Source organism: Channa argus, chromosome 7, assembly GCF_033026475.1.
Source record: "Channa argus isolate prfri chromosome 7, Channa argus male v1.0, whole genome shotgun sequence".
In the NCBI taxonomy this organism is placed as follows: Eukaryota; Metazoa; Chordata; class Actinopteri; order Anabantiformes; family Channidae; genus Channa; species Channa argus.
The window spans coordinates 9186737-9721607 of record NC_090203.1 but is presented as its reverse complement, the minus strand read 5'-3'; the positions used below and the strand labels follow the sequence as shown (position 1 = coordinate 9721607).

The following is a 534871-nucleotide window of genomic DNA, read 5'->3' as shown; positions in this document are numbered from 1 at the left end:
CTGCCCTTCCACCAACCAAGCTAGCGCAGAAGATCCACACCCTCTATAAAAGTGAAGCATCCCTTAGAATTGGGGCAGCTGGGATTTCATGTGAACAGCTTGCCTCTGACACGCTGTAGTGAACATTGTAAACATGTGTTTGTGTTTCAGCTGTCACTGTTGAAGCCTTTTTACTTTAGTTTGTAAAGAGTGAGCGCTACTGTGTTACTGTCATAAATTGACAGATAAAGAGTTTTTGGTGTTGACTCCCTTTTGTTTGCTTTTTCCTTTTTTTTTCATACACACCTATTTGTTAGGCCTTAGTTAATTACTATTGTTAATTGTGCTGTTTTTCCTATGGTGGTTTTTTGTTTTTTTTGTCCTTTCAGTTTATCCCATGAGTTCAGGGTCGCCACGGCGGATCATTGTCAGCATGTGGATTTGGCACAGTAGTTTAGTTTTTTATCCATTTCATAACCCTGTTATAAGAAATCTTGCAAAGTAACCACCAACATCTCGTCATTTATGTTGCTTCACTTACCCCTAGCGACTGGGGACATAACATTTGTGCTGTATACTTTCAATATAACTGAAATTAAAACATTCTTGAAGCAAAACTGTGATTCTTTTCTGTAAACTAGCAATGGTCTGCATAGTTGCAGCATTATGGGATTAACAGACTTCATGAATCGGCAGCCAGGTAATGAGTGAGGGAGAAGGCAGAAAATAAACCTCCCATGCCTTCAGTGTTGCTAAGCTGGTTAAAAATAGAGGCAGAGGAGAAGGATTGAGAGAATCTGGGTGGACATGCAAGATAGGGGATGGAAGAAACAACTGATTTGACTCTTATGAAAGCAGGAGAGAGGGATTTACCTGGTGACCTTAACAGCAAGTAGAACAAATGTCTGGCAGCATGTATTAAGACACACAAACACACACTGATCATGCATCTACTCCATGGTGATTCATTGTGCTGTTTAAGCAACCCAGCCTGATGGACAACTCTGCAGAGGCTCATCATGTGTATGACAATGATGAGCATGTTTGGCTGTATGCTGTTGGCTTGGTTGGTGAGTAGATACACACATTTAGAAACGCAGGCCTGTTTTAGCCTGACAAGCCTGAGGATTCCATGAATGACCCTTCATAGTTATTTTAAGAGCTGAAGAGGAATAGAGTTTAAAGCTATTCTAATTTTCCCAAAGGAGAAAATAGACATTTAGCTAAATTCTGCAGCAGTCTTATAAGCTTTAACAAATTTAAATGAACAGGACTGGAACCACATGGATACAGTGTGTGTGTGTATGCTGATAGTAAAAGCAGTGTAAGCAAATTATTTAAGCAAACTATCACGTTGGCATCCATAACTCTTTATATTGTTTTTTCCAAAAAGAAAGTTCCTAATCCACAAGCTCCTAATCTGCGTTTATCTTCATTTCTAACCACCTCTCTCTTTAATTTTTTGTTTGTTTCTGTCATTAACTCTCAACGGGGACAAATTGTATAAACACCAGGCCAGGAGGACACACTGTGTGAGAGGAGTTTCAGAGGACGAGCAAGCCACAAACACCAGCACCGTGGTGAGTGATGCTGTCAAAACACAGTTGAAATGGGAAAGGCATGCAGGTCTGGAGAGCATGTGGAAAGTGGAAGAAACTGATATAGCGGGTGGAGTAGATAAGGGGGTAGACTGTGAAAGTGGAAGAGGGAAAGAGAGGCTTTGCGGATTAAAGAAGAGCTGAAGGTGCAGGGGAGACAAAGCCAATGGACAGCTGGGAGTGGCCTGGCTCATTGCAGATTCATCCATATTGGTACTATTTGTTTCTCAGTGTTCCCACTTTGATAACACTGAAAATGGTTGGTTACATGCTATGTTGTAAAACAGAAATGATTGATCTTTAGTTTATTTTCTATTTGACCTCAGTGAGTCATAATGATTTCACAGTATGTGTGAGGTACTGTACTTCTAGCTATACGAAAAAGCAAAAATTAAATTACTATAATTAATATAGTATAAGTTAAATAAAGCAACCAACACAGAGCTAGTCAGCACTCACACAGTGGCAGCTCTCACAGCACTTTGCTTTTTATATGACCTGAGGGAGAGCTTGTGCTGACAAATAGTGGTGATGTAACTCACACTTTTGAATAATTAGGGAAATTGATGATTCATCTTCGAAGAGAATGTTCTCAATTGTGTCCTGAAGGGTTTTCAGCCAAATTTAAATATTTGTGTCAAAGAAAAGGTGACGACTATGTTCACAAGATGGCTGCTGTCATGAAAGAATTACTCATAGCTGCGTGTGAACTAATTACAATGATAACACTTGGGAGACATTTTATGAATTTTAACAAGGACTCAAAATAGACAAAATTGAATTCATCACAACAAGGTTAAAGCAAAACTACTCAATGTTTGTTCAACAGTGATAATGTTGCCTCAAGTGGTAATTTGGCTCACTTAGTGTAACAGTAGAGAAGAGTCTTGAAGTCAATGAACTGACTGAGCAATGTCATTTATAGAGCAATATCTAATATCTACTGAAAGTTTGCTGACATTAGCCACCATAAGCAACTGGTTATTCCGAACCAAGTCAGCTGTAGCAGAACAACCCACAGTAAACTCATGTATTTAAATGAACAAAAATGTTTCTTATTATATTGCTCACTGATCATCAGGCAAACTTTTAAATTAATCATAGCTTTGGTTAAAGGCTCATTTGAAAGTTTTAGAAGTGCTGGTTGGTGAGTATTGTTTCCTACAGATGGAGCCAGGTTTTCTGTTTCCCCATGTTCACATAAGCCAAACTGGCTGCTTGCTGTAGTCTGACATCTGAGCGGTATCATTCTTCTCATCTAAATCTGCCTGTCAAATCAAAAAGGTGCATCTACCCCAAAATGTTAAATTTGTTTGTGTAATAACGTACAGCCTTAAAACATTAATGTATCAGTGCTGAGAGGAAAAACGTGTGCAACCTTTTGTGAGTGGCATTTGCAGCTTGTTTCACAGGGGCAGTTGTTATGCCAGATGGCTTAAAATGATGGTTCATATTTAAATGCTAGCAGTCCAGATTTCATCCTTCTTTTGTAACTGCTGAGTAATTCCCTTAAAGTGTCATGTTTTCTCATTTAAACGCTTTCCTGGCTGAACTCGGCTCTCTAAGTGCTCGTTGCTTTGCCAGACTAGAATCTACATTCACTGTTATTATCAGCAGTGAGCTGTTGACTTGAGCAGGACAACATCCTCCCTGTGTTAAAATGTAAACGTGTGAGAGAATACAGTTGCAATCAAAGTTTCAGCTGTTTGCAATGAACAATAGCACAATATAAATAGCTCAACACAACTAATGTTGCTGGAAAGTCAACACAAAAGGCACAAAATATGGGTCTTCAGCACCCTTTTGCTGTTAAGACCTGCTGCAAACATGATGTGCAGCCAGACACCAGCATTCCTGAGGAATCTTAGCCAGTTCCAGTTCCAGTTTGCATCCTGCAACCGCTTTTTTCAAATCCAAAGAAGAAATCAGAGATTTTCTATCAGGTTCTAGTCGGGTATCTGTGACAGCCATTCTAGAATTTTCCAGGTCATTTTCTAACCAAACCTTGGTGGACTTGCAGTCCTGAGGTATGCTCAGGATTGTTGTGCTGTTGAAAGGTGCAGTGATGCCCAGGCTTCAGGGCCTATGGTTTTCTCCTAGGAAGAAAAATCTTGCTCTCACTCTGGGGTTTTTCTCCACCTGCCTACTCAGAAATCCTTTGATGGCTTCCTTTCTTTGCCACGTCCAGGTTTTGCCACTGTACTTCAAACTTTGAACATTCAGTAACACAACTTCTTCTTTTAACTTTTTGAGAATTCTTTTGACGTAGTCATTTTTCATGCAATTACAAGACACTCAACAAACCCCACACCAGTTCAGGTTATTTATGTGTTCTATCTCAAGCACACCTTTTTTAAACCAATGTTCCCCTTGATTAGATGCATCAGGTGTTCTTGAGAGAAAAGCTGATTTGTTAATGTGTGCTCTTGCGATGGATTCGTTTCAGGGGGTTAAATAATTTTAAGACCACTGTGGTCATCAAAAGCTCAGTTTTTTGTTGACTCTGGAGAAACCACTTTAGCAGTACTGTTGTGTTGAGCTATTACAAGTGTTCTTGTTGGATTTCTTGATTGCAAACAGATACACCTAATTTCCAATGGGGAATGAATAATTTTGAATGCAACTGCAATGTGACAGAAACCCCACAAATTGCTCTTTTTTCATATCTTCTTTACTTTGTATGCTTATGGTAACAGTGGCCAACAAGCCCATTAACATAGCAGTCTAAGAGGACTGCCATGTTAGTCGCTAGTCGCCATTTCTTCAGCTCTGCTCCAGTCTTCTTTCTCTTCCTGTCACAGCCATTAGACCTGCACCGCAGATACAGCCATTAGGATGATGTGCACAGATGTGAACATTCTCGCTGCCTTGTTAAGTGGGTGGTTCACCTGAAGAGGATGAGGTACAGTATAGACAGAGGGCGGGGGAGACAGACAAGACCAGATTTTATGATCTTTAGTCATTATGGAGTAAAGTCAGAAGCAGAGAACTATACTTCAATCCACAGGATGAAATGACAATTAATGGGGTAATACAACTAGCTTTCAAGGGTTTTATATACTTCTATGATGATGATTAGCAATATGAAATACATTTTTAAATTTTTGATCTTTAATTTTTGTCCTTAATTTAAAAAAACAAAGCACTGGTCATAGTATTGAATTATATAAACATACATTGATTATTAAAAAATCAAATACATCTTTTCTGTGACTTCTAACTGAGCTCTTTAAAACCACAATTATGAAAAGTGACTTCAGAATCTCTCTCATCATAGGCTCCCTGAGCTCTTTTAAACCACTAAAAGAGATTTTTTACAACCTGTCTTCAATATTGTTCTTAATCACTCTTAAAACTTAGCTAACAGACATTTGTAAATTTTTAACTAAAATTAAAAGCCATTGGTTACAGCTTATTAACACTTTACAAAGGATGATTTATTAGAAAACCTACAGTGGAGGTTGTTTGCAGGGAAAACCTTTAGCTGAGTCTGATCAGCTGGTTTAAACACATTCTGCATGTGTGTGCCCTGCATGTTCAAACTTTTTCTCTTTAAACACGGACCCTCCTCTGCCTCAGTGGAACTTTTTTTATGTAAACAGCAGAAGTGGCTTTTTAGGGTAAGTGATATACAGCTACAGTACATGATGAATTATATGACATGACTTTTCATAAGCACCCTTCATAGGAAGCATCAGCCTTCTTTTTGTTTGTGCGCTCACTTATTAATCATTTAATTTGTCAGCTGTCTATAGATACAGCACATAAACAACTAATCAAAAGAAAAGCCATATAAATCAAACTAAAATCAAGATGTACTCGTTTACTGTGGACATGAAAAGGGCTGTTGATTTAAACAAAAGACTCAAAGTAGTGGAGTAAATTTTTCAAATCAGGACTCTAGAATCAGTGCTTACCCTGCACCAAATGCCCCAATCAGCGTGAATTACTTATGTTTCATTAAGTGTCTTTGTGACTGAGTGAGTGGGTGAATACAACCAGTCAGTCAAGGCCATTACACTACCACAGTGCCAGATTTTTTATTCCCCTCTGATGACACAACATTTGAACAACTGAGTGCCTCTTGGGTATTCATCCAAACTCCCTCCCCTTCATTATCCCTTATTTCATTCAATCCAAAATTACATTTCTGGGCACACGTGCAACCGTGCCATCCTTTGAACAAACAAACACAAACTGACACATACACACCAATACATTCTGATGGCAGCGAGGGAAACACTTGAATAGCTATTTGTTTTATCAGAGTTATAAATGTCCTGGCTAATTTGGTAGCACAACATTTTAACATGTGCTTGTGAACATGGCCAAATCAAATGAATCATTACTTAGGTGTGGGTTTGAGTTACTCAAGTTAATGACGTGTGTGTGCTTGTGTACATTTGAGTCCCTGTCTGTTAGCCTGTCACGATGTGTCCAGATGTTTGCTTTAATTTGATCAAGCCTCACCCACAATTCTCAGTAATCCCCAGGGAGCTACCCAAGATCGGAATTTATCAATGAAATCTACAAGCACAATCAGCGGACTTCACAAGCTCACAAAGACATCTGTCCTAATTATATTCATGTCTGTTCCACAGTTCTATTGTCAAGCAGGTTGAACTTAACCTCTAAATGGTCATCGGTAGGTCTTGTTATATGTCAGAACTTAATCCTAATTGACCTCTGCCAGTGTCAACAGACTGAACAATGTGGGGAATAAATCAGTATTAGTAAAACAGCTGGACAGAGCTAACATGTGTTGCATTTGGCTGAAGTTCAATAAATGTTGCTAGGCACACAATTGAAATGCATGGTTCTATTCTTAAAAATATCATGTGCTTCTAATGTTTCAAAAAAAAAGGGCAAACTAAAGTGCTCTTACTAGATGTTTCCTAAACTTTTCATTTGTGAATGGACTTACTGCTTACTTGTCCTAGAGTTGTTTTCAGTTGTCAAGTGATAACAACGGAGCTTTGTCCAAGACAACTGAGCAGACTTTGTCAGCTGCTGAACACCATGAAGTGTAATGGAAAATCCAGGAAATGCACCACAGGCACAGCCTTTTGTTTTTATTCATTTCCACTGTAATGACTGAATGGGCATAATCTAGTTTGCTTAATGTGTCTGAAATGTAACAAAAGTTTTGCTGGAGCTTTCTTCAGTTAAAGAAAGTTTTTTCCTGTCCACTGTCGCCTAGGGCTTACTTGAGGGGGGTTTGTTGGGTTTTCTTTACATATCTTTGTAGTCTGACTTTATTATGCAAAGTGGCTTAAGTTGAGTTTGTTGTGAATTGGAGCTATATAAATAAACTTAAATTAAATTGAATTGAAACAATGCAAACCCTATAGATGCCCAGTGATAATCAAGTTACCATGATGTAAATAACAGAAAGGCAGCAAATCCTTTAACCATATTGATTATCATTCTTAAGTGATAATTTAAATCATTTGATAATTTTTCTCCATAGATGTTTAAGTGTTATTTTATTTATACAAAACATACTGTCCTCTGTCTCTCACCTTGATTTACTACTGTATTATGTCTGTAGCAGGTAATATGCAAACGTGAGAATCCTCCAGGTTTCCTCAAGATAAGGTTCTGCTACACTAGTGCATGTTTGTGTGGAATAAGAGCAGTCATGTTTCCCATGTGTTGGGATGGATAACCTTGGGAACTAGGCTTCCTCAGCAGGACGGAATTGTCATGGGACGTCTCAGAGGACAGAGAATTAGCCAATCAGCTGTTAGGGTCAACCCAGGCAAATGACCCCAGATACACGTGGCTTGCAATCACCCACTCTCCTCTGGCCCCTTGCCACATTACTCATCTGTTCACACTTTCTGCACAAACACACATCCACTCAAGATGATGAATGTGAAAAATGTATATGTAAGACGCAAATATGTAGGACAATAAAAGTCGAGCGCAGCTGAAATTAGACTCATCATGAGTCCACTAGGAGAGGGAGTAGAGGACATAAGACAGGGTGACATACAAAGCAGATTACTATTACTATTTCTTTCCTGTTGACATTTCTGATCACTGTAGGTGAGTTTATAATAATTAATAAGAAGAAGAAATACAACTACAATTACAAAAAACATTATTTATATACTGTGTGTGTGATAAGAGAATAAGAATGAGAATAAGAAGAATAAGAACAAATTGTCATTGGGTGAATTGGTTGAATTTAAAATGGCAAACAGCCTGAACATAAATAGATGGCCTCGTAAAAATACAGCCTTAAGGCCAGTTTTGAAAAAGAATGTGGTAAAGTTTATTCCAGAAACAGCTTAGTTTGAGTTTTGAACTGAGGTTAATCAAGAGGGTGCTAAGATTTAAAGGTAATTTAATAAGATGGAAAATATAGTAATATAGAATGATTGTAGGTAACAGTGTGCCTTTATGTAAATTCAATACACTGATTGTTGAGGAGATACAAGCTCATCTTCAGAAGGAGACACATAACTAGTGTAATTTGGAGACAAAATTGGTGGTATAACCACACTCTCATTAGTATGCCAGCAGCAGATTGGAGGTTCCTGGCAGAAATCCAGGCATATAGTACACTGCAGTCATCCAGCCTTGAGGAGATGAATGGACCAGCTTCTCTGCATCAGTGAGGGATTAAATAGGATGTAGCTTGGCAATGTTCTTGAGGTGATAGCAGAAGAAGGTTTTACAGAATTGTTTGTTGTGGCTTACATGCATCGTTACATTCCCTTTCATTCTCACTTTCTCACTTGAATGTGGAGTTATGCTGAGTATGCTCTAATATAGCAGTTACACTTGACTATTCATTAGTTATGTCTATCATATAAATACCCTTGGGCTGGACATCTTGTGTAGATGAGTGTGTGCAGCATATGTAACAGATGAGTAATGTAGTGAGCAGTAAAATGAAAGCCAGAGGGATGAGGGTTGGTGCCAGAGTAAACTCCTCCAGTCTCTGGGGTTATTTGATGGGCTGACCCCGACTGCCAGTGTTCCCTTTATTGTTTCATACAGAACTTCCTGTATAAGTTGAATGTGTCACTGTCAAGTCTCAGTCAAGACTGATGTCATACTGCATGGACAGTACCATACATTGGTTTCATAGGCCATCAGCTTAGGCTGCAGTCTGTAAGTATACGTGTGAGTGCACACAGCAGTGGCCAGTGGAGAGCCAATTACCCAGCCACTTACTCACATTCACACACTCCTACTGAGGGAACAATGTCAGTGAGAGTCTTACAGTAACAAGCGCACTGCAGCCTCTTTCTGTCAGAAGAGAGCTCGGTATAAGGGCACGAATACACATTAAGCAGACAACCCTAGGGGACAGAAGACACACACACAGAAACACACACAGCTATACATGCACACACAGCTGACACACACTTAGAAGACAAATGACCTACCAAAATTAGTAAGCAATATAGAAACATAGATGTTTTTCTTGCCTTTTAGTTTTTAAGATTGTTTCAGTAGAGAAAAACAATGGTTCTGTGTTGGATCCCATATCTAAGGTAACTGGGTGGCGCAATAATGAAACATTGCTGGTGTTGCCTAGCTACCTAGCAACGGACTATCAATTTATCACAGTCACAGGCCCCCAGTCTCACACACATACACACTACTAGCTCCGCAGCTAAGAACACTCACACATGTGATGCATGCACAGGTATCCTGATGCACACAGGTAAGTTTCTTTAGTGCCATCTTTTACTTACATACACTAAGGCAGACACAATAGTGCAAACACACAAACACACTGTCACTCTGTCACCTGGAGCAAAATAGAGCCACTCACAAGGTAACACATCTGGGTGGGGACACTGCATTGCTGTGCCTGCTATTGCCACCACAGTTGCTGAAAAAAAAATGGCAGCTAGAATTTCACTGGTGTGTCCTGAATTTACCCACATGGATCAATGAAGTATTTAGAAAAATATGGAGGAGCCCTAGAATCCTCTGCAAGTGAACACGTCCTTAGGCTATCTTCAAGATTACCTAGATTATAATAAATAAATTAAAGTATGAGTTCATAAGGATAATCCAAGCACACTCCTGCACTCTTGGGCTTTAAAACGTTCTGTCTACATCTTAGTTTTGAAGAGAGAGTTGGGCATTTTTGAAATCTGGACAGTTTTTTGATATTATCCCAATGGGAAGATTGGCACCACTCTGCAGTCTGTATGGCTTTAGTTAAACTTAGCATTCCGCAAACAAAAGAAAAACAGTCAAGGATCTCATCAAAGTCAAAAAATAATAAATGATGTTTTAGAGGATATCCGCCAGGCTCTTCTTTCATATTGTCATGGTCTAGCTGTTCGTACTCTCTGCAGGACATTAAAAAGGAAAATGTATGTAAGTGTTAAAGTTTCAGCTGTTTTATTGGCAAATGAGCCTTAAGAAATCTCTTTTCTTTCTTTCACCAGCTTCTACCACAATTTTTTTCTGCCAACTTACTACCACTAATAAATCTACGACCTAATCTTATTCTTCTCTGTCATCCCTTCCAGAGAAATTCTTATGCAATGTAAAAGTGTGGCATGCTGTCAATTTAATTTAGACTTGATGACGTCTGCATGGATGTCACAGAGGGAGAGAAGAGGGGCAGAGATGTGGAGTGAGGCAGAACCACTGAACTTTTAATCCTCTTAGTGATCCTCAACTATCTATCTCTCATTCATCTGTCTGCTATCTGTCTGCATTTCTATTTATTTGCTTTATACCATCTCTGTCATGTGTTAGCAAATTATCTTGCAGAAAAGGTGAATGCAGTTTTACACCTTATTTCTGCCTCTAATTTACACTTCACTATCTCTCACGTTTCTCTCCATCCTCCCTGCATACTGTAAAACCTCATACAGAAATTTCAAGACTTTCTAAATAATTTTATGTTAATATATGTAAGTTTACTTGATTTCAAGTTAATTCAATTTTATAGAATGTCTACTTTTAATTTTTCTCTGACTTGAGTTCTTTTAACATGAAATGATTGTTTGAATAAATCAGATGTTCACTTGACTAAGTTAATTAAATTTTAAAGAAACAAAATTAGCAGACTTCCCAGCATGCATTGTTTGAGTGAACAAACTTCAGAGACTTTTATTTTTATATTTTGGAAAAAGCAATGAGGATGGACTTTATGCCTATATTATGTATTGCATTGCTCCTTCTCATAATAATAAAACTTTTGGTAACCACAGTAAAGGTTACTGTTGAATTGGGCGGCTTTAGCTCAGTTGGTATAGCAGTTGTCCACAGACCACAGGGTCATTGATTTGATTTCCTGGCCCTCCTGGCCACCACCACTGGTGTGTGAGTGCAGTGTGTGTGTGTAACTGAGAAGCAACATTGTAAAGTACTGCATTTACCATTTGAATTCAGTCCCTATCAAGCCTAAGTTTAGGTAAATCACATTTTCAAGGCAGCAAGCAAACTTTTATTTCCAAATTGAACAAACCTGAAAGGATTTGAAGCGTACAATCTGTACCAACTCCTCTTGTCCTCACTTTATCCACCCCTTCTGTGTGCTTCTCTCTCAACCCTCTCCATTCCTCTGCCCCCCTGCAAGGTCGTTCCCAAGGACAGCCTGCTCCCAGCATCCCCTGCCTGACTGCCTGATACGTATTAAAGGGCCGGCTACCCCGTGGAGCACATGGCTCGACTCCAGCACTGCTACGACACTGTCATCATTCCTATCCCTCCAAAGGCTGCTCACTGTATTTGCTACACAGACATCCACCCACACACACAATTACTGGCTCACATGTACCTGCAGCAATGAATCCAAAGAGACACTCAGCTCACACAAGATGCTGACAAAACATCTGACACACTCACATTAATAGACTGTTCTGTCTCTTAAATCAGGTTGAGGCTGCTGGCTGTACTGTACATGAAGGGTCACTTATCAGAGTGACAAAGGATGCTTGCCTGCAAATGCACAATCACATACAAACAGTTGACCCATGCTTACAGATTGCACCATCTTAACTAAGCAAACCTTTTCCTGTACAATAAGTGAACATGACACTACAAGCTCAGCAGACCTGAAATATACAAAGCAAACAACTTCAAAGCAGTTAGAGCAGATCAAGAGTCAGCAAAATGACTACCACAGCAAACCAATTTAGTCAAATGTGCTGTCTGGACCTAAATGAGGATTTAAGGGTGGTTGATAAAACATAAAAAGAGAATTAAAAAAAATCCTAAGTGTGTTGTTAATAGGTTTTACAGAATCCATCAGTCGCCATTTTAGGTGAAAAGCTCATTTGCTAATTGCTGAATAATGATAGCACTCAAAAGCCATTGTTCCTCATCCTGGTGATCTCATTTATAAAGCTATTTGACATCTGGGCATTAGACACAGGCTTTGTTCTAGAGTGTTCTCATTACGAACAATATTTTGATGCAAGAACAGTTTCCAGTCCTTGTTCTAAGCTGAGCTAACTAGCTGTAGCTGTATTTCATATTTAATCTACATAAATGGGTCATTATGTTTATTTCACTTGTGGCAGAAAAGTATATTTACAGATTGTTTAACAGTTTGTTAAAATCTATTGTGCTTATAATATTTGTTTATATTGCCTAATATAAGATCTGTCTCAATTGTTTAAACTGACTACACCATTCTCTTGTATGTGGGGACCTGTAGTTTAACAATAGTATAATAAAAAGTTGTGGCAGATCATTATATTTTGAATTGTTAGAAGAATTATGATCTACTTATATTTTAATAAATGACTTGAGTATTTACTCAACTGTTCATGATCAGCTTTAATAGCATAGCTTTATATTTAAATATCGTGAAGGAATTTATTAATCTTGCCAGTAAAAAAAGTGCATCCAGCTATATGATGCAGAGCAACGATGAGTGTGAATTAGTAATAAAGTGTAATGCATGGGCTTTAGCTACTGAAGTAATCACAAGACAGTAATCAATTGGAATCAAGTTGACAGAATAATAGTTTTGGTGGTAGAAAAAGCAAACTGGCTGGCCTTGTTTGATCCTTTGTAGTTAAGGGCTGAACATGAATTTTGAATGACAGTCTGCTGCCAGGCCAGATTACAAAGTATTTGTATGACTCAGAAATAATGATTAAGCTAACAGTTAACGATTTGATGAAAGACTTTAGCATATTAGTTTAGTGTTAATGGAAGTTAGAATGTGCTTTAGGTGCACACTGGGTATAAAATACTAAATGGCAGTTATATAAAATGGAAAACAAATGGATTGATGTTTTCTTTCTAATGGGCTTGCAGATTGAACAACTTCATTAAATAATCTTTGGTTGCATACATAAGTCTTTCAACTAGTACTCTGTGCTTATAAAAAGATGTTACATTGAAGAAATTAGCAGCTGATGATCTTTTGGAGAAATGCATTAGTGGAACCACTTAGATGCTATGAATTCCCGGTCAATCTAATCGACTTAAATAAGAGAACACATTTCTTATTTTCCTGTTAGCAGAGATTCCTCAAAAAAAAAAAAAAAAAAAAAGACAGAGAGAAGATGGCGTTAGAGGTAGAGTGGAGCAGGTTTTTTGCTGCAGTGGCGGTGGTGCTGAAAGGACAGCTACCAGAGAAGGACTGAGGGAGGAGAGAAAATACATCAAAAGCAGATGTAATACAAATGGAATGAAGAGTCTAACGGTCTAATATAATATGGTCTAATAAAATGGGCTGTATGCCCATTCATGTCCTCTCAGGTGAGTATGTCCTAAAAATGTTGCTCTCCTAGCTTAAGGCATCTTTAACTTTTACTCGATCTTTCTTTTTTTTTCATAGCAGCTATTTTGATATGTCACAACAGGAACAGCAAAGGTCTAATTATGTTCTTGATTAATGACTTCTCTCACTGTGCCAGGCCTACAGCCCTTGCATGCTGGCTCGCTGGCATGGATTACTGATTTTCAGATGGCATGCAGCCATTGTAAATGTAATAAGAAACACCTGTGCTTATCCGACTGTGGGATGTTCACGTTTTCTGTAAAAATGATCTAGACAGTGGGCAGGATTTTAATGTATTCCACACCAAAAATACATATACCCAAATTTGTTTATTTATAAATTGATTTTAATTTTTATTTATTCAATTAAATATTTAAAACTGTATTGGGGCGGCTGTAGCTCAGTTGGTAAAGGCAGTCGTCCACCACAGGGTCAGTGGTTCGATCCCCAGTCCCGGCTATATGTCGAAGTGCCTCTGGGCAAGACACTGAACCCCCAACAGCCCTTTCCCCAGCTGTGCAGTGCCGGTCCAAGCCTGGTAGAAATTGGGGAGGGTTGCGTCAGGAAGGGCATTCGGCGTAAAAACTGTGCCAAATCAACATGCGGACAATGATCCGCTGTGGCGACCCTGAACTCACGGGATAAGCAGGAAGGACAAAAAAAATAATAATAATAATTCTAAACTGTATTGGAAACTGTATTCTGCAAAATGAATATCTGATTCCAAGGCACACCAGCCCTTCTGGGGGAGAAACATTCAAAACAGGGTAACTGAGTTCACTACAGTTTCATGTTTTGTTAGATTGTTGTCTGATTTTTCTCCATGCAAATATTGACAGCACTCCCAATTAGACTGGCTCTCCTTTTCATTTATTTGACCTTTCTGTTCATTATATTGCTGGATTCCTGTTTCCCAGTTTAAATTCAAACTTTAATAAAGACATGGCTAATGGGGAGCCTATAACAGACACACACATACACAAAAAAAAACCAATCCTTATCAAATTTTTTTGGGGTCCACTTTGTAATTAGAAAGAACGGGATGTGACCTTTCATGTCTCTTGCCCTTTACCACACATCTGACATTCCCCATTAACTAAACCTCATTTGTAGTCCTGTACTGTATGACTCTTCACACACTAAAGCCTAGAGGAATTTTCCACCACCCACCTGGCTCTTTCTTCCTTTATCTCCATCTTACTTATTACTTGTCCTCCTCATCCTCTTCCCTCCCTCTTTTCTTCTCACGCTTCATTTCTGTCATCCTCCTTAACCCCATCTGTCTTTCCAAGATTTATCCCTGCCACCCCCCACCCCCCACAACCTTAGCCTCTTTCTCTTTTTGTTCCTGTCTTTCTATCTCCTCCCCTCTTTTCTCTGTCTCTTTTCTCCCCTTCTCCCTGTTCTGGAAACTGTGGAACACAGATTATGTCAGACATTTATAAAACCGGATTAGCTAAGATCACCTTCACACATGTACATATGCACATGCACACACTTACAAAAACACAAATATAAATGACTCCTCACACACCCCTGTAAACCTTAATTTTAACTGTGCAAAGATGCACTACAAAGCCAAAAATATCTAGACACCACTGTTAATCTTAATGCAACTTTTCTGCACAATGCTCTGACTCTAAACCTGTCCGACAACTCTAGCAGGATCCGTAAGTCAGGCCTTATTGTCCAATATTAGTATTAAACCTTACAAGGGCTTATGTGATTGAATGGGACAAAATCCCAGCAGGTAGGTCGCAAATGCTGTGGATAGCCTTCCCAGAAGAATAGAATCTGGACATTTGACAGGACATTAATATGGCTATGCCTTAAGTTTTGAATTCAAATGTTCACCAATCACATTGCTAAATGGATTGTTTGGGTGTCCACATACTTTTGGCCAGGAATACTAATAAGCATAAATAGATACATATGCTGCACACAGACATGTTATTTTAGTTTCATTCATATATTTAAACCCTCCACATGCAGCCTTGTGACATTTGATACAGTATGTCGTCTGCAGCTGTGAATCATGCAGAACACTCTAATGTCGGACTTTTGCAACACACTGACTGCACACACTATTCCAAATGGAACTCTCTCTCTCTCTCTCTCTCGTCTGAATCCTGCATTGACAGCTACTTTTCAAGATACACAAATCAGCTTCATGTAAATAAGTATGACACAGCAATGTCTACATGAGCAACATCGGCAGTGAAAGAATGTTATAGAGAAACAGTAAGCACCAGCAGGCTCTCTGTATGCCATCTCTCTTCCCTCTCCCTCCCATTCTTTTCTTTCTTCCCTACGTCCCCCTCACCCATCCCTCATTTTCTGACTCAGCAGAACAAGTTGGAGACAAGGTCATCTGACTGCTGTTGCTGTGGAGACCGAGAATTGGGGATCTTTTTCCCTCCCCTTCTTTTCTTGTGTTGTAAGGGGGGGGGCATGGGGTAGGATGGCAGGCAGGATGGGGTGAGAAACATGGAGGTATGACAGAGGTTAAGAAAGGATAAGTTGGCAGCCATTTTGGTTGAAATAGGATTGAAAGAAACTTTATTAGCAGCTCCACAGTGACAAAGTCCCCCCCCCCTCACCCCCCGTGCATTACAGTTCAAGCTTTAAATCCTTACTGTTTATGGTGCTTATGAAGCAGGAATTTATCAAGGCCAATGAGTTGTTAGTGACAGGGAAATTAATCACAATGTTTACATTACAGTGTCCATAGCAGCAAACAGCTGACAACACAAGTAGCTTGAAAAGGGAAGACAGTTCAAAGACACAAAATTCTTGTCTATGTTTCATCCTTCCATATTTAATTTATTATTATATTTATTTTTAAAGCCATTATTGATGGAATGCTACTGAATTAAATTAGTGTTTGTAAATATCCATTATTTAATCTACCCCCAATCCAGCCTTCACACAATTTTACAAAACGACATGATATGAATTGATCATATGATATTTGATATGATTCCCTCATAAAAATCTGGTTCCTTTATATGGCATTGTTATGAATACATTACTGTGCTGCTAACATGCCATGAATCAAGATAACCACTGATATTTGTAATACTTTAGCTGAATACTACACTTTTAAAGGAAGAAATTCCTTTTGAAAAATATCTAAAGGACTAAAACCACAAATGTCTAATGTACTGATATATATTGTGGTATACTTAAATCTATATAAATAATCACTGACTTGTTCTAAATATGGCTTAAGGTCATTGCTATCTTTGATGCCTGGGGGTGGAGTCATGGAGATTGTAATGTCTCCATGTGTGAGATATGCTTTTTGTAAACTGTTTTTATTGGATTTTGTTTTTCAGACACAAAACCGACTCTGACCTTGCCTTTATAGCAGTTTGGTAAAATAGACTGGTAGGTTACCTTCATATACATCCCTCCATGTAGGTCAAAGGAAAGTGAAAACATTTTTCAATGCATACTTTTTAGTGGCTACACAGTACCAGGCTCTATATAAGCTGTACAAACTGTTCTTTAGAAACCAGCCCTGCGTCAACAGTAATGTAATTAAGTGTCAATATTTTCTTTACTATTCTGTAAATGCTGTATGTGTGGGATTTGCCACACAAGCAACATAATATATATTTAAACCTTTACCCCACCCATGTGGTAAATCAAGAATACGCACATTTACTACAAATAAGATGATTATTTATTGCAAACTAATATTGTTGCGATGAGTCAGTCATCTGCCTATTTCAGATGAAATAATAAACTCAAATGCATCACATCAGCATGTTTGAACAATGTCTTAGCTGACTGTCCTCTAACCCTGAGCTAACCCTGTTCTTATGCTGTGGGGTTTCATGATGCTGCATGGTCACTGTCTGGACCCACAGTGCAGAAGGCAGTGAGGCATGGCCACAATCTGCTGCAGAGACAGCAGGCATAACTCAGCTTTCTTTGCAAATCAGGCAAGGCTTTAACAAGAATGCATACATGTAACTCTGTCACTGTGCATGTTTTCACAATAAAAAGCCTAGAGGAAAATGTGCTAAACGGCCTGCAGTGGCAACTCAGTGGTGCATATAGGCCAGCTTTGTCTCACTTCTGCATGTCCTCTGTCTGTTTCTCTTTCATGCTGTCTGCTTTAAATAACGTTGGCACTGTGGCAGTAAAAGACACACAAAAAAGAAACACACAATAGAGACACAAAAGACACATCTACCAGTTTTCTTTCCTGTCCTCGTAGCTTATTTTGTTCTCTGTAGTCACCCTGTTCTCACCATTGGCAAACCTCTGTTTCTCTTGTTATGTGCCCAATGTTAAAAGATCACAGGTTTATTAGTTAAACTTGTGTAGATATTGGCAGCATACGTTGCTAACCACATCAGTTTTTACAACTATCATTATAACTGTGAAGTGAGATTACAGCTCTATAAGACCCTTGAATTTTCACTGAAAAGGTAATAAGTCTCACAGTGTTTCTGAGGTACACACACTTTCAAATTTGTCTTTGTGCAAGTCTTTTCACATCAGCCAAATGCTGATTCTACATTGTCAGAACTGTACACATCATGATATAGGTAGTCATGGTGCAGGTTTCTTTCTGCAGGCATCTATGCCCCTGATGTGAAGTGACACATTGGTGACTGTTCAGTAACAGGACCACATATGTCTGTCTCCAACCCACTTCTTCTATTTGCTTTTCTCTTATACACACAAACACACACACTATGACTGTATTGCTGTCTTGTCTGGCCAACTAGTGAAGTGACATATGGAGGTGCACAACATGCTCATGACAGGAACAACACGACCGATGAGACATCCAGAGGTGCTTATCACATGCAACAATGCACACAAATCCACTATTTCATGTTACATAAATGCATTACATGATAGAGAGACACAATCACGACAGCTAGACTCTAACCTTGTGCGTCCATTTATACAAAATTTCAGCCTAGAGACTCGCGATGCTGCTGGCTGCAAGACTGTATTCTGCAGTAAAGCAGGAGGGGCTGAACTTGCTTTCCATTGGCTCGCACAACGTCTGGGATAAACCCAATTGGTCAGCAATGCCATCACAGAAGAGACGCTCTGGAAACTGATTGGTCGTCTTGGTGGGCGGCTGTAACTGGGCTCTCACTTCTACCGTTTGCTTTGGATGGCGCTTCTTTCCCTGGCGGAGCGGTGTGGCTAGAGGAGTGGAGTATTGCGGCAGCCGGCAGACCGCGGAAGGACATCAAAAATAGAAAAGGGAGCTCTGCGGCTCGTTTGTTTCGCCGGTCTTTCACCGCAAGAGTCAGAGAGCAAATGAAGGAAGCCCATCCCCGCGTGATGCTCCGCTTGAGACCGCAACATTTCATTTGAAACACGTCTCACGAGGGAGAAATATTGTAGCCGTACCTTTTGAAGGTTTATTTCAACCCGAGAAAAGGTTTTTGACCGACTTGCATGCTAGATAACTGTCCTGACGTCGTTTTTTCCCCTGCTCGTTTTTCTTTTAAGCAACCCCCCGAAAACTGAGCAAATCCCCCGCCTCTTTCCAAGGCAAGGCATTCTGATATAATTCAACGCGAGGGGCTGACATCTCTCAAGCCGTGCATCACCCGAGAAGAGAAGAGTGACTGCGCCAACATGGGGGTAAGATCTGACGATTCCAACTTTTTAACTGCGTTGTAGTCCATCTGAAGTGGCCTGGGAGGTGAGAGGTAGCCTGATGTTGCGCTTCTTACTCATACGAGCTTTAAACAAAGCCGTGATGCATTTTTTTCCATAATGGAAATCCCGTTTGTCTGTGTGACATTGACTCCAATGCGGAACTGTTTTACCCTGGTCTCCTAGACTGCGACAAACCGATGTAGCCAGCAGCCTCTGACGGATGCACCTTTAGAGAGCTGCGACATTTTTACAGCCCATTTGGTTTGACTGATTTGGCCTTGGCTTGTGTCTGTTCCCCGAAATCACCCAATTAACTTAAATACGACAAAAAATATGAATGACATCTGATGTCAACGTCTCCAAGTAGAGTAGGTCTGTGGTTGTCAGTGTGCCATGTGTATTTCAGGTCCCTGATAAGCCTTGCTTTGACTATAACCTTGCCATCCTTGGTAGGCCTAATCGGTTTATTCTTTCAGAGAGCTCATATGTGGGAGAGGAGGATGCAGAGGGTGTACGTCATAGGCTCAAACCCATTCTGTTCCCTGTTTAACGCCTAGGTTAAACACCGATTTTGTTACATTCACGTTCCGCTGTATGGCTTTCTCGGAGATGAATTTACACAGTATGACGTGACCTCCCTTACGCCCCCCGCTGTCCCCGTCCCCCCCGCTCCTGTCCTCTCCTCTCCTGCTTTAAACCCTGCTGGCGCTTCCCTCTCTTCGATCCGGTGGCACACAGGAGATGCATCTGGCGTTGAACAGGAAAGATGCTGAGCACATCGCGTCCCTACAGCTGACGCTATCAGCGGAGGAGTATCATCCTCGGCACCCTCGATGACCCATGCGTCATAATGCGGTTACCGGGAATAAGCGCTTCACCAGCTTATTTCCCCTTTAATTTGTGACATAACAGGGACTTGATAATCACCATTTACACCGATTAAAGAAACGGTGTGTCCAGTAGTCCAGGAGCAGGTTTTTCCTCGTGACTTTAGACCGTTCTCATCAGCTGCGCACTAACTGTTAAACCACTAAAACCATACGATCTGTTCCTGGTTATCTAGATAAACTCATTAGCTCTGCTTAATCAGTGGAGGTGGTGGAAAAACGCAGCACTAACGGAAATGTCAAGGTGCTGATGTGAGTGCCGGTATGAGCTATTGCGCAATTCCTGCTCCATCACCATCCTGCGGAAGGAGTTGTAATTTTTAATCTCTGACCGCGGAGTATCGCCTGTATGATGTAGTGGCGTGACACTGCAGACTGTGAACCATGCGGTGCGGTAGCGAGTGTGCAAGTTACCACAGTAACGCCAGCTGTTGTGGCACCTGCAACATCTGACATTTCTCTGCCGGGAGAGGCGTTCAAGATGTAGGATTCAGGAGGAAGAGAGCCTCCGGTCCGCATCATGATTCACATGTGAAATCCAACCCGGTAGCATTATTAGTGGGCACTGCGTCAAAAGGGATGGGAGAGCAAAAAGTGGTTACGCAGGTACTCCTGCTGTCTGAAAGGTTTATGAGGGAGAAAAGCTGACAGGACACGGTGTGCCACAGCTCAGCACAAATTGGCTTTATAAAAATAAAATAATATGAGCGTCCCTGACGACGGTAAATGGTGCTCCCTTGCCTTTCACTCGGTATGAGGTGACACTGAAAGGGAAAGGAGAGGATGAAACAATGAAACAACAACTACACTTTCTAATCTCTCCCTCCGTCTCCCCTCCGCGAATCGGAATTCGCACTGGCGCACTGTGCGATGCTACTGCCAGCTGTCCTTTCCCAAGGCCGCAGGTGGCGTCGCTGGAGAAGTGTTTCTGCGTCAAACTGGGGGCGGGGAATCTGCTGTGGAAATTCCCACTAAAGAGCTGTGATAGGCTGACAAGGCCAGCCACGCTGACGAACCGGGCTAGAAGGTAGCAGCGATGCTACAGAGCAAAGCCTGGGCATTTGTCAGCAAAATTAGGGAGACACTCACCTTTTGTCAACGTAGATAGATATTGTACATTAGGAAGAGCACATTTTTAAAAAATGAGCGCTCTGCTCACTGCTGACGTGCTTTACCTGTGACCAATGCATGTTGATGAGACTATGCTGAAGGGCTCCGCACACGCGTCAACTGCTGCGTTTAACCTTCAGACGCGTGACACCGATGGGGGAGGGTGCCACTGCTGAAAGCAACAGGGACACATAGAGGAAGGACAGATGAGTAGTGACTGGTCTGCAGGTGTAGAGAGAAAGAAAGAGGGATTTAGAGTGAGGGAGGAGGGATGTAAAGGAGGAGAGTTGCCTGACTGTATATCCTGTTACAGGATAATGACCCGAGGCTCACGTTACCGTGGCTTCTGTTTTCTTATGCTGTGCTTTGTGGGATTGGTTATCAGGGGGACAGGGGACAGATGGGATAGGGAGAGGAGAGGAGGACATTGAATGAAGGATCAGTGTAGTAGCACTTAGGCTTTGTGAGAAGGTCATGGACAGAAGTGACTGGTGAGGGGTGTGATTTAGCAGCTTTGAGTACAGTATGGCCAAGGAGAAGCTCCTGTTAGTGTCAAGTTCTCTAAAAGACTTACTAATTATCTCTTGTCCTGATAGGACTTGGTTTTTAGAACAGGGTGTACTTTCCTGTTGGCATAAGTAAAAAGAGGAAGAAGATTTTAGCAGAAGTTAGTTCAAGGAGTTGGATTTGTATGGCCTCTGCAGAGACCAAGCCCTCAATTTGGTGCAGAGTGCTGCACATCCCTCCTCACTGCACCTGCTGCCTGCTGCTGATAGGCTGAACTGTACCACGACTGATCTGTCTCACGCTTTGCAGGAACCAATAGTAAAGCATGTCCACACTGATCTGATCCACCGTATGGTCTTTCTGACCTCACACCAGCTGGGATATTTTGGCCTTGTAGCACAGGGGTCACTTGAGGCCATTGTGGTGATCCTAACTGAAATGGTTCTCCTTTGTTTTCCTGTAGCCTCCTGAGGGTCTCTGATCGATCTCTACAGACTGTTACGAGGACAATAGTCAATTTTGAACCAGAGGAACCTTTTTGAATAATTCTTAAATAAAGTAACCCGAAGTCCCCCCTTTTTCTTGTGTCTGGACTGCAGAAACTACAAACTGTAAACGTACTAGCTGTTTTGAGGAACCTTTTTAGCTCCTACTATAGAGTAGATACTTTCTCAGCTGAATGGGATCAGTGTTCATATGTTTAAGCTGATGCAGCGCGGAGAACCTGTAATCTTTGTCCTAGGACTGGTTTTAATATTTTTTCAAGTCCCCATTTAGGTTAGGAAGATGCAGTCAGTTTATCCAAGTTTATAAATTTGATACAGATCCTAGCACCGTGAGATTGCTGTGCTAGGTAAGACTGCGGTGATTTCCTCTAGGCCAACAACTCCTGGTCTGTGTCTGTCTCCCCGCACAAAAACAGGCATGCAGCTGTGATCATTGGTTGAGGGTCAACCCTTGTAATTTTCGTTCCAGGAGTGTTGCTTCTAGTTTTTTTCACGAGACAGTTCCCATTTAGATTTAACAGATATTGTTGTTCATACTTATTTATAAATTTGATCTCATGATCAAATTTGATCTCATGATCAAATTTATATGATTATAAATTTTTATGATGATATTTATATGATGTAGATTTCAGCACCATGAGAGCTCTGCCAGGTGAGGTCTTCGTGATCTCAATCTACAGCCCCGCTCCTGAGAGCCAGTGACTCGTCTCCACCTTTATTTTTAGGAAAGCAAACAGCCTTATTTCTGCAAATCATGGTGTCATCAATTTACTGCTGGCCTGGTTGCATAGTATTTATAAAATTTGGTGCCAAAGCTGAAATATGACATGTGTTACTGCCATTTAACTGAAGGGAAAGTTGACGTTTAAAACACGTTTTATTGAATATTGTGAAAGTCTGCAGGGTCACGACAAATCAGTGCTGGAATACATAAATGCACACTGACTGTTGGCCAGTCTGCCTTATTTCCTACTGGCAGTGCAAATGCAAATTTAGAAAAAGCCCCTGATAGGGAGTGGTTCTTGGGGAAGCTCCCTAGGGGGTAGTCAATGGAACTAAGTCTTTACTGGAACTGCTTGGTTCCAAAGCGTCTAATGTCCCCACCAAGAGTCCGGCTGGAGGACTGAGTCCAGACATCTCCAGCACCTTAGGAAAAAAAGGCTCTTCAGTAGTGTGACACTAAAAGAACAAAGCCTGAGCTGTGAATTGTGCTGTTTGTGTAATGCTAATAAAATGCAAAGGTCAGTGCTGTCTCCTTCATACATCCTTCAACCTAAAACACGATTACAGCAGACGCTGTGACTGATAAGTTGTCCAACATTTACATGTTGATGGACTCCCATAATGAGCACAATTCAGAAGGTTTAGGTTGCCTGACTACAACGACATGACTAAATCAGGGAGTTGTCCTGGAGATGTGTGTATGTTTGTGAAGTGTGTGTGTGACTGTAAAGGTGTGTCTGTGGGTGGGAATGTGTCCATGTGTGAATACACTAAAGTACAAAGTCTAACAGTGCCCAGTCATAATTGACAAAATCTTATTTGATTTGTTTTTTGAATCCATTAAATTCTGGAGTTCAAGAAAAAAGAAACTGCATTCATCACATAGTTTTTTATTCAGTATAATTCTGTTACTGAATAATGAAGAATAATTTTCACATTCTTTCAGCTGCTCTTAACATAACAGATGGTTTGAAATCAGAAGACAACACATGTACATGAAAATCCGATGCTAAATCGGTCAGCACTTCTTTGCATATCTGGACGTCTTTGTGACCAGCAGCTTGCTGAGGAGTCCTGGTGTCCTTTTCTACACTGTGGTGAGATGCCATGTCCTCTACATGAGCCAAAGAGCCTAGATTTAGAGTGCTAATCTCGAGCAGGCCGCAATTACACATGCGGCAGAATGCAGAAGCTATAGTACAATCGTTTCTTGAACTAAAGATGTCCTGGGGTTGTACAGAATCGAAGTTACACAGTCACACAATTGTCTCAATTGTATGAGCACATGAAGATGATGATAGGTCAGACAGATGGACAGGAGCGAATGCAGTGGAGGGGTGCAGGAGGAGTGTGAGCTTCACTGGGGATTTTCAGTTTGGGTTGTGTCTTGTTACATTTCTTGCTGTTGTTTATTTTTATTTTTTGTAGATTGCATGGCACAGATTATTAGATAGTCTATTTAATCTCATTTCTTTTTGTGTTTGTGAGATTTAGAGGTTAGATTTTTGTCTTATTGATCAGCCACATTTTTCTCTTTTTCCCTTCATATATTTATGTATACAATTTCCTCATATTAATTAATTATGTGTACTTATACACATGGAGCTTAATTTTAACTGCCACAGAATAGTAAAACAATGTCCCTTGGACTGTTGTTGTTGCTCTCTGTTTCTTCCACAAATTTTATGCTATTGTTACCTTTTTTCTTGTGTGATATTTGGAATCTCTTCTTTTTGATTTCTGGTTACTTTTTTGACCAGTAACATAAGAAGCTTTTGCATCACTTTCAAGGCTAATCAACTTTAAAAACATTCCTTCCCTAGTACTGCTAGATGCAAATTCACAAAATTATTAGGCTCCAGGACTCAATGATACATATGAAAATTGAATTTATGTATTAGATCTTACTGAGAGAGTTCTACAGTGATATAAAGACAAAGACACGAAGAGACACAGTGGGCTAATCCACTGTAGTAATCAGACTAGCTAATCCCAACGGCCATATCATTTGGTCCCTAGTTTGAGCCATGTGCGGTGGCCCAGAGCCCTGTCATCAAGACACAGCAGATGGCCCAATGACCTTGCAAGGTCACACACAGTCACGCACACAAACACACACACACACACACACACACACACACAGATGCAACAACAAAAACACAATGCTGGAAATAATAGAGTACTAATATTTTACTGCTTATTTAGTAACTCCTAGTATATTTGTAAAAAAATATGTGACCTATACTAAATAACTCAATAAAGGGCAGAGAGAGTACATCTTGGTGGGCCTGTTTAAATAAACTGAGTATTGGTGAAATTAAAAAAAAAAATAAAACCTGTGATGCACTACCATTTATTGATATATAGACATATAAACATTTACAAAATGTTTTGTGCAGTTACTCATAAACAAAGAACTATACAAATAACCAGCGTTCCAACTGGCACCATGTCGCTTACCCTTTTATGTAAATGAGCAAAGCAGTAGGTAGCCTTGAGACAGAAAGCCTTCATTCCTAACATCAAAAGCTGACTCGACTATGCTCCAGTAACTACCTATTTTACTTACCTAATTTCCAAAGCAACATGATACATTAAGGTGCGTGTATGATTTGAGCACTTCACCACCTGTGGCATGGCTTTAAATACAGACATTATGCATGGAAAATAGGCCCCATGTGGTGAGAGCCCAAGTGAAATCTGCACACAAAAGACAGAAAAAACAAAACATGAGCTTGTTTATAAAAGTAAAATATGCACATTTCTTTCTTTTGGTAATTTTTTTCTGTCGTAACTGACTAACTTATTTCTTCTTTTTCCCTTGAGATGTGCAGAAGGTTTTACATTCATAAACATAATGTAACATAAGGATAATATCATGATGCATGTCCTACATGCTCACTGCAGACTCTGCTTTGACCAAAAAATAAATGTCAACACATACATAGAGCATTTTTTTCGACATATAACCACTTCCTTATATGACTTCCACATAAAGAGAAAATACTGACCTACAGTGAAACAGCATTCTTGCTTCTACCATATGTGTAACTGTTCATTGTGTTGTGTAAATCTTTGTGCATGTGATCAAAGAGGAAGAAACACGCTTCACGTGATTTTTTTTGTCACTCAGGCTCTTTTTTCACATTGTGAACATTGTGGCTGGACAATGTATATAATATAACAGAATAGTATCACTTTATTTCATATTGCAAAAAGAAATTGTGAGTCTGTAGTTTTCAGGCAACATTGTAAATCCAAATTACTGAAACTCATTCAGTTTAGACACTACACTGTATCCATAACTGCCACTCTGTGTTTCAGAGCTAATTTTTTCTTTCAATCTTTGGTCTCTGCTATCATAAGTTTTAAGTTGTGCCTTACGGTCTTTCTCTCCTCCCAAAGACTTTCTGCCGCAGTGCGTGTAGATGCGGCACATACGGACTGTAGTCAACAAAATGACTCACCTCTGCTCACACGGACACAAGCACACAAAAGCAAACACTGATTGCTTCAGCCAGTAGCCCATCTGTATTATACAGCAGCTAGTACAGTGTGCAGTTACAGATACATCAATTATTACTCATCCAAGATAACAACAGGGGATCCTAGAAGTACTAGACCACTGCTGAGCTTTGTCACCATACCCGTGGCGCTGCCGGTCACCATGGTTACCTTCCCTCCAAACACACTCGATTGTCAGCATTGTTCAAATGAGAGAAAAAAATGCAGGTTTAGTTTGGCTGGCAAGATCAAGCCTGCAGAGTAGTTTTTGATCAAATCAGAGGCAAAACCAGATACATGAAGCATTAGCTTAACTGAATTATTGCTAGTTTATCCGCATATCCATAAGCCAATATGATTACACTATGCAGTCCATAGAGGAGCTTACAATTTTTTTTAAATTTCCTGCTGATGTCATATATGTGTCTGTCCATCAGGCTGTTCATGTGTGAGCTTGTTGGGGAGCGTATGTCTGTAATTTCAGCCACAAGTCTCTGTTTCCTTCCTCAGGACAGAGAGGGTTTATTACATTACAGAGATCTGTGGGACACAGCTGGACACACACACAGCACACTTTGATGTGCTCTGTGTGTCTTGGATTATATATGAACAAAATACAAGCATGGTCTGGATAATTTCAAAATCAGGATTGATAGACAGATGTGGTAAAGAATACATTTGAAAACAGAAGAACCATTGTAATTGTGAGCAGACAGTAGTGTATAGACTGTTTCTTGCTGCAACTCAGGAAAATATTAGCAACTTACTCCCCCTGGAATTAAGACTCACCTTATCAGGTCTACGGAAAGGGGAAAGGAAAGGCATTGTAGGCTATCCCTTCTGCCATTAAAGATTGAGTGGTGAGCTCACTGATACAAAGCCAAAACTATTCTGCTTTTAACAAAATCAACACTGTATAGAGAGACAAAAGAAAAATCAGCTAACTCTCTTTTCTGTGTGTCACGCTGATAAGTACTCATTTACATTTGCAAACGTGTATACACTCAAGGACAGACAGTCATAGTGAAAATTTAATCTGTTTGCAAATGGGAAAGTGACACACACACACACAAAGTGAGGTTGTGCAATCTAATAGAGTGGGGTCACTGCAGGTGAAACACCAATGCAGAGCCAGCTGACAAAGACTGGTGGTCAATATCTAATTAGAAGCTTGAGAGAAGGGTGATAACAGCTCTTCTCTCACTCAGTCCCAGCACCTTTCTCCACCTGCCTCTCTTGCTCTTTATCTTTCCCTGCTTCTCATCTCCCCTTGATGTCTGCCTTCCCTTTCCATGTGCCCAGTTGAATCTGTCATCCACCCCCTCCATGTACATCTCTCTGTGCCTGTACTTTTCACCACATGTTGCATTGTTTGCCATTCATCTCCCACCTCCCTACCAGCTTCTTCTATTGTCTGGCCATACACACTGAGTGTTTGCATGTGTCATACAAAAAAATGAAAGAACAGTGTGTGTCAATACTTGCATTATCCTTTTAAGTCTACATGCTGAGAAAAACAGGTGCACTCTAGTGCTGACAATGCTCCCTAAATGGGTTTTTGCAGTATTCATTAATTGTCTATGGTAAAACTAGCCATGAAAACATTACACACATGAATGCATCCAGACACACCTGCCAGTCTGTCATCTTTGAGGTTATGGTGCCAAATTGGCTTTTGAATAGACATAAATTATGTTCTATCATGTTTGATCTCCAAATACAGATACAGAGCTATCCTTCATTCACTTTATCTCTGATGAACAAAACATGCACATGCTACAGACATGTTTCCACACGCCGTTTATCTCAAACACGCATTCAGGGTTCGCTTTGGAAAGGATGAGCAGCAGTACTTTTCCGCTGCACCATGAGGTGTTCTCACCTGCTCTCTTGATGCGGAACTGCGTACGTACGTTTAGTGAAGCCACAAAACTCCCTGTCTGCTGATGTACTACTCTTTACCTGGCACTGCCTTAGGGAAGGATTTATTTGCACACTTTTGTATTAAGAAATGGTCTCTGAACATTCTGTACTCCAAGGAAAATGAATCATCTACATCTTGTTTCATGGACTTTTTTTGACGAGGAACTGGAAAAACAGGTCTTCGGATCTGTTGAAACGTGATTTTGCCAGTGTTTTACGCAAAAGCAATGCACTTACTACTCAGGAAAAGGCAATGCAGGGGCAAGTTGATATTTGTTAGTCACATTATTTCCCATTGTGGGTATGTGTGGTTTGGTGTGGCTTGGACTTGTATTTGTCAAGGACTTTGGATCTTAATTCATAGTTCAACACGCCAGTTTGACTAGTCATTTTTAACAAAGTACCCACACTTGAAATACTTTCAAACATTATGTTAAAGGCCAAATTATTTTTTTGTCTTTGTTGTCATGATCAGTTTTCAGTTCAAGCATATCGGGGCTACTTACATTGTTTACTCTTAAAATGTGACTACCTGGTTGTACCACTAGAGGGTGTCTACCTTGTTATTTTAACCCCATCTTCTGATCTTTTTCACACACACACACACACACACACACACACACACACACACACACACACACACACACACACACACCTGAAAGTAAGATAACTGTTGTCACTTATGAGGTATTAAAATGCTCTGATGTTTCTCTCTAATCCAAAGTAAATTATGACTACATTGATCTGCCACCAAGGGCAGTTTCCCTGGTGACTCCAGCGTGTCAATGAAGGGCTTTTCCACTGGGACCCTCTCAGCCCTATCAGGAGGGACTCTTCCCTCTACATGTCACCTCTGATCTTTGTTGAGAGGTATTTATATTAATGCGGCCCAGTCAGGCTACACTCCGAGTTACAGTTGCCAGAACTGTTCCATTTCCAATGGAACAGTTCTAGATCGGAGCATGCCAGGCTGTAAGGACTTCCTTTAATTTCTGTTTAGCATCGGGGTTTCCCTGTTAGTTAGTCTGTACCTTGGATTCTTTTCTATTTCTAACAATTCCAATATGTATCCATTTAAAATTTCACTCACAGATCCAGAGTTTGATGCTTCACTTATCTCTAAGTGGACATGACTAATCTTTTTGTTACACAGTAGAAATATATCCCGGACGTTCAGACAAAAGTAAAATCATAAGGAAATCGGAGTGAATATTCCAAGTGAATAAGACTAAAATCAGTAATTCAAATAACCAGTGCAGTATGAATGATTTAAAAACAAACAGTTAAAAAGGATTTACCAAGCTAAACAACCACTGCCAGGCAACCTCTTTCCTCTAAGAGTTTTTTTACATCAGCCTATGTGTTCATCCTTGTGCTCAGAGTATTTTAGCTACACTAATTTAAAGGGCATTAACTATTCACACTATGCTATTTAAAGTAAATGTAGATTATGTAATAATGAGATCTGGTCCTTACACAGGGAAGTTAAGCAGGGAGCAGAAAATGTGATATGTTTGTGTTCATTCATGTATGTCCTTTTTGTACTAATCTTAAAATCAAAGAGCTTCTGATCTGTCTGGTCTAATAGTGTAGAACATACTGAAATCCAATCAGAAAGCCTTTGATGAGTCCATAAACCCAGTTTGTCTGCTCTCTCTCTCTCCCTCTCCCTTCCTCTCATGTCCTTAATGCTTGCTTTGAGATAAGTAAATGAAAAGGGGCAGAAAGCGCTTAGTTAAAACCGATGGGTTAAACCATTTTGCACTTGATTTTGTTTTGATGTGTCTGTTGAGCTTGTTGTGGACATCAGAGCTAGAAATATTTGATTAGGGGAGATCAAATGGCTATGGCTGAGTAGACAGTAGGCACAGACTTTTAAGTGTGGTGATAGTGCATTGCCTGCACAAAGCAAACAAAGAGCTTCCTGGGTATTTTTTATGTTAATGTTCTTCATCTAATATGTTCCACAGTAGCTGAGATTATTTGTTCTTTTTACCTTCAGAGAAACTGAGGCTACTTCACAAGGCCACTTCAAGGATACAACGCTATTTACTGTACATGAAAAACAGCAAACACAGAGCACTGTGTCTTTATTTTTGTTGCACGATCTGGTAAATACTGTCAGAATACCAGATTGGACAGCCCTCAGGACAAAGATGGCATGGCATGTAATATATTTTCAGTGTTGTTTGTAGTTAACATAATGTACAAACCCAGGGAACAGTTAGGTTTATACACAAAGCCACTATCGCTACTTTATTCTTAATTTAGTCAAAAGGCATGTATAAAACATGTGTGTGTGTCTGTAGTATGGGCGGTCAGACAGTTACCGCGTTGCCACCACACAGGACAAAGATGACCGTTCCCCCAAGAAGAAGAAGGGGGCAACCAAGGACATGGATGACCTGAAGAAGGAAGTGCCCATTGTAAGTAAAGCCTTTTTTAATCACTGGATATTTGTGGGGGTGTTACATTTACTTTTGATCCTGTTATTTCACATGTACAGTAGACATTCCAGAATATTTCAAAAAGATATTTAAACCATTTGTGCATTTTGGGATGTGAGAAATATCTTCCTGCAGCAAATGTGAATGAAAGTGAATTGCAAATAATATGTTGGAGAGAAAGGAAATCTTTCTCATACAGGCCAAAATATTGTGTTTATGCTGGTAAGAGGGGACAAGAGGGGTTAGAGGCTTGTTATCAGGAGGTCGTCACTTTGAACCCATATCCGAGCACAAGAAACAGACACCAAGGTCACGATACCTGACTGCTCTGATACTCTTATGTCTCAGGTGAACTGCATGCATCGAGTCCATTTTTAATAACTTTGTATGCAATTAAGGTACTGGATTTTTTTAACGCTACAAAGGTCAAAACTATTATAATTTACATATTACAATTTATAAGTCCTCTTTTAAATTGGACTAAATTTTACCTGCATGCAAAAGAGGCAACTCCTAAACTTATTGCAATTTTAGTGTACTGATTATCCCTGTATTTTTTTTTTTCAGACAGAACACAAGATGTCTGTAGAGGAAGTTTGCAGGAAATTCCAGACTGATATTGTCCAGGTGAGTTGATGATATTAATAATTTGATACTGTTCCAGTATCAAATTTTTTTTCAAAATTAATTAAAATAACACATTTAAAGAAAACTTAAGCGTTATCTTAAAGGCCAAATTAGTTTTATATTTGCAGTTTATATTATAATATATAGTTATAGTATCTGATACAACCAAAGCAGCCAAGTAGTAGTTACTTCGAAACAAATGAAAATTTCACTACCTGGTTAAACCACTAGAGTGTGCTTTATTTCAGTGAATAACAATACCCAGTTGATTTTGAGCTTCCTGTGATCAATATTTTGCCATTACCTCTCACCAAATTTGTTATGCGTGAAATGTAATCATTTTCAATAAATGTTTAATCTTTTGACAGTCTGACCTTAATCTAAATTTGAGATGATTATTGTCATGAGGTGTTGATGTCTCTCTAAGTGTACCGTTATTGGCATTCAACTGTTTTTGACAGTCCCGACAGTCAAGTGGACTCCAAAGTCATTTTAAAGAAGAACATATTAACAAACTAAAACAGATTTTTTTTCTTTGGCTTTGCATCAGTGCAGACTTGCTTTTACCTCTTAATTCCACATGTCACCTGTTTTCTGTTTCCTCCAGGGGCTGACCAACGCCAAGGCTGCAGAGTTTCTGATAAGGGATGGTCCCAATGCTCTCACCCCTCCTCCTACCACCCCAGAGTGGGTCAAGTTCTGTCGCCAGCTGTTTGGTGGATTCTCCATTCTGCTATGGATCGGTGCCATCCTCTGCTTTCTGGCCTATGCCATCCAGGCAGCTACTGAGGATGAGCCTGCAGGAGACAACGTGAGGACCACACACAAATGGTCCCATCAATTTTGCACACACATATTCACATCACATCTCAAATAACACGTGTACTAAGTGATTTGTCACACGTTCTGTACCCAGCACCTTCCCACAGTCACGTTCATATATGTTTAACTTTCTCTCTCTCTCACTCTCTCCAGCTGTATCTAGGCATAGTGCTTACAGCTGTCGTTATCATCACTGGTTGTTTTTCATACTTCCAAGAGGCCAAGAGCTCCAAAATCATGGAGTCTTTCAAGAACATGGTGCCTCAGGTAAATATGTGTTTTTTTCAAAAGAAAGATGCGTCAAAGGTTGTTCAAATTACTGCTATCAGATTTGGAAGAGGACTCTTACTTTACAGCTCTAAAGGTGTTTGTGGGTATTCCCTATGGTCTTTTGTGTTTGAGATAATAATTTCTTTTGATTAGAAAACAAAAGCCCATGGCATTGCAGAGGACAATGTTTTTTTGCATTGTATCCAGTTTGTACTACAGTTTGCACATGTTAGATGTTTTGGAGATAAAGTCAGAGAGGCCAGATTGAGGTGGTTTGGACATGTTCAGAGAAGACATTGTGAATATATCGGTAGAAGGATGCTGAGGTTGGAGCTACCAGGCAGGAGGTCTAGAGGACGACCAAAGAGGAGATTTATGGATGTAGTGAGGGAGGACATGAAGTTAGTTGGTGTGAGTGAAGAGGATGCAGAGGATAGAGTTAGATGGAGACACATGATTCGCTGTGGCAACCCCTGAAAGGGAACAGCCGAAAGGAAAAGAAGATCCAGTTTGTACTATACTCTCAGAGTATTGACTTTCCCAGTTATGTCTCTCCGAACCATGATATTTTTATGGTATTGGACTAAATAAGTTTAAAACACACTAGAGTATACCACCTCCCGTTAAAGCCATTTACACATAAGTCAGGGTCTGCCTGTCCTCCCACAGTCACAGCATGTCAGGAGCCAATCATTTACATTTTTACTTGCCAATTAGATTTAGTTTTTCTAACCATCATCCCTATCATCGTGCAGCAAGCATTAGTGATCCGTGAGGGTGAGAAGGTACAGATCAACGCTGAGGAAGTGGTGGCCGGAGATCTGATTGAAGTTAAGGGAGGAGACAGGATCCCTGCTGACATCAGGGTGGTTTCTGCTCATGGCTGCAAGGTACAGACACACACACAAATATAGACTATGCACACGCATTCAAATTCATATATCTGGTTATATATACAGTAACAACATACTGTGTCATTTGTTTTCTTTTTCCTAATAGGTGGATAACTCCTCCTTGACAGGGGAGTCAGAGCCTCAGAATAGGTCACCTGACTGTACCCATGACAACCCCTTAGAGACCCGGAACATCGCTTTCTTCTCCACTAACTGTGTGGAAGGTATCATCACCATAGCAATAGTATTACATGCTATTATTAACTTGTGTGGCACTGGTTGAATCTATAGGCACCACATTACTATTGTTTATGATAAACAATAATGCTCCTATACTAAATGCAACATGTAGCTACTAATGCAACAAATTATGTTTTGCAACTTTTTTATTTATTTTCCTAAACCAGGTACAGCACGTGGCATTGTTATCTGCACTGGTGACCGCACAGTCATGGGTCGCATTGCTACTCTGACCTCTGGCCTGGAGACCGGCAAAACGCCTATCGCCAAGGAGATTGAGCACTTCATCCACATCATCACCGGTGTGGCCGTGTTCCTGGGCATCTCGTTTTTCATCCTGGCCATCATTCTGGGTTACACCTGGCTGGAGGCTGTCATTTTCCTTATTGGCATCATTGTTGCTAACGTGCCTGAGGGGCTGCTGGCCACAGTTACTGTAAGTGGATTTTATTGAGAGGTTTGAGTTATCATATGGTTTTCAGTTTATTGTTTCTTTTGGATACATAAAAAATGCATAATTTTATTTGCTGGTTTTAGCACTAGTTCCATTTAGTTTAATTTAGAGGCAATTTCTATCATATTTTTCTTAAAAAACAAGACTGACTTAGCACATTGTATTTAGCATCAAGAAATAGAGAAGTTCTCTCTCTCATCCAAATACAGTCATTCTTAACATGATTTTATTTCACAAATGAAAATGCAGGTATGTCTGACCCTGACTGCCAAACGTATGGCTAAGAAGAACTGCCTGGTGAAGAACTTGGAGGCTGTGGAAACCCTGGGCTCCACCTCCACCATCTGCTCTGACAAAACAGGCACCCTAACCCAGAACAGGATGACTGTGGCCCACATGTGGTTTGACAACCAGATCCACGAGGCTGACACCACAGAGGACCAGTCTGGTCTGTCACAAGAGGGCATAGAGACACACACACTACTGATATTTGAAAAAAATGTCTACTGTAAAAGGACTAACCAATTGATGCTGCAACCATAATGCCCACTTTTTCTCTTCTTTGTTCAGGTGCCGCATTTGACAAGAGTTCAGTGACTTGGCTGTCTCTGGCTCGCATTGCGGCTCTGTGTAACCGTGCTCAGTTCAAAGCAGGACAAGACTCATTCCCTATCCTGAAGCGTGACGTTGCTGGTGATGCCTCTGAGTCAGCCCTGCTGAAGTGTATTGAACTGTCCTGTGGCTCAGTCAGGGCGATGAGGGAAAGGAACAAGAAGGTGGCTGAGATCCCCTTTAACTCCACCAACAAATATCAGGTAAGAAATAAATTACTAAAGCTGTACACACATAAATAGTAACAACACTTTTTATATCAGTGCAAAGTCTGTTTAACTATTTGTTCTTTTCTAGCTCTCAGTACATGAAACAGAGGATCCGAATGACAACCGTTACCTGCTGGTAATGAAGGGAGCCCCTGAGAGGATCCTAGACCGTTGCTCCACCATCATGCTACAGGGCAAGGAGCAGCCAATGGATGAGGAGCTCAAGGAGTCTTTCCAGAATTCTTACATGGAGCTGGGAGGACTGGGAGAGAGAGTACTGGGTAAATACAGAGGAAAACAGTATGACTGAAGTTTGAGTGGGTGTGCAAAATATTTCCCATTTTATTAGGTGGGCAGTAAACATCACTTACCTTCTGGAAAGTTGTTTTTACTGTATGTTTTATCAGTAGATTTTCATTATTACAAAAATACATTCAGGCATTAGATATTCAAACTCCTCTCTTGCCACTACCATCAAACCATATATGCAATTATTTAAACAAGCCCCTTTCCGGATGTAATTAAGAGGTTTGCTGATTCTGAGACATTCCTATACATTTCACATTAAATAAAGGTAATAAACACACTTCTGTCTCCAGGTTTCTGCCACTTGATGCTTCCTGAGGACCAGTACCCTAAGGGCTTTGCATTTGACACAGATGACGTCAACTTTCAAACCGACAATCTTTGCTTTGTTGGCCTCATATCTATGATTGACCCTCCCCGTGCTGCTGTGCCAGATGCTGTTGGCAAATGCAGATCTGCTGGTATCAAGGTGAGCTTTATAACACACATAATGCATGATCTCTTTATTCCTTACAATGCTTTGTAACACAGGCCTTTGGAATCACATGAGGAAATGTCATGTGTGTTGCTCCTTTTGTTTTAGGTCATTATGGTCACTGGCGATCATCCAATTACAGCCAAGGCCATTGCCAAGGGAGTGGGCATCATCTCAGAAGGCAATGAGACAGTGGAGGACATTGCAGCTCGTCTCAACATACCAGTGAGCCAAGTCAACCCCAGGTAAAAACAGGTTTACAGAAAAAGTCAAATAAATGTTAATAAGTTGTGAGACCTAAACCAACATTTCATTGTCTCTGCTCAGGGATGCTAAGGCCTGTGTTATCCATGGTACAGACCTAAAAGATCTATCTCAGGATCAGATGGATGACATCCTGAGGAATCACACAGAGATTGTGTTTGCCAGAACCTCCCCACAACAGAAACTCATTATTGTAGAGGGTTGCCAGAGACAGGTATGTATGTTTCTTTTCTTTTTTATTATATATATATATACACACACACACACACACACACACACACACACACACACACACACACACACACACATAGAATAGAATTTTCCAGGCATTACATTAAGCTCAGGCAGTAGGCTTTTATATATACTTTGACAGCAGCAGATGGCGCTAGTTGCCCATTACATGAGGAGTGACAAGCAACATTTCAGATGGTTTACTTTAGTTATCAAAAGGCTATAGTTTTATTTCATTCATATTAAAAACATTTTATTTGTATTTATTTAAGTGAAATTTAATTTAACAATTTATTTAATGGATGCTTATGTTTTGTTAGATTTCCTATATACAATAAAAAATTTCCAACATTCTGCCAAATGCTGCAATCATGGATATTTAGATTTTTACCAGTAAAGTATATATATAAAGCCCTGACTAAGTTACTGTATGTACGTTTTTGTGATATATTGTGTTGATATGAATTTAAACACTGTTGATACTTGTTTTGCATGGATGGTTACAATAAAATAAAAATATAATACATAATATTGGTAAAAAACAGCATAGATGCATAAAATGTGTTTACGATATAAAACCTTTTGGTTTCCCTCGTTCTTCATTTGTCTCTCCAAGGGTGCCATTGTAGCTGTGACAGGCGACGGTGTGAATGACTCCCCTGCACTGAAAAAGGCCGACATTGGTGTTGCCATGGGAATCTCAGGTTCAGATGTGTCCAAACAGGCTGCAGACATGATCTTGTTGGATGACAACTTTGCCTCTATTGTCACAGGAGTGGAAGAAGGTGAGAAAAGGATAGAGCTTGAAAATATAAAGCATTTAAATTAATAGAGTTTATGAGAGAATCTAAGAAAACATAAGACATTAAATTGAGTTTTTTATGGTGAAGTTGGTGTAGATTAACTAAAAGAAACATTTTTTCTCATGCAAAGTATAAAAATGTTGCAGCTCTATTTTCTTTCTTTTTCTTTTTCTTTTTTAGCCACAACACAAACAGTAGATCTTGGTATGTGATGTGACCTGTCTGCTTTTCTCCCTTCAGGCCGTTTGATCTTCGATAACCTTAAAAAGTCCATTGCCTACACCTTAACTAGCAACATCCCAGAGATCACCCCTTTCTTATTCTTTATCATCGTCAACATTCCCCTGCCACTGGGAACCATCACCATCCTCTGCATTGACCTGGGAACTGACATGGTGAGACCTGACTGGACAGCTACTGCTTCCTATGACATATACAGATTTATGCTCATGCACAGGCACCTGTGAATCCTACTCTTGTTGATATGAAATCCCATAAAAAGGTAACTGTGGAAGAGAAGGAACTGTATAGAAGCAGAGTTCCCATTTCTTTGCTCTTCCCACAGGTGCCAGCTATCTCCCTGGCCTATGAAACAGCAGAGAGTGACATCATGAAGCGTCAGCCCAGGAACCCATTCAGGGACAAGCTGGTGAACGAGAGGCTTATCAGCATTGCCTATGGACAAATTGGTAGGTGAACTAGGTGAACTGCTCCAGCCTGTGAACTGTCTTTGATATGAATTGAAATTTGATCTTGTTTTTCTAAAGGTAATTTTGTGTTAAAAAGCAACTTTATCCCTTTTTTGGCCCTATGTGCAATGTTCTGGGGAAACCTGAAAACCTGTTATTTAATCTTGTTGTATGCATCATTTCCTTCAGGTATGATCCAGGCTCTGGGAGGCTTCTTCTCCTACTTTGTCATCTTGGCTGAAAATGGTTTCTTGCCCAGTCAACTAGTAGGCATCAGGCTCAGCTGGGATGACCGTGGGAACAATGACCTGGAAGACAGCTATGGACAGCAGTGGGTAAGTGAGGTTTTTATGTGTGTTAGAGTGTAATTGTGAGTGTGCTTTCAAGGTTTGTTTTTAACCCTATTGTCTCTCTCTCCTCATTCTCCCCTCAGACATACGAGCAGAGGAAGATTGTAGAGTTTACATGCCACACAGCCTTCTTTGTCAGTATTGTAGTAGTGCAGTGGGCTGATGTCATCATCTGCAAGACCAGACGTAACTCTGTGTTCCAGCAGGGCATGAAGTGAGTCCAAACCCTACTGTCAGACCCACAAACTCGCATGTGCTCTTTCCTTGCAAAATTAATTTTTTGTGATCATTCGCATATTTTGATGTAAACACTTCAGTATCTGTTTTTCAATCCAGGAACAAGATCTTGATTTTTGGCTTGTTTGAAGAGACAGCCTTGGCTGCCTTCCTGTCCTACTGCCCAGGCATGGATGTGGCGCTCAGGATGTATCCTCTAAAGTGAGCGCCATTTCCACACATATCACAGTATACAATCACTCTACATATACTCCCAACTCTACATCTGTTGACTGTACTATTTGTAATTATTCTGATTTTTTTTTTGTCCCCAGGCCCACATGGTGGTTTTGTGCATTCCCCTATAGTTTTCTCATCTTTGTATATGATGAAGTTCGAAAACTTCTGCTCCGTCGGAATCCTGGAGGTGAGTTCTTCACGCCTCAATCAAAGATCATATTAAGGAATACGGTCACTTCCTGTTCTCTGTGTCAGTTCCTTTGCAAACTCATCTGTAATAGGAAACATCCAGGAAGACAATAGTATTTAGAAATTGTCTGGCATAAAAACCACAGTGTGCAGGTTTTCAATGTGAGTTCAACAAATGAGCAAGAAATTAGAATGTGTTAATTACTGAGCTTTAGAGCTATCTGTATCTGTGCAGACACCAAAGTGGTTTAAATTTTCCGCTGCAAATGTCAGCAAGAAAGTGAACTAACAAATGCCAATAACATGCTGTTAACTCTTGAATATTGTTAAACTAACCGTAAATCTTCTGTTTTCTCATTTGCATTCCAGGTTGGGTGGAAAAGGAGACATATTATTGATCAATCATCCTTGCTCAAACACTTTACATTTTCCACTTATTTCTCCCTCCTCTTAACCATATCTCTGCCAAGACACATTTCCAGATGTCCTGCCCCCTTAAAGACAAAAACAGCTTTGAAGCAAATTTCATCACAACTGCCCCAAAGATTAAAAACAGCAAAGGCACCTTTACAACTTTCTACATTGACCCGCCCCTCCTTTCTCCTCATCTCCTATGATACTCTTTGCATGTGTTCTCTCACTGCTGTGTACATAAACCAATATATCTACCAAACGGCAGCTGCATATTACGTATGTAGGTTTGAACGAACTAAGAATACAAGGGGAGTGTCTATGCTCTGCAAAAAAGGGCCATTCAGCTTCTTCCCTCCCTCCTTTTCCTCGCTTTCCTCCTTCCCAACCCTTAGCTTGTCCTCCAATCACACACAGATAGTTATCACACAGTGAGATCCCACCGCCGACACCACTTCAACTGCCATCTCTTGCCCCTGTCTGTAGAGGACCAGTGGAGTGGTCATCTCCCTGTCGTTCTCATGTTGTCCTTCTCTTTCGTTCTTAATGGCCACAGTGTTGTTGTTTTTTAATATGTGGGTTAAAGGGGGGGGGTTGATTGTTTTCTGTGTTTTTTTATTTCTAAGATGGGAGGGGGGGCATGTGAGAGCTCATTTTCCTCATTTACGTGAAACAAAGCACACCCTAATGCATACTGTCCCCCTCTCTCCCCCTCTGTCTCTCACACCCCTCCCTTCCCTTCTGCCCCGTTTGTCTGTTTGTGTGCACTGTGTGAACCATTGTCCTTGTTAATAACTATTACAGTACACCTCCCCAAGTTGATAAATACAAATCAATATTTCTGTGTGCTCTAGGAAATCTATATAATTCTATACTTAATTGAAATGAAACAATAAAAACACATGTTGGAAAACATCTTAAGAGAGACATTAATGAAGAAAAATATCAACAATATTGGTGAGATAAAAAAAAGTGACAAGTGTTTGTCTCGTTTTTTTTTTTATTTGGTTTCGGTTATTTTCAATGGTTTTTCCAGGAGACTACTCTAAAAATCTAACAGCAAAGCAGGGTTTTAGGTTGTGTTTTTACCCAAAAGGCACAAGACACCAGCCCAGGCTTTCAGGTTCCTGTGACTGTAGGTGTGCTGTGATGTGGCGAGTGGTGAGTCCACGTGCCTGGGTTCGCTGATACTGGATCAGGACAAGTTCTAGTTTTACTCCAAGTTCTGTTATGGTCCAGTCTGGCATGGTTCTGTGTGAATGTGTGTGTTGGAGACTAGTGAAGGGCCAGTGGCCTCAGGTTGAGTCTAACTCAGATGGCTGAAAGGGATGAAATTAAAAAGAAAAAAAAAACACAACTAGTAGAACATGTGTGTCAAATAAATAAAACCAACATCAATAAAATATCTAGAACATTTAATACAATAAACACCTGTCTGTGTGTCTTTGTCTGATTGAGATTTTTCAAATGTAGTAGAGTTTATTCTCATTCTTTCCTCATATTACCAGTCCTTAACTTTGGTTAAGTGCTATAAAATATACTCTGCTAGTATAGATTAAACACTATGAGCCAACACAATATAAAGAATGAAATGTAATCTATTGCTGTAGCCCTGCAAGATACATTGTTGAAGCTCACAATGTTCAATTTAGTTAACCATCAATTCTGACTGAGGGCATCCATCCATTATCTGCAACCACTTATTCTGGTCAGGGTTGTGGGGGCTGGAGCCTGTCACAGCTGTCATTAAGCTAGAGAGGTGGGTTACACCCCAGACAGGTTGCCAGTCTATGACCGGGCAAACACAGAGAGACACACAGACAACCATTCACACTCATACCTACGGACAATTTAGTGTCACCAAATAACCTAATATGAATGTGTTTGGACTGTGGGAGGAAACCAAAGCACATGGAGAACATGCAAAGGCCACAGCCGGCCAGGATTCTAACCGGGGATCTAACCACTCTACCACTACTCCCCAATAAGAGAGGCCTTCCATGTTAACATATTCACTGAGTAAAAATTGTTGATACCAACTCTGTATATAAGCATTGCTGTATGACAATGCATATATACAAAGATAAAGTCACTTCATTCCTTATATAGAAGAAAATGCCTGCAGTTTCTATAGCTTGATTAGCACAGCAGAAATACAAAATGATGATGGGATGCCACCTAGTGTTATGATTTAATATACACATCAAACTGCAAACAGCATAACATTAAACTGCCATGGGAGGAAGATGTGGCAGCAGCCAAGGATAATGCACCAAACCACTCTGTAAATGTGTCAGCTTTGTCCATGATATCAACATATATGGGCTACAGGATCACTGTGAAGAGAACAGTCTTACAATTGGAACTATTTCCACAAACCCAACTTTTAAGACTATACAAAAAATAAAAATAAAAATCTAGTAGGCCATTAATAAACTTTATTATAAATTGGTAAATGGCAAATGTCCGCTTATATAGCGCTTTACAATGTTGCTTCTCATTCGCACAGACACTCACACACCAATGGCAGTGGCTGCCACGTAAGGGAACACACTGTAATTGTGTTACCGCTGTGTGCCACGAAGGGCACTTATTTTGAATGAACCTCTCACTGCCCAACTAGCACACAGATCAATTAAATTACACACAACCTACTGGTCTATAACGTGAGAGATAAGGGCTGGATATTGTGAGAGGTCACTGGGCAACATCTGGTGATAATCTAGGACATGTACCTTTGAGTGACAAACACAGAAACTTTATGAAATCGCTCAAACACCATCCAATGACAAATGCATTGTCTCCTGCTCATACATACACACAGTGGCACACATACACACCCACTTTGTCACTCCCTGCTGACACACACACACTCACTCTTTCACCCCCTCTCTAATTTCCCCTGTGTCTCTGCAGTGAGCTCTCTGCAGTGCGACCCACCCCTCCACCACCCTCTTCGTATAATAGAATATCGATCGCTCGCCTTTGCCGCAGTGTGTAAGCAAGTGTGTGTCTGTGTGTCTGTGTGGGGCCCTCCAAGGTCATCACCAAGGCAACCTGAGCATTGGGTCCTTTCGCTGTGCTGTCACGGACCACAGGTCACAGGGGTCACATGAGAAGGCGACAAAATGGGGACAAGAGGGGGGTGGTAAGCGCGGCAGTGTTTGGTGTAGTGGAGCCAGAAGAAGAGCCACAAGGTTTGGAACTGTCTTATTCCACGGTGTATTCAGACTGTACCAGAATAGTGAAGAAATGTAGAAAATAAGTGCTGAGGGCCACTAAGTTCTCTGCAGCACCTGACATGCATGCCCAAACATGAGTCAACTTTGGTTTTGACTGAATAGAATAAAAAAAAAAAAAAGATAAAACACAACATAGAAGTGGACATTGGAGGCCTTAGGAAACCAACTAGTTATCTCTACGCCAAGGGTTTATTGCACATTCAAAATGTTATTTAAAAACAAAACAACCACCTTACATTATTATGTAAATTAAGGAATAATATATTTCCAAAAATAAATATTTCAGGTTTAAAGAATGACCTTCAGGTCTGAATGTTGTAAGCAGAGCTGATAAATGTGCACACAGACAACAAAAACCATATATTACCCTCATACAAAACATGGTTACTAAGTACTGACCTATTAAAATGTCTTGTCATCCACCCATCTATGGTAAGTAGCCTAAATGGCACATTGCATGTACATGTAATATTTATATAAAGAAACTACTACAGAACTACAAAAGTAGTTTATATACTAAATCTACAACAAGGTACAGCCGAGATGGTTCCTTAAGAGATTAATAAGTCAAAAGATATGTCACAATAAGGACACTGTGGAAAATAAGAGGTTATTATACACAAACCAGAGTCAATCAAGGTTTAAAATATGTAGAGGAAGGCATATATTCGGTGTGATCCTGTGCTTAAACACATTTTTTTATTTGAGCATATGGAAAATTATCTATATCAATTTTTGACTTGAGTTTGAATAAGGCGATGCAGTCCATAACAATTATTTAGGAGCCAAGACAAGGTGCATTCTTCATACATTAGCATAGATAATATACAGGATGCTAAAGTAGCTAAGGAACAGATCTAAGAGCAGTTTTTCCTCAACCCATGATTAAAGGATCAAGTGAAGAGTGATCATTGACCAGCACCTGCTAAGAGTTTAGCCTGCTCTTCACACCGGCTCCATGAGGAGCTCTTCCATGTCAGATCCCTCCAGCTCACGGAATCCAGCATGAGAACCAATGACAAACAGTGTTGCTCCTGAGAGGAGATGTGACAAATGGAGAAAGGCACAGAGCAATGAGGAGGGGGTGGTCGTAATAATAATAATTGCATTTACATTAACATCATTTTATTTATACTTAGACAAAGATTTCCATTTTTTGCCACAGTAGAAAATGCTTTTAATAGGGCTTGGCTTACCCAAAACCCAAAAGACTGCAGCACCAGCTCCAGCCAACCAGAACACAGGTAGTGAGACAGCTCCAGCCAAACTCATTTGGTGAGGGACAGTTAACTCTTTGCCTGGTTAAAAATGAAAATTGTAAGTTAAAATAATTTGTTTTACTAGGACATGTGTGAAGACATAGGATATTAGATTTTTTTATTATATACATTTTATAAATTGATTAAATTATTTAATTGTTTTGACATGTTTGATTGCCTGTCAAAGTCACACACACAACCAATTTCATCTATATTAGCTGTCAAAAAAGTAAAAGCCATCAAGTCGATCAAACATTCAGTTTTTGTTATAGTTTCACAATATATTCCAAAAAAAGTTTCAAAAATCCAAACCATGATACACAACATCTAAGACCAATTACAAAATGGTTCAAATGGTCATGATTAATTTCATAATTACACATTGTAATGTGGGATGTGAGATATGTGATGGTTACACTCACCCAGGACAACCAGTTTAGACTCCAAGGACTTGAGGTGGATTATGTAGAAGGCACCGGCAAATACAGCCAAGGCAATGAGTAGCATAGGAGAACTGATACTGAGGAGAAGAAACAAAGTCATTTTAGTGCTAATTATAGAAGCATTTTTAGGTTTTGATTAATCTTAATATAACATGTTTTACTTATTAAATCATATGTTCTTTCTGGTTTGTTCCCCTTTTGTAATGCCCACAGTGGTCACAGTAGACCTACGGAAGCCTTATAAATGGTTTTCAGTAGGTCCCTGTGCTTATGGGAATGACCATGTGAGTAAAAGTTATGCAGAGGTAAGTGTAAATATTTCCATTGGCAAAACAGAGTAAACCAGCTCCTTGATGGCCTTACATGCAGTAGAGGATGAGACCCAGGAAGATGAATGTATAGTTACTGTTGTAAATTTCCACATTTTTCACCACCCTCTGACACAAATCTCCAAAGTTGCGAGGTTTTGAAAACTTGCGTTGATCCACGAAGCTAGCCCATGGTCTAATGGACACTCTGCGCCTGTCAAACCACTCTTTGGCCATACTGGCTGAGAAGCCTTTAGGGAGCCATAACCTATAAATTACAAAAAAGTACATAGAGAGAAGTGTTAAGAAATGTACAATTTGGCATGACAAGAAAAGCTTGCCAACTATACTGCACAGATTTTGATATATGCAGACGCTTTGTAAAGATATGCATCATTTAATGTAGCTTGTCTTCATTTCAGACAAGTGAATTTAGAAGCTGAACTCACTGTATTTCCACATTCATGCAAAATGGGACCACAACCATTCTGATGATATTATAATTACTACAACCTATATTCATTTAGAAGAAAGATGAAAACCTTTACTTTGCCAAGATTCCAGATCCACCTGTGCCAGTTGGATGAGCAGCTTCGGCACTGAACAGATCTCCAGCCTTGCTGTCCATGTCTACTAAACAGTTCTCACCCTTTGGAGCTTCAGCTGGCATCTACAAGCTGTCTTCTGAAAGGAAATATTAAGTGCAAAACATTATAAGAGTCTCTCTTTTGTTTCGCAGCTTAAGGATAGCATCTAGCAGATGCTTTTGTAAGGCTGAGTACAAATGAGTACAAATAGTGCTGGCTATAAACTTTTTGTGGAAAAACTAAATTTACCAGAAAACTGAGATATCACAAAGCACACGCTTGCGTAAGGTGAAGTCTGAGTAGTGGAAAATGTTAGCCAGCAAATCAAGGGCTTGGAACTGCCACATCACAAAACACACAGGAAATTCCAGCGGCTGTTGCTAACGTACTTTCATAAAGTATTAATTTTTAAAGAAACAGACAGTCTTACTAACATCTGTAGTTAAGCACATACCTACGTTTTATCATTTGTATATATACACCTGAATCGCGAAGACAATTTTGTCTTTGCTCAAATGCTTCTCTTGCTAAGTTAGCTTCTCTGCTAACGTTCATCTCCACATGGATGACTTTGTACCTGACGACCCCGGAAAGGATGGGTCGAACGACTACAGAAGAAGACCAGACCTCCCTGGACGGTCATATTTGTAATAGTCTAATCAAACTTACTCACAAGGGCAATTTGGTTGGATTCCTATTACGCCGGCCTTTGTTGCTGTTGCTGTGCTTTACGGATGTGATGTGTATGTTGTTTAACTTCCTGCTGTCTAGAGGCAAAACACCGCCACCCATTGACAGCATCGGGGTTTCCTTGTAATCATTTAGAGTTTGAAACTGTTTGACAAATTAATATTTTGAACAGGAACGATTCTCACTAATTTATTATTATTTTACATCAATCAATCAATCAATCAATCAGAACAGGTATATTAGTCTTACATTTTGAATTCTAAATATTGAACATTTTATTTAGACATACGAATTATATTAAAGGGTTAGAAATCACCTGCACTTTAACCAATTACAACTGTAAAAGGGTGTAGAAATCAAACGATACAATGCACAAGTATCTATCGTTCTTGCAAAAATGTTTTACATTTTTCTTTATACATATACATACAAACATACATACTTTTATTTTAAATAAAGTTAAGTTAAGACTGTGAAATTATTTATATATATAATCTATAGTCCAAGTCATTTAATATTCCCAGTGTTTTGTTGTTATGTTGATGTGAAACGTGTCCTGACGTCACCAAGAATGCGGATGCCTGTGATTGGTCAGTTTCACTGCGCTTTTGTGCTGTTGTCAGTGCTGCAGAGTGCCGTGGAAGTTCACTAAAAAGATACACCGATCACTATGACCACCTGTGCAATTTTATGCAATCCCATACAGTGACTCTCCCATAAATTCTACTTTTAAAAGGTTAGAGCTTTTAGGTTAAAAATGACAGAAAGGCGTTAATTTTACTATGTGTTTATTATTGAGGTCAAAGTGGGTAGGGGAGTCGTACTGGAGTGCATTTTAAGAAGACGTGGTTCTAATGTTTTGCCACCATATTTAAAACGATGAGGTAATTTCTCTAAATAATATAAATCTGTTTTCACGTGTGTTGTTTTTGTTTCCTCTGTGTATTGTTCCAAATAAATATGGATTTTGGATCAATTCTGGATACATAAAAAATTTGTTGGTAGGAAAATGAACACAAACGTACAGAAACATATTTGATGCAGTATTGCATCAGTGGGCAACAGAAAGGCGTAGATTTCCTACATAATAACATAATTTTAGGTAATTTCACATCCACAAATCTAAAAGGACAGCCTATAGACCTCTAATTGTTTTTGAATTAATGAATTAATTGAATTGATCAAATTAAAAAATATAACTGTTCGGACTGTTAGCAACTGTTTTCTTTGTTGTAAATAAAGCTTTGTGGGGGAAAAAAGCACTGCGGAAGAGGAAAAGGAAAATCGCTATGGAAGTTGCTAGATTGTTCAACCGAATTAACAAGGAAGGTAACTCGGCTGATTCATCTGGTTTTCAGATATCGCAGTTTTAACACTTTTATTTTCGCGTAATTTTGCGTTTGCAATAATGTTATTCTGAACTGAAATCACGTAGCATGTTATGTGTAAGCTAACAGTGTTACAAGCTAGTGTTAACAAGATAAAAATCAGTTATTTCAAGCGCATGGTAAATTTCTGTCCATAGCGAACTCAATATCTAGCCAGTTACAAGTGTGGCACTAATGTATAATTAGAATTTATCATGCTTGTGTGTTGTTTTTTTCTTTGCTTCAGATAAACGCGACTTGTTACGTAACGTTCACGTGTAAAGGGGTGGTACACCGTCGGTGGGGCTACAGCTGCTGTTGCTAAACGACGGAAGAAGAAGAAGAAGAAGTCTCCTTGATTTCCATCTGTTTTTGTTGACAAAAACGACACCAGCATATAACATTCGCAACCACGTCGCTTGTTTCAAGACTACTTCGAGCTGACGGTGAAAATAGGTACGACTCGCGAGTTTGCGGAAATAGCCGAAGTAAGATCGTATATTACATAAAGGGGGCTTACGTCGTAACGACACCATTAACATTTGCTAGCTTGTTAACGCTTTGTGCCCACAGCACTGGCCTCTCTTCCTTGGTTTTTGCTAACGGATTGAGTTCATTTTCAAGAAAAAGGAATATTGCAAACGCTGGTTTTGACAAGCCCTTTGTTGAAACATGCGCTTTTTAATGTTTGAAAGTAACGCCTTTCTTAAAGAACTATACAGAGTTGAATTCTCACAAGATTAAGTAAAAACAGAAATAATTAGAAAATAATAAATAATTAGAAATAATTAGAGAAATAATTAGAATGTGACCTTGAATTGCAACAGTATCAGTAGAGCAGAACAGTATAATGGTGCATTATACTCGCACTATATAGGCTTCAGTCTTTGCATGAACAAAGCTAGACCAGTTTACAAACTGGCATTGCAATCAACTGCAGAATATTGTATTGGGATTTGTCGGCCTCATAGGGTTATTAGATACTGTACACTTATGATCATTTCCCAACTTCACAATTGTGTTTTATGTGTAAATTCTGAAATGAATATTTCATTGTGTGTTGTATATTCTGCACAGTGTTAACACAGGACAGGGGCAATAGACACCCAGATCATGGCCACAGTGGATTACCCAGTGAACCCACACAGGGACTCACTTTACTGGGATGAAACGGAGTGCTTAAACTACTATGGAATGTTGTCTCTCCATGAGGTTTTTGAAATAGTTGGTTCTCAGCTGACAAAGACTGACATCGAAGTGCTGTCATTCCTTGTGGATGAAACCTATTCTGCCCCGCACCCACTTGATCCAGCAGGATGGACAGTTGACCCCCATGAGGGTGATCCAGATGACTCGGGAGTTTCCCCTAGTCCTGCACTGCTGAAGACTTGGAGGCGTTTAAAGCCTCAGGGCTCCCAGCATTCCTTAGTGCCCTCTTATAAGCCCAAGAGTGGTCTTGAGCTATTGCTAAAACTGGAGAGGTGTGGCTACATCAGTGATGGCAACCTGGAGCCACTATTGCAATTACTTAGAGTCCTCACCCGTCACGATCTGATGCTCTTAGTGTCCCACAAGAGAAGAAGGGCAGGTGAGAATGACTCAAAGAACGGCTTATCAGATGTTAAAATGAAGTTGACTGCTGTGATTGCTGCTTCTTTGTGTAATGTCCTGCTGAACTGTCCTAGCCTAATATTTATTATCTGTCTTTTTATGCTTTTCAGTTTCTCCAGAGAGAATTGGACAAAGGTATGGAATAGAGGACAGAGAGATGGTGTGCTTCTCTGGAGTACGACATACCTGTAGACATACGGAAATACCTCTTCCATCTTTCACACAGCAATTGAGAACTGGTGAGTGCGCTGGAGTATAGTACGTAGTAGTATAAGTATAGTATTGTGGGCTGATGTTTCTGGAAACTTTTTATTTTTTACGTTCTACAATACGCTCAATGTTGGTACCAGTTTTGACCTAATTTAGTTTTTCCTTATTCACTAGTGCTACTATGTATGTGTCCTATGTTTTACCCCATGTGAAAATGATGCACTCTGTTACAGAATTGTGTGTAATTTTGGTTCCTGCTTGCATACCCAGTGCTTGTGGTAAACCTATGGGGAATATAGGGTTGTTTGGATCATATATAAAAATTATTAGATAAACATGGAATATTTAACAGAAATAGAATTGAAAGGAACAGCACTAACAGCAGTTTTACTTAGATAAACCTTTATGTCCTGCCCTCCCAATTTGTCAAACTAATTTCATACTACTTCGTTTCAGGTATTTACCCTCCTATGCCTGTGCCATCTGCAAGGAGGAGAAGGAAGAAGAGGGGAAATGGCTGGAGCCGCAAGTCCAAGAAAACAAGCAGACCGGGCCGGCCACTGTCTCCATCTCCACCCCCACCACCACCCCCACCACCACATAAAGTGTCCTGTGGTAAGTGCTGCCCCAGCATGCTTTACTGGTATCTCATTTGGCATTTCAACACTTGCCAGTACTGCCTTCATCCTCTTTTTTCTTCTTACAGATTATTTCCCATCTTTTTATTAACCTCATATGCATCATATTCAACCATCACCATATTCCCTATTTTAACTCCTTAATTTTTATATTGTTCATCTATGCTGAACTGCAGCTTGAGTTAAGGAGTTTGCATAGCAAAAATGTTTTGAAGGTTTTTTTTTTTTCTTGTTAATTTGTTTGTTTATAATAATCTCCCTACAGAAGTAAACCGAAACCTTGCACACTCAGTCCATTGTGTTTTTAGTTCCTTTTAGAAATTAGTTTCCAAGTAACAATTCAGCTGTGTTCCTTTTACCGGTCAGGGAATAGAAAAGTATAAAGCAGAAATAAGGTTTGACATACTAACACTCTTCAGAAGAACCAGACCAATTACTTTAATTAAGTTAATATTAGTCTGCACCTGACAATACACCAGCAACATCAGCAGTGTTACTAGCAGGCAAGCATAGCGGAAGAGATACAAAGCCCTTGAACTGCCTTGCACAAAATAAAGTTGAAGGAAACTTTTGCCCGATCTAGTGATAGTTGTTTTTTTTAATTCAAGGATCACATTCACTCAAGGATGGTGGAGATATCACTTGGGTATCAAATCCATCTCTCCTGCATAGGCTGAGATGGTGGAATTTTATGATTCAATCTAGTAAAAGGTTTTTTTTTTTCAAGTATCTGTGCCAGATTTCTTTTAGTGATGTTAGAACTAAGTTTTGATTTAACAATTCAATTTGAGTGTCTTATCCCACTAGAAATTTACAATCTTCTCCCCGTTTGGAACAGTTGATGCTGACTTCACATCTTAAACACATAAAAATTCAAGAGCCCTGTCTGATTTACTACTTCAGCAAAATATGTTCAGAAGTCAATTCAACCATTCTATAAAGAAATAACGCATGGAATCAGTTGACTGGCATTTTCCTTATTACTCAAGCTGTTCACATGGTATGTTCATTGTCACCTTCTGCTATGTTTATACTTGCAATGTCTCCTTAGCTGTAACATCAACATCAGGAAGATTTTGTTGTCTTATCAGTTTTTTCACATCTGGTTGTTCTTTACTTTCTTTACCTCTCATTTCACCTATTCTCTAACCTTATGGACTATGTTCAGGTGCTGTTTCTGATAAGGGGGCAGACTGGTAGGTTGTCTCCTGTCCTTTTTTCATGAAATACTGAAAGACATTGTCTAGACACCACTAAATGCAGTTTTTCTTCTGTTTTGGCCAACTTAATACAAAGTCGTCACAAGACGCAGCAATCAGATCTTGCATATCTTCCGGAATAATATTCAAAACAATCTAACACATCTGGAAAGCTGCATTAGTATTCCATTATCCAGTGTCCCGATCTACATTTCAACAGTTGCTTGTCTTATAATGAATTAATGCTAGTTTCTCTCAGCACAAAAACATTGAGTTGACACTAATATCAGTAGCTCTTGTGTGAAGTCTGATTAGTCATTCATGCTGACCTTCGCAAACATTATGAAAGTCCACCAATCTCTATTGATCAGAAATACTTATGAAAAGAAGGACCTGATGATTTTAAAGTGATTAAAAATAAATAAATAACAATGAAGACAGAGCTTCTTAGCCATATAGAATAAGTGATGTCTGTGCCTATGAACATGCTGCTGTCTTGACTCCACATTTGATTCCACCAGGTTGACTCAGGATTGTGACTCAGATCGAGTAACCTAAGACACAGTGGATCATGGAAACAGAGGGGGAGACTGAGGAACAAAACAAAAAAAGTCCCTCCACTCTGTCCATACATACTGCAGTGTGCGTGATCAACTCAGTCATGTGCTCTCTCACAAGTCTTTGCCGATGCCTAAGGTAAAAGCAGCTCTCCCCCTTTGTTACAACAGGGGTTGGTGCTGCCACTTTGCTCTGTATTCGATGCTTATGTATAATGATGTAGCTGCCCTCTACCCTATGCCCCTCAGGAAACTTAATTTGCTCTCAGAAAAAAACAATCCTGTTATGTTCTGTAGTGTTATGCACTGTGGATGAGAAAGCATTCTTTTTGAGATTCCAAATTCATCTATTTCTGAAAAAGATTGTTGGTGTCAGTGTTTCACAGAGCTGAGCCCTCAGCAGTAAGCCTCAAATACCTACCGAAAATCTTAAGCTGATAGTAAAGGCAATTGTGCAAAAATAACATTCTTTGAAAAACTCAGACATTCTGTTATCATTCCCTGCAGATGATAACCCTAGTGAATTTAACAGTATTTCACAAATATGGCCAATGTTGTGCTACTTTGTCTTGGCAGAGCTGTATCTGATTATGTGTCTTTTGTCATAACGGTACACATATGACCAAAAACTCACCAGTTTTTTTTTTTACCCAGTAAGAATTTGATAGAAACAAAATGTAATTTCATAGTTTGTATTGTTTTATATTATACAGAAACAGTTATTTTAAATACGCCTGATATAAAAACAAAACTGTCTGCTTAATATTTCTGAAGATGATAACCCTTAAAATAAGCAGCAAGTTCTAAATACTCCATTGTCTTACCTTCCAATAAGAATGTTACCTGTTCTCAAATGTTTTATATTTTTCCCACTGTCTTACTATGTTCACATTACAGGGTAGAGTTTGCCAATGACATCACATACAATCAGCTGTGCTCAAAGTTCAGACTTTGCTCAAAGTTGCGTGGTGGGACAGAATTTGAAACTGGTCTTGATAACATAGACACCACCAACAGCACCAAAGAAATGGTATGTTCTGCAAAAAAACAAGGAGATGATATTTGATCCTTGTTTGTTTTAATATTAAACTAATAGTTTAGATGTAGGAGTTGTTGAGGGCACTGAATTGATACACTGAAGAACTTCATCTGAAAGCCCAGTGTACAACCCGTAAAGACAAAAAGGTTGGACATGTTTGTGAAAGTGTATCACTGTACCTGGGGGGGGGGAATGTTGGGCCTCTCTTTCCCCTTATGCTGTCTTTATAGTGATGCTTGTTAACTTCTGCCTTAAGTTTCAGTCAACATCTGGCTAAATAGAACTTTATCCAAGCCAGCTCTGGAGACCGAAGATTTAAAGATAATAATTAGGTGCAGATTCTCATCATCTCAAGAACCGGCTCTGTGTTCAGTTTTAAAAAAAATCTAAAATGGCTGCCGTCAGACACCTGTTAAATTCATGTGTAACCTTTATTCAAGCAGTTCTGAGGAAAATATCCCAACAGTTCTCTGCTGAAGGAAACACCTGCTGTATCCTATCTCTGTGCCCATTTAAGCTGTGGGTGTGGGTTTGTCAAGAGGGAACAGAGATAGATAGGGCAGTTCAGTCCAATGCTGGCCCCTAGCATTCAGACAGACTTCAAATAATCTTTCTTGTCATGATTCAGCTTTCAGATTATTCTCAGAAGTGTCTCAACTACATTGTGCCAATGACAGCTACTAGTACAAATGCCCATAAGGTGTTTGTACCTTCAGCTCAGTAGTGGGTTTGTATTATCTAAATGGGGTGCTTGTAAAAATCCTGACTTCATTTATTGGTGAAAATAAGGGTAAAGGAATTGGTTAAGGTAGGAGTAGTACCACAGATCCCACTAAGATGCTACCATGTTATATTGTAGATCTGCAATTAAATCATTTCTGAGCTGAATATCAATAGCAGCTGTTTCCCTGACTTCATTACACATTAGAGGAATGAGTGCTGTGCCATGCCTGCTTAATGTTGGAAAACAAAAAAAACCAGTCAACAGATATCCAACCCAATGTGCTTCTCTCTTTCTCTTTCTCTCCCTTCTCTTGTGTTTGCAGTTCTAAACAGACCCCATCCTGTGTGTCAGGAAAACAGTATCCTCACACACAATGACAGTGAGAGAACGAACACAAAATGCTCAAACCACGCAAAATGGTACAGTGAAATGTGTTTGTGGTCTATGGGGAAAGAGAGTTTTTTTTCTACCTGTCTCTCAGTACCCCCTAACTCTACACTCTCTTGTTGAGTCGTTCAGCAGAAAAACGGATCGATAGAGTTGAAGCTCTCTGCCAAGTGACTCCTCATAAATGGGTACTTAAACTTATTTTTCTTTTTTTTTTCTTTTTTTTTTGGGTGGGGTGAGATGGAGGAAGCCAAATGCGTTTGGTGTTTAAAGTGAGAAAATGAAAGCTGTGATTCCTAATGTCCTGTCTAAGTGGATGTCTCTGTGTCTGATGAAGCGTGAAGTGCTCTGTAACCCTAACAAAATGACTATCGCTGTGTTCCTGTGGTTTTTAAATGGCCTTCTCCTTAGTGCCACTATCTCTACCTCCATCCTTCTCAGTATGAAATGGGAAGACTGAAATGGAGACAGACTATAAATACAGTAATTGCATGAAGGGCATGTGTTTATCATAGTCGCATCCCCTCTCACAGAAAGGATCAAAAAGGTCAAACTGCACTTAACATAAGAACTTTATATCTCCTACTGACTATATATCAATGGTGTAAAATAACTAAAATTACATACTGTTGCACAAAAAGGTATGTCAACCCTTTGACCTTTTCTGTATTAAAAATTCTGTTATTTGAATCTTCAAAAAACACGTAACCAATAGTTTTGTCTATCTTCAGTTAATCATTCAGTCATGCACAGTGAAAGTTTTGAGAGCTTTTTCCAGTTACATCAAGGGGTTCACATACTTCCACCAGTACAGCCAATGTTTTAAAGTGCATTCAGTAATGACACAAGATGAGAATTTTGCATGATTAGCTTCATCACATTGTGTAAACTTGAAAATCACATTTTCTGATTAATTAATGCAGAACAGGGCTAATTCTAAAGCGTTCACAAATACTTGTCACTGTACCTATTTAGATATTTGAAACCCTGTGATAGTCTAACCTTCAGACTACTGAAATGGTTAAGCACATCCCCTCATTGATGCTGAAAGATTTGATATTTACAGTGACACTTAAGACATTTTTATGTTTTATTATTTTTCAATATTGACTAACAGTGGATGCATTTTGAACATATTGACAAAAATGAATTATAATCAAAGTACACACTTCTAGGGACTGCCTTACCTTTTCATAGGCACAGTGGGCATAGTGTGTTTCTTATGCCAGATGTAAGGGACAGAAATCTCAGTTTTGATTTTGTCAGGCCTTTCGCCTGTCGGGCCCTTCGTCTATTTTATTCATTCATTGCCATTGTTTTTTTTTGTTTGTTTTTGTTTGTTTTTTTCTACCCTATAATGACCTTTTACTGCACCTTTTCAAGGATTGTGTGCACAGTGACTCTCAACTGAGCTATGGGGCTCTGCCCTTTCCATAGGCCTTCCCATTGTCTTTGTTGCACCCAGCAGTCAATATGTAAGTATGGCCCTATCTAAGCAAATTAGTACTGTTGTTTTTTTGTTTGTTTTTTTGACTGACTGCATTCCACTGAGAAGAATTATTGCGTTGGAACTTTTTTCTTTTGTACAGTTTGCGTGACTGGTTGGTATCAAAAAGTATCAATCAGAAACATGCATATTGTTTGCGGTGTGCCTTTATTTTAATGGCGCTGCTCTTGACCAGAAATAGACTTGGAGAACATTGGCAGTCCGCTGTTAATCAATGTTGTAAACAATTAAAACATAACAAAAGAGTGAATGCTTGATATAGAAACCTTGAGGCTTGTAATATTTTTTCCCCAACCCAATGTACTGTAAGAACATATTGTATTAATTCTGTGTCATCAGTGGATTGATCTAAAACAAATGTGATTACAAATAATTATTAAGACACTGTGATAGAAGCAGGGTTTAATAATTGCTCTAATTAGTGATGTATTATGAACTTTGTGTTATTTTCTTTTTGTGTAATTACCAAATTGTCAATTGAAAAATCTCCGATTGCAAAGGTTTCTCATTTGGATCCAATTTCCGCCTCTGCATATTTTAAACATTTGTTAAACATTGTTAATCCAGTTCTCTGTTTTCATAGTAATCTAATTACAGCCTTATAAAGCATGAATGCAAACGTTGATGTTTAGTTATCACTCTCCTGCAAATGTTAAGAGATGCAAAATCAATGGCATAATTCAACATTTGCATTTCTAATGTTGGCATTTTCTAAACGGGATCCCTCTTGAGTCTAGCATTACCCCAAAGCCCCAGAGCAAGATATCGTTGATGGAGGGTAGACATAAATCTTGACTTGAAAGTTGTACCATTTATTATATACCATATAGTTAACCAGACAGAAGCCTTTTCAAATGTTACAAGTCCTTGGTGCTGTCATCATGTATGGTCTTTTGTATTATACCTAAGACTTTGGTCATTGCTTTCCCATCAGAACAAAACATGACTCTGGGGCAAAGAAGACACATATTCCACTATGTGATAATTACTTATCAAAAAGGTTTTCCCTAAGATTTAAACATTACACATTAAATTTTTACTGACACATAATTACAAATATAATAATTTAGTTTTTTTTTATATTTAATAATTATTTACAAATTAAAATGTCACCTAATAAGTTTGGAGAGTATCAAATAGGTTTTGGTGAGACTGGATTTTGAATTCAGAGAGTTGCAAAAATGGTTTCTGCACAGCTTTTCAAGAAGACATTGACAAGTGTTTCTAGAGATGTGGATGTCACTGGTAGATAATGCTGTTTACCTCAACTAAAGGAGTTTGAGTGGGAGATGGATTTTTGTTGCAGCAAAAGTCATCCGCAGCTGGTTTCCACTTGAAGCTCTGGAATAATGACATGGGAGACGATCTCAGCGGTGCTCTTGCTCAGTACAGTATGTATCCTCTGATCTTTCTCGCTGTGCTGTTGCATGACCGCCAGTCCTGTTATTGCGGAACACTGGAACTATTTTCAGCATTATTTTAATCAGAATGAATCTGGTGTTATCATAACACAATGGGGGGAAAAAAAGGCCACTTCAGGGATTGACGCTAAATTACCTTCATTACTCCCACCAAGATATTTGCTAAGGGGGAACATTTAATTTCAGCAGGTTATTACATGATCGCCATAGCCACAATTTATGTAGATCCATGCTGGGTTCTGCTCTGGAAATTCACAACCATCCGTTGCTGCTAATTACTAAAAGTGATATAGTTTATAGCTGACAGTAACATGTAATCGAATATCCTGGGAAGAAAAGCACCTGCGCTCCTGCTTCAAATGCATAATGTTTTTCTCAGCTCTCCAAAATGTCATTGTCACTTTCACCAAAACGAATTTCTTTCAGCAGTATTGAGCATATAAAGGCACATTTAGCATAGCTGGGTTTGGATAGCTTCAGCCAATATGTTTGCTCTTTCGTCAGGCCCATATCAAAACAAATATCCTCAAGTATCTACTATGTAATTTCCAGTCACTAGTCAGCCTATATGGTAACAGTCCCTTTTTTTTCTGTTTTGGACTCTGTGCTCTTGAACTCCTTGTTTAAACCACTGCGTAATGTAATTCTCATGAGGCACATGAACTACGTGAGTTAACTATTTTGTCTTGTTTTCTCTTTCCTTTGTTTTGACTTCATAATCCCTTCCTTTCTGACTTGATTTCCCAAACATTTCTCCCTTTTTTCACCCTTGTCTTTTATTTTAATCTTTCCTCATTGTATCTTTGCTTTTTTCTTAATTTTTTTCTGTCCCCTTTCCTTGCCATTACTTCACCCCTAACTCTCACCTTCACCCATTTTGCCACCACTGCTCTCTCCTCCGTCTTCCTTTATCAGATATCCGTCTTCGTGTCCGAGCTGAATACCTGGAGCATGAGTCGGCACTCCGTAACGGTGTCTCCTCGGACAAAAGGCAGCCCTTGGAACGACAGTTTGAATTGTTCAGCCAAGCCAACTCACTACTGCGAGCTAGAGACCTGGGTTCTATCGTCTGCGACATCAAGTTCACAGAACTGGACAACCTTGATGCCTTCTGGAGTGACTACCTTAGCGGGGCTCTGCTCGAGGCTCTAAAAGGAGTGTTCATCACCGATTCCCTGAGGACGGCAGCAGGCTCAGAGGGTGTCCGCCTCCTGATCAGCGTGGACCAAGATGACTATGAGGAGGGCCGACGGCTCCTGAGAGCCAAAAAAATGCGGTCATCCAGCAATGGTGCGTGCACAGAGACTTACTGGGCTGTTTAGGCTAATGGCTTTTGGGGTTTGTAATATTAACAATGAAGAAAGGATTGGTAGAGATTGCTTTTGAAAGTTAGGGTTACGTTCAAATTTGAAGCCCTTTTCCTTTTGTAGTTGCAATCGATGTGATAACCACTAGATGGCAACACTTACCATTGGTTGTGCTCAAAAGACATGCCTTATATTTTCAGAACTCTTTTTTTGGTTTGTTTTTGTTAATGAGTAATTGATCAATGTGCTTTTCCTTTGGATTCATGCACAAGTGCTAAGACACCAGGATGATGGAGGATATCAAGGTTTTTCTTATTCTCAATAAGAACAGGAGCAGGCCATGCCTGTGCCACAAGATCAAGTGATAAGCCCTTCATAACATTCTAAATTTTAAATTATAAATAAAGGAAATACGCCTGGCATGCCACAGATTGTGCCAAAAGTGACAATATAGTGTTAAACACATCCAAATGCTTATGCTCAAGGTTAAAAGTACATGGAAACCATGCCACCATTGCCAAATAGAATGTAGACCGAAACTTATTTAGCATTTATAAATTTCTGCATAACCTCTGGCCATTTCAATTCCAACGTGGACTTTGAAATTTGAAAGCACAGACTGTTACGTCCCAAGAATAATTGTAACATTAATTAAAGCAAATGTAAAATGCGCAATGTGCAAAGAAAAGTTTCTGTTCTTTAAAAAAGAAGTGATAGAGTTGAGCACAAATGGAAAAGTGAGCTGCTGTCAGCACAGATTGACCTTTGGTCTAACTTTGGAAAGCCTAGTCCACACATATACACTTAGATAACAGACACTGGCATTCTTAGCCCTCTGTACCATGATAACCCAGCTTGTGATTGCCATGGCCAGTGAATACGGCAGTTGCCAGTAGATGACAGCAGTGATTAGAACTAGGCCTCAGCAGACCATGGAAGATTCATCATCACAAGCTTGTCAACAGTAGCCCGGATAATGCAATGGTGGCTTGTGTCCGGGCTTCCAGCTAGGCCACGGCAAGTACTTCTCTCTGCGAGTAAAGCATAGGACAGTGCGTCGGTCAATAGAAGTGATGTTGGGGAGATCAAAATCAAAAGTGCACATCCCAGCTCCACTCAGCCTGCTATGTAGGCCCAGTAGAGTGGCTCACGGACAGCTGTCTACTCACCCTGCTGGAACTAATGCCTGGACTTCACTCGTAGAAGACGATCAATAAGGCCCCTCACTCTTAAGTCCTTTCATACAGCCACGACTTAAGCAAGCAGACTTGCTACTGTCTGAACTACAGGGTTTTGTGGTTCTGGGCATAGGGGGGGGACAATGGACATACTTCAACGTTTACTTATTGGTTAAAATAATTAGTTTATATATGTGTGTGTGTTTGTATTGTTTATATGAGGAAAAAAATTGACTTATCCAGGGGAACAGTTTTGTTATGACAATTTGATTTAGGCAGTTTTTTTTTTTAATCTTTATATATTCAGAGTTATTTCTGGTGAATAATAAAGATTTGATGGCTTAAAGTTGTATGTTCACATTGTTATTGGCTTGTTTTTATAATAAAACAATATTGTATTATTAACAAAAAAAGCTACGATTTTAATGTTACCTGCTAGTGTCATGCGAGAAAAGTAGCATCTTAACATTACATTTTTTTAAAATGATTGTCCTACTTGCATTTCCCATAAAGTGTCCGGCCTACACTGAATTTTTCCATATCAAAGAGGTGAGCTGTTAAACACTCATCAAACTTACACTGACCGTGTATTTTATTTTTGTATGATATTTTTGTAAATTTGACAGAAGAAAAGTACAATTGCCAACATAAGCCTACTTCTACCCATCATAGTGTACATGTATGTGTTTTTTCACCTCTTGTATGGTGTTCTAAAAATACTTTGAATGTCTGTTTCACTTTTTTATTTTTTATTTTTTTAAGTCCTTGTCACAGTTTTCCAATGTGTCATTATTCCCGGTCTTCACCCTCCATACCTGTATTAGGGGGAGTGTGCCCTCTCCTTCCCGTGGAATGGTCTGAAGAGGTCCCTCAAATGCAGGTCACCACGGATCAAATCCTTAATTATTTCTCCTTGCTCTTAGCTGTCAGTGTGATGAAACCCAAGAATGGTCTGTGCTTGAAAGAGCTTATCAAACTGCCCACCCTTACGATATGTTTTTTTTTTCTCGTATGTGCCATTCACGTAATTTAAGGAGTAATTGCTGTGGACGTAATGCTACAGCGCTGCTGTACTCATGTTTGGTTGAATGGCATAAATGTATGGTCCTCAAACTAAACCTCAATTTAAACATTTACACTTACCATTTTTGAAATTAAAAGGTAAAAACAATATTTAGGCCCCTAATATTCTATAATTATATATTTTTAAGATTGCACCTAATTGTTACAAATAATCAGTTGGTAAGGCAGTCGTCCAAGAACCACAGGGTCGGTGGTTCTATCCCTGGTCCCGGCCATGCCAAATGAACATGCGCACAATTATCCGCTGTGGCGACCCTGAACTCCCGGATAGGCCGAAAGGACAAAACAAAAATTAACATCCATATTTTAGTGAAACAATACTGCATTGTTCTAGATCTGGGGACTGATGTTTAAGGATTCTCACCATGCCAAAATTTATACATATGTAATACCTATTAAAAATAACATTTAGACTTTGAAATATCTTTATAGCCCTCTTCAGACAATATGACTTATTACAGTTTGAATGCAGATTTGAGATTGCGTACTGCTTTGGCTTTTTAAAAGTAAACACACACTCTTCAGTCTATTCATGGGAAAAAAAAACATTTTAGGGTGTTTTGGGGTTTCAAAATCAGTAGTTATATCAGTTAGGAATGGTGAGTCAGCAGACCGATGCAGTATCTAGCTTTTATTGTAACAAATGATTTGTTAAATGCAAGTTTTGATTCTCTATGTTAGAAGGTGAGGTCTAATCTCTGGACCACCTTGGACAAAATTAAATCCTCTGATGTGGACCAACATGCTTCAAAGACAAATAAATGATGTGTATGTCGGCTAAAGGCCACTCTGAAGAGCCACTTTACTTAACGCAGAAATCTAAGGAAGCGCTCTGTGATTCGAGGTTAGGTCATATTATAGAGCGATATGCAATTTAGAGATGTTAAATGTACCTCAATACAATTCAAGCAACAGCCAGCACATCAGATAATGAGCTCATTACATTTAGTATTTCATCTACCTAGATTATTATCAATTTGTATTTTAACTGATTCTCTTAAAATCAAACTTATGGGCTTGTTAAAACCTTTGCATCTTTCTGCCAAGTGGAAGAAACACTTAGAAAAGAGTGGATTTATTAGTTAATGATTGCATTTTAGACTATTTTTATTTATTTACAGTATTTATTGATAATTATACAAATGTATTTGTTTAATTCATTCTTCAAACTGAAGCCATCACTGCTATGCAACAAACCTAAATTCACAGTAATTTTTACACCTTTTAAATCCATTCATGTTGACTATTCTTTAAATATTGGAAATTCTTAAAGATAACTTATGTTGAGTTCATTATTTTGATTACAACCACCTTTTCAAATTGCTACTGAGTGTAAAAATCAAGTAGTATTATTCACGTTTTATCATGGAGAACAGTAACCAGGGCCAACCCTCTGGGAGAAAACCAGATAGGGCCATTTCTACCCTGTTCAGAGTATGCCTCGCTTGATGGCCTGCTAAACTGCCCCAGGCCTGCCATGGGGAAAACTGAGATTTTTTTTGAAAGCACAGTTTTCACCACGCCCAGCCTTAAAGGTAGACCAGCGATGTGATGCCCACAGGGGAGACCAAGGCGCGTTTTATGAGAAGTCTGCAAAACTATTGAGGTTTAACTCTAAGGATTCTGCCATATACAGTGCATCCAGAAAGTATTCACTATTATGTTGCAGCTTTATTCCAAAATGAATCATTATTTTCCTCAAAATTCTACAAACAATACCCCATAATGACAACCTGAAAGAAGCTTGTTGGAAATCTTTGCAAATTGATTAAAAATGAAAAATATAACATGTACCTAAGTATTCACAGCCTTTGCCATGACACTCAAAATTGAGCTCTGATGCATCCTGTTTACACTGATAATCTTTGTGTTGTTTCTACAACTTGGACATGATTTGGAAAGCATACACCTGTCTATATAAAGTCCCACAGTTAACAGTGCATGTCAGAGCACAAACCAAGCCGTGAAGTCCAAGGAATTGTGTGAAGACCTCAGAGACAGGATTGTATGGAAGCATACAGGGAAGGGTACAGAAAAATAATTTCAGCTTTGAAGGTCCCAATGAGCACAGTGGACTCAATCATCTATAAATGGAAGAAGTTTGGAACCACCAGGACTCTTCCTAGAGCGGGCCGTACAGCCAAACTGAGCGATCAAGAGAGACGGGCCTTAGTCAGGGAGGTGACTGAGAACCTGATGGTCACTCTGAACTTTCCAGAAGAACAACCATCTCTGCAGCACTCCACCAAGCAGGCCTGTATGGTGTAGTGGCCAGACGGAAACCACTCCTCAGTAAAAGTCACATGACAGCATGCCCGAACAGCTCTCAGACCATGAGAAACCAAATTCTCTGGTCTGATGAAACAAAGATTGAATTCATTGGTCTGAATGCCAAGTGTCTTGTCTGGAGGAAACCAGGCACCGCTCACCACCTGTCCAAAACCATCACTACAGTGCTGCCACCACTATGTTTTTCAGCAGCAGGAACTGGGAGACTAGTCAGGATAGAGGGAAAGATGAACGCAGTAAGGTACAGAGACATCCTTGATGGAAACCTTTTCCAGAGTGTTATGGACCTCAGACCGGGGAGATGGTTCATCTTCCAACAGGATGATGACCCTAAGCACACAGCCAAGAAAACAAAAGTGTGGCTATGGGACAACTCTGTGAATGTCCTTGAGTGGCGACGCCAGAGCCTAGAACCTGATTTTCAATCAGCCCAGAACCTGATTGAAAATCTCTGGAGAGATCTGAAAATGACTGTGCACTGACGCTCCTCGTTGAACCTGATGGAGCTTGAGAGGTACTGCAAAGAAGAATGGGAGAAACTGCCCAAAAACAGGTGTGCCAAGCTTGTAGCATCATACTCAAAAAGACTTGAGGCTGTAATTGGTGCTAAAGGTGCTTCAACAAAGTATTACGCAAAGGCAGTGAATACTTATGTACATGTTATTATTTTTATTTTTAATAAATTTGCAAAAAACTTCTTTCACATTGTCAGTATGTGGTGTTCTTTGTAGAATTAGGAGGAATATAATGAATTTAATTCATTTTGGAATAAAGCTGTAACATAACAAAAGTGTAAAAAAAGTTAAGCGCTGTGAGTACTTTATGGACGCGCCCTGTACCCCTGTACTGTACTGTCCTCTGAACATGGACTTCCTCTTGAATGACCCTTCTGCTAAGAGGGAGTTGTTTGTCAGAGAAATTGGGGCACATTTCTGGAGTGCTCAGGAACATCATGCTCACTCATGTCCAAGGACATAAGTAGAGTATCACCAAGTGCCACCCTTCTTTCTGTCAGGCTGCCCTCTCCCAAAGTAATTTAAATTTCTGAAGGTCTTCATTGAGGTGTCTCCATTAGGCAAAAAATAAAACTGCTAGAACAACTGGACCCACCTCTGCACCTACTGACATTTTGCAAAGCCTCTTATTTTTCTGTAAATATTTAAAATTAGTCTGACACTACACGAGCAGTTAGAAACTCCTCCATCCTTCCCAAAATGTCTCCCAGCAAGTTTATCACTCAATTTCCCAATTAGTCTGGATCTTATAAGGAATACCTAAAAATAAATAAACATTTTGGATATTGTGCTGGTTCACTTTCTTGCAAAGGGTTGAGAAGATTGACATCACTGTCACGTCTATCCGGCAGCTGGTAATTTTCAACAAGCAATTATTTTCGGCCCTATTTTTTGACTGGGTATTGTCAGTTTCTAAACATGATGACTCTTATTCATTATAGAAGTAGTTGCCTGCACTACTAAATGACATGTCTTACTAGCTACCTCCACTGTTTCCAGTATTAGTGCTAAGCTAAGCTAAAGAGCTACTTGGTCCAACTTCATACTTAACATAAACCGGAGTGCTACTAGTATTTATTTGACTCTATGCAAGAAAGCAAATTGACATTGGTCTCAAAATGTCAAACAGGTTTTTATAAAGAACACCCCTAAGGTCTGCCTTTAAAGCCCACACCCATCACCACCACCACCCCAGCCACTCCTCTGCAGTTTCAGCACAGCAGCAGCTTTCAGCCAATAGCCTTCCCTTGCTGCCTTGCCAATCTACATCCAGGTCAAGGTTTCCGCAGACGGGGTCAAAGATCCCGTTGCTATGGCGATGAAGCTGGGCCAGGACAGTGGCTGTCTTGTGATGCGGCAGGCTGGGGATCAAAACACCAAGAGAAGCCACGGTAAGAGTGAACCAATAATGGAGCCAGTGCTGAAAATAACAAAACTATATTGCTTTTTTAAATGAATCGATCAGTTTCAACATGTGTTTTTACTTTCTATTACCTGCAGAATTGAATAAGATAGAAGCAGATATATAAAGCAACCTTTTTTTTTTTTTACACCATAACACACACTGAACATTTTGTGCAGCGAATGTTTGGTTTATTGCCTAAAGCACTTCATAGAGACATCACAGGATTTGTGTCTGCGGTGCAAATTGTACAGAGGTGGAAAAGCTAATGTAACACTGGGTTGTGTGGCAGGGTAGTGGTCATCATGCTCCTGGAGACTTTATTCCTCTGTCCGCAGGTGTTCTTTGCACCTCCTTGATTGGATGGAGACTCAAGTCATCTTGTGGTAACTCAGGCCTAAATCAGTCTCCTATCGAAACATGTCATCTAAAGCTGATAGACACTATAGCCGTCTGCGGGCCCAGTGGGGCTGCCATTATTATATGTATACCCTGAAGCATATGGTACATCTTTCTGATGGGGAAAATTCTACAGCTTTTATTGAGTAGAGAAAATTAAATTAGGGGATGTTCTCAAAAGCCTTCTTCCTACATCTGCACTGTGCGTGGTTGATAGATGACAGTCACACCAGATTTCAAACACGACTTTTAGGAAAAAGGCCCATTCTTCCTAATACACAAAGGTAAAAGTTGTTGACGTTCTCAAACAAATTGCTTTAACAGTTGTTTGAGAACGTGTTTCATTTCCGGTGTAATATTCCTACCGCAATTAGGTCATACCTCCTGGTAAATGTAGCCCATGTTTATGACGGCCCCTGAGCAGAAGGAACTGCAGCTTTCTCTGCTCGTGCTCGTCAGGAAGCATTGTATTCTGTCACCTGCAGGTGGCAGCACATTGCTCAACCTCCAATCTGAGGAGGTTTTCAATTCAAAACAGCAGAGCTCCTGCTGAATATCGACTGTGTCGTGTCAGAAACATCTGCCACGCCATGAAGTAAAGAGTAGACTCTCCAGGAACACAGACTGATTTCAAACTTGAAAAACTTTATGGTTTGAATATTTTTAAGTGCATAATTACGCAGGCCACGCATTAGTTGGGTCACACTGGGCCTTTTAAACATTGCGCACCTACAAAATAAATTTGCACTATAAACATCACACAACGTGGCATTTGTGCGGTGATATTTAATGCTCCTTCTGATTACCTTACTATAGATCTGTCATGATCCTCTCCTGCTCTGGTTTAAATGACCGTCTCGCCTTCCTCTCTCCTTCCTCTCTTCGCCTATTCCTCCTCAGCAGCAGCACCACCACAGCCACTAGGTCGCCATGGAAACCGCTGAGAGACACGCGTCGAGGGTGAGAGATGGAGAGAGAAAGGGGGACAGCGAGGGACACAGAGAGAGAGAGGGAGTAAAGGGGAGACATGAAAGGTTAGGGTGTTACCATATGGCCCCCAAACATCCCCACCCACCCCTCAGTTTAATTCTGAGCCCCCGACCCACACATATTGGCCCCCCTTACACGCACCTCTGCCTCCCCCGTACCCTCGCCCCCATCTTTCTGCTCTCCATCCCTCTCTTGTCCAGACAGGCTGCTCGCATGGCGGGGATGGAGACGTTCACCGATGGAAGCACTGGTAAATTTTCACATCCACAGCAACAAAACAAAACAAAACAAAAAGGGTTGGGGCGGCTCAGATATGCATCCTGCAGACTTAACTTGTTTTCCTCCATGTGTCTTTTCACCTTTCCGCTCCTCACCTATACACTCCCCCTTTCCCTTTCTCAAATCACAATCTTTCTGTTGTGTGTCATTTCAAAAAGGCGAAAGATTGAAGCCACATGAAGAGGAGTCCGACTTTCCTCATGGCAGTGTCCTGGGGAAAGGCAGTGGAGAGAGGGGTAGAGAAATATTGGTCCTAATGATTTTGTGTGGGGTTGGGCTTTTTCTTTTTTATTGATTAGAAAGAAATTAATTCACGGGGGCAACCCTCGTGTTCTGACGCTCTCACTCTCTCGCTCTTGCTCTCTCCTTTCCTCCCTTGCTCCTTTGCTCCGTGGACGAATGGCGTTGTGTCTTCTTGGCTGCTCTGCATGTTGTATTATCGCGGGAATGTTTGATTCGGAATATGCGCCGCGTTATGCATAGTCTATACGGACGCCTCGCTGCAGTTCTGCACCTGTCATGCTTTCACTCTCCTGCCAATAAAATGCACATTATTGACTTCATGTAATCGACGTGAGTGCATGTGTGGCTGTTGTGATCGTAAATGAAAACGCTTTTATTTTGCGCGTAATGCCGCTCACATTTGAATTCAAGCACCTTTGGAAACAGGGCGATTTTCCTTGAAGGAAGAAATGCTGCGATTTACACTTGTTAGACTCTATTGTTCGGCTGATGCCGCTTCAGTAGTTGCCCTCTTTGTTGTTTGATTTCCTATTGTGAAACACCATGGCTGATTTGAGAGGTTTTAACGCACAGGTGTGCGTACAGGCCCGTATGGTAATTGGCAACCCGTGTCCTAATTTGTGCATAATGTACCCCTCAACACAGCAGTTTACGGACAAATTCACCATGAGGTTTTTCGTCAATGTGGTCGATATTTGCTCGTGTGTATCCCGATACCCACAGATAGCACAATAACACCTCAGCACGACAAGGGCTGATCTGCCGCCGAAGGGAAATCGATGGACAGGCTGAGTTAATTATGAGAAAATCAATTAAAAGGAGGGGATCTACGGGCTTTATAAGGCCGATCAGGGAGCTCTCACCGGCAGGGGAGAGGAGAAGGGCGGCCAGTGGACACCTCGCAGCCGAGGCGTAACTCTACTTTTGGCCGCTGCTCTTCCGCTGTCCGCTGGCTGCCTGCTCGGCTCTGCTCTGCTCTAAAACTGATTCAACTGTGGCACCTAAATGTCGCTTTAGCCTCATCAATTTGACATAAAGACCTAAATAAGATATTCAGATTCAGTCAGTGTTTGCACACCAGTTTGCACTGTAAGACATTAAATACAATCCTTTCAATGTCTGCTTGACCTTTAGTCTTCGTTAAAATGTATTTAAACTATAAGGTTCATATTTCGGTGTAGTGGGTCTTCAGACTAACCTGTAGACTCTCACGCAAACAACGCGTTTATTCTTCATTTTTCGTTCTGTTATTTTCTGATCACAACGCCCGAATGTCCCAGTGTTATGTATTTGATTGTGGGCGATAAATAAGTAATGCACACGCAGGTTATAGCGACGGCTGCTTGTTGCACAGAACCAGGTGAGCTGGTCTAAGTTTGTACGGTAATGTCACACTGTGCAGTGGCGAGTGTGTGTTTCTTCTCGGGGTTTTGCAAATTCAGGAATGCCCTTGTGAATGTAAACACACGGAGATGCGTTTGATATTAAATAGCAGTCAAACATGTGAAGTGTCTTGCAGTGACCTAAATACCCCAGGAGACCACGTTTTGGTCAGAAGACAGTACTCGTTAACATTGCAGCTCCAAAGAAAGAAAGAAATGACTTTTTTTGTTTGTTTTTTTATTATCCCATCATGCATTTGGATTATTGATTTTCCCAAATGCTAATAGTATTTTGCTTGACTTATAAGAACGTCTTGTTAAAAGTTAATTCCTATTTTTACTTTTACTTTCGCAGATGCTGCATAGGCTAAAGACATTGGTATGCTTTTCACCTTATTCGGGCATTATCTAACACCAAGTTGCCATTCTAAAATTAACACATGCAAATTTTAGTTTTTTGAGTCCAAAAATCTTTTAAAGTGGACATTGTAAAAAGGTTTTATTTGACATTCTACCCTGTTATAAAAGCCATAAATCTTTTTTATAAGGATCGTGAATAGTTGGTGTTTTTAGGTTGTTACCTGCTGTTTTTCACCCATAACCGTCATTACAGTTTTAATACCAATGAACCAAGATGTTTGTCGTTTAATAGAATGTTTGAAATCATCTGGTAATTTAACTCTTCATTACCCGTCATTTGCTGCAGCAAATATTGTTTGAGAATGTAAATGTAACAATGCCGTAACTGCATTTGAATTCTGTCCCATGTAATGACATTTAGCCACGTTGCTGCTTCGTGTGTAAAACAAGAATCCGCGCATCGCTCCGTTATTGGCTGTTTGATGGAGTCCTCGTATTATCAGTTAGTGATAATACCAAACATATTTTTATTTTATTTTTTTTATCATTTGGCTTTTACATCGACAGTCCACAGGTGTTTATGCTCATAGTCTATCATAGAATATGTAATTATTAATGCAGATTCCGTTTGCATATCCGCATTTCAATATAAATACTTAACTTAATTTCATGATCGATCGTTTTCAATAGTGTTGCGCATCCGCCTGCTATTATGCTAAATTGTGTACATAAACAAGTCATATGCATATTACTCTTTAAATAGAACCGATTATTATTTATTTGCAGCATTTAAATTGGTGTTTAGGCAAATAGAGAGTCTAATCTGCAGCTATGGAGTTTAAGTGTGTTCAGAATTTCGTTTTTCTTTGCGAAGTTTATTTAAATCATTTGCACAAAAGTAAGGGGATATTTTGAACTATTGATATATGATATTTTGATTTTCAAATAGTAGGCCCCATATTTCATCTGCATTTTGATGTGTGTACGGGCACACACATTTCTTTGTAATACATATTGTTAAGCAGTTATAGGGAGGAAATATAATTTGAAATTTCGCCTTCCTTGTACATATAAACCTACTGGAACAGCAGACAGCATTGGAGCTGCAGCTTATTGCCCCAGAACACACCAGAATCTCGACTGGACCTGCATCTAGGAAAAATATTAGACAATCTTTACAATATTACGCAGAGCTTATTGAAACATATTTTTGGACCTCCCTTTTTCGTTTTTCGTTTAAACATGGAGAACACGGAGAGGTAAAAATGTAAGGTGCAAATTCACTGGCTCATAAATGCACCTCAAGTAAGGCGAGAATAACTTTTGTAATACTTGCAGATTGTATAATTACGAGTGAGCCGAATCAAATACCTAAAAGCTAATAATCAAGTGGTGACACCTGCACATTTTGGAGTATCCTACATAAAACTGAAAGCTAATATAAAATTGTCCTTTCATAATTATTTACGGTTTGTTTAAAAGCAGTGTGTTTAATATTTTGACGGTTGTTCCAAATTGGATTGAAAGAACTGTTACAATCAGAAGCCTGCAGATGACCTGGGACATTTTTTTTTGCAGAGCTGCTAACCTGACATCCCGTCCTGCACCTTATCAACTTGAAACAGACCACATAACCGACACATTCAATTTTATGGTTTATGTTAAAGTCTATGCAGCCTGTCTGAAAGCTCATTCCATAAACGGTTTATTGGCTCAGTTTTCGGTGTCATAGAGCCCGGTCGTTCCTGCAGGCTTTTGATGTAGCTTTTCCTAACAGTTTTGTTACTGTCCACTTCCAGTCGGTATCATGCACCACAGGCCATACAAAATTAATCCATTTTCTGCCACGGCTCCCTTCCCAAATGACGTGGCCGCTCTCCGCGGCCCGGTGCACAATGCCGTAATGACCTGCAGGGCAAAGGTCGCTTGGCCAGTTCCCCAATTAAGGCGGAAAGATTGCAGTTGCACGACGCATCGTTTTTGTGTCAAGAAGGGCTCAGCAGTGACCGGTGTATACGGAATATATTAATACAGGTTTTGCCTGAATGGAAAATGTTTAGCCCCAAACAATAGAAGAATATTTGCGTTTATTTGGGGTTTGCTTACTGAACTTTATTTTGAAACAAAATAGTGAAAATATATTTTAAATGGATGAAATGCAACATGTTACATTTAGTGCATGGTTTGTGTACCTGTAAATACAACTTTTATACTTATGTAACTTACACATACACATTTTAAACTCACCTTCCCACAAAAAAAAAACACATTAAGAAAACCAAAACCTTGGACATATTGTCACTACGGTCCTTGTTGACTAAAGTCAGTAAATACTTCCATACAGGCTAAATTGCTAACGAGGAAATTAAGGTACTTTAAAAAAAATGCTTATTTAGGTAGTGTAAAAATATACACTACCTAAATTAAGCATTTTTAGCAAAGTACATTAATTTAGAGTCCCTTTATGCTAATTGTCTGTCTGTCTAATAGAAGTGTGTGTTTTTTCACCACCTCTTCATGTATCAGACGTGGTTATTGAGTATTATCAATGGGCAGTTCACAATCATTGAGTCATTGATTACCTGATAAATGGTGGTGGGATAAGTCATCCGCAGAGATCCTGTTGTCGAAGGTCTTTCAAGTCCTGGGCACTCAGCAGATACAGCGGTTGCTAAGACAGAGGCATCACCAGCACAGACAGGGTTTCAATAAGTAACAAAAGAGAAGTGATAAATTGATCAAAAATGACCACAGTGAAAAAAGCCTCTTGTGAGGCCACACATTATGCACTGGTGTCTGTGGGTTTGTGTGGTTGGAATACATTAAGGACTGTGGGTCAAAGGTCAGCTTCACTCCAGACTGATGACCCTGCAGACAGACTGACCTTTGGGGGGTGGGGGGGGGGTCTAACAGCTGAGGGAGGAGGTAGCATACTGGAGGACTAGCTAGAGCCAGGGAGAGGAGACAGGATGGAGAACGATGGAATCAGAGTAGGGTAAATTTAGGACAGAAGGGAGGAACTAAAGAGCAGGAGTCTAAAGAGGAGATCGACAGTGGGACAGAAAGAGAGGGTTACCACGGTGGACCTTCAATATATTTTTGTGGTTTCTTGTGATCCATTCTGCCGTTGTCTCCTCTGGTTTTGGGGCTCGGCTCTTGTTTGAAGCAGTGAATTAACACCTGACCCCAGCTTCTGACCCCAGCTTCTTCCTGCTACCCCCTTCAGATTAGCAAATATGTGCTTTCTAGCCTGGGCACACACACACACACACACACACACACACACATGGAAACACAGAAGCCTAATCACCCCTGTACACACAGCTACTTAATGTATAGAGAACTAAAAAAAAAACAACGCAACTCTGTGGACAGTGTCCACACAACCTTTGCACATCCCATCATCTGTCCACCATCCAATTCCCCCTAATGAAACCTCAGTGTGTCACTGCTCGTCACCATAACGGTCAGTCAGTAATGACTACCTCCCCCAACACAATGACCAGGGGAGCAGACTCTCCCCCACATGCTGACCCTCATCCATTTCACCTGCGGGACATAGCCCATGTCGGCTCCATTGCCACAGCTTTGGTCCCTCGATGTGCTCCCACCCTGGTAGCCTACCACACCTGTGACCTAGCTTTTGTCCATAACAGTTTACACCTTTAGAATGAAAACATTCCACATACATACAAAGGTGCTGAGGGCAACAATTAAAGCAAGTTGGGACTTTAAATTTAGTAAGGTGTCAGGAGGAGGCCTGGTGTTTGAGTAATATTTGAGAATTGAAGAATTTATAGTGGAATGATTGTAGTCTGTGTTGATTTATAGATACAATTTTTCCAGCCTTCCCCAGCTTTACTAAAGTAAATGTAAAACTACGTGACAAAAAATTGCAGCAGGTGGATAAACAACATATGTTTCTGTGATACTCTGTTCGGTAATCTACCATTTTACATTTAGTAACGTAACAGGTTTAGTGCTAATGCCATTTTTCTTTGTCTGCCCAGTGCACTTGTTCTTTAAATTTATTTCTCTACATTTCATCTTTACTAATTTGCAGGTAATGTTTACTTTAATCTTTTGACAAATCAGTCAAACCTGTCTAAACTTTTAAAGGTTAAAATACCAATGACAAATACCCATAAAATATAAGTTGGAAGACTTCATTGTGATGTTACGATCGGTTTAATTTGGTATTTTTCTTTCTTGTTAGATAAATAAAATTCTCATGGTCACATAATAAGTTTATAAAACAACAGTTTCCATACTTTTGTATTAAAAAATGAGAGAACTGAGCGATTGATGACTTCATAATATGGATATCCATCATATGTGATTTTTTTAATCAGTATTACCAGATTTGAAAGAATGAAGACATCTACAGTAGAGCACAATATTTATTTTCTCTTATGCCCTGTGCAAATTAAATTCATAATTCTTGACAATGGCATGCATTAACCATTGAGCATTGGAGGGGGACACATCGCCTTACCTCCCATCTCCCCCAGCCTCCTCCAGGCTATTGTGGCCGATTGATGGCTTCTCTGGCCGATAGGTGAGGGAGGTCTCTGCTGGGTTGGTCAGCAGAGTTTGTAGTGCCCACTCTTAGCCTGTGAGTGTCAGCATAGAGCAGCCCGTGTGTCTGGCTCGATTAGGTTTCCTACCTATCTTCCCACTGTGTCAGACAGGGGAGGAAGGCAGCAAAGAGGCGGAGAGCAGCTGGAAGTTGCCCAGAGGAGAGGGAGGACAACATAGGAAGCAGGAAAAATACATCTTTTTATCCCTGTTCTCACCGTCAAAAGCCCTGTAGTTTCTCTTTCTGTGTCTCTCCCTCTCCAGTTTTCTCCTTCTCTATCCAACTCGCCTTTCACTTGGTCTTTCTCTCACCCGAACCCCTAATCCTCCTCCTTTTACCCCACACTCGTTCCTTAATCCTAAATCTCTTCTTCCCTCTCTATCAGCCCTTTTTCAATTGTTCTCCATGTACCTCTGTTACTCACCTCCTCCCTCTCCTTTTACTGTCTATCGCATCTGAACATGCCACCTCTCAGCATAACCCTTTCACACACTCCAGATGACTGCAGCACACCTTATTTTCTCTCTTTCGTTTTTTTCAACCTTATTTCTTTTTCCCCCTGTTGTTTTCTTTGTTGTTATACACACATCCTCTTTTTTTTCCACCACACCTCAGCTCAGGATCTCTTTTCATTATGGTGCTTGCCTGTTGTCACCATCACCATGTAAATTAATTAAAGCTTTTGGCAATTTTTTTCTCTATGCAGGAGAAAACGAACATGCTGCTGTCACAATGCTCGTGCAAGGGATTTTTTTTTTGTCTGTCCTGAGCAAGCCCAAGCTCACACCAATTTTAGCCACTGCGGCCATTTTGTTGGATGTGATCAATTTTCTGTGATTTGGCCTCTGTGATTTCCAGCCTGTCAGTTTCTCTGCTGTGCGAGGGATCAGTGGAGTTGCCATGTATAGGTCATCGTTTTCAGTCTTCCCTGATGGCTAAACACAGAAATTGTGGCTATAGATATTTTATTTTAATCATGGAAATTTTATAACAAGGAAAGTAATGAGGTTAATGAGCTGCTTTTTCAAGCAAGCTGATAAATGAAAAGTAAAAGAAAGCTAAATTTATGTTACAGACAGTAAAATACTTCTTTCACTTTCACTTTTTTACTTTTTTGTTGTGAGAGCAGGCTGTAATTTCACCCCTGAGTTTAACCACACAATGTTTCACAAATAGTGTTTCCATGCCACCTCAGCACTGCTCATATTATTCAGATAACAAGAGAGCCTCTGACATGTTCTACAAAATAGGATATGTTTTCTTAATCTGTCAATGGCTCTGGCCCTGAAAGACTTCATTTTGGCTGAGCAATGAAAGGCTCAAAAACATCAATATGGCTGAGCAGGATAAGAAGAAAGAGCCATATTCCAAGTCTGTATCTCATTCCCTCCATATCCTCCTATTTGTATGGTGCAGATATTGGGTCTCGAGCGAGAAATCAGGATTGCGTTCTCAGAGAATGGCAGCATCAGTCTGTTGAGGTGGAATAGGAATGTTATACGGAACCAATGCATCTGGACTTGCCTGGACATCTCAACAATAACCCTCCACACTTTCTCTCTCTCCCCTTTTATTTCTTCATGTCTCTCTCTCAAGAAGTTTCTTGCTCTCCATCATCTCCATCATAACCACGACAGCGTGGAGGACAAGCTGTGGATTAGGCCGAAATGTAGAATCGTGTCGGCCAGGCCATGACTGCCTGGCTCTCATGCTATGTCCACCATGGAAATAAAGTCTCTGAAGAAATAGAAAGAAAGAATCCACTCAACTTCATACGCCTCTCACTTTCATTCTCTTTGTGCATTTAACGTGTGAAAAAGGATGTCAAAAAGCAAGAAGAAAACGATGGGAAAGGGCTGACAGTTATTCTTGTTTTGCCTCGCCTGTCACAGTACAATGTGCTTGGCTGATAACTAATTCAAACAACATGCATGAGCTGGGTTTAGCTTTTCAAATAACTTGTACATCTCAATGCAATTTTATGGATGTTTTTATGTAACTCCGGCTGATCAATGCTGGTCCTCCTGTCATGGTGTAAGAATATCACATTGGTATAAAGTAATTCAGCACTGGTGAAGGGAACATTTTCATTTGTGTATGGATATGGTTTGGTTTTCAGAGTATGATGTATATGGATGGGGTTTGGATTGTACTTCGTAACTGTCAGTGCGGAGAAGAGAACAGTCTCAGCACTGCAGACAGTGATTTCACCGACGTACAGTTGCTGCTTTTGCCTCCTGACTTTTCCCCCCCTCACTCATCCTATTTTCAGCCTTTCATTTTTTTACACAAGGGGAAAATGAGGAAGAACAAAACCAACATATGAAAACTAAAACATGACAGAGAGGGGAGGGGAGGGGGATGTAGGGAAGGAGGAACAGAGGAAGGAGAGGCAATCTCAGAAAACAAGAGGGCTTTCAAAAGTAAGGGATGAAAGCTAGTCAGGCTGTTATTTTTGAAAAATGATCCTTGTGTAGTGCTCCTCTTAAGAGCCAGGTACATATTATTTTATCTCACTGTCTATCCTCCTAAGCGAGGTGTTTTGGCACAAAAAAAACAAAAAAAGCATCAGTGGTTTGTTTTAAGTTACGCAATTTATTGTCTTTAATGTGATTTTTTTGACAGCCATATATTAAATCACTCACAGCTTCTTTGTGAAATGTTTCTCTTATCAACTGCATTTATTATATTGAAAGGCAATCTTGAATTTTCAGCATGCACCTTCTGTTTACTATCAAACATTTTGACAATCAGTTTTTGTATGAGGCTCTTTTATACTGTGTGTCAAATCTATGTAACTGTCTGAACCATGCCACAGTGTTACCAGCAAACACACTCTCTTCCTCTCTAACACATACTCCCCTCTTCCTTAATGGAGGCTGCTGCTGGCTGGCCACTGGCTGGAGCCTGAATTAGAGTGAATCTGGTATCCACACAGAGTCATTTTGAGTCCCCCCTTTGACCCTTGAAGCCAGGGATCCCACAGAAAAGAGGGAGGCACGTGATGTGGTGTTGGACTAGAGAGGACAGAGAGCTGAGAAAATCTAAATGGCTCCTGGCTGTGACTGAATCACAAGGCATTGTCCAGTCTAATTATTTAAGACCTTACAGTTTTTCCCAATAATAGACAGAAAAAGGATACTATATAGATTTGTTAATGTTTCTAATTTTACATAAAATATTTTGTACAATTTAAAATGAATCTTAAGAAACCTTCATCATCATTAGAGCCGAACAGATGTTTGTATTGGAATGTGCCCGTGTGTGTGTGTGTGTGTGTGTGTGTTCAACATGTGTCCCCTGTATCAATAGGTTAATGGCTGGGATGTCAGTTTCAGTGACTGGCTGATTAGTTGTGTGTTCACTAATCCACAGTGGGGCGAGGAACTATTGGCTTTCCCATTGATTTTAGCGTGGGGAGCAGGCAGAAGATAGAGAGAGGAGATCTATTGATTGACCCCAAATTAGCCCCCACCACCACCAACCACCAACACATACTGCCGTACTCGCACTCGGCTGCAGCTTCCTCATTGGGCGCCCAGGCTGACAAACATTTGCTATGATTGGATGCTTTGGTGGGGAGCAGAAAGTCTCCTTTTTGAAGTTGTTGATTTGGAAGTGGTTTGGTTGTTTGAGCTGCGGCTGTCAGTTGATTGGCCATCTTGCAAGGACAAGTGCTACACTGAGCTGTGACTGACCATAGGGAGCAGCTGCTTTGGAAGCCTTTGATGAACCAAATATCACTACCTCCAGAGGGAGCGTATTACTTTTGTGTTTTTGATCACAAACTGTAACTTTATTTGGAACCCTCAGCTCTGTTTTCTTCGTGGAACAAATGCCAGAATATTCATACTAAAATGGATGAGCAGTCTGCCTGTGTCCTGCCTTTCAAGTCTTCCTTTTCTCCTCAGTTGTCCTTCATGACACCCCACTGTATCGTAATCTTTCTTCTCACTGTTCTTTATTTCCATTCCTGTCCCTTGCTCCCTGCCTTTCTCCACTCCTCCAGTCCCTCCTTCCTTGTGTCTAAGCTGTGAGCTTTCTTCTCCTGAGCCTTTCCTTCCCATATATCACTCCATCTCGTCCCTCTCTGTCTGCCTCTGATATTCCTCTATATGCCTCCTTCCTTCTATCACTCTCTCTCTTTTCTCCCCCGTGTCTGTGTAAGCAAGAGAGAGGTGGTTGTTAAACATTTTTCTTCCCTCTTAATTGTTTTGACTGGGCCGATTGGCATCCCGATTAGGCCCATTGATTTCCTGGCGCTAAGTGCATTGATTTTTAAATTTCTTATTGATCCCCGCTCTAAATCTCCTGCACACTCACTCACACAGTCCCACCGTTCGCAGGGGCAGAGATGGAGAAAAGGATTGAGAGGAAACGAAGAAAGGAAGAGGAAAATGGAGAGGGATTGTTGTTTGGTAAATACCCTGACTGGTGACAGTGTAGTGAATTAACAGAGTGAGAGAAAAAGAGCAGGAGGTGAGCTGTATGGGAAATGTTGCTGAAAAAGCTTTATAATATAGAAGCAATACACAAAATCTAGCAAATTACACAAAATGAAGCCATAAAGTCTGGCGATTTTGTCATTTTGTAATTACAACCTTTCTAGCTATCTGTTTCTCCCCTTATTTGTCAATGGATTATCAACTTCCTCACAACAGGACACAACAAGTAAATATGGGGTAGGTAAAATCCTCTCCCCACTTCTCATTTCCCTTTACACTAAGAAATGCACCTCCAGCAATCTGACTGTCAAGGCCCCAAAGTTTGCAGATGACACAACTGTCACTAGTCTCATCCGAGCTGGTGACGAGTCTGCATGGTGGTGAGAGGTTGAACGGCTGACACTCTGGTGCAGTCAAAAAAGCCTGGAGCTGAACCTGTTACTGACTGTGGACATGACAGAAGATTTCAAAAGGTGCAACCCTGCACTTCCCCTTCTCATCATGTTCACCAGCCCTGTGTCAAGTTTGGAAACCTTCATGTGCTGGGGGTCCATAATGTTCCAAGACTTGAGTTGGGAGAACATCAACTTCATTCCTTAAAAACCCCAGAAAAGGATGTATTTTTTGACTCATACTATACTACTCATACTATAGCATCTACTCATACTATAGTGTACATGTACACGGAGCAACTGTGGAGCAGTAAGGTAGAGTGGTCGTCCACCAATCAGTTGCTGATTCAAAGCCCGGCTCCTCCCAACTTATTTGCTCCTGGTGAGTGTTGGTCAGCTGACCCATCGGTGTATGAGTGCGAATGGGTGAATAAGAAGCAGTGTAAAGCACTTTGAGTGCCAATAGGTAGTAAAGGCCTAAATAAGTGCATGCACTTTACAAACTAATAGTCAACAACTACATTCTCACACAAGGAACTGTGTTAAACGACACAAATCAGCATAAGTGCAAATTTTGGTTTCTTGTCTTTCTCTTACACTTACACCTTGCATTTAACATACTTTCTGTATCTTGTTGAATGTATTTTGCATTTTGTACAGCCAGAAGGGATTTCCTCGCATATGTTAGCATACATGGCCAAAAAAAAAAAAACTGATTCTGATAACAACATCAGAAGAGACTGTTAGTGATGCTGGTCTGATAGCTGGCCGGATGGAACATGTTCATCTGTGGAGACGGACTCACTTTATGGGTGAACAGAGGTTTATGAGGGATAGACAGATATTGGAAATGTCAGAGATAGATTGGAGTGTTTTGTCTTTGCCTTTCTATTTCACATGGTCTGCAGAGCCTACTGGAGACGTGTGTGTGTTATTTCTGGCTTATGACTGTGTTAGGCTTTAGAGGCCCACTGGACTCTGAATCTTACATGCCCACTGGTGTTTCTCTCTGAAACTGTGTGTGTCTATATGTGTGTATCTGTCTCTGCTAACACACAGTATGGCCCTGACTGTGTGTGTATGTGAGCGTAACTGTATGTGAACTAAACTCTTGTATCGTTATGATTGCGTGTGCGGACAGGAACATACATGTGCTTTTACATCTGTTTGTATATTTGTGTGTGCACCCATCTATGTGTGTTTGACCTTTTCTTGGCTTAAGTGTTGAGGCTCAAATTCAGACATTGACTTAATAGCATTTTCTTTTTATAGCATCTGTATTTGACCAAATTGTGCTAACCTTTTCTTAAGCCATTTGCTGCTTTTCTGTCTCAGCATGCAGCCGAGTCCCTTGCACAACACATAATATGTGGAACATATGTAGCACTACTGTGTTGCAATTACAATTTACTCTCTGTAGATCCACTTAAGATAAGTGCTTTCAAATGGCAAGCAAAAGAAAGCAACTGTTCTCAGAGAAAAAACTTCAGTGCCATCGTCAGAGATGATGTAATGCTGCACTGCAGTGACATTAAGTGTATGATGTTGCTCTTTAATAGCTGTATTATTATAGTGATGGTGGAGCTGGCAATGACAGTAATGATGATGATGATGACAAAGGAGACTGTTTTGTATAAGTTAACAATGTTTGCATTATCCTCACATATGCAGAAAATAATCAATTATTTATTAGCAGTATGTGTTGAGTAGACAAAGAGATAAAGTGTTTAAAATGCCAATGTAGGGCCTAGCGGCTGTTTGCTTTTTGGTGATGGGGACTGGGCTTGTTTGGGTGATAGGGACGGTCTTTTCACTCACACGCTTCACACTGGTACATGAACAGGCTGGTTTGTTAAAGTTTGGGTTTTATGTTTGTTTTATGTTTATTTTATATTTGGTCATGTGAGATTTGCACATGTACAAACATACACTCTCATTGAACACTTCTCTGTAGATAAGGAACATGCGCACTCCGCACTCACACACATGACCAGATTGTATACACTGAACATGTCTTTCTCAGCCCATGGCATACACACATATGATCAAGACACACTCAGCAGCATGCACTCACAGCCACACATTGTCCTTGGACTTACAGACACCTCTCACACACAGAGACAGACACACATATTATCCAGTACACACTTACAACATAACCTTGACCTGTCATACTCCCAGCCTGCACTGTCATACATACTTGAACCCTTCGCCCAGTGATGTCACAAATAAATAGATACACTTTTGAGCTCATATTGCTCAGAAGCACAATGACAAACACAAAATCATTTTCAGAGACTTTTGACTAAAATAAAATAATGATGTTTAAATGAAAGACATTATGACATATTATTATATAAATTGGTGATAAAAAATATTGGTATTTTTAAACAGTCTGGATCCTGTGTATGTTAAAGTTCCTTATAGCAAATAGAACAACTAATTTCATTTTAGAATAGCCTGCTGATTCTTCTTTCTTCTAAATTAATCAGAAATACTGAAATTCCAGTGTTGAATATTCACACATCTTGTTTTTTCCTATCAACAGTCCCAAGCTCGAATATATCCAGTGATATAAAACAAAAGCAGAAAATGTACAATTTTTGGAAATGAAATAAGAGATTTTTTTTCCAAATTAGCTCAAAACAATTAATTTTCTGTAATAGGTCACTCCTTACAGTTGGAACAATAACTTTCACATTTTATTTCTCACAAAATGGAACTGCAGCTTCTTCATCCAAATGTCTCTACAAAATTTGAGCTGTACGGGCCCACTCAGTGATGAATTTCACTGTCAAAGACAAATTCGAAATAAATCTCTTGCTATGGACTTCCAGCGTGTGTCACACTCTGATAATTTCCACAATATCCTCTGCAACCCCCAGGGGCAGATTTTTTTCATGTTATTACTCTTGCCATCCTGTCCTGTTTCTTTCTATTCTTGTAAAATGCTGGTTGCTTTGCTGAAATACTGCAGTGCTTTATCTGCCCTCTTTTTCGTCCCTTTAGTCCCCCTCTCACTCTTTTTCCTCCCCTCTCTGTCTTTCTCTCCCCTGGATGGGTTGGGTGTACAATCACCACCCCCTCCTCTTTTAGTTGTTGTTGTTGGTGGTGAAGATAGTGTGTGTGTGTGTGTAAGGGGGTGTGGGGTGTACGGGTGGATGGATGGGTAAGGCGGAGAGGGGAGGGGGTGGTAGCAGAAGCAGCCGGGACCCAATGACGTGGGTGCGACATGTAACCGTGGTGCAGGAGAGGAAATCAATACATGAAAGGATGAGGAGCACTGGGGTGGATTACCGTCTGGGGCCCTGGCTACTAGAGGGATGGAGGGAGATGGAGGGGGTGTAGATGAGGCTTGGGGGGTTTGAAGGTGTGTGTGTATGTGTGTGTGTGTGTGTGTATGTTGGTGTGGAGGAGGAGGGATATGGAGGGTGAGAGGCCAGATTGTCCAGTCCCCTCTCTCTTGCATCCCCTCCCCTTACCAAGCGCTGTTTGAATCTTGACCCCTCCCATCAACCCTCCCTTGGCTTCTAAACACTGCTCAGTGCCTGTAGGCTGCCATAGGTGAACCTATGTGCACACACTCACACACAGGTGCAGTGGCCTCCATAACGTTGAGTGAATACATAGACGACCGTGTGCTAACACTGCTGATAACCTTACACTATCTGTATGGGGAATAATCGCCTGATATTACCAGTGTAAATTAAAGAGCCCCAGAGAGACTGTGTGTATGTGTGTTAACGTGTGTGTATGCATGTTCCTGCGTAGTGAATTTCCCAGTAAGTCTTCTGCAGCCTCCATCCACAGCACTGCCACAAACCCAGATAATAAATATCTATAATAAATATCATTATTATTGGGCCAATCTTCCCCAATAACAGAGCCTCAGTGAAAGATGGCATGAGGGACTGAGCTGGATATTGGCAATATATCAGCATTGATTATTGAGAGTGCTGACAAAGAGAGGGGGGCAAAGTTAATAAAAACTAATAAAAAAGACAAGGAATACCAAAAGAAAAAGGGCTTTAGCTGGATCAGCTGCTTGTTCACAAAAGGAAGAAGAGAAAGGAAAGTGAAGGGATACAGGAAGTGAAACAATGGTGTACAGTCACTATGCATGTGTGTCGTGTTATGTCTCAACATGTGTATAGTGAATACAATTTGTGTTTTATCTCTTTTTTGTGCATGCTGGACTTTTTTGTGCAACTGTGTCTTGACATTGACATCTACAATACACACACTCGAAGGTGCGGACACACATTCATACACACAGCTAACTTTTTCTTTTTCCTGCATGCTTCTCTTCTTGGATTGATTGAATGTTGCTTGGATCTGAACCCTGTGTTTGGGATCCAAAGCCTGCACAACCTTGCACCTTCCCACACATTGGCACTAACCAAGATGCACTAACAATACATACACACTCACCCACGTAACCACACACCCACACACACGCACATGCACACACACACACACACACACACACACAAACTCTCATGCACCAACAAACAAACCTCATAAAAGCCCATGCATCATATCCATATTATCTTGACAAATCTATACATCATGTCAGAGCATGGCTTTATGTGAATATTGCATTTTGCTGTGTTATTGGTGTATGTGTGTGGGCAGAGAGGATATGAGAAGAGTGCGTTAGCGCTACGTGCTGCTGGCCTGAGATGGGACAGGGCCACAGTGAGAGAGCATTGTCCATTCTAATAGGGCCTTGTTAGGCCGCTGACAGAGCCAGTAGCGCCACAGTTGACTGCAATTGATTCCAGACCGACGCCGTTATTGATGAGTGAGAATTTAATTCAACCAGCTCGTTTGTCAACATGACATCAGCATTTAACTACAACCATGACATGGATGCGAACACCCACGGGTGAGCCAGGTCATACGCACACACACAGGAAGTCACAGGAGCCTACACACGCATACAGTTTACACACACATACACACACACACAAACACACGGTGTAATAGTCAGAACTTGAGATGCTTCTTCTATATCATTTACAATAAAAATAATTTTGTTCAATATTCAAACATTGTTTTTAACCTGCCCAATCAATCATTCAAAATGAATAACCGGCAATTACCAAGAGTGCAATAAACTATAATTTATGGCCTATGTTATGACTAACGTATAGCCTAAGGATACTTGTGGCTCTTTCTGATTGGATAAATATTTCATGCCACATCCTGACCCACAGCACATTGGAAAACGTGTTGTGGGAAAGAAGTGAACAATATGTTTTATATGTATGTATTTTTTTATAATTAGTGTAGGAGACAAAAGCCATGTAACTGACCCACCAACTGCAAGTAAAGTACTTTTTAACAATGTGGAAAATTGAAAAAAAGATACCTTTTTACCAAAAGACTTTAACCTACTACAAGATTCAGAACAGTAAGTTTTTAATAGCTGCATTTCAAACACAATTATAACAGGAAACCATAGGAAGATTAGATATTTTTGATTGAATCACATTCTTATTTTATTCTGGGGAAAAAACTGAATGGTAATACATGATCTCCCGATTTCTGTGAATCAACAAACAACTTGATTAAAAGTATATTTGCTGTGATGAAGAAATCCATAAATCATGTTTCAAACTCCAACAACTTAAGTTGGAGGATGATATACATTATTCATTGTGAACTATTTAAGTTTTTATATCAAAGCAAAATAAATACTAAACGTACAGCATAGACACAATGCAGAATAACTACAAATACACAGTTACTGCATCCTTAATTGTTGTATTTATTTCAATAAACCAAACACTCTGATCATTCTTGTCTAGAGTGTAAAATAGTTCTAGAAGGATACGTCCCATAGAGGTAGTTATTTTTTAATTTCTTGTATGATAAAAAAAGCATATAGTAAAGTAAAATAATATTCCTAAACTTTGCCGCTACTTTCTAGTATCCAACATTACATCCATTACACTATTTCTCTATCTGACAAAATAGAGGCAAAGAGAGAAAATTTTGGAAGAGCATTTTTCAATGCTCAGCAGGGGAAAGATACAGGCTAGAAAACAATGGAACCGCCTATATATCTCTGTATGGATTGGGAGGCTTGATATGGAGGGAGGTGGGCAATCAGGACCGATGAGAGCGGTCCAGCAAGGGTTATAGGCCTGAGCACACCCCCGGGGGGAGCTCTCTCTCTTTCTCTGTCTTTTTCTCTCTTGCTCTTCGGACCCGTGGGTTTCTCCAGGTCCCAGGGGAGTGAAACTGTAAAGACCGACTCGCTGCAGGGGCCCTATAGGCACCAAGCGAGGGGGCAGTCTGCTGAATTTAGGTGGTCAGACAGACAGGCAGAGTCCCAAACAGACTGACAGACAAAGTTAAACGAGATAGATGTCATTACAAGATATAACAGCCTTTGTATTTGGTATGTTTGGGTGTGTGTATTTTGCTTGTCAAACTGTGCAAGCCTTTGTAAAACATGATGAGGGAGAATATATTTAATTGGGTGAAAATCAAAATTCAGCACATACCTACATTTGTGCAAGAGCGATAAAGACAGAAAAAGAACAGTACCTTCAAAGTTTCTGCCTAACACCTGCTGGAGGATAATGAGATTCAAGCCTCAGCTACTGTAAGTGTTTGTGAATACATCTGAATTTGTGTACAGGTGTTTTGACAGTGTTTGCACGTGTGCATGGCCAGTTGACTTTTTGTTGTCATCTTTACAGTTGTGTCAGATGGAGGAAAAAGAAGAGTTTGGTCAGGAGAGTGCGTGGAGGACGAAGGGGTGGATGTTGTGGGTGTTAGCATTCCTCCTCCTCCTGCTCCTCACCTCCCCGTCCTGCTCTACCCCTCCAACACCCTCTTATTTTCCCCTCCTTCAATCTCACACACCCTCCCTCCATCCCTCTCTTCCAAAGACGCGCACAACCACACTACATTCTACAAGAAATAATTGCTTTTGTCTGGAAGGAGTGTAGGGAGGAGGGAAAGGGGGCGCGCATGGCTCCCTCAGTAGCGAGAAGGGGGTCTTTGAAGGACAACTAGTCACTTCTCTCTTTCCTCCTTCTTTATCTTCTTTCTTCTGTTTCCCTCACCTACATTCCCCTCTTTCTGTCTTTCCCTCTCCACCTCACTTATCTATTAGATTTTCACCTCTCCTCTCCTCCTCTCTCTCCCTTCCCTGCTCCCCCAGCGTTCTCCTCTCCCTTCCCTCTGTCTTCTCCTTTTTTCCCTCTCCTCCTCTTGCTCCTTTTCCCCTCCTCTCCCTGCTGTCATCTGTCATACGTGAAGCGGAGGCAGAAGGACAATAAAACCTAGTTGTCTCCTACAGTGGATGGCACATTTTTCATAATTAAGAATAAACCAGTTTGGGTGCACACACATTTCTGGAAAATGTTGTGGTCTGTTGTTGAGAGAGAAAATGACAACTCTGGTGATGATAGGGAAAATTATTTAAGTGCAGTTTTCATGAAAACAGGCAGAATCACCTGCAGAATAAAGTGAGCTAACAGTCCTTTGGGATAGGGCTTTCAGGCCCTACAGGAGCAAAAGGCTTGCTCGTCCCTATTGATTTGCCCGTATTGACTGTAATGTTTAAGGTATAGATTTTTCTATTTAAAAATCTATATCGACAATAATCTGGTGTGTAAGAGCCCGGCGTTGACTGATGCTGGTTTGTAATTGACAGCGTGTAACATGTTGGTGCCGGGGAGGGAGAGGGCAGAAGGCGAGGAGACGCATGCTGAGGAGGCCGGCATGTGTGGCCGGGACAGAGAAAACCAGATCCAGGAGGAGAGGAAGGTGGTGATCACCTCTGCCATGGGGGAGCTCATCCTCTGACAAATAGGCTCTCTTAAGTAGTTTTATTTGTGAAATGTGCACAATTTTAAACGCATTCTTGGAGGAAAAGCATGCACGTGGTTAGTTTACGCAGGGTAGAAATGTTCCAACATGCATTTTCATCTTGTGAGCCATGCTCACATTTCTCATGCTTGGAACAGCAGTAGTCGCTCTTGTCTCCGTATATCTGAATAACCTAATGATGAAGTCTCGTCTGCTCAGGAGGGCTTATTGAAAGCAGCAGTAATGACATAACTTAATTGTGTGCATGCTGGGTATCCTGGTAGGTATTAACCTCAGGCATCTATAGGTATCCATGTTTTGTTTTTTGTTTTGTTTTTTGTTGTGCCTTCATCCCTTCCCAGGCAGGCCAGCAGTAGCCTAATGCACTGATCACCATTGGCATCATTATAGCCGGTATTATTAAGAGGGGGGGAAAAGATCCAGAAATCAATACAGGATACCTTTTGCAGCGGTAGTGAAAACGAGGGAGATGGGGGTGGGTGGGTGGGAGACAGGAGGGGAGGGAGGAAGCGATGGAGGGAGGGAGGCGCGGGGGTGGGGTGGTGATGTGTGAGTAGTAGCGGGTGCTCTCTCGCTTCAATGTTGCGGCCAGCCTAGTGGCAGATCGCTACAATCCTGGAGGGAGCCGGGTCGAATGAGCTATTGGGGTTCCCAGATAATAACGGGGACAAACAGACAGACAAAACAGACACACAGACGGATGGACGGAGATAGGCAAGTGTTCCGATAAAACGCGACACCAACGCTTCCTTATTTCCGTTGCTGTGTGAGATTCACCGGTGTTTTTATTATTATTTATTTATTCGCTGTATTTATTTATTTCTTTATTTATCGATTGATTGCGTTTTAATTACTGCCTTGTGACAGAGAGCGAGGGGGGAGGAGCGTCAGGGCCAAGCGCGCGTTGTGTTTGTGTGTCTGCGTGCGTGCGTGCGTGTGTGTGTGTGTGTGTGTGTGTCAGCGTAGCTTTTTCCTCACTTGTTTATGTATTTGTTGATGATAGCCCTTAACGAAGCTGTTTCAAACGACGAGATCCGCCGCTTTGTGCGAGCGGGTGAATGTCTTAGCTTTATGTAGCCTTCATGCAAAGGAGAGAGGAGACGGCGTGCAGCTAGAGACCAAATACCACAGATCAAACCAAATACTACAGAAATCCAAATAAGACTTTCTAACTCTGCTGGCCTTTTACACTGTCTTGTCTATTTCTACACGTATCATACTTTATTGTGCTGTTTTCAAATTGCAAAGCGAATACCAAAGCAAAGCAAGTGATACTACAGGAGTAGGCAAGCGACTGTTCCCATGCCTTTTCACACCTATTGGAAATTTTACTGAGGAGTGAGGGGATGGAATAAGCTCCAGGGCCTCTATGTTTACTCAAGGAGAACGGTTTAGCAGTGCAAAGGTGGCAGAGAGACGCAGGTGCATCAACAGCAGACAGGTGACACACAGCCTTTAATTTTAGAGCTAGAGACCTGTAATTGTAACACAACTTTTTCCTGTAGCCCAAAGAAGTGAGGTCCGTTCTCCTCTCTGTCCGTCTGTGTGTTAGTCTGGACTGTAATCTCACTGCTGCACTCAAGGGACCATCCTACATATATGCTCTATGCACATTTACACCAAAACTAATGCCGGCCACCAGTCGACATCATCACATGTAAATAAAAGTGTGCAGCTGGGCTACATGTGTACACACCTATCGGCGAATGTTGTGAGCTCTCCATACCAAATATTTCCTCAAAGCTGTCTACCAGAGAAGCGGACGAAGATACAGAAGCTCCAGAGGAGGACCGAGCTTATTACAGTACTTCTGTCAGATTATTTTCATCAAAACAAGAAGCCTGAGGAAGATCATGTTTGTTCCTTTGCCGGTGCCGTTCGTGTTTCAGAGAACTGCCCCTGACCTCAACGCCTGGCGTCTCAAGTCCCCTCTGGCTCTCCGCTCCAACTCCGGTAAGACATTTTTCTCTTCTCCCTGCTACACCTCCTCCATGTCGCTCAGCCATGCAGACCCGCCCCGCCTTGCTCGGTGGCGATGCACTTGCAGCGGGCAGAGCTGTCGGCGCACACTCTCACACACACACACACACTCACACACACACACACACGAACACTTCTCCTCGGGCTCCTTTTGAAGGCTTAAACAGAGTCCTTTGCACTCGCGGGGTGGCTTTTAAAATCAAAGAAGCTTTTCCGAAAGCGATGCCGTTTCCAGATTGATTAAAAAATGAACTGCGTAAAATGTCCGTTTTCGCTGTCCATTCTGTGGAACGATGCGCCACTATTTTCAGTCATGTGTTTGTTGTCCACGCAACCTATGTGCTGCTTTCTCCCTGTAGTTTTCTCTCTCGTCTCCGTCCCCATCCTTCCCCTCTCCTCCACTGCCTGCGCCTGAGCCTCAGCCTCCGTCTCTCCCCAACTAGACTCTCGGCAGGCAGGGAATATTCATGCCAACTTATCGATCCCGCGGAGATCGATTCCTGGGCCGGTGGAAGCAGGGAGAGAGGAGGAGATAGAAGGAGAGAGTAGGTGCATGGAGGAGTACGAACGCTCAGTACGACATGGGAAAACATATTTATTCTCATTTTTTTTACATTTCTTGTTGTTTTGTAATAGCACTTTATTCGTGTATACAAGTTAGTGACTGGGCTTCGAGCTCCCACAGCATCTCTGATTCACCGTGGTAGCTGCTTCGGCTTTCACATGCACGCTGCTTAGGGTACTACATGGCTCGCACCCTTGTAAACACCACTGGGAACAGACTATTTACTACATCTCTCTGTCCCGTTTGCTGCCTGGCTGCACGGTTGAAAGCGGAGGAGCAGGGGGGCCGTGGAGTCAGGGAGGGGGAGGATGTAGGCTGGGGCCCGGGCGCCGTCTGCGTTTCATCTGCGCTGAAGCGGAATAAAAGGATCCATGGTGGGAGCAGCCAGGCCGGCTTCACTGTGTCACTGACTGTCGTTGTGAGAGAGCTGCAGCTCCGTCCAGCTTTGACTGTTACTCAGACATGCAACAGCTGCTCAGCTATTTGGAGAGGGCAGGATCACTGGCTTCAATGTGTTGTATGTTTTTTTTTTCTAGGGAAATGAAGAAAAACACCATATTAGGTCATTGGGCTTTTATTTGCTAAATATTTTGCTATTAGACTCAACTTATTAATATACACACTGAAACTTGCATATTGATGTATGAATGTGGCCAACGTGCACCTTTAAGGCCCTTTCATGCTAGATGGGCTCTTAAAGGGCCAGGCAGGCACCGCCACCCTCAAGTGCACATCTTCCCTTTCATTTCCAGATCAGTTCAAATCCATTTGATTTTAGAGATGCCCAGCTTCACCCTTACACTCAGTCATCAGTGCACAACATTTGACAGTCAAGGGATAGGTGATAGAGGGGGAGAGGGAGCTGTTACTTGCTATATCTCCAGAGATATATACAGAGAAGGGAGGACTTGGAGGAGTGTTAGTGTGTGCGTGTCTGTGGGAAGGAACAGGGTCCAGGGAGATGGAGTCTTTTCACGCTACGCACGTTGAAGAATGGCGAATGTCAGAATGAGATAAAAAAAAGTGGAAAGAGAGAGCTGGAGAGAGAGAGAGAAGCGGGTGAAAGTAAGAGTAGATGACAGAGTGAAAAACGAGGAGGGAGAAGGAAAACCCAGTTTGAGCTTGAGAGGTGAGAGTAAACCACGGATGAGCCATTATGTTGCAGTGTTCTGGGCCGGGGCCAGCATCTGAATAAGCAGGCAAACTGATGGGATGTGTACACAGGCTGTTGGATTCCTTAGATGGTGGGATAACAGCGTTTCACAATGCTATGCTGATTTTATTCCATTTTGATAACGCAGCACAAGGTGTTGTCCTTTTCAAATTCCGAGTGTTTGTCACGACAAGTGTGCAGGGTCACCAGCGTCCAAAAATTGAAACGAGACCACGCCGTTTTTTTCCACACAAGAAGAGAAAGCAGCAATAAGTAAATGTATGTAAATAAAGTTGACTCAGCGAGGAGGTGTTGTCGTGCTCTCGAATCTGTGCTTTCCCAGCCGCCACACATAGTTCACACCAGACATCTTACTTGCACACTGATTTGTAGGGCTCTTGACTCAAGCTCTTAACTTGTCTCTTTGACTGGTGGCAGATCCTTGACTCCTTTGAGTTGGAGCTCTGTGCTGGGTCAGAGGTCACAGCGGCAGTGTTTGACTCAGCCCAACCTGACCCTTCTCTGCCCCCTGTGTTTTTATTCTCTTTCATGTTACAACAGGGCTCAAGCACTCATGCACAACCCCTGTGGACAGACACACACATGTACATACATACACACTGTAATGAAACAGATAAAGCATAAAACAAGCACGATAGACCATTTTCCACCTGGATAGCGAGGTGCTCTAACAGATCCAGGTTTTGTTCTATTTTTAATGGCATTGTGTCTGTGAAGGTACAGGTCAGGGCCCCTGTTATGTGAACTGTGTGTGTGTTGTAAAGTGGTTTGTGAAGCCATCAGCATTAACTGGTGTATGAAAGTTTAATGGGACATAGAAGAGAAACCGCAGGTTTCCCACATGGCGCAGGGCTTCATATGATATGATGGCACATCAAGGAGACTGGAGACTGCTTCTCTCTCGCTCTCTCTCTCTCGTTCTCACACACACAAACACACACACACACCTACTGTAGATTCAGTTTATCTCAGCTATGAACCTTCTGTCACACACCATTAACCACTATCTTCTACCATATAGTGTCCAACTCTCTCTTTCACACACACACTCTTGTACTCTCACACACTTCAGCCTTTGTGGAGCTTTCACTGTCTCTGCATTTCAAAAAGATTAACATTTAACAACACAGTTACTGATACTGGTATTCATCATCAGATTTCCTGATGAAAAACATGCAAATCTAATATTTTTATTTCAGGCAAATGCTCAACCGTCATCTATCAATCAGCATATCTAGAGTTCTCTGTCTGGACTTCTTGGCTACTTTCAAAACATTCCTACTGTACATGTGCACGAAGCACTGGCACAAGCGTTCGATTGCCACATGATGTGAGGCCATGCATGTGTTTACCCATTTGCTCTGTGTGTGACGAAGAAAGAGAAAGATTGCATATGTGTCTGTGTGTGTGTCTTTGTGTGTGTGTGCACAAGCATGAGCAGACATAAAAACTAGTGTGTGTAGGTATAGATCGGCTTGTGGAGGGGAGCGTGCAAGTCGCAGTGTTAACATGATTGCAAATGACAAAATGTCAACCTGGGTTTGTTAGCAACATAATGGGGAATCAATAGACACGAGAAAGATGTCAATACTACATGCTTTATTGCATTAAGCTACCTCTCTCCTTCTCTGTAGCCCTCTCTCTCCTTTTCCCTTTCCCTCCTACTTGCTCTTGCTCTCTGTCACAATACAGTTCTCTCTCCCGCCTCTCCGCTTCTCTCCCTATGGTAGTGAATTAGATTGCAGTATATGAGCCAGCCACAGGGCTCAGAATGCAGCAAGCTGATGGCAGAATGCTTTTTAGGAGCTAATGGGCTATTGGTTCGCCTATTTACGTATATTAGGCTCACGTAGATGCCCCTGACACACTTTAACAACGTGACCTAACGGAGCCACAGCAGTGAAACCTCATGTTTAAGAGATGCATTTATGTATTGAGAGTACAATCGTACGACAACCTAATCAAAATGAATTTTAAAAGGTCATCATAGGATATTAATAAAATCATCTGGCAACATCAAGAGCATGTTCATGACAATATAACACCCGGTCTTGTATTTATATACTAAAGCTAATGATATTCTCTTAGCATTGATACAGCATTTGGGAATTAAAGCCTTTTACATGGCTTTGGATTAAACCAAACCAAAGTCTGTAAGCATATAATGATGAGGTGTTATTTGAGTTACAGCAGGATTTAATCATTCTTTATAATCCTATTACTGTTTACCTTTTTATGGATTTGTGCAGGTGTGCATATGGGCCAATAGGTTATATTTTTATATAGTGTCAGGATGTATGTGTGTGCACTTACGTGTGTGATGGTTAAGACTAATGTAGTGTTAATGCTGATGAGGTCCCATAGCTCATTAGCCTCAGTATGGAGTTTCTCCTAGGGAACGGGACACACACATTTACACCACATCCTCATCAGCCATGTGTTGAGCCACACACTCACACACAAACACTCTTTTGCACCAAGCATAGACCTTTCCACAAATCTTTTTAAAACACACATAAAGACACAAATTTAACAGCTGGGTATAGCAAGCAAATCATGGAAATGTATTCCTCTACAGGCTAGCGCTGAGTTGGCACACATTTGTAAAGATACTGGTGGAATAATTTTGTGCTGTTGTTCGCTGTGTCCAGTGAAATACAGCCCAGCATTAGTCCTAATCAGGGGCTGGGTGAGCAGGACACTTAATCAGACCTATCACCTGAGAGGGAGAGATGGAGTGTGAGAGCATCTGTGTGTGTATGTGTGCGCGTGTGCAGTTAATCATCACATCAAACAGGAATAAACAAACGACCTGACACCATCCTGGCTATTGATTTGTAACTCTTTCTGCGTGTCCCGGTGCCTCCTTCTCTCTCTCCTCCCACATCAAACAGATGATGTACACACATACTTGACCTCAACATGTGGGACATCCCGTCGTACTCTAACTCTATGTGAACGCTCAGTCAGTGGTGGCCTGGCTGTGAACAGGGTTTAAGTGGGCTGCACCGCACGCCACCAATCATCTACATCACACTAGGAAGATGAAGCAAGCCTTCGAACTCTGGCTACTGGCCATATTGAACACTTTATTAGCTAGGATTGCCTGATTTATTCAAATATCAGTGCAATGGCACAGTGGAAGATTCACTACATTCCCTTGGTCAGAAGCACCAAAGCTTCACGCATTTCTTCATACCATACATAGTCTGAGGAGTCTATTTGCTGAGATGACTGTGGTCTCATAAACAGACCAACAACATGTTCTCGCCAGCTGCTGTCTTTTTTGTTGTTGATTGCCGCAGGCTGTCACCTCTGCCACCCCTCTCATGTGCCAGTACATTTAGATAATAAAAAAGACCAATAAAATCCAGAGGTTTGATTGGGTGTCTCCCCTTAGCCCAGCAGAGAGACGACTAAATCAGGGGTCCTTCTCTCCGTTTCATTTAGCTGATAAGATTTATGGTAATGAAAGGGTCCTATTAACCTCTGGGGTTCTATGGCTGTCCTTCAGAGTGAGAGTGTTTGAGTGTGATCGGGTTTTAAGGTGAAGCCACACACACACACACACACACACACACACACACACACACACACACACACACACACACACACACACACACACACACACACACACACACACACACACACATACAGAGACTCCCCCAAAAGCAGCTCAGCTCTGTGAGAGAGTTAAATACATGTTTAATCTCTGTCCTCTCTTTCTCTTCTCGGCATTTTCCCTTTTTCTTTATCCTCTCTATCCTTCCTGTTCTTCATCCTTCTCCCAGGCAGGACTGCTGCTCTCAAATGAATCTGTTAAATTAATCTGCCACCATCTATTCTCCCCTTTCTTACACGTCTTTTCTAAGTGTATTGTCCCACACTTTTTCTGATTGCTTGTCAAGTGTCAAGTGTCAGAATGTTTACAATGCTCCAAAGTTGAAAAAAAAATGCATGTAATTAATTGTAAACCTAAAAGCATATTCCAGAAACTTTTCTCTTTCTAAATTAGCATTTTGAACAAACCTCCAATGTGTTACTCCAGCCTGTCTTTGTTTGTACCTACATTTATCCATACCAGCCATATTCACTGGTTGTCTGTAACTATTAGGGGGCAGATGTGGGGGTGTCGGGGAGAGATGTAAACCCCTCCTTCTTATGTACAAGGGCTGCAACCCTGTGTCCCTTTGTCTGCTGGTAAAGAGGTTGAGGGAGGAGGTGAGCGAGGGGATGCCGAGGGAGTGACTATGTGACCTCTCTCTCCCCTTTCTTTTGACGCTCCCATGTTCTATCCATTTTGTAGTGCACGTCCCTCTCCACCCTCCTCTTTCATCCTCTTTCGTTCCCCCTTTTTTCAGCCTGGTTAAGTCGCCACGGCTCTTGGTCTCATATGCCCTGTTCTCTCTTCTTCCCCCCCTCTCTACCTCCCTTTCTCTCCTTGCATCTTCGGCAGCAGCAGCCTGGTTGCCAAAGTGTCTCTAGGACACATTAAGGCCCATAAAAGCCTAGTCTGCGCTCACACTCTTAACCACCAGTCAGAGGTAGTGTACAAAAGTGACTTTAAATGAGTCTGTGATTACTCTGGAACATGGAGAAATACTGAAGTGGCCAAGAGAGTGTGAGACAAGGCCGGAGCATCAGAAAGAGGGGGAGAAAGAATGGCTCTTGGCTTTTTCTTGAGTCTCTTAAGGAAAATTGAACAGAAACGAATATTTGTTTCTCCCACAGATAAGAGCTAAAAAGGCTACCAGAGTGGAACCAGCAACTAAAAGTTGTAATCCAAATTTCCTGCCCCTGGTCACCCCTCCCCTCCCTCCCTGTCAGCCCTTTTCCTAATTGGCCACATGCTGCCTTGAGTGACAAGTGTAATCATCAGTCAAATTATGATAGGGGGAGAAGGTGGAGGCCATGGGAGGTGGAGGAGAGCGAGAACAGCAGAAGGTGGTTATGGGGGAATTGAAAGGAAGTGCTTTGATCAGAGATAGAGAGGGGGTAAGCAGGCAAACAGACAGAGCTACATGGAAACCTGCTGTCCACACACCTGCTGCTCCATAGATGGGCAACATTAGCACCCCCAGACCTCAGAGTACTGTGAAACTTCACTGACAACCTTTTATACAGACCCAGCGGACAAAAGCTATACTGATTATTGTTACAATTTTGAATGTCCGCTTGTATCTTTTTCTCTGCTCTTCATTTCAACCTGAATAACAACAAACCACATTTGCTGTCATTACAATTACAATATTGCAACAGTGCAATCCCTGGGTGTGGTAACAGATTGATTATAACAGTTCTGTGTTATATTTGGAAGGACTTTGTTAGCAAGAGCAGATGTTAGCTCTCCAGCCAGTTAATGAGGTTTACAGTAATTAGGAGTGCTGATGAAGCGCTTTGATTCTCTGGCTGTGGCGGCCCTCTCATTAGCGGCTAGGTAGCTAGCGCTGCAGCAGGCGCTCCAGTCACATCCTATTAGACTACTCAATGTACACTCTGAATTAGAAGCAGGAGATTAGGTGGAGATGAAAACTGACTGGGTACGTGCACGCACAGCTGTGCACATGCATACACACAGGCAGACATAAATTAGTACTGTTTTAAAAAGCAACCAAGTCTACATATGCTGGCTGTTATAATGAGGTTAGAAGATGAAAATTCCTGCTTTGGCACCAGCCAGAAAATTAAAAAAGACACTAATCGATGCCGGTCTTGCACTAAACATCCCTCATGTGTGCATGTGCCATAAATAGTGCAGAACTAAATTTTATAAAGTTTGAATAAAACACTCCACAAAATGCCACAAAGACCATGCAACAGAATCACAAATTTGACACTACAGTGCATGTGTTATTCCTACCAATCAAAGAAAATGAAAGGACAACCTTGAAAGTACTCCAACACCTTTTTCAGCTTCTGCTTTACGCCTCACTATTTGTCAATACTCTCTGCATGCTCCTCTACGCTCCCCCCCTCTCTCTCTCTCTCGTCCTCTTTTCTGTGATGGAGTGATTATTGAGGACGTGGCTCCTGTGTTTAACGCTGGTTGATGAAGTCTGCCTTTGTCTGCCTGCGCTAACCTGTCGCAACCGGGACACCGCTTATAGCAAAATCAATACACAGAGCAGAAGAGAAAGTGAAGTTGGGCAAGAGAGGCAGAGAAAAGAAAGGCAAGCGACAAAGAAGGAGGGGGGCCTGTTTGAAAGTAGACAGAGGATTGAGAGCATGGAAGTTATCAGTAAGAAAAAGAATAAAGTGAAATGGAGAAAATTTAACTACTTGATTCTGTGGCGCTGGTGAACGGCTTGTGTGGCTCACAGTTCCTGTGTGTGTTTATATGTGTGTGTAAATCAGGGCCTTTATGTAAATATTTGTTTTGCCTGTATCCAGCCTTGACCAACGGGCTAACTGTATCTCTCATGGTGTGTGCGCATGTGATTGTTTAAGTGTGTGTACACAAGAAGATGAACAGAGGAGAAGGAGAGAGGGGTAGGATGGAGAGAAAGAGAGGTGCAGGGGGTGAGGAAGATGGTGGGGGGAGCAGTTGTGTGTGAGAGAGGCACAGCTGGGAAATGAGAAATGCACCCCCCTCCCCATACCACCACCTTACACTCACACATACGGTGCTCACACTCACACACGATCCCCATCTCTTTATCCTCCCCTCAGGAAAGAAAGGGTGGAGGTGGAGGTAGTGGTGGTAGTAGTGAAGAGGGGTAAAGGAAAGGGAGAGGTAGGGGGATAGGAAGAGATGTAGAAGGGGACAGATAGGGGCATTAAAATTCATGGCCTTTTTTTTTATTTTCCCTGCTGAAAATCAATAGTGTTTACTATGAATGAGTGGAACAGTGGACAACAGTGGTGCCGGAGGGACAGACAGAGACAGAGAGAAGGAGGAGGAGGAAAAGAAAGAGAGAGGGAGGGGTAAAGAGGAGGAGGGGTGACTTTATTGCGATAGGCAGAAGCACCAGAGGCCAAGGTTAAAGACAAGTAGGGCCAGAAAGACAGAGAGATAGAAATTCTAAGTAAATTCAGTTGTCTTCTAAAACAGACACATTACCCTGTAAATGCACATTTATGACTGACTATCATTATGATGTAAATCATAACCTGCCCTGCTGTAATGTTCTTAGCAGTAATAACAACTGGTCGACTACCTTTCCATCCATAACTTTCCATTGCTCATTCCTTGCTTCGGCTAACTCCACTGTGTGTATTAATTGGCACAAACACCACTGACATGGTCTTTCACAAACAATCAGCCGACCCCGTACACACACACTAGCTATCACACACATAATCACACAAAAATTCCAGACCAGTTCACACTGAGTTGTTCTGCAACCCTGACCCTGTTTCCTGCTGAAAGCCTAGAAAATCAAGATGGTTTACCAGTGTTTTGATTAAGCACTGCCTCTGTGTCTCACACCACTTCATCAAAGAAGAAAAACTGTGTGTTTTAGTTTTTACTGGATGTGGCCCCTATGTTTTGCAGCAATTAAAGCTTTCAAGACAGTTATGTCCTATTTATTGGCAAGATCCTGTCTGTAAATAGAAAGTAGAACATTTAAGGTTGCCAAACAGTTCTTTTAAATTACATCAAAGTTTTTCCTTATTTCTTTTCTTTTTCAAAGTTTTTTCTCTGTGTATTTCTTTCTTTTCTACGTGTATGATATCAGACTCCCACCATGGAGTCTGTGTCTTCAGGTTGTTTGGTGTTCAGCTATGGTGAACTGTGGTGTGTCCTTTTGTGCCAGCATGCAGGTGTGCATTGCTATCTTGTGCATATGTGCCCACAATGGTGTGTTTCTGCATTGAGCAAGCTATGCAGGCGGTGATATATATTCAGGCAGCTCATACATTATGGAGAGTGCAGGTGAGAGTGTCTAACGGCAAACTGCCGGTATGTGGAGGGTTCAGGGCCAATCTCACTGAAGTCTTTTGTATTAGCATAGTATTTCCATTTCAAATCGGCCTGTCAAAAGTCAGAAGCATGTTTTATTCAGCAACAGATATTGATCACACATACCAAATCTATATTGCATCCCAGCCTTTGATATTTATATATTTGTATGTTACGTGCAAAAGTATGCTATGTAAATGCATGTATGGTATGTGTAAAGTCAGCAACACCTTGGTGATGCAAAATACATTTCAGCTCCGGCTATTTGGTGTGAGGATATGATGCAGTAATGTTGGTCAGACTTTGAAGTTGGGAGCTGAGACTGAATTGGTCAAAGGAGAAGACAGAGGCAGTCAGAGTGCTTCATTTAGCGGCTGTGTGTGTGTGTGTGTGGACATTTGATTGCCTGTAGGGATAAGGAGAGTTTGCTGAGGTCTGAATGGCACAGCAGTACTTTCCTGTGGGCGTGGGCATGTGTGTTTGTTAGTCTGACGCCTCAATAGACCAAAGTGGGTGTTGTGTGTTAACTTCAATTTAGCAATCCACTTACAGAGCATCTAGCTTCTTGGTCAAGATGACCTCCAAGCACCCATATACATTAACAGCCAGCATTGCACTATACCAGCTTCTCTTTGTCCATCAACATGTTTTTCCATCAATATTCCTCCATGTGTTAAACCAGAGACCCGAGGCCATGTCTGCCTCTCTATCATGTGCTGGTTTTTACCATCAGGCTGCATCTCGGCTGCACTAAATCTCCCTTCTCTAAATGACTGGAGTGGATGAGAGGTCACAGTATATGGGGGAGGAGGACAATACAGGCTTTAGCTGTGACGGAGCTTGCTTTTTCACCCTTTATGAGGAGAGGTGGCCCATTTGGTGAATAGGACACAAGGAAAGCAAATGCTAGTTTGTTACAGGTTGAACAGTTTTCTCGAATACACTTTTTTCCTACGTATGTTCTTAGTGGGGTTAAGTCTGCTGTTTCATTTTACCTTTTGATTTTTTTTTCACTCATCTTGTCCACCCCTCTCTCTCTCTCTCTCTCTCTCTGTTCCCTTAGCGACTGTTTCCAAGGTGCCCATTCCCAAGAGCTGGAGGAGGGGTCCAGTGATGTCATGCATGCATAACTCTACACCTGTAATTTATGTCCTGCTCTCCCACCTTTCTGTCTTTGTCAGATTTTTTTCCTCACTACATTGTAGTATTTTTTTCCATCTATTTAGCCCCATTTCAAATGCTTTGGTACATTATTTTCTCTCTTTGCTCCTTTCTCCTTATTAAACACCTAAAATTGCTTTTACACTATCTTCCTGCTAGAATAAAATTCACTGCTTTATTTAGCAGTCACTTTGGTTTGTATGGTTCGGTTTGGACCTGGATTTGAACTCTGTAAGAGAATCATTTTTAATAGTATGTAACGGTGACGCTTATCTTTTCACTAGCTGTTAAGAGACAGACAGTTGAGCTGCCCTCTGTCCACAGTGTACATGACTCTCTACATCTGCTCCATGTTTAAAAGGTCATTTGTCAAACCTGACATTTTCTGCCCTTACCAAAGGTTTCCTTAATATCTTTCCCAGCTACCCCATTCAGAGTTTATGTTTTTTCATATATTTGTTTTACTTTTGTATAAACCTTTTCTGACAATATGCTTCTCTTCATTGTTAAAAGACATCAGGAGGCTAGAAGAAGTAGAATTCTGTCATGCTATAATGTCCAATCAACGAAGGAATGACAGATGCGGTCCCCCATGTCGGGGCCTGTGAGTGGTGTGGGTCTGGGTTGCCTGGGTAATGGGGCCAAGGATTCTAAGAAATTTAAGTTGCAATCGGAGGTGTTGTGAGTGGGTACTTGCGCACACACTCAATGGGATCTGATTAGGGATTAAGGCGTGTGTGGTTGTGTAAGTGCGTGCGTGTGTGTGTGTGTGTGTGTGTGTGTGTGTGTGTGTGTGTGCCAGGAGGATGTTTTTACTCAGCACAGGTTGTCACTCTTGTGTTTCCCATCGTGTGCCTTTTGTTCCACCCCTATTCAAACATTTTGGTTTTTGTTCTGGGCAAAAAGAGGCCCCAAAGCAAGGCCCCCTACCTAAACACTACCTCCCTCCTGATATTTTTCATAGCTCCCTCCACTACACTCTTCCCCTCCCTCATCTCAACTCTTTCTCGCTTCTCTCTTTCTCTCAAGCTCTGATTCCGATTTGCTTCGTCTGCATTGCCAGGATTAAAAATATTTCCAAAGCATTTTGTACATGTAAATGGGAAGTATTACAAAAAAACTGTATATCTTCTAAAAGTTATTTGCTGTGCACTACACAATGCAGTTGTAGTACTATACAAGTGTATAATGAAAAAATTATATTTAATTTGTAGAATACAAAAGACAATTTAAGTAAACAAACGTTTACTTCATGTTTCCATTTGATAGATTCCATCAGGGTTCATTTAAAACAAACACAACAACAAAACAACACCAGTCCGACTGACACGACAACCAGCAATCAATAAAACAAGACACATGATGAACAATCAGAAACTTAGCGAGCAGAACACCGAACAGCAATAACAGTGAGACGGTACAGCCACAGACAGTTTCAAACGTGCATGCATCTATGCTCTTAGTTAGCTCAGCTGGACAAAAAGGACTGTGCATGCTTGCTCTCTGGACCCCAAAACACTAATCCCAGAAAACCTTTTGATACTGTATATTCACTCTGCAGTTTACATTGGAATAAATGTGACTGCAGCTTGGGAAAAGTTTTCTAAGTACCTGTCAATGTTGCAGAACTGACAGACAGTTTTCAGTAGGTTGTCAGGTTTGTCTGTGTCCCGCGGCCTCAGTGGTCAAGTTGTGGTCACTCAGTGTGTATTTAGTTAATGTCTTTCCAGTCTCTGCTTTCTCTCTGCTTAACTGAGCTGTGGTGATGGGAGGGCCACTGGTGGGTTTGTTGAATGAATTCTTTGGTTGTGCTGACAAATCAATGATAAAGAGTAATGACATCAACAATTTAATGTGTCTCTTTGTGCTTTCATTGACTCTGCCTGTCTCCCCCCCAACTTCCCTCTTACCATTTATACTGGGTCTTTTTGACGTCGCTTTGCACCATAAATAATGTCTAATTTCTTTACGTTTGTCACTATATGTATCTTTTATCTCTTTCGTTTGTTTCTCACCACTGGTCTATCGACCCTCTCTCTCTCTCTCTCTCTCTCTCTCTCTCTCTCTCTCTCTCTCTCTCTCTGTGTGTCTCTCTCTCTATTGATCCAGTCATAGTTTTCTCAGTCTTCACAGTACTGGGCCGCTCTAATCAATACAGATAATTGTCTGCTCTCTCTCGATGCCAAACATAGTCTCCCCTCTCCGTTCTCCCGCCCTCCCTCTCTCCCTTTTTATCAATGAACCCCGGTCTTCCCTCACCCCTCCTCACCTGCCCCACCCTCCACCTCTCCAGACGGGGATTCCCCCTCCTCTAATGACGGAAGATAACCTGCTTTCTTTACCGATTTTCTCCCCCTGCCCTCCCCCGCACACATTCCTGTCTCGCCCGCTACCTCCCTTTCCTCCCTTGTTCATCGATTACCGTGAGAGTCAGGGCCCAGCCCGCCCGCCCTACAGATGTAAACACACAGACGCTGATGTTGTGGTTTAGTTGCTGTTTGACCACTGTTTGTGTGCAGCCCTTTGGTTAATCAGTGGGATCTTGTTGTTCTTGACTGCCTACCTTGATGTTACTAAAGTCCTCATCTGGCCTGCGCCCTGATTTATATACTGTATACCCAATGTACCCTCATCTGGCCTGAGGCCTGTCACCAGCTAACTATGATCTCTCATCACTTGCATTTGTGACATCAAGGTAGACATCAATGACTAACAGTGATCTAATCTACCTAATCTAATCTGTAATCTAACCAATCTATAAGGATTTAATCTGATGTGTGGGGAAACATGGCTCAACCAAAAGCTACTGTCACTACAGTTTTGATGTAAAACTGTGTAAATACTGCAAAGAATTGTGTCCTTTAACATGGCACATCATGTCTGGTCATGCCATCAACACACACTTGAACACATGCTTGATCTGGTAAAAGGGTGCTAAATGTGCAGTGAGTGTTGTATATAGGACAGAAACATTAAAAAAACTATTGCAGTATAAAGAAACAGAATGACAAGTATTACCTATATGTACCTAACATATTACTTTCATATTAGGCATAATAAGTTAAAGGGTTTTAAGAAAGTGTAAACAAGTGAAGACCAGAATGAACAAGCAAACATCCACTGTAGGACTCAGTGCAGCATTCATATTCTGACTCTACATAGGCAATTGTGTGTGTTTAATAATGTATCGACCATGCAGCCAACACGTCACGATACAGGCCTGCAGGTTATTGTACTTTATGTGTGTACAGGCACCCATGTGCACATGTAAGACTGCCTGTGTGACTGCCTTCTATGAATCAGATATGTAGCAGCGCGTACAGGTCTCTGCTATATCTTGTATCACTGAACTCAATCTGGAGCTGCACGTAAAACCACGCAAGCAATATCAATGACAATATATGTATGATTTATATACTGTATACCCAATGTTTACACAAAAATCTCAGATTCATATGCCGCAACTGATAGCTGAGGCAATTCCGCATTTCCACAAGAGGACTAAGTGAGATGGAGTTGGAAAATGTAGAAACAGTTTCCATCATGATGTGTGTCAAAATGAAATGATTTGTTATAAAATGGGAAAATAGATAGTGGAAGAAAATCATTTAAATTTGAACTGTAAAAGTGCATTGATGTTTAATGAACATGTTTGTGCAATAAATGGACGAGTTATCTGTATGACTGAATATGGTTGTGTGTTTGTTTATAAGAAGGCAAGCGTGTGTGCATGCATGTCCATATCTGAGACAAATAGTAAGAGTCTGCAGGCAAGACCCCGATTTACACGTGTGTGATCAGACTAAGCAGGGCTTAAAGGCCAGCAGCAAGATGGAGAAGAGAAAAAGAGGGTGGAGGGAGGGGTATATTGTCCTGGAGGAGATATTAGGGGGGAGGGTTGGTGTCGGACAGGAGACAGCAGGGATCCTCCTTGCCCCTATGGGAGTTGAACCTACAACCCCCTAACCTTCCTCTAGCCCTCTGGTCATGGACTTGAACCCTGTAACCCCTATTGGACAATCTGTTCTCTTTGTGGCACTATGCATGGCGTTAACGGATAAATAGGCTGTATGTGTGTGTGTGCACGCACATACTTAGATGAGTCAAGTGTTTGGTCAGTTGGCTGTGGCTTCAGTTTTAGGTCTTACCCTCTTTTAATGCTTGCCAAACAGAAAAGGGCAAAACAATGGGTGATTTGTTTTAACTCCCCAGTTTTTGTCCATGCCTCATTGGAGATCTTTGCTTTGCAAGCAAGTCTGTGTGTGATTTTAATTATTCCATTTTGCATTTCTTGTAATAGTTGTGACTAGAGTATAGCGCGTGACCTACACAGGCCCTTTTTGCCTCTCAATGCATCCCAGCTCTCTCCCTGTGTCCCACTAACGAGGACAGAAGCAGAGAGGTTTATTCATGCTCGGACCCAGCTCATTCTTCACCTGTCAACAAAATCATTTTCACCTCTGAAAAAAAAATTGGGATGAGGACAGGAGGGTGGACAGAGAAAAGCAGAAGGAAATAGGAGGAAGACAAGAAGAGGATAGGGCCTGATATACTTCACTTGGCCATTTTTGATCTTTATTTTTCTATTTCTTCCCTTGTTTGTGTTTGTGGACTCTCCTTATCAGATCCCAGCTCCATTCAGGGCTTCAGTCAGGGGAAGAAGCCAGACGCCTCCATCTCTCTTTCATTCAATCTCACTGTCTCTCTTTCTCTCTTGCTTTCACGTGCTCTCCCTCTCCTAACCTTTGAAAATAAGAGCCTTGAATTTGAATTTCAGAGCGAGCGAGCTAGCAAGTAGGAGAAGGGTTAGGATGGGGGAGGAGGAGGTGAGGAGGTGAGAGCAGGAGAGGAGAAGGAGGCTGGTGTGTGTGTGTTGGGGGGGGGGTTATCGGAGCCACGGTCGTTGAGAAAGGGCCTGCTCAGCGCGTCCCCCGGCCTCCCCCCTCAGAGGGGCCCCGATCGATACAAACTCGGAGCAATAAAGCTTTCCCCCTGTCATCTCTGCAGAATACAAAGCAGAATAGAGAGAGGGTGAGAGAAAGAGAGGAAGAGAGAGAAAAAAAGAGAGCGAGAGAGAGAGGTGAAAAGCTGTTCCGCTAGCCAGACCAATTTCCTAACCCCTTTACCCCCCTCCTCACTTGCTTCACCATCATCTCCCCAACACACCATTGCCATCACCACCACCTCACTCACCCCCTTTCCCTATATCCTTCTTTTTATCTAACGCTCTCCCATCTCTTTCCCCAAATGCACAATATATCCCCCTGGCTGAATCACTGAACAGCTATCTCTCCATAATAAATACAGCATGAATAAAGTATACAATAGATTCCCTGATTCCCAAACTATCTGAGAAAAAGGTAGAAAGGAGCAGAACAGGGAGGAAAGTGCCAACAGTGGTGGTGTGAGAAGGAAAGAAGTAAAATAGCTAGGGAGTAGGATGGATGAAAAAATAAGGTATGCTAGTTATAGGGGGGATACAATGTGTGTGAAGGGGGATATGGTATGGAGAAAAGGAAAGAAAAACGGGGGAGAGGGGTTGCACCCAGAGAAAGATGGATGTAGTGATACAGGTAGACAGGAGGCCGAGGAATATTGATGAGTAGGAGGGGGGTAGAGAGAGGAAGAGGCAAAATTTGTTGGGATGAGCGAGGGAGCAAGCAAGAGAGAGAGAGACAGAGAGAGGTGAGGGGGTCAAACAGCAATCCGTTGAATTGAGAGCCAATTACTGTAATTGTAATCTGGATTCAAAGCATAGAGACCCAGCAGCGACAAGCTCACACAGGCAACCACAGACAAACACATGCTCGCACAAAACAGACAAAAGACAGTGTGTGTCTGCATCTGTACTTGCTGTGTTGATTGCTGTGTAAACCTGCAAATATGCATGTGTGTGTGTGTGTGTGTGTGTGTGTGTGTGCGTGTGTGTTTGTGTTTGGCTCCATTCTTCTCCATTGAATGGCAGTGCAGGAGTCAGCCTGCCAATCAACTATTGTACTCTTGTCAATTTAATAATATTTCTGAGCGCTGACCTCCACTGCGCTGCACAGTGTTTGTATGTGTGTGTGGGTGTGTGCATATGTCTGTGTTCCTATATATTTTCTGTCTCTTCCTTTTTCACCTCACTCTAACCCCCACCCCTCCATCCTTCTCTATCTCCCTTCCCTGGACCCTGTCTCTCTTTCTCTCCTTTATTAGAAGAAGATAGTGCGAATCCTTCATCTCTTCTCCACTAATTCCCATCGTTATTGTCCCTCCATTCAGCCGTCTGTCTCTCTGCACTCCTTCACTTGTCCTCTTTTCTTTTCTCTCCATGATCTATATAGCTAGTTTTTTATTTAACCCATGGCTCGGCCTCCTTCCTGTCCTTTGCTGTTCTTTCTCTCCTTCTTTCTTTAACTTACTTTCAATCATTCCTGCTTCTTTTATCATTTGAAGCTCATCCCTCCATCACCTTATCCCTTTTCCAGGCCAGCTCTTCCTGTCTCATATTCAACATTGTCCCCTCTTTCTTTTTCATCATCATAGGCTCATTTTGTCAACTCTATGTCCCCCTCTCATTTCTCACCCTCCCTCTCTCCATCCTTCCTTCCTTCCTCATCCCTTTTTCCCTCCCTCCACTCTGTTCGTTCCCTGGGGAGGTCAGTAATAATGGTAGTGATGGAGTGAGAGAGGGAGGTGCGATTATTGTCTTGTCGGGAGTCAGAGGAATCGATCGGCCCAGAAATATGAGGCGCGAGAAAGAGCCGCTGTGTCAGATACAATAACCACCCGCTCCCGGGGGCTTACACACATACATGCACACACATTTAGACCCACACACATAACATACAGACACATACCCATATTCGACACAAACATACACATTTATTTTGTTTTGACGCAGGTGCAGACCCTGACACGCATGCACACCCGTACCATCTTTCTTTTTCATTAACGCAGTGCACATACATCCCTCCTCTGTGTTGCAGGAGAGTGGCGAGGCAGCCCAATCATCTACATGCTTTGATCTGAGATAAAGCACAGAAGTAGATATGTTCTGATCATTCTTCATGCACAGATAAAGGGCAAGGCGAGGAAAATCGCTCACACACCTTTCACTCACGTAGCTATAAACAGACATAAACACACACATACACGCGCATGCCGAACACACGCTCACACTGAGACCTTTCACTGCTGTTGCCTGGCAACGTGGCCGAGTGTCCAATCCGAGTGGAGAACAGTGGACGGTGATGTCACAGCTGCTGCTGACCAGCAGGTCTAAGAGAGAAAGAGAGACAGAGGAGAAGAGAAAGTTTGAATTAGAGAAAGAAAAGAGGGGGAAGGTCACAAAAAAAGAAAGGGATGGTGATGATGAAGGGGTTTGAAGGGAAAGAGGCAGAGGAGGTTAAGAACAGGCCGAGGTGAAAGAGGAGACAGGTGGGCAGAAGCAGTCCAATAAGATGATGGGTGCCTGTAAAACTATAGTACTGACACAATTTTTTATTTAGATATGAAGGTGATTAGTCCAAAATCTGATTTGTGCTGCAGGTGTAAGGCCACAATTTGGTCTAAAGTGGCCTCGGTGCTCCTTGAGCCAGTGATGAGGGCCACCAGTTTCTCCCAGCAGACCCTTCACTGTTCTGCCAAGAGAACAAGTCGAGGGAGTGAGAGGAGGAAAGAAAAAGATTTGAGTTTCAACCTTGGTAGCGCCGTGAGAGAGAGCGGTGTCTGTCTAGACAAGCCCGGCTCCCTATGGGCTGCCGAGATGATATAGAGAGGAGGGGAATGGCGTGAGAGAAGGATGGAGGGGCGGAGGGGCCAGAGGAAAAGGAGCGATTGAGAGGTATTAGGACAGAAGAGGAATAGGTGTTGTAAAGGTGTAGGCGGCGTGTACGTGTGTGTGTGAAATGGCGCCGGTCCCATGGCAGCCAACAGTGTGAGTGTGTTTTAGCCCCTGCTGCTTCTCATACAAAACCTCAACCTCTGTAGTATCCACACTGCCAGACCTACTGTTTATAATCCTGCAACTCCTCATGGGGCTACACCTGCACACACACCTCTACACTAGACTGGATTTTAAATCTCTCACCTTGTAGAATAGAGTCTTGATGTTGGACTGTGTATCGGACTTGGTGGGTCCATGCTCTGTCCCCTGTATAAGAAGAAGAATATGATGGATTATATGAATTAGAGCCAGTGTGTGCTACAGGCCTGAGGCTGCACTAGATATAGGAGGGCCAAGTCATAGAGAGATAGTGAGCAGGTTTGTAGAGCTCTGAATTGTTCCTGCAATGACCCATTATACACACTTTCTCCATCTCTCCCTCTTCTGCCTACCTTTTTACCCTCAGCTAACACCCATTCTGCATCTCCAATCATTCACTTTTATTCCCATCAGTCTTTCTCCTTCCCTTTTTTCTTTACTGTTCCTCTACTCCTGTTATTTGCTCTTTTAGTAACCCCCAATCCTCCCTCCTTGCCTCTCTCTCCCTCTCTCTGTCAGTGGAGTGATTGATGGTGCTCTAGAGGCCTCAGCCTCCCCCAATCTTCTTCCCTGGGGTCGCACCATCAGATTGTGAGTGTGTATGTGTGTTAGCATGTGTGTTTATTATTTAACAAACATAACTTTTAGTTGTAAACAAAAAACAATCTGCAGCTCATTTTCCCTCATAAAAAATGATCTAAATATACTCAGTAATTGATAATGGGTTATTTATTATTTATATAGTTTCCAGTTAATGATTTAAGAATTTGTTATATATTTTGGGCTAATATGTCAATTTCATTTGAGACCATCTGCCATTTGTCCAATATCATCTAAGTGGCAAAGCTGGAGAGTTGCTAAGTCTGGTTTCCATGGTAACCAAGGCTCAGAACTCCTTGGGGCAGGAAGCCCCCCATGGCCATGAACTCTACCACACACACACACACACACACACACACACACACACACACACACACACACACACACACACACACACACACAGATTTGCCAGCCATCTACTCAAACAAATGCATACAGTTTCACATACATACACACACACACACACACACACAGAAACACACACTTTGGTAGTATGTGGCTCAAGTGGGGTCACGAAGGCCAGATGACTTCTGACCCAAAGAAACACCCCCAGTCCAATGCACAGTTTGTCGCTGTCCTATAAGCCAATGGGTTGACTTACATACACAGACTCATAGGTGTAAAAACAAATCTGTCCATTCATGGCCCAATAAAGACATTATCGCATAAACAATTTGGCTAAATGAAACTGGGCTTATATCTGCAGCATGCACCATAAAGAGTTAAGGGGAAGAAAATCAAGCTAGAGCTGTAATGATAATTCATCTATAATTGATTAATCAATTCATTGTTGTTTAGATGTCAGAAGAAAATTATAAAAATTACCATATGAATTTCCTGCTTTCAAGGAGGTATCTTTACATTATATGTTTTGTCCAATAATCAGGTCTAAACCCAAGCACATTCAGTGTGTTATCATATCTGACAAATCAAAGTAGCAAATCCTCACATTTTAAAGTTCTTCTTTGGGCATTTTTGCTTGAAAAATAATATTTACTTCAATCACTCACCTTTGTTGACTAATCAGTTAACCATCTTATTGTTTCAGCTCTAAATTCTGATATTTCCCAAAAAATCTTATATCTGTATGTTTGTAGGAGGGCTCTGCATCCAACTCATATCAGTTTCTAAGCTGATAATTCCCTTGTGCTAAATGTGTGTGTCCACATCAATACAAGAGATGTTATATGTATTTAAGGACAGATTTTAAAAAGTAGTTTCAGTATAATAAAGCACCTTCAGTGCAGAGCTCCATGTACTTCTTAGCGAGCCCGTATCCAGCACTGCACAGGCCTGTTGTAAATCACCACATAAAGTATTTATAAGGTTAAACTTGGGAACTCTGCTGCTGTTAGCGTTTCAATTAGTGAACTCAGACCAAGGGAGAAGGGAAGGGAAAGGAGGGGACGTTCAGCGGCCTGCCACAGCTTCTCTACAAAGAATGACGGTGCTCTGTTCATGTGGATTAGAGAATCAAGAGTGCCACCTTGTGGTCAGTGTGGCCTCCTGTCAGATCAGCAAGTCAACACTTTCAGATTTGAAAATCTACGCAGTATTTCTGCTGAAACATGCCGTTCTTTTTCCTCAATATCATTCCAAGACTTTTCACTTATTTAGCACCTTCTTAGTCTGTTCTTCCTCGTAGGCGTTAGTGACAGTGGCTCAGATCTTGTTTATGTGCAGTGTTCCACTGCCATGCCACATCTATCCATCACGTGTCGAGATTCATAGCGTGGTTTTCTGTGGTGTTCACTGTGTGCAGCCCACAGTGTGGCGTGGTCAGTGGTACAGTGAGTGCTGTGACAGAGTTTTTCCTTCTGCCCGAATTAGAGTGAGGCTGTGGCTGGTAAGCATAGCTGAGTATGTCTCACATCTTCTGTTGGTGCTGACCTCCCTCGGCCGACCACCTCACACCCACTGATGTTCTCACTAGTAGGAACCCTCGAACACAGATATGATGGAGGACAGATGGTCTCATGACTTATGGTAGACTACAAATACCCATTTAATTGGTTTAGTGTGGACTGAAAATTCAGATTACTTGAGTTTTAGAGAAGTTTTGAAGGTGCATAGGGTCATGTGTCAAGAAAATGCATCATATGTTCTTCGGTATGTTCTGCTGTTTTTCTCTTGCGTGAGTGAGTGAGTGAGCGTGTGTGTGACTGGCTGTTTCCAGCCGCGCCATCACTTTCCGTCGTCACCCGTCATCCCCCTCTTTTTCACCTTGTCTATCTCTTCAATCTTAATCTCTCCCACTCTCTAACCTCTTGCGTGTCCCCCTTTCTTTTCATTTTTTTTCTCTTGTCTTGTATTTTTCTCTCCTCTGTGTGAGTTCCTATTCTTCTAAAGCTTACTTCCTGTTGTGTTGCAGGATGTGGGGAGGAGGTGGGGCTTGGGGGGTGTGGACTGTCATGTGTCAGAGAGAAAAAGGAGGGAGAGTGATTCTCTCAACCATATGATTTAATACACTCCTCCTTTTTGCTTAGAGACAGACGGAGAGAGGGAGAGACAGAGTTTTCTTTAGGTAGCGCACACACACACACACACACACACTCTCACACAGACACAGATATGACCAAGACAGCAGCCCTAGCAGCAAAGGACTTCTCCAGTATGTGGTTGCCAGGTGAGTGCCCGTCTGTGCAGCTCTCTCTCTCTGCTGGCCTTCATTTACCAAGACCAATTAAGCTTTGTGTGACAGAGATGTAAGCGTGTGTGTGTGTGTGTGTGACAGAGAGAGAGTGAAAGAGAAGTGTTTCTACGCTGTTGATTAATGCCACTGGGTCTAACAAGCTCAGCTAATTAGAGGACATCAAACAGTGAAAGGTGGTACGAAGAGAAGGATGGGGATGGATGGAAGGATGATGGATGGATGGATGGACGCCTGTCGCAGGCAGAGGGAAAGGTCAGACACCTCGCCAGCCCATAGCATGCATCTATGTGTGTGAGTGTGTGTGTGTGTAAAGAGTGAGAGAGAGCGTTTTTTATAGAATGCTAAATAAGCTTGAGGTGATACAGTTTATAAAATTTTGTTTAAAATATGTTTTGAATATCAGTGTTGCTTGTGTGTCTCGCGTCTGGTTCTATATTGTGAACACCCTTCTTTTGGTCTTTTTGATGCCAAGTACTGGAGGACTGCTACATTATTTGTGTTTTTTTATAGATATGTAGCTGATAATGTTTCTTCCTTTGCAACTTTGAAGCCGGTCTTAACTTGTGTGTGTGTGTGTGTGTGTGTGTGTATGTGTTTGTGTGCACACGTGTGCCTGTGTGTGTGTCTGCGTGTCTGTGTGTGCGTGTGAGAATTTCAATGAATCTAAAACACATTTCGTAAAGCATTTAGGTACAAAATTCATGTTTACACAAAAAAAGAGATGATCAAAAGAGGAAATACCTAAAGTAAATGTCATTCTCTGTATTTAAAAAAAAATAATGCCTTGTTTTGATGGTCAGCTTAGGCTGCGAAGGGTCACATTCTCAGCTGATTGATGATGAGTCTAAAAGCACAGAAGACACTTAGCTGACTCACCAATTACCAGAAAGCTAGTTTTAAATGTCAATTAGCTCACATTTCTCATCCTTTGGTGTCTTGATATGATATCTAAGAAAACAATTTTTTTTCACAGTGAACATTTGTCAAGGAGAGTTGGTTTGAAAATTACCAAGTCACTTCTTAACCTTAATGCGGTCACTGATATGATGTTCTGTAAGTTACTCTGACCAGGGTGACACATCCTCATCACATACTACAACAAGCAAGAATAAACCACATTGCATCACAATTTGGTTAAAACAAAGGTCCATGTTAGTGTGATACTTTAGAAGGTAAAAACAGAAATGTCTCAATGATAATTAATGCCATAATTCAAAGGCAGTAAATTAGGAATATTAAGTGTTGGCTTTCATTAACCCATTTCCTGTAGCATTAACTTAGTCCTCTTGTACATCAGTGCAGTGAGCATAAAAACCCTTTTCTACCCTAAAAGTTAATGTACATAATATACAATAGAAACTATCCGCAAGTTTTTCATTGGCAAAGGACTATGTGTCAGGAATTACAGTATAGGCTCTTTATTTAGTTATGTGTTGTCTTTGTGTAGTTATTTTCATCACAGAGTGTGTAAGAGCAGCTTTTTCTTTTTTCATAATGTGTTTGAGCTGATATTTAGCATTTTAAGCCATGATCAATTTTAAAAACTTAAAAAAAAACATAACTTATGTTTGATAAGATTACTCAGAGAGTCCACAGTAAAGGATTTAAGGAAATGTCAGAACCTTGATGGTTAACTGCTGCCGCTGTGATATCTCACTTGTTTTTCGTTTCTTACTTTATTGTTGGAATTTTCTTTTCAGTTCAGCACTTAATCTCAAAGCCTGCTTTGATCTCTTTCATTACTTAGAATTTTCTTGTTCAGCTCCTTATTTTACTCTCTCAGCTCATCACTTCTCAGCTCATCACTTCAAGAGACACACAGGAGGTGTTGATAGTCTGTCTTTGACAAAGTAAATATTTCAATCCAATTTGTACCCCTGAGTGCCGCTTGGTTCTAGTTAGTTGGTGTAATGACTCCAGTTCCCAGACACCCCCCTTGGCTTTGGGGTTGTGTCCTGAATCAGGAAGTGGGGTGAGGGGTAGTGGGGTAGTTGCGGCGCAGTTTCATCTCAGCCAAAATACCCAGAGGAGAATAACAGAAACAGTCCAGACTGAGGACAGACACCGTTGTTCCTTGTTCCTTTCTGTTGCATAATTTATTCATGACACAGGATTATACAGCATTAAAGTTGTCTGTTTAAGATACAGTATGATGTAGCATGCCGAGCTCACTGGATTCAAGATAAACCCTGAGCTTTGCTGTAAGATTAGCATACACTAACAGCTTAATTATAGACAGGAGAAACATAGTAATTAAACTTTGTACTCCTTAAAAAGTTTCTTAACAATACTGTAAATACAGTATTTATACTGTACAAAGACAGAACAAGGAGCTCCTGGTGTATCCTCTTATTGTCATGGTTGTTTAATCACTTGATTAAACTGCCATTCCTGCAACTCAGCTGTTTTTACATTACAGTCATTTGTATGTTTGTGTGTGTGTGTGCATGAGTGTAGCAATGTGTTGTAAAAAAAGAACAAGGTTTTAAAAAATGTAGTGAAAGAGAGCAAGAGAGAGTGAGAGAGATCAGGCTAATATTAATAGCCTCACTGACAGTAAGTGTTGGGTTTAGCACTCTGCGTTCAACCGGCTACAAGGGGAAGTCAGGAGGGGAAGTGAGAAAAAGACACAGCATCTTGATATACTGTCCCAACACTGTATTACTGACCACATTATCCACCATGCTACTGTCTGTAGGCCATTTTTAACTAAGAATCAATACACACCATCACCATTTGCCCCGCAAACGGACAGTACAGTACGAGAGGCAGCACTATGGAAACTTCACATTACAGCTATTTTATGACCGGGGCAGTCATTTTATATGGTGTGTGTGTACTGTACCCTGCACTACTGATGATTTGAGCAGAAGATGGTCCAAAATGATAGTGAAAGTAATTTTTTACTGTTTTTCTAATTACACCATGCATTTATAAAAGTATCTACCTACAGCACGAACAAAGTTTTAAATGTGTAAGGAACATGTCACGTTTTGTTGTGGGTTTTTTTCACAAGATATTAAGCAACACTGGACAATTTGTTTAGTTTCACTGAGAGCTATTCTATATAATAACAAAATACTAAACCTGTGCAATGTTGGGAAAAACCACAGATTAACTCTAATAAGAGATTAACCAAATGTTTGGATCCTCATGGTTTGTGACCAAATTAGCTTTTTGCAGAAGTCCATTTATTTGAGGGAAATCCTGTGGTCACTGTGTGTATCCTGACCCTGAGTAACAGTGAGTTGTGTTGGCAGAGTTGAGCTTTTTGAGTTGACTGACACATCCCCCTTTGTATAAAGACTGCATGTATCCATGTCCTCACAGCTGTCTCACTGAAACAAATGTGTTGCTGCTGCTGAATGTGCATCTGATTGGGTACTTTCGTTTGAAAGTAGCATCAGGCTTTTGTGGTCAGTGCATCAAGTCTCTCATCATCTCCATGTGTCACTGCTGCCCCCCAATGGTGGAAACCACACTTGACCGCTAGCTAGCTGGCAGTCAGGCAGGAGTAGTTTCTGTATTTGGTGTGTCGTATTGATAAAAACATTGCAACAAGCTGATTGGAAAAATTTCCATTTGCCATAGTGTCAGCGCTTTCTCACCTGCAACACGAGAAACAACAGGATGAAGGGAGGAGAGATAAAGTGGAGAGTAGGGGGGTGAAAGGGGAGAGAGGAAAAGGGGGAGGGAGACTGAGAGTTTATTATGCAGGTGGCAGATATAATTAGTTGGTCGTTGGGCAGATTTGCATGTTTTCACAAAAGGGAAGTAGCACTGTATGTGTGTGTGTGTGTGTGTGTTTGCGTATGTTAGGGGGTGAGAGAACAGAGGGAGAAAAAAAGGGTTTCAAATGGACACAACAAAAAGTTGCCTTACAGTTTGTGGTTAAGACAAATAAAAATGCTTTTTATAGTGAGATAATAGCAGTGGGTGATTAACAAAAACAAAACCGCTTCATGTGTCACAACCACACACTCCACTCCGCTCCCATTTCATCGTCTTTCCATTCTTTCCTACCCTCTTTCCCGTGAAAATGCCTTATTGCCTTGTGCTAAACAGAATTATAAACTCAAATGTCTTGCCTCTCTCCATCCACTGCTGTTACCATAGGGACTGTCCCAATACAGTATCAACCAGGAAGTGATGTGGTCTTATAATGAATGACACACAACATGAGACATTTTTAGCTGCAAGCTCCCACGTAAACACCTTGAGTTAAATTTAGAACAAGCAAACACCTTAGGTCAACCTACTCTATGTTAAACCACTAATTGGAAAGAATGAATGAATGTAGGCTGCACTGATCTTGTGAGTGATTCAGCCACATTGTTTGGTCTACAGTGTGTAGGCTGAGTCTGTGACCTGAAAACAATAAAACTTAACCTATCTAACACTGACTTCCTTGGTCACGTCTTTCCCTTTTCGTCATCGAGATCCTCATCACCTTCTTTGTAAATGTCTCTTATTCTGCTTTAGTATGCAATTTTTGTCTGACACAGATTATAGAATCACTCCTATGTTGTTGATCTGTGTATCTTCCTGTTACAGATATCAGGATGTCAAAGCCAGCAGAGGTTGAGAAAGTAGGGGCTGATTCACCACTGGACTGCACAGGTAAGATGCAAATAAACACAGCGAAATGCAAGTTGCATATATTATGAATGTAAAATTCTGTGAGTGCATGACACGTACAGTAGTGTGGCAGTTTTCCTGTGCATTTGTGCTCAAACGCGTGATTAAGTTCTCACTTTTTCCTTTCCCACCCACTCAGATTCAGAGCGGAATGGACCTGAATCAAATCACCAGGTACATCTAAATCCTGTGATAATCACATTTATCTTCCACCACTTTCACCCACATTACTGAGCCACCAAAGTCACATTGTAATCAATACGATGTCAGAAATAGTTGTTTTTTTTAATGCACGTCATAATTTTCAGAGAACAGGAAGGCATGATCAAATCAACTTTTTAATTTAGTAAATAAAATAGAATTAGTAAAAGTGAATGTATTAAAAGTGAGTAATTCCTGATAATGAACGTACATCTGTTTCTCCTCCCCTAGGCTCAGTCAATGAAGGTCAATCCTTTTACTCTTTCGCCAACTCTGAGCAGCAACAAGGTGTGTGTGTCACTGAACTGTCTGTGCATGTCTGTGCATATGTCTGGCCCTATGTTTGTGTGTCTTTTATGCCTTAACGTCACATAATAGTTTATTGACAGTATAACTGCCCCAGCTTTGTATTAATTTCAATGCACTGAATTGCTCTTTTGTCGTTTTCATCATTGAGGTTCGTCATGTGTTGACTCTCCACCCAGTCCTGAATGTAAACTAATTCACTAAGAGTATAGAGTACGATGGCACTCTCCTTTCACAAAGCCCATTCAAAACTTAAATAAATCCATAATGCTCCAACTTAGAAAAAGGTTAATTTTTTTCGTTTGCATACCACAGGAGATATGCAAATCAGTCAGCTAGAAGAATCTTCTCTGCTGGTTGAGACATGCCTGGATCTGGGGAAAACAATCATTAACTAGTGTAAACATTCCTCAAACATATTTCTGATCAAATTATGTCTCAATGGCTTATGGCTGTGTGATATGATACTATATATATATCATATGAAGATAGAATAACATCTTATGTTCTATCACAGTGGTTCCCAACCCTGGTCCTCAGGGACCCTCGGTCCTCCTTGTTTTCCAACTACACCCGCACAACTAGTGCCCTACCCCCTTCTGTTTACCTGGATCAGGTACGTTCAGTCAATCAGAAGTCGGAATATACCACCTTGGATTAGAAGGGGGGTGTGGGAACTTAGGGTAAATTGTTATCTTCCAGCTCCTGATTGACTGAACATACCTGGTCCAGGTAATCAGCACTAGTTGTGTAGGGACAGTACCGAGAATTCCCGAGGACCAAGTTCGGAACCACCGCTCTGTCATTTATGTGGTTGGCTTTATATGGTTTCTACACCACGGTGCGGATGCGGCAGAAGTGTAGCACCAGAAACACACGCGGAGGAGAGTGAAGGTGACACAGAACGAGGAGATGTACCTGACAGTAAGCCAAGATTTCCATCCACCACTGTGTCGAGCAGATGAACCAGCAAAACTTATAGAGGTCATCTATGAAAACACAACGTACTAGTTAACAGCAGCTTGCAACACAGCCACAGCCGCTGAAAAGACTGGCGGCAACTTTTAAGGTGGAATGATTCCAAACGCTCTACTCAACGCATAAATTCATGTTGTGCATCATTTAGACCACCTTAATTCAATACAACGACTTTGAACATTACACATGTTTCATTGCTTCTGTTGTTGAGGACAGGATATTCCAACGCTAAAACATGTAAATAAAAAATACAGCGGCATCATGACCAATGCAATAATTAATCACTATCTGTAATTCAGACAGTGATTAATAAGAAATTGGCCTCCCGAGTGAATTTGCAGAAATTATGCTCTAGCGTGATGTATTTAGTTATCAGGGTAGGACATTCCTGTCATCATCTCATTGATGATGAACCTTTAAAAAAAAAATTAAATAATTTGGCAAATTAAAATGGAATCTTATGAGCACTATCTGAAAATGTAAATATTAGCATGCCCTTAAATAGACAATGTAGCTTTTTGACTTTTGTAGCTGGCTCTTTTGAAGGGTGTGATGGGTACGTTTCCTGTCATATGTTGGTGATATTAGATCTGTGTTTAGTTCAGGAACCTGGGAGATACCACTTCACCCTGAGGTGGGGTGGTATTTTCAGCTTCTGATTAACTATAAATACCTAATGCAGATAATAATCAGTGGGGTCCTTGAGGACCTGGATTGAGAACCATTGGTATATGTAGAGGTTTTACAGTTACATTCTGCCATTTGTGCGCTTTCGGCAATAAAATCACGCAAATGCTTAAGAGAAGAAAGCCAGTTTCAGAATTTCTTTTCCTATGCTTTTTTTAAAATTAATTTTCTACACGTGCCCTTCTGATATCTTTCCTCCACACAGAATAAGATGGAGGAGTGTGGTGAGATGTCCCCGGCCCTTCCTCCCCCTCATGGCCCGCCCCCCTCACAAACAGCCCTGCAACATACACAGCTCATGCTGACCGGCTCCCAACTAGCAGGAGTAAGGCAGACATATGAAATGTGCACACTAAAACACACGCTTTGCCTTTTTCTTGCTTGCTTCTCTGGGGCTGCTTTTTGAACACTTTGTTTCCATCTTTGTCACCTCCTGTTCTTCCCTATTTTCTCTCTCTCCTATCCTCTCTGCCAGTTGACAGCTCTGCTGCCAGCACAGCAGCAGTTGTTGTTGCAGCAGGCTCAGGCACAGCTCCTGGCTGCAGCTGTGCAGCAGTCCAATGCAGCTCACGCCGCTCACGCTGCCCACGCAGCCGCCCAAGCCAATCAGCAAGCTCAGGCAGCAGCAGCAGCAGCAGCAGCAGCCGCAAATCACCAAGCCCAGCAGCAGCAGCAGCAACAGCAGCAGGCAGGACAGACAGGCCAGCAGGCCCAGTTGCAGTCGCAGGGACAGGGACATAACCCACAAGAACAGACAGTCCAAAGTGTCCCTGTCCCACCACCTCCACCACAGCTCACCCTCTCCCAGCCAATCCAGCTCACTGCCCAGGTACTGACTGCCAATCAAAGCCACTATCTGAAGACTGGCTTGATTGAGGAATTGGGCCATGGAACAAGTCTTCTTGCTTCTCTGTTGTGTATATTTTGTGATTCACACTTTCCTCCTCGCTTACATGCACAAGTTTTTCCTTTCTTGTATCGACATATGCAGTAACAAAGTTTTTCCTCTCACTTCTTTACATCCAAATTAGCACGTCTTCACAGATGCTGATGGATAAGATACTTACATGCGTTCTAGCTTAACAAAATCATGCGTGTTTGCTTTTCTGTCTGATCTCTCCATTCTCTTGTGATTGAACAGGACATCCAACAGTTGCTGCAGCTTCAACAGTTGGTGTTGGTGCCTGGTCACCCGCTTCAGTCTCCTGCCCAGTTCATTCTCCCACAGGCACAGCAAGGCCAGCAAGGTGAGGGGGAACCTTTCGTTTACAGTTTTTATGTTTTTGGCAGAAGCTAGTTATAGATTTAACATCAAATTTACCTTTTTTGTTACAAATATAGTTGATAATGGCAATTTTGTTTCCTCAGGACTCCTATCTACACCAAATCTTATTTCGCTACCTCAGCAAAATCAAGGCAGCTTGTTGTCTACTCCAACCAGAATGGGACTCCAAGCACAGGTACCGTATGCAGAAACTTTAAGTCAGTGGAAAAGGAAAACCCAGTCTCTCCACTAGTGATAACCAAACACTTGTTTTTCTCACACTCTTTCTCTCTCACTTTCATTCCTCACATTGCGCCTGCTGCAGCGTGATAAGAGTGTGGAGGTGAGCAGTGGTGTAGGCGGTACTACAATGCCCTCTGTGACCGCTCATCCCGAGGAGCCAAGTGACCTGGAGGAGCTGGAACAGTTTGCTCGCACTTTCAAACAGAGGCGCATCAAACTGGGCTTCACACAGGTAGGGGGTGACACGGGCAGGTTACACTAGTGTTGAATAGTTGTTTGACAACTTGTCTGAAGCATCTGTCTTTTATCAGGGAGATGTAGGCTTGGCCATGGGGAAGCTGTATGGCAATGACTTCAGCCAGACCACCATCTCCCGCTTTGAAGCCCTCAACCTGAGCTTTAAGAACATGTGCAAGCTGAAGCCACTGCTCGAGAAGTGGCTCAATGATGCAGGTGAGCTGTCGTTAAAATAACAGTAGCTTCAGATCCAGATATAATATATATTCAAAGAAAAGTTGAGTTGTTTTTTTTTTTTTTTTTACATCTCTGTGTGTTTGTTTTTCTCCTTCAGAGACCATGTCCATAGATAGTACCCTGCCCAGCCCCAGCTCGCTGTCTTCTCCTTCTCTGGGCTACGAGGGGCTTCCTGCTCGCCGCAGAAAGAAGAGAACCAGCATCGAGACGAATGTACGCGTGGCCCTGGAGCGCTCATTCTTGACGGTAAGATAATTACCTTTTATTGTTTGATAAAAATGCTGGCTTAACTTATCCTTCACTCTCATATCAGGTGATATGCTTTTCTTGGGTGGACTGATTTTTGCTACATATGTTTTTATAGAGGCAGTATAAGTAGGTATTGTTACTTGGTGTTAGAAAATGCTGTAGTGAATGTAGTTTTATGAGACTTGAAATCATCACCTTAACATTGGTTAGCAATTTCTTTGTTACGCCATTCTTGTCTGCAGACTTTGAATATGCCTTTTAAATCCTCTTAGTATTAATAAAATTGTTTCTATAATTTTTATTGGTGTTTCTAATGTTTTGAATCGTATGACTGAAATTTTGAACTAAATTCCTCTCGCCCTTCCTACCTGCAGAACCAGAAGCCTACCTCAGAAGAGATCCTGCTCATTGCCGAGCAGCTCAACATGGAGAAAGAGGTGATCCGAGTCTGGTTCTGCAACCGCCGGCAGAAAGAGAAACGTATCAATCCCTCCAGTGCCACCCCTCCCTTGCCTAGCCAGCCTCCCGCTGGCCCACCATCACACAAACCTTCCTGCTACAGCCCTCACATGGTAAACATCCAATCCCTGATACACTTCCTCATATAACCTCCCCTGTATGTTTTATGATGAACGGCCGTTATTCAGCTGTCTGTAGTTTAATAAACCCCTGTCTCTCTGCCAGATGTCCAGCCAGCTGTCACAGGCCGTGACCAGTCTTAGCAGCACAACAGTGTCTACCATGTCCTCTGTCTGCCCCCTGACTTCCAGCCTCACCTCCACCCACCCCTCCCTCAGCTCCGCACCCTCCCCAGTGACTCCCCCTCCTCCCCGCAGTACGGCCAGCCCAGCCACTCCAGCTGCTCCTAGCCACAGTACACTCAACCTTAACACAGGGTAAGTCTTTCACTACACACCACGGGGAGTCCCCTGACTTTCACGTTACCCAGATTATGAAAATTAAAAAAAATAAATAAATAAAAATAAACATTTTACTCACTCACAGGGATATCTAATCATTTCAGTAGTCAGTGTTTTATGTCATCAGGTTTTAACATATTTATTTCTGAAGGGGCAAATATGCTTCTACACAAGTGCTTGAAGGACAGTTTTTTTTTTTTTCTTCAACCCCCTCCTTCCACAAATTTCACACATCATAATTCAGAGGAGGCTCTTTCCAACACTTACTCTAATTTTCTAAAACCTCATGACACTTAGTCCCACTCAATGCAACCACTTGCCAGGTGTGTGAAGCTTCTTTAAACCGTGATTTCTGTTGAATGCAGGCTCATGAGTCACACACAAAAGCTGAAAGTGTTTGCTTCTGTCGCTCTTCTCTCTGAGAGACAGTTTTTAACTGCACTTTCAGGTGTGGTCATAAACAACACCTATAACACACTGACATTCCATTGTGGTCCTACAACAGGTCATACATTACAGATTATTTTTCAGCATAACACAGATTTCAGCCTCCACCCTGATACTGTGGAAGTGAAAGCTTTTATTTATTTTTTTAGGCCTGGTGTAAAATGTTAACTTTTTAAAATTTGAGCAACTTTTTTTCTTCAGAATCAAAGTCTATTAGTGCTTTTATTAGCGCTATTTTAACTGATAAAACAGACTATACAGAAACTATCTAGACTACATAATACCTAGTTCCTGGAAAATTATGTTTCTGTTTTACTGTTGTTAGCACCACAGAAAAAACCCATTCCTCCCCAACGTAATAACTCGTCAGCAAAAATCTTGCTACATACCACCAAGAGATGAGATAGGAGGGGTTTTTTGTAATTTAGGGGGACTGGCCCTTCAAGGTTTTGTTTGGTTATCTTTTTATTGTCCAAATGACAAAATTATTGCTAAGACAATATGTTTCTTTGTCCGTGGTGGCTACACACAACAGACAGTGCCACTACATGCATCCACACATTCCCATTGCTCTGCATCAATACCGCACTGCACCAAGCTTGGTTCACCTGCAGTTTGTAGTTAAATGTTTGATACTGTACACACACACAGACACACAGACACACACACACACAGGCTGTGTCTGAAACACTCCCAATTTACTATATAGTGCACTGCAATTACTGACCACAGTGTTTTCATTGTGAATCAATCCACTATTTAATGCAAGCAAAACATTCACAGTGGAACAAAACAATGTACCATTTACCATGTTTGTCTGAAACCTTTTTACAGCTCACTTATGATTAAACTAGTGAGTCTCCCATATATAGAGAGTAGTAAAGGTCGGAGTGATTTCAGATGCACCCACAGTGATTGTTTATGCACACACACTGATATCCCAACATGCTGTTGGGCACCACTGCTTCCCTCTGTGCAGCAGTGCATTCTAACCCTGTGTGTGTTTGTGTGTGTGGTTCTTGTGTTCACAGCTTATGGCGTATGGGTAAAAAGAACGGTGAGGTGTCTAACTACATCACCGATTTTGCTGCAAACTTGAGGTGAATACGACAGGAGACACACAAACATGCAGATATACAGTACTGAAAAACTGCTATCTTGTATTAAAAATGCACAGTTAATGGAAGTTTGTTTATTGATATTTGCCAACATGCTCTTTTTGTCTTTCTACATTTTCAACCTCTTGTTTAAATATGTGCATCTACCTGTCAGCAAACTAATGTTCTATATATGAGCAAAGCTGAATTTGTGTTCCACTTGTCCTTGCTGCTAAACCTGTCTTTCCTTAACCTTTTTTCCCTCTGCCTGTCTGTGTTTCTATATATGCTTGCACATGTATGGTGTTGTGTGTGTCTGTGTGTGTGTGTGCGTACGTGAATGTGCTTGTGATAAACAGGAACACTGTGATGGGAGTTAACACAGGGATGAACCAAGCCCTCCTCGGTAACAATCCCCTGGCCACTATCCAAGGTGTGTGTAGGAGAGACATTGAAAGGCAAATGGGTTTATTTCAGGAGAAAGAACAGAGGCACAATACTTACCTCCGACACCGCTGATAAACATAATACACTTTAGAAGTCAAGACTGAGGTAGAGGTCTACCTCATTATTTGATTTTAGAAAAATCTTAAGGTCACAGCATACATAAACAAACTAAAAAAAAAAACAAGATTTTATATTTAGTGCACAGATGGTACATTTGTCTTCTCTCATACACCCTAGTACACACAGATCATTGCTCAAACTTAGACACATACTGTACAGGACACGTGCATTCACACACTTCCCTATAATTAAAAACTACACAATAATAGCACGGGAAAGTGTGCAATCTCACAGGACTGGCCAACAAATGGTCCCGAACATCAACAGCAAAGCAATTTTAATTGTAGTCTGTGTTCTAAAGGGTGAGAAGGGGAGAGAGGCGTATTAAAAACAGAAGTGTGATGATGAGTAATGCAGTTACGCATGGTAGGTGAATCAAATCGCAATGGTGGACTGCTGACTGGAAACACAGATGAATAGGCTTGGCAGTGTTTGCTCATCCACAGTTATTAAGTAGCAGAAAGAGAAAAAGTTGTAAAGAGAAAAAATTGACTTAATACTTATGTTGCCATTAACATCCATTTATCCATCCCATCAAGTCTGCATGTGTGAGTGAGTGGTGATTAATGTGTGAGCTGTGTCTGAGCCTTTCATCTCCTCATTTCATCATTAGTCAAATGTGTTAATTTTAAGTTAAGATCATTTTGATTTAAACTTGTCAGTCATCAAGATTTGACGTCAGACCTTCAGAATTAATAACCTTCGTTAACTAGTTTACACCACTTTTGGTACATAAGTTCTGCACCACAAGTAGCATCAAAAGAAAACAATTAATTGCACACTTTTGAGTATTAGCAGTGCCTAATGGTTTTTCTCTCTTGAGAAAAAACAAGTGCTATGCAAGCACAAACATTAGGTTGCATTTGCTTGCAGCATTTTTTTGTGTAAAAGAAGCTCAGCAGGAAGCATGAATATAAAAGACAGCTAATCACACACCTTGTTTCCATAACAACAGACCACTTATGTCAGCTTATCTGTTCTTTTTTTTTTTACAGATATTATACAATTATAACAACAGGCTTTTATCTGTACTGCAGATTACAATGTTCACATCATTTTGTTTTGTAGAAAATGTAAACATTTCTCAGCAGTCATTCAAATGGTTCCCTACAGACAAACAAACAGGTGTATGCTGCACCTTGTAGCCCCTCCCTGTTCTACCATTTAAAATTAGCAGTGACGGTTATTCTCCACCTACTTCTACTAAACGCAGCAAGTTCAGTCACTTTCTTTGGTTTGGCTCTGTATCACAGGATATTATTATCTTGACTAGGGTTAGATTAGGTTGGTTGACAAGAAGGTGGTACATTTGGGTGCAAAAGTTTGCATCCTCTCATTTTGAAATATAAAAATAATTTTTTTCATTAAAATAATCAAGTTCAAATAGTTTTTAAATAATTAAACAGGGGGGTGCAAACTTTTTGATATGTATAATTATTTTTTATTTATTTGTTTATTGGGGGGGTCCTTTCGCCTTATCCCGCAAGTTCAGGGTCACCAGAGACAATCATTAGTCCACATGTTGATTTGGCACAGTTTTTACACCGGATGCCCTTCCTGACACAACCCTTCCCAATATCTACCGGGCTTGGAACGGGCACAGCTCGGGATGGGAATGGCCTGTTGGGGGTTCAGTGTCGTTCCCAGGGACACTTTGACATGTGGTCGAGAATCCGACCCTATGGTCGGTCAGCCACTAAACTTTTGCACAAATATATTTTTCATTACTGTATTTATTTTTTTAGGGTAAGTCTGCATCCCCCTACATGCAATTTCAAAATAAGGTGATTCAAACCTTTGCAACCAACTGTAGGCCACATAACATAAATGATAACTTGTTCACAGACAACTCCTCAGAAGCCCTGAATATTACTCATAAGAAGTGATGGAGGATAACTTTCCTTTTTTGAAAAAAGAAAAAGAATACACAATGCAATAAACAATCCTCCAAAATCTAAAAAATGTTGATTCTGAAATACAGTAGAAGTGTCTCTCTATAACCTTTTTCATATGGTCTTTTTCCTCCCTTAGCCCTAGCAGCCAGTGGTGGCCAGCTGCCTCTTTCCAGTCTTGAGGGAGGCAGTAAGGTGATGCTGGGAGCCTCTGGGGGCCAAGGAGGAGGCCTCCCTTCCTCTCTCTTTCTCAACCACCCTGCCCTACTTCACATGGGTCAGAACCCTGGCGCTGGACTGGTCAGCGCCGCCGTAGCCAAAGCCTCCCAGTCCTCCCCTTTCCCCTCAGCCAGCAGCATCAGCCCTACCCCCTGCTCCCCCTCCCCCTGCTCCAGCCCTGCCTCATCCTGCTCCTCCAGTGAAATGGCACACAGCCCACCATCTCTGGGTGGGTCCAAGATTGAGTGACCACACCAAGGGCCAATCAGAGAGGAGGAGGAAGGAGGAAATGAGAACCTCGCCTTTCACACCAAAGCTATCTCTTTCTCTTTCTTGTGCTCTTCTTCCGTTATTTTTTTTCACAGTGGCTCTCTCCCTCTTTCTCTCCCAATCTTTCGATGCCAAAAATACACAGAATGAAAGATGAGAGAGGGAGGGAAAGAAGTGAAAGAGGGGAGAAGGGAGAAAGAGGAGGATTGAAACCAAAAATCTTTATCTATCCAAACAGATGGAAAGGAGGCAACGCGGGACCTTTTTGTCAATAATGTGTAATGTCGACATGGCACCTCTCCACTCTTTCTCTCTGAAGGAAAACAAAGCAAGGACTCTTTAGCGAAAACACAGAGGAGAAGGCAGAGATCCATGTCGAAGTGCATAAACCAAAAATGACGAAAGATAATTTTACTGTGTTACAAAAGGAATGGCGGCAAGGACAAAGCTGGAGAGGACTGTGCTTATGTTTTCCTTTTCTGTCTTATTTTTAATTGTGTTAAAAAGCTGCGGGTCTGAAGGAAGAGGAGTAGGGAGGATAAGTTTAAACCAAAAATTAACATAAGGAGGAGGTGGAGGAGGAATAAACAGTGACAAAAAAACACAACCATACCAAAATCACAAATACCAAAAACCAAAAATACGGAGAGAAAAGCTTTATTCAAAGGACGTGTAAATACTGAAACTATCCAGGACCAGGACTCTATTGCTACTGCTACTCTCACACACACACACACACACACACACACACACACACACACACACACACACACACACACACAACCCCCCCCCCACACACACACACACACACACACACACACACACACATCATGAGCCAGTCCATTAACTCACCCTGTCTTTGTCAGCACATGAGTCTCTTGTAGGTTTTCATGCTAGATGTTTCGGATTATTTTGTAAAAGATTGTTACGGAGTCTGAAACTCATATATGAATAATGCCACCAATACTGCTGTATTTTAATGCATTTAGTCTCTTTACCTACCTCTGGTTCTAAGAGCATAGAATAGCTTTTAATTTCAGATTTCCTTGTTGTTGTTTTTTTTTTTTTTTACAGTTTGATTTTTTTTTTCTTCGTTATTTATTAGTGACAGTTACAGTCTAGCTTCTATTTATTGTTGCAGCCTTTGAAGTGTTTGAAGCTTTTAATGTTTGAATCATCATCATTGTTGTCATCGTCGTCGTCGTCGTCGTCATCATCATCATCATCATCATCATCATCATCATTTTCATCATACGTAGTGTCATCGTGCATTTTGTTTTTTAATGCAAATATTCTGCAGGAACAGAGATGATGAAGGTAAAATGATGCTCAGTCCTTGAGTCCCGAGTGCCCGTAAGTTAAAAATATAGTTGGCACGCTGAAAGATGATTTTATCAAGACCTTAAATGTCACACTTTGCTTTTAATCAGACCACTCTTTCCTCACTCTTTAAGATAACCTGTTTATCAGTGACCCCATGACTAAATGAACATGCCCTGAAAACTTCACACACTGAAAATAGTGTTTACGAGTGGTGACCGTTTGGAAAGTATGAAATAGGGCTGTGATTGAAGATTTGAAGTAATAACCATTGAGACTGAAGGCTAAATAAGTCAATAAAGCCAAGTTTAGTCACAGCCAGCTCTCGTTCCTGCCTCGTCAATCAGCATGGATGCCCCTACACCTGTCTGTCTAGACGTATTTACTGATATGTGTTTGTTTCCATTATCACCCCATCAATCACATTTCATTTTCCACCTCAGACTGCCATTAATTTTCAAATGGAAACCAAAGCATGCTCAAGGCTGAGCCCATCTTAAAGAGCCCCAGCCAAGACATAGAAACACAATAAAGACACCAAAGGGGTGGAGTGGGGATGAAGACAGGACAATACCCCTGGAAGTTCCCCGGTGTCATCCCCTCCACCTGACCTGTCCATAAACCCATGGGGGAAGCTTTATTTTGGAAACTGATCCTTTACTCCCAACCCCCAGAACGAAGGGTGCACCGGGACAGGAAACGGAGGGACACACTGTAGTGTGACGAGCAGGCATCAAACTTTTTATAAGAGGAAACCAAAAATAAACCCAAACCAAAAAAAAAAAAAAAAACACAACCCAAGGAATGATAAAAGTAAACCAAAAAGAACCCAAACCAAATGTGGCTGGAGGGAGGAGGGGAGGAGGACAAAGTGCAGGTGTTGACAGAAGTGAAGCCCCTGTCTGTCCGTCTGTCTGTCTGATAGCTTTAGGGCTGCAGCATTCGCCCCACTCTGTAATTGTGTAGCATGTATGGAGGAATAAATTATATGGGCGAGCAGGAGGACAGACAATTCCCTCCTCTGCCTCTCTCTCTCCCTCCAGCTCAGCTCTCTGGTCCTGGATGGAGCTAAACGCAAATGACCTCACTGAACTGAAATCTTCTAAAAATCTGTTTTTATTTTTTTGTTCTTGGTTCTGATGGTTTTATCTCTGCTGTGTCTCTTGATGCCGTTTTATGTACTGTACTTTAGTGCTTATTACTCATTTGGAATAACGTACTCGCTTACTTACTACAAGCTCTTTTTTCTTTTTGTAGTCGTGCTAGAGATTTTTATCAGGTGGCTGGAAAAAATACTGTGAAAATTTAGCTTCCAGATTTTTATTAGATAAAGAAACAGACTGTCTTGGCAGACAAAAAGACAACACAAAAAGCCAAAAACAAAGAGTTGAATAGAAACCTTAAAAATGCCAAAGCAAATACTGAACCAAACCAAACACAACAGAGAGGAGCAGGAACTGCCTTCTCGGCATGAGGGCAAAGAAAAGGGTTTGCCTCAGTTTGGCTGAGGTGGAATTGTGCATTCTTTTGTATGTAAGTGTTAATCAGTTGATAAAAAAGACTAACTAACAGGGTCTAGTCATTAATTTTGGCCACAAAGGCAGCAATGTAACACACATTTAGATACAGAATAATACACTTTGTAACAACCTCAACCAAGCTGACAGTTCGAAAGCTGGACGGAAACGTATCCAAAGAATATTTGGTTTGATCCACACCAGAAAAAAAAAAAACAGTCGACACACATGAATCGTTTCACAAACCAAACTTTAGATGTGGGGTTTGCACCTTAAAGGTGAAACCTTTTCTCCACATTGACTCTTAGGCGGAATGTATCTGTTAGTGCTTCTATAGATTTTGTAGAGAAAAGATCTATGTTCTACTGCTTACTTATCGCTAATGTATTAAAAAGAAAAAACTTACAAAAAAGACTTTGAGAAAAAAATATCCTAAAAACATTGATGATAACTTGATTTTAGACCAAAAATTTAAACTATCTCTCTTTAAATTTTGTTATTTCTCCTCTTATTTGATGATTTAGACTTTTGATTGTACTATTTATTCAGGGTAGGTTTGCATTATTTGCTTGTAACCTTGTTTCACGTGCTATTTATTTGTTAATTTATTTCTAGAGGTGCTTTTTTACATTCTGGGATGTAATTGTGATGGATTTTTTCCCCCCTGCTGAAGTTCTTTCTTACTTCTTTAAACCAAAAAATACCTGAAATGCAACCACGGGTCCTGTAGGGACTTATTGATGGAATATGGCTGATTGGACGGTCAGCTATAAACATGTTCTCTTCCTCGCTGAGACGACACTCCCCTCATGGCAGTGAGAGGCAGCACTATGCGAACAAAAACCTCATGAAAAGTGAATTTAGTTTGATTTTATGGACACAAGTGATCCCTGATGATGAGCCTAAAAAGACGAATAGAGAAAGTCTATGGTCAATGGACAAAGTATAAATATGATTTATATGATACTTTATGTGTGAAAACTGCCCGGGTTAAACCATGAGCTGTTCTTTGAGGCACAGTGCTGCCTCTGTTGTCTATATTGTCTCCACAGGGAGAACACTTTAAGCTTTACAGCTACACAACCAAAAACACAGAGGAAAAAGATCATCTGGGGCTCAAGTTTTTTACACAGATTGGAAAGAAGGAGGCGAGAGAGAAAGAGGGTGATTTCCACCCACAAATTGCCCTCAGACTTCTCACTTTGTCTCTTTTTTTATGTTTCTATATCTATTTTTTTCTACTTTTCTGTAAGTTGGTTTTAACCTTTTTTCTTCATCCAATGTAGGATGTAAAAGAGAGATAGTTCATCATATACCTCATATTCTTTGATGATAAACCAAATAGATGAATGCTTTAAAATGTGGGGTTCAAGTGGGAACCAGGGTAACATCAGGACAATGTGTTTGTGTGGGAGCACATGCAGGTCAAAGGTTAAAGAAGGTCGTTCTTCTGAAAGAGGCCAAACATAGAAGTCTGGCATTGATCTGTGAAGTAACAGATCATGGAACAGATGGTGATTTCTCTACATGGTATTCAGGAGTTGCCCTGTAAGGTCAAAGGTACTAGTTTGTGCGCACACACACATACACCTTGTCCCCCTGGAAAACACCCCCCGCTGTCTGTGTTGAGCTTTGAGCACAGCCCTCTCCTCTTATCTGACCCTCACTGCTTCCTCCCTGTCAAACGTGGACTGTGAGCTTGACGCTGCTCTTGGCCACATATCTCTGAACAAATCTGAATTTGTTTTGCATTTTTAAAAAAAAAATCTTTGAGGTTTGTGCCCTACGATCCTCACTATCACCAAAGTCACCAAACCCTCTCTCGCCTTTAGGTCTTTATTGCCTGATGGGGTGTATTGACCACTTGATGTCCATGTGAATCAGGGAGCGCCGTAGGGCAGGTAACCAGGGAACGGCTGAGACCGAGGTTGCTAGGTGACACATCCAGACACGTCTCGAGACCCGGTGTGCGTTGAGAAAGTGGACATTGGAGGGAGTAGTTGTGCACGTGGTCAAACTATTTGAGAGTTCATTTTCTTGTTTTGCTCCTGTCTGTGTCTCTGCGTATTCAGAGGAAAAGACCGGCACCTTTTCTGTGAGCCTCAGGGTTTGAGGGACCGGATATAGAGTATGGGTCTCTGTGGTGGGGATGCCCCCTTAGTGAATGATACCAAAGTCAATGCCCTGCCACAGGATCCGACATGATGTATACGCTTCTTAAAATCCTGATGTCCACTACATAGTTCAGAAATTTTTCTTGTCTACACCAGCATTTCGAATAGTCTTTCTTTCTCCACACAATTAAGTATTCTCTCCATGCAAGAAACGTATTAACTTAACATCTACAAAAATTACTTAAAGAGAACAGTTCAACCTTGTTTATTCTTCTTGCCTGGAGTTAGCGGAGAACATTTCTACCATTTTCTTATCTGTATGGTTTACTATGAATCTAATGCCTTAGCTTAGCATACATAGTCAAAGCAGGGGACGAGAATTAAGCTGGTTACTTTTAGTAACTCCCAGAAATTATTGCAAGAACTAGCCAAGAAAAGGTTCACTGTAACACTGGAGCTCCACTCACTGGTGAATGAAAGCATCACTTCAGGCCCAGCTCTGACACACAGTATGTTACTGCCTGGTTGAGCACTTACTAAAAGAAAACAAAAGTATATGATACAAGAAGGCTTGACTAGGCCTAATTTGGAACCAAAGTAAAGTTAAAAATAATAAACTGACTTTACCGCTAAGTTGATGGCAGAAACGGAGTTGAACTCCACGGCAGGGAACAATGTGCCACAATGGCTTACTAATGTACAACCTCAAGTGCTTTGAATGTTAATCATGGGTACATTATGAGGAAGTAAATCCTCCGCCCTTCCTTTAGGACGCCCAGACTGAGACACGTCTAAAAAAATGAGGCTGTCAAATCTTTTTTGGTCTGCTTTCGGTCATAGTGTGTTTTTTACAAATGCTTTGCACAACAAATGTTAACACTCGGTGCCAATCACCAAAGTTGTTTATGATTTCCACCTAACTTTACCCCGAGTGTCCTTTCTTATGCCAAGCTAAGCAACTTCATGCTGTAGCTTTATGTTATCTCATTAGAATGGTACATAACAATCAAAGAACTCTTTGTAGGAAAAACAATGAACACATTTCCCAAAACATAAAACTGTTCCTTTTAAAAACCAAATACTTGAACTCGATTTAAATAATTTCAACACAAATAAACACTGGAAGAGCAAATAACTCACAAAGCATGAGAGATGTAATTGTAGCTGGAGAATGAGAGACACAGCAAGCCGAGCAAAGAAAAGAACAAAGCTGCAACTTCTTTCTCCACCCACTCATCCACACACACACACACACACACACACACACACACACACACTCTCTTCCTCTCTTCCATCCTTTTCTTTTCTCTCTCTCTCTTCTACAATACAGCTTTAGTCCAAAGGTTCTCCAGCAACACAGCAAAGCTAGTCAGACGTTAAAGAATAAAACCAAAGAGCTCTAACTTGACTTTTTCTTCAACAAAAAGCCTCCACTGCATCCTTCACCTCCCCCCACCCCCCAGCCCCGTCCACCCTCCTTTGACTTGTCACCTAGCGAGCCGGTCTTTAAAGCATTAACCTCAGCTATCCAAAGGGAAATGATAGTAATGATGATAATTAAGATGATTATGATGATGATGATGATGAAATGTATATTTTTAAGTATTTGTCATTGGAAAAATACTGTTAAGCTTCTCATAAATATGATGATCATGATGATGATGACGATGATGATGAAGTTTCTCTTGGTATCTTTGTAGCTGTTCTGATTCTTCTTAAGTTCTTGTCCTTTCTGCTCGTGCTGCCGGAGTACTGCTTAACTCCCATCACCCCCACCCCTCACACACACACACACAGAAGCACGCACGCGCACCCACCCACCAACACACACACAGACACACACACACACACAAACACACTCACTCTTTTTCATTTGGTTTAGCCTGATGTTTTGTCCTAACGTCTGTCTGACCTTTACCCCTGTATGTTTGTCTGTGTCTGTGTGCTCCGTGTGTGTGTGTATGTGTGTGTGTGTAATTGTGACCTGGTACACATTGACAAGGGGAAGTTTAAGATTTTCTCTGGAAGTGGGTTCTTGTTTTTGCTGTTAAACATGGGAGGGCTGTATATGGTAAGTGGGTTCTGTGTGTGTGTGTGTGTGTGTGTGTGTGTGTGTGTGTGTGTGTGTGTGTGTGTGTGTGTGTGTGTGTGTGTTTGTGTGTGAGTTAGGTTGGGAGTTACTGGAAAAATAAAAGGGTGTGGTTTGTTCCAGCAATTTGCAAAAATGACAAAAAGATTCCTTGTTCTCTGGACAGCAACAAGCCCCCATACATCACCTGTACTGTTAACTGTAAAGTACTGTTTGCCAACTTCCTAGTAGTTTTAATTCCCCCTGTCACAACAGTCAGTTTGTTACTTTATTGTGTGTGTGTGTGTGTGTGTGTGTGTGTGTGTGTGTGTGTGAGCAGGTATGTTTGTGCTGCCATCACTCCCCTCTTTGTGTCTTCCATCCTGTGAGCAGTTTCATCCACTCCCTGTCCCTTCCTGTCTTACCCACCTCCTTCTTCTCCCTTGTGGTAGCAATTTAGCCTTTTAGTGTATTTATCTTGAAAACCAAAAAAAAAACTAAGACAAAAAGAAGAAAATTGCTTGTTCATTGTACAGTGTTGTTAATTTTAAGTCATTTTTGTAACTGAAAGTGTTTCATCCATCCAAATAAAACAGGAGACAGAAACTGTACAGATGATCCTTTCTCGCTTCTCGTACTCTTTTCAGTCTTTTCTGTTGAGATCTACTTCGTGTTTTCATGTTGAACCACAGGTTTCACTTGGTTTGGAGAAACCTAATTTCTCAAACAGGAAATTGAGCTCTGCTTGTCATGCTGTCTTTTAACCAGAGGAGGGCGCTGCAAGTCTTAATATGTCAATTAACACAAACCAAAACCATCACCTTGACAACATGGAGAACTCTTCAAATCCAGACATCTTGCTCGTTTGACCCCTCAACTGGGGAGGACCTTATGTGTCATTGATATAATTATAAACATTTTTTAAACATATACATGGACTTTAAAAACAAGACTTATTGAGATATTTTACAATTAAATGCATAATAATAATTTATTTGTATTTTCATTACTGATATTCAAGTGAGCAGTAAAAACAAGGTTTTAATAGACATATTGTAGAATTAATCAGTCGATCCATCAAACAACATGTAAAAATATTATAGATATACAAGATTTAACAACAAAAAACAACATGAAACAGCAAATACATCACTTTAAATAGATAACACTATTTATAGAATGTTTATCTAAATGAATAATTTAACTACAAATGTGTTTTGCAAAAAAAAGTAATAAATTGCTCAATTTACAAATCAATAATTCACATTATTGATTGGAAAGTATTTGTATATAAGTATTTATTTAATATACCTATTGATTGGTCAATTCATGTATTCATTCAGAATTATGTAAATACTTCTTCCTTGTATTGCCAATTTAAAAACCATCCAATGAAATACTTAGTCTAATTAATTCTACAAGCAATTAATTCTCAATTTTATTGCTCATTATATTTCAGTGGATGAAAATGCTCGAATAACAACCTGGACAGTTATTTGTGAACGCACAAAACTGAATTTATTTGCATGTCTAAACTTTTGGTGAGGCAAAACATTTGTTTGGGGTTTTACTTTTTCAGTTTTTTAGGGGGTTGTTAGTTAAAAACTGGTTGTAACCATATACTGCTGTTACTAATGTATGTGCCCTTGTGGTTTGACTCTCATATACACATTATTTTGTGAACCAATAATACATCTGTGACCGTTTTTAAAGTAAAAACCTTCACATATGGAACATTGGGCTAAATAACATCATTGTGGCTGCAAATGATCAGTTGGTTTTACATTGACATTTGGATGTTTGGAGAAAAGCAAAGCAACTCATTCTCACTCTGTGTACGAAATCATTAAGTTGTCAAATGAATGAGCACTAAACCATATTTTATTTGTGTAAATAATGCCAACAACGGGTTAAAATAACACGTTATCTTGGGTTTGACTGATAATTCTATGGTTTTCTGTCCACAGGTTATGAATTTTGCATCTGTGTACCAAACGTATTTTAACTTGCTGATGTCTAGTGTGTGTGTGTGTGAGACACTTGAGTGAGATGAACTCATGTAGGCGAGGGCTGTAGAGTCTCATCCTGTGTCCCCACACCATGGCGACATCTTCTCACCCAGCAGACTTGTTAGTCAGGGGTGGGGGGAGAAGAGTCAGATCACCCTCAGCTCTCCCTCCATTTATTTTCTCTCAGCTGACTCAGAGGACATCTGCTAATTAACAAACAGCATCGCATAAGTTTGGCCTCCTCCCATCGTCCTTCCTCATCCAGAAGTGTTTGTCTCCTCGTCTGACTGTTTTGTTGTCCTCCTCCTCCTCCTCTTCCTCCTGTCTTGTTAACTGCCTCTCCTTCAGTCTGGCTCCCTCTGCCTCGCTCCTGCTCCCCCCTGCTGTGTGGCACAGTAGGTGGATGATTAGGTAGGATGCTGGAGTGTGTAAGTGTGACAGCTTTCAGACACCCACCTCCAAGTTGAGTCACGGACGGCGGTGGTGAGCATGTGATCCTATCACCAGGGTGACTCGGGTAGATCTGTGTTGCTGTGTTGTCGCATCGATATGTTTTTGTTCTGTGACAAAGTGTAGTCATTTGTAGTAATTCATGCTGATATATCTCAAGAATCAACTTCAATTTGAAATTTCCAAATACTTTATCACATGTCCACAATGATGAAATGTAATTAGGTACGGATACTTTATTATTAAAGTACCTGTTTTTTCCTTTTGATGTTACTTTGTACTTCTTGTAGACCAACCCTCTGAAACAAAAAAAGAAAAGAAATTTAAACTAAAGTGTGTCTGTATTAACAACCCATTAGTATAATATGAAGTATGGGCCACTTTTCTGACTAATGAGATTTTCCTTTTAATAAGGCATTTTTGTATTGTAACCCTTCATTGTTACCCTTGGCCAGTTTTTCTTTTGTTTTTGTTTTTTTACCAAACCCCACAAAAGGGTAAAGCAATAGTAGCTTCATATTTTATTCTAGAAATTCACAAAAACCCCAAATAAGAAAATCCAGGCTGTTTCTGATGAGGATCAGACAAAAGAGCATCTGCCTTTGTGATATGAGTGACTAAAACTAAAACCTACACCAATTTTAATTTGTGCATCCTAAGCTATATGTGAAGATTTAATAAAGGTTTACAGCACATATACGAAGCTGTCGGTGCTGATAAACTACAACATTCATATGTTTTTGAAATGAACAAACATGTCAACCATTGTAACATGTGGCATACTGAGGTGTTTTCAACAGTTTCTAGACAAACAATGAAACTCCATGGCACAGAGGAAGGAGCTGAATATCACTAGTTTCTGTGGGTTCTGAGTCCTTTAAATAAGTTAATACTATTCTAATTTCAGTTTTTTTCTTGGTCATTTGTAAAGTAGAGAAAATGGGTTTTAGATAAAATGATGTTGCTATGTAACAACAGTGAGCCAAAATGTCATGTTATCTTCACGTAGTTATTATAGGAGGGAGCAAATTATTTCCTGTGGCTCTGACAGCCATCATAACTTCCTGTGAGTCATTGTTGGAGCACAAAGTCATCACAAAGTTACTCTCCATGACTGTAAAACCAGACCACGGCATAAGGCGTGTAACTGGAGAGCAGCGTATCTGGTGTGGTGAGGAGTCAGTTAACAGAGTAGTAATACGACTGGGTTTGGAAGAATCCCAATAAAGGTGGAACTGGCTACAAGTAAGGCCTCAGTGTCAGTGGTATGGGAAGATAAGGACACCAGCTGTCAGTTTAAGTAGAAACACTGCCAGTGTGTGTGTGTGTGTGTGTGTGTGTGTGTGTGTGTGTGTGTGTGTGTGTTTTCACTTATATTGCTATTTCTGTAAGAAATAAGTTCTAGTTAGAATCACCTTTTGATTAGGATGAGGGTTTGGGGTTTGGTTTAAAACTTTTTCTGATGTCTAATGTTTGGGTGGATGGTGTTAATGAGTGTCCTCACAAAGCATGAATGCAAATACACGTGTGTGTGTGTGTGTTTTATTGGTGCCAGTGAGTGCCAGTGGGAGCTAGTGTGAGCGGTAAAATGTCACAAGACTGATTTGGTTTCTCCCCCTTAGCAGCAGCGTACACGTGTGTTTGTGTCTCTAATTGTCTGTACCTTTACAGAAAAACGGAAACACTTCTTCTAACAGCACTTTGCATTGACGTTTTCTCCTTGATTTAGATTTTTGTGTGCCTTGTACTTCACTTGTTAGGTCGCTTTGGATAAAGGTAGCTGCCAAGTGATTTTATGTAAATGTAAGCAGTAAATTTTTGTAGTATTTGTATTTTACTTTTACTGTATTTCCATCAGATGTTAATACTTTTACAGATTAATAATATTAAATATAACAATTTATAATATATGTATGGTTTTTAATCTTGGAGGTAAATTCGCAACGTACTCAGCAGTACATAAAGTAACTTTACATTTCTCCACTTTTACCGGTAGCAATATAAAAGGGATGAACACATTGATGCTTCAGAAATGATTAATTACTCTGAAAATTAGCCACTCTGCATGAACCTATTAACATTCGATGGTTTGAAATTTTTTTAATAAAAATACTTTGGGATTTTTACCACTGAATGCAGTAGTATGTGGTAATGTTTTATTTAGGTAAACAATCTGAGTGCTTTTTCTACAACTGCACTATGCCGATTATATTATTTAAGTAGCAGTACCTCAGTGCAAAATCTTTCTACAATAATTGTCTAAGTAGCCTATTTATTTTACTAGCTGTAGTACCAATAGGTCTCCTGATTATTTTTCACACCCAGATTTGTGAATTTCATACTCACAAGAAGTAAAAGTTTTTCATTAATGTTTATTATAATGGAAAAAACTTTTGCAAAATTCAAGATGGCTGAAAGATACGAACTCAGTACTCATGTTAAATTGAAAGAACAACAAATTCTTTATTCAAGATAAAGAACTTAGTGTTGTATGGAAAACACATTTTTCAGGGAAAAAATTCTAAGTATTATTACCACAATGTAGGAATACTCTATTACATGTTAATGACCTACATTAAACAAAGGTGCAAAAGTGTTAGCATCAAAATATACTTTTTGCTCAGTTCTCAGTCCTGAAAGTCCTTATCATGCAGAATCATAAATCATACTTCAAATGTGGAAATGTGGAAACATCATTGATGCTGCAGCTAGTTAAGGTGAAGCTAATTTAAACCACTTTGTGTACTGCTATGTAGTAAACAAAAATAATGCATCATTTAATATCAGCTTAGTTATAAATTAAATAAACAAGTTGTTGAAAAAAATAAAATGAGTAAAATGTACGATATTTCACTCTAAATTGCAGTAAAGTACAAGAAATTCTACTTTAGTACAGCATATGAGTAAATAATTTCAGTGATGTACATAAGCTATTTTGTTAGAAGAAAAGTCAAACATTCAAAGATATTTCTTTTAGGAGGCTGGTGAAATTTAGTTAATAATATTTTAGTTGATTAACCATTTTAATAAGTTCTAGTCTTGTTGCTCACCGTCAGTCGTCTCACCTTGCTGCAGTGAAATGTCTCACGTCACTGCTGGGTGTCAGAGCTGAAACTGAATTGAAATTTTCAACCAGAATGTCTGTTTTTTTTTTTTTTTTTTCAGGCTGGTGTTATTCTTTAAAATACACTTAACAGCACGTGAGAAGCTTTTGTATATTCTTTTCTGCTGCAGGTTTATTGTAAAGCTGTAGTTTAGCACTGTTAAATACACACAGCAGTCAAATCTAGTGTGAATATGACAGTAGTATAATCTTTTGGTGAAGTTTTGTTTTGCTCGCATTTGCAGGAACTACGGATGATCATTGTTTCACATTTCATAGCAATATAAAACAGAACAGAACATTCTTTAGGTAAAAAATCTGTTTTCTTTTATTCATCTCACAGCTGTATCTGTATAAACTAAAGATAGATTTGGCCTTGTCCTTCTCGTGGCATTTTCATTCAGTGGCTTCAAGATGTGTGTGGCTATACATAAAGAAAAATGGAACAAGTTCCTGAAGCAAGCATTTCTTCTTTAAGCTTCGGTCCTGGTGAACTCCCATTTTATGTTGTTGCTGTTTGTTCTGTTTTTTGTTCTTGTCAGCTATTCAATGTCATTGAAGTATTTAGTCCTTCAGGTTAAATCTAGAACAACGGTTTAATCAGCATCACATAAATGTGCCACATTGAGGTTGGGGATATGTTGTATGCTGCCTTATCTTTGCTGTCATTCGCTCTGCCTTCACCTTGTCAAGAAAATGCCAAAAGCCTGAATAAAGCCAGGATGCCGACACTTCACGGAAATTAACATCAGAGCGCTTTGGGGGAGATAAGGATGTGACAGTCATTTAACACAAGTGCCTCCTCCATACCCTCATCACAACAGTTTTATGGGAACTGAATGTCACTCAGACATGAACGCACACAAACAGTCGGCACAGCAGGGAAGCCATCCCCCCCCGAATGACACATCACCCAGAGCTCCCACTTCCCGAAGAAACCTTCTATAACACTGTCACCTCCTCTCTCTGCGGGTCTCCAAACCCTCACAGAGCTAGCAAATTGTGACTGATTTAAAGCACCTTGACCATATTCAGGATGTTCTGACTACAAAAAAACAAGTAATAGGAAAGATGCAAAGGTAATTTACTACATTAAAAGAAGTTTTGTTAGGTTATCTCTGTGTTCAGACTACTCACATTTTGGATGTGCATTGTTTTAATATATTTTGCTGTCTATTGTTATAATAAGGCAATTGCCTTGTCATTAAAGTGGTGGTTAAGTAAATAAGTACATTTATTTTTGTGGCTTTTCTCAAGTGCAGACTTCACACAGTCGTTCACAATAGCAGCAATCAAACATAAAAAACACAGTCAAAACATATTAAAAATATAAAAAGCTCAACAAACACACCTCGAAACTGCGTAACTGCTTTTTTAGATCGTCTATCCTATGGCAGAGAATGCAAGAATGCAAGCACTAACCTCAAACCAACCTTCTTCTGGCCTTTAGCCCACAGTGAGGGACAAAAACCAACACAGATTAGAGGACCTTTTGATATTTTTGATATTTCTGCCACTGATGTACAGCTGCAGTGCTTTGGCAATGTGCAGATGCCTAACACAAGGCTGGAAATGAAGTCACTAGAACTGTGACCTGGAAATAAAGAAATTTAAATAGGTGTAATGTCAGACTTTGTCCAGAACTTAGCTGCAGCTTCTTGAACCACCAATCCAGAGAGGTTTTGCTAACGCAGGTGAAATAACTGTAGACTGAGTGTTGGTGTTGGCTGATAGAACATCTGATGTTGAGTGTGCATTTAAACATACATAATGCTGCTTCAACCATTCATTTATACAAGTATTAATGCAGAGATAGATTGGACAAATACAGAAGAAAGAAAGACAGAAGTTGACAGAACCAATGGACAGAAGCTGGCAGTTTGATTAGCTCAAGCAGAGGTCAAAGATATAGCTATACATACGGGTGTTAAAATGTTCTCTTTCAATTTTAGTTTTTTGTGAATGATCTAAAAAAGAAACTGAAGGTAGCAGCTTAGCATTTGTCAACAAGCATGCAAACAGTTGACACCAAATGCTGATATGGTGAGCACTTGATCAGTTTCAGTTAGTTAATATGTCCCACCCACTACCACCCTGCCAAAAAGAAAAAAAGGCAAAGTAAGTAATGTGAGGCAAATAACACCTAATGTACAAAACAGCTAAGAAGAAAGCTTGTAAAGGGTCATGTGGAGACTTGCATTTGACTTACTTTCATCAGACTTTTGACATATTTCACTGTCTCCTCCAGCAAATGTGGTTATCCAGTTGCATAGTTCTCTACATCCCATCAAAAAAAACCATGACATGCATTTGGAAGCGCTGGAAAAACTAGGTGAGCTTGAGTTCTTTTTTCTTCATAAATATTTTGTAACATCTATTCTCATTTATTACACTGTCCCTGTTCTTCCTGTACATGTACAGTAAATCCCACTAGCAGTCAGGGCACAGATAATTAGTTGAGAACTCACACAATGTAAAACATGAGCCGTCAAACTGCCACAATAAACAATGGCACACACAGGTCAGAAAATATGAATCAGTGCTACTGTAGAACAGCAGCTCCCACACTGTGAGTGAGCCCACTGAGCAGCACCTCCACAAAGGGACCAACAGTGTAGCAACGCAGAAACAATCACATAGGCACGCACGTATGAGAAGAAACCCGACAAAGCAAGGGATGATGGTGATTATGACACATAACTATGCCACCCACAATGGTGCCTGTGTGAGGGCAGAGCACATCAAACTGTGCAAGTGTAACACATGCTCTGTGTCAGTCCTCCTCTGCACTGGCATGTAATGTATGACACATAGCTGAACCACCTACAGGCCTGCTGTCTCCATGCCCAGCTGATGATATTGGGAGGGGGCTACACTGACGGTACCGGCCAAGGAGACGGATTCTGACGGCTTCTGGTGGATCATCCTCTAGATGAAAAAGAGGCTAGTGTGTTTATGAGCTGTGTTTATGAGCTAGTGCTGGTGTCTCAGGATGTGTGAGAGGGTGGGAGGATCACTTGTTTTGGACGAATTAAATACTTTTAAAATTATCCCCAGTGTCACAAGGAGTCACTGTCTACTTGTGACACTGTCACACAGTGTCACAATTAGAGTACGTGAATGTCACATCATCTCTAGAGGTCAATTCCAACCTCTAGCTGAACATGTGAACCTATATCTTAAACAGGGCAAGGTGTAATATGGCTACATGGGCATGTGACCTAGGCTTAGCTGTTTTTTTTTGTAAGTGTTCTGCATTGGCAGAGTAGGGTGGGGGCTTGGTGGCTGGTGGCCAAGCACCTTAGAGTGATCCAATCCGAAGAGGGGGTAAGTGACCCTGACTTAGACGGGTGTTAGGATGACTAATTGGGGATGAGACAGGAACGAGAAGAGGAGGCTGTTACTGCATCTGACCCACACCTCTTCTACACAGACAGTACACAGACACACACACACGGACACACACATGCATAGTCATAAACAAGTACGGGAGTGATCCAGAAACCTAATCTAATTCTGGACTTGCTGTGACACATATGAATGAGCAGAGGAGAGACAAGAATATTTGTTCTTAATGGGGACAAAAGATGAAGGTTTTCAAATTAACTGTTGAGTTCTTATTATTAAATTTTCATTTAATAATTTGAAGATTTGCCAGTGTTGTCATCTATCATTATAATGTTGTTGTTGTTGTTACAGTTTATCATTTAATTATCCCCACAAAGCAGTCAAGGTTGTTATGATCACCTTCCTCCATCTGTTTGTAACAGATGCTTAAAACCGACAGAAAGATTTGTGTGAAATTTGCTGAAAGAAAGAAAGAAAGAAAGAAAGAAAGAAAGAAAGAAAGAAAGAAAGAAAGAAAGAAAGAAAGAAAGAAAGAGATTACCCGGATGACTTTATGACCTATAGTAGGTCCATCAGGTCAGATGTTGAGATTTAAAATTTAGTCATAAAGAGTATCTACTGCCTGAATTCCAAATCTGAATAACATGCTGTTCCTCTGTCATTGTCAAACCACACAATTAGTGGTAGTGGTTCAATCAACATTTTTTGGTGGCCACATGTTCAGGTGTCCATAGACTAAGACACCGAATTCCTAAATACTAGCATATGGAATAGCAGCTGTCAACAATAACAACTTACTCATGAGGTCCTGAAAGTTTTACAAACTTTTTTCCCCACTAACAGGCCAAATGTTCAACAGATGTTTAAAATAAACAGCTGGATGAAATAAGCATTTGTGCTCCAAAGAAGGTGAAATTTGTTAGGTCACAATTTGTCTTTTAACTTAATGGGTCTGCATCTAGTATATATTTAAGATGCTGCTGACTGATGTGTTGCTTCTATCTAAATTTACTATCCCAAAGAGAGAGGAGATACATATCAATGGGAAACATATTTTGATACAATGTATACACGTTCACTGCCATGGCAGTGTTACTAACCCGTGGGGAAAGCTCTAATCTAACAAAATCATTTTGTGTTTTTCTGACCTTCTCGTCTGGCTGTGTGACTGTGTTGGTTGTAGAAATTTTCCTTTTAACTCATCTCTACATTTTGGCTGTGAGTTTAAGAACTCCATTTTGCTCTTTCACTCCCTGTGCAAAAGCAAGAGCGCTCCTTGTGCAGACTGGATGTAATTACCTGCTCTGAGCATCCTTGTTTCCTGTTTACACATCGAGGACCAGAAATAAACACCTGAGTTTTTCTGAGCACACACACTCGACTATATGTCTAAATAATATCTAAATTGCATCATTATCTGTTGAATAATTAGTTTTTGGTTTTGCTACTGTCTCCTTTTACTGTCAGTGTAATAGTGACTCTAAAGTGATTATGCCTCATACTCAGCACTTAACTGTTGCTCTTGCGATGAAAATTGCCTCTTAAGTAACTGAATAAAACCAACTGAAGTAAACCAACAAAGAAAGAGGAAGAAAAAAAAAATGCACACTTAGAGGACACAGGAGCTAGTAACACAGATGGGGGTGAGACTGAGAATATTTAAATCAAAGATAAGGAAGGAAAACAATGGGGATGGATGAGAGGAGGAGATTGTGCACTTTGGTTACTGAGGGCTAGAGAAGAGTAAAGATGGGAAGAGGAAGCGCTGTGCTGTGCCAGTAGGAAGAGTTTGTTCCTCAGTGAGATACAGGAGACAGTGTCAACACACACGCTGTGCTCAATATAGCTACTGTCACACAGCCAGGCATACCTCTCTTTCCTTTCCAGGCTGACATTTGCACCTTCCTTAACACCCCTCCTGTCTCGCTCACGTTCTTCTATCCTCCCCTCCTCATCCTAGCAGGTTACATTTTTCCTCTACGTCCCCCCAGTCCTCCCCCACAGCCATGTCCATTAATGTCATGTCCCCTGATTTAAATTAACTGATCTCCCTTCCTTTGCTTCCTTTGAACCCCCCCCCACACACACACACACACACACACACACACTTTCAGTATATATTACAGTCTTGACACTCAGCCAGGCTTTGGTTTAATATAACACACATTCTCTGTGCCTTCCACCCGCTCTCACATTACCCTCTCTTTCCAACTCCCACCACCCTGCTTTCATATGGGCACTAGCCGCTTGCTTTTTCCATACTTTACCCACCGCAAAAGGAGGTTTTTGTTCTTGAATAGCTCCCTCATTGCCATGGTAATCCAACAGAAAGAGAGTGCGTTTTTTCTGTCTAGGGCCTCGTGAATGAAAATAGTAAGTCACAATGGGTTTCTTTAAGTGGCCCTGAATCTAAGAAATCAATCAGTGCAAACTTGGAGTTGTCACGAAGAACCAATGGTTTATATGTGTGTTCTGCGGATAAAAATGTCAGAGACACAGTCGAGCCATTTCCCAGATAGATTTTCCCGTGCTTCACACAGGTGGATCTTCCCCCTGATCCCCCTCTGCTTCACTTGTCCCCCTAACGTCACCCTCCCCACCTCTTTCCTTCCCTCCTCCACCACCTCACCATTCGCTGTGGTAATCCCATTACTCATGTGCGAATACCAGCTGGGGAAGAGAAGAGCGGGAGGGAGAATGTGGACAGAGGGTAACTGTGTAGCGGCCTCGGGTCTCAACTAGACGGTTGGACATCCTATAGATGTTTATTTAAAGTGCTGTTGAAAAAAGACAACAAAACGTTCACTGTCACTGTTATTTAAAAACTGTTTAAACTTGCGTTTTTAATGACCTATGAAGGGTAAGGAGGGAGGAAAACAGACAGAGAGACAGAAGGAGCGATACCAGGCTGTGTCTCTTGACGGTTGGACTGGCAAGCTTGAAAATAAACAAGTTCTTTGATGACAAAGACCCCATTGACTCTTATCCCTCTCTCTCCCACTCCTTATTCTCCACAGCTTTGCTCTCTTTTCCCCTCTCTCCCTGTCTCTGTCCTTTTTTTCCCTCTTGCTGTTTTGATGGGGTGAGGTAGGAGGGTGAGTGAGTGTGTGTGTGTGTGTATATATATATACGTGTGTGTGTGTAGGGCAGGGGGAGGAATTAACCGCCACCCTGCTGCACTTGTTGTCCCCTCAGCTGCCGGCTTTTTCTTTCATCCGGTCTACTCTCGTCCTCCATGCCTCCCATCTTCCTTTCGCCTTTCACTGTCACGCAGGAAGTTAAACCTTTTTCTCTTCAGTCAAGGCTCGCCACATGAAGAATCAAAGCTGAACAAGGGTTTAACTTTGTAGGAGTTTAGTATAACACTGTCTGAAGTTGATTATGTAAGATCGCTGGAAATCAAGTCAAGATAATTGTAGCACTTACAAAGAATAGGTGAATAGAAAAAGAAAGAGAGGTAGGGAGAGACAGAGCGTGTGCACATCTATGTCTATGTGTTGGTGCATTTATTCACGTCACCAGTGCTATGAGTCATCATATACCCTATGTACATATTACACCTCTGTTGGTTGTTTAACACCCCGTCCAGGAATTATAATCCTGCCTTCTTCCGCTGGTGACTGAAATCATGTTTTGTGTGTACATGCAATGTGAATGTGTGTGTGTGTGTGTGTGTGTGTGTGTGTCTGCACTGCCTGTGGTGGCACTGGTAAGTGGGCTACCACACCCATTGTCCACGGTAATTACACTGACTCGAGCCATCTGTGTTATAGAGGCACAGACGAGAAGAAACCAGTGTGTGTATTAGTGCTGACTGGATCCCATGCAATGTAACTGCACTATTGACATCTGTAGGATTTTGACCCTGTTGAACTGCTGTACAACTTGTCTAACAGGTGTGACTGTTTGAGACACAGGGGATGACATATCATTTAGCATATATAAGGTGAAGCCTGGACAAGGTGGGGTGGGGGGGGAGCGATTCCCAATCAGTATGGAAGATATTTGAGGATGTTCACACCCACACAAACTCCCCAGTGACAAAATCTCTGCTCTCCCTTTCATTCTCTCTGTCTTTCTCTTTGGAGCGTCTGTCTGTCACTCTGATTTGGAACGGACACAGTCATATAAAGCACGAAGGGGATGAAAAAGGGCGGGATGGGAGATAGAGGGAGTTACGCATAATCTGGAACCAACAGGACAAGACTCTTCTGTCACACACATCATCAACTTCACTTCCCAAGTAATGGCAAAATGCATGTGACAGTTTAAATAACTAATATGTGAAAATGTTGTGGGAATTTACATTCAATTTCAAAGCATACTATATTATCCAGTGTTTGTTGAAAGCCTAAAATAGACCACATTCTGATCCTGATGAGTTCCTAGCCACAGCTCACAACTTTGTATATTTGGGGCAGAAAGATGACAGAGGATGTGGGGAGAGAGATGAATTACATGCAAAAAGGATTTATGGCCTGACTGAATTTTAGCATGGCATACAAAATATGACAATGAAGAGGGCACCTGGATGCAAGTTTGTCTGAACTTTGACATTTCTGACTTTGGTTCTTCCATGTTTCATATGAACCACAGTGCTTTGTGCAAGATTTTTAAATGCTTAAATGCATAATGACTATAATTTGACAATATCCAATTAAATTTGACCTCAGAAAAGTTTCTTTAGATAGACAGACAGATAGATAGATAATTAGATAGGTACTTTATTCATCCCAATGGGAAATTCACATTTATTCATATAGTATTATAGTATTTCAAATTCTCACGTTTGCTCATGGCTAAAAACATTTGACTGTCAGATACACTGATGCCTAAATGAAGTGAAATGTCGTCAATAAATAAAAACACTGCTGATAATTATGAATTCATTATGAATGATCATGATCAAACTATTAATGTTTTCACATACTAAATGAATAATTCCATCAACCATGAGCTTGTAGTTGAAAAGATGACCTGAGGAGAGGACGTGAAGTGATGAGGGAGGGAAACAAAATGCACGCGTGAAGAGGTGGCAGAGGATAGAGCGGGAGGAGGAACAGAAGAGGTGTGAGAATAAGGGAGCGTGGATGGGTGGATGTATGGATGGGTGGCTGGATGGCAACGAGGACAGGATTTTAACGGACAGAGTAGGAGCAAAGTAAAAAGGAAAGGGGGGAGAGAAAACTGGAGAGCTGGATAAACATCAAGGGCGAGGGAGGAGAAAGGGAGGAGGAGGAGGAGGATAGAGGGAGGGTGCTGAGTGAAGCACTGTGTTTATCAGTGTTCTGAATGTACTGTGCTGTAGATCTGTCTGTAAATGTCATCTCCTGTGCTTGAGTTACAATAGTGTACACTCACACGAGTCACAGGCACACAGAAGAGAAAAAACGGTTGGTCACTCTGCACTTAATCGCGTAGTCACTTTCAGTCGAGTATTCATGTCCTCCTTCTCTCCTTCTCTCCCTCTCAAGCTTTTCCTCTTGTCCGCTTCTTATTTCTCCTCTCTCATCTCTCCCTCTGTGTGAAGAGCCAAGGGGACGCTGTAGAGCTCTTCACCTCAACCAGACATACGGACATTGGAAAATGTCTGATAGGTAGGTGGTGGGTGCATGCCACAACAGACAACAACAAATCAGAGACAGCAACAAACCGAGAAATGGGAAAAGTGCAATGCTCTTGTTCCCAGCTGTTTGTCCTATTGTCCTCTTGTGTGAGAAAAAAGCCACATGACCTTCCAGTGTTTGTTTCGCTCTAAAGGAGAAAACAGGACAGCACTTTCCTAAATGTGAGGCTTCACCATCCAATATAAATTGTCTCTTTTTTTGGTCCACTTTCTTATCAGGCAGAGCAGAGTGGGTTTCCTGAGCCTGTCGGAGAATGGCTAGTGAAGAGAGAAGAAATCCTGTTTGTAAATCAAACCACAGGGACATTGTAGCTGTCAGGGGACTTTGTTTACTTTGTTTTACAACCACTGTCTTATCCTGTTGACAGGGCAGTGCAGTGGTGTGTAACATGATGTAACACTGTTAAATGACACACAGAAAGCCTCCACGGTGCACCAGGTGCCAGGGTGAAGGCAAAAAAGAGGAGATGCACTTCACCTCCCATGCATGACACCTCACCCTCCTCACATTTTCTTATCGATAACACACGACAGTTTCATATCAGATGCACATGAGGAAGCAGAAGGTCAGTGTGTTTAAGGTGAGAGGAACAATCATTGGATCAAGTGAAAGCAACGGAAATAAAATGACTGACTCTGTCTGTGCGCTGTCTTTGCTCTGAGGCACAGAAAGTGTTTAAATTATTTCGTTGTTTTTGCAGTAAAGGAGCTTTAATTTTGTACACCTATAAGATTGTACTAGATCACAATTGGGTTTTAAGATAATGGTCATGACCTGAACCCATGCTCATATCTATACATCAGCACAGACAATTAAACTATTCTCCTTTATCAGAAACTGAACATGAATCCAGCCGTTTAGTATAACATACTGTGCAAGATATCTATTCATCATGCAGAACCATCCAACTGGCTAAATTCATCTTAAAAAAAGTAAACCAATCTAAAACATAGAGGCAGACAAAAAGAAAAACTGTGGCAACCTTTCCAGAATGCTTATGAGAGCCTTCCATTTTTTTAAAAACTGTGTGCAAGTATACCTAGCAGAGGTGGTGCTGTGGTCACACCACATAGGCCTAGATTTGGTGCGTCCCTCTTCATGGCATTTTTAAATAACTTTTGTATAGTATTATCCATCATACTGCACATTAAAGAAGCTTCCAAGTCAAGAAACATTCGAAAAAAACATACTTGTGTTTTTAGTAGTACGAGTAAAGAAAGTGAGTATGCAGTTGTGAAAAGTAACTAAGTACACTGTTATTGTGGCCTATGAGTTAGGCCACCTAGCAGTACATAAAGAAATTACAATTAGCTCCTCTTTTACCAGTTGTAACATTATTAATTTATTGATGTGTCAACATCCCTAATTATAATCTAATAATATCATAAATATTATTCTTAAATGGGCCCTTCTGCACAATAGAAAGTTTACTTTTACTTTTGGCACTGTATATTTATTTTGATGCAGATACTTTGCACTTTTAAATGTGCAATTTGTACCCGAAGTAAATTTAAAGTGGTACTTCTACTTGTTGTGGAGTATTTTTCAGGCAAATAGGCTATTTGCTCATTATTTGTTTTTATTTTTTATTTTTATGTGAATACAATTTAATGTATCATTTTATGCCATCATATTTCAGTAAAAATTCAAATAAATGTAAAAGTAATTAGGGTTAATTTTTGTAATGTCTGGTACTTTGCCTGAGTATTTGCATCACAGGGTGAATTAAAGTAGGTAGGGTAACAAAAAGAAGTGAGCAAAACTATTCTGAAAACAGGTAATATAATACAAGCTGCCAGAAGCAAAGTTATGTTTTTATGGTGACCTATTCAACACAGCATAGCTCTTCCACTGGAGTAAAAAATGTAGATAGTTCTACTTGTAGTGGGATACTCAGATTGATCGGGCAAAAAATTACTGCCTGTGCAATTTAATGCAATCCACTAAAGTGGTTCTGGCATGAACTTTACTTTTTCAAGGTCATAATTTCTCAGTTTTTAGGTTGGAACGGTCAGAAAGGTGATAATTTTACTATGTGTTTATTTTTGATGTCAGAGTAGTTAGTGGAGTTGTGAAGTGCATTATAGGAAGAGGTGGTTCTAATGTTTTGGCCACCCTATTTAAAATGAATGAGTTTTTTTCTTCAATATTGTGCTTACACTTAATTCCACTGACTTCACGTTGTTAAAAAAGGTACTTGTACTTTTTGATGAGTATTGAGCTGGTGTACGTTTGCCAGCTCTGAGTAGCCCATGTTTTCATCATCACAGAACAACATAGCTCAGTGTGTCACACCTGAGAGGCAGCTGACCTGATAAGATTTGCAGTAATACTGAGTTTGAATGTCCTTCTTTCAGTGTTAATCACTAACTGACGCTTTCATGTTTAATTTGGCAGTTTAATAAGTGTAATTATCCAGATAGTAAAGGGCCTAATTAGAAACGTAACCCCAGATTGACGTAAACAGACGCCATGAGCAGAATCGCTCTCGCGCCTCTCTCGAATCGTAGGATGTGATGTCACCACGCCAGCGCTATGTGGCGGTCTCCACAGCAACGCCTCGTGCTGCAGTGACGCCAGCAAAGGCCCCGGCTCGTGGTGAGTGGGCGTGACTCGCCACGTTAGCCCCCCCCCTCCTCCACTGCCGTCAGTGTGGGCGGGCCCCGCGCAGAAGAGAGCGAGCGAAACACGACACCCCGAGGACTGAGAGAGGCACGGGGGGAGGAGAGAGTAGCTTTGAGTGGTGTGAGAGTGAGTGGAGGACTAAAAAAGTCGGTAAAGAAAGAGAGGTTCTTCTCTATCGTTAATTTCTGTCAAAGAAGTGAGAAAGCGTCGCGGCGGAGAAATGTCAAAAAGCGGCAAAGATGCGGCTGATACGCAGTAAACAGCTACCGGACAGTTAGCAAAGGAACTTGTTAGGACAGAAGGGAGAGAGACGCTTCGGGACGGCTGACTGTTTTCCGCCGCAACTTGAACAGATTTGAACGCCTTGAGTTACGGGACAAGAGGCGAGGACCAACAGCGAGGTCTTGGCCGCTCAGCTCGCGTGGAAAGCCAGCCCTTCGATCGACAGAGAGCCGGGAAAACGGACCGTGAGAACGCGGCGCCTCGAGAGAACAGAGAGCTGTCCGTAGCTACAAAAGTTTGTCGCGTATCTTCACCTAGTTTTCCAGATTGGGAACTAGAGGAGGAAGAAGAGGCCGAGACATTGACTTTTCTTTCCACAAACAAGTTTGTGGAATTGATCCAGTTTAGCGAACTTCAGTAGTGAAACCACAGAGAATGAAAACACCTGGAGATACTGGTAAGTTCGCGAAAATCCTGTTGTGAGTTCTTACGCACCTTTTGTGTTCATCAGTAACTTGCCGTGGTTGTTGTCGGCAAAGCCAACTGTAACTGCACAGATGATTAATTAACTCGACAGATAGTTATCAACTTCCGCTTCCAGTCACAAAACGCGAAAAACCTGTTGATTAAAGTTGTTCGCTGGACCAGTGCAGTAGTCCGCGGTTTAAGACCGTGAAATCTGGTGCAGGTTTAGTACAGTACTCTTGTTCTAGAGGAAGTGGTTGAACTACTGTACATTTGTTACAGCGACATCCTCTGTGTAACCCTGACAACCTAATTTCACCATCCAGCACCTTTGAGAGAACCGACTAAAAATCACGGAAGCCCTGTATATATTTGTGCGTGTGTTTGTACTGACCGCGTGAGAAAGACCGCTGCGGACGTGTTGATAAACTACTTGAGGGCTCCTCTCTTCCTGATGGTGGTGTTGAGGGGACTGGATTTAACCAGGTATACACGGAGCAAGCTGATATTAACCTAGTAACTGAGCATACAGTTGTCAGACACTTGGTCTGTCAGCATATTGAAGTGAGAGCATGGGGTGGGGGTTTCCAGTAGTCAGCTGAGGTCTCTCTGTGTGTCTGTGTCTCTGTGTGTGTGTTTGCCTAATTCCTGAAATGCTTGCATATGTTTGTTCTTGCTCTTCTCTCTTAAAGCCAAGGCAAATTTTCTTTAAAAGGAGGAAGTGGAAGTACTACCAGTTATGCCAGCCATGCACTTTATTATAAGAGTGTCAATAATGAAGTATCTGCCCGACAGGACTTTGACTTTATTGGCTTTAATTGGCAAAACTACTCATCAAAATTTTTTGATGTTTCATAGACTAAATGATACATTTGAAAAAGTAGATTAATGGATAATGAAAATAATTATTTGCAGCCCTAGAACATATATCAGGCATTGACCTGAAAAAGTATATTTACTCTGTATAACACATGTGTAAACAAATTATACATATTTAATAAGTTGTGTGCCCTGCGAGAACAATGTGATGACTTTCTAAGTAGTTATGGGTAAGCATTGGGCATAGAGCCATGTATGTCTGACTGGCAAACTCTGTGTGGCTCTTTTCCACTTAGGACCTTTCCCTCCCTTCCCCCACCATGTCCCCTCCTGACTCCCGCTGCACCCAGCCTCAGCCCTGCAGCCCCTCAACTCTCCACATTCTTGCACGTGCACACAGACACACACTCACACACACTCCGTGCAGCAGCCCAGAGGAGGCTGCTATGACATCACGCCACATCCCACCACAAGTAGCCCTTTTATTACACTGAACTCTGTTTGTGTAGCAGCAGATAGCTTAAACCCTTCTGGGAAGGTACTAAAAATTGATTGTACTGAGGCTATGAGTTTGATGTCTACAGTAAGTGTGTGTTTGTGTATTAAGTTGGCCGTGTTTGTTATCTGTTCAGTAAAGGTAGAGAACATTAACTGGTTCTTCTATACTATTGTTCTCTTCTGTGATTTGTGAGTGCTCTCTTTATCTGTGCTGATAGTTGAGCATCCTCAAACTATTATTAATCTTCTTTTGATATGCTGTTTCTGATTATTTGTTTTTGTGTATATGATGCTAAGCTGAAAGTATTAACAAGTTTTACTTGGTCTGATAAGTTGTCTCAAATCACAAAGTTCCAATCATAATTAGGGCTTCTGCAAAATCAAATTAAATTATTTTGTTGTATTTATTTCTTTGTGTAGCACAAAAAGAGCTGTCCAAAATGAAGACAGAGGAAAGCAGAAGAAAGCACACGAAAATAAGAACAGAGTAGAGATAAACAAAACAAAAATGACAAAACAATGATGTTATTTGTTTTCTTTTATTAATTGTTTGGTTATTGCCGATTCATTTTTTTTTGTCTTTGAATGAATGAATAATCAAATGTACTTTGATTATTTCTTTTTTGATTAATTAATTCATCAACTCAGAACCAGTGGGTAAACATAGCAACTCTGTCCCAGTGGCTTTATCTAAATGTGATCTTATGGCAGCATCTTTAAATAGTTGATTTATTGAACTGGTTAATCCACGGTGCTGTCCTGATTTGGCTTATCTCCTGCTGTTGCAATAAGAACATAGGTTTTAACCCTTGACCTATGAAGATATGATCATTTAGAGGGACTGTATTTGTGGGCTGGAAACAGTACCTGGATATGCTATGACTAAAAATGTAGTTGTCCCTTCCTAGGATGTTTAGTGTTACGGGTACAATTATGTCCCGTGTAATAAACTGGTGCTTCTGCTTAACCCCTTTTCTCCATCGCTAAACACTTCTCTTCCACAATCACTTCATTAGCTTCAATAGATAATGGAATGTTTGATGCGATAGAGAATGACACAGGAAATGATGGGGTTATACCTGCATCTGTTGTTGCTGGCAGATCAGTCTTGGTTTTGTGGTATAGAAAAGTATTGGATTTTATTTCTGTTTATACCCAGTCACTGCTGTTTATCTGGTTTTTGTTCTTGTTTGATGTAGTTTGGGGAAATTATTTGAAGGCATTCAAGCACTCTACACATTGCATTAGTCAACCGACAGTTGGTGTTGGTGTGTATCTCATCTGCAGTTACACAGTCATATCAACTTTGTGTGTATCTGAAAGCTACTGATTTGCTAATGATTGATCAAGGTGTGGTGATAATGACACACACATACACAATAATAAGTTGCCTACTTTATGTCTTTCCCTCCCTAATATATTATCTACAACCCTGGCTGGCATACACACTCTGTGCTTCAGCTTTTGTATTTTGTTCCTTTTCCTCCATCCCTCTCCAAGGGTTACAGTTTTTCTTTTACCACCTCTGTCATTTCTTTTTTCTCTCTTAACAGGAAAGGGACTGGTGTGTGTCTTTGTGTGATGGAATTGCATAGTGGGACCCCTTGCTCTGGAGTGGCTATTGTTAGGGGGGGTTGGGGCAATGGTGGGATGCCCTGGGGCTGATTGTGTGGGGGCCAGGGACCTCTCACTGTATTCATAGTGGTGTGGAGTACCTCATAGTTTGGTGGTGCTTTTGACAAATGAAGAGGCCGCACTTTTGCATGCGTGTGGGACATGTTCATGTGTGTGCGCAAAGAAAAAGTGAAGTAAATGTGGACATCCCAGTCTGTTTCTTATTTTTCATTCAACAGGACAGTTTAATGATGGTTGTTTTTGCCTTATTTGTGCTGCTTGGTTCTTTCCCACAGGGATTGACTGTTTACCATTTAATCTAGTCACACATGCACAAAGCCCAGCCGTATGATGCGACAGGGACAAAAGGGTAGGTGTGAAAAAATGTAAAGGTAGCATTTCACCTTTTCGCTGTGGAGTTTTATGTGTGTGATTGTAAGCATACTATTTTCAATCTCAACACGCAAGCACTGTGATAAGTGCCATGATTAGCCTTATCTGTGAAAACTCACTTGCAGTGCTGACCACAGCAAAACCACCACCTCCCTATATCCCAATAGGGTTTTACAGCTTGGTTTATGGGACACTGTCCTGCTGTGGTCAGGCTCAGCCAACATGGTTAAAGCCTGAAACAGATTATGTTTCATAAAGAAACTGCTTTTCTTCCATCTGAAAAACCTTGCATTTTCTGTAAATTGCCAAGACTCAACTTTGATTCCTAGTGTTAAAATATCTGCCGTTTAGAATATTGCTAAAGCTACTAAGCCATCTTTGGTGATATTTATGAGAATAGACATTAGCAAACTGTATTACAACAGTTAAGTTTGATTGATTCTTTTTAAATAATGGCCTAATGCAAGAGTGGCATAGTCCACTTTTCTTGTGACAATATTTCTTTTTAAAAGTTTTGATATGGTCATCTGTGACTCTTAAGTTGACAAATGACTTCTGGTAGGGGGCCTTCAGTTGTAGAAATGTCTGTATTTAGCCAGGAATGTTACCAAAGGGAACAATGTGCTCAGCCAGTCGTAACTAATGGACCTCTCCACTATTAGTCCTGTATTGCCCTTGACCAGGGGGACCAGGGAGACCACAGCCAACCAGGCAACATTACTCTTGACAGCCTGGGTTTTTCTGATTGCTCTCCAGCACTCTTGGCTTATCAAGCCCACCCTGTGCCCCCTGCCCCCAGAGACCCACACATAACCAAATCAGACCACTGAGTTCTATAGATATCCACCTTTCAGACTTGTTTCCTTACCTACATGGTTTTGAGGTTTGACACTAAACAGCTTCATCTACAAATCAGTTTTTACTCAGAACAGCAGAACTAAATTTGACCTCGGGCCAAATGCGTATATCAGTCAAACCTAGTTTTACTGGAGTGCCATTGGCTGTAGCCACAGCATGACCTCATATCGATTTTATTGGTTATTGGTCAGGCATGGTAATGTGGTGGATCTGCACGTCTGGATGGGTTGACGGATAGCTAACACTTTTGAGGAACACGTGTGAGTACACATATACAAAACGCACACACTCGCACACACTGCTGCTTTTTATTGAAATTCTTGGACCTCCCACATTCCTGCTTAGAAGGTTAATAGTTGCCGGCTGTGTTGCATTATACAAGGGGAAAACACAACAGTTACTATCTCTGCAAGCCGTCCCTGAACACACTAAGTCAGTCACTTGCAAAGACATGCATTTGTTGAAGCATATTAATATCTCCACAGCACACCATAAATAAAATATATTGAAAAATGCAAAAGAATGAATGTCAACTTTTTATAGTGCAGAGAAGTAATGTTTTAAATTTAGTCAGGGGACTGGCACTTAGACCAGGCACACACTGCCAGTTTCTCTTTTCAAATAGGTATCAAAATTCATGTTGAGAATGAGTGGGGTGTGTTGGTGCGCATGGATTGTCCTGCACTGTTCAGCAGCTGTTTGTGTTTGCACATGCATGTGTGTTGTAATGTAATATGGGGAGTTTACAGAGCTACATTGTTGTCGAAATGACTCAGAGTTAGGTGCAGAATGGCATGTTATTGTAAAAGCATATTGAGTTTATATGAAGAAAGTTTTTCTGGGTGGGCAGCTGTGTAAAGGTATTACTTGAACAAAGTGTGTTTGTGGGTGCTAGTTGGTGTATGTATAACAGCTTCTAGGTGACAGCGGCGCCACTGAAACTGATCTGAGTCTGATGAATTGCATATGCACCCATACACACATGTGAAGATCAGGTAACTCTATGCCTCTGATCCTTCCAGATGAGGGGTGTTATTTTGGATCCTCAGAACACAATGACCTGTCCTTCAGGTTAGAGTCTGGAGTGTCATCCCTCTCTTTGCTGTAGTATAATCAGGGTGTAAGCTGTCAAGACCATGATTGCGCTTAGTCAGTCAGTCGCTTTTTGTTCATCCCTTTCCTAACAGTGGGACTGTGCCACTTCTAAATACACCACAACTGTCTGCGCTGTTGTGCATTTTCTTGCAATTCTCTATGCCTGCCAATGCAGGTATTAGTAGCTTTTGCCAGTGTTAGGGTTCTTCCCAAGTGCTGGTACAATGCGTACTAGTAATCGTCTTGGATTAACCCCAAATTATACTGGTCATGCTAATGGCATCCCTACAGTAAATGATCAATACACAGGGTGGCTGTTACTGTACACAACAGATTTGATCTTGTATGTACTGTAAACTGAAATGAACTAAAGAAAAAGCAACACACTCATTTGAATTGTGTCTGTAAGTGTTAAAAGTGTAATAGGGTAATACTGCTGTCACAGGTCCTCTGATTCACAGAGGCTGTGAGTGGAGCTCCTAACCCCTTTCTAACCCCTTAAGTCCAGTGCAGTTAGCAGACACTCCCTGCAGAAAGGCAGCAGTGTTTGAATAGTTCCTCTGGCTATTTTTATCTGGGAATCTGCCTCTGTGCTGGACCTGAAGAGTGCGAAGAGCTCTAGTGGAGGGCAAATATCTAATCTAATTTTGGATGATGGGAAGTCACCAAAAGAACTTCTGTGCCACTTGAATAGTGTCGATATTTAGTGTGTGTGCGCACGTGCATGTGTGTGTGTCTGGCGCCAAGTTAAACTTTCTCTCTTGTCACCCTCCTCCCCTCTCTTTCTTCCCCCAGTCCTCTCTCTTCTTCACTTCTCTCTTTTCCCCTCCCTCCACCCCATGTAAGGAATGCAACATCACGTTTGGAGTTTTCTTTTCAACCAGTTTTTCCTCTTGCTCTCTCTGTCTTTGCACTGTGCCGGCTCTCTTGCATTCTCTCCCTCCTTTTCTTTTTCTCCATGTTCAGACCCGTTCTTTTGTAGTCACACAAGATTTTAAACTTTGAGCCATCTCATCTAGGGTTTAGATGGGAATGTCATAGCCCAGTTTAAAAAAAAATGTTTGTGTGGGAAGAAGCATTCCCAAACAGAATACAAAAAAAGAATACATTTGTGTATCTTTAGGCATGGTATTCATTTTTAATTAACAACTGTGCTGTTTGCAGGTGTGTGCAACATATATGAACAGCTCTGTTTGTTGGGGTTAAAGTTTTTGTGTGTGTGGGAAAGAGATAAGCAAAGAGGACATCCTCTGCCTTTTATCAGCTGTGACTGCTTGATTTAATTTCATCCTTCTCAACAACCCTATATGTAAGCACTGTTTTTTGGTCCTTGAGATTTAGATTGGTAATCAAGTAATTGTTAATTAAATCACAAGCCTTTGGCTGAATACTTTTCTTTAGCTGGACGTCTGATGTTTGAACCAGATGGAGCTGCTCTATGAAGTACTATATGCGAGTGTGAAGGAGAGGGAGATAATGTTTTCGTTTGGAACAGAGTCTTGTGTGTTTGTGCACACACAGATTCACATGTCCCTGTAGGGGAGTGAAACCTTTTTAAGCATCGATTGACCCTCCCATCCCACTATCCTCTCCTCCCTTTCACTATCTTTCTGTGTCACCAATCTATGGATTAAAACCCTAGTGGCAGCTCCTCTTCCATTAGCCTCCTCCCCCTCTCTTCTCCTCTCTCCCTCTCTCTGCTGCTTCATGTCACCCAAACCTGTCTGCCTTTCTTTTTCACAGAACATCCTGCTATATGAGCCAACATGACTTGATGACCAGATACAGCATGCTTGTCTGCTAACTTGGCTCAAATAATGTAGAAACCTGTCAATCACTGTCAGAATAGATCAATATTGAGATGTGCTTTAGTGTAACTCGGCTAAGTAGCCCTAAAAACTCTGAGTTGGCCTCAGTACATGTACCAGTTTGAACATATGTCCACACACACAAACAATTATACACACACTGCCCTGGGCTCCTTCCAAGACATGTAGTCATGAACAGAATAAAGTGCAATGGATTGAACTCGCAGCAGGACAAACATCTGACTCTATTTTTGCCTGCTGGCCATCGTCCTCTTAAATGTTCAAAAGAGTTTCTCCAAGACACTGGCTTTTTCCTGGATCTGTATGTTTGTTTCTCTGCTTGTGTATCTGTTTGTGTTCGGGGCTGAGAAGTGAAATTAATTAATGCATTGGATCATTGGAAAGGTATTTAAAGGAAATTGTTTAAACTTTAATGACAGAGCCTGCCATCACTCCTGCACATCATATAGCAAATACTCCGACACACACTTTGTCTCACATACGCACACACAGCTGCAAACAGTCTTATTTCATGTGTCATATTTTTAAGAGAGACAATCTGTTGTCCAGTCATGTACTGCTCTTTACTCTTTTAGTGTGTGGACGCAAAGACGTGTTCTGTTATTTTTGACATAGTTTAGGGGTTGGCCATTTGCTGAAGTTTGACTAAAATATTCATGTTGGAGTAGTCTTGCATTCAGTAAGCACCTGTGGTCTGCCTGTCTTTATCTGAATGTTTTACTGTGTTTCTTCTTTTCCTAAACGGTACTCCTTTGTACTATATGTTAAAAAACTGAGTTACACAGGCTGAAGGACAGTGCCTATGATACACACATGCTTCATTTATTTAATTTTTTATATCATTTTGGCAGTTTTTTGTTTTTGTTTGTTTTTGTTACTTGGGAACTGTTGCAATAAACAGCATATGTTCAAACTTTTACTGAAGAAAAATATGCATGTTTTGTCCTAGAACCTTTTTGTATTGAGCGCAAAGCAATCTGCTGATTGATTAAGGAAAAAATGTTAAATTTGCAGTTCATAACATTAGAGTTAAGCAGCCTGCCCAGCCCCCACTGTCTGTGTGTACATGGATACTGTGCATGTGCCATTGCCTTTGTACAGTAGCCCTGCCCTCGGTCACAATAGTTTTATCCATTGCCATTTTTAGCATCAGATGTCGCCCAGTGAAATTACGTAACAACCAGGCAGTTGCATGCGGGTGGGCACACACACATTTAGACCTACTGTACATACACATACACACACACAAAGAGATTGTTGTTATAGTGGATTATAGAGAATTAAAAAGAAGAAAAGTGAGCTAGATTATCTGACCAGTCACAGGGTAAGAGGAAAAAAGAAACTAGGGTAGAATGAATCAAGAGCAGTGGAGCCTGGGGGGAAGGGGGGTAAGGTGACAAGTTAAAAACCAGAAGGTGTAACAGAGGAAGAAAAAACTGACAAAAGGTGCTTAGTATTGGAGTTGGATAAGGCTCTATTAAGAAGATAGGTATGGTCTTAAACAAAAATTTAGGTAAGCAATTAAAAGCTCATTTAGAGGATGTTGCAAGTTAACAAGTACAGGGTGTTTGGCCTCAATAACAGTTCTCTATGGGAACTTAAAACATTTTATGTAAAAAGATGACAACATAAATCTTGAGCTATAAACTGAAGAGTGGTGAATTGTGGATATTGACAAACAGATTTTATAAGCATAATAAATGGCATCTCTTGCAATTGTTTTGTAACATAGCATTTATCTGTGGTAAATAATATACTGTATACATGTTACTTTTGAATCAAGTGCAGTATCTTTTGTCTGCCACATGATGTCAATCAAAAAAACATTCTTGACCAAGCATTAAAGAAAGAGTGCAGAAAATGAATTAGAATTGCTTTAACCACATTTAATTTTATTTTTTACCACTACAAACACTAATATACACTAGGGTCTTTTTCTTCTTCATGCCTGTGCATCACTCACACACTCTCATGCGGCCCCCCAGCAAGTATCATCATTGTAAGTGAGTGGGTGTTGTGTTAGTGGGATTATTGTGTTTTTCTGACCCAAGTATTAGCTGGGTTCTGAGCAAAGGTACACTCTCTCCCTTAGGTTAGTTGTATAAGAGGAGGCAGAGGTGTGTGTGTGTGCATGCGTGTGTGTGCATGCGTGTGTGTGACTCATTGATGTCAGCTCTTTGAATGTGTAAACTTGTTTCTTTGTTTAATTTAGTGCTGGGGCAATAAGTCAAACATTTTGCCACCTGTCACACTATTTTGTCTGTGATTTTTTTTTTTTACTTAGTTGGACACCAATAACATGCACAATACCCATTTGTTATTGTGAATAAAAACACATAAATGCAATATGTACTCTGTCACCTTTGTGGTCTATACATAGAATATATACACAGATGTCCTTTTATATGCTTCAGTGAGTTTTAAAAAATAATATCTCCAGCTTCTGCTGTTATTTGACCAAGATAACACAAAGTTTTAAAATTGCGCTAATTCAAGTATTACCTAATTAGACTGTACTAAGTCTGATAAGGTATATGTGGGTTTGTTTGCAGGTGTGTCATTAAACTTATATTGTTAAGGTGTAATTGTAAGCCAGTGCAGCCATCACTTCATGGGGAACCCCCTTGCTACTTTATGCTGTACCTTGAATGGATGATCTGAAGGCTTTTGAACTGGAGTTCGGGACAATACTTTGTATGAATGCTGACTTCATAATGTGTGTGCCAGTTTTTTTTTCTTTGTGAAACATAACTGAGAGGTATAACTGTTGTATGTTCAAACACATGTACCCACCCACACACATACACACCAAACACACACACAAACCGTGAGGTACTGCCTCATGTTATAAGTTCCACTGAGCAGAGGTAATCGGTGTGTGTACACTCAGCTCTTACATAACACCATCCAAGCAGTGTGCTGATGGAGGGGACAAAGTTCATTACTCTCGCTCTTTCTCTGGCAGTCAGTCTTTTATCTCTGTGAACTTACTTCCTTCCCCATGGCTCATTCATTTCTCGTTTTTTTTTTTCACATCCTTCCTTCTTTTCGTCTTCTCTTTCTGTTTTTCTGACACCTGTTGTGTTCTTTTTTTGTTTGTTTGTTTGTTTGTTTTTTGTTTTTTTTACTTGGTGTGCTTTGCTTACAGCATCATATAAAAATCAGGTTATCATTGATTAAAGAAAATAACAGTTAAAAGCATATATCCTAATAAATAGATATGATAAATCGTGTGATAAACTATATGTAGTTTCTCAGTTTATTTCACTTTTTCTAAAGATACTAGGCCATTATGTTGAGGTGTATTATTTTAACAATACCCATGTACTTTAATCCTATAATGTAATAGAATTAATGCTAATATCAGAGCTATGTGGATTCACCTGAGTTTCCACACTGCATTTAGAATTTGGCCAGATAACAACTGATTATAAAGTACATTTTGCCCCTTATTTACATGACAATTTTAATTACATTTTATTCAAGACTATAAGAAAATGAGGAGAAAAACTAGTTTATGTCAGTGCAGGGCAGCTGTCTGTTTACAGCTGAGGCTATGGTTAATGGAGCAGACTACCATCACAGTATGCACCTACCACCAGTGGCTACTATTTTGTTGATGGGTGGCAAACACTGTATAATACAGTAAGGTACAGGTAGCAATCTGTGACCCAGCTTGGTCATTTTGCAAGGTCAGCTGCCACCTGTCACAGCCCTCTGTTGCTCTCTCTCTCTTTCTCTCTCTCTGCATCTCTCATACTCCCCATTTCTGCTTTTTGCTCTTCTCAAGTTACATCACCATCAGCCTCTCTCTCTCTCTCTCTCTCTCTCTCTCTCTCTCTATCTCTATCTCTATCTCTATCTCTATCTCTATCTCTATCTCTATCTCTCTCTCTCTCTCTCTCTCTCTCTCTCTCTCTCTCTCTCTCTCTCTCTCTCTCTCTCTCTCTCTCTGGCTCTTGCATAATGTCCAGCATTATTTGCTCCAGCCGAGGATTCTAATCTTTCCCACAAGGCAGAGCACGAGAGCAAACCAGGCGAGGGGAGAGGAGGAGCTGGGCAAGACGACCTTTTTAACCTGCATGTGTGTGCTGCCTCGTTAACTGAATTACTACACCTAATAATGAGATCTGGAGCAGGGCTTTCTTTATAGGCACTGCCAACATGGTGTTATGTGTATGTGTGTTGGTAGTTTTAAAGATGGCTTTCAACATTTATGCCTTCAGTCTGTCTTGTTAAGTGTGTCTGTGTGCGTGCTGGCTTGTGTGTCCCACCCCTGCTATACAGTTGTAGGTGCATGATCTCTCTCGGCAGCCCTCTACTAGCATGCCAGCTAGGGGATAAGAATAGAAAGAAAAGAATCGAAAGAATCTGTAGTAGATGCAAACCTACACATTCGATCACATTAACTCACACCTGGGGACACATGATTATGTGCGCATTCCACTAATGTGGTTAAATTTACTCATGTCAAAGAGACCATTTGCTGACTTTGCTCCAACCTAAAAAAGCATAGTATTAGCATAATACTTTTATGTAGGCTACTCTGTTTGTGCGTTTTTACAAATATTTGCATTTTACAACTGCAAATAGGTTCTGTTTTTGATATTTCTGAGTCTCTGACACATACACAGAGACACAAAGACTGGCAGCAGTGTCTGTGCGAGTGTTACATAAGGCTGATCAACATTACTTAAACAGCTTTAGGAGACATGCTTAACAAGCTGACCAAGTGAGGTGAGGGTTAGCGGGGAAGCAGGCAGTGAGGAGGCAGAGTTGCAGGGTAAGGGCACAGGAATATGCCTTGATGGAGAATAGGAGAAACTGAGCAAGGGGTGAGAACAACGGGGAAGAAAGAGAAAGTGGTGACAGGCAGTGACACGGCATGAGTGTCTCTTGTCCTGGTGTACGATGGGATAAACATACACGCATGAACAAACTGTGCTCTGCCTTCTGTGCCCCCACCCAAACACCACTGTGACCAGAGTCTGCAAGTCAGTACAGTCGCAAGCTTGTGTGCATATCTGTAACTTTGGACATGTCAAAGTGAGTCTTCTAGTTATTGGCTCTGTCAATTTAAGGTGTAAGAAAATCGTTTCAGCCTGCAGCAGTTAAGACAGTCTTCATTATGGCAACTTTTCACGGCAGACACATGAAACCTTCATAAGCTGAAATGAAACAGATACTTTTACAATCTACAATGTTCAGCATGACAAGATAAATGTTGAGTTTATTGAATGATCTAGCAGCTTTTGATGACATTGCAATGCCTTCCAACTGTAAATATCAATTTTGCAGGTTTTGACTTGGAACATTAACTTGTTATCAAAACTAGGTATACACTGTATGTTAACTTTAAATTAAGTTAACATACAGCACTTAGGAATAAGTTTTGTTTTCATCTTGCAAAAATAAAACCTTAAAACCGCTTTTGAAAAGAAGAGAAAGAATGTTTTGCATAGGCTCCAAGTGTTGTGTGAATCACATTCCTTAAATTGGGGTTTAACTTCTTCTGTGGCCACCTTGTTGAAACCACAGACTGTGTGTCTTTCCTCTTTCCTTTGTTTCGGACTACAAATTATTCCTATTTAGATGATTTATGAACATTAAAGAGAGCAGTGATTCAAAGCACTCTCTTTACATTTGTCTGTGCTTTTCAGGGCAAATTGAGAAAAATTATAATGTTTAGTTTTATTTCAGATTCTCTTTACTTATGATGGAAGTTTGTTGCTCTTGTGGTTCACCACTGCCAAGTAAATGTAGAGGAAAACACTCCAAACCTAAATGATTGTATTTCAGTAATGATGAACACTCGCTCTGGTAAAGGCAGTGACTCACTTGTTACCTTTTTATGCCTCTCCTTTTATTTCCTTTTTAGCATTCTTTCTTTTTTTTCTGTGTCCCTTTGACCTTTTTCTTACTCTTCTTTTAAAGCCAAATACACACATGCATGCGCACGGACGTACACACACCGGCAGACACACACACACCCCTCTCCTAAAGAATGACTAGCAGATGTGGACAGATAATTTTCCTTCACCTAAAATTAGCCACGACTGAAGAATGACAGGAAAGCATGCTGGGTTGGTCACACAAACAAAACGGGTGAAGATGGGGGAGTGATGGAGGAATACACTAGAAGTGGTGGAAGGAATAGGTTCATGGGACCTAGTGAGAAAGTGTATTTTTGGTGCTGTTCATACACTGCTGACGCACAGGAACTGATGAGGGCATAAATCTACTGACTCCTGAGATTGTACTGTACTGCTATGTAAAATGCTGATATTGTTGTGGGTGTGTGGGCCAGTGTAAAATATATGTAATACATTAGGAGCAACAGAAATAATGGAATATCATGATTGATCAGTTTGCCCCATTTTTTGACCTTTTCATTTAACCACAGTTAACTGTGTTCCAGCACCAGTTTAGTAGATATGAACATTCTCACAGTCTTAAATTTAATTGAGTCTGCTAAATACTTATATGTCAATAAAACAAACCTAATGGCTTTAGTCCAGTAGGCTATCTCTCTCATCATCATAATGTAAAGCTTCTGCAAAATGTCCCATCCCTAATTTTGTAATGAACCATTTATTAGCACCTTGGAAGCTGAATGTTGTACACAAGTTCAGATATGCTTTCTCCTAAGCGGCAGGAAGGTGTTAAGGACAACAGTGCTGGTTGGCAAGATGCCGATGTCCCTTGTTCACTAAGCACCCAAGGGCCTGTTTAGTATACCAGGCCACCAACCCTCTGTATCCCCCTTAAGTTAAGTTTTTCTCTCCCCTGATGGTAGTGGGTGTGTTTCTTCAAACTTAAAAGTGTGATGTCAGTGTTATAGCTGCCTTTGTTCTTGACCATCTAGGTACATGTATTTGTATGTTTGTTTCTTACTACTTACTGTGAATACCTTGTGAATGCAAGCCACCATCAGCACAGTTAACAGCAGCTATGAGAAAAACACGAATCCCCAGGGGCAGTCACCTAGTCCACTCTCACCTCTGAACAACAGCATGCAGCTCACAACAAGAGGCACACAAAAACACACACAAACACATATAGAACATCCACAGGCTGCTCATGTGAACTTTGAATTTTTGCAATGAGTAAGATTTTTTTTCTGTACATGGCGTGTCTTCAGGATACCAAAGGTAGCACTAGTTTAACAAGTAATGTAAAATACGAGAAATTAAATTTTCTTTTTTTGCTACAACGAACACAACCTTGACTCAGAAGTCGAGTCTATAGTTTTAGGTAAGGCAGGGAACAGCATTGTTGTAATGAACAATAATATTTTTTTAAATTCTGTTTTGCCTGGAGTTCATCTATAAAGAAAATAACCCAGAACACAGAAAAAAATGGAGGTTACATTTTCTGGCCATATCGGCAACTCTTAATTTTAAGTTGTTGTGTATTTTTGTTATTCACATAAGTGACACTTATTTGAGAAGGAAAAAAACTTATTTATATTGTTTATTTACACCGGTCTTTGGCCATATATTAATTGGGTACAATTTAAAGAAACATATTTGTATTATCTGTTACCACATAAAATTGGGATAGTTCAACAAAGCTGCATAGTGATGCCCAAAGCTTAAATAATGAAGTGGCCAAATAACAGCTACTTGTGTAATTGTATGGCAACTTCTAATTGCTATTGAGAAAATTAATGATCAGACCACTGGTACCTTGATTATAGTGAGACTGTTTCTGGAAATGAGAGAAACACTGCATGCCAGGCTCTTTGAATACTGAATGGCTTGAAGTTGTGCCACCTAGTTGACATCAGAAAAGGTGTTTGGATTTTAATCTGAATTGAAGATTTTTTTCCAACATATTAAAAGTGGCTGGCTTCATGACATGTATGCAAGTGATAAGCTTATGGTGTCCTTCAAAGCTTTCTTTATCAACCACCGTATAGACACAAAACATTTATAAAAGTCCTAAATAAACAAAAAGGTGAATAGAATTTGCTTCTGCATCAGGAAGGGCATCCGGCGTAAAAACTGTCCCAAATCAACATGCGGACAATGATTCGCTGTGGCGACCCTGAACTCACGGGATAAGCGGAAAGGAGGGTATTGCATTAGTTTATAGTTATACAGTATATTATTGTAAGGCGACTATTAACCCAGCCTGTAAAGAGTCATAGGTTCAGGTAATTGAATGAAACTGTTAACATGGGACTTGAAGAAGCAATGCAAATCCTTTACGGTTTAATGTTACACAATCTCAGGTGGACAAGAAATTAAATTCTGCTCAGTCATATGCTTTACAATAGGTTCACAAAAGACTGTAAATAAAGCTAAAATTGTAAAACGTTGAACAAAAAAGCTATCTTCAACAGTTTTGTCACTGTGACCAAGCTATCAAGGTTTTTTTTCTTGCTTCTTTTTTTTACTCTAACTGGTCTGATTTTTTTCTTAAAAGAAATGCTACTTATCCTAAGTATTACTTAATTTAACTGAAAAAAGCACCACATTGTCTTAGGATATTTTTGCCACTAACCCTGATCTGATTTTAAAACAAGAACAACTCCTAAGCTGTTAGACGTCTGGTGTAAAGATCAGATGTCTCATTGCTTTGTTTCTCACTTGCCATCATGCATCCAAAATGTTAATCCAGTGTGGAATGTGTCGGCTCCAGACACTACGCAGCAAGACACTGTGTATGTGTGTTCATGACTCAGTTGTCTTTTACTTTGTTTCATAATGTTGTTTATTTCATAATATTGTAGAGAGAGGAGAAGAAATCACAATACAAGCACTCACCAACAAAAAGAGGGGGGCCTTGATGAGTCTTGACATTGCAGCATTTTATTCTTCTTGAAATCTGTTTAACCCCGGCCTTGTGAGCTTAATGCAAGGCTACTGGGCTGATTTATACTGGACCCTTGTTTGACTTAAGCAGCCCTTGCTTTTGGAAAGGCGGTAAAACTTCTGTCTTGTTCTCAGCTAACACTAGCGGGCATACACTGTCTCATATACACGCACATTGTACACATACACTCTCTCACACGCACATGCACACACCGTGTCTAGCACAGAACTCTGTCTCCTGACGACTACCTGTTGCTGGCAGATTTAGCCCTCCACTCCTTTCTCTCTGTGCCTTTCAATCCCTTGCTCGCCTGGTCCTGCCCTGCTCTTCCTTTTCTAATACCTGGTCTATTTGAGTCCATGTTCCAGGCTTGAAAGGATTAATTGCTGTTTATGCTTTATTTTTTTGTTCTGTTCGTTTCTGGAGGATTATTTTTAGGCTTTAAGTGTCTGGTTGCTAGGAGACAGTGTGAGAGAGAATGAGAGAGCAAGGCAGGAGAATCAAGGAGAATTTGCGTTGTGAGGGCTGAATTACAACCACGTTCACGCACTGAGTCAGCACAGACGCACACTCACACACACTGGGTGTTTTTAGTCTGTAGCTGTTATTGTGGACTTGTTTTTCTGGTTCTGTTTATCTTTTCAGCAGCTTCCTCTGTGTCATTGTCATTTATGTTCAGAAATTCTGGTTCCTCCACAGTGCCTGCTGTCACAAGCACACCTAAGTCAGTCTGACCCTTTTACTTTTTGCATACTTTGTGAATATTTTAAATGATATTTAAAACAAAAAAACAGCAATTTCCAATTCCATTCAATAACTCCAAATGACAAGGTTAACACATTTGTGAACTGCCATCTCTTCAAATATGAGCTATAGTGCTTAGGTATGGAGTTGCTGCAGATGAGCCATCCCTAGTTTTTACCAGACATGGTGCCTTGAGTTCTGCCCAGACTTTGAGTCTGGTCAGAGAATCATTTTTTCAGTTGTGTGGGCCTAGTTATTATTTTCAAAACCATTACAGTTATGCATACCTTGACTTTGATACCAGTTCCTGATCTAAACTTTTTTCAGTACTCATTTTATAAAATCAATTTTAAGAAAAAGAAAGTTTCATTATGCTACACATCTTTAGTTTCATTTTTTAGCTCCTTGGCATGAAAGAGGATTTAAGAAGGACACGTTCATGAGGGAGGATTTACTGTAGGATGTTGGATTGGACTGGCTTGGTTTTAATGAAAATCTATTTATTTCTATACCAAATAGTAAAATCAAACTGATACACTATGTTCTTTAAATGTAAAATCTACTTGAAATAAAAACTCACCCTAAAATTAATTACTGACGAGAGTGAAGAATGGAGAATATATTCTCATTAGACAATAAGTTAGGCACACTAGTACAATTAATAAGATAAAGTTAGAATTTCTCAGTTTTAGGTTGAAACTCTCAGAAAGGTTATAATTCTTCTACTTCTTTATTTTGAAGTCACATTGGCTGGTGGAGTTGTACGGGAGAGTATTATTTAAGAGGCGGTTTTAATGTTTTAGCCCCCCTATTGAAAATTCATGGAGTGGGGGAGTTCAATATGAGTCCTTCAAATGTCATTTGGGAAACTCCAAACAGTCTACAACTTCTCTTTAACCACTCTACCATAAATGGCTAAATGATTGATGCTTGGTGAGATATTACTCCTTCGGCCAGGTTCTCCGATCTTTGTAGAGACCATCTGAAGTTCTGTTAGTGACTGTTGGGTTCTTGGTCACACCCTGACAAAGATCCTTCTTTGCCCAGTTACTCAGTTTCACCAGACAGTCAACACTAGAAAGAGTCCTGATGATTCAAACTACATCGATTTTACAATAAGTGGATTAATGCTGCCAAATAAGACCCTGAACAAAACCTGCTCTATAAATGTGTTAAACATGAGAGTGGGCAAAGTTTAGTTTTCAGCATAGGAATGACCTTATGCATAAAGCACATGCAGAATTAAGGGTGTGCACTTTTGTAAATAAGCACTTCTAGATTCAAGTTTTAATTAATTTGCAAACATTTCTAAAAAATATGTTTTCACTTTGTCATCATGGGTTATTAACAGTTAATAGAAAATTTTGCATTTATTTTAATTTTACATTTAATTTACAAGGCAGTATAATGTGCAAAAAGTTAAGGTGTATGAATACTTACTGAAGCAATTCATACTCAGTTGTTTGAAAGACAGTGCTTTGCAAGTTTACATCAGTATTATTTTTTTGTAATATTTTTGATCTTTGAAGCGCTCCTGTTTCCCTTGACAATGTGTTCCCTCATTTTGTGCCACAATTTGAGTATTTATTATTATTGCCTGTGTTTGATTTGATTGTAGCCAGATTTATGTGTGTATTAAGCATGGGCGCACACACTCACACACACACAAACACAGGAAACAGATGTGTTGTTGTGGTGCACAACAGTTGCTAACATCCTGTCCCGCTCTAGTGGCACATTCCAGGAAACCACCTCCCAAAAGTGCCACCTATCTCTAAGTCACACACAGACGCACACACCCTTTCTCCACCTGACAGATATGTTTGATCATGCCACACTAGTTTACTCCAGTCAGTCTTTGACCTGGTGACCTGACAAAAACACAGTGATAGCCCAATTGCATATTGTGGATTGGCTATACATAGTAGCAGCAATGTACCCAGTTCCACTAATCAAAGGCCGCGCACTGCAGACAAAAAACATATTTATTCTCTAGATATAATTATAGAATAAAAATAACAAACAAAAATGAAAACCTTGTAATATTTTAAGAATATACAATCACAATTCACAAGTCTCAGACATGTGACTTAAAGTAGTTTTAATATAATTCACTAAGTGTGAAAAATGTATAAACATTTCCCAAAGTGAACGTTTGGCATCTGTGCCCGTGGGACTAATTTCTGACTTTCTTTTTCTTATCTGAAAACAAGACATTTGAAGATATCACCTTCACCTTTGTGAGAGGTGACTTTTAGATTTTTTTTGACAAAAATATGTTTAAGTTGCAATCGTAATACAATATAGAAAATACACACTCTATAAATATTTAGAGAACTGAAATAATTTTTCAGTATATTTATATTGTCACCCCTTTGCACTCCTACACACAGAGGTACAAAGTCAAACACACTCACAGGCAGTAGCAAGTGTAGGCAGTGTGTTGTTGAACTAGAGGTGAAATGTCAACTGACAGCTCTCTGCCAAGCTGTTGGCTGGAGAAGTACATTAACACCAGCTTGTTAGGTGGGGAGACCCAGCAAAGGAGAAGAGAGGCGGCTGTGATTTGTAACATAGTTGTGTTAGGCCATATCCACAAAGACATTTGCCCTACGTTAAAACAATGCAAGGAGCTGCTTTAGTTGGGGCACATTGTTTGATGTGCCAGTAATGTTAGTAATGACTGCATTTACATGTGCTTAAGTAACAAGGGCACTTGGAGAAAACAGCTTTCCTGGGGTAATAAGGGAATGACGTTTATATGCATTTAGACCTGGTAATTGGTGAGTACATGCAGCAGAATAGAACCTGATGTCTCCTCACCTCTGATTTATTTTGAAACCCTGGTCCATAGATTTGAACAGTACAGTGCTTTCTGACTTTCCTTTTTTTTCTAAATGTTTGTGTTTTCAGTGCAGGGGTAGAGAAAGGAAAACAAGGGGAGATACAGCTGATCCACAGTGGAAACTGTCTGAATTTAAAATAATCCATGGGGTAAAGTGACTTACTTAGACTTCTACGTCGCACTTTATGTTAGTTTTCTTTAGGCAGACTTAATGTAAGAAATGAGAAGGCATTGCCCCGTGATCTTTCCTTTCATTCAGCCTTTTACTCAGCTGTTCCTGTGCGCAGCCTTTTCTTACACACATTTTCAGTTGAAGAAGGCTGATTTGTGTAAATGCACCCAATAAAATACTATGTAATACAGGTGGGCACTTTAGCTCAGTTGGTAAGGCAGTAGTCCATGGAGCACTCCTGGTGGGTCAGTTGAGCACCTTGCATGGCAGCCACCGCCATCGGTATGTGTGTGTGTGTGTGAAGAGGTGAATGGGAATCAACATTGTAAAGTGCTTCAGATAAAAGCACTATATAAGTGGCCAATTACCGTTTTACAATCCAGGATGTCCAGGAAATCCAATCTAGGATCTCCTGTCTATACGGTGCACAGAAACACTTAAGTACGAAGTAGCTGGTGGTACTCCTTTATACTGTAGTGTACTTTCAGAACTTGCATAAAATTATGATCATGTGTTAGTTCATATTAGTGCAGAAGAGATAATACTACGGAGTTAATAAACTCCCATGCACCACTGTATTCTAGTTAAGATGCAGAAACATATTTACACTCAGATTTTTGTTGTTGATTTGTTAATAAGGCAATGCTACAAAAAACAACACTGGAACCTCATTCCTAACTATGTAAAGGTGTATTTTAATGAACATGTTTTTTTGAAAACTAACCTTTGCAGGTTTATTTTCTACATTTTAATGTAAAAGTGTTTGCCATGCCTAATTTAACTAATTCTCCAACAACTCCCACGTCATAATAAAAAAGTGCAATTAGAGAAGGTTTCATCTTATACAGCTTATGATTATGTTCATTATAGTTTAATCTGACAATTTTGATAATTTATTTCTTTTATAACATCATGTCAATGTCAATAAATGTCCATCCCACTTTCAGTGTGGTCTTGAAATGCTTGCTTTGTCATAGTTGTAGTTTGTAATGTGGCACAAAACAATCACATGAATTACTATTTAAAAACTCATATTAAGGATGTAAGTTTTGATCTCAGTCCCACACATCTTAGCTTGTGCGCTACTGCTGTGTGTGTGTGTGTGTGTGTGTGTATTTCTGCACTGAGAGGTTAATGCCCTGGGAGCAGTGCGTACTTTGGTGAGAGTAAATATACCTAACAGTGCCCTAAGAGGAACAGGACTTTTCACTCGTTGACACAATATTATTCTGCAGTCCTTAACATACTCTGGGGAACGCGCATGCACGCGCACACTTGCACTCCACCAGGCTTGTTTGTGAGTGTGATTAGTGTCAAAGAGGTCCATTTGTCCAGCCTACCTGTAAGTCCATCAGGTACAGAGGCTCATGGCTTCATTTGTTTTTGTGCATGGATATTATAGTTCAATGCTTATCCTAAATGCATCTGTGGCTCCTGCTGACTTTTGCTCTTTTTGTCTTCCATTTTCCCTTGTGTATGTGTTCCTTTTCTTAGAGCTCTCATGTGACAAATCACATGTTGCAGTACATGTTGCTAGTTACATGGGTTCTGGAGTGTGTTAAGTTGCCCCATGTGGTTAAGTACTAGACTACTGGGTCTTCACAGCCTAAAATCAAGCTCTCACCAACAGACTGAGCCTTTTTAAAGACCAGCAAACTCCTATAGGTGATGAAAAATTAATCTAGCTAGAGCTGCCTAGTGATTTATCAGGTAAACATTTTTTAGTTGTTCTTTTGGACATTTTAATGACTTAACTGCAAACCAGAAAAGGGATATAATATGCTTTGGAAAATGTTTGACACTAAGCAGTAATATAAAGCAATCTGTGGTTTATTGGCTGAATATGCAAAACCACTGGTACTGCCCACAAAGGATAACGTTAGGGATGCAAATTGTTTATATAATAATGTGCCTAGTCAGTTGATAAACCACTTGTAAGAAACTCAAACTCCTCCACACACTTGTCTCAGTAGATTGATATTTGAATCACGATGTGACTTAATGAACCATTTACAGTGTAGCATATGAGCATGCGAACTGAATGTGTAAAGCTGCACTAGAGGAGCCTGTTGTGGAAGAGAAGATCCCTATGGACAGCCATACCCCCCCCCCCCCCCCCCTTTCTTGTTCCTCCCCTACAATTTCCTGGAAAAGATGTCTGTCTGTTCACTGGAAGACAACTACACAGCACTGTGTCGCAAATCGTTCATCTTACATCATGTCCTTCTCATTCTCCGTCCCACTTGTGTCCTCATTACCTCTTCCTCTTCCTCCTTCAGCACTTCTGTACTTTCTCTTTTCTCCCCATCCATGTTGTGCGTTCTCTTTAACTCTCTCTCTTTATAGCTCTCCCACTGTTGAACAATAACCCCAGTGTATGTAAGTTTGTGTGGTGCTATTTTTGGCTTCTCCGAGGCCACAAAGCATTCTCTCTCCTGGTTTCTCTCAGTTTCTCCCATCTGTGGTTATGGTAACAAGTAAAATGTATATGAAAGTATAAAATGTGTAAAGATTGTGGTAACCTATTAGTATAGTTAAGAATTTTGCATGGCTTAAAGGTCTTCATGAGTGATTTGTTTAGTTCTTCTTGGCACACAAGTGAGGTAGGAGGCTTCAAGGTTTTTGCCTCTTAAAAGACCTCAACAACTTGCCTACTTATCATCATCAAACTCAAGTTGTATAGAATCTAAACTTAGCAAGTTTGAAATTAAAATTGAAACTAACAGGAAAGTATTCCAATCTTCTAAGACATTAGCTACAAAGACCTATACAGCCATACGTAGAAAGATTTTAGTTAGAAAATACAGTTTTTGGCAACCTGCCCAATGCAAAAACCACGAGTAACAATTCAGGAGGTTGATTAATATATTGACAGATTATGATCCAGCAACTGTACTGATGATGGACATATTTTGGTAAGTAACCATAGATTATAGGCACTTTTAACAAAATTCTGTAATTGTAATTGATATTTAGAACTTTTTCATATTGAGGCCAAACTATAAATCTACAGATCTGACAACCCTAATGGTACCTATCATGTACGAATAAGTGAACTTGATAAACTGATAATTTTTGCTTAGCTTCTTAAAATAGCCTCGAAATACTTAAAAATAATTTTAAAAAGCACCTTACTGATTTTCTGCCAAAAACTCATATTGTAAAAATTTAAGTATGATTTAGTTTTTGACATATTTAGTTTAAAGTTTCCTTCCAAAATAATAACTTTGCATCATTGTTTTTCCCAGATGTTTTTATTTCCCTTGTCACTCTCTCATGTCTCTTTTTTTCCCTGTGTTCTTCTCCAGTGTTGACCTAATGAATTTTTAATAGACTTGGTGGGAAGAGTCCAGACACTCTGGGATTCAGGCGTATGGGCTCTGATTATCCTCCTCCTCTTCCTCCTACAAAGCCCACTCTCTCTCTCTCTCTCTCTCTCTCTCTCTCTCTCTCTCTCTCTCTCTCTCTCTCTCTCTCTCTCTCTCTCTCTCTCTCTCTCTCCTTTCCGTCTCACTTTCTCTGTCTCACTCTTTTCTCTGTCTTCTATTATACCTCTATCACTCCCTGCCACCTCCTGGTCTCATGTTAATCTCTTTTCCCCCTGTTCGGTGCTTCAGGCAGTTTCACTCATCCACGCAGCTGTGACAAAGACAAAGCTTTGCATACTTTTGTATGGCTCTGCTATCCGCAAATCCGGACTTTCTCTCAGGTTTTAGTGCTTTTTCAGACCTAAAGTTGAGAGTGACACCCGCCTCAATGCACACACACTTGTGCAGCTTGTTTCCCACATCCACACTAAAAGCAGAAAAGTAGTATGCTGCCAGCCAACTGCTGCTAATGGCTGTTCAGAGGCCCTGGCTCTATATGAAAACCCTGAGTCTGCAACTCCACTGTAAGTTTGGCACAGACCTGTCAGTTGATTTGCTGCTAAGTAGGATTCGCAGCTCTGGGAATCTCTCCTGCTCATCTCTTTTCTCACTCTGCTACTTTGTCTGACTGCCCATCTCTCTGCCTCCTTCCCATCAGCTCTCACCCTTCTTACCATCTTAGTCTCAGGTTGGTGAGCCATTTCTTTGCAGCTGTGTCAAATGTTTTAGACCTACAAGTAAATATTATTTACTTTGATTGGCTACTCCACTGATATTTTTTTCAGCTAATTAACCCAGTCAGCATGTTCAAATTATTGTTTTATTTGACAATAAGTGTCCAATCCAAACCAAATTTATGAGTATTGAAATCTAATATTACATATTCAGTGCATATACTTGTGGTCAATGGTTCTAAAAGGTACCTTAAACTGGCCATAATCTGGTTCTTATGTCAAAGGAAATGATTACATTTAAGAACCAGAATCTCTAAAATGTTTTCATAAGTAAATTGTCAGAACAATTACAATAACTTATTTATCTAAAGTGACTTACAAATGGGGAGCACACATGGGCAATTTGGGTTTTTAGTATCTTTCCTAAGGACATTTCAAAGTGTGGCCAGAAGGTGGACTGCCCTACCAACTGCGCCACAGCCACGCCTGAAGTAGAAGGGTTTTTTTTGACAACACAAGACGGAAAAGACAAATGTTTAGGATGATGGAAGCTATAATGATAGATCAAAAGAAAGACATGGGACAAGAACTCTCGTCAATGTGTACATCCACAGGCAATCTTACTTTTTATACTGAAGTTAACCATAACAATACCCTTTATTCATCCTTAACTCTGTCAGTTTCTTTTAAGCACAGCCCCATCTCTCTTCTTCTCAAACCTTTTGTTACTTTCTCTTTTTTCCTTTCTCTTTCAGTCTTTTTTTCTCTCGGTCTCTTTCAAGTCCATCACCCTCTGCTCCTCTCATCGTGGGTAAGAGAGTGGAGGTCATTGTTGGATGGGTGAGCTGCACACATAGCTGGAATAGCAGCAGTGTTAGAAGTCTGCTAGAGGCCTGCCACCAAGATCACACAGAGGAAAAGAGGCATCCGCACTCCTAGAGAGGAGGGAAAGTAGGAGGAGGGGAATGGGAAGAAGAGAGGGGTAAGAGAAAGAAGGAGGGGGGATAAGCAATCTGACCTGGATGACAACAGACTACCAGACGAGCTATGATCTCATCGCACCCTTAATCTCCTCCCTTCTCCTTTCTTCCCTGTATCCACCCCCTCTCTCCTCTCCCACTCTTGCCATTGTCTCTTTTTCTCTCTTCCCACTTGTTTCCCTGATCTCCCTCCCCCATCTCTTTTTCACCTAATTTATTTTCTCTGCTCTTAGTTTGTCCTAGTGATCACCCCATCTTATCTTTCCTTCTTTTTTTCAATCCACTCCCCTCTAGCCCTGTCTTCCTTCACTTCCCCCCCTTTTGTCCCCTTTGCATCACTTTCTACCAGCTGCCCCTCACTTGTCCCAACTCACAACACATGCACACTCCTCCCTCTTGACACACACTCTCTAGTGTCCCAGGGCAGAGATTAGGCGCACCCCTATCATCAGCTCTCCACACCAGTCTCTACATTATTGATGGTGTGCTTGTGTGGTTGTGAGGGAGCGAGAGTGTACGTCTTGTGCATGCATGCTGTAATGGCTATCTGGTGTCTCCCCTGGGAGGGAGGGGAAACAGAGAAAAGGAACTAAAGAGAGGGAGAGTTGAGGTCAGAGAGGTTAAGTGTGGTGGTGGAGGGTTAGGTCATTCTGTAGAGGCTCTTCTCCATTGCTCTTCTCTCACTTCCTCCTTCATCCCAACCTACATTTTCACACAGATCTTAACCTGACACAAACACACACAGATTCCAAAAGTTCCCTTCTGAAATTCAGGTGTGCAAAGCTAATGAAACAGATCTGTGCCAAAGTGATAGCTGATCCAGTGTGAGTCAGAACATCTCAGCCTGGTTTGGACTCTGAGTGAAGAGAAGGACAAAGACACCTGTTCTTGCTCTCAGCATTCCTCTGAACATAATCCTAATATCTCGCTTATACACACACACATACACACACAGTCAGTACAAGTTGTTGTTGTATTTTCCTCAAACTATGCACCTGCATGGACCAAACATCATATGGGCACTTAGTATAAATCATCTTTTTACCTGTCAGAAATTGTACATCAAAGTGCCACACACCCTGAAATGTATAAAAACAATACACACACCTGTATATGAAGCTATTTTTGTCTATATGTTTACAGTGTCTATAAAGTGTTGCTGATGACTGTGAATACTGCATCATTTTTAGCAGAGAATACCCTCTTACCTTTATACATACAGACATTGTGACTACTGGTCCTCCAAATGTTTACAAGCAATCAGTTTCTTCTGTACTGAAATATGATGTATGTGTATAGTGACCTCTATGCTCCACAGCAAAGTCAAAAAAATATTACAGATCCATTACAAACATATACATGCATGCAATCACTGAATGTAGAAATTATTATAGTATATTGGCCTAAAAGATGTGATGCTGATTTAATATTTATGAAGTTTTGTTGGAGCTTTCATTGTAAAGCAGGTAGCTTTCATCAACTACCTGGTTTACATGCTGACAGTTGTATATGTGCTATGAAGTACAGTGTCAGTGAAGCTGTTGCCAGCTTGACAGCAGCCCTACTGGGTCAGTGGTTAAGATGTTTAGAATTTATTATTTGTTGTTATTAACAATGCAACTTTTAGGTAGTTTTTGTATACAGTAGTCGACAACATTAACGAATTAATTAAAGAATGCTTAATTTCTTTAACTGTTAAATAATAAGTAATTTGCTGTAGAAACTTGTAAATTTGTGATTTAAAGAAAAGCTAAGGTGAACACCAGGTTACATTTATTATAAGTTCACCAATACAGTTACTTTATTTAAAATTGTTCAGCTTTCACTTACATCTGTCAATATTAAACTTTCTTTTCTTTTTTCTTTTTCCGTTGCTATTAAACAATTATCCAAAATAAAGTTCTCATCTTTTGCATTAGTAGTTAATATAACTGCTCTAATATTACCAGTGAATAATCTGTAAGTACCAGTACCAGTAAGAATCATTGACATCCCTAATTTCTATTCATCTCAGCCAGATTGGGAATATGAACAGCCACCACTTAACTTTTACACATTTTATTTGAGACACAGTCTCCATCCCTTTCCATGTCTGGGATGACCGTGTTGTCCTCTGCATTGTGTGTGTGTATGTGTGTGTGTGTGTGGGAGTGACTATGTGTGGTTGTTAGAGTAGCATGTTCAGCTAGGCCAGTGTGTTTATGGTAGCCCCCACTATGTTCCCCTGTGATTGTAGTTCACACAGGGTTTTATAATGCCACAAGTGTTTGTTTGAAAGAGAGAGAGGAGGAGGAGGGTGGTAGAAGAAAAAGGAAATAAAATGAGTGGATGAGCTGTTATTTTATTTGCATGCTAACTGCTACCTACATATGCAGGTCTGGAAAGTCTGAGAACACAGGCTTAATTGCACAGACGGCACAGTTTATGCAGACTTTACACCCATGGTCATTTCACACATTGTGATGTTTGTTATAAGGAACATAAAAATGGAGTTAAATAAAGTGGCTTAGCCGCTTGCACAGCTTGTTTGTTGATGCTGTTGGCCACCTACTATCTGCATAATATTTAACGCTGATAAAATTCTGTCTGGGATTTTGAGATGGAAAATGTGTAGGCATCTTCTACATTGTTTGACTGATAGTCATAAATCTTTATTTTGATGCGCAAAATTACTTCTGAGTAGGTGGGATAACTGAGTGATTCATTGAACAAGTCATGCAAACACATCACTGTGGAGGAAAACCACAAAAGATAGTGGTGAGGAACAACTAGTAGCCTACGTTTAATGAGGAAGAAGACATGTTATAAGATAACTTTCCTTACAGCCTATTTTTAACTAAAATCTATAAGACCATAGAGCCCAATTTTATTCCTTCTGAAGCATAAGAAGTAAAAGCCAATAAAACTGTTATAATATGTTATTGCAAACCTAGAGTAGTAACACCTTTGTACAGATTCATAGATATCTGGCACATATTCGTTCAACGTTGTTTAGTGTTATGTAACAGTGCCTAAATGTCAAGAGTAGACTAGCAGCAGCAGAGATTAGCAGGGCGGCCTCTCATGGTCCCTCCCTGTCCCAGGCTGTCATCCAGCAAATCCATTGGCTGTCATTTATATCCATAATCTGATGACTTGGGCTTGTTTGTTTCTCAATCTGCAACCCAACCTGTTTCATTTCCTTTGTTGCCATTTGCATGCTGTACAGTTAAACACATTGCAAACACTGGCTTCATGCTGGCCTAAAAATATCTTTCTATGGCATCCTAAAGTAAGATGTAAGAATGTAGTAAACCAAGTCAATAGCAAAACAGAAATTCATACACACTGTAAAACAACTAGCTCTGTAATAAATAGTACTTGTTAGTCTGAAACCCAAAACAGTTTTGATAGTGTCATGCTGTGTGTAATGCTTGAAGTCTGTGTGGTGTAATTTATGTTTTTGTATTGGACAAGCAGAAGAAGTGGCTGATATCAAAAACCCTCCAGCGCCTGGATAAAGCTGTACTGAAAGACCGCACAGAGGAACTAGTAGTGGCAGCACAGAAACAGGCCTCTGTTCCTGTTTGCCGGGTACTAGTAAACCAGGCTTTCATGCAGGGCATACATGGAACGCTATAACTAAGTTTCTGGCATAGTGTACAGAAACATCTGTGCTGAGTATTAGCTTGAAGTCCCATGATCAAAATTGGATCAGTGTCCAGAAAAGGGCAATCCTAAGAACAGCTAAGATACTGTGCAGGACCCTTAAGCTCCCAGGCCACTGTTAGAAAATCCAAGCTTAAACAAAAAAGACTCACCCAGGTGAATGAGGAACTATTTTTATTTTTATTTTTATATAGTACCTGACATGTAGTACCATTTTTTTTTTCAATCATTCAATGTTTTGTGATGACTATGATGCCTGCACGAAGACACTAAAGCAGGGTGGTCCCTGTTTCTTTGGTGACTCAACTTTCTCACTTGTGCGTTTATCAGTGCTGTGAAGACGATTGTTGATTAAATAAAATTATGGTCCAAGCTATATCTGGCCAAATATTACACTGTAATGCAGTGTTATGCTTGGTCGTGTCAAATTTTCTTGACCACCCAGGCAACAGAATGTTAGTGGGAGACTTGCATAAACATTTTCAAACATGCGCACTGGCACATAAACTCTTTCAAACTTGTACATTTGGGAACACACATGCTCATACAAACGGTCATGTACCCACGCCCACAGTCTCGTTCTGCATCTCTTACCCTGCGTTTCCTTCAAGCAGCGGGTGGAGAGAGATGGAGGGATAGACAGGAGTGATGACTGGCCATGTTGTTTTCCTCCAGTCATAGGAAAGAGTGACTGCGTGAGAGGAAGGAGGTGGAGGAGAGTTTCATATGCCTAACTGTTCCATGAAGCCCACTAAAACTACAGCTTTCAGTGGTATAGTTTCATTGTGCGGGTGTGTTTCCTCTGAAGAGCTACTGTGGTGAGGTAGTGACCTAATGAAAGTAAAGAAATGTGTTTTATTCAAACTCCTAAGACAATCTTGTAAGATCAAAAAAATAAAGTTATTAGGGTGTTTTAGAGATCTAATAATCTCATTCTCTCTCTTCTGTTTACCTTTTTTTGTTCTTGCTGAAAGTGAAGTCAGCTACTGTATGTGCAATATAAAATATGAATGAGGACACTTTTCTGTGCTTGACTAAGCTGCACTGTTGTATGTGATCTATACTTGGAAAGCACCTGTAATCCTGTTTTCCCTTATAGTACGGTCTATATTCACCTGAAATGGCCCCAATTGTTAACTCTTTATTGTAATCTTATCTTAAACTTCTCTTTGCATTTCTTCAAACATGTTTTTATAGTCTAAATTGCTTTACAGAGATGAATAGACTCATGGATTAAAAACATTTATAATCAATTTATTATGTAGCTTGCTAGCAAAGCTCAACTGAACCACACTGACTCACAAATGTTTTATCTCTTTGTTTCAGGGTACGCCTTTCCAGAATGGGCTTACAAGCCTGAGTCGAGCCCTGGATCCAGGCAGATCCAGCTGTGGCACTTCATCCTGGAGCTGCTGAGGAAAGAAGAGTATCATGACGTCATTGCCTGGCAGGGGGACTACGGCGAGTTTGTCATCAAGGACCCAGATGAGGTGGCCCGGCTCTGGGGGGCCAGGAAGTGTAAACCCCAAATGAACTACGATAAGTTGAGCAGGGCACTGAGGTATGAGCGCATTTAAATATGCAAAATATGCTTCTTTCTTTGTTTAGCTGTATGTGAGAAGTTAATGTTGTTATATAGTTGTTTGCTCCTATTCTTCCTTAAACTTGTCTTCTTTTGGGACCTGCAAGTACTTCAAATTAACTGTTCCCAAAAATGATATATATATAATCATGTTATATATGATAAAGATTGTAACATTTAAGGAGCTTGCATATTCCAGTGGAATAACTGATTTACTTAGACCCTGACCCATCAAATTACATAAAACACATAAATCCACCATTTTTAATTGAAGCTAAGAAGGAGAATGGAACTAATCTATGATATAAGGTATATATTACATTAATTTAGAGTCAATGGCGATTTAAGAGCTAGAGAGTAATTCAAAGAACTGTAGAAATCTGCTTCTTTAGAAAGCTTAAATAGGTTAGAAAAACAGATCGGCCCCCTCTGCACTCAACCTGTTAAGATAATTGTTGGGTTATAGTGTGTTGTGGGAACAGGAGGTAAAAGTACGATCTTGTTGGACTGGCTGCTGGCTGCTGGCTCATGGGATGTGGAAAGTCATACATTTGAAAGGGAATGAGCCTAGAGACAGCATTTTTGGTGAAGCAGTGCCAAATATTGTAGGGCTTCTTATCTACATACATACATCTCAGGGTTTCAAATTATAGACAGTGGCTGAAATAGCTTCTTTAACAGATAATAATTCAAGGAGGACTGGCTGGGGAGAAGAAATGCTGACCTCGAGTCAGGGTATTGTCAGATATTGACAGGAATACTTGAGGACATCTGACACTCAAAGAGGCAGACTTAAAAGACTTTCTTCTGTTACAGACATTAGAAAAAATGGGAAGACAGAGAAACATTGAGAATCCCAAGCAGCAAAGTTCAGCAGATTCAAACTGAGAATACTACCTGTGACGCTGGTAGCTGACTGCATTTACAGGAGTTATGTGCTGGAAGTATTTCAAGCAGTGTGTTTACATGTACTTGAATAACCATGAATTACAATCAGCTTTATCTGGATAGCTTATTTCTTAACTGTCATGTAAACGGGAAAGCTGGTTTCTGAAATTGAGGTAGGGTATTAAGGAAACCAGGCAGATTTCTGTTGGACAACACTGATTTATTTTCCATTGCATATGCGTAACCAGGTTTCTAATCTGCTTTCTCGAACTGCCTAAATTAGCCTAAAAAAAAGCAGTAGACAGGAGCATGCTGCTGAGTGAAAGGCTAAATGGAGGAGAAATTGGGTTACTCTTCTGCTGCATGTATACATGGGTTTCCATTAACCAGGTTTCTTAAGTTTCAGATAAATGCCATTCCCCAATTACTTAAAAAAGTTACTTAAGTGCATGTAAACTTCATGCACTTCATGTCATTAGGACTCAGAGATATGTATGGTCATCTCTTTGACTCTGTTTAAACCAGACACTCTACACTGGCCTGGGTACTAAAAGTACTTAACCAAGACTATAATTCTTTTCCAAGACCGCCTACTGGCCACATGCCTTCACATGGTGTTGACCTGTACAGGTTTAGCTACTGTTTTGTGCCAGGTTGTGTTACAACACTGTGCTATTTGGCTGGTCACACAATCACATCTTTAGGTTAACGGTATATCCATAGATGTCACCTCAGCCAATCCAATTAAGCAAGTCACAACACTTACTTTGCACAGTTTTTATAATGACCTTAACTTTAAATTCAGGAAATAATACAAAGTGAAAATGTGACTCATATAATTTCACATTTATATATAAAAAATATTTTTTTCAAATCCTTGATTAAGTTTTCAGTTTCACTGGATTTGCTTTCCAATAGATAAATTTACCACAAAACCGATAAATCCTGAGCTAAAAAAGAGATGCTTTGAATAGTGTTGGTGCTTTTGGTAGCTTTTCTTGATATATTTACAGTATATTTTATAATACAGAATTTAGATAGATGTAGTCATTTTCTGTATCTGTTAAAATAACTGTTACTGCCCCCAGCCCCTTAACAGACATCACAATATACCTTGGGAGCTAAGAACTGGTTGAAGTAAACCTATAATCTCATTCACTGTCTTGTGTCTTCATCTTCATGTTTATAGCAAATGGTAAGAGCTAGGACTTTTCCATTTTAATTTAACTTTTATTTAACCTGGTAAAAAAAAAACAGTTGAGATAATATAATCTCTTTTTACGTGGTGACCTGCATATGAATAACACGACTTAAGCCTGTAAAGGAAACAAAGTGTGAATTTAGGTTTTTTAAAATGTACAAACTCTATATGAAAACCATTTATGGTTTTCAAAAAGACATGGATGGTGTTTTAGCTGGACTTGGCAAAAAAATATCATGTCTTTTATTTTATTTGCATTTAAAAGCAATTTATAGTCATTAAGAGAATGCTGTAAAAACAGTGGGCCTAGGATAGAACCCTGAGGTATCATCAGAAATTATGTTACCCATCCTTACAAACTGTACATGGTCACTTGAATAGCTCTGAAACCAGTTGACAGCGTCAGCATCAAGGCCAAGCTTCACCCACAAAAGGGGTATGATCAACTGTATCAAAGGCTTTTGTTAGATCTATGAAATCCGACGGATGTTTAAGCAGGGGTTTGACCTAGGCTTGCCTTCACAGTGCAGGCAATTGACCTGTTGAAAGGGAAAGATTAAAGAGTTCAGTTCCTGGTTTTGCAACAATTGATGCAGCCACTTTAAGAAAATATGAATCAAGCTCATCTGGACCAGCTGCTTTTTTAGAGTCTAAGGACTTACTTAAGTAGTATAGTGAATGGAGTAAAAGCAAAGACAGGTACCTACTGAGAGGAGCTTTTTATCTGTCGTATTAAAGAAATATTTGATTGTTCTTCAAACATGTGACCAGCCTTCTTAAAATGTGTATTGAAGGCATTTGATATGGCTACTTTTTCAGAAATTATGACATTGCTAACTTTAAGTTTAAGAAGGCATGAGACATTTTTATTTTGTAGTGATTTGAATCATTGAATGATCATTTATGCTATCAGCTGTTATGGACAAGTAGTAATCAGCTTTAGATTTTCGGATTAAAGCAGTCCATCTATTCCTGAGCAAGTGGAAGGTCAACCAGTCAGCTGCACCACCTGTCTTTCTAGCCAAGGACTACTGTTTGTTGCGTGTTTTGATCAGGTCTGCAAGATCTTTGGAGAACTATTGATTATCCCTATTTTTTATCCTGACTTTCCAGAATAGTGCGTGTTAATTAACAATTTGTATAGAGTGAAATTGGAAAAAAGAGACCGCAGCTTTAACATCAGGAATTAAAGCTAACTGTTGCGATTTCACCCCAGACAAATCATGTAGGAAATCATGTTTGGAGAACATTTTACTATCTTACTATCAAACCATTTAACTTGGGAAACTTAGTGTTTCTGATGCAAGCAACTGTACAGTGATGACTTATGTCATTTGTAAATATAGCACCAGAATCATATTTTTGAGGTGCGTTTGTTAAAATTAAATCAATTAAGGTATCTTGACCTTACCAGTCAGTAAGCTGAGTGAGATTCAGAGAATTATCTTAAGCATTTTGAAGAAAGCCATAAAGGCCATTAAAAATGGGAAATGCATAGATTGCATAATTTAGGCTCTCAAACTGGTGAGATTAGAATAACATCCATTACAGATTGGAGCATGCGAGCGGAGAGGGTATTAACATCGTCCACTAATGTGTCCATGTCATACATACACAAACATTCAGACTCAGAGTCTGGATTCAGAATTTGTGAATTAGAGAGAAGAGAAATGTGGATGGGGCTATTTGTGGTCAGTCAGTGTACTTATAGTGTGTCCATCCTCTAGAGCTATAACAGATTTGGAGCTTAGGCTGCAGTAAGTGCTTATATATAGTGGTTCTTAGTGCCCTCTGATGAACTGGCCTTAGAGGCTTATTATCAACAAGTTTTGACCCAGGAGTTTTCCCTTAGGCACTCCTGTGTCCTAACTCAACCTCCAGGTCATCCTCCTCTGTGCCTATAAGTTGAGCAGAGTCACTTCAGGCTAAGAGTGAGGACACTCAATACGTAAATACGCCCACATCAATGCTCCCACCTGATGTGACACCAGAGATGTCGTCAATCCCTTCTCAGCAAAACACACTGCAAATGAGGCCTCTCAAGATGCACATGAATAGTAATATGCCAAGAAGATTAATAGCACTGAACATTAATGAAGTTATCAAAGAGGCACAGAAACGGAAACACATTTCTGGTAACAATCCACATATGGAGCAAACTGAAGAACCTGGCATCTGCTAATAATACAGGCCATGATCAGCATGTGGCAATTAACATAAACACACATGCTCCCATACTTGAAATAGCGTGCCAGTTTTGAAGTCTTCTTTTTATCACTTAGCCTTTTTTTAATAATTATTTTCGCCTCTATGATCTTATTCTTTCCTGTCTGCCATGCACGTGATGGAAATTCCCATTATCGGGACCACTGTATTGTGTGTGGACGTGCGTATGTGTTGGCTTTCCTTTGAGGGGACTCAGCCTCAGTGCATGCGTCATCTTGGTCTCCTGCTCCCATGGCCACTGTGAAATTCCTGCTCCTGTTGAGAGGATTACATTCCCACTGTGCAAGTGTGTATTAATGTACAAGAGTATGCATGTGGACATATTGGACATTGAATAGGTCTACACTGACTTTTTATAGAATTTTTTGTTTTGCTTGCTTGTGTGTTTTTAGTTGTGAAGTATCTTAAAATGAAAAGTGCATAATTAAAGAAAAGATTATTATTATTATTATTGTTATTATTATTATTATTATTATTATTATTATTATTATTATTATTATTATTATTATGAGAATTGCACTGATCCACAAATAAGAGAAGTTGAAATGAAGTCTGTTTCCAATCAGTTAGTGCAGCACGCTGGCTTAATAAGTGCAATTACTTTAAGAGGTCTCAGCTCCTCAAGACCTCCTGGCCCAACTATTCTCCAGTCAGCACACGGCATTGGCTCCATTGCTATGGTCAAAGGTCAGGGGTTTTGCAACGCACAGCTGGCAAAGATTAATAACACAACACATGTGCACATTCACATACACAAATACACCGCTGTACACAGACCCCTATCGTTGCATGCTTGCTTGCGTAAAACTTTAGCGTGTTCATTCTTTTCCAGCATTCATTTAGTTGTGAAGGGCTGCCAAAGCTGGAAAATTGTTAGTACCAAAAATCACGTCAATAGAATCAATCTACAAGATTCCTTGCTATCGATGCGCTAAATCGAGAAAATGTTTAATAGAAACAATTTCTTACAGTGTGCAAAAACTACATCTGTGGTACTATGGTCTATATATATGTAATATGTAATGCCACTGTTCCATTCCGGCCCTGAAATACTGTAGTAATTTTTAACTCGCTGCACTAAAAATGGTCCGATTTGTAATTAGAAGGAATCTAAGTGGCTACATTCAAAGAGCATATTGCAGGAAATACTGCTGCATATAGACAGTGTTATTCACCTACCTGGCTGGGCCTGTTTGTAAGGTCAGAAAGCCTCGATCTACAGCAGCACATTGTGTGGAAACACAGAGGGTCAGAGTGAGGGAGTGCAGAGAGAGCACCCAGGGACAGTACCATCATATGACTTTGTGTCCAACGTGTGCTTTCAGTCATTGTCTTCTATTGTCTCTGTCAGTTGCATGTATGTGTTTAGTGTGCATGAGCATTGTGTATATGTCATTGTCCCTGACTGAATGAGGCCTTTATTATCTCTCAGGGTAGGATGCACACATGCACACACTTCTCATTGTGCTCATTTATATTTTCTGACCACAAAACATGTGATTGCCTCATCCCTTCATTACTTCCTCCTCTTCACACACAAACACACATACAGTCGCAAGAAAAAGTAATGAAACTGTTCGTAATTTCCTGGTTTTCTACATAAATTGATTATAAAATGCATTTTGACCTTAAAAAATTACAAATATGAAGGAACACAATACGTTCAAGCTGATGAAACACAGTCATGATCTTTCATGTCTTTATTGAACACAGCTTTTAAACATACAAAGTAATCTAGGGAAAAGTAATGGCAATACTAGGCTTTTGATGTCAGTAAACATTAACTGGAGTCAGGCGTTAGCAACCTGGAGTCCATTCAATGAAACGAGAATGGAGGTATGGTTTAGCACTACCTTGACTTATAAAAACATTAAAATAGTGTAAGTGTTCTAATTACTATCAGCATCAGCTGATGAAAGAGATCTCAGAAGACCTGTGATCAAGAGTTGTTGATTTGCATGTTGCTGAAAAGGGCTACAGTGCTTTAGTACTTTTTCTTGTGACTGTACACCTATATGTACATTCACGGAACATGTGACACCTTGCCTCATCATGCCCCCAACGCAGCCCACATCCTCACACAAACACAATCTACTTCCTTTTTGAGATGGTAAACAATCAGCAGTCATAGCTTTTACAAAAAGCACTTGCGTGTGCAACTTGTACACGCACATATACACACACCTGTGTGTGTGTGTGTGTGTGTGTGTGTGTGTGTGTGAGATTGTGCATGCATGTGTTTAGAGGAGGACCTGGCTGGGATGTGTTTGTAACAGCTATGCTGACGAAAGAGGCAGAAAATAAACATGGGGCTCATGGGGAGTATTGTAATCCTAACTTCCTGTCACAGTCAGTGCCTATTTACAGCCCAACAATGGGCAAGGCACAGCCAGTGAACGCACACACAACCTGGTTGGCTCAATTAATTTTTAGTGTTGACGTGTTTGTGTGTGTGTGGAGTGATACTAAAATAGACTGCTGAGCTTATACAGACATATTATTAATCAATAAAAAAAAGTTAGTATCTGACCTGAATATATTTAGCTTTTTAGCTATTTAGCTGAATATATTTAGTCCCCAGTAAAGTCACATCCAATTACCTTATCTTTACCACTGTGTCAAACCTCAACATTGTGTTGAGTGCAGACCACAGTATTCCTGATTGCATCATTGAATGCTTAATCAAGTCTTAATATTTCCTGTTTTAGATTTAGAATGCTATTTTTGTAGCAGTTATGGTAACATTGTACAAAAAAAAACAGGGCATGGCAGCACTGTTAAAGAATTAGTTTAATGGGCCAGTTGGTTGGCAAATCCACAGGTAGGCAATGCCCACCTTACTTCTTTATGTTTATGTTGCTCACTTGTTTTGACCTTATGGGCAAACATACAAATATAAACTTTTTGAGATTAGCTAAACAGCTGTAATATTTTGTATTATTAATACAAAGTAAAGAATTTTCTAATTCATTTTATGGCACTCATAAAGTGGCACTTTTCCCTGTCTTACTTGATTTGTTCATTACTTGTAAGTTGTTCTGGATAAAAACTTTCACCAAATGACAAAATATAAATTTATACAGTTCCTGTATGGCTGCTTGTATTAAATTATTTTGTGGATTATTTACTAGATTAATTGTTTAGTCTACAAAATGTGAGACTAATGAAAAAAAAAAATCTCCATTCAAGTCCTACTTAGGCGACGTCTTTAGTCTTTAGGCAATGATAGCCATAATAATAACAGTTTGCTCTGAAATCCAAAAACTCTGTCTTTGTGAGAGGCATTCACACTATAGCTACAAAAAGATGGCGATTTGTTTGGGCAATCTTCTAAACAAGTAATCAACTACACTACACTACTACAACATCCAACAAAATGTTACAGCATCGAAGTAAATAGAAAATTTACCCAGTATTATTAACTTCTCGTTAAAGAGCTTTTGTGAAATGGTCATTCATTAATATTAAGTTCCTGCACTCCAGTGTTTCTCTCTGTTCTTTGATCTTAATGTTTTGGACCACAGCAGGCCTGTGTAATTGCAGCATTAATCCCTAGCCTAGAATCACATATGGCAACAACTCAGTGGTCAGAGCATTCCGGATGTTATGTTCTGCAGGTGTGAAGAAGACATATTTGAGCATCATTAAATGAGATGGCAGAGCTGTCTCTGTGTGTGTGTCTGTGTGTGTGTGTGTGTGTGTGTGTGTGTGTGCGTGTGTGTGCGTGTGTGTGTGTGTGTGTGTGTGTGTGTAAAGCGTGTGTGGTCGGCAGCTAAACACAGGCACTCAAAGAATCTCTTTCTTCTCTTTTGAAGTGAGTTCAAATGTTCTTCAAACCCGTCTACCCATATGAAAAGGTGCAAGAGGAGGGTGCATGGAGAGGAGAATGGGTGACCATGTGCTCTATACACAGCTTCATTTGTCACAGCTGGGATTACACAATTTTATTGTGTTTCCAAATATGCATTACAGCATTTGCTGTATTAATGAAATAAAGACAAACAAACCCAGTAGACCCCATATTAACAGACCGGTTACTGTTACAAATACTGTTGAGCAGTACCAGTATAAGTTAGATTTTGCATATACTGAAAAATTGATAACGAAGTGATACACATACCTGCTGAGGAGAAGTCATCTCCTGGATGCTTCTTTGTATGTTTCCTGGCTCCCAGATTGAAGATAAATATAAAAAAGAAGTTAAGTTAAATAAAGTGATGTGTTTTGAATTTCAGTGTGTGCACTAATTTTAAACTTTATAAAAGGCAACAAATGTATTGAATGTATTTTAGTGCTGTTTAAACTGTGAATATTCAGGTGATAAAAATTTAATATGTCATAAATCCTTAATTCAAAGGTTTCAACAATACATACACAATTAAGAATTAGATTGTTTTCTAAACGTGCAATTTGTATTTATAGTGGACCCTCATGTGGAACATAGCGCAGCTTGTGGACTTTTCTATTATCAGCTAATTTAATCACAGTCCTGTTGTGGCTTTACTTCTCCTCGACTTCCTTTCTGTCTCTGTCCGTCCCTTTGCTCCCAACTACTTCTCTCCCCTGTTTTCCCTTCTTCCCGGCCCTTGTGAATGTCTCCCCTAGAGCAGAAATTACATGCAGCTTTGTGCCTGGCATAAACAATGTCTTCAGCATTGCAGGCCTGTCCTCTCTCTCTCTGTTTCTCACTCTCTCTTACCCTCTCCCATCGCCTCAGGGGACGAGTAGGGATAAAGAGGGGGAGGTGGATTGATGAGGGGGAAAAAAGAGAGAGGTATCAATAGGATAAAGGAAGAAAATGGGGAATGGCTGGGGGGAACAAGTGAAAAAGAGCAACAGTCTGTTCCCAGAGTTAAAACAGCCCAACAAATCTGTGTAATAAGCATAATAAGAGGGGGTGAAGGGCGACACCCCACCACTACCAAACAGACAGACAGACACACACACACACACACACACACACACACACACACACACACACACACACACACACACACACAGCCGTCTGGATAACTAGCATTCAGTGTAATGATAGTCAATGGACTCTGATTAACTGAATAGTACCTACACCGCCTGGAGCCCCCATCTTTGCCGACACACTTCACTTAACTTGTGCCAGGAGACACAAGCTAGAGGAAAAGAAAGCAGAGTCTAGTGTAATAAAAGCAGGTAGGCATGTAGACATGATGAGCAAAGTGTAGTCTGGTTAAATCTTGTGTCTAATAGCCAGGGGTGGTGTTGAAGGGATAGGTGGTAGTTTTGGTGGGCATAGCACACATGCTTGTTCTTTCTCTCTCTGACAGAGCTGAACACACACCATCTCTGTTTTTCTCTTACTCTCCCCTTTCTTTCACTCCAACTTTCTTACTGTGTAAGGTTTGGCAGCCAGGGATCTAGAGGTTACATAAAGTGGATGTGGATCTGTGTAAGAAAGCAGAGAGATGTTACATAAAGAGCTGTAGCTGGACAAAGGTTAATAAAAATGGAGCCTTGTACTGTAGGCGGGAGCCATGGGGGAGAGAGAGAGAGAGATTGAGAAAAAAAACGCAGAATGGCCATTACATAAACAGATAAAGATGGGGTGAATTATTGTTGGCTTTGCTTGGTGTTACATAAAGAGATGGGTCCATCTAGGAAAACGAATGACAGAATGTGTTGTTGTGTGTGACACTTATATGACTAAATCTGAACTTAAAAAACCCCTGAAAAGCACATTTTTTTCTAATACCTGACATTTTTTTGACATTTACCACGAATAAAAAATCTAGACAAAGTAACACAAGTCCTGTTACCTGTCAAGCTTGCAATGGCCGGAGCACCTTTGTGTCATTACAATCCATGCAGGCTCAAAATAGCCTAATGCAGTGCTAATGGTGTATACGTTGTCCAGATCTTTTAATTGTTTTTTATATTCACACACACACATCACTCTGCTGCTTCACTGTTTAGTCCATCCACTGCAAGTCACCTGCCCATTTACTGTGACTGTGTCATACTCTTTCTACACCGTCCCCCTTCCCCTTTTCTGGGTCTGCTTTGTGCAAATGTCATACAACACTCTGTAATATCTGTCATTAAATGGAGGCATGACAGACTTATGCTTATTAAAGTATGTGCTTAGGTGAGCAAGCTCATCTGTCAGAGTCTCAATGAACTCGGGAGAAAAATAATATTTTAAAAGGAGGTACACATTTTAAATTCAATGTTTCAGTGTTAATAAAATCCCAATTTTTATATTTCTTTGTGTTTATAGCAAAATCTGATAAGATTGTGTAAGCTTTTTTGCATGTATTGTGTGTGACTGTAGTAAATTTTTATTTTTTTAATCTTGTTTTAATGTGCTCTTTTTCAGATACTACTACAACAAGAGGATCCTTCATAAGACCAAAGGCAAGAGGTTCACATACAAGTTCAACTTCAACAAACTGGTTTTGGTCAACTACCCCTTCATTGACATGGGCTCGACTGGTAAGCCTGGGCAATCTAGCACTGTGTGTATGTGGATGCTTGTTTATGATGAATATATCTCGTAATCCCACTGTATGCTAGTATGATTACACAGGATTATACAACAAACATTATATATTGTTTCTCTGTATTCTCCTTTTTTTTGACATCTCCAGGAAGCAGTGTTCCTCAGAGTGCCCCTCCTGTCCCCACTGGTGCGGGGACCCACTTTCGCTTCCCTCCTTCTACACCCTCGGAAGTCCTGTCCCCCAATGAGGACCTGCGCAGCCCTGGCGGCATGTTCAGCACCATGACCCGAAGAGCAGCTCGTGGCTCTGTCAGTGATTGCAGCGATGGCACCTCAGTAAATTCTGAGATTGAAGAGGGCAACACAGGTGTAGGAGAGGAGAGGGGAGATAGGAGTGTGAGCGGAGGAGGAGGGGGACCTGGAGGTGTAGGAGGAGGGTACCGAAGTATGCTTCATCCTCGTCTGTCTCATGAAACCTTGTTTCGCATGTATGGAGGACCAGGCAACACCACTGGGCACCCAAGCTCCCGGGGTCCTACGGGCCATCGTATCCACCAAGAGCCCTTGTCCCCCTTCCCTGTGTCCCCACTGCCAGGACCAGGAGGAGCTGGCCTTTTAGCCCCTCCTCTGTCCCCAGCATTGTCCATGACCCCAACATCTCACCTCCCCTATACTCCTTCACCTACTCTGTCACCCATGTTAGGCTCCCACTTCTCCTTCAACCCAGAGGACATGAAACGCTACCTTCAGGCCCACACCCAATCAGTGTACAACTACGGCCTCAGCCCTAGGGCTTTCCTCCACTACCCCAACATTGTCATCCCTCAGCCCCACCGGCCCACCGCAGACAAAGCTGGTCTGAGTGGAGAGAGAGGAGAGAGAGGAGAGAGATCAACAACAGCAGGTGGAGGGGAGAGGGGAACAGAGCGGCACCACCATCCGCCTCTGGCACACTCTGCCCACCACCACCCTCATCCACCTCACACTGCTCACCCTCATCCCCATTCCCATTCTATGCATCACTCACTTCACCTGGGTGAGGAGCCCCCACACATATCTCCCTTCAAGTTCAAACTGCAGCCACCCCCACTGGGCAGAAAGCAGAGGGAAGGGCAGACCCAGACTAAACTCAGGCAGAGCTCACTCTCCTCAGGCTCAGGATCCGGGTCCATGTCATCTACCTCTGGCCTCGGCTCCTCACTGTCATTTGGCAGTGACCTTAGCTCAGCCAGTGGCTCAGGCCTAATGTCTGCCTCTTCCTCAACACAGTCCCTGAACAGTGCAGGACTTCCTAAAATAAAGGTAATTTATTGAAACACAAGCTAACAACAGTGGTTGGTATACCACAACAGAAAATGTCAATTTTTCAATGACTTGTCAGTTGTTAAGTGTGGACTTGGTTTCATGACGTTAAAATGTTAACAGCATGATGAAGAGGACTGTTTAAATATAGATTGTCATTGAACCAGAACACTTAGTGGTCAATTCATGGATCATGTTGTGATTTTTGTGGTTAATCACCCTGTTAAAAAACGGCATGTTTGAACAGTTGGACATGTGCATTCAAACATTAATCTGTTGGACATGTGCATTCAAAAGTTTAGAGAAGGTCAAATTAAGCCGTTATAGTGAATTTTAGGTGCATTCTGAAATTTCTAATATCCCTAACTTTTTGTGAGAAGTGTATATTAATAAAGAGGGCTTTGTGGTGGCCACTATTTTTAAAACATTGCTGGACTAACACATTTAACTAATTCATGTCATTCATGAAGTTTCTTTGTTTTCTGTTTCTGTCCTAACTGTTTTTTATCCTTCTATTGTAGGTAGAACCCATCTCTGATATAGAGTCAGAGGAAGAGGTGGAGGTGACTGACATTAGTGATGAAGACCCAGATGAAAGAGATGAAGAGTTTGAGCTCTTCTCTCCACGCCACTCCAGAGCAACTGACCAGCACCACCACCGCCACCTTGCAAACGGCACAGCCACGCTCCACCATCAACCCAACCCTGATGAGGACCTGGATGAGGATGTCTTCAAAGCACCCGCTCCTCCACCACCTGGCCTGATGCCTTTTTTCACCTCACAGCACACACACTCCAATGCACATCGTGGGCTGCTCACCCTCAAGAGTGAACCCACTGAGCCAGGGGACAGTAACACCCCCCCTCCTCAGACAGGCTCAGCAGGAGCTCCCCAGATCAAGTGCATCCCCCTTAAGCTGCGCTTCAAGAGGCGCTGGAGTGAAGACCAGCGTATGGAGGCTTCACAGGAGGAGTCAGACGACAAGAAAGTACGACCAGAGGAGGAGAGGGAAAAAGAGAGGCAAAGTAATGGAAGAATGGAGATGGAAGAGGATGGGACAGGCAGTGGGGAAGCTGACAGTCCTCCCCTGTTGGTGTACGAGGGCTCTTTAGCCACACCACTGGCTTCACACCGAAGGGTGAGTGCTGAGCTGCATCGCGCCACTGCACAACTGTCTCTGGAGAACAAAGACTGCTGATGAGAAACACAGCCCAAACACTACTGCTCTGTTAGCACAGGAGGTGATACAGGAGTATGTAAATGTTCCTTTTGTAATCCCGATCCCATACTGACAAACTACATTTCTGAAACCTCCAGTTGTTTGAGTGCACAACATACACACATATTAACACCAACACCTCAAAGAGTCTTGTTGTGTCAAGTCCTTCCCATCAATTTTCTGACTGGATCAGGGCTCTTCTGGGACACATCATTTAGAAGACCAGGCATACTGACTGCAACAAACGTTTTCCCAAGTTCACCACCAACCTGGCCAGTGATGCTCCAGATGCCCTATCCAGGTAGCATAGCTCCCACCCTAAGCCCCCACAAGTAGGATCAACAGCTAGTCAACACTTTCCTCAGGGGATACACACTCCCTTACAGCCCAGCAACACATCCATGCTGATAATGTGCACACTGTCCCCATGATACTTTTCCTGTAAGAAAAGGGGACTGTGATAAGTGCCTGTATCTCAAACCTACAGCCCCAGAGTGAAACGAACAAGAGCAAAGAAGCGAGAGAATATTGGGACTGCTCTTAGTTATTTTCCTTTAATTTATAAAACTTGTGTCTCAAAGACTGAAGAGTGGGGCTGTTCGGTGTTGTCCGACTGACTCTTAAACCTAGCCCACTCCACTCAGGGAAGCCTATAGCTGTATGTTTATCAGATTCATGCACACAAACACCCACAAGCAAAAGTAAATCCATTGGGACTTCATGTACGAAAGTCCAATGAATGGAACTTGAGGACTATGGACATTGAAGTTTTCACTGTCACGTGAGACCATACACTCTTATGAACATACACACACAGACATTGACTCTCTGGCACACTGTTCTTTCAGAGCTTTTGACTTTTGTATAACCTTCCTTCTGTCTCTCCCCTGTCCTGCTCCTTTTTCACTTGCGAAACACCTGTGGAAAGATCACGACTCCCCTCTCAGAAATAATTTTAACCCCAGGGAGATGTGAGGAGAAGAATGAAGAAATGCTGCTGGGGGGGACCACAAGGGGAATGCAGCAGTAGGAGGAAGGATTTAAAGGGGACTCCAGTAACCATTAACTAGCCTTCTCACCTCACCTAACATGGCTTGTACACTGCAAATTGTTCCCTTCAAGTTCCAGTGGCACAGAATCCTAGTTCACCAGCTAAAGCTCCTCTAACGATTATAGATAGTGTTAAACTAAACCAGCAAAGACACAAACACGTGCACGGCACTGCCTTTAGCTCTTAAACATGGTCCCCCTCTGTATGGACCTCCGGCTCTTCTTACAATGGTTCCATCCTCTGGTCCTGAGAGTGTGTGAGACTGTTGGGCCTGTTAACTACATGAGAGTGTGAGCGCCTCCAAGAGCAGGGAACACACACACACACACAAAGACACACACACACACGTACTTACACGCACACACTGCCTTTCTATGCCTTGTTTTTATAGCATGTATAAAGGTGCAAACTGATCTCTAATAACACAAATACAGACTATATCTTTATATATTCTAAATAAAATTATTGAAGAAAAGTAAGATTTTAAAAAGCATTTAATGATGAGATTGATTCAGGATTTTTTTTATTTTTTATTTTTTTATTTTTTTTTTTTTGTAAATGGATTTTTCTGAGTGGTAGTAGATGGTGAAGTGTCATGCCACTCACTAGGTAATATTGTGTGGAGGGTGGGTGGACAGAATGACAAATGGTGGTGGTCCGGGCTTTTCTTGTACATTTGTTTCATAGATAAACAAGCCAGAGAAAAACGGCACAAGCCAGTGTGCCGGCAAGAAAACAAACAAACGTAAAGACATCTTGAACAGACTGCTAATGATTCAGATGTGTGGTTCACTCTGCTGTTCACTTCATTTGCAGTAGCTTGCTTTTTTAGCATGTACCACTCTGCTCTTTCCTGTCTGTACAGTCTAGCTCAGCTCAGCAGGGTTCTCCCGAGCCTTTGCTGCTCTGGCCCCAGGCCACATCTCCAGGCACTCTGTGTGTGTGTGTGTGGGTGTGTGTGTGTGTGTGTGTGTAGTGGGGGGGGTAATTAGTTAGCTCATGGGTTGTAATTGAAGTTATAATCATGTCTTTTCTCTTAGGCCAGTTAAAGCTCCATACTTTGCAGCATCACTAGATCGGGGCAAAGAAGAAAGCAAGAGTGTATGAGGGGTTGAATACTGTTTCTAAGATAGCCTGGAAAAGGCAGACAGATGAGACCCAGCCTTTTAAATTGTCTCTGCACGAATTGTGCACCTTCGAACGCACACAAACATTGTTGTGATTTTTATTTTATTTTTTCCTCCGTGGTCAGGTCACCAAGGCATCTGGTTTGTTAACGGAGCCATGATGACTAGTGGCCTGTCCCTGCTTGGCCAGTGATGAGACAGATCTATAGCAGACAACTGTGAGATAGACGGCCTTCAGGCGGTCTGTGTCGCTGAGCTGATCGAATTTCCTCATCAGACCCCTGTGGTCTGGAGAGGAGCATGTCACAACACCCGCACCCTCTCCCCCACTGCGTCCTCTATGTGTATTTGAACTGACAGCTGCCTTACAACTACTTTTCATATCTCAGCAACAGATGAGGCATCAGTCTAACCTGGTCTGCACCCATTCTCTTTTCTTTCTCTTTCATTTTTTCCTTGCTATGTTTCAGGCTGTGTCTGACTTCCTGCTAACTGTGGCGTGATCTGACTCAGTCATAGTATTGTAGACTAAAGAGATTAAAAGGAGTCTATAACACAGGCTGTCTCTCACCCTGTTTCAGGCCTCTACAGTAAAAGAATGGTAGACAAACAGCACAAAGATTTTTTTTTTCTGATGTCAATATTACTGTTGATGTTATAATTGTTCTCATTGGGTTATTTACCTCTACACCTGGCATTATTCTTCTTCTGTGGCTTTGTTAGCTGTTGCTTTTTATGTTATGTACATCACTTTTGGATGATGTGGAACACCCCCACTCTCAAACTCCATTCCCTGTTTTCAGACCTTCAAGCCCCTGCTCCAGGAACGTTTTTTCTGTCTTTAATTTTTACAAATGTAATATAACTAAAATGTGTAATATTAATTTTGATGCTGAAAAAGAAGTACCATTGACACGCGACTGAGAGGAAAGGGGAGCAGAAGAAAATTTTATGTAGGGGAAGTGGAAGAATTATTTTATCTTTTTGTTGTGTAATTTTTATTTTATAATGTTGCTTTTCTCTCTCGCTCTCTCTCTCTCTCTCTCTCTCTCTCTTTCTCGCTCACAATCTTGTATATTTTGTTTTTTTGTTTTTTTTTGGGAGGGGGATTTTGTATCATTTTAAAAGAAGAAAAATATGTGTATTGTTTTACTGTGTAAAGGTCTATCCTCTCCCTCTTTCAGCCTCATCTCCCACTCAAATGGAGAGATAAGAGTTAATACCATGATGTAACATTGAATTTCTCTTACTTTTTCTGTGTTTTTTTTTTCAAAACTTGTAATTAAGCTGTTATCAGGGTTAATTAAAACTGTTTAAATTCCAATATGAATTTAACATTTGTTTGTTTATGCCTGTGTCTTTCACGCATCCATATTTGTTAGTAACACATAATCAAACAGTTGAGCTATTTGTAAATAAAGAGATAAGCATTGACTTTTGTTTAGTCAACAGAAAACCCAGTCATAAGAGACATGTTGGTTTTTCAAGAACGTAGTTAATTACAAAGTCATAGCGTTTTTTCAAACACAGATGTTTGTATGTTAGTATATCATAGGAAGCTATTGAATTTCATGAGCAGGCAGGGCTTACCTAGAACACTATAACCAAGTGGCTGGTATAGCGTACTGAAACTTCTGTGCCCAGTACGGACACAGATGTTTCCAAAGGTGGTTGAGAATGAAAGTGCCAAGATCCTGTAGGACTTCCAGATACAGACAGACATACTGGTAATGGCCAACCAACCCGACATAGTAGTCAAGCAGAAGTGAACAAACGGAACAGAAGAACAAGGCTATGGTGGTAGATGTAGCAATCCAAAGCGATAGCAACATCAGGAAGAAGTAAATGGTAAATGGTCTGTGCTTTTCTACCTAATTGCACTCAAACCACTTTACACTGCTTCTTATTCACCCTCATACACCAGTCGGAGGGCTGCTATGCAGCTGGCCGATGCTCACTGGGAGCAGCTAAGTTGTGCATCGGTTTCTTGCTCAAGGACACCTCGACATGTGCCGGGGATTGAACCAACAACTGCGAGATTGGTGGACAACTGCTTTACCTTCCTGCGTCACAGTCGCCCCAAGGAAGGAACACGAGAAGCTTGAGAAATACCAGGGGCTGAAAGAAGATTTAGAAAATGTGGAAAATGAAGGCAATAGTGGTACCTGTGGTCATAGGAACACTGGGGGCTGTGACCACCAAACACAGATTCCAGGAACAACAGTCCTAGGAACAGCTAAGATACTGCGCAGGATCCTCAAGCTCCCAGGCCTCTGGTAAAGGACCCGAGCTTAAAGGAAGGCATAAGACTGCCCCAAAAAGAAGGGGGCGAGTGGGGTATTATATTAAAAATATTAAATATTTAATAAAATTTTTATAAAAGTAAATACCCCACTTGCCCCGTTTTATCCCTTCCTTCAAGCTCGGGTCGCTACCAGAGGCCTGGGAGCTTGAGGGTTATATATAGGTTTAAAACTGAATTGCATTTTGATTCAGGTACTAAAATACATTAATACTAATAAATTATAAACATATACTGACCTTATGTGAAAAAAATGTTTTAAGCAGATATAAAGATTTTTTTTAATATATTAAAATTACGTTCATAGGACTTTTTTGAATGGTGAAATTAATTTTCATTAGAAAAAATCTTTAACACACCTCCAAAATAGGGGGTCAAGTGTTTTCAGACACACACAGCCTCCTCATTCTTAACAAGGTATCTGAATCAACAGTAACTTGTGGTTATGAAGTGATACCTTACTAACATGGCTACACTGGAGGAGATCAGGGATATATTCCACAAGTCCTCTATGCAAATAGCTGAGGCTTCGGTTGTCTGAGTTTGCCTAATGAAGTGGGTATCTTCCAAACTTTTTAGTACAAAGGTTCCTCATTGTTTCCCCACATCAGTTACCTTACTAAACACCAGTGGAAATTTCCTCCTCGTGAGAGAGTTTTGGGACAAAATAGGTAAACCGTACCAATGCATTCTTTTGTACTGTGGACTTGTCTGGCATCACTTACACTGAAGTTACATAAGGGTACAATCAAAGCCCGTACAGAGGTGAGGAAAACTTACAGCAACCAATAACTTTTCCTGTGCTTTGTATAAAGACAGGTTTAAAATATCAGTTAAGCTATTCTTCAGCTCTAAGAGGTAATACAGTAAATAGTGGAAAAGCATAGTAGAAAAAGATTATTCTGCGGTGCTGATCTTATCTAACTGTTATTTCAAGTAAAATGTTAGGAAAGAATTATCGCCTTAGTCCTTAAACATTCACATGACAGGTTAAAGGAGAGAGTCACTCTCTAATTAAGTTGAACTGCTCCTGAGTCATTGATATGTGCAAAGAAGCAGTGATTCAGTTTTAAAGACACAACAGCCAAAAATGCTTGGAATCTTTGCTTTAGAAGATTCACTGACGCACAAGTGTCTGTGCTACTTTATTGTCAGTGTGTGACATGATTTAGGTAAACTTATTTTTCATAATCTCTTTGAGTATCACTCTGTGTGTGTTTAGGTAAAGATTTCTGGCCCCTAGTGTTTACACACAAGTCATCCAGGTGCTCCATTCACAGCAGAGGAGAGAGAGAAAGATAGAGAGACCACAGGAACCACTGTTCTCTCTCACCTGTGCCACATCCCTCTCCCCTCGCTTCCTCTGAGCGCCTGCTTTCGCGGAAACCTGCGCAGAGTCTGCTCTGTGCTCCATATACAACCACAACCTATGCATTATGCACACACTGCATGACAAGAAGCCTTTGTGAATTCACACAAACACCCAGGACTGTTGCATCCTTTGTGAGAGTTACGGTATGGTGAAATACAGAAGGCATGCTAGTGAGTTCACCACATCCTCCATCATACAGAGAAAAACTGCACCACACTGAAATGAGCCACTTTCAGAGTGACGGCACTATGTCACACTGAGCATAGACAAGCGTGTACACACATTGATGTGGTTTGTTTGAAACTGTGATACTTGTATTTCCTTTTTCACCTTCCTTCCCGCCGATGTTTTTGTTCAACATATTTGACCCCAATCCATCATTTTCTTTTTTCTGTTTTTATTAGGCACTGGACTGTAACCCTCTGGCCTGATCTGTAAAAAGATAAACACTCATTGATATAGGCCTAAACCGTCATATATTTTCACTTCTGAACCAACAGCATGGGTTTACTCTGCCTTTAGGTCATTTCAAATTGAATGTCCCCCCCTGTTGTTGGAAAACTATACTGCATATTATTCAGATTTAAGGTGATTTAAAATACTTTTTGTCAAGTTTGTTTATATATGTATTTAGTTGCTTAATTAACTATGAGATGTGTACATTTGACAACTTCTTTTTCAGGTTGCATGAAAAAAACACTAATCTATTCTTATATTATCTAATTGGAAAAATTTATACGGTAAAAAAATCATTGTCATTTAGATTCCTTTCCTTTTTTAAATTGAACATCTCCAAAGATTTAACAAAAAAATGTGACAGTAATTACTCGAGGTAAATTTTTTATTATTTGCATCTACCAATGCATGATAAACAGAAAACATAACCAATGTAGCTTTAAATTGGTAAGTAAAAACCCCCGTTATATTTTCAATTATGAAAGCCTGATTTGACTAATTTCTAGGCAAGAACACAAATTTATATTTTTGATTAATAAAAAGTAATATCCTGGTGTGAACTATTGAAAATCGTGTAACTAAAAGTTAATATAATTTGATCTAATTTAAAAATTAAGCAATGCATTCAGAAATGCTGGGGGGAAGGACATCTATAAAAGTGGTGTCCTGATTTAAACAGGCTTGGTAACCACTCATTCTTCATCTTGTCTGTAACACAGGCACGAATCAGAGTGTCCAAGGGCGCTTGTAGTACATGGGAATCCAGTCATCAGCTCCAGGACATGACGTGGACTCCTAGGAACAGCTGAGTGGTGTAAAGTTACTGTGGACAAGAATGCAGTGAACACAAGGACCTACTGTTCTCTATACTGAAGCTTATTCTGTGCCACCTCCGTTAGCCTTTACTGAGACTATGATACGCTCTTTGTGCCCCTTTTAGACATTTAACACGGATAATTACACAGTATACAGTAAATCAGTCTATGTCAGTTTACAGAGGATGTTCCTAGCTCAGAATAAATCTATAAAAGAGAGACTTTTATAAATTTTTGCCTGCACTTCCTTTTGTTGACATTGCTTTATTTTGGTTTTATCTTCGGCTTTAATACCAGTATTTGCTATTATGAGCTCCCCTAAATCCTTAACCTTGCAGAGTCTGAGTACAACATTTATCAGACATTATTACACATAGTGACTACTAGGTGCGTCTCCCTGAGAGCTACAGAGGCAGATACACAAAGATTCCATCCATTCTTTCAAACACATATTATGTCCTTAAAAGACCAATGTGTAAAGAGAGTGCGAGTTCAGTGGAAAACAACTAAAAATACAAATCTATTCAAAGATTCTTGGCCGCTTATATAAGATTGATTTTGTAGATTCTTCTTTAGCCCATGGTATTCTCTGGACGTAGACATTATGATTCACTGAAGGCTAAATGTTTGCAAATAATGCAGTAAAATGAAGACTGATTTGTGATATATATTAATACTACCAGGTTGAACGTAGGAACAGTTGCACTTTGAGCTGAATGCTAACATTAGCATGCTAACATCCTCATTCATTCTGAGTTTCTGCAGTAATATTCTTTGCAGTCCATCTAGTAGTTTCATGCAAGGCCACAAATGTCAACCTCATGATGGCCCTAGAGGAAAAGTCAGAAGGATTCATCCTCTGGAAACCCTGAATGTTTGTAGAAAATGTTATGGCAATACATCAAATATTGGTTGAGATATTTTAGTCACGTCTAAAGTGGTCAACCAGCTGACATTACTAACTACATAGTCATGCTGCTGGCATGGCAAATCATCCTAACGTGGTGTTTGTTTGTTGTATATTTGAATTTCTGTGCCCTCTTGGATGAGGATTCCCATGTGTAAAAATAGACTATAGCTGCAGGGATGTGGATAGAGTGGCTTTCAGATGAAACTGCATGACTTTGTGGTATACTTGAAGTACTTGCCAGAATCTGAGTTTCATCTTTGGTTTTCATTGTTTTATTGAAGCACATATGTCTCTATATTTGCTAAGCTCTTGTATAGAAAACCTTTTAGTTTTAAGCGTTTTTTTTCCTTCTTCAACAAAGCATGGTATAGTAAGAGGTCAAGATGAGTGTCATAGGTCAGAGGCTATGCTACTGTGAGTTCTGCTTTAAAAGAGGTGGGAGACATTCCTGATGCTTGCTTTGCGAAAGGCTGGGGTTAGTTTACACTTTCAGATAAGAGAGTGATGTCAACAATGGAAATATTTTAGCTACAAGTTTGGGTATTTAATAAGCATGTCTCACATACCTAGTGGCTGCAGTCTAAGTTTATTTTATATCAGTTTACTCCTCTGTTCTTAACTCTCGTCAGTTTATATCACCCCCTCTCTTTTCTTCTAATGCCCAGTGTTTCTTCTTCAGCGTCTCTGCTGCTGTCTATACCTGTGGCCAGTCTGACAGCAGAGCCCAGCAGGAGAGGGGGGTCTCTGGTGTTTGACTGACAGACCAGTGATAAGTGCACAGAGAGAGGGTGAAGGGTGAAGTTCAAAGGTCAGTGTCCCGTGGTGAGTGGGAGAGCAGAGTGTGGGGATATGGACGGGTGAGGGTGGGGGACGTTGCTAACAAAATGGGATAGTTGGTGGGGTTGCATGCAAGAAAAAAAGATGACAAACTACATTGAAAATGATACAATGGGACTCTATGGTTTCTCTATTGGTGCACAGGGGCCACTGTGGCAGCAGATATGCATCTGAATACAAGAGACAAATTCAAAATTGAAGAGAGGGATAGAGTAAAAGTTAGTTTCTGATGTTAGAAGCAGTAGAATAATTAAAAACGAAAAAATAAAATGGAATACAAATAGTAATAATGAAATGTCAAGCTCAAGTTTCAAGCTTCTTTTTTCACTTAAACGTTTACAGTGTGTGATTTTGGCATGGAAGCTACCTTTATGCCAACTAAGTAAATTATATCTGCTGAGGAGGTAGTTCAAAGCTATTGAGTAGCTCTGCCATGAATTCTACTTTTACAAGGTCAGAATTTCTCTGTTTTTCTAGGTTGACAGTGAAACATTGTTGAAACTTGTAAAAGTAGAATTCATGGGATGTGCTTTGTTACTGTATGTTACTCATAATCTCTGTGAAAATTCTCAGTCAACCAGGTTTGGTTATTTGGAGGTTGAGTCATGTCCACTGAACTTTTTTCTTCTTTGTTGGTTCCCTGTTGGGTCCAACCAAGAAGAAAGAAGTCCAGTTGGCTCCCTGCTGGTTTCAACAAAGATGAAAGAAGTCCAGTTGAAATGAATCAACCTCTGGGTAACTAATTATCACTTTAACAATCAGCCATGCAAAGACCACGAAGGTCCAGGAATGTTGTCCAGGTTGTCACACATGAGGTGCACATGTCAGCCAGACATGACACATGATCCTTGCACATGATCCTTGCATAGCTGACTCGAGTCTGGAACTGCTGTTTGAACTGAGCTGTTAACTTATAAGTTTCAAAACTGTATTTCCAATGTGTACCAGCTGCCATAAACCATATTCTTTTTCTTATTTGCCTTGTCTACCTCCAAAGTAAATCAATCCCTATACGAAATAGTCCCCACAGGCCTTTTAACTTACAGTGGATAACCAACCAGTAAAAAATGGTAACTAGGTGCACAAAAAGAATCTTCATTTTGTTGCTGTACCGACAGCTCGTGAAACCTCATACACTCCACCCTGGATGGTGGAAGGCATCTTGTGATATGTTTTGAATTCACTGGCCAGACTGACAATGGCGGATTTATCACAGATGTACTGGTGTTATCCCATAGTTAAGTGCCACTTAAAATTTAGTATGTTAACCAACAAGTAAGAATAACTAGCATTAATGTTGCCAGAGATATGTTTGAGGTAACTTATTACAGAGTTTGGCCAATGGAGTTTGGACAATTATAACCTCATGTTTTATGTAACTGCAAAACGTCTTTCTCTGTACAAATCTTGGCGACTATTCAGTCATAACCATTGATTGATTTAAGTGATCCTTAAAATTTTAATGTAAAAAAATAACAAATATCATACCAGAATTGTGTTGAACATCAGCATCAGGCTCACAAATCAAGTATGAGCTTTTCCATTTCCCTAGGTTGATGCTGCAGATACAGTACTTCTCCTATATGTAGGCATTTTTTCAAACAACTTGCAAACACATCCCAAAACCAAGATACATCTTTGGATTTCAAGTGTTCAAGTGTTTAACCCCTAACCTCTTTTTAGCTTGTGACCCTTTAAAGTGCTTCTTTGTGACCCCAAAAGACTAAGGCTTACTTTGGTTACAGATCCCTTGTGAAGTGGCATCTTATTTTAAAGGGTTCTGACAGTATAATTGTAGTCCAACTTGTTCAATTTCCAATATTTAACTTGTAGAGCTGAAGTAACCACTAGATGTCACTCTACATCAACGTTTAACCAAAGTTCGGCCTTTTCTCTTTCTCCTTTCTCTGTACACACACGTGCAGAAACACATAGGCAGGCGAGAGCTCAACATAATCGTTTACAAAATATGCTTCAGCCAATCAGGATTTTCTGTGGTCTTAGGTCTACTAATCTCTTCTCTCCCATCACTAAGCTGGAGCAGTAAATCAGCACGCATACAATGGATGAAACTGACAGGGGGCGCTATTTCTGCGGGATCCCGCGTATATCTGGCTGTCTCCGCAGGAGTCTGCTCCTCTACTACACACTGAGCAGGGGATTATGTAATGTTTATGTTTATGACACTATCTTTGTCAAAGTAGTATGGTTTCTATTCTTCTATACAGGTGTCAAAGGTCAAGATCCGTGTGTCACTTATCACAGTGGTTTACACTTGCAGAATGCACGCTCGTTCCATCATCTCAAACATCTTTCGCTCAGTGATCCACACACCGGCTAGTCTCTACCACTGCCTGCATGTTACAAACACGGGGTTAGCTGAGTTTACGCCAGACCACGCCCCCTTTGTCCAGCTGGTGGCAACACTGTTGATGACATCATCGCTCCGTGCTCCCATTCGCCCAGAGACGCCGCTGACCTGTCCAATCGCCTACCAGTGAAGTGACGTCACATAGACTAGTGCCATTCACTCTCATTGGAGTAGGCGGGGCGGAGAGCTTACCGACGTCAGAGCAAGCAGAATGCTGCGCTGTGATTGGCTGAAGGAGGTGAAAGTGAGCGTCTGTTGCTGAGAGAAAAAGGAGAGGAAGAGTCGGCTGCACCACACAAGTGTTATACAGTTCCACCAGAAACTTTTAAACAAATGCCCATCCTTATTGTAATTCTGTGTCAAAGCTTTCACTCTGTTTGCCTAAATTATAACACAAAACAGCAACTGCAGCATTTCGGACGCTTGGACACACGGTAGAAATAACTACATCGTGGGGTTTTTATCCTGCTGCATCAACTTGTATCCGGACAAGCAGAAGGGTTTTGATGCATTATCACCGACTGCTCAGGGACGGCACTTGTGCTGTCAATTATGGTAAACATACTCCTTTTCAGGAGGGGAGGGGGCATTTGTGCATTTTTATTGGCTCTCGGTGATGTGCTCCCTCCTCTCAGCCCTCCCTCATGCTGTTCCTATGGTTCCCAAAGCTCTTATTGGATACTGTAAAGTTTGGGACAGGACACCAGTCTGTCTCAGCATCCACACCGCCATTGGCTGAATCGCTCCGTCTGTCAACTGTACTTTGACAGCCCGTCACGCCCTCTCGACCGTGGCACAGACCCTGATTGGCTACTGTACCTGTCATCGACCTCTGATTGGTCAGCTCACCCAGCTGTTAGTGGTTCATTCACCATTTTGTGACTGTAGTGGAAAAGAAGACCGATAGTTTTTTATATCCTTGTTTGAGTTTCTGTGGGGGAAAGACATGTTTTACGGAGGAAAAGTAAAGTGTGAGTCCGGACCGCACGTTCGTCAAAGCCGACAGCCAAGGGATGTTACGGAGACTTGTGTGAGCCTCCTCATCTGCAAAATAAGACAATAAATCTTTCTCCAGCAAGAAGGAAAGCTCTGTTTGGGTGAGTTGCAACAAAGTTAGCAAACGACTGCGAAGCGCATTAACACGGATTTTCCGTTTTCTCAAGCACGGGACGGGAATCAACCTGCCAACGGTCGGTCGGTTGTTGCGATAACCTAACCGTCCGAAGAAACGGAGTGACATCGCTTACTAAGCGAGGAAGAGCCGAGAGAAGGGGGTGGGGGTGTAACAGCCTAAAAACTTTGTCAGATGTTTTACCGCAGTCCCACGCACGACCAAGAAACATTTTAGCTCCTCTCGGTTGGGTCCTTCACCCCTGAGGTTAATGTCGACTTCTTTTACTTGATCGTAGTTTGCGAGTTTTGCGCGGAGCAGCACTGGCGTATTAAAAAAAAACAAAAAACAATCGACCTATTTGCAGCATTGCAGCTTAAATATTTACTGATTTGGAAAGCTTATTTCTGGTTCTTATAAATTGACCTAGGGGTTAAGGAACAATTGCAAGAGAGCGTTTAACACTCCCTTTCCTTGTGTTGTTTCAGACTGTGTCATTATGTGGGTACTAGTCTGCTACCGTTGCGTACTACGACTACTACAACCACCACTACTACCAACATTGCTGAGCTGCTTACTAGAGCGAAACAACAACATGGAAAGATTCACGCTTTTTCCAAGTTGGTAAAAACCATATAGACAGAGTGTCACCTTACAAGCTCCATTAGAGAAGCTTCTCTGGAGAGGTTTCGTGTGTATTCTACGCGTTGTAACGTTAGTGGATAATTGCATGCCTAACGCATGAGGGAGAATTAGGCCCCGTCTAGTTAGGATAATAAAACGTCACTGGAAACCGGTTGTTTGTTTTTAGGACCTAGGACCGAGCACCGTACAACAGAGCAGATCGGGGCTGATTGCCTCGAGTCGTAATATTCCTTTGACATTGTGTTGAGCCTCTCGTAGTACTCGCAGAGATCAGCGCAAAACAGCTGGGTTTTCTCGGCTTTTCCCCCGCCGACTCTCCACTTTTTTGCACTGCAATCCTGATATAGTTGTCGATGCACCCTTGACATCTCTGACTGGGCAGTTTTTAACAGTTCTGTCATATTTTTCGTTGGGTATATTTCAAGTGATAGGAATCTGAAGCTTATTCTTTTATATTTGGACTTAAAAGTGTCCTCATGGATTTTGAAGATCTACTCTTTGGCATGGTTTTTTCATATCTTCATTGTTGCATTTGTTTATGCAGGAGACAAATCCCTGATGTTGTAGGCATCTTTGCATAGCTTGTGGAGGAGTTGGACATTGGCAGCTCTGCCATTTGGTCCTAAACAGGACCAGTCACCTCTGATCTATGCTATAGCTTAGATTAATGATCAATGGGACAAATGCACAAATTTCACACCTCACTCTACAGTCAGATATGCCATCCCCTAAACAGCTGTCAGTATTCATAGTACGTCACAGTGGATGTTCTCCATAACAAACGCACACACACACACACAGACTTGTATGCTCACACATGCATTTGTCAAACTCGCCCTCTTGCTATCCCTAAAATACCCTAATGAAATGTTTTATTTTACTTGTGTCATGTTGCCTGCATGATCACATCCCACTCACTCATGAGAGTAAAACTAAAGTCTTTGTGTGTTTGTGCAACCAAGAGCATGTTCCTTTTTTGCTGTTTCATGTATGTGCTCCCCGGTGACCCAGTTAAGGGCAAAACAGCCCTGCTACGCTGGAGTGTTCGAGGGCCACGTCAGGCTTAACTATCATGGCCATACTATTGTCTTCCTCTGTTTTACCATCATGCGTTTTCTCTCCATCCTCGTCCTCATCACTGCAGCCCTGCGCCCATGCAGACACCCATAAAATGTTTTAGGAGAGGGATGAGCTGCAGTGTGTCTAGTAACAACGTATACACTCACCATGACATGTAGCGAAAATGACGTATTGAACAAGGTAGAAGCAACCAAAAGACTGGCATTTACGGTCATATACTTCGGGTACTATAAGCAGCAGAAATGCCCTCATGTCACACACACACACCAGCTATACCATGTTGCGATGGGGCATAGACTGAATTCTCTATGACTGAATGAAGAAAATAGCAACAAGGTGGAGATTTATTAAGGTTCAATAGTCCAGGAATAAATACTATGCAACTTCTTGCTGTAGCATTGTCATCAAGATTTGTTTTCTTTATGACTGTTTTGCGTCTGTTTGTCCCAACCTTGTCCAACCTGCCAAGAAACAACCAGAAAGGTGCCCTTTGCATGATAAGGTACATTTTTAATCTCAATATGAATAAAATAGGGTTTCCATTTACAGAAAGGCAATAGTTAAACCGGCCCCTGTGAGTTTGTGCAAATGTGTAATTATATGTCACCATGAGTGTGTGAGTGTGAGACAATAGGTCCAAGGGAGATTTTAACCATGTTTAAGCATGACTGCACTGTAAATTCTGGAGACAGCATTAAGTGTCTGTAAACTTTGATGTTGCTAGGCTGTGGAGTTTACATTGTGTGCCCCTTAATGTCATTTGGGTAAACAATCTCTTTCTGCCGTTTTGAGAGACGTTCAGTCTAATGCCATGGAAAATATAGTCATTGATTATCTTTCAAGTTTTCAAGTAAATTTAGACTTGATCAGAAGGTATCTCTCTCCTATTCAGATTAATGCTGGAAGGTGTAAACAACTTGAATCATGCAAGTTAAGACAAAGTTCCTCTCTACTTCATTTTGATTCAGTCCAGAGGACAATTAGGGTTTTTCAAATGTATTATTTTTTTATTTATATTTTTGTCCTATTTTTTTATTTTTTTTTGCTTTACACACACTCTGTACTGCTTTTGATCTTTTAGGGATGAATTAGGATGATGTGAAATGTTTAAGTCCTATGGTATTTGTTGTAGGGCAGCAATGTAATTATGGATGCATCACACATAAATTCTTATATCTTTCCCTGTAATATCTGGTGTCTTTGACAAGCTTGCTATTTTTTCTGGAATCTTAAATAAAATCCTGTGGAATATATGATTGCTTATCCACAAAACGTGAAATTTTGAAGGGGAGACTCACAAATGGGTACACACAGAAAGTTAAAAGGTTTTATCACATTTTGGCTTTGTAGTTTTCAATTTGCATCGAATTATCAGTTCTGAATTTAAACATCGTTCAGCATCTTATTCTGAAACTTTTTGATGTACACATTGTACACACACATTGTGATGCTGTAAACTACCTACAGCGTTACACAATGTGACACAAACATCCCTTCCCCTGGTTTGTCAGCCAAAGTCTAGAGCATTTTGGGAGGCCATAAGCATGACCAAACGCATTTTTCTAAGCTAAGATAATATCCTCACGAGTTATTCATTCAACCAGTCAGTCGGCCAAGTGGCCCTGACTCCTTCCTGTCTTTTCCAGTGCACCACAATAAATATACAGGACCAACAGTTCCAATCCAGATTCAGTGTCTACAGTAGGGCTACTTGGGCTGGTACTGGTAGGATGTACATTCCTACAGTTTTTTCCTTCCTCTGTCTAGGATGGACAATTTATACAGGGAATTTACAAACAAATGTGTTCAACTACAGAGTGACTAATTTACTGTTTGTGAAGTTTTATTTCATATTCTTCTCTTGATTTTGTTTTGCTGTGTAAACTTGTGCTTTATTTTAAAATATAGTATTAGCACTAGGTTTAAAAACATACTCCAATTTTTTAATGGATATGATCATTAATCGTGAAACTTATTCTGTGGCAACATTTAAAAGCTCAAAAAATCTACAAAAACACTTGTAGCCACTAAAATATTTTTTCATAAGTTTAGGTAAAATAAATAGTACTTGTCTTCCATAGCAAATCCATAGAAACTGTTAGTAGTGAGTAAGCACAGATGTCAAAAGAGTATGTTTTTTCAACTACCTGCATCTGCAGGAAGCATCAAAGTTACAGTACTATGTGTAAACCCGCATTTTGAAACTACATGCATTATGCTATTGCCAAACATCATTATCATTATTACTATTTGTCTTTGCAGAATTTACTTTGGAAATTATTATTATTAGAAATTATTAGTTTGTATAACTACTGTGTTTTACCAGTCAGTAACAGACATATTAAATTATTTTAAATTAATCAGAGGGAAATTAGGATCCTGTAAAAAAGGTATGTGTGCAGCCTGTACACAGTAGATATTCCTTGAGGGCAGAGGTCACAATGGGGAGTCGATGATGAGTGTACTGTGTGAATGACTCTGGTTGTTTATTAGTCATTCGGGACTAGGAAAACTTTTCTGAACTGCAGGAAGTGGAAGTGGTGTGATCCTAGTTTATTTTGTATATTACGGCAAATAAACAGTTAACAACAAGGTCACTCTATGCGTGGGACGAACTTTTCCAATGCCTCTGACAGGAAGTGTGAGTATGTACACTGTCTCTGTGTTCTTGTCTACATTTAAAAGAATTCAGGCATTTGCACATGTTGGTGAGCTTCTGAGCTCAATCGAGAGGAGCACATACGTGAGTGATGGGTACGAGTGTGTGTGTTTGTGCGTCACTGTATTTAGCCTGTAATCTTGCATCAGTGAGTGTGCCGGATCCTGTGCCAGCCTTTTAATTTCTCGTACCATGGTAGATTATTCCAATCACAGTATATTGTCTTTTAGTAAAATTGTGTGTGCGTGCGCGCACGTGAGTGTCACTGAGACGACAGAAGACTGGGAAAGACAGAGACATCGAAAAAAGAGCGAGAGAGGGCCAGTGAGTGCGAGAATGACTGTGGAAATTCCCAGTGACTACACGAGAACAACCTATTTTAACAAACACCCAAACAGCTGCATACTCCTACCTCTCTGTCTTTCTCTCCCTTTCTCTCTCTCACTCATGTTTTAAGCTAACCTCGCCCAGGCCACGGCCAGCGCTTTTCCTCTAGATGGAAGTCGGAATAAATGCGCTGTTGTTGTTGTTTTGTTGTTCTTGTGATCAGAAGTTGAACACAGAAAATGAAGTCTATAAGGCATAGCATTAAAAAGCTACCCCATGTTAAAGTAGCTGAAAGGAGAAAAGTGGAGAGACCAGACAACCTGTAGTATGAGACTAGAGTGTGTGTGTGCGTGTGTTTGCGCACGCATGTGTGTGTGTGTGTGTTAGAAAGAGATAAAGATAAAGCATTTTTGTCTCTGCATGATTTGAAATTAAAAAGATTTAGGCCTCATTAGAGGCGGACATTTTTATACTGGAGAGAGAAACTGAGCTGCATGAGCCTGATGTTTACTTTTTCTTTATGCCTTTGATGAATTCAGTCTCAATTTCAGCTGTGTAATTCATGATGACAAAACATAAACTATGTGTAAAACTATTTTGTGCATGTTAATTATTTAATATTAAACTCAACTGTTACAAGATTGTGATAAGAATATTGATTTTTAAGTAAGTACAGTATAATAATTTTGTTCATTTAAATTTATCTGTCATGTTGGAATAAAGATTTTATATTTCGAATATACAACCTTTCTCTCACGAGCACACACCGACATGCTCGCTTGCTTGAATTAGAGCATACATTGCTTGAATGAGAGTCAATGTCTGATATTCAGCCAGCGTGATAGCCAGTGTAGCTCACTTCCAGGTATGACGTCGCTTTTATCCTCAGCACTTTTTGATTATTAAAATAATAAATGACCACCTGTCTTCTCTGTCTTCATCTTCATTTTCAGACTGCAATACGGAGGAGAGAAGAAGAGGCAGAGAAAGACCAAACAAGTATAAGGAGTGCCTTATAAGTGAAGAAGAGAACATACATTCTGCACCACCTTATGAAACGTGAAGAAGAGATGAAACCAGTAAAAAAAAACAGAGGACGTTCTCTGCCGTTAACTAGAGGAAGAGGGGGAAGAAGGAGAGCTATCTCTCAGCCCGTTCAAGTGAAAGACCCCAAAAGAATTAAGAGAGAGACACTTGTCAAACTCGTACAGCACACACCCGACACCCCTTCCACATGCAAACAGACCCCACCCTCAGCCACCAAGTCTAACGAAGAACCAGTCACTAACAGCAATAACTCCTCGAGGGAGGAGTCTACTGACCTGAGGAAACCTGTGGAGTCAGTTGAGAAAGATGGAAATGAGGCAGAAGAAAAGACAGAAAAGGAGAAGATTGTGGGCACAAATGGAAACAGCACCATGTCCACTGATGGTGTAATATTTCCCACCTCTACCTCAGCATCCCTCTCTACTGCTACATCCCCCGTGGCCGCCAGCCACAGCCTCAGTTTAGCTTCAGTCTCTAGCAGGAAAACAGCCACATTTAAGGCTCGGGTCCCCAAGAAGAAATACACATATGAGCACTTTGCTCACAATGCAAGTGCCCTGACTGCCAATCCTACCTCCAGCCCTGCACTCACACACAACAGTTACTGCAATACTAACAGTAAAATCAATGATAGTGTAAATACCCCCAATAATAATTTCAAGAGTAGTAACAATATAAGTAATAACATTAATAAAAGCATTAATATCTGCATTAATAATAGTACTAACAGTAACACTGCATTTGGTGTTAACAGCATGGCTAACAGTAGTAACAATAGTGATGGGAGCCATAGTACTTTTATTAATAGCAGTAATATTTGCTCAGGTAATCAGCCATCATTGCTAACTGTAGATAGTAAAGCTATGGAAGCAAACCATTTAGTCCCCATGGAGGATCAGGCCCTCAGGAGAGCAGATTCCCAGGAAAAAGAATCCCAAGCTGGTGAAAATGAGTCAGAGGGGGCCCCTAACTCAGTGCGCTCCTCGTCCACTGACACAGCTAGTGAGCACTCAGCAGACCTAGACGGGGTGGAAGCAACAGGACTAACCCGCCATCTAAAAATCTGTCTCATCCCAGCTCCCCTTCATAACTCGCACCTTAAAGAGAAGGGTCTTTCAGAGGGACTGGCGAAAGCTCTGGCCAAAGGTTTGAAAAACCAGAGGGTCCTGGCTCGCCATGTAACTAGGACCATGGTGAGCAGTGATGGAGTGGCAGGGGACAGAGTCGTAAAGGAGAGAGATTTATGCACCTTGTCACCTGTTTTCAGACCAGGATTGGTGCGTAGAGTCAGTAGAGATACTGTTGAAATCCAGCTCCAAGGTGTAGAGAACCTTGTTAACTACCCTTTCCATGGTGGTGTGATGGCATTGTCACCAGGGGCTGAAAGCACAGTGGAGTTTATTTTGGATGCGTCCCCACCTGGCACAGCACCTGTGGCTGTCGGGACCCGAGTGTGTGTGCCATTTGGTGGAGAGGAGGGTGTTCTTGTGTTGTACAGAGAGGGGATTGTCACTCAGGTGGACCCCCATCCCGGTGTCTCATTTCCTTACCAGGTACTCCTGAGTGAAGACAGAGAGAGTTTGGGGGATAGAGTAGTGGTAGAAGAAGAGAAAAGCAAAGGTCAGGCTGTATGGGTTTCCCGACAAAGCCTAAGGCTGCTGACCCCTCCCTGGGAGGTCCCAAATTTAGATGGTGAGAGGGCAAAAGAGAGAGAGTGGGAGAGGGAAAGGGAAGAGAGGGAGCGAAGGGAGGAGATGGAGGTAGAAAGGGAAGTGTGTCAGTTGAGTATTGGAATGGGGGCATTAGGAGGGGGAGCAAGGTTAAGCCATGGTTTTTCACATGAAGCAATCTCAGGAGGGCATGGATATGGACTCATACATCCACCCCCCCACTCCTCGGCTGTGACTTCTAGTGTGGTGGCCAGTACAGTTGGTGTCTGCAGAGATAACTTCTCTGACAGAGAGAGAAATAATCAACCAAACACTCCTGAGGAAGACGTTGAGGTATCCCATTTTAACATGGGCCTCACCGCCAGTGCCAAGACCGGTTCTGCAAACTCACAATACAGGAACATTGCCAAGGCCACTGGCTATCCTCCCTCCTCCCCTCACCTTTCTGTGATGCGAGGTCTGGGACCCTCAAACATCCCTCCCCTAGCTAGTTCTCAGCCACCCCCTTCCCCTGCTCTAATTGGGTCGGAAATAAACAACACTACTCCAAACCTACCTCCATCCAAGACCACTCCCACTCAGACCCCTACTCCTACGTCTGGTGGAGGGTCCTCCTCTGCCTCCTCTCGCTCCAGGACACCCCTGTCATTGGCACAGCAGAAATACAAGAAGGGTGATGTGGTGTGCACCCCTAATGGTATCCGTAAAAAGTTCAATGGTAAACAGTGGAGGAGGTTGTGCTCCAGGGAGGGCTGTATGAAGGAGTCTCAGCGTCGGGGCTACTGCTCTAGACACTTGTCCATGAGGACCAAAGAGATGGAGGCGGCAGGGGGGGACAGGGGAGGAGGAGGCAGCAGCTCAGGGACAGTAACGCCCTCTGACCTGCGAGGCATAGCCAGCAGTGAGTTTGAGTGGGATGACACTTCAAGAGAGAGCAATGAGACCAGCAGCAGAGGAGATTCCAGACCCCGCCTAGTCGTACCCTCCCTCCTCCCCCATGAGCTATCATCACGTTTTGACTTTGATGAGTGCGAAGCCGCCACCATGCTTGTGTCATTAGGAAGCTCCCGCTCCGGCACCCCCTCCTTTTCGCCTATCTCCAACCAGTCACCGTTCTCCCCTGCCCCCTCTCCGTCACCGTCCCCGCTGTTTGGCTTTAGGCCTGCCAACTTCTCACCGATTACCGCCTCCCCGGTCCTGCAGCACCGGAGGCACAGGCAACCCAGCGGTACGGGGGGAGGAGGGGGAGGGGGCAGTAAGGCATCAACCCCAGCTGGAGGAGGAGAAAGGGAGAGACACACTTCAGGCATCCAGCCATCCGTACACAGCAACCTGACTTTTACCGTGCCCATGAGCCCCAGCAAACGAAAGCCAGATGCACCACCTCCAACACCCCTCCCTTCACACCACCACGATTACACACACAAGATAGAACTGGACCAGGGAGACCTCAACAACTCTTTCAGAGTGCTGTCCCCCCACACACCAGCATCGCATTCCCATACGCACACACCCACATTCCCCCGACCCAAAGTGGTGACCACTCCCACCTCCAGTAGGCCCCCATCCTCCACTGCTGTCTCTCCTCCTCCTCTGCTGGTGTCTCCAACTCCTCCTTCCCGTCTCACTCCCGACGGAGGCCCTTGTCGTGTGGTCCCTGTATCCCAAAAGGCCTTGCGGGATTCCCCTGTCATTGTGAGGAATCCTGAAGTCCCACTGGCAAAATTTACAGAATGTCGCCTGGGAAGAGGAGGAGGAAGTGGAAATGAGGGAGGAACTGATAATAGCTCATCTAAAGACATTTGTCTTACACCTTTTAACCCTCAACCAGTTTCTGGCCTCCAGGTTCCTGTCCCCATTAATGCTGCTGCAGCAACAGTACCCAATGGTACTGTCCTTCTGCGAAGCCCAGCCCAAACGCTAGTGCTTGTGTCCCCAACACCTTCCTCTCTGCCCACTACTGACACACCAGCAACCGCCCTGCAGGCCCTGTCAGTTACCGTCAGCACAACAGTCACAGCTCCCACTCCAAGTAGCACAGATGTCTCTGGGGAACGAGAGGAGAATGGGGGGACGGGATTTGGGGGTGAGGTCCAGCAGCCTGTTCCGTGTCACCCCTCCCCAACTGCATTGCTGCCCCTTATCCTGCCAGCAGAAAGCCTTCACCCTGTTCCACGAAAGGACATCATCATGGGACGTCCAGGCACAGGTGAGAATTGCTGCATATGTGCGAATTTTGTATATGAGCTCATCAGACTATGGAGGAATTAGTTGCAGTTTACACATTGGAATGTAGTTACTGTATTTCAAGAATAGTTGAGAAAAAGAAATTATTTGGAATAACCATGTTAATTTTATGCTCTACATATCTTTAAAATATTCTCCACTCCCTGCACAGTCACAATAAAATGATGGAAAAAAGCAAGAGAAAATGCATCTTGTCAATTATTAAATGAATAGATCATAGTAGGGTATTAATTCAGCATCAGCGTGTTGAAAATCAAAGTACACATTTCAAAAACTAAATTCTGTCTTAATTCATAAGTGAATTAGACATCATTTGCATTTGCAGGTTCTATTTAACATATTTTTACACTAGTTGTGTTTTTTATATAGCATAAATATCATTATTTACAAATCTAAAATTAGGTGAAAAAAATCCTCTTTATTAAATGTTTATTAGAGACTTAGTTGACCTCAAAGGAAGGATTTGTTGCAACATCCCCAGTACAGTTTTTTTCTCTGTATATCTTAACTTTGTTTTTTAAAATTTAAATCTAGTTCATTCACTAAATTTAACCATCATTAGAATTTTTTTATAACTTTTTAAAGGATATCTTTAAGTTGCGTGGCATGTTGTAATACACACAGTGTTATCTCAGAAAGATTGATAAACAGTTTACTGGCCTTGACAGTATGATAAAAATGACTGTTGTACTCAGAACCTGAGACACCACAGAGAAATGCAGTGACAGTGTACAACAGCTTAGACAGAATAAAGAGGTGGTTGTTTATATGAATATAGTTGCAGCTACTGCAAGCAACAAATGTTTTAAAACAATCACAAACAGTTAATATAGCTTTAAAATTTGTCAAATTTCTAATTTATACGCACACACACACACACACACACACACACACACACACACACACACGGATTGAAAAAAAGAAGTTGTTTAAAATCACTATTCATCTTAAATAAAATAAATAGAAAGCCCTCCGCTTACTGATTTTATTTCTCTCTATATATTTTGATTATTAAATACAACCATGGCTAATATATTGTGCTGTATTTTGCTCATCAAATACATCTAATTGATTTACTTTTATCTATTTTGAACAAAAAAATTATAAACTACTGTATAATATTTTTTAATAGTATCTATTAACTTGTCTGAGAACAAATAAAACACACCATGTAACAGCAGGTTAGGATCATATGAACATGCCATGACCTGTGTGTGGTTATGCCCAGTAAAAAAAAATAAAAAACTCCTATTAGTCAAAATCGTACTATATGGCTTCCTCTATACAACTGTCCACTATCCTCGTATCTGCTGGTTGCACTAAACTAAATGCTAAAGCTGGTCACATTACCCATGTAAACCCACATCAGGACTAGGCATGTTGGAAACTGGTCACAATAAAGGAATAATTAAATTCACCAGTCAGCATTCATTAAGGTGAGCGTAATCTGTGATGTCCATCTCAGAAAAAGGATATATATTATATCTATACAATATACAACACAATATTGAAAAGCCACACTGTGTCACAGAAAAACAAGTTTACCAAAATAATAAGTAAATTGTGGCTGGTTATGATTTTTGATGCAAATGGAAAAATGAAAATTAGCACAATATCTGGATGCAAGATAAATTATGTATATTAACGTTTGTGTGTGTGTGTGTGTGTGTGTGTGTGTGTGTGTGTGTATGTGTGTTGAAGTGCAAAAAGTGCAAAACAGAAAATGCACGGGCATGCATGCTGTGGTGTTTTGTATTTTCCATAGGGATTAGCTTTGTCGATATTGGAGAGTCCCTCTTATGTTCCGAGTTATTATAGACAGAAAGTTTTTGCCTCAGAGACAGCAAACATACAAAAACTAGGTAGACAGCACACACACTGATTTATAATAGAAACTAAGCATTCTAACATGCTAGTGAAAAAGAAAATAATAAAGATATGAGGAAGTGTAGCTGTTCCCTGCTTTGAATAACAAAAAATACACATAAAAAAATCAAACATGGATACATGTGGGCTAGATGTACAGTATGTGAACCTGTTTTTGACTGTTTCCAATAACTTTCTTTTTATTTTGTGTTGAGAAAGAAAATGGGGATTAGTGAATTAGTAGGAATGCCTCACAAAGAACAGTCGTGTGGATAAAAATGACACCGAAGGAGGCACAGAGGAAAATCTAAAGCAAGTTTTATGTTTATCGCTTGAAAGAGTCCGACCAACGCGTCTGTTTGACTTCCTGACCCTAGTGACTTTTAGCATTTTATTCACTACAAACTATTTCCCTTGACTCTTGCTGTGTGTATGTTTATGTGTATGTTTTTTTATGATTGAATCGTGTAGTGATACAGTGAATCAAGGTGTAAGCAGTATCCTTGGCCACTAATACAGAGGTGGGTGATTCTAAATGTGTGTGTGTGTGTATTTTGGACATATGCTATAAGTTTCAGGCTATTGTGTGGGTGTGTGAAAAACTCATTTCTCGAGCTTGTGTGTGGTAATATCCTGAACTATAGTGAGTGTATGAGAGAGCACTATTCATCATAAGCTGAAACACATGAGTTAAGTATATTTCATTTCATCGCAGTGTTCTGCCCTTGATGTGTATTTACTTATTGCTGTGCAGATGTTCATGAGTGTGACAGAAAAGTGGACAGGAAAAGAAGTGCTGTCGTTTGGAGTGTACAGTTTCTCCTCATGTCCCTTTTTTGTAGCTGAAAGGATGCTGAATGAATGAAAAGCATCTCTTTGTGTGAGAGCATGCATGCTTGCCTTTGTGTATATGTGCATTTATTTTTAAGAATTTGCTTGAAGAGCTGTGTAGAGTCGAAAAAAAGTGGGTGAGCTTTTACATATGGCCACAGGAGAGTGTAAAGTATAAAGTAAGCAACACTGCAGACATTTAGTGTGTATGCTATCACACATTTAGTGATTTGTAAGTTTGTGTAGGTGTTAGTCTCTTTTGTACGTTTGTAAGAAATTAATAAAGGTTTAAGCTTAATTCAATTTTTTTCAAATTACCTTTTTTTTTGGTCAAAATGTATTGTAATACTAAGTATTATAAGGAGTTAAGTTTGATACTAATCTTGGGTAACTTTCATAACCCTAACCCACTACAACTGAACAGCAATAAAATCCGGTAGAAAGTCAGGTAAAAGTTGTGTTTTCATCAAGAGTGACATGAAATTACTGCAAAATATCTGGCAGCTAATAAAATCTAAGTTCATATTTTAACCAAACAATTTAGTTCTAACACGATATAGATCATATATTAAAGTGCAGAATTAATGAAATAAATCAAAGAGACCATGACAGAGGGCAGGTTAAATTAAGTTTCATACAGCTCTGAAATAAGTAGCTGGTGAATTATTTATTATTATAAGTATTATCCTACAAATATATTTATTAATTAATTTAGAAATAATGCAACAATCCTCTGGCTCAGTTAAGCTCCTCAGCTGACAGTCACACACTTTGTAGACAAAGCTGTGTATGTTTGGTGTGTGTGCGTGTGTATGCGTTCCCACCAAAAATGCACTAATGAGTAAGTACATTCAAAATACTTTTGCGCACCCAAGATGAGCGTTTGTGACAAAGTGCGTGATCAGACTGTCATAATGGTGTCACGTGTGTGCTGCATGCACTGTGTGTGTATGAGACAGAGTAACCAAGTGTCAATCACTGAATACCGGATATGATGTGTGAGCGCCAAATGTCTGTTGCCATGGCAACACAGCAAACATCACACTGATATAGCTTGTACATAACAGAATATTCACAAATAGAAATGGAAGCCCTTTGTGTGTGTGTGTGTGTGTGTCTGTGTGTGTGTGTGTGTGTGTGTGTGAGTGCGCATGCCTGCATTTGTGTGTGTGTGTGTGTGTTTACGTGCATGACTGTGTGTGTGTTGCTTTTGTAGAGTGGAGGAACTTCAGCATGCTCACGTGTTTACAAACCAACACATTGCTGGCAGCTCCCCCTTTTCCATCTTGGCTGCTTTAGTCAACGTTCACTAAAAACAGAATTGATCCTATCTAATCTGAGGGTTTCCTCTAAATTATTTAAATAGTCACTGAGGTGTTTAAATAGCAATTACACACACACATTTACAGACAGCCACATCTAAACTTATGCTGTTTTTAGTGCTATTTTGAAAATTACAACTATTTAAGGCATTTAATTAGAAGTGTTTATTTTTTCACAGTTAATGCGAGTGCAGCATTCTTAAACTGCAACTTTCATAACTCCCGTTTTTTTGTTCTGCTTTTTATAGACAAGACCTACATTACTTTGTTTCTGTGTAAGTCTTAAATGAGTGTTGTATATTTGTTGTATTGTAACAAAGTCGTGGTTTCAAATGAAAACATCAGCCTTCTCCATATGATATCGGCAACTCACATACTGCGGTGCATAATTATGCCTGTGAGCATAATCAGTCTTAGCGTGATTGCTTCTTGAACAGAAAATCTTTTAATGCATTTTAGCCTTAAATGGGCTCCACTTCAGCTTCAGTCTGCAATCAAAGATATGTCTTAATATCATGTCAATATTAAACAGCTATAAATGATTGAAAAGTAAAATTACAGCATAGTGTTCGCATATTATGAGGTTGTCATTGATCTATATCTCTGCCTTTATGTGTCACTCACATACAAAATCATGTACACAGTGTGTGGAACACTGAGTAAACATGTCACACTTAAGTACACAAGAATACTCTTTTTGCACAGGTTTTTGGACTTGGATACATGTTTGTCTCTGCTTTCTGACCTTCCTCCATCTCATTTTATAATTTAATTTTCTAAAAAATGATGCCACATTTGTTTAACCCTTTCCTCCATCGCATTGCAGAGGCTTCAATTCCCCTCCTTTTCACGTCGCTCTCTTCATCCTGGTCTACCCGGATACGGATACCCGGGAATAACATCCCCACTCCCTCCCGCCCCTGCTTTACGTAACGCTTAAAGCCCTGCATATCCTCCCCGGCCATGGCAACAACCACATCTGGATCACACAGCCATCTAGACTGGCACCAAAGCACATTTGAAGCCCTCAAGACCTACCAAAAAAGTCATCTGCAACGATAATCCTGTTTCCTATGCTGCAAAGCCTACTTTCAGGAAATTCTGAAAATGCACTGGTGCAGTGGAACTCCTTAGTCTATGATGGCTCCAAGACTTTGACTGCTTGCATGTAAAGTTAAAGTGAGATTCAGATGTATTCCTTCTTTTTCATTGTCTCTGTCAAACTAAATGTATTGTTTAAGGAGATCATAGTTTCCTTGTGTTCATCACATCCCAAAGTTTGGAATTAGTTTGTATTTGCTTAGTAATATTTTTTTTTTTTGTTCATCCCAATCTCCTTTTCTCCTCTTCTTGCATCTCTAGTATCAGTCCTTGCACGGGTTTTCAGGTGCTGCCTGTCTATTAGCCATTTATCTGCAGGCTAGTAGTGCCCCCAAATGGCCAAGCTCAGGCATTACAAGTTCCCTGCCAAAGTAGATGGAGGGATCTGTTGTAATGTCAAGTTTGTGTTTCACGTGCTATAGTGATGGTAATTAATGGATGTTGCATTAATGTTGTTGTTGTGGCCTATCCAGCGGCTGAGTGTGAAGTGTATTTTGTGTCGTGTTGCAATGACTGATCTATATTCACTCATTCCGCTCCCTTTTCAATTATGTAGTCGTCCTTTTGCATTACTGAACGAAGTAAGGGTAGCAGTTTTTTTTATTTTAAGTAAAACTATATCAAAGCTATGAGCAAAACCCGTGTCCCAAAATCCAGAAATGTATTTTCTTTTTGGTTCCCATAAACGCTCCATCCATGTAAAAATGATTGGCTAAGTTTATTTTGATGCAAGAGTAAGTGACGGTCATTGACAGAGTGGTGACCATGGGCGACACCGGGGCTTGTGCCCGACATAGCTGTTGCCATGGTAACTGCAAAGGACTGGTGTATTGAGTTATAATTGGACAGAGCAAATGGTGGGTTGTAGGAGGGACAAAGACAGAGCACAAGGGTAGAAGATGATGAGAGCAATAGGATATAGAGGGGGCATCGCCTGCATTGTGTCACTGTAGGTAAAGAGGAGGAGGAAAACTTTCTTCTGTGAAGTCACGTGGCATTTGTCAGATTTGGGACGAGGGTGGTGAGATATTTATACATACATTAAAACTATTATGTCTGTACGAGAAGACAGCCAATGAAAGCTGCAGAACTCCTACACATATATTGCAGTGCCAACATAGAGCAAATAGTTAAGCTTCACTGAGAGGGAATTTCTCTTTTTCTGTTTTTTTCACACCTTCTCGCTCTTATCTCTGTTATATATGAGTAAGCGCTAAAATTCTGTAGTTTCCTACCTCACCTCCTCTGTGCGTGCAAACAACCGATTCTCTTATCCTATCAGTACATCTCTTTAGCTGCACAACAATTAAAATAGTGACAAATGTGTTTACACAAACACTTCGGCAGTTATATTCTTTGAATCAATCAAGAATTCAGGTGATTGAAATCGAGTTAATGGAAATCTCATGGCTCATTTTTCTCAATATTTGGTTCAATGTAGTTTATTACTAAGAGCTTGTAATGTTTACCTAGGGTTGTAACCACTGAGGAGCCACAGTAATCCCTAATCTCCACCCGTGCCCTCGTTCACCCTCTTTTCCTTCCACTCATTCAGCCAAGCTGTTCAGCTCCCACCCCTTAACACACTGTGTTTGCTAGATTGACTTGTTGAGTGCTCAGTACAGTTGATAAGTTTTAATCTCTTCTTTCTTTCTCTCTCTATTTGTTGCTTCTTCTAATTCCTATTATTTTAACCCTTTCTAGAAATCCCACGGCTCTAAACAGGATCCGTCACCCCATATTTTTACACGGTGCAAAATGACTCATGTCAGCAGAGTGAGGGAGATAAAGGCTCATGAAAGTAGAATGGCATATTGGGGCGGAGCTGAGAAACACTGCGAATCTGCTTCTTTATGTTTTAAATGTCAGAGTTCTTGTTTCTTTGCCTAGTCATGTTTTTGTATTGTTTTGTCGATCTAAACATAGTGTTTAGAGAAGTGAAACCAATGACTGAGAGGGTTAACTTTTTTACTACTGAGGACAATGGCTGCCAGTTGCTCTCACAACCCTATTGGTCAGTTCCTAAGCTCCTGATAAGCTGACTGGTTGTAGTGCTAATTAAATCCCTCCCAGTATTATACTTGTCTTGTGGTTACGTGAGCTAAGCTCATCATAACTTCTGGACTCAGACAGTGTGCTCAGAGATCATGGCACTCAAGGTTTTTTCCTGTTTATATACAGTTGTGTTAAAGCACAACCATGTTTGTATTCCTTTTGCTTTTGTCTCCCTTTGCCCCCTTTGCCCCTCTAAACACACACAATCACACACACACACAATTTTCCTGCCTTTAAGAGAAGTTCTGTTTTAACAAGTTGTTTTCTCTCCACCCACCTACCCACCCACCCACCCTTTCCCTCCTTGCCTGCTCCTGCTGAAAATGACTCTCAGTCTATTTTTATCCTCTGGTCCTCTACACTCTTTTAGTCAGTTCCACCCATTTTCCCTCTCTTTCTAACCATCCCCATTTTACTATTTTCAGTTCTCTTCCTTTTCTTTGTCTCTATTTCCCTCTTCTTTCTCTGTTACCATTACCTTTGGCAAGAACATTTAAAGTCATTTCTGGATGAAGTACATTTGTTTGGAGATTTAAAAGAGTGTTTATAATGGTAAATGACATTACTTGCCTCGCTACTACTACTACTTTGCTATATATAGAAAAAGACAGTAAAGGAGAAAAGCGGGTTGCAATCCCTCTCACAAATTATATCGCTGATTAATAAAGTTAACACTATTTATTGTTTGCTTAGAACAAACTTTGTGAAATCACCCAAATAGGAAGCTGAAAATATATATATATATATATATATATATATATATATATATATATATATATATAACGTGTGTGGAGGTGCATTGTCATCTTGACCTCAGAGCACTCACTAACATCCATCCCCTCTGCAGATTGCACAGAAAGACCAAAGGCAGCGTGGCAAGTAAAGAGTAGGGAGCTCGATAGCGCCTCTGCATCGGCTGGTCTCTATGTGTATTGAAGCTAGCCGAGTATTAGTAAGAGGGAGGAGTTTGTCTAACTTCTGTTAAGCCATTGGTTGGCCTACATCTGAGTGTCGGCTTTCAATTCGTGCTTTCATGCATCTGTCAAGGTTTACTACGACTCCTGCACTAATGATATGAGACTAGGTGGGATTACTAAAAGAAACACAAAAGTTCATACTTTTGAAGCATTACTTGAACGCCACGCAGTGGCTTTATATAGATGCAGTCGGTTTACCTGGCGTGTTTTATGTATTACTATTGTGTATTAACATAAGTTCCGTTTTTATGGCGAGGCCAGAGTCATTTCTTAAAGCCGGGTGAAATTTGCATATGACTGGCATTCCAGTGCATACGCTGACCAATCAGAATTGGCGGTGATTGAATGACAGCTAGCTAGCTCGACCAATAGCAGAGCCGAATCCGCCAAAGAGGGGCGGGACAAGGCTGGGCGAGGTTGACAGGACGAGAAGGGGAGGGCGGACGAGTACGGGGGAGGGCGGACGAGTACGGGGGAGGGGGGGCAAGCACTCTAGTTTACAACAAGAGGAAGAGGGAGGGAAAGAGAAAGAAAAGGGCCAAGGCTTGCGAGAGACATAAAATTAAGAAGTAAACTCGGGCTGGGAGCTGTATAGATGGGATAGAAGGACTTTTCTGGACCACAGTAACATCCGTAACAAGAAGTACTGAGCGAAGTGGATGTTGTGCGCGCCGATGTCGTCCGCACGAAGTGGCTAGCTTAACCTGCTGCAGACGGACAGACCTCAATAACGGCGATAACCTAACATCGTTTCTTCTACAAACCCCCACCCCCGTTGGGATCGGGCATCTTCAGTTAGTCTCTCGTTTGTTGCCTTAATCGAGGAGGAGGAGAAAGAAAAATACAACTCCCCCCCTTTCTACTCGCTGACTGGGACCAGGAGTCATCACCGTGGTCGCTTTTATCGCTATGTTGTAGTATCATCAGTTGCTAGCTAACGCCAGGTTTGTGCCCAGATTGCCCAGGTAGGATAGGAGCGGGTACGTTGGGAGCAGCTCAGTTCTATTTAGCAATGGATACGACAGTGTTTGGTAGTTCTCTTAATGACCAAACTGAGTTGGTAAGCACTGGGTGATGGATGAATGCACCAGATTTACAGTCAGCAGCATCTGCTTAGGCGTAGTAAACAGGGCTAAAACCAAGATAGTCGCTGTACCTTTTTAGCTGAGTCTGTTTGGTGGCAGGTGTTAAGTAAATTGACAGGTTAAGACAGGTGCATAATGCAATTCTGGGAGTACGTAATGGAAAAAACAAGTTAGTATCTGGTGAAATGCACTTGTCAAACAACGCCATCAGATTATATTTGCCGTCAGCATGTGTGTATACGCCTTTGTAGTTGAGACATGAGAACAATTGCGTTTCTTTTGCCTCTGTCTGTGCAGCGGGTGCACGACCAGGGGCGTTCCCGAGAGGTTGGTCCAATTTGGAGCGGTGCACTTGAGGCTCCGGTTGTTACAAGAGGCAGCTAAATCAGCGTCTTTGCGGTTTAATGCTAGATTAACCGAGTATTAACGTTGAAGTAGTCAGTGTTGCAGCGCTTTTGAATAAAAGCCTATTCGCACTCCAGTTCTTCTAAGTTAGACGAATCGCCTTAGCTTTGATCGCCCCAAATTTCGTGTTGCAGTGGCGTGTAGCCTGATCTGTACGGTGCCCCTTTCCAGCAGCACTTCCTCTCTTTGACTCGGAGAGAAGGGGGGGGCGGTCGACGTGCCCTCTAGATACCTGCCGAGCTCTCTTGTCCGCAAGCTGTATTGTAGCACAGCAAGGTCTGACATGGCACAGAAAGGCTGCGTAGTTTCCGGGCGAATGTTTTAATCCAGACCGTGGATGGGCTCAAGGCCTTGTTAACCCCTTTATGGCCAAGCTGCTGTAGTAATGTAAACAAACAGGGAGAGAGGGCATCGGGGGTAATTAGACCAAAGGGAGGAGGAACCTAGCCTTTGATCATAATCATCTTTTCAATGGGTCGTCTACACACTGTGGCACTCTTGCAAATTTTATTTAGGTTTGTTTCTAATCGCTAAATGCACATTTTGTCCATTGATGTTTGATTTTTCCGTGTGCGTTATTAGATTGCGGCATTCTGCGATCCGGAGAGGTGGATTCTTCTTGACAGGAATAATTCATTTTTACTCGAATTGGAATTAAAGAAAGGATACCTCTTCATGCCACATGTTTAAAGTCATCACGATTCAGAAGGATGATGCAGTAATTAATGTGAATGATGACTGCAACCTGTAGTGATGAACTGGATACAGACACCATTGAGCACTTTTCGTCATCTATGAGCTTCCCAGCAATATCAGCTTGAGATTTTGGATTAAAGATGTTTCCTTATCTGTATTATAGAGTTTTTTTTTAATAAGGACACATCATAATTCTTTTTGATAAGCATAAATGATTAATTCAACCACCATGTTTTCATCAGAGAATCCACAGTATCTCCGCCAAGGATTAAGCATGTTTGGTCAGTCCACTTACCTTACTGATTGTATGATAATGCATTGTCGTTTTTGCCAAATGTGTATACATTCTGTGTGTCATTATTGTTGTAGCATCATACAATTCTTTATTAAATTAACATACAGACAGGTTCTTTTTTTTGAGGAAAGATTTAATTAGTATTGGTTTCAGTAACAGAAGTAAAGATAATTTGCCTCATATAGTCCTTATTCATTTATGAAGATTCAGAGTGTATCAGCTTCTGTTCTCCATCTAGACTGTTAATGAGAACAGAGAGTCCTTTGGTACATCTGCTCTTGCCACTGATTTAACCATTCATGTGGCTAGAAGTGTGCTACTGAAACAGTTCTAATAAACCTGTGTAGTTTTTTAGGGCACTGATGTTTTTAAGTACCTTATTGACCTACTGCTACTGATGCAAACCAGCTCCTGTTTAAATGGCCACAATATAAGCCAGCAGTGCTCCCCATACTGTTGTAACCTAAGCAGGCTAGTCTCTGTCTGATTTTAGAATATTTATTTATTTATTTGTTCCATCAAACTAACTTTGGTAAATTATAAGATTTGCTGATTGGAGTTGGAATGCATTTGTGGTGGGAGTACTGTACTAAGGGCCCTCATTCCCCAAAAAAGGAAATAACTAAGTAATCTCAATGTAAGAAGGCCTGGTTCCTTTAAATGTGATATCTGAGCGAATGAGAGATTATGCAGTAATGGACATCTGATGGTCTTTGTTGTAAGTTACTGTGACAGTGCTGTTTTCCCTTGCAGTGTGGACTAATGTAGAGCCTCGGTCAGTCCCAGTCTTCCCCTGGCATTCATTGGTTCCTTTCCTGGCACCCACCCAATCAGACGCTTCTTCTCAGCCAGGAGAGGGACAGCACCCAGTCAACCACCCCCAACCAGCTACTCTGAAGACAGGTACTGAATACCATAATTGCTGTACGAAATGTGTTATTGTCTGTTTTAATATAATTTTATTTTACGGTTAATATGACATGTTTTCTTTTCCTTGAAGAAGTATGCATCTGTGTTGTTTTTCCTCAGAATGTCAGGGGGTGGCAGTGCTGGCACAAGAGCCTGCAGAAGCACCTCCTGCTGTAGAAAAAGGTCCCCCGTCCCGGCCTCCCCCCTCTTCTGAAGAACCGCCTCTAGAGAAGGAGAAAGGAGATGCAGAGAGGGAGAGGCCTGACAGTGAGACGGAGAGTGATGCGGATGACCCGTATGTAAAGTTTTTGTATGCTACTTTCTTTGATTGAGAGCAAATATATGTGTAAAGCACTGATGTTGTAGGAACTCATAAAGACACTGACATTCCTTTCTCAGTTTCTGCATATAAAAGTGATGCATTTGTTCAAATCAGCCTTCACTGTAATTTTCTGTGTGGGTCTGTGTACCCACACATGCAGAAAAGGAGTGTGATATTTTCTGTATCCTTGCACTAATTTTGGGCAGAAGAGCTCAATGCCAGAACAAAGCAGATGGGAACAAAAGCATTCCATCTCTGGGCTCTATCACTATATGAAAGGCAGTGGCCAGGCTGTCAGCTTATGAAAAGAATGAGCTATCTGCTGAATCTACGGATTTATCTCATGGGAGACAAACTACTTGTGTTCTATAATCTGATAGACTTGAAGCTTTAAAGTCAATATCACCTGGTGTAAAGTAGAAATCTACTCAGTGTTTAAGAATTGCAGAGAAAAAGAGAAAGTAGTTCCCGTGTGTGTGTGTGTGTGTGTGTGTCTTCGACTAGGAAAATATCTAATTAAGATAATAAAATAAGGGCTGCTTTGTCTCCTTATAGCTTCCTCCCTGGAGTTGTACCAGAGCAGCCCCTCTCAACATCACCTGTGAAGAGACGCACTCAATCCCTCAGCGCACTGCCCAAAGATGGCGACAAGAGCAGCCCTGGAAAGGTAGCCTTTTAGTTCTTAACCAGAACATCAACATTAAGTGAAATGTGTAATGAAATATCCCCCTGCCTTGCTTGTTGACTCTTCCAGAGAGAGAAGGACCACATCAGACGACCGATGAATGCATTTATGATTTTTAGTAAGCGCCATCGAGCACTGGTGCATCAGCGGCATCCAAACCAGGACAACAGGACTGTCAGCAAGATTCTCGGGGAGTGGTGGTATGCTCTAGGACCCAAGGAGAAACAGAAGTACCATGATTTGGCCTTCCAGGTACTCAGATACAATTGCAGACAAAAAGCTCATACAATTTATAATAACAGAGACTTATGCGTAAATGCTAGTAGTGCTAACAGCCACTACATTGACACCACCTGGTGGTTTTTAATGTTGTGGTGGACAGGGGTTAGCATAGTTTCTCTGAGCTGTCAGTAGTAACTCAGCGTCATACACAGTGAGATGCGATGCACTGCATGTTTCATCTACTCTATCATTGTCCCTTCCCTCTTTCCCAGGTAAAAGAGGCCCACTTTAAGGCGCACCCAGATTGGAAGTGGTGCAACAAAGACAGGAAAAAGTCCAGCTCTGAAGGACGTGGGGTTCCAGGAGGCAAAGACATCAGAGAGAGAAGCATGTCTGAGTCCACAGGTTGGCCTCTCAGCTAATAATTCAAAACATACAATATTTTATTTGTAGACTTAAAATCTTTTAACCTTATTTTTCATCTTCTCCAGTTCTTTATCAGTTTTCTTTTTTGTTCTCTTCATAGAGCCCCACTCAGTGGAAGTGAAGGGAGCTGGTCCAAGTCTGGTAGGTGTGTCTGAGAGGAGTAAAGGAGAAGGTCACGTGGGCCAGCTTACTCGTCCTAGAGCCTTCTCTCAAAGTGCCATGCACAGCCTGGAACGGGGTGACAGGGGTAATACACAGGCCCTGGCAGAACTGGCACAGGTAACAAGAGGACAGCGCATGTAGATTTGAATTGGCAATCAATGCAGGGGTGTTGTATTGTTTTTTAAACATGATTTGTTTTAAAAGAGCGGGGAAAAAAAGTGTTTGTTCGGCTATGCTCCAAACACAGTAACAGAAGTTTTCTAACTGTGAATTTTGTGAGATATTGTGGAGTTGTTTGTGATAATGTTTCTCACACATAAGATTAAATATACTGAATACACATAGACACGTTGGCATGTACATATAAAAAAATACACACACAAAGCTAATCACCCCAAACCATTTTAATCTGGGAATTCCATTGTAACCTTTTGTTTCCCTATTTCAGATGTGTGGGGATAGTGGGAGTCAGTTTTCCAGCCATGTGCCACCCCTATCACATTCCCAGCGGGGCATCAGTGAGGACATGACCAGTGATGAGGAGCGCATGGTCATTTGTGAGGAGGAGGGCGATGATGATGTCATCGGTGAGAAATCAGACCTACTTTACTTATAAAGAAATACAGTATATAAGAACAGAGAGATCTTCTCAATCAGAAGTAGTAGTTCATGTAAGCAGTGATTCCTTCCTAAATTGTGTCCAGTTTTTGACCACTTCATGTTCCAAGTTTATAGATATGATGGAAATGAGAGCTGATTCAGACAATAATGGCTGAAAATTCACCATGTATAGTAGATGGATTGAAATAAAATTCAGTATTAACAATAAAACTATACATTTAGCTAGTTTATTAAAGCCAATAACTTTGTTCACTTGGCAGTGAACTGCTACAAACACCACCCAGGTAGCTAATTTTTGCTGTTTGGTACCGACAAGGTTAACAACAGACAGGACCACAGTGGAATAATGTAGGAATTCTCCAAGTATTTGAATTATTGGATTATAAATTGCATTGAATGTCAAGTGTAGATGTAGTGTATTTTTATTCTTTTTCATAGAGGACCCTTATCCTAGCAGTTCCATAGACCTCAAGTGTAAGGAGCGGGTGACTGACAGCGATAGTGAGAACGGTTCTGGAGATGAAAGTGATCGAAAGGTACTTTTTTTTTCCTCTCTCTTTCTGTTGTTTAGCTTTTCAGTTTTTTGACAGTAGTAATTGTAGAATAAGTAGTTACTTTCTGTGGTGTCGTGTTGCATTTTGTTTTCTGTTTTCATTTTCAGAGAGTTTTTGCTCCAGTCATCTGCTCCTCTTCATCATCATCTTCCTCACACCATACCACTCACGGCAGGAGTGTCTCGCTGTCGTCCTACCCGACTAGTAAGCGTTTTGACGAAGGCAGATCAGGAGGAGGAACGTTTTCAGATCACCGAAGAAAGGAAAAAGGAGAGGGAGAGGGTAAGGACATATTTGAGGGAGAAGGAGGCAGAGGAGTGCAAGCTCCTTCCCTCTCACACTCTTCAGGCCAGTCAGTTATTTCCAGTTCTCCAGCTGGAGGGCCTACGTCCTCATCAGTGAGTTCACTGGCTGCAAACCCACTCCTAGGAAATGGTGCTGTGAGGGTGGCCTCTACCTTGGTGACCAATGTAATGCGTCCTGTGATCAGTACACCGCTCCCCATCACAAGCAAACCAAGAGATGGAGGAACTTCATCCAGCCCACATCCACCAGAGAGGAAGTCACTGACCCCCCAGCATCAGCCACAACTTCTGATTAGTTCAGGATCAGGAGGAGGGGCAGCAGCCACTGGGGGTGGGTACTACTCTTCATCATCTCCTAGTCCTGTAGGTGCAAGCATGGGCCCAGGCAGTGTAGTGACTAATTTGGTGTTAGGAGGACCTCTGTCTGCTCAACCTACTGTACAGCTCATCACCCCCCCACCTCAACCTCAGCCCTCCCAGTCGAAGGCCCTTCCCTCCACTGCTGTGTCAGCACAACATAGCCAAACTAACGGGCCTATGTCTTTGCCCCTGCTTCAGCATCAATTCCTTCCCGCTTCATCCCTGGCACCCCCAGGGGGTAAGGCCATTACACAAGTTCAGTACATCCTGCCTACCCTACCTGCCAATGCCAACCCTAAGAGCCCACCTCAGCAGCTAAACCAGCCAACCAGTATCTTCAACCTGCCTACAGCTCCACCTGCACACATGTCCCTGGCCACTGGAAAGCAGCAGGGTACAAGTTCGATAACAGCTTATTCATCCAGCCCAACTGTGGGAGTGGTCAGCCCAGGAACTAGAGGTGAGAGCTTCAGATCTGCGTTTATGGCATTAAGTTTGTTTACATGGTCTTAAGTAACAAGGTTACAGTGAGGTTTATCGGGAAAGCATATTACTTAACTCATGTAAACAGGAAAGCTTGTTTCTGAAATCGGGGTAGAGGATTGGGTAAACCTAATTTACTCATATAGATTTTTCTTGGAGACCGGCAATTTCTTTGCCATGTATACACGTAACCTATATAAATGCGGATTTCCGGTAACCAGGTTTCTTAAATGTATGTAAAAGCATTCATTAAGGCGACGTATTTGAGTTTTGTCAAGGCCTCGGGTACACGTATAACTTTTATAATCTGTGTTGAGGCCTAATAAAATACAAATTACCCCTCCCTCTTGTCTTTGTTTTAGTGCAAACGCAGTCTCCTGTGCTACAGGGTAAAATGCTTGTTCCTATGGCAACAGTAAGGACTGCACCAGCTCCTGCCCAGCAGTTTCCTATTGTGGCTCCACCACTTCCTGTCCAGAATGGTGCCCAGACAGGAAGTAAGGTCAGTGAAAATTTAACCTGAATCAAAGTAGTTAGTAAGACTAACTAAAAACATATCGTCTGACCACGTGCACTGTCCATTTATAAATATTTATAAGTATTTGCATACTCCTTTTTTATTACTTCCTCTTTGTGTGCCTCTCCAGATAATCCAGATTGCCCAAATGCCTGTGTTGCAGTCCCAGTTGCCTCAGGGCGGAGCAGTGCACCCTGCCAGCCCCTTCCCTGTAACAGTGGGCACAGCTGCCGTGGTTGCTCCAGGATCAGCCCCTTCCCAGGCTGTACTACTGCCACCAGCACCTACCCGGTAGGAAATAATAGTTATATTCCAATGAGAGAATGAAAAATGATTCTATAGCTCTGAACTTGCATTACCCACTTCTGTGTGTGGTGTGTTTTTTTTATTTATTTTTTTATTTTTTTATTCCTTACTTCATAAGTCAGCATGTTAATACAATTCAAATGCAGGCCCAATTACCTTTTTTTGTGTGTAGAAATTAAGTATTTAATAAATAGTATTAATAATAACATGTTATTTTTATTTCAGGTGAGAGTGTTTGCAAAGATTGATTTTTATTTTTGTTTGTTTGGTTTATTGGTATGACATATGTAGCATTTAAGGGGAATTTCTGACTTATTTTGACCTTTAGCTTAAAAACAAAAGTACAAGTGAATATTTTTGACGATGATCTTACTATGTAGGTGAACAAAACAAGATGTTCCCTGAGCCACCAGGCCCCCCAGACTACAAATCATTGCATATGGGCAAATTAGGAATTAACTGAGGGCAAGCATGTATGACTGTTATTTTGTAATTGAATGTAACAATTGAAATGTATTTTTACTCTGAAAGAGGCATTTGTGGATGCAAGCGTTCCTGTGACACTGAGAGTCATCTGTCAATGGCAAATGAGGTCTATTTTTCATCAGTGAGACAATGTGCATGAAGGCTTTTCTTCAACTTTTCACTGTTTTCCAATTGTGCTGTGTCATGGCAAGGAGAAGAAAAACGTTTCCCTTACCACATGGGCATTGTAGTTCCTGTAACACTCGTGTTGAAGTAGACATTGAACATCCAAAGTTTTTGTTTCGATATCTAGCTGAATCCAGCAAAGGTGCAGATCAAAAGGAATCTGAAAAGACATATAAACAATGTGCCAGTAAAGTTGGACTCAGCTCTGACAAATGCCAGCCTCACTCATCCATCTGTTGGAGCAGTCACTTAGTTATTATCTGTCTTTCTGCTGTAAGAGGTAAATCAGACTGATGACTTCCATGGAAACAAATTGGATAATTCATCATGTTGTTCACTTGTGTTTGTGTTCCTGAATACATACTTGGGGTGGGGTCCTAGACCATGTGTAGGCATAAAATAAATTGATTTAGTTTCTAGCTATTGGTTTACTACTGGGTTTGAAGAACCGTTGTTCTCTTTCCACCAGAGCTACTCGTGGGAATTACGCTGATTCAGAATTTCCAGGAAACTAGTAAACATAATTTAACGAATGACATCTTGGACTTTAGTTGGTATGCATGCACAGAAAATTTTAAACAAAATTTTTCTCTAAACTGCTTCCAATTATTGTTAATAGTAGATAAAGCGTCCATGTAAACACATTTTGAATATCTAAGCTTTTCCTCATTATTGTTAAACGCGTTATGAATTGTATGTTCCTCGTAGTTTATATATTATAAGAAGAAGCTCCTTAATTCAGGTAAGGTGACAAACATCAGGAGGTTGTATTGTTTGGTGGTCTGGATTTCATCAAGCACAGCGAGCAGACAATATGAAAGACAAAAACTCCAACAGGGGTGCAGCTGTAGCAGTGCAGCTCTATTCTGGATGTGTTAGTCATGCTGGTGGTGGCCCTCGTTGCCTCTGCCTGCCACCCCCACACTACCTCTCATCTCTCTGTCTGTCTCTCTCTGTCTCTCTCTCTCTCTCTCTCTCTCTCTCTCACTCACACACACACACACACACACACACACAAACTATTTACCACTAGTCATCAGTGCTGCTTACTGTGATGCACTTACTCTGATCACCCACTGACACTCACTGCAGCACTTCTCTTTTTGTCTTCCTCTTTGTTTCTAATGTCTCTGTTCCCATCATTCCTATTCTGCCTCAGTATGATACATAAATGTGTTCTGCCACTGCTAATATACTTTTCTTAATATTGTTTTATAACAAATTCTTTATTTTTATTTTTCACGTCTCTTGTAATTGCTTCTCTTGTTTCTGCACCTACCATGCAGAATCACCTATGTCCAGTCCACACCAGGGGCCCCATCTACTCTTCCTCTGGTTTCCACAACAACAGGCTCTTCCCCCACCCACCAGGCTCTGCCAGTCCCTGGATCTGCATATGTTCCCTCGCCCCTAGCAACTCTTGGGTTCACAGCCATTGCACCACCTGGACAGACACTTGTGCAGCCACTGATTGCAGGTCAGGAGCATGGAGAGCTGATTTCATAGCTTCTGTTTTTAACATTTATAAATGGCAGTCTGTGGTTCTTAAAAAAACAAACAAAAAAAAAAAGTCAACTGCAGCATAAAACTTGTGCACATATCATCTTTGGAAGAGAAAAACTAGACTCCCAATATACTTTTTTGTGGCCAAAAATCCAATCACTGAGTTTAAAACTCTATTACAAGAACTCTAGAGCTCTAGATTATAGTGTTGGGGAAAAAAAGAAAACACAATCTAGATTAAAAATCATTAAAATTTCTAGGGCAATTTTTATAGAATGAAGTAGTTATGTTGCAATGGTCCCAAGGTATCTTTTGCATCAGTATGTGAAATACAAACTAGGCTTGCTCAAAAACCTTTAGGAGGGGATATCTCTGCACTGGTACCTGTGCTGTTCTGTGAGTCTATGACACAGGAGACTGGAAGAACTTGAAATGTTTCAGAAGATGTTTCAAAATATCAACTGCTTTCGGGTTGTCCCTTCAGGAGTCGCCACAAGCGGAACACGTTCTGCACGTTGATTTAGCATACACAGAGCATATCTCCACTAAGCAAAAATATTAAGCTCACATTACTGTCATTTTAGAGCTATACACCATGTAGACAAAATCTAATCTTAGAAACAAAGGGTTCACAAAGTCAAACTCACAAGGGTGTTGTGTTGTATATTTTTTTGGGTTTCATGATTAAGTTCTTTTGTAAGTCAATTAAAACCAGCAATAAGGACCTCATGCAAACAGCAGTGTCACCAAATCAATGTCCCTGTAAATCCTCTAGCAAAAAAGTTGAAAGCGTAACTGGTAGTAAAAACTGGTGGAAAGATTAAACGTTAATTGGCAATAATGAAGAAATGTGAATATTTTCGCATACAAGATGTTATGGATTATTGCTCTTAGTGTAAATAATAATAAAACAGTGTCTTGTCTCCTTTGTTTAGGTCAGCCACCACTTCTAGCTACAGCTCACTCTCCACAGCCCTCCACTTCAGCCCCTTCCTCTGTCTCCGGGGGCCAAATAGTCACTGCCATCTACCCTCCTTCACCTAGTGTTACCATGGCAACCTGTGTTGTTTCCATGACACCAGTGCCCCCCAGTGTGGTCTACTCTGTCTCCAGTCCCTCTAGCGCTTCCCCTCACATCCTGCCCAAACACACAGCTACAATCACACACCCACATCCGGACAGACAGGCAGAACGACACCTGCCTCCAGACAGACCTGCAGAACGTCAAACTGACAGACAAGCAGAGCTGCCGACCCATTCGGACAGACATCTAGAGAGGCAGATGCAGACCTCCAGCAGCAGCTCGGTGGCGCCCCCCAGTGGCTCAGCTGTGTCTATAAGGCCCTGCAGTCCATTACTTCAGATCCAAACACCTGGTGCGGCTGCATGGATTGGTTTTATCCAAGAATACCTTTACAAATGCAAGTGAGTTACTTCATTGATGATTATATTTTTTCTCTCGGTTTTGCAGGCAGCACACCAGGTACGCCCAAACTAACTCAACTTCCAGTCAGAGCCCCTCAAAAAGTTAAGGCAACGGTGGCAAACATCCCAGTGGGTAACTATGAAAGTGGAGGTCGAGGAAAAGAAAGAGACCGAGAGAAAGACAGGGAGAGAGAGCGCGAAAAGGAGAGGGAAAGAGAAGCTGCAGCCAACAGTCATTTCCCTTTTGATCCTGAACCACCGGGGCAGATGGGGTCTCCAACAGCACATCCTGCCGAGGATCCACCATCCTCTGACAGATCTCTAGAGGTCTCTACTGCAGTAGACTCCTCTGACATATGGAACAGGGAAAGCACAAACACCAAAGAGGTGAGAGTGACTTTAAATACTGGCTATCAGCATTAATAGGATAGAAAATTACCCAGTTATTGTTGACAATTAACATCTCTGACTCTGTATAATATAATTGAACTTTCTGTGTAGGCTGGATGGAAGGAGTCTCTCCCCTCTTCTCCTCTGCCACCTCCTTCAGCCACAGAACCAGTCTTGCCTCCCCCACATACTGACAAAGATGGTCCTACACCCAAAAAAGTCAAAGCTCGCCCTCCACCACTTAAGAAGACTTTTGACTCTGTGGACAAGTGAGTTAACACCTTTGTGACTCGTATACAGCTAAAGGAATCGTATACAGCTGGGCGGTGTGTATATATACTGTAAATTGTGTGTGTGTGTGCGTGTTGGTGTGGCAGGGTGTTGTCAGAGGTGTATTTTGAGGAGCGCTTTGCTGAGCTGCCAGAATTTCGGCCTGAGGAGGTTTTGCCTTCACCTACCCTGCAGAGTCTGGCCACTTCACCCCGCGCCATTCTGGGCAGCTATCGTCGCAAGAGGAAGAACTCTACAGGTTTCATTTAAATAGCATTTTATGATTCACTGACTAAATACTTTTAGCTTTGTATCTGTAGGACGTTTTGTGCATGGTTTAATGTTTGCTTCCTTTGTGCTGGTTTAGATTTGGATTCAGCCACTGATGATCAAGTCTCTCCCAAAAGAAAGAGTCGGCGGCGTTCAAGCTGCAGTTCAGAGCCCAACACGCCTAAAAGTGCAGCGAAGTGTGAGGGGGATATCTTCACCTTTGACAGAGCAGGTAACAGAGAAACAGAGAAATATGCCATCATACTACGCACAAAATATACTTTTTAATAATCAAATTTTTTTGATGTGTCTAATAACGGCATACACTGAGGTAATGAGGCTCTGATTTTGTGCGTGTGCGTTGGAGGACTTTAAAAGATTCAGTCAGGCAATCTGCACCACATGCTTGGCTTTTATACTGAAGGATTTTATAGTGGCGATTCTGGAATCTCTCAGGAACTTGTGTGATGAACCATGACTTTACAGTAAAACAAATATGGAGGTGGCCTGGTGTGGTCAATTAGCATGTCAGCTAGAAGCACTCTCAGTGCAAACTGTAAATGAGTTGAAAATAAACTTTTATTCTCATGTCAAACAAGGCAGGTGGAAGCTACTGCTACAAGAAAACATCTGTGTGACGGCACTGCCAAGTCAGCGCATTCTCATTCTGCTTAATGATCCATTGTCAATCCTATCACACAACAGGATTCCAAGTTGTTTGATATTCATGATTTGAGATTGCGGAGATTCTGAGCCTGTTGGGAGTATTAGGATTGTGTCAGTAACCCTACGGGTTCGTTCGGCCTACAATCCATTCCCTACAGCCTCTGCCCAAAATTGGCCCAATTATCCTTTGATGTGCTCCCACACTTGAGACAAATATGAGGCCTGAAGAGACATAAATAATTATTATTATGAACAGTTTCCAGGTAACACAACCACTCCACCTGTTTGTCCCCTCTCCCAGCCACAGATGGAGAAGACATCCTGGCAGAACTGGAGTTTGATAAAGTTCCATACTCCTCCCTGCGCCGAACACTGGATCAAAGGAGGGCACTGGTCATGCAGCTGTTCCAGGAACAGGGCTTCTTTCCATCAGGTAAGATGCATTATATGTATATATGTACATGATTTTTCAGAATGAGCTTCCACTTCTAGACATTCAGGTGTTTGTTATCCTGCTTCCAGCTCACGCCACTGCAGCATTCCAGACGAGATATTCCGACATATTTCCCACAAAGGTGTGTCTGCAGCTGAAGATCCGGGAGGTCCGGCAGAAGATCATGCAGACGGCGGCTCCATCCGATCCCTCTGGTTTAGGTGCCTCTGAATCATCCAGCTCCCTCGCTGGACCTTCCAGTTCCCAGTCAGGAGAGGTTTCTGGGAGAGGAGGTGTGGACCTGCAGGATGAAGAAATGGAGCAGGGGACAGAAGCAAGCCCAGAGGATCCTCGTGACTCACAAGACTTTTCTAGATGAGGGATATTGACAGATTGGATCGACCAATCAGTGACTACTGAAGTCACACATTTCCACCCTGACACACTTTTAACTACACTGTACTCTCCACTGATCAGATCCTAAGTTCTCTCAATGCTCAGCAGCCAATCTTTAAGTGTGTGTGTGTGTGTGTGTGTGTGTGTGTGTGTGTGTGTGTGTGTGTGTGTGTGTGTGTGTGTGTGTGTGTGTGTGTGTGTGTGTGTGTGTGTGTGTGTGTGTGTGTGTGTGTGACCCTTGTACCAAAAAGGACACACACCAAAAAAAAAAAAAAAACTGGTGGCACAAACATTTCCACATACCACACTGAGCACACGCAAACACATACACGGTGCAAACTTAATCTCCACACTTCAATAAGCAATCTGTATGAACCACTTTGAAGAAAGCTCCTATTGATGCTAGTGAACGGAGGACCATTGTGTACAGCTGCACTCATTTGCCTTGAAGAAAAAATGTTTCTTGTTGTGGAAAGAGCGTCCTGCTTAACTAATTTGGAGACAGTAAGGAGTCGGCAATTTATAAAAGAAGACGTTTTTTGTTTTGGTGTTTGTTTAAAAAGGTGGTTAGAGGAGTAAAATCAGTTAATATCTACTAGAGGAACAACCTGTATGTAGACTTAACTATTGTAAGCTTGTGTTTTGTTTCTGCTGACATTCAAGGGCTGGGCCCTCAACAGCCAGAAATGATTAAATTTGAGAGAACATTTATAGTTATGGACTTGGAAAGATCATTTTATTCCTTTTATTGCTCGCATGCAGATCTTCAGGGGAGGTCTATCAGGGGTGACTGAAAAATCGACTGAAGCTTAAGTGGACTTCTGGCAGTGCCATCATTCTTGCAGTTACCTTTCTGGTCAAGTCCTTTATTCTTTCGATTGACCATAGCACATGCCAGTAGGTAGGAACAAAGCATTCCTGTGCCTCTCATTTGCTAACTATGAAGGAAGGAGGTGGGTCAGAGTCAACGGCACATCCTGGCTCTTAATTGTAGAGGTTATTGCCAATCAGTTTTATTAACTTTTTTTTTTAAACAGTTTGATTTATATTTAACATTGTCATATTCAGTTTGCTTAACTATTCCTATGGTTGTCATTATTATTATTATTACTCCTCCTATTGTTGCAGTGAACCCTGGTCCCTAGTTCTGCTCACACTGCTGGCAGATGTTTCTTACATTCTTGCCATCTGTTGATTTCTTGTACTTTTTTTTTGTATTATTTTTTTTAAATATAAATACAATTTTGGAGGAAGGTGAGACATGCTGCTCCACACCTGTACAGTTCCTCCATCGTAGTCTTCCCTTGACTGGACTCTCACCTCAGCAAGGCCCTGTTGCAGTTATTTTTATTGTTCATTACAAAGAGGAAAACGAACACATGGAACTTTTTATATCCTTTCAACAGTAATAATCTATATGTTTTTAGATGAGTCTGTATGCCTCTCTGTCCATCGCTAAGTTTAATTCTATAGCCTCAAAACTTGTACATCTCCTTACTCCACCTCTTTCCTGCCCCCCTTCCTCTTTTTGTCACTTTATTGCTCTCTCCAGACCCTCCAGATGGAGAGAAAACCAGGAGAAGTGAGGGGAGGTTAATGAATCAGAGCGCTGGTAGGATATTATACTGGTTGTGTCTTTGTGCAAGACTTGGTTGTGTTGTAAATAATTACTGTAGAGTCAGTAGACTCATTATATTATTGGTAAGGAAAAATCTGTCATTAAACATAAGTTGGCTTTTAAGACACCCTTTACTTACGGTATAAAACACATGGAAATAAAAAAACAATAAATATGGCTATTAATGTTTTTGTGTTATACTTTGTTTTGCTGTTCCAGTACACAAGAGAGGAATTTATGATTAATTTAAGTTTGTATCTGTATCTTAAAGTATGCAAATAAACATAGGTGTTCAATTAAAGTGATTTTATAGCTGGCAATGTGCAAAACGAGTTTTCCTTGAGCAGAAATACATTATCAGTTACATTAAGCATGTTTCCTCAAGAACCTTTACCAGCAGTTCATTAAAGTTGATTATTTTATGCCTTGAGAGTTTACTACAGATACGCAAAGCCTCTTTTTCTGAACATGTTAATCATCATGAAAAAACATTTATTGATTTCACTTATTTACAACAGAACACTTTGCTTTGACAGCCTTCGCCTTCAAACTAAACGTAAGTCACGTCCATCTCATAACTGATAAAATTAATACGTCCGAGGCACAACGAATGGTCCTTATCAGAATAAATGCCACATCCTTTAAATATTTATCATTTCAAAACTGAATACTGATTCCTCCCTATCTGTAAAAAGGACAAGTTAACTTTGGTCTGTTTGCTTAACTTAAAACTCACTCTTGTCATTTCACCATTCTTTTCCAATGCATAAATAACTGTCTCTAGTAAACTATTACTATGAAATGAATGCTCAATTTCACAGTAGTCAGTTTTTCTTTCAGGTATTATTACTAAGATCAATTCAATGAACTTGTCCTCAAAGAAGCTGCAGTCCATCGACAGCGACTGTATCCATAGCGAGGCCGTTCTCTAAAGCTGTGTGATAGATCTCCAAGGCTTGCTCCAATGGCAGTGCCCCTCCCTCGCTGGTCTCAATGATGGCAATTGTCTCCCCAAACTCATTACACATGATAGTAGGGGTGCCCTGAGGTAGAAAATACAATTGGTTCAACTAACAGAATTGAAATACAGAAATATGTGCGCTCATTAAATGTTGTGTTTTCACCTGCTTAAACTTGAATAGTAATTACTGGGCATTTAAGTATGACAGAGTGTATTCCAACTGGCTTAAAATGATAAATCTACACATTGTGAAATCTATTCTTACCTGCTGAAGATCTGAAGCTTGGATCTGGATGAGCTGAGGCTGTCCATTAGCCAGTTCCACTGAAGATGCGCCCACCAGTGCCACAGCTGAGCTGGTCTCCACTGCAGCCTGAGCAGCTGCCTCTTCGTCCATCCTCTGCTGCCTGATGTGGGTCTTCTTGTGGTTCCTCAGGTTAGAGAACGTCTTAAAGGCTTTGCCACACAGGGGACACACATGCGGTCGCTCGCCTGTGTGTGTTCGACGATGTTCAGCTAGGTGCATACTCTGGATAAAACCCTTTCCACAAACTTCACAGCAAAACGGCCGCTCACCTGAGTGTGTGCGCAGGTGTTCACGCAGATGTGTGTTCTGACGGAAGCGCTTGCCGCACACTTGGCAGGGAAATGGACGCTCTCCAGTGTGGACTCGCTGGTGAAGTGCAACTCCAGAGGAAGATACAAATAGCTTGCCACATACAGGACACTGATGAGCTTTGGCCCGCATTCCTGATGTGCAGCGCGGCCGCCCGGGGCCTAAAGCGAAGTGACTCAGTCTGTGAAGTCGCAGATTAGCAGGAGAATTTAGCTTCTTCCCACACATATTGCAATCCAGCCCCCCCCTTATAAAACTAGTTGAATCCCCTGATTCTGTCTCTACACTGGCTGGGGCAGAGAGCTCTGAGGACTGAGCTTTGCCTACTTCTGCTTGTTTCTCTGATTCTTTTCCTATTTTTACACTTGTACTAGAGGCTACCAGGGTGGGGTGCTGTCCCAGACAGTGGCTGTCTAGTTGCTTCCTGGTCAAGAAGCCTGCCTCACAGTGAGGACAAGGGAAAGGCGCTGGAGCCCCTGGATGTTGAGTGTAGCGATGTGCAGCTAACTTGGTGGGCCATCGGAAAGTGGCAGGGCAGTCAGGACAGCACAGTGTTGCAGTATTTAAATGCAGCAGACTGTGTTGACGTAGGTTGGAGGACTGCGAGAAGGAGCGATGGCACACATCACAGCGATATGGGCGCACCCCTGAATGGATGAGGTTGTGCCTCATCAGATTGGCTAGAGATGAAAATGTTTTGCCGCAATCCGAACACTGGAAAGGCCTTTCACCAGTGTGTGTACGTATGTGATTGCGCAAATGGATCTGCTTCTTAAAAGACTTTCCACAGATCCCACACATAAAGCTGCGCTCAGTGACATGGGCCTTATGTCGATGGTGAACCAACTGCAGGTGGGAGGGAAAGTTTTTGGAGCAAGAACGACAAGAAAAAGGCTCTTTGTTTGATGATGCAGCAGTAGCAGCTTCTATTGTGTCTGTGGAGCTCAGTGTGACTCCTACACCAGGGTCATCCACAGGAGTGGGATTTGTAGCTAAGCCAGACTTATCCTCCACCTGCAGGGGGTCATCAGCATTGCAGAGTGGGGCAGCCACCTCCATGTTGTCATCCTCCTCTTGTTTATACAGTTCATCAGAGTCCACTTTGTTCTCAGACATTTCTTCTGGATTTTCTCCCAGTTTTTCCATCTCATCCTCTGTGAGAGGGGCCAGCAGGTTGGCCACATCCAAGTGGGAGTTTCTCTTGTCTCTTGATCTCTGTAGGATGGCAAGAGCAGAGAGAGATGCTCTTCTTGGTGCTGAAACCTATAAAAGACAACAAAAACTCAAACTGGAACACGAAAGTACATAAGGTTGTAGAAACATTTAGAAGCTAGAAATACTCATTTTGCTACCATGGAGACAGGGGTGGGTATGGCGGATGAATCGCGGTTGAGGTGGGTTCGGCGGTGGTAGAGGTACTTGGTCATGTTGGTGAAGGTCTTGTTGCAGAACTGACACTTGTGAAGGGGATCTGCAGTGTGGGACTTTCTATAAGAAACGAGGAGGAAAAGATGTAACAACTTTTCTCGTTATCACCCAGACGGCTGTTTCCTAACTTCTTACCTGTGCATGATGAGAGTCATCTCAGTGGTGAAGCCATTGCCACAGTCTACACACAGGTATCTGGCCACACCTGAGTGAGTGCGCATGTGTGTCTGCAGCGATGTTGCTTTCTTGAACACTTTACCACACTCTGGACATTCATGTGTGCCCTGTTCGTGCACACGTTTATGAGCAGCGAGCCGGTTGACGGAGGTAAAGGTGCGATTGCAGAGCTCACAATGTTGTGTTTTAGCCCAGACAGCTGCTTTCTTCTCTGCTACTCTGATCCTAATATCCTCCACCTTGTCTATGCTCTCTTCCCTCCCTTGCACCTCATCAAAGCCAGTCATGACCCCAGACTCGCCACTCTCTTTGTCCTGACCCAGGAAGTGCTCTCCCTGATGCTGGAGGAAGTCCTCGGGTGTGTGGAAGACCAGGGAACACTCTGAGCACTCGTAAGGGTGGATGACCACCACCTCTGTTGGCTGCTGCAGTCGGTTATCCTGGTTGCTAGGGGCCAACCTTAACTCCAGTGTCTGTACTCCATTCTCAAGGACCCCAAATCTTGTGGAAGAGGAACGGCCCACAACAGGCAACAAGCGGGGCAGCTTGGAGCGCCACTGACTGGAAGCAGTAGAGTTGTCTGCCAGGGCTTGAGCTGTGAGAATCTGCAGGTGCATAGTGGCAGAGCCAGGGGTCGGCGTCACAGGGGGCAGCAAGGAAGAGCGGGAGGGTGCAGCAGGTTTAGTGACAGACTGATGTTTCTTCTGCTGCTGCTGCTGCTGGGCAAGCACCTGGAAACACACGCAAATAACTTTAGGACACATAGAAGCCTCAAAAACCCTTCAGGCCTATGTTGTTGAGTTGTCTTTCCAAGTACCTGTGCCAAGATCTCCCCAGCCTGCTGCTCACTTAGCACATAGTTCTGCATACTGCTCAGTGGAGTGATTGTGCCATCAGGCTGTAGAACATACTCCTGTTAAAAAGAGTAAAAAAAAAATTATATGCTGATAGTTCTCCTTTAGCTGACCTAATACAACACAAAAGCAGAGTCTGAGATAAATGTTTGACTTTGATCATGGGTACTGCAGTCTACATTGTACAGGCATGATCCGAGACTAATAATTGCACAGTTAGAAATAGTTATGATTTTGTCATACTGTGGTCTCCGTGTTACTGTGAGTGCTGCTCCGGCTGTGGGTCCGCCGATGCTCTAGCCAGGTCTCAGGTGAGTCGAACAGAGCCAGGCAGTCAAGACACTGGTACTGAACTGGTCCCGACACCTGAGCTGCCGACCCAGCTTCCTCTGTCTCTAGGACCTCACACAGCTCTGCCCAATGGTCATACATACACATGGTGTTGCTTAATAATTTTAAAACTACCATTAGCCACGCATATAACAACTCAGTTACTTATTTCAGGTGCTTCTCCTTGAATTAGTTCACTTAATGTAAATGTGGCACAATGTACAGTACATGATTTAGATCTCAACACATTCTCATGCTTGCTGTCACCTTGATGTTCCACCTCCATCCCAACCTCTCTCATGTGCATCTCCTGATGCTGTAGCAGCTCCTCTGGGTTCACAAGGAGGGCCCCACACTCCAGACACTGGTACTGCTGGCTCTGGCCCATCTCTGACATACCCTGAATAGCCATGGCCTCGCCTACATCTCCATCCCCTTCTTGTCCAGTGTGTATCTGCTGGTGGATGAGCACATCCTCAAGAGTGCTGAAGAGCTGGTGGCACTCACTGCACATATACTGGTGCTCGACGTACACATCTTCTGCTTCCTCCTGCTGTTCTGCCATGCTTGTACAGTGTGCGTGTGTGTTTGTGTGTTGTCTTATGTGGACTGCAAGCGTATCATGAACTGGGCGGTGTAACAGGTGAGAACCTTTACTGACGGTTTTAGTGAGTGAAGATAATCCAGAACGGCAGTTTGAGAGCACACCTGTTGTAAGCAAAAAATACAACACGAAACACTGAACATCATTATACAAGTTATTATCTTTTTGTAGCTTTCAAATGATTAAATGATATTCTTTACATTAAAAAGGACCCAGCAGTGCTCACACAGACATGTTATGGTACAATCCCTCGAAACATCGCACTCTTTTAGCATTGGCCGCAAGGCCCACTGTTGCTAACAATACCGCCACTGCTTCGCCGGAGCTAACTAACTAATCTAATGCTCCTCACAAATGTGATTCATATCTTTGTTTACAGTGTGTGATGGCATATGGAGCGCTGTTGGCGGCGCTCCCTCCGATACTGCAGACCTATTTGTCGACACCGCGGTTTCCTGACAACGGCTCCCCGCTTCGTCGGGCGGTCCGTCAGGCGGCGCTACACACTTTTCCCCGAAGCTCTTCGACTTCGATCGCGGGCCCTTCTTTCCCCTTACCTCTCATTTACTCTCATTGGACCATTGCTCGTGTAGTCATCGCTTTTCGTCCACCTTGGCGTGTGTTATTTTCTCTCACAGTCTGCGGCATGAGAATAAAAAACTGCGTACGTGGAAAGTAACATTTCAAAGCGTGTGATGAAGAGCTTGCCCGCCGTTAGCCTTCATTCTTGTGCTACCAAGCCCCGCCTAATGCGGTAGCTTCCACATTTCAGATTAATTGATTGGACAGCTAAGCTGCCAATCACAAACTATGCTTTACTAATGGGAAATGTAGTCATTTCACACTAAAGCGTTTTCAAAGTATTGTTTTCGTTCTGTAATTTTTGTTCAAAGTACATCTTAGTGTAAACTCACATTCATGTTTTCTTAATTTATCAACACTTCACTGATCTCCATGGGGGAAGTTCAGGTGTTAATCCAGCTAAAAACACTAGAAATACCTAAAATAAAGTTAAAGTAATACAGCTATAATAATAAATATTAATATGGGACTGTGTGATTATCACCTTACATATATATTGACAAAGGAAGGTGAAATCCAATCTTATCTTTGTAGCTGTGCTCAAGGAAAACAACTTTCGAATCGCCCTTTTTTCAGAGTAAAAGCATGTAACAAAAGCAAGATAAAGAAAACTACTGAGGATTCCAAGATGAACCGTCTCAGTGCAAAACACTGCAAAAACACAATCACGGGATTGAGCAGCACTTGAAAAATTAAGCAGTGAAAGACATTTAATTTCATTGTTGATCATATAGTTTTGGATATATGTTTTCCTAGCAAACGTTTTAAGTGAAAAACAACATGAAATCCACTGTCCTATTTTGGTAACTAAAGCAATGGGGAAGGGAAGCCCTGAACAACTCCGTTTCCAATCAACCCTTGCGATCTTTACGTAGTTATGCGTCAACTCCCCAGTCCCCCCACCATCACCGTTCTACAGAGGAAGAAAGGGGGAGACGGGCAGCCTATACAGAAAGCTGTAAGTGTAGTTTTTATTTCAATTGAATATTACAAAAACACATATACAGGTTAAGTCTGTGCTGGTCTGACTGCTAATAACGTTCAAACTTGCCCCGGCTTTAGTTCACACAAATATGAGCGGCAGCGGGCGGCCCAGGACCAGCTCATTCGCTGAGCCTCCCGGAGCTCCCGGGTCCGCTGCAGCCGGTGCCGGATCAGCAGTAGCCGGCGGAAGCTCGACAGGAAAACCTGGGGCTTCACAAGCCAGTGGAAGCAGCTCAACGAGCTTTGGAAATTTAAAACTGCCTAGTGAGTATTATTTTACAGTTCTGTCCATATACACGTCTCAACAACGGCTCGGGGTGGGGATTATTTTTACAAAAATGCGCTCGAGTAACGTTATGTTTAATCTCGATCATTGTCGCAGAGCTAACGTTAGCCAGCAAGCTGTAGCCGGCAGGCTAACTTAGGTTAGCTATCCAGCTAACGCTAACGCTTGCTGTGTTTTTCATTAAGGAACCGCTGCGATCAAAGGCTTCATCGCACAGCTAACATTCTCGTTAGCTGGTGGTGGGAAGCTTAGATCGGAGCTATTGATCTTTCGACCCTGAATAACGATTTGTCAGTGGGTAACATTACCCAACCAATGTTATCGCACTTTATTCCAAGAAGAATTAGCGTTAGCGTTAGCCGCCGCTTTCATAGAATTGTTAGAAATATCATCTTTAAAGGCTAGCTAGCATGCTAGCGTTTGGGAAGGGTAGATTAAATTGGTTTAGTTTTAAGTTTTTAGGCATCCTCCTCGGTGCAGAGTTTTTGCCAACTTAGGTCACCAATAAAATCAGGAAAGCAAAAATTAAACAGGTGAACTGGAAATAGTTTCGTAAAAGTGAATCCAGCAAATAAAAATTTTGCCTCTGTAACTTGTGTTCACTGTCAGATAGAAAACAATAAAACATTTAAAAATTTTCTACACTACAAGTCGTCATCATCACCTCAAGCTGGCTGTCTATGATTATGCCAATGTTTGAACATAGATACACTCTAAGCCATTTTGATAAGTGTACTAGAAACCCTGGGTTTGCAACAGACAAGTCCATCTATTTGGTGGCGTTGATGTGATAACAAGATCATGCAAGAGTCACAACCACTGGCCTGTTCTGAAAGTGTTCCGACTTAACAGGACAGGCAGGTTATCAAAGATAATACAGTAAAATATCTTGTTTCAAATAAGATTCTCATAACAGGAGGAAAAACTGGGGTTATTAGGGACCTGACAAAATAAAAAACTTGTCTTGTTCATCATCATCATCATCTGCTGCACTCTGAAAGTGTTGCTCTAGTGTTGGAGCTGCCTGAATAGTGCAGGAACCCAATCATAGAGACCATAAATCCTGAGCTTAATAAATCTGAAAACATCTCTACCTCTTGGCCAAACAACACTGGGTATTTTTTTTATATCTAGAACTAAAAACTGGAGTAAACTGGAAAATCTAGTCTTTTTCTTTTTCTTCCTGTGTATGATTTCTGCCTGCTCAGGTGTGGTTAAGGTTGGTTATTTTAAGGAGGACACTTTTTGCTACCTGTACCCCCACTATATAAAGATGTTGTCATACACCTATATTTACTTTTTTCAGGCAGCATGTGATAGTCATTTTATCAATGGCTTTAGAGCAGCTGGGAAAGAGGAACTATTTATGATTAACAGGTTGCATAAACAAGCCATGATTGAATCACTACAGTATACTTGTCTAGTTGTCTGGCCACAAAAACAGACATTATTTCTTCATAATATAGTGTCTTTAGCACTTTTAAAAAAACAGTATAAATTAGAGATTGACCAAAAGGGAAAATGGAGGAAAATATACAGTGCAGCCATTTTGACTGTACTGTCACAATCTTTATGGATGACGCCTAGGACCAATTAAAAGTGCTTACATGAACAAATATTCACACATTTGTTAGTCAGTATTGGGAAAAGTTTTAAAACATAATTTTTACTAATGGCTTTTTAAGATCCAGCTGATAGATAGGAAAAAAATATGATATTTTAATATTGCTTCTCCCAACATGACAAATATAATAACTGGGGCAACTGTTGCTCAGGGAGTACAGGAGTCATTCATCGCTCCCAGGTTTGTTGGTTTGATTTCCGGTTCCTCATGTCACATGTCGACGTGTCCTTGAGCAAGACACTGAACCCCAAATTAGTTGCTCCAGGTGAGGGCAGGGCAGCTGCATAGCAGCTCCCCTACTTATGTGTTCGTATGCCTGTGATTGTAAGTGCAAATGGGCGACTAAGAAGCAGTAAAGCACTTTGGGTACCGGTACATGGTACAAAAGCGCAATATAATTAGAGACCATGTACCATTTCTTGTACAAAATCCGTGTTTGGTTTAAAAAAAATATATATTGTTGGCCTTCTCACCCTGTAAATGCATCATTGGTTTGGTATTAAGCTGTATTACTTGGAACTGTATCATAATACATTTTGCCACACCCTTTCAAACCCCTGATGCTTAAACACAATATTGACCTATTAAGAAAATGGTCAACAAACAAAATAAGGGAATGGCAGTACCAATCCAGCAACATGTACCATAGACTGGACTAATCCAGAATACATTGTCTTCTTTACTCTCATTATTCTATCAGTGTTGCGTCAGGTGTTTAACGCCATGGGATGGAGAAAAGTCTGCAGCCTTATTTCAGAGAGTTCTATGCAGCGTGGTATTTGATAATATATTTAACTAAAAGGGAGTATCATATTGGACAAATACATGGCACTGATAAATAACCTAAGATAAAGAATTAACAATGAGTCAGGGAAAAGGTGAAACACTGCATTTTAAGGCAACTATCTTAGTATCTAAGTCTTTGTGGTCAAAACATAAACTGCAGCAGATGTCCAGTGTAGCTTTCTGGTTAGAAAATGTTTGCACCCTCATATATTGTATACTATTTAAATGTTAGTGGGATCTAGTGTATTGAAGCCTCTTCTGTTTGTGGAAGTGGGGAAAACGTAGCTGTATGGATGCTCAGTGTAAATCCATAATGGTACAGAATAAGACAAGGTGCTCTTATTTTTCCTATAGGCCTCTAATGATAAAATAGTGTACTAAATTGTCACAAAATAGCTCATCATTTTATCAAATGTGAAAAGGTTTTAGACTTAGACAAGCTCCAGGCTAATTGCTTCTAAGTGTGGGTGTGATGAAAGTCACTTTGCTTATCCTTTTTCTCTTGCTCATCAGGCGTGCGTTGACGTATCAGAAACCAAAGCTATTCACTGACAGCTGGGCAGAGTGCTCATCTTTGCATTCATTATTCAGAGGAGTATCATGCCACAGCTGCTCCATTTTTAATGTCTTTCCCTCTGGGTTAACTTGTTTAAAGAGTGTTAAAGTGATGCTAAAAGGGAATACACAGGAACAGTGGGGCTGGAAAACTGGAATTTTTTGGAACCGCATTATGACTGATCTTAAACACTGAGTGTGTCCCTCTGACCTGAGGGTAGAGATCAGATCTAGGCTAATCACGTGGTTAAGCTATTGAAAAAGTTTTGAGTGGAAATATTCATAAAACAGATAAACTGTCTGAGGAATTAATTGAAGCTAATGAAGAATTATTAAGCCTTTTTAAATGTTTTTGCAGATGTGTTCTCACACTGTTGATAAAGATAAAGCTTTTTTTTTTCTCCATCAGTTAATAGGAGAGACCTAAATGCTTCTTTGCCTGACTCCATTTTGAGACTCAGAGACCTACTAGAGATCAGGAGGGGTCCTGTTGAGACAGGCGAAGTGAGCAAGCCCAGGAAATGGTAGCACTTTTGGGTGTGCTACTGTCCACGCAATTTTATCACAGGCTCTGACAAGCCTTTTGGCAATGGGCCTCTTCTCCGCTGATATTCCTCTCCCAGTGTCTTTGCTTCTGGTGCCGATTTGTCAAATCATTCTTCATCCAACATGTACATAGGCTTCAAACACTGAGCAGCCACTTGACCCTAAGTAAAACTGCCAGTTATTGTTAGATCCCGAGCTTGATTTCCACAAGGTCAAACATTAGCACAGTTTAAAATGTATAATCGTATATTTTTTCCTGTCTGTAAAATCCTCTTTAGGTTTTACAGTTCACACTGTTCCATTGTCCCAAATATAAATAAAAAAATGGGGATGTAGTATCAATTGTACTATATTCCTTTTTCCTAAGGCCACATCTCAGCCCTGTCTATCTCAGTTTGGCAATTAAGTTCCATTCTGCCATATGTAACACACCACAGCATGGTCAAAGGCTGCTTTCTATTCAAAGTCTTGCAGACTTTTCTACATTGTATTAGCAAAGTGTTGCTCCTGGATTTCTTTAACCATGTGCACTAAAACTTCTGACACAATCCCGTTATATTTAGGTGTAAGTATATATGAACCTAGCTCTTGTTATAGAAAGCACAGTAGCAAATGTCAAGATAACCATAGCCTATGCCAAATATAATGTAATATTCAGATAATACTGAACCTCATATATAATGTCTTACTAATAAATAACTACCAAAATATAACAGTGTACTTAAGTGGGTCTTAGACAGGGATTATGGTCAGCTCACTTTAGGCAAGTTGGGTTTTGCGACTCTTGTCCTCAGCTTGGTTAAAATGTGGATTGCACTGCCCTGCTGTAGGCACTATGATTTGAACTGGAAATTTAATGCTTTCAACCCTCCACAAAGTTATCCCTAGGCAATCAAATTAGGTTAGCAAAACAAAGATGGCAGCCCTAACAAATTGTACTTTTGAATGTGTTTGGCAACAACCTTAATAATAATGTATTTTAGCATTCATAAATTTGGTAGTGTTGTAGACACTGGTTTCTGTTAATTCTGCAGAGAGTTTGATTTATGACAGTAGCCTAGTTGAAACTCATATTGATCATTTGTAGATTTTGTGTGCATTATATGTGTGTGTTTACAGTATAACCTGTTTTTTTTGCTAGTTTCACCAGCGAGTGCGGACGTATTAGAAGCTCAATATAGGCCAGTGGAGTCAGTTTTGACCTTTTAAGAGAAATAGGGAGTACTTGTTCTTTGTCTTCTCTCTTTTGGGACATCGGTTAAAAGCCTAAACTGCTCAGTGTTACGTTACATTTACCCCTCCATTTATGCCATTTATGATTTCATTACAGTCTGCTTGAGTTTTCTAAATTGTAGGTGTAGAATCTTGATGTTCCAGGATTTCCCTAAAAAGTTGGGTTTTTTTTTTTTTTTGCTCTCCTCCACAGGAGACAGTGGCAAAGTGACGACGGTGGTTGCAACACCCGGACAGGGCCCTGATCGTCCACAGGAAGTCTCCTACACAGACATAAAGGTTATAGGAAATGGCTCCTTTGGAGTGGTATACCAGGCTCGACTCATCGACAACCAGGAGATGGTGGCAATTAAGAAAGTTCTCCAAGACAAGAGGTTTAAGGTATAGGCAGGTTTGCTTAATCAAAATGCATTTGTAGAAAAAGGTGTGGTAACTGTTAAAGGGGGACTTCACAAAATTTCAACTTGCGCTCTGTGGCTTTAGTTTAGGGCATAAAGGTACACTGATGCTTTTAAACTTCCCTCTCTTTACTTCATTAAAATATTTCTTCAGTTCTAGATGAAAAACTCCTGCCGGTGACATCACCCAGAGGAGTTTTTCATCATTAGGAGTTCAGATGATGTCATCTGGGGGAGCTCTGGAAAAGCAGATTGACCATGATAACAAACTAAATAGTGTGAGCACATAACATAATCTGAACTGAAGGTTACTCCTAGTGATGTCATCTGGAGGCATTTTTCAGCTCAAAGTAGAGGATATTTTGATATTGGGAAGTTTAATGGTATTAATGTACATGTATTACACCCACACTAGAACCATAAGTTCAAAACAGTGAAGGCGTACTATAATTACCTTTAATTAATCTTTTGTCAATTTACTTTATTTACTGCATATTTTTGGCACAATCCACACTTTTCTCTTTCTGTTTTTGTTTCTTCACTGTAGAATAGGGAGCTGCAAATTATGAGGAAATTGGACCACTTGCAACATTGTGAGATATACGCTACTTTTTCTACTCAGTGGAGAGAAGGTGTGTATGCGCTGACTTTTATCTAGGAGTCAAGTTTCCCGATGGAGCACCTCTAACTCCACACCCAGCCGCTAAAAAGTGCATGCATCCAAGATGATTCATAGACATGTTTTAAAACCAGTAGAAGTAAGTCCTTATTGTAATATGAATTAACATAATTTTCCGATTATCATTTTGGTTTGAAAAGACACTGAAACCTATGTAGGCGTGGCATCATCTGTGTGCAAGTGTCAAACAACAACTTTAAGAAAATTACTAGAACTGATCAATTTGACACTTTAAAGGGTGATAATTACCTTTTGCCCTGTAACATCTGTCTTCTGTGTTCATCTGTTGTTTTGTTCCTTCTCTTCAGAAAGATGAGGTGTATTTGAATCTGGTGCTGGACTACGTCCCCGAGACCGTGTACAGGGTGGCTCGGCACTTCAACAAGGCCAAGACCACCATCCCTATCATTTATGTTAAGGTGGGTAGACAGACATACAGGTCACATCTTGGTGTGCCCCTGGTCATTTTGGTGTCACTGCTTTCACCACATTTTGATGCCTATAGTAAAGTGTAAATAAACTCTGTTTCTTTATTCATGTTAATATGCAGTTATAGTCTCAAGGTTCTACAGTATTTGCTGTAGGTTTTTCCTTAATTAAACATTGTATTCATTCCAGTTATGTTGGATTTATGTGTCATATTTTAATTTAGTAACATATTCATTAATTAGTTGTTGGATGTCAGAATTTCCCAAACAGCGTTGCCTTTATAAGCTGTTTTCTAGGACAACATACTGCTTTTTTAGGGAAGTTGGGGAAGTGTTTATGTTTGGCAGAAATCTGTGGTCTTGGTGCTTTCTAATTTTGAAGTATACTAGAATAAATATTTAAAATAAGAATTTTAGTCATAATCTGGAATAATAACATGGTATATTTTGCTAATGGATCTGATTTGTACTTGCTTTAGTTTGTTACTAATTTTACTAGTTTCTATGGTAGCTCATTATATATCTGTCAAATAAAAAGTATTAGTTTAAACATGTCAATCGCAGTTTTCTTCATCAGTAGTGGAATACTGTATAGCTAGTCAATCTAAACCGCAAGTAAAATGTTCAGTAATTGCCTGAGATTCTAATAGTGAAGAGTTTTTTGCTTTGTTCTTCACTGACAGCTCACTGTTTTAGATTATGACAGCAAAAAGGGAAAGATGGCCCCATGGAATTAATCAGTTTGTTATAAACTTTGCTTTCTGTCTAAAAAGGGTGCTCATTCGGGGAGTGTTTGTGTGTTTATCATGTCTCTAGCAGTAGAGAGGACATTATTACGGTCTCATGGCCCATTTCCCTACCTCAGCCTGCTGCTCCCCTGTGGCTTTCTGATGCATACAGATCTCTCTCTCTCTCTCTCTCTCTCTCTCTCATCTCTCTCTCTCTCTCTCTCTCTCTCTCTCTCTCTCTCCTCTCTCTCTCTCTCTGTCTCTCTCTCTCTCTCTTCTCTCTCTCTCTCTCTCTCTCTCTCTCTCTCTCTCTCTCTCTCTCTCTCTCTCTCCTCTCTCTCTCTCTCTCTCTCTCTCTCTCTCTCTCTCTCTCTCTCTCTCTCTCTCTCTCTCTCTCTCTCTCTCTCTCTCTCTCTCTCTCTCTCTCATAGTTAGATTCTTACCATTTGCATTTCACAGACACATGAAAAGCATGCAAACTTTTAGAGTGAGCATTTTTGTTGATTTAGCATCTGTAGACAAACTTAAACTTGGTTGGAGGAAGATGGTTACACACTTTTGAAAGAATCATTTTGTTTTGTGTGTGTTATTTTGAACACTGAGTGAAAGTAAAGCAGTCAGATATATTTCTTGCTCAGCAGCTAGGTTTACCCAGACATTAGCTCAGTGATACACAACCCTTACAGTCAATATACAGGTATGTCCACAAATTGTTAGTAGTTCAGCTTAAGAGTGTTTCTCTTCAAAAAATTGCCACAAGCTATAAGCAAAGTTAAATATAATTAACCTTTGCAGCAGAAAACTCTTCCCTATAGTATTCATTATGTTCAATTTAATTTTTGTTGAATTAAATGTAAGTTCAGTGCAGTTATTATTAATGAAATTCTTAAAATCTTTAAAACATTGATTCGGTATCCTTGAAAGGCCTTATAATTTATTATCCTTTACATTTGACAAATGTACAGTATGTTTCTTTAAATAAACATGTTTTAATATGTGCTTACAAGATGCAATTATTTTTATTTGGCCTGCGGTAGACAGTAGTGTTGACTGCTATTGTAATTGTACGCTCTCAGGAGTTGTTATACATAATTATACATACAAGTGGTGTTGTTGTGACAGTTAAATGTGGGTGTAAAAGGCAGTTTAATCTTCTTTTTTTTTTTTTCTTATGGAATTTCAGTGAACATCTTTTCACCTGTAGCAAACACATAAGCTACAATAGTTATTAAGCACTTCGTCTTTATAAAAGTCAGGTTAATGAATAAGTGACCGTATTTAATTAGTTGATCTATCTATCCAAAGTTTGCTTGACCTTGAATAACTTGACCTGGCTCTTGATGAATATCCACATCCAGGTCAAGATCATTTTGAGTCATTATTTAGCAGTCTTTTTTTTTTTTTTTTTTTTCTCCTCAGTTTGTTACTGTGTCCGAGTTTTTAAACAACGAGCGTTATGACAATTCTGTCATCCCTCAGGTGTACATGTACCAGCTGTTCCGCAGTCTGGCTTATATCCATTCCCAGGGCGTGTGTCACAGAGACATCAAGCCCCAGAATCTCCTGGTGGACCCAGAGACTGCCATCCTCAAACTCTGTGACTTTGGCAGGTCAGTAACCAGCATTACTTCTGGACATGTCCGTGTCTGTCATTCTTTCCATTGTGGGGAAATTAAATGTCTTCTTTTTCGGCTTCTAACAATTTCTAGTGCTAAGCAGTTAGTTCGGGGAGAGCCGAATGTGTCCTATATCTGCTCACGGTACTATCGTGCCCCAGAGCTCATCTTTGGTGCCACTGACTACACGTCCAACATTGACATCTGGTCAGCCGGTTGTGTGCTGGCTGAGCTGCTACTGGGCCAGCCCATCTTCCCTGGTGATAGTGGTGTGGACCAGCTAGTAGAGATTATCAAGGTACAGTAGGGGTCTTGGAAATTGTGGACGAAGCCCAACTAATTGTGTAAAGTTTGGCACTTCATGACCATATAGGATTTAGATTGCGCAAACTACTAGTAGTGAAGTCTTACTATACAAATCAACACGTACTGAAAATAAAGGTATGTATGATTAAATGTAGGCCAGCAAAAGTATAAGTAAATGCAAACTGTCTGTTTGATAAAACAAACTATATGAAATATCTATATGATTCACGCTGGCCAATAATTATTAATAAATATTAATTTTTTACACTTTGTCAGGTTCTGGGGACCCCAACTAGAGAGCAGATCCGGGAAATGAACCCCAACTACACAGAATTCAAATTCCCCCAGATCAAAGCACACCCTTGGACAAAGGTATGTTCCCATTACTGGAATATACCAAGCCTGGCTACAGCAAGCTAATATTTTTTGTGGCGCTTTAGAGAGGTGTTGATTGATGCTGTTGTTAAACTTCATTATACATGCAGATAGAAAGTAGTTGGCAATGGCTTCGGTCTGGGAAATCTGCCTTTTTGGTGCTGTGTTGGTTTTCATCCTTTCATTTCTGAATTCAAAATGTTGATTCCTGAAAATGTTGTAGGAATAGTTTTGGGGCTGTAATCAGCCAATACATCAACACAGAACCCTAAATTGCTTGCTTTTGCCTTACTGACAGGTATTTAAGCCTCGTACCCCACCAGAGGCTATAGCCCTCTGCTCTCGGCTGCTGGAATACACGCCGGTGACCAGGCTCTCTCCTCTGGAGGCGTGCGCGCACGCCTTTTTTGATGAACTACGCCAGCCTAACACCCGTCTCCCCAGTGGACGAGAACTGCCACTCCTCTTCAACTTCAGTCCAGTTGGTCAGTGGGTCATCTGTTTGACTCCATTGTGACTCCATTGTGACTCCATTGTGTCTCCAGTGTGTAGGGCCCAATTCCAAATCCTAATCCTACCCCTTGTTTTCTAGTGCTCTTTTGTCTTTGAGTTTCCCCTCAAAGCATTCCTAAGCGGTAGTAGCTAAAATATCTCCCTGTGAACCTGTTAAAAGCGGAGCTGCCCTCTAAAAAAAGGCTTGTAAAACCTAAGAGGTTGTTTGAAAACTGCTTCCTAAAAGCTGAGGTTTTCTGAAGATTTTGACAAACTTCCAGCATTCACTAAAACCTCTGTTTCTCAGCCTGTGTAAAACATGAAGTAAAAACAAATCTAAAGCTTAAACATTTAGCTTTAACTAGAAATTACTGCATTTGCCTGTTATTTGTTTACATGTTGATTATTTAAAACATAATTAAATAAAAGGAACCAATTACTAAATTTGTGGCATTGTAAAAAATTAATTTGCCATTGAAATGTATTTTTACATGTTAATATTACTGTATTATTATTTTTCTAGATCATTGTAATTTAATCCATAGTGATGGCTTTAGGGAAAGCTGTCTGTAAAAGCTTTACCTCTCTTATGATGTGGGTTATATTCCCTTCCTCTTGAAATCTGACAGATTTGCCAAACTCATACTCATCCTTCTCCTTCTGCCCACGAATGTCTCTTGTCACCTCAGTGAGCCCTGGTTTGCTGTTAAGCAGTCACTTTATAGTTGTGAAACAAAATATTGTTCTCTGAAAATAACTGCTGCTCTCTACATCCATGTCGCTCTTGTCACTCTGGTCATCAGCTGTAGTCGCTGTCTGAAAAGCAACTTTAGAAAACGTTCCCATGGATCCACCGGCCAAACCAAGGGTTCTGGCCAATGGGAAGAATTGGAGTTGGGCTTATTTCTTGTGTTTGACTTTGGACTTAGAAGCTCATGATTGATTGTCATGTGAGTGCATATAAAGTATTTGTGAAATGTTCCTCTTTTCCCTACTCAGAGCTGTCTATCCAGCCTCAGTTGAACTCCACACTCATTCCTCCTCACGCTCGTGCACAGACATCGCCTGCCTCACATGGTGTGTATGACAACATAAATGAGACTTTGATGGTAGTTTTTGGAGTTCCATCCATTATAAATGTTTTAAAGACATGTTGCATGTCACTTAATGGATGGTACCAAAGAATCAAAGCTGATATTCTACAATATGTCTCTATCCATAATGTGTAACTGGTGATGGTGATGTGCATATTTCTTTTCTCCCCCTGCAGAGGGCAGTGTGGCAGACAGTACCGCCCAGCCCAGCTCAGCACCTGGATCCATCAACAGCACCTGAGCATCCATCTCTGTTGTCCTTTCTTTTTGTCGTCCCCATTTCCTTTTTTTCTCCTCTGCCGTTCTTCCTTTCAACCTTCCTCCTGGCTCCAAACTCTTAAAATAGAAAAAACTATACACACCCAGATAAACACTGAGCATTGCTATTTACCCTGATTGTTAACTATTTCCAAAAGAAATTGATTTTTGTGGCTGCTAACTTCAGGAGGGTGTGGCTGTTTTTCTTTTTTTCTTTGTTTTGTTTTTTAAAGGACATGTAGTAGCCATGCTGGCGCTTAATGTCAGCTGCAGCATAAATCCAGGATTTACATGTGAAGTGGATTGTTTGTATTGTAATCTACTGTTGAGTTTTATCCCCTTTTTTTATGTTAATTTTATTTGCATTAGCTAATTTTATGTGAGACCGTGGTGCCATCAAATAGGATCCTAATTGGCTAAGAAACAGGGCTGCATGTGAGGCCTGACTAATATTGGCAATCATCTTTAGTTGGGTCATGATTGACACATTTGTCACTTTCTACCCTAATCCCTGAAGTATTGTCAAGTTCACCTAGCCCATTGATGAACAAATTTGAAGACTTTTAAAAACAAAAAAATATCTCCCTGTCTGATACCAGACAAAACATGGGGTGATTTTGTCCATGTCATTTTAGATAAAAAGTGGTTTTAAATGTTGTTATACGGGATGGCACCGCAGCCTGGATTTACAGTTTCTTTTTGAATATTTGCTCCTCAGCCTTCTTTTTATGTAAATGTGCAAGCTCAATTGAGCAGTGTGCACAGTTTCTTTAGTTTTTACAGTATAAGCTCATGTTGTCATTGGTAAAGCTGGAAACCAAGCGTTTCATGTTGATTCTCAAGTATTGCACATCACGAGGGGGAGCAGAGGGAGAAGCAAAGGTGTGAATTATGTGTACTGTCCAGCTGTAACCATAACTTCCCACAGAGGGAGCCGTAGGTGTGGGGCTAAATAAAGCCTCAGTGTCTCAGATGTCATAGTTGCGTAGCACTGTAGGGTGAATTGTCACCTCAATAATTATGTCACTTTTACGATAATGAGTTTCATATCAGGTTGATTATGTTAAAGGAACGAAATCAGGTGCAGAAGATAGACTTTCCCTGCTCACCTGGTTTGCTGTTATCATTTCAGCTAGTTTACACGGGTAATGTTTGTGCAGGAGGATGACTCTTTGAATTAACTTTCTTTGCTTTGTGTGAGATTTGTTGAAATCTTCTTCACAGCTTTTCAAACAGCCTGCCATATTTTGTCCTACAACCATGCTAGAAACTGATTTCAAAACAATTCACACAGCTTAATGGTTCAGTGTTGGCCTGGACATGTTTAGTCCACCACAAATGTGCATGTTCAGCCCAAGTTGACCATATTATATTACTTTCACTAATATCAGTAATCTGACCAGTACCAATGATCAAGCCCAATAGCTTTTGGAGCCTCCCCTTCCAGTCTTTTCTGTCCTTCAGCTTCCCTCTGTCCTCCTTTTTTCACAGCTAAACTGTAAATATCAAGTACCTTTTATTTTATTTTATTTTTGTTATTATATTGTTGTTCTTGTAATTTTTTTTCTGTAGTAGACCGGTGCAGCAGCAGCCGGACTGTTTATCCTCCATTCACAGTCTGTAAATACAATTTCATTTCAGTCCCTGGTTCATGAGGGGGGGGAAAAAACAGAACAAAATGTTTCATTTTTATTCTCTCTCCCTCGATTTCTCTCTTCATAACTTCCCTTTTCTCCCCTAAGTGTTGTCATAAGTGTTTTATTTATTGTATTGTGGGGTTGGGTTTTTATTTTTATTTTTTTATTTTAAGGGTCAGGGAATTTTTTTCCCCACTTGTTTGTTTGTTTTTAGTCCAACAGTGTCACATGCAAAACGAGTTCACATCCAAGATACTGTACTGATCCAGAAATTGAGGTGTGCTTTCCAATCAGTGTGCGTGCTGATGCTAGCCAACAGGTGGGACTCCAGTTTTCAATTTAACTTTAATGTGAAGGGAATGTTACAAGTTTCTGGATCTATGGGGTCGTGTTGTTCGGAAGGAAGAGGAATCACAGTGTGTGTGTGTGTGTGTGTGTGTGTGTGTGTGTGTGTCTGGAGGAAAGTGGAATAATGAACCGTCAGATGTACCTTCTCTTGTGTCCGACAGTCTCCTATTTTCACTTGCAGAGTATTGTATGAGTGGTTGACCTGTTGAGTGTGTGTGTATGTTTCACAGATACTTCGGGAGTTTTTTTGAGCACAGCTGCAGGGAGTTTGTGTTTGTGTGTGTGTTGGCAGACCTCAGACATTACTCTCTGTACTTTTTTCTAAATGATGAGCTGACTAAATGTTCTGTTTTAATGTGTTTTTCCCATCTTCTGATCTGTCAGGCTTAGTTTTTATCAGCTGTGACCCTGCTCTTTTATCACCCTTATTTGGGGGGTTTAATAGGAACAGATTACAGAGTTGACGAGGAGAGAGGGATTAAGGGAGAGAGACAGTTTTTGTTTGTTGGTATAAATAATTAAACTCATTAATAAAGTGATGAAACTGTTCCTGTCTCACATTCATAATAATGCCTATAATAATACCTGAATAATTTAGCCATGTTTCAAATGATTACAGTGGGGATACAGCTCATAATGGAAAAAGAACTGCATGTTGAATGATTATTTACTTGTCTTATTAACTACTAATGTACATGAAAAAGACTAGTTTAGACTGTTCTGCTAATCAGTCTGTGTTTTTGGTAAAGGAGAGACTTTACAAGTGATAAAGGGATGTTCTTAAAATCCTTTACTCAAGTAAAAATACAAGTAAACGATCAAATTCCTACTATTTAAAAGTACAGTTGTAATAGCAGTATGACTATTTTATTTGATGTACTTGAGTATGAATTGGATTTCTTGTTCGTTGTTTTACTTATGTACATTTCACTGACAAATATTGTAATTTTTACTTAATATTTAATTGACTAGATATGAATACTTTGCAGATGAAGTCATTAAGGTAGTTTGAGTTTATAAAGTACAGTAAATTGCATTATTATGCATCTAATTAAACTACCCAATAAAATTGTTTGAATGTCCTCCTCAATAAGATATGACACTCAAAATCAAAATAATCCCATTTAAACAATACATATAAAACACTGTCAGGCTTTCTGCTACATAATGATACTTCACGTACACTCAGCTGAATCTAACTTTTACTTAATATTTTGTTTCTTTGGACATAATCGATTAGAGTACAGAACACAGTGCTGATGAAATGTGTCCTAATTCATGTGTCAACCCTTAACCGATCTGCCTCGTCTCCAGTCATTCTAAACTGTTGTTCACATGACCTGATCTTCTCCGCCCATCATGTTTCGCTGTCACATCCTGACTCTTGAACCTACTGTGTCCACGTGCACTCAGTCAGATCTTTTATATCTGCTGCCTACAAGATCCTTTGTTTCCTCACATCACCTCCATGTCTGCACTTGGGCCCTCTTCCCTGCCTCAGTCTTGTACATCAATTGTAACTGAGAAGTACCTATGAATGAAAGATGAAGTCCCACATCATAAGGAGCAATGTGATTGGAGTAAGAAAATTTGTTATTAAAATTCTGTTGAAGCGCTGCTTTTTCTTTGTTTCTGTTTTTTTTTTTTTTTTTTTTTACTCTCGGAAGTTGTGCTTCTACTTCACCACGTTTTCAGGTTTCGTTTTGTAAAAACATCCTCTGTTCTACAAAAACAATAAATTACAGAATTTAAAGTGGCACACAATTAATGTATTCCAATGTGGAATTTTCAATGTGCATAACTTGCCTATCAGGTAGAAGTCATAGGATTTGATTTAAATTTGTATGAAAACTTTTCATGAACGGATTCATTAAATTAAGTTATGCAGTCGTGTGGACTGGTGAACTCTGGAAAGGACCAGTAGGAGAGTGATGAAATCAAAGCAGTTGTTATGGGAACCATGCAATTGCAAATGTCAGTGAAAATGTTTTTGACCTTGACTGATGAAATCTTTCACTTTCACAGTTTGATTATTTCTGATGTGTGAAAGGTGCAGAGGGTTCTGGGCTAGTTCATGAACATTAAACATGCTGGCGATCACACTGTTTAGAGTTGGTGGTGTTTTTTAGTGACAGCTTTCTATTTCAGCTTTCATACTTTTTGACATAGTCTGCGATCTGTTTTAAGATAGCAGAGCATCACATTGAAGTCAGGTCTCTATTGGCTTCATGACTTAAAAGAGCTTCAGCACATTGAATATCTTCATGGCCATTTACCAATGACCAAGGCAGTCGCTCCTACTGTCAGATACAGATTTACAGATTTGATTCAGAATTTGTTGCAAAAGGAAAGCAGAATTTAATGACATTTCAGACTGGATGACATCCCATTAACTTTTCTTCTTTCGCCTTTTTCTCTGTTCAGTAGAAAATATTTATAGGCTCAGGCAGAACCTTTGCTGCCTGATGCTTGGCTTAAAATTCTCAGCTTGTGCTCAGTTAAATTATTACTTTGTCCTTGTATGACCTGGCCCAGTCCTCCTCCTTTATTCTTAAACAAACTTAAGAATGAATTTAAGCTTTTGTGATAACATTTAGTTTATTAAACACTAATATACTTGTTCAAGTTAGAAAGCATATTTTAGCAGCCAGCAGAAGAAACTGTGTGGTACTACTTGTCCTCTGTATTTCCACAGTGAAATACTCCTTTCTTATATTTAGCACAAGTTAATGGTTTTGCATTATTATTGTGTAAGTATTCTAAGCAATTTTGGGTTAACAATCATCTGTTGTAATAGCCAATAAGTATTGGCTCTGTAACACTCTGTAATCGGCTCTGCAACCCTCTGTTGCTAGTAGCAACTGCAACCAATGAAGTTGATGTTAAAATGACCTTGTCACATTCATGATGACTGATGAGAAAAATAAGTAAGAGTGCCATTTTCAAAACTAAATGTCAATAAATGAATAAATATAGTTGATTAAGTATCATAATCCACCCATCCATTATCTGTAACCACTTTTCCAGGGTCATGAAGCGGCTGTAGCCTAACCCAGCTGTCACTGGTTAAGGGATGGGGGTACCCCCCTGGACAGATCCCCAGGCCTAACTAACATAATGCTTGAGAAAAATGCTAACATGCTATCACAGGCTACTGATGTTTAGCATGAATAACATTCATCATGTTACTGCAACTCTCCCGGCTTAAACTTCCTGCCTCGGTAGGCACAAACTCATCAGCTCCTCTAGTGACGTGGAGCACTTCTAGTTTAGGAAATTCTATTTACTGCATTTCTGATTTGCAGAGGGTTTATTTTTGTTTGTTCTTTTGAATTTGTTTGTGTTTTCTGATTTGCAGCTATGTTTGAGCCAACAGAGGTTTTCTCCATGTTTGTTCTTTGTTATTTCGGTGGTCACTGTGGGGTTGGGTGGATTAGGGAGTGTATGTATAAGTGTACTGATGATGTCATCAATGACATTGTATAACTGCCTTTAAAGTGTTTGCCTTTGAAGTTTGCGTGGTCAGTTGTCAGGGGAACAACATTTTTGTTTTCAGCTATTGGAGCTACAAGGTACAGCTCTTCTTTTCCTTTCCGCTGTTCCCTGTCAGGGGTCCCCAAAGCGAATCATCTGCCTCTATCTAACCCTGTCCTCTGCACCCTCTTCTCTCACACCAACTAACTTCATGTCCTCTCTCACTACATCCATAAATCTCTTTGTTCTTACTCTAGACCTCCTGCCATGCAGCTCAATTCTCAGCATCCTTCTACTGATATATCCACAGTCTCTCCTCTAAACTTGTCCAAACCACCTCAATCTGGCCTCTCTGACTTTATCTCCAAAATATCTAACATGAGCTGTCCCTCTGATGTCCTCATTCCTGATCCTGCCCATCCTCGTCACTCCCAAATAGAACCTCAACATCTTAAGCTCTGCTACCTCCAGCTCTGCCTCCTGTCTTTTCTTCAGTGCCACTGTCTCTCACATTTCTGCATGGAAAACTCCAGACAATGTCAGGACCTCATCCTCCTGACATTCTCTAGAGTTCATGTCTGAAAGGAAAGAGAGAGAGAGAGATAGATATAGATATAGATATAGATAGAGATAGAGATAGAGATAGAGATAGAGATAGAGATAGATAGATAGATAGATAGATCGATCGATCAGTGCTGTGTGGCAAGACAGTCTTCCTCTCCAGGGATCTGTAGTCTTTGAACCATAACCATCAGTGAAAAGCACATCTTCAGGGTAGTGATATGATATGTCAAAGTTAAATAATGTTATTCAGTGGTGTATTCAGTAGATTGTAAGTTTCTGTGAAGCCTGATTGGCCCTGGTCCCTTTGGCTAAATGCCCGGCTGCCTCTTTGATACCGTTATGAGGGAGGATAAGAAGTCTGGAGGAGCTCCTAATTTTCCCAAACAGTCAATGGGGCACATTAGGGCAGTGCCTAATCCTTAGAAACGACCTCTGTATATGATACTTGATACAGCAGAATGAAGATGCACTATGCAGCTGCATGTACTCACTTTGAAAAGGGTAAATCTGTTAAATGCTATATAGTCCTGCTTTAATAAACCTCTGCATGCATTCAAGTGCAGTCCTATGAGACAGTTATTGCTGTCAGTGAAAAAGTCAGAGATTATGTTCAGATGTGGTGCTAACATTGTGAATATGTGCTTACTTGTAAAATAGCTTGTGTGTACAATATTACACATAGGTGTATTATACTCTGGTCCACCCATATGACATGTCCTTTATGTAAATATCAACAAATGTGGCTTTACCTCAGTTGGTAAGGGAGTTGTCCATGGACCACAGGGTCAGTGGCACTTCTCCCAGTCCCTCATGGCTATGCTGCTGATGGGTCAGGTGAGCACCTTGCATGGGAGCTACTTTCATCGGTGTGTGAGTGTGTGTGACTGGGTGAATGAGAAGCAACATTGTAAAGCGCTTTGGAGAAAAGTCATATACCGTCAGTGCACATAAGAAAAACAATTTAACCCATACCAAATGCCTCAATACTATATGATGCACATTTCAGCTCTTCTGACAGATTCATTATACAGTGGGTTAAATAAATACAAATCAAGGTTAGGTTTAATTAACTAATAATCCAGGGCACATTTCAAGATCCCTAGTGACAGTTTGTATGATGTGCTATATGTAAAGTTATGTAGCCTCTCACAAAATCAAAAGCTCTTGTGGTTTTGTATGACTGTAGAATCAATTTTATTAGTTTACATTTTTTTCTGTTTAATTAGATTTTGTCGCATATTTTGTGTTGTGTCTTTTGTGCTGTGTCTGTTATGGTATAGCATGAAAATTCTCAACACTATTAGAGGCACTATGCCAGGTTCTTAGTTATGGACTTTTCGACATCTTTTCTGGACTGTTAAACATTGTCATTCTGTTGTCGTCAGCAGATAAAGCTAAAGTCATAAAATCCTTATGAATAACATTCAGGTGTGCATATCAGCAGATCCACTTGCAGGACAACTGAGGCTATGTGTGAAGTGAGTATTAATATTTCCTTTTCAATGGTCACGAAGCTCATTAAAAGAACACATATTGACCACAAATAGAAAAACAAATTAATAAAAGACAAAAAAGAAAAGAAAAGAAAAAGAAAAGAATTGATAAAAACTTACCACAAACCGTTAAACACAACTAAAAAGAGAAACATAACAACCAAAAATAAATACAAAGCAAACCAAAAGAAATAAAATTGAAACAACAAAAAAAACAAAGACTATGAAGGATTGATAATGACCACAAAGTTACATATATCAAGAACGAATAGAAACAAGGCACAAATAATTTTAAATGACAGGAAAGAGACATTATGTCCAACGAGAAACTCAACCTGACTTTAAATAACATGACAGCCCTAATTATGCTCCTTTTCAATCTGGGGGGCTTATGTATATATATATATATAAAAAAGTAGGGCCCCTTTCCTATCTGTGCCCAGGGAGGACATTGTTTTAATCCGCCCATGACCTGAGTACTCCCACTTGCACTGACCCCTGTGCGCTTTTGGACTACAAACTCCGTCAGCGTTTTGTGTGGAACCTATTGGTCAGTGAAATGACTGGTGCAGCCAATCAGATCGAGCCTTCTAACATGCAGGAAAAAACTGAAGTTGCTCTATTTCCTCGATTGGTAACGTATGACTGAGGTGAGTTATGTTCAATTTATCGTACTTTTTAAATGTAAAACCTACTTTACGGTGACATATTACGCACTGATATTAATGTATGGCGGATTTCAACGGGGGGAGACAGCAAATGTTAAGTTTAATCTGTCGCCGCCATTATACCACCGAAGAAGCCTATCCCGCCTTTCTCCTTCTGTCTTTTCTTCTTCTTCTCCTTGGTCCCTGAAAGTAAGCACCACTGGTCCAAGTGGTAAATTGGGCTTAGTTGCTAGCTTATGTGGCTTCGAAACCCTCTGTCAAGGGATGATCACATGATTGTTTTTTACTAGTTTATGGGCTAGCACGAAGGCTAGCTACCACGCCGAGGTGACGTTAGCCATGTTGCTAGTAAAAAGATGGCCATCGCTGTTTGGTAGCTGCACAGTAGCTAATGTAACTGGTCAGAGGGAGCTAATGCAGCTAACTAGCGGCTACCAGCCAATATTAGTTGTGGTCACGATAACTCGGGGCAGACCCCAGGTATAACCATCAAATGAGTTAACATAAAGCCTGTTATTAGACGGCGATTGCCTTAACTGTTACCTGTGAGCGATTTATATTACTGTTCTGTGTCCATTTGTAAGTTAACATTGTTAACGTCGTCAACGTTAGTAAAGGCTTAAAAGTAACGTTTTGACTAGCACTAGGTCATCATGCAAAATAGCGTCCATGGCTTAGGCATTGTAAACGTGTCCACCTGGCTCACTTATAAATGCATATTGGAGGAAGGGGAATTACTGGTGGTGCTTTCAGGTTTATGGGCAAAAACATGGCAGGAATAACCCTCCGTGGTCCAAGGCCAAACTTTAAGGCTCCTGTGGCAGAACAAACAAGAACTAAACACCCTAGGCTGGCTAGCCAGTTAGACAATTGACAGAAAATTCTTCCATTGAAACTGAATTTTTAGTGAATTCCCTGATACCATGTTCTTCAAGTCAGATTTTAATTTGTATTATTTTCTAGTTTTCTTGGAGAAAGCCAAAGATGATGGGCATAATAATATTTATTATTTTTATTAAAATTACTAAAATATTTGGTCTTTTACTGTCGGATTGAGGTGTCACAGACTTGCATAGACCAAGTGAGGTGTATCAAAACATCTGTACCAGAACAGTACAGTGTCAGTTCAGTGTAGGGCAGTGGGTTATTCTTTTTTTATTTGGGTATTATTATTATTATGTTTTTTTATTATTATTATATTATGTTTTGCTGCTTAAATTACGTAAATTAAATAATTGTGGTTACATTCTGTAATTTCCAACTTGTCACTGTGCCCATGAAATAAAACCAAAATTAAATTGTACCCCATAACAATGTTACATGCCTGATGATAAAACTTATATAACTCCTGTGTCGTAGGCCCACATTGTCCTGACTCTTAAAACACACCACTGAGCCCGACTGTAAATATTAAATTCTCACAGCTGCAGCTGAAAATAGCCCTCAATAAAAACACAATTAACTCATGTTTAAGTGTAGCCTTATATGTCACTGTTGATATCTCCCAAGTATGTTTGGTGTTTTTCTTTGGTTTGTAAGGTTCTTTGTTCGAAGTAGAGCTTTACTAGTGCAGTATGAGGTCTGATTGGGATTTAGTGACTGGGAAAGATTGCAGTGATTGTTTTATGATTATAGTTATATTCAGCAGCAGCATGAGCTAGACTGCACTTCCAGTAGGTCCAATTACATCACATATCTAATTGATGTTAGAGCTGAATGTTTGCTCGGCTTGTAAAATGACAGAGGGGGAGTAAGACTTGGCAAGCATTCTACCTGAGCAATAACCTGCATGGTCAAATAACAGTCCAGCCTCAGTACATGGTGAGTCATCTTGGCAACCCCAGAGTTTGCCTCCTGGCACTTGAGTCCAAGCTGTTGTCATGATAATATATGCAGGCTCTTCTTTTCATCAGGAGAGGGCAATGTTCACAACCTAACTTCAAATGTAGTATATTGGTGGGTATGCATTTGTATGAGGCTCATGTGCGGGTATTACTTTGATATTTCAAAGATGTTGAGTTTTGTGACCTCTTGCAGCTTCATCTTAATCAGTTTAGCATTTCTGGTTGTCTCAAGAAATGTTTTTTTCGATCTCTTATCTCCTTGCAGCCATGGAGAGTTCGTCAGTGTATATGTGCTTTCCCTGCTACCAGGAGTTTAACACTCTGGAAGAGGTACTAAAGCACCAATTGACATGCACTGCTGAGGATGAACAGCTGGACACATCTGGAACCACGCCTATTACTGTTCCATTGCTACAGGCACGGGTAAATATTGGCACAGTCATCAATTTCCCTTTTTTGTAATTCTATTTTGCATAACTGTCTTCTGAATATAATCCCATTAACATCAATGTTGCAATGGTGGGTTCTAAAATGGCCAGCTGTGTGACTGCATAAAGCCTATGGATCATATCTAAAGAATGACTTTGGGGTTAAAAGAATAACTGTCATAAATTGACAATATTCTGCTGCTCATCAAAGAAACAGAGCACTTTACATTGAGTTGTTTATAATGATCTACTGACTTAGAGAATACAGAGGATCATATATATTTGTTGCACTTAGAGGTTTACATACAAACATGTAAACATGTGAAAAACCAGATTACTCTGACTTATTTTAGAAGCCTGGCACATAGATTAGAACTGTATAGTGACAGAAAATCCTGATTTCTTACTTTTCCTTTTGAGTGTGTTGGTGTCATGGCAGAGTGGGGGAGAGAAGTTTAAAATTTTTTTTTAAAAAGGCAGACACACGCAGCTGATCCACAACAGGAAATATCTGAATTTAAAAAACAATACACAGGGGAAAGTGACTTATTTAGACTTCTACAAGGCACTTTGTGTTTGTCAAATTTCCTGTCTGACTTTCCGACAGATTCCTTTTTAAAAACAAAGCTCCACATTATGTATTCTCTAGAAATATGCAGTTTATGTTACAAATGGGAGCGGGGCACTAATTAACAGTACCCCCCCACATTGATAAATTACTTGTGGCTTTATTGTAATACCTGCAGATTATTCAACTTTTTTTTAGTTTTTATTAGTACTTAAGTGCTACTTGGCTGCACCTGCTTGCTGTCTAGAATAATGGCAAAATAACAGATTAGCACATTTTTAATCAGAGTAATGAGTCAATAGTGAGGCAAAGGAATGTGGCAGGGCTAAAATGGATTGATAATGGTTTACGTAGTGCTATAAATTTATAGGCTTTATATTTCAGAATGCATGACTGAATGCATTTTTCATGTTTTCAGTGAGCTTGGAGATCTACTGGTCCCTTTTCAGTTTTTAATTTGACCTATATTAGAGCATATAGGCCTGTCCGAAGATCTATTTCTATTCTGTTTCTATTCATATAATTTAGAGTTTAAAATAATAAACCAGTGCACACTTTTCTATACCCATGTCTTTGGATATTTTTCATTACTTGGACAAATAACAGTAGATTAATGTGAGAGAAATTTCCTCTCCTAAACTGGCCTTACAGTTTTTGCCACGACAATTAACAGTAAAGACTGGTAGTGGGTGAGAAGGACCTGGTCAACGTCAAAGTCCAGAATGAGGGCCAGAATGTCATATTTACATGGTATCCAGTGAGCTCAGCTGAATCAACAAAACGCTTTCCATGCTTCAGTAATGATGAACAATTAGTTTTATAAAGGCTGAAAAATATATTTTTTTGGTCTTTTGTTATAAGGCTACCTTTTTGCTTCTATGGGTGAGCTATACAACCTGTATCATTGTTTAAATCTCTCTCTCTCTCTCTCTCTCTCTCTCTCTCTCTCTCTCTCTCTCTCTCTCTCTCTCTCTCTCTAGCTCTATCCTTCCATATATAAATTTAGTTCCATTTCCATTGATTTGTTTTCATAATGCATTGTATTCGTTTTTTTTATATTATTTATTTAGATTAGGAGGATGCAAGTGGTAAAATGTTTTTTTCCCATGTAATTTTGTCACAGTTTTGATGTGACTGGCACTTTTTTAATTCAGCTTCAGAAAGCCTGCGGGGTCAAAAGCAGTCATTGGCCCTCATTTAGCAACAGGGCATGGCTGTCTGAGCTTGTGCCCAGACTTCCATCTTTACAGTCTTCAACACGCGTCCATAAAACACAGTGACACTCATGACAGAAAAATTGCATCCTGAGTCGCCAGCGGGAAGAGGAGCATGAGAAATGCATCAGTCAGTGCCATCCTTTCTTGTGATGGATCACTTATTGGCCTTCTCACAGATGATTCAGCTCGAGAAACACTATAAAACCTATGTACTTTATGGCTTCCTGATGTTGTCATAAGCTGGTTTATTGCAAACATCCCTATTTCATTAGGTTTATTAGTGCATATCTATGAATAATATGCGGCATTGATACAAAACTTTGATATAAAACAGATGTTCGTACACATTTCTCAAATGAGTTACAGAAATGGTTCCACAAAACTGTCGAACTAAAAAAGTCAAAGTTAAGTCACTATGTCACTTTTCAGTGATTAAATTGTCTGATGTTCACACTGCTCAAAATACCTTGAATTCACCTCTTCCTCTGATGTCCTTTTGGCTCCAACTATGATCAATTGCATACCACTACATACTAAAATATGCACTTCACACATAAAATTTTTGATAATCATTAAATGTAATTAAGTCAAATTCTGCCATAGTATCGATTATTCAAAAATAGTGTGTGTGTGTTTTATTCAGTCTCAGTGTTCTGTTTCTCTGAGTCTCAACATTTCTTACTGTTAGTACAAATAAAGTATGTTTGTTAATTCTGTAGCATCACAAACTGAAATCACAAAAACGTCAAAGTAAAAAGGATTGGACACACTTTTTAAATGACTGATTAAAAAAAATTCAAGGGATTGTTGTGTGTATGCAAAATAGAACAGGAAGTATCAAGATACATTTATTCAGGAATACATTTGTATCCTATTCAAATGTTAAGTGTGGGTAGTCACTAAATGTTAATTGTTAGTATAATGGTGAATATCCCCGCCTATCACGTGGCAGATAGGGGTATGTATGGCCCAACCAGGGTTTCCTCTGTATTACCATTCCCATCCCCAGCACTGCAATGCCGGTCCAAGCCCGGCAGAAATTGGGAGAGTTGCGTCAGGAAGGGCATCCGGCGTAAAAACTGTGCCAAATCAACATGCAGACAATGATCCGCTGTGGCGACCCTGAACTCACAGGGTAAGCCGAAAGAACAAAAAAAAAAAAAAAAAAAAAAAAGGTCACTAAAATGGCAGTTGCAACACGGCTCACAGGACAAGACAGCTATTCACTGTATGTGAATATGTCTTTGTTTGGGGTTTCACCACCCTCTGAAGCTTCAACATCAGCTAACAACAAAGACACCACAATTATTTTATGTAGTCATCAGTGTTTTGTGTGATGAAACCCATGCGTAGCGTTGAGTAATTTTCAGTGAACAATGAGCACTTATCACATTTTGGTTTGCCTATTTAAAACTTAAGTCTCCTGTACATAACAAAAGACAGAAAATAGGGGACCCCTGGAAAAAACTACATAAAATACAATAAACCGCTAGTTGCATTTGACTAAACATTAATCTATCTGACCTATCTAGTAGGTTAAGCAGCATGAAAGAAATGAAATAATGAAACTTTTTGTAATCTTGATGCTTTATTTTAAGGTCTATCAGAGGTAACATTGAGATTGCACTGAGGTGGAAAACCATTGATCTGATAAAACCACATAAAAAAAGATGCAATGCCTTCATCTTAAGACTGTCTAAGGTTTTTCATGCATTGCGTGAAAACCCTTACACAGAATGTTAAAGACCTGTCCACTCGTCAGAAACAAACTGTTTTGAGAAAGGGATACACATCTACGATTATTTCCTTCTGATATATTGGGCATGCTAAAGTCATGGAGGAAAATGTAAAGAATGTTGTAATTTTTTGGGTGATTTTAATTTAGGGAGTAAAGTGTTTGCACATTTATAATTTCTTAGAATGTATGACCCTCCAGATAATGTTTTTAGTCGGTTAGATTGAACAAATAACTTTGTAACTGCATTGTGGATTGCATACATTCTCCACTGTCTTAAGTTGGACTTAAGAATATAAAAATGTCCTTTAAATTTCTGAATTCAGGAATATCATCTATTAATTTATTATGCAAGTTAAGCAAACCTTTGAGGTTTAACATGCTGTGAATTTTGCAAATTTCATAACATGAGAGAGAGTTGTGCAGAGATGACAATGTAGTATTTCAAAGATGTTCATTTGAGACAGCATATGAAGTTCCCTAATCTAGAAAAGCAAAAGCAAAATTCCATGTGAAGTACTGGATGTCAGGGTTGTTTTTCTTTTTTTCTTTTTTTCATTAATAATTTATTTTTTAAAATATTTTTCTATTAGAATAAAATAAAAATAAAAATTGCAGGCTGACCTAATTCAAACCTGGTATTAACATGCAAGTTTAAAAAAAAAAAAATGAGTAATGCATGTTTCCTTAGGTTGATACTAAGGTAGATACAAAGCCAGTCAGTTGTTATTGTATGTGAGACCTGTTAACTGTCGTGATCGAAGCAGCTTTTAGTGTCTTTAACCTTGGCCTTGCTGCTTGGGTTTTATCATTCCAATGGATGGAGGGAGCAAATGTAAAACCTCGGTGGAGTGACCCATTCAGCCTTTGATAGTTATCGGCCAGGCTGAGGCCTTATCTTGTGGGGCTCTCAGAGGAACCTTGGCTCTAGAAACATGCACCTCTAATTGACCTCAGCGCTGCTAAACTGAATTCTCATTTCTCATTTGCCAGACAGAATAAATGAAAGAAAAACGCTGCAGGCTGAATGTATTTGAAACAATTATTTAATTCGTATAAGCATCGTAATTTCATTTTAGACAGGATCATAAATATAACAAATAAACTCTGTTTTCCTCCCTTTGTCTTTGCAGCAACAGGTAATAAATGTATCAAGGACAGTTGCAGTCCCACAAATTCAGGTCCAGACAGGACAGTCATATGTGCAGCCTATTAAAAATGTACTCAAACAGGCTGCAGTCAGTGCAAAGCTATCATCAGACCAGCCCAGAATCCTCTATCAATGTGGTGACTGTGACGAACTTTTCAAGAGCCTGGACCTTTGGCAGCAACACCGTAAAGAAGGGACGTGTCAGGAGTCTGCTTTTGGAAGCAAGTCAAAACCTGATTCACTACCCGAGGTTGAGAACTCCTCTGCTCAGAGCTCCACTTCAGCTTTAAATCCTGGCACTTCCTGTCTCTCAACTGAAACTAGCAACAATCCTGAGCAAGAACAAGTGGAAATGCCTGTAGTGGAGGAGGAGAGGCAGCAGGTTGTAGAAGCCTCTTCAGCGCAGATCTGTGATTCTCCTGGTTCTCCTGAGGTTGCAGCAGCAATATCTAATCTAGAGGATTCATCTCCCAAGAAGAGAGGAGCTAACAAAAAGCCTAAACCTGAACCAGTGCTTCTGTGTGTAGACTGTGGCTCATGCTTTGGCCTAGTGTCTGAACTAGTGGCCCACCGCAAGACCCAACATGGCTTTGAAGAAGCTCTACACCGCTGCTCTGTGTGTGGGGAAAGCTTTTTAAACACCACCCTCTTTCTCTACCACCGCAAGCAGCACAGACAGAAAGGTGAAGAAAAGGCAGTAGTGGTCCCTGAAGCAACAGTAGAAGAAATTTCTACTCAACGCACTGGGACTGAGCAGGAGCAGGATGCTGCTGCTGACACCACAAATGTCACCTCAACTCTTACAATGCCTGATTTGTTTATGTGCACCCAGTGTGGGCAAAGCTTCAGCGATGAGGGGGGGCTGGGCACACATCGTAAGCAGAAGCACGGGCTGAAGGAGCCACTACACAGTTGTTCCCATTGTGGCGTGAGCTTTATGAACACAACTCAGTACCTGTACCATCGCCGTGAGCACCGCTTCATATTAGAGACAGAAGCTGGAGCTGGTGATGAAACAGCCACCTCTAAACCTCAGGATACCCCACAAAGCTCAAAGCGATTACTTTCCCCAATTGCATCCTCTAGTGAGTCTGGTTCACCCTTTCCAAAGAGAAATAGATCCTCTTTAAGGATTCTAAGTGGTAAGTGGAATTGTTCTAAAGCCTATTTAAGGCATTTGTTGCAGGACGTTTGATGTTTATTGGACAATTTTTTTTTTTTTTTTTTTTTTGTCAGGAAACAAGGGTTCAGGTACCAAGGAGGAATCAGAGTGCAGCACTGCAGCAGACTCGGACAGCACCAATCACCCACCACCTGCCAAGCTGTTGCAGGATTGGGCCCGCACACCATTACCCCACGTCTGCCCCTACTGTGGGAAAACCTTCACCCGACGTGTCTTCCTCCGCACCCATGTCTACAGCCACACTGGAGAAAAGCTTTTTACATGCAAGGTGCCAATCAAAATTATATCAAAATCTGTCATCTCTTGAGTCAGAGGGAGGATTTGCTTTGATGTAAATGTCATTTTTGTCATGTTGTTGTCACTGACAAGGTGATGTAATGCTTTCAAGTAGAGACAGAGACAATTTGAACCTCCAACCTCATTATATTTGACAGATTCTCCAGTATCTACACTGTGAAAATTGCTTTAAAATTTGTTTGAATGATGTAGTCATATACAACTTTATTAACCCCTTTATAATAAGCACTTAAAACTGTTGTAAGAATACATCTGTTAAACTAATCTGTATTGTTGTTGGAAAGGTGTGCACAAAGTCCTTCACTAACTCCCAGAGCCTGCTACGCCACAGCATGAGCCACACAGGAAACAAGCCCTACAGCTGTGATGTTTGTGGCAAAAATTTCTCCCAGGCAGCCACCCTGAAGAGACACCAACGCATTCACACATCAGTGCAACCTCGACGCAAGCGGGGGCGAAAGCCGGTACAATTTTTGCCATTTTTTTAGAAGTTCTCAAAGTGATGGCTTGTAAAATTTTCTATTCAAATACTGTCACCAGTCATTTTTGTCAGTAGGTGTCACAAATGGTTGATAACTACAAAAGTTTTTTTTAATCATTGAGGTAAGTTGCTTAGATCCTTTTTTTTGACCGTGTTTTGTCCTTCAATACAGGTGTGTACTTTGGACAATGAGGGAGCTGCTCACCTCTTCTCTTGTCCTCACTGCCCCTCACGTTTCAATACAGAGGATCAACTTAACCATCACAAGTAATAACACTTTATCTGTTTTTTTCTTTATTTGCCGTAGTGCACCTGAAACTTAAACATATCAGGCATTTATCATTATTCAGTCATTTGAAATGTCTGTTTATTATGTATTAGAAATACAGTTCCAAACAAAACCTGGGGCACCATTTACATAATCCTGCTTCCCTTTGCCAGGAGCTGTAGTATCAACAGCATTGGAGCCATGTCCGACTCCTGAGAGAGACCTTTAAGCTTTGTAGCAAATACACTGACTGAGAAGTCTGGGTGCCCTTGAGCCTCAGCCACACTAACAGATGGAGGCCCAGTAAATTAAGATGATAATGATAACAACCAAGGACAGAAGTAGAGCCTGATCCTGTCCTACCTGGTTGATGTACTATGTGCAAATGTGCGTTTTACTGTTTTTTACTATTGCATAGACTTTAACATATGGAAATTGTGCAAGTTAGTTTTCTACCAGCCAGACTGGGATTTTGACACAACAAAACTATCTCATGGTTCCCTTACATATTCATACATTATCTGCAGAAGATGACTGTGAGATTTTTTTTATTTAATTCCAAGGTCAAAAATTAACTTCAAGATAAATAAAGATATTTGGTTTCACATTATAGCAGATTTTGAAAAGAAGCTCTACAATTAAGAAGCAGGAACCAAGTACACCAATCATCGTGTACCTACTTGTCTCACCACAACTCAGTAAAGAACATCTGGCTGGGAGGAAAAGCTACCCTGACTGAAAATTAAGTTTTCCCATCTGTCTCAGGGTGAGCTGTCCCTGAAATATTACTTTCCTCTGTCCCCTTAATAAGGAACAGAAACATCCCGGCTTTTTATAAAGGTCTTAAGAGGTCCTCACACATCACCTCTCCTTGTACTTGTGTGGTCAAGTATTTTCCACAGTATAACCTGTAGCTGTGTGATATACCTAATTAGTAGAGCATGTTTTTTTGTTTTTTTACAGCTAAATCCTTGTTTAATAGGAATATAGCTTCTTAAAAGACATGTCTTTTTTCCATGTTGTAAAAAAAGGCTTGCTGCAGCATAAGGTGAATACATTCACCAGACTTTTCTCCTCCCCTAAGGCTATATCTATTGTAACGTTATGCAATGGATAAATATAGGCTTTCATGTTGTAACTCTGTTTTCTTCCATTTTACTGCTGTTCTTTTATCTCAAGTCGTTATATACACTGTTATTTAACCTGAAGCGCAGTTAAGAACATACTTGTTAGTAATCCTACTAAGAGTCACATCATGGGTGACATTTTAAAACCAAAACATGAGATTTTCTATTTTTTATGTCTTTTAATTGAGACATTTTAAAGTTTTTATTTTGGGGCTCATGTCCATTTATTTTAGGGCAAACAATTTCAATGCAACCACAAGGGGGCAATGCAACCAAAAGGGGGCACAAGCCAGTGTCATCTTGTTTCAGTCCCAAGTCTGGATGAACGCAGAGGGTTGTGTCAGGAAGGGGAGCCAGAATAAAATGCATGCCAAACTAAACATGCGAATCAAAGTTCCACACCGAATCTGACTTCCATAGCGGATCGGGTGGGGCCAGGTTAACAATGACCACTGGTGCTGTTGACCTACCGGGTGAAAATTGGGCTACTGTTGGTCAAGAAAAAGAGAGAGAAAGACAAGAAAGAGAGGAGGAAGGTGTGTTCATAGGCAGAGAGAGAAGAGGAAAGCCAAGAGTGTAGGACTAACAGACTGACAGAACTTCTGGAGTGTTAGAGAGTGAGACAGTGTTTGGTGCAGATTGGTGCAGATTTCAATGGATATGTTGGTGATGGCCAGGACCGCAGAAGGAAAGTACTGGTAGACTTTGAAAAAATGATGGAAATAGCTGTAGTGAATACCTTCTTCCAGAAGAGGCAGGAACATAGAGCAGAGGTAGGACTCAGGTGGACTACACTTTGTGTCAATGTTGTAATCTGAAAGCGATCAGGGACTGTAAACCATTGGTAGGGGAGAGTGTAGCCAGACAACACAGGATGGTGGTGTATAAAATGACTGGTGGTGATGAAGAGCACTAAGGCAGAGCAGAGGAAGAAGTGGTTGAAGTTGAAAAAGGAAGAATTCTGTGTACTTTTCAGAGAAGAGATGAGACAGGCTCTGGGTGGTCAGGAGGTGGTTCCAGACTAGAGACTAGTGTGGAGCAGGAAGTAGCAAAGATTAGTAAGAGTGAAGTGAGGAGGAAAGTAGAAAGGCAGTTGGTCCTGATGACATACCTGTGGAGCTATGGAACTGTCTAGGAGAGGTGACAGTAGAGTTTCTGACTTTTGTTTGTTTAACAAGATCTTGGAGAGTGAGAGGATGCCCGAGGAATGGAGGAGAAGTGTATTGGTGTTGATACAATGAGGTTATGGGAAAGAGAAGTGAAAGCTAGGCTATGGACAGAGGTGAGAATTTGTAAGCAGCAATATGGTTTCATGCATAGAAAGAGTCCCACAGATGCAGTATTTGTTTTGAGGATGCTGATGGAGAAGTACAGAGAAGGTCATAGTGGAGGTCTATTGTGTCTTCATAGATTTAGAGAAAGCGTAACACAGGGTGGCAAGAGAGAAGCTGTCGTATTGTATGAGGAATTCTGGAGTGGCAGAGAAGTATGTTACAGTGGTGCAGGACATGTATGAGAGCTGTAAGACCGTGGTGAGGTGTGCTGTAGGTGTGACAGAGGAGTTCAAAGTGGAGGTGGGTCTGCATCGAGGATCAGCTCTGAGCCCCTTCTTTGCTCTGGTGATGGACAGACCGACAGATGAGGTTAGACAGGAATCTCCATGAACTATGATGTTTGCAGATGACATTGTGATCTGTAGCAAGAGCAGGGAGCAGGTGAATGAAAGTTTAGAGAGGTGGAGGTCTGCTCTGGAAAGCAGAGGAATGAAGCTTAGCCGCAGTAAGACAGAATATATATGTGTGAATGAGAGGGACCCAAGTGGAACGGTGAGGTTACAGGTAACAGAGGTGAAGAAGGTGCAGGACTTTAAGTACTTAGTGTCAATGGTTTAGACCAATGGAGAGTGTGGAAAAGAGGTGAAGAGGCGAGTGCAAGCAGGTTGGAACAGGTGGAGAAAAGTGTCAGGTGTGTTGTGTGATAAGAGTATCAGTGAGAATAAAAGGAAAAGTGTTTAAGACTGTGGTGAGACCAGCAATGTTGTTCGAAAAGACAGGAGGCAGAGCTGGAGGTAGCAGAGCTTAAGATGTTGAGGTTCTGTTGCGGAGTGACGAGGATGGACAGGATCAGGAATGAGGACATCAGAGGGACAACTCATGTTAGATGTTTTGGAGATAAAGTCAGATGGAGGTGGTTAGGACATGTTCAGAGGAGAGACTGTGGATATATCGGTAGAAGTATACTGAGGTTGGAGCTGCCAGGCAGGAGGTCTAGAGGAGGATCAAAGAGGAGATTTATGGATGTAATGAGAGAGGACATATAGTTAGTTGGTGTGAGAGAAGAGAATGCAGAGGACAGGGTTAGATGGAGGCACATGATTCGACCCCTGACAGGGAAAGAAGAAGAATCACAAAAGAGTCCATGAAATTTTGGTGGAACATACTTACTTTAATGTGTTTTTGTTTTTAAACAGACTGCTCCACACCAGCCATCCATTCCCTTGCCCTGAATGTGGAGAGGCCTTCAAACGCAGGAAGGACTTAGACCTGCACTCCCTCACTCATCAAGGTGAGTGATCAGAGCTCATTTTACTGTATTAAATCTTCTGTATTAATGTTCTTCAGGCCCTGAAGAACATTAAACAATAATTATCTAGGCTGTGTGAATTTTTTTTTTTTTTTAATTTTGTATTTTTTTATTTTATTTTAATCTGTTTATTAATCATAGATCATTTGTTTCAGTGTCTAATTTTTGTCGTCTTTTATTGTGACGAATATATAAAACTAGCGCATTATGAATTTCCCATTGGGATAAATTAAAGTGTCTGTCTATCTGTCTTTTGTGTTGCTTTCTGTTGTTGTGTTTTTTTTTTTTTTTTTTTTATCAATACAGCATCCAGCGAATTACTACTGATTGAAGCAAAGTCAGCAATAAATGCACCTCACCCCTCCCCACCTCCTGGGTGACCTATCTTGTTTACAAATGTTATATGTGAATTGTTCCTCTGATGCACTGAATCAATGACTTTTTATTGATTTGTTTCCCATGTGGAAAGAAGGAAGATGGTAGAGGAAAATAAATTGGGTCAACATGTTGACACTTGGCAACCTCATTAGTTAAGCTTGAAGAGTCAGCTTGTGTCTGGGGTCAGAGCTGTGTGGCTCCTATGAGAAAGATGATTGGAGCAATTGATCCATTGATTAGCACAGGGCCAGAGGGTGAGATTGTCGTTATTAAAGGTTTAATTAGAGATTCTCAGTGGAGAGCAGAGAAGATCTTCAACACTTGACGAGACAGACTAGACAGCACAGATGGTTAACAGTTTGCAAGATGTTGGCATGATGACCTATGGACACACTTTTGAACCATCAGTGTCAGCGATTTCCAGCCAAGTTTTCATCTGGTGTCTGGTGTGTTTTGGTTTGCCTAAACATGCAGCAGATTAGAGCTAAAACTAGTTGATTAATTGATTAGCCAATTGACAGAAAATGAATAAGTAGCAATTTTGTAACAAAGTGTTTAATCAAAAATGATGGGCTGCATTTGTTGCTTTACATTCTGGATTGTACCCATTTACTAATTTTCTCTGTTTAATAGCACAAAAAAATCTAACATTTTTAAATGTTTTTATTTTTTGACCAAATGACAACAAAGAGCAAGTGACAAATAGAAACTGGTAGTTGGCAATAAAAATTATAAATCTTATTAATAGTTGTTGTTTTATGTTTATATTGACAAACAGATAAATATATTAAATATGAAAAAATGCCCATTAACCCAAGGTGACATCACCTTGTTTCGTCTGTCCAAAATAGAATGGAGCTAATTGTAGTGTTTGCACCTTTTCGTTTTGACTTTAACCTTTTCATGCCATGTCAACATTTCATGTGATAAAGTCGTTCAGTGACTAATTAAAGCACACATTTCTATTTTACATTGTGGCATAGATACATTTTGGGGTTTGAACTCTTCCTGTGTGTTCATAATAGCACCCACTGATCACAGACACAATGTTCCCATATTTGTTGACTGTGGAAAAACTGGCTTCATCTGACTATTTGCTCATCGCCAGCCATTTCTGTATGTACCACCTGTCACTGCACAATTGTTGGCACGATATCATGCAATCAACAAGCCCAAATCATCAGATATTAGCACAGTAACTGCTTGTTGAATGAGAACATAATATGAGCACCTGTCTGAAACATAAAACTATTCTATTGCAGACAAGCAGCCAGCAATGTGTCCTCACTGTTCATCTCAGTTTGTGAATCAGTCAGTGCTGGAAATCCACCTTCAACGCTGTCCTACTACAGAGGAGGAGAAGAATGCTGGCCGTGGACGCGGCCAGGGCCGGGGCCGATGCACTGGACAGGTAAAAAAAAACAAAAACAAAAGCGCCTTAAATTATTTCTGATGTGTCATCAGTTTATTTCTAGCTTTTCATAACTGTTTTTGGCAGTGTGGCTTTATTGGATGGCTGACATTTGAAACCGTCTAGAAACGTGGGCATAGAGAGAAATGGGTGACATCTTAACAAAGGTCTAGCAGTTGTAAACCGACCTGTTGCGTTGTGGTTACGTCACGGATCATAAAGACACCAACCTTTTCCTGTTTGATTACTCGACCTTTCTTTATGTTTTCTATCTCATTATTTTCTGTTTCTCTCCCTCTCCTCTCTTTTACTCTCTGTCTTTATACTTTCCTCAGATTGAATGTGACCTGTGTGGCCACCGTTGCATGACCCAAGAGGGCCTCGACCTTCATCGGTTGTCCCACACAGGCCAGACACCTCTCAAATGCCCAGTGAGACCTTGCCGGCGCCGATTTACCTGCAACAGTGCTCTGGAGGAACATGTGGTTGCCCATTTCCATGGAACGCTCGGCAAGTCCAAAAATCGACCCCGCTTCCGCTGTCAGATTTGCCACAAGGAATTTGCCTACAATTCCACCTTCAGTGTTCATATGAGGACACATACTGATGAGAGGCCCTTTGAGGTAAGGAGGGGAGTAGAGTGTGTGTGTGTGTGTGTGTGCGCACATTTTTGTGTTCTTGCATAAAGAGGGAATTTCTCTATGGGTTCTTAGTCTTATTTCCTCATTTTTATACAAGGCTTTAAAAAACTTTAATTTCAATGTGAAATGCAAGTGGAGAACATTGTTTCATCCCGCATGGTCACATCTGTTTATAGCTGTGGCCATGTCTCTCATTCCAGATCATGGTCATTCTGGCATATGTGTGTGTCCTGCGGGTGTTTCCTCCCTCTCTGTACCTGTGATTAATGGCAGGGCTGAGTTAGGTCCTGTCAGCTCCCCTCTGTGCATGTTACTATTCTTAAACTCTCTCTCTCTCGCTCTCTCTCTCTCTCTTTCTCTCTGTTGCTCTGGAGAAGGCAGGAAATCGACTATAGACACCTACCCAATAACAGTCCACCGGACTGTAAAATTTGCACATGATGTTTGGCATATCTATGAGGCATGCTAAAGCACCATTGGTGTTCAAACACAGAGGCAGTTATAAGGTTGAGATCCAATAAAATCAAATATTCTATGCATTACACATGTATTTGCTGAATCTATAAAGAGAAACCTCAACAGGAAATGTCATCGTATTACTGTTTCTTTTTCCAAGATACTCGAACGGACAGGGTTTACAATTTTTAATCTCAGTATTCCCAGTGACAGTAAAAATAAAGTCATTAATTTGTACTTTAAGTAAGGTTTAATTAAGTATCTAGTTATACTTGATTGTTTGCACTGAGATAAGAAAATGTCTCGGGGTGGCCGAAAGCTTGTTCTTTCAGTTGTAGTCATTTATTAAAAAATTGCAAACAATTTCGAACATTTCTTTTCCTGATGTTCTATCATTAACTAAATATGCTTCGGGCCTTGGACAGTTGGTTTGTTAAAGTAAGATTTTCGAAGACATCACCTTTACTTCTGGCACATTTTATTAAGCATTTAAAACTGTTTCTGATGTTTTATAGAGCAAACAATTATTTGATTAATGGTTTGAAAGTTATTTACACATTACTCAACAGTAAAAATCGTTGCAGCGTGCCATACTTAATGTTTCTGTGGCTTTTGTTTACTTTCCCCATACTGTTTTCTGTTTGCTCCTTACACTATCCTAGTGAGAAGGGCTGCATCTGCAGGAAAAATTAAGAACTTTCAGAAACTACTTCTTGCCATTCATTTTGTGCCCTAGCCCTGTTGTGAATATAACTTTACTTTCTTAAAACACTCTGATCCTTTTCTTCTCCGTGCTTCTCCATCTAGTGCACCACATGTGGCAAACGCTTCCGCCAGCTGCCTCATCTGCAGGACCATGAGCGCATCCACAGTGGCCTGCGACCCTTCTGCTGCTGGATTTGTGGCAAGAGCTTCAGTGTAGCCGCTCGTCTTACTGAGCATGCGCGTACCCACAGTGGTGAGAAGCCCTACCCCTGTCCTCACTGCGCTGCAGCTTTCCGCTCCCGCTCTAACTTGGATAAACATATCCGGTTGCACGGGGACCTGCCCCAAGAAATCGCTGAGCAGGCAGCGCAGGAAGCTGAGGCGGCCCAAGTCCAGAAAGTGCTGGAGGGGGCCAAGGTACTGTCTTCTCTAGGAGAGGTTGATTCTGGCTCAGTGCAGACAATATATGTGCTGCAGGGGAGTGACGGAGGTACTGAGACTGTCATGATCCCATCTGATCAGCTCGGTAGCATGGAGGGAACCTCACAGGTCGTCATCCTGCCTTCTTCTGTTCTGGGAACTCAGACCATTACTGTTCCTACTATTACCATGGATGGAAATGAAATAACCATGGTTGAGACATGTCAGTCACCACAGCATGCCATTGAGTTTATTGTGGAGGAGACTGTATGAAAGCAGTTTAGAAACTATTTTGGACAGGGCAACACGATTGAGAAACATGCAGTTATTACCTTATATGTGTATATAGTTTGGTAGGTTTCTAAACTAGTTAAACTGAAGTCCTATCCTGAAGTCATAGCTTTTTGTGCAGAAAATAAATACTATTGTTGAAACGGTATAAATCAATTGAAACCAAGGTTTTCATAGATTAGGTTTGGGAAAAGCAGAAAAGATCTTAAAATAATCTTTCAAACAGAATGAAAACTGGTTGTAAAATTGTCCCTTGATTGTATATACGTCCAGTTTATTAGGGTACGACTGGTTTTGGCCCATAAAATGCTTTCTTGATAATAAAACACTTCAGCTTTCAAATCTGTGTGCATCCATCAATTTATAAGGTGGATGACATAAGAGATTTGCCCCCATTCCACCTGATGGGTTGGACTTTATAGGTCCTGCTGTAAATTGCCACATCTGCCTTTTGACAAACAATGTGTCTTGTCCAAAAAAATAGACCCACTCAGTACCAGTGAAAAGCTTTTCTCAAACAGCTTCATTTCACTCTGTCAGATACATGCTAATGTTAGTCTAAGGCAGAATGATGTTGTATTGTTTGTATGGATCAACTCTAATGTTCCAATAATTTGTAGGGAATTATGTTATTGATTTGTTTTGTGCTATAATTAAATAGAATAATAACTGGGACCTAGTGCGATTTATGATGATTTAGCTGAAGAAAAGCATTATGCAGTGGCAAGTAGTGTAATGAAATTATCCAGCACTTGCTGTATAGTTATCACAAATAATGATCCCATTTGTGGGAATGGGAAGAGGCATAATATGATAAGTTTTGCCAGCGCTGCAGTAGCCCATAATAGGCTTCTAAAGCGGAGTTTATGGCTGTGCCCCACCTAGTGATTGCTGACAGGGGGTTTGAAACCACACATACATACGGAGGCACTCAGTCTTAGTTTTGTTTTCATGTCATGGAGGGAGAAATTCTGATGATTGTGTGAGAAACTGAAATGTGGAAATGGAACCATTTCTGCAGAGTGAGAAGCACATCAGAAAGTAGAGGGCTCCTGAGGAGCAAAAAGATGCCAGTGCCAAGAATTTAGCGGCTCTTCTTTGCTTCTCTGAGAGATCAACAGCCAACCAGTCGATAAATACACTTTTTTTCTCCCTTCTTAGCAATCCTGGAAAGCTGATATTCTGGTGGAGGGCCATTTATCATACCTGCAGTCTAACACTAAAACTGAAAACACAGACATGCAATAAATTTGTTTATGCTGACGGTGAATGGAGACAGTCTACTGTCAATTATCTGGCAGTGTTCAAACCTTAAGTCAGTCTTAATTTGGTATGTGCTTTTTGTTCTGGGTTAGCATTTTTCATACAGAAATCACTTTTATTCATGGTGTGTGTTAAGTAAATATTGGGATAGACAAATACAGCTGAATTTGAAGGACACCAGTGCTAAAAAAAAAATACATATATACTTTAATATATTTTCCGTTTCACTTAATATACTAAAAATAATGTATGTGGCCAGAATTTAAATCAGTAGCTTTTGCACATATTGGCACAACAGCTAAAGTAAATAAGTTGTATGTAAACTACCATAAGTTTGTGTGTGTTTAGCATTTGAATCATGGATGACATTGACTGGAAAGAGAATCAGGGGACTGGCTTTTGACACAATATAAAAAAATGGTCAAGTATGCAGATATCTGGAGCTCAAAATGACTGTCATGTTTAGAAATAAGGTCCTTGTTCCGAATGGGGTTATAAAGAAAGAGGGGGAACAAGCGCATGCAGTAGCTGCTCTCACCCTAGGCATCACTTTGATTCTCACCTCTTTTAAAATCCTAAAAATACCCAAGTGACCCGTGGGAGGGAACGTGCGTGTTCAGCTTTCCCAGCAAAGTCGCTGACACCACAGTGTCCCCTGCAGGTGGAGGACATCAGGAGACCGGGTGTTGAACACCTCCAGGTACAGGTATACTGAGCTTGCATAACCGCTATAGACGCTTATATAGGTCGAATAATGTGGCAGGTAAATGTCGTCAATAACGTGAATATCTGGATAATTCCTGTGGCCGTCGTAAAGCTTTTCCAAACTCCAGCACGTGCTTAAGGTCGCTGTCGATAGGAACAGCACATTAGGCGCTTCAGCCATTCGATCAGTTAACGTGCCTGCAGATAAATATTTGAACTATTTGTAATAGTTCTTAAAACCATTACAACTACTTTAAACATTTTTCAATTAACGTTAATTTGAGTAACTTAGGTTACTCGTGTGATGTGGCCTTATTCGGTAGGCTACTCCAATATTCGTTACATTAGCTATTTCAACCACGTAAGCTAACCAGCTAGCTACTCATTTTGTAGCTAGGTAACAGGCAGCTTCCACACCCCACTCCAGGTGCCACCAAGGTCGGACCATCTGCACGATGAGAACGGACTAAATCTGAAGCTAAATCCATCAAAATCCTTTTTCCTATACAAATTTGTTATGTAAAATTACGGTTTTATATCGATTTTCACAATAGAATTTTGTAGCAGTTTTCACCCGACAGATTATCACTGTAGATTTATTACCCCCCCCCCCCCTTTTTGTTTGTTTCATTCTTCATGACAATTTGGAGTTAAAAATGGTACATTAGTATGTATTTGATATTTATTATTTGTTTATAGTATATACAAGGAAACACTATAAGCACTTGATTAGTTGATATAGTTTATTAACAAAATGTTTTTATAATTAGTTTTGATCAAAACTTTTAGTTTAACGTTTAGCTAATTAACTTAACTTTTTCAATCCCCACCTGCTTAAAATATCAATTATTTCAGCAGTTTTAACAGGTTTTCCTTTTTTTCCCAATTATTGTTCTTACCCAAGGTTATCTTAATTATATTGTACTCTGTGAAGTGGCTGCCTCAACGCTGTTGAACCAGTTGAACTAACATTAAGGTACTGTGTACCTCTACAGTATGTGTAGTTGGGGCTGGTGTAAAACCGGCATAAAAACAACAGCTACGCAATAAATGCCATCAATAAATAATGTATCACTTTTCTTGCCTTTGTAAAAGATGTAAAAGAAAGGCAACTTAAACAATCCACCAAAGTATTACAGCAATATATTGCTGAGGAATTAAACTCAAAAATTAAAGCAAAATTATCATATAGCCAATAAACATTCAAAATCTTATTTGTAAAATTCAAAAAATAAAAATGTATCGAGTGCAAATGTTTGCACTCGATACATTTTTATTGTTTTATTATAAGGTTTTGTTAATATACTCCTTGGTCTTTTTTGTTACTTCTGTAGATGAAAATTCATTTCTACTAGCTGAATTTGCACTGTAAAATAGGTTGACGGTTATGTGTGGATCCCAGCCAATGCCATTTCAATGTAAGTAACTGCATCATAAATCATGTTAAGGTCAACGTACTATATGTGCAGTGCTATAGAATATGTCCCTGGCAGAAACGTGATAGTTTTGTTTATAGCAAGATGTCCATATCTTATTAAATTGCACTTATGTATTCACTATTCTTGAAGTTAATGGTTTTGAATGACACTGGTGGCCTCTGCTTAAAGTGTGGTGTATGGTAAAATGTCAGAATTATGCATGCCCTTTTTATATTTAATTTAGCCGTTCAACTCCAATAATAATCCTTTCTCTTCTGCAAATGGTGACATGAGGTAGATTAAGATAGATTAAAAAAAAGAGATGAAAAAAAAAGATGTAATTAAAACTGTACCGTAGTAAAACTGTAGATGCAATTTATTGCACTTAAATGCTGTATATTTAACACAGCTTTCTGTCTAAAATCAAAGCATAAACATTGATCTGGCCTATATATTATTGTACAGTTAAAAACATTTTATTTACTACATTAATCCATGTAATTTCTTACTAATATAATTTCTAATAACATTTGTAAAATAATTAAAACATTGAATTATTGCTATTCCATTCTGAAAAGTAAAGATGAGTTGGGGGGCTATTAAAACATGTTGTTTGTATTTGACTGAGTGCACTTGTGCAAACTTACTCAGTTGGCTTCAGCTGAACTCTTTTACCAAATTGTAGTTATTGTAGAATGATTGACCTAATTAAGTAATAGTATATATTGATCATTCTCTACATATATGTTTTGCTTGCACATGCTTGTCTCTGTTGTCTGTCCTTTTAATATTTTCTTTTTCTCCTTTGTCTATTTTTGGTCATTACTTCCATTTTCTAGCTCTCTCCCTCTCTCTTTCCTCCTGCGACATAGTGTGTCTCTCTCTTTGCTGAGGTGGCTGTACCTGCTGTGACTTTGACAAAGTAGTCTCTGCACGAGTAGTGGTGTATTTCTTTGTGTGTGTGCACGGTTGTACAACAGAGTGCATGCAGTGCTTGCACTATGTTCATTTTTAGTTTGCAGATTTGCCGATCTTTTGCATTAGTTAAATGTGCACATTGAATGCATGTAGCTTGGATCTGTGAGTGTGTATGTGGGCATACTGCAGTATGATAACACCTACCTCTGCTGCTTATGTCATATATACTCTGTTTTGCCCCCCTATTGCCCCTCACTTTTTTCATCCCTTGCTGTCTTGTTCACCTTGTTTCTCCTCGGGTGCTTCTCTTCTTCCACCTCTCCATGCTCCCTTTTCCTTTGCTCTCCAACCTCTCTTTGCTTGTCTCCTCCCTCTCTGCGCCCCTCCCTCTTGTTTCCACCTTCCCCCGCCCTCTCTCTCTCTCTCTCTTTCTCTCTCTCTCTCTTTCTCATTGATAGTGAAGCATATGTGACTAGAATACTGAAAAGCTAATCATTATTCCACAAGTAGAGCGCAGTGCTTGGGTAGAATGTCAGTTCTCCCCCCTCCCACTGTCTTTGTATCCTTCTCCCTCCCCTTTTTTGCATGCTTTCCAAGCAATAGTTAACGCAGAAGCCACATTTGGGTTCTACAAAGAGAAAAGTAAAGAAACACTTTCGCTATTACACAGTTGCAATTTCATACACCGGCTTTCAACACTTGCAGCAAAGTGTATATGTAATGGTTGAGTAAGGTTTACATTTGTGGTGTGGATTGCTCGCTCTCTGTCTGTCTGTGTGTGAGTGAGTGATGCATAGTTGTTATGTAAAAGTGCTCCACATCAATTTGTCAAGAGAAAAGTGGTGTGGGATGGAGATGAGAGAGGGACAGCTGTTGAATGCATATTTAGAGAGAGATGAGACACTGAAACAGAGAGTGACAGTGGACTTTCAGTGAGACCCAAATCAACAGTAATATTTAAAAAAAAATAGCATTGCTGTAATGCATGTTGGATTATCAGATTCATTGTCACACAATAGTCTTATTTCACTGTCATACAAAATGAAGAAAGGGGAAAATTAGATGAAGTAAAACACACACACACTGGGGAGTGTGTATCAGTGTGTGTGATGGAATTGGAGAGACAGCACTCGGAGACTCCTCCTGACTTCCTGAAAACTGCAGCTGTGGGTCACAGCCAGAGGTAACCCAGTCCTCACAATCCTCCACTACACACACACCACATGCACAGAGCCTAAATAAAGATTTTTGATTTTCAAGTTGGTTGGATGCAGACACAGTCATAACTAAATGTCCACACAGACACACACAGGGAAAACACAAAAATGCCATGGCCTAAGGGAACCTCTGGCGTGACATGGCTGCAGTTTAATAGGCATGAGTGAGTAATAGGTGTTCCAGCACTGTCCACCCACTGGACAAAGACATCTTGAGATGCACATAATTTTATGAAATGCAAAGTGAATAGGTGAAAACATGATGAAGCACTGGGTCAATGCGTAGGGGGTTGGGGAGCTGTTTAAGAGCAAAATGGAGGAGACAGCTCAGCAATGTCACATATAATATTTGTTTCCTTGTTTGATTAGGGGACAGCTTAGTGCACAAACCACACTGGATGTATGTAAAGGCTCAAATCAGCAGATATTAGTCAAATAGCCCCTAACTTGACATTATGACCCTATGGATGTAACATTTTTGGGTAAACTGATGCAGTGTAGATTAATCAGTGCCAGATTTAGTTGTTGTTTTGTTAATTTAAAAACAGCATCCCGTAACCTAACACCTCTTTTAATATCTTTTAAAGCACAGTTTACAAATCACTGCAAGGCACACAACACGGTGTTGTCACTAGCAATTAAAGAGCCACCTCATACACAGAGTGACAAAATCAATGATTCAACACACTGTGGTGAGTTTAATAGCCTTGGAGGACATGAAATGCAAAGAGAGAACTGGGGCTGCAAGGTTAGGAAAAAGATCTATATTGAAAAGGCTGCTTGGACAGACCAAAGCCCCTGAGTGGAACAAAGGCATCATAAGGCCAAAGTCCTAGTCTCGTTAGGGGGCATGAGACAGTTTGGTGTGATAGAAGTGGAATTTGAGAGTTAGGCGGTGACATACTATCAGGTTAGCTGGCTCCTTTCTCCTGAGACCGCTCTCTTCTTGCAGTGGAGTCATGCTGTTATGGACTTTTGGCTTATACAGTATGACTGAACATTATAAATAGTGAGGGTGTCAGGTCCATTCAGGGGAGACCTGCATAAGGTGTCAGGGTGCTCTGGTGGGAGCACTGATGATTGTCTGATGAAGTATGAGTTTACAGTATGTGTGCAAGTATGTGCCCAGTGGTGCAAGTTGTCAGATCCTTTAACCTAAGTGTCAAGAAAAGTACAACTTAAAACATATTTCACTACAATTAAAAACCCTCTATACAAACTTTTGCTCAAGTAAAAGTCCTAGCAGTAAATTTTACTTTAAAACTACAATATATACATTATACATTAAATAATGGCTTTAAAGTGCGTCACAGATGGTAGAAGTCTGTAGAAGAGGGATGGCTGGGTGGAGCAAAGTGAATCGATTTTGATTCAAATGTTAGTGCCAAATTAAGTTGTATATCGCTTTAAGTATCCATACACGAACAGTACAGAATGTCTTTTTGTATTGACCTTGGGTATTGCATAACTGTTGCATGTAGATTTGTGTGAAAAGCATTTAAAAATTTCTTGTCAGCCAAAGTGGTGAGAGGTTGAACTGCTACTTTATATAGTTTTCTATAATACGTCAGTAAAACTTTATCATATTTTCCTAATCGACACAGGGCACTTTGTCATTGAGAATAAGGTGCTGATCATAAACCGCAACATGCTCAGTTTAAGTCTGGACTTAAGCTGTGTATATCTTCTGATTTCTAGTCATCTTTGGCAGACGGCTGCACTAAAGGTGCACAGTGAAAACAAATCTTAATTTACAAAGCAGCTCGTAAAACTACAATGTGCAATTTTGGGCATTCAAGCTTGTGATAGCATGTAACTTCAATCCACCCCACTAAGGCCTCACTCTTTGAGATCTGCTACATTCTGCTACCCAAGCCTCAAAAACATAAAACTTGCCAGTCAAGCAGAAATAATTAGTCTTCTCTAAATGGATAAAAGGGCATGGCTCACTAAAAAACCTTTGGGGGGCCAAACTTTCTGCGCTGCTTTACATTGCTCAATGAGTCACAAATTACCTTTGGAGCATATGTCTTCTAAGAAATATTAAAAAAAAAAAAAAACTTACATATTCCAGCTGTCAAATTTATGTTGTAAAAAGTACAATATTTCTTTCTGCAGCATAGTGGAATTGAAAAAAGTAAATTCCGAGGTAAAATACAAATACCTCAGCAAGCCTGAATATATCTAACCTGAACTCTAAAAGGTTCAATTAACCTCCCCTGCTTATGTTTGCGCACATTGATGCTGTTATGTTAATATGTGCCATGCCAGTACAGTGCATGATGTACATTTACATCTGATTCTTGTTTACGTGTGTGTAAATATGTGCATTTGTATGTGTGTGTGCGTGTGTGACAGAGTGTGATGTGTCTCATAGGGTATAATGTGAGTCACATGCTGGTGTGATAATATTTGTCACTCGTGAGCATGTAGCCATGTCAAAGTTTGTCAAGGCAGTTTACTCTGGCTAGGGATATAATACATCCCTATAGTCTCTCTCTCTCTCTTGTTCTGACTCTCTCTTGGCATGTGTCTGTTTTAGATAGTGTGTTTTCTTCATGGCCAGTTTTCCTTTCTGCCTTTTTTCTCAATTCAAATGCTTATTGCAGAGACTGATGGAGAGAAGAGAGAGGAAGGGGGTGGGTGGTTGGGGGGTGGGGGGGCTGAGTTGATATTCATCTTTGAGAAAAATACCTAGGAGGGAAAGAGAGAGTAAAGGAGTGGGTGTTGGGTAAGAGGAGGAGGGAGGGAAAGAGTGGAGAGCTGATTAGATTGGAGAAAGCCAAGGAGATATACTATTGAGCAAGGGGAGAGACAGAGAGGGAGGAGGCAGAGGGGAGGGTGACTAAGTGAATGCAGTTTGCCGTCGCGTGTCGCTGAATCACAGAGAGGTCTACAGGAGGCAGGACTGATTGGACTTGAATCAACAAATGGATACAGAAAAACTGGATGCGTACTGCATATGAGGAGAAAATAGGGTAGGATGACGAGTGTGTTTTCATATCCTTTTATCTCTGCATCAGATACTGCTGTGAGGAACCCACGGGGAGGGAAAGGAAAATAGTGGACAACTCATTTCTCTCTACCACCTCAGAAGCCGAGGAGCTGTGAACCGGAATAGAGTCGACTGTAGTACTCGCTGGGACTGAATATATGCTCAGTAAGTGTTTATATAGGCTGCAAATGTCATTGTATGAGTATGTGTGTGTGGATTGATGCCTCTGGCTTGTGCACTGCCTCTGATGGTTTGTTTTATGAAGAAAGAGAGGAAAAAATGAGAGAAAAAGAGGATGGAGGGAATGCGAATGTAGCTGTGCTGCATTGTATTTTCTATTGTCATATGCTGTTTTGATTGCTTAATTTTTTTCTAATTGAACTATCCTGTAATTGACTCTGTGTTTGTGCCTTTTTCTTCCACAGTGCCGGTTTGTGCGTGTATGCGAGTGAGTGTGTGAGAGCTGATAATAGCAGCCCCATTGGTATTCAGCGGAGGGAGCTCCAGGATCTCGTTGCGCCTTTCCCCAGGATGGGATCACAGAGCAGGGATTGTGCTTGCCTGTGGAGAGCCCACTGAAATAGGTGAGTGTTTGTCTATTTCTTCCTGTTTTCTCCCTTTCTTTTGTTTCTTACATTCTTCTGTATGCCCGCTTTTCTGTGTTCAATACATTTCCATCTTATTTCCTTTCTCTTCCCCACTCACCCTGTCCACCCCACCTCCCTACCACTCCCCCACCTGTTTCCCCCAATTGCTCTTTTCATCCTCTTTTTATCCAGCATCCATTTCTGCTTATCCCCCTTTTTGTCATGGATTTGGATGGAATCTGTATGGCTCACTTCAATTTGTTGCCCCCACTCCCAATTCCCTTTTTGGCCCCTCTCTCCTCACTCTCTGGCTCTATTAACCCTCAGCCCTTCTTGCTTCCATCGCCCTCTTAGTCTCTTTGAACCTGTCTCTACATTCAGTTTTAATTCAGATACAGGGAAGACATTTAAGTCTCTTTCCTGATACAGGCAATGAATGGAGATGCCATGCATTTTTGTATATGTGAAAGGATGCTATTTCTGTGTCTCTGTCAATCATTTTTATGCAGAGTGCAGAGAGGGCAGCCTCATTGTGTTGGATTGGTCCAACATAAGGTTATAAATTAAATCAATGTGTTTAATTGCCTCAGACATGACAGCTGTGACATACATGTTCAAGCACACACACAGATATACACACTCATTTTACACTCACCTTCATCTTTGCTCTTCTTACCGATATACCTTGTGCACACAAATTCACACCCACCTACATCTTTTCACACCTGCGACACAATAGCAGGCTAATGGTGCCACAAAGGTTATGCACACATGCACACATGATAGCAGACACTGGACACTAACCCAACTGTCGACCCAACACACTCACATGGTCTTATTCTAAATGGTTTTAGGAGAATATAGGTGGCAGATGAGGGTCATATCTATCTACACTGTTGTATTGATTACTGCTGATGCACTGAACAGCCTTTAATGTCTCATTTTAAATGGACCATCACCTCACTAGACTTTGGAAAAAGGAAGGAGGGAGTTACTGATTCTATTTACTGATTTTGTTCCCTTAAAAGAAATGATGTTATCACTGCATGTCACAGAACTGAAAACTGTTCTTGTTGGTTTCTCTGTACTGTTTTGAATTATGAAACGTATTCATCCCTTTGCTGGGAGCTGTGACCTTTGTGATTAGAATTCAGAAATCTTCAACAGGTGCAAACTGTTGCATAGTAACAGAGGAGCGACTACCTGGGTAGCTACAGTAAGATTTAACATCCTGCTTCTGTTTTTAGGTGTAGAAAATTGATTTTAAAAACAATTGTATTATTTCTTAGAAAATTAAAAGAAAAAGACCATCATCAGTTTTGCCATCAGTCATTTGCATGCATACCTGTCTGCCTAGAACATTCATAGTGTAAAAAGGTGTAAGAATGTCAAATTATAAAGGGATACATAAATGAAGGTATATTTATTTCATTGCCTCAACTTTGCTACAAGCTTTCTTTGCATTTAGTTCATTAAGTGGTAGTTAGTTGTTACACTATTAATGCTTTTTCTTTCTTTCTTTCTTCTTGAGTTTTGAATATGATTGATGCTTGCTATGAGATTTTTTGTAGATTGGCTTTGTAGATTGGCTTTTGCATAGGTTGAGAAGTCTATGGTATAAGCCTGTGGCTTCTTGACCTCTCCAATCACATTTATAGTTTTTCTTTTCTTGTTCTCTTATGCTTCTTTATGTGCAAATTTTTAAACTAACTTAAATGTGTCATAGAGTTGAAAGGTACAAGCTAAATGCTTGTACTTTTTATATATATATTTTTTTTATCTTCAGGAAAGTTCTAATTTAGTTCAATTTAAATGCATTATATTTGCAATACATTGACCAGACTTAATTGGAAGTAGGGATGTGTTTTGATTGAATTTGGTGGTGGTGGGGGGGAGAGAATTGCCCCTGGAAGCATGAAAACTATATCTAAACCTGTAATGTCTGCTTATTACTGTAAGTCTTTCATTTTGTTTGGTAAAAAATATTATAATTGTGTCTTTTACAAAACATTCTGTCATTTGTATAGTATAAGTTCTCCATTTACCCTATGCATTTAATGAAAACATGTAGACGATAATGAATAATGTGGTACTTTTGAATAAGCATTTTAATTTTTTTTGATCCCAGAGAAATTAAATTTTAACACTGCATGTAAACATTTAACACAATATAAGTTTTCTCATAGTTTACACTGTAGCACACACAGGTTGCAGATTCCTGACCAAGGCAAAAAACTGACCTGTAACTTGTCTCCAAGAGGAGGCAGAGCAGACCCCATTCTCTCCCAAACACATAGCACTTGGAGGTTCAACTAACACTCGACCTTCTCGGTATGAAAAGGTCTTTTTTTTTTTTACACATCTATTCACGTGAAACAGAAGAGAAGCCCACACACCGCAAGCTTGAGTGACACACAATTTATGTTCACTAAAAATAGTCACAGATATAGCCAATGTAAGGCAAAGCAAATTCACCAACAGTTAATAAAAAATTTTCATGTTACCATGCATTGTTATTAGCGGAGTAACATTAGATTCTACACCATGTTATGCTAACTTACATGTACCAAAGAGATTTTATGGGGAGACTTTCCAGATAAACTGCTTCAGTGAGCATATCAGTCTCCTCAATACATCAATGACAAGCACAACATGTGAGTGAGCAAACTTAAACATTTGAATGACTTAGTGATCATTTACATTGCAACTGCAACTCAAAGGTTCTGTTGTGGTTAAGAGAGCAGAGATAAATCATCAGATGTGTCAGAATGTGTTAGTTTTAATGAGGGCTCGACAGCCCCCATGGCCATATGAGTTCGACAAATAATGAACACATTACGCTGAATGTGAGGGCAATACTCACATTGGTATACACTAACACTAACCATCAAAACCTATGTCTGGTTGCAGACAAAGTTGGTCAACTATCGAGCGGGAGAAGGTGGAGAGGTTTATTTCAACATTAGATAGACCTTGAGTCAAAGATGGTTAGTGTTAGGCAAAAAAGGTTTATTGGTTGGACTGAGAGAACGCTATCCGTCTAGGTTAGCCCCAGAAACATTATAAAAAGACCAACTTCCTGAAAAAGTTGATAACCTCTGGCCAGGATTAACAGCTGACCATCATGTCGGCAGTCTCTGATCTTTGTCCAACAGCAGGAGATATGTTATGTGACAACACCATGTTGAAAGACTGGTTAAGCACAAAAACAACTTAGGTTGTTGGAAAGATTTTGGATTGGGTTAAAGTAATATCTTTGTTTTAGTTAGAGGACCTTTGTCATTATCTTTACAATAATCAGCTGGTGGTTAAGGGTGTGGAATATTCATGGTTGAAAGGAAAACCAAAAACTCTCATTTAGAAATGGGGAGAAGGTCTCCTGTGTCCAATTGTCCAAAGTCCAATGTTTTGTAGCCATATCTACCCAACCCAACCTCCCTACACAGGGTTTGTCATTATATAACATCACCTGACTTTAATTAATATGAGATGCTTTGTTGCTTAAAATATGTTTCTTTGGGGCATTTGAAGCCCTAATCACTAGATGCAGCTTAAGAGGAAAATGTAACTATGGGTTAATGATAGACTACCTGCTTAAACTACCTATGGGATACATTTTTATCGAAGAAATAAAAAGTCTATAATTCCAAGAAAGCACAATTTAATACTATCGCTGTGACGTACTAACGTATTGTATTGTTTATACTTTGTATTCTTTATTAATTTAAAAAAGCTGTTTAGTATCAGTTTAGAAACAAAATGTGAAATGTTAACAACTTTGCTGGTTGACCAGTGGAACAATTTTCTTTATTATATCAGTCTGTTTGGACATGAAGCCTTTAGCACATTCTCATATCTAGTAGCTTATTTAAGGCATTGAAAATATTGCAACTCAAACACCTTGTTTTTGTGTATTTTGACTATCTGTTAAATATTCAGTCTAACTTTGTTCAGTGTTAACTGTAATCTTTGTACTGTGTATTGTCCCTAGTAATCAATTGTTTTAAATTTAAAGCCAAAATATGTTAGAAGATCTTTATTCATGCTGTCTCACTTTAGTTGCTCTACCAATTACTGTAACACCATGTATTTTACATAGTGTTATGTAGATAGTAAACAGCCTTACATTTATCCACAAATATTTCCATCAATGGCGTCAAATGCAAAGTGCTCTTTCCCATTATGACTCATTGTTTGGTGTCACACATTCAGCATGACTCTCTGGCCTTCACCTTTATACATTAGAAAACAACAATCGTACAGGTTCCACAGCCAAACAAGCCAAACCACAGCCAAACCAAATGCACAAGACAGACAATGTGTTTTCTACACAGAAAATTCTGCATTCAAATAGCATAAACTTAACTTAAAACTTGAATAACTTAAAATTTGAATAAGACATTCTAGTTCCACTCTACATTAGTCATGTCTCCCCGGACTTTGTCAATGTTATGGGCCTGGAGTGTAGTCCTACCTGCCTCAGGTACACTGAATAACCTGAGGTAGCTTTCTCTGCTCTTCAGTCTGCTTCCTCATATGCATCTTGTCTTGGATAATATAACACGTGATAGACAGATAACTTGAAACAAAAAACAAAACATAAACCATAAATAAATCATAAATCAAAATTGTAAATAGAAATTTGGGTAGAGAGTGTTTGAAGACAAGCTTGTGAAGTATTCAATCATAGGGTGAGACTGAAGAAGGAGCAAACAAGCGGCAAAGTCGGAAGAAGAGTGACAAGGACGGAATAGACAGCAGGACGACAGGCAGAGTGAAGTGTGACGAGGAGGAGAATGACGTACGTGATAAGGCAGAGTGACACAAATGTCACCATGCTAACCTTTTATGCACTCTCACTCTCTCCTCTTTACTTTGCTTCTATTCTTCCCCTTCTTCTAGATTAGGACCGATGCAGAGGTGGACAGCCAATCGACAGCATGGAAGCCAACGTGCACCCTCCAGTGACTAGCTTTCACCACCAAACTGCCTCTGCAGTCTCCAGCCTTCAGCTTGAACTACACCAGCCAGGGCAGAGTCTGCAGCATTGAGGACTAACGTGACAGTCTGTTATACCAGAAACTGTTTAGAAGAAGTAGAGGAAAGCTTAGAGTAAGAAACCTCAAAGGAGTCGAATTACTGCAAACCAGTCAACCTGTTGAGCATATGAGAGGCTTCTTGGACTGCATGAGAAATGAAATGGATTGGAGTGATGCTTGAGCAATGGTATGGAGCCTTTGGACATGTACGGATTTATCGACCGGATAACCTATTGAGATTACGCCACTTTTGTGCACACCTCAGAGCTGGGCCACTTTTCCAGATAGGCTTCTGGGCAAAAGGGAGTAATTGAAAATTCCCCCTCAAGTGGCACTGTATTCTGATTTGTTGTCTGGGAGAAAGGATTCATATTATTTTTTTAAAGAAACAATTTTGAACACCGCTTTGCTTTATCCAACATTTCTTCCCTTTCTTTTTACCATCTTTCTCACACATATTGTGGAGAAATACATTATGAAGCAGCACCATTCTTCATACTCCCTTGGTGATGGAGAGAGAGGAGGGACAGACTGTTCAGAATAGATAACGAAGCAGGAGACTGAGGACAAGAGGAGTAAAGAAGGAGCAGAAAATAAAGGGAAACAGGTAGAGAGGGAAAAAAGAAAAGAAGGCAAGAAAAGACAAGTATTATCTAGGAATTGCTCACAATCCTCCTGGAGTCCTAAAGTCTCTTTCTAATTTGTCTGTGCTGTGTTGAAGGCCAGTTAAGGCAATGGGCAGGGGAGGGGTCAGGATTTACACCAGGTGGGGCACTTGAGCGGGAGAGTAGGGTTATGTCCCCTTGCACCTGCCTGGTCTGTATCTTGGTGTTTGACAGGAAGACAGAGTGAAAGATGGCCTGGTAAACAGACTGCTACACTGAATGACAGACAAGCTCTGAGGCTGGTTAGACAGGCAGGAAGGAAGACTGGTACACAGCCTATTCCAAGTGTCAGGCAAACAGCCAGGCAGACCAGCACAGTAGACAGCATGCAATTGATTGTCATTTTGTGCAGTGTGTGAAGGAAAGACAGAGAGTAGGAAAGAACGCAGAAACAGAATAAAAGAAGTGTTTGTAGATTTTTGAGAATCTCAGTTCCCCTGCATCCACCTCAGCTAGTAGTGGCAAGCCCATGCACTAAAAAACCAGGGTGGAAGTGAAGGAGCTGTTACTAGAAAGGAAATACAGGTTGGAGAGAGAGGCAGGCAAAGAAACAGGGAGAGAGCAGGTGTCAGAAATCCTCCCCTTCATCTGCTTGTCATTTACTCCTTTATGTTCTCCCGTTGTCTGGTGAGGTGATTGGTTTTCTGATGCTGATCATAGTTCCTCTGCAAACCTGAGGAAAACGAGAGGTGGACAGACAAAGGACAGCAGAGAAAAGCAAAAAGGCACGAAACGTTGGAACCACATCTTGATTGACAAATTTTTCACCCTTTTTTTTCTGATTTGTCAAGACGGGCTCTTGGTTTTTTTGTGTTCCTTTTTTCTTCTTGAAGTAAGAAATAGAAGGAAGAAAAACAACAGCCCAATCAGTTCCTTATTGTCTTTGTAGACAGAATTGAACCATTTCTTATCAGCTGCTGATTTCTCCTGCCTTCTTCTAAAGGAATTATTTTCTCTATCTCAGTATAAACACTGGAATCTTCTAGATTTCCTCTCACATCCAATGACTTAGTGGGAACTCCTCTGACTCCCTTAAGGTGCCCCCCCCGGTTGAGGTCCTAAAAACTTGTGGTCTTAGATCTAAATGCCTGTGTTGACTCACTACTACAGCGAAAATATGGCACAGCCCTTCTGATACCAACTGATTAATTCTGTAAGTAGGACTTTCTTTTTCTACATGCGCATGTATGTATGTGTTCACATGAAAACTGCATGTTATTAGCTCACGTATGCAGAAACAAAGATATGTTCCATCTTTCTGCAGAGTTGGTTTTATGATGTCTTCACAGTGGACTTGCTTTCCTTGGCTTCCTCTGCTCCAGGCAATATGAGCATGTGTGTGTGCGTGTGTGTGTGTGTATTTCTGCCAAAAAAGGAGATTTTGATCTTACAGCCAAGCTTACAACAAACAGCATCAGCGTGGTGTCAGAAAGAGGCTGAGGAGATGCCTTTTTCACTGGGTGTGTGTGTGTTCCCCTGTGTGTGACTATGTGTGTATTCAAGCCTACATATTGGTCCTGAGGTTAATTTGAACTAATTAGTGGTGAGTGTTTTTGCTTCTCAGAGCAGTTTTTTGGTTCTGTGTCAATGTACTTGCATTTATTAGGGTGAGATGGAGAGAGGATGGAGGGTACACAACTGAAGAAGGGTGAACAAGCTAATGAGAAGGACTCTGATTTCCTGACTAGTTCTTTGTTGCCTCCATTTCATGTTTAATGCCCTGAGCATTATTACCCAGGCTGCATATCATTTCAGACTCCTTTTATCTCCCAATGTGTTGCCTATATTGGGACCCAGCCTCTGCAATGTCCTGCATATTACTAAGCCCATCTATCTCCGTGGACACATCCACATCTTTATACACTCCCACAGTCACCAGGCCCTGCATCGGGAGACGCTCAATCAAGATAGTCCCTTCAAACAGACCAATGAACTGTGAATAACGCCATTACACAAACTCCCAGCTCAGAGTGTCACAAAGACAGAAAGATTGGGAGGGTGGAAAAAAGAATGAAAAAGAAAATGAGGGAGAGAATAAAAAACATTCTGGAGATAGAAGAACATAAGCAGAAGGGGAATGAGTGGAGAGACAGAGAGTGCAAGACAGAAAGCCACAGAGAGCAGGACACACAGACCAGGAAGGGTGAGAAATGGAGAGGGGGAAGGGGAGTGTGAGGGTCCAGAGGGGCTGTGGAGCAGGAAAAGACCTCTGCTCCATTGGGTCACTCTGATGGGCTTAGCAAGGCCTTGCTTTGTTCACACTGTTGGTCAGCCTCTCAGAATTAAGATTACTAAATAATACGATTACTGCAGCTGCACACTGATAACACACTGCTGCCGATCCCCTTTGTCACTGTCAGAAAACCCAGTGGAGAGAGCAGCAGTGGCATATGATGGCATCAAAGCCATGACAACACTGAGTACATTACCCTGTCACAAGGACCTTTGCTTCACAACATGAGTTCTCTGCTTGTCACTGAGTAAAAATGTGAAAGTTGATGTGTTTCATTCAACAAATGGCTATAAACTAAATCATAGAGAAGCAAAATAAGGTATTTACAGAAGTAGTATATTTCCTTTCAAATGAAAGTAATTATCATTATGTTCATTGACATGACCTACATTTTAACATACCATATCTTTTTTCCAGTTGCTGCTGTGTCAAACCAAAAAGAGCAAACTCTCATTATATCACCTAAATGAACATGTGTAAACCTAAACCAAGGTTCTCATAGTTAAGCATTTGCCACTTATATTGATGTTTTATACCCCATCTATGCAATTTGTTTCATGTTTCTATGCTTGACAGCTCTGACACAGATTCCTGCCAAGTTGACCTTGCAGTTAAAGTGTAATAAAAGCTGCATTCCCAGGCTATGTTGCACATTGATACGTGTTCTTCTGGTAGCTGATAAATGGTCTTGCTACCCTTGGGACAGGTGAAAAACAAGCAGGCAGCAGAAACCGCTGTCCTGTGGAAGTAAAGTACAACTGTCTGAAAACACAGTGAGCTAATATTAAGGTTATGTTGGCCTCAACCCCCTCACATGAGACACAAAGTATCTCTCCTCTCAGTAGGAGCAACTATTTGCCTGCACAGATAAAGATTAGCTTGAAGCAGGAAACAGAAAAGACGCATTTAGCATGTGATGGTGTATAGTAAAAACAACAAACCAGAGCGGAGGGCGCAAAACAAAATCAATGAATTATGACACACAGCACAAACATGCAGCTTAAAACAGCCTTAAACCACTGCGAGTTGGCAACCGCTCATTTCAGTTTCTTCTCATGTGCAGCACATTTGTCATCGAGTGGAGGTTTCATGTACATGTCATGGAATGTATTGGTTTCAGTGACATGAAACGAACTTTGACCCCAAGGCCTCCCAGGCTGAGCCCCCTTGGTTACAGAATCGCTGTATGAGTCACTCTGTAGAACCAGTAAAGCTCCAGTCAAAAAGCATCCATGTTGAAACACATGCACACGTCCAGACATGTGGAAACACTGAAGCGATATGGAGATGATGTGCCAGATTATCAGTTATGTGTCCGCACCATTCGCCCTAACCTTTTATATGCGCTTTTCACAGCAGCAGTATGGTACAGTACATCAAAATTATTTCACACGACTTGTTCCAAATTTGTGGCACAAATGCACATGGTTCATAAGATAATCTTTCACATTGAGTTTCAAAGCTTCCCATTGGCCCTGTTTGCACTAGTGAGGTCCTTTCAGATCAGTGATCCCATCATCCCCTGGGTTAGATTTTCTAATTGCTTAGATTTTTATTTTCTGGTTCCAGATTTGCTTGTGCTTGATAGAGTTGTTCCTTAATTTTCCACTTAGCTTGCTTGTGAGGCTAAAACACATTTACACTTGTTTCTATCTGTAATAATTTTACAGCTATTCTTCCTTGAAACTGTTATGTAGCAGGAAATCTTCTAAAGAGGGCACTGATTTATAAATTAAATCAATTAAAGCAATAGATAATTGTTAGAAGGTTAACAACACTGAATCTGTCATTTTCTTGACAACTTGAGACTGAATGGCTTCTCTTTTCATGCCCACGATATGTCCCCCTGAAGTCTCTCAAATAGCTCCTGCTTCAAAGTCAACCATGCCAGTTTGGGACATGAGATCTCTTCTAAATCTGAGCAGCACTTTACTTTCCTCTGCCTTCAGTCCAACACAGCTTTACCACTAGTGCGAAGCACTGCAGCCTGCACTAAACCTTTGTTCCTTATTGCCTAATGGGGCACAAAAAAATGGTCCTATTGCTTAGTTGTTTGTCCGCTCCTTCTTGCTTCAGGCTAGGAGGCCTTGTGGGGAAAGACTGAGTGAGTGTATGAGTGTGTATGAGGAGGGTGACAAGAAATGGACATTAGGACACACATGCCCTTTCCATAATGTGCTCCCGGCTGGGCTGTTTGGCTGGCCATAAAGTGAATGCTGCTAATGGCCTCTCAGTTAATGGAGTCATTAAGATTGGATTGCAAGAAGATAAAAGCAATGTGCGTAATGTGTGTGAACCGGATGGGAATGTGATTGTTTGTATATGTGCACTGTTACTGTAACCACAGTGTATTTCTAGATGTTTAGTGCTTCAGTAGCTACACCCAAGATAACACTAAAGATGTCAGTGGCACTCTTCAGCATGAGCATCAGTAGGAAAGGTCAGTGTTTTTCAGTGTAATTGTACTCTCTAAAGCTCAGGTGATCGGTGACCTGGGCTGTCCTAAACAGACAGCTGGCACAGGCTCAGAAAGGCACAGCTGTAACGTTTCACTAGATTTTGGTGGCTTTTGTGTGTATGCATAAATGACAAAAGCCGAAAAGCCTGATTTGAGGTCAATTCAGGACCGTCCCTAAGAGAATACAGCAAGGCTGGCGAAAAGCATCCTGGGTAGTCTTGCGTGTTGTTTTCATGTTGACATGACTGCTCATTAAGACTATGTCAATTTCTTGATTCTTACCAGAGGGTTTGCTTAAGTCACCATTTGAAGCTTTACTGTGGTTGGCCCAGCTCCCCTCATTTACTGGTATTCAGTAAAATCCAAGATTAAATGCACTACAAAGACAGTTTGCAGGCGGAATTAACATTAAATCACATGATAAAATAAATAAGAGAAATGTCCTAATTAGGCCAGAAAGAGTCAATAACCTTTACCTAGTAAATGTTTTTGTATATTTACATTTTTCACATTTTTCAACTTTTATATTTATTTTAGTATACTATTTACAAATATAACTAATACCAAATTGCCATTAGCCTTATTTGTCAAATGGCATCTGCCCATGTATGAGAAGATCTGAAAATAAATTTAAGAGTGTAAGATTACACCATTTAAACCAATGAGTTACTAAGCAGGCAAAGCCCGTAGCTGGAGAATAGCATCTCAGCAGGGAATGTCATTCTGCAATCACTGATCAAACCTGTCTGCAGACCCCTGAGGAAGCGTGAGGGGGTCATGCTGCAAAATAAAGAAAGCATGTTTAATTTCATTGCCATTTTCAATTGAGATAGGTTAGTAATGTTAGTTATAATAATAATTAGGAGTGACGGTTCTAAACACAAATGTAATTATTGTTTGGGGATGTTTTTGTAAAGATGTTTGAAAAGCTCATATTTAGACACTCTCAACTACAGTATAGAACATCTTTTATTACAGTATCCGCTGAAGCACTATTCACACAGTCTCGTGATGTTCATTCACTCTGCTACAATTGTACATAACTGCTTGTGTGTGATTGTTCAAAAAGCATTCGGGTAACAGCATTGTCAGCCTTGGTTTACCGATTCTGTTTTACATTTTTATGTTTTACTGCTGCTCCTGCTAAGCAGCAGTTTGCCTGACAGTGTAATAATGGCACTCGTCATGATATCTACAGGTATTGCCTCTCTCTGAAGCAGTCATTAATACATTTATGACTTGGCTCTGCTCTGAAGTACTTTGTAGCTTTTGAACATATCATTGCACTTACAAACATAATGCTGTAAAAACCGAAATGTAGTTGAGCACCACAACTGTAGAACTTTTTCTCCTCTCCAGTTCTACTGTAGAAATAATTTTGACACAAAAAAGATTATTTTTCTGAAGCATATTTGTTAAAAGTTTAACCCCACATTAAACTAACAAAACACCTATTGTAATTTTTCTTCTTTTGTATTTCTTACTTGAGTCATTGTTGAAAAAAAGGATTAGTATTAGGGATTATTAGTATCCCTATTACTATAGCTCCTGCGGCAAATGTAGTCCATACTATAAAAATATAACCTAAAAAGTAACCAGGGTAAATAGGGGTACAATAAATTTAAACTAATACTACTAATAATACAGAGTTGACATCAAAAAGATATATATAGGTAATACATTGCACTAAGTGGAGGTATGCGTGTTAAAACAAGAAAAATTACCCATGTGGGCTTTGTTAATGTATACTTCAATTTAAAAGCTGTTCAGAATCATATCATTCTCATACTTCATTTTCATTTTGATCAATTACTGCCGCCCTAAAATACAGTATAAGACCAGATTTCATCGCCACTTTCATATTTTCCCCTGTGTCAATCTATTTTCCACAACACTGTTATTTTGGGATTGTGAGTCAAGAGCCTGTAATCAGTTTCGTCAGTCAAAAGTATTAACATGCAAGTCAGTTCCAGCTCAGCTGCCTCGGCCCAGATAGTGATGCTGCAGTTGATTATGGGCTACTGCCTGATTTTAAATGTCTGAATATTTAATTTTACTGGATGAATCATAATAGTCTAAATGGGATCATATCATGTCATAACTGAATTTAAAAAATACAACAGATGTGATTAATTCACTCATTTAAGGGTTTATTGGCTTTTCCTCAAACGTGTGGTGGGTCTGTAAAATGTAACAGCTTTTTTATTTCTTTTTTGGAGTCAAAACTTGGCTTCGATGACTACCTCCTGCTACTGCCCCCCTGCTGCAACCAGATACATATGAGTGTCATGGGATAGTAAAATGTTGCATGCATCACTGGTTCTTTAGTCCGGATGTGAGATAAATTCAGATACCCAAGGAAGAAAGTGTTGACTGTAATTAAGCTCATATGGTTCTAAGTAAAAATACTTCTTTAAAGTAAAGTGTTTTTCTTAACAGTTTGACGCCTTCCTGAGTGCAAGATTTCTACATCATTCAAGTTGAGCAGTAGTTCATCCATTTTTTAACTCTAGCTCTGGAGAATTTAAAATAAACACTGGCCAAAAAACTGTTTAATAAGTATCAGAGAACCAGTGGCCGGCTGATACTTTCAGTACTTTCAAGTCCAGGCAAACTCTCTGCATTTGTGTGCACGCAATCTAAAAAATGTTGTCCATGTGGATTGTGTGCACCTACTGTGCATGCACCATACAAGCAAACTTGGTTGCCTGTTTCATTCTTTTTGTACTAATTTTCTAAGTTTTATTTTTTCAGTTTTGGCCAGCTAAATACAACGAAGAAACAAATTATTGTATCTTGCTATCACTCTGCTTTCAGAGGGTACCATCATGTTTTGTAGTTCACTTGTGTGGAATGTGCCCAGGTACACATCCACTATTAACCCAGTCTGAATAGTGAGTACAATGTCCGAAGGCAAGTGGTAATTAAAAAATAGGCCCTTATTCAGAAAGTTTGAGTAATTTATAAAGTGCTTTTCTCTAGCAAGTGTCAAATTGAGTTATCATCAAAAGCATCAACAAAACAAAAATTAATGAACTGAATTTGAACACATGAGAATTGACAAGATGTTTGTTGTCTGCTGTTTAGTGTTTATACATTATCATTTGACATAGCCTCTGTGTGTGTGTTATGCATGCAATGCTTGTATGTGTGATACAGTTGCGTAGGCGTTTCTACTGTCTGTATCATGATGAGTGATCTGTCAAGATGAAAGCTGTATTGTGCTGCCTGTGTTTACAATTCCTTTGAATTCCATACATGATAAACTCTTGTGGGGTTTTCATTGATGCATTCTGCCAATGTCATGGGTAGTGCCTGTGTGGTAGATGCCAGAATCGATGTATTTCACGCAAGTGGAGCTGTGTACATGCTGAGAGGCATAGAGGATTTCAGACTGCTCACAAAACAGTCTTTGATCCAAAGTAAAACAGGCTGTGAGAGCACGTCTACTGATTCACTAAGGTGATACCATCCTATTAGCACCTGTCGACATCCTCAGCTTTGCTGTTTGCTAAGGAAAGTCAACAAAATAGCATGGGAGTCAACATATTGTGTGTCTTATTAAAAAGCTGATAGATTCAAGCTGTTGGTCATGGGTATTAGTGAGCAAATTGAGGATTAAGAATTGATTGTAAATATAATGTATACTGGCTTTATTTTCATCAAATGGTATCTAAACCGACAGTTGGTTTTTAGCCACTTGGGGACAGCTTAACAAAGTTCTAAACAGAACACCTCAATATCTACCTTTTTGTTAAGCTTAACAAAAAGGTAGATATTAACAAGCTTTTTGTTGGCAACTCCCAAAGACAATTCATGTCTTCAATTGATGAATGAACATCTATGTTCACCAGCTGGTTGCTAACTTTTTTGTTTAATGCACATACACAGTGGGGTTTTAATGACTTCCGGCTAAAAACACTGTTGCTGTTGTGTGCGTCTGGAAATGACACAGATAGGAGCTGTTGGAGTAAACCAAGCAGTAAAGCCAAAACAATGAGCTGAAAGGTGCTAAACTGCACTGCAGATTTGAAGGGAACTCAGGTAAAAATTCTGTTAGAGTACCCAGATAAAAAAACTGCTCAAAAACAAAGTTGTGATTCTCACTTTATTGGGTACACGTTGATGAAAACTAATGCACTGTATAGTAGCAGTTTTGAAACAAATCATTTTCTTCTTCAAAAGAGAAAAAAGGAGCCTTAGCCCTTGCATTTCCTTTAGATGTGCGTCTCAAGGATGACTCTATTTCTCCTAGTGAGTTTAAAAAAAAATATGTCAGAAACAAATCAGACTGAACAGAAAGTAAATTGAGGCTGAATTACAATCTTGGTTTTGTCTCCGAAGAGTAAAAGAGCAAACTTTGAGACGTGAAATTTGATTCCGGGTACAAACAACCCCATTTATGTTACATGCAACCACTTTAACAATACAGTTAAAGAGACTCTAAATAATGCATGGAAGCTTGCAATCTAATTGTATCCTAATGGGAATTCAAATACACGCCGGGTAGCTAATTAGCAGTTACGTGTTGTTTCCCCATTGAAGATTTATTGTTTACCTGCCAATGTCAAACCTGTGCAATCTCCGACACTGAGGACAAAACAAACAAAAACATAGACATCATTTGTACTGCCTGAAGATTTTTAGAACCTCAGCTTGTCCACATTTTCCAGTTTCACCATCTTGTTTCAGGAAGACATAATCAGTCACTAGCAGTTGGCCACTGGCAAGTGCTGACGATATCCTGTCTACGATAATAACAATAGAGCCTCATAAGGGGATAACCTGTCTTATTTCTCAATGGATTTACATACAGCAGGCAATCATTGCGGCCACAGGCTCACTGTGACTGATGGTGTGTGTCAGCACTGTACATGCAGCCTTTGTTTTTCATTTGGCAATCAGGCCTGTCGAGCCATGCTACTGCAGAGATCAATGCACCATTTGGATGATTGTAGTGTGTGTGTGTGTGTGTGTGTGTGTGCGTGTGTGCGTGCGTGTGTAATTCATTTAAATGTTTACCTGTGGGCCATCTCACTTAGTTTTACTGTAAAGCAGAGAAAACATAGCCCTTCTTTCAAGGGACACTACACGATTACAACAGCAATTTTCCCACAATAGCTTTGATATTAAAACACTTGTACAATAAATGAAATATGCTAATAAAGGGAAGTGTGTATGTAGAACTGTGTCCTCTAAGGCTTCTCTACTGAGGGGATGTTGGAGGAAGAGGGGAGGAGATGGGAAGCGATAGCTCAGCAGAAATATGTAAAGTCCTCTGGTGGCTAACTAATCTTCCAGGCTTAGGGCGGCTAGTTTCCTCCATGCCCTCATTGAGGAAGGGGAAGCTCTGTCAGGCTCACCTTTCAAGCCGCCTGGGCCATTGCCACAAGGGGAAACCCAAACATATCGATAGCTGTTAGGAGGCAGGGGGCTACAGATAGAGGGGGACTAATTCTCTTCCTCCTTAGAGCACCTCCTCCAGCTCATGCCTTTGCCCCCCTCACAGGAACATAGAGATTAGGCAAGGTGAAGATTGAGGATGCAAGGAATGCAGTCAAGAATGAGGTGAAAGAAAAATGAGGAAGGTGGAAAGTTGAGCAAGAACAATTGACAGGACTCAAACAAACAGACACCCCAGAACGGCTGTGTTTTATTTTTTCTCTGATCATAAGCCAAAACCCGGAGTGTGCATGTGCTCATATGAGCTTGCATGTGTCTGGGTGTATGTGAGTGTGCATGCACAGCAGCTGCTGAGGTGCTGTGTTTATCTGTGTGAAAGCTTTACGGTAAATAAAGCTCGAGTCCTGGCAGGGAGACAGGTGCAGCAGGCTGGGCCAAAGGAGAGTTACTGTAACTCAGGCAGAAAGAGAGAGAAAGGTAGAGAGCAAATCTCTTGAAAGTGCCAACCGGACAGCCTTTTGATGTGGCCCATTGGCATATGTTGAATAAACATGAGTGTGTTTCCTTTCGAGTAAAGCTAGGTTGAAGGTGTGAGCCTCATTAAACACCAAGAGACCATGTTGGTAAAAGAGCTGTGCCCCTAATCGACAGCGCTGAAAAGCCCTGCAAGTTCATCTGTTAGTATGATTATTTAGTATCATTTGACCATCAAGTTCATCTAATCATACTTATACTGACAAGAAAGTATGAAGGCTTCAATTACAAAGAAATTTGTGTACCAGGTAGACATCTAAACATTTGAGATCATTTACTGTACTATATTATCTATTCATTATTCAGTGTTTCAAAATCACCTACCAATTATGTTGTCAGCTTCTTAATAATACTGTTTTAGTTTTTTGTTTTTTAATCTCTGGCATTTCATTGTGATGCCATTTTGCAAGGATAGGTTTCACACATTTCAGTTGTCGGAAACAAACCGAGGATAATCTCTATTATTGCTGATAATGAATGCACAAATTGCATAAACCTCGCAACACTTCCTCTCCAAATCATAACTCATCTATTGACACTTTGAATATTCACCCAGTGCTTGCTGAAGACTTAAAATATGAACCAGCACATTAATAGCCCATGCATCCATGTGCAACGGTGGTGTGATTGGAAGCCCTACCTGGTAAACTGCTAATACACTCACTGGTGTTTCACAGCCTGTAGTATATTGCAGGCTCCTGGTTATGAATAACTCTGCATAACTGAACGTTCCCCTATGTCACTTTGGTCGAATTACATGGTTTTCACTGCCTTTCCAGTGTTTTACACTAAGCACTTTTAAGTTTTTCTAGCTAAGTGAATACACGTCAAAGCATGTGGTTCATCTAAAAGCATTTGAAGAATCAGTAACAGCCCTTAAGTCATTCTTAGGCGGATTGGGGTGGAGATTAAGTAACATCGGTTAAAGGAAGACGGGAGGGGAAATGTGTTTTGGTCTCATATGCATCTGACAGCTCCTCCATAATAAGGAGCTAATCCTTTTTATACAGCGTGTGTCTGCCTGTATTTTTTTCCTACATACACTAGCAACATCCAAAAATACAAATATAGACAGGCAGAGAGCACACACATGCACATTTACATGCACATACACACTCAAGGGCACAATAATATTAAGACAAAACATTTACAAGTACAGAAACATTCATCTTTGCATTTATGGCTGAGCTGATGAACGTCTTTAAGCTGTTGATAACTTTTTGACGAATTTCATAATTTCGATAATTATAATTTTATATCTGCTCACACTGCCACAGCCAGATAAATTGTCCTCTGACCAACAACCGGGCAAGGCAGTATTTTTTTAAGTAATGCTTTTAGCTAAGGTGCTAAAGCATAGTGTGTGTATTTTCCAGGCACGAGACTACAAGCCACTTAGACACCAAACAATCTTTATAAATGCTAATCACAGGTGTCATTTTGTGTTTGGTTTGTAGTATGGAAACGCTGCCAGATGTCTGCAGCCACTAATGTCAGATGGTTCTAGGCACAACTATTCTGTAGGATGAGGTGACTTATCTATTGCTGCACACTCATTCAACTCATTAAAAATTAATTGATATGTGACATTTGATATCCATTGTTGAATCACTATAATGACATTGATGTGACAGAGTCAATTTAGCCAGTTAGGCTACATTAGAGTGAGAAGTCATTTTGTCCTCCTCGTCATTATCTTTCCCATCCCACCCTGTGATTGCACAGACCAATTAAAATGGATTACTCTCCCATCCAGTTTAGGCCTTTGTATGAAATGTTGTGTCATTCACAGAGCATCACGCCTGCCCAAACTCAGTCTTTGTTTTCTGTTCCACTCTCTCAGGGTCTGTCGAAAGTAATAATTGTGTTTCTTGCAGTGTGATAATGCGGTGCTCTCACTTCCTTTCGGGTCTGTATAGAAATCTCGATCCTGTCCCTCTGCAGTGGCTATCTCCCTCCGTATCTGAAGAACTGATGGTATCTCCATCCCCCTGTGAATTTCCTCCTCTCCAGTTGAATTATCCATTCTCCCCCTGTTGCTCTCTTTCTCAAGTTCCAATATTTCTTCTCTGGGTTTCCTATGTTCCTTCCTTATCTCTGCTTCACCACTACATTTCCTCCAACGTGCTCTGTCTTACTCTTCTACCTCTTCCTTTGTTACAATTCTCTTTTGCCTCTTATCTGTCCATCTCAATCACTCTTCGCTGTCTCACAGCCTACTTCACTAGCCTAACTTAGTATTCCAAAGACAGGTCACATGTCTCTGGTCAGGGAGCATCAGTGTGTATCCTGCTGTTTGGAATGTTATGTTGAGGACACCAACATGAGAAACTCTTGAGTTAATGGACAATTTACCTCACCTCACTGTTGCAGACTTTACATTCATTAAGTTCCCTCTGCTGCCTTTATCTTTCTCCCACACACTCCTTTATTCCTTTATTCTCTCACATCTTTCTCTACTATAGTTTTCTTCATCCTAAAAGCCCGGCTGCATTCCTCTTCATTGTGTCGTACCTGCTGTATGTTTCCTGTTTCTTCAGTGCTTTCCTTTTCACTTTTCCCTTCTGCTCTCCACCCTCCCTCCAGCTTGAGCTGTCCAGACTGGTTCCTGCAGCTCTCTGGAGTAAATGGTAAAATAATGGTAACAGCCAGCCATAAATCAACACAATTGAAAAACATCACCATTAGAGTCTTGCTTTCTTTCTCTCCCTTATCTGCTCTTTTCGGTGCCCTTCACCTTTGTTCCTGCAGTGAACGAGGGACGGAAATGTCACTATTAGCAAGTATTGTGGGGTAAAAAGGCTTAAAGAGAAATGGAGAAAGTAACATCCATTACAGTGTACAGTGTGTGTGTGTGTGTGTATGTTTGTTTCTGTGCACTATTTGTGTATTTGTTGATTCCACAGCGCGATATTCGGTCTTTATTCTGTTACTGGTATTTGGTTGCTATACGGTCTGTCCTGACCCGAAGCTTAGAGCACAAAGCTTGTGCAGAAGGAAGAATATCCTTGTGTCAGCATATCCACAATCTGTTTGTGTGTATGGTCACGCATGTATTACAGGCTTAAGGGAGGGAAGAGAAAAATGCGTCACTATGAGACAGCTCGAAATGGCAAAAAGAAATGAGTGATAGTGAGAGACATACAGACAGAGTGCATGATGGTAGTAAGAGATTTGCAACAAAGGTTGGTGAGTAAAGTGACATGTTAAATGTGAAATGACACAGAAATCCATATTGTAGACATGCAAACTCTGTTATCCTCATTCATAAAAGAGGCAATGACACACACTGTATACACACATATCTATACACACATATTTAGTTACAGCAGCTTATTGCAGGTAGTGATGCATTGTTCAGGCTTTATTGAACCAATAAAAAATTGACAGAGGCCTGTCTGAGTTTGGTTGCTGTGGTGATGCTGCCAAAGTACATAGCAGAAAGGAGCAATGGAGTTATTTAAAGTCTTTATTTACATGAAAGTCACAATAATCAGAAATATGTTATTGCGAACAAAGTTCCTGTAAATCTTACCTAAATTCACACAAATTACTTGCTTTCTCATTATGGATGTACTCCTGTATATCTAGCCAAGCAGATTATAAAAATAATCCCCCATATCACAGTTTTTGAGAAATAATGCCTATTATATCTGTTTGTGTATTTGAATCAAACAAATAACACAAACAAAATCAATGTGCATACTACAGTAAGCAACTAAGTCAGTGATATACAGCATATTTTATTCTCTGTAGCTTCTGTAAACTGTCTCTTTAAGTAACATACGGCTATTATCACCAAACATGTACTAACTTTACATTTGGCAGACATTTTATCCGAAGCAGCTTAGGAGTGAAAACACATACACGCATACAAATAGGCAAACACCATGAGCAAGTCATGGTCCAGTGTCTTACCATATGCCCCTTCAACATGTGGACCAGTGGAAACAGGGATTGAACCACCGACCCTGGGATTAGTGGATGGCAGTGCTACCTCGTGATCTAAGGCCAGTAAGGAAAGTATTCAGTATGCAGAATGGTTTATTTTAAAGGGTTAGAATACATTTATATATTGCTGTTGATTAATACTGATATTAATATAATTGAACTAGTGTTTATATAGTAGTGTAATTCACAAGAATAAAGATAAATATTACTATAATTATTTTATTATGTTTTATAGTTTATATATTAAAAAGTGTGAATGCAAATGTTATTTTATAATTTCTTAAAGCTGTCAAATGAATGAATATTGAATGGTAAAAATAAAAGGAAAAATGTACAAACAGAAACAAAAGAAAATACATATTCCTGTGTGTATCTTCGTGCTCACAATTCCTGCTCACTTGACCATGCCATGACACATCTTGACAAACACCCATCCGTGCATCCTTACATCCTTAGAGCACAAAGGCCAAGATTCAAAGAGGTGCTGACGGCTGTGATGTTAATATGCCAGAGAGGCTGGAGAATTGGGTTGTTACCAGCAGGATGAGCTGGAGGAGTAGAAAAGAGGAGGAGGAAGGTGGTGAGGAAAAGTTTCATTCTTAAATCATTTATCAAGCTCTTTACAACATGTGACAACTATTGCAGAATGATTAAGTGCCCAAAAAGCATTTTATTTGTTGTTGTTGGAGTATTTCAACCAGACTACATCATACTTTCACTGAATACCTAATACAGAACAGGGCTGAGCAATAATTCAATATTACTGTTTATAAACCTTTATTTTGTGGGGCTATAAACCATTATTATTGCTTTAAAAAAGCAAAAGTAGCAATCTAGTGGGGGATGTGTCTTTCCAAAACTAAAATCTGCTATAATATAACCTGCATGTCCCGCTTACTAGATATTCATGCTAACATGGTGTTGGCTAAAAAGCAAATCAATCGCATTAAAACCTTGTTTCCAAAAATTTGGGATGTGTAAAATGTAAATAAAAAGAGAATGCAATGATATGCAAATCCTTCAAAACCAATAATAAATTTAAAATACCACAAAGACATAACCTAGAATCATATTAAATGCTAAAACAAACATTTTATTGTTGTTTGATAAAATATACAAATTTCGAAATGAATGCCACCAACATCAAAAAAGTTTGTACAAGAGCATGTTTATCACTTTGTTGCATGATCTTTTTTAATTATGCTAATCTTCTGGCAACTGAGGAGACTTGCTTTACTTTGGAAAAGTATTTTTTTCCCATAGTTGCTTGATAAAGAATTGACAGATAGAATAGATTCTGTGCCTTCACAGATGCTGGTTTTTGAACTTTGCACTGTTAACAAACTGGATAGCGACTCTTCATTTCGGCCCAGAGCATATAGCATCCACGATTTACAAAAAGAATTTCTAATGTTGACACATCAGAACACAGTTTGCTACTTTGCTTCTGTCCATCCTAAACTAACTCTGGCTCAGAGATGGTGGTGCTGTTTGCGGCTCTTGTTTATTTATGTTTTAACTTGCATTTGTGTTCACTGATATTGGTTTTGGAGATGTTCCTGAGCCCATCCAATGATTTCCACTATCCCAAGTCTGTTTATAATGCAGTACTGCCTGAGGGCCTGAAGATCACAGAATGTTTGGTATATTTATGCTCAGATGAATTTAGTCATATTGTCCGGCCGTAACATTGAATGATCATTTTCAGGTCATCAGGTTTTCCCACACAATGAACAAACGCTGTTTAATAGAGGCTGTCCTATGCAAATGACAGTGTATTTAGAAAGTTGTTGATGAGATAGTTAGGCGTGTGTAGACAGGAGAACAAGGCAATTAAAAATGGACAGAAGGAGGCAATGAACTAAGATAGGCATTGTATTGAAATCAGACCCCTCAAAGTAAGCAGGGGAGTAAAGGGGAGAAATAAATATATAATTGCATTGTAGAATATAAATATAGTCATATCCTCCAGGCATCTACTGCTCGTTTTTCCTCGGCCATGAAGGAATTCTTCTTCTTTGTGTCTCTCTTTTAAATAAAAATGAAATAGTGTTGATTTTCTTTGTCTGCCTTGACAATGCGTGCATGTCCCATCTCTATTTTAGTGCAGGCTGCCCATTTCTTTTTTGTCTCTTGTTTCTGTGGTTCTGTTCTGTGACTGGCTCTATCTCACTGTCTTATTAGCTTTGTTCTCATTCCCTGTCTCTCACCTGTTCTTCATTTTTCTCTTATGCTCGCCCGCTCCCTCCTCTATCACACCCTTATTTTGTGTGATGTCAAGCTAATCACTCTGTAACGGTTTCTCTCTGCTTTTCTCTCACCCTCTTTGGTGTGAAAGTGATTATGTTGGATGGCGCATTAGGTGGTTTGTAGTGTGTATGTGGGAGTGATGATGAGGGCATGTTGAGAGACAGGTGAAAGGTGAGGCATGGGGTGCGGCTACAAATGGAGGCGACAGTGTGCCATTTCTTAGCGGGAGTTTTTAGTATCAGATGTGTTACTCTAGTCTAATTTACGGCTCATTGTGGAATTATACAATATTTACAACCACCGATAATTAGTGAGCTGCAGTCAGTTATCACAGTGTCACCAAAGGACATGAACACTTTTAATTACATGTCACATGTTTGGATTTAGTCAGAGGCTTTGATCCATTTGTCAAGTCATAGTAAAACATGACTTAAGCTGTGCCCCACTTACATATTATTCTAAGCTTGTTTTGAGCATATTCAAATAGAAAATGAAGAAAATGAGGCATAGTCAAAATAGTTGCATAGTAAAAACTCCACTATTGCTATTGTATCACAATATGCAGCGCAAAATGACAGCACACAGGGCAGATCAGGGTGCTTGCTTCTGACAGGCAGGTCATTTTACACACTGTTACTTTTTCTTGAACAAAATCCACACACAAGGCAAGTAATATGTCCATTTACAGTACATCATGAACAGATGAAATATCCTTTCCAACTGCCAGCCTGAGTTGACGGTACAGAAAAATATCCCATCAGCTCTTTGTGATTACAGTAGCATTTGTCACACACCAATCATACAAAATGACTGGTAATTGGCAGGTTTGAGAGCAATCAACTGGTCTATGAAAACACATATTCGTTGCACCTATTAATTGGAAAAACCCTTGTTTTCTTTTAATAAATTTGACTCAGGTAAAAATATAATTACATGTATTAAAATGTATGTGAAATGTTAAATTAGTTAATTAGTTATTCGTACATGTAGGACTACTTTACATTTCTAAAAGTGGGAGAAGGGATGTTCTTTGGTAATATTATTGTAATATGACACATACAGATCATTTAAACAACATTTTAGGCCAATTTAGTCTAACCGCTAAGCCCAGCTTTCCATAAAGGTCAGATATTCTTACCTGAAACATAAGCCTTTAGCACATAACATAGAATCCTAATGCTAATACCAATGCCAGTACTGTATAATTTTGTACAATCAAAAAACAGCTTTGGTTACTAAAGTTTGAAAATCTGTTCACTTTTAGTGTTTATTGATAAGCTACAGTTCTTGCAATTCTGTGGTTTTTGATTGCATTATACTGTACAGCTGTTTATGTTATTGCGCTGACCACTGAATTTGCCATAAATGTATTGTAAATCACTCACTTGCTCGCTTACTAACCCTTCTCACTCTTGTTATAAAAAAATATGACAACACAAAGAGGGTGTTGACCATCTTTGACCTTTTTCCCTGTTGCCATTTATGACTTTAAAGTGATTCTGGATGAGTATTTGTTCTCTGAAAGCTCATAAACTATGTGCTCCCTCTCCCTTTGCCCTGTTTAGCTCTCATTGTCTTTCTCTATGTTCTGCCTGACAGAAACCATTTATTCCAATATATAAACAGTCTATCCAATTTCTCAGGATTTCAAGCAGCAAGTGTGAATTCCTCCTATAAGAAATGGGACATTTAAGGACAAGAAATAAGCAGATTAGGGGAAAAATCAGTCAGATTTCTAGTGTTGCTCCAAATTCATAGACCCAGGTGCAGAACATGATTGGTTTTCTAATAGATAAGCTGTCTTGAGACACATCAAGGATATGGGACCACCTGAGTGTATGCTTGTGCACATGTATTTCATGGCCTGTTTGACAGCACTGTGTGTATCTGCACGAGTGTGTAGCTGCATTTGCCCTTGATTGTGCTAATGAGACTATTATAAGGAAAGTGTGTGCTTCATTACAGAACAAACATTCATAAGAGTCGTACTATTCACTATATAGTCAGTTGAGAAGGTTAGCAAAAAATGAATAGAAGTGTGTCCTTTGGTAACACTAAAATCTTAGCCACCTTAGCAAAAACAAAACAAAAAAAATATTCAACACCTTGGTGATTTGCCCATGAATAGGCTTTCCCCTATTTCAGTAAAAACTGCACTATGATCTGAGCTTCTCTACACTTTTAAGGTTAACTACGCTAACAAGGTCTAGCTATTTATCTCTTTAAATCGTGATTGGTCTAAATCGAAACTTTTTAGACGATTCAGAGTAATGAGAAATAACATAAATTCAATATATATAACTGGCGATCTATTTAATTACTGAGTCTGTATTTACTGAGTCTGGAGACAGAGGCAACATGTGTGTGCAGACAGGACAAGCTAGTGTAGAGAGTCCTGTGCCACAGTGATGACCAGCTTTATATTTTTTGTGAGATTCGGTTCATCAATGGTGGTTGTAGTGGGTGGCCAGGGGGACCATGCTCACCCTTCGGCCCCCCACACAGAATTTAGATTTTATTTTAAAATCCTCTCCTGCAGCTCCTCACAACACTTTCATAAACTAATACATTCATTGAAATAATTTTTTAAAAGGATTATATAATGATGATTATGACTAATCAAACTTCCTAAAAATCAATTAGTATAAGGCAATGGTTGTAAGACGATGAACGCCTTCTGTTTGCCCCCTCATTTCCCTACACACCAAACCTCTTGTTTCACAGGAAACATTGTACAGCTGTCATGGTCACTTCCATTTCTGGACTTTTATTTTCTAGCCCCTTCCCCACTTCCTGTTCCCAGGTGATTCAACCAGCTTCACCCCTCATCAACCGTGATGAGTTCCTTAAGTAGCCCTCTTACACGTGCTGTTTGGTTTGTTGTTTTTTAGTCCTTCTTAATCTGTGTTGATTATCCACACACCCGGTTTATTCCTTTTACCTTTTTCCAAACTGCTCCGTTTGTCTTTACATTTCTGCTTATACCGATTATCGGTTAGTCCTGTGACATGGTCGTTAGGTTATTTGTTTGTATATATTTCAGACTTGCTTAGTTGGTTCCCACATTTAGTTTACTTTTCAAACCTGCCGTGGATCCGTAGTTCACCTCTAGATAGTCCCATGTTCTTTTTCTATTTTACACTCACACCCCCGGCCTTGGTTTGACCACCTCAGTCAGAGCCATTCCCTAGGTTTTGCATTCATACACTCACACGGACTCAGACTTGGTATCAATCGCTCTGGTTTCCCTCCTTAGTTCATATTCAGATTCTTTGTTTCACTGATCCCAGTTAACATTCTATGAGATCAGGTTTTCGTGGTTTATTACTTTTTCTGACCAAGTTTCATGTTTAGTGCTGTTAGTTCATGTATTGTGTTCTGAATCTACAGCCTGTCACCTTGTTCTTAAGTTTAGTGAATTTATTATTCTTTCCCTTTCCCTGCTGTTTCAGAAAAAAGTTCACTATAGTATAATCCCTCTCACTGCATCTACTCTTGGATCCGTTCTCATATATAAATGTTGACAGCAGGACTTTTATTTGTCCTCATGTAATACTTTCACAGAGCCTTTGAACAAAGAATACCATATTTTAAACTGAGAGCAGAACCTATAAATTCTGTTTTGTGATTAAGAAAATTGATTTAATAAAAGTTTTGTGGTTGTTGTTGTTGTTGTTTTTTAAGAAATCTGTTATTAGAGGTCTTTCAACAAGCTGAAGACGATTGTGCGCTAAAAAGATAAAAAGTTAAATAGAAAGTTTGATACCATTTTCATGTTTATATGCTAGTTATAGAGCCAGAGCCTGTAGATGGTGGTAAACAGGTTGTGTTAGATTAACATAATCTAGGATGAGACTAGTCTGGCTTTGTCTGGCTCCATCTAGTTCAACCTCTGTCTAAAGTTCATTATACAACTACAGACTTTCAGGGCTCTGTAATTAGCTCTTGTTTGTTAAGTTCACAGACTGAAATATGTAAATGACAAGTTGTTCCAAAAAATGTCAAATTATTCCTTTAAATGTACCAGCTTGACAGATGAAGGCTGGTTGAGTGGTGAGCTAATGGACTTGTCACTCTCCAGGTCAGATACAGTATGGCTATAGCAATGGCACTGCATAAGATCCAACAGACATAAACTTGGGCAACACTAAAGATCAGGAAGAACAGTTATGGATATAAATGTATTAAACTGAAAAAAATTGTTTGTCAGCGAACTAATTGCTTAGCTTTATTACATGTTATAACAGATTCTCATTGATGTTTGTGTATGCATAGTAAACACAGGGAGAATGTTTTATTATTTTTTTCATTCAAGAAGATAAAATAGACTTATAGTGAGTGGTTGCATTGATTGTAGTAGAACAGCACCTGTCCAAATGTCCCATCAGGACATGGAATGTATTTTAATAAACCAAAAGACTTCAGGTGCTATGTAGAATTATTTTTTTATTCAGGGAACAGTAAGTGACTCTTGATAGTTTATTGAATTTCGCTTAAAGTGTTTCTTGCTTTTGATTTAGAAAATTATTGCTCCATTAATGGGGCTACTAATACTTAAATGTAGCAGATCTCTCAAGCTGTACCCTGCTCTGCTGCTTTCTTAAACCATCTCAGTTCCAGACAGGCACCATGTCAAACCACTGCCAAAATCGGAGCGATTAAAACTATAAGGTTGGTGTTGAAGATGCTTAACATCTCATTTTATTCATTAAATGAGTCCAACTTACTCTCTCTCTCCGGCAACAGCTGTTTTCATGCCATCGATGTGTCCTCTTTGGCGACTTAACTAATGCACGGAGCACACAGTAAATCTGTTGCTTAAAACTAGAAAGATGTGTGTGGGCAAGAGTGTTCTTGCAGTTACCTTTTGTGTGTTTAATAAAATAATGTCATCCTTTAAATAAACATAGGCCTGGACCATAGCATATGATACAAGATCAAATGTACAGACCTTGCACACCACACACCTCCAGTTAATCTACATCAATTTTCCCATTTCTATGTTCATCATTCTACACCTGATGAGTGTGTTTACGTAGTGGTGCTGAGATTCCTATGGTTTGCTGATGTGTCATCATAGCGTTCCCTCTTACTGAGCTGGCACTTCGCCACAGGGCCGGTCACGCTAATAAAGACCCTTTGAACTGAACCGAATTGACTTGAGACATGCGGAGAAAGAGGGAGGAGATGGAAAAAACAGAAAGGGGAAATGAAATAAGGAACAAAGACTAAAAGAAAGAAAAAGATAATGAAAGGTTTTGTCCTCCAGGTAAAGACCTGCCAAGGTACAAATCTATAAATTTTGCCATTTCTTACAGTCACCCATGCTAACATTAATTCTTAAAGGCTAGGCTTGATGCTGTCTCTAGAAAAGGGCACATGACATCTTTAAATAATGCTTGTTTCCACCTTCATTTTGATTTTTGTGAGGTCTTTCTCGAGAGGCATCTGATATTTTGACATCTGACATTCTAAAGGAATTGTTAGTAGACTTCACTTTGGTATTTTATTGCTATTTATTTGGACATAACACTGAAGCTAAAATGTGAAGAAAGACAAAAGTGGCACACGCAGGTTTTCAATCCAGTTTTGGCTCTTGTCAGTACTGGAACATTGCCAGACTCCAAATTATCCCCTGCTCTCCAGTCATTCTGCACCTCTAACTGTTCCTTCTGTGACAACTAAAGTCTACACATTTTACCGCCCTGATGGTGTATAGCATTTAATATTATCAGTTTTAAATCTACCAAAAGATTTTGTGTAGCTCACCTCACCTAGTGCAAATCTAGTGCATGTTCTAGACTGTACTAGACACTTTTTAGATTGGCAAAAAGACAATGATAAGAACCAGACTGAATGTCAATCAAACAGTCAATTACGGCACAACAAGACATCCACAAGAGGGATGAAACCTACAGGCTGTGTGCATTAGTTATTTTACCACTGATAAAGGAAAGTGACATCTTGTGTGTAGGCCTGCGGCAGCTTCAGGCTTGCAGAGGCTTTCTAGTCCAACTAATGAGGATGGAGAGAGAGGTCAGAGATGATAGCCAATCCAAATAAGGACCTTGATATGACTTTAACACTGTGTCATAGTGTGTCACTGTGTATATGTGTGTACTTGGAGGTGATGTCCTCCCACCTTCCTGCTGTTATGTTATGACTAGCATCCTTGCTCCAAGCCCACTGTCAACAGGAGGTGTCATCCATGCAGCTCAGCCATCAGCGCACTGCTGGCTGCATTTTGAACACTGACAGAGATGGACATACCTTTACAAACAAACCAATAGTTAAATTTACATGGATGCATGCTATATATGATTTATTAGGCGTCTTAGACAAGCAAAGGACATGCACACGTCTTCCAGCTCTGTTAGGTCCCCTACTGGCCATTAGTGAGTTTTATGCTAACTCACAACTTGTACTGTCAAAAACTGTGAGCCTGTGTCAGCTCACTGGACAGAAACCCGGAGTCCCACCTTCCTCACGCACTGTCCCATTAGTCTTCTCTCCAGCCTCATCAATCCTGAGCCAGATTCTTTAGCATGCCACTTGAATTCACCTTAAGTTGATATACATACATTTAATGCCAACACGTTTTTTTGTTTTGCTCTGTCTTCCTTTTAGTTCTATTTTTAACAGTTGAACCAGCATGCTTTTTGGTACAGAATTACGAGCCAGTTGCCAGGAAACAATGGACTTGTAATTGCTTACTTGATTTTTTTTTTGTTTTTTTTCAGGAAGTCCATAATTTTTTGTGCTCAGCAGGACTCTGAATGAGAGCATGTCTGTCTAACGTGGCATGCAGAGAACTATTTTGGCGTGCTATCTATACTTTAATACGGGGCTTAGCAGCCACAGTGGAGTTGTTAAGCAGCATTGTAACTGAATGTTAACCAATACTGTAATGCCAACAGGCCTCTTTGTGAGTGTAGCTGTCAGACAGAACAGGAACTAAGCCCCTCACTGGGACCTGCTTCATACACGCACCAGATGAGCAGCTGATGAGGAAGACGGTGCCACAAGAACAAGAAGAACACAGGTTTGAGCACTTGGGCAAATCCCAAAGTTGTTGTTGAAAATGTTTCCTGGGTGGAGGGAAAACAATTGAAATTGTTATGTTACTGTGCATATTTTTTGATGGTGATGGATACATTTGTTTGGAGGATGTCATAAACATACTCTGTACAGCATTTATTTGGTGTGCCAGTGTTGGCAGAAACGGGCATTTCAGTTTCTCCATGAAATATAGGTTCATGTCACTATTCTTTGAATACATATGCATCCTTCTTGGCCGCCCCCGACAACTTGTATATACAGTTTGTCAGCTTTTTTTGTTTTAGCCTGCAGGTCGGCCCTGTGATGGGATAATTTAAGACTTATTTGCTTCTGTGACAGCAGGAGTAACACCTCCCTTTGTGTGTCCATATATGGTGGGAGTATAAGCAGACTTCACTTTGTCAAATTTTGAGGTGTCTCACCTACACAGCAGCTCTATTCTTTGAAGCCATTTATTGCTGCATAACTGACTTTACTGTACAGTATGTGTTTAAGTTGGTTCCACAGCTGCACGAATGTGATTGTTTCTGTACCTCCACACACAGAAGCATCAATAAAAAAGACCCCTTTATTTGAAGCACTGCTCCACACATAATGGCTTAAATAAGGCACACAGTACACATAGATACACACAGTACATCTCCTTGGCGATGACAGTGCCTTTGTGATCAGCGTTTGTCAGTTTCTCCCTACATTTACTGCCAAGAAAAACATTGAGGACAAGAGATTCTAATTAGGAGTTGGAATAATTCAAATGAAAAATAACCTGGATACTTTGTTGCTTTTATCTGAGAGCCTGAGAGCATGCAAACAAGAAAGGACGCAAAACAAGAGGAGATGAGCCACTTGAAGCCATGCCCTAGGTTGATCCGTATTTGTACTTTCTTGATTGCTGTTCATATGTACAGATCTTGCAGCTGAAGGTTGTTGACCTAGCCACATGCTGTGTGTATGGCGCGTGTATCCAGTCCTTTGCACCATAGATTGATGGGAGTTCACACAGGTCTCTGGAGCCGTAGGTGGAGTTAGATAGATGCATATAAGCAAAGAGGCACATTAATGTGCTCAAAGATTGTCTACACACAGTTCACACACAAACAGGTGCAGTGGGTTTACAACCAGTTTAGTTACCTTCACAATGTCCAGAAGACAAATTACACACACATTTTGTAGATGAGGTCAGCATGTAAACTATAGCTTACAATGAAAGAAAGGGAATTAGAGAGATGAATGTGCGAGAGAGAGAGAGCGCATGCTGCAGAGCTTTGTTTGTATATTAGGCCTAAGTCCTGCATCACTCATTTCAGCACAGCACATCAAAGAGACAGGAGACAACGCTGCTGCCCACTGACCATATATGGCTCTTCCTGCATCATTCAGGCTCTGGTTTAGCCCATTAAAGAAAGTAGGACAGAGCTGGGTCCTGATGACCATATTTAGCTGGGTGCTCTCTCCCCTGCAGCCATCTTGACTGCATCCGATGCATGCTGCTAGGGTGCTGCTACTTAGCTCCTTTCCTTATCTATCCCTGTTTCTTTTGGTTTTTCCTCCTCCTCTCTCCACCACCACCACCAGAGCAGAACACTTTTCACCCCTTTCTTGTTCTCTCTTTTAGCTTACTTTGTCCCTTGTTACTTCTTTCCCTCCCCCGCTCTCCCGTTTATCCTGTTAGGTTGCTGTTTTGTCTTTAATCCCAAACCTTCTTCTTCCGCTTATCCTCTTTTTCCCCTTTTTAGTGCCTCTTTCATTCTTTCCATTCTCATTACTTCCGCCGTTCCCCATTTATCCCTTATCCTTTCCCAACAGGAAGGACTGCGCATCCAGGTTTACTCCACAGGCTGTGCACAGGGAGCCAGGTCTGCTGGCCCCTGGTCTATTCTGGCTGCATCTCTGTGTTCCCAGTCTGCATGATTCACACATGTTACTTTTGTAACATGTGTGAGGGTACATCTGCACATCTGCCTACATCTGCACAACCATGTGTTTGTTAATGCAAGCACACATTTACACACACTCAATTTGTGGGACCATACACACACACACACACACACCTCCTGGCAGCAGGTTTGATCGCCTGGAAAATGAATACTAAATGCAGGGCAAAATGGCTGGCAGGGATCACCTTGGCTGTGTGCAGCTCACCGCCTGCTCACCCCTCTATGCAGGCACAAAACTGGAGCACCTCCATACATATCTCACCACTCAGATAATCCTTGACTCCACAGCTTGGTAAGGAGACACAAAGTGATAGTTGGCTTTTAGTAGTAATTCAGTGTCTAAGTATGGAGGAGAGAGTCTTTTTCTGTGCCCTGGCTATAGCATTCCCTTTGAGCCCTTAGTCTTTCCTCTTGCTGCCCCAGATTTGGAAGGAAACACACCAGGCTATGTGAAGCACCTACACACAAATACATGCTGTATAGGCTTACACAAGAAAGCACACACACAAACTATTTAATTTCCCCAATCGCTGGGAATCAAAGGAGGAAGAGGAGATCACAAAGGACTGGGCTAGGTGGGAACTAAACTTCCTGAGGCTGAAGAAAACAGTTTGGAAGCCACACCCACATGTGCATGTCAATTGGTATTTATTTATTTCTTTATGGGATTGTATCTCAGCTATTCTAAACTGAAAACTGCAGATATTTGATGATGTTTGAGGCTGTTTTCAATATCGTGGCAAAAAAATTGAAGTTCATTTTTTTAATTACCCTGTCTTTATGGTTAAAACACACATATATGCAACAGAATCCTTTTGTTCTTCTGTATCTTTTTCAATATAACCTCCTATGAATGTTGATGAATTCACATATAGAACCATGTGAGTATAGGATGTTGTCACCATGTTCACACCAAAAGCATTGAACCTCTTATATGGGAAAATAACAAGTTAAAACCCTTATGCACCTTTGCTTTTAATGTCTGTGCTGTCTACGTGTGTGTGAGGAGTACTATGACTACTTGGTTAGAGTGTTTACAATAAAGCCATGTCTGTGTGTTTTTGCATGCGTTTATGAATCTCTTCACGCATATGAGATGTGTTCGTAGCATGGAGGGAGTGTGTTTGTGTCCAAGTGTTTGTGTTTGTGAGTGGGCAGTGTTTGCTTCCGTTATCAATCTGGGCCAGACGACAGAAGCCCTTTAGTGGAGAGTTAGTTCAGTTTAGCATGAAGATGAGGTTTGCTGGCCAGCATGTGCCAGCATTGTGTTGCCATGTATATTCCTGTGTGCGTGTGTTTGTGTGTGCGTATTTGTGGTCTTTGATGTCAGCTGGTGGCTGCTACTGTTTGCAGATATGAGCGTTAGGTAATCACAAAACACAATCACTCAGATCTATTCCTGAACCTCTGCCATTATATATAGCATTCTCCACATCCACCCACTACCTCTCTCCATTTTCTCTCTTTCACACACATTCTCTCTTTTTACTTCTATTTTCCATCTCTCCTCTGCCTCTGACAGTCTTAGTCCTCCATCTCCTACTCCCACACTCACTCTATCACTGTTTTGTTATATATTAATGCTTTCTGTTGTTTGTGTCCAGTCACTGTACATTTTTATTGTCATTTCTCTTTTTTCCCCAGTTCTGCCATCCCCAAGCCCTGCACGGCCCATCACCAACATTTTCTGCCTTCCCTCATCTCTGACTCTCTTCCCTCCTCACCCTCCATCATCCCTTCTTTACCCTCACTGTCCTCCTCTTCTCCTCCCTTTTTTGCTTACCATCACATGTGTGCACATTTTTGGAGGGGAGTATTGATTGCATGTTTGGCTGGCAGGCATGGTAATGGACAACGTGGAGTGTGTGTGTGTTTGGTCGGGGAACATTTTTAAGTAACAGTCGTGGCCAAATATAGGGCAACTTTCCAATCACACCCTATTTCTTTCTCGAGGGAACTCATATTTAACCAGATGCACCATGTGAAAACATTGGCAATAACAAGAACAAGTAAAACTGCAGTCACTAGTTGTCTTTGCTGTCACATTTCATTGTTTTACATTTATCTCAGACAGCAGGGTAAAATTCACCACTGCAACATGCAGCAGCAAATCGTAAGATACACGCTGCAGTTAAAATGCTAATATAGGAGATTCATTTTAAACTATCTCTTTTCCATCACCCTTTACACAGTTTTGTGGCTACTCTTTTAAGGATTATTATGGAAACAAAAGAGTCTGACCTCTCTTCCCGCAGGCACCTTTTGGACATTGTCATTATGATTTGCAGAGGTTCTTTCAGCAAATTAATTGACGGGGAATAACTTTTCTTTCATAGTGCTGATCTAATAGAGCAAGCCTGTAACATTTGGCTTTAATCTGAGAACAAATACAAATACTGTACTTTACAAACCTAGTTCTGATACTTATGCTGCATGACAAACGTCTAATTACATGATTTTAAATATTTTTTCTCGAGTTTTTTATTGCCCTTACATCACATGTTAGTGCCGTTGTCAAAATGTGCAGCACATACTGACAACAGCACATATGCTCACTTTTCTTCTCAAAACTTATAATTTTAATTTATTTCATTTATTCAGTCAGTATTCAAATGTGCAAAAACAGTGGTTGGCATCAAAACAGTAATAGTACAAAACAAAAAGTAAATCAAATAAATAAGCAATTAAAACAGACATTTCTTATGCATAATTAAGTAAAAGATGTTCCAGATCAAGAACATGAATGAGTGATTCTAATTGCAGATGCCAGTTGTAAGCATTATAAAAGATGAATGTGGATAGTCATAATTTGGTATTAAGTTGTGGACCTTCAAAGGCTAATGTACCATTATGCATTTATTTGCAAGTGATTGGTATTCATTTATTGAACAATGGAGCCAACAAATACTAATCCAGAATTAAATTAGGTGCTATTTTGTAACTATTGTAATGTTTTTTAGCATATGCTACTGTACATTGGCAGGAATAACCAACAATTTACCAAGGGAAAGTAGAACTTATTGTTGTACAGTAGTTTTTGACCAGTCATTTACAAACTAAATCACTAACTTGACCTTGTGAAGGGGATTTACACCCACACACATGTGCACAAAGAACTAGAAAGTGGTCTACATTCTGACAAAATAAATGGACTTTATTATCTTTTTGTATTTGATGGCTCCTCTGCAGTGAGGCAGCCAAACTGTCCGGCTGGCAAGGGACATTAAATATTATTTTTCAGATAGAATCAAGGCCCAAATGGCAAGACATTATTCTGTAGACATTATTGAGCTGCAGTTATGGTTTGTGCCTCTGACCTCCACTGAACTCCTGCTTACCTTGGAATACATCCTATCAAACCTGTGTCAATATAAAATACATTTTAAAGTTATCAGCTTACTTCACAAAAACACAGTTGAAGGAGTTACCAATGGAAATAAAACATTAAACATAAATAATAATACTAATACTAATACAATACTAATGCTAATACAAATGTTCCTTCATCATCAGAATTAATAAAAATCGTTAAGAAACCTATTTAAAAATAATGAATTAAAATACTATAAAATTATATCACTGCATATTATATCATTTATATCACTACTTCTAATATGTAAAATTTCGTGTGTAAGACTGTCAACATTATTTGTATTATATTGGGTTTACACTTTGAATGTACAAATAAGTAGCTCTCTATGGGGAGGTAGTGTGTTTGCAGCAACAAAAACAATCATTTAAACAGCTTTGAGAAAACCTCAAGATGAAACCAGTAAACCTTCATAAAGCTGGAGAAAGCAAAGCATTTGGGGATACAAGCACCAACTGTGAAGACCATATTCCAGAAATGGAAGAAACACGGAAACATGAAGACTCTTCCAAGATTTGGTAAACAAAGTAAAATAACTGAATGAGGCAACTTGGAATAGTCTGGAATAAAAGTCTACATGTCCACAGTCAACATAGTCTGCAGACAGGAAGGCATGGCTTACTTTTAGACATAACACAGCATGTTTGAAGTATGCTAAGGAACATGTGAACAATCCAAAAGTGAATTAAGTATGTGTTGTGCCTATGAATAGAGGAGCACCATATCCACAATCAAACATGGTGGAGGCTTGCTGATGGACCTCTGCATAAAGTGTAAAGAAGTACAAATGCCGCTCAGCATCAGAAGATTTTAAAGCTGAAGAGGCAGTGGATCCCTCAACAAGACAAAGATTCAAAGCCCAAAGAAAAGTGCACTCAAAAATAGTTCAAAAAGAATGAAGTCAATGTTTTACCATGGCCTTCCCATTGTCCAGCTTAAATGTCATTGAAAACCTCATGATAGATTTAAAGAAGGATGTACATGGCAGACAACCAACCAAGTGGTGGACCAAAAATGAAATAAATTTGAGAGGGATGCAAACTTTTGCAGTAATATGATTTTCTTAATTTTACTAACTTCCTTTTTATATTCTCCTTGAATATTTGTTGCTTCTGATGATGAAAGAACATTTGTACTGACTGAATTTGCATTAAATATTCTGTATGTTATGTAAAAAATGATCATTGTATGACCTTTATGCCATTTCAAATGTATGGAGATGTTACGTTTTGAACTCATTTTTAATTTCTCAACGAACTTATCCTATTAGATAAACTTCCGTATAATAATCCCACTATGAGGCTGTATCTTTAAGTTTGCGTCACCCACATGATGTAAAAAGAGAAAAAAAGGCTCCTTGCTTTGGATACCTGAAAACAATCTGAGAATGCTTTGGTTGACAATGGATTTAAGAGAAATTGATCCACAAATTCAAAGCAATTTTGGCGAAACTAATGCACAGCAGTGTTTTGAAACTACCCAGTCACTCCATATTTCTGTATTATGCTGAATCTCACTGTCTGTCCCCTCTCCCCTCTTCAGTCAGCCCCTATCAGGCCTAATAGTCTGATGTCTCGTCTTCAGTGGAGCTAACCAATTTTAGACTCAGTCATGGGTGACAGAATTATACAACATTTGAACAAGTCGTGCAACATATTCGAGCGAACTGGGAAATTATTTTAAATAAAATACAGATGAATATCAACCTTTATCATGTGTTTAGGCCACAATTTTTAATGTCTAATTATATAAGTAATTTAATCTGATTAATATGCACCACAGTTGGTTGAATAGCTCAGCCCGCCTAACATATGTCGTGAAATTACACTTTTAATTCACAATATAAACTTGAACAAGATATGGTCAGCATTAAAATACAGACAATGCATTTATGGTCTTAAGGCTTGTGCAGTAAAACTGATGAAATCATATGTTTAAAGGGATGATTCATTGCTTAACACAAACACAGCACTGAACAATCATTATTTTCTCTCTGTTGCCTCCTCCAGCCATGTGGCATTTTCTCTTCTTTTAGCAAATGTACGATCTAGCAAAAGAACATGATTTTCCTGGCATTTCCAGTGTGCTGGATGTTGAATGGAAGACAAATGGAAGAGATGGATTGACATCGACCAAGGTCATGAGCTGTATTCATGCTCATGTTGTTTTCAACATGAGACCCAATGAAAAAACAATCCCTTAGGCTTCATTTTGTTATCCTATCGCTTCTGTGACCTTTTTAAAATGGATGGTTTCTCTTCTGTTTTCTTTTTCTTTTTTCCCTCTTTTGCTGATGTGAGACATTTTGAGCTAATGAAAAAGAATCAGCCCATGTGAGTAAGTGCTCCAATATGATTGTTTGTGCTTTTTCTGGTTTAATGAAAGTGCACATAAATAATGCAATCAAAGATGTAGGCTAGTGCAGGGCAGCCATCAGGACATAGTTTTATTCCTTTATCCATTCACATTCAGGTTAATATTTATGTTCAATTATTTGTTTTTTTTTACCAGTTTTATTTATTCCTTTATTTGTTGATGCAATTGACTTTTGTCACATGACGGCCAAAGTCAGTTTTATCTCTTAGGACACAGACTCCACATTTTCACTGAGTCAACTCAGATTGGCTCTATCTTGAGTCACATGGCATTTTTCATGGCTTATATTCACCATCTGGCATTAATGCAAAGTTTTCAGCTATTTTTGCAGCAGCATCAAAAGTAAAATGTATCTTACGCAAGGCTCAATGACAATGTCAGATGAAGAAACATAGGGTAAACAACATAAATACTACATTTTTTTGTTCATTAAATCAAATTACTGTTTCATCCACTTGCCTATTAAAGTAACAGATAAACAGGTGAATATGTGAAGAAGGCTTTTGTTTTGCCATTATTACTGATTATTTCAATGATCAAGTTAAATGTCAGATCACAGAAGCCAGTTTTTGTAAATTAATAATGATTTTGGAAAAAGGCTTTTGTCATAACTCCAGTAATCATAAATACACACTTCATCTCACTTAAAGATGATTCATGTCTTTTTCATTTAATACAAATCCGTGCACCCTTTCCTTGAGTGGAGAAACATATTTCTCACAGATTTCTTTGTAGCATGTCTAAATGAAAGTGCTGTTAGAAATTCTCAGGAAAAAACATGATGTAGTGATTATGTTTTTTAACAGGACTTTAAACCTGGCTTTCTACATTAATACTCATTAAAGGAGAGCATGAAAATTCCTTTCCTGAATGAGCACAGTGGCTTGCCCTACATATTTTATTCTTTGCATAGTTACTTTGCATAGTGAATCCCTTTTCAGATGTTGAACTGAGTCTGAGGAGTGCAGTCAGAGAAAATTTGTCTCTTGCCCCGGGCAGCTGAAAACAAACCACATTTGAGCATTCTGCTTTCTGCAGAGCAAATTAGTACAGACGAAAACACAAACCAGAAGCCCCACATGTAAACTTGAATCACAAGGACGCATTCAAAGCACTCAGTTGCCCCTTTGTTTTTTTCTTTTTTCTTCTCCTTCTGGTCACTCTCCATCATTGCTGATTGTGTGATGGCTCGTCCAGATCTCAGATGACCAATTATAGATGTAGTCGTGGGTGACAGAATTATACAACTGCAATCTGAGTGGACACGCAACATGTCCTAGTCATACGGCACAGTGAAAACACATTCTTTCTGTTTCTGCTTCTCACTGCAAGAAGGACAGTCAATCACATGCACAGAAAACCCAACACTGCAGCAGCAATAAAGCCTGCCTCACATGACCAGTGGGCACTGACTCCCTGATCTCTCATTTACCTGTTCCATTGCTGGCTCCCTCAGACTCCTCCCGACTCCCACTCCCTCCTCCTCTCATCCTCGACTCTGTTGCCACGGCAGCAAAATCTCACAATGAGAGAGAGTGAGAGAGAGACAGAGAGAGCAAATGCCATCTGAGTCATTTAATCCACAACCTGTGTATGCGTGTACATTTGTGTGTGCGTGTATGTGTGCATGACTATGTTGTGTACATCCCTATGTATCTGCTGTGTATGTGAGTGTGGTGTGTGGGTGTCTAAGTGGGAGAGCTGTGTGGAGTCGGTTCATCAGTTCATCACAGAGCTTCGGTAGTGTGAAGGCAAACTCTGTACCTCTGTCTGTTTCACTGCATATAGCAGTGCTGTTTCTGTTTTCTGTTTCATGTTCACTGTAAATATGTACGTGTTTAAAGCAATATTCCCTCACTCGCTTCTAGTAATTTCACAAATACCTGTGTGTTGTGATGCACTGGTGCTCCTAGCGCACAAACTAAACTTCTCGCTTTCACAATGTGACATAGTTTTTCTTACTCTACATTATTAGCTGTTTTTTCAGTATTCTGCATTTGTAGTCAGCTAAAATGCACAGAAGTACTCTGTGTTAATACAAGTTCTTGATGCATCTGAACCGAGTCACACTGAGTCTGATTTAATGGAATAGCCACATATATGACTTGGGTCTCACAGGCTCAACATTGCTGCTAAGCTCTTTGAGGAGAAATATATGACACGCAGGTACAAGAACCTTTACCACACAGGTGGAAAAAAGAATAATGCCTCAGGAGAGGAAATTCAAAAGACATCTCTCCTCTTCCTCCGATGGCCGGCTGTGCAGTAGGAGATGTTGGAAAAAAGACAACTTAAAAAGAAAAAAGGCAAAAAGTTAATAATTAACAGTTAGTAAAAACTCAAAATACAAGGGATTTATAATTTGACAAAGGGATGATAATAAATAAAATACTAAAGCTAATGTATGTATTGTTATATTGTTTAAAATCCCATAACTAATCCCCTGTAATACATTTAGGTTTAAGTGAAACCAATTTCTCATCCACTCTTATATTCACCTGAACACAGATTTAAACTGACAGCGCTGTACTCTCACTGAGACATTCTTCTCTCTTCAGCACCATGTATAATAATTCTTCTTCTTTTTTTCCTTTCACCACAGCGAATCGTGTGCCTCCATCTAACCCTGTCCTCTGCATCTTCTTCTCTCTTCCCAACTAACTTCATATCCTCTCTCACTACATCCATAAATCTCCTCTTTGGTTTTCCTCTAGACCTCCTGCCTGGCAGCTCCAACCTCAGTATACTTCTACCTATATATGCACAGTCTCTCCTCTGAACATGTCCTAACCACCTCCATCTGATTTTATCTCCAAAATATCTAACATGAGCTGTCCCTCTGATGTCCTCATTCCTGAACCTGTCCATCCTCGTCACTCCCAAATAGAACCTCAACATCTTAAGCTCTGCTACCTCCAGCTCTGTTTCCTGTCTTTTTTTCAGTGCCACTGTCTCTAAGTCGAACAACATCGCTGGTCTCACCACAGTCTTGAACACTTTTCCTTTCATTCTCGCTGATACTCTTATCAGACAACACAACACTTTTCTCCACCCGTTCCAACCTGCTTGCACTCGCCTCTTCACCTCTTTTCCACACTCTCCATAGCTCTGAACCATTGACACTAAGTACTTAAAGTCCTGCACCTTTTTCACTTCTGCTCCCTGTAACCTCACTTCCACTTGGGTCCCTCTCATTCACACACATGTATTCAGTCTTGCTGCGGCTAAGCTTCATTCCTCTGCTTTCCAGAACAGACCTCCACCTCTCTCGATTTTCCTCCACCTGCTCCCTCCTCTCGCTACAAATCCCAATGTCATCTGCAAACATCATAGTTCATGGAGATTCCTGTCTAACCACATCTGTCAGTCTGTCCATCACCAGAGCAAACAAGAAGGGGCTCAGAGCCGATCCTTGATGCAGACCCACCTCCACCTTGAACTCCTCTGTCACACCTACAGCACACCTCACAGCTCCTCTCTTGACACCCTTTCATACGCTTTCTCTAAATCTATGAAGACACAATGCAACTCCCAGGACCTTCTCTGTACTTCTCCTTCAGCATCCTCAAAGCAAATACTTCATCTGTTGTACTCTTTCTAGGCATGAAACCATATTGCTGCTCACAAATGTTCACCTCTGCCCATAGCCTAGCTTCCACTACTCTTTCCCACAACCTCATTGTATGGCTCATCAACTTTATTCCTCTGTATAGCCACAGCTCTGCACATCTCTCTTACTTTTAAAAATCGGCACCAATACACTTCTCCTCCATTCCTCGGCCATCCTCTTACTCTCCAAGATCTTGTTAAACAAACAAAAGTCAGAAACTCTATTGTCACCTCTCCTAGACACTTCCATACCTCCACAGGTATGTCATCAGGACCAAGTGCCTTTCTACTTTCCTCCTCACTTCACTCTTACTGATCTTTGCTACTTCCTGCTTCACACCAGTCACCTCTTCTCTTTGTTCTCTTTCATTTTCCTTATTCATCAACTCTTCAAAGTACTCCTTCCATCTTCCTATTACAATCCTTACACCTGTCAATATATTTCCATCCTTATTTTAATCACTTTACCCTACTGAACATCCTTTCTATCTCTCTTTCTGCCTCACCAACCTGTACAAATCCCCCTCTCCCTCCTTAATGTCCAACCTAGCAAACAAGTCCTCATATGCTCTTTGTTTGGCCTTTGCCACCTCTACTTTCACCTTACGCTGCATCTCCCTGTAATTCTGTCTACTCTCTTCAGTCCTCTCAGTGTCCCCACGTCTTCTTAGCTAACCTCTTTCTATGTATACACTCCTGAACTTCCTCATTCCACCAGCAAGTCTCCTTGTCCACATTCCTCTGGACAAGTAGACGGATGGGTAGGACCCTCCTACTCGTCTCCCTGATCACATTACCTATAGTGGTCCAGTTAATTGGAAGCATCTCCTGACCACCCAGAGTCTCATCTCTTCTCTGAAAACTACACAACATTCTTTCTTTTTTAACTTCCACCACTTTTTCCTCTGCCCTGCCTAAGTCCTCTTCATCCTCCTCACCACCAGAATCATGATACACACCACCATCCTGTGTTGTCTGGCTACACTCTCCCCTACCAATACTTTGCAGTCACTCTTTAAGATTACAATGTTGACACAAGATGTAGTCCACGTGTGTTCACTTGAGGTTGCATTAGCTCCATGTATAATAATATCATTCTTAAATTTCCAAGGCTTTGTTTTGTGTGCAAATTTTAGCTCATTAAACAAGCCAGCCTGGCGAGTGAGTTCAAAGAGATCCTTCTAATAAAACTACTGTGTGTTGTACCTATTCATTCACCCATCCTGAATCCATAGGTACATGCAATACCACCCACATGTACTAGCATGCAGATGTGTTTTGGGATGCAGATTGAGAAAAAAAAAATTAGCATGTTTTTGCATAAGCGAGCACACACACACACACACACACACACACAATGTTCTTTGAACCTCCTTTGTGAGTTGGTGCAAGCAGCTAGTGGATGCATGTGTGCCTGTGTATGTTTGTGTGTGACATACACGAATGTGACAGTGTCAGGGGAGCATGGTGGTTCCCCAAGCAGGCGGTGTCACTGACTGAGGGCCTCTTTGTCAAGGACTACACTGGGAAGAATTTATCCATGTCCGATGAATGGAAAGAGAAGGAGAGAGGCAGAATGAGGGAGGGGGAGGAGGGAGAGTGTAACAGAGAAAGTGCACTGACGAAATTGAAGAGACCAGTGAGAGCTGAGATAGGGAGAGAGAGGAGAGAGGTCAGTGAAGAGACAGCGGTATAGTATGTTCCTTAGGAAGAGAGACAAAATAGATAGAAGCCGAGTGAGGGGAGATACAGAGGTGAGGGAAGATGGAAAGAGAGAGATGGTGAAAATGAGAGATTGAAGTGTAGGACAGGGTGTAAACATATAGGAAACGGGTGTGACTAAGAGTGAGGCAGGAAGGTTGAGACTGGAGTTACTCGGGTTGGACAAAATAAGTTGAAAACCTGCATCTAATAATAGCAACCCTGTAGTACATTTTGAATCTTAAAAAAAGAGCTGTCACAGGGAAAAAGGTAGGGTACACCCTGGACAGGTCAATCTCAGGGCCAATACAGACACACACAGACAGACAACTATTCACACTTACTGGCTAGCAATTAACCCAACATGCATGTCTTTGGACTATGGGAAGAAACCCACCCAAGCACAGGGAGAACATGCAAACGCCACACAGAAAGGTTATGCTCAGTCACAGACCCGAACACACAACCCTCTAGCTGTAAGCAGCATTAACCACTCCACTCCTATACTGCCCTAAGATGCATAATATTGTCTGTTTAAGGCTTTTTTGCCGTCTCATGCAGATTTAGGTTATTTTTTTAAACAGGATTTAATTGATTGGCAGGTTGGCGGTGAGGTTCTTTCTCACTGTAATTCTGTATTTATTTCACCACTGTGGTGTATTTAGATATTATTATATTTATTGTTATCATTGTTGTTATTATTTTATGTAATATACTGTAGCTGTTCTTGTTATTGCATTTAGAGTAGTCTACAGTTAGGGGCATTTTCTTTATCTTACTCAACACCGCTGAGCTAACACAACCTTTTACTCAACATTCTGCATTTAAGTAAACATTAACAAAAGACAATCCAATTTAAGAAATACTGTATTTGCCAGATTTCTGATAGAAAAACATTAAATTAATAAATCATACTTGGTCAAAATGTTGAACCTTACCTTAAACACTGGCTCTGCCTCAGATCCAAATTCTCACAACATTTTAATATGAAGATAATAGAAAGCAATGGTGAGGGTATCAGAGGGAGAAAATGCAAAGTGCTGAAAATGAAAATGCTGAGTCAATGTGACCAAGAACATGTGCTGCTGCTTTGATATTAAATGCAAACACATTAACACTTAATACAACAAGCCGAATGGGGTGAGGGAAGGTTCTTTGGTATTTTTCCACTCTTGCTGACACTCAATACACAATATGGCAACCCGACCTGACCACATTGTCTGGAGGTTAACAAAAAGAACAAATGCACTGAAATGGCCTGATCGTGGTCATTCAGGGACTGCAGGCCAGCTGTCTGCAGCAGGCTGTCTCTAGTCAACAATGACTAATAATTGTGAGAAAAATTAGCAAAATAACACTTGTGTCCCATAATGGCTGGCAGTACAGTCTCCTTAAATCCATAGCCACTGAAGCCGTTCCACTTGCAAATTCAATTATGGAAGTGATTCATCCTTCCATTATGATAACTGTCAGATTTTCTTGTGTCATACAATAAGGCAGAGGGGAAAACAAATGATTCGCCAGCCCCCCCACAGACACCCTTCTCTTCTCCTCATCCCCCCTCAAGCGGCTTTTCTCCATCTGAGTTCTTTTTGTCTTTCCCTGCATCCTTCTCTTCTTCCACTCCTCCTCTGCTATCGCTCATTCTGCTTCCTCTGCCTTAGTCTTTGTTTATCCTTTCCTCATTTGCCCTGAGGTGTGAGGCGAGATAACATGCCCTTGTTTTCTGATAATTTTTTTTTTATATCTCTTGCTACCTTCCCTCCTTCCCTTAATCCTACTCTTCCCCCCACTAGCCGCACACACACACACATCTCTCTTACACTCTCTACATAATTAAGATCTCTGATTTTACGGTTCTCTCTTTTACAATGGGCACTGCAGACACTATAAGCCAGCACAGTCTCCAGCACAGACATACACAAACAAAACTGCACAAATATGCATATGCCTTCATACACACACTAAGATAAATGCATGCACCAAACACCAAAATCTCAAACTGAGATGAATGTCCGCTCGATGTGTTTGAGTCTCTTCCTTTTTGTCTTTTCCATTCCACGAACACAAACACACACACAGAGACATAGAGCAAGTCAAGATATTTTTGTATTTTTGCTTTTGTGTATTTCGCCATGATGCCAGCATGCGGGGTGACTTACAGCAGGGTGCTGAATGAAAGCAAGCAAGGGGGCTAGAAGCAGTGTTTTCTGTACAGCTTAAACTAGTCTGGCTCTTCTTGGTCTTCTTGCTGCTCCAGCTCCCTGCAGACTGACACCTAACTGCTACAGGGACTCAGCCATGTACTACTAGAGCAGCAGAACACATACAGCAGCTAGACACATATTTTTTGCAGATTAAACAGTAATAGTATCTCACCCTGCTTTCTCTTTTTTCCCTGGCTGTGTCTGTTTCTATTTTTTCTATTATTGTACATTATAAGTTGGTTTATTTCTGACCCCTGCAGGGGTAGAAATACTCAGATTTTGCTGGACTACCAAATTGACCATCTCAAACTTGCATTTAATGCAGAATGCAGTGGACTCCTTATATGCACCCCTTAAAAACAAACATAATTCTTCTGAATTGTGCATCCAGTACATCCCTGTACAATAAAAAATTAAAATTATTTCTGCTGATTTATCAAGTGGCTCCAAAAAATATGACTTACATGGTGGAGATTGTAAAGCTCACTAAAGCAAATTGTATCTTTGACATCTGGTAAAGTTGTTTTGATCTGATATAATGTTACAGTATTGATCACTTTTTATTTTAAAACCCTTTGAATTGTCATGGTGTATGAAAATTGCTATATAAACTGACATCACTTGATGTAAGATACCATTACTTCGTCTTGTACTTAAGGAAGTTCATCCAAATTCTTAATACGGAGAACGGTGATAAGTAGAAAATGCATTATGAGGCACTGTGATGAACAAAGTTGATCTGCTGAAGTAATGATGTGGCAGTGTGACAGAACAAAATGTCCTCATTAGTTGATGTACTTTTGGAAGGTTGATCTATCATGGTGAATCATATTTTATATTTTTATTGCATTTTGTTGGTTCACCTTATTTCTGCAAACTAACCAGTAGATGTCAAATAAAGACAGCAGAGTCAAAAATGACAATATTTCCCTCTGAAAACATGAGGTGCAAGTGCCTCAAAATTATACGTAAGTACAGTACTTAAGTGTACTTTCCACCACTGCTATTGCTTTTTTCCATCTCTATCCAGCACTGCATCACTCTTTCTACAGAAACACTTTCCAATCTCTTTTCTCTGTATTCAATTTTGTTATTTTATTCCCTCATCTTACCCAGCTCTTTGATTCTGCTTATTTTTTCACTCATTCTCCTTAATTTCTATCAGAGCTCTCCCTTCTCCCTCCCCCCTCCCCCTTTCCTCTGTGTATAGATGATGTAATTTTCCCTGTCTAATGCTGTCAATAGCTCTCAATAACAATGAAATAGCACCGGTTCCATCCCATCATTGATGAAGGCATAGCCTCAGTTAGGATCTTATTTGTCATCAGGGCAATCTGCTTCTTGGTAATAGCCAATCAGATTGCTCCTGGGAATGCAGTGCTCCCATGATACGTTCCCCATTGTTTTGACTGACTGCACCTGAGGGCCAGCCAATTCAGCTGAAGTCGATCAATATGCCATCACGCTCACACAATGTAAGGGCATGCCTATACTTGCCCTGAAATAAACATACAGGTCCAGACACCACACTCAGACACACTTTGGTGGAGAGTAAATTGAAAGAGAGAGACCACTGGTGTGGGAAGCAAACAGAGTGGCGACAACCAGCAAAATGAAGTGATATGCAGCTGTGTGACAGCAGTGAGCGGTAGTGATCGCACTTTGTGGTCAGAATAATGAATTGTTTCGTAACTCTCTCTGTTGTACATGTCTGTGAAACCTTTAACTTTGGGATGCAGTAACAATGTATTGGCACCCTGGGTGTGTTACAACACGAACAATTATTAAAAACAATGAATAGGAAAAAAACTTGTTCAGTTTTGTGTCACACACTCAAATGGCTTCACATATATCCTGCCTCTATTCGCTTTGAGCTGCGGTAACCATAATGAGAGAAACACTGCCATCTGCACAGTATGACACATTCCATTAGTATTTTGAACATGTTCACACACATGTTCGCCCACCCTTTAAACACTGCAAACCAGAAAACGAGAGAAACGTACAGCAAAGTTAGGAAAAGTAAAGGAAAAGAGTGAGCTCAGTAATTGCAACAGCAAGTGATAGGAAAAAACGGTTGGATATTTGGTTTGTGAAAGGCCAAGAGGGAATCAAAACACAGAGTTGCAAATTTTTTGATGTCCCAAAAAACATTAAACCCCAATATGTGTTGGAAAGGTCAGGATAAAAGAAGACAAATATCTCTAGTGAAAAAGGCTGTAAAAAGAATGGAAATTAGAGGGACGTTCATTGCAGTGACCAACAATTCACATCAGCTGCCTCTCTGATGTTCGATGAACACACAAACACGTCAACTCATTTCCACTCCTGCGTGTACTTGTCAGGGTCAAAGGTCAGCCTTGTACTGCTTCAATTGAAGGGGTCAGTTGTAGGTCATGAACTGAGTTTTTCAGCCGATGAACCAGACGTTTGAAACATTCCCAAGTCAGCACCTCCCCACCACCTTCATCACCAACACCACCCACCTCTCAACCTCCCTTACTGTCTTTCACACACCAGTCCTTCTCCTCCACTCTGTCTTCATCCCTCCCTCCATCTCTCCATTCTCTCAGACTGCCTTGTCACGTTGTCAGCTGGAGCAAGGCTTTGTCACTCCTGGAGAGGGCTGCTTAGCACCAGTGGAGCTCAGCTGAGCTCTCTTCAAGTGCTTTTTTTGTGTGCCTCTGTGTCTGTTTAGAGCTTGAGGTGTGGGTAAGGTTATAGAAAACATGAGCGGGTACAGGCATTTGTCTGTGTGGCACGCATAGCCAATGATGTTGTGCATTTTCAAGACAGTTGTCATTGCACTTGGGAGGCTCTGGATGTTCAGTAGGTGTTTGTAGAATGAAAATGTGTATTTGTGGGTTTGCATGTTTTTTATATGTATGAGTGTGTACCTGCAGTGTAGCTTTGTATGAGGGAATATGTGGTGACGTGTGACACGCGTGACGTTGTTTTGAAATGCCTCTGGAGATCTCTTCAAGGCTGAATCCTGTCAGTTCTAAAGGACAGACTTTCCACAGAGACATGAATAGAGATGTGTGTACTGTATTTTATCATTAGACAGGCTGTATGCATGGGACCGGGCTGCCTTTGTGATGTGACAGTGAACATCTTCACAACTGAGTATGAAAGTGTATTGCATGTGCTGTCAAATTACAGGTGCTCTCTCTAGATAGGGATGTGACAGAGCAAACTGAAGATAAGGTGCAGGATGACAATTTAAAGAGAGATATTCTGTGTTAGGAAAATGATTGTGTTCAGTAACCTAAACTGTGTCCTCCGCTCCTGCAGGTGGTAGTACAGGCAGCCAGCAGACCATTCTCCATGAGGAGCAGTAGAAGATGCCGGCTCTGCCAGCACTGCTGCTGTCAATACACTTCTTCTCCTTTCTGCTAGTCAACATGCCGCCACGCTCCCTCAGTCAGGCCCCCCTGCTTTCCTCTGTCCGCATGGGTGAGTGGCCATCTCTTCATTCTGTCTTTCCATGGAAAAGTTGGTTTTGGTGGCTTAAAATGGGTTTTGCCCCATTGGAAGGAATAATAAGAAAAGGTTACCATACACACATTTCTCTGTGTGTATGGTGCAAAAAATATTTATATGTGGATTTTTCTACCCCTCAAGAGAACTGTATCCGCCTGTTTACAGTTTTTTATTCTAATCTACTGTAAGCTACCCATCCTCTGCTTCTGGCTCCATATCTAAAAGCTTTTTATTTATTTTCTTTATAATTCCCAAAATGTGGAACTATTCCGTTTGTCTTGGATAAACTCAGACCACATGTAATTTCAAATTCATTCTTAATAAAAACTCAACCCATTGGTAGGCTGGTAAAATAAGCAAATAGGTTCTTGAATGAAACAAGTTTTGATGGTATTACGTCTGTTCACTTACCAGCCCAGAGGGCATCTCAACTTTTGCAACAGGCAAGCTTTTATCTTGTGGCCACTCGTTGAAACCCATCTATAGTAGGGAGGCAAAAAGCAGCAAGACACTTCTAATTTGGCTCATCATCCTGTTCGTGACGCCAACATTGTCATGGATAAACTCAGACCACAAGAACTCCATATATTAATAACTTAGATTTATTCTACAATGATACAGGTTCCAATTTGTATCAGGCAGGATGAAAAACTCAGTCAAAAGAAGCATCGGTCAGAAAGGCAAACAGCAAAAGAACAAATAGAGAGCAAAATAGAGAGCCTCTCCAGCAGAAACCAACACTCATACTCTTTTTCAAAAAGATCCTTCACGTCACAACACTTCCTATTATTATCCCAGTCCTTCCAACTTCTACTACTCCATACTTTTACTAACCTTCTCCCAACTTTCTCCTCCTAAGCCACACTTATCAGGGACAAACACCATACCTGCTTTTCTCCTATTCTTTGCCAAGATTCTATCCCCGCATTGTTTACCCAATAATAGCTGAGAAATGTTGAAATCTGGGACGTACGCCAGGTCATACTGACCCTCTCCGTTTTCATTGACACACACACAGACTTCCTGTCTCTAATAAACAATCTACAAGCATACATCTGCTTCATTCCTACATGTAACACAACCTATATATTATATTATAGATTAATTATAAAGAACGTGCTATATTATACATTAACTCTTATATGTAATCTCTTAACACAACACTTTTCAAATATTCTAATTTCAAATATTCAGTAGATATCACATAATTGACTCGTTTTAAACATGCGCAAATGCCTTCATTTCTTAGCCAGTCAGGGGTTGTGATCTTTTCTTCAGCTTCTCTTATCTTTATAATCCACTCTTCCAACTACATATGAGTATAGTCAAACAATTATTGTTAAACACTCTTCCACCTTTCACTTCCCCTCATGTCTTTTCCTTCCTCTTTACCTTGCTTACCCCTTTTCCTGTGCCCTCTTTCTGTCCTCTCCTTTTCTTTCTGCTTCTCTAGCGGCAATTCTGGATGACCAATCTGTGTGTGGGCGTGGGGAGCGGCTGGCGCTGGCCCTGGCCAGGGAGAACATCAACAGCGTGATGGAGGGTCCTGCTAGAGCCAGAGTGGAGGTGGACATATACGAGCTACAAAAAGACTCCCAATACGACACTACGGACACCAGTGAGTGGAGTCAATGCAAACCTAAGAACACCATTAGGTCAAGTTCACAATACCCTTCAGAGAGGTGATGAAGTCCAGCTAAATCACACAGGGCATAGTGTGTAATTAATACAGGCAAAAATGACAATTAATAATACCTTTAGGTATTATTAGTAACATGGAATTTTAATATTAATAGTGACTAGTATTGGATAAAAAAGTATAGTAGACTGCTGGATACTAGACATTCACTGGAAGAAGGTAATTATTAAAGGATAATTCTGTTTTTTCTAAAAAGCTGCCTTTTTGTGAGCAAAAGCCTCAAACAATGACACGAATGATGAAACACAACCACTTTCATGTGATTAGGAGCCAGTAAGAGCTTGTGCTGATTAGTTTACATATCATTGGAGACCTGTAATGGTCCATTAAGCCTGTCTCATTACAAACAGTGGACCACTGCCCTCCAGTAACAGCTGGGACTGTCAATGGTGCAGACCAGGACAAAAACAAATCAAACAAATCATCAAATACTAGTACAAATCAGTGCAGGCTGTAGGAGAGCAGCATATACAGTACCACAGAGGCTGCTCAGTAAAATTTGTATTGATATAAAGAGTTAAAACAGAATGTCTGAAGTCAGTAAAACAGACGATGGACTGCTGAATTCTAATAGGTCTAATAGGTCAGTGACCCTGCCACAAGCTACTGGCAAAATGTCTGTGTGTGCTTGAGAAGGCTTGTGTACATATGTGCAGGCTTGAGTTGTGGGTGGGTTTGTATGTTCCTTTGTGTGTATGTGTGTGTGTGTCCTTGACCAATGGGCAGGAGACTGACAGGCTTGTTTGCTCATAGCGCTTTCTGGTCTCTGGATCAGAGAGCTCATCATCTTACAGCTATGGTTGTCGGAGGCACGCTTGGACGCACACATTCACACACACAGGCATTTACACATGCATGCACACACATCCCTTTCTGCAGTCACACATGCACATTCACATATTGGCACAGGGTGGGTATATGCTCACACATACAGTATACAGCTGCACACACACACACAAAGTCACAGAGACAGCAGCAGGGTCTGAGGAGGACTAATTGGGATGAATTAAAATACCAAAATGTACTAGCAAAAACAAAAGTTTTTGTTCAGAATAACACAGTTAAGTTACCAGACTCTGCTGTTTTTATGAAAGCACATACTCTAGAAGGCACTAACCATAATAAAAACGCTCACATCTAAGAGATCCTATACACAAACATTTCAGAGAAATTTTAGAGAAAAATATTTAATTCTGTAAATAAATAGAATTAGCCTCTGATTGCACAGCTTTGTCCAGCATATTCTGGTCATATATTGTGGGTCGTGTTGTGGTTCATTTTGGGAAGAAGCTTACAGTACAGCCTAGCTTACCCTACCATAAAGACTGCAAATAAAGAGGAAACAGCTCTATCCACAGGAACAAATCTGCCTACCAGCCCCTCTTAAGCCAATTAATTAACACTTTGCAACTTGTTTGTTTACTCTGTACAAAAAACAAACTGTAAAACAGCAATTTGCTGTATTGTGGGGGTTATTTGCAGGACTATTTCTTTTGGTAACTGCTCAGAGCCAATAAAATAGTCCTGTATAACACCATCTAGACATTTGTATTGTAATGAGACACAAGGTTTAATCAGTGAGTTTAGAGATTGTTTTACCTTTGGATGGATTCAGGTTAGCTGTTTCCGTCTGTATCCCGTTTTTATGCTAATATAAGCAAACTACCTTCTAACCTAGGTTCATTTATTTTATACAGCATGAGACATTAGTCTTCTCCTCTAACTCTCAGTAACTGGAATTGCCATGTTTAATTATCCTGTAACAATTCCCTGCTTTCTTTTAATTGTCTTCGTCTTTTTTTTTTTTGGATGCTGCAGTGATGAAGTAAATATGAGCTGTTACCAAGTCAAACTAGCTCACTGGATTTAAACTGCATGTTAAACAAACACTAAGCATTTACATTTAGAGTTTTAAACCTTTTACGGTCCATTTCTGAAACATGAAAACATATTGACAGTAAATACTTAATTTTGTGAAGATGTAATTGTTCAACAAAAACCTGTGGATTGCTTCATTTAGGATTTAAATCGGTTTTTGTCATCTATGCTTGAATATACTGAACCACATAAATTGTGTTTGCTTGAGCCACTCCTAAGAAAAGAAATCACTGAGTTAACATTGCAGTCATAGAATGTAATACAGTTACAGTAATACGCAAATTTGTACAAACAACAGTTTCTTCCACACTAATCCCCTCCTGCAAAATGGTTTTTCTACAAACTGGCATTTGTTAATTCAAGGGGACCCCCCCCCAATCTCTTAATATTATGCTAATGCCAGAAATGTAATTAGAGCAAAATGTCTTAAAAATTGTTACAATCATTAAAATTGACTGTCTAAACAAGTACGTAATAGCAGAAGGCAACCCGTGGGCTGCCATGCTGTAGTCCTTGGAGTGTTTATCTCCAAATAAATCAGGTTATAATGAGACAGATTTTGCTGCTACAACAGAATCCGTGGTTAAACTAAAATCATAATGCGTCCTCTGAGTTTTTGCTGCATTTTATATTTCCACACTTTCCCCTGACTGCGGCCCCTTACTGTATGCCAGCGCTGCGTTGCTGTCAAAATGAAACCGAGGGAAGGTGTGCGTCTGCATAGCCAATGTTTATTTGCCCTTTTTTCCTTTCAGTGTGTCAGATTCTACCCAAAGGCGTCGTCTCTGTGATAGGTCCCGCCTCTAGCCCCGCCTCCGGCTCTACTGTCAGTCACATATGTGGAGAGAAGGAGGTGAGTGTGGTGACACACAAATACACACTGACACATACAAATATATATACATTTTTGCAGACTTAGTGCCTCTTTCTGTCTCATATACCACCCTTTCTACCCACAAAGACATCTTGATGAATGTATCCAGAGACTAAATTTTCTTTCCTTTTGCATTTCTTCTTATAATTAACCATCATACTTCTTCCAGCTGTTTTTGCCTTTCTTCCTCCAGCCCTCCAGTAGCCTTTTATCTCTCTGTTCTCTTCCTCTGCCATCTTTCTTATCTGTCTTTTAACCCTCTAGACTCTCTACTCAGTCTTTTTTATCACAGCTTTATCCTGGATTATGTGTGTTTGGAGGTAAGTTCATCAGAACACATTTGCTTTTTCATACCTTCTTTAATGTTTCTCTCCTGCTTTTTTTTTTTTTTTTTACAGATCCCTCATGTAAAGATTGGTCCGGAGGAAACTCCCCGCTTGCCGTACCTGCGTTTTGCTTCAGTCACTCTGTACCCTAGCAACGAGGACCTAAGCCTGGCCATAGGAGCCATCTTGCGCTCATTCAGTTACCCCTCAGCCAGCCTGGTCTGCGCCAAGGCTGAGTGTGAGTACACATGCACCTTGTTGTCTAATTATCCGTGCAGTACATTTTATGTGATTTAGGGTGGGTTTTTGGTTGAGCTTGTTCAATTTGTTTATGTGTGCATTTGGAAATGCCTCTGTGGGAGTACTGGCACATTGACACTATATGGGCGGATGTGACAGTTTTGCAGTGTTGGACACTCATGTTGGCAGTCTGGTTGTAAAGTTCTGTCTGCTGTCAGAGTTCAGAACATGGCTCATATTGAGACTTCCCATTTATTACTCATACTCCTGCACACAGTCTTTTATCCACCTCAGAGGATTGTTAGCCCAAACCAATTTATTAAATGTGTTTGAAATACTTTCCAGTATTGTAAGAACTTAAGGGACATTTGTTTTAACTTGCCATGCACTCAGAGAGCTTCAACATCACACGGGATTTGGGGTTTAGTCACTAGCCCTCTTTGTTTTCATTTTGAAACAGTGTGTTATTGATTTATTATGCAGTCCCCTACAGAGTGTCACAGGAATTAAAGGGCTTGGTAGGATGATGGCTGTAGTGTTCAAATTTAGCTTTGAGAATACATGAAAGAATGCACTGCCTGCCGTAGGAAGTGGCAAAGTTGCAATTTTTTTCCAGGGAATAGCTTTTTGTCCTGTCCTGAGTGAAACTGAGCTGGGATGAGTTGTGTGCAGCTGTTGACTGCTCACATCAGCCAAGTAGAACTGACAGTAGAACTGGCAATTTCAAGAACGGGCTATTACATAAAGACTAAGTGGGCCCATTGATGCCTGAACTCTTCTCATGACAGTGTGAAAAGGGTGGATTATGACAAACAAAAAGCTGTGACATTATGAAATATTTATTGAATCATTGAGATGCTTTCATTATCTCCCCAGAAGTTTGCCTGCCTCCCTGTGGTTTCCTGAAAGAAAGCTGAATTCCTCGTGGACTTGTCATTTCATTGAACTAACCGAGCTTTGAAATGGCATCAGACATTTATTTCCAGTTTGATCATCAGTTGAATGAGTAGATAAGAGGCTTGTCTTTCACCAGCCTTTTCCTCTTATAAGAATTAAAGAGAACAGATCCCACAATTTACTGTCCAAACAAGAATATGCAGCTTTTACTGGTGGAGAGACTGACTGAGGGTTGCGTATGTGTAATATATTTGGCTTGAAGGTGATCTTTACAAGGTTATCGTACTCACAGACTGTGACCCACTTGGCTGCGCTATCTATCGCCATGGAGCTGGTTGCCATGGCTGCAGAATAGGCGCTAACTGCCACTCACCAGACTTGCTCCACACTCTCTATGACTGTGTATGTGTGATTTTTTTATATGTTTTTAATGTATGCTTGATTCACTTTTTCTGTACATGTGTGTGTCTGTCTACAGTATGTGTCAGAACCAGTTTATACTTTCAGAAGTGTGTATTGTTGCCCCTGACTTGTCAGTGGGTTTTTGTGGATATGATTGTGTGAAAGTGTAGCACTGCAGACACTGTTTACCACAAGTCCACTTGTTTTATTAATCTTGTTTACCCCAGTATAGTGTGTGCACGAGTCTGTGATTTTGGGTCATTTGTGATGTATCCTTCCCTTGCTGTACATGGGTCAGAACACGCAATCTGAGCCTAACTGTATCTAACTGTGAGCACAAGGAGGAGGAGACAGTGGCAGCGTAAGAGGAAGATGGATAAAGACAGAGAGTGGTAACTAGAGCACAGGGCTAAGACGAGAGAGAGAGAGAGTTTGGAGCTTATGCGTGAGGAGAGAATATGTGAAATAAAGAGAATGAGAGAGAGGGGAGGAGAGGAAGCTGTAAAGTGCATTGATTTTTTCCCCTCCTTCCTCAAACTAATTAAAGTTTTCGCCTGGTTCAGTGATTACCCCACTGCTTACAGAGGCTTTCTCTTGCTGAAGGGCTCTGTGTGCTACCTCTCCCTTCCTCCTTTCCTCTCCCCTCCATCCCCCAGATGCCTGCCCCTCCACTTATTTACATAGCTAGGGGAGCTTTACTATGGAATTACAATTAGGCAGCAGCAGGGTAGACTTTCTAGTGAAGGCTCGTTCCACACAGGATGTCAAGTGATTCTTGACTGCCATTGGTTATACTCATTTTCAAGAGGAATACACTTGAAATAGGACAGAATTGTCTCAAGAGCTGTGCTTCGGTCTTTCTGTTCCTGCAGTTATGCTTCTCCTTTTGACCATCTTTTTTTGCCGAGGGTTTGCAGAATCCTCACATCTCCAGTCTTTGTTTTCATTTTTTATACACATACTATTTTACTCCCAGTACACTCATGAAAGGCATCTATAAACGAGATGAGACAACAGGCAGTGAATTACAAAGCACTCAAAGAGTGCATACTAATGCCAAGGCTGCAAAACCATCTAAATTCATTCCATTAATAGAAACTATTTTAAAATTTGACATGCTGATTGGCTGATGGTAGCCAATTATTTTAGATTTCCAACATGGCTGGCATGTTATATTTTTGTATAAAGATAAATTTCAGTTCAGTCAACATAACTGAGACAAGCACTGAGTTATTTTGAATGGAATTTGTCATGTTTGTCATGTTACTACAGTGCCAGACATGCCTTAAAAGTCATTAGACACATCAGGTTATTCTTCAATGCATAATATTTTTACACTTCATAAGGAGGGCAGTGTAAATTTGTATATTGTTGGATAAGCCAAATGGTCAGTTTAGTTAAAATTAGACAAAGTCTGTAGCAATCATTGCATATGATGTGATATATGAATCTAATAAGGGACATGACGAACTTGACGAACGTTTGTCTATGTTTACTCTTGCCCATCTCAGGGTTATCTGTATAGAAGGGGAAAAAATGAACGATGGTGGAAAATGTGTCAAAGTGTGAATAGATTTAACCTGAATGTAGAATGAAAGAATCAATAGGAAAATATTTTTCAAATCAGGACTAATGGCTTCCTCTTTGACTTATTCAAATTACACAGAAATCTGTCATGTGAGTGACAAAATCCAAAATAGAATGACAGACAGACAAAACAGGATTACATAGAAGACCTACTTGGTAGAGGTGGGAATAAGTAAATAAAATAAAGTCCTACTGAGAGAAACTGAACTGAATACACACTATACTGCCGACTCCATATTAAATGATGTTTTATTTCCTGAAGATTCTGACGAACAATCGATCATGCTTTACAAAAATGGCACAAAGATATGGGCCTCCTAGGATAAATCAATATGTTCACAGATCCTGCATTGCTTACGTTTTGAAAATATGAGTTATGTCTACTGATACAGACACTGATATGCATCTCTGCTCTGCCTTGGCTCTGCTTCAGGTCTGCTGAGACTTGAGGAACTGGTCCGCCACTTTCTCATCTCCCGGGAGACGTTGTCAATCAGGATGCTGGATGACAACCTGGACCCTACGTCACTACTAAAGGAGATCCGTGACGACAAAGTGGCCACCATCATCATTGACGCCAATGCTTCTGTCTCTTATCTCATCCTCAAGAAGGTCAGCGCTTTCAAGCATCAGTTTTCTTCAGATCTGCCCACACACATGCAGGCATCGAAGTTACTGTTGTATACAGTACGCACAGTAACACTCGAGGGGATTTCTCTTTTATGTATCTATTTGGGAAACAGGTTACAGTCATGAAGGGCAAGCAGAGCTTACCGTCTGTAAAATAATAAAACAACTCCTCTCAAGGCTCCACAGGCTACACATTTGTTGTTGTAACAGAATTAACAACAATTTATACCTTCTCTTCCCTCTGGGGCAGCACAGTGAAGAATATTCATGCATGTCTGCCAGTAACAATCACTTACACTTCTAAGAAAAACTTCTAAGTATTTGATTAAAAAAAAGAACATCTTTTGCTGTGGTGCAGATGTTACCCATTCTTGTTCTAATTCATGGTACGGTCTGTAACGCCCATAGCCAGCACAGTGAGTCATAGTTTGAATGTGTATGGGATGTTTTAACTGGGCACATTTGAGCGTCTGTCTGCCCTCAGCAAAATTTCCTAGTGTTAGCCCAATGATGTGAAACTGTGATTAACGTATGCTCCTTCTCTCTCTCCCACATTTTCTTCTACTTTGTCCCACAACTGTCTCCTTTGCCCTCTGCCTCTCAATAACTCCACTCTTATGCCCTTGCTGTCTCCCTCTATCAATACTTCTACATTCTCCATGTTTCTCTCTCTCCACATTTTGTATCCCATGTGCATCTGCCTAATTTGTTCATGTTATTCTCTCTTTCTCTTTGTCCTACAGGCATCGGAGCTGGGGATGACATCAGCATTTTATAAGTACATCCTCACCACCATGGTAAGAACACACTGCTCCTTCCCCTGTTTCATCTTCTATTTCTCCTTTTACACTTGTTCCTCATTCCTCCTCGTCTTCTATCCCATCATGAGCAAGAAAAGGTGCCAAGGCTAACGAGAAAGTATTCGATAAAGGGAGAAGAGAGAAGTGACAGAGAGAGAAAAAAGGGAGAGGAGATGAAGGATGGGCAGAGGGAAGGAGAGATATATAAAAAGGGGTCTGAGGTGAAGGTGATGACAGATGTGTTGTGCCCTTTTTCTTGTGCCACCTGCCACCTTCTTTACGCTTCTGGTGTTTTCATCCACCTCTTTGACACATTCCCTTCCACTTCTACCACTGAATTAATGTGTCACTTTATGCCGTATGCCTGATTTTTATTTTCCTCTCCCCTCTCCGCCTTCTGTACATGATGCGTTCTTGTGCAATACCTCGCCTTGTGTGTGTATTTCTGAAATGCTACAGGAGTCATTTCAATCAACCTCTCTCCCCTGTATCATTATTTCCCTTTTCCTAGCTGTCTGTATCCTTTTTTCTCTCCATCAGATATTAAACACTGTCACTCCCTGTACCTTCTCTTTTGCTTTATCACAGTCTTCTTTGCAGAGTATTTTTTATCTGTGCTAACATTTGATACAACATTGTCGCTCACCTGAATTTTCTCTCTCTCTTTGCAATATCCCTATGTCAAACCTCCTTCCTTTCTCTAGGACTTTCCCCTACTGAGACTAGATGACATAGTGGATGAGCAGTCCAACATTGTGGGTTTCTCCATGTTTAACACAACCCATCCCTTCTATTTGGAGTTCATCAGGAGCCTCAACCTGTCTTGGAGGGAGGGCTGCGACCTAACGTACCCCGGCCCTGCGGTCAGCCTGTTAGACGGAGAAATACTCATGCATGCACATATTAAGGAGTAATTTTTATGGCTTTGTGTGTCTGCCACATAACCTTAGGCTACTTAGGTCCTCACACTGATTCATTGAAAAGTTAAGGAGATTCAGCTAGTTTCTTGCTTTATATAATGGGTATTGACGTATCCACTTGTTTACTCATACCTCACATTCATTCTCTCTTCCCTCTTATTTTTTGCCTGTTTCCTCCTATTTGCCTTCCTTTCTCCATCCTTGTTAAATATTCAATCATCTGTGGTAATGCTCCTCTTTCCTATTTTCCTGGATGCATTTACCCCTTGACTCTTCCTCTTTCATTCCTATGTTTCTATTCCTCTTTCTGTCCTTGTCCCCCCTTCCATACTGCTTGTGTTTTCACTTCCCCTTCCACAGCTTTCGTCAGCACTGATGTTTGATGCGGTGCATGTGGTGGTGGGGGCGGTGAGGGAATTGAACCGCAGTCAGGAAATTGGAGTGAAGCCTCTCAGTTGCACCTCACCTCAGATATGGCAACATGGGACCAGTCTTATGAACTACCTGCGTATGGTAAAGGCTTGCTAATTCTACAGTTGTTCAGTATATATTTTGTGCAATCACCAGGTGATTTGTGTGCTCACGAACATGCATATGCATACATCAGTAAACTTTATTAAATGTATATTTCTTTTAAAATCAATATGTGTGATATTCACATCCATTGTAGACAGTTACTGTGGCTCCATTGGCTCATTTGTGATGTACCCTTCCCTATATGTGGGTCACAACATCTGTGCCTAATTGTACAGTATCTGAGCACAAGGAGGAGGATATAGTGGCAGCGTAAGAGCAAGATGGATAAAGACAGAGAGGGGTAACTGGAGCACAGACATTTAGTTCTCTGTCGGACAAAACAAAACACTTGAAGACCTCACCTTGGCTCAGGGAGATACTATACTATAGGTATTTTCAGAGAGAAGAAAACTCCTAAACAGGTGCCAGATTAGTTTGCTGCAGTCCTGCTTCAAGTTGACCCGAATATTTTTGCTTCACAGTGATATAAGGTAGCAGGAAGCTGAAATCCTCCCGTTTTATGTCCAGCCACAAATGTTTTGATACTTTTGTTTAAAAGTACTCAATTAATGACTCAATTAATGACTATCACAGCTATGGCTAATTTATTTCAAATGGCTTTTTGATAAATGACGATATTATAAGTACATTTTGTATCATCCTCATCTCATGTTGCATGTAACCTCTGTTTTTTGTTGTTCTTTGTCATCTCCCATCTCCGGTTGTTTGTGTCTTTCTCTCATCGACGACCTGTTGTCAAGGAAGCCCAAGCAGCATATCTCATTGCGGTGCCCCACTGGCCCGACATCTGTCTTTGTTAGTCAGCATCATGGTGTACTCCATCTTCAGCACTGTGCCATTCATCATAGATCTTGCTAACTGTGCCAGCACCTGGGTTTTGGAGATGCAGCGCTGAGCTGTGAGGTGCAGTTCTCAGTCTTATTAGAGAGCTGTTGTCTGTGTGTGCTGCTCTATCAGAGCCTTTCGCTCAGTCACCTTCTCCTAGTTCAAAACTGATGGTCCCTGTCTAGTTGTAAATATTTCCTCTTTCTTTCTTGCTCTTTCCTCCTCTTTTACCTTCTTCTCTCTACCCACTTAAATACTGTCTTTTTACCTAATCGTGATGAATTGTGAGAAGAAGATTGTCTGTATTTTTCTCCCCCCTCACTCTTCTTGGTCTGCCTGCCAGGTGGAGTACGATGGTCTAACAGGACGTGTGGAGTTCAACAGCAAAGGTCAGAGGACTAACTACACCCTGCGGATCTTGGAGAAACACAGAGGAGGCCACAAAGAGGTTAGGAGTCACCTGTTATCATGTAGCAGTCAGGTCATATTGCCCATAGGCTTTGTGTCATCTGGGCAGGCATTTAACTCAGAGGTCACCCTCATCACGAATTCCCCTGATAGTAGCCAAATATCCTTAGTTTGTGTTCGTTTGATGCGTTTAGGCTGCTGGTACAGTATGGTAACCTACAATCTGAAGTAGCTCAAAATATGTGTTAACATTTGTTTTATCTGAAGGCTATATGAATACAACAGCTGCCTGCATAGTCAACCAACTGAATTCCAAAAGAACACTAAACTTTCAGCAGATATTGTGTGTTGTATTGTCAGACTTTTTTCTGCCTCTAATTTGTTTTTCACAGCTACAGCTGGATGTATTCTGATGCTTGTCTTCATTTTCCTCCTATGGCTTAAAACAATTAAGCTTATTTGCAGAAATGAGTGTTTGCAAGTGGCCCTCAGCTCAGTACAGAGTGAATATGTAACGTAAATTTAACTACAGTAAGTTTGAGTTCATTCTGTGTGTACTGTAATTACATGGGGTCTTAATTGAGTTTATTTTTGTCTTCATCCCATGAAGAATAGGATTCCCTTCCAGCTTAGTTTTTAACTGTATTATCTTTGGTGTAATTTGAAATTGTTTACTTGAACTTGCCCGAATCAGATTTTGCAGTTGACATAAACATTCATTTCACAACACAAATGCAAAACATTAAAATGTTATATGAGTATTTTAAAAGGGTTTCCTGTTATACTCATTTTTAGAAGCCTCACCTGCAGTTTTTGTGCAGTTGTTGTGCATACTGTACTGGAAATCCAATCTGAGTCCGATGTAGGTACAGTAGTGTTTGCAGGACTAATCCTTAAAAAAAATACTACCATTTGGCACTCTTCAGTGGATATCTGTCATGACAATCATGTCAGATTGTGTCACTGTTTTGATTGCAGCCAAACTGTATTAGTCTTTAAATGAGTAATAACAGGCTTGTGTCCCTTTTGCTGAACAGCAGACAATATGACCAGAAGTAGAAATCACTTGATATCTGTAAATGGTTAAACTTACTCAGCAATATCTATCTGTCATAACATCAGCCACCACAAACTTTTGCTCCTACCACACCAGCCCAGGCTTTAGAGAGTCTAGCATTGAACTGAACAAGGCTGTGTTTTATTGCTTAGACATCAGCCTTTAATTTTTAAGAACATTTTGTTATTTATTCTTTCAGAAGTCACATCTTCTGAATTATTTCTTCAACACATATATTCCTTTTCATTTCTTTTCCTAGACCAGGTCTTCCCAGCAATTCTGAGCATTTGATCATTTCCATCTAATAGTTACAAAACACAACATATTTGTCAAGGTTAGGTGGACACTGTGAAAGCCTGAATTAAATGTTTACTGAGTCAACAAATTAGGTGTTTAGGACCAATTTGCCACATGTCAATGAAGACTTCTCCACTGAGCATTAGATGCAAAGATGTGGGAAGATAAAAATCAAAACGCATTTCACCTGCATTTTAAAGTCAAGATTAAATGAAGCGTAAGTGCACAAATCACTGCAGATCCAGTCTGAGGGAACTGTGTTGTGGTTCACTGACCAGAGGAAACACTTCCTTTTTATATGTCTTCTTCATATTTACTATAGGTCATCTGCCTCCCATGTTAACACAAAATGTCACCTGATAACTACATTTAAATCTGGACTATAACTTAGTGGGGGAGTTAGTTGTTAATTAACATTTTAACTCTGCCCACCTCTCTGCACAGCTGCGCTCCCACCCTGTAGGCAGGCAGTGTCTGTTCATGGAGAAAGGACCACTCTTAAATGTCAGGGCAGGATAAAGAGAGTCGTAGAAAAAAACTGTGATTCTGTCTGAGGAGTCATTACCTCTCCTGTGACCTATTGAAAGATGTACAGTAATATCTTCTAAAGAAATGCCTCTGAGAGCTGCGGTTCTACCCCTGCTCACTAGTTAGGTCATAATCACACATTTATGTTCCTAAGTGACTTTACTGTCTCCATAAAATGGAAATATGTGAGCTGTTTTTATGCAATTTAGGAAAGGTATTAGTAAAGGAAAATAGACACAGCAATGAAGCTCTTGACATTCACTGCTTTTTATTATTGTCTTTGCCATATTGTCCCAGCTCATTGCTCTGCTTGTAAACATCAGTTTTGTTATGTTTTCTTTTTTAACAATGGTGCCTAGTAAAAGTATGTGGATGGCTCCAATAGGAACAATTAGAGCAATGTCCCTATACTGTACAGTATGTAATAGTATGGCATAAAATTTTAAACATGCAAAGATTTTCTATAAAATACGTTAATAGGGTTAATGCACTCACTGCTTATTTGCTATCGATGATGTGGAGCCTGAGACAACAGTAAAACAGTTGCAGGGAAGTTCCAGCCAAGTGCATTATTTATCCCACAGTAGTAATTGATTTTCTCTCACTTTCTCTTCTGTTTTAGATTGGGATCTGGTACTCCAACAACACCCTGGCAATGAACTCCACAAGTCTGGATATTAATGTCTCAGAGACCCTGGCAAACAAGTCCCTCATTGTCACTACCATACTGGTAAGGTCGCATTCCCTGTACCTTCTGGAACAACATGCTGGTGCGGTCAGAGTTGTTTTTGTGTTGCTGCAGCAGCCCATGCTGTGTTGTGGTTGTCTCTGTTAATTTTACTGTCACTGTGGCTGTCATAGAAACTGACACTGAGCTCTGAGAAAGACATGTTATTAGATTTGAACTGACAAAATATGGCTCCTCAGAAAATGTCAAAAAATTACAAGTTGTCTATTCTTGGTTTCCATATCAGTAATATCATATCTGAAAATCAATAATGTCTTACATGATGCTGCTCGATCGTTTTCAGTTTGAAGTAGATGTGCAAAAACTCATTGACAGCATATTTCCACTTTTAATGCTGCAGTTCTTTCATATACTAGATGGTAGCAGTGTTTTCATTTGTAGCAAGTGCATTCTGTACATGTACAGGTACATTTGGTCACACATTATTACAGCCTTCAACTGAGGTTTCTGTATACATGACGCTGGTGAAAAGAATTCTTACTTTTGCTGAATGTCAGGAATAGTTTGGTATTTTGGGAAATAAACTCATTTGCTTTCTTGCAAGATGAGAAGATTGATGAAAAGAAACTGTACCACTCATGTGTCTCTAGAGTAAATATGAAGCTGCAGTCAGTTACTGTAGTTTGAATGATTGAACAAACAAGCTGAAACATGTCATTTAGTCAACCCTACATGTTAGTTTTTTTAACATAAAATACACGTAGGATAGCTGTTTCACCCTGGGCTCTTGGTTATTGGGCCAACCTGATTGGCTCTTGGTTATTGCTTCATATTTAACAGAAGGAGATTAAAGTGTTATTGATCTTTACATCTAACATGGCCAGAAATCAAATTGGCATATTTTTCAGAATGTCCCACCCTTCCGTCCCCCTTGTCCAATCAATTATTGATGTAACAGTTAATGCAATAAAATTGAAATCTCTGCTTTTTAAACATAGAGCCTTGCATTTTAGTAAGTAATCTTTTTTGTAATAATAATAATAATAATAATAAGTTAGATTTGAAAACCGCTCATGTCCCCCATGTTCAGGAAAACCCATATGTTATGCGTAAAAACAACTACCAGGATTTCCAGGGCAACGACCAGTATGAGGGCTTCTGTGTCGACATGCTTAGGGAGCTGGCAGACATCTTGAAATTCTCCTTCAAGATCAAGCTGGTGGACGATGGGCTGTATGGGGCTCCAGAGCCCAACGGCTCGTGGACTGGCATGGTTGGAGAGCTAATCAACAGAGTGAGTACTCCCCCCCTCTCTCCCTCCTTTACTCTCTCTATCTGACACACACACAGAAACATGGTTAAATCTTCCAAACAGTGTCCCTACAAACAGAAACTTACTCACACACACCCGCCCACACACATACAGGCTCATTCTGTAGCCCCAAACCACAACTCTGCTGTAAATTCGTATGTCTCAAATTGCCCTCAGAGAGGAGTAAGACTCTTATCTAGGACAAAAGCTGACTTGAAAATTCCCCAGAAGAGAGTGTAGCATTGCCTAAAATTGTCTGCACCATCTTTCCTCTCAGTAAACGTCCCCTATCTTAGCCTGTCCCCCTGTTTTTCCCCTCGTCTATTGCGAGCCTATTGCGCCTCTGAAAGTCACTCTGGTTGAAGCAAGCTAATGACAGAACCTCTCTACTTAATTACCATATGGTATACTTCAATTACCAGACTTTGGTCCCTGTGTGGGGCCTGCCATGCTGGTGCTTCCCCAGCTCTGCACACTCCCTCCCTCTCCCTGCCTCCACTCCAATGCCTGATCACTCAGCTCTAATTAGCAGCCCATGTTCATCAATTAGCTTTTAATGGAAGAGATGGAAGGGGAGCAGAGCAACCAGAGACCTTCAAGGTTTTATACAGGTGGAAAGACCAGCGACCCAGTGCTTACTTGCAATTAGTCTCATTTAGACATGGATAATGATCGTGTGCTAGAGGGAAAGACAAATTGTGCACGTCTTTAAGTTTATACTAATATTTTTTTCATCAGTCATTTTTCACCTGGGAAACATTTTATACAAACAGAGCATCTCATCCACACAGTGCAGCATCAAGTGTCTTTCTATTTCTGCAGTTGCCTGAACATTTATTGTTTTTCTTCATGACTCATCTCTGCTACCTCTGTCGTTCTCTTGTCCTCGCTACTCTCCATCTATCCTCTGTCAACCCTACAGAAAGCAGATCTGGCTGTGGCAGGCTTCACCATCACGTCAGAGAGGGAAAAAGTTATTGACTTCTCTAAGCCTTTCATGACCCTGGGGATCAGCATCTTGTACAGAGTTCAACTGGTGAGGGTGCTTTCTAGGTCTGAAGGGTGCATGCGGGGTGAAAATCACTACTGATCTTATACTGGACTCACACTGGGTCACATAAAATGCAATGGGCTACACTTGTAAGATGAGGCTTTTGTGCAATAGTTGATCTCTTCTTAGGAAACTGACGATGATGTCTACACTGACATTTCTAGCTGTAATTTAACTCGCTGTGTAACTGGGAAACAGTGGCAGCTTTACATTGGTAATTAGGTTTTGGGTGTAAGCCAAGTATTCTTTAGCAGCGGGCATTATGAAATGATGGGTTTATGGATTGTAGCATTAATGTATCAAAGCACTGCAGAATTAACAGCAGGATTCAGTGAATGCCACTGCCCTCCTGTGGTACAAAAGGGACATTTTTTGACTGCTGAGACATGACACTTTCTTCTTTAACACAGTTTACATTTTTCTCTCTCACTGTCACTGCCTGTCTCTGTCTCTAGTGTACCACTTCTCTTTTTCTTTTTTTCTACCAGGGACGGAAGCCAGGTTACTTTTCCTTCCTTGACCCCTTCTCTCCAGCTGTTTGGCTCTTCATGCTTCTTGCCTACCTGGCTGTTAGCTGTGTACTCTTCCTGGCTGCAAGGTCAATACATTACATTACCACTGTTCAAGAATGGAATAGCAACAAAACAATTCCATTCATCAAAGAACCGAATGATAAAAAACAATCCAATTCTTTGTGTACGTTTGTGTTACACTGTTGTACTAAATCAACTGTCCAATTTTCCAGCGTTTTCCTCTTATTTTCCTATCCTCATATGTGAGTGTAAAAATTCAAAGCTGGATTGTTGTGATTAACTTGTATAACCTAAATGGTACAACAGCCTGTTTTTATTGAAATACATATTTAAAATGTTACAAAATCTGTGTTTCAACACAGAACTAAATGAGAATCACCTGACTACATATTTACACAAATCACACAGTGTTTTTATATAGATGTGCTTTCATTTTCATCATGAGCAGCTGGGTGCTTAAACAAGTGAGTTATTTCTGCACACTGCCAGCACGGCCTTTTTCTTTTTATGCTGCTTCTTTTCTGGGTTTCCACTTTCTCTCCAAAGGTTTGTTGATAGCCCAAGTATCAGATATATTTTCTGTTGTGATGGCAAGTTACAGGTTGCGCCAGCCCAGTTGTTGGCCTATTAAAAATAAAGTTAAGTTTGGGAAAAGCCCTTGCAAGCTTTAGCAAGCTGGTTCCACTGGAAAAAACTCTTCACTGTGCTCGCACTGAGCCTAGGTTACCTGTCACATATCTGTCTTTTTTTTTAACCTTGAATCATATGACAGAGGTACAGCTGTACCTGTGTTTCCTCATCAGGCTGAGCCCCTATGAGTGGTACAATCCTCACCCATGTCTGCGAGAGCGCAGGGACATGCTGGAGAACCAGTACACCTTGGGAAACAGCCTGTGGTTTCCTGTTGGAGGCTTTATGCAGCAGGGGTCAGAGATAATGCCCAGAGCTCTGTCCACCAGATGTGTTAGTGGGGTGTGGTAAGTTAGTGAATGGCTAGTTTATTTTTGCATGCATGTAAGGCTAAATCCCCTCTCTCTAAAATGTGATTTGCTTACTGTTTGACCTTTACTTTGCAGAGTAATGTATGTGCACTTTGCCACTAGACATTAGTCACTATTATTTTCACTTTCACCTTTTAATCTCAGTTTAAGATTTATAAAACCATGACTTTTGAAATTAAAACCAGTGTCAGAGCCAGTCGTGTACTGAAACATATATTTATACATATATGTATATGTATTTGTATATATAGTTGGACACACACAGACACACACACAGACACACACAAACACACACACATAGCCGTATGTCACCTTTTCCTTCCCGTCTTCTTCTTACAGGTGGGCCTTCACTCTAATCATCATCTCGTCCTACACGGCCAACCTGGCTGCCTTCCTGACTGTCCAGAGGATGGAAGTTCCCATAGAGTCTCCAGACGACTTGGCCGACCAGACCAACATAGAATATGGTACCATCCAAGGAGGGAGCACCATGACCTTCTTCATGGTACTGTAACTAAAAAAAATGTGTCCCTTTGTTTTGTGATTTTTTTTTAATCATTATTTGTGTGTAAGTGGTGTATGCGTGTCTGTTTGTAGATGTTAGATTGTGTTGTTTTTTATTGCAGTTGGAATTACTTCAGAATCTGACAACTTTATGAATTGCCCCATTAGCAGCCATTTTTTTTAAAGCAGTTTAGTGTTTTTGTGTGATTTAATGGCTTGTTTCTGTCTTCAATCCCATATCCAGAGTGAGTGGTTCCCCTCATAAATGCTACCATATCTTTGAGTTCCTCTGTCGTTTTCTTCCTGACTGTTTGTGTTTGTGTTAAGTGGCTGACTGGCTGTATTTGCTTATGAGGCCGCTTCTGGCATTTGTGTTGGCATCTGTGTTTGTCACAGAGTGTGTGCCTCTGTGTGTGTTTGTCTTTCAGCTTAGGTATATTTGTAAATGCAAGTATGTGTAGGTAATTTTTTTAAAATACTGCATATGCAAGTACAATATGTGTATTCATGGAAGATGTAAGTGTGTGTGTTTTACATTCTCCTGGTGTTTGTCTATATAGAGGTTAAAAAAAGTGGCTTTGCCTACGTAAATCAGTTTTAGTGCTACAGTGCATTACCCTATTTAATGCCTACTCCCACATGCACATATATGAACACTACACTCCCACTTTAAGCCACACAAATGCCGCCCTCTCAACTCTTTTCCTTTATTCTCATACACAAGACGCAGAGATAAGACATGTACTTGTACACTTTAAACACTTAATCCTGTTTTGGAGCTTGCCATATTTTGATAAGTGCTAAACCACCTCCTGTGTGCTGATTTACCTCCATCTGGATGAAAGATGATGCATCAGCTACGCCATGAGCAAGTAATTTGTTGCTTTGATTCACCTTTGTTTTCCCCCTCCATTCCTCTCCTTTTTGGTTCTATTTGCCATTGATGTTTTACTTTGCTTGTTGTTAATAACACTGGATTTCCTATGCTTCTCTCCCATGGTTTATCTAGGATGCACCCTTCTCTTTCTCTTTTTGTCTCCCTTCTTTCATTATTATCGTCCTCCATTTTATTTCTGCCTCAAAGACAGATGATAGGACCTGCTGGGAAGCGAACACACATCTGTAGTTAGTGTTGAGTTTCCATTGTAATTTTCTCTTTCCTCCACAGAACTCTCGTTATCAGACCTACCAGCGCATGTGGAACTACATGTACTCAAAACAGCCCAGTGTATTTGTGAAAAGCACAGAGGAGGGCATTGCTCGCGTCATCAATTCCAAGTATGCCTTTCTGATGGAGAGCACCATGAATGAGTACCACCGAGGCCTCAACTGTAATCTCACACAGATTGGGGGTTTGCTGGATACCAAAGGCTATGGCATCGGCATGCCACTGGGTAATAATACTAACACATAATTTTGGCACCTTAAATTTCTTGTAGCATATATTGTTACACTCCTTAAAGAAGCCAAATTCTGCTATTGTGTGTTTTCTGTGTAACATAACCGTTGTGATGATAGGTGTCTATAAAAACAATTATGCACTTATATAGCGTTTCTACCAATTGGTACTCAAAGCACTTTACACTGCTTCTCATTCACCCATTCGCACCCACTCTCACACATTGATGGGGAAGCTGCTATGAAGCTGGCCAAAGGTAGAAACTATGTTGGGGTTCAATGTCTTGCTCAAGGACACTTCGACGTGTAAGTTGTAAACTTGAGCTGAACATTTGTAGAAGAAGTCGCACAAAAACAACATCTCATGTCTCTGTCTGCTCTGTGTTGCGAGTCATTTGCATTCAGCTGTCCAGTGGCTCTCACAAACCTTCTCTGAGCTCTACAAAAATGTTTCCAATAACAACATTGTTATCCAATTGAAGGACATAATTTTTGGGTTTGCCTTCCCGCGTACACAGTCACTACTCTGCTGGGAAACCAGGCTTCGGCTAGGGGGCCAAACAGAGCACAGTGGAAATGGAATGAGGGGTTCCCTAAGGGGACCAGGAGCTAAAATAAACAATAAACAAGTGTTTATATAGGTATATGAAAAGGTTTTTAAACCACACAAACATCAATATAGATTTTTGGGACAATGGATATGCCTAAGGGTTGAAGGCTGTGACTGGCCACAGATAAAACATAGTTGTCATGTCTTTGATTAGACCAATAATTAAAATCAGTTTACACCACAAGGTTTGTAACACCGCTGCATTATGTTATAGCAGTTGTGTGCCCCATCTGTGTGTTCTGAGCTCCATATATAACAGTTAGAAAGCATTGACAGAACACCAACTTTGGGATGTTACTCAAGTTGATGTTACACAAAGGTGAGAAATACAGTATTAACTTAAAGATGACATGTACATCCAGTGCATGTAAATCCTGCTCCTTAAGGACTTTCTCTTTGAGACCAAGGTTGATTTTCTTCAAGGCAGCTTGACTTGACTCAAGGACACAGTCATTAGTCTGCCAGCTGTTCACACTTGAGAGTGAAGTAGGTCACCTATTGCCCCACTGACCTCTTTGAGGAGCGAAGTGGGTATAAAGTCTAATGGACTTGTGAGCAGTCAGAGGTTATTTCAACATTAATCATGAGAAGGTATTTTGAATGTGAAACTCAAAACATCATCAACAAAATGAACGAAAACTCATTAACTCACTGTGGGAGAGGCAGAAACACCTGCTTGAGATCATTACACTGAAAAGACACATGTAGTTGCACTGATTTGTGAGAGATTATATCTGAAAATGTCTTGTACGTGGTGGGTTTATTTTTTTTTATCTAAGGGATTAGTACATATTTCAAGTGGGAGTAATGAACATGCAGTTAATTGCTTTTCCACACATGGCTCCTCTAAAGCTCCTTTTTCCGCAGAGGTGGTGTCACTGGTATCACAGGGATCTGTTTTTACGAAGAGGAGGAAGGAAGAGGATGAAGTCAGATAAGACTGATGATAGATAGAACCATGGTGATTCTGCAGCACAGAGAGCAGACACAGAGGAAAAAGACATCTTGAAGTAGACTTAGGGGAAAGACATTTGTATATGAGTTCACACTAATTACAAATAAGGCATTTCCTTTTAATTAAATTTAAAGTGATAGTTTCAAATTTTGATTAGTGCTGTTTCCCCTCCTCTTGATGGGGGATAGATGATAATTACTTTTGAAGTTGGTAAGCTAAATGTAAAGCTACAGCCATGAGATGTTTAGCTTAACAGCCTAAAGTCTAGGAAGGGGTAGCCTGGCTCTATTCCGAGATAAATTAAATGAGGTTTTAAAACATACAAGATATTACAATAATTAATGGGATTTATAGGTGCTGGAAGGCTGACTTGATTTACCATTTGGATAGCATTAGGAAAGCTGCCTCCAGTTTCCAGTCTTTTTGCAAAAAACACATATCCTCTCGTGACTGAAGCTCAATCTATAATAGGATCAAAAGAAATCACAGCTTTACATCTGCAATTTGTCACTGTCTGTAACTACAGTACATGTTTATGTCAAAATAACAAACACGTGGCCACAGCTGATATTCAAAAATGCAACAAGATAGAAGAAATATACAATCACAGGGTCCTACTTATAAAGCCTGAAACTAAACCAGCCTTACGCTTAAAGCTGCCTGCTTCTGAGCAGCTAGCTCAGTTGAGGTAACATGGTATATTTTTGTGTCCATATAAAAAGTAATATTTATTACTTACTATATAATGTTACATAACATGATGCTCAACACTGCTTAGGGTGTGCTGATGGACAGTGTCCAGCATCACTTCTGGTTAAAACTAAATACAAATGCATCCATGATGGCTGCTTATTAAATGATTCACTTTTGTTTACAACTTTGTATAGTAAAAGTTTTACCATTTCATTTATTTTTTAATTGTTGTTGCCTGTTTTTGTGTCCTCCACTGCTTTCCCCCACAGTCTCTCTCTCTCTCTCACTTACACCCACACACACACACACACACACGAACAAACACACCACAAACCACCACCATCCTATTCTACTCAGTTTAGTTCACAGCATGCTTTGTATGCTTTCTGACCAGCATCTGTATCACTGGCTTCATCTGGGTAATGTTAATGTTGCTCTTTATCTCTGACTAATCCTCTCTATATTCTCACCACGAGATCACTCTTACACGTCTGCAACAGCAGTTCTTTGACTGTGCTTCCTTCTTTTTTGTTACACTTTCCTTCATTTCCTCTCTTCATCCTCTTCTGATATAAGCCCACTCTCTTGTCTGGCCTCTGCTGTTGCACCTTTTCTATTCTGCACCGCTTGGCCTTATCCTGTTTTTCTGTCATTCTTCAGGGTCTCCATTTAGAGATGAGATCACGCTGGCCATCCTCCAGCTGCAGGAAAATAACAGACTGGAGATACTAAAGAGGAGGTGGTGGGAGGGAGGCCAGTGTCCCAAAGAGGAAGACCACCGTGCCAAGGGTCAGTCACCTGCAGCTGTCGGCCTCCTCTCTCTCTCTAATGTCTCCAGTAATAGTTTTCTCACTCTCTGCTACAGTCCAACAATGACTTATGTCCCTGTGAAGGGCACTTAGCTCAATCTAATTTCCCAAATGTCTTCTGTTTGTCTCAGGTGGAATGTAATGGGGATTTTATTAGAATGACTGTCTGTTTTTGCCTCAGTTAAAAGTGTGCGTGTGAGCATTATATGTCTGTGCTGCTTTAGATGACAATGAAAATGCCTCATGACTTATGCCACTGTTGTCAGGGGAAAATCTCTCTAAAATAGTTTAGATAACATGAAATACTTAATGCCTGGCATTTCTGTGTCATTGAGCTTCACCTGGACAATCAACCATTCCAGGATCTTATAATTCAGTTATTCATTCAGCCATTTCATCTTAGGTCATTTATTTTTAATTTAATTAGAAAGCACTCCAGCACTTTATTATTGCACTTGAAGCTGCAGAAGCTGAAAAATCCAGATTTTTGTCTATTATGATTTCCGCTCCATATATGCTGGATCCTATACTTCCAATAAAGCGACGTGATGTTGTGTTGTTTTTCTCATAAATACAGTGAGTAATAAGTAGTATAACAGTGTTGTGGTAAACAGGTATTTTCTTTATTGCTGGAACAAGAAGCTCTTATTTGGCTACAACTTGCAATTTGCCAATGTACAGCTACTATAGTTCTGTCTGAAGATAACAAAATCAGGCTATGAGCCCCGACACATTTGCATCTATTTTTTATCTGTGCAAACACCTAATGGTAAAAAGCAAAGTTGTGTTTTCAGAAACTCACTCAATTCATATTGTTGTTTTTACACTTGAATATTTGTGCAGGTTTAACAAACACAAAACAGTGTTAATGTCAGAGCTTTACATGTGCTTGTAGGCTGATTGTCTTACTTTTGGACCAAGCCAGGGTGTTAATGCTATACTAACTAGTAGCTTAATGATATACATTTTTATTTTATCTAAGACTTGGCAAGAAATCAAATAAGCAAATTTTCTTAAGTATTCCTGAAGCAGAGTTCCTGCTGAGCCATAGAAGAGACAAAGTATAACCACTGCTTTCACAGTCTGTGTAGAACTCCCATGACAAATTAAACCCATTGTCAGTGTTGGTGTTTTTGTGCTTGTGTTTGCTAAAGTGTGTCACCTGTGACCCACCCTCAGGTCTGGGCATGGAGAACATTGGAGGCATCTTTGTGGTGCTGATCTGTGGCCTCATTATTGCCGTGTTTGTGGCCATTATGGAGTTTGTGTGGTCGACGCGCCGCTCGGCAGAGACAGATGAGGTATGCCCCCATACCTGCCCTCGCCGACCCCACAGACACACCCCAGTAGGTTCCCATGGCATCCCGCCAGCCCTTTTAATTATGTTGGTGTGTGTGTATTTGTGTGGGCGCGCGTGTATGACAGAGTTAGATTTTCTTTCTTTGAATCCATTTGTGTTTTTTTGTGCTATAACTTCTGAGATTCAATGTGATATGTGCATGTGAGATGAAAGGAATGTGGAAGTATGTGGCACTGAACTGCTGCAGTGTCTAAAAATAATACAACACAGAGAATCTAATTTCATGTTGCATGTCCTGCCATGTGTGTCCTTTTAGTGTTTGGTGTTTAACAGTATGGCAGTAAATGTTTGTGAGCTAGACTTGATGGTACAGAGAAGCAATATTGAGAAATGCCAATATTTGCTTGCATAAAGAAGTAGTGTGATCTTTTTCCCTGGCATTAAATGTCATGATGTATCTTCTTTTACATGCCTCACATGTACGCTGGTATTCTTCGTTACCATTCTTGGATTACTTCTCACTCAATTCAACGTACATCTCACACTCTCTCTGACTCTCTCTCTCTCTCTCTCTCTCTCTCTCTCTCTCTCTCTCTCTCTCCCTTTCTGACACACACCTACCTCCTGTCATTCAACCATCAGTGTCTGTTCTCCAATAACGAGTACTGTTTCTGTTTATGTGAGCACATGACTTTTTATTATGGATTTGTGTTGTGTTTGTAGTGGACGTGTTGATGCATTTTGTTTGTCGTGTGTGCAAATTGCAGTAGTTGTGCTGTTGTTATTAGAAATATCTAAGTGCGAGTGTGCCTTTGTGTATGTGCACCTGAGTGTACGGGCCTGCCTGTCTGTTCATGGTGCATAGTGCCATAATGAAGTGCCCATAAACTAAACGGCATTTTGATGTTGTGTGTTTTTGAATTGTAATAACTCTCTCTGCTCCTTGAATACTCTCCCATCTCCCATCTCCACATCCTTCCCCATTATCTCATCATTTCCTTTTTCCCTCCCCATTTGTTGATCTTTGTACCCTCACTTCTCCTGTGACTTTTTGTTATCCCTGCCTTATTGTGTCTGTTCACACCGTATTAATTTGGTTTTCCTTTAATTATATTATTTTTGATCTGCTCTTCTTTTATGTACTACCTTACCACTGTCTTGTTCTGCTGCCTGCCTCGTGGCACCCTCCTACCTTTGCCTCCTTCCCTTGTCCTTCCCTTGTCGTTCTTTCCTCCCTACTTCCCTTTGTCCTCAAGGTGTCTGTCTGTCAGGAGATGATCACCGAGTTCCGAAACGCCGTCTCCTGTAAAAAAAGCTCCCGTATGCGCCGCCGTCGACCTCTCAGCAATGCAGTAGCCCTGCGTCACCCCACACGCATAGCTCTAGGGGCCCCTCGGCCTCTGCGCCTTGTCCGGGAGATGCGCCTCAGCAATGGCAAGCTCTATAGCGGAACTGGCCCCCTGACAGGTGGAACTGGAGGTGGAGCAGGAGGGACAGGCCCCTCAGACCTGGGGCCCGGGCCACAGCGGATTCTAGATGACCCACTGGGAGCAAACACCACCACACCTCCACCAGCCACCACTCCTGTAATCCTTCCTGCCCGCAGCTGCACCCATGTGCGGATCTGCCAAGAGTGCCGGAGGATCCAAAGCCTGAGATCAGGCAGCAGTATAGGATCAACCACAACAAGAATACCACCATCATCAGCACCCCTTCCCCGATTACCCCCACCCCCACCCCCATCCTCATCCAACACAGACAGTGAGGGTGGAGGGGGACCCAGCCCAAGGCGGCTACACCACAGTCCTCCCACTCATACCCCTAGACCTATTCCACCTCCACAGAGCAGCAACACCACAGACGTAATGGCCAACTAGGACTGAGAGCAGAGGCAGTGAGTGGTGTGAGAGAGTTGCAGTGACTGAGGGACATTTGTGCTGCTGAGAGAAAAACGGCTTGTTTAAACTGCTGAAATTCACCAGAGAATATAAGGAGGTGAGAAGCTGAGAAAATCTTTAAATGGAGAAAAACTGGAATACTGTACTGTAACCCTTTCTCCGACTGAGCTTGCAGCCTATGAATAGAGAATTTGCTACAAGCACTGTTAAAGCAGCTCGGACACATCTGAGTGGAAATGCACATGACCAGATGATGGTTCCCATCTCCTTCCTTTTTCTCTCCTTACTCCCCTCATTTCACCTTTAGCTTTGACAGTACTGGTTTTTTTCCACAGACTCCTCCCTGGAAGCTAGCAGCCCGTCTAATTGACCAAGGACATAGCATATCTTTATGCGATTTGCAACAAACTAAAAGACTAAAGACAGAAAAGTATTTCTTGGCTTTTTTTTTCCTTTTGTTGTCTCTTGTTTTGTTACCATTGTTTAAGTGAGAGTTATAACAGATGTGTGACAATATGGTGGATTATAACATATTAAGAAACTTGATTACAGCTATTTGTTTTCAAGAGTCTTGTGTTCCTCCCTGTGCCCTGTAGCTGCTTTTTGGATGATATTGCAGAAGGTGGATGACACAACATAATGCGAGCAGTAGCAGAGGAAACTGTTGGTCTGTCTTTCTTTACACTGTGCAAGTGTGTAGAAATTTGTGCTTCCTGTACATCTGTCCAGTGAGGAAAACCATGCACCCAGCAGCAGCGCCCTTCTACTCATATTTGTTAAATCAGATGGCCACAAAATAAGTCAAGAGGAAAGAGCAAGCAAGAGGCTTGTGAAATTTATGTCCCTCGTTATCCAGCATAATGCTTGCCAAGCCTTTACTTCTTTTTCAACTTTGTTCACAGAGTGTAAAAGAGAGCTAGAGACCACATGAGGTAAAACTAGAAAGGAAACATAGTCAAGAACAGCAACCAGAGAGACAGACTGAGGCAGAGTGTGAAAAGGACACTACGGAATTTGAATCAGAAATCCTTAACTGAACTACTTCCATTATTAGATCTTTCCTGATCTATTCATTCTGGGCATCTTTTAAAGGGCTTGTTAATGTGCCAGCAGGCTGGAGCTGCAGCTTCTTAGCATCTCTCTGTTTAACAGACAGACTTGGCCATCCACAGTTAAGGCTCCTGCCAGAGTGATAGACTCAACACAGCCTTGTCAATACCGTCTCAAGCTTTTGATCGCCTAATTACTCCTTTCAGTGGCGGGGGACTCATTCAGAAGGGAACCAAACACAGAAAAACATGCTGATAAAAAGATTTAGAAGAAATACATGTTTTTCCACTCTGGCTGGGTAGGGAATATTGTCCCTTAATTATGTTAATGTTACAGCCCTTATGTTCTGTGAAAATAAATCGTGACACTACAGTATATTAGCTATGGTGCTTAAAGGAATACACTGGTGGATTTGCATATTTTAGCCCTTTAACTATATATTATGATCAAACCTAACAATACAGTTGCACAATCACAAATCCATCACAGTCAATTGTAAAGCATGTTGGTGTCATTCCAGGTTTTTTTATTGTCAGTAAATCCCACAAAAAGCCAAAACAATATGTTAATCTGACTAATAAGTAACCAAAGCCTAATACAACCAACAGTGCATTTTTTGTTCAACACACACGAGATTAAGGCTCATGCACTTTTAACTCTTGTTTCAGTGATGTTTGCTAAAACATACAAAGTGCAGTTGTTTTAGGAATTTCTGGCTTTTTCTCTTAAAATTAAACTTTCAAGTTGTCAGTGGGATGAAATACATGTATATTTAGTTATTTGGTACTTTGAGAGTTATACTAATGCATTTTTTGGTTTTGGTCTTTTCATGGGAAGTTAAAAAAAAATGACACAGTTCTATTCTTCATCTTATATTTAAAACATGTTGTACGACCACCAGGCCGCATCATCCCCATTAGATCAGCTGTTTGTTGGCAGATAAATTACCTTTTTTACCCAGACTGAATTAAGTGCTTGTCTCCATTGATCTCAAGTAAAACAGAAAAGAGTGAGCAAATGAATGGCACCCACCTATTTACATAAGTCCATGACATATCAGAAGTTACTGCAGCATGATTCCCCGTAATTCATTTTAAATAGTATCGTTATATGCTCAGTGATGCTTTTACTGTAGGTCACTGACTCAGCAATGTCTTATTGTTCAGGGAATGTGTTGCAAATCAGCTCCTAAAATATTTCCTGCAGAATGATTCACTACTAACTGTTGTAGGGGGTTGGTTTGGTACACAGTCATTGTTAGGCGTGATCAGTGAAATACTGATATTCAAGATTTAAGGGTTGGCTGATGAAATGTTTTCAATTTATGATATGACCAAATTCCCTTTATCCTATTCAACACTTTCATATTTGTCAGCTCTTTCATGGTTTGACACCCTGACAGCAAGAGTATATGAATGTATTTTTTCGGCAGCTGATTCTCAATTCTCTAAAGGCCACTGTTTCCTGGTTTTCTGTACACATCAATGAAGGAAAATTAATGTTTTTGTTTTATTACCATTTGCTTAATTTGCTTCTAATTTGAATGAAATTTTCTCATTTGTTCTACAATCCTTGTCTGTTCTAACCTCCTGACTGTCACAAGTCTCTTGCATTTTCAGTTTAGCGTTAGCAGCTGATTTTTTTCCACTTGCAACAGCAGGACTCACTAGTGCAACAACATGACAGGATCCCTCACTGGTTTCGAAACTAATACATATTTCACGGTATATATGCACGCATAGATACAGTATATGTGAAGTAACATGTAGAAGCACCAGTTTGGACCTTTGGACCTGGACAAATACAATGGCTGCAAAATATGCAGGCATTGTTCTCTAGTCTAACATTGCATTAATGCATAAATAAGTATGTGTTTTGCACTGATTTTTCACAGTTTTGTTCCACATAATGAATGATAACATGGTTATTGTTACGGCAGAGGCAGGCCTGGGTTTGATGTCTCTCTCGCTTCTGTCTCTGTGTTCAAAATGCTGACTAGACAACCACAAGCTGAGCCATTTCCACAAGTATAAAAAAACTACTCATCCACAACATCTTAATTTTCGGATTCCCGTGGTGTCTAACGGCCAGATGAGTCTTTTCCTTGTCTTCTGTATCTGGATTCACAAAACCTGACTCACTGTGGGGCACCAGCTTCAAACCATCAGCTGAAAGCATCTGTTTACTGTAGATCATTACTGTGGAGAAGAAAGAGAAGAGTTTAAATCCTAAAAAGCCAAAATATATATGGATATCAAAGGGAAGGGAGGGTCACAAAACTAATGAAACGGAGTGTCTAAATGGTCACTCTACAAAACAATCCTTTTTGTTTACTTTTATGTGCTTTTCTTTGGTATTTTTTCATATTTCTATACTAGTGCTAAATGGATTAAAACTGATGAATATTATGATTAAATTGTTATTATTCCTATCGAAGAGCAAGATGGTGTGTGTGTGCTTGTGAGTGAGAGGTGGGGGATAAAGGTGCAATGATGTTCTTCAGAGAGAGGGCCCTGTTGTTCAAACCTATAGACAAAAACTTCTTTTGGAATAAAAATATTCAAACAGTCCCACATTGACATGTCTTTGTTTAGTTTTCTCATGTGACAGACTGATAAAAGCTTTTAAATCCAGCGCTGTAAGAAGTACTGAGACCATTTACCAAAATACCAACAAAAAGAGTTTACATTACAGGAAAATAAATAAAATCCAAAGGTTTCGTTAACAAAATATAACTTAAATTACTCCACGTGTAGAAAATGTTCTATGACTGATGTGTTAATATGATGATGAATCAATGTACAGTATAAGCAGCATTTTACAGTTTTAGGTGGTTGAGATTTTCACTATTTCTGTTAAGATACTTTAGTATTACACCCGAGGCTCCAGAACATACAAATGCTGTTCCTGAGGTTTTGACAACAGTATATGCAACATGTTTGCGTCAAAATTAAAGTTCCTATTCTTACAACATAAGAAAAAAACAGGTAAATAACTGTATTAACACATTTTTGTGCAAGTAGATAGATTATAATGTAATTTTACCATGTTTAACAACCAATCTTAAACAACCTAACCAGAGAACTCATATCTTGTGTTAAATTTGTACACTTTTCCTTCTACTTTTACTTTGATGGTTTTTTTATATACTTGTTTTACTTCTGACTAGACTTATGACCAAGTACAATTTGACAACAATACTTATTTGCTAATCTGATGTGTTTTTGTAAAAGTGTGGGTAGTTTCAGAGGGGTAGTTTCTTCATGGTGGAACTGAAATAAACTCAAATTTGTTGGATCACTGCAAAAACAGCTTTTACACTGGTGACAGCTAATAGGGATCCAAGAAAAATGGAGTAAAACAAACGATCCCCAAAAACTGGACAAGGCAAAATGCATCCATAATAAAAATGACACAATTTTGTGAGGTCTGGAAATGTAGAGCTTTATTAAGCAACAAAAGACATTAACAATTCCGCTTTCATATCTGCGCATCCTTATTATGTCTGCCTGCCCTCCAGCACGATTTGATTAACAAGCAACAGGATTTAAACATCTTACATTTAATTCAACCAGTTGTAAACAAATGTTAAGCACTGAATTTCTATAGAAAACAAATTAACATTTTAATATAAACCCCCTGGATTTTTGGAATGCACTATAGACAATTTTGTCCTGACTGGTTGACAGCACAAGTATAATTATTGCATCTTAAAAGAATTTCCATATGAAATAAACTACACAACAAATGACAAAGGAAATAGCCCTCTAAAAAGAACAAGTTCTGCAATGCATCTTTCAACATATTTCAACCTTTCTGAACACTTCTGCGTTTACCCCCAATACTTCAGCCTGATTCACAAAAACTACATTTTAATGCTAAATACAGCTGAAATGATGCCCACTAGCTGAGTTACAGGTACATAATAGCCTACATATCAAAGTTGACAATCACATGGTGAATCTAGAATAAATGTTATTTGCAGAGAAACTGAAACAGTTTCGGCTTTACTCTGTTTAGATCTGTATTCACTATTCTTATTGTGTCATTATTATGTCAGGAAAAAAAAATCTTATTTCTGCATTTGTATTTTTTGGCAGTCAATTCCATTGTAATAAGGTCTTGTCTGCATATCTTTAAGCCCTCTGGAACAGCACGTGTATGTGTGTTGCAACATTCAACATCCAATTTTATTCTTTTTTTATTCTCTTTTATTTATCCAAGAAGCATTAGATTTTTTTTGTTGGATATCAACATGTGATGACTACAACTGCACAAAAATAACTCACATACAGTACAGCTCATTTCGGAGTTATTTTTCCCCTAATAGTTGTTGAATAGAAAAAAGAACTTCATCATTCATCATCATTACAATACATGTACACCTGATTTACAGTATTTCTGTTGCCAAACATCCATCCACCCTGGACTACACATCTTCTGCATTCTGTGGGTCTTTCGGGAAAAGAAAGAGCTTAATGTCAGAATAAACCAGATCTTTTCACGTGTGTTTTCTCATGAAACAACATGTAATTTAAAATTTTGTTGTGAGGCTGTATTTAGAGACAACAGTGGTAAAGGTCTGGATTAGTCTAGATCTTCCATCTTAGTTTAACATGTTGCCATGCTAACATTTTTTCCAGATATTTGGTCATACACTTAAGTTATTCAATGCACTGCACAACAGTATACATACTCAGGGACCATGAATGCTGGTATGACATTTCATGGTTGTTGACATACTGTATTTCTGTCTGGACCAACATGATGGACTGACCATCAAATAGTCTGTGGCCCGGCAACTTTACTGGTTTTTAGAACATGATCGTCAGCTGTTGTGCAGCTCACAGGGTTTAAACTCATACAGTGTCACGTCCAGTGGCTACATCTGTGTTTAGTCAACTTGCTTATTGCAGCTTTTGTAGCTCATCACTGAGTCTTTGCAAACATGTCGCTCTAAAATGTTAAGGCACACTGTGAGATGAACCGTGCTCGGCCTGTAAGGTTGAGCCTGGGAGCCCGAGCTGAGGGCAAGGAAAACCTTCCAATACAGACAAATGTGTGCGTTTACACACGCACAAATCTTGCGGACGGCAGAACAGTAGCAATCTCCCACCCGTAAAAAGACGTACAATTGTGAGGCTTTCCAGCACTTTTAGTTCTTTTCTCAGATTATTAGACATTTACATTTACTTTTTTAGGTGAATACATTTGGACATTATTTTACACACACACAAATATTATTTACAGTTACAGATTTGAGTACAGACAAATAAAGAGACTGAAATACAAATTCGAGTGCAACTTTACCGTATGCACCATTTTAACCCTTATGTTGTGTTCCGGTCATATTTCACCGATAAACAGCACCAATTAACAGTGACCAAGGCAGAGCAATCTTTTCACGTCTCCCAGTGTTACTACTGCAAAATCAAAATATATGTTAATCATTAAAAAGGGAAGTTGGTAATTATAATTTCCCCTTTGTTAAATTGAAGTCAGTTCCTCCATCTGCTGCAGAACAGAAGACCTTATGTGGGCAAACAGGAAGACTAGATGTTTGGACAAATCAGTTACAGCGAGACAGGAGTTGATTTAAACAAACATATGCAGTTTGAAGCATGCCAAAAAATTCCTGAACATAATTTATTTTTTACAAAAAGTAAAAAAATTAAAACAACAAAAACTCCATGGAATAACCACATGCAGGTCGCCCGTGTTAACATGTTGTATATTTCCACGATGAAAATAATATTCCCGTTTGCCATCAATGCTTTTCTCACATTTTGCATGCATGTCATTCTCAAGAATAAAGGAAAGGAAGTTCACCTCCAATAGGCTTTAGTGTTAGTGTCAAGTTCGGTGCACGGTCAACCTACAGAGTCCTTCTCCATACAAACCCTGTTTATTCTCCAGATCTTTTCAGAAAGCTCATCTTCATCTGAATGTAGTTCCCGTAACTCCCAGATGTGGATGAGAGTTAATTTCTTTAAGATTTAATTAAAGGCTCTTGTGCCCAGTAAAAACAGGATTAACACAAGATTTGTGAATCTAGTGATGTGTTGTGGATGCTCCATCTTTTTAAATGAGAACAGCAAAGCTAAAAAATGTCTTTACAAGCTGTTTGTGTACATACAGCAATTACTGAACAAATGCAGCCAACCTTAATGTGCCATTACTGTTAGTTTAATAAAAAGTCTGCACTTGAAACACTTTAGCCTGCTGCAAATGTGCATTTAGAGAACAAATATTTCTACTTTGCATTAACTGTAAATAGTAATGATAAACCTTTCCACACAAAAACTGGAATGGATGCTGTGCTAAAATTAAGGAAACTGCGACAGTTATTTTGCCTGTTACGTGTGAAATGAGATGAATGCTCGCTTTTCGAAAGAGCTTTCGATCATCATCCATAAAGCAATTTGCTTACTTATTGTCCTCTGAGTTTGTGCTTTGTGTCTCATAGTAATGCAATATGCTGATATGCCGTGCAACCTCCACAAACAGCACCCGTCTTATCTTTCTCATCTATTTCCTGTCATGAACTCTTCATAAGCAATGTGACAATACAGATTTGATAAGCTCTGAAAATGCTGAATTTTATTAAGCAGCAATAGCCATAAAAAAGTTTGACATTTCTGAAATAATCGTGCACTGTGTATTCTGCCTACGCAGTTAACCTGGAATGGATTACACAAATTGTAAGAACTGTACAAGAGCCGACTTTAATTCAGAAAAAAATAAATATGCCGACTTAGCTTTCACACCCCAAAAAAGCTGATGTTTTGTACAGTGAATGTATCAGATGTGAGTTTACACCCACATGACACTTCACACTTTCGGGAAGTGTTCAAAGATAGTAACTGTTAGTAATGCAAGCTTGTTCTTAAGACATGCTAAGACTCAAACCCATTTAAAATATATTACCAAACATTTAGCATTTAGCATCATTTTTGAGGGAATCTAGAAAGTTAAATTACTACACTGATTGGAATTTTTGTCACTTTAAAGCCAGAAAACATTGGCAGCTCTTTGTTGTTTTTATGTGGCTGAATTTCCTTTTCTTTCTCTCTTCTTCCTTTAATAGTTAAGCAAAAGAGGAACAAAACTCTGTGGGGTAGGATTTTCCTGCTCAGTGTTGTGACAGATCAGCACTTGTCTGTGGGGGTATTTTAGTGTTGCGAGCACAAATTGTGGGTAACAACCTCAGGCCATAGTGATTTTAAATGTCTATAGCGGGAACAGTCTTTAATATGACTGAAACCCCCTGATCCCCACAGAGGAAGTCAAATGATCCGTTTGTCATGCTGGTACTGACAGTTTTGCCTTTATGATATGTTGGCGTGCAGACTTGCAGAAGTACTGTGATTGCTAATGGCACCATGTGTCATTATCAGTTACAAATGAGGATCCATCAGCCCACCACTGTGAACAAGACTGACTGAAGGACTGCTATCAAATGTTACAGAAAAACCTTGGTGCCAGGATGAATTCTGACTTTGACTCAGTCCGGCAACACAATTAGATCAAAATCTTACTTTGGCTTATGACTCATTACCTCCAAAAACTAATGGCATTTCAAATCCAATCTGAAATTTAAGCAGACTAAGCTAAAGACAAGATGATGACAAGGGTAAATGTATGTGCTAAACATATGAATGTTACACAATTAGTGATACCAACCATTAGTGAAAGCTACACTAACAGTGATAAACTAACATTTCCTTGGTGTTACCTGCTGTGAAATGGTAGTGGAAACATCACAGCTCCGCCTGCTTCAGGCCCATAGAAAAACCTTATCAGAGCATCAACATAAGGCCTGGAGCAGGTGCTTAATTATACTGCAAAAACAGAGCATCCCCATATTTTGAAATTGCATAAAAAGGAGTAAAACTTTTTAATTAACACAATAATTGACACATTAATCTAATACAAACATTTCCTCATTAAATAATAAAATAAATAAATAATTTTTAATGTATGCAAACTTTGGCACGCACCTGTATGAAATAGGATTTATAAGCTGATACATTTCTTTGTCGTCTGTACTGTACAGCTCAACGAGGCTGCTGACTCAAAACTACAACCTCTGCGTACGTGACATCACCACCGTGCTTTCTCTCAGTGTGCTTGGGATTAAATGAAGGTGTAGCATCTCTGGATCGTTTGACTTTGACGTCAGTGTAGACCACATCCTATAAGTAGTTAGAGACACTGTTAAAAGACTTTGCTGCTCATTTGTATCATCATTGTTTCTTATCACAGAGAAATTTAATGCTATCCAGCAGGAATTTACTCAACTTCAAAACAGATCAAACCACCTGAGCTCACCTCATCTCTTAGAGCAGACTGCCGGGCCACATCCATCCCTGGACCGGCTGTATCTGAAAAAAACAGACGAGCATTTTCAAGGGGGGACAGAAATATCAATTGACAGAAATCAACAGGGTGCTGTTCAAAAATAGAATTAAGAGGACTTTAGTTTTTACCAATGCAGACATGAAGTTTGACCGAAGGACTGTGTCTGAGAAAGAGAAATCAACATTTTGTGGGTAGGTTTCTTGCACAACATTTTCTTTTAAATCCCAGAAACCAGTAAATTATCATTAAATAATAATTTACACACACACACCTGATGATGAAGTAAGCTATGGCTGCCAGGAGTCCAACCAGCAACACAACAGCCATCACTACAGCAGCGATCTCCCCGGAGGATAACGGAAACTTTCCTGGGAAAAGCGCTAATATTTAATCGGTGTTCAGATCTGACCTATAAATCAAATTTCACACTGAACATAAAAAATAAAAATAAACTACGGATTTGGTTTTGTTTGCGTGGTGGTTCTGCTCAGTTTACTGTACATTTAAAATTAATTTGGCTACAGTTGGTGTAAAATGTATGAACTACTCACTTTTAACAGTTAGGTGGGTTTTTCCTTCAAATGAACCACTGGGAAAGGTTGCAACGCTGCAGGTGTACACTCCTGCATCTTTCATTTCCACATCCCTAATTGTCAGTGAGTGTCCTGCGATTTCCACTCTCTCCTTCAGAGGAGATTCAAGTCTATTCACTCCATGTTGGCTACTGAAAACAATGATTCTGGTTTTATTTCCTTTTAGTGGCTCGAAATCCCACTGAAGCTGACTGATACTTTCATTGTTTGGTCCTCGGATGAACTGACATGGCAGGCTTATCGCCGCCTCCCCGAGGTATCCAGTGACTTCAGGAAAGACTTTGAGCTGCTGTGCCTCTAGTACTACTAGAAAATAAAGTGACACGGTGGTGTAAGTGACTCTGGTTGTGTGTTTGCTCTCTGACTTTTAGGAGTTTTAAATTACTAAACCATTTTCAAAGACAATATGGACTAGATTGTAGTTAAACAGACGTTCACATCACAGGAGTAAACAAGGAGTGTACACATTTAAAACACATACAACTGAGTTCATTTTAATATGAATGAACCCACCACATGGGTTCTACTGTACCCATTCACACACTACTTGAAACCCACTATAGTCAACATTTAAACAAAAAGTGTCAAATTTAAAACAATCTTACCAGGAAATATTGTGATGGAAATCAGTTCCAGTAGTAATAGTGATTTTGATTGACATTTGCTGCAGGGTCTCATTTTGCACGTCTACAGGTGCTGGACAAAATAACAGAAACACCTTACAATCCAAATCTTCTTTTGTAAATATAAATTAAAGTACTTTGGAAGGTTACTACTATGTCATAATTCTCTTAAAAGGAGAGAGTTTTCTTAAAAAGCTTTCAAATATCATATATATATATATATATATATATATATCGCCGTTTATTATAGCAGCTTAAGTCAATATTCATAAACTTACGGTGTTACAGGGAAACACATCCATCCAGTTTGTGGTTGACTGAAAATGCAGACAAACGTGCGTACGAGGAACAAGGTCATCACCCAGTCAGACCAAAAACACGCGATATTTTCTGCAAAACAACAGCCTCCGCAATCGAGTTGTAGAGAGCAGCCTGTCCCTCGGCCTCAGTGTAGATGTAGATGCAAACTGACAAAAATCTCATTAAAGCGCACACGCGCCTGTGTGACAAAGTAGGCGACTTAAACTGGGGGATGATTAAAAAATAAAAGACAACTTACTCATTTAAGAGGAGCGGAGATGCGCATGGCTGGGTTTGGAGGGAAGCATGTTTCCATGTCTCAAAACTGGGCCACGGATAAAAGATAAAAACTGTCCGAACTCGGGGTTTTCTGAGTGATTTGTACAAGTTCACATTCTCCTGTAGTTTCCAGAATCAGACCAGCGTCCTCATGTGGTCTGCGGAAGGTAGTGAAAATGTTCTACGGTGGATCAAATTCTTAGACAAACCAAAACAAAACTTTAGTTTCTTATGCGTTATGTGATGTCACCAATGATGTCACCGATTCTTTTAACGTATGAAATAGAAAAATATAAATTCAATATGTTTAAGAACTGCTGCCTGACAAATTAGTCATATAACTCACATCTCTTCCAGGGCCTTTACAAAACAAGGAGTCAACTTCTAGTACATAAAAGGAGTGTAGATTATTAGACCAATTCATATGATGAGCTTCCCACTCTTGATTTCCTCTGTGATTGAGGAAATCATAAAATAAAACATTAATTTTTGTTATGGTGAGTGGGATTGCAGTGCTATGAGGTGTACTGTAGTTTCCGGTTTTGTTTTTGCTCATTAATAGTTTATTTAATCTTATGTACATCAGCATCCGAAACCATAACACCATCAGGAACAGACAACTGAAAAGCTGAGGGTGCTCTGGATATGGTGTTAATCTGAAAGACTGGGTATAAGGACTTTTTGGCGAACGGTAAATCTGAGGAGGACACTGTCTAAAGACTGAAGTGGGAAACGGTGTGTGCCTGACTCTTACCACCGTACATATTCAGACACAGTTCACTATATTCAGCAGCTTTAGTTAAGATGCTGGATGACACCAGCGTTGGGGAAACAAAAGATCACACAGCAGAACACTGCATTAATTTAAAGCCTTGCACCAGTGACCTGTGTCAGGCCTCCTGAAAGAAACTGTGTCTCAGTATAATTATCTCCACCTATCAGAGTCCCCGGCTAAATTAGCCCCAGGTGTTCAACAGGGTAATCAGGTCAGGGATGCAGAGCTTTGCCTGTTTCACTCGGTCAAACTCAGCTTGTTGCCTGCATGTAAATTACTGGTCTACAGGGCACGACAGGAATAACAAACGAAACAGGCACATCTCTGCCTCCTGAGCTGCATACCTTGATGTCAAAGAACACAAAATATTTTCTTACTGGAGACAGCGGTGCATTGTGAACATGATGATGATGAAGCAATGGCCGCAAATGCAGCAGATGCTTTTTGTGTCGTCAAGGCTTAGACTTGTATACGTTGTATAAGTATTTGTTACAGTACAAACTTTATACAGATTCATATACAGAATACAGTTCAAGTAACACTAGTAACACTAGTTTTTACTGGTCACTATTACAGTAGTCAGACCAGCTTTTGTGCTGATGTGACAGTGTGGTGGTAAACAGCATGTAACTAAGTACATTTACTCAAGTACTGTACTTAAGGTACACGGTTAACAATAGTTACAGGAAGTATTTCCAATCTGGCGAATTCCACAGTAAGATGTTGCACATTTTACTCAAGGACATTTTTTGCTATTATTATTATATTTCACTGCCTGGACGTGGACAAAAGCTGCCAGCCATTTGCACAAAACCCACATGATGATCCTCACAGTGTTAAGCTTTAAGAAATAATAAACCCAAGTTTTCCTCAGCATACTGTAGTTGGTATGATTGACAAACGCACATGCTTAACAAGGTAATGATGACCATATATTATTACATTTTCTGTTTATTTTTAATAAGATTTCCACAAATTTATTTTATTGCCACATTGAAAAAAAAATATTCTTCAAAATGTCAAAGTCTCCAAATTGCCAGAGATGTGAGAGCCTCCTGGTTCACGATAACATTTCCGGTTTAGCACAAGTTTAATCACGAGAATTTGATTTCAATAAGAGTCTAATGCAAAACTCTTCAGGGGACACAGATAATCAGGGATAAATATAAAACCATGTAAATGAATCTGATGGTAAAAAGGGAAAATGTATAAAGGTAAGTTAAATGTGAACAATGAAGCAGGTATAGTGTATCATAATGTGTTAATGTGAAAGGTCATATCTCACCTGCCCCAAATACTTCACCTCAACCCTGTGAGGGTCACTGCACTGATCAGCAACACTAAAAACGACCAGCAGGAAGTTTTGCCTGATGCTTCGCAGAGAACAGAACAACAATCACCACCGTTCACGTCATCGGTGTTCAAAATGTTCAGGACATTGAAACAAACACATTTTATTGCCGACATCACTTCCCAGTTTCTTACCTCTCAGATTCAGAGCTGTCGAGTTTTCCAGCATTGTCACCATATTTCTAGCGGTGCAGGTGTAATTGCCTACGTTTTCTGGCCCCAAGCTCTCAATAATATACATGGAGTTATTAACATATGTCTCATTGCTGTTGAACATCCAGCTGAAGTTTGCTGGTGGGACAGAGATTGCTGTGCACTGCAGTGCCACCCTCTGTCCAGGTGATGCTGCTGATGGTCCAGAAATTGTCATGTTCCGTGGTCCAACAGCAGACAGAAAAGAAATATACTGTATTATCGCTGAAAGGTTCAGACATGTTGTAAAATGCACACGGTACTACTCAGGGTCCGCAGTAATGAGTACTCACAGTTGACAGTAAGATTAAAGGACGCAGTCATGGTGCTGACGGGGTTGCTGACTTGACACTGGTAGGTGCCGTGGTTGGAGCCGTGGACAGGTTGTATCAGCACTACTCTGTTGTCCACAGAGAAGCTAACTCTGTGGCTGGCATAAAGAGGTTTGCCATCTTTCATCCACACTCTGGTGCTGATGTTGCCAAAGGCCTCACAGGTCAGGTTGGTGGAGCTTCTGTCTTCTATCAGGACAGCTGCGGGGTTGTGGATGGTGGCTCCTGTTACCAGTGCTGGCAGAGCACGTAGAGAAAATGTTGACATCTTGTGAGCATTATGTAGATTTTTACAACGTCAGAAACATTTTAACTGTGTGATATTTTGAACCCCCTTTTAAATCATCAAATCTGAATCTTAATTTGTAAAACCAAACTTGAATATATTATTGATACATTTGTCATAATTATTGATTATTGCTATTTATAAACAAATGTTCTGAGAAGTTGTCGTTGCTGTTTCAGAGGTTACCTAGTGAACTGAGTAGTTAACTGCAGGGTACCGTCATTCTACCTAGACTCTGATGGATTTTGTCACGAAAACAAAACTGACATTCTTTCCACTCTACACATCCTAAGTTCATTGTCAATTTTAACACAATAGTTTAAATTACCTTTTCCAAGTAAACACATTTTTTGCCAGGGTCACTTTAAGCAGTTTCACCTTTTTTAGAAGGCTTCCACAACACAGTGAGAGCTCAGTCCTAAAGCCCAAGTGTTACTGTCCTGGATTTTACTAGATATTATTATTAATGTCCTTTAATTCCAGGTAACTTTTTGTTAAATTCACAATATTATTTAGATAACCTACAATCTGCTTATATTGTGAATTTAACACAAACTCATTTGCTCTAGAGAAACTGTTACACCGTTACACTCAAATGACAGACGATTTTAACATCACCACCACAACAGACCCACCATATACAGTAAGTGTGATCCTTCCCTGTGTCTGCGGCCCACCATCTGGTATGATGGTGAGGGTGTACTCCCCGCTGTCTTCCGGGACCAGGTCTCTGAGTTCCAGGGACCCTGTGACTCGATCCAGTGAGATCCTGTTTGTATAGCCAGGATCAGTGATGTTGATTCTGGTTGAGGTGATGATGTTCATGTTATTAAAGCTCCAGCTGACAGAGAGAAATGAAGTCCCAGGAGGTTTAAGGTTGGTGCTGAACTTGACGGTGCCTCCCTCAGCTCCATTCAGGGACCCTGGGGGCAAGACACCCTGAGCCATGCACATACCTAATCACCCCAAAGAAAAGGTTGAGAGCAACAGTATGACTTCAATGTTCTGCAAACAATAAAGGCTGGTTGATACACAAACATCTTATAACACAAAATTCAGTAAGTGACATGTATGATGTGACCATCTCATAAATCATTAAATCAAGACAGGATCTGAATCTGACTCTACCTGATAAAACAAAAACGAGACAAGCAGCAGAAAAGAGCATCGTCCTGTCCATTGTGAATAATGTTTCACGTGTCTCACAGTCCTCTCTAGTCAAAACCTATGAGCATCACGAGTGCTTTTATTGTCTCCCACCCACAATGCGGGGCTGACTGTAGCCCTCCACTTTGGAGTGAGAGGCACAAACAGTGTTTACAATCCCACTGTGTACATACATTAAAATACCTATGGGTGTATATGTGCAAGCAGGATTTACCCAGATTCAGGTACTATTCTTTTTTATTGATTTTTACACTCATAAAGGGATACTTATATGAGTGTAAAAAATCAATATAAGAAATTGTTTTAAATCCCTAACAGCTCAACTGATCTCATCTTTAAGCTTTGCCCCAATTCTTTAATTTCAACACAAATGCTTTGAACATAATTATTTAAAATTGCTAAAGAGTTACTGAAACAAAAATTGAAGAACCTATTATAACAGAGTCCTTAGCAATAAAACTATTTAATTTAACCTGAACCCTTAGAAACAAATCAAGTCTTTTGGTAAATGGCTGCTTATAGCGCTTTTATCCAAAGTGCTTTACAATGTTGCTTCTCATTCACCCATTCACAGACACACACACACTCACACATCAATGGCGGTGGCTGCCATGCAAGGTGCTAACCTGACCCACCGGGAGCAACCTTGGGTTCAGTGTCTTGCCCAAGGACACTGTGACACATAGCCAGGACTGGGGATTAAACCACTGACCCTGTCCAAGGACGACTGCCTTACCAACCGAGGAACAGCCGCCCCTCTAAGTCTTCTAATGCCAGAGAATATAGGAAAAATTATCATAGCCATTTGTTGCATTTAAAGGGTTATAAGATTACTTAACATTTAACATTTTGGCCCCTCATCCATTTTAAATAGGGTGACCAAAACATTACAACTATTCTTAGCGAAATGCACTTCAATGGAAAACTCCACCACCCACTATAACCCCAATGTTAAACACTTTTTGTCAGACTAAAACAAGCCCCTCATTAGTTATCATTTAATTAAGAAACTGAAGTTTGTGCTGAAATTAGGAATCTTGGGATAAGACGCAAAGGACTGAATTAATAATTTAAGATTTAAAATTTGTGCAAAAAGCTTCAATTTGAGGATCACCAGCACAGGTAACATAGAGAAACACAGTGCCAGTTGTGGATGTAAAGGTGTTTTTGCTTCAAGGGTGTTGTGCATCAGGTTTACGAGCTCTTCAGTAGGTGGGTTTTGCCTTTTACCAGACCTAAGCAGCAGTAAACTATCATTCCTGGGTGAGGAGGATCAAAGATGCCCAGCAGACACTCAGCCTCCTTCAGACAGCTTTACAAACAGATCACTGGCTTCAGAGTCTGCAGTCAGACTGAACTGAACATTGGAGAAAAGGTGAAGTTTTCTACGCAGTTTCTCTAACTTAAATATTGCTACAGTATTTTTACAAACCAAATAAATCCACATTGAATTCACCAGCAGTCTAATCCCATAGCAGCATCAGTATAACTAACTATAAACTCAATAAAAGAGGAAGAAGTTAAGCCTAGAGGTGCTTTTCTTTATTCAGACAAATTCTTCATAGGTGCAAAGATAATTGTCCCACAAAAACATGGCTGAACATTACAGCTACAGGTAAATGGAACCATGCAAACTGCATTGATTACATATGCAGTCATGCTACATCTCTGCAACATTTTATGATATCTGAATAGAATCTTTGGCTTCTTTCCTACTCTGTAAATGTGTCACACTAAGACTGCTGCAATGTAAACGAAAGGTCATGGTTTAATAGACAGTTTACATTTAAAGCCAAACCCCCTGTTTCAATATAATAAATACATGTATGCTCAGCAGCGTCAGTGTTCAGTTTCTAAAAGCAGCGTGGAGAAATTGATTTATTTCTTTGTATGCCTCCCGTTTCAGAGTGAATATTGTGGCACATGTCAGTACAAATGACTGAATTGAAAATATTGAGACTTTTGTTTGTTCAAAGCAGATGGTGACAAATGTCACTTGAAATTTACTGAGATCAGTTGCCCATTCAAAAATATCAATTTGGTTTGACCTTGGCTCATGGATAATAAGACTTCACCTGATGCTATAGACCGCTACATGGTTTTTTCTGTTGTACCAAACTGTCTCAACAATCTTGGTTTTAGAGCCAAATTCATAACATTATTGTGTGAGTAATAAATAACAGTCCTTTTTTTTTTTTTACATAAGACACATCATAAAATATCTATTATATGAACTCAACAAGCTGAGGGTGCAATATTTTTCCATCTATTTACATGAAGCACTGGGACTTAAAAAAAGAGTTTATCAGTGGTCATTATGTTTTATTTTAAACTTTTAAAAAAGGTGTTCTAGAAGATGTGATAGCAGGTGGGTTAATGCCCTTCCTGTTTGGAGAAACTAATAGCTGTTTATATTAGCTTTTAAACTTTTGAAAGGAAATAAAAGAGTTACTCTACAAAAGAGCACACTGCTGGCAACATTTGCAGATTTCATCTTTTCAGTTTGCATCCCTTTGTCCGTGCACCTTGACAGCAGGTGGGGTTGTGCAAGAGGTTCATTTTTTAAAAGAAAAAAAAAATCTCCCTTCTTAAGAACGTGACTGTGGTCTATGCCAACACATGACCCTGCACACAAACATGACCACAACTAACAACTACAGACATTTCAAAGATTAAGTCAACATATTTTACAGGAGAGCAAGCAAGGTAAAATATCCAATGCTATATTTTTACATTTTGTGCTAAAAGTTAAGATTACATTTACTACTGCATATCTCTCCTAAAGCCTTTAAAGATAAGATCAACTAACTTTCAACACTAGACACATTTTCCTATCCACTTAATAATACACTCAGTAATAAATTCTGCTTTCAGGGACATGATCAATCTATAAATGTGCATAGTGAAACAGCTTAGTATAAATACTTTAAACTTAAGATCATGTCATCGGTAAAGACATGAAATTAAGTAATTCACATTATGGGATATTGGCACATGTTCATGTATTATTGTCTACTTGAATGAAGCTGAAATCAGCATGTAATTATCTAACTCACATTTTATATTTGCCTTGTAAATTTAGATAAAGTTTAATGACTGGAATGGAAAAAAGTAACTCCACGCCAATGATCAGCCCACGAATTGATACCCTAGTTTGCCAAGGACGTTGAAATTTTTGCTCTTTGTACGATGCACGACATTAAGGGCGGCAACTAAAGCAAGCTAATAAAAATTCTGGATAAATATGTATGATATTTATCAGCCCATCAGCAGTTTATCTGCTTTGGTAAATTGCATGCACATTATTAAAAGTACAGTCATAAATATTACACAGAAAAAAGAAAATTTGACAACGTTTGACAACCCAGTCACACCACTAGCATGGCTCTACGAAAATAACAATGTTTTTTGGTCCAGACTAAAATATCTCAAGTAATCAAAGTGATTACCAGACTTGTTCTCCATAAAGATTTGGGATTTCAATCTGCCTAAACAACTAAAACAATGCTGTTTAGAGGCATTTTAATAAGCTTTGTGATGCTTTCACTTTTCATTCATCATCTTCATCATTTTTTTTCTAATTTGTCAAGTAAAAATGCTTTTGTTAAAATTACAAACATTAGAAACACTGAGAAGCTCAGGTAACAGTAGCGAAGGACATAATCTCACTGTGTTTTCTCCCATGAAAAGACAATGCAGGTTAAAGCAGGCGTCTGTTGGTTTTCCATTGCAGTAGTTTGCATGATTAGTGCTTTTCTCACCTTGGATTATGTAAAAAAGGATGAATGTTTAGGCCTTGGCGTAATTATGCAAATTGGCTGATATTTAATAACTCCAGTGTTTTTCAAAGGCCGTGTTTTTTAAAGACCTGGTGTAACCCACCTCTTGCCCTATGATAGCTGAGAAGCAGATGCCCCAGCACCTCATGACCTTATAACAGGCGGTTAAAGATAATTGATCATTGGACATGGTCTTTCTTAAAATGTTTATTAAATATATATTTGCAGTACACATTATTTCTAATTAGTCATTTCTCTTAAAAAAACATACAAAAACCAAAACAAGCACCAAAAACTAAATTGACTGTTTTGTCATATATTATAAATAGATATTCATATAGATAACATATTCATTTTAATTTCTCATTCTTGTAAACCATCAAACATTATGGTCAAACCAGGTGAAATTTAGTTGCAGTCCAGCTAAGCATCAGTCTCAGCTGTGTGATGTGAAGGAAGCAGAAAGTAGTTGTGTTCAATACATGTAAAAACCAAAAAGACTTTTTTCCTAGGAACACGTGGATGTTTTCTTGTGATTGTTCAGCGTTTTTACATTTTCTGCAGATAAAACACATTTTTACAAATGATTAGAAAACAAATCCGTTTTCTGTTTTGTAATAATTCATTCATAATTATAATATAATTTTAATAATAATCATCAAGCCTATAATTTAAAAAACTTTATGTTCACCTTCAAAGGAAGAGAATGCAGGTCATTCTGTGTGGTTTCTGTGATTGTATACACATCTGAATATTTCTCCTTCACACTTATTTTTTCTGAGGGGTCAAACCATTGTGTGTTAATTCTAATGAATTATTAGCTCACTTACATGATTCATATACATGTCTTCCAATGTTATAATCTTATGAGATAAAATAATTTGAATAAATTAATACTTACCTTTGTTATGTGCTGAATATTTGCTGACTCTAAATATAGAAAAAGTGTGTTGTTAAAATATAGAATACAGACTGTAACAATGTAATTTGCAATAATTCTAATTCTTACCTTTTCCCCCTTATCAAACAGTACACAATTGTTACACTCACTGCTGCAATAATAAGGCAACATCCAGCTGTTATGATAGCAGCTCTTCCAGCAGCGCCTGAGCAGTCACAGCCTGAAAGGCCTAAAACAAGAAATAAAAACACAGAAGACTTCTTAAATTACATAAGCGTCATTGGTTTGTTGATCTCTCGTGTGTTAATTCTTCCTTTTTTTATCTACCTATGACTGTTAAGTTGTGGTTCACTGTTTGATTTCGCCCTGTGGCAGTGTTCACAGCAGTGCAGGTGTATGTCCCGCTGTCAGAGCTGTGGCTCGATTGTATGACGTACACGGCCTGGTCAATATTAGTCGGCTTTTCATTAAAAAGCCAGGTGAACTTCAGTGATGGTACAGACACAGCTGAGCAGTAGAGCACTGTGAAATCCCCAACATGAACAGAGTCAGGTCCTATTATGGTCGTTTGGTCAGGTCCATCTGTAACACAACATTTTTTTTTTTTTTTTTGTGGCTATAAGTCATATACATATACATAATTTAGAAGGCATCTACATGTCCCAAAACATTGTTTTTGTAAAAAAAAGTAGTGCAGTATATTGAGAGGTGGAGCAAACAGTCAGTTGTTCATCAATGGTAATTTTATTATGCTGACAATATCAGTAATACACAGGTGATTTTTATATCAATACTATACTCAACTTGACATATGATATATATGACATATGAGTCCTTTCCCATCATAAATGATTGGAGATAGCTGTGGTTTGAATAAACCATTAATTTTTTTAGTGAAAATTTGTATGACCTGGAGGAAACAATTGTGTTAGACTCACATTGGATGACAAGATTCACCAGTTGGCTGATTCCATCACTGATGCCATTTGACACATGACACCTGAATGGTCCCTGGTCATAGCGAGTCACATTGACTATAGTGAGAGTTTTGTTTCCATCAGTGAGCTGAACTCTGTCACATGCTGTAACCTCAGAGCTGCCGTTCAGCCAGAAGAAAGAGAGGGACGATCCAGAGGAGGAGCAGGACAGACGGACAGAGCTGCTGAACTCTAACAAGTGTGTGGTATTTAAAGTCACGCCCACATTAGAGACTGGGACTGTGGTGGAAAAATGTGACAGTGTTCACTGCAATTATTAGATTATTATAAATATTAGTGTTATTTAAGGTATGAACTCATCACAAAAGTACAATTTTGCACACATAAAATGTTGCTATTTCCGGTGATACAGGTGTATTTAAAAAAATATTGTTTTACATTGAGTTAAATATTATATTTAGGAAGCAAAATACGGAAGTAAGAAAAAACTTAGCATGAAATATTCCATCTGACTTACCCAGTACAGAGATATCTGAAGGTTGAGATGTTTGATTTTTTAATGTTTTGTTGTTAAAGGCCTGACAGCTGTAGTTTCCACTCTGACCCTCCTGAATGTTCATCAGTCTGAGCTCTGGTCCAGTATCAGGCAGCAGGTCTCCATTCAGAAACCAGTAAAACAGGGCAGCTGGTTTAGCGACAGCCGAGCACATCAGGCTAATATTGGATCCTTCCTCATAATATTCTTGTGATGGAGACAGCTTTAAATCAATATTTTCTGGACCAACTGGGGGAGAGAAGACATAAAATCACATGGTCACCAGCAAAAGAATATTAACAGCTACAGAAAAAATTACAATAAGTCTGGCTCAGTGTTAAGGGGTTTTTATGTAAGGGATACAAAGAATGCAGAACTGGGTCATTAAACCATAGCCTTCATTTACTCAGCAACAGTCATAAAGAAAGAAACACTCAAAAACAAGGAGGACAATGAAAATGTGATTTAGTCAAACCACTCATGCCATTATTGTTGTTATAATTATGAAGCAAGCATTACATTTAAAAGTTAAAATGTTTTTTTTCACACAGGTGAGGCAACTTTAAAGACTGAACATGCAGGTGAAAAACTCACAGCTGATGGAGAGGTTCACTGGGCCGCTGGTGTAATTACTAAAATGATTGGACACATGGCACCTGAACGGTCCCTGGTCATAGCGGGTCACATTGACTATAGTCAGAGTGGAGCCTCCGTCAGTGAGCTGAACTCTGTCACTGGCTGTAACCTCAGAGCTGCCGTTCAGCCAGAGGAAAGACAGGGAGGATCCAGAGGAGGAGCAGGACAGACGGACAGAGCTGCTGAACTCCACCAAGTCTGTGGTGCTGGGAGTTACCACCACATTTGAGACTTGGGCTGTAAGTAGAAATCAATGTTAGCAGTTATCAAATATTAATACAGTAGTGTATGTTTCTTTGGAAATGATAATTACTTGAGTGTCACATCAGGCTTCAGCAAATTTTAAGGATTTACTGAAGAAAGTGAAAACCATACTATGGCAACAAGTCGTGATAAGCTTACATTTTAGTACAGATACAGCTGCAGGCTGAGATGTTTGATATCTCAGAGTTTTGTTGTTAAAGGCCTGACAGCTGTAGTTCCCAGTCTGATTCATGTGAATGTTCATCAGTCTGAGCTCTGGTCCAGTATCAGGCAACAGGTCTCCATTCAGAAACCAGTAAAACAGGGCAGCAGGTGTGGAGACAGCTGAGCATGTGAGGATGATATCTGAGCCTTCATCATAATGTTCTTGTGATGGTGACAGTGTCAGATTAATATTTTCTGGGCCAACTAAATCAAGAAACATTAAAGACATTGTCACACACAATATATGAGAGACAGTTTGCAGTGATACTGTTGCTCAGTGCCAATAAAACCAAAGCTAACTAGGCAATTATATAAGTTATTAAGATGAATGAAGCTGGACTGAACAAGAATGAACAAGATGTAAACGCTTGCAACGCTTGCAGGTGAGAAACTCACAGATGACCAAGAGGTTCACTGGTTCACTGGTCCCATTACCAACAAGATTGAAGACATGGCACCTGAACGGTCCCTGGTCATAGCGGGTCACATTGACTATAGTGAGAGTGGAGCCTCCATCAGTGAGCTGAACTCTGTCACTGGGTGTTACCTCAGAGCTGCCGTTCAGCCAGAGGAAAGACAGGGAGGATCCAGAGGAGGAGCAGGACAGACGGACAGAGCTGCTGAACTCCACCAAGTCTGTGGTGCTGGTAGTTACCACCACATTGGAGACTTGTGCTATAGGTAGACAAAAAACACAAGCATAAAGCAGAAACATAAGTATTATATATGATTAGTATTAATGTGCATTGTCACAATTTCATTCACATTGGTACAGACCATTATAGATGTTCGATGGTACAGAGCAGAACTGTGTCACTGAACTTTTTCTATAAATGTTAGTTCATTAATTTGTAATCAGTGAAATTGCATAAACCTACCGTGTATCTCCAGTCTGCAGGTTCCTTTCCGCTGTGCTTCTCCAGCTGGTACAATTAAAACTTTGTATTCTCCAATATCATTAAGAGTCAGATCCCTGAGTTCCAGAGATCCAGTAGAGCTGAAGAGGGTGATCCTCTCACTGTACGCTGGGTTAGTTACGTTTGTAGAAGTGGAGGTTATTATATTAGTATTAGTACCATGAGTGGCATTAACACTCCAGGTGACAACTGTGAATGGTGTTACTGGTGGAGTCACTGACGTGACAAACATCACAGTGTCTCCAACAGCTGCGGTAAGTCTGTCTGGAAGCACACCAGCTCCATGGCTTAAACCTGAAGGAGACAGTTACAGTACAGGTGTGGAATAGATTTGAAGAGTCTCAGACTTAGGTGCTGCCTCTTAACTGTCATTCATTTTTTTTAACTATATTACAAACAAAATACAATATATTAAACACAAGCACCACATTACAATACCAGACACAGCATTGTCATGTATAATAAAAGCTATATCAGGTGTTAGGTCTTAAAAGGTCTTAGGTCTTATCTGTGTCATAATATATCATGTTAACATAAAAGGATTATGTACTGGCAGATCATTTTCAAAAGTTTAAGAAGAAAATCAGAGCTTGTTACAGTGATTTCTATTGTTACAAAAAAAATAGCAGTAATTAAATAATCATAACTGAAACGGTGCTCCAAAAAGAATATGTTCTCATGTAAAGTGAAATTGTAATAAGCTAATACATGTGACTTTAAATTCTTGTTATAATTTGTTAGATCTGCCACTGCTTTTGGAGTAACACTGGCACAGGTGACTGAAGCTCTGATATTACTCATGAACAAAGCAATAAACTGTAAATATAAATCTTATTAAAATTGTATTTTGTGTCAGGTTTTTATCTGAACAACCAAGACCTGTACATCGTCAGGCGTGATCATTTCTGAAGTGCTACGGTAAAAGTTCACCTGAAATGGCTCCGAGGATGATCAACAGTACCACAGATGTTTCCATGCCACCTTCCATCCCCAAGCATGCAGATTTTCTTAGAGCAGTTCAGTGAGTGAATACTGGTGTCAAAGAGCCATCGACTTAGTGTCAAATATTGTAAAAATGATAAGAATAACAACCACCTGATGTCTTATCAGACATATTGTTGTAAATAAGCTCAATAAACAACCTTCAGTACACTCAATCCTCACATAATGCTGGCACTGAGAGGACACGACTGATTTATTCTATAATAACTACTTGTCTTATCTTGAATGATAGTTATGTTCTTTATATCTATCATGATCTTGCATGACTGAATATTCATATTCAACTGATCTCAAATATTTGCTTTGTAGGATTGTTACATGTTAGACTAGCTCTGATATGCTGATATGATCATATCTATCATATGATCAAATCTATCAATCATATCTAACTGATTAAATTAAAACACGAAATTCAGTGGTGAAAAAAACAAATTGCGTTCATGATACATGGAACATGTGACAGATTTAAACCGTTGAACTATACACACTCCAGTTTTTGAAAGCGCATTTTGGGCGATTAACAGTAAATGCATCTATGATGTTAAAATGACTGTGTGCAACTTATCTGGTCCACTTAAAAATCACAAAGCAGTGACCACGCAGCTGAACAAAACAATTAAATCACAATTGAGCATAAAAGTAATGTAGTGTTCATATTCAGTAAAGCATAAATATACTAAGCTAATTCTATGTGAACACAACAAGTTCATACAAAGAAGCACTGAAATGAAACTATTGTTACAGATACATCACTGCTCTGATCATGAAGTAACACTAACACTACTGGCAGCACATAGGTGTCAAACAATAGACATGATATTATTCATTAACATGGCAATGTGGTGGAGCTTTAATAAAACTTTAATATAGTCTCAATTATATAAGATGCTATTAAACTTTAATTGAGTCAATCATTTTATTTGCTTGATTCAATAAAAACTTGATAACACAAGGACAACATTTTCCACTCCCACTCCCAGACCTGAAAGATGAATTTATTAAGATGAATCTTTTAACAGACTGGATAATTCTGGATTCTTTAGATGTTCTAAAACAAAGGAAGGTAGAGCGGCCATCCAACAACCCTGCATTTGTTGGTTCGATCCCCGGCTCCTCTAGTCATATGTTGAAGTGTCCTTGAGCAAGACACTGAACCCCTTAGTTGCTCCCGGTGAGACCCCCCCATGGGTGTGTGTGTGTGATTGTGAGTGCGATTGGGTGAATAAGAAGTAGTGTAAAGTGCTTTGAGTGCCAATAGGTAGAAGAGCAGAGCATTTACCATATTACTGATGACCATGTTAAAAACACTCCAGTACAAAAGCCATGTAAAGGACCATTGGTTTGCCAATTATTTTATTTAAACACACATTTTGAGATACAGAAACACAGAGATGAAATAAAATAAATAATTAAGTATCAAAATGTGTGAGCCTGTTAGATAACAGCACATGCAAATGCAGCTTTTAGCCGAGTCCCACCAAGACCAGGACAGTGCAGACCATTATAGACACTGAACCCCTGACTGGAGCGGAAGAGTCTGGATCAGAAGGAAAAACAATTACATGATGTTGTCTTTTAAAATCTTTACAATCACACATGACTAACAACAAACGAGGAAGAGATGAGAGCTCAAATACCAGTCAGCACGTGGTTGGCAGTGGTCTCCAGGCTGGTAACAGCATTACGTGCAATGCAAGTGTACATCCCCAGATGCTCCTCTTCCATCTCATGGATGTAATGCAGAGGTCCATGCATCACCATGTATTTGAACCTCCATAAGAAAGTGGCCTTTGGTAGAGAGTCAGCCGAGCAGCTAAGGGTGACACTTTCCTCGAGTTCTGCTCCTGTTGGCGTCTGAACAATTACCGGTGTGTCAGGTCCATCTGTACAGACATGGAAGAAGAACTTATTTTAAAGAATTTAAGGATAAGACTAAAGAAAATACTCTTTTGAGCAACTGTTAGAAGTTAAAAAATGTGCCGTGGTAAACTGATGGTACTTACAATAGACTTCCAGGCTGCATTTGGCAGTTTCAAAATTGAAAACATTGCTGACGTTACAAAGAAACTCTCCAGTGTCTCTCCTGTGCACAGGGCTGATATGCAACACTCTGTTGCCATCATGAAAGCTGAATCTGTCATCAGAAACCAGAGGTTTGCCGTCTTTCATCCACACTCTGGTAGGCACAAAGCCGTCAACATCACAGGATAAGTTCACCGAGCTTTTGCCCTCTATTAAGCCTTCTGTGGGGCAGGCTATAGTGGGTCGTGATACTTTGGCTGTGCACAAAAATAACAAGAAATCACAGAGGCTTGCTGACACCACAGATTCATGATGCATTTAGTAAATGTTTGAAACATTATTTTATAAATAACAAATGTTAGTTATTTTCTATATTCTAAATAAGCTGATAATCCTGAACATTAAATACAGTGTCAGATTAACAAATGTTACTTACGTATCACCTCCAGTTTAGCAGTTCCTTGAATCTGCTCTGCCTCCTGTGGGATGATGATTAATTCATATTCTCCACTATCCTTCTCCGTCAGGTTTTTGAGCACCAGAGATCCTGTAGATTTATCCAGAGTGATCCTGTTCTCATATCCTGGTCCTAATACATCCACTCTTGTTGAGGTTATTACATTAATGGTACCATTGAGGCTCCAAGTCAAAGCGATAAATGGTTCAGTTGCCGGTTTTACAGATGTTGTGAAGGTCACAGTCTGTCCTTCTGCTCCACGGAGCAAGTCAACATTGATTACACCAGCTCCAGAGCAATCACCTGCTGAGTTATAAATATAGATTAAAATTTCATAAGCTGCAATTGGATAAAGGATGCATTTGATGATCACTTCTAATATATATCCCTCACCTAAGCAGAGGAGCACAAGTATGGCTGACCCGAGAATATAATCCATGGTGTATTACAAATTTTTCTCCTCTCCGGGTGATATCTTACCTTCTATCATTGGAATAAATGTCTCAGGTATTATGTGCAATAAACTAATAATAAGTGTCTCATCACAATGTCCACAGTCTGGGTTAATTATTACCTCCACTTACCTTTTGTTATTGTGGCTCTCTGGACTTACACAATATGTACAGCTGCAAGTGATACATAGTGAGACACACCAACAACTGCATGGTTTCATTCTCAGATTGACACTCTTAATATGTTAATCTATAATATTACTAAAATATTAATATAATTGTATAAAGCACCTTTAAAAAACATACATGGCTAATGTGATAAACTAATCTGGATTAGATCATCCAAGTTTTACATTTTTAGATCATTTGACCAACGTGATCATGGGTCTAAAAACGACTCGGTTTTCTCACTCACAAGCTGAGTTTTACAATGATTGTTCTTTCATCACAAAACAATAAAGTTCATTCAGGTCATTGGTTTATCAAGGGGGATGTAAACTTTCTACCAATCTAATTTTTGGTCTTTTACTGTAACTTTATTTTTATACATTTGTTTGCATCCACCTACTCTACATTGAAATGGCATGTAAGTGGATACAAAATTAAGCTTTAATTAAACATCTTTGTACATAGTTATATGTACATTAAATATTATGTTTATGAAGAAAATCGTTTTAACATCTTAATATAATGATAAGTAAGCAAATAAACATTTGCACCTAACTGTGTATGTTCCTGTTATCAATAGAGCATTAAAAGACTTTAAATGTTGTTTAGGCTGTAACGGACTTTTAAAAAAGAAAACATGGACCACCAATAAAACCTCAAGAACACTGCAAATAATGTCAGGATGCACAGGATGAATGACGCACAGAAATCCCTGAACCAGTCATGAGTTAAAAGGTCTGTGGTTATTGTTTCTTGTAGCTTTATTTTATTGTTTGCACTGGCTTTAATCAAGGCAGCAATCAAGGTAAACCTGACACAAATGTGTTAAAAAGAAAAAAAAATCTCTCTGAGCAGCTCTTTGAAATGTGACCTTAAGAAACTACATAACAAGTCTCTTGAGCTGAGAAGGACAAATTAGTTATCCCTCCCATGCTTCAGATAAACTGCAGTGGTAACTCCATGGTAATGTTATCTGAGCCACTTACATGATCCCCATTGAACCCGCCACCTATGTCTTATCCATTTGTCCTTGTGTGCATTGTTGCATCTTATCATTAAAGGGAAAGACTGAATGATAAGAGAGGGTCTTTTAGCTCTGGCTACTTGTTTACATTGGCCATGATGTTCACTAACCAGATGCTTGGCTTAGCTGTTTGGACATTGCAGAAAAATAGTTGTAGTATTAATATCAGCTGAAAAAATGTACATTTCCAGTAAATTAAATTAATTTCTACAATTGGTCTCACAAGTTAAGTTGAACACAGATATGGAGATGGAGAATTTACAGTTTTATGTGCCCTTTAATGACTTGTAGATGTTTCTTATGTTCATAGAAACCATGTGTCATAACACACTGTCAAGTATTTGTTGCCTTTGTTGTGTTGACATGACTTACTGGATTTACAGTAAATCATGTAGCAGACGCTTTCTTATAAAAGTGACTCAAGGCACATACTACAATAGTACACACAAGAGCGACTAGTTGAGTTGAAGGGTTGAAGGTCTTGCTCAAGGACCATTTGACAAGTGTACTAGAGTAACTGGGGTTTGATACACCGACAGTGCAGCTGGTGGACAAGCTTCTCTTCGTTCCAGAGTCCCAGCCGCCTCTTAATAGTTTTATGTAAATCAAGTCCTTTAATCATTTGATCCAAAATCAAGATTCAACAAAACATTTTGTATTTCTTTTTCTAATTTTTTTAGACAGTATTTAGGGTAAACCTAACAAAAGTGTTGAAAATGTCTTTGTATTCACTAGATTCTATCTGGTCAGCAAAGTGACCTTAAAACATTAATTCACAAGCTTCTAGAGCTGAGAAGGTCACGATATTTGTCCCTTCCATGATTCAGATAAACTGCGGTGCCACGTTAATCTTACCAAGTCACCACTGAACATTGTAGACCTACCACTTTTGTCCTATCCATTTGTCCTTGTGTGCACTGTTGCCCCTTATCATTAAAGGGAAAGACTGAATGATAAGAGAGGGTCTTTTAGCTCTGGCTACTTGTTTACATTAGCCATGACGTTCACTAACCAGAGGCTTGGCCAAACTGTTGTCACATCAAAGCAAAATATGTATTAATTGTAGTAGTAATATCAGGTGATAGAATTATAACAGAACAAATAGAAATTTTGAATAATATATGACATGAACATATACAGTTGGTCATACCAGTTAAGATGGAAACACAGATGTGAAATATTGTAAGTTTTTGGAGAGCTGACAATTTCATATTAATTTTGTGCAATAGCACACTGTCGGGTACTGCATCTGTCCCAAATGTAAATGTTCAAGCATGTCGCGTGGCTGACACTTTCTTATAAAGTGACTTACAGGTAAGGCACATACTACAGTAGCACACGCAAGAGTGACTAGTTGAGTTTAGGGGCTCAGTTTCCTGCTGATAGACACTTTGACATGTGGACTGAAGGAACTGGGGTTTGAACCACTGACCCTCCTGAGTCACAGTCTATAGACAGATAGTCCTGTCCTGCTCTGACCAAATTATGTTTATTGAATTGGTAGAAGAAGATCTTACATACTCCCGGATATTATTATGGGGGAAAAACCCCCGACTACAAACACACAGCTGCAGTTATCAGATGGTCACCTGACTGCAGCTGTGGGTGGCACAGTGATGTTGGTCACACCAACATCAGCATGTTTAACCAGGTCAGCAGGTTACCTGGACACAGGTAACCTGGAGGACACAGTTACTGGTTTGAGTAGGACTGAAGTAACAGTGCCAAAAAAGGGTCACCGGGGAATATATTGATAAGTATCATGTGAATATAGAGTTTATGGTAAAACAGTGTATTCATCAGCGTGATGTAATGTTTCATGCACATTCAGCTACTAATGTTCTTCAATCAGAAATTAGTAAATTAGTAAGTACATTTTTATTAATATATCAAAGGGGCTGCGAACCTTTGCACTAATATAATTGTCAATATTTTATTAATCTTTACAAAGACTCTTTAACCAATAAAACTTTAACAATGAATGAGACTAGAACAATCATGAAGCAGCATGCTAAGAAAACTCACAGGTTACAGTTACAAAACAAAAATAAAGACTCTAAATGACATCAAAGCAGCACATCAACATACAGTTTATAGACATATGCATGTAGACACCATATACATTAATATTCTCCAAGTTAAGTCAAAATAAGGATAATGAGTTATCATTGATAACTATTAGCAGTCAAAATTACGTGTAAGAGACCATACAGTAAACAAAGTATGTGTTAGTCATGTGACTTTAGATCAAATATTAAGAGTACATCAAAACATTACAAAAGGTCAGATCAGTCAGCACGTAGTACTTGGATAAATTGAACATCATTACCGTTAGGTGGCACTGTGGTTCTATCATACAAGTTATTTCTCCAACAGATTATCATCTTGAAAATGTCCATCAAATTTTAACAAGACTTGGAGCAAACATCAATAAATCACTTACGGTAACTTATGATTTACGTTTGATGAAGATTATGACATTATTGCAAACAGATATTGGACTATTGGATACCAAGGAAATATCAAGGTAAGGGTCTAGAAGCAAGTCTATCATCCATGCCAGGATCTTCTGGGTTTAGCCAAAGTTAGCTCCTGATAAGCACTGATGTCTTATCAGGACTGACTTATTGTGACTGATATGTCACAACAATGTTTCGGGAAACGGTATAGAGAGTAACGTCCTGTGTGCTCCACATATAAAAACAAAGTCCTGTAGCTCTTATTAACTCCACACTGGAGGCAGACATCAGAGACATGATGCTGAAGAAGCTCTGCTGCGTTGTGTTTGTGGCTCTGATGGGTAAGAACAATCCACTCACTCACAGCTGATTTTTACATAAACAGTTACATCAGTGACTGATTTAAAAACATTGTGTATTTGATGATTTAGTATGATTTTAAGAAAGTTGTGGATATGTTGCCCAGGCTAGTATTTATAAGACTTTCTGGTTGTTTTTAGGCACCCAGCGCACTTAGTTAAGGCTAGAGAAAGTTTGCGGTCAGGGGAAATTAACAGTAAAACATTAACTTCTGACACTGTTATCTGTCTTCAACCTTAACCAAAGTGCTGTTGTTGCCCAAAACCAATCGGAGATATAGGAGACAGGATTGAAAGATGGGACAGTGCTGTGTTGTTTCATGCACTGCTGTGACACATCTGAAAGAACAACTTTTCACACAGTGGTTTTTAGTGGTTTAGAATAATCCAAATTTATGAAACTATACTTAAAGGTGTCACACTACTCAAAAGCTCTGCAGCAAACACTAACCCAACCTTTGCTTTTACTGCGATTACAGACTTTAACATGGTTTAGTCATATTTATTTTATGGCAGATTTTACATATTTCCTCGTCAAGTACTGTCAGGTGTTTGAAAAAAAAAAAAAAAGAATGTCAGAAATGTAGTTGTGGCTGACATTCAGTAAACTCTGTGAGCATTCATACAGCATCCATTGCTTAAACAAGGGTAAAAGGAATTACCTCACTTACTGCTGATTTTCACGCAACAGTTATTCCCGTGATAGATTTAAAAGTCATTTGCATCAATTAGTAACATATTTAGAAAGTTGGTGATGGCTAAGAGATGGAAAAATATAATCATCCATGTTAGGTTTTCAGTATTACTATCAGCATACTGCATGTGGTTTGTAGCCTACTACGAACTTTCCACTGAAAGGTAATTTCTTCTAAATACTAATGAAATATTCAAATACAAATCAAACAAAGAGCTTTAAAGTTATTGCTCAGAGTTCTTCTATTTCTGCTGACAATCTTAAAATTTCACCAAAGAACGTACATCTACAGCTCCTTAAAAGACAAGTAGAGATGTCGAGAGATTGTGTCACAAAACACCAGGCAGGAAGAGAACACAAGCAGGCAGAGAAAAACATTTAGTTAGATGGACAAATACATGACGTACCATGTAGCACAGGCAGGGTACATAGACAGTCCAAACTTTCAAAAGGGAGTCCAACAAGCAGCAGACCCAGTCCAAGTATACCAGCAAATAGACACTGTCCGAACTCCAAACACAGGTAAACAGTGTTGGTAACAAAAAAAAAAAAAAAAACTATCTAGATATGAGTCTACAGAGGTGTCTGAAGGATCAAGCAGGGACTGAGAGTTGGGCTGTGTAGGTGCTGCAGCAAAACAGGTGAATGGCTGGACAAAGGGGGTGGGTAGAAATGGCTGTATAAGATAGAAATGGAGAGAAAATGGGAGAGTATGCAAAAATGGGGACATAAACGTGACCAGGCTGTGGAAAAACAGGAAAAACACTTTGTATTGTTAAGTACAGTATTAAAAAGAGAGAATATACCTGTTTTTAACTGAAATGTTTAAAATGCCTCACTGACTGTTTCTTTGTCACAGGTTTACCCGATTTAGGAGTTAATGCACAGAATTGCTCAACTGGTGAGATGATCTTATATTTCATAAAAGATTTTAGTTCAGCCTTCTAAAAAATGTCTAAAAGTTTTTATCATGACTATGATTATTCTATATTTCTATTCTTATTGTATCATCTCACAACACACCACTCTTATAAGTTGTGAAGCTCCATCGGAAAATGCGTCTCACACAGTACATAAGTACTTTTATTATTTCTGCCAGACACAGGGGGCATTTTCTACAGTAATGAGTACTTTTAATTTGAACTTTAAATACACTTTGCTAAAATCTACAATATCTTTACTTAAGAATTTCAAATTGTCTTCTACTATTGCAGCTTTGTCCTGACCTCATTATGTTATGTAAGATGTAGAGTTTGAGTAAAACATTTAGATTTAATGTACTGTATGATTTTTTTAAGATCCTTCCTTCTTTATTTTTCATCTGGATTCAGAAGGACTTATCTGCCTCTTCAGATACTGGAGTGATCTTTGTAATGTTTTGTAGTTGATCCATGGAACATCACCATCAGTGGACCTGATACTGTGATTACTGGCACCTTAAGTCAGTTCACCTGCCTGACGAGCTGTATCTTAAATGATGAGTGCTCCATAGATTGGGAGTTCTCTGGTGGCTTGCCATCTGGAAGTTTATCAGCATTTGCAAATGTGATTAACTGGACCCCTTCAATACCCAATGTTATTCAAAACTTTACCTGCATTGCACAAAATGCAACTGGATGCTCTGCTCAGACCACAAAGATGGTAAAAGTTATAGGTACAGAATGCTTTTGTTTCTTTTGTCACATCATGGATAAATATAGTATTACATATAGTGTAACGATTTATTTATCTTTTGTGTTTCCCCTACAGCTAATCCCCCTCCTGTAACCACTCCTAGTTCTGGATCCAAGGAGGAGCTGATTTCTTTTGCAACGATCCTAAGCATGGCCCTGCTGGTGCTTTTTGTTTTATAAACTTTTTTGCTGTTTAAGCTTTGATGTGTATTTTTTATTCATAAAGCGTCATGTGAAAGGAAAACATTTTCATGAGTCTCCTGTTTTAACAGAGATGTTACAGATCACGACTCTTGAACACAGACACTTTTCTTGTCTGAAGAATGCTCTGAATTGTTGGAGAATTAATAAAAAAAAACAGAATATTCTTGCAGAGTTTACACATAAATGCATTATTAAATTACATGCATTGCTCTAGTAATGCTTTTCCAAATCAAATTGAAATGATATGTAATAATGGGATTGGAATGAACATTTCAATTCCAGTGGGGAACAGACAAAACACGAGTCTAAACTTAAACTTTTCAGTCAGATTTGAAACGCTGGTGCAAACACATGTAAAACATCTGCTCACCCAGCACCCCAGTGCATTTTGTACTCATCTTCTAATGTAAATAAAACGCGGAGCACTCCACCCTCATTGAGAGCAAGTTCTCTGAGTTATGCTGCCTTCATACTCTGGTACAGTCGTGTTGATACAAGTGGATGTTACATATGTTATATTTATGTTGTTTTATTGTAATTATTATTATTGTAATTATTACTGACATTAAAAATAGTCCCCAAAGCAGTGAATTTTAAACACTATTGACACCCATGCTGTTGCATAATTGATAAACTTTCAACAGTGAAAAATATGGCAAGTTTTCAAAGATTATTCAAAACAAATAAGCAATAAAAATCTTCTGTGCATATCATCTTGCTCTCATATTTCCCATGGTTAAAAACAAGCATAATATCTGTCATGCATGACTGTATAAACAAACCAGATTTTATTTAACCCATGAGAGATTTAGAAATAATTAACATGTAACAACTGCAGGTTATGAGTTATGAAGAATTATGGTTTTGCCAGAAACAAAAGAAAAGTCACAATGTCATTGAAAAGGCATAAAAAGTCATTCTAATGTTGATTAACAATTAAAATGTTTAAAAATGTTTTGAATATTTAGTTTTTGATGACAGCCAATGAGAAATAAACCATGCAACTAGTAAGAGATAAAAATTTACAGCTTTATTGAAATTATATAATCTTTACAGTTTATCGGATAAATCACCTGATGTGTGACCAAATTCGAATTAGCAGTATAAAGGAACTGTTTCTATTCCACAGTCGGCAATGACTAATAAGATCTCATATTATTATTAGCAAACGCTGCAAATATCCATGCATACATTACAAAATAATATAATATTTTAGAAATACTTTTAAAAAAATATTTGCACATGCAAATAAAAACAATTTATTTGTTTTTAAATTATGGTGTGAAACAACAGGAAAATGTCAATGCGGTGTGTTAAAGTGTTAGTATGGTATAAAATTGTAAACATTTATAACATGTCAAAAATGTTCTGTGGGACAGAAAGTTAAAAGCTGATTAGAATATGGACTTCTTTTTCAGTGAATCAAGCTAAAATGTTCAAAGAACTTACCTGCAAAGGGAAAGATACTTATTTTATGTTTACATAAAAGTCATTTTCATAAACAGATTCTTCTTGTTCTGGGTAAAATAAAGACAGTTGTTATATCCAGCACATGTTTGATTTTAGATGTAGTTTATGGAGTTTATGAGTTAAATCAGAGAAAAAACCCACCTGTTGTATGTTTATGCGGCTGAGTATTGGTGCTGCTTCTTGTGAAATAAAGCATGGTTTACGTTTCCAAAATGCAAATTAAACTCATAACTCAGCTTGATGTATCTACACCTAGATGCATACAGTGAATTAATTAGGTTAGTTTGTTTTTTACTCACTCTTTGTTTTTAGAAATGTAGAATCCTCCACCTAAAGCTCCTCCAACAACCAGGCAATATGATATTACTATTCCAGCAATGGCGCCAGCTGAAAGATCTGTGCATGCTTTACATAAGCCACACAAACATAACAATAAATGCAAATTATTAGTTCATGAAAATGAAAGCCGTATTAAAAAACACCTAGTGGTGATACACAAAAATATTTAATATTTCAATAAAAGCTTTTCTCATAGTATTAACTTGGTTATAATAATAGTTCTTTATTGTTATTTCTTATTTGGATACATAATATTATCTGCAAAATGTGGAATAAACGCTCATCATACATTGACTTTTTAATATCTGGAATCACCAAATATGTAAACATTTTGGTGCTTTACCTTGCACAGACAATCTGTGTTCTCCAAAGTATGCTCTCCTATTATAATCGTCGCTGGCTTGGCAGATGTATTTGCCGCTGTCAGAAGATTCACTCATGTGCTTAATGAACACAGCTGAATTATTTAGTATCTCTTTCCCATTCAGTGTCCAGGTGTAAGAAACAGGTAAAAAGGGCTCAACAGAGCAAACCAATACCAACGTCTGTTTCTCTCCTAACTTTGTTGGACCGAAGATTTCAACGTGGGCTGAAAAATGAATATTTGTGGTGTAAAATTGTGAGGGTCAAAAAATCACAACAACCTGTTGTGTTTAACTTTTTACGACATTAATCAGGATAAGCTACATGTAAACAAAGATTGAAAAACATAAAAAAAAAAAAAGATTAAGCACAGTTGATTATATCCAATTTGGCATCTGCATGGTTTTCCTCTGATTCAATGTAGGTCAAACTGTAAATCACACTTTGCAGGCGTCATAAGTTATTAGTCCTCTGTAATGGCTCCTTATGTCTGAACAATTTCTTAGACTTCCATCCATCCATTGTATTTAACCATCTATCGTGTTCAGGGTCGTGGGGGCTAAGCTACTGTAGCTGTATACTTAACATTATCATAGGTAAAAGAGTTATTTTTGTCAGACAATGAGAAAATAACATCATGCTTTTATCACATGGACTTATGTTTCAGACACAGTCAAGCCATCATTCATCCACACTCTGGGTGGTTTGGTAAGAGTGTGAGTGAAGCATTTGATATTTTCTCTGTTGGACAACACACGAGTTAGTTTAGTAAATTCCTATTATTAAGGATCATACTTTTTAAACTACTATCAATCTACATATAATTGCTGTTAATGAAATAATAAATAAATAACACTTTATTACTTTAGCAATTTAGTCCATTTCTAACTTTTACAGCTCGATGCAAATACTCATTTACTACTTACCCATTTGACTATGTGTAAAACCTGACACTGTACAACTAGAGTTTGAGACATTTTTAAATTTTTGTTGTTAAAGGCCTGAAGGCTGACGATTTCAATAAATCACTACTTCTTTTAACAGACATTCAGTCTTTGTTTTACTTATAAATTTACTTATATGTATTTGCGGAATCTTATACTGTTTCTATCAAATCTGACAGCAAATCCAAAAAGTGCAGTAAAACTACTCAGACTTACCAAGCACTATTATAGCTGCAGGCTGGGACATTTGATATCTCAGGGTTTTGTTGTGAAAGGCCTGACAGCTGTAGTTTCCAGTCTGATTAATCTGAATGTTCATCAGTCTGAGATCTGGCCCAGGATCAGGCAACAGGTCTCCATTCAGAAACCATTTAAACTGGACAGAAGGACTGGAGACAGCTGAGCAGGAAAGGTCAACGTTTGACCCTAACGCATAGTGTACTTGTGAGGGGATTTTTTTCAAGTTCACATCGTCTGGGCCGTCTGAATGTGGGAAGCAGAATAAACGAATGCAAACTTAAAGTATGTAGAAGTTCACATGGAAATCAGTGAATGACTCATTGTCAGGGTCCATAATTATTCAGAACAAATAGAAACTCCTATCCAATGTAAGAGACCAGTCCTGCAAAAAATATTGAAATTCTTCTATATCATGTGTTTGTTCATACTCTGCTAAGCCGCTGCAGGCAAAAGACTGAACATGCAGGTTAATAACTCACAGCTGATGGAGAATTTCACTGGTTCACTGGTGCCATTACTGACAGCATTGGACACTTTGCATGTGAACGGTCCCTGGTCATAGCGGGTCACATTGACTATAGTGAGAGTGGAGCCTCCATCAGTGAGCTGAACTCTGTCCCTGGCTGTAACCTCAGAGCTGCCGTTCAGCCAGAGGAAAGACAGGGAGGATCCAGAGGAGGAGCAGGACAGACGGACAGAGCTGTTAAACTCCACCAAGTCTATGTCACTGACAGTTACCATTACATTGGAGACTGGATCTGAGGGTGAAAAACATAGAGGATTAATTTTTTTAACAATTCAATATGTAAATATTAATGTTCTATGTTTGTAGTGTGGGAGGAACTAACTGCAATTTCAGTGTTTGCAGCCTTAACTGAATATACACTTCTACTTGTTGACAACCAAATGAAAACCAAAGCACCACATTATTTTGCTGTTATTCTGCATAGATTCTTTAAACATTGGCACGGTGGGTGAATAACACAATGGTTTTATACTTTCCAGCTGCACAGGAAATCCCAGCTGCCACCTGCTTTTTATTAGACAGGGTTACCAGCAGATCACTCCAGATGAACCAAAATGTGGATGCACGTCTCATTTTAGATCAGCCAAAAAGGAAGCACGTCACACCACTCTTCAAATCTCTGCACTGGCTTCCTGTAGCTGCCCGCGTCAGGTTAAAAGCTCTGACAGAGTGATCAACACCTGCCTACCTCAACTCCCTTATTCAGGTCTGCAATCCCTCCTGCCCACTGTGCTTTATCAGCATGTTGAGTGATACCTTCACCACGCTAAAGATCCCAAGCAGAACTCTAAAGCTCAGTGGTCCCACCAAGGTGGAATGACCTACCCAAAATCTGCACCTCAGCAGCCTAACTCCCAATGTTAAAAAACTGCTGAAAACCGAACTCAAATCTGAAATTTAATATGAAATCTCACCTTTTTTGCACTTGAATCTCATGAAACAGAAACACATATTATCATAACACTTTGCTTTGAAGTGTTCTCTTGACTTAATTTTTTGCTTGACTTGTAATTCACTTATAATTCATTTTGGATAAAAGCGTCTGCCATTTCTAAAACTTAATTATGGTAGTCCTGTTTAAACTTTAGAATTTTACCCATAATTGAACCCATAACCTGTAACTATTACTGCTCATGTCAATATTTAACACATTGTATTTGGTAATGTGAGTAGGGGGCCTGGTGGCTCAGTGGTGGAGCATTGGGTTGAGATATAGAAGGCTGGGGGTTCAAATCATACCCCACCAGATGTTGAGACCACCCAGTGACAAAGGGCCACCATGGTACCGGTCCCTTGCCCAGATAAAATAGGAGGGTTAAAATGAATCCCAAATCAACGTACGGAACATGTTCTGTTGTGGCAAATGAGGTGTGGATAGTGATACCCCAAGCCAGCAGTGTACCTTTTCTGTTTGTGGAAGAGAACCATGACACCCGATGTTAATGGTAAAATAAACATTTTACATTGCAGAAAGTTTTAAATTGATAAAAAAAAAAAATTAGTAAAAAAATCTACTCACCCAGTATCTCTAGTCTGGTACTTCCTGTTTCCTGGTTTCCTCCATCTACTGTAAGGGTAACTCGATATCCTCCACTGTCACTAAGAGTCAGGTTCCTGAGCTCCAGAGATCCAGTGGATTTGGAGAGCGTGATCCTGCCTACATAGTCAGGTCCAATGCTGTCTGTAGAGGTCGATGTTATTATACTTGTATCAATATTATTATGGGTAAAAATCCAGCTTATTAACACAAATGGTTTGTTAGATGGAGTCCGTGTTGTGGTGAACATCACTGTCCCTCCCGCAGTCAGGGGACCATCTGGTAACACGCCAGCTCCACTGGTTAAACCTGGAGGAGACAGTTACTGGTTTGAGTAGGACTGAAATACCACTGGGTCACTGGGCAATATATTGATAACAATCATATGAACATAGGAGTCCAAAACTTTAAGGAAAAGCAGCAATAAATCTAGTAATCTAGTAAATGAATCTATTTTAAGTAGTGAAGAATATAACATGAATGTAATATTAACCCAGAGCTTTTTCAACTTTTTTGTTGGTGTGCAGGTTGGTGTTCTTATATTGATGCTCATTTCACATTAAAAACAGGAGTCTGAACAGCAGCTGTGTGCAAACACAGTGTGTTAATTCAGTGCACTACAACACTGCAACATGAACAGAAAGAGCAGCTCAGCACTGATCTGACATTATGACATAATGGGACACACTAGGTTGTTTTATATGTAAGTAACAGGGCTCACCTGAGAGGATTCCCAGGAGGATGAAGTCTGTCACAGCTGTTTTCATTTCATCCAAAAAATTTTTACCGAAACAAACCAAAAGAGAGAGACTTGTCTGGCACTCCTGAAGTCTCTTTTTTCCTGATTTTAGTATATGAACATTGACTTCAGTGCTTCTGGTCAGTGTAAGGAAGGACCCTTTTACTAGTAACTGTAATTTCCTATCTCTGAAATCTATGTTGATCATTAACTACAGTATGTACTGTAAACTGTATATACTTTAAAAACTGAGGCAAAAGACTCGACATTACTCTTACAATTTGTGCATTTATGTTGTCAAAAACACAACATGAACATTCACATTTAATGTGCAGAACAAAAAAAGAGACTAATTGTTCACATATTCCATTGTTTGCTGACTGCAGTATAAGAATGTGGATTCAAGACAGGCAGTATGAGGAAGTGCTGTAAAATTGATTATTACCCTTTAACATAATCAGTGTTCAGTTCCACTACTGTGCACTTGTTAATCAATATCAGCAACTTTTGTTTTCATTATTTTTATAATGTGAGTGTGAGTAGATTTTTGTCCCTATGCATGACACATAGATAGACTGGGGACGTGCTCATAGCCAGAAAACAAATTGCCAACTTGTATTTACATCAGTGCTCCTCCTATCAGTTAGGCTGCTGTAAAATAATAAGAGAATATAATTACTATAATTAATATAATATAATTCCAGGTGTGTGGGTTTCAATTTTGAAGTCACTCAGGCACATTAAAATTTGTGAGCTCACTGGAGTTTCACAAAAGACAAAAGAAAAAAATACCTGTGGACACATGTGCAGTTAGAGAACACGTTCACACAGAGAAAAATGCAGCTGTTGTCATAAATTCACCCAGAGCTGGGACAACACAAAACAACCAGAACTGACACTGGAGCAGAACAGTATGGATCAAAAAACAACATATCTCCTTTACTGTAACTGCTTTACTTTGAACATATTTAATTTATTCATTTATACTGTCCAAAATTTAAAAAGGCTTTACATTTTCAGCATACAGTGTGACACCTTCTATCCTTTGGACTTTGATTCAGGTTTAAGAATAGAGTGTAAATCGTAATTGTTCTTTAGTAACCATCTAATATATTGATTAAATATCACATTTAAACCAGTTAATTTCCTCACACGGGTATGATTATGTGTTTATTAACTATAGGAGAAATAATTGTAGATGAATGGATGAATCAGGTCACAACCACAGTGTGACTACAGGACAACAGAGGGCTGCAGCACTGGAATCATTTTGGTGTTGTTTCCTGCTAAAAGCTGTTGAATGTGTGAAACTGTTTCACTTTACCATTAAAAAAACTACAGAACCATCAATGCTCTAAATATTTTTCTGTCAGACTTTGAAACAACCACAAGAGGGCGACGCTCTGCACCTTTGGTCGGGAGAGAGGGACATATCTCACTCTGAAGACAGTTTGCAACACGTAGATAGTTTTTTTTTCCACTGTGGTAAGAGTCACAGCGAGGCCAGTCAGTGTTTGAACTTCCCTCAGTACACACCTCTGGAGACTACGTTATGGACATAATACAGTTAATTTGTGTTTTCTCTGTGGCTTTTACAGGTAAAGGTCTTCAATAGTCACATATTAGAATAAAATGATTTCTATCAGCAATTTTCGTAAATACCTTAAAGAAAGTCACTTTTTCTTTTTCTATTTGCAGCTAATGATTTCACTAATTAGCCTAAAGTTCACAATTTTGAGCCATCTACACAATTTATATATTGTATTGTTAAGGGACATGTTATTTAAATGTAACATATAACATGTAACATACTGTTATTCAGTGGGTCACTTTTTCAGATGTAATCTACTGTGTAATTACTTTGGTCTAATACTTATAGGCACAAACTAAATTTTCCCATAAGGGAGTGAAAAGGACCCTGCAGTATCAGGAATTTTCCGACAAGTTACAGCACAGAACTGGTGACTGTGATCAGTTGTTGTCTCCATTTTTTTTTCCCGCGCTTGGAGCAGTGTTATTTCAGTCCTACTCAAACCAGTAACTGTCTCCTCCAGGTTTAACCAGTGGAACTGGCATGTTACCAGATGGTCCCCTGACTGCAGCTGTGGGAGGGGCAGTGATGTTCACCACAACACGGACTCCATCTAACAAACCATTTGTGTTTATAGGCTGGATTTTTAACCATAATAATACTGATACAAATATAATAACATCGACCTCTACAGACAACATTGGACCTGACTATGTAGGCAGGATCACGCTCTCCAAATCCACTGGATCTCTGGAGCTCAGGAACCTGACTCTTAGTGACAGTGGAGGATATCGAGTTACCCTTACAGTAGATGGAGGAAACCAGGAAACAGGAAGTACCAGACTGGAGATACTAGGTGAGTAGATGTGTCACCCACATTAATGTTGGAATATAAAGTTTGTATGACTCTCACCCACACTAATATTGTATAAATACCTCTAATAGGGAGTATGAATCAGTACATACATTACTACATCTTTACAATCCAATGCGATCCAGTACTGCCGAATCCCACCTTTATTAGTTTTAGATGTTAATTGAAAAAATAAGGTTAAACTTTGTTGTGTTTGTGTTAGGGTAACAGTTTCTGAAAAAAAAAGATGCAACACCAATTTATTGTATTTCATACTTGCACCATAACTAATCTTTGTTCAAGTAAGTGAATCACCGAAAGTGTCTGATAGCAGGACAGTCATATCATTAGAATGAACCCATATCATCACATAATTTATGTGACGTTATTTATTTTATTATAATTGCAGGATCTAGTTCACACCTTCAATGTCTAAAGGAAAACCGTCTTGAATGACATTGTATTGTTTACATCTATGGCACGTTTGCTGGTTGCATGTATAAAACCTATGTTTTTCACCCTCAGTGCCAGTCTCCAATGTAATGATAACTGTCAGTGACATAGACTTGGTGGAGTTTAACAGCTCTGTCCGTCTGTCCTGCTCCTCCTCTGGATCCTCCCTGTCTTTCCTCTGGCTGAACGGCAGCTCTGTGGTTACAGCCAGGGACAGAGTTCAGCTCACTGATGGAGGCTCCACTCTCACTATAGTCAATGTGACCCGCTATGACCAGGGACCCTTCAGGTGCAAAGTGTCCAATGCTGTCAGTAATGGCACCAGTGAACCAGTGAAACTCTCCATCAGCTGTGAGTTATTAACCTGCATGTTCAGAGTTTTATGTGGAGCGGCTTATTAAAGTCTAGTACAATATTACATCAAAGTAAAACAGAATATAAACAAAGACATTATACAGAATTATTTCATGTTGTTTATTGCAGGTTTCAGTTTCTTTTTTGCTTTTTAACCAACTCTAAATTAGTTTATCCTGCTTCCCACATTCAGATGGCCCAGATGATGTGAATTTAAAGAAATCCCTATCACCAGAAGAATGTGTGGTAGGGTCAAACGTTGACCTGTCCTGCTCAGCTGTCTCCAGTCCTTCTGCCCAGTTTTCCTGGTTTCTGAATGGAAGCATGCTGCCTGAAGCTGGACCAGAGCTCAGACTGATGAACATTCAGATGAATCAGAGTGGAAGCTACAGTTGTCAGGCCTTTAACAACAAAACTCTGAGATATAAAACATCTCAGCCTGCAGCTATAATTGTGATTGGTAAGTCTGAGTAGTTTTACTGCATTTTTGGGAATGAACTGATAGAAAAAGTGTCGTAAAATGCCAGGAATACATATTTCTTACACTCTGTGTGTTTAATACACAGCTGTATTTTTTTTAAGTCTCGACATCTTTCTTCATCATGTTTTCCATTTTTGATACTGATTATTATGATGATCAGCAAAACTTATACAAAGTACTTAATTATTTCAGTTTTAATCTACTGTAGTTCTAGCTGTAGAAAGGTTCTCTGTTTTTGACAGGGCTCTGCAAAATATTTCTATCAAAAAAACAAACAACAAAAGCAGTACATGTATGCAATATACTCTGGATGCTTTCCTCTCCACCATCACCCAGGGTTTGCTCAGGAGTCTGTTGGGTTTTCTCTACATATCTGTATAGTTTGACTGACATTATAGAAAGTTGCTTGAGATGACTGTAGTGAATTGGCACTATATAATAATGTTGAATTGAATTCATCTGAAACACATACGCTGTTAGTGGTTTATTTTTCACAATATGTGATGATGCAATCAACTATTGGAACCCAGATTCATGCAGAGCGTGTGGAACAGCAGAACAATGTGGTGGTTTGGTTTTCATTTGGTTGTCAACAAGTAGAAGTCTATATTCGGTTAAGGCTGCAAACGCTGAAATTGCAGTTAGTTCCTCCCACACTACAAACGTAGAACATTAATATTTACATATTGAATTTTTAAAATAATGAATCCACTATGTTTTTCACCCTCAGTGCCAGTCTCCAATGTAACGGTAACTGTCAGTGACATAGACTTGGTGGAGTTTAACAGCTCTGTCCGTCTGTGCTGCTCCTCCTCTGGATCCTCCCTGTCTTTCCTCTGGCTGAACGGCAGCTCTGAGGTTACAGCCATTGACAGAGTTCAGCTCACTGATGGAGGCTCCACTGTCACTATAGTCAATGTGACCCGCTATGACCAGGGACCGTTCAGGTGCAAAGTGTCCAATGCTGTCAGTAATGGCACCAGTGATCTAGTGAATCTCTCCATCAGCTGTGAGTTTTTAAATTGCATGTGCAAACTCTTCTCCTTGCGTTACATGCATGCAAATGTAACAGAGTTTCAAAGAATTGACGCTCAGTATATTTTTAGTATACTTTTCAGTAACTGCACATGACTTAAATAAGGCCTAAAATAAGAATTACATTGTGTCACTCTTTTTTATGAGACGACTGACAAATGAAACAGATATTATTCTTCGCAGCATGCAAACAATTAGTCTAACTTTGTTTTCTTTTTCTGATCCATTATTTATTTATTTATTTTTTTTTTTTGCTGCTTCTTGTTTTCTTCATACCACCCAGTTGGACCAGAAAATATAGTTTTAAAGCCACCATCATCCACACAAGACCATTTTGTGGTGGGGTCAAACATTGACCTGTCCTGCTCAGCTGTCTCCAGACCAGCTGCCCTGTTTTACTGGTTTCTGAATGGAAACCTGTTGCCTGATACTGGACCAGAGCTCAGCATGACAAATATTCACATTAATCAGAGTGGAAACTACAGCTGTCAGGCCTTTAACAACAAAACTCTGAGATATCAAACATCTCAGCCTGCAGCTATAAATATAAGGGGTAAGTTAAAGGAGGTTGTTTACTTATATAGCTAAAAAAGACTTATAATACATGCAATTGTGAAAGTTAGGCATTGCATATATAGTATTGAATTCAATTTTCACATATACAGTTGTCCACAACACATCTGAGACTGGTATGTCCCTAAAAAACTGATGTCCAAATTATGTTAAAAAACCTGTAAGCGTCTTGGTAAAGGACTGAGCTCATTTGGAGTCTTCCTAAGTAGCACCATGTTAAACCAAGTGTACTTGAGCAGTAAAGTCTCAGGTCTTACAAGCCGAAGTTATAGAGTGAGCAGCACAATTTACAGTGCAGAACAATCTATGTGTCTGTCCTCTGGACTCTCCCTCTCTTTCATCTGGCTGCACTGCAGCTCTGAGCTTACAAAGCTGCTGTAACTCTACCTACACTCTCACCTTTGTTATTGTCCACCTCATAAGCAGATTCAGGTCTGGTGAGAAACGAAACCACCCTGGAGAATAAATATAGGAGATTTGCTAATGTTGCTGCTTGAGTAGCAAAACATTTTGAACTAATAAAAAAGAAGTCCAGTTTTCATTAACTCCACTTCCAGATGCTCTCGGTATACCATATGATGATGGGGTAGTGCATCACTTACAGAACTAATTAATCTGCAATACAGTACTTTCGTTTGGTGGCTAACATTGTGTTTCAGTAATGTTTTTGCTGATAAATGCAGTCACTTATACTCTGCTGTCTCCATATGCTCTGCTGAATTTATGTCGTTTTTTAATGAAGACCTGCTTGTAGTTTAGTTCTCAGTCTGTCTTTGGCGAATGCAACAACAGTGTTTTAAAATACAAAATTTTGTTAGCTTAGGCAGCAGGACACACTGACCCTTCTATTAAACCTGATATCAATAGTCTCTTTCTTTGTATCTAATAAACTGTTACCTGGCCAACTGTGAAAACACACAAATTTTGTTATGTTTATGAATTTTGTTAATTATATGTTTTACATTTAAGCCTCCCCAATACAACAATCACCAACATGTTCTGCTGGTTGCATCGCTGGAATAGTGATCACTTGTTGTGTCATCGTTGGAGCTTGTGCTGTTGCAGGGTACTTTATTTTTTACAAGAAGTAAGTGGAAGATAAATTTGAAATCCAATCAGTAAATATTAAATGATTTACAGTTCTTGTAAAAATAAATATCAAAAAGGTTGCTATTTTTTATGTAATATAATCTATGTATATACTAATATTCTCAGCTATTCCCCTTGTATCATACATTATTTAGGAAAGATAACATATACACAGAAGAAAATAAGATGCATCTTAAGCAAACTGTTCTTATTGTACTGAAGAATGTTATGAAGGTTATGTATATAGCTCAAACAGTAATGAGTCAATATCTCTCTACGCAGAAAACTGAGAAAGGCATCCACCAATATAAGTGAGTGTATTACAAATGTGTATGTGTTTGTGCATTGATATCATGCATTTTCTCCTTTAATTAATACATTCTAAACATTGTTTATTGTGTTAAAAGCAAGTGAACACCAGGACACTGCAGCAAACTCCCGAAATCAGGTAAAGTGTGTCCTCAGTGCCCTTACATCCATTTAGATATATCAAACTCAGTGTTCCTAAGTTAGTTCATTTGAGTGCATGTGAATAAACAGCACTCATAATGTTGTAGCTGAATGGTGTATACATAATGAGTTTTTGGATGTGTTGCTTTTTAAAGAAATGATCAGTGAAAAAAAATCCAAATTTTGCCCCAGTAAGTACATCAATATATACTTTTATACTTTTACACTTACATGTCATACATATTCTATCAAAGCGCATGGTGAGATTCACTTTGTTGAATATTGGAAAACTAAAATTATGAAGCTACAATTCAGCCGTTTCCACAAACTCATTAAGTAATGTGAGTAAGTGAGTAATGTGAGTTTTAAAGTAAATCATATAAGTAGATGCAAGAAATATTCAAATCATGTTAAAAGTTTTACACTGTATACAATTTCAAGCAGAGGTGATAAGATTCGCTAAACCTACTCACAATATTTTTACCTCCCTTTCATTATTTAGGAGCTGAACTATGCCAACGTGAGTACTTTACAGAACAGAGATGGTGGGATAGTCCAGCTGGGTTTACAGAATAACTCAACAGAATATGCTCAGATTCGACTGAACAGTTTTCCTGCAGCATCCTCACCTCCCACCTATGATGTTCATATGCAGCGAATGAAGAGGCAAGCTCCTCAGCCTGGTGCAAATGGTGCACAAGCTAATACTCATGTCTATATCGATAAGCTAGTCAGGTCAGACAGTCATCAGATGTGATGTGTCATCAGAGTAAACCTGCTCTTCCTTCCCTCTCAGTTCCTTATGGAGGACTACTTTGAGCTTGAGTTTATGCAGTCAAAACATTTAGTTAATAATCAACCACTGCTGCCACGAATCAGCTCAACAAACACAATGTTGCCCTCTTAGTTTTCACAGGCAACATACAGTATAACAGTTTTCCTACCATATTGTTGAACATTCAACATGGGCAGTCAATGCAAAGTGCATTTTTTATTGTGTCAAGTGAAACTGATATCACTTTTTGCAATTTCCTGCTATTCTCTTTTTCCTGCCTCTCTCTCGTCCATTGTGTTGATACAGGTCTGGTGTAATATTTCGGTCTACATACCGTATATGTTATACTGTACAATTCAGATGAAATTCTATTAGTAGCTTGACAGTTATGGATTCATAACCTAACTTATATGAACTGGAGCTGATGATCCTATGGCAGAGAATGAAATTAACTCAGATTTGTTTTACTTTACCTGAGGACACTAAGCAAATAAATACATGTGATAACCAACAAATTAATATGTCACTTCAGGAAAACATGTTTGTTTATTTTTATGACAATTTACAAATAAGAATGTATTTAAGTTCTGTTTTGGTCATAGTAATCTTCTATATAACAATGATTTGCTTCTAAAACTAACTGGGCTGTCTCCCAACCCCAGTGTTTGTCCACCTTTACCTTCCCCCCCCCGTAACTCATTACTAAAGTTCAAATTCCACGTGAGGTAATAACACAGCTTGCTTTACCGGCACTGAAAGGAAGTATTTTTACAATCATCATCATACCTTAATTGTGTTTTGTAAAAATTTGTTTACACTCATGTTTTGTTCATCTGTTTGAGTTCTGCTTTATCTGTCGCATGTCACACCAAAGTGAATGATTGATGAATGTTTGTGACAGTAACTCTCAGGATGCTATTGTAGTTATAATTTATTTATTCAGATGAATAAACACTGTTAGATTCAGATGTTACTGTGATGTTACATATTTTACTTTAGTGTGCATTTACTGACACATAATAGTGGTCCTATGCACTGAAGGCACAGTCTGTCATACATTGTTTTATTACTGTGTTTATTTATTTGTTTCCATAATGGTTCCATAATGGAATTGCACATGAAAAGAGTCAGAAATAAACAGTTTGTTTCATGTACTTATAGTGAACCGTAAATGTGGAAAGAAGTTTCACAAGGAAAAAAAAAAACATAGCGACGTGAGTGAAGTAAGAAAAGCACTTGATTTACCCTCCCTATAGTTAAGGATTTGACCGAACTAGTACAAAAAATTGTAAATGCTCCTCCTTCCATATATTACAAAGGTTGAAATGTGTCATTAGAATAGTTGAAGGGAATTTGTAAAACATTAAAAACATTTCCTGGATTGAGACGGCAATTGAATTACAGAAACAAATTTAAGGTTCAGTGTCAACATGTTTCTGTGTCAACATCATCACACCAATGTGATCCAACAAACAGTACAATAAAAGCACTTTGGTAATAAATGAATGCCACAAATAAAAGACTGTGATATGCATCCTTACTGTGTTACTTAAAGTTAAACATATAACTCTCCTAAGAGATGGATTAGAAGTTTCACACAACAACTTTTGCCGTTTCACCTGTCTTTCATCGGAAAGTTGGATTTATCTATCATTGGATGGACTTTACATGTAATAAAAAGTTGTTGCCATGGAAAGAAATGTTATCTGTTTGTAGGTGTGCACAGTACTAGGGTGGAGGAGATCTTACTCTGCTTGCTGCTGCTTCTTTATTGCTAAATTGCAGGTGTTGCACAGCTTGTGGTAGTATTAATTCTCCAAGAAGTCTGGGCTCTATTTGAACAAAGTAAATATGAGTAATGACAAACTTAATAACACAGTCACTTTATTCTTGTGTTGCATGTATTAAAAGCTTATCCATAAAAATAGAAATGTTTTAATACACTTTCCACTTACAGTACATCTACCATCTAATATCAGGCAGTATAAAGATAAGAGGAGAAGAAAAGGAGAGAAAATATAATGGTTTCAGAAACAGAGGAGATCATACACTGCACTGCTTTATTCTCATAACAATACCCCTTTCAAGATCTGCGGTTACCATGTTGTAGTGGCGAGTTAATGGGGTCATGTAGCCTACTTGTTTTATTTAGAGTAGGTACAGTACAGTAACCAGAAGAAATCACAAACATCTGTGAGAGAGTGGCATCTAGTGTTTCCTGCAGTGCTTTGACAAAAAACTTCCCTCAACAACTGTAACTTTAACAGGTGGTTCTATTTGTCTTGATGCTTTTTTAAACTATTTAAAATAATCCATATTCACAAATTTTTTTTTTCGTTTGCAATACTAACAACAGCTGAACTAACCTTTTGACACTGATTGCAAATTTCCTGCCTCTGTTTGAGGAAATGTCCTTTGCTATGGATTGCATTCATTTCATTATCAAGTAGATTCCAGTATTGGACAAGTGACTACATGTGACTAAAATGTTTTGTAATAAGTAGAGTGCCTGTTTGATATAATAAGGAGGTCCTGTAGTCCTTAAAGTTATTCTTGAGATACAGTATCATCATGATGATTAACATGAATCTCTTCAGTATTTTGCTGATGGCTCTGATGGGTAAGAACAATTAACTCACTCACTGTTCACACAGGTTGATGATGATCTGCTGGGATATTCAGAAGGTGGTGAAAAAAAAAATTGATTCATTTTTTTTCAGGAGGTAAAAGTTTGAATTAATTTTAGTAAAATTTTAGTCATTGAATTTTTGTCAACAAAGACTAAAGACATTCTACTATAGTTCCAACCTGTGATTGTTTAGTCTCATTTTCATCTTGTGTTTTTATTATCTATATCTATATCTATCTTTATTAGTATATGCCTATAGAAAGTTGAGTCAACAGCTATCGCCATGTAATAAATAGGGGTCTTAGAATAAAGATAAACGATAATCTTCTAGTAGCAGGTGGGTTTTAAAGTGCACCTAATGAGATGGAAGGGGTCAGCAGCAATTCACATTTGGTGCCTTTATGATGAAATGTTCTGTTTTTTCTTCCGTTTACCAAAGGGTGGCAGTAGCACCCTTGGATTGTCTTTAAACTTGACTACGACTCAAGAAGTCATCTAATGTTTTACCATTGTTTTTTCTCAACCAACAAAGTCTTAATTTAGCATGTAAAACACTGCAACAAGCTGCATTATGTTAAAAGATTTTCTCTATTTTTAGGGAAAGGTATAACAAAGGTTAATTGTCACAGGCTATTGCTGTTCTTTCTGTATTTAGTACTTCTACACTGGCTTTGTCTCTGGCCATAGATCATGCATTCCATGGGCTAATGTGTCACATTTAGGCAATAATAGCTTTTCATTATGCATATTTCCACCAGTGTTGTAATCCCAGCTCTGCAAGAACCTTGCACTCTCAAGCAAAGCACAGTAGAATGTTAGTGTGAATGAAAACAATGTGAAGAAGGTATGGTACAGAAAAGGCATCTCCTTCATTCCTGTGATGTGGGACCCCACCTCATTCTACTTTTGACCTGAGGTTGCCTCTACGCTCTCACTATATCTGTAGATGCTAATTCCATTTGTGTTTGTTAAAGGAAGAAATATAAGAAAGGTTGAGTGAGGAAATCTCCTGCTCATCTATACTAAATCTGATTGTCTCACAGGGGTACCAGGTTTGGTGGCCAAGGTGCAGATTTCCTGGGACGGCAAAGTGACAGCTGGTTTTAGCACCACGTTCACCTGTTCTTCATCGTGCTTCCCAAACTGCATCTATAGCTGGGTCCTTAAAGGTCGCACAATCAAAGGGAGCACATTAACCTGGACACCAGATGGACAGGAAAATACAGTGGACCTGCTGTGCACTGTCCTCACTTCAGAGACAGTCGTGTTCAGCAGTGCAATCTCAGTTGTAGAAATTAAGAGTAAGTATTTACAGTATGTACAAGTGTTAGGTACTCTATTTTTTTGTATTTCCATGGGATGTTTGGCTTTTTTTCATAAAAAAGCAGGAGGGTTTTCATGTTCTCCTTGTGCTTTCCAGGTACTGTGCTTTTTTCCTACAGTTAGGTCAGGTGTGAATGTGACTGTGAATGGTTTTCAACTACCAATAAATGTATATTAAATTTTACATCATAACTCTGTATCTTTTTCTTATCTACCTCATAAATAAAAACCCTATAGATTTAAGCACAGCAGTTCAAACTACGAGTGGTTTTCTAATGTATGATACAAGTCTCCTTCTTTTGTTGTTGCAGATCGACTATCTGTACAAGTAAGTCCAACAAACACTGTCCCATCTTTCAAACAAGCACTGGATCTGGTCTGCCATCTAGCAAAATCTGGGGACTTTCAAGGCCCATCAAACCCGATCTGGTTCAAAGATGGTCAGAAAGTGACCCCGAGTGACAAAATGCAGCTGCTCCAAAACAACCTCACACTTCACTTTGACACCCCGCTGCCCTCTGATGCTGGATTCTACCAGTGTGAGGCGTCTCTACAAGAGACAAGAGTTTTAAGCCTGGGGTATTTACTCAGCTGTAAGTATTTCAAGAGAGAGAAATACTCAGGTGTACGCAATCCAGAAAATGTAATTTCTTTCTCCATTTGTAATCTTTCGTAGTTGATCCATGGAACATCACCATCAGTGGACCAGACATTGTGTTTCCTGGCAGACTGTATGAGTTCAAGTGCCTGACGAGCTGTACCTTAAATCTGGACTGTACCGTCAAATGGCAGTTCAAACATTTTCCCACTGGAACCTACTTTTCTGTCAGTGGAAATGTGCTCAAGTGGATCCCTTCCATACCTGGTACTTTCCAAAACTTCACCTGCATTGCAGAAAATGAAGCTGCTGGTCGCTCAGCTCAGAACACCAAGATGGTAGAAGTTAAAGGTACTAAATGCTGTTGTGGCCACATCACTGTTAAATATTATGACAAATCCAGTCTAATTAATTATTTTGTACATATATGTCTATCTTACACAGGCAGTCCTCAATCTGGATCACAGGCGGCGCAGCTCGGCGGACTTCTTACTATGATCCACAGCCTGGGCCTGCTAATGCTTTTTGATTGATTGTCACTTTTTTACCGTTTGACTATTAAGTGAGTGTTTCCCTCTTTTTGTGTACTTATGCTGCACCTAGTTCATAAAAACACTATAAAAGTATTGGTACAGATGGTTTAAATAAAGTACATAAAATGTAATATTTGGCTGCGTATCCCTTGCAATAATTATACTGTATCAAGCTCATGTCACCCTAACATGAAAAATTGTTGGTTTCTTATCCTTTTCCAAGTTTTTACTGAAGTCTCCTCTACCTTTTGTTTGTTTTGAGGGGGGTTTCCCTCTCAGTCTCACCTTCAGGAGGTGAAATAAAGTCTGATCACTTGGCCAGTCTAAAGCCTTCCATTTTTCCCACTGATGAAGCTTGTTTAATCGGCAACATGTTTTGGGTCATTGGTGCACGATGAAGCTCCTCTCAGTTGGTCTCAGTGAACTGACAAAATGTTTCTGTACACCTCTGAATTCATTCTACTGCCATCAAAATGAGTCATACCAACAGAATACTGGATTGTGAGACCTCCATACCTGCTCTGTTTAGGGCTTAGTAAAGTTTCCGTTGTTTTCAGGGTTTTTCTTCACAGCGCTCACAATTCTCCGGCTATTATTTTCCCTGGCGTTCAATCACATGCTGAATATATTTGTGATATTAGCTTCTTCTGTGGACAATAAAATGTGTGACTCAATTAAATTAATGTGATTGTAAAGCATGTGCTTATTGACACAGCCAGTCTCTGTCTTTCCATCAGAAATTGAACAGATAAGACACAGAGGACAATCAAAGCGAGCACACAGCTGAGGGAGACACAGACCTTTGGTGTGTTTTGTATTGTTGCCTTGCATGATGCAACACTGTCATTCATCCTCTTTGCTTTGCTGTATTTTAATGCTGAGGTGAGTTGCACATGCATATGATGCTGTCTTATACATCTCTATTACCACAATTCAGGGACTTTACTTTGACCTTTAGGATAAAAATCTAACCACTTAGCTGATGTCTTACAGTTACTATACCAACCTTAGCAGTAATTGTTTTGGCGTTTTTGTTGCTTTTCGTTGCTCTTCTCCCAACTGATTGAGGCAAATTGAAGCCCATCCCGAACCTGGATCTGTTGAAAGTTTCTTCTTTAAAGGTTTTTCCTCTGCTTTGTCACCTTCATGCTTGATCGAGTTTTCTCTATTACCTTACTGTGTAAAGTGCCCTGAGGTGATTTTAGTTTTGAATTTTTCTTTTTAATTGAATATCTTTAATACCTTGATTTTAAATGAGTTGAATTCAGTTAGTTTAAATAGTTAATTTAATTTAATTTAATTGATTAATTAATTTTTGACATGTTTCATAAAATCTCTCTCAGAAAAATTTCCTTTAAAAGATTTGTGGTTATTAATGTTTATTGTGGTTTAAACCCTGTCATGTATTTAAAGCAGTTATTGAAGTTATAAGGAAGTCCTCCAAATATGTATTGTTTTCCATGGAAATGTACTCTTGGAATGAATACTTGCACATTATTGTGAGGCCTTTAATGTAGAGTAAAAGATGACTCAAGATTTGCAGTCAAGACTTACTTTTAGCTTCGTTAAGCTTTCATGCATGTTTTAATAACGTATAAGCTGGTTTTCTTATTGCTTATTTGTGTGTTAGATGTTACGTTGTGTAACCTGTAATGATCAAAGCTCAACAAAAAAATACCTAGAAAAGAAAGATTTGAACATTTTAAAACAATATAAATTTGATGTGCTGAGATTTTCTTTAAGACGTCTAAAATTTGCTGACTTACTTATCAACAAGGGTGGAGTATATATTTAGTACATTTATATATTTAGCACATTTTCACAATTAATTATAGTATTAATTATAGTAAGTGCGATATTGAGGTACTTATACTCTACTATATCCAGTTCACACAACTAACAGACGGCATATTCATTACATTTCCGAGAGAAACATTGTACTTTTTACTCCAAATACATTTACAGTATTGTATTCAGCAGTTTAAACTACTAGATAACTTTCAGATTGAAAGCGAAATATAATTAACTAATAAATACCAAATTGTTTATACCATAACAGTTAGAATAAGCCTCATATCTACCAGCTTCATATTAAAGTGATGTTTACACAAATTGTATCACTGATATAGTATGTATTATTCTGAAATTATACTAACAAACTCAGTATTTTCACTTTTGGTGCTTTAGTGAATTTTGATGATAATACTTTTTTTGCTTAAATACAGGAAAACGAAGAAGTAGCAGAAGAAGTAGAAACTTTCTTCCCCTATTGTTTATAACACTGTAAAACAAGTGTCACAGTGAAACTGTAACAGCTTAATTTTCTAAAGTGACAAGTCGCCTTGTAACAAACAATTCAATTAAGTAATTTGAAGTGATTTTTAGATTCTTTTAAATATTTTATCATTTTGGATACTCCACTCTAATTTACATTCATGTTCTACCAATTACCCAACCTGGGGTCATTTTTGTGTGTCTAGTACATAAAACAGGTGTGCTCAAAATGTGAACTTTGCACCACAGTTAAATAATGCCACAGGTGTGCACAGACTAGTATTGTGAAATATACAATTGTTTACCCAGAACTACCACATTTCTTAATGTCTGAGGTGAGTTATAGAGGTGAATTGAATTGTGATGATACTGGTTTATTTTCTGGTCTAAAATAATACAACAAACTTTGTTCTGTCTGTCTAATGAATAAAAATGTTTACATAGGCAAATGTGGTTCCATTTGAACAATTCAGTAGATTGAATAGACAAAACAGTGTGAATTATTGACGGTTTCAAGGGGTTTTACATCGAAACTTCCTGGAGTAGGAGCGGAACAAATAAAAGCACTATACAAAATCTCTTACCTATTGCCCAATAGATAAGTAAACTTTAACACGAAGATAAACAGAACAGAGATGAGGAGGACAATAGACAAATCCCACAAAACCTGTTTAAATATCAAACAAAGAAAGTTGGTTATGTTTTTTAACTTTAACTTTAACTTCTTTAACTTTAATTAGAAAATAATTTAATATAGAAGCTAAAAAGAAAACTATTTATGAATTCAATGATCCTTAATTTCTCTCAAGGTGATCAAGACTGTACGCAACAGGTCTGAAAACTAAGAATCATCATAAAAATGGACAAACTCCCTGTGACATTTCATTAAAAAATATTAACTTCTAAGCAATTAGTTAATTGGTTGCAGATGCAGACTGTTTTTAAGATATTCAATAGACTGGCTCTTCCATTGTGACTAGAGCTACTGATCACTCAGCCTTTCCTTTCTATCCATCGCTGAAACACACTTCTTTGATTTCTTCTTCTTTGATGAGAATTTTTTTTTACTGGAAAAACAATTGATTTTTTGTGTTGTTCTTTTGGGTCTATTTTGTTTTGGGGGAGGGGGGGTATATGTGTGAATATGCAGTGTTATTCTCTTATGTTATTATTCCTATACATGCATCATAACATTTTATTTGCCTTTTGTTTCTTTTATGTTTAAGAAAAATTAAAATGAAACATCACATTTACAACATTTGGTGTTAACTTACGTGTGTTGTTTCAAATACTGTATATAGAGCAATAGAAAAAAGAACTAAAAAAAGATCATAAAAAAACAGTGTGAGTAACACCACCCACAAGCCCACAACCCCCACTCCCCCTCATACCTTCCGTCATAATTTGTCATTTTTTTCTTTGGACATTTACAGAACTTCACCCAAAAGGAAAACAAAAAATCTAATGCACCTTTTGTGAGTTTGACAAGCATGAACACCAAGTAACCAGAAACACCTGCAGATAAGAACTGTGGTTACTATTATTAGTTTATGGGTAACAGGTGGTAGGGGGCTGGACATATTTTAGACATGTATAATAGAACAGAAACACTACAGAGATCCTCAGAGCATCGAAAAAAAATGGAGAAGAAAAATAAAGGAATCTTTGCCATTGTACTGCTGGTTTTAGTAGAAGGTGTGCTCTGAAACAGCTGATGAATTTCTGATGATGATCTGTACAATAGTTAAAACTGAGGCAAAGCTTTTTTGTCCTTTATTTTTATATTAATAAGAAATGTTTTCTTCCTCAGTGTTTCTGGCCTCTGGTGATGTAGACATCCATCCCTCCATTAACCCTGCTGTAGCCGGAGGCACAATAACTCTGTCTCTGTCTCCTCCAACGGCTCTGAATAGTGGAAGCTGGGCAGTGGGAGGGTCTCTCATCCTCACCTGGCTGGGGGAGCAGCAGGCAGTCTTCCCTAGTTACAGCGGCAGAGCGTCGGTCAACATCTCCACTGGAGCTCTCACTCTGAGCCCCGTCATCGTGGCCGACTCTGGAGCCTATGTGGTACAGAGCAGTGACCCCCAGCTCAGAGCCAACACTTCCATCAGTGTTCTAGGTGAGACTTAACAGATGTCTGATGTTGGCCTGATATTCAGTTGTCCATAGCCTCACAAGCGTTCCTAATTAAGGGTTTGAATGTCACTGAGGGTGAGACTTTCTAACTTTGTTTTGGTTCTTTTTTGTTTTTTCTTTTGGGGGGCCTGTGTGAATATGCAATGTTGTTCCCTTATGCCATTGTTCTTTTACTTTAGCTAGCGGCAACAAATACCTCGCTTCTTTTTTCTCGGGTCACTTAAGTTGGTGAGGGCTTTCTGAGATTTAAACCCTTATTCAAAGGGCATCTACTCACCTTATCCATGTTTCACTGGCTTGTTGTTTAGAAGAACACCTTGAAAAAACAATTGGTGTTGTTAGGAAAATACTCTATGTGGGCACTGGAGGGGCACATCTATGGGTGCCATCCCCTCACCTCCTGACCTCTTGCCACCACTTTGCCAACCCTTATAAAATCTACATCTGATGTAATTTGCTATATTATTAAGCACAACAAAGATCAGTTTTAAAAGCACACAGACAATTAACACTAAAAAACCAAATGTTACATTAGACATTATCAAAACTTCAAACCAAACTAGAAGAAGTGAAGCTCTTCACAGTAACAAAACGAAACAGAAATGCACGAGATAGTGTTTACCCTACACCTACACTGGTACAGGTTCCTGTTGTGGTGAAAAACAAGGAGCCCAAAACAAATGCAGAAAGGAGTTTGTGCTGCTCACATGATTGTGTCCTCTGTCTAGTGTCTGTCTGGATACGGGTCTGCCAGCCCTCACCTCCATCTTATACTTGTGTTGTAGACGACGTGTTTCTTTAGTTTCACAAAGCTCATTTCTGCTTTGTCATAAGTGCCCAACATATTTCTGCTCACTCAAAGTGTGTCAAAAATTGTGCTCACAGATTTCATAGAATACCAAGTACTTAAAGAGTTACATCAGTGTACGTACAAGATGTACCTAACAACCTTATTAATGTTTGTTTAGTGTTTTGGTTTGTTTGCCTTCGTTTGACGGGTAGCGTGGTAAGTGTGGCAAAGGGTATGACGTTACCAAGGTCCAGGAGTCAATAGGGGTGACAGTGTGATTATTTGGCACGCCTCTTAACTTAATGTATTCCAGGTAGAAAAGTACAATACTCAATTACATATCAAGATCTTTATTGCCAAGCAACGTGAACATGGCACTTCTGATGAAGGTGATTAATCCGTAAAAATACATCATTATCTATTATCTAGTTTAGATTTTGTGCTAAGCATGTAGATCTGCAATGGAGGTAAAAGTGTCAAATGAACGCAGTGGATTCAAAGACAAAACTCTGTGTTGCAGTGGAATAAATAAAAGTAACACAAAATGGAAAAATTGTACCGTACTTTAAAAGTAAATGTTCGGTATTTATCTTATTAGAAGGTGGCGCCAAAATATGTTATACAGCTCCTATAATTTTTTTATGCACTCAGTGTCCTCTTTATTAGGTACCTTTGCACAATGTAATACGGTCAATTAAACACTTTTGCACTGAGGTCATAATTAGTGATGATGTACTGGACTGTGTTACTGAGAGCTGCTCCCTCTTATTTAAATGTAAAAACACCATGACTGTGTCTGAAATCATCCCCTAATCACTATATAGTGCACTATGAAGTGTGTTTGTCTTTTTGGTAGCAGTGTCCAAATGTTGAGTGTGTAAATCCTTGCACTATATAGGGCACAGCGTTAAGTTACATAGTTACATAGTTACATGGCTCAAACAGCTGTTAGTGATGAAGTAAAAAATGTCCAAAATGTCATTTGACTGCTTACTATTGAGAAATCTACTTAGTGTACATTGTATGGGGAGTAGGGAATGATTACGTAGGAGGTAATTTTGAACTTAGCCCATAACTTGTGGGCACATTTTAATCCTTTTTCATCTACCTCCACAGCACCTATTTCAAATGTGACACTAACAATGAACCAAACAAGCCTGATGGAGTTCAGCAGTTCAGCTGTGGCCACTTGCTCTGTCTCCTCTGGTTCGTCCCCCTTGTTCCTCTGGTTGAACAGCACCTCTGACCTCACAGTTGGTAGCAGAGTTCTGCTCACAAATGGAAACTCTACTCTCAACATAATTAATGTGACCCGCTTCGACCAGGGACCATTTACATGCTATGTGTCCAATCCTGTCAGTAATGGCACCAGCAACCCAGTAAACTTTACCATTCTCTGTAAGTAGGACAACGTTTATTTCAACATAGCTCTGCTTCATACATGTGCATCATACATGATCAACTCTCTTTTTCTCTCTCAGATGGCCCAGATACCATGGCTCTGACTGTTAAGGGACAGAACACGACTTGCTTTTCAGTTGGATCCAATGTGACCTTGCTCTGTTCAGCACAGTCCAATCCACCAGCTCAGCTGCAGTGGGCTTTCAGAGGACAGCCTGTAAATACCACAGGTCCTCTGTTAAACCTTTACAACATCACTGAGAATCAAACTGGCCCATATACCTGTCTGGCTTTCAACAACTTCACCAACATGAACAGCAATATTACCACACAGATCACAATTGCAAGTAAGTTTGTTAGAATAGTGGTTTCAATCTCTGTATTTATCCATCTGCTCCAAACCTCACTTCTCTTTGTCTACAGATTCCTCAGGATCTGAACCACAGGCAGCCAGTCTGGGGCTCCTTTCTCTACTGTTACTGGCAGGATTACTCTTCTCATTGTCAGGCAAGTTGTAGAATAACTACTTCACCATCTTTTATGTTGTCTATACTACTCTCCAAAAATATATACATTAAACACCATGATGTACAGATTGCAGCTTAACAATAGGAATCACAGGTATTTTTTCTGTCGGTAAAAGTGACAAATTTGGTTTGCCAAATACATTTTGATGGAACAGAAATGCAAGAATAATTACACTGTTTTTCAGCTTTATATAAACGTTAATGTAGAGGTAAATTCAACAAAATGAAAAAAATGCGTTCAACCACAATAATGTTGAATGAAAAAAAAACGTTTTATGTTTTTCTTTCACAGATGCTGCTGGCCCATTCAGTCCTTGGATAATGAATATAAGTTAGATAAAATAAATCTTCAGAAATGTATCAACTTCTACATTTTATAAAATCAAGGATCCCCTTTTTTAGCCCGTATGTGTTGGCTGCTGTGATCAGACATTGTGAGGAAATTTGATTATGATGACAAAAATCTTTGCCTTTTTGTATTTGACCTTGCATGTTGTCACATATTCAGCAATCAAATATGTATGTTTTGCACAACAACAACAACAACAACCACATACCTCTGAAACACATTTGCAGGTGAATGAATGTTCTACACTGCCAAAGCATATTTTTATCGCTAATTAAAATGTCACAACTAATCACAACACCTGTGTTGTCTCACTCAGCGAATTGTGCTGTACAGGGGTTTTATTGTGCTCTTTTTTTAGAGCTGCCATAATGCCCCATAACAATGCACTCACTTTGCTATGTTCTTTAAAGCATTTATGTCATATTTAAAAGTTTCAATGTTATCGGAAAATAAAAAAAAAACATTTCTCATCTCCTTTGTTCATATAGGAAATCCATTATGTGGGTCTATGGTTACAGTAAACAGGGAGATGAAGAGATCATCCAGTATAGCAAAGGCACAGATGTTTATCTGCCCTCATTAAATCCGGGTAGTATTTATAGTATTATAGTATTATAGTATGTGCAGCTCATCACAAAATGACTCTAAAAACAAAACTGTCCAATGGAAAGACATTTATTGGTGTAGAAATAGAAAGACAATATTCATCAATATCAACTTCATTTATGCCACATACACATACACACTTGAAGAATTATGTACGTCAACAGTGCATTTTTTCCTGCACAGCAGGACATTATGGACATTTCTCAAAAGTACATGATTCCAATAATTGGGATTTTGTTCATTTTATATTTTCAAGTCATGCAGTAGACATAGAAAATATCCCCATGCCCTGCTCTGATTGCTTAAAGGCTGAGGTATACAGTAAATGGACACTCCTTGGTGTATGCCAGTAAAACGTCTGTGTGGACCAGGGCAAAACAAGGTGTGGTCAGAACAAGGTGTGAGGTGACATCGTTAGGGTAGCATATGGGTAATCTTATGCATCAAAAGAACAGTAACCTGGAGTGATGCAGAGCAAATATTTGCTGATCAAAAGGCAGCTGTAACCATACTGTACTGCCAGATTTCAACTGAGAAGAAGGAAGTTTCTTAGCGAAAAAGTACATTAGAATGAAGTTTCCTGTGGTATTTTTTCTACTCCTGGTGACAATCATTTGTGAAACAGGTAATGTTCCATTTCATACATGTATATTTTTTAAATCTGTTTTTATTTGTTAGGGACTACGCAGCTGATGATTATTGCACACAAGCAATCGATGTGGTGTATATGGGTCATATAGCTTATTTGCAGCCCCTGGTTAGGATTTTAAATTTGATTAAAACAAAATGCCAAAATCAACAAGACACAAGAATGTACATGTGTAAATGCAGGTATCTCTGTGTATATATTGTATATAAATACCATTGAGATGTACAGTGGGTGTCATAGGGGCTTTGGGTATAGTAAGTATAAACCAGTGAGATTCACATTTTTGTTGTTGTTTGAGCCATTGTTTCATCCTTGTAGAGAAGATACATTATTTTATGAAATGAGAGTCTCAGATGGTTGACAAGTCGTAGTGACACAAAACTTTGTTACTCTAATACATTATAGCCTATTTTTAAAAACTATTACAGTGATATTTGTGGGTATAACTACATTTCAGAAGGACTGAATATATTTTCTTTTGCTCTGTCTCAAGGTCATGTGTGGGGCCAGAGCGTCACACCAGCGATACATGCCTCTGAGAACCCCGTACGAGTGGGCAGCAATGTCACACTCTTTAGCACTGACAGTTCCTCTGAAGGTGCATGGCTGTTCAACAACAATATCATGCTGATAATACTGCCAACAGGCAGCATCATAAACAACGCTTGGAAAACCAGGATTACATACAATGCCACCACTTCATCATTGTCTCTGAGTTCACTAACACTGGAAGACTCTGGAGTGTACACATTGGATTCAATTAATGTATTCCGTGCTAATCTAACGTTGTCAGTCCAAGGTAAGGACCACTTTATCCTGTTTTATGTTTACTTATTCCCTCAAATACTTCCTCACACACACAAAAACATAGCAAATTACGTCCTTTTAGGAATATTTTGACTAAAAATGTATTTTGTTAAATATTTCACGATCTTTCTGTCTATAATTAATCTGAACTTTTATTGCACTTTATTACTTATTGGACCCAAAGGGGTTTTATATTTCTTCTTATTAATCTGTTTAGACGCACACTCACTAATGACAGCAGCTAGTAGTAGACGGACCAACAAGGGCTTGGCGTCCTTGAAGTTCAGTGTCTTGCCTAAGGCAGTCACCTTCCGGGGAGCAGCTCTCTGAGGCTCTATAGACCTTTGGTGTAGCAGTGTTTTAACCTAAATGCTCTTGTAAGCCCACTATATGTTTTTAAAGACAATGATTCCATCTGCCACACAGAGGTGGTGTGATAGTATGTATATTTGCTCAAGTACTGTACTTAAGATCTGCAGAAACGAATACTTTACTGGAATATTTCCATTTTAAATTACGTTTTACTCCACTCCACTCCACAGAAGTAAACTTTGTGCTTTTTACTCAGAAGATGAGATATGAAAGGAGTATAAAATATTAGAGGCAGAACAGTGGTAGGATGGCTTGGAGACAAAGTGAGGAAAGTGAAACTTAGATGGTTTGGGCGTGTGCAGAGGAGGGATGTAGAGGGTTTATCAGGAAAAGAATGTTGGCAATGGAGTTGCTGCACAGGAGGAGAAGAGGAAAGCCAACGAGGAAGTTCGTGCATGCTGTGATGTTTTCTTATTGCTTTTTGTTAATTAATGGTAATGATTTTTGTAACCTAGAATTCTCAGGAAGAGGGTTTTTATAGTTGTTACCAACTGTAATCTCTACATAAATTAAATTTGATAAGGCCTGAACATCGTAGATTTATGCAAAAACATTATGTGTAGGGGGTGTACAGGTCTGGTACATTGTGTGTACCAGACCCGTACATTCATAATATCAAAAGCAAGTTCAGAATATTTTTATAAGAGTAAAATAAAAATAAAAATTTTAAACCAGCAATGCAGTCAGATTGATGTCCAAAGAAATAAGTGGAGTACTTATACTTTTGAACTTAGATTTATTGATAGAGCATGTACTTCATTTTAGAACATAATTAGAAGAAGTACTTGTACTTGTAGTTAAATACTTATTGTAGGCCAGATTTTGCACCTTCACAGTATGTGAGTATTGAGTCATTATACTTCTACCACCTTTGTTAGCACCAATGTTACCAACTTGCTAAGATTTGCTATTTGTGTCTTATCACAAAGTACAACTAAGGCCAAAAATACTGCACAAATTATTATTATATTTTTTTTACCCGATGCCACTGGATCTTCTGTTGAGCAATCAAAATGATTACACTTTCTTCTCAGGAGAATATGAATATTTTTACAAAACGTAATGAGAATCCATTCAATAGTTGTTCCCATCCAAGAGCCATGCTCCTGGCAAACATAATAAATTTTTTTTCCTGAGTCAGTTTTCACTTGAAGCCATTGGAGACACCTGATTTTGAAGTACATGTCACTGCTTGTTCATTTCCTCACAACAAACATAAAAACCGCCTGTTATTTCTTTCTTCGCAGTGCCTATTTCAAATGTAACGCTAAGGGCTGACCAAACCAACCTAGTGGAGTTCAATGACACAGCAGTTCTCAAGTGCTCCGTGTCAGTTGGCTCATTCCCATCGTATGTTTGGATCGAAGGCAGCTCTGTGGTCACATCTGGTGGGCACATGCAGCTCAGCAATGGAAACACCACTCTCACCATACTCAACGTGAGCCGCTATGACAGTGGACCGTTCAGGTGCAATGTGTCCAACGGTGTCAGCTATGAAGTCAGTCCCCCAGTATATCTGAACATCAGCTGTGAGTTGTAACAAGAGAAATATTACACACATATAGAATCCTTTGTATTTGAAAACAAATCCTCTAAAAGCTTATCTTCTGTTATCAGATGGTCCAAGTAACGCAACAATGGACATTGAGCCCATGTCACTAAAGCACATCTACAGAACAGGATCCAATATCACACTATCCTGCTTTGCAATGTCCAGACCTCCAGCCAAGATTATATGGATGGTTAATGATACTTACCTGGATCAATCTGGCCCAGACCTTCAACTACAGAATGTCACAATGGACAACTCAGCCAATTACAAATGCATATTTTACAATGCAGCTACACAAAGGTTCACCAGCGCAAGTGCGATAATCTCAATCATGGGTAAGGTTGGATTTCTAGTATTAGTGTACTTCAATACTTAACTGAATATGCTTATTTACTTACTTGCTAAGAATTGAATTTGGGGGTTGAAAAACAAAATGACAAGATGCCCCTATGAAAAGATGACAAACTCTGCCTAGCAACATCTCTAAAGTTCACAAATTACAATATTATTTCTTATTGTCTTAATCTTTGTAAAATTCATGAGGAATACCAAGCATTAGGCATTTCTGAAACCTCTGAAATCTAGTCACCGGGCAGAGATTTCTTGATTTTTGTATAGAATAAAGAACTGCATGTGCTAATGAGTGGTCTTTGGAGGTGCTGGTAGCAGATTTTGCTACCAGCTTACATGCAATGACTCAACATGAGAGTTGTTTCATTCTATAGTCTTGTAAGGTTCTGAATGAAGGCAAAAAAGTGTGTTTGCACATTTTCCAGTGGCATATCACATATTTTATGAATCACTCTCACTCTTCTCCTATAGCTCCACTGACAGAAATCATGGTGAATCAAACTGGTGGACCACCGATACAAAATATGCCATTCACTCTATATTGTCAAGTGGCTGGAACTGTTGACAGCATCCAGTGGTGGAAGAATGGCTGGCGTGTTTCTGTCAGCAATACAACACTACTCTACAACAATACACTATTTCTTAATTCAGTTCAAAGCTCAGATAATGGTGAATATCAGTGTCAGGCTTTCAATGCTGTAAGCAATGTGACCAGCAGCCCCTACACAGTCACTGTAAACTGTAAGTATTTTTATTTTATTAACAAAGGAGGGAGAATATAGTAGGTTCATTACAAAATGTGCTTTTTTGTGGAGTAGAATTTAAGAAATGTCCATATGTTTAGATGGACCAGAGATGCCAACTATCACAGGACCAAATGTGGGACGCACAGGAGACAACGTCACATTGAGTTGCTATGCATCATCAGTCCCTCCCAGCACTTACAAATGGTACTTTGACGGATCTTTAGTGGCCAACACATCTGAGTATATGACACCTCTTCTGACCATCAATATGACTGGTATTTACACCTGCGTGGCCCACAATGACATCACCGGCCTGAATAGCACTGCAAAGAAGATGCTTACTGTTGTTGGTAAGACGTGATTCCGGTTTTCGTGTCTCTGTAATGATGTTTTCCCACGGTCACTGCAAAAGGAGTTCACGTGTTGATTGTTGCTTTGATTTCAGACCCGATCAGAAACGTACAAGTAGAAGGATCACATAATTCTGCCATAGAAGGTTTTCAATATATGTTAACATGCGATGTGGTTGGACCTGCTGACCGTGTTTATTGGTTTATGGATGATCAGCCACTGCAGGAAGACAACATGATGTATTTTGAGATCAACAACACAATTCTACATTTTGACCCACTAAAGCAAAATGACACAGGAAAATACCAGTGTCTAGCTATGAATGCTGCTGGAAACATGACCAGCCCTCCTTACATGCTTGTTGTGAACTGTGAGTAAAAATGTTAAATATTTATCTTTGTGTAAATAGGATATTATGGAAACTGATGCATTTTATATAGTGTAGCGTACCATTGTGCATCCTCCTGAGGCATCTAAAGACACGACGGAGGCATAATCATATGAATAATACTCTATGAACCGAATATCTCCTTTGCTGTTGCAGTTGGACCAGAAACACCCGTCATTTCTGGACCAGACCTGGCTGAAACGGGACAGCCTGCTATGTTTAACTGCTCTGCCATGTCAGTGCCTCCCAGTCAGATCAGCTGGTGGTTCAATGGTACCCTGGTGGCCAGTTCATCAGTTTTTGCAATTGACCATTTGTCTTTAAACATGAGTGGTGAATACACCTGTATGGCCTACAATAATGTGACAGGTGTTAACAGGACAAACTCCAGGATGCTCACGGTCATTGGTAAGAAAACCAACAATTTTTGAAAAGTTGTTTGATGGAATGATTTCGTGATAACTTAAGTCACTGTCTTTTGTGTTTACAGAGGCCATAACATCAGTGATGGTTAAAAACAACACTGTTCCAATAAAGTCTAAAAACTTCACTCTCTCCTGTCTTGTTAATGGGCCCTATGACATGATCTACTGGTTGAAGGACAACCACGCCCTGAAAACAGACACCTCAGCCAAAAACATGTTTCTCTCTGTGCAAAACAACACACTGTTCTTCACTCCAGTGACAATCGACAATGACGGGATATATCAGTGTGTGGCTACCAATCGGGTGACTCAACACCAAAGCCCCCAGTACAGTTTAACGGTGAACTGTGAGTATCATACATAAACAATAGAGAGTATTCTAATAGGATTCATTCAGTTCATTTACAGGTTTTGAGACAAATTCCTTTGTTTTAAAGTGTTGCAAGAATAGATTTTTCTCATTTACATGTGCAGTGAACAGATTTCCTCAAGTGGGATTTTGAATGCAGGGGTTTTGCTTGGAATTCCTCTTTAAAAATTGTTACTGGTACTTTCATTCAAGTAAATTACCTAAGCACTTTTTCCAACACAGATAATATTAACTACAATGGGGACTGCAGATGAAAATTATCTTTGAAGTGACTCTACTGCAATGCATTTGCATTTTTTTGGTTTTCTGCATAAATGCGATTTGATCTTCATCAACGTCACAAATATTAACCAACACAATATTTCTAGAGTCACGATCTTCCATGTCTTTATTGAACATACCTGTTAAACAAAGTGATGGTGGAAAAAGTAATGGCAACACTAGGCTTCTGATGCCAGTAAACATCAGCTTAGCGTCAGTTGTTGGCAAATCTGGAGTCCGATTCTGGCTACATGTAAATCAACAACTGTTAATCATAGGTTATCTGTGATGTCTTTTTTTCGAGACGTGGCTCACAATAGGTGATGCTCCTTGTGAATAGCACACCGACATTGTTTGAATGTTTTTATAGGTCAAGATAGTTTACAGAGTAAGATTTTAGATATTCATCAGTCCACTCTCAGACATATCACAAGACCTGAAGTTTGCTAAACACCACAACACTAATGAGAATTTTACTTGTGGACAGATGAAACATAGTTTGGGGAGAACCAACAGCACCACATATGGTGTAAAAAAAAGAAAACACGTACAAACATCAGAATGTTAACCCAATTATCAGAAAAACATTCCAGATATCCATTATTACATTTTGAATGTCCAAAATGATGACTGGTAGAAAATTCAATTTCAGATATCTACATGACTACCAGCAATGGTACTACAGATATCCACAAATGTAAATACAGTATTTGTAGATTTTTTTTTTATATCTTTTTTGGATATCTGAAGTTACAATTATGACCAGCCTATCTATTAAAAGTGAGACACTAACACTTTCAATAGTAGTACAACAATAAACAGCATTTATTGTTTTACTGTGTCACGCAGAACTGTATGAGTAAATATAATAAATAATAAAACTAATTAAATGAACGTGGCTGAGTTAAAGCAGTTCTAGGAATTGAAGAATGGTTCAAAATTCTTCCTGAACTTTATGCTGGTGTACTCCACAGCTACAGGAAGCACTATCTTGAGGTTATTACTGTCAAAGCAGGTTAAACAAGTCAATAAAACACTGTTGCCATTATTTTCCACCATCTATTTGCCTGTGTTCACTAAAGACAATAATTTTTATTTCATGACCAATTTATGCATAGAACCAGGAATTAGTATTTCTTTCTACTGTAAATGTGGATTTAGTCTACAACACCTATTCCAAAAAAGCTGGGAAGATGTAAAAACATTGTGTTGCTGCCATCAAATTCAAAATAATATTTAATGTTTAATATTTAATATTTAATATTTAATTTTATAATATTTTCCATGAAATGGTAAAATGTCTCAGTTTATATGTTGTTTATGTTCTATTGTGAATAAAATATGGGTTGATGACATTTGCGAATTATTGTATTCAGTTTTTATTTTGTGTCAAAGAAAGATATAAAAACATTTGAATATTAAATTTTTTTTGCCTATTTTCAGTATTTTACTTTGACCAATTTTTTCTGTTTGCAGATGGCCCTATGAATATGAGCATCACTGGTCCTGATTCAGCAAATCCAGGTCTCAACGTGTCCCTAAATTGTACTGCTATTTCTAGGCCAAACTCAGAATTCCAGTGGTTCTTCAGTGGTTCTTCGCTGGTCATAAAGACTGGCCCTGTTATCACATTCTCTGCAACACACCAGAAGGCGGGGAACTACACATGTCAGGCATGGAACCATGTGACCAACATCACATCGTATAAGACAAAAACCTTCACTGTCACCAGTAAGTCAGCATCACTGTAAACATCCTCTCTCAATATTTTTGGCATGGTCTCTGTAATATGTCCATAATGAGCACTTTACCACTTAGACATTTTTGTTTTACTTTTTTTTAAACTTTTTGAGCTCTGGCTATGTATGAAGGGGTCAAAGTTTAATATTAAACGTTTTTTCATGTTCACTCTTGATATTGCTCATTTTAATTTTACGGCTACACAGCGCGTTGTGCTGTGTCAGGTTAGTGATTGGTTTTGGAATTTGGCTGTTCTCCAACCCCAGAGGCTTTAACACAATGATCAAGATTTAAAAAAACACTTATTGATAGCAAAAACTTCAATGACATTTGTGAAACTTGTGCATTAAACGTTTAAAAAACAATCTGACAGTGGAAGATTTTTCATGTTTCATTCCGAAATAATTGTGCAAGTGGCAACTACAGAGAGAATCAGAGGAGGAGCACAAACAGGTTCTTTTATGTTGGAGCAAAAATTCCAGTGGAGTCAACAAACCTTTACATCTACAATTTAATAATAATTGTACAAGAACCGTTCAATTTAATAGTAATCATACATGAACTGTTCACCTTTGATTTTATATTTTCCTGTTCCAGTTTCGCACTGTTTTGGTGGGTGCACAGCTGTGCCCTGGATTCATAATTTTTGATTCACTTCTTATTATGTCTCATTATTTGTGCATGTCTCTCCCTCTCACTCTCAGGTCATGCCTCTGCCATCCACTTCCCATCCCACGTGGGTCTGATGTTGATGGGTGTATTTGCTTTGTCTCTCCCTGTGCTGTTCAACTGAGCCCTTCATACAGGAAAACCCTCTTGCTCAGTAATCTTAATTTAAAACAAATGCTCTTTTAAATTAAAGATAATGTATTTATAGTTACTTATTAACATTCACAATGACAATGAGAAGAGGAATATCTTAAGGTTGCAGTGTCTGGTTTGGGGATTTAATGTTAAATGTTATTATTAGCAAGCAAAAGTAATCGCGGTACAACAATGCAAGTAAGTGTGCCCTTCTAAAAACAACTCAATGCTCTTTAATTGTAAAACCTTTACTCTGAACACCTTCAGCATCTTATGTTATGCAAAATCATATTAAAATTGTAAAACAATGTATATTTCACTATGTTGTACTTCAATTAACTGTATGTATTTATTAATCAATAAAAAAAAATCTATGTAATTCATTTCATGGGGCCTTTATTGAAGAGGATACAATAAGAGTTGAAGTACAGATTCATATACTTGCAGTAAATGCAAACTTTACTGAGCAACACATTGTTAAAAAACATTTGAGTGTTTTTAAAAGGTAGAATGTCTGCACAGAAATAGTCTGTATATGAAAAACATAATTACAAAACATTGATGCATAGGTATAGACAATATATCAACAAGTCTTCTTAGTGTTGTTCACATGGGAGAACTGGGACCAAGGAAGGACTTGCCCTTGTTCTTTTTCTTCTGGCACACTTCCATAATTCCAGACAGATAAAGCAAAGGTGTAAAAAAAAAAAATATACAAAAACACATTACTGTAAGGTTACTGTGAAATAGTGAAAAATCTGCCACAAGCACTTCTGAAAGAAGTTCTTACCCCATATCAGTTTAAACCAGAAGAAAATAAGACTATTGTATCATTCATCTAACTCATTACATTATTACTGTAAACAGTAGATCTCCAATCTAGAACTAACTCACATTTTCCATTCTTGCCGTTACGTCTGTACTGCTGACAAGGGCAAGGTGATTTCGGCCACTTGCCTCCTTTTCCTGGTTAATACACAAGAGAAAATGAGCACAGTGGGTTAGGATAGTGCACTGCATTAATACTGAGGCTCTGCCTGTATAAAAACTGATATAATACTAATGTGGATACAGAGATAATAGATCTGTATGTTTTCATGGTTTCCCTTCATATTGCTCATTTTACCTTTACAGCAACACAGTATGTTGTACTGTGCCAGGTTGGTGTTTGGTTTTGGAGTTGCTGGTTGTCCCATAACAGCAGAACCTTAAACAAAAAAACAATGATTGCAAAAATTTAATAAATTAAACATAAATTAAAATCTTCAATAACATTTGTGAGGCTTAGGAAAAATGTGTTTTAATCTCACACACCATTACTGAACGTGCTGACAGTCAAGGATTTTTCATGCGTCTGGGGGACACCTTTAAAAGGTAAATGTACAATACGTAAAGAGATTCGCATCACTCAGTATAATAATTCATTCTGAAAAAGTACATTACCTTGGCTGTGATCAGGGAGCATTAGCACCACAAGAACCAAAAGCAAATACATCCTTGAGTCCATGCTGTAGCTGTGCCAGTACAATCCGATATGCCCAGGGGAGGAAATCTTGCATGTGTGCTTACTTCAGTCCTGGTGAAAGTATGAAGTGCTTTTGCTGTTGGTCTTTATAAAGGTTGGCACAGATGACTGAAATTACAGCTGTGACACATTCATCAACCGCCAGTTTCATGGAGCATGACTTGCCCGACAAGCACCTTCACAGTGGTTGGACATGAATTTCAGAATATATCTACAGGTGCCAAAAAATTTCAATGGTTATTTGAGTAATCCCTCTTTGCTGTGAGAAATGTAGAGTCTTACCATCACACTTTTTTTAAAAGGTCAAATTTAAGATATTTTTTTTAGGGACTTTCATTGAATGGCTTTGAGTTTTAGGCTTTTTCTAACCAATACAGGTTGAGACCGGATCCTCTGTTACACTCTTTAAACATGCGAGAAAACTGAGAAGTCAGACAGAGGGCAGCTGTGCCATAATAGGTAAAGAGCATCTTCAACTAAGTGCACCGTCCTTGGACAAGACACAGAACCCCAAATTGCTTGTGGTGTGTGTTCCAGATCTTTAAATTGTAAATTGATAAAAACCTGAACAAAAACGTAAACAACAAAATTTAAATTTAATACTGTTCATATGCTTGTGTTTGGTGTATAACACATGTTCTTCATTGCGAAAACGTATTGATAGGTTCCTTTCAGACCTGTCAACACCATTGTAACTGAGACATCACTATCAAATCTGAGATCACGCTTGCTTTATTATTTAATGGCATACATTTTAAGTAGGACATTTAGTATTATATGTCATGACCGTTGGAAGACGTGTCTGATGGTAGTGAGGCTGGTTGCAAGCAAAAGCAAAATCAGACTTGTTCATCCTTCTCAAATTTCAGAAAAGCAGGTCTCTGCTATGTGTAAGTCAGGAACAAAATCCATCAAGCCAAAGCAGCAAATCCTTTTTGGAAAAAACAGTGTACGTGTATGCTTCATGAACCCAGTGAACAGTGATGTGTCTTTGACATATCTCTTACTATCAGTGTCAGTGTACAGATATAATTAATCAATCCAGGAATTTTTTGTTTGTTTGTTTACTGAATTCTTTCACTTACACAATCACACATGCTGAAGCACATTTCAGGTTCTGTAGCACAATTCTTTTCCAAGAGGCTCAGAAGAGTTTTAATCAAGCCTATTAGCTGATATAATTGACATTTATGTTGCAAACTAGATAGAACTTGGAGACAAGCAACTGCAGATGTATCTATACAGATTCACAAACTACTCCCATCTATGTATGCAACAAAACAAAGCCTCTCAAATCAAAATATGTTGCAATTACAATGGAGGAAGCAATAAAGATATTACTGAGATTACATGTGATATAAAAAAAAAAAAAACAGGTAGACAATAATAGTCAATCAAAATGTTTGGTAATCCAAATGAACATGTACAAAAGACAGACATCACAACAGAGTAATTCAAGCTAATGTCAAACAGACTGAACACATGGAACTCAGCAAAAATGAAAAAAAAAAATAAAAAATAAAAACATAACAACAACAACAAAATGACAAATTACAGGGATTTCCTAGGTAGGGCAGTTAATGTTTATTGTACTTTTAACCACATATCCTGGCATTGCAAGAGCAGTCTCACACCAACTAGTTCCTGCTCCAGTAGCCTCAGTGACACAGTGTATTTATCACAGTGGCTTTCTTCTAAGAAGCAGGTATAACCAAATTCTAAGGTAAATCTTTAATGGCTTTGTTTTTAATGGACTTTTGAAACAGAGTTAAGATGACAAGATCTGGAGCACATGGTTATAAAAAAAACGCTTTAAATAATTGCCCAACTAATCACTGAAAACTAATGTTTTACATACAGTCTATCTATGTTTAGAGTAAAAAGTTGCTGCATCTTTTTAAACCTTGTAATTATAACCACTTGACATTTGTTTTTTTACATACAACTATGTGCTGTGGATATCATTCCTATATCATATTCAAACCATGGTTCATGTGACAGAGAAATGAAATAATGCTGCTACAGAAAAACATTCAAAAAAGAGTTAACCACTGAACTGAGGCAGTCACTTGTCGCTCTATAATACAGCACATTAAATTTCCAAGTGTGTCATAAACACAAAAACCTCATCTCGTCCAATTAACACTTGGCCCCATTATTTGTAACAGTGGTCACCAACCCTGGTCATGGAGAGGACTTACAGAGATTAGTTTATGCAGCCGTTAGCCCTTAACGTTTGACTCTATTCCTCATTCAAGATCTTAATAAACTGAGTGTGATCCCCTTTGGAAACAGAGTCGAGGACCACTGCTGTAGTGTAAATTTGTGCCTTGGTTGTTCAGTTCTCAGCGGGTTTCTCTAGCATAGATATGAGATGAGCATGCAGGGGTTCACAAACAGCTTGGTAGCCTTGAGGGGTCAGGTGAAGGTAGTCATACATATCTTGGTGAGAGATGGTGCCATTGGAGTGGACAAAGCCTGGGTCCACATTGAGAAAAGAGGCATGGGGGAGAGATGATACAGCCTCTTGGACCAGTTTGTTCACTTTGGCATTTCGCTCTCGCAGAGGGTTTGGTGATTTTCCTCTTGGCAGGAGACCCTAGAAAGCATAAATGGATGCTGTTGTTAAAAAGACAAAATATTCCCTGTTCTTTCGGTAATATTTTTACAGTAAAAAAATACCAATATAAAAATCAAAGAACATTCCACAAAACAAACCAAAAATGATGCTCAATCAATCGACACAGAGGTAACATCAAGGCCAAAATATGCAGCCCTTGTTTGAGCAAAATTACATGCCAAAGTTTAAGTGAACATAATATAAGACTTCAACAATCAAATCAAAACAAGTGAGGACCTTCCGAACCTACTGTCTTTAATACAAGCTCTTTTTCTACTGCCCTTCATTTACTTTTGTAACCAAATGACTGTTAATTTGGAAAATATTAATTTAATTACCATAAACAGTTAAAGGGATATGGAGTTAATTTCAGTATTGACTTTTAATATAATTAATTATTTATCTACGATACATAGTAGGAAAGCAACAGATAACCATCGTTATTTCTTTCAATTTGTTACGCACATTGATTTGGCATGAGTTTTTACGACGCACGCCATTCCTGCTGCCACCCCCCTATTTTATCGGAGTGTGAAATATGCAAATATGCTATTTTGACTTACTAATCATCGCTGCAATTAAGTTATTCCACTAAAAAAAAAAAACTAAAAAAAAAACACAAGGCATTTTAGAAAGCATGTTTCTATAGTATCAACATGCATTTAAGCAATGTGGGTACTGGTTTGAGATGGGCTTGGAAAATGAATCTATCATTTCACTAAATTACTGTAATGCAATTGGTCAACTGTCTTCAGAAAGCTGATATGTTACTGAAAAGAGGTTTATCATTTTGGCATTTGATGGTTGGATTAACTTAATTTGTCTTTTTCAACAGGCATGCAAAAGATTAGATCAAAATTTCCTTTAAATATCAGCAAACACTTACAAGTATGACAGTGTGGGCATGGGGAAGCTTGTTCTTGATGACCTGGACAATAGCCATGATGCCTGTACAGATCTGTTCAGGAGTGTGGCCGTGATTGTTGGTGCCAACCCACAGCACTACGACCTGCAATAACAAAAGAAAAGCTTTACATAGTAGATGTCATTGATAGTTTGAAGTAAATGTGGCATGAATTAGGATCTTAGGAACAATTAGTCTACTGTGTGAATACACAAGCACAACCATGTTCTCTATTACTGGGAAATATTTTGGACCTTTGGGCTGATGTTATCCAGCTCGCCGTTAGTCAGTCTCCAAAGCACATGTTGAGTTGCATCACCACCCACCCCAAAATTGAGGGCATGAAGAGGAGAGAACAGCTGTCTCCAAATCTGCAAACAAAAAAGTTCAAGTTTATAATAATAATAACACGAGATATCGTCAAAGATTTGGACAAGGGATGGACAAGTATTGGAATGTTTGCAATGTTTTACTCCAAACTGGTGCATGAGCTGAACAAGAGAATCTCCAACAAACAGGACATCGGGTTCTTTGTCTTTGCTGTCTGACACAAAACGGTTGTGCTGCAAAGAAAAAGAACACAGAAACACGAATCCTATTTTACTTTTAACATCAAGGTCACCAATAGATGCGGCATTAAAGGCTACTCATAAAGTTGAAGCATGTCAGCTAAATACTGCCAGAAATAATGCATCTTCAGTCATCACGTAATACATTCAAATACAGACAATATAGACTAGGGAAACGTGTAACATCACGATTGTTGTCAGACTATGGCTATGTACAATCCAGGAAACAAAGAATAAAAAATCATAATAATTTAATTTCACACACCAGAGACATCCATCGTCCATCTCCCTGTATATCTTTGCAGGGAGTGGGTGTGGCGGCTGGATTTGGGTCTTCTGCACTCATGACTTGGCTCTGTGTATTGAAAAACAGTTACGCAGGCTTTTTGGTTACTTTCTGCACCCGAAATAAACCGATAAACCAGCAGCCTGTATAGATGTAAGTGTGAACTCAAGCTAAGAAGGGTGGTAGAATTAGCCACGGCAGCTAAGTTAGCATATCACTGAACCGCAGGAAAGATGTACTTTAACTGTAATATAACGGTCGCACTGATAGCTTGTTATTCGCTTTAAATCATGCAAGCCAGTACTTCTACAAAAGGGACAAGGCAGAGCTTTATATAATGTCTACGTCTATAGATATTAATGAACATAGGATACCATAAAATTAAAATATCGTCATCTCCAAATTCACTTTCAGGAAGTAACATTTCTCCACAGTCGAACGTACCATTATTCTACATTTGCAACAACATAAATGTTTAAATGTATTTTAGTATTGTCCACTATTTTTTGTTATTATGTGTCTTAAGATAAAATTGGGATATACTAAAATTATATGGGAAACACTGTTCAAGTGAAAAATAATATCACACATGAGACGTTTTTACCTCCTCGTCTGTGGAAATGGACTCGCTCAGCGCTTTAGTGTTCGTGGGAGTTGGTGCTGCGCAAAGAAACACTGTGTTGCCAGATCGGGCTGTTTTCCCGCCTTGTTTTTACTTTATTTGGGCGGGTTGTTAACGTTTAATTTGACTTAGTATTTTATATTCCTAGGGTGGGCTAAACCTACAAGGTCCGACTATTTTCCAGAGAGTTTGGCGATGTAAAGGTGGTGCAGAGGAAATAAAATCTGTGTTGTCTGGAAAGGGGCAGATGCATGTAACAACACCCACGAAGTGTTACTTTGACATCCTTAATTTCCCAGCTGTGTCAATAATCAGAATCATAAATTAGTCAAAATTGACGTTGTAGCACAACGGTTCTTTGTTGTGAAAGTTACCTTTAATTGGGCTGATTAAGTTCAAATTGATTAGATAGATAGATAGATAGATAGATAGATGGGTAGATAGACGGAACAAAAGAACATTTATATAAAAATTAAACTGGGCTAATTTTCCGTTGTTTACCAACGGTTCGGCTAAATCAGAACTGGCAACACTGCAGCTTGTTGTCGAGTAATGACAGATTTTTAAGCTGAACAGCGGATAATTTTGGTAAGCATCGTTGTAAATTTATGATTTAGAGTTTTTGTAAAATGTGTCTTGTAGGTATACAACGTGCATGTTTAAATGACTAAATGAAGTTTTTTTTTTTTTTTTTTTTTTTTAGGGGGGGTAAATCTTAAAATTGTAACTTTATACACGTATTTCTAAAGTAATTGCATGTGTTGGCTGTTATCACCTGTTGCTTTTTAGCTAGCGTTAACACTTAGCTTGGCTACATTAACAATGGTAGCCTTAGCAGTGCATTTCAGCATCCTTCCCCGCGTTTTCTCACGCGATTAGTTTGCTGAGGGAAGACTATTTATTATGGAAACTAGACCATCAGAAGATCTGTAACAACTCTTATTTGATTGGAGCGTGTATTTATTCATTAGGGCGCAGTACCACTGTCTGTACATGAGTGGTTTTATTGATACAATATACAGTTTGCAATTATTTATTGATGTGTTAGCAAAGTCAGTTTTCAGTCATTCAGATTTGGATTAGAATGCCAGCCCATATTGTAAATGATGTTAAGATATATATCTATATCTATATTCAAGAATCAAACAACTTTATCGATCACAGAGGGAAATTGTGTTTCCTTGTTACAGCTGCTCTCCACGTGAAAAATTGAAAAGAATAGGGGGAAAAAAACTTGCAAGACAATAAACAAGTACAAACTACTGATCAATGAGTAAACATAAATTAAATAAAAATAATACTATTTATCCATTTTGATCATTTAGTCCCCCTCCTTTTTACAGAAGGGGGATGAGTTGAACAGTTTATTTGCCACTGGGTGAAGGGCTCTCCTGTGGCGTTCTGTGGAGCGCTTGCCTGTTATCCGTGTCTGGCTGAAAGTGCTCCTCTGTACAGCCAGCACGCAGTGGAGTGGGTGGGAGGGATTGTCCAGGATTCAGAGGAGTTTGGAGACCTTCTCCTCTCAGCCACAACACGCCTGTGTCATTAAACTTTTAACAATTTAGTTGATTGTTTAATTGTGAATGGAGAGAAAAAGCAAAAGCATCCTGTTGGAGTAACTAGCTTTGTTATGTTGTGTAATTCCTTTGTTATATTTCCTACCTGCATCCTATTTCCATAGAAATAACTAACTGTTTATCTTCCTACAGAATCTGTGCAACATTAGCCATATGAGTGGCAGGGTGTTATCAGACAACAAAATGCTAAATGTTTACAGCCAGCATTCAAAAACAACAGAGAAAAAATGTTGTTTAGTGAACCGATCCACTGGAGACTGCCAATGTTTTAACCATTATAATAAAACAGATGAACTGCACAAAATTAAACGATGGAAGACCCGCAAAGAGAGAAGTCAGATTAGTGGTGGCTGGAGAGAAGCCTTAAGGACTGAATCACATCAATATAGTGGCTGGCACCAAAGCAGTAAAGATGAGCGACATTTCCATAACTGTTGTCACAGTAGCTGTTATTGTCCTTCAAGGAGAGATCCACAATTTCCCAATTTCATTCCTGTTGCGCAGGAGCCCAGCATCATCACAGACAGTCGCCTCATAGGACACCATGGCCTGTTTAACCATGAGGTTAAGTCTATTGACATTGAACGCTTGTTAAGCAAGCAGCGGAAACAGGAGAAAAGTGGAAAACAAGTACAAGATAAGAGCCATGCTCTTTCACAAAGATTTTCAACATCTGACAGTCCTCCATTTTCCAGGAAAGATTTGATGGGTGCTAAAACGGAGGTTGTGCCATTTGGAAAGAATGCAGATGATGCTACAAATGCCCATGATGATTACTTGAAAAGGGAGAAGAAAATGAGTGTGGGGTCAGATATTACACCAGGCCAGAGACCACAGCAAGAACTTGATCTTTCTTCTGGAAGCAATAAGAGCATATTTTTGTCTAAACACAGCTCCCTTGATGTAGTAATATACAAGAGCAAGAAGACAAACTCTATCAGGTCAGAAAGTGGCAGAGAGTCACAGCTTTCTCAAACCAGTGGGAGAGACAATGTAAAGACATTGAACAAGAAGCTAAACACACTCGTTGCATCTAATTCTAGTCTTGAGCACACTTTAAAGAACCAGAAGCCTCCCATCCAACAGACACAGGGTCGTGAACTCAGCTCGAGCCCACCTCAGCTCTCCAGCACACCCATAACCGAAAGCTTTGACATGCAGCAAAAAAGACAGAATCCCAGCTGTGTGTCTAAGTCTGTCAGCACAGTGGCAGCACGTTTGTGTGACTGTCTTCACTTCCCATTCTTAAAAAGGCGAAATCTGGTGACAGAAAGTAGGGAGGTGCTGTTGAGAGCCCTATGGGAGCGGCATGGACCACAACTTCAGGAGAACCTCAAAAAGGTGCAACAAAGCCACAATTTTGGTAATGATCTCTCAAAGGAAGTCCAGAATGAGAAGCCACCTATGATAGACAAAGATGTGCTCTTCCCTACAGGTAGGCACTTAAATGCAAGACTTATTTTATTTCATAAGAATTATAGTTTTTGCAGTTTTGTAGCTTTGCTTCCTTTTTAGATACAACAGCATTTCTGGATGACACTGCCATTCAGCCATGTTTTGACAGCCAGAGCGCCAAATCTTTAAAAATAACAGGAAGTAGGTATTTTAACTGTTCCAGCCTACAGCCACACAGAAGCCTGGAAAGGGTAAGACAGTGAATTTTCTCATTTCCCTTTGAGCGGATAACGTAACGTTGTTCTACTCTGGAGTAACGTGTGTGTGTGTTTGTTTGTTTGTTTGTTTTGTTTTGTTTTTTCATTTAAAGACTGCTGAATGGTTCACAAGCCCTGTAACTACATCTGCCAGCCTTTTGGAGGATATCCTCAGACCCAGTTGTTCTCCTCAGTTCTTTATGGACTCATGGCCTTATGGAGCGTCATCAAGTGATCATTTGTTCTTTCCCTCTGCCACACCATGTTGGGGAAACACCTCAACGTCTCAGAAGAGGAAGGACGGTTTCAACAGACTAAAGACCAATGAGTCATTTATGTCTGATTCATTTAAAAACATTCTTAAGAACAACAGTGAAGTTGAAGAGAGCTGTGGGCCACACTACACTGGCATCAACATCCAGGCCTTGTTTCCTTACCCAGCACAGTTGCCTTATGAACATTCAGAGCCAACACACTTTCCTCATAAGCCAGAGCAATTTGTAACTGACAGACATTCTTATGCCCCCTCCCTTTCTGCCCAAATTCACACTCCTATCCTGAGCAACCAATTTATTGACCTTTCAACTTACCACCCTCTCAGGTCCCACCACACTGACATGATGCATTATCCGCCATCTCACATGCTTGAAAGGGATCCAGCACCACCCTTTTCTTCTTTTCTGAGTCCTGAGCACTGGTGCTTCCCTCCTATGAGGCTGTACTAATGTATGTTTGAAGCGCTGCATAAACCCATGTCTGTGAACATTTCTCTGGCTAACTAAAACACATTGCTCTTATAATTCATAGTAGCATTTGCACAAAGCAAAAATTGTAGCCAAGGATTCCTTTTTTTTATCAGTATATGTAGTCTGCATTTAAATGGAAAACAGAAAATACATTTATGCAATTGAAAACTGGCAGATCAACGTATACATAATAAACTGAGTAAAAATGTTAAATGCCATTGCTGACTTATGCATAAATAATATTAATGCTAGTCTTATAAATCATATCCATTTCTCATGATGTCCTCCCCACAGCAGGGAATCAAATTTTTGCTTTTATGGTAACAGGTAATAATTCTCATCAGAAGTCTCAAAATGTTCAGTTTCTTCACTTTCAGTAGTAACACAACCTTCACTTTGTTGATTTTCTTCTGTTTTGAGTTTGCTCCCTGTTCTCATTGCCCTGCGTAACTGATTCCAAAACAGGTCTTGGGCCAGTGCAGGGTCAGTGCAGTCCAAACCAGGCCACTGCAGATAAGTCTTTTTTAACATGACCTTCCTCATGCGGTGATAGGATGACAGCTGCCTCTCAGAAATTGGCTCCAGAAACACGAGCACGAGAACATCTCTGTGCTCATCAAAGAGTCTATAGCTGGCAAGTTGGATTTCCAGAGAACACCACTCACTTTGTAGGAAGTTCCTGCTCACCACACAAATAGTTTTACGGCTGCTATACACAGCAGAGACAATGTTGTCCACGATGTAACGGCCCAGTTCAAAGTCCCTGTGATGTAGACAAAGTTTAAAAGATGATCCATTTCCCTCCAGGTTTGGAACCAACTGGTCCATGATCCATTGTTCATCAGAGGAATTATAGGATATAAATGCATCATATTTGCAATTTTCTTCCTCCTCTCTGAGTTTGCGCCACTGTTCCCTAAACCATGCACAGAACACATAATAGCTGTACTTCATTTTCCAATAGAGTTTGACATAAAGTAAAGGAGTGACTGTAAACAAGAATACCACAGCTGCTGTGCAAAAGAACAGATACTCTCCTAGATCTATGTAACAGACTTTGGTGTCAAAGTTGTAGAATTTTATTTTTTTGTCATGCTCACATGACAGAGTGTAGAGAAAGACTACCTGGACATTTGTGTTATTTAGTGTCCAGTTTTGCAGTAAGTTGTTTTTGCATGTGCAGCTTAACGGAATACCACGTATGTCAAGGTAGTGAAGATTAGGTAAACTTTCCAGTGCATTTACTTGAATTTGCTGCATCACATTGCGGTTGAGCTGCAGTATGTGTAACTTTGTTAGATTACCAAAAACTTCTTTTGAGAAGTTCTGAATGCCCATGTTTTCTACAATTAATTTGGTTACATTTCTTAGATTTTTGAAGACTCCTGGTTGTAGATTTACTGCCCCCACACAGCAGTTATCCAGTGTGAGGAAATGTAAGCCTGTCAAATCATCAAAGGCATTAGGAGGGAGAAGAACGATGTTGTTATTTGTAAGATACAGAGATTTTAGTGAGTGGAGGCCTTTGAAGAAATTTGGGGGTATAACAGTGAGGCCATGGGGCCGCTGTCCATCCAGCTTCAAATCGCTGAGTTTTCTGAGGTTCACAAATGGTGAGCAAGTAGTTTTTTCATTGAAGAATGCAATCTGATTACTTTGTAAATCCAGCGCTGTGAGTGTTTGTTGAAATGCACGAAAGAGGGAAGGGTCAATTTGTTTAAGGTTGTTACCATCCAAATAGAATTTGGACAGACTTTTTAGTCCATCAAGACCTGAATGCTCAAAATGAGTGATCTTGTTACCTCCGAGGTCCAGTGTAGTCAGATTGCTAAGTTTGAGGAAGGTCCCGTTGAAAATGACAGAAATACGATTGTTGCGCAGGTTAAGGATATGCAAGTTGATATTATCTTCAAAGGTGTCATTGAACAAATCAGTTAAGAGGTTGTTGTCCAATCGAAGTGTCTCAAGCCTTTTTAGCCCTTTGAGAGCTTTACGGTGGAGAAAAGCAATTGTGTTTATATTAAGTTTTAGCTGCTTGATATTTGGTGTGTGATAGAAGGCATAAGAATTGACTGAGAGAATGCGGTTGTAACGATAGCTCAGCTCTTCAAGATTTTGGAAATAAACTACACTTCTTGTTTTACAGGTTGGAAGGTATGTGAGATGGTTATGCTCTGCATCAAAGCTTTTTATATCCCTATGGCTGTTGAGAAAATTAAGACAGCTTATCCGTTTCAGTTCATTGAGGGATAGATCCAGGGCCCCTTTGATTTTAGGACAGTTTTGGAGTGAGAGTTTTGTTAAATTCCTAATCCTGTTACTACCCAGATTAAAATTTTTAATCCATTTCACCCTTGTCTTTAACAATTTGCAGAGATCCACAAGCAGACTCTCATTGTTTAGACCTGTGCCAGAGAAATCAACGTGACTTGCACTGATGTTGCTGACTTTTAAAAACTCCACTACCTTGACACTTGTTGAACGCAAACGCAGATAGATTATTTGTCTCAAATCCACTCCTTGAAAAGCTGTTGCAAGGAGCTGAGAATTGTATGATAGGTCGAGAAATTTGATGAAACTAAGAAATGAAGGTTCACAGCCCAGTGTTGACAGATTATTTCTACATACATATAATTTAGTCAGGGATTTGGGTAGTGACACATTTGAGTGTCTAAGAGAGGTCAAATGGTTAAAGCAAAGGTTCAGTATCTTCAGATTTGTTAGATTTGACACAGATTTGGCAATCCCTGAGAAATTCGTCAGAAGGTTTTGTCTGATCAATAAAGTATTTAAATTAATAAGAGAAAAGAAGATTTTCTCAGGGAGCTGCTTTAATTTGTTGTTTGTCAGTGAGAGAAAGGTGAGGTTGTGTAGATCCTTAAATGCATCGGGGCTAAGTTCTGATATGTAGTTAAAGGACAAATTTAAAGACTTTAGTTGATGCAAGTATTGGAAAGCAGATTGACTGATGTTTCTTAAGTGGTTATGATCTATTCTGAGGTGCTGAATGTTTGGCAGATGAACAAAGCTGTAGCTGGGAATGTGCCGCAGAGGATTAATGGTGATGGTGAGGTTGACAACAGAAGGGGGCAGATCCTCTATAATAGCAGATATGTTTGTTTCCTTTCGACGGATACAGTTGAACAATGTTCCTCTTGAATATGGCTCTGCAATGCAGTTTTTAAAGCTATAGCCACTGATGAGTTGATGAGCACAAAGAACAAGTGTAACTAACAACAGCTGCTTTAGGCCTGCCATTTTGTCTTGCTGCAATCCAGAAGACCAGTTTTTTTTTTTTTTTTGGAAACCCTCCTTCAATCGACCTGTTTCAATGTCTTTGTTGGTATGGTTCCTTTGATTACTATGTTGAAAAGGCCTCTAGGTTGCTTGTTTGTTGAATATGATGCAGGAATCTGAGAACAGAGAACAGTATATGACACGTCATGTGTTATGTACAAACAAAATGAAAGTTGCATTTTCAAATTGTGGGGGTATCAGACAGATGCTATTATATAAAGCATTGCTACCAGTAAAATACAGTATGTACATATCATTTTAAAGCTTGCAAACAAACCTAGTAAACAACACATCATAATATTTTAATTGATATTCAACTCTTAAAAAAAATCTTTGATGTAAGACCAACTTTAAAAATTATTTTGATTTTTAGGTTCAAAATTTAAAAAAAAGCCTGTTTTACTGTGTACACAACATCATTTGAACTGCACTGTAGCCTAAACTGTTTTTGGCTTAGTAGTTTTTCTTACCAGAACAGTTTTGTCAGGTTCCTTTAGATAGTCGTAGATCAAAGCACCTGCAATCCTCACCTGAGGTATAAATGTGTTTGCTTAGAAATTGGAACTATATACTGTAATGAGGATAACTCAGTTCCTCTTTTCTAATGTTTTCATATCCATTTTTAATGTGTTCCTCTCCTCTGGGCATTTGTTTCACTACTAATAATCCAAATGTGATACTGTAACAAATATACAATGAGAGGGTCGCCATGGTTGGCTAAACGGCAAGTAATTTGGGTTTTATGGCTAAAATAAGATGTGACAACAATAAAGCAAGATTTTTGGACAGTTGTCATGTGGGTTACTGCAGTTTTAAGACAGGCACTTCTGAAATAATCCTTGATATGTTTCTGTCATAGAAAAATTTCCTAATATTTGTCCTACAGTACAACTCACATTCAATCTTTTTAAAGAGAGTATTTGTCTGAAACTGGCTGTTGTCCAAGAAGTGTCACTCCCAAATAGCATTGATGTCATATGAGAAGTTCTCCTTGTCTTTTAGTACAAGCTTTCACACTCTTGTTTGATGGGTAGGGGGAAAGCTAAACACCAAATACCCAATGCTGCATGTTGGCATATTTAAATACTACAAATACAGTAATAATTTGTCTTTCCAGCCTTACCTGTTCAAATGTTGTTGTTGTTCATCTCCTTGTCTTCTCAGAAAGTTCCGTTGTACAGAGACGATATGCTCTAAATCAGAAAGAGGAAGACAAGACAACCCATTCTTTTTGTTCCATATTCAGTTCCAGCTAATAGCAAGTTCAAATTACAGCATGATAGTTGGAAAAGATTTTATTGAAATACTGATGTTTGTTTGAATGAATACACATTGGGGAAAGATGTAATAGGATTTTACATTAGTACATTATGTTCATCATTGAATAATAGTATATGTGGCTAAAGCAGCACTAAGGCACAGCTACATTCCCAAAAAACAATGTAAAAAATACATTTATTACCATATAAGTTATTTATTTACTGCAAGGGGAAAGTCATTGCTGTAAATCTATGCATTGGTTTCTTCACGCATTAACTGGTTTGTTGCATAAAGACGATTTCAACACAGTGAGTCACCGTTTAACTTAGCAAAAACAGTCATTTACTGAACATTAAGTTATTTCTCTCTTGTATTTCCTTGAATTTTCTTCTTGATCTTTATATAATTCACTTTAACAAGTTTTTTTATTGAGTCTGTTGTTCTTACTTTGTAAATGTGTTCAGGAAGTAATGTTTTCTTGCACCTACTGTGGTGACTTAATTATTTGAGTTTTGACCAAGTAATGTAAAATTCCATATCTGCTTCTGCTTTGTAATTTGGAAATAAGACATGATGTCCCTTCTTTTTATTTTAATTTTTTTTATCCTCTCATCTTCTGCTCTCGTGCCATCTGACACAGTCCACAAAGAGGCAGACAGGCCATGACAACCCAGTCATCACACACCGAGCCCTGGGAAAAAGCACAGGCACAAACTGGTGTCACACATTCTTATCTTCATACTTCTCTCAAAAGATTTATCACTGTGACCATAATGTTTCTGACAGACTGTGTCTAGAGTTGATTGTCACTACAAACATTATTCTATTTAAATTATAAAATCTGTTGAATTCTTTTCATGCTCTGATCAGTGACAACTTTAGTACACTTACATTAATGCCGTATCTACTGCGTATACTTGTCCGTAGCGCAATCATGGCGCCAGGAAGGAAGGGCACGCAGCAGCTGTCTCCATTGTCCTGAGCCACCTTACAGGCCAGGATACAGGGGATGAATGATGCACAAAGACCTGGAGACAAGATACATTTTGTCACATTGGTAACCCTATCGCAGCATTGCTAAATTTCTGCTTGCGTGTGCGAAAAGACGTACAGATTCCACAATCTTCACAGCAGTCGCACACATTTGAACTCCATTCTGATACTCCATTGGACACGGTGTACTGTGTGACTGTGACCTGAGGCTGGGAGCTGATCACATTTGACTGAAATGCCATCGCTGCAAGTTTTAGAAAAAGAATGAGCTAAAATTTAACAACAGATCACATTGGTAAATAATTGTTGTTCACATAGTAATTTTATAGCCCCATGTCTTTGTATCTTCCAAAGCGAATGTCCTATTCCATGTTCAGTCTTGTGCTATTAAAGCTTCTGCAGGTTTAAACTCATTCCATCAATATTGTGCTATACACCCCTGAGGCAATAAATGAGAAAATAATTTGGGGTAATAAAGTGTAATGAAAACCTGAAGACTCCTCTATGGAGCAAGAGCAGTTTGGAAGAAACACAAAATCCCTTCTCACCTGATGTGTTCTCCTGAGGTGTTCTCCTTTGGTAAGTGCAGCTCCAGGAAAAAGTGCTCTGATGTAGATGGTCACAGGCTAAAATCACAGAAGGGCAATGTCATGTCAACAGCTCTTATACCCAATGTGACTCAGTTCTACACCCAAGTCCAGTTTGTACACTGATATGACATGGCAAATAATGACCACTTTGGCATGTGCAAACACCTTGTAAAGAAAATGTTTAGTTTTGGGGCGTATCACACCTTTCAAAATAGAGCGCATGATGTGATCTTTATCAGAATGTACAACTGAAAAACAAAGTGGTCATGGTACTTCTAAGGCAACTTTTAAACTAGGTGTTGTCCTTAGAAAAGGTGTGCTGTGTGTACAGACTGTGGGCCTAAGTCTATGAATGGGAAAAGGAGTTGTTAGCTTCTTGGACAGACCTAAGTCAACTGTAAAAAGGGTTGTTATTTTTCCCATTTCAATATGTACTAAACCGATGGGTCTATGAACAGGTGCAAACAGCATTCAACATGTGCATGAGTTCACAAATAAATTAAACAAAAGTAATGAAAGAAGCAAATCATAGTGTACCTTTAACCACAAGCTTTCAAAGCAATATAGACATGATTAAATTTCACATTTCACACAAAACTAAAATCAGATATCCAACACAAAATAACAGAAAAACACAAGAATATCAAATTTAACTTCAGTTAGTATGAAACACAAAAGGAGATAATGTGTCAAAGTCTGGTTTTCCACTTACAAATTACAAACGTGACTGAAACAACTATATAAATTTTGACTATAGTATTATACCTACTATGTTAGCCATAGTTTATACTTGTAAATATTATAAATATTATATAAACATACAGTATCTTGCTGGTAATTGTATAACAATTTTAATGCTTTATGTACGATTTTGAACTGTTGGCATGTGCTTAAGGAAGTATTTGTGTTTGGAGTATGTCGTCCTTGCTAAACCTGCTCAAATATGGTACAGCACATTTTTATATGCTTTATGTGATTTTCATTTGTCTGTGATTGGTATCAACAGTACTTTCATCCATCCATCCATCCATCCATCAATCCATAATCTTTAACCCCTTATCCTGTTTAGGGTCGCGGTGGAGGTGGGGCCTATCCTAGCTGTTATAGGGCGAGAGGCGGGGTACGCCCCGGACACGTCTCCAGTCTGCCTCTGGGGCAACAAAAAGTACAAGCACAGACAGACAGTCATTCACACTCATATTTACACTTACATGCAGTTTGGACTCATCAGCTAATTTATGATGCATGTCTTTGATCTGTGGGAAGAAACGGGAGTATCCAGAGGATCCCACGCAAGACCAGGGAGAACATGCAAACTGCAATCAAAGTCAACATGACAACAAATTTTTGTCCAACTGCAGTTGGTATAACAGCAATTGCCATTGTCAACAAAACTCAGATTACAAAAACACCATCCAGGACAAGACAGAACAAATAAAAAGTATTGTTGTGTTCTGCCTTAAATTTATCATTTAACACTTGTGAAAGGACAGGTTTTAATTAACATGTCAAATAAACATGTTTGAGCTCAGAAATCTAAAAAGCTGCAACTAAAGCAAGCAAACAGAAAATATATACAGTAGAGTGTCTTTTCCATTATGACTTAAGAATTACATTTGTGTTCATCACTTGACTAAAGGTAAACAGCTTTTCTAAAGAATAGCATGTCACTGTGTCAAATTTCACACAGACTTATGAAAATTTCTAGTTAAACTAAAAAATTAATCAGTCCGAATTATCTATGTGCAGATAAGAAATATAACTGCGGGCTACCGTGATGTAGTTTGTCCTTTATAGAGCTCTGACAAGTTGCAAATCACATTTTTTAAACTTCCAGATATTTATTGTGCAAAACGTGTGCATATTTTCCTTTTTCCCATCAGGTTACATCAGAGAGGTAAAAAGTTAGATTCATCTCTGTGACCCAAGTTTTAAAAAATAGGCTTAAAGTGTGCTGTTTTAACAACACATGCAGTATTTTTCCAGCTCTTAAACAGTCACAAAAGAAGCTGCTTGGATCAATGTTGCACTGTTAATCATACAAAATGTCAACTATGACAGAAAGAAGCAAAACATCAGTAATGTTGTGCAATAATATAATTTACCAGAAGACCCTTGGTCGAGACAGAAGCAACCACAGCAAGGTTCAGTTCCTCACACAAATGACACACAAGTTGTTTGTGAAAAGAATTCAGGGTAATATTTTTTCATTATTACTCAAAGGGGATGGTGCCCATTTTGTCCATCACATCCCATTTTGTCTGTTAAAAGAGCTAAGAAAGGGTTTTGATTCATGCACTTTAGCTCTAAATATTCATCTGAGTGCTACTGAGCCGAGTATGTGTGTGTTTCGTATTAACTACTGATTTTGCACTGTCTCAAACTTTACATCCTAATATCTTTTAAAACTTTACTAAAGTTGTAACTTGAACAGAATTTGTGGTGGAGGTCTGCAACTACTCTCCACTGAAATGCTGCACTGATCAGGCAGCAAGATGCATTTATCACTTTTTTACTTGATCGAGAGGCTTTACAGGTAACGAGAGAGATTTGCATTGTACTGCAAGGAGCCTTTTTGAGGATGCTATTTTGCAGTCCTAACACCACATAAACACTCTAATATTTATGTTAGCACTTAAATGGTCTCATTTTAACCACATAGATGCCCAAACGACTTAACTTTCTGTGTTTTTATGTGATTTTTTTATGTGTGCAATCTTATAAGCATCTGCTGTCTGCTGAGCATCAGCCCTTAGTCTCAGAAGGTATGTAGCAAAACATATTTTTTTTAAATGTAATAATCTTGCATATGGAATAAAAATTTGTTTTGCAAATTGAAACCCACTGAAATCAAAATTGGTACTTTGCAGATGTGCTAAGTACTGTATTTAAATACAATTTTGAGGTACTTTATTTCCATTTCATCTTACTTTAGCTTTGACTCTATTACAATTCAGAGGGAAATGTTGTACTTTTATTCCACTACATTTATATCACAGCCATAGTTATTGGTTAATTGTTGCAGATTTAGATTCTTATAAAAATCAGCAAATAAAGTTATTCAAATCAGCATCAATCATGTTTTTTTATTTTATTGTTTATTTATTTATTTTTATTTTATTTTTATATTAGAGCAAATTAATACTGTTTGAAATATATAGTTTTCCTAGTGGGTTACGATTCTATTACTATTATATTTTTAAGCACACACTCTTACTTGAGTAATGAATTTGAAGTGGTATAGTGATTATTTTTTCATTGCTATAGTAGTTGCGGTCTTACTTGAATATTGAGTGTGTGTTTTCCCACCACCTTTGATACTCTGTACTCCTATTTAAGCTTAAACCAGTTAATATTTTGACATACTGAAAAAATACATATGATTAAGAACAGTTTACTACAGTCATAGTACTCTACAATACAGTGTACTCACGAGCTCAACAAAAACACAATCTGTTAAATTTCTGCCAATTCAGCACTTTCACATCTTCTCCCTTGGTGGTGGATTGTTTTGTACAAGTAGATTCTGCTTCTTGATAACTCAGTTCCCACAGCATGTGTTTCCTTTGGATATAACAATAATAAATAACTATATTCATTGCATTTTCCATGTGGGTATGTAATTTAGTAAATAAACATATATATATATATATATATATATATATATATATATATATATATATATATATATATATATATATATATATATATATATATATATATATATATATATATATATATATATATATATATATATATATATATATATATATATATATATATATATATATATATATATAAAGAGCATCAGTCATGCACCATATGTCTGAGGTCTGTAGTTGCACGTAGACATGTTTTTAAAATATATGTGACAATTTCTCTGACACAGTCATCAATTCCTACTATAGTTGCGTTTGCATTTGTCTAAAATGTGCAAGGATTCAGTTCCCCAAACCACGACTTCTTCTTTCTGATCTTTGTCATCTGGACCAGTATTTCCTTGATTTTAGGAGCTTTCTTGACTGGTTTCAGGTATGTTTACTACTGCCTCCTTGACTGCCACAAATATGGATTCATTGCCATCAACATCAGATGATTATTGGGTGAGTGGGCTGTTTTACAATGCGTGCATCACTGGGTATCAATAGAGACTGGGTTTGGGCTTAGACTTCTTTGCAAGATTTTTTCTGTAAGACATGTATTCACCGTTGTAGAGAACACATCTATCTGTCAAATATTTTTAAATGGAAGTTAATCAATTGCTATTAAATGATGTTGCACACATTAATTATTTTGATTGTACCTGTTTGAAAAGTTCCAATGTCAAAAACTGTCCTTACATTAGAAAGCTTAACTAAAAGTTTGTGAAATAATGAGACAGCTTCACACCATCAGTGAAGTAAAACTTTCTTAAATAATTCATTGTCACATATTTGACACAATCTCTGTTTCTCTTGCTTGTCATTAGGTATATGACTACGATAATATCTCCGTGCCCCCTGGTGCAAGTAAGACTTTCGCAGCTCCATGCTCACAGGAAAATACCTATGGATTTGCACATAAGTTTTCTCCTGTTGCATACAGCCTGGTATTCGTCCTGGCTTTCGTGGGCAACGTGATGGTTCTGTGTGTTATCCGACGTTATCGAATATCACAGAGGGGCGGTGCATGTGCCTTCTCTCTGACTGACACCTTCCTTCTTCACCTGGCTGTTTCTGACCTCCTACTGGCCTTCACCCTGCCGCTGTTTGCAGTGCAGTGGGCTAATGAGTGGGTGTTCGGCTTGGCTGTTTGCAAGATCTCTGGTGCCCTCTTCTCCCTGAACCGCTACAGTGGCATCCTATTTCTGGCCTGCATCAGTTTTGACCGATACCTAGCCATCGTTCATGCTGTCAGTTCTGGCTGGAAGCGCAACACCTGCCATGCCCAGATTGCATGTGCATTTATCTGGGTGGTTTGCCTGGGCCTGAGTGGAGTGGACATTGCCTTCAAACAGGTTGGGAAAGTGTCCACTGTAGGCAATCACAGACCACTCATTTGCCAGGTGTGGTTCACAGAGAATGCCACACAATGGCAGCTGGGGCTGCAGCTGGTCAGCGTAGTCCTGGGATTTGGACTTCCCCTACTGATCATGCTCTACTGCTACATTCGCATCTTCAGGTCTCTGTGCAATGCAAGTCGCCGCCAAAAGCGCAAATCTCTCCGCCTCATCATCTCCCTGGTGTCTGTATTTGTCATCTGCTGGGCCCCATACAACTGCTTCCAGCTGGCAGATAGTCTGCAGAAGCTGGGTGTCGTGAGTGGGGGTTGCCATTTTGGTCATGTGATGGACATTGGGACTATGATCACTGAAAGTATGGGGCTGGCGCACTGCGCTCTTAACCCTTTGCTGTATGGCTTTGTGGGAGTAAAGTTCAGGAGGGAGCTTGCCAGAATGTGCAAGGGGCTGCTGGAACAGAGAGGTTTTATGGGGGTGGGGGTAAGTAGGAGAAGAAAGCATAGAAGGGTCCTAAGCTCCCACAGTTCTGCAGAAAGTGAAAACACGTCATACTCTGTTATGGTGTGAACAAAGATACAGGAAGGAAGAAAGAGATGTGGTAAGATACGCATAAATCCAGTGAAAAGTGAAGACTTTTGAAATGTTCTCAGAGAGAAATATTTTCAGCCTTTGATTTATTTCCTTTATTGGTGCTTGGCCATCTGGTTTTTGCTGCAGCTGTTATTCTGGATATTTTAAAGAATACTTTAGTGAAGGTGGGGTGGGGGGGTCACAAAAACATTTCACTTCCTATATGTCGAACCTGATATGCATCTTTTTTGCAAGAACTTAATTTTTGTGTTCATGTGTCTGCAAATCCTGTAAAATTTTAAATATTTGCATATTCCTGGCAAACCTTGTTAAGAAGTTACCATGTAGCCTGAAGCTTCAGTTAGTTTTATATCTCACAACCCTTACTCTGAATGGAATTTGTTTTCTCTTTTGAGCTTACAAAAAACTAATGTTGTACTATATTTTTACTGCTATTCTGTGCACATTACAATAATGGTCTTTGCTGCTAACAATGAAATGAACATTTTAAATTTTGTGTGTGATTAAAACTCAACAGTTTTCTTTTGTACAAAGATTTTTATAATAAAGATTTTGGAATAAAAACAATAAGTTACGTCTTTTATACATTTGACTATTATATCATCTGCTTACCTGCAAGTTTACTCTGATGAAATTTCATTTAAAACAACCCTTGACATATCTCATGCTTATTGAAAATAGCAATAAGTATGACAGGATGATGCAACTGGTTCTGAGCTATTGCAGAACTATTAGAAGTACACATCCAGAAAAATTAGGCATGTATTATTTGGTCACTGAGGAAGTACAAATGTCTTGTTGGAAAAGTAGTATGTGAAGTTCAGTCTAACACTATGGGCCACAGGTGAGGTATCCAGACTATTTTGAAGTTAAATTATAGATGCTGCAATGTCGTTGTCTGTTTAGTAGCATGTTCTGTGCTTACGTCTGGTGCCTTGATATATAGGAAATGTATATCTTGCTTTTAATTGACATGAAGATAGTTGTTTAATATATAGCAACACTGTCTGATTTTGTATATATTTATATTCAACATCTCCCCAAAAATAGTAATTGCAGTAATTAAATTAATCTAACTGCAAAAGCAGAGGAGAAAGAAGCACTTAACTAAAGCACTGATACGGCAATGTGCGCTACAAGTAAACGTTATGAATTCAAAATTTGACAAAGGTACATTCAGCAAAATGTAGCCTTTTGGGGGTAGCGTACCAAAATAAAAGTCTTTCTAAAAGGTAAATACTCAAGTAAAGTAGAATTTTCATTATATGGCGAACAACTTGGAGTATATATTAATTCAGTTGTATTGGTAATCGGATAAATTGCAATGTATGCAAACCGATAATGTTAAAAACACAACACTTCCATCTAGTGGAAAACGATGTCTAGCGTCAGGACCGGCCCAATCCCGGAAGTAGTATATTAGGCTTCCAAAATTAGGCATGTGGTTTTCGACAAATATCACCAGGGCCGAAGGGACTGTGTAATGTTTTTATATCATGTCATGCGTTTTTCTCAAAAAAAGAAATAAATACAGACCTCTGTAGATTTTTAGCCACTTTTAAATATCTCTTAGTTGGTGCAGTGGTGATTTCGATAGATTATTTTATTGTGAAAAATCATGTAACAGGCAACTTTTTAGTGTGAGATGGCAAATTCGGCAGGTTGGGAGGAGACAAAGCGCGGTTACAATAAAGCCAAACAAAGTGGAGACGTCAGGAAAGTGCACGTAAGATGATCATCGACATGTTATAAAGACTTTAGACGTTCAATCAATAACAGACATGTGTTGTAAAACTTCCACCTTCATTGTCTGCTTTTAGTTTCCCCGGCTGCGCTGCGAAGTTTTGTATTTGTAGATCAGCTCAGGCGGTTGTACGCTAAATATAGTTTTGGCGATTCCTGAAGGTTGCGAGCACGCACGCCAGAAAGGCTCAGTGCGCTTTCGGCCGCGCTATGTGCCCGCTGCTTCCAGTTTGTTGACCCGCTGAGGAGATAAACACCGCGAGCAGCTCGCTGTGTTTTTCGTTGTTGTTTTTTTTTCTGTCCTCAGCGCTAAGACACGCGTTTGTCCTCAGACTCTGCAGCTGCAGCCCTTTATGGTAAGTGTAATTAGCAAAACCGTTTACTTTGAGCTCAGCTGTATTTTATTAAATGTATTAATATTAACGTAAATGACCTTGGCGCATATTTTAGCTATACTATAGTATAGTATAGTAAGTTACTGTAATAATTGCTCTACTAAAGCCACAGTCACCTCTATTGTAATGTTATGATTCATCTCTCGGTTTTACTACCGGTCTGTGATGTATTTTCTGTGCAGGTTTATTACAAACATACTTTACTTAAAGCAACGCTTCCCCTTGTGTGACATACAGTCTAACAATTTCTGTGTCTGTGTGCGTGTGTGTGTGTGCGCGTGTGTGTAAAGGCATGACCAAGGGGAACTTTTCTTTCCGTTTACACCAGATCCAGAGTTGCTTCATTCAGTGACATCGCACCATGTGAGTTATGTGCAAGCATGAGATTGTTTATAAGACCTCAGCTGGGTTTCCCATGTGGGGAGTTTAAAGAATCAAATTCGGTTAACGACACACACACATACACACAGAGTGACAGAGAGAGGGGAGTGTACAGGCAAGCTTATAATTTTGACATCCGGCTTTTGAGAAACTGCAACATTTTTCATTTCTCTCTGTGCTTAACCTTGTTGACTCCAGAATAGAAGATCATGGAAGTGCATCTTGATGGATTTCTCATTCAAAATGAAAGTTATGACTATCCCGACTATTACTATAAAGAGGAGCCTGTGCCAAAGGACGTTGACGTAGTGTTGATACCAGTTGTATACTCTTTGGTGGTGGTTGTGGGCCTGTTGGGAAATGCACTGCTCATGGCTGTTGTGGTAAAGAAGTGGCGATATAGCAGGATATCCGACATCTTCGTTTTCCACCTGGGTGTTGCAGACATCCTGCTGCTCCTGACACTGCCTTTCTGGGTCGTACAAGCAGCTCACAATTCTGGATGGTGCTTTGGGACTGTAATCTGCAAGATCTGTGGAGCTGTTTTTAATGTAAGTACTGTGTGTGTGTGTGTGTGTGTGTGTGTGTGTGTGCGTGTGTGTGAAACTGTGAGAAAGCTGTCTATGGATGGATTGATGTTGAGTAGTTCATCCCAAAGACTCTCGGTAGAAAGGATTAATAGTGCTTATTACTGTTTCTGAGCAAGTGTACTCCCCAAGTGACATCCACATTCTTTCAGCCATTTCTAGAAGAGGCCAGAAAAGGGAGCCAGAGTAGGGGTGAAATGAAAGTAAAACGAAAGGTTGTCTTACATAAGATTTTGTTCTAAATTTCCCTTTTCTTTTTTCTAGATCAACTTCTACTGTGGGATGTTTCTGCTGCTGTGCATCTGTCTGGACTGCTACCGGTCCATCGTCTACTCTTCCCCGCTGTATTCCCAAAATAAGCCTGTCTTAGCTCATGCCAGTTGCCTGTTAATTTGGCTCATGTCTGTGCTCCTCACCCTCCCAGACTGGATGTTCTTGGTGGCTATGAAAGATTCTACACAAACGAAAACACTGTGTGTTCACAGATACGTTAAGTCCGAGCGGCTGTATTCACGTCTTGTCAACCTCATAGTGAGATTGCTGCTGCCTGCAGCCACCCTGATCTTCTGCTTCTCCCACATCTTGATATGGCTGAAGCGCAGCTCTAAAGACCTCTGGAAGCAAAAGGTTGTCATGGTCTTCCTGCCGCTGGTGGTGGTTTTCTTTCTTTGCTGGATGCCTTACAACATCTCAGACATTATTGACACCTACAGGAACCACTCTACAGAACCACTTTATAATTTCTCTGAAGGCTCCCAGAAAACAGCTCTGATGGTCACATCTGCTCTGGCCTGCCTTCACGCCTGCCTCAGGCCTCTGCTCTATGTCTGTCTGTGTGGAAACTTCAGAAAACTAGTGCTGGCCAAACGGATATGTAATACAGCCGAAAAGTCACTTTGGGAGTTGGGTGTAGGGGAGGAGGCCATGTCTGAGCATAACAATACAAAGGAGGAGCAGAAAGAAATGACAATTATAGAAAATCAAATGCAAACTGTTTGAAAAGACAAAAATACTCAAAGGAAGCCTGAATAATGTTCTACCCAGGAGAGGAATTTAGCATCAAGTCGTGTCATGGGATTATGGTGTGGAGGACTAGGTTGATGTAATGATCATGAGCTTCAGATATTTATCTTTTTTCAAAGACACAGATGTTGCACTTTTATTAGTTTCTGCCGTGTCATGGTGATACACAGTATATTGCTGTGCTTCAATTATAACAACTAAAGCATTTCAAGTTTTTTAAATCAATTGTAGATGTCCCTATTTTTGTGTATTACTATTACTGTTTTAACGATCCTTATTCTTTTTAGTATTGGAAAAGTTTTTTTCATTTCATTCATGTCAGTGAAGTTTCCAGATAAACCTCTTAAAGCTATTTTCCTCAAATAACTACCCAACATAAGCTTTGCGAGTGTCATTTAGTTCTTGCATGAAACAGTCTACAAAGTTTATAACTTCATTTGTGAGAACCTATAATAAACAGTTTCTCTTTTTATTTTCTGTTATCTTTCATCTATTTTTAAGATGGTGTAAATTCCGTTATTGCACAGTTTAGTGTGTGAAGTTGATTCATTGTGGGAGTTCCCACCCTCGGCAATTCCCACGGCCATTTTTTTGTTTCAGCTTAAACCTTGCAACTTCTCTGGATTTTTGGACCCAGCATGACACTAAGGGGTGGTGATGTCATCAGTCACATGAGCGCGTGAGAGAAGGAGGTGGAAGATGAAGAATGCTTTGTGTGTGTGTCCGCCTTTTCATAACTTTCTGTTTACTCTCCTCTAATGACTTGACTGCTTGCCTGACAGAGAACTGTTTGCGTTGTTTGTACAAAAAGAGTAGGTGGTAAATGGAGAGATGAGTAGACCTTAATTTTAAATAGACTTTATTTTAAAGTTCACAGCACTGACTCTGTGGTTTTTCCTCCACACTGCTCAGCACGTTATGGCCTGCCCTGCAAACCTGTTTTGTTTCTGAGCTCAAGGCAATGTAATAATGTTAGCCTGTATTAATGTGACCTGAAACAAAACTAAACCTTCTCTTTAGTCATTGTACCTAGTATTAACTATTTTTGCTGTAATTTTATTGGCTTTGCATTTCATTCAGAGCTAATGGTTTCATATGAGAAATACTGTTTAACTGTGACAGCAGTATAATGTCATGACTCATAGCGGTATTCATTATGTGGTTAAAAAAAGTGTAGTGAATATTAAAAATCATTTAAATTGAAGTGTTACTTCCTACTTAGCTAAGGCTGATCTTAAATAAGACAGAGAAGTAGCTTAATAATTTGATTAATAACCCTGTTAACAGCATAGCCACACACTTGACAATTTCTCCTCAAAATCAATTGTAAAAGTTAAAAAACAACATGAAAATGAAGATGAAGACACGCCGCCCACACACCATACGAAGTTCAGTGTTTCAGAAATGGCTCTCTGTCGAGCTCTGTAATTTGTTCAGAAGCACTTTACATAACAGGAAGAGTTTATGAACCATCATTCTGCCCTCAGAATGGATAAGTACAGCCTCTGCGTTAAGACAGAAACATTTATAGTGTGGACACAGTGATTGTTGCTAGGATGTTGTCTCCACCAGCCTGTTTTAGTTAAATATTTGCCTCTCATGTAAATTCTGAAGGCCTGTAAGGCATAACAGTGGTGGCACATTGTGTTTATTAAAATAGTTGTATGGTTGAATGGAAAAGTGTGCCACAAGTCACCTCACTTCTCTGTGCTAAATTATTGCTTGTCACTCTTCTGTCTAAACCATTTCAGGATGTGTGGCAGATTTTCGTCAACTTGTTTCAATTTCCTGTCAAAAAGATGTAAAGGATTTCAACTTAAACCACGCCCCACGTAGATTTGAAGCTATATGTGCGTGTATTAGGTGGAATCGGCTGATTCTGATGATATCATAAACTGTTAGATCTTATCAAACTTAAACATTGATTTGTGAGGTTCCATGCTGCAAACTCCTCTATCCTCTGTTTTCTTACCATTTTTAACAATATATTTTGAAAAAACTTGCTATATAGGTAAAAATTAGTGATTGTTGAGATAAAGAATTATTACAATTTAGGAAATCTACAAGAAAAAAGAGAGGGAATAGGCTTACTTAAATCATGAATAGAAATTGCAAATAAATGTAAAAGATTAACTAAGTACCCTTATACTCACTTTGACATCTTTATAATTACCTTCTTTAAAGTAGCCACCTATTAAACTAAACATTTGAAAGTATTATTTTTTAATGACAACAATTGTCCAATTGTTTTCTTTTTAATTTACATCAAAACTTTCTCTACACTTTCAGATATAGCTCCAATATTAAACAGTAACAAAAATATCAAAACCACTCATAAAAATACAACTGTCCACTAAGTGTAATCACAAAATGGATGGATGATTTGCCAAAGAAAAAAGTTAAATCACGTCACAGGGGCTCAGTGTGATATGAGAATTCATATCTTTTGTTTGAAAGTCAAAAGACACAGAGGAAAAGACTAGGAAAAGGAGGTATAAAATGAAAAACCCCTTATAAATTGTCCCGAGATAAAATAATGACAGAGGAGAACGGCAACAAAAAAAACAAACCAAAACAAAACATAAAATAACCAAAAAAATTGTATTTTTATGTCAAAAAAACAGACAAAACATAACCTTAGCCTAACGCAATGAAAAGAATTATCAAGATAAAACTATTTAAAAAAGTTAATTGAAACACAAAAAAATACACAAAATGACTGCTAAATATAGTCAAGTTCTCTCCGTCGAGGGGGCGGGTTATTGGGTGTGTGTGCATTCCATGAAGGAATACAAATACCTCCTCCCAGAATATTAAACTATTTAACAATACCTGATCCTGTTTATTTACAGTGCTGGGTGGGCTCTGCATCCCCTGGGACATCCCTGCAGTCATGAGCATGGTGCCACTGTTTGATCACGTTTGTAGTTGAACAAAGGTCCATCCTTTAAATGGAACTTTACACAGACTTGATCAACAGAAAGTGTTCTCTGTTTTTTATATCTCACTGTTTTAGTTTTGGTTTTGATATGACACTAAGTCTCCCTCAGGGGCAGAGTTCATGATTTCTGGGGACCGTTGGAGTATTGCTGTTCTGTAATGACTGCACTATGTTAGTATTTGACTTAAAGTAGATTTACTTTGAATTTGAATAATACATATACAAAAACATAATGCAATATAAAATATCAAAAATCAATGGCTTTTGGGTTGTCCCTTGTGTGATCTCCATAGCGGAACACACTCCACACATTAATTTTGCATGAATTTTTATGCTAGATGACCTTCCTGCCGTAACCTTCCTATTTTATCCGTGCTTGAACAGGGCCACACCTGGTGCGCTGGGATTCGAACAAGCTGCCTTCTGCATACTAGCCTAATGCTCTACAACTGAGCTACCAGGCACCCAATCAAGATAAAATATTATTGTGGTAAAAAATATGTATTACAAAAGTTTGATTGTAGATAGCTAAAGTAATCATACTGCATTGTTGCATGTTGTACTGATGTCCTTATGTTATGGGCAATCTGGAAAAGGAAATGCTTCTACTATACAAGAAATATAAATGTGCTCACCCACAAGTGCAGGTTTATGACCTTGATTCACTTACAAAGTTATTGTACAAAGTCTTTTACCCTGGTCATGTTCGGCTCATGTTCAGCTACTACTACTACGAATGCAAACTACTAAGAAAGCATAGCTTTTTACAGGTCTCTGCAGAAACACATTGCCTGCTCAGTTTAAGTCAATTTGTCAATTTCCCACAATGTGCGTGCATGTGTGCGTGCGTGCGTGTGTGTGTGTGTGTGTGTGTGTGTGTGTGTGTGTGTGTTTGTGTGTGTGTGTGTGTGTGTCCATTTGTCTTTCAGATAGCAATGGAGTTGGAGGCATCACCAGACACAGAATAAATGGAGCTTTTCCTGCTGCTGACAGCAGACTGGAATTGGGTGCTTGTCTTCAGCTTGCATCCCAGAGACCACAGGATGTTCAGGAGCTGCCGCCGGAATTTCACACCCACAAAAGCATACAGGATGGGGTTGAGACTGCAGTGGAGGTAACCCAATGTGGAGGTGACTATCTTGGCTTTCTCCAGAGATGTTCTGGTTCCGCATGTGTCGTTGCTGGAGTCGGTTTGAACAGTGTCCACAATAAGCGTTATGTTGAATGGCGTCCAGCAGAGAAAGAAAACCACCACCACTGCGACAATCACCCTGAATGCTTTCTGCTTTTGAAGGCCCTGGGTGCCACACCGCAGCTGCCGCAGGATGCCGGAGTAGCAGAAGATCATGGCGACGGAAGGAAGCAGAAAGCCCACTGTGTGGTAAAGCATGCGCGATGCCAATCTCCAGTCACGTACTGCTTCCAAACCAAACTTGTAGTAGTTACGGATACATTCTGTTTTACTCCGTCTCTCATCCTCTTTAGCCTCTAAAAACATCCAGTCAGGGAAAGACAGGAGCAGGGAGAAAAGCCACACTGCCAAACAGCTGATGTGAACAACCCACGGCTTCCTGCGAGAGTACATCTGAGTAGCGTGCACAATGGACATGTAGCGGTCTAGACTGATACAGGCCAGCAGGAAGATCCCACAGTAGAAGTTGATCTGAAGGTGCAAAGAGAAACAAGTCAAATAAAACATTTTGCATGCTGTTTTTATGTCCCCTCCTAAAATCTTCTTCTAAAGCAGGTAGTTTTAATACCTCTCCCTTGCTGCAGAGCTCTTACCGTAAAGACAGATCCAGTGATCTGGCACAGACTAGTGCCAAACGTCCATCCGTCCATCCTTGCAGCCTGTGCAGCCCAGAGAGGCAGCGTCACCAGCAACATGACATCTGCCACACCCAGGTGGAAGATGAAGGTATCTGTCACACTCCAGGTCCTCCTGCTCTGAGCCAGAACTCCAAGCAGAAGTCCATTCCCAAGGACACCCACAACAAAGGCAACTGAGTACAGAACTGGGATGAACACTGCTTCAAATTGCATGCTCTCATTAAGGTCACACACATCACCACTGTCACAACATTCATAAATATCGGAGTAATTATATAAGTTATCAAAGCCCTCAAGCAATGAGTTTCCATCCAGAGTAAATGTGCCTCCTTTCTCAAACAGCTGACTCTGCACAAAAAGAGGAAAAAGCAGAAATCTGCACATTAGTCTGGTTTGACCTGTAGTCTGTTTCAACCACAGGGTGGTGCTCTGGATCATAAATTATCTGTCCATGTAACACGCGTATTTTGTGCTGAAGCAACAGATTATAGAGCAATTCTAGATAAAGTGTTTATTGTTTATCTTTTGGGCAAGTTCTGGAATATACATGATTTTTTTTAATTATTTATTATAGAATTACAAAAATCCAGAAATATTTAAAATGAGGATGACATTTGTTGAAACTCTTGCAGCAGCATTCCAAACACATTGTATGTATATTAATGACTTGGAGGTGAAATAAGAACCTTAAAGGCTTTGCTTGTTTATTGTGTAAATAACTTTGTGCCTATTATGATTATGTACTAATAGACATGATCTTACTTCCCTCTTTATATGGCAGAGCTAATGATCATATTTGTGCTATTTACAGAAATGTCTTTTGCTACAGCACATGCGGAAGAGAAATTGATGCATATGTCCAAGCAGAAACTAGTAAAAATTTCACATTTTCTCAAATAAGTTATTATAAATTATTACGTAATGTAATAAATGTAATAGCTCACAAACCACAAACTATGACATAGTCTAGCTGTGTTGTCTTACTCTGAGTTGTGAAAAAAACAGAAGAGAAAAAAATTTAATAATGAAAGAAATTCACTGTTTGTTCATAAGTAATTACAGGACCAGTGCAGCAAAAATGCATTATGCATGTCGTTTAGACTCTGGAATTGTAATAATAAAAATAATAAAGACGTGTGTCTGATATGTGTGTATGATTTAAAATCTGAATAGCATACGGTTTGTATCATGTTAGAAATAAGGCATAAATTGCTAACTTACCAAATTATATTCCTGTGACATTGTATCCTTGTCAGTGAGCTGGTTCACACAGAGTAAGCTGCTGACACTGACTGTATGTAGTCAACCAGCTGACAGTATCTAGTGTCACTAGAGGAAGCGCTGAGACACTAAGACAAAAAATAAATAAATAAATAAATAAATGTAAAAAAAATATATAGATAGATAGAATCACCATGGATTAAGTGTAAACACTTTTGCAGGTTTGCTTTGTTGTAACACAAATTGTAACTTAAAATTAGGTAGATAATGAAGTTTATTTTGGCAAATTATTTTATTTATGTTTCCTTTTAACATTTCAGATATCTGAAAGCGGATTCAAATATCTGGAACCAGAGTTAATGCATTGCAAATTATAAATTAAACATCTATCAGGGTGAATGAAGTAGTAAAGAACTGTACTTAAGTAAAATGACCAATAAACATACAATAATCTACTATAGTAATAGTATAAGCTCCCACTGAAAATTCGACATAAGTAAAAGTAAGTAAGTGCATGATTTATATTTTACTTAAGTATTAGAAGTAAAATATACTTGACAATTTTTTTTCTCTGATCTAATCATATTGAGAGAGAAGAAGGAGTTCAAGTTCAGCAAGCTACTACTATGTACTAGCTTTGAGTACGGCTAATATTTCAAATATATGGTCTTTTAAATAAGACCATGGATGGAGAAATTGGAAAAAGTGATTTATTATGAAATGTGTAAAGTGACGTGATTGTAACATGTAACACAACTTTAAATAAAAATGTAGTGAAGTAATAAGTAGAAACATTTGCTCTTAGATGTAGTGAAGTAAAAGTCAAAGTGGCCATAATCTATTTAAGTAAAGTACAGATACGTAAAAAATGTACCTAAGTACATTAACAAAGTACTTGAACTTTCTTACTTTCCACCAGTGATATATATATTTATATATAATTATATTGTCTCTAAATCTCTCTGAAATCTTTGGTTTAAATAACAATGAAGCCCCATTGATTACATTACTTATGGGACTTTACACCAAACATGTAAATGCAAAATCTCATGAGGTACTGATTGAGTAGGCGCTCCACAGAAACTGAAAAATAACAACTATTTGAGTTTAGATTTGACTGAATATGAGAACAGTTTGGCCTGGATGTTGTGTTTCAAAATTAGTTGGTGTTTAAAAGAAATACTCTAGGCTCAGTGCTGATTTTGGAGAAAAGGTTAATGTAACGTTATTTCTGCATTTACATCTGCATTCAGTCTGGTTACTGAAAACCAGTTGGATGAGTGAAGGTGAATTTTCTTCATATAGCCCGATATCACTGTCAGAGGGATTCACAATCTGAGAAATCTCAGAAACCACAGCACAAAAGGCTCACACCCATGCACGAATTCTTCTTCCAACATAGGCACACTGACAACAGCAGATTCACAGTAAGGAGTATCAGGATAACAGCTTCATTAAATATAAAAATATATAAAGGGCCAGATATCACCATACACACTAGAATCACAAAACCTTGTCTGAACTGAAAAGAGGACAGACCACAAAGGCACTCACAAGCCAGAAGTCAAGCACACAATTTACACTTGTAGAAGACGCAAAACAAACAGACATTACAGAGAAAAGTGGCTGGGAGTCATAGAGGACAAATATCCTGCTGTAAAAAATCTGGAATGAAGTCATCTCATCAGCAACAGCAGCACAGCATGACCTGTAATATATGCACCATGTTTAATATATTCCTCGAGCCTGAGACAAACCAACCTGCCAGACAGAGAAAGGAAACATACAAACCCCCAAAACAAAAAAGCCACAGCCAGATGACTTGTTTTGAACTATGAGGACAGACAGGAGCCCTGCATTTTTTCATTTCTTCAATTCAATTCAACTTTATTTATATAGCGCCAATTCACAACAAAGTCATCTCAAGGTACTTTAGAGAATAAAGTCAAGACTATAAAGATGTATAGAGAGAACCCACCAATTCCCCCTGCAGCAAGCACTAGGCAACAGTGGAGAGGAAAAACTCTCTTTAACAGAAGAAACCTCCAGCAGAACCAAGCTTTGGGTGGGCGGCCATCTGCCTTGACTGGTTGGGGTGAGTGGAAAGTAAAGAGAGAAAACAAAAGAGCAATGTTATAACCAATGTCATACGGTGGTGACAATTGTGGGGTGAGAGGAGGGGGTAAGGGGGGGTCTAAGCCTGTAGCAGCATGACTATAACTAGGAAGGTTTTAAGCCTAGTCTTAAGGATGGCTGCTTCCCAAATCTGAACTGGGAGCTGGTTCCACAGGAGAGTAGCTTGATAGCTAAAGGCTCTGCCTCCCATTTTGACCTTTGGAAATTCTGGGAACCACAAGTAGGCCTGCATTCTGAGTACAAAGTGGTGTACTGGGATGATATGGTGCTATGAGGTCTTCTATATATGATGGAGCCTGACAGCTTTATTCCTAAGAAGCAGGGTTTTAAATTCTACTCTAGATTTTATGGGAAGCCAATGGAGAGAATCTAGTGAAGGTGAAATATGATCTCTCTTGCTAGTTCCAGTCAGCTCTTTTGCTGCAGCATTTTGGATTAATTGCAGGCTCTGTAGGGGAGTTACTGGGGCATCCTGAAAGTAGGTAAGTAACAAGAAGTAACAAATGCATGGACTAGTTCCCAGCATCACTTTGACACAGGATGCTCCTAATTTTGGCAATGTTCCTCAGGTGGAAGAAGGCTGTTCTAGAGATTTCTTTTTATATGTGAGGTAAAAGACAAATCCTGGTCAAAAATAACTCCGAGGTTCCTTGCAGAAGAACTGGAGGCCAAACTTATGCCATCTAGAGTAACTATATGGTTGAGTTTAGAAGTAAAAAAAATATTACCTTTCGGTATGAAAGAGTTTAGCACTTAGAACTTATACTGTATGTCAATGGCTGTGATTACATGGACAAAATGTCTTCAGTCCAATTTAAATAATACCACAGTGTGTTCAAAAAGTTTTCAGACCCCCTTCACTTTTTTCAATTTTGTTACGCTGCAGCCTGATACTACAATTATTCAAATTAATTTTTTTCTCATATTCTACACTCAGTATCCCATAATGAAAAGTTGAAAACAGAATTTTAGAAATGTCTGTCAATTTATTAATATATGCAGTGCAGCAGAATATTTCTCTAGAACTTTTGTTCTGATAAAGGATGCATTATCTAAAGAGGGGTGTGCACCTTTCCATATTATGTCCAATTGATTTAATATAACACAGGTGGACTCATATATTAGCAAAGATTAAGAAAAAACACGAGGCACAAGAGCTAAATTTGAAGTGTTGATCTTTCATGCAAAAAGGGATTCTGCCTGTTAAAATTTAGTCCGTTGGAAATTATTAGAATATTAGAAGAGGAAGTCTGTTTTCCCCAGCTTTAGGTTTCAATTTTTTTTTTCCGTTTTTTTAAAAAAGGTGACAGAGACAGCCCCAAATGGTTTAATCGGAACAATACTTGCTGGTTTTTCTAATCAAATCTCAGAAGCACATACTGCTCCTGTGCATTTTAATCAGAAGGGGAGAACAAGATGACCTTTACAACTCATTGAGAATGAAAAAGAAACTCCTACTGTCACATAATGCAGACCTCCCACATGGGGAGGACATGAACAGAAAGAATAGATATGTTTCAGCATGAGAGAAATGTTGGTCAGATTAATAAAAAGATTCAACCAAATTTCTCATTCAGATTAAAAAACTCATTTCAAATTAATTGCAGTTGCATAATGCATTTTTTTTTCTGACTGGGCTCTTAATCTGATTATCATTCAGTGGAATATTTGGGTCCATGTAAACATGTCAGTTATTACTATTTTACAATGTAATCTGCTATTGTAGACCCGGCCACAAGCATTTTACCGTGGTTTCTTAAACAATTCTCTTTACCTTCCTGTATAAACCACATTAAACATAAATAAGTTGACCACAATTTTAGCGTGTTTTTTTTGTTAATCTTCTTTTAGTTTCAATTTTTCCAAAGTATAGTTTAATAAAATTTGTTCATTCATGTGTGCACTTGCACAATGGCAATGATGATACTATGACAAATACCTGTAGACCCACAACATCACAGCAGATAAAAATGAAAGTTTCAAAACAGAAGCAGCACTAAAACTCAAACTGATACCATTGGTTAAGATGTGAAGTTAATCTCGTTATATCAGAGCAATGAAATGAAAGCAGATCATAGCTATAGCTTCACAGAACAATGTGCACAATAAAGGTTGTAAATATAAAACCCCAAATTAATAATTTATTGGCACTTACCAACAGTTTGCTGAACTATGCTTAAATTTTGTGTGACAGACCATCTAAGTTTGCAGTAAATCTATAAAAACATAGACACGTAAAAAGTGTCCAGTTCCATGACAGTGGTGACATGAGTAACCACCTGTTTGTCCTTTCTATCTTTTGTAACAATTTACCTGAACAGAGGTTTGATCATGTTTCACACAAACATAACGGAAAAGAATGTAGTGACACCAACACAGCAGCTTCTAACCACAATGCCACTTACTCCTTTCCATACTGCTCTGTCTAATAAGAATGAATAGAACAATATGAATGAAAATAACGAGCATCCTTCATTATTCAAACAGCTCTTTAGTTTGATATTCATATAGCCAACCTTATGCTATTTATATAGCAATGATATAGAAATTATATGGAGTTTTATCAGGGTAACAATCTCTAAAATCAATTTCACTGATTGTTTCGTGCATTAATCTTCTTAAAAACCTCAAGATTGTTATCGCACATTTTTTATTCTCGGTATTGCCCACATATAGGCACACAGGCATGCAAACATAACACCTGTGAGAGCTGGGGTTTAAGTCCCTGTCTGTTTCCTCCTCACCCATCTCCAGTGCTTTAGGCTCAGATCTTGTTCCTGTTTTTTTCACACCTTTGCTCTTCACTTTTGCAGTATGCTGCACTTGTGGTGAGAGGGGCTGATGGAAGTGCAAGCATCTGGTCATGAAAATCAAACAATTGACTTATTCATACCACAATTGCAAAAAACATTGTTGGAAATTATTGTAACTGAGTTTCACAAACCCCTTTACATAAAATAGAAACAGCAACTCTGACAACTCCCAATAGAACTCCCAAAACAAGTTTAATGTGACATGATTTACAATATTATTTGAAATGAAAAAACAATGTTTGCTTCAGACAAGGCTAGGAAAGTGTTTCATCTTGATTTCCACTATAATATATTTACATTTTGGTTAAAAATCTAATACTAGAGGCGTTCATGGCACACGTGCATTGTTGACTTTTTATAATTTTAAAACTAAACGGTGGCCCCTGACTAATGATTTTATTACTCTGTCTGTGACCAGTACTTAACAACAACTTCTTGTACAGTACAGTACAATAACACAGTTTCACGTTAAAAAATGTTTCCACTGCATTATAGTTTAGACTAATAATTTTAATAAGATGAGATAAAACTGTGTGTGTTATACTCAGTGTGTTATAATTACACTTATGATTGCATTCCTATATTTACATTTTTATTTTCTGTAACTGTGAAACCATGGAAATCTGCCACTTGCGGAACTGAAAGAACAGAAATGTAAGAAAAAACTCTGCACATGCTAGTTTTGATTCCTGTAATTACGACCTATATGTATCTGTTGGGCTTCATGTTGCTATGTCTGAATGCCAAACGTGTTTTTACGAATGAAGCATTGTTTTCTGTGATCACTGTCCTAAGATGCAGAGATACATTAGATAGATGTATTTCAATAGGTAAGATGCATATGATATAAATTTTTAAAAACACATTTTGAGCAATGTAATGATTTTATAACCGTTAAGACAGGACATTTATAAAAGCACCTCGAGAAGAATATCCTTTCAAACAGTTTTGTACACATGTTACTTTAAACTTTGTGCAGCTTCTGGTTTTAAAAGTGGTTTTGTCACCACATTGTAGGTGAGCTTGCCTATGACAACACAACCTAAATACAACGTGTCAATTCCAAAATAGCACTCATGGGTACATCAGCAAATGAGGAGAGAAAGAGAGCAGGGCTCACATGTCGAATATCAAATTAAAACTCATTTGAAGATTTGGATTTTGCTTTACGGCGTTTGTGTTGTCGCTGGGGTTTTTTCCTGTAAGGTTCAGGTAACCACTCTACTAATGAATTAGAGATCACATTGATCTCTTCTATAGTGAGGATTAGGACAGGGGCTTATGCTGTTAGTGATTTGTCAAATATCCAGTGTTCATTATTACCCATGTTGACACAAACACTTTGAATTTGTGATACAACAGGCTCATGGCAGATATGGTCTATCTCTTTTATAGTATACTGTGACACCTTCAAACAGGAAATGTGAACCTGATGCTGTTCTGTTTATGTTACATCAGCGAAATAGCCTCAGACACACACACACACACACACACACACACACACACACGCGCTGTTGGTGGGCTCCTTGCCACTGGGCCTCACCAAGTAAGAATTGCAAGTGCACACACACACACACACACACATACATAAAACAGACAAACAGTCTTTTACTCATTCTCATATTTATAGTTATGGACAATCTAAAGTCACAACTTCTAAATCTAGCTGTGATGGAGGTGGCCACCATTCCTTTACTCAGCAGTGACCAAACTTGTGATTCCTGTAATTGAAAATGTAAGTGATGTGCAATATGTTTTACTATTGGATATATTTTATTTATCCCCATGGGGAACTTTTTTTTTGGATGCCTGAACATACAGAATAAAATGATGATGGCAGTAGTTGGCTAGTGTCTTGTCGAAGGACAGTTTCTCTACCACGACACCCTTAAACTGTCTACAATGGCCTAATACACCATAGGGATAGAGATAGATAATTTTACTATTTCTGAAATGATATCATTTCACATTTTTGATATACATTTTACGCAAAAACGCATTTCTTCAGAATTGATGAATCATCAGTGTAGGTTTGGTTTACTTGTGAAGCCTTTACCCAACGTGTTTACACCATACATCCCCTACCAAATGGCACAACTGTCTCATGAAAAACAAAAAAGATGATTTCTGCAACTTTACCTACAAAACGAGAGAAACCCACAGTGCCTTTGTGGATTTCCTGTTTCACAGCTTGTTCTTTTTTCTGTTAAAGACCGAATGTTCACCCTTCACACTGTGGCAGTGCAGCAAAGATAGTTTAGCAAGTACTGGCTGATATTTGCTTAATAGGGAGAAATGCAAATGAGTGTTGCGAATCTACCGCCTTTCACAAATTTTGTGTTGACGAGGTGAAATATTTACCACTGGGTAAGAGGACTAAACTTAAACCAGTATAAGCAACTATTACTTTTGTCAGGTGTGTTTTCCTATAGAATGGAAATCAAACACTGCACATGTGTCTGTATATTAGGGGAAGGGCACAGAATTCAACAACACTAAAACCACTGGCGTTTGCCGTTTAAAAATTATAAATAACCTGTGGAAATGAAGTACTAACACAAAAATAGAGCAGAAAAATAGAACAAATGGACAATGAGGGAGCTGAGTAGCAAATGCTCTGTGTTTAAATATGGAAAAAGTCCAGCATATTTAAGCATCCAATTTTTAGTAATGTTACCAAATACTGAATGTCTCACAGCTCACTCTTTTAATTGCTCAATGTAGATGTATGTAATCCAAGGCAATAGACATGCAAAGCAGCTTCATTGTTTTGAATTCTGTTTTTAATAGTCCCAAAAATCATTATTGGCACATGAACAGATAGCACATATCCAACATCTTTGTGAACTTGAATGATGAAAGTTTCAGTAAGTTTACTCTGAGCATCATGTTGGACACCAAGTCACAGTGCAGTCTTACATAATTGCACTGTAGCTCCCTCTGCTGCACACAATTGCATGAGGGGTTTAGAGTAAAGGACCTGTGCAAGATTTGAGTTCAGTCACTGCTGTGTGGATCAGTCAGTGACATCACTCGAAATTTGTCTGTTTAAAAGTGAGATACAGAAATATTTTATTTATTTTAATAGGTATTAAAAAATCTTTGCTTATCACTATCTAAGCAAAACTAGACAACTGTAAACTAATTAACGCAATAAGGTTTAGATGTTGTGTGAGTAGTTTTGCTCATATATCGCAAAACATCTTTCAAGTCGACACCACCGTAGAGGCAGAGTTATGTTCCACTCAATTTGTCAAGACAAGGGTCCAAATGTCTGCTCAGACACAAACTATTTAAACGCTTAGCAGCCACAGCAAACAGGAGTGTGATCCTTTGCTTGTAAGAGAAAACATCAAGAAAAAATTTAAATGGCTGTGCTTCAAAATATTTTCAGTTGTGTTTACTCGTTTATGATTGAACATAATGAAAAAAACTGTTATGTCATCCAAAACAGTTAGTTTTACAACTTGGCATAATTTTTCTTTCTTTTCAGACTGAAACTGTACTGTCAAGTTCGTGGTAGAGCTTATTTGCTTTCTTTTTTCTTATTTGATTTCTTATTAAATTTTATTATTAAACACATTTCCAGTGCAGGATATAAAAATTGACAAAACATACATATGTGAGTTTAGTCAAATAAAATTTCAAGAAATATATATAACATGTTATCACGACCACAATCAAGCTCCTGGCTCAGTCTGCTTATAAATTTTTAGTTTTCTCTCTTTCGTGTGCACAGACACATCCAAATGTGCTCAAATCCACAACTGTCAATAATTTTCATCCTCCTTCACTATAATGGATGCAAATTTACAACAAAAGGTTAAATTAAATATTAATGACTTGTCTGAAGACAAATCACACAGGGCTCATTCATACACTCTACAGAATAAGAAAATACTTAAAGGAGATAGAGATATGAAAGAAAATATCCTGCCCTTTGGGCAGCCTGGCAGCCCATGCAGCAGGATGGGATGCAGAATTTGCAGGCTCAAATCCCAGCCTACCCACCAGGTGTGTCCTGGAGTAAGACACTGAGCACTCTGTGGGCACTGCCCCTGTACTCCTAGGAGGTATGGGTTAAATGCAGAGAAAGAATTTCATTGCAATATGTAATTGGGCTCAATGACAACAAACGTTGTTGTTGTTCTTCTTTTCCTGAGCCAAACTCCAGTCCAGTAGGTGGTAGTGTACTCAAAAGCTGGTTAGCAACCGACAATAATAACTACTTCATCCTCCATATCCGCTAGAGGCCAGTGTTTGCACAGTCAGTGACAAACACGGAAAAGAACTAAGAAAACAGCTTAGTAAGAACTGCGATAGTACGAAGTTCTTAACAATAGTAAGATATATGATAGTATCCATTTAGTACTTTTTCAGCCCTTTTAGTGAGTATAATCGAGCTTTATATGCCACATATGTGAGCGTGTGTTTGTCCTACACTATGCAGTTTTTCTAAATAAGGAACTTGAAGCGAAGAGGGCCGGTGAAGCCATGGCTGACAGTATGGATGAAGACATGCCGGAGGAGCCTTTACCGCTCAAGCAGGACCTGAGCTGCCCTGTGTGTCAGGGCATCTTCAAGGACCCTGTGCTGCTGCCGTGTAGCCACAGCTTCTGTCGGGAATGTCTGCAGAGAAGTTTCCAGGTCAACAATAAATGCCCCGTGTGCAGGGAGGTGTTTGAGGAAGGGCAGGCCTTATCCAACCGCGCGCTCAGCGCCGCCTGCGAGACTTTTCTCAGACACTCGAACCTGTGGCCGAGCCACAAACGGCCCAGCGAGGACACCTGTAACCTGCACCTGAAGCCGCTGGAGCTGTACTGTGAGAAGGATGAGGAGCCCGTGTGTGTGGACTGTGTCAGTCTGCACAGCACACATCGGCTGTATTCTCTGCGAGACGGAGTCCCGATATGTCGGGTATGTGCCCAGAGCGGCTGTTAACGGGGTGTTGGCTCAACATTTGTTCTTAAAGTACATACACCCTTCATTTTAACGAGAACCTTTACTTAATACTTAACAGTAAGATTATAATCTTATTTAAATTTGGATAAAACTCCCGATCTAGTGCGAGAGTCAAGCAATTAATCATTTAAGGAAATTCTAAAGAGTTTTTGGTTAACTGTGGCCTAGATTCGTTTTTTTTTTCATTCATTTTCCGCCATATTTGAATTATACAGTACCCAATACTTCTCTACTACCACCAAAGCACCGTGTAGTCCTCACTCTAATATTCACCCGATACTGCTAATTCTACCACAACTACTTAAATTCTCTGTTGAGAGCTTGCTTTTACAGTTTTCTGTGAAGCTTAAAAACCACACCTTTTACTGGTGTCTCATAGGCTAGGTTGATGAAATTATTTTCATTTTGTGGCAGGTCTATAGGTACATTCCTCTTATCCACAGTCATATCAAAGTTTCCGTTATAGTAGACAGTAGTAGTAGACAATGGGGCGACTGTGGCGCAGGAAGGTAGAGCGGTTGTCCACCAATCTCACAGTTGTTGGTTCAATCCCCGGCTCCTCTGGTCACATGTCAAAGTGTCCTTGAGCAAGACACTGAACCCCAACTTAGTTGCTCCCGGTGAGTGTTGGCCAGCTGCATAGCAGCTCCCCCATCGGTGTATGAATGTGTGTGTGATGGTGAGTGTGATTGGGTAAATAAGAAGCAGTGTAAAGCGCTTTGAGTGCCAATAGGTAGAAAAGCGCTATATAAGTGCAGACCATTTATAGATTTAAACAAGGCCCAGGTTTAGCAGTAACATTGTTATGTGTGCAGCTTCTTTGGATCTGTACATTTAGATGATCAGGAAATATCCTGTGTCCAGTATTATGTGTGTAAAATCTAATTACATGTCCAGTGTTTGGAATTAAACATGGCAATTTGACACAGAAATAAATATTATAGTTATTTTAGTAGTTACTTTTACAGTGTCATTATATTTTATACTGTTAAGTTCCTCCCTACATACTCCCTATGCCCCACACCACTTATCCTTGTGCCCATATCATCTTAGTGTATCTCTATCCATTCTGGTTATTTCTAGACTCTTTTCCCTCATAACAGTTTAACAAAAGATAGTTTAGTTACCCATGTTGGAATATGAATGCCCAACGTGAGTACGGGTTTTATAAATATTGATGCTTAGCACACCACCAGTTACTAACCTAAAACATTTATGGATATTGTTGTTTACTTTAGGTTTGCTTCATGTTATGTTCTTTCACCCTGCAGAAGGAGCTTAGCTTCAAAGTCCACATTTTTGAAAAGAAAATGGACTCGTACAAGAAAGTGAAACGTAAACTCAGCGACGCAGAGGAGTACATCAAGGTAAAGTTACAGACATGCCTTTACTAAAACACTTATTTTAAACATTGTTCAACTCTCCCAGAGAATAAAAAATAAATACATTTTAAGACATTACAAATCAAAAGTGGAGAATAGAGAACCTGAGCAATGCTGGAAATAAAAAAGAGAGAGTATGTGTGTATTTACTGTACTTTTTTCTCTGGCTTACTGCAGTATCAAGCTGGTCTGGCAGAGAAACAAATTAAGCTGGAGTTTCAGAGTCTCCATGATCTGCTTTACAAAGAAGAATCTCTGCGTCTACAAGCCCTGGCTACTGAAGAGGAGGAGAAGATTGCTGCCATAAAAGATCAGATTGAGAACACAAACAAGGGCATTTTGTCTTTGAATGAGCTCATTAACACGCTAAAAAAAGAGATGGGCAATGAGGATTTAGCCCTCCTACAGGTAAAAGATTTTCCAACACAAGAATTACATTTAGTTTTGTCTCTTTCGTTTTCCAAGACTTTAAAATGCATTAACCTGAATCTTTGTGTTTTAGAATTTTCGGGAGTTGAAAAGAAAGTAGGTAACAGAAAAACTCACTGTACTATTAGAATTTTGTGTGCTATATAATGAAATGGATGTAATGAAAGTACAACGTATTGTGGTGATTGTTAAATATTTAATAATACATTTTAGCAGAGTTGCTTGTTTTTCCTAATCCATTCTGATGCTGCAGATCTGCTTTATCAATGTTTCTTGGCCACTTGTTAACTTCACCTCTGGCCACCCAATCTTTGCTATAGAACCCAGTGGACTAATGAAGACCCTTGCCTCTCTGATGACTCTCTCTTGAACATGGGCAAACATGTTGGTGCGCTGCGCTTCAAGATCTGGAAGAACCTTCAGGCAAATGTCAAATATTGTGAGTAAATTACACAGTGGGAGTTGGAAGTTGCTTGTGATAAGGACTGTACTAGAAGTGAACTTGTGTGTGTTTGTTTATGACTTTGTACAATAACTTGCGATACTTTATACCTTATTCTCATAAAACAACCAGCACTCTGCAGTGTTAGCCTGGTAACATAGTCAATGCCCATAAGGATTTAAGGATTTTCCAGTGTATTCTACTCCTCTTTTTTAAAAAACAGTATTACAGTTTGGCATCTTTTTGTGTGTGTGTGTGTGTGTAGATCCAGTGTTGCTGGACCCAAACACAGCATCCCCATGGCTGGCCTTGAATGCTGACCTGACAAGTGTGAATGAAAGCTCAGAGCGACTGACCTGCCCTGACAACCCTGAGCGCTTTGATCCCTGTGTCTTTATCCTGGGCGCTGAGGGATACACGTCTGGGAAACACAAATGGGATGTCATTGTTGGTGACACCCCAAAGTGGATGCTGGGAGTTTGCAAAGAGTCAGTGGTCCGTAAAAAGAAGTTCACCATCTCTACGAATCGTGGTGTGTGGGCAATAGGACTCAGCAAAGGGGTGTACACTGCCTTAACACCTGAGCGGAAGGAACTGACGATGCAGCAACGTCCTGAAAAAATCCGCATCAAGTTAAATATAGACAAAGGAGAGGTGTCATTTTGGGATGGGGGAACACTACAGCACCTGGTCACTCTTACACACACATTTGATGAGAAATTGTTTCCTATATTTGGCCCTGGGCTCCACAGTACACCTATGGTCCTTGCTCCAGGAAAAATAGCTGTACACACATCTTGATGGGCTGGGACACTGCAGAAAGGTCATCTGTCATTATTCAGACATTATTCAACATGGTCACAAGTATGACAAACTCAACACTTTAGCATGGATGAAATACAAATATGTGTAGAAAATGTAATAATTGCTGGCATTGACAGCAGATAAAACAAAGTTGGGGAAGATATCTTAAAATAGACAAACATGTTCGATAAAATACTCAAAGAATAGAAAAGATAAGAGTTAAACTACAACCTTGACAAATATTTTTAAGAAAAGATTGAAATCAGTAGGCTGACATTAAAATGTCAGAAATGTGTAATACACAATGGTAAAGGTTTTTAAAAGTATGGCAGTTATGTCAATTTGATTAGTTTGAGCTAAAATGAAATGTGCTTTATGGATACTGGTGGTGAATGGGTTTGCAAAAACAGATGTGCAGCAGAGAACATTGAATACCGATTTTTATGCTTACGTGTGCCTAAGCTGAATGAAACTGGATTGGGAATCTTTTCTCACTTTACCTTGAAGAGACAGACCATAATGAAAGACTGATGGAGTTTAAAATTTGGTCTTGGTTAATCAAGGAACGGGGACAAATGTAATGACATTGTTGCTACTCTTCTCTTTTGATTTATTTTCATACTTCATAAACTTATAATACTTTGAATTCTGTCATGTATCAGAAGAATGGGATGTATTTATGGTGAGCTTGTGCTAATTACTACTCTATCCCTTTGTTGATTATGCTCAAACATTGTAACAATCTGTGATAATTGTATTGGCTTGCTGTTAACCGCTCCACAAAAGTGTGTCTAAGAACAAACCTTACTATAATAAACGCAGAAGTAGGTTATATTACTAAAGTGCTTTAGATCTGTGCACATAGAAAAACTAGAAGGATGTTCTGTCTGCACATGAAAGCACAAATACAAAGAATGTTTTAATAAAATGTTAGAGAGCTGTGTTAGAACTACATAAAAATGATTGTTAGCCTTCACATTGAAAAAAGACCATGGCACACATACCACATTAAAAAGTACAGGAACAAATTATGCCTTGACACTTCATTAATTGCAAGTAACCTGTGTCAAAACACAAACACAATGTTGTACAAGTTGAAAGAACTTCATTGCTCTAAAAATACTTCAAATTTGAGTATCACAAGTAAAATTTTCTGAACCTCAGTCCTGTTAATTTACTAATTAACAAAAGGTATACTTATTTCCTATTTGTGTGGTCAACTACAAACAAAATTGGAAAAGGGTAAAAATGGTAAAGAAAATAGCCAAAGAATGGGGGCAGATGCCGCTGAGCATGGGTAAGAGTCTTTGCAAAGTATTAGTCTTAAGCAAGCCTCAAATGTTGTAGCATTAAAATATAAAGAATTATTCAGAATGACCCATATATCGTAAAATAATTGACAGCTTGTTAGGAAAGTAGAAATTATGCGGCTGGTTAAGGTGGAGCTCATTCTAACCACTTTTAAGCAACCGAAAAAGTTAATTCTATATTTCCATTTATATGTTCATAAGTACTCTGTAAATGTTAGCTATTGTATCATTGATGTACCATTCAATGAAAATGCTAACAAAGTACTTCGAGTGAATGCTTTTATTAAACTGCTGTGACCATGTAGTCCGGCTGTATATGTTAACCATAAGCATTTCAGTCCAACGCGTGTGTCGCATACTGTATCCAGATGTGAACGCACTGTTTCCCATCTCCACCGGATGGCAGTGGCGGGACGCGCCATCGGACCTGTCTTTTGTGTTGGCAAGCACATCTTACGGCTGGCCGGCCATAAACACCAAAACAACAGGCATTTGTTCAGTGGTTGGACCGCAAAAACCGCGTCGGTGCTCTGAACGTGCTTTGTTGTTAGTGGGTAGCACTGCTTGCATGTGTAATGTCAGACTTTTAGAAGCTATATTTTGTAATTACATAACGATAAATTACGCAGCGATGCCATACTCCGGTGGATTCCGCAGCCACTGAAGACTGCGCATCTGGATTTGGCTGAGCCGCTAACGCTATAGCTAGTGAGCGAGCTAGCAGAGCACTGTGTTGTAGCCCAGCAGTGCTTTCCTGCTCAGTGCTTAAGAAGCTAGCTTTCGGTCCTGACCACTCGCTAAAGATAGGTTTGCAAATGTGGTCGCTAGCGTTAAAAGGGTGATTAAAATGTGATTTGCCATCGGGCCAAAGAGACGGGAACTGGTGAGTATGATATTGCAACTAAACCTTCAAATCAACCAGCTAACGGCCCCAAAGTGTTAGCAGTATTGAATTAGCTAGCTTAGCAAACCGTTACGTTAGCTTTGTTATGATAGCCTGCGGACAGCCCCTTGTTGCAAATACTAGATGGTTTAACAAATAAGAAACGTCATTAGTAAAGGCTAACGATGTGGTGATATGCATACACGATTATGTATGTGATAGCTACATTATTTTTGTGATGTGCACACTGACATCATGTGTACATTAACGGAACACAGGGGTAACATTACATAGCTCCACCAGAACCCATATATTTTCTAGTGGTTACCTCTGAGTCCTCTAAAATGCATCGGGTACTTTTATGTTGTGCGGTGTGTTGGCATTGCAGCTCTCCAAGGGCTATGCAGGCACACATTGAAATACATTGTTATCAGCCAGCAAAAATAAATACGTAAATAGCAAAATAAATAACTGAAATGTAAACAGCTACGCCAAACTGATGGAATCACCAGGCATAGACGTTATGTAGCTAGTAGATCAAGTGGTATTTATTTGTGGTGGAAATATTTATTCAGGATTTATATTAAATGATCATGTTCCACTTTTTGCCTCCCACCATAAGGCAGTGCGAGTGATGGCTGCCCCTCTCCCTGTCTCCTTCATCCTGGTGGTTCTGCTGTTGGTTGAGTCACCTGCGTGTCAGGCAGGGGACTGCAAGGGCCACAGACAGGTGTTGAGGGGGCCGCCAGGCTATGTCACAGACGGACCAGGAAATTACTCTGTCAATGGGAACTGCGAGTGGCTTATTAAAGGTATTATGACTTGGATGAGATTATCTTAGAGAAAGATTAATGGATTAATGAAACCTAACGTACAACCTATAGGCAGTTTTTGGTAAAAATACTTATTTCAGACTAGTCCTTAATTTACCAATTGCTTTATATCTTCCAGCACCCAGTTACAGTCACCGCATTGTCTTGAATTTCACCTTCATGGACACAGAGTGTACCTATGATTACCTGTTTGTTTATGATGGAGACTCCTACCAAAGCCCTCTCCTAGCCAGTCTGAGTGGCAACACTCTGCCTCAACCCATTGAAGCCAAATCTGGCAAGGTAACCAATTAACCATGAAAAACGAAACTCTGAAGCATCATAGCTATGGCAAATCTTAACTTTATGTGTGGTATATAATGTTTTTGTTCCAGATGCTGCTTCATCTTTTCAGTGACGCTAATTATAATCTCCTGGGCTTCAATGCTACCTACACCTTCTCTTTGTGCCCTGGGGCCTGTGGTGGTCATGGCCGCTGTGATTCTTCTACATCGAAGTGCCATTGCCATCAGGGCTGGGGAGGAGCAGCCTGTACAACCCCTCTGTGCTCTCAGTCTTGTTCTATGAATGGCCAGTGTGATAAGGTAAAAGTACAGAAGAGGAAGATTGCACATAAAGAAAAGAGTCCAAAGGTTACTCATTCATCACTGTATTGTTATGTCAACCCTGCAGTACATGGAGACATTGATTATTGGACCTTAAGTATTTTTGTCCATGTTTTGTCTCAGAAAGGAGAGCGCTGTGTGTGCAACACCAGCTTTGTCGGTCACAGCTGCCAGCTTGGGCTTCATGATGACAGTGGGGCCGGACAGTGGTGGCGTGTAAGTGACGGAAACCCCTACACACCTCCCAGGACTGGTTCTGCTGGCGTGTACCTCTCCTCCACTCGATCCATGTACTTGTTTGGCGGTGAGAGTGATTTTATTTTCCACTTAAATTGTAATATTTAGTGATCAAACACAGCTTCAACTTCTTTTTAAAACACATTTGTTGTAAACTGATGGTCCTTCGTTCTCTTCCAGATTTATTAAATGGTAACTTGTAACATTCTTTATCAAGGGTTAGATTTATACCAACCTTTATATTACTCTCTTGTTGTTGCTGTTTTTGATGATGAATGACAATAGTGTATGTTTAATCTTTTTCCCCTGTAGGGTTCGATCTGAACAGAGCTCTTGGTGACTTGATCAAGTACAATTTCAAATCCAACCAATGGGAAAGCAGGTCTTATGGTCACTCTCCTGTAAGTGGTCTGTGGATACCCACATTGTTTGTTTCCTTTTTTTTCCCATTAATAAAAGGAGCCTGGCTAATATCTGCCTTCTACAATCCAAACCAAGTCCAGATAATCCACTGTCGACCCAGCAACATTTGGTGCGGAAATCATAATTAGTTGTAATAAGTAAGTGAGTCTTTCAGGAAAATTTAAACCTAACCTGCAATAGTAAAGTCTATAAAATCAGTTTTTTTACAGCTGACTGTAAATCATTTAAAGACTTTGATATTTTGTTCGTGTGGTTAGTCTAAATATTCTGACTAGAACTTACAGCTAACAGAAGCATATAATATATATTTAAATATGCAGGATGTTGTTTGTAAATATGGTAGTGTAGAAATAAAATTATGGATTAAAGTATACAGTGTGTAAATTCTTAGTAGGTCAGCAGTGGCTCAGTTCTTAGAGTGGCCGCCCACCGACCATAGGTTTGGAGGTTCGCGCCTCTCCCAGGCACATGTAAAGTCTCCCTGGGCAAGACACTGAACCCCAAACCACCCATCCCAAGTTGTGCAGTGCCATTCCCAAGCCTAGTAAAACTGGTGAGGGTTGCGTCAGGAATTTTACCAGTGTCAAAATTAACATGCAAATTAACATGCAAACGAATGATCTGCTGTGGCGACCCTGAATTTACAGGATAAGCCGACAGACTAAAAAAATGTATGTGCAGTATGTATTTGGAGTTCTATATATATATTGCGGTGTAAATTGTATAATGTAATAAGTTTAAAACTGTTTCCCTTTTCCTTAAACTAAGATCTTTGTCAGTGTAAATACAAGTGTTCTCATTTATTGTTTTTCATTTCCTGTCATTTCTTTGGCTCTCCTGTGTTGCCAGGTGGCTCGTCATTCCCACACAGCAGTAGAGTGGATGGGTAATATGGTCATCTTTGGAGGAGAGCTAGCCAATGGCTCCCTGGCCAGTGATGTCTGGATGTACCGTCCATCCCATGATGACTGGCAACAGCTTGGTTTTTCAAATTCACGTGGTGCTCCTAAATTGGCCAATCATGCTGCAGCTGTAGTAGAAAATTATCTCTATGTATTTGGAGGTTTGTTGCATATTATATTGTCACCTTGCAGAGTTTGGATTGGGAAATTTTGTGCATTAGCAGCACATTTATTTTATCATTGTTTGTTTATATTTTACAGGTCGCACAGAGGAGGATATGTTTTCCTCTTCTCTGTATCGTTTTGGGCTGCGTGGCTCTGGGCGATGGGAGACTGTTTTGCCCACAGGTGGAAAGCCCCCAGCCACTGCTGGTCACTCCATGGTGTTCCACAGCCCATCCAGGACCCTGTTGGTCTATGGAGGCCACAGGCCTACCACTGCCAGGTATACAGCTTCTCACAAGGAAATGGTGCACAGCTATATACACAGTCACAATATGAAAAAAAAATATTGTAATGCTAAAGAGGAACAGTTTGTGAACTGTTTGCTGCACAAATGTGATTTGAGCAATGAATTTTTTTGTGTGTGTGTTATAGAAACTTAAAGGTATTAAAAAAAAAGGTATTAAAACTGTTCTTGGTATATGTTTTATCCAAGGTTCAGTGTGAGGGTGAACAATACTGACATGTTTCACGTGGACAGACGGTTTTGGACATCCTTACGTTCTCGTTTCCCAGCAACAGGCCCCAGAGAGAGAGCTTTTCACTCAGCAACTGTCATTGGAAACTACATGGTGGTATACGGTGAGCATTAAGAGCCTTATCAGACATACAGTTATGTATTTTAATCAGTGCTGTGCATATTTATCTTTTTTTCCTCAACGTTTATCTCCTAGGGGGGAATGTCCATATTCACTATCAAGAGGAGAAGTGCTATGATGAGGAGATTTTCTTTTACCATTTGGGCTGTCACCAGTGGGTGTCTACTCGGGAGAGATGGTCGCTCAGTGAGTTCTCGTAGATTTTATCTTTTATCAAAACTCTCAAACACTGACACACACAATAAAGTTTCTATTAGAAACTAGCTTTAGATATACACCTCCTACTAAACTCCTTTATTTTTGAAGATGGGGATGCCGTGCGGGGACGGTACTCGCATGTTGCTGCTGTAATGGAAGGACGAGTGCTGCTCGTCGCTGGGGGTTACAGTGGTGTTGCCCTTGGAGACCTGGTGGCTTACAAAGTTCCACTGTTCGTCAGTAGTGATCAAGGTGACAGGGTAAGTTAAAATCTCATAAAACAAGGAGTCATGGTGATAATACTAATACATTTCCTCAAGTAGCTGCGTCAAGGCTGATGGAAAAAGAATTTAATAATTCTTGGATAAAAGCAAGAAGTATATAGTATAACTGTATTGGTGTGTGTGTGGGTTGCCTTACCAGGATGCTGTTTGTGCTGAGGCACTGGATGAAAGTATGTGCCTTAAGAACCCAGAGTGCAGCTGGTGTGAAGGCCGTTGTCGAGAGTACCAGCCCACTAATCCGGTAACACTTTCCTCAAACATAACCTTTGCCATGTATGACTAATTAATAAACTGCATTGTTCTTGTTCCTAATCAGATATTGTCAGACATCCAAAATATCCTTTTCACTGTCAGGATTAACACTAGGATATAAACCCTCTTTTTTTGTGTGTTTTTAGTGTGGCAGTACTGGTTGCCTGGGCCTGGCTCGATTCCTGTCCGACTGCCAATCCTGTGTTGTGTTCAGTGGTACTCCAGCTTCTCTGGCCCGTGCCCCTGGTGATTTTGGCTGGTGTGTTCAGAATGAGTCCTGCTTACCAGTGTCAGGTGAGACCCAAGGAAGGAGGAAGGAGAGCAAATGAGAAGATTTAAGTCTTAGACTGAAAAACCAAGACAAGATGTTGGGAGTTGACATGGGAGGGATTGAACTCTTGTTGGGCGTGTTTCACAGATTGAGCATAGTGACTTGACTTCACCCAGTTAAGACTGGACTGGTTACTCAGACAATGATTTGACTTGCCTATCCAGTCGCATACTTCTTTTGGTGCAGTGAAGTCATGTATTTTTACTCATTTTGAACACACGCTACACAAAAGTCACAGATAACATCCATTTCGGTACAGTAGTACATTTTAGGAAACCGCTGTATTATGAGTTTTTAAGAGGTCAGATGTGTTTTTTGTGTGCTGACCTCTCCCTCTCGGTCTCACAGAGCGAAGTGCGTGCCGTGTGGACCAGATCTCAGGGGCGTACGGCTGGTGGGGGGAGCGTACCCTTTTCCTAACCTCCCTCCACTCCTGTCGCACCGAGAACTATGTCCCAGGACTGCACCTGCTCACCTTCCAGCACCCCCGCAACGACTCCCAGCCTGACAAGGTACGGAGTCCAAATCTCAACTGCTAACTGTTGTAGTTGTGGTCTTAACTACTTACCTATTTGCTTATACTTATCCCTCCTTCCTGCCTCAAACTTTGACAATTTGACCCCACTGCAGTTCTCTTGAACTTGAATATTATAATTGTTTCTCTTTTATTGTTATTGTTTATTTCTCCTGCTTGTGGCTTTTTAATTTCTTGACTCCAGTGTTCGCTCCTTTTATTCTGCCTGCTTTGTAATGCACTCATAGAGAGGAATAATATTAATTCAAAGTACTTTATCAAACATGTGAAGCAATTTGTAGAGAATAGTGCTTCTGTTGATGTGTTCCCACTTCCATTGATCTTCCACCGTCCTCCATCCTCCTCACCCCTTCACCAGGTGTCTATCCTTCGCAGCGCCAACATCATCCTTAGCCCTACTACAGAAATGGATGTAGCCCTACAGTTCAGGGGCTTTATCCACCCGTTGTGGGGAGCCCCTCCTCCAGCGCCCCCTCCCACTGAGTCTGTCTCTATGTGGGCTCGCATTCAGAGGCTACACTTTGAGGCTCGAATGGCATCAGGGCCCAATTCCAGCCAACTGGTGAGGAAAAACAAGACTATCCTTGTGTTTAGTTTACAGATGTAAACTATACTTTGTATTAAATGATTTTTTTAATATATTGCATTTTTACTCAACTCATAGCCACTTTTAAATTATTTGAGCAGGAGGTGGTGGGTCGATGGGCAGCTCAACAAGAGAAGGAGTTAAAACTGCTGACTCGCACAGATGGGAGTAGACTGTTTTCTAACCTGACAAGGGGCAACAATTACCTTGTCCAGGCTGAGGGTTACCTTAACAACTCGGGCTCAGGACAGACCAGTGAGATGGCCCTTATCTGGAACAGAACATTGCCTGGTGGAAGTGTGAGTACTGGCACATTTAAATCTGGGGATCTTTTGAAAAATCTGTAGTATGTTATTTAAAAAAAACTTGGGTTAGCATTTATGCATACATTTATTTAGTAAAGCATTAGGAATCTTTAAAAGCCTCTGTGTTGGTATTTAGTGTCATGGTTTGACCTCTGAACTTAACTACAGATGTTTCTCAACACCTGGTTTTCTTCCAGTTGTTGAACTTGTACCTCTCTCCCGATACCTTTTTGTCTTTCTAGGAGATATCCTTCTTGTTCTTGGAGCCCTACCGCTCAGGTTCCTGCTCAGGTTACATGTCCTGTCTGGCCTGCCTGTCCGACCAGTCTTGTGGCTGGTGCTCAACTTTGTCCCGCTGCCTGCTGCGGGACGGTCCAGACCTGGAGCCCTGCCCCGAGAGAGAGAATTGGGAAGGCAAAGGAGACAAAGGAGGAGGCAAGGAAGAAGATCAGCGCCATCTGCTGTTAGCGCCCCAACACTGCACCTTGTGTGAAGAATACAGAGACTGCTCTGCTTGTACTCAGGTACAACACAGATTACACGATTATCAGAGATTCACAGATTATCACTATGTTGCTGATATTACATGTATTCAGTATGAGCATTAACTTATGTAAAGCTGTGTTTGGAGTGTAGGACCCTTATTGCGAGTGGCAAATAAACTCCAACAAGAAAGGTGACTACCAGTGTAGTCGACGGGGGAGACTGGATGGATCCATACGTGACTCAAAAGGGTGTCCTAAAGTCTGCAACCAGTGAGTTAAAAAACTATTTTTAATACCTGTAATTACAGATAATACATGACTGCAACAAGAAACTTGAACTCATCCTTATTGTCTTCACTCGTCTGGTCCTTCTTTTGTCTTTGCTAAAGGAGAAAAACATGTGGTGAGTGCCTCTCTAATTCCAGCCAGTGTGCATGGTGTGAGTCAGCCCAAGCCTGCTTCTATTTTGCTGCCTACCTCACAAAATATCCCTATGGAGAGTGCAGGGACTGGTACGACAGGTAAAATGAGGGCATTCTTAAAAATTTAATAATATTTATGGTTAAAACTTGTTACACATGTTGGCTTTGGTTAGATTTTTTTCAGTCATTGAGTTAAAATGAATGTTTCATCAATGATCTAATATTCATATCCTTTGATTTCCCTTTAGTGTTCATTCGGTTCCCCAGTGCAAGCAGTGTTCAGCTTTAAATACGTGCACAGATTGCCTGAGAACATTCCAGTGCGGTTGGTGTGGCGATTACAACAATCCCACAATTGGAAAGTAAGTATGGCAAAAACTATGAATTGATGCTTAAATTCTTTTTAACAAAGACATGGCTGATTTTATTATTGTTAATGTTATTATTTTTAGTGTAATATTCTTGTGTTGGTTTCTACTCATCATTTTAGATGTTTAGGGGGAGACTGGGCAGGAATGGACGACCCCTCGGTTTACAACTGCAGTGTGGCTGTCGCTGAAGCACGTGCTGCAAAGTAACATATCTCTCATAATTTTGTTGTGACAGGATAAAGAAAGGATGTGACATTTACTTACACGACAGTTACTTTTATCAATACAACTGTACTTGTATTAAAAATTGTGAGTGAAGTATTTCAGACTTGTATTTGTTGTAATTCAGACCGTGGAACTCAAAGAAGTCCTTAACTTGTTTTTCACAACAATTACTCTAGACAGATAGTTAATGTTTGCAAAAAATATTTGGCAACTATTGAAAAGGTACCTCACTTTTACTACCCTCCATTTTACAGTATTTTAATAAACCAAAAATAAAAATAATAATAATCCAAATTTAATTTGACTGACTCCTAAGCTCAATGGTGAGATCAACTTGCTTGTATGTTGTTAACAAAAACACACCTTCTAAATAGAGCCATACAGATGGTTGGTAAATGGATAATGCAATGTGTTTAACATCTGTCTGTCTCTTCTAGCCCTGAGCCTCAGACCTCAGCCCCGCCTCGACCCCTGGAAATGGAGATGGAACTGGAGCACCTGGATGATGAAGAACAAGATGCAATTTGGTCCTACCCCACCTGTCCTGATGTTGAAGAATGCAGACTCGGTCTCCACAACTGTCATGTCTTTGCCACCTGCATAAACACACCCACCTCTTATGAGTGCCATTGTGAAAGAGGATACACAGGGGATGGTACACTGCACTGCAACCAGACGTAAGAGTTGGGTAAACATGTGTAGGGGTGGGATGACGATTCAACATAATCATTTACGCCAATACGTTGATTTACGTAACGTGCGTCGATGAGTCACAAGTAGGAATTAAGATGGCTGAGTCTAGTGAGAGCAATCCACGATCCTCTAAAGTATTCGGAGTATTTTAAGCACAGATCAAACAACATGGTGATCTTTGAGCTCTGCAAATTGTTTTATTTATTTTGCAAAATTTTTGATTTGCTAAATCTAAATCACACCTTTCACTTCCTTTCACTTAAACAGACCAAGCTCTTGCTTTAATTATATTGTGGAGAGACTTTATATTAGTGTGTAAAACATAGATTAGTTAAGACTGGTCTATGTTTTGCTTCAGTAATAATACCCTGCAGTGCATACTTTGTCATATTTGTTTGTTTAAAGAGAAGATAATTGACTAAAATATTGAAATATAAATGATTCATGAATTTAAATGTTTTATTTATAGTAAATGAATTGTTATACTAATTAAAAACTATAATTGAAAATTAGTTTATTTGACCAAAAAAATCAAATTAAAATTTTTAAATATCTAAACCTAAAAAAAGTCTTTCCTACAGGTGCTACAATGAATGTCGTGAAGGTCAGTGTAGTGGCAGTCCAAGGTTTGAGTGTGAATGTTCCCTGGGATGGACATCTGATCCTGCGACTCTCGTTCTGAGTGGCGTTGAATGTGATGTGGACTGTGGCTGCAACTTCCATTCTACTTGTATTACTGCTCCAGGGATCTGTGACGAATGCCAAGGTGAGACCTTAACAATCGAATTCTCAATCATTTCTGAGCTTTAACCAATAATGAAACAGTCCAAGATAACGCTTTCTTTACTGTCTAATTGAGACATTCATTATATACAAGGCTACACCGTTAATCAATTTATTACTTACACATGCTATCGATACCCTGATCAACATCAACAGCCTTCACAAAAAATTAAGTGGAAGAATGTGATATTTTATTTTGATATTTTATTCTCTGGATGAGCAGCTGTATAATAACAATTCTTCCTCTTGTTTTTCAGATTGGACTACAGGGCCCCACTGCGAGCACTGCCGTCCAGGCAGCTTCGGTTCAGCCTTGGCTGATGGTGGCGGCTGTGTTCCTTGTGAGTGTAACGGCCATGGTGACCCTCTCCGAGGCTACTGTCACAACCAGACAGGCCAGTGCTACTGCACCCACAACACCCAGGGACCACACTGTGAGTCCTGCCTGCCTGGTTACTACGGAGACCCCAGGTACGGAGATCTTCACTATGCACTCTGAGTGTCATGCACACCATTCTATTTTTTGTGTCTCAACTGGTGGTTGAAAAAATTGAAAGTCAATGAATGGATTGTATGATAAATTAATGAAAAAATCATACTGTGTCAAATGTTATCTGGTTGACTTTTGTATTGTCAGATACTCTTGTCATGAATAGTCTATTCTAACAACTTTTTTTTATGATAGGAACAATGGCACATGCTACCGCCAGTGCCAAGGTCGATCTGTGCTGCTTTCCTCTACCTCCCCCTCCATCATGTCTCTTTCCTCCTCTCTTGGATGGCGAAGTGGCACAGAGGGCAAAGGAGGGCTTTCACATTGCCTTTGGGTCTTGTCTGTGACGGAGAATCTCACTCCTTGTCTGCCTAGACAGCTGTGTCCTCCTGTAGCCCTTACTCTACACCCAGACTCCCATACATACTGTAAGGTCAGTACAAGTGTGGCCTCATCAGGTTAGATGTACTTTAACCTACTAAACTGTCTGTTTCACATTCTATTTGCCTTCTTTTGCAGAGCTCTTATGTCTATGTCTTTGATGGCCTTCCTCGCTTTCTCAGCAATGGGGTTGTACATTCAGATCATAACCTAATTGGAGCCTTTTGTGGCACCACAAGGATTCAGCCTATCACAGTGGAGGCCACATCAGGTACGCTTCAAATTTGACTTCTAAACTTATGGCATCTGCTTAGTCCCTCAGTTATTCATTCAGTAATGAATGTTATCAAGAAGTTTGCTGTAGCTACATTTTAGTAGATTAACCATGCAAAGTGTAATCTGTTTTACTATATATGTATTGTACATATAATGTAAGTTCTTTTTTCCACAAGGTGTGATTTCTGTCTACTTTGAGGCCAATGTTTCTTCAAACAAACCACAAGGCTTCAATGCATCTTTTTGGGTGCGGCGATGTCACCAGAGCACTGATGAGGGGGAGGAGGGGTCACCTGTGTGTCCAGGCGGAGCACAGTGCCAAGGGGGGCTCTGCCAGTGCCCTCACGGATATGGAGGGCCCCACTGCGACCGAGCTTTGTGTCCTCAGGATTGTGGAACAGCAGAAGGAAGAGGAGCTTGTAATATTGTAAGAGATTTTTGTAAATATAAATTAATTTATATAAAGTTTGCTTTGTTCATCCATGTTGCTCTTGGGAAACTGGGATCATTTTTTTCTGGACCTTGAAGTGCTATTAATAAAATATGGAATTTGTTTACATTTTATTTGTTGACAGTAGAATATCATGACACAACATATTTTCTGTAGTTATATAGTCCAATTGATGTGGTGTGATGTGTATATAATACTCAATTTAGGTTAAACTCGAAGAAATAAAACAAAAGGACAAAGCGCACTAATCAATATATATATATATTTTTTTTTTTCTGTCTTAGTCCCTCGGAGTATGTGTGTGCTCAGCTAGCTGGGCTGGTTCAGATTGCTCCGTTCCTTGGGATGCCAACAGCCTGATCTGGGAAACACTGCTGGACACACAGCTGACAGTGGTGGGGACAGAACTTGACAAATTATTTATTTACCCTTACTCCAGAAACAAACGCACATCTAAATGCATTATTGCTTTACAGAACCAAGCCCACAGGTTCCTCCACAGGATGGGTCACTCTCTGGTGGCTGGACCACAGGGCAACCTCTGGATGTATGGAGGACTCTCTCTGTCAGAGGGCATTCTGGGAAATGTCTACAGGTAAGGGCATGCCATACCTGAGACTATTTTCAGTGTGATTAATGTTATGAAACTTTTCATGTAATTGAATGTAATTTTGAAATGTTGATGTAATTATTGAATGTAATGTATGTGCAGTATATATGTGGGGCATGTACAAATCTATTTGTATGATAATGCATTTTGTCTCTGGTACATTCAGATACTCTGTGTTGGAGCGCCGCTGGACCCAAATGTTGACGAGCTCCATGGAAGAAAGCTCAACCCCTTGTTCTCGCTATCACCACGCCTCTGCAGTACTGACCATTCACGAGTCTGGCTCTGGAAATCATGGAGCCAGTCACAACTTTATGTTGGTGGTGGGCGGTGTTACTCAAAATGGTGTTGCCATGGACACCTGGAGTCTAAATCTCAGTAGTTTAGTCTGGAGAGAACACAAGGTCTGGATTAGACTGAAAATACAAAATGTATGGAGAGTATTTCTTGTTTGTGTTTTGTTTTTGTAACAAATTAAATGTTCTTCCACCTCTGACAGAGCTCAGTGCTTCCACAAGTGGCTGGCCACACTTTGACTGTACGCCGAGACTCATCCGTGCTGTTGATTGGAGGTTACTCTCCAGAAAATGGCTTCAACCACCATCTACTGGAGTTTAGCCCTTATTCTGGAAATTGGACTATTGCCCCTCATACTGGCACACCACCTACAGGTGTCAGAGGCTGTTTCTTTTCAACGATAGTGATTGTCTTGTGACATACATACAAAAAGTTTGTTGACCTCACTGTTGCATTTTAGAAATGTATCCAAATAAGTCAACACAAATTACTTTTTTCCTTCTTCATTTAAACCTCTTTTTTTTTAAATTTTTTTTTTTTTGCGCTTACATTTTCAGGTTTATACGGCCACTCAGCAGTCTACCATGAGCAGACTGATGCCATCTATGTCTTTGGAGGCTACCGCTTTCATGTGGAGACTGTTGAACCCTCAGGCGAACTTTACAGTTTATACTATCCCAACCTTACTTGGTCTCTGCTGGTCCCCTCACAGGGTAATAAGGTAAGGGGATGGCCTGATCAAGTCTCTGTCCCCTGCTCACAGGCTAATAAAAGCTAACCAACCCAGTTAATTGTCCTCAGTCCATAGCATAAATATATCTTTTCTTTCTGTATCATATCTTTCCCATGCAGCCCATATCCCGTTTATTTCACGCTGCAGCCCTGATCAAAGACACCATGGTCATTGTAGGCGGGAGGACAGAAGCAGAAGACTATAGTAACTCTGTGTCTCTGTACCAGATAAACTGTAACACCTGGATACAACCAGGTGACAGTCTCAGTGATTTTCTGCAGATTCAGTAATGTCCAATCATCACTTACCATGGCATAACCTAACCCATTTTTCTTGTTTTTCAGTCTCCGCTATTGGAGACCCAGTTAATCGGTCAGTGTCTCTTGCCATGACGAGCTGGGACGGACGTCTCTTTTTATCAGGAGGTTTCAATGGTGTCACTCTAGGCAGACTCCTAACACTGACTGTTCCTTCTGATCCCTGTGCTGTGCTGCCCACACCAGAGGCCTGCAACACCACCACAGGTAGCTGCGTCTGGTGTAGGGGAACCTGTGCTTCTTCTGATACTGCAGAGAGGTAAAGTAGCTGAAAGAAACTAAATAAATGACATTGTATTCCTAAGTTAGTCATAGCTACTTGATAATATTAAACCTACTCTTAATAATCTCTCTCCATCACCATCAGAATGGGCTGCCTTACTGCTCAGTCTCCCTGCTCCCCAACTCCTCGTCAGCCAGACCAGTGTCGCAGACTGAAGACCTGTAGTGAATGCCTTGCCCGACACCCTAAAACATTCTCAAGTCTATCACAGGTAACATTCATCACCTCTACACTATCTCTAGCACAAGGAAAGACGGTGACTCTCAACTACAAACTGTTTGTTGAATTTCCCAGCATACCCTACAGTGTAAGTGGTGCACAAACTGTCCAGAGGGGGCCTGTATTAGCAGCTCTGTTAGCTGTACATCTGAACATGATTGTCGGATAAACCAGAGGGAGATATTTCTGTCCAGCAACTGCACTGAGACCAGTTGTGAGGCTTCTGACTGTCCCAAGTGTACTGCTTCCGGAAAATGCATGTGGACTCGGCAATTCAAACGCACAGGTATGGGCAACAGTATTGCATTTGTAAATTTACATTTCTGTTGGTTTTTTTTTTTTTTTTTTGGTTTGGTTGTTTTTAATCAACCCTGTTACAATCCGACTTTGACTCCACACCCCAGACCAAAGATTTGGGGCACTGTCATGAAGTTCCACTAAAAGCAGTGACTGTGTTTCGATTTTCACAGGTGAGACAAGGCGCATCCTGAGTGTGAACCCCACCTATGACTGGACATGTTTCAGCTACGCCCTGCTCAATGTCTCACCCATGCAGGTGGAGTCCTCCCCACCTCTGCCTTGTCCTTCACCATGTCACAGTCTCCATAACTGCATCCTTTGTCTGGGCTCCAGAGGCTCTGATGGGGGCTGGCAGCACTGTGTGTGGAGCATGGCTCTGCAGCAGGTAAAGCTCCTATGCTCAAGCCTCGCAGACATATCTTTTGTGCATTAGTCAATAAAAGCGTGTTTATATGGAGCTACTCTCTCACATCTCTAACCCTTTCTACCAGTGCATGAGCCCATCTTTTGTGCCCCTGCGATGCGAGGCAGGTCAGTGCGGCCGTCTGCTTTCTGGAGGGGACTCTTGCTCTCCACAGTGCTCCCAGCTCACCCAGTGCTCCCAGTGTATTGCCAGGCCTCAGTGTGGCTGGTGTGCTACTCGGGGGGGCAATGGGGCTGGACGCTGCCTGCAAGGAGGACTTGATGGTGAGAAATATATTAATGCAACTGAGGATTGGAGAGTGTAACCAGTTATATTCTCCTCCTTGCATGTTTGTACTATTCTAAAATTTGATTCTCTCACCATCCTACATTTTTGTCTCACAGGTGTGAGTGAGGGCGTTTGCCCCCTGAGAAACAGCAGTTGGTCTTTCCTCCATTGTCCAGAGGAGGATGAATGTGCCAATGGCCATCACCATTGCAACACCACCCAGGACTGCCACAACCTTCCCCAGGGATACCACTGCACATGCAAACAGGGTTACATACTCAGCAGGTAACAGGACACATTAGTTCAAACATATACTGTTGCCATTCATTTTAACTGGAAGGGTTTGCTCCAAGTCACTTTTTCAATGTATTTTTTTTTCTGTTCAGTCTCTCTGGTCAGTGTGAGCCAGTGTGTGCACAAGGCTGTGTGAATGGGACATGTGTGTCCCCAGGAGTTTGCCAGTGTCACTTTGGCTTCGTGGGGGATAACTGCTCCTCTCAGTGCAGTTGCAACAAACACAGTAACTGTGCTGGTGTTAATAAACCAGATGTTTGTCTTGAATGCCACAATAATACAATAGTAAGTGCTTAAAATAAGACATTTCCCCACAATGTTCTTCCACTTTTGTTGGTGTATATTGATTTTCTCCACTTCCTTATTCTAGGGTAAGCACTGTGAGAAGTGTAAGCCCCTCTTTGTAGGCTCTGCCAAAGGAGGTGGCACCTGTCGTCCATGTCGAGAGTTTTGCAGGGGAAACAGTGTTGTATGTCTGTCACGAGATGAACACAAGAAGGCCCTTGAAAATCCACAGCATTTCTCTCTGGATCCCAGCAGTGTAAGTGCATGAAATTCTTGATTACCTATTTCTATAAAACAATATTTTGTTTGTTGTTATTTTGTTTTTATCTTGGACACTGTTTTGTTAAGTATCAGGGTTCATCTTTCTCTTCCCAGATTCAGAACTGGGTGTCTGAGGGTCCCACTGAAGAGAATGCTGTGTGTGTGAACTGTCAGAACAACAGCGTGGGAGACAAGTGTGAGAGTTGCCTTAGTGGCTACTTCCTGCTGCAGGGCAAGTGTGAGAAGTAAGTAATCATTAAACTTAAATTTCATTAACAAACTCCTTTTTATTATATGGATTTTTCTCCTACTTAAGTGTTTTTGGTTTTCTTTCTGGTGTTCACTACTGTATGTGTCTGATGTTTCCTCTCTTTATTTCAGGTGTCAGTGTAATGGTCATGCAGACACATGTAATGAACATGATGGCACGGGTTGCCCCTGCCAAAACAACACAGAGACTTCCTCCTGTCTAAGCAGCCCTCAGAGTGACCGGAAAGATTGCTATAGGCAGCAAGTATGTTCAGGTTACAGATTACTTTAAATATGTGGGGAATTTTTTTTATTTTGCATAATGTGTTTCTGCACATAAAAGGTGGCCTCTTCTGTTTTCCTTTCTCTCGATCATAATATGTAAGATTATGTAGAAGTATGGCCTTTTGCTGAGTGGGGTTTGCCTTGTGTTTCCATTTAGTGTGCCAAGTGCAAAGACTCCTTCAATGGTACACCAGTGAATGGGCGTCAGTGTTACCGTCAGTTCAATGTGGATACAGAATGCTGCTTTGATCCCACATCCCAGACCAACTGCTTCCATGATCCCACGATCCGCAACCTGCCTAAGGGACGTACTGTGTTCTTTGCAGCGCAGCCAAAATTCACCAATGTGGACATTCGCGTCACCATTGATGTCACCTTTGGTGAGGTGGAGGTTTATGTGTCTAACTCTCATGATACCTTCATTGTGGATGTGGACCGGTACACCGGAATTCACACCATCAAGATCGAGGAGGAATCAGTAACTCGGGGAACAACGATAGATAAGGAATCTCCTCCATCCCCTATAAAGGTGTTTTCCAACACTTCATCTGGCCTTGGAGGTTCAGTGCTCTCCCACAACCCATTGCAGCTGCAAGCAAAACCGCCAGGGGCAGAGAGGGAAATTAGGGAAGAGCGGGCAGAAGGACTCATCACCTACATCACTGTGTGGAAACCACAGACAGTACTGATTGTCCGTGGGGTTCGAGACCGTGTGGTCATCACCTTCCCCCATGAAGTGCACTCCCTGAAGTCCAGCCGCTTCTACATTGCTCTGAGAGGCGTGGGAACTGACGAGAGACAAGGAGAGTCCCAGGGCCTGCTGTTTCTGCGACAGGACCAAGCACACATCGATCTTTTTGTCTTCTTCTCAGTTTTCTTCTCCTGCTTTTTCCTCTTCCTCTCTGTCTGCGTCCTTCTGTGGAAGGTTAAGCAGTTCCTTGACTTCCGCCGAGAGCAGCGACGCCACATCCAGGAGATGACCAAGATGGCGTCTAGACCCTTTGCTAAACTCACCATATATCTCGAACCAGAGGAACCTCAGCTCATCTACCTGCCTTCGGCTGGTGGTGGGTTGGGGGGTAGCACTGTATCCCTTGCTCATGCCCGATCAAGCAAGTTAGGAGGAGTGGTAGTCGGTCAGAGGGGCAGGGCAGGAGCTGTCTCCTACAAACATGACCCAGGTTCTGGACCCACAGCTCACCACCATCATCACCTCACTCTAGGTGGAGGGGGCAGCAATGGCCAGCACCTGCCCATGCACTACCTGAACACCCACCACTATGCCGGCACCACCACTGGCAACCCAGCCTCACATCACCACCCATCCACGTACAGCGGCTACCAGCACTTTTGCCGCTCTGACCCCTTCCTCTCCCAGCTTATGGGCTTTTCCTATTCCTCCTTCAAAGTAGGACCAATTACCTTGGAACCTACAGATGATGGCATGGCTGGGGTAGCCACTGTCCTCTTCCAGTTACCTGGAGGTGTCCTGGCTCCAAATCGTGCCTGTCTTGGCTCAGCACTGGTTACTTTGCGTCAGAACCTGCAAGAATATTGTGGCCACGGCAATGGAGGGGGGCACCCAGGGACGGGGGCAGGGCGCAAGGGGCTGCTAGGACATCAGCACCTGACCACTATGGCTATGTAGGGAAACGAAAGCTATAAATAAGACATAGAGAAAGGGGATGGGATGAGGCTGTAAAGTGTTAAATACATAATAAATTAATTTTTGAAGTAAACAGAGTCACAAGGCGAAGTACAACAGAAATTTATGTCAAAGGCAGTAAATGATGCATTTGGAACAGAGTTGTACATACACTGTATAATTAATTATTAAGTGTCTTTTATTGTATTATGTATTGCTAAACTGTATTTCAGTGCTTCACATGACCAAGCCAGCTGTTTCTAGAATGCACTACAACTGCTATACGTATCAACAAAACAATGTTGCATCCCATCTCTGATCACTAAAACAGGTATGGGCACACTTGACAGTCAGTCTCATGTTAGGACTGAAGCTAGACTGTCATTAAAATTGTTCTCATTGACCAACGGAGGTGTTAAGTAAGACATCTGCTTACTTTGGAACCAACATGTGCTTTATACCCTAAAAAGTGACAATCAAGTTGCCATGTAGAACAAAAGACATTTTAAATTGGTTCAGCATAATGTGCTGTGCATAATATTTGATTGTCAGGTCAGTGCAGGAGAAAGTAAGAGATGGTTTTTATATCATAGTTTATGTGAGTGATTAATAATTGTTACTCGGTGTATGGCAGGCTTCTGATTTATTATGTTGATGTTGAACTGACTCATGAGTATGATTTTTTTTTTTTTTTTTTTTTTTTTTGAGTATTCATTGACCTGCTTTATCACATTGTTTTTCTGCTCATCTGCATTCACTTCTTGCCTTGTCTGTGAGTCAACAGACTTACACTTATTGGTGTTTATGGAATTGTACGGTGAAGCTACTAGAGGATGTAATGACAGTAACACATTTTACAGTTTGGTTCATGAATTGTTTTTGCTTTAAAAAACTATGTTCTCAATATTAGACTTCAGTTCCTGACACTACAGTACTTTCAAGATGGAACTGGTCCTGAAAAATGAAGACATTTTGTCATCTTAAAAGGTGATCACATTTTGTTGATGTGAAATGTAAGTTTGTGCTTTGGCTAGCTTTACTGGACTGCTTTTGTCGGGCAGCCTGCCTGCTTAGGTGATTGTATTAGCAAATCATAGCTACAGTTTGATCAAAACCATTGGATGTGGGTGAAAAAATACAGATTGAAAAAGTTAAAATAATAATAACATTTCATTAGAAAGTTGTCCTAGTGAGAGGTTTTGGCAAGACTTGAAAGTTTTTATTTACAATGAAACTGACTGAGTTGTTCAGTAGTTAGTGTTGAAGCTATTGGTTTTTGTTTTTAATTTTATTTTTAATTTTTTTTGCACTGCAAGGAGGCAGTGAGCCCATGTGAAACACTAAGAGTGGATGCCGTCCAGCCTCAGATAGTGCACAGTATCATGGATGAACTTAGAATGGTGCTACTGGCTTCTTATCTAATGAATCACAATGTTTTGTCATGAACTAAATATTAATAGAATAGTTAAGCAAACTAAAGTTCAAATAAATACTGTCACTATTTATAGCACTCTCCACAAAATAAGCATTAGTAGTATCTTATTTTGGTCTTGTATCTTTGTGTATGTTTTTTTTTTAACATACTTTATTTTTGTACAAAACCTTTGTTGCTTTTTTCTTTCTTTTTTTTTCAAAGAAGGGAACAGTCTTGTACAGAAGGTTGTCTGAAGATTTTCTGTCCTGAGTCGGCCTAAATAAAGTCTGTGGAACAAGTGTCTGTGTGTGGCACAAGGGAAAAATCATGTAGCAGACTATAAATTGAGGTTTACAAATAGCTGTTTTTAACAATGATTCCTAGCAATTTTAGTAAAAGTCAAAAATTAAAATGCATGAAGTCTGATGGTCAGAATTAGTCATTTCTATTTATGCTTATCTAGATGTTTAATCATACATCTTAATTATTAAAGTAAGGTTACATGAACTGAGGAAATGTTTCCTCTGACATTGGATGCATTTTATAGTGCACCTGTTACACACTAATTACAAGCCTCATTTAAATCAAATTGATCTAGAGAAGTAGTAATTATAATTTATACATGTGACAAAGAAAAATAAATATTAGAAAAAAGTAAAACATTTTGTTTAGTGTCGGATATGGGAGAAGTATTCTGTCCAGCAAAAGTAAACTTTTTCCTGGCATTTCACTACAATAAACTTTTCAACGCTTAAGTCGTTTTTGCAGTACTCAAACCAGAAAAAAGACCCATGTTTTACATATTGTATTTAGATTATCCAATACATCATGAATAAGCCGTGATTTACTATAATAGTTAGTTTAAGACTAACGACCTGTCCAGGGTGTACCCCACTTTTCCCCCTATGACAGGTGGGATAGGTTCCAGGACTGTACCCTAAGCAGGAAAAGCATTTACAGATGATGAATGGATGGATAGTTGGTTGAGATGGAGATTTAACTTGTCAAATAAGGCTGGTGATTATGACTAATGATGAACAGATCTACTAATTATTTTATTGCTTTATAAATTAATTGTTTATAGTGCAATAAAATTAATAAAATACTGTGCAATGCCCAGGAGCTATTGAAGCAAAATTGTAATTATAGGATTTAAGAAAGAAGATAAAACTATTTACATTTTCTCTTCATAAACTTTTAAACAAATCGTTTCACCTATAAACTGCTGGAGGCCAGTTTGTGGGGTCACAGCCACAGAGACCACTTTTGGTACAAATGGAGAGAGAGAGTTTACCTAAAGGGCGAATAGATTAAATTAAATAAATGTTGGTGATTCTTCAAATTTTTGTTTTTTCCTTAAATCTGAGCACGAATTAAATTTAACAAGGGCCTGATAATTTATTTTTAAGGCACATCTGTATTTTTCTAGTGGAGCACTTTTGAACTTTAGGATATTTTTTTGGATATTCATTTTAGAACATGTATTTAGTACTTCAACTGGTAAATATATTTTTTTGTGGAATACGTATTTAGACAAGTACTTGCACCTTTATTTAAGTATTACATATGTGTACTTTTGCCAACTTTGGAGAAATGTAGATGAAAAGAAAGTACTGCATTCCCCCCAGAAAGGTAGTGCAGATGCGGATTGTTGTGACTACCGCTTTAATCGCTCTGTGGGCTGAAACCTGCACATCAGGAGCTGATTGGCCTGAGCCACAGGAAGTGTTGTGCTTTTCCTGTGTTATTATCCCTGCACACTAATACAGCCAGTTACCAAACGCCAAGTGAAGCATACAGAAGCTGCTTTGATTTTTACACCCGTAAGTCTTTTCTTTACATCACACAAAAACTAAACGACACTGACATCTGCACAGTGGCGCGAAAACAGCAGTAAAGGATCCAAAGTGCTAGCACACAAAGTGCTAGGCTAATGCTGCATAGCAGCGTTACAGCTTAGCTATGTTGCTAACGATAAATAGAACGCATTACCAAAATGGACATTAATACCTGTTTGTATTTTAATAACGTAAAAAAAAAATGTTGGAGCTTTGCTGCTTTTCAAGATGTTCACTTAAGTTATGGGTTTTTCTGATCCACAGCACACCAAAGAGACAAATGGTGAAAACATGAAGAAGTCTGACAGGAACAGATCTTTGCTAAACAAAGCAAAACGAGGAGAGGAACAGCACGATGTGGTCATGGTTAAAACTGAAAATGAATCAGAGGTAGATGGCGAGGCAGAGGGCAGCTCAGGTGAAGTGTACACTAATGGACTCAACATCCAAATCAAGGAGGAACAACATTCACAGGAGATCAGTGAGGAGCACAAGTACAGGGACACATCAAGCTGTTTAGACACTAAGCCTGACACTGTGACAGCCAGGTCAGATGTTCACCTTCAACAGGGACGCATAAAATACGAGTGCGACTCTGAACATCAGTCAGAATATGAGTTCACTGAAGCCACTGTCAAGGGGGAGGAAGGGTCGTTGATAAAAGAGGACAGGGACAGTGAAGAGGACGCAGAGGATCCACGCAACATCCAGGGTGACAGTGGAGGGGGAGGGGAAATCTGCACAGGTAGGAGGCAATAGTTTATGAAACATACCATCTCTGTAATATTTATGTATGGTGTTAAGTGGCACAGGCCAGATGTAGCCATCTTCCAACTTATTAAGCCCACATACAAATGAGGGATTGTTATGAGTGATATAGCTGCATAGATTGTCAGTATTTTCTGCATTTTTAGTAAGTTTAGTTCATATTATTGAAGAGATGTTATCACAATGAGTGAAATGCAAATCCTGTTTTGTATTTGTTTCGAGCTTCTCAAGTAAATAAATGCATCTCAGTGTCAGTCTTTAATTGGCTTTGCATTTCTAGTATCTATAGTAGACTATGGTTTCTTTTTAATAACTACAGTATAAACACTGTATTTGAAATTATCAATATGACATGGAAGTGTAAAAAAAAAACTTAATATGCTTTCTGTGTGTGTCTTCCTCTCCTACATAGAGTCATCATCTGAGTTCTTTCCATGTCCTCACTGCACCGTGTCCTTCACTGACTTGGACTTTTTAGAGAAGCATGTCAAGTGGGTCCATCAGAAACAATATCTTGCCAAACTTAAAAAATGCCTCTCGAGTCACGCACTAAACCTCATTCCCAAACACATCTGCACAGTCTGCAGCAGCACCTTTAACTCGAAAGTGCACCTTAGGGTCCATGTACGTGAAGCCCATCCTTCTGCTCCTCCTCGCAGGCTCCACCCCTGTCCAACCTGTGCACGCAGCTTCCAGTACCTGAAGAATCTGAAGAATCACTGTCAGCGTTGGCACAACATGTCTGTGGTTACCAGAGGAGGGCATCTCAGCTGTGCAGAGTGTGGGAAGAGTTTCAAAGCAACCTGGGGTCAGGGGCCTCATTTGTGTCATGAGCCAGATAAGACAGAATCTGAGGATAAACCAATCTGTCTGGACACTGGTGTGCAGTGCCCAGAATGTGGCAAAAAGGTGTGCACACCTCAAAGCTTGGAGGACCACATGCGCACCCACACAGGTGACCGACCATTTGTGTGCAAAGATTGTGGCAGAAGGTTTGTGGAGCGCAGTGGTTGGCGGCAACATATGAAGATACACACAGGGGAGAAGAACTACAAATGTCAGGTGTGTGGAAAGGCCTTTTTGCGATCACACCACCTCAAGTGCCACTTAACCACACACTCTGGCAAGAAAGAATTTTCATGCTCTGAATGTGGAAAGCAGTTTGGATTCAAGTCAAGCCTTGATCTCCACCTGAGGACGCATTCCAATGAGAAACCCTTCCACTGCAATGTATGCGGGAAGAATTTTAACACCAAGAAAAACTTGAGAGTACACTCCAAACTCCACACCAATGAAAAAGCTCACCAGTGTGGTGACTGTGGGCTGAAGATTGGAGATCTTGGGGCTTTGAAAATACACCTGCGGACGCACACCGGAGAAAGGCCCTACCACTGCACAGTCTGCGGCAATAGGTTCATTCGCCTTGCACATCTGCGAAACCACCAACGAACCCACACTGGTGAGAGACCCTACAAATGCACTGAATGTGACAAGAGTTTCACTCAGTCTGGTGACCTGGTGAAGCATAAGAGAATACACTCCGGAGAGAAGCCATTCGAATGTCCAGACTGTCACCGCCGATACACTTCCTCTGGGGATCTGGGCAAACACAGGAGGAGTCACACTAACTTGCGTCCATATACGTGTCATGAATGTGAAAAAAGCTTTCGCTTGTCTGGCCATTTAAAAACTCACATGTTAACTCACACAGGGGAGAAACCGTATTGCTGCCCCAACTGCCTCCGCAGATTTGCTCGTTCTCACCATCTTTCAGGGCATGTGGCTAAATGTCGCTGAGCTTTTTTTAGGGGACTGTAAATAAGCTAGACCTGATTCAAGGTGGTAATTATAGTAGGCTGGTATATACAGGCTACTACTACATTTTAGATGATAATGGTAATGTCAAAACTAATATCTGTAAAATATATTTATGAACTTTATGTAACCTTGACTCAGATGACTGTTCTAACTTATTTTGAAAGGTCTGTTGACTCATTTGTTAGTGCATGAAGCATTTTAATAGCACTATCCCACCTCTTGTATGGAATATGTTGAAGGAAGGTGAAAACTGGTTTTGAAGACACTATTATAATGCAGGCATAATGCAGTGCTCAGTGGAGCATGCGGATAATGGGGTGGCATTTCTTCTCTACTGATCAATGCTGTATTATCTGTAAAATCTAATAAATTATTGGAGGACTGTATATATATATGTGTGTGTGTGGTTCTACTGTGTGTTAAGTTACTGGGAGAAGCCAAATTATTGTTAGAGATAAATACCCATAATAAGGATTGCTGTGGATATATGAAACTCATAATAGGGAAGTGGCTGTGGAAACACATGCTAATGCTGACATATCCTCAATTTGTAGGTTATAATAACTTTCTATGAAAGTTAATTTTCAATTTAAATTAATGTTGTTAGTGCCTGGATTTTTCAATTTTAACTTGACAAACTGTAAAAATGGCATCGCAATTCCTCACACACCATAATCCAAATCCAACATATCACAATTTTTCTTAGAAAACAATGAAACATGGCACAATATTTAACACGCTAATAATAACCAAATCCGACTTTTGTGAAATAGTATTCTAATGCTGACTGTCTGTGATAGTTAAAATAAAAATGATTTACAATCATTTTCAAAGTTGGCCTCTAGTTCAGAATCTAAAAGATGGCGGCCAGCTGGTCAATGTTGGTGTTGACAGCAAACACATATGAGCATGTTTTGTATTGTAAGATGATTTTTTTATTTTATTTTCCTCAGTAAAATGCCACGAAGCCAGCGGTAAGTGCTTTTAAACAACGTGTATTCTTATTCAAACGTAGCCTATGTGATCCTAATGGAAGCTAACGTTGGTAGAGCTAACGTTAGCTGGTGTAAAAGCCTGATTTAGTTCAAATTCGACCGGATTGTTGTCGGATTATTTAACCAGCATTAGCTGACGGCATTGTCTAATTAAGCTCATCTACTGCTGTAGGCTCTGGGCATGTGGGGCTAACTTTTAATTTCGCTCCAAACACCAGCCACTGCATGAAGTTGGCTTGAACTTTTCCCTGTCGCCCGCTACTGACCAGACGCCAAACTCAAGTTTCATGTTGTTTACAGCAGGAGAAACTGTACAATAAAGGAGAAGTGTCAGCTTTCAGTAACGTTAAGGCCTCAGATGGCCTCGGGGTTCGGGCTAATTATACAGAGGTCTCCGGTAGTAACGTTGGCTTCAGAATCTTGTTTGAAATATTGTTGGCTGTCTTTACCTAAAAATTACTGGGACAGATCGAGCGTTAACTCGTCTGGTTACACAGATGAATCAGTCCTGTTGCTACCGCAGCTTTAAACTTCCTCATCTCTTCCTAGACATGACTTGATTTTAACAAAAGCATAAATTAGTTTAATTTATAAATGTGTTTATCCATCTATTTATGTTATGTTTCATATCTGGGTCCAGGTCACATCAAGGAAAATATCTATTTAGCTTCATAAATATCTGTCTGTTTATTTGCCTATCCAGCTTCATTTTAACATATATTTAATATATATTTTGTGGTTTGTCCTAAACTGTGGCCATGCATCACATATTTACTGTGACTCTCCTTCAATTTCTCATATAATAAATAACTTTTGTGTTTAAAATGAATGCCACGTTTTGATGAAATAGTGTTATATGTAATTAACACTTACAGGGTGGTCTTCATAAAAGTATGCAAAATGCCACGTTATTTTGTGGAAACTGGTAGGCCTACCACATTTTGAGGCTTTAGCACAGCTGGAGCAAGAAACAACATCAGATGCTGTGTCCTCCACTGCCATATGGATAATTTCTTAGATCAAGACTCACCAAGAAGATGATGGGCATTAAATCAGCTAATAAAGTGGTCACACTCAAATTCTGCAGCCATGCCACAGGATGAAGAACTACTACGTACGAGGACAACCTAAAGAGAAAGCATTTCCCTGAAAAAAATACGAGATGCACCATGAAGGACCTAGTGACCCGTGGTTTAACCCAGCGGTTTGATTTCCGATCCCTCCAGGCTATGTGTCAAAATGTTCATGTAAGTTGCTGCCAGTGGATGGCAGTTTCCCTCTGTATGTTTTTGAACTGGTGAATGAGAAGCAACATTGCAAAGCGCTTTGGATATAAGCGGACTATTTACCTTTTACCATTTATTTCACAGTAAGGGAAATAAAACGTGTGAGTGACACACCCTTAATAACATCTTGATCAAGTCGGGTAAAAGAGGACAAACTACTTTGGAGATTGAAAAATGAATAGACGCATGCAATCATCCATGCTAGAGAGTTTGAGAATTGACCATTTAAAGTCCTGGGACATTTGGTAAATAGGAAAGAGATTGTGCCACACTCAACTGGACTCTGTTTGGAGACACCACAATCTGAGGCATCAAGTAATGCACCCTCAGTCTTTTACTGCAATATTTTAGTACCACAGTGCAGCTAGGTGCTTCATTGAAGAGTTTTTTTGTATTTATGTTTTTTTTATATATATATATATATATATATATATATATATATATATATATATATATATATATATATATATATATATATATATATATATATATATATATATATATACATGTGTGTATATATATATATATATATATATACATGTGTATATATATATATACATGTGTATATATATATATACATATATATATATATATATGTATATATATATATGTGTGTATATATACATATATATATGTATGTATGTATGTATGTATATATGTGTATATATGTATATATATGTATATATGTGTATATATGTGTGTATATATATATATATGTGTATATATATATATACGTATATATATATATATATATATATATATGTGTGTATATATATATATATATATATATATATATATATATATATATATATATATATATATATATATGTATATATGTATATATATATATATGTATATATGTATATATATATATGTCTCGCTCAAACTAGTACAGTGGATCCTCAAGTTACATGGATTATTGAACCTTTAACGTGTATCATACTGTTTCTAAATTTAAATCAACATTCTGTCATAATTTTTTCAAAGCCTCGTGCCTACACTAAATATTTAAATGATCAAAGACCAAACTTTGACAGGTAAAATTAGTATCTGCTGAACTTCAATGAAACTAGAGGCTTAGATGCACACTGTTGGTCACCATCAACTGCGTGTATGTGTGAGTGAGTGTGTGTGTGTGTGTCTGTGTGTGTCTGCATCCCAACCTAATGTTTTAGCACTGATCCACCAGCCCCCCTATTTTCTTGTGTTAGGTCAAACTCCTGAAAATCTGTCTCATTAAAAAGGCTTACATTTATGGTTGCAAAGGACAAAGGTCACAGCAGGGTCTTTGACCCCAGTTAATTTATTATAATTATTATAAAACCCAGAAAATGGGACCCTCTCCTGGGTCATTTTGCTGTGTAAAAAGCATGCATACCTACTTCTTCCACCGTACAGTATTTTAAATTTGAACTGAATTAAAGCTGCTCCTTATGACTGCTTCAGCATCCCAAGTCTTTCATGTTCCATTCAAGTGAAACAGGTGCGGAATTTTAGTTTTCCTACATTAAGTGAACATGGCTTTATTTTGTAAATAGTTAAGTACTACATCTCAGAACTAATATTTGATTAAGTTTGCTGTTTGTTTTGTGGATAACATACCAGCATGCTTTCATTGGCATTTAGAAGGCACGGACATAAAATCTGACAGGCATATCACTGATCGTAATTGTCTAAAATAATGTTAACAAGCAGAATTCTATATTAAGAAGGGAGCATGCTGTACATTGCGGTATTTAAAGTATTTCAGTGTAGTGCCGCTTTCCAGACGATGCAGCTCACAGCCCACAGGGAACCGACTCATCTCCCACCTGTCTAGTTTACAGCACTGTGAAGACTCTGCAGCGCATTTCAATAAAACTTTTACACCTGATCCCATTGGGAGGAGGTCCTTGCATTCCAGGAATCTTTAAAGAGAAACATTAAAAGACCCATTTGGATTCTGGCCTAGCCTGAGAAAGACAATCAGGAGGCAGTCTCTTTTTGTGCACAGTTTGTAATCTTATATTAATCTGTTGCACACACGTTGGGAGATGTCCACACATTTTCTGCCTGGGGCACAGCCTGAACAAGCCTAATTTAAAGCTGATTTGTTGCTAGAATGGGCCATGTTTATTTTTTTACTGTGGAGAATGCTTTATACAACAACAACAAAAATGAAGGAATGTCAGTGATAGTTAAGCAGCTGTTTGTTCACTTCTTTTTTTTACTGGTGCTTAATGTGTAAACAGCATTATAACTTAAAACTTGGAAAAGGGGATTTAGGGTACTAAATTCTAGCAGATATAAATATAAACTAAGTTTAAGTTGCAGTGTGTTTAAATGAATCTTTATTTAGTTATAGCTTGAGACATTGTATTCTGAAAATTGCCAATAAATTATACCTTGTATACATATCATATTTCTGTGTGTGTATGTGTGTATCTCTCTGCACAACGATAAACGGCACAATTGCAGAAAATCAAAGTCTTGTTTTGCCAGGAAAAAGTTTAAAGCGGCTAAGTGGTAGCCAAAAATAATATTCAATTAAAAAAACAAAACAAACTTGGATGTTCCACATGAGGAAAGAAATCCCAGGGGGGCTTATGAAATATTGCAAAAGAAATGCATTATAGAGCTTCCAAAGCTCAATTCATGACAAACTTCTATGAGGAGGAAAACACTTCTTAAAGTAAAATCCATGAAAAACAGTAATGCCAAGAAGATGAACTGCCATTTCAGTGTTCTCTTACTGTGCCTCTTACTTTTTATTTTCTTGTTGGATTACAAAATATATCTACCTCTTGTACAGTAGTCAAGATAGGAAAAACTTGCTCACACATTAATTTGCACCCAGGATATGCATCACTAGGACAGGGGCCACAACCAAACCTGTCTCGGTCAATTCAGTGGGAATTGGTCTATTATTTTTATGTCCGCAATTACAAGGACAGAGCAGTAACTACGACTCCAGCACAGATAACAAAGATATATTTAGGAGTAAATAATATTGACTGTACCTTTGTTTAAAGCTGGAATCAATACTTCTTAAAGCGTGTCCATTTTTCATTTAGCCGCGTCATGTCTGTGCGGAGGAGGGGCAGGGAGATGAATGGGTGGATCCTCTAATTCCCCCTGTTGCAGTTATCATAATTGTTGAACAACCATGGTTTTTAAAGATCGGGCTCGTGGAGAGGCAGGCCACACAAAGAAAGTTAATAGATTTGGAAAATTGAGATAGATTGCACAGCAGCCAGTTTTGGAACGTTCCATTGGCCTGGCAGGCAGATGGACAAATATGATCCGGGGATGAGGAGGAGGTGGGAGGGATGCTGCAACACACAAACAAAGGATGGCAGAGAATGCATCCTGACAAATAAAGGTGTTACTGTTTACCCTTTCAGTGCAGTGTGTTTGTGTCTCATCATCTGGTGCCCGACAGCCGGATACATCACAGTTTGAGGCCCACATCAGGTTTAGAGCAGATGAATTCTCCCTGAGAGGCCGCAGTGGAACAGAAGTAGTTCCTCTCTTAAGGCACCAGGGGGAAATGGATAGCTGTGGAAAGATGCTTCGGGGAATGGGGAACTCAGGAAATGTCTATCACTCAGAAGTTCGGAGCCATTTGTTAGAACTCCAATATAGAATAAGCCGGTGGTCTGCATTGCACATAGAAAATATATTTTTATATCCTGTTGTAAAGCAACTCCATACCTCCTCCAGCCACCGTCATAAACAGTGTTGTTTCAGCCGATAGTGCTCCCTGTATAAGACTTCTGACCCTCTCGTTGTCTGCTGAAGATGGCTTTTAGAACCTCTAAAGGATATTTTACAGCAGTGATTTATCCAGAGGGGCCTACATTCCTTTCCGTCCGTTTTGACATCAGTCATTGTTTTCACATTTGATGCATTCAGGCTTTTCTCTGCTCCTCAGAAATCTTTCCCATATCCAATTTTCACCTTTCCCATGTCCAATTTTCCCTAATATTCAGATGATTATGGCGTGATGCTCTTTCCCTCCTCTCAGCATTCTACTCTTTTCCTCTGCTGCTCCTATTTTCCCCTGATTCTCTTTCACTCTCCTTCTTCTGACATATGACTACATGATATGTTTACAGTAACATTATGTTGAATCAGGACCGATACAGATGCAGTAGACTCTGTGATGGCTGAGAGTCTACTGCAAATCATTCACAAATCAAAACATGAAACCTTATATTTATTTATCCATCCTTGTCCCAAAGCCAAATGGCAAACACATTTTCAGTCTGCCCACTTTGACAGACAGTTGGTAGTATTTTACGTTGCAGTCTGAGAATTAAATTACCCCATATTGAGTCTTATACTAGTCCAGTTGAAGGGATTTTCTTTTTGTGATGTCATTTGAGCTATCCAATTTTCCTTGTATTTACTGTCTATATTTTTGTCAATTTGGTAAAGGAACACATTGTGTGCGTTGGCGCTGGGTGTCATGGTGCCGTCACGCTTTGGTGGTTTTGGTGTTGCTTGGCCTCGGAGGTCAGTGTGTGGGAAGAGATGGTGGCTCTGCAGGGCTTTGCGGCATCTTTTGGCCAGTCCCTTCGGGCTCCGGCAGGCCCACATCCACTTCTCTCATTCATGAAGGGGTCAACACATGGGTCAAAACACACCGTTTGACTCCCCGCAACACACTGGGGTGTGTGGGTGTAGATGAAACCGGGTATTTTGTGGGCCTTTGGTAAGCTGCAGCTGGTAGCGGCTCTTACTTCTCTCCCTCTCAAGTCCAAATGTGCCTAAAAGCATGGCTCACACAAAGGAAGGAGAGAGAAAACACCATTAAATTGTGTTGCATTGAGTGCTGAGAGTGGGCTGCTGAGTTACACATAAAGGGATGGAAAGACACTGTTTATTCCCTATTAGTATCACCACATTGACAGGCTGGTCAAGAGGTAAGGAAGTTCTTTCTCTCAACCACCTCTAATTCTAGCACTGAGAAACTGTTCTGGTCCAGACTAACGTGTTCCCTACCAAGCCAGCCACTATCATGGTGACTGCTGGAGTGGATCTCTGACCACGGCCTCCCTCCTTCTCTCATCCCACTGTAACCTCTTGCTCTGTCTGTCTCTTTAGCGGAGGGATAGAGATGTGGAGGGCGAGAGAGGCTGACAGTGTGTGCTCCCCTGCTCAGTAAATATGAACTGCACCCAGCAGACAGACTCATTCATCACAGGGGAAAGAGGAGGGTAAGGGGGTGGAGAGGTAGGATGGAGGAGTACAGAGAGGACTAAGAGAAATGTCCAAAAGGCTAGATAGAGGGAGTGAGGAAGAGGAGGAAGAAGATAAGTGGGAGGAATAGGAAGCAGATTGAAAGAGGATGAAAGAAAGGAAAGTGTTCTGGGTGAAATGAGTGGGAGAAAGAGATAACGGGCGGAAAGGGGGGAGAGAGTTCTGGATGATTGAAGGATAAATAAAAGATGGTGGATGTGCATGGAGAGGGAGACCTCAAGCATGAGAAAACTGATGAACTATAAAAGAGGACATTTTCTATCTCATCACCAACTTTGTGATCAGTGCCTTTAAGCAGAACTTCATCAGATAAACACTTGTTTTGTTATCCTACAGTCAAGGAGCTTGTCTCACCTATGCTTTTTGCTTTTCATATTTTGACTTTGGATATGTACTTCCTGTATAACCTCTTGGATAAGTTTGTTAACTAAGTTATGCAAAATAGCTATTAATTGCTTGTTAATTTAATCATCATTACTTTTAAAATGTTCTAACTTCCTATGCATGCCCCTGTGCATTAATTAACTAATCTTTTTTAGGTCAGATCATGAATGTACGCTATCTTTTTTTTTAATAAACTTAATAATTTGCTAGAACACCTACACGCTGTAAGCATTGGCCAACGACACTCAAAGATATGTATTTGTCGCATTATTTGTTGAGATCTATTTTTAACAGTGAATTAGAAATGTGCTAGTGATTATTTATGGTACTCAAAGTATTGCAGCAGTGTGGCTCACTGATATACTTTTAATATTTGTTTCTCCAACAATTGAGCTCTTTGGCTCAGTGGGACGATCTAAATCAGGATACCCAGACTTGGATAAATTGGTTTTGATATTTTCATAAGATATTATGAAAGAAAAATATAGAATATCACCAGATGTATCTGTGCTTTTTAAAATGAGAAAGGTAAACATTAAACACTTTAAGCCAAACCTACCAGATTTCCACACAATAATGGGATACAGGTCCTTTGCAATATAATAGTTTTTTTGTGTTTAGCACATATTCATCGAACATAGTTGTTTTCAATGGAACAGGACAGTTTAAAACCAATATTTCTAGAATTTAAACATTTCTGACTTTGGCATCTTCCAAACCAAAGAGAAAAATGTATTTAATGGAAATACTTGTGGCAAATGTTGACTATTGTTTCACTCTTGGTGACAAACCATTTTAAAGATTGGACTGCAAATGTAATTCTTTCAACTACTAAATACTTAGTCCTAGTCCATTTCTGCTTTAAAATAAATGAAAATTCTCTCTACATGTCCCCTCACCTCATCATTCAGCTGACCTTCATATTTTATTTCGCTAAAGGTTTAAATGTCCCAAATATCATCACACAAAAACAACAACATATTTCTTGAAAATCCTAGAGTCCTTTGCCCTTTCTGGTCCATGTCCTCAATTTCCAACAACTTCCCCCTCTTCACTCCCACCCAATCCACCTCCTCTCCATCTTTTTCCACTCCGCAGAAAGACAGGAGAGAGGGAAGATGATGTGTGACAGATGCCATATTTCGACTTTCTGTCTGGGAGATTAATATTGACACAGTGTGTTTCTTACCAGGGGCTTGTTGACTGCGTGTGTTGGGCTTTGATTTCATTATCCTCTGCTCACCCACTTTTTTCTTAAGAATCAGACAGTAACAGATGTGGCGGCTGAAATAGAGACACTGATTTTGGAGGGGCTGAGTGAACAGGTCATATTGCTGGGTAGGTCGACCATCAGTCCTGCTTGCTGTGGAAGTGTAAACCCCTCAAGGATACCCTGTGCACAAAGACGCTTCCATTTTATCAACCCTTTCAGTTTGGCAGTTGAATGAACCATAAGCTGCTGTACATAGTCTTGCACTGTTGCTCCTCATATCTGAATGGAAATGTGTTTTTATGAGCTTTGCTGCAGTGTTTAGCTCGTTAGGCAAAAATTGTAGTACATTAGTCGTTACTCTGTTCAAGATTGATATTACTCCCTGTCAAAAGGAGCTCATTGCATGACCAGTTATATTACTTTTCCAACAGGTTATGGTCTAAAAGATGGAAAGTCAAGATTAAAATGCGAGGCATCTAAGCCATCACATAAGTTGTCACAGGTCGTTGTTGTTTCTTGTAGCCTGTCTATGATTAAAATCCAGTTTTAGTTGTTTATCCATCTAAGAGCTACAGATATTCCTTCTTGGTCACAGCAGGTTCATCTTTGTTGGAGTATATCTCCCCAAGCTTTACATTGTGCTGTCATTGTTTCAAGAAGTACTTGAGGTCATGTTTTTTTTGTGGTGGAAAGAATCTTACCAATACCTGCACACAATTTAGATGTTAAGATCATGTTACTTTCACCTTTTTTCCCAACATAATTGAAGTAATGGGAACATTTACAGCCACCAAATGTAGGCAATTTTGTATTTCATGTTTTGGAGCATATTTCTAGTCCAAGAATATTTAAAAACCTTTCAGAGGCTGATGTTGCATATTAAGACTTTACAAATGCATTAAAACATTGTAAAATGTGACTAAAATAGTGTTTTTATGTTTATGTTTAAAGTGTATTAATTGTCTTAAATTTGTTTAAAATTTAGGCCAAAGGTAAATAGTGAATGGTAGTAAAGTTGTTAGTTCTCTCTGGTGGTCAAACTATGTAATAATTTCACGAAACATAACTCACTTAAATCTTTAGATTCACTTCAGCCAATATTACAAACATGCTGTCATGCATTAGTAACGATGACTGCCAGTATATCAGTGGCTGATACATTATTGACGAATATGGGATGCAGAAGGCAGCGGGTTCGAATCCCACCCCACCAGGTGTGGCCCTACCCAGCCACCATGGGCGAGCTTGGTGCTGGTCCCAAACCCGGGCCAAAATGGACGGGTATCCAGCGTAAAAAAACCCAAAAAACGCATGTGTCTGCTGTGGCAATCCCTGAAGGGACAAGAGAAAAAGCCGTTGATTATTATCAAATCAGGTAGAGCACTATTAAAATACCAGTAGAAGACAGATGGTACCTAAAAAACAATTCTGATATAATACTAGAGCATATGCATAAAATCTGTTTGTTTGTTTTGTTTAGGTTCTTATATGTTTTTAGCATACCCATAATTATCAAGGTGAAAAGGAGAGGGTTGATGTTAAAAAAAAGTCGCTAGGCTTGTGTTGTCGCACATACGTTTGCCATTATTAAGGCACCATCAGCATCAGCATTTTTTTCCTTTTCTTTTTACATTTTATCATTTGACCGGTGCTTTTATCTGGAGTGACTTATAAGTGAAAAACACACACACAAGAACGGCTTGAGGTTCAGTGTCTCATTCAAGGACAATTCAATGTATTGACTGGAGGAGCTGGGAATTGAACTGCCAACCCTGCTGTTGTTGGACCACCTTCTCTTACCTCCGGAGTCATAGCCACTTACAATTATTTTGTAAAACTAACTGGTAAATTCGCCCTTATCGTCCATGTAATACGTTTGCAATTGCAGGAGGTTATCATAAAAACCCAGTCATATGAAATACAAATCTCATCAACCCACATTTTATTCACAATAGAACATAAACAACATATCAGATGTTAAAAATTACCATTTCATGGAAATTATTGTCTTTTTTTGAATTTGATGGCAGCCACATATCTCAAAAAAGTTGGAACAGGGTCACAAAAAGGCTGGAAAAGCAATTGCTGCATATAAAAAACAAATGGAGGAGCACTTGACAACTAATAAGGTTAATTGAAAACAGGTCACCAACATTACTGAGTATAAGAGGAGCATTTCAGAGAGGCAGAGCCTCTGGAATGTAAAGATGGTCAGAGGTTCTAAAATCTACGTCTCAGGGACAAGGCTGAAGGTCAAAACTGGTTGCACGTGATCTTTGGGCCCACAGGTGGCACCGCATTAAAAACAGGCATGATTCTCTACTGGACATCACTGCTTGGGCTCAGGACCACTTCCAGAAATCACTGTCTGTGAATACAGTTCGCTGAGCAATCCACAAATGTAAGTTAAAGCTGTATCATGCAAAGAAGAAGCCATATATGCTGTTTTCAGCGGACAGTTCAAAAGCCTGCATCTCTGATGGTATGGGGGTACATTAGTGCCTAATGTATGGGCAGCTTACACATCTGGAAAGGCACCATCAATGCTGAAAAGTACATAGAGGTTTTAGAGCAACATTAGCTCCCATTTAGACAATGTCTCTTTTAGGGAAGGCCTTGTATATTTCAGCAAGACAATGCTACAGCACATACTACATCAATCACAACAGTGTGGCTACACAGGATAAGAGGCTGGATGCAGAACTGGCCTGCCCGCAGTCCAGACCTTTCACCAATAGAAGACATTTGACAGATTATAAAATGAAAAATCCAGGAACAAAGGCCCGGGACTGTTGAGCCGCTAGAATACTGCATCAGACAAGAATTGGACAACATTCCTCTCCTAAAACTCCAGCAACTGGTCTCCTCACTTCTCAGATGCTCCAGACAGACTGTTGTTAAAAGAAGAGGGGATGCTCACCCTGTTCCAACTTTTTTGAGATCTGATATGTTGTTTCTGTTCTATTGTGAATAAAATATGGGTTGATGAGATTTCCAAATCATTCCATCCCATTTTATTAATGTTTTACACATTGTCCCAACTTATTTGAATTGGAGCTGTATATGAATTTAACATTGATAGGAAACATTCTGCATAATGAGTACTTTAATTTTTAATACTTTATCTTATTCATCTTTGCTGTAAACTGCCATTGTTCTCAAAAAAAGAAAAACATAGAAATCACAACAGGATATCAGGATATATCCATTGTAATTAGAGAGGAAACAGACGTACTATGTGTGGAGCTGAGTATTAGGAAAAAAAATCTCTTTTAGATGCTGCTACATGGTACATGTTTATCCCTACTAACTCTAATTTCTGCCTCCCTTTTTCTCCCTTTACATTGGATTTAGAAAGTTTTAGACTTTTTTCAGTTGTTTCGTTGCAGCCTGATACTGTTACAGTTGATCAATATTTCTTATTAATTTACTTTCAATACCCCATAATGACAAAGTCAAAACAGAATTTTAGAAATATCAGAATTTTTGTTTAAGAATTTAAAAAAGTGATATTAATATCACATGTACATAAATATTCAGACCCTTTACTAAACTTTGTTGAAGCACCTTTGGAAGCAGTTATAGGCTTGATTGGGGGATTTTCTGCAATTCTTTGCAAATCTTCTCTAGCTTAGTCAGGTTGGTAGGGGACCGTCAGTGGACAGCCATTTTCAGGTCTCTTCAGAGAACTTCAATAGTGTTCAAGTCAGGGCTCCGGGTGGGACACTCTAGGACACTAAGCCACTCTTGTGTTGTCTTGGCAGTGTGCTCAGGATTGTTGTTATGTATGAAGGTGAACCTTCGGCACACTCTGAGGTCCTGAGCACTGTGGAACAGGATATCCCAGTACCTTACTCCATTCACCCTTTCCTCAACCCTGACCGGTCTCTCAGTCCATGCTGCCAAAAAATGCCCTACATGCTGCCACAACCACGCTTTACTGCAGGGGTGGTATTGGAAAGGTGATGAGTGGTGCCTGGATTCCTCCAGATATAATATTTAGAATTGAGGCCAAAACGTTAATTCTTGGTTTTCATCAGACCAGAGAATCTTGTTCCTCACAGTCTGAGAGCCCTAGAGTCCGTTTTCAGTTTGGCCGGGTGACCACCTTTTAGAGTCCTGGTTGTGACAAACCTCTTCTATTTGATACTTATGGAGGCCACTGTACTCTTGGGAACCTGAAGTCCATCAGAACTTTTGTAGCCTTCCCCAGGTCTGTGCCTAGACTTTACACAATTTCACTATGGGATCAATAAAGTTTTAAAATCTTGAATCTTGAATCTTGCAATGATCCTGTTTGTGAGCTCTGCCGACAGTTGCTTTGACCTCATGGATTATGCTCGGATACAGTATTGCATTATCTATAGAGAGGTGTGTACCTTTCCAAATCATGTCCAATCAATTTAATTTACCAAAGGGGAAGTCCAATCAAGGTGTAGAAACAACTCAGCAAAGATCAAGAGAAATGGGGGGGACCTGAGCTTAATTTCAAGTGTTGTTGAAAAAGGTTTGAATACTTTGAATCATTTTTTATTCATTTGCAAACGTTTCTAAAATTCTGTTTTCACTTTGTCATCCTGTGATACTGAGTGTAGATTCACGAGGAACAAAATTAATTTGAACAATTGTAGCACTGTGCAGCAACAAATGCAAAAAATGTAAAAAGTGAAGAGACTCTGAAAACTTTCTGAATGAACTGTATCTGCACGTTAGGGCATTAGACAAACTTATGAATTTGGTGTAATAAAATCAAATTTATTTATTTTTGTTGATTTGAGTAATCTACAACTGGCTTTCTGATTCGGTGGCAGAACTTCCTGGCCTTCATCTCAAAACTTGTAAGTCTCTGAGAACTTTCTGATGATTATCGAAACATTTCTGAGGTGGATACAAGAGATGGATCCTACAGCTTCCTGATTTTGTAATTTCAAAGTGTGGGGCTTGCTGTTAGCGAGAGAATAAAATCAATAGGGTTCTCTGGAGAGGAGTAGGTATAGGTTTGTATAGTCCTGTGATATGAGAGAGGATCTGAAACAGGAAACGCAGCCAAAGGAGGAGGAAATGGGGAGGAGCAAAGCAGATTCAGTGAATAAACAAATAGAAAGCAAAGCAGGAGAGATAATGCAAGAAGGAGACAAGAGACCGATGGGGGAAACAGTTGTCGCCAGAGACTTTTATTGACTTTCCCCCCCTCCTCTGTCCACGTGACTACCAGATAAATTCACACAGAGAGAGGGAGAAAGGTAGTGAGGGGAGCAAGAGAGAAATGAGAAAATAAATTACTCTGGAAAGATATGACGATAGGCTACACGCAGCTTTAAATCTAAAAGGGAATTCGCGACACACTCGACCAATTTGTCACTGTGCTTTTTGCCTCTTTTCATTTCTTTTTTTGGTACCCTCCCCCCCCCATTATTTTTCACCCCCTCAATACCCTGATGCCCCTAATTTACCCCACTTTTCCTGTAAAGGTCTGTTCAATTCTTCTTCACTCCATGTTTTTCAAATATGTTCCTCAGAATCCTGGCAGTGTCATGTGATATAGAGAATCTTGCTTTCTTTCTTCTTCTTTGTAACCTACCTGTCATAAAACGTGCTTCCCCTTTGTTCAACTCTATATGTATGTGTTTGTGATGACAAATCCATATATCCATCCACCTGAGCTCATTTATCAATGGGTTTTCCCTCTTCTTTAACTGCAATCAGATCTGTGCCTCCTCCTCTGCAAACATGGGTCTATCAAAATCTGGGGGAAAGGAGGAAATGAGATGCATCGTAAAAAAATAATAAGCAAGCCCATGGTAAAGGATGGCTGAAAAAAGAGGTGGAAGAATGGAATGGAAAAGAGAAAAGAAAGAAAACGCAGACTTAAAGTATACCCCCCTCTCTTTTATTTAATTTAGACGCCAGGCGAAAATCGATCCTGCCATTCGATACGCAATCCGAATCAAGGCGAATTAAGCGGGCGGAAATTAACTCTGAAAATATTTTTGATGGAGTGGCTTGTAGTCTCTCGGCCAAATGGACTGCAAAGTGGAACAAATGACAGGGGCCTAGTGGTGGAGACAGCGCCGCTCCATCTTCCATTAGGCCGTAATGGGATAGGTCCAGCCCCCTAGCTCGACTCGGCTGCATTAATCAAAACAGCCGCTATATGAAGATTTATGGTTCTCCACTCCAGCGAAGCCGGAGCCAGAGCCAGTTCTCAGTGTGTATGTTTGAAGGAGGGGGTCGGGAGTCTCTCTCCCTCCCTCTCCTTCTCTCTCTCTCTCCTTCTCTCCATCCATCCTATACACTTTGCCCCTACCTGTGGGCCTATACCAGCATACGTGTTGTGCCTTACAGACACACACACACACACACACAAGCACACACACTCATCTTTAATCCAGAGACTCTGTAATCTCATTTTGTCACTTTTTTGTCAACACGCTATGTCAAACTCAGATTGTTGGCCCTATAATATACTTATAATGACGAGCCTACATGCATATGAGCAGGATACTTACAATATGCTATAAAGTGATGTAGGACATTCAGAACACGGAGAGCTGATCAGACGGTTATCAGACATCACAAGGCAAACTGTAAAGAAAAAGTCAGATATGTGAATCTCATTACCTTTTATAGTTAAAGAATCAGTAAATCATTTAAACAATATGATGCCTTGCGTTTTAAAATCCCAATCAGCTCATCTCCACATTAAAAAAAGTGGGATTTGTGGTGTTTTCCAGTGTTTGGGGGGCTTTCCTGAGCAACTTATTCCTTTCTAAATCTTTCACCTGTATGGTTTGCCTGTTGTCACCTCTTACCCATCCAACATAACAAACAGCAGACAAACAAAATGGGCATCCTCTGGTGTTCAGTAGTGAGACTTTAGATTGCAGACCGTATTGCTGCAGCTCCTCTCTCCACAGCAGCCTATTAGGAGTGTATAGCCCGGTGAGTGGGCCACTGCTGTGACGAGCCAAAGGGACAGACAGGGGGAGACAGTGTGACGGAGAAGAGTGTGGCGGCTCAACTAGATTGGAGCTGGGATCCATCCAAAAAACTTCAGCCAAGTTTTGATGAGATGAGACTGATTGGACCCACTGCTGAGAGACCATGTTTCACTTTCTTTTTCACTCTCTCTCTTTGTGTGTCTGTTACTTCATGAGAGAGAGGTGGGATGAACTCTCCACAATAGATGGATCACACCTCTATCTATTGACACACACATTTCTCTATTACCAAACTTTCAAAGCCCTTTCCTATTCTGCCCTCCCTTAACCTCTGTATCTTGTCAGTGTTTTCCCCCATTATTTGTGTCCCCTCTCTTTCTCCTCTATCTAGCACTCTATCTTATTCTACTTCACTTTCTATATTCCCCTAATTCCCTGTCTTCTGGCCTCGAACTCTCCCATGCGGATAACCAAACCAGTATGGAGACATCTCTATATCCATCTATCTGTCTCTCCTTTCCTTTTGCCCTCCCTCTTTTCCCCCTTTCTTTTCTTCTCCCACTTTTTTCTGTGAGCAAAGGGGAAGCTCACTGCCAGTTTCAGTCTGCCAAAGGGTTTATTTAAATTAGAAACGCTTCAGTCTCCTCACTCCCCGTCTTTCCTTTCTCTCTCTTTTGCACTCGTTCGCGTTTGTGCCTCTTTCTCTGGGCTGGGGGGTGACTCCCACCTTTCCTCTCTTGCAGCCTCTAGGGTCCCGTCAATGCCAGCCAACTTTTTTATGTAGATGGAAGTGGTGGAAAGTGGGGTGGGAAGGAGAGAGGAAATGAGGAAGAGGAAAAGTAGTGGTGGGAGAGTGGGAGTGAGAGACGGGTCAAGGGAGACCTGTTAGTCGGTGTACTTTAGTTCCTTCTTCTTCTCACGGCTCATTCCACCCAGATTAGGACCTGTAAATGGCTTTAGGCTACCCTCACCTGGCTTTGGATCTCCCCATCTCACAGGAATACAGGCAAACTATTATGTTTTACTCTATTATACACTCAGATCTATCTTGTCCTAAAATGCCTTTCTGCTCATGCTTTTGTTTGCGCTATCATTTCTACCCTATGCTGTATAGTGTTCTTCCCCTAATTACTGCACATATATCTTCCATTGTCTCTGACCAGGACCGGTCAGTCATCACACCTAATCATCTCCTCTGTTAACAGTGACCCGTCTCCCAGATAATCCTTCTAACCTCCTTCCTTGGGCTCTAATCCCCCTTCCTACCCCTCCTCCTCACCCATTAACACACAATTATTTTGGGGGTCCGACACAGGCAAGGGGGAGGAAACGAGGTGTGGAGAACACAGAGAGACTATCTCGCTAATGGCTGAGTGACACCAGACGAGCTCATAGATCATGGAGATTATTAATACCACTGTTAAACAACCCATTTGAGGGCCGCCACCATCCCCACATGCAGACACACACAACCAAAATGTGTGCACGCACACATATTTTTATATCCCCATCATATCTTATTCCCAGCACACATCTTCATATGAGCTGTCATTCATGCTTGGTGAATCGGCATCAATTTATTTGAGTCATTTAAACAATGGCGAGTGCTCATTACAGCATGTGGTTGAAGGGTAGAATCAGATTTACAATTACAACTCTCATTGGTAGTGTAGGCTATTATTCACGAGGTCATTTCCTTATGATTCGCCTCCTGCAATATTTCTAATGAAAGTAATTTCAGGTTTGATCTGATTATGCTGTATACAGTGAGGTGAGAGATTCTTTGTGACTTGCCAGTAATGACCAGGGAAATGTGGCCTTTATATGGTAGTAGGGGCCTATCTAGGAAGAGGGGATTGAAAGGCATGGCTCTGTGTGTGTGTGTGTGTGTGTGTGTGTGTGTGTGTGTCTCTTTGTCAATGACCTGTCCGTTTAACTGGTGGAGTTCTGGGGAGATGGCAGGGGGAGCCAGGCGTCCCTGGAGAGCAGGGTCTGGGGAAATCACACTCTCACTTTCGCCAAACAACCTGGAGGCTGCATGGCAGCTGCAGCAACCAATACACACACTCCCACTCTTCATATCCTAGTTTATATGCAAAGAGACTTCTAAACATATTGAATCTGTGATGTATGGCCTCCATAAAAAAATTTGAATTCAGTGTGAATCACACATCTAGCTTCTATAGTCTCATAATCTGTTAGCCAAATACTTTTGAAAAGGGGATCTTAACAAATGCAGCAATATTTGCTGGTAGTTTTTGGTCACTTAAATTACTTATTACATCAGAATTTGAAAGTTACACTTGCATGAACCAGCTGATAACAAAAGGAGTTTCGAGTCAAAGCAGGGGTGTAAAAGCTTACTTTAGTGTTGTACTGCTCCATTAGCTGATCTCGGGTATCCCAGCGAGCCCTGCTAGTGCCAGCTCATTGATTTCTTAACTAATCACACTAATTAAAATGCCTTTTATTCATTCGGTGCTTTACATGGCAACCCACTACTTACATTTTGGGATGATTTGTCACACAAACATGCAGAAAGTTCTGTCAACAATTGCATTCCCCACCGTTTCTTGTTCCAGCAAGTACAAGGTCATGAGAGCATATTTTATTTTTAATAAATTAGCAAATCTTTAAAACACACTTATTTCACATTGTCACTATGGGGTATTGCTTCTACAATTCTGAGGAAAATAATTAATTCAATCCATTTTGGAATAAGGCTGCAACACAACGAAATGTGGAAAAAGTTCAACGCTGTATGTATGTGCCTACCAGGCTTACTGTTCCCTAAAATACTTTGTCACCTGAGGAAATTGGTTTCCTGTTTCTGCTGCATGTTATAAATCGGTCTCTTTTTCTGTGAATGATTGAGGCAGCGACGATGCACACCTCATTATTTGATGAAATTAGACTAGTATAGCCATCAAATAATTAAACAATACTGCCAAAGAATTATACGTTGTCTCAAGCTGTGTTATTTTGATGGATGTCTGTTTATGACTCGTTCCGCCTAGAAATTCCTACAACATTTCTTTCCTGATAATATATCAATTTATCAGCAGAGATTTTTATGTTAATTTCCTCCCCCTCCCCATAAAATAAAGTATCTCGCTCCCAAACGATCTCGAACTAATTAAGCAAGCGTTAATTAAAAATTCGAGAGAGGATAAACGTGGTAGGAATGTTATGGAAACGTTGAAGTTAATCAAGCTTTCAAATTATTGATAACATCCTTAGAACAGTGATCGATCGGGAAGACATTAAGTGGCAAAATAAAGCAGCCGCGTTCAGATTTGAAGGGTGCCCGTGTGTGTGTGTGTGTGTGTGTGTGTGTGTGTGTGTGTGTGTGTGTGTGTGTGTGTGTGTGCGTAAAGCAATATGCAAAAAACAATTAGGTCCATAATACATAATATTAGTTCGCAAGACAAATAGGATGTATTGTGTGTCATTCCAAACTTGCCTGTGTGCGCGCGTGCGTTTGAGTAAGTGTGCGGGCGCGGGAGTCGGGTGGGGGGTGGGGGGCTCTCTCAATCGCTCAAACGCCATTAATCAGATGTGTGCGTTCCAAATGCTTTGTGAACTCCAAGAGACCGACATACTGACGATGGGTGATATGAATAGTTCCCCTCTTTGCATGGCTTTGTGCCTACTTTAAAAGCTGCATGCTTCCCGGTGTGTTTACATGTTTCTCCCCTGCCTGCATGTCTGTTTACGCCGGTGTCAGAGCCTGTTTGGCATGTACTTACAAGGCGCTTCATCATCCCACCAGCGATGGGAGCAATTCACCCATAAAGTGGGTCTTTCGCCCATAAATAATATTCAAGTCGCTCTATTGTTAAGTGAAAAGTTGACTGGTGTTTGATTTTTTTCTTATTTTTTTTTTCTTCTTCTTTTCCGCGGCGACCTCGGGTTAGGACTCATACATCACGGGATGACAGCTATAGAAAGGCCCTAAATTAGCAACTAAATCGAATATTGATCAGCTATGTGCGGCCCTGCGAGTCGCGCCTCCTCGCCGTTTTTTCAACAGAGAAAGAGAGAAGGGGGTTTTGGAGGAGGGGGGGTGAAAACGAGAGATAGAAGGGGGTGGGGGCGGTGAAAGGTTCCTCTCCCCCCCCTCCTCACCCTCTTTCTGTGTTTGAGTTTAAGTGTTTGTGTGTATTTTATTGCCCATTGCTGTGGAGTCAGAGTAAAAGCATCTGTCCTGACGTCGGATGGTTATTTTTATTTATGCATTTTTGCCTTTATAAGTACATGAGACAACGACACTAATCATTGCGTCGCTCCGTTAATTTCATGCTTTAGTTGCCCATCTATCTAGGTTATGACCTCCATATCTGGCCGTTCTCTTTTTGTTTACATAAAGTTCAAACAAAGTCACTCATTACACATTCGCATATTGGCCTCTGTTTATGGATCACTGACTGTTGCATCGACTTCCCTCTTATCCCCGCCGCTGGGACGAGGGGAGCAACGAAAGCACGGCTGCGCGCACGTGCTCTCGTAGCGGGGACGCGTTTGGGAAACGATCAGGAGAGACTTCTTCTCTCTGTCTTCTCTCTCTCTCTCTCTCCCTCTCTCCCTCTCTCTCTCTCTCTCTCTCTCTCGGCGCTGTGTGCCCAAGCCTGGATGCGCCAGGGCAGTGAGATTAGCCCCGGCTTGCTCTTTAACAAAGGGCCGGATCATCAGGTTCCGTCAAGTCTAGATCAAAGTATCGGTTGTAGGGCAAGTGGGGCGTAAGACAGGGATGAGCTGCGGATTACAGCAGGCTAATTGGGAAGGATGCTTTCAGCCCATTAATGGGTGTGCAAATAGACAGGGTTTCAGACATTGTTGCCCCCCCCCCCCCCCCCCCCCCCCCCCCACCTTTTTATTTATTTTTTTATTCTTTTTAAATACTTTTTGTAACTTGTAAACAGTGCAAGAAACATTTAAACGTTTTACTTAACTAGCCATGCCAAGCTCTAAACGCATCCAGGCTCTTATATGTCGCATTATACTTTTGCGGAATAAATGTATCAATAAAATGCACTTCAAAGTATCATAAGTGTTTATCCCAATGTCCCTATCGGCGTGCTACATTATACAATAGGCATAGCTTTGACTTGTGCATTAACGTCTTCGTGACCACTTTAATGCTAATGCGTCATAATAATGTTGTGTTTGTAAACCCCTACTAACTGTAGCTACAGATTAATATGAACGAAAACACAAATCAAGTAATCGTTTCTCTGTCCGTGGTCCTGAATGTTCCGTGTTCGCTGTCCACGGTGCTGAATTACCGTGGCCTGGAATGTCTTTCGTAAAGACCGTCAAAGGTTGGCGCTTTGTAGGCCTCCTGGATGTCCACCGCTGCTAATCTGCACTGCAGTAGTATGGAATGAGTAAAATAGCAGTGGAAGTGATGCACTTTAGCTGCTAGAGAAACGCTCTGTTGCTTATTTGTCCCACTATTGTTAAGTGTCGTAGCAGACGAAGTTAAGTTTGTTGAGGAAACGAGGCGCGCCCCCCTCCCTCCTTCACGCGCCTCTCGGGCTAGTAGCAGCTCCTCAGAACTCCGCTCGAGGACATTCCGGGAACCATCTGTTTCTGGCAGAGCATCGGGCGCGGGGCATGCAGGAAGCGAGGCTCACAAATTTGCGAGGAAAAGGTGGTTGTCTGCCAATGCACGTGTTGTGAAATATCGCCACCCCCCCACTCCCCTCCCCCCTTCAATTCTTGTTTGTTCTGTCATACACCAAGCTGGAGAATTGAATTGTTGCAGAATAAACACTAACCTAGTAACTCTACATCACGAAAGAGTGTGGAATTAATATAGGGATGCAGTATATTGTACACTGACGAAGAAGGGTTGGAAATGATTGTGGTACAGTTCACTCTTCCATTAACAGCAGTTAGGATTAAGCCAGGAAAACACCTAACAGGTGCTTGTGTTGTGTGTGTGTGTGAGGGAGAGAGAGAGAGAAGAGGGTGCAAAGAGTTAGTGTCAAGGTAAACTGGCAAAGAGACAAACCAATCTCCACCTCTGAGAATTGCCCTGAGCGTCTCCACCAAAGACTGTAACACTATGCTGTAGTGAAGATATTGCTTCTCTGCCTTTCTTTTCAATCCATTGTAGTTAGACAATTTCTAGTGGCTTTTTCTTAGTTTTATTTCAGAGAAATACATTTAAGAAAGAACGTAAGCTCATTTGTTGTTCAGAGAAAATTAACTAGGTTACACAGCTGGGGCTGATCCAAAAAAAAAAAATGGCAAGGTGTCCACTTGCTTCCACTTTAGGGTGTTTTCTCTTACCCCTGCAAAGGTGATGTGATATGACCTGCAGATACATCACCTAAGACCATCAGCGAGGTCCTGATAAGATACTTCACAGTGAGTGAAATGTATAAATGGGATTATAGACTTAGGTCAGGGAAAGACATTTGTGTTGTATATACAGAGTATCATCTTTCCTAAATTATCACACGTAATCTTATTAGGTGACCAATGCTAAATGTATTTAAAATGAACAAATTATGTATTTTCTTTGTTTGTAACAATAATAGAAACTATAACCTTCACCTGATTAAACTAAATTGGACAAAAACTGCAATTTTTCTTTACATAAATACAGGTTATATTAAGAAATTCACAGCTGCTGTTAGAATATAAATTTACCTTTTTACATTAGCTAATATTTATACAATGTAATATAAAAAAATCTTTAAATATCTCAATGACAATTAAAAACACTGCTACAAAGCTGTATCATGTTAGATACGATGCCAATTAGCAGAAATCAGATGTGAAACAGGTCTGGCAACTAGCACTTTGATCTGTGAGCTTTCAATGTAACATGAAGCAGCTAGAAGAGCTGAAAGTTATTTCGTAAAACATTTCAACTATATCCGACGATGGTGATATGTACTCACTGTCGAAGAAAGGTCATGAAAATTTGGACAAAAAGTGTATATCTAACAAGCTTAATCAAGAAATATGAAAGACAGTCACAAGGTAAAAATAAAAGGATATGATGGACTTAGATACAAATATTGAAGCATATATATGGACATGCAATTAATAACATTTTGACAACTATTTCAAATAGCCAGACAACCTAATATAACTTTTCCCTCTTTCTGTTTTAGTAATGAAGTGGTGGTTCACTTTATCTTGCCACAGTATGTTCACAAGCATCATGCATGTTTCTCTTTGCCATATTGCAGAGGCTTAGAGAAGAATGTTATCACATTTGGAGAGTGATATTGATTAATGAGAACCTTTTTGTCACACACAGAGGATACGCAAGACTGATCACTAAAGATCAAAACAAAGGAGAGCGCCAGGTAAGTACAAAAAGGGGGGAACAATAAGTACCAGCGACAATGTTAGACACAGTCCTGTTATCCAGAACATGAGTGGAGAGATAAAAAAATAAAATAATAAAAAAAATAAAAAATGGGGGGGGGGGGGGGTTGCAGGTGGACGGGACGAGAAAGAAAAATTTTTAAAGTAAAATGGAAAAGTACCACAAGGAGGAGAATGATGGAAATAGTACAAAGAGAATGCTACAGAGGGAAAGCGGAGGGAAAGGAGGAATGAGGGATGATTGCATTAGAAAGAAGAGAGAGCCAAAAGGAAGGAAATGATTAGGAGAGAAGGGACTGATATCCAATAGAGAGAAGGAAAGATGGAGGAGGGGATGGGCGGGAGAGGAGGGCTCACTTACCGCCCGCCATTCAATACATACTGACACTCTTTCTCTGTGTCAATACACAAACACTGTGTGTGTATGTGTGTGTGTGTGTGTTGATGCAGGTCTGTAACTCCTAGTCTAACCATTTGGCCCATCTGTTGTCTTCAAGGAACGTTCATGTTGATCCTGCCTCTTCTCTGCATCCCAGTTCCACTTGATCTTTGCAGTTGCTTTTTTTTCAGTTTCCAGTCATACTTATAGAATTAAACTGATAATCTACAAATTCTAATCTTAACATTTCAACCACCAATGGTTTCTCTTTTACACTATGCTAGCTTAATGTATGCAACTTCAAACCAGTCTAAACCATCATTAAATACTGTCTTATTTTGTCCTTCAGATGCAATCTTTGTTCTTTGTCTGATATGCCCCTATGTGGTTTTTTTCTTCACCTCCTATTTATCTTGCCTCAAAGTTGTACTATCTGCCTGCACATCTCTTTTATCTCCCCATCTATCAACCACTTTCCATTTTCTTTTTTCTTGTCTTTCCCTTCTTCTCAAGCTTACTTTCCAGGCGGTCTACCTTTTTGTCATTGACCCCTGCCCTGGGTGTCTGGGCATTGACTGCCTTTCTCCGTGTCACTGGAGCTCCCTGTCAATACTTACCACGTTTGGCCACCCTCTGCGCTGTGGTCAGAGAGTAGTGAGGAGAGAGAGATACACGAGATGCTCCACAGCACTGATAAAATAAAAATGAATGAGAGGGAGAGTAAAACAAAAAAATATTGAGTGAGGCAGTGTGCGAAACAGCTGGTCAGTAGCCTTATGAGGTTGTTACAATTTGGTAGAGCCTCTCAGTTTTTGGCTCGTAAAGCTTTACAGAAGATGAGCTTAAGATCTGCCCCAGAAATCTGCAGCCATCACAAAAAAATCTTAGTTTTAGAAATCTAACGTCTTGCTTCACTTGAAAAGAATTTGAGGAGAAACTGCCGAGAATTAGACATTAACACATACAGTGAAGATTGAAAATTTAGGCTTCAGAATTTTTTTTAACCAAAACATGAATGAAACATGATTTTTTTATTTATTTTTTTGCACACAAGTGCTAAAACTACATAAAGCTCAAAAATACACATACTCAATTTTTTATTGTGGAACATTATCCAGTCTATCCAGTCTAAATGGTGGACGTGTTGTAACCTATAGAATTATCATTTCATTTGAAGAGGAACATAGAGTCAGTTTATCAATCAATGGAATGACAGTCAGGTATGAATGTAGGAGGCCCTTACTTATTTAAACAGGAGATATCTGGGCATTCATTGTCAAAGTCTAAGCTTGAAGAATTTCTAGAAGAGTTTAGACTTCACTGATTGACTATTAGGCAGATCTTACCCAAATGGAAAACATTTAGTCCCATTTTTTACACTCTCTATGAGTGGTCAGCCAACACAGATCAAACTAAGAGAAAGACGTGTAATAATCCTGGAGGTCACAAGGAACTCCAGAATAAATCAGAATGCTGCTGGATAAATTTTGTGTGGATTAAACCAAAAGAAACCTGGGAAACCAGGGAAACCCCTGCTGGGCATCGCCTCTGGCTTGCCCAGCAGGGGAGATGGTGCAAATGCAGAGAACAAACATGTAGGTGTAACATGTACTGTATATGTACTCGGTGAAAATAAAAGAGCTTCATCTTTTTCTAGAACTTGATGGAAGGTGATCAAGTAGCTAATGGGTGCTCTAACAGATCTCTGTAGGGCTGGAAGAACCAGGCATGAAGACAAAGAACTAAGCTGCACTCCATCCTTCAGGTCTTTCTAGTAGAATGATCGAATGACATGTCTGCTAGAATTTTGCAAAAGCATTTAAAGGAATCTGAGTGCATGAGGGAGAGGATTATCTGATCTGATGACATGGTAATTGTTGGTTATCACTACCTAAGGGTGCCACCAGGCACTGTTTATCACCAGGCTAATACCATTAGTGAAGTATGGTACTGGCAACATGTTACTATAGTGCCAATTCTGAGCTGAAGAAAACCTGCTACAGAGTCTACACTACCTCACACTATGTTGGTTCACATTTTAGCATGACAGCTTTAGGAGAAGTCTTTGATTGTCTTTTTATTTTACTTAGCACTGTGTTTTTCAGGAGCTATGGGATCACATAGGCATACATACTCACACTTGAAAGTCTAATTTAAATCAGGTAAACAACCACATGTACAATATGTGTGGTATCTCCTTTCACGTTTGAGGTTGTTGTTCAAAGTCATTACCTATGCCCTCATCCAGAATTTATACACTATAATTTATAAATTGTGAGCATCACTCCCTGTTTTACAGTCTAACCCAGCTGCGCCACGTACAGCCTCCCATTCCCTCCTTCCCTCTTTCCTCTTTACTCTTTTCATTTCCTCTAATCTCTCACCCACTCTTGCTCTACCTCCGTGTCACTTTGATTTCCCTATCCACTGGTCAGTGAGGTGTGTGTGTGTGTGTGTGTGTGTGTGTGTGTGTGTGTGTGTGTGTTTGTGTGTGTGTGTGTGTGTGTGTTTATGTGAGACAGAGGGAGGGAGAAAGTGTACATATGTGGGTTGTCTGTTAAGAGATCATGACTTAATTGTGTGAAGCAGTTTCACAATTGTAAGTGAATGAGTAGACGTGTTCTTTAGCACATCAGTATATGTGGCACTGGAATTACATGGAATGTCTTGTGTAATTCTCGTAGCTCAAGAACACACACATACACTTTCTATTTTGGTTGCAGTTGTCTTAGTACATCTCTACTTTGTTAAACTATATTTATATGGATATCAGCACAAGGTTTTTCATGCATACATATATGGTTTTCTAAGTATGTGATTATGCATATGGGTGTTGAGCAATGCATGCATGTGTTACTGCTAGTTCATGTCTCATATATATGTCTGTTTTTGTGGACGTGTGTGTGTGTGTTTGTGCATGAGTAAATATATGTGTTGTACTTTGTGCATGTGTGAGTACAGACGCCCCTGTATCCGGGCTTGAGCCTGGATGGGCCTGTCTATATGAAAGTAGACAGTGTGCGCGTGGAGAGCAGGGGAGTGAGAAGGACGCAGCGGCAGTTGGGGGGGAGAGGCAGCACCAGGCCGAGGGGCCCCCCTCTCGCAGACAGTTTGACTGATGACATGCATTAAACAGTTAATCTGTCTGATTGAATGTTTGCTTCCTCCAAATTGAAACATTAAACAACAAGGCGAGAGAGAAAGGGAGGGGAGAGCCCAAAGAGGAGAGAGGGATATGGCTTCATCTATTGCCCAAATCATGCAAAGCATGAGACTGGAATATATAATACTGTCCTGTGAGCTGGAGACAGGCGAAACGAGAGGAGGAGAGAGATTGGAAGGGACAGAGAGAGGAGTGTGAATGAGAGAAAGCGAAAACAAGTGAGAGAGAGATGAGAATGGAAAGGTTCAGCTTAGGTGGACGGAGCTAGAGGAGAAAAGGGTTAGTGAGGGGGAGAGAGGAAAAGAGAAAGGGATCAGTGAGATGGAGAGGATGCAGCGGAATAGGCCCATGGAGAGAAGCTCTGCAGAGCCAAAGTTCTCCTTAGCTGACAGTCTGACCGAGACAAAAAGCAAAGATTAAACACTATCAGTTTTAAAAGGATTATGTCTGTATTGTAAAGACAGAAACACTTAACCATTAATGCCATTACCTCTTTGAACCTGATATACACATTGAGGCTAAAACAAACTTCCTTTATGCAGGTCTTAATCATTTACGTAAAAAGCCATGTGTGGCTCTATATTCCTGACAAGAAGAGAGGAGGCTGTTTTCACTGCTTCGTAACCGGGTTTTACTTTCTGGGGTTATAACCCCTTTCAGGCTCCCTAGAACCTGCTTATGTTGTCAGCTCAGTCCCTGGGGGACTGACACATAGAGGAAGGTGTTCACTTTAAGACTACATCATTATGTCCTCATAGATGATATAGGTCTATTGATAAATTCATCTCTGTTTCTTTGCAACAATGTGTCACATCCCAGAGATGAGAAATTCAGACAGTTAAAATAGAAAGCATAACGAAAATACATTGAAGTTATTTTATTTGACATACATCAAACAGCCCGATCTGATTTTAATTTTTACAGGACAATGATGGCAGCAGGAGAGCATGACACCAATAGGCAGACAGGCAAACCATAGGTTAGCTTTTAACAGAGCTGTTACCACAGAAATGCTGGTAGTAGATTGGGAGAAATTGAGTGACCCATAGCTGGTAATGTGATATGTCATTTAGCCTTAGCCCGACCCTGTCCCTTCCCCAGCTTCACCACCGTTACCATGCTCCAAATGGGCTTCCCTTCCCTTTGTTTCAAGTGCATATTCTCCTCAGCCAAAATGACCATCATTTTCTCCAGCGGCTGATTTTTGTCCAGCTCTAAGACTGAGGTATAATTGCACAAACAGACACCCACTAGGTCTTGATGAGCACATGAGCCTAAAGCCACTTTACCACCCAACAGTCAGCAGCCTCGAGAGAAGAAAAAAACAACAGGGGAAGATGAAAACATTAATGGATATGTTGCAGGATGGACGGATAAATTGATAGATCTTTTAGAGAAGGTCAAACTCCTGTGCCCACACGCCGGGCCATCATGAAGAGAAGAGAAATTGATTGCCGCTCACAAAGGTGCAGAAATGACTACAGAAATTATTTTCTGGGCAATGAACATTCTAGGAGGCATTGCAGGGAAGGAGAGTGAAAAAGCTGGAAAAAGTGCAAACCTTTCTCAAAGGGTACAAAATGGCTCAAGCAAGCTGCTGTCAAGAGTTGTTGGTAAGAAAGCTCATTGTGTGGGTCCTTAGGCCCATCGCTAGCCAGCTGAGGGGTTATTTCAGTGCTTCTGTGTGTGTGCGTGCATGTCTACACATAGATTCCTATGTGTTTGCTTGCATCTTTGTGTACCAAAAGATGTTTGTGGGGTCTGAATATTACTTTGGTAGGTTATCCAAATCACAGCAAAGCCCTGATCATGTTTTCTGATTTGATGCCCCTATTGGCAAAATGGCTTCTGCTCTTTTCAAAAACCATAAGAAATAATTGTTATCGTTATCGTTAAAGTTTATTTAGGCACAAAATGATTAAGAATGGTAAACAGTAATGAATAGGGAGTGCTTACAGTAAGCAATTTGTTTCCTACATCAAGTCAACCAACCACTCTCTTCTCCCTTCCACTAGGGGTCTTTATCACTTGAAAGTAAACTTAGAACACTATTGGGCATTTGCTAATCAATCATTTTTGATTTACTATATCAAATTCTCAATTGATGGACGGGCAAACTTGTGAAATGTAGTTTTGGCTGGATTGGTATGTGACTTGGCCCGACGTGACTAGGTTTGAATGAGGTACTAGCGAGTGCTGTTTCTACTGGTCCTAAAGGAATTCTTTTTCATTGCCATGCAAATTGTACACATCAAGGGACAGAATATAAACTGTGACCATCTTTTTGCTGCATTTCAGCAAGGAGACTCTGCCTGTGGAAGAGCAAACTCAAAATGTTGCTCAACTATAAACTGTAGATAAGGAAGTTAAGGAAGTCGCTTAAGTTGGCCGAGTCAGATTGTTTGAGTTTGGGCTGCTCTGGCAATTTCTTCCCAAAATTAAAAAAATTGACAATCATGCTCACAGTTATAGTGCAACACTATTATTCCATTTAAGAAAAGACTGTCCAAAAGTATGAGCTGTTAAACATTTATCATCTATTGCATGACAGCAGGCTTTTTACAAATGGCCGCAAACTTTGACCGCAACTTTTTATTTTTTCAGGGTGCATCAGCTTTGTAAATGTGACATTAAGATGGTCCTGGAAAATGTGAACCCGTTGG

General features: G+C 39.9%; 27 protein-coding genes and 2 long non-coding RNA genes across 66 annotated transcripts; 18 read left to right on the top strand and 11 right to left on the bottom strand.

Annotated features, from left to right (window-relative positions):
• Positions 1-4230: 4230 nt before the first annotated feature.
• Positions 4231-18353, bottom strand: LOC137130004 (uncharacterized). Of its 2 annotated transcripts, none has more exons than XR_010914790.1 (2): positions 18215-18353; positions 4231-4465 (listed from the first exon to the last, which is right to left on the bottom strand). It is a non-coding gene; the product is annotated as an uncharacterized lncRNA (long non-coding RNA). The 2 variants fall into 2 exon arrangements; XR_010914791.1 differs by lacking the exon at positions 18215-18353 and adding an exon at positions 11032-11186.
• Positions 18354-18552: 199 nt separating this feature from the next.
• Positions 18553-39838, top strand: atp1a3b (ATPase Na+/K+ transporting subunit alpha 3b). 2 transcript variants are annotated; one of them, XM_067509460.1, is made up of 22 exons: positions 18553-18927; positions 30418-30534; positions 31123-31182; positions 31790-31993; positions 32158-32271; positions 33030-33164; positions 33274-33391; positions 33575-33843; positions 34111-34309; positions 34432-34676; positions 34771-34963; positions 35282-35457; positions 35572-35708; positions 35791-35941; positions 36575-36743; positions 37002-37156; positions 37327-37450; positions 37640-37785; positions 37884-38014; positions 38137-38238; positions 38352-38443; positions 38815-39838. In XM_067509460.1, exons 1-22 carry the CDS (start codon positions 18922-18924, stop codon positions 38841-38843), a joined length of 3072 nt encoding a protein of 1023 aa, XP_067365561.1. In that variant the 5' UTR covers positions 18553-18921; the 3' UTR covers positions 38844-39838. The 2 variants fall into 2 exon arrangements, with proteins under 2 accessions (XP_067365561.1, XP_067365562.1); XM_067509461.1 differs by having other exon boundaries at positions 18554-18927; positions 30457-30534.
• A 2430-nt stretch (positions 39839-42268) lies between these two features.
• rabac1 (Rab acceptor 1 (prenylated)) lies at positions 42269-45491 on the bottom strand. 3 transcript variants are annotated; one of them, XM_067509552.1, is made up of 6 exons: positions 45365-45491; positions 44657-44792; positions 44164-44376; positions 43780-43877; positions 43295-43396; positions 42269-43132 (listed from the first exon to the last, which is right to left on the bottom strand). In XM_067509552.1, exons 2-6 carry the CDS (start codon positions 44776-44778, stop codon positions 43044-43046), a joined length of 624 nt encoding a protein of 207 aa, XP_067365653.1. In that variant the 5' UTR covers positions 44779-44792; positions 45365-45491; the 3' UTR covers positions 42269-43043. The 3 variants fall into 3 exon arrangements, with proteins under 3 accessions (XP_067365653.1, XP_067365652.1, XP_067365654.1); XM_067509551.1 differs by having other exon boundaries at positions 45369-45471; XM_067509553.1 differs by having other exon boundaries at positions 44657-44789; positions 45369-45446.
• Positions 45492-46580: 1089 nt separating this feature from the next.
• Positions 46581-59260, top strand: dedd1 (death effector domain-containing 1). Of its 3 annotated transcripts, none has more exons than XM_067509528.1 (6): positions 46581-46714; positions 47000-47208; positions 47830-48340; positions 48474-48602; positions 49030-49188; positions 56961-59260. In XM_067509528.1, the coding sequence occupies exons 3-6, from the start codon at positions 47866-47868 to the stop codon at positions 57365-57367; spliced, it is 1170 nt and encodes a 389-aa protein (XP_067365629.1). In that variant the 5' UTR covers positions 46581-46714; positions 47000-47208; positions 47830-47865; the 3' UTR covers positions 57368-59260. The 3 variants fall into 3 exon arrangements, with proteins under 3 accessions (XP_067365629.1, XP_067365631.1, XP_067365630.1); XM_067509529.1 differs by lacking the exon at positions 46581-46714 and adding an exon at positions 46764-46892; XM_067509530.1 differs by lacking the exon at positions 47000-47208 and having other exon boundaries at positions 46639-46714.
• A 25965-nt stretch (positions 59261-85225) lies between these two features.
• On the top strand, positions 85226-130362 carry pou2f2b (POU class 2 homeobox 2b). 9 transcript variants are annotated; one of them, XM_067509474.1, is made up of 16 exons: positions 85226-86692; positions 113299-113364; positions 113522-113556; positions 113815-113829; positions 115760-115879; positions 116030-116383; positions 116696-116801; positions 116923-117014; positions 117144-117293; positions 117373-117514; positions 117633-117781; positions 118159-118356; positions 118469-118680; positions 120183-120251; positions 120608-120681; positions 122847-130362. In XM_067509474.1, the coding sequence occupies exons 1-16, from the start codon at positions 86593-86595 to the stop codon at positions 123173-123175; spliced, it is 2211 nt and encodes a 736-aa protein (XP_067365575.1). In that variant the 5' UTR covers positions 85226-86592; the 3' UTR covers positions 123176-130362. The 9 variants fall into 9 exon arrangements, with proteins under 9 accessions (XP_067365575.1, XP_067365574.1, XP_067365578.1 ...); XM_067509473.1 differs by having other exon boundaries at positions 85229-86692; positions 113815-113871; XM_067509481.1 differs by lacking the exon at positions 85226-86692 and adding an exon at positions 108561-108717 and having other exon boundaries at positions 113815-113871.
• Positions 130363-131464: 1102 nt separating this feature from the next.
• Positions 131465-148571, bottom strand: LOC137130006 (uncharacterized). Of its 2 annotated transcripts, none has more exons than XR_010914793.1 (4): positions 148459-148571; positions 132926-132973; positions 132681-132784; positions 131465-132607 (listed from the first exon to the last, which is right to left on the bottom strand). It is a non-coding gene; the product is annotated as an uncharacterized lncRNA (long non-coding RNA). The 2 variants fall into 2 exon arrangements; XR_010914794.1 differs by having other exon boundaries at positions 148095-148533.
• Positions 147441-194828, top strand: erfl3 (Ets2 repressor factor like 3). Of its 2 annotated transcripts, none has more exons than XM_067509483.1 (5): positions 147441-148056; positions 177748-177982; positions 188671-188786; positions 188942-190095; positions 190617-194828. In XM_067509483.1, the coding sequence occupies exons 1-5, from the start codon at positions 148035-148037 to the stop codon at positions 191292-191294; spliced, it is 2205 nt and encodes a 734-aa protein (XP_067365584.1). In that variant the 5' UTR covers positions 147441-148034; the 3' UTR covers positions 191295-194828. The 2 variants fall into 2 exon arrangements, with proteins under 2 accessions (XP_067365584.1, XP_067365585.1); XM_067509484.1 differs by lacking the exon at positions 147441-148056 and adding an exon at positions 148536-148550.
• An 8607-nt stretch (positions 194829-203435) lies between these two features.
• Positions 203436-236055, top strand: cicb (capicua transcriptional repressor b). 2 transcript variants are annotated; one of them, XM_067509440.1, is made up of 22 exons: positions 203437-203653; positions 209332-213304; positions 223923-223961; positions 224729-224878; positions 225005-225179; positions 225762-225873; positions 225961-226143; positions 226386-226518; positions 226640-226818; positions 227150-227288; positions 227761-227858; positions 227984-229001; positions 229387-229526; positions 229672-229832; positions 231785-231975; positions 232937-233377; positions 233473-233813; positions 233928-234085; positions 234194-234345; positions 234454-234588; positions 235324-235455; positions 235545-236055. In XM_067509440.1, the coding sequence occupies exons 2-22, from the start codon at positions 209431-209433 to the stop codon at positions 235832-235834; spliced, it is 8241 nt and encodes a 2746-aa protein (XP_067365541.1). In that variant the 5' UTR covers positions 203437-203653; positions 209332-209430; the 3' UTR covers positions 235835-236055. The 2 variants fall into 2 exon arrangements, with proteins under 2 accessions (XP_067365543.1, XP_067365541.1); XM_067509442.1 differs by lacking the exon at positions 223923-223961 and having other exon boundaries at positions 203436-203653.
• A 1881-nt stretch (positions 236056-237936) lies between these two features.
• On the bottom strand, positions 237937-243199 carry znf526 (zinc finger protein 526). Of its 3 annotated transcripts, none has more exons than XM_067509448.1 (8): positions 242997-243199; positions 242103-242543; positions 241749-241918; positions 241469-241564; positions 240610-241382; positions 240399-240534; positions 238696-240309; positions 237937-238512 (listed from the first exon to the last, which is right to left on the bottom strand). In XM_067509448.1, the coding sequence occupies exons 1-8, from the start codon at positions 243001-243003 to the stop codon at positions 238345-238347; spliced, it is 3405 nt and encodes a 1134-aa protein (XP_067365549.1). In that variant the 5' UTR covers positions 243004-243199; the 3' UTR covers positions 237937-238344. The 3 variants fall into 3 exon arrangements, with proteins under 3 accessions (XP_067365549.1, XP_067365550.1, XP_067365548.1); XM_067509449.1 differs by lacking the exon at positions 242997-243199 and adding an exon at positions 242817-242990; XM_067509447.1 differs by lacking the exon at positions 242997-243199 and adding an exon at positions 242666-242810.
• Positions 243200-243822: 623 nt separating this feature from the next.
• gsk3ab (glycogen synthase kinase 3 alpha b) lies at positions 243823-257942 on the top strand. The gene is given in 12 exon segments (XM_067509555.1): positions 243823-243979; positions 244084-244269; positions 249229-249416; positions 249981-250016; positions 250018-250065; positions 250421-250531; positions 252748-252878; positions 252978-253182; positions 253467-253562; positions 253864-254050; positions 255057-255134; positions 255328-257942. Coding segments are annotated over 11 exon segments (1320 nt in total). The 5' UTR covers positions 243823-243979; positions 244084-244094; the 3' UTR covers positions 255393-257942.
• A 5540-nt stretch (positions 257943-263482) lies between these two features.
• znf574 (zinc finger protein 574) lies at positions 263483-281451 on the top strand. Of its 4 annotated transcripts, XM_067509469.1 has the most exons (11): positions 264122-265414; positions 265507-265549; positions 265703-265860; positions 270519-271677; positions 271772-271986; positions 272300-272479; positions 272669-272763; positions 276362-276456; positions 278115-278263; positions 278599-278886; positions 280168-281451. In XM_067509469.1, the coding sequence occupies exons 3-11, from the start codon at positions 265705-265707 to the stop codon at positions 280756-280758; spliced, it is 2928 nt and encodes a 975-aa protein (XP_067365570.1). In that variant the 5' UTR covers positions 264122-265414; positions 265507-265549; positions 265703-265704; the 3' UTR covers positions 280759-281451. The 4 variants fall into 4 exon arrangements, with proteins under 4 accessions (XP_067365569.1, XP_067365572.1, XP_067365570.1 ...); XM_067509468.1 differs by lacking the exons at positions 264122-265414; positions 265507-265549 and adding an exon at positions 263483-263575; XM_067509471.1 differs by lacking the exons at positions 264122-265414; positions 265507-265549 and adding an exon at positions 263759-263782.
• A 7666-nt stretch (positions 281452-289117) lies between these two features.
• Positions 289118-368431, top strand: grik5 (glutamate receptor, ionotropic, kainate 5). 9 transcript variants are annotated; one of them, XM_067509453.1, is made up of 23 exons: positions 289118-289275; positions 289392-289457; positions 289718-289876; positions 294782-296736; positions 337966-338127; positions 339608-339772; positions 342487-342584; positions 343004-343169; positions 346491-346669; positions 347431-347484; positions 348192-348350; positions 348768-348920; positions 350113-350217; positions 352682-352789; positions 353838-354041; positions 354982-355095; positions 355599-355708; positions 356447-356620; positions 356984-357149; positions 358317-358542; positions 361465-361593; positions 362793-362959; positions 364170-368431. In XM_067509453.1, exons 5-23 carry the CDS (start codon positions 338016-338018, stop codon positions 364788-364790), a joined length of 3210 nt encoding a protein of 1069 aa, XP_067365554.1. In that variant the 5' UTR covers positions 289118-289275; positions 289392-289457; positions 289718-289876; positions 294782-296736; positions 337966-338015; the 3' UTR covers positions 364791-368431. The 9 variants fall into 9 exon arrangements, with proteins under 9 accessions (XP_067365554.1, XP_067365560.1, XP_067365553.1 ...); XM_067509459.1 differs by adding an exon at positions 363556-363592 and having other exon boundaries at positions 289118-289457; positions 364170-364364; XM_067509452.1 differs by adding an exon at positions 294570-294680 and having other exon boundaries at positions 289119-289457.
• A 2564-nt stretch (positions 368432-370995) lies between these two features.
• LOC137130203 (carcinoembryonic antigen-related cell adhesion molecule 5-like) lies at positions 370996-389378 on the bottom strand. The gene is made up of 17 exons (XM_067510024.1): positions 389224-389378; positions 388255-388587; positions 387773-388051; positions 387311-387580; positions 386867-387145; positions 386255-386521; positions 385738-386016; positions 385127-385381; positions 384908-385028; positions 384800-384828; positions 384590-384675; positions 378278-378368; positions 374774-375121; positions 374494-374590; positions 374351-374385; positions 374193-374245; positions 370996-374056 (listed from the first exon to the last, which is right to left on the bottom strand). Exons 1-17 carry the CDS (start codon positions 389279-389281, stop codon positions 373919-373921), a joined length of 3018 nt encoding a protein of 1005 aa, XP_067366125.1. The 5' UTR covers positions 389282-389378; the 3' UTR covers positions 370996-373918.
• Positions 378445-380160, bottom strand: LOC137129998 (carcinoembryonic antigen-related cell adhesion molecule 21-like). Its single transcript, XM_067509546.1, has 3 exons — positions 380081-380160; positions 379588-379908; positions 378445-378903 (listed from the first exon to the last, which is right to left on the bottom strand). The coding sequence occupies exons 1-3, from the start codon at positions 380130-380132 to the stop codon at positions 378569-378571; spliced, it is 708 nt and encodes a 235-aa protein (XP_067365647.1). The 5' UTR covers positions 380133-380160; the 3' UTR covers positions 378445-378568.
• Positions 389379-390631: 1253 nt separating the features above from the next.
• LOC137130202 (carcinoembryonic antigen-related cell adhesion molecule 5-like) lies at positions 390632-405093 on the bottom strand. Its single transcript, XM_067510023.1, has 9 exons — positions 404948-405093; positions 404209-404535; positions 402643-402921; positions 402127-402406; positions 400960-401036; positions 391754-392077; positions 391299-391574; positions 390933-391178; positions 390632-390832 (listed from the first exon to the last, which is right to left on the bottom strand). The coding sequence occupies exons 1-9, from the start codon at positions 404991-404993 to the stop codon at positions 390759-390761; spliced, it is 1929 nt and encodes a 642-aa protein (XP_067366124.1). The 5' UTR covers positions 404994-405093; the 3' UTR covers positions 390632-390758.
• A 1327-nt stretch (positions 405094-406420) lies between these two features.
• On the top strand, positions 406421-413713 carry LOC137129972 (carcinoembryonic antigen-related cell adhesion molecule 5-like). 3 transcript variants are annotated; one of them, XM_067509495.1, is made up of 10 exons: positions 406421-406563; positions 407020-407352; positions 408010-408153; positions 408350-408616; positions 409368-409646; positions 409956-410225; positions 411215-411332; positions 411617-411645; positions 411742-411782; positions 412287-413713. In XM_067509495.1, the coding sequence occupies exons 1-10, from the start codon at positions 406518-406520 to the stop codon at positions 412539-412541; spliced, it is 1782 nt and encodes a 593-aa protein (XP_067365596.1). In that variant the 5' UTR covers positions 406421-406517; the 3' UTR covers positions 412542-413713. The 3 variants fall into 3 exon arrangements, with proteins under 3 accessions (XP_067365596.1, XP_067365595.1, XP_067365597.1); XM_067509494.1 differs by having other exon boundaries at positions 407875-408153; XM_067509496.1 differs by having other exon boundaries at positions 407875-408153; positions 411746-411782; positions 412287-412430.
• A 1337-nt stretch (positions 413714-415050) lies between these two features.
• LOC137129992 (carcinoembryonic antigen-related cell adhesion molecule 20-like) lies at positions 415051-419178 on the top strand. The gene is made up of 5 exons (XM_067509537.1): positions 415051-415179; positions 416232-416489; positions 416823-417104; positions 417188-417460; positions 417554-419178. Exons 1-5 carry the CDS (start codon positions 415131-415133, stop codon positions 417640-417642), a joined length of 951 nt encoding a protein of 316 aa, XP_067365638.1. The 5' UTR covers positions 415051-415130; the 3' UTR covers positions 417643-419178.
• A 2287-nt stretch (positions 419179-421465) lies between these two features.
• LOC137129989 (carcinoembryonic antigen-related cell adhesion molecule 6-like) lies at positions 421466-425591 on the top strand. The gene is made up of 6 exons (XM_067509532.1): positions 421466-421611; positions 421727-422035; positions 423959-424240; positions 424324-424590; positions 424667-424750; positions 425063-425591. The coding sequence occupies exons 1-6, from the start codon at positions 421506-421508 to the stop codon at positions 425104-425106; spliced, it is 1092 nt and encodes a 363-aa protein (XP_067365633.1). The 5' UTR covers positions 421466-421505; the 3' UTR covers positions 425107-425591.
• Positions 425592-426147: 556 nt separating this feature from the next.
• ceacam1 (CEA cell adhesion molecule 1) lies at positions 426148-434924 on the top strand. The gene is made up of 11 exons (XM_067509472.1): positions 426148-426350; positions 426868-427173; positions 428801-429082; positions 429171-429440; positions 429928-430197; positions 430301-430552; positions 430648-430923; positions 431098-431349; positions 431432-431713; positions 433474-433728; positions 434442-434924. The coding sequence occupies exons 1-11, from the start codon at positions 426296-426298 to the stop codon at positions 434528-434530; spliced, it is 2589 nt and encodes an 862-aa protein (XP_067365573.1). The 5' UTR covers positions 426148-426295; the 3' UTR covers positions 434531-434924.
• Positions 434925-435435: 511 nt separating this feature from the next.
• Positions 435436-441068, bottom strand: pafah1b3 (platelet-activating factor acetylhydrolase, isoform Ib, gamma subunit). 3 transcript variants are annotated; one of them, XM_067509550.1, is made up of 9 exons: positions 441050-441068; positions 440425-440514; positions 440064-440153; positions 439845-439961; positions 439573-439695; positions 435985-438665; positions 435856-435906; positions 435668-435748; positions 435436-435507 (listed from the first exon to the last, which is right to left on the bottom strand). In XM_067509550.1, the coding sequence occupies exons 2-6, from the start codon at positions 440503-440505 to the stop codon at positions 438405-438407; spliced, it is 672 nt and encodes a 223-aa protein (XP_067365651.1). In that variant the 5' UTR covers positions 440506-440514; positions 441050-441068; the 3' UTR covers positions 435436-435507; positions 435668-435748; positions 435856-435906; positions 435985-438404. The 3 variants fall into 3 exon arrangements, with proteins under 3 accessions (XP_067365651.1, XP_067365648.1, XP_067365650.1); XM_067509547.1 differs by lacking the exon at positions 441050-441068 and adding an exon at positions 440820-440948; XM_067509549.1 differs by lacking the exons at positions 435856-435906; positions 441050-441068 and adding an exon at positions 440820-440948.
• Positions 441069-441787: 719 nt separating this feature from the next.
• On the top strand, positions 441788-445021 carry si:dkey-250k15.4 (uncharacterized). The gene is made up of 3 exons (XM_067509491.1): positions 441788-444079; positions 444160-444290; positions 444410-445021. Exons 1-3 carry the CDS (start codon positions 442798-442800, stop codon positions 445019-445021), a joined length of 2025 nt encoding a protein of 674 aa, XP_067365592.1. The 5' UTR covers positions 441788-442797.
• Positions 445022-445357: 336 nt separating this feature from the next.
• On the bottom strand, positions 445358-448300 carry tlr21 (toll-like receptor 21). The gene has a single exon (XM_067509467.1). The coding sequence runs from the start codon at positions 448298-448300 to the stop codon at positions 445358-445360; it is 2943 nt and encodes a 980-aa protein (XP_067365568.1).
• Positions 448301-449618: 1318 nt separating this feature from the next.
• Positions 449619-452498, bottom strand: cnfn (cornifelin). Its single transcript, XM_067509554.1, has 5 exons — positions 452394-452498; positions 451141-451218; positions 450711-450836; positions 450491-450627; positions 449619-450290 (listed from the first exon to the last, which is right to left on the bottom strand). The coding sequence occupies exons 3-5, from the start codon at positions 450832-450834 to the stop codon at positions 450201-450203; spliced, it is 351 nt and encodes a 116-aa protein (XP_067365655.1). The 5' UTR covers positions 450835-450836; positions 451141-451218; positions 452394-452498; the 3' UTR covers positions 449619-450200.
• A 2598-nt stretch (positions 452499-455096) lies between these two features.
• Positions 455097-457329, top strand: cxcr3.2 (chemokine (C-X-C motif) receptor 3, tandem duplicate 2). Its single transcript, XM_067509531.1, has 2 exons — positions 455097-455285; positions 455651-457329. The coding sequence occupies exons 1-2, from the start codon at positions 455217-455219 to the stop codon at positions 456746-456748; spliced, it is 1167 nt and encodes a 388-aa protein (XP_067365632.1). The 5' UTR covers positions 455097-455216; the 3' UTR covers positions 456749-457329.
• Positions 457330-458243: 914 nt separating this feature from the next.
• Positions 458244-461373, top strand: LOC137129990 (C-X-C chemokine receptor type 3-like). Of its 2 annotated transcripts, none has more exons than XM_067509534.1 (4): positions 458244-458871; positions 459201-459273; positions 459495-459842; positions 460143-461373. In XM_067509534.1, the coding sequence occupies exons 3-4, from the start codon at positions 459501-459503 to the stop codon at positions 460875-460877; spliced, it is 1077 nt and encodes a 358-aa protein (XP_067365635.1). In that variant the 5' UTR covers positions 458244-458871; positions 459201-459273; positions 459495-459500; the 3' UTR covers positions 460878-461373. The 2 variants fall into 2 exon arrangements, with proteins under 2 accessions (XP_067365635.1, XP_067365634.1); XM_067509533.1 differs by having other exon boundaries at positions 458245-458871; positions 459490-459842.
• Positions 461374-462732: 1359 nt separating this feature from the next.
• cxcr3.1 (chemokine (C-X-C motif) receptor 3, tandem duplicate 1) lies at positions 462733-467019 on the bottom strand. 2 transcript variants are annotated; one of them, XM_067509527.1, is made up of 3 exons: positions 466894-467019; positions 465628-466020; positions 462733-465505 (listed from the first exon to the last, which is right to left on the bottom strand). In XM_067509527.1, exons 1-3 carry the CDS (start codon positions 466912-466914, stop codon positions 464768-464770), a joined length of 1152 nt encoding a protein of 383 aa, XP_067365628.1. In that variant the 5' UTR covers positions 466915-467019; the 3' UTR covers positions 462733-464767. The 2 variants fall into 2 exon arrangements, with proteins under 2 accessions (XP_067365628.1, XP_067365626.1); XM_067509525.1 differs by lacking the exon at positions 466894-467019 and having other exon boundaries at positions 462734-465505; positions 465628-466885.
• Positions 467020-476091: 9072 nt separating this feature from the next.
• On the top strand, positions 476092-481475 carry trim35-28 (tripartite motif containing 35-28). Its single transcript, XM_067509521.1, has 6 exons — positions 476092-476759; positions 478076-478171; positions 478364-478594; positions 478689-478711; positions 478936-479054; positions 479323-481475. Exons 1-6 carry the CDS (start codon positions 476337-476339, stop codon positions 479856-479858), a joined length of 1428 nt encoding a protein of 475 aa, XP_067365622.1. The 5' UTR covers positions 476092-476336; the 3' UTR covers positions 479859-481475.
• A 125-nt stretch (positions 481476-481600) lies between these two features.
• megf8 (multiple EGF-like-domains 8) lies at positions 481601-501128 on the top strand. Of its 2 annotated transcripts, none has more exons than XM_067509439.1 (44): positions 481601-482054; positions 482677-482866; positions 483006-483169; positions 483262-483471; positions 483616-483796; positions 484042-484130; positions 485002-485215; positions 485316-485499; positions 485713-485858; positions 485951-486061; positions 486182-486333; positions 486497-486598; positions 486756-486903; positions 487289-487452; positions 487834-488037; positions 488163-488360; positions 488609-488890; positions 489003-489121; positions 489241-489372; positions 489522-489635; positions 489764-489847; positions 490307-490546; positions 491144-491328; positions 491603-491816; positions 492031-492271; positions 492358-492490; positions 492672-492922; positions 493231-493341; positions 493423-493541; positions 493723-493960; positions 494056-494227; positions 494411-494574; positions 494706-494841; positions 494931-495162; positions 495271-495397; positions 495481-495691; positions 495876-496090; positions 496197-496392; positions 496513-496681; positions 496783-496975; positions 497061-497231; positions 497351-497481; positions 497618-497750; positions 497928-501128. In XM_067509439.1, the coding sequence occupies exons 2-44, from the start codon at positions 482689-482691 to the stop codon at positions 499416-499418; spliced, it is 8649 nt and encodes a 2882-aa protein (XP_067365540.1). In that variant the 5' UTR covers positions 481601-482054; positions 482677-482688; the 3' UTR covers positions 499419-501128. The 2 variants fall into 2 exon arrangements, with proteins under 2 accessions (XP_067365540.1, XP_067365539.1); XM_067509438.1 differs by having other exon boundaries at positions 483262-483519.
• Positions 501129-502301: 1173 nt separating this feature from the next.
• LOC137129975 (zinc finger protein 436) lies at positions 502302-505633 on the top strand. Its single transcript, XM_067509504.1, has 3 exons — positions 502302-502652; positions 502932-503412; positions 503848-505633. The coding sequence occupies exons 2-3, from the start codon at positions 502959-502961 to the stop codon at positions 505230-505232; spliced, it is 1839 nt and encodes a 612-aa protein (XP_067365605.1). The 5' UTR covers positions 502302-502652; positions 502932-502958; the 3' UTR covers positions 505233-505633.
• Positions 505634-534871: the final 29238 nt, after the last annotated feature.

What these genes read in the sequence shown, in the direction of transcription:
- LOC137130202 (XM_067510023.1), bottom strand. Translation starts at nt 404,993, where the DNA reads ATGAAAACAGCTGTGACAGACTTCATCCTCCTGGGAATCCTCTCAG. An exon ending in TACCAGACTAGAGATACTGG is followed by an intron (nt 402,922 to 404,208) that starts GTGAGTAGATTT and finishes TTTCACCCTCAG; the next exon opens with ATCCAGTCTCCAATGTAATG. An exon ending in GTGCTTGGTAAGTCTGAGTA is followed by an intron (nt 401,037 to 402,126) that starts GTTTTACTGCAC and finishes ATCTTCTGACAG; the next exon opens with CGGCAAATACATCTGCCAAG.
- LOC137129990 (XM_067509534.1), top strand. Translation starts at nt 459,501, where the DNA reads ATGGAAGTGCATCTTGATGGATTTCTCATTCAAAATGAAAGTTATGAC. An exon ending in TCTGTGGAGCTGTTTTTAAT is followed by an intron (nt 459,843 to 460,142) that starts GTAAGTACTGTG and finishes TCTTTTTTCTAG; the next exon opens with ATCAACTTCTACTGTGGGAT.
- cicb (XM_067509440.1), top strand. Translation starts at nt 209,431, where the DNA reads ATGAAACGTGAAGAAGAGATGAAACCAGTAAAAAAAAACAGAGGACGT. An exon ending in AAAGCACAAACACCAAAGAG is followed by an intron (nt 233,814 to 233,927) that starts GTGAGAGTGACT and finishes CTTTCTGTGTAG; the next exon opens with GCTGGATGGAAGGAGTCTCT. An exon ending in ACAGGGCTTCTTTCCATCAG is followed by an intron (nt 235,456 to 235,544) that starts GTAAGATGCATT and finishes TCCTGCTTCCAG; the next exon opens with CTCACGCCACTGCAGCATTC.
- trim35-28 (XM_067509521.1), top strand. Translation starts at nt 476,337, where the DNA reads ATGGCTGACAGTATGGATGAAGACATGCCGGAGGAGCCTTTACCGCTC. An exon ending in AGGATTTAGCCCTCCTACAG is followed by an intron (nt 478,595 to 478,688) that starts GTAAAAGATTTT and finishes TTTGTGTTTTAG; the next exon opens with AATTTTCGGGAGTTGAAAAG. An exon ending in TTTCGGGAGTTGAAAAGAAA is followed by an intron (nt 478,712 to 478,935) that starts GTAGGTAACAGA and finishes TCTTTGCTATAG; the next exon opens with AACCCAGTGGACTAATGAAG.
- pafah1b3 (XM_067509547.1), bottom strand. An exon ending in AGCTCATGCACCAGTTTGGA is followed by an intron (nt 439,962 to 440,063) that starts GTAAAACATTGC and finishes TTTTGTTTGCAG; the next exon opens with ATTTGGAGACAGCTGTTCTC. An exon ending in ATGCCCACACTGTCATACTT is followed by an intron (nt 438,666 to 439,572) that starts GTAAGTGTTTGC and finishes TATGCTTTCTAG; the next exon opens with GGTCTCCTGCCAAGAGGAAA.
- LOC137129975 (XM_067509504.1), top strand. Translation starts at nt 502,959, where the DNA reads ATGAAGAAGTCTGACAGGAACAGATCTTTGCTAAACAAAGCAAAACGA. An exon ending in GGGAGGGGAAATCTGCACAG is followed by an intron (nt 503,413 to 503,847) that starts GTAGGAGGCAAT and finishes TCTCCTACATAG; the next exon opens with AGTCATCATCTGAGTTCTTT.
- tlr21 (XM_067509467.1), bottom strand. Translation starts at nt 448,300, where the DNA reads ATGGCAGGCCTAAAGCAGCTGTTGTTAGTTACACTTGTTCTTTGTGCT.
- LOC137129998 (XM_067509546.1), bottom strand. Translation starts at nt 380,132, where the DNA reads ATGGACAGGACGATGCTCTTTTCTGCTGCTTGTCTCGTTTTTGTTTTA. An exon ending in TCTCGTTTTTGTTTTATCAG is followed by an intron (nt 379,909 to 380,080) that starts GTAGAGTCAGAT and finishes TGGGGTGATTAG; the next exon opens with GTATGTGCATGGCTCAGGGT. An exon ending in GATCACACTTACTGTATATG is followed by an intron (nt 378,904 to 379,587) that starts GTGGGTCTGTTG and finishes GTGCTCTGCCAG; the next exon opens with CACTGGTAACAGGAGCCACC.
- si:dkey-250k15.4 (XM_067509491.1), top strand. Translation starts at nt 442,798, where the DNA reads ATGAGTGGCAGGGTGTTATCAGACAACAAAATGCTAAATGTTTACAGC. An exon ending in AGATGTGCTCTTCCCTACAG is followed by an intron (nt 444,080 to 444,159) that starts GTAGGCACTTAA and finishes CTTCCTTTTTAG; the next exon opens with ATACAACAGCATTTCTGGAT. An exon ending in CACACAGAAGCCTGGAAAGG is followed by an intron (nt 444,291 to 444,409) that starts GTAAGACAGTGA and finishes TTTCATTTAAAG; the next exon opens with ACTGCTGAATGGTTCACAAG.
- atp1a3b (XM_067509460.1), top strand. An exon ending in GGCTGCTGGCCACAGTTACT is followed by an intron (nt 33,844 to 34,110) that starts GTAAGTGGATTT and finishes ATGAAAATGCAG; the next exon opens with GTATGTCTGACCCTGACTGC. An exon ending in CATTGCCTATGGACAAATTG is followed by an intron (nt 37,451 to 37,639) that starts GTAGGTGAACTA and finishes CATTTCCTTCAG; the next exon opens with GTATGATCCAGGCTCTGGGA.
- LOC137129989 (XM_067509532.1), top strand. Translation starts at nt 421,506, where the DNA reads ATGTATAATAGAACAGAAACACTACAGAGATCCTCAGAGCATCGAAAA. An exon ending in CACTTCCATCAGTGTTCTAG is followed by an intron (nt 422,036 to 423,958) that starts GTGAGACTTAAC and finishes CTACCTCCACAG; the next exon opens with CACCTATTTCAAATGTGACA. An exon ending in ATTACTCTTCTCATTGTCAG is followed by an intron (nt 424,751 to 425,062) that starts GCAAGTTGTAGA and finishes TTTCTTTCACAG; the next exon opens with ATGCTGCTGGCCCATTCAGT.
- znf526 (XM_067509447.1), bottom strand. Translation starts at nt 242,714, where the DNA reads ATGCTAAAAGAGTGCGATGTTTCGAGGGATTGTACCATAACATGTCTG. An exon ending in ACAGTAACACGGAGACCACA is followed by an intron (nt 241,565 to 241,748) that starts GTATGACAAAAT and finishes TCTTTTTAACAG; the next exon opens with GAGTATGTTCTACAGCCTGA. An exon ending in TACCCACCCCTGTCTCCATG is followed by an intron (nt 240,310 to 240,398) that starts GTAGCAAAATGA and finishes TGTCTTTTATAG; the next exon opens with GTTTCAGCACCAAGAAGAGC.
- cxcr3.1 (XM_067509525.1), bottom strand. Translation starts at nt 466,110, where the DNA reads ATGATCCAGAGCACCACCCTGTGGTTGAAACAGACTACAGGTCAAACC. An exon ending in TCACTGGATCTGTCTTTACG is followed by an intron (nt 465,506 to 465,627) that starts GTAAGAGCTCTG and finishes TTGCACCTTCAG; the next exon opens with ATCAACTTCTACTGTGGGAT.
- LOC137129992 (XM_067509537.1), top strand. Translation starts at nt 415,131, where the DNA reads ATGATGATTAACATGAATCTCTTCAGTATTTTGCTGATGGCTCTGATG. An exon ending in CCTGGGGTATTTACTCAGCT is followed by an intron (nt 417,105 to 417,187) that starts GTAAGTATTTCA and finishes AATCTTTCGTAG; the next exon opens with TTGATCCATGGAACATCACC. An exon ending in CAAGATGGTAGAAGTTAAAG is followed by an intron (nt 417,461 to 417,553) that starts GTACTAAATGCT and finishes TATCTTACACAG; the next exon opens with GCAGTCCTCAATCTGGATCA.
- erfl3 (XM_067509483.1), top strand. Translation starts at nt 148,035, where the DNA reads ATGAAAACACCTGGAGATACTG. An exon ending in GAAAACACCTGGAGATACTG is followed by an intron (nt 148,057 to 177,747) that starts GTAAGTTCGCGA and finishes TCTTTGTTTCAG; the next exon opens with GGTACGCCTTTCCAGAATGG. An exon ending in CATTGACATGGGCTCGACTG is followed by an intron (nt 188,787 to 188,941) that starts GTAAGCCTGGGC and finishes TGACATCTCCAG; the next exon opens with GAAGCAGTGTTCCTCAGAGT.
- grik5 (XM_067509453.1), top strand. Translation starts at nt 338,016, where the DNA reads ATGCCGGCTCTGCCAGCACTGCTGCTGTCAATACACTTCTTCTCCTTT. An exon ending in GCTTTCCTCTGTCCGCATGG is followed by an intron (nt 338,128 to 339,607) that starts GTGAGTGGCCAT and finishes CTGCTTCTCTAG; the next exon opens with CGGCAATTCTGGATGACCAA. An exon ending in AGATGTGTTAGTGGGGTGTG is followed by an intron (nt 356,621 to 356,983) that starts GTAAGTTAGTGA and finishes TTCTTCTTACAG; the next exon opens with GTGGGCCTTCACTCTAATCA.
- ceacam1 (XM_067509472.1), top strand. Translation starts at nt 426,296, where the DNA reads ATGAAGTTTCCTGTGGTATTTTTTCTACTCCTGGTGACAATCATTTGT. An exon ending in GACAATCATTTGTGAAACAG is followed by an intron (nt 426,351 to 426,867) that starts GTAATGTTCCAT and finishes CTCTGTCTCAAG; the next exon opens with GTCATGTGTGGGGCCAGAGC. An exon ending in TTACATGCTTGTTGTGAACT is followed by an intron (nt 430,924 to 431,097) that starts GTGAGTAAAAAT and finishes TTGCTGTTGCAG; the next exon opens with TTGGACCAGAAACACCCGTC.
- LOC137130203 (XM_067510024.1), bottom strand. Translation starts at nt 389,281, where the DNA reads ATGGAAGGTGGCATGGAAACATCTGTGGTACTGTTGATCATCCTCGGA. An exon ending in AGCTGTATCTGTACTAAAAT is followed by an intron (nt 387,146 to 387,310) that starts GTAAGCTTATCA and finishes TTCTACTTACAG; the next exon opens with CCCAAGTCTCAAATGTGGTG. An exon ending in AACCCACCTAACTGTTAAAA is followed by an intron (nt 374,591 to 374,773) that starts GTGAGTAGTTCA and finishes CGCTTTTCCCAG; the next exon opens with GAAAGTTTCCGTTATCCTCC.
- megf8 (XM_067509438.1), top strand. Translation starts at nt 482,689, where the DNA reads ATGGCTGCCCCTCTCCCTGTCTCCTTCATCCTGGTGGTTCTGCTGTTG. An exon ending in ACTCCCATACATACTGTAAG is followed by an intron (nt 492,272 to 492,357) that starts GTCAGTACAAGT and finishes CTTCTTTTGCAG; the next exon opens with AGCTCTTATGTCTATGTCTT. An exon ending in ATTCTGGGAAATGTCTACAG is followed by an intron (nt 493,542 to 493,722) that starts GTAAGGGCATGC and finishes TGGTACATTCAG; the next exon opens with ATACTCTGTGTTGGAGCGCC.
- rabac1 (XM_067509552.1), bottom strand. Translation starts at nt 44,778, where the DNA reads ATGCCAGCTGAAGCTCCAAAGGGTGAGAACTGTTTAGTAGACATGGAC. An exon ending in GGTCTCATCCTCTACTGCAT is followed by an intron (nt 43,878 to 44,163) that starts GTAAGGCCATCA and finishes TCTTCTCCTCAG; the next exon opens with TATCAGTTCTCCTATGCTAC. An exon ending in GTCTAAACTGGTTGTCCTGG is followed by an intron (nt 43,397 to 43,779) that starts GTGAGTGTAACC and finishes ATTTTTAACCAG; the next exon opens with GCAAAGAGTTAACTGTCCCT.
- znf574 (XM_067509468.1), top strand. Translation starts at nt 265,705, where the DNA reads ATGGAGAGTTCGTCAGTGTATATGTGCTTTCCCTGCTACCAGGAGTTT. An exon ending in AAAAGCTTTTTACATGCAAG is followed by an intron (nt 271,987 to 272,299) that starts GTGCCAATCAAA and finishes GTTGTTGGAAAG; the next exon opens with GTGTGCACAAAGTCCTTCAC. An exon ending in GGGGCCGATGCACTGGACAG is followed by an intron (nt 278,264 to 278,598) that starts GTAAAAAAAAAC and finishes TACTTTCCTCAG; the next exon opens with ATTGAATGTGACCTGTGTGG.
- LOC137129972 (XM_067509494.1), top strand. Translation starts at nt 406,518, where the DNA reads ATGGACATAATACAGTTAATTTGTGTTTTCTCTGTGGCTTTTACAG. An exon ending in TGCAGCTATAATTGTGATTG is followed by an intron (nt 408,617 to 409,367) that starts GTAAGTCTGAGT and finishes TTTCACCCTCAG; the next exon opens with TGCCAGTCTCCAATGTAACG. An exon ending in TACTTTATTTTTTACAAGAA is followed by an intron (nt 411,333 to 411,616) that starts GTAAGTGGAAGA and finishes CTCTCTACGCAG; the next exon opens with AAAACTGAGAAAGGCATCCA.
- dedd1 (XM_067509528.1), top strand. Translation starts at nt 47,866, where the DNA reads ATGGCCACAGTGGATTACCCAGTGAACCCACACAGGGACTCACTTTAC. An exon ending in CCACAAGAGAAGAAGGGCAG is followed by an intron (nt 48,341 to 48,473) that starts GTGAGAATGACT and finishes TATGCTTTTCAG; the next exon opens with TTTCTCCAGAGAGAATTGGA. An exon ending in ACCACATAAAGTGTCCTGTG is followed by an intron (nt 49,189 to 56,960) that starts GTAAGTGCTGCC and finishes TTCCTTTATCAG; the next exon opens with ATATCCGTCTTCGTGTCCGA.
- cxcr3.2 (XM_067509531.1), top strand. Translation starts at nt 455,217, where the DNA reads ATGTTTACTACTGCCTCCTTGACTGCCACAAATATGGATTCATTGCCA. An exon ending in CAACATCAGATGATTATTGG is followed by an intron (nt 455,286 to 455,650) that starts GTGAGTGGGCTG and finishes GCTTGTCATTAG; the next exon opens with GTATATGACTACGATAATAT.
- pou2f2b (XM_067509473.1), top strand. Translation starts at nt 86,593, where the DNA reads ATGTTTGTTCCTTTGCCGGTGCCGTTCGTGTTTCAGAGAACTGCCCCT. An exon ending in GGCACAGCAAGGCCAGCAAG is followed by an intron (nt 116,802 to 116,922) that starts GTGAGGGGGAAC and finishes TTGTTTCCTCAG; the next exon opens with GACTCCTATCTACACCAAAT. An exon ending in GATTTTGCTGCAAACTTGAG is followed by an intron (nt 120,252 to 120,607) that starts GTGAATACGACA and finishes TGTGATAAACAG; the next exon opens with GAACACTGTGATGGGAGTTA.
- cnfn (XM_067509554.1), bottom strand. Translation starts at nt 450,834, where the DNA reads ATGGCATTTCAGTCAAATGTGATCAGCTCCCAGCCTCAGGTCACAGTC. An exon ending in CTGTGAAGATTGTGGAATCT is followed by an intron (nt 450,628 to 450,710) that starts GTACGTCTTTTC and finishes TCTTGTCTCCAG; the next exon opens with GTCTTTGTGCATCATTCATC. An exon ending in GCAGTAGATACGGCATTAAT is followed by an intron (nt 450,291 to 450,490) that starts GTAAGTGTACTA and finishes GCTTTTTCCCAG; the next exon opens with GGCTCGGTGTGTGATGACTG.